Source organism: Cnephaeus nilssonii, assembly GCF_951640355.1.
Source record: "Cnephaeus nilssonii genome assembly, chromosome: 21".
Taxonomy (NCBI): domain Eukaryota; kingdom Metazoa; phylum Chordata; class Mammalia; order Chiroptera; family Vespertilionidae; genus Cnephaeus; species Cnephaeus nilssonii.
This window is the reverse complement of record NC_137092.1, coordinates 17,858,928-18,338,126: the sequence shown is the minus strand read 5'-3', so window position 1 is coordinate 18,338,126 and position 479,199 is coordinate 17,858,928. Positions and strand designations below refer to the sequence as shown.

General features: G+C 41.9%; 5 protein-coding genes across 24 annotated transcripts in view; 2 read left to right on the top strand and 3 right to left on the bottom strand.

The window, feature by feature from the left end:
* The window catches only part of LOC307093459 (uncharacterized protein C1orf105), a 47,654-nt gene extending 22,025 nt beyond the window's left edge, over window positions 1-25,629 (bottom strand). Inside the window, exons 1-6 of one of the 3 annotated variants that reach the window (XM_079761604.1) lie at window positions 24,739-25,629; window positions 23,763-23,853; window positions 16,394-16,468; window positions 14,528-14,595; window positions 12,733-12,800; window positions 2,968-5,081 (exon numbers count right to left, since the gene is read on the bottom strand). In XM_079761604.1, the coding sequence (XP_079617730.1) occupies window positions 5,017-5,081; window positions 12,733-12,800; window positions 14,528-14,595; window positions 16,394-16,468; window positions 23,763-23,853; window positions 24,739-25,148 (777 nt within the window). In that variant the 5' untranslated portion in view covers window positions 25,149-25,629 and the 3' untranslated portion in view covers window positions 2,968-5,016. Of the gene's footprint in view, window positions 1-2,967; window positions 5,082-5,961; window positions 8,224-12,732; window positions 12,801-14,527; window positions 14,596-16,393; window positions 16,469-23,762; window positions 23,854-24,738 lie in introns of those variants that run through there. The other 2 variants (XM_079761602.1, XM_079761603.1) reach the window with 2 other exon arrangements.
* A 113-nt stretch (window positions 25,630-25,742) lies between these two features.
* On the top strand, window positions 25,743-28,224 carry PIGC (phosphatidylinositol glycan anchor biosynthesis class C). Its single transcript, XM_079761710.1, has 2 exons — window positions 25,743-25,860; window positions 26,806-28,224. The coding sequence occupies exon 2, from the start codon at window positions 27,022-27,024 to the stop codon at window positions 27,913-27,915; it is 894 nt and encodes a 297-aa protein (XP_079617836.1). The 5' UTR covers window positions 25,743-25,860; window positions 26,806-27,021; the 3' UTR covers window positions 27,916-28,224.
* Window positions 28,225-35,270: 7,046 nt separating this feature from the next.
* DNM3 (dynamin 3) lies at window positions 35,271-409,019 on the bottom strand. Of its 10 annotated transcripts, none has more exons than XM_079761529.1 (21): window positions 408,709-409,019; window positions 355,931-356,004; window positions 328,767-328,916; window positions 327,381-327,584; window positions 302,767-302,865; window positions 301,819-301,979; window positions 299,423-299,565; window positions 296,212-296,347; window positions 294,297-294,364; window positions 290,850-290,988; window positions 277,706-277,792; window positions 272,852-272,922; window positions 261,090-261,141; window positions 260,236-260,265; window positions 239,189-239,302; window positions 148,040-148,149; window positions 119,549-119,660; window positions 73,749-73,913; window positions 64,895-65,121; window positions 64,127-64,363; window positions 35,271-36,344 (listed from the first exon to the last, which is right to left on the bottom strand). In XM_079761529.1, exons 1-21 carry the CDS (start codon window positions 408,867-408,869, stop codon window positions 36,323-36,325), a joined length of 2,562 nt encoding a protein of 853 aa, XP_079617655.1. In that variant the 5' UTR covers window positions 408,870-409,019; the 3' UTR covers window positions 35,271-36,322. The 10 variants fall into 10 exon arrangements, with proteins under 10 accessions (XP_079617655.1, XP_079617653.1, XP_079617651.1 ...); XM_079761527.1 differs by having other exon boundaries at window positions 35,284-35,414; XM_079761532.1 differs by lacking the exon at window positions 35,271-36,344 and adding an exon at window positions 36,370-44,453.
* A 19,625-nt stretch (window positions 409,020-428,644) lies between these two features.
* METTL13 (methyltransferase 13, eEF1A N-terminus and K55) lies at window positions 428,645-441,398 on the bottom strand. Of its 2 annotated transcripts, XM_079760744.1 has the most exons (8): window positions 440,974-441,398; window positions 438,835-439,594; window positions 437,353-437,552; window positions 434,934-435,129; window positions 433,854-434,021; window positions 432,408-432,623; window positions 430,615-430,746; window positions 428,645-429,354 (listed from the first exon to the last, which is right to left on the bottom strand). In XM_079760744.1, exons 1-8 carry the CDS (start codon window positions 441,124-441,126, stop codon window positions 429,080-429,082), a joined length of 2,100 nt encoding a protein of 699 aa, XP_079616870.1. In that variant the 5' UTR covers window positions 441,127-441,398; the 3' UTR covers window positions 428,645-429,079. The 2 variants fall into 2 exon arrangements, with proteins under 2 accessions (XP_079616870.1, XP_079616871.1); XM_079760745.1 differs by lacking the exon at window positions 440,974-441,398 and having other exon boundaries at window positions 428,646-429,354; window positions 439,295-439,395.
* Window positions 441,399-441,610: 212 nt separating this feature from the next.
* VAMP4 (vesicle associated membrane protein 4) lies at window positions 441,611-458,166 on the top strand. 8 transcript variants are annotated; one of them, XM_079761517.1, is made up of 9 exons: window positions 441,611-441,710; window positions 442,084-442,479; window positions 445,252-445,373; window positions 446,302-446,348; window positions 449,512-449,562; window positions 451,346-451,446; window positions 452,455-452,534; window positions 454,362-454,413; window positions 457,596-458,166. In XM_079761517.1, the coding sequence occupies exons 3-9, from the start codon at window positions 445,308-445,310 to the stop codon at window positions 457,622-457,624; spliced, it is 426 nt and encodes a 141-aa protein (XP_079617643.1). In that variant the 5' UTR covers window positions 441,611-441,710; window positions 442,084-442,479; window positions 445,252-445,307; the 3' UTR covers window positions 457,625-458,166. The 8 variants fall into 8 exon arrangements, with proteins under 8 accessions (XP_079617643.1, XP_079617646.1, XP_079617649.1 ...); XM_079761520.1 differs by having other exon boundaries at window positions 441,616-441,710; window positions 442,207-442,479; XM_079761523.1 differs by having other exon boundaries at window positions 441,644-441,872; window positions 449,515-449,562.
* The last annotated feature ends 21,033 nt before the right edge of the window (window positions 458,167-479,199 follow it).

The following is a 479,199-nucleotide window of genomic DNA, read 5'->3' as shown; positions in this document are numbered from 1 at the left end:
CCAAGTTGCCTCCCTGGAAGGCAGAGTGCCTGGGGCCCTTGCCCACCACTTGCTTATCCTTTATCCCCCCTACTAGATGCAGGTTCCATGAAGGGCAGGAGCCTTGGCTTTCTTCTTTACCAGCGTCTTCCCAGTGCCTCCCACAGTACCTGACTCCTACGAGGGCTTAACAAATATACGTGCAGAGAATGAGTAGGAGATGGGCCACTGTCGGCATTGTCTCTGGTGTTCTAGGGACTCAGGCCTGAGTTTGCAGCACGGAAGAGGTTCAGTGACCAGGCCCAAAGCAAAGAGTCGAAGGTTCAGAGATTGTGGATGTGGGAGGCAAGCTGTAAAGCCAAGTGGGTCAGGAAGGGGGGCAGCTGGTATTTGGGAAGGGCTGGGCTTTCACCACAGACACCAGGCTTCCAAGATGATGAACTCCTGCCCTTGACATTACCAAGGACCTCCTTCCCCCTCCACAAATACCTCCACATCCCTTCTCACTGCTGCACTTCCCCCATTGTTAGGACTGTGGTTGCCAATCAAAACACCAGGGCCGCCCTAGCCAGTGTGGCTCATTGGATAGATCATCAGCCTGCGGACTGAAGGGTCCCAGGATCAATTCCAGTTAAGGACACATGCCCTGGTTTTTGGCTCTATCCCCAGTGGGGATGTGCAGGAGGCAGCCAATCAATGATTCTCTCTCTTCATTGATGTTTCTATCTTCTCTCCCTCTCTTTTCCTTTCTGAAATCAATAAAAAAAAAAAATTAAAAAACAAATAAACAAAAAAACCCACCAGGGCTGATGGGTATACAGCTTGTTCACTGTCTTTGCCATGCTCTTGGGTGTACTCTGCCTTCCTCCCCTCTACCACCCACCTCCCAAACCTTGTCTATCTCGGTGGGCAGGTTTCATGCCAGGACCTGGCTCCCACTGGTCCCTCCCTACCTCTCCATTCCACACCTGCCAATCACGCTGAACATCTGACAGGCTGAGAACAGAGGCCTCTGTCTGGAGTAAGCAAATGGCACTTCCCTCCCTGGGAAAACCCAACAAGAAGAGGGTTTTTTTTTTTTGTGTGTGTGTTTTTTGTAGCCAGTTTTATCTCTCAGAGGGTAGGGGATTCCACAGAGGTAATTGCTGTTTTGAACTTGACTCTAACAAGGTTCATGTTCACAGAGAGTCAGAGTAAGGTAGTGGGAGGAGCTTCAGCTACCTGCTCAGGAAGACCTGAGTTCAATTCCCACCTTGGTGTGAGTCTGGGCACAGGTCTTTGTGAGACCCAATTTCCTCATCCATATTATGACGATAATAACCCTACCCACCGTGTATGGTTATGGTAAAGATGGAATATGAACTCACTGACAGTGTTGAGCATGTTACCACATACTAAATGCTCACTTGACCACCCTCTGTACCGGCAGACTGTATGGGTTTGACTCTTGTTAGTGTAAAGCAAGCATGTCAAACTCACAGCCCACAGGCCGCATGTGGCCCACAATGAATATTTTTGCGGCCCAGCCAATATAACGGTATGTAAGAAACGTTTTAATAAAAATTTCGTAATTTAATTAAATATCCTGTTATACATAATTATTAATAATGAACTACAATGTTCGCCAATGACTGATTACTATAATCTTATTGCATTCATTTCCCTTACGCGACTTACACGCAGGCGCACCATTTTTCTCCACTAATACCAGCAGCGAATATTTTAGCAGCCGATTGCCACGTCATTAGTCTTGTACTGACTTGTTTGGTGTGCACAACAGGAAATATTTCACTTTCGGAGAATAAGAAAAATCGGTTTATTTGCGTTTTGCTTATTAATTTGTGCAGTTATTCAGTGTCTGGTAAGTTAATGTTCAAGAAAAATATATTAATTTTTATTAAAATGTTCTATTATTTTATGTTAAGGATTACTCATTTATTTCAGCCCTTTGTATTCAGCATGTCTCTATCGAAATAAACCTACGTTTCTATGAAAATTGAAGCTTTTGTTTTTTTGCGGCCCACGTAAACTTAACAAACGACAAGTGTTGGCGAGGATGCGGAGAAAAAGGAACCCTCGTGCACTGCTGGTGGGAATGCAGACTGGTGCAGCCACTGTGGAGAACAGTATGGAGTTTCCTCAAAAAACTGAAAATGGAACTCCCATTTGACCCAGTAATCCCACTCCTGGGAATATATCCGAAGAAACTAGAAACACCAATCAGAAAGGATATATGCACCCATATGTTCATAGCAGCACAATTTACAATAGCCAAGATTTGGAAACAGCCTAGGTGCCCGTCAGCAGATGACTGGATCAGAAAACTGTGGTACATCTACACAATGGAATACTATGCTGCCATAAAAAAGAAGGAATTCTCATCATTTGCAGCAACCTGGATGGAATTGGAGAATATTATACTAAGTGAAATAAGCCAGTCAAAAAGAAAAATACCACATGATCTCACTCATTTATGGATAATAAAGAACATTATAAACTGATGAACAAAAAGATAGATACAGAGACAGTAAAGCAACAAACAGACTTTCAAATTACAGGGGGAAAGTTAGGGAGGGGGGGAGATAAGAAATCAAACGAAGGACTTGTATGCATGCATATAAGCATAAACAATGGACGCAAAACTCTGGGGGGTGAGGGCAAGTGTGGGTGTGGGGTGGGGGGGGTAATGGTAAGATATGTACACATATAATACCTCAATAAAAAAAAATAAAATAAAATAAAATAAAACACAAAAACTTAAACCTTGTTTATTTGTCCCGTGTTAGCCTTCGAGTTTGACATGCTTGGTGTAAAAAGTCAGATTTCCAAATGTTAAATGAAAACAAGGGATTGCTCCTGTGGTCAGAGATGCTACTGTATTAACCCTCGTACGTTTTAATGGGGAACACCATTCCAGCTTAGATCCGACTCATGGGGTTTTATTGCCTTTGCTATTTTATAATTCTACTTGTTACACGGAGGTTCCAGTGTGGTGAGTGGGGGCTCATAAGCTGATAATGCAGCCACTGAGGTTCTGTGTATTTGTGGGAGAATCTTCCCTGTGTTGAGATTTCACAGACATTAAGAGTTGTCAAATACCAGCTATATGAAAAGCTAGAGTATGTGATGGCGTAGGGGGTTCATTAGCTTTATCACAATACTCACAATGCAGAACTCTATTACATGGTAGCAGAAATGGGCATTTTTATCTGTTGCTTATATTTTACTTCAAATTAAAATGCAGATGTAGGGTAAATAATGCAATCCACCCATGTTTTTCACACATTAAATTAATAAAGAAAGAAAATAAAAACGAACGGGTCATGACAGTAAAGTAGGTGTCAAAGCTGAACAAGACAACGCACACTAAAAGGACAAGCAGGCTGTAGTTGGTGTCGAGTCCCTGGGAAAGCATGACGTGGCATATTGTGCTAGGAAAGCTAACGCTGTTTCGATCTGCATTTCTGGAAGCAGGAGGTCGGGAATGAAGGAAGAATTTTCATCGAGGTGCCGGGAAGGGACTGCATTTGTTCAATGGGAAGCATTGTGTGCAACAGTATGGCTGCTGTTGAATGGGAGGAGAACAATGGCAACTTTGAGGCAAAGGCAGAATAGAGGAGAATGCTTTTGTGAAGGGTCTCAAATGCTCATAAGCACCACGTCTGTGTTGCTACTTGCCAGTGCTAGCATTTTAGTAGCGAAACTTCCAAGGGCCAGAGATAGATTTTATCTTCCAACGGGATGCTGCCTGGACTTTGTAGTGTCCGAGGACTGTAGTGTCTGTGAGTTAGGAAGAAAATAATTATGTTATCAGGTGTCCCATTCCAAAACTAGACAGGCCCTGACTACTTTGAAAGCGTTTTTGTTTGTTTGTTTGTTTGCTTCCTCTTGTTTTGTTTCTGGGTCCGTGAAATATTCATGTGGCTTCAAATTCAAAGAGTAAATCAAGTTGTCCTGTAAAAAAATGTTCTCCCTCTGCCAATTTCTGTCCTCCAGCCACTCCTCAGGGCCAACTAACGTCAGTCACTGTCTTTCTTATTGTTTCGTGTACGTCTTATTATGAAATTTTCTCCATGGGACAGCCTAGGGTGCCAGGGTGTCCTGCCTCTCTGGCTGTGTGACTGACATCCCTCAGGATGACCTCTGCTCCACCGGTCCGAGTGGAGGCCATCCCAAGAGGTTTAGGAACACGTTTTCCTTGAAGCAGCAGGCACCGGCCAGCGCCTGGCTTTACTGCTCTGCACCCTGCTGGTTCGGCAGTTAAACATCCGCAAAGAACAAGAGGTAACATCCTGTGTGGGCGAATGTGGCTCTATCTCCTCTAACCAACTTTTCTGACAAGGTCACACAATTGCATCTTTGTTCCTGTCCAGGGAGCTGAACGGTTGATGCCATGGGCGGCATTATTGCTGTAGTCACTGGGGCTTTCGTTTATAGTGGGGAGTAACTCATGCTCATTCACATGCAGGCCTGTCCATGTGCTCTTTGTATGTGTGTTCTTTCTCCAGTGGCAACAATAAGTGCTTCAAAGGCAGGCTCCTAACACCTAACATCACTTTCTTCCATCTAAGCACACCTTTGTATATGTCTGAGTAGCTCCGTGGGGACACACTGTCTTCATTAAGTTATACATTGTTCTAGGGAGACAAGAATTCCATGTACGAAACAGGGACAGAACTTACTAAAGTGCTAAATTAAGATGAGTTTGAGGGGACATGGTTGCAACAGGACTGATCATCCCTGTTCTCTCTAGAGATGACATTTTACCCATTTCTAAATTTCCTAATTTAACCTCGATGCTTAAGACTTTAGTGTACAGCTGTATTAATAGAAACAAGTTCTGTGCTTCCTCCTCTTCTCAGAAATCTTCTAGATTCCGCTGGGTAATGCCTTCCCCACTCCTTAGATCTCCCCCAACCTGAGTAACTACACCCAACCAGGGCTTCCCTAGGAGGAGACAAGGCAGTTCTGCCTAATTTATTACACTTCTGCTACTTGGAATTGTATGGTTCTTACATATCCAGGAAGACGGGCAGCTCAATTGTGTGCCAGGAGCCAGTAAGTCCCTCGAAGGCCTCCCATGAGCTGTGGCAGTCGGGGACCTGGCGAAAGATGGGTGACCCTGAGCAGAGCACCTGGCAGTAAAAGCCTGCAGGATGTCCCAGCTTAAACTGGGGACTGGAGGTGACAATGATTTTTTTTTAAAGCCACAACATGGATTTTCCTAAATACAGCATTTCTCTTCCTTCCTGGCAATGAAGGAGTTGTGCTGATTGATTGGTTTTCAAGTTCCCTGTTGGGGTGAAGGAAAATGAAAGTGTAGGAAGGAGTAAGTCTGACTCATATCTGTGGATTTTTATTATAATGAGAATCATATCTTTTTAAAATAGCAAAATTAGGCTTCAGCCTGGAAACAAACAAAGAGACAAACACTACCCAAGATGATCTATGTTAAAAAATTAATCTGAACTGTGCATGGCTTTGAAAAAGGAATAACACTACAAGTAGATGCTTAGAGTGAAGAAACTGTCCTGGCCCATTTATGAGAGGTTTTTGAATGCTCAGGAGCATACAGTAGGTAAAACAATAATGGACAAGTCCAAATTATTACCTCCACGGATCCAGCTCAGTACAGAAAAGACTGCTCCAAGGGGTGGCAGAGTCACTCACTTGTCCCCACAGCACAGAGAGAAGCCAAGTGTGGGACGCGTAGGATGACTTCATAGAAACACTATTATTGGTAGAAAAAAGTCTGGCAGCACCCATGTGGCTCTATTTGCAAGTTGAAATGGAAATGGTGAGATTGGGTTGGTCATGTGGAGAAGTTTGTCAAGAGCTGGGCTTCCTAATTTAGGACCTTTGTCTTTAGTGTCATCACTTTCCAGAAAATGGTTGCAGGATTAGAGAGAAAAGGAAATTCGCCATCTGGCTGGCTGTCCAGCAAAGCTGCTGACGAGACAGCACTGGTGTGCTAAGGCCGCACTGGGTCCAGGTTTGGACCTCAGATTCTGGGAAATGAGTTCATACGCAACCAAAAGCAAACAGACTAACAAGCATTTGTATAGAGAAACGAAAGTTCAAAGGGAACTAGCTTTTGTGCCAACTGGACAACCCACTCTATTATTTAACCAGAATAAGGTTGTTAAGTAGACCATGTGAGCAAAGGGAGGTAAATGATGCTAAAGGTCAATATCATTGAACTTTGAAAACCTGCTGCTGCCTTCTTTCTAATACCTCTGCCAAGGGACCAGCTTACTCACTCGAGTGGTTGAGTTACAGCATCCTGGCAACCCTTCCCTGGAAGGCTGGAGACGCGAGGGTATATTCTCTACACCAGAAATTCCCAAAGGGTGGTCCGAGGACCCCCAGGAGTCTCTGAAATCCTTTCTGAGGTGTCTGTGAGGTCAAAATTATTTTCATAATAATACTAATATGTTACCTGCCTTTCTTACTTTTCTTGTCCCCTAAGGGCCCAGTGGAGTTTTCCAGAGGCTACATGACATAGGATAATATCACCATTCTCACAACTAATGAAAGGTGTGTTTGTATATTGTTGTGTTTTTTAAATTTCTTCATTTAAATTTATAATATGATAAATATAAGTAGATATGATCCACATTAAAAAAAAAAAAAAAAGCCCTTTAAGGCTTTTAATATTGAAGAGTGAAAAGGTTCCTAAGACCAAAAACCACTGTACTAGAACAGGAGCAAACACCAGAATGTTATTCTTTTTTATGAGATTTTCAAAACACACTAGAACTCTAGATGAAGATTTCTTAATGTGGTTTAGAGAGCATTTTATCTCACTAGGCACATAATATTCAGATTACCTCAAAAGGTCCAAATTATTGCATGGGTATATATTCTCCAAATCCTCTTGTTGGATATATCAAGTTGAAGGAGGAGGACAAGAAGGAGGTGGAGGCAGATGAGTAAACATTTTTATCTGTGATTTGTTTGTCCTTTGACAATTATCTTATCTAAAATGGATCATAATTCATGCATACCCTGAGAGGAAGTGTGTACTATTTTTGGAGTTCTTGAACTGTAACTGAACTGAAACCAAGAATCATAACCTCCCAGGAATATAGGGCAATCAAGCTAGTTTTTCTGGTTTTATGGTGTCTGTGTATGTGTAGAGCGAGATAGAGAAAGAGAAAAGGAGAGAGAGAAAGGAGGTCATTTTAAGCATCAGGCCATTTGTTAGAGATTTCTGGAGCCCATTCTTCAAACAGAGTCAGCACAGAGGTTGTTTCTCACATGTTGGTCCAAGGCCCACTTAGCCTGGGCATTTCACAAGGCCATTGCCGCCTACGGAGTGAGTGTAAGGGGCCTTTTCTCTATGAGCCCTCCTGAAGCTGGGCATGGAATTTGGGGTCGTAAATATAATACTTGGAAGCCTAGAGTTTTCTTTGGTCTCTCTGACACTACTGATACATGGGCCAGGACACACCTGGTGAGACAGGTCCTCAAACCAAAGTAAGCAACTACAAAACACAGCGTTGGGTTTGAACTGGATTGAACAAAGATTAGATGAACATCTGATATACGCAAGGTGTCACGAGGAGAGAGCAAGACAAGTCACAGTTCCTGTCCTCAAGGATTACAACTGACCCTGTACCTTTTTCCAGTTATGGAATCACAGTAACCTCTGTCATCTAACGGAGTTAACCGACAGAGATAAGGACAGAAGGGCGACCTCCATTTATCTCCTTTTTTCTTCATGGGCTGAATCCTGAGGGACCTCCAGGAGCCATCTCCAGCCCCCTGGCCTAAAGGAAGAGCTGAAATAATTTCCACAGAAAACTCATGTCTTAGAAACAAGGAAATGATGCCTATTATAACACAATTAAGAATCTTTACCAAAATAAAATTAATGACACTCAAAATGTTCCATTTTAATCACTAAATCTTTATAATTGTGTAAATAAAGCCATCGTCTTTAGAAGTGTGTGAGACGGTGGCAAGAGAGGATTCCAGCCACTTTTAGGGAGGCAAACTTGACGCATTGTTTTGGTGACAGGAGGAGATGAGGAGAGACGGGCTTGGTGAGGTTGTTTTCTCTCCAGAGTGGAAAGTGTTGAGCACCGATCACTCACTGCCTCATTGTCTTGCCCATGGGCTCCTTTCTGGGCGAGGAAGAGAGCTGCATCCCCCGCAGAGCCTTGTAGGAGTCTGACAACAACAGTTCGTGGAAGGCCCCTGTCCGGGGGCCCAGAAGGGGCAGTCTGTAGTGAATGCTCTCTGGAGGGCAGTGCAAGAAGGAAGGACAAGTGCTGCTTAGATTCTATTTTTAAAGAAACTCAAAATAACCAAAGGCCACCAAAGACTTCTTCGACCCTCTGGAACAGATTCAAAATTCGCAGAAGGATTCCATAGAACCATCTTCCCCTCCTCCCCTCCCACACAAACTTTAAGCTTTTGCAGATCTTGTCAAAGAGGCCAAAAAGGAGTGCCTAGAAACCAAACTCAAGTATGAGCAGTCACAGCTGATTAAATAAAATGAAGATAAAATGTGTCCAGATTTGTAATGTGAGTCAGAGGGAAAGAGGAATCAATTCTCAGAAGACTTTTCAGGGACCCATATGTGGTTCTGCTCACCAAACAAACATGGTCTGACAAAAGGGCCACAGTAGGGAAAAGTGCTGGCATTTTCAAAGGAACCTTCATTTTAGAAGATAACTAGAGGCCCAGTGCATGATTGAATCATGCACGTGTAGGGTCCCCTACACGCTTTCGATTGCGGGGGAGCTGGGTGCCTGTCTGCTGGTGCACCTGGCCTTTCAGAAGCCTCCGCCGCGCTGGAGGCTTCCGAAAGGCCTGGTGCCTGAGCGGACAGGCACCCAGCTGCCCCGCTTTTGATGGTCCGTGGCGGGATGTGAGCTCGCTGCCCCAGAGGCCCCTTCTGTTCCGCAGCACAGCCATGGCGCAGATGCTGAGCTTGCGCTGCCGCTGGCGACACGAGCTCAGCGTCCCACTGGCCCAATCGGCTACCCCAGCCACCCCGAGTTCCGCCCCCTGCGCCTCCCGCTGGCCCAATCGTGGGCGTAGCGGAGTGACAGTAATTTACATATTACCATTTTATTAGGTAGGATTTGTTTTGGGATTCTTTAGAATCCTTACCATCCTGACCTCTCTGTCGAATATTATTTTATTTACAAAAAGTTGTTAATATTCAACTTTTCCAAAAGACATGTGGCTTAAAGGAGAAAAACCAGTACATGAAATAACTCCTTCCCATTGGAAGTCACTGAGTGATGGAGGGAACTGGAGACCTGAATTCTCTGGAACGTGCTTCTCATTGTAGCTGAATGAGAGCCAAGAGAGTCACAAAATAACGAGTCTAGGTTCGTCACTGTGATGAAGAGGAGACAGAGGTCCAGGGTCACGGGCACTGATGGACCAAGGACAAAAACCTAGAGTTCCTTGTATCATATCACACGCCGTGCCAGGCTGTAGGCATCTATCTCTACCCATGTTTACTGACAAGAGCCTGTGGGTGTCATGGGACTCGGGACTCTAGGTCATAGTCAAGGTAAATGGATTCAGAACAAATCCCTCCCCATCACTTACAAAGATAGGCTCTTCCCATTTACTTAGTTATCACCAATAATTATCAATAATATGTAAAGTTTAGCTGAATCCACTAGAAATCATTGTTGCAATCAACAAAATTGGCAGTAATGTTTGTGGGATGAGTCAGCTACTTGGTCTTTGTAGCATGTCCACGGCAATGCAGCACAGGTGGGTGGCCCCTGCAGCAATGAGCAGCACACGCTGTGGCAGGAACATGTCTAAGCCCCATAAAGCAGCAGGGCTGGGGAAGTGTCAGCAGTTTTTCTGGGCAGATCAAAGGTGAAGGCTGCTTGTACTGAGGTTCTGGCTCTCTCGGGAGTGGGGGTGGCCAGGCAGGGTGGGAGGCACAACACTTCTCTAGTTTTACAGGTGGGAACACGGAGGCCCAAACAGTTTAAATAAATGGGCAAAGCTTGTATGGGCAGACTAGGATCCGAAGCCAGGTCTCTGCTCCCAGGCTAGTGCTTTGCCATAACCTCAGAGAGCACACACAATAGCACAGCTCAGCTCACAAACATCATGACCAGAATCAACTGTAGATCTACCCAGCTTCAGCTCCTAGCCAACTCCATAGGCTCTGTCTGTTCTGTCCTTGGATGGACTATATGGGTAAGAACCAGGTCTGTCCAAGAAAGAACATAATGTGCTGATCATAATCGCGTACACCAAGTCTAGCTCTCGTGTTGGCCATTGGAATACACTCCTAGGGCTATTAACTTAATAAAAGGCATCTTATCACACTGTCCTATAGAATCAGAAGATAAACATTCTTGATGAGGGAAGGGTGTGTGTGTGTGTGTGTGTGTGTGTGTGTGTGTGTGTGTGTCCTTCCTTTGTGAGGCAGACCTGAAAAAAAAAATCCAGGTTCAAAGGAAACTCAGGACTGGGTGGCTGCTACAGAGACCCTGAAACCAGCTGCACCTGTCTGTCACCCAGTGTTGTCTTGGCTTCAACAGAATGAGGTGGTTGCAGACCCGAGGACAGCGGGGCTTTCATTGAGAGGAGGCTCTTAGCTCCTGGCTCTTTGTCCACTTTGTCCATGGGCTAGGCCAGACTTTTGGATTCATAAAAAAGGAGTCACTGGGACTAGCAGTCTTTCACCCCACTAGAGTGGACATCTCCAAACCTCAGCTGTTACCAGAGTCTCTGGTCCTCCTTTTTGGGACCTTTTAAGATGCCCCTTCTATGCTCAGATTTCCTTCTTGGTGCCTGCTCAGTTCAGTTCTGCTCTAGCTCCTCTGCAACGGCCAGAATAGAGCTCGCACTTCCCCATCTGTATGAGGTGAATAAAGTGACCTTGATTTTCCTTACTGTGTGTTTCAAATGGAAGAAAGACTGGAGGCGGCTGCAGTCAATATGAAAGCAAATGAGAAGATGAACAAAGTCTCTAAAATGACAGCCTGCATGGCACTGAACCCTTGGATTCTATCACCCAGAAGAATGACCCACTCCCACCTTCCCCGCCCAGTGTGGCTTCTCTAAAAAATGAGACTTAGGTCAATGCTGAAGCTGGAGACAGAGCCACTACCCCATTTCCATCAACAGCAAGTGAACAGAAGAACAGCACTGGGCAGCTTCTGGGAGAAGGCAGGTGTGCTAGGAAACCGGTGGGGTGGAAGGTTCAAGGCCTTGGTAAAGCCATTCCAGGTGGGAATGCAGTCCCCTTCCCACCTTAACTGGTATTACCAGGACTGCCTTCCTAGCACACAGTTAGTGTGTAGGCAACTACTTTTCAACAAAGGAGCCAAAAACATACAATGGAGAATGAAACACCTCTTTAGTAAATGGTGCTGGGGAAATTTGAATGTCATATGCAAAAGAATGAAATTAGACCACTATCAGATACTATACACAAAAATTAACTCAAAATGAATTAAAGACTTACATGTACGACCTGAAACAATAAAATACATAGAAAAAAACATAGGTACTAAACTTGGTCTCAGAAAGGTTATTGTGAACTTAACACAAAGGCAAGGAGAATAAAAACAAGAAATAGAATAAAAATAAAAGCAAAAATAAACTAACAAGTTTCTGCACAGCAAAAGAAACCATCAACAAAACATAAAGGCAACCAACCAAATGGGAGAAGATATTTGCAAATGATACCTCTGATAAAGGGTTAATATTCAAAATATATAAAGAACTCATACAACTCAGCAACAAAAGAATAAGCAATCTAATTTTAAAAATGGGCAGATAACCTGACCACTTTTCCCAAGAAAACATACAAATGGCCAACAAATATATGAAGAGATGCTCAACTTCACTAGCTATTAGGGAAATGCAAATCAATACCACAATGAGATACCACACCACGTCTGTTAAAATGACTGTTATCAATAGGACAAGAAATAACAAGTGTTGGAGAGGATGTAGAGAAAGGGGAACCCTCATACACTGCTGGTGGGAATGTAAATTGATGCCGCCACTATGGAAAACATTTTGGAGGTTCCTCCAAAATTAATAATGGAGCTACCATATGACCCAGCAATCCCTCTTCTGGTATCTACCTGGGAAATTTAGAAATGTTATTTGTAAAGATATATGTATGTTCACTGCAGCGTTATTCACAATAATAGCCAACACATGGAAACAACTGAAGGGTCCTCTGATCAATAATTGGATAAAGATGATGTGGTACATACACACAATGGAGAACTACTCAGTCACAAAAAACGATGAAAATATATAAAGAATATATTGCCAATTGTGACAAATGGGTAGATCTTGAGAGTATCATGTGAAGTGAAATAGGTCAGACGGAAAAGGATAAGAACCATATAATTTCACTCATTTGTGGAGCTTAAAACACAAAGCAATACATGAGCAGACAAACTCATAGACATAGACAATAGTATGGTGGTTACCAGAAGGGAGGAAGGGGAGGGGAGGATGAAGAGAATAAAGGGGGTCAAATATATAGCGATGGAAGGAGACTAGACTTTGGGTAGAGAGCACACAGTGCAATATACAGATGATGCATTATAGAATTGTATACCTGAAACTTGCATATTGCTAGTAACCAATGTTACCCCAATCAACTTAATTTTTTTAAAAAAGAGAATGGGAATTTGTTCAGAAAATTTAGAAATTATCTTAGGGGATTAAACTTTTCATTCTACTACTCCGGGGGTAGTGTGCCTCGTACCACCCATACTTCCAAAGAAAGCAAACCTGTTGAGATGTCATCAGGGGAACACCTGGGTTCAGTCTGGGCTTTTGGTGGCTGAAGAGTCTTCATTCTGATTGGGGAAAGCAAGAAACCACGTTAGTTATTTGACTAGGGCTTGCTTGAAAGGAATGTGTCCTTACATGTTTTAAAACAGCGATGGCCTCTTGAATCCAGCACTTGTTAGCCTGGTACTGAGACCGCCTCGCAGCAGAGACGACTGAGCCAAACTTGCAAAAATGAAGTACTTTTGAATAAAGTACCAAACTTGCAAGATAAATAATTTGGGGCAACACATTGCAAAAGTCTCCTTCATAGAAGAGTGAACTTTTGCTCAGAAATCCCTGACTTTCGATAGCTGAGTTTTCCATTTGCAGTCCGTAAAGACTATTAGAATAACTTTAATTGTGCTTTGACATAAGAACTATTTAAAAGTATGAAATCAGTGTAGGTGAATGTTATGGGTGCTGGAGCCTTAATGCTCAAATACCCAGGTCCTCCATGATCCTGTCTACCTGGGGGCACTGTGGTTTTTAATGCACCGGAGTCTATATCCCAGTGTGGACCTAATGACCCTGAGGTCACCTACTGCTGTCCAATGTAATAAAGACCTATTATCCTCCCACATTATTGCTCTCTGTGTGAGGAAAAAAAGTAAAGACTGACATTAGATCACATATAACCTTTTTGATTGGTGATATATAAGGGTAACCGTATGTCCAACCATCTACTGCCTACTTTGGTGCCTGATGCAGGGTGAGTCCATGTTTTGAGGTGTGTTTTTTGTTGTTGTTGTTGTTGTTTTTAAAATTTATTCTCTTCTTTTAAAATTATATTTTTAGTGATTTCAGAAGTGAAGGGAGAGAGAGAGAGAGAGAGAGAGAGAGAGAGAGAGAGAGAGAGAGAGAAAGAAACATCAATAATAAGAGAGAATCACTGGTTGGCTGCCTTCTGCATGCCACCACTGGGGATCGAGCCTGCAACCCAGTCATATGGCCTGACTGGGAAATGAACTGGGACGTCCTGGTTCATAGGTCAATGCTCAACCACTGAGCCACACCGGCCGGGCTTGAGTTTTTTAATAAAGTAAAAACTGAGTATTTCTTCCCTGTCTGATAGTTAAATATAGGGGAAAAAAAAACCCTGAAATACAACTAATCAAAATTCTGACTGGATTTTATTTCTGATATACTTGCTTTTGATAAGAAAGCAGCAAATGACAACCAACCAAATTGATAAAGAAAAGGAATATTAGTTATTAAAGAGTGCAGCGGATGTCCCAGAGTCACGAGATTCTGTGACCTGAATTAGATATGCCATCTACATAAAGAATTTGTATTTACTTCTGCCTAAGATATCAAAGAAATTTCCTACCTTATTCCTTGTACTGTTCTTGCAAAGATGGAAAGGATAATGAAACCTTCTACAGTAGTTTCAGGGTGAAAAAAATTTTGGGGGGTCTATCTGATTTAACCAAAAAACTAAACCAATCAAGAAGCCCATTCCCTGGCCCTGGCCGGGTAGCTCAGTTAGTTAGAGAGCATCGTCCCAAATGCCAAGGTTCTGGGTTTGATCCCCATTCAGGGCATATAAATAAAGGATCAGCGAATGAATGCATAAATAAGTGGAACAAATCTCTTTCTTTCTCTCTTCAAAATCAATAAAAAATAAAAAATAAAAGAAGCCCAATCCCTTAGCATCCCCTAAACATTCTACTTAATGTTTCTCAATTCATTATCTTTGTGCCCCCAAACCAATATAATCAGAATGAGCCATGTCCCGATTTAAACCTTGACTTACCTATGACTCAGACAATTCTCAAAGGAATGTTTCAGATCATCTGGGATCATCATAGTTCTTGGTTGTACCTGAGGAAGACAGTCTCATTTAGAACATTGTCCAAAACTGCATTCCAATTTTCATAAACGTATGTGCCACCTTAGCAAACTGAAGTTGTTTAATGAGTCAGAACTGCATCCTTTTGTGATATGAATGAACCAGAAGGAATTACCCTGCTCACATGTCATAGGGTCATTGTTCTTCCCTGGTTATCAGATTTTGAAGTTAGATATCTCAAGATTAGTAAATCTTCCAATTTTCTTTGGTGAGCTCACCACACCATTCTTCAGGTTTCAGGTTAACTTTCACTTTTTCACAGGCACCACTGAGTCCTGGATGGCTGCCCAATGATCTCATTGCTCCTAGGCTGCCTCGACTACAATACTCATAACCTTGTCATTGTCCTAGTAGTTATTTGCTTAATGTCTGGCTTCCCTTAGACTTTCAGCTTCCTGAGGCCATAGACCAGTGGTCGGCAAACTGAGGCTCGCGAGCCACATGCGGCTCTTTGGCCCCTTGAGTGTGGCTCTTCCACAAAATACCACGTGCGGGCGCGCATGTACAGTGCGATTGAAACTTCATGGCCCATGCGCAAAAGTCGGTTTTCGGCTCTCAAAAGGAATTTCAATCTTTGTACTGTTGATATTTGGCTCTGTTGACTAATGAGTTTGCCGACCACTGCCATAGACCACATCTCTATTTTAGTATTTCCAGGTCCTTAAGAAATATTTGTTGACCAAATTAGTGGATGAATGAACTCACTTTGAAGCATACATGAAGGTGTGAAGTGTGCCCTTCACACAGCTATCCCTGGTGACCCCACACTAAATAATGGAGCACCAGTAATCATTATCCAAAACACATCCTACTTAGGGTTTTTATTTTATTGATGTTCATCCATTTTATGCTTTTACTTTTAAAAAATAATTTTCTGTTGCTAATCATTTTCTTAAAATGAGACATAATCCACATACTATAGAATCTATCACGTTGGTGTCCAATTCAGTGGTTTTTGGTATATTAATAAAGGTCTACAGCAATCACCACTATCGACTTCCAGAACATTTTCATGACTCCTTTATTCAGGAGTCATTCCTCCTCCCCCAAGTCCTCAGCAACCACTATTTTCTTTCTCTATAGATTCACCTACTCTGGACATTTCATATATATGGAATCGTACAATATGTGGTCTTTGCTGTCTATTTTCTTTAAAAGTCCTGTAGCTCTGTAGTGAGTTTTGAAATAAAAAATGTGTGATTCTTCCAACTTTGTTCTTCTTTTTCTAGATTTCTTTGGCTATTCTGTAACTCTTGCATATCCATATGAATTTTAAGATCTGCTTGTCAATTTCTGCAAGAAAGGCATCTGGGATTTCAAGGGCGATTGCCTTGAATCTATGGATCAATTTGGGGGACTGTATTGCCACTTAGCAATATTAAGTCTTCTAGTCCATGAAAGTGGGATTACTTCTATTTATTTAAGTCTTCTTTAACTTCTTTCTATAATATTTTATAGTTTTTGTTGTACAAGTCTTACATTTCTTTTGTTAAATTTATTCCCAAGTATTTTAAATTTCCAGGCTATTGCAAATGGAATTGTTTTCTCAATTTTTTGGTAGGGTATAGAAATAAAATTAATTTTGTACATTGATCTCATAGTCTGTAACTCTGCTGTACTCGTTTATCAGCTCTAATAGTTTGTGTGTGTGTGGATCCCTTAGAACTGTCTATATATAAGATCACACCATCTGCAAATACAGTTTCACACCTTCGTTTGTAATCTGGATTCCTTTTATCCCTTGCCCATCTCTGTCATCGCCAGGCTTACCATTTTCACTTCCTGGCATGTGGAGCACAGCTGCCGGCTCCTGCCCAGCACGGGGCCTCTGTGGTTCCTCCTGGCCTGAGGAGAGAGGAGACAGAGAGCAGTGAGGAAATGCTGTGGTATCTGGGGCAGCAAAGAAGTGGGAAGAGGGTGGAGTGGTGAGAGGGGTTAACAGTTATTCCTTCCATAAAACAGAGATGGACACTCTGGTCTCAGCCCCATCCTGGGTGGATGTAGAATTGAGGCTTGACTGCAGCCTCGGAAGGTGCAGAAAGGGTTTAGGCAGGAGGGCTGAGCCAGAGACCCGGTGGTGGCCTCGGGCTCCTGAGACAGCGGTACGGGGTAGGAGGGGCTGGGGACTGAACCAAGGTCTGTCTTTCGACCTGAGCACGTAGTTTGAGGGGCTACACTTGCCCCAGTTTATACAAGGGTCCACCATGGGGACATAAGGGCCTCCAATGGCTTGAGGAAAGTGAATAGAAGACTTCCCTCCGCAAACCTTTCACTGGCCCCTCCAACACATTGCCCTCTTTTCTCACGCCTTCACTCTCCAGCATGCACTGCCCAGCACCAGGTGGCCCTGCTCCACTTCCCGAGAGTCACAATTTAAGCCAAAAGCAGACCTGGAGCTGGTGCGAGGGTCCCGAGTTCCTCCACCTCTGGGAACAGAGGCTGCCCGGCCAAAAGCTCCCCGTCTGCTCAGCGCTGCTTTCTCCCTGACTTCACTCCTGCCCCAGCTGAAGGGAGGCTTGCAGGCATTCCCACTCCGCCCACAGCGCCCACAGTGTGGTGAGGGAGCAGGTGGGAACTTGAGACTCCTGTTGTGCCTGGGGTTCTCTCTCACCTCCCTCATGCCCCCTGACGGCAGCCTCCTGAGACATGCTCGCAGGAAGCGCAGACGACGGGGAGGAGGGTCCTGGGACCCGCAGACATCACTCTGCGCAGAAGCCTTCTCCTGCCACTGGATCGGCTTGTTGTGACACCTGGGCCCTGAGCTGTCCCTGCTGCCCTGGGAGGTGTGCACACAGGAGGAGGGGGGACATGTTTAAGCTAAGTGGGGAGTGCCTGGGGTGCTCCTACCCTGACCTCTGCCGGGTGGGTCCCCATGGAGCTTCACACTGGGGGTGTGAGGACTAAAAACTACGGACAACGTTGGACTCTTCCACCAAGTGTTTAAAATACCCTTCATTTTTACTGGCTACATTAAAAGAATCGACTCAGTCTTATACCGTGGGTCGGTATGTCACAGTATGAGTGGGAATGACTAGATTCATTCACCCCACAACAACACACTTACTGCGAGGCTACCAAGTGGAGGGGGTGGTGACAAAATGCCTGGCCCCAGAGAAGGCCAGGGAAGAATACAAACTCGTTCATTTGCCCATTCATTAGGGACTGGGGACACTGAGATAAATGAGACACAGCCTCTACGCTGTCACCACACAGCAGGCTGTGTACCATCGTGTAGTATACTGAGGCCCCTGGGAGGGGTCTGAGAAGGTTAAAGTGGAGGCAGTGCCTGGGGAGGTGAACAGGAGGGGGCAGGAGGAGGGCATTCCAGCCCGGAAAACACAGAGGAACGACCAGCCGGCACCCGGGAGCGTGGGGTGTCTGGATTGTCCCGTGGGGGGAGGGATGCAGTGAGAAGAGACACTGGAGAGGAAGACTCCTCTGCTTCTGGGCCAATTCAACCTTCTCCCATATCTTCCCTGAGGTTCTAGGGGTGGAATCTCTCGGGGCTGAGCCCTTCCATCCACCCCTCACATCTCTGAGACTGAGATACCCCCCAGAATCTGCGATTCAAGGTTGGGGGCACCAGGTGTCATAGAAGAGGCAACGAAACTCTGAGCCTCCAGAAAGGAGAGAGGCAACGTCCGAACGGAGGGATCAGGAAGAGCCTGGACGCAAAGAAGTTGATGCAAACAGCCTGGGACCCCACGTTCTGTCGGCTGCAGCTTCCTCCCTGCCGCCAGGCTCTGCCGCCGAGTCCCCTTCACTCTCGGTTTCCTCAGGGCCAGCCCAGCAGTGGCAGGAATGGAAGGTTCGGAGCCCGGGCCCTGGGTTGTATTATAGAGTCGCAGCCACTGAGGAAAGAGGCTCTGAAACGTTAGAGGGTTCTCCTTTCCCAAGCAGCTGTCCCCAGGAGAGCAGATGGCAGCTGCGACTGGAGAGTGACAGTAGCCTCTGTCCCCTGGCCAAGGTCTGATGCAGGTTTCAGCTGGGCCAGGAAGCCAAAGCCTGCTCTTCACATGTCACAGCTGGAAACATCTGGATATCTGAGGTCAACATCGGCCAGGTTCTCAAGATCCAGCTCATGGCCCAAGTCCTTGGCCCCCTTCAATCTTTGGTAAACAAAGAGAGAAATCTCTCTCCCTCTCTCTCTCTTTCTCTCTCTTTCACAAACACACACCTGTCTCACAACAAAAACTGAAAATGTGAGTAGCAGATGGTGACTTTAAAAATAGCACAATTCAAGGAGCACTGACAAATTTGCCTCTGTACTTCCTTCCCTTCAGCATCTCCATTCCTCTTCTCCTTTTCACTCCTGCCTTAGCTGAGAGGTCACCTGGCTCAACTCTTTCAATGAACACCATGAGGAAAATGTGGCCCAGAAAGGTTAGGGTGCCTGTCGAATAGCTCATCTATTTAGTTTGTCCACCAGAACGTTCTCTGGCTGAAGGGTCAAGGGATAGCGGACTCTTAGGATCCATATAAGGGGGTAAAGATGCCTATATCCCTTAGAATACAAAAAGTGGTGCTCAGAGAACTGTTTTCAATATGCCAAAATAACCCTATGATAATTAAACATTGTCCTGATCTCTGAAAATACCAGCCACCTCCGTAGTTTTATGCAGCTGAATGTAGTTTTTAAAATTATATTGTTCACTTGGAAAAACTTCACAAACACACAATAAGCAACAGCCATGTACCTGCCATCCTGACTTATTAAACTTGGTTATTATTACCATTTTATTTCAGGTCACTGGTATTCATGATTACCTTCCTTTAAGATGGTCTTAGTAGTTATATATGTTGGATCTATATCAACAGGAGACAAACTTAGGCCTATACAAGGTAGTTTCTGTGGTGGTCACCAGCTTTCAAAAATTGAGTGTCAGTGAGAGGAATCTTAGAGTTCTCGGGGGTGAGAACGTTGGAAGTCGCCCTTGGTGTGTATTTTCTCAGCTATGTCCCTGCACCATGTCACTAGCCAGGGCTTTTTGTCACAGGGCTGCTAAAAGCAAAGGCAATAATGTTCTCACCTTTATTCTGACTCATTAGACTGGAAAACAACAGATCAGAGAGGAGACAGCGTCCCCGGGGCAGGAATGCAGAAAGTCGGGTGGCTTTCACCCTCCATGAGTGACTGTGGGGCTCTAGTCAGTTACACCCAAGCCTGGCAAGTAGAAAAGGGGTGCAGGGTCTTGGCAGTGGCCCCCACACATCTGCCCTGCCCGCCGTGGAGCTCTGAGTGAGCTTCCTCCTGGCCTCACTCATCCACCTATCCAATTACCCTTTCCCGTCCTGGGCATCATGAGTGGACGCCTGGAGTGGCAGGTGGCAGTCATGACTAACAGAGAAGCCGCTCCACAGTAGAGGTTTGCATGGGGGAGGTTTAGGCTCCGTTTCTTTGTCTTCATTTCCTATCTTTCTTCTTTGTGAGCTTTGCCTCTCCCCTTCCATCTCCTTTCTTGTATTTTTGTCTCCTTATGTCTCCATGTGTCTCTTGGCTCGGCTTCCCATCTTTCTATCTCTGAACCTGTTTCCTCTCTTTCCCTCTCTCATCAGGGAGGACTGCGCTCCAGGCACAGAGACACCTGCGCTGGCCCGGAACAGCTCCCGGGCAGGAAGGAACACCACCTGGCTGTGGATGATCAAAGTCCTGCCCTTTGACCTGTGACAGTGAAGAGGGCCCCAGGGCAGGACCTCTGCACCACACCCAGGGCCAGGAGGGCTGGTTGGCGGCTGGGCTGCCAGCAGCTCTCAGCAGGTCCCCAACTTAGAGGATAAAGGGAGAGATAGCATGTCCACAGGGCATTCCACTCCCATGAGATGCATCATTGCTCATTGCTTTCCAGAAAGGAGCAGCTGCGGCTGTTTACCGCACAGCAGACACGCTCAGGCCTTCACGTCTGCAGCCAACGACTGAGATCTGAGTCTGTGTGACGGGCTGGGAGCTGACCTGAGATACCTGCCAGGTGTCTCAACAGAACAGGGACCCAGTTTTGCTATGAAGGTGGCAGAATATGCCTCTCCCAAACATGCCACTGGGCCATCAGGGTTATTTGGAGCCAAAGGCACTTTATACGACGGCAGGTGCCAGAAGGGTGCGCTGACCCCCCTTTTTCTTCCTAAAAGTAGGAGATAAAACCCCAAAAGGAAGAGGCTCTCCTTACACCAGAAGGAAAGCAACATCCTTATCATAAAGGACCGGAAGATGAAGCTGAGGGAATTCTCTGCAAACAGACCTTGTTTAAATAACTCGTTTCCTTGCCTGTCAGCATAACTATCATTGCTCGTCGCACATTCAGTTCTTATAAGTATATCTCTAGTGACACATGATTTCGCTCATCTAGGGGAAATGATGAACAACATAGACTGATGAACAAGAACAGAACCAGAAACAAGGAGGCATCGATCGGACTATCGGGCCTCAGAGGGAGGATAGGGGAGGGTGGGGGGAGGGGGGAGAGATCAAGCAAAGGTCTTGTGTGCATGCATATGAGCCTAACCAATGCTTAAGTTCAACAGGGGGTTGGGGCATCCATGGGGAGGGGTGTGGGATGGGAATGGGGGGATGAGGACAAATATGTGACACCTTAATCAATAAAGAAATTAAAAAAAAAAAATAACTCGTTTCCTCTTTAGCCTCCCCGTGCAGTTGAGTTACTTTTCTGCAGTTGCCTCTTTCGTATAAAAACGTTTTGGCCTTGCCACTTCTTTGGGTCTTTGTTCCTGTAGGAGGGCACCCGTGTCATGTAAAACATGCTAAATAGATGTGCGTGCTTTTCTCCCCCTAATTTGTCTGCAGTTAATGTAATCCTTAGGCCCAGCTGAAAGCTCTAAGATGGAAAAGGTTGCTGAGAGAGAGAGAGAGAGAGAGAGAGAGAGAGAGAGGGAGGGAGGGAGGGAGAGACCCGTGAGGTACCCAATAGCAGTAATGGACTTGTGACCTGAGTCCCCCAGGGACTGGCTTTTCCGGCTGTGCCCATTGTCCCAGCCCGGGAAGCTGTTGCTCTGGGCTGCCCTCTAGTGGCCACCCATGAGCGCTGCATCCATGAAATTCTGAACCCAGTTGAAGGGGAACCTCTCACTGCCCTGGGCCTTAGCAATGCCTTCCTCCCTGCATCCTGGGTGCCTGGAGTCAGTGCCTCTGCTCGTGTGCTGAGACCCAGAGCAAACCTGGAGGAGGTGGCACTAGGTGGCAGGGGGAGGCTGCCTGCATAATGTGGACGAAAGGGGCCACATGCTGACCTGACAAGCTCAGGGGAGGCCTGCATGGCAGTCTTGCAAACTCAGCGACCTAAAGTAACCACAAAGGATGGTCTGAAATTAAACCTTAACTAAACGCAGTTATGGTGGGCAGTTACGTCCTAGGCCAGTATCTTCACTGACAAGGTCAGCCTTTACCTTAACTGAGCCTGTCTTTTTGCATCTCTGATAACATACCCTTGAAATGTCTGGGTAACTTGTAACTTCCCTTTTTCTGGACCCCCCTGGGGCACAACCAAATGTGGTGGGCACCAGGACAGATACCACAAATTCCTTCATTATCATGTTAATTGTTCCTGCACCCACCTAAGTATGTGTCCATCATTTTACTTTTTATCCAATCCCAGGGGTTTCCCACCGCTTTGCTTTATCCCACCTCCTTAATCCATCACCAGTGAATTTCATGTAACCCACCTATGTCCCTCCTTTGATTGCAATGTATAAATACAAATGTAACCCGCCATTCTCCGGAGCATTATCTCAATTCGTTGAGGTTCTGCTTCCCGGCATATGTCGACAGTTTGGCTCAAATAAACTCACAAACATTCTTTCCAGGTTTCAATGGTTTTTTTACGTTAACATTACGAAGTTCAAGGAGACTAAATGACTAGAAGGCTTCTTGCTGGTTCTGCCTGGACTGCCCAGGCCAGCGTGTCCCTGCTCAGCCCCTCTGTCGTGGCGGCAGGCACTCTCACCTGCTTGCCTGTCCCGGGTGTTAGGGGATTAATGAAGTCACCCTGAAGCACAGCCCTGCCCTTGACCCTCAGGGCTGTGGCCAGGCCCACCCAGCTCCATCGTCCCTTCCATGTAAGCCCGCCCCCTGCGGCCTGAGCCCTCAAAGCTCTGCAGGCAAGTCCTGCGTGCTCAGTCGCAGGTCTTATTTCCCAGGCCCTTCCTCACTCCTGGAAATACTATCTTCCGAGCCTGTGAGATGCCCCTAGCTCTGGATCCCGCCCTCGCTCCGCTCCGTCTCTGTTCGCTCCTCCCCCGCCCGCAGGGGACCCTTCCTCCCACCCCCGCCCTGATATATATTGGGCAGCCCTGTGCCTGTCCCTGAGCCCTGTCATTTGTGTAGGCAGGAACTGACCTGCTCATCCCTGTATCTGTATTAAACCAGGTAAAAAGGGCTCCGGAAGCACTTAGCCCCCGGCGTGAGGGCTGGTCATGACGTGGCCACAGGTACAGAGCTCTGGCCAAATGCCTTAGGGACGCAGCCTCCTGCACTGCCCACAACAGTCCTGTGCTGGGTAATTTTTCAGGTGAAGAAACTGCTCGTGTCCCGAGTTCTCTCTCTTCCTCCACCTCAGGGAGGTGCTGACGTCACAAGCACCATAAATTCTGGAGACCCTCTGTGAGGCTAGGTGTGGTTCAGTCCCTGAAGGTCCCAGGGCAGATGCCTCAACATGAAATTTTTAATTTCCCTTTTTGATGGTTCTCCCCTCAGGCCTTTATTCTTAGCTCTAGTGCAGTGGTCGGCAAACTCATTAGTCAACAGAGCCAAATATCAACAGAACAACGACTGAAATTTCTTTTGAGAGACAAATTTTTTAAACTTAAACTTCTTCTAATGCCACTTCTTCAAAATAGACTCGCCCAGGCCGTGGTATTTTGTGGAAGAGCCACACTCAAGGGGCCAAAGAGCCGCATGTGGCTCGCGAGCCGCAGTTTGCCGACCACGGCCCTAGTGGACCTGGGGGCCCTGAACGAGGTGATTGGCTGGGGCTCGTTCATTTCACTTAGCAAATGTCTACTGAGCACCTACGACGTCCCAGGCTCGGGCTGTGCTCAGGAGACAGGAAGTGTCTTTGGAGTCACATTCATGTCTTCCTAGAACTGCTATTGGTTTCTTCGCAATTAAAGGGGGAAATAAATTGAGTACCTTCGATAAGCCATTTGGAACTTGAAACGTATTTGGCAAATTCACATCCTTCCTCCATGAATTCAGAGAAGTGGCGGAGGCATGAGGGTATCTGAGGGATCAAAACAAAAGCCTGTTAGAACCACAGTCTCTGGGATGAAGGGCCAGGCCCTTGGCTATTCCAGAGAGAAGCCACGGGGCACCCCCGGGCGGGGCAATCCACCACCTCCTCCCGTGGACCATGCCCTCCCTCCAACCACCTTTTCCCGGAATTTTCTTTGTGGTTTGCAAGTGAAGTAGTGATGCTCTTCATAGGGAGACACACCTGCTGGCCGGTGTGGTTCATTTTATGACAGTGTGAGAGTTCTAAATGTGCTGTAAGTATTGGCTCGCCTTGGCAAAGTAGTTGTGACACAGAACAGAAAGGGTTTTGTCAAAAATAAACAGCCTGGAACCCAGAGCGTTGGCCAGGTGAGGATTTTCGAATCCTCGGGAATTGCGGATAGTTACCAGTAAACAAGCCAGCCTTTCAGAAGGCTGTGCATTCCCACCTGTCCTCCCCAAAGCTCAGGGCACCTCACAGGTGTGGTCCATTTTGTCTCAGACTTCCGGTGAGGCCGGTGGGTGTCATTTCTCTCAACCAGGGTCCAGTGCTGCCCAACCCTCCCCGCACAGACACGCGGAGAGCTCCTCTGACCACCGCAGGCCGTTCTCCTTGCGACTAGCTCGAGGTTGGCTGGCTGCAGGAAAAGCCACCCCTTCCCTTCCCCTCTGACACTCCAGGACCTGGCTGTGAAAGCGAGCCGGTTCTGAGGGCACCTAGTTGTGTGCTGGGTGGGCCCGCCTTGTTCAAGCCCCAGGCCTGCACCCACTCCCACTGCTACCCAAGACTACAATCGGGGAACACTTGACGTGGGTTTCTCAACTGACCAGACGTGTGGCCTTTCTCCCGTGTGGCCTTTCTTGCAGCCTTTGCCCCCAGCAGCTGAGGTCTTACCTTCTGGGGAGGCTGAGCACGAGGGGCTTGTTTCTGAGGCTGGCCTCACAAAGCCAGGGGATCTTTTCAAACTTGGGAACCGAAGCCTGGAGAGAAATGGAAAGAAATCTTATTTCAGAATCTGTCGCGCTTGACCAGAGCAAGCGGATGGCAGCTAGACGGCACTCAGTACATTTTTGTGAGCAGTTACATTTAGTTAACTCTTTTTGAGTTTCCCATAAAATGGCCAAGAGCAAACAGTGTCGTCCCCATTTTACTGATGAAGAAATGGAAGCTCGGCCTGTTTGCCGGGTCACGCTGGTGGGGACTGGATTCCGGGTTCCCGACTTTTGTGTCCACTGCGTCGTGTGTTCTCTGTCCCTTTGCTTCTGGGCCATGTCCACCTGTTCTGCACACTCGGATGCTTCCATGCACTCCGCTGAGTATCAGCGACCTGCTGGTCAAAGTCTCCGGCTGGGTCGGCCGCCCTCATCCCTTCTCCAGGCAAAGAGAAGGACATTAACTTCCTTAATCCACCTCCCAGCTGTGCGGCTTCGGACAGCCTCTGAGCCAACCACAACCTCTCTGAGCCTCAGTTCTGTCCCCTCTGAGGGCGGGACGGCCACCACACATCACAGGCCAATGCACGGGACAGAAAGCTCCCGGGCAGCAGGACGTTTGCCTGTTTCACCCACAGCTGGGTCACCAGCACCTAAAACAGCGCTAGATCCTTGCCGGGATTCAGTGACTGTGTCGAAAGAATGCACGGGTCCTGGGAGGTCCCCAGCCGAGGGCCTGACTTCACGCTAGGAACTCCATAAAAGCAGCCGTGCTTAGCTCTCTTCGTCCAGCCCCGCCTCCATCCCAGCCCTTCGGATGCCAGGTCCCCCGTCTTGCGGTTGCGGGGTTGCTTTCCTGGGCTCTGAGCGCGCCCGCCCCCCCCCCCCCCCCCCCCCGAGCGGGAGTCTCGTGAGCGGCCACGAGAGGCAGCAGCGAGCGCGCCGGCGCCGGGAGGGCGCTCTGGCCGCGGAGGTTGAGGCGGCCCCGGAAGTGCTCCGCCGCCGCCGCGACCCCGGCGCCCCGGATGGGGAAGGAGGCGGGCGTCGGTCCCCCGGCCGCGCTTCCCTACGAACTGGCGGGCAGGTGGGTTCCGAGGGAGTCCTGTGTCGGGGCCTCCTTCCTGGCTGGGCGGCGGCAGGCGTGCGGAGCCCGGGCCGGGGTCCCTGCTGCCGTGACGGGCCCCCGGGGTCGGCTCGTGCAGCCAAACCTGCCGTGGTCTCCGCGGGAGAAGGGCGGTCGGGCCATGAGAGCCTTTTCCGAAAGCACATTTGCTGGCATTTCTGACGCCTGGCTTTCCCCATTGTGGCAAACGGGTCACTGTCTCCGATCCCCACAGATGTTTATCTTTCTAAGTTGGATGGTAGCTTTTTAGAGGGTGGTGACCTCAGTTAAAGGATCTTTAGTTTCTTTGAATCATTGGTTTGGGCTAAATGAAACGTGGGGCTCACATTTGTCTGATGCAGTTTACTGTTCAGACCTTTTAAATAACAGATGCCTTTGAGAACCCAAAGCTCTGGGTCCTGTCCCTGTACGTTTGCATAAGTGGCAGCCACAGGCATGCAGTGACAGGGCTTGGGGACGCCCTGAGCCCATCCACAAACCTCAGGGGTGTGAACCCCGAGTTAAGAGCTGGTTTGGAGGGAGACACAGGCTTTGGGGTCAGACTTTGCATAAGGCTCCACCATTTACCATTGTTAACTTGCGTGAGTTACCTGAGCAATTTTACTAAGCTTTTTTACTAGTTAAAGTGGAACTAACCAACCTGCAGGATTGTGGAGATGGAATGAAAGAAGAAGCTACTTAAGGCACTTAGCACATTGTAGGCACTCATTGAGTGACAGCTGACAGATGTCTATTTTTATCCCAGGGAAGGTCATTTAAAACCTGAAAGGAAATTTTAATGTCATTATTATAAGAGGGTCACCACGTATATTTTGCTCAGATTTCTAATAAAGTGAGTTGGTTTGATTTTAACTCAGCCCTGCCCTTAACCTTCAGCAGTTTTATAGGTTCATGGTCTTTTTCTAGGAACTTGGCTGTGTTGTCCTGCCTCAGAGAAGAAACTCCTCTTGCAGGCCTTGCCTGGGTTGCAGCCTTTGAGAACAAGGGAAGGTCGGCACAATATCAACCACAACACAGCATGGGATTTCCGGAGAGGTCTTATTTCAAGACTTCATAAAGAACAAGAACCACATGGACTTCTGCATGGGAAATTGAACTGGCCCGAGTCTGAGGGGAAAGATAATGTGTGCCCAACCTGTAACTAACACCACGGAGATCAGGTGGCAGAAAGTCTTATATGAGCGACAGCCCTTTCCTGACAACTACGTGGACAAGCGGTTCCTGGAAGAGCTCCGGAAGAACATCCATGCCCGGAAATACCAGTATTGGGCTGTGGTATTTGAATCCAGCGTGGTGATTCAGCAGCTGTGCAGTGTCTGCGTTTTTGGGGTCATCTGGTGGTATATGGACGAGGGTCTTCTGGCCCCTCATTGGCTTTTAGGGACTGGCCTGACTTTGTCACTGATTGGCTATGTTTTGTTCGATCTCCTTGATGGAGGTGAGGGACGGAGGAAGAGTGGGCGGACCCGGTGGGCTGACCTCAAGAGCGCCCTGGTCTTCATTACTTTCACGTACGGTTTTTCGCCCGTGCTGAAGACCCTGACAGAGTCTGTGAGCACTGACACCATCTACGCCATGTCAGTCTTTATGCTCTTAGGCCACCTCATCTTCTTCGACTATGGTGCCAATGCTGCCATTGTGTCCAGCACCCTGTCCTTGAACATGGCCATCTTTGCTTCTGTCTGCCTGGCCTCACGCCTGCCCCGGACCCTGCATGCCTTCATTATGGTGACATTCGCCATCCAGATTTTTGCCCTGTGGCCCATGTTACAGAAGAAACTGAAGGCATGTACTCCCCGCAGCTATGTGGGAGTCACACTGCTCTTTGCATTCTCAGCCTTGGGGGGCCTGTTGTCCATTAGTGCGGTGGGAGCCACCCTCTTTGCACTTCTGCTGGTGTCTATCTCCTGCCTCTGCCCTTTTTACCTCATTCGCCTACAGCTTTTTAAAGAAAACATTCATGGGCCTTGGGATGAGGCTGAGATCAAAGAAGACTTGTCCAGGTTCCTCAGCTAAGTGAGGGAACTCCATTCTGTTATTCAGGCAAGCTGACAGACCAGCCTGCCAACTAGGATCCAATCAAAGGCGGAGTTCCATTCTGGAAGCAGCAGGCTGATGTGGTGCGAGAACAGAGATCCAAAGAAGAAGTGAGCCAAAGGCTTTGGTGGTGAAGGTGCTGTCCTTTCTGTCGTTTGGTGGATGAAAAAGCTTTCTGGGGCCCTCAGGCATGGTTACCTCCCATGTCTTACTCACTGTAACAAATGAAGTGATGTGGTTTCTATTTATTAAAAACTAACAACATATCCAGCAAATTGTGTCTTGGTTTTTCTATAAGCAGAAGGCAGCTAGAAGGGGCATGAAAAGTGAAGAGATAATAAAAACACACAAGTGTGTGTTAATAAAGTCACTTCTCTACCCTTTTCTTTTTTTTTTTTTTTAAAATATATTTTATTCATTTTATTACAGAGAGGAAGAGAGAGGGATAGAGAGTTAGAAACATCGATGAGAGAGAAACATCGATCAGCTGCCTCTTGCACACCCCCTACTGGGGATGTGCCCGCAACCAAGGTACATGCCCTTGACCGGAATCGAACCTGGGACCTTTCAGTCCGCAGGCCGACGCTCTATCCACTGAGCCAAACCGGTTTCGGCTCTACCCTTTTCAATGTACTAATTCAGGCTCTGTTATTTACCTAGAGCTCAGATCCTAGAACTCGATGCCATGTCTAGTTTTGTTGCCTAACACTATAGAATTGGTCTCTTAACTCAGAGTTGCTACTTCGTTCTTAGTGAAACATGTATGTGCCATAATATACAGCAAAATGCTGGGGGAATTCAAAGAGGCTGGAAGTCAAATTGAGCGGAGTATTAGGAAATATTTACTAGAGGAGATGGCATTTGAAGTTAGTCTTGGAGGTTAGGTGTGATTGAAGTGGGGGGTGACCCCTCCTCTGCCCCAGCAGACCATCTAGTCAGAATTTGGGCCTGGCTTCAGATCTTTAGAATGCCAAATAAAATTCTAACTGAAATCCTAATAGCTGTCAATCTGATTTTTAATCTGAAATATGACTTGTGGGTTCTGTCAAAAATCAGGCTCCCCAAAACACTGCATGCAAAATGTGCCCACCACTGAAGCACATGTGTTTTTAGCAAGCACAGAGGTGGCAGTGTCAGATGGGAGTTCCACGTTATGGGGAGGAAAAATTGGAATGGGAGGCTTGAGTAACAATTAGGGGCCTGTGAATATTTGTGAGTTTGGGCTTTACCCTGCAGGTAATGAGCAGTCCAGCTGACCTGAGGGGGAGTAAGTGGTCAGATCATAGGCTAGTTACTTCACTTAACTGTGTTTCATTTTTTTTCATCTGGAAAGTGGGAATGAAAGTACCTCTAGAACTGTGATGATTAAATGAGATAGTTGCAAAGTACTTTGAATAATGCTGGACACAGCACTGTATAAGTGTTAGCTTTTATTACTGTTGTTACTAAGGTGACATGTAGGAGACTTGTGGGCAGAGACAAGACACAAAATGCATCAAGTGGCCCCAGAATAGCTGGTCCCTCCCTCATGTAATCATTCTCTTGGGGCAAGTTCCTGAATACTATCCCTTCTCTCTAGAAGTTAATTTCAAATCAAATCTCATCAGGGCACCCGTGTTCCTAAGAAGTAATGTTTTTAACTCTGAACATAGACCTCTCAAAGATGTCTTGAGCATTGATTTTAATTTGGACGAATAACTAGAAAATCAAAATGAGAAGAATCAAAGGGAAAGGAGGCTGGCCTACGAAAACAGTCCAGACTAGCACGCTGGGCCTGAAGGCAGGCTCCAGGGAGAATCAAAGTCACTGCCGAGAACAGTGTTAGCGGTGCAGGTGAATGTGGGTTAGCTTCACAAGTCTTGACATAGAGGAGCAGACCCCCTTTGAAGTTGGAGCAGGGCATGTTTAAGACACGAAAATATAATTCTACACACTCTGCATGTAACACTTAGAAGTTTCACAGGCCAGGAATATAAATGGATTCCAAAAAGGTTTGGGGAAAAACGCAAATAAAAAAGCCCTAAGTTGCCGAAACCGGTTTGGCTCAGTGGATAGAGCGTTGGCCTGCGGACTCAAGGGTCCTAGGTTCGATTCCGGTCAAGGGCATGTACCTTAGTTGCGGGCGCATCCCCAGTCGGGGGTGTGCAAGAGGCAGCTGATCGATGTTTCTCTCTCATCGATGTTTCTAACTCTCTATCCCTCTCTCTTCCTCTCTGTAAAAAATCAATAAAATATATATTTTTTAAAAAGCCCTAAGTGTTCTGTAAGAAAATGTTGAGAAATCCCAAGCCTTTGGGTGCTGCTACATGAAGGATGAAGAGGTTCACTAAGGCGAGCTTCTCTGGGTCACTGCTGGTGCCGGGATGTCGGCCAGGACAACCACGCTCATGCTGTGAACTAATAGGACAGCTTCTGGGTAAGTTTCCCATCACGTTAAGTACAGTGATGCGGGCAGTCTCTTAAATTTAAAGCGGTCTCAGAGAGTGCCAATAGAATACAGGGGCAGGCGAAAGGTTAATAATAACACAATAACAATACAAGAATAAACTCTTTCCTGTACTCACAACTGTAGACATCCTTTTGCCAAGCCCTGTATTGATTTAGATTTCCAGCGAATATTATGGTGTGTGTGTGTGTGTGTGTGTGTTTGGGGGTAGGGGTGGAGTGGGAATGGAAGGGGGAGAGGGTCACAGTAGCATTGACATTAAAACCCCAACGTGTCAAATACTTGTTTGCATAAGAAACTGCCTCCTGCCTCCTGGCTCTGCTTCTGTTCCAGGTTTTAGGTAAAGCTGGAGCTTGGCTGGTGGTGGCAAGTGAGAATCAGGAGGGCAGACTGGGGAGGCTCATCCTTCCAAAACGGTACCAGGGATTGTAGCTGGGATGGAGGGGTCAAGGACAGGCAGGACTACAGGGCGGCAGGTGTGCTGTATGTGGGGGCATGATGGGGCTGACAGGTGATTGCCATGTGCAGGGACCTGCGTGTGGTAACATGCACTGGTTCTGCATGGCGACCAAACTGGTGTCTGTGCTGTGCCTGTATGTCAGTTCTGCAAACTTTTGAGTGAGCCTTTGGGCAGCTGGCTTAAGTTGTGGATTTCAGAATTCATGCTGAGCATATTTGAGAAAGCACATGGAGCCATCATTTGCACCTCCAAAGCCAAAGGCTCAAGGTCAAGAAAAACAAAAACAAGCCAGCAGAGGGCATCAGTCACACAGTTTTACATTTCAAACAGGCTGAATGCAGGAAAATGGGCTGGAACACAGTGCCATCTTGTGGAAGTTATTGATAGTCCCTTTTATAAAGAAATTTAATAGGAGTCTTGGGATTCTTGCTTAATTGTGCTTTGGGAACTAGCTGAGGTCCCCACAAATTCAGGAAATAAACAGCACACTGGTATTTGATAAATTATAATAGCTACATTTTCGAGCACCCAGAGTGTACCAGGCACTGTGTTGGGCATTTTATATAAATTGTCTTACCCATGTCTCTTAATCCTGCCATGCAGATATTATTTTTACTTTAGAGTTGAGTAGACTGAGAATTCCCCCAACATCTAACAAAAATCTTTACTGTCCGCCGAGGCCTATCCCTAATCACTTTTTACCATTCACATTTTATGTTTGGTCTCATATTGAGCACTAAATATATGGCATACTGTTTTATGTGCTTGTGATGTATCTATGACTCAAAGGTCCTTGACCTAATAGAGCTTACATTCTAGCAGGAGAAGACACAGAATAGACATGAGAAGGTAAGAAAAGCCATGGGGAAAAGTAATGACATTAACTAAGGGGGTCAGGGTAGGTCTCATGGAAAAGGTAACATTTCAGCAAAGACTTGAAATGCGTGAGGGAATAATCCAGACTCCCAGGGGAAGAGTGTTCCAGGAAGAGGAAAGCGCTCATACAAAGGCCTGAAAGGTTAGCTTTTCCATCGTGTTACTTGTAGCTTCAAAAAAAAAAAAATACTGTCGTCAGCTGTCACCCACTTGCGTGACTTGTTACTGTCTTGAGGATTCCCGAGTCTCTCTGGCCCCTGGATTTGCTAAGGGTTCTTTACTCTGTGATTGCTCATGGCTCCTGCTCACCAGGGGCTCTGGGTCTGAAACTCAGGACCCAATACAACTTACCTAAAATTTGATTAAAAACACTGGGAGTAGCAGTTTATATGCTTGACTCATTTAATAGCCATCACCTTATCCAATCTTAATATGTTGACAGTATTGCGATTCAACAGTAACTTGTAATATATAACCCCCCCCCCCCCCACACACACACACAAATGGGTGTATATGTGGGTAGTGGAGGTGGCTGGTGTGTCACATAGAGACTGTCATATTCTAAAGGGCTACAGAAGCATTTTTCTTTTTCAGCAACCTTCTCTTCCTGTGGGTGAGGTCCATGTTTTTAAAATGGATTTACAATTGTAAAGATTTACTTCAGAATCATGGAACTACACTGAAGATTCCAGTATCCATTTTCTGAGTGTTTATTTTTAAATAAAAAAACAGTTCTAAAACAGATGTTGGCCAGTACATTTTTTCAAAGTCTAGGATGAAAAGGACACAAGTACATCATACTCCAAAGCCACTGGAAGTGTCCGTATCTGCAAACGAACAGCAGACGTTATTTCCTTATCTCCTTGTGGCGTTCAACTTGTAGGATGTTTGTTGAAACATCCCCGTCAAGTGTAGCTGTGGTGCCCAAAGTTCACAGAAATTTACTTACCAGTGAAACTCTATAAGGAAAGGATTGGGTTTGATTTTTCCTTACCTTTAGTTCTCTTTTCTCCATCTCTTAGATGTCTTGGGTTTTTCTGGCTGAAGACTGGGGAGCTCTAACAACCATCACTGATCCAGTGGAAGACAGCGACAGGTACCTTCTGAACCTAACGCCTTTTTATTAGAAGCCAAAGCAAAATTAACGGACTACTTCAGTTTCAATACCACTGTGTCGTTTTCTCAACCAACACTTATGTGATTTAGAGTCCTGCGTTACACCATTCCATTAGAAATGCAAAGTTTGGTTTCCAATTGGCTGAAATGAGTCCTATTGTTCCTTTCTTTGTCAGAGGTCAAAGCCAGCATGTTCTAGAATGTTAGCTTGCAATGGGTCAAGAGGATAACCTGGTTCTAGAACTCAAATAGCTTATTTTATTTTGTAAGCTACTTTACTCCTCTGGGGCTCCTCGTAACTAGAACATTATGAATTCAAGGCAGGTTTGATGCATACATAAAGGGATGAGGGTATTTAAGAAGTGTTATTTTTATTACAGGCACAGTGGTTTATTCCTTCTGATCATCCAAGTTATGGTCAACACAGAAGAATGCTATATTTTTTAAACTCTCAAATGTTGAGGGAGGAGGTAGGGGCAGGGGACTTGAGCAGAGGCATATGATGAAACTTAGAAACACTACAAACAGCAAATACATGTGAAAAAACCTTCCCACGTTTTCGTTTTATTCTAGGCCGCTCCCTCCCACCTTTTTCCGTGCCTACCTAAGGGGAGGAAGGGACCCCGCTTCTTCGCTGAGATGGGTATGGTTGCCCAGGAATTGGTTCAATTCTGCAACGACTTGAGTTTTCTCTCCTCATTGTTCATCAGGTCAACCAAGTTTTAAAGTCCTCTAAACTGTGTCACGCTGCATATGAAAATAAGTTCATGTTGAAGACAAAGTGGAAATGTATCAAATACCTAAAAAAGGTGAATCGGTGAAAACCCTCCGGTTGAGAACCTCTGGTTCAGTTTGGGGAGGTGGTGTGAAATCATCCTGAAACACTGTCTGTTGTGACAGGAAGGCTCTCAGATGGAAATCCCATCCAATGAGAATGTAAGTTACAGGATCAGCCACCTGGGCTGCAGGTGAAGGGGACGCTCTGCGGGCTGTGTTCTTCTGTGTCAGCTCATCACCTCCACGTGGGCTTGAGCTTCAGGTGATGATCCCCTGCGTTGGTGTCCTTGACTCTTCTTAGTTACCCGTGCTTCTAACTCGTAGTCCCTGAGCCCGGGATATAGGTAAAAACCGATGTGTTGTGTCATATGAAAATTTTAACCTGAGAAATGTTTCTTTTCATTTTGAGTAGAAAGTGAAGTCCTTAGATTTTTATGGTCCAAAGAAAGAACACTGTTAGTGAGGGGTCTTGAATTGGGGGTTCCTCCCCAGGAGTTCCACATGGACTCTTTGCCAGAGCTCGCCTAGGGGTAGACACAAAGGAAATGGAACACCAATTCCTGATGAAAAACACCATTTACTTTCCAGTCCAGTAGGTTCCTGTCTTAATATGCTGAAGTGATCTCATCCAATATGAGAGACTTCTACATTCTGGTTTAGACCTTGTCAATCTTCAAGAAGAAAATTCTGAATTAAACTTCAGGAAGGATTCAGATCACAGGTTTGGTGGGATGTCGTATATTACCTTAATACACATTTTATTTGGATAAATCTTTGGGTGCTTTTTAAAACAATAGCTTAAAATTTTAATGGTGCAATTGCCATTTGAGAACTAAGGTATTAGAAAAAGTTCTTTCCCTCCAAAACTCACATAAATTCCATTATTCCAATACTTGACTGTCATAAAAAGTCTTTATCAAGGTGACATTTCCTTGCCTTGTACTTTTATTCTGAACAGTATTTTCCCTCTAAATTTGCCAAAATAGAGGCTTATGTGTTTAGGACCTACAATTTCTTCCATGATCTTACATATTTTATCTCCTACAAGAATATTTAGAAAAATAACAAAAATAGCAAGCCGTTTTTAAAAAATATATTTTTATTGATTTCAGAGAGGAAGGGAGAGGGAGAGAGAGAAATGTCAATGATGAAAATCACTGATCAGCTGCCTCCTGCACAGCCCACACTGGGAATCGAGCCTGCAACACGGATATATGCCCTGAGAATTGAACTATGACCTCCTGGTTCATAGTTTTGACGCTGAACCACTGAGCCACGCCGGCCGGGCAACAGAAAGCTGTTTTTATGCAATAATTATTAATGGATCCTTGGAGGCAGGTTGAAATGAATCAGCTTTCTCTTCTAGACACCAGAAGGTTTACCGCATCTTTTCATACTTTTATTGAACAGACATTTCAATTGAAGATAGATTATCATTCACACCAATAGCATCTTAAATCGCCATGCTTTAAGAACTTAAAATCAATCGTTTTTCAAGTTAAGCTCCTTAAAAGAGCAAATTATGTATTTTTTACCTTACCTGGTTTTAGTTGAAACAAACTCTTTTTTTCATTTGGGTCTTCTTTAGAAAAAAGAAACAGGACACATTTCATTTTTTTTAAATATATAGAATAAATTTTGTTTTTATTATAGACATGGATCAAAAATAAAAGTTTTTATGTACATATAACATATAGTGCAAACAAAAGGCTTTTAAACACCACGATGGACATGCTGTTGGAAACGAAAGGAGATGGATGATGGGGTTAAGATGGTCGTCCTGGAACGGCAGGAGGGGGTCGCCTAGTGAAAACAAAACAAAACAAATAACAAAAAAACCCCACACACACAGATGCAGAGGAAGCACACTATGTTTGAGTTACAAAACAAATCCAAATAAGAACATGCAAAATTATCCCACAAAAGTCCAATTCAAATTAGACCAAAAAAGCATGCAGACACATGGGGGACACGGGAGAATGCCATGTGGCAGTTAGCTGTTCCCAGGATTTTTTCTGGCGATCAGCAGTGTGGTAGATTTGAGCCCTTTTGAGTCCACTCCAAAATCTTACTTTGTGCCATGTAATGAGGAACCCATGCAATCGCATTCAGGAGAACTGGGCACAGTACCAGAGCCAAATACCTTCATGACTCAAGTATTTCTTTCCCACCCTGACTTTGGGACATCCACTTATTTCCAAAGATTTCCATAAATGCTCTGCAATCTCCATAGGGGGAGAGGGAGTTGATATAGAAATATGACAGGTGACATTTTTTTCAAGATGATGTCAAATGAGAAGGTGTCAAAAGATCAAATGAGCTATGTAATCACAATGCAGAAAATGTCAGGATTGGAGAAAAGGATTTGCAAGTAAGAATTTGCTGCAGGTGAATATCCTGATGTGATAGCCTTTCCGGGCCGAGGGAAACTACAAGGGGAGGCCTGGTCCATGGGGCTTCATTTAGACATCAGCCTCTTTGGGTGTTTCATGGCTGGAGAAGGTCCAGTCAAGTCTCCAGCACCCGGCACAGCTCTGGTTTCCGGCAGTATCTACACTTCAATTTCCTCTTTCTAACCAAATCGGGAACAGACTCAACATTACCGCAAGCCATGAGCCGGGAGGTTAGCTCGGTCAGCGCCCTACCCTCTGCGGGACTTCTCTGGGGCTACATGTTCAACATACTCACTTCCGTCTTACTCTTGTAACACTTCAGTGAGTGGAGCAATGAAGTCTAAAAAACAAACAAACACAAAAACAAACTTCTTTTTCATCTTCTCTAAGATGTTAAGGAGCCAAAATGATGGGGCTATTTCTGAGCAGTAGTCAAAAAAAAAAAAAAAAACCAACATAAAAAAACCTCACCTCCCCCAAGTCCAAGACCATTTTTTCTTTGGTCCAATTTAAGCTGCCTACACTAAAGAGGCCTCCCATCCATATAAACTTGTCATTGGTACCTAACCTTTCAAGTGAGGAGGTGTGTGTGTGTGTGTGTGTGTGTGTGTGGGGGGGGGGGGGCAGGGATCTGCAAGCCTTGAGCTGTGGAAATCTAGGTAATGGGTGTCCCTGGTGTTTTCATGAAGAAAGTGGAATTAAATTCCAGGCAGGCTCAATGAGATTTATTACCTGCCCAGCAAACAAACTATTTTTGTGTCCTGGAGGGCTTTGGGACACTTTAATGACCTCAGCAGGGTGGGAAGGTGAGCTATTAAACCGAGCAGCGAGTCCCCAGTGCTGAAGGGACATTCTGTTTGCATTTGCCACGGCGCTTTTCTGTTGGGTTACTTTGGTGTTCTAACCCAGACACAGGGCCAGAAACTCCATGTCTCAGAATACAGGGTAATCCCCCAAAATATGGGTTAAATCTGAAAAGACAGAAACATCAATTGAGCTATCAGCTGTTAAAGTGTGTATACATTTTTGGGGGACACCCTGTATATTTCACCAACAGGGAGAATATTTGCTTCCAACCTCAGAATGACGTTTATCCCCTCAAACAACTCTGTCTCTTCCTCTTCCCTTATCCTGGGTCTCACTTTCCTCTCGGAGTCTGTTAGGTCACGGATCACAGCAGTCTGGGTTTGGCTATTTCCTTTCCATTATTTTCTATGTATTGCTTGCGCCATGCTGAAGTGCTTTGAAGGCAAGTCCTGAGACTATTTGGACCTTTGATATAAAGAGTTTCAAAGGTACCGGATACTGTTGCCGCCTCTAAAATACAAGTCGGAGGACTATATTTGAACACTGAGTAGCTAACAAATTTCAAAGCCCCTCATGGCAGTATTCAACATTATAACCAAGATTATGATGTCAGGTTCTACCTTCGTAAGCTTTCTGAAAAATAACTTCCCAGAACTGTCCTGCCAAAACAGGAAGGTGAGGAGACAGGAAAAGCTGAGTATGGAACACGGCATAATTCATACAGAAAAGACCCAAGTATCAGTGAGAGTGATGAGTCACCCCAATCCTCTCCGATCTGCCTCAGGGCTGCCATCCGGCCTCACGGTGACACGCCTGTGGCAAGATCCCCGGCAGGGTCTTCCTCAGGACAGTTTCCTTTCCTGTCACAATCTCACAAAACCGTCTCTGCTTGCTTTCTTGGCCCAACATTCAGGGAACTTAACATCCTAGAGCAGCAGGGAGCCTGGAGTCTTGGGCACGTGGGGACAAGAAAGGCCATGCAAATAGGCATCCTTCTCGATTCTTCTCTGATGCTCTTTTATTTGAAATCAGCCTTGATCCTTTCCTTTATGAGAATAAAATGGGGGTGATGGAATTTTTGAAGGAGCTCTTGTTTGGAGAGCGAGAGAGAAAAGGTACTGAAAACTATCTGCATCCTCCACCAGGCTCGCTAAGACTCACTGCGTGCACCTCTCTAAACTGCTTCATGCCGCCTGTTCCCATGGGACCTTCCTGCTCAGGTCCAAACACTCCTATGACAAAGCACCAGAGCGCCAGCAGGACTGTCCTACCGCTGGGAGCGCCGGCCGCTCTCACAGGTGACCACTGTCTCTGCTGGGCTGGTCACACCCAGTGCCTTTTCCCGCCAGCCTGTGAAATGCTCTGTGAACAAAGCATCAACGGCCAAGTGAGTCTGAGAAACATGGAGACACTAACCCTCTCCTGGAGGCTCACGATGCTAACCTGATATTAACACTTCTGTACAGTCCTCCAGGAAAAACAACAACAACACATAATAGAATTTTCATTTAACCAGCTACATTTAACCAAGAAACCCAATGTTTGTGTAAAACATTAAAATCTCATGGAATGCACTCTGGGAAACTTCAGCCAACATCGCTTGCATGTATTCTAGTTATTAGGCATCGCAGTGTGAAAGATCAGTACAAATGGTCTTCAGAGTGACCGTGGTGGGTGTGGGGTGTACCAGGGAGGAGGGCACCACAGCCATCTCACCCAAACACCTGGTGAGTTTCTCAGTATGCAATTCAAAGATTCCTGCAGAAAAACAAGATTCTGGAAAACTGAGAAGATATTTACACGGGTGCCAGTACTATTTTAAAAATAAAAATGGAAATCTGTCACATAGTTACACTAAGGTCCCTTGGTTTTGGTAATTTCTACTAGAAACTATTCTGAATGAAGAATCATGCAGTAAAACACCGCCCCCCTCACCTGCACAGCACCCCACACACATGCACAACAAGGCTCTCATCCTGACTCCCTCTCCAGTAAGCAGCTGCCTTTGAAGGCAGTGACTGATCCACGCGTGGGAGATGTGTGAGACAAATAACCGCAGGACAGCAGGAATTAGCACAACAGTCTTTCCAATTCACCTTTTCACTGTGAGCGGATCCTGAACACAAGGAGAGTAAACTAGCATCTGCCCCCCACCCGTCCCATTCCTTCTTGTCTCTGCTTTTGGACAGCACAATCTGGGAATATGCATGTTGGTAAGGGACCAATTCTCAAAACTCTGAATGATGAGTCTTTTATTCTCTGGAAACACAGGAGGACAAGGATGTGGGTAACTACTGAATACTCTTCCATTCTCTTAACACTGGGGAAATGGAAAGGGGCTAACTAGTCCCCTTAATTCCCAGTGAGTAAACGATGGAGGCCCACTATTGAGTCAGGAACTCAGTATTTTCTGTAAGACATGCCTTCTGTGGATCTAACATATGGGCAAAGTATTCTTCTTCCCTCTGCTTCCCAGGGTTTTTCATGAACACTTCCTTTGCAATAGCAAAATGTCGCAGCGCCTCTTGGCAGGTGTCATGTCACACCTTCCAGCTGTCTAAGGTTTGGGCCCTTCTCGAATCTAGTCCAACAATGACTTCAAATCAGGAATAAATGTCTCCCACTCTCCTGCCTTTGATTTTTCCCATTTGCTGCTCCCTTTAAAAATCTCATTCTTCCCTGAATTAATGACAGTAATGCCAAATGTTATTCTCCACGTTGGTAATTCTGGGCCAATTCGATCAAAAGCGTTAGAAATATTTACAAGTCTCAGATCTTTACTGTTATGCATAGACATGACTCGAATACATACAAAAATGAGGAGGGGGAGTCCTTCAAATGTTATCATTTATTTCAGGTTCAGAAATACAGCTTCACATTTTCACAACAGGTACATGTGACCTTCACAACTGATACAGGCTTTAGGAACTGGCTTCAAAATTTCCATTGCAGAGTCCATCCATATACCAGCATTAAGAAACCCCAAAGTGCCAAGAAGACAGTGGAAAGTATTCTGGCTCAAATTAATCAAAGACAACAGCAGAGACAAGATTTTGCTTCTGTACACTGCTTCTTCATAAAAAGGCAAAAGAGGAATTTAATTTAAAAAGGGGAGTGAAAATAACATAGACAAGCAAGCAAAACACAGGCTGTACACATGAAATCCAACTCCAATGCAGTCATGGTGAAGTTTCTGGTTGGCAGGAATAATTTTTATCACGGCAGCAGACAATGCAAGAGGTTAGACAGAGTAATTTTTATCATAACTTTCAAAACATTACATAATGAGCAAAGTTGGAGGGATTCAAGGATAAAAATTAGAGAAATGGATGCCTTGAGCTGAGCCAGGCGAGAAATCCAGACCAGAGAAGTAAAAGGTCTCACAAACATACCAGAATGAACAGGTCCTTCAGACAAACAAGAGACTGTCCTTGAGCTTCCCCTCTCTCATTCTCACACATTCACACATTCTTACACATATATACCAAGAGCAAAGCTTATACTACATATGCTTTAAAATAGTCTTAAAGCTCAGAATACAGAGCACCACATAATTTTAAACACACCAACTAGACAGGATGACTTAAGATGACCTAGAAGACACATTTGAGCTTTTAAGAAAGGACTGAGTGATTGAGTGAACTCAAAATTGTTTCTCTGAAAATCATCTAGCTTCCTTCACATTTAACTCTCAGTTCAGAGCTAACAGTCCTCTGGGTGAAATGGTACAAATCTCATGCCTTGAGTTTCACATAATATCTCCTTTCATTGAGTTCCATAAATAGAGACCTCTATGTAGGATTTAGTCTCAATGTTAAGGAGATTCCTGTCAATTTCAAATTACATTGTTTTCCAAATACAAAAGTGTTCACCTGAAAAAGGGGATCGATGACCTATCTCCAAAATATTAAGAAACTTCTGCATTTTTAGCCAATTTATTCAGAGAGATCCATTACTTTTATTATATTACTGTATCCCTCTATTTTTTTAACCTTTACTGGAAAGAAAATATGACTATGTAGACCAACTTAGCTGTTTAAGAGTCAGCTCAGCAATCCAAGGATAATTAGAGATCTTGAAGGTAGGTTTCCAGGTCTTACACTTCTGATTGAACTATATCAGCAAAGGTTATTTCTTCTTAGACAGCAATGCTGTGATTTAGATACAAATGCCTGTGGATGTTACTCCACCATATTGTCATGGTAACTCTTAGCTTTGTGCCTCTCAGCATGAATACAATCTGGATAAAATTTTGTATGCCTCACATACTGTCTGAGAAATGGACCACTGTTGTTACATATTATGGCAGACTCTCCAAAGCTACCTCTTGTATTAGCACAGTTTAAAAAATAGATTCAGACCCACACATACAAAGCACATATGTACATACATATTTATACCCATACACATACATACAGTGCACATACAATCACACTCATGCTTGTGGAATTTTAACAAGGGCTTTTAAACCTACTTATCCAAAGGGGCACAAAATACAGGTACTTACAGAAACAAACTGTGTATATACTGTTACACATAAAGACACATGCATAGAAAAGGTGTTTGTACACGGAAAACATCAACATTGATCACATACTGGTATTAGGTCCCATTCATATTTGAGAATTATGACTGATGCTATACTGAAAAGTCATAAAATTAATCTATAGGACTACTTTTTAATCCTAAAATTTTAATCCTAAATCAGAAACTGGTTTCATGATAATGTTTTGGAATAGATGAGTTTGCATCTGAACATGTAGGCAATTTGTTAATAAATAGACCCCACTGCTCTTCTATGTTATAAAACACAGCTAAAAGCAATAATCAGAAGAGTAATTTTGGTAGATGATTTCTGGAAATGCAATATAGCTGTTCTGAATTAATACTATTTCAATAACCTGTCCATAGTTGAGTAAATGTTTATTCCAAATTAGTCAATAAGCATGCAAGATTTAGCATGTGACAATAAAATAGATTGACCTATCAAATAGACAGTTTACTTTTCCAACTCCTAAAAAGCTGTGTATTTTATTTTGTTATGCTAGACATGAAGAAGTTCCATCTATTACATAGACCATATCAGAGTTCAGAGGAAGTTACAATAGACCCGAAGTGGAATGGAAAACACTCAGGAAGCTCATTGAGCTACATTCCCACCTTAAGGCCTGATATGAACACTGTACTTCAAACTATACATACACACCCTAGTGTTCCCCACTTCATTCACATTGACATCTCCCTTTAGCGGGATGCAAAACTCTGGGAAATGGAATTAATGCTAATCATGCAACACTGTAGCAAAATAAAAATATTCTCTAACACAACGACTGAAATTCCAGGGGAGGCTAGGTCTCATCAGAAATAACTCGAACTAGAATAACTAGAAGAAAAATAGACCCACAAAGAGAGACAGTTGGGACAGTGAAACTGTGTGATTATACTGAGAGCAAGGGCCAAAGAGGACAAATGCCATTGTTTATGACTACATAGGATCAGGGGAAAGGAACTTGGAAAAAGAATCTCCAATTTTCTCTGACACGGCTTGTGCTGATCTAAGAACACGCCTGTGGTTATCCACAATATTTTCCTTTAACAGAAGGACATTTTTGAAATACAGCAAAACGCAAAACCACATGTAGCACAAAGCCAAACCCTGGAGTATATGTTCCGGGAGCTGCCTATTTTAGAGAATTCAAAGGAAGAAGCAAAGGGAATCCTTAAAAGAGAGGATTTTATAAAAATATCTCACTGTAGATTATTTTACTATGAATGTTTACTTAACGTATTTCCATTTAGCTATGACACTATTTTAAAAAGAACATGTTTCCTTCACAGAGAGCTAATATTTTTTTCCAATGGAAAAGAAAAGATATAAGAAGATTTAGGGTGGTGATCTTTATACAATCACATAACTTAAGAGATGAAATGCCCTTTTTATGAATCTTGAACTCTCTGAGTTTTGCCTAAGTGGGCTAGCTGTAACCTTTTAGAATAAGTTCAAAACAATGCCATTTAGCTTGGCGAGTTCTCTTTTTAATAATGGTTGAAAGTTTTTACTTCATACTTTATGGGTGCCTGCTTTGGGTATAAACTACACAGGAAATTAAAGTTAAGTTAACATACAAATCATGTTTGCTACTTTCAAAGTGAGACATTTCAGTTGGTGAAAACTGATTTACTTCTGCAGAATATGAAATAGAGTCTCGGGCCGCCGCCGTCCAGTGAATACTTGGTCTGCTGTCTGGGAACAGTTAGCAGACAAAATTCCAGTTGGCTTCTGGCTGTTTCCTATGTGCTAATCATCTGGTCCTAGGTCATCGAAACTCTGCCTCGAGACTGAACTATTAACCCCCAGGTGAAAGGGCTCTTGTAAATTTCAGAAACGTTACAATTTGCCCATTTGCTTTGGATCTCAATGTCTTAATGCCATTTTCTGGAATGACCTGGATAAAGACTCTGAAGTTGTCTAAGTGACTTTTCATTTTATTCCAGGTTCCACTCCTTAAATATGGTTATCCCATAGTGAGGCTCACGATTCGTGAAGAAAGCCTAGAATGGATAGAAAGTTACTTTAAGCTTGTTTTAAAGGTGGGATAAATTTTTACGTAAGAGAATTACATATCAGCAGAGAGAGGAATATTTTTGCTCCAACCAACAAAATTAATAAATCAACTGGAGTTAGTGTCAAAGCATAATCAGCCATGCCTAAAATTAGATGAATCTGAAAAAAAAAGAAAAAGATATTTTCCATGTCAGCCTCACTGTGACCTAGGAGATGGTGATTATATAAATGAATAAAGAAAATACATTTTCCAGATGCTTGTAGAGATGTGATATTTTGCTTCTTCCTGAATTCTAGTCAAATCTATCAACTGCCTAAGAAAAACAAGCTCTGAGTCGCTGGCTGTTGAATGTGCTTCTAGCATGAAACCAAACACACTGGCATGAGGGGAAGCCCTCTGGAGCAACCAAGGCAGTAACTTTTCCTTTGAGAATGACCTCGCGCTTCTGGAAAAGCTTTATTCTTAAGAAATCCCAATTAAAAAGAAAATCACTTCCCAGCAGTCTTATGAAATAAAGAGGAAGGAATGGATCTAAACAGGTAATTACGGAGTAGACAGAAACATTACTAAACAACACCATTTCTGTCAGCCCAAACAGAATGTGGCACAATAAATGTGTATGGCTTAGGTCGAAGCCCACCATCTGATATCTCTTAAGAATTATACTTAATGGGCTATCTGGAAGGTAACCTGGGAAATTTCTTGTTCAAAGAAATTTCAAATATATGCCAGCGTAGGCATATAGTCCCCAAGGTACAGGGCTGCCATACAAACCTACCTTGGTCGATACAAATAGGAAGGCTCGAAGGGTCAGCAGTTTCCAAGAGTCAAACCCCAATGGTTTGACATACCATGAGCAATGCAGATGAGTGACGGATGCATTAGTAAAACTGGTTACTTGTCTACTGATGTCCACACATGCGACTACTCATGATTTACTGCAATGGTTATCAAATATGTTGCTTTCATATAATTCATTAGTAATTAACTGCCATGCCAGACACTCCGTTTAGTCTAATAAGGATTCTAGTGGACGGATTATAGTGGGACGAGTTGGTGATGGGGGTGGTCTCCGGCTAGAAAGAGAGAAAGAGAAAGGTAAAGAAACAGGTAGACTATCTACAGAAGGCTGCCCCAAAGACACTGAAGAAGAGCCAATGCCCACATGCTCATGCAGAGACAGGCCAGCAGGAGTGGTTGCCACCTGTGATAATTTTAATACTGTTAGCTTTCATTCACCCATCATTTTTTAAAACAAAATTGAGGTGTTTTTTCATATGCAAATCTTTCTGAAAACATAAGTCATCCCTCCCAATAGTAGTGCAAATATTAAGTCATTGAAAAACCATTTAAAATATACTGCATATTCTTAGCCAATAGCGTATGATCACAGAGCGTTAACTGTACTGTGTAACCTATAAGGTATAGTCTAGGAACCAATGATAGGCCTTAGAGAACGGAGGGGTTTTGAATTTTTATTTTCCTTTATGTAATATCTTCCTCTTTTTCTCATTGTCAGGATATTAGTGATCATTTCTCATTGACTTCAGCAATTGCTTTCTCCAATTTGTTCTATATGGACATCTAATTGGCAGAAAACCAGAGAATCAAGGTTTCTGGAGTTCTCTACAATAAGTGTAAATAGGCTCAGGATGAGTACCCAAGTATCTGAGCACCAGAGTAAATTGCATGACCTCTTGTTCCCATTTTGGGTCCTAGAAGTTTTATTATTAGTAGTAATTTTGCTCACTTTCTAGTTAGTAATGGTGTTTCTGATAGCTGAGGTTGCTGAATAAACAAACTCACGATAATGTAATATTATTGTACCTGACAATCTCAACTTTACCAAGTAATATTCTTCATTTCCTGATCTCCCACATTTATTTCCTAAGTGTATTAATAAGTCTTTGTGTGTGTACTTGGCTTCGTATGTAGTATCTTGGGGAATGATTTTTATAACCTACCAAATTCAATAAACTCTATAAATTAACACCTTTTTTCTTATTAAAACTCTCCCATTGATCTCATTGGTCCCCCCCTCCCCTGAGAAAGACCTCTTCTTGAACGTCATGGAATTTCCTTCTGTATTGGAAACACTAAATTGATCAAATCAAATATCCTTTCTCAGGTATAAAGAAGGAAAGTTAGAAAAGTTAGAGAAAACAATCATGAAATGTTTTAAAAAAATCACAAAGCTATAAAATAAAATCAGATACTTAAGGAAATAAACAAAGCAAAAGAGATATTGTTGACTAGTGGTAAAAATGTCAACCACTTAGGCACAAACTCATAGGTATCAGTAGAGTTCCTTCACCTAAAAAAGTCTAAGTGGCTTTAGAAGAAAGGTTTCCTTGGGAAAGTGCATTCCAGCTTAACGTCTTATACTAGTCTTCTTATTAAGCAAATACTCAATTTTTGAAAGTATAACTGGAGATACTTTATGGGCACAGTAACAAAACGAAACCAATACTAGCTGTTTAATGGAGTAAACAAGTAAGTCCTCTTCCTGCGGAGAGGCTACTGGCTACCATGACCAACTGAAATGTTTTGGCCATTCCCTGCTGGAAAAAAATCCTCCCATAATCCCTTTTTTACTTATGACGGTGCAAAATGTCTGTTCTTTCACTAGCATAGTGCTCATGTTCATTTTAAATGGCCGTATTTAACTTATGTCCTGAATCTTGAACTTGCATCATTTTCCCCTTCAATGGGAAGGTTCTAGAGGCCAGAGGTCATGTCCACTTAACTTGTTTTATATAGTGTTTAGCTTGTGTTACATCCCAGTATCTTTCTGTTCTTCAACTGGAACTGATATTCATCCTTCAAGACCCACCTGGGTGAAGTCTTCTCTGATCTCCCTTCCCCTATCTTGATACATTGTTTCTATAGCATATCAACATGACTTGGTATCACATGGAATCCTAATTAGGTTTATGCTTCTCTTCCCTCCACCAATAGAAGTGGGCTTACTCATCTTCACATTCTTGCAATGTTTATCTTAGGGCTTGTCATTCAGCCATGGAATGTTGGACAACTGGATAAGTGAAAGTTACTCCTAAGGTAAGAAACAACTTATAAGAACTTGTGTTATCCAATGATTTTCCCATGACACAAAAGGTATTTGTTAGTAAATGAGTGCTATAGCAAAATAAACACACACAAAACTATGGTGACATGTACGATTTAGACCCTTGGAAACTCCACCTATAAAGTATTTGACTGCTCAATTCTTTAGCAGGTGTTTGAAATAAATATTAAATAATAGGCCCCCAGTCCTCATTCAATTTAATAAATAATCACGCTATCTATAGAAAAGTATTCTTACCAATTAAGCAGTTATTGGGGGAAGGGCAAAGGAGTTGGCCAGAATTTGAACTTAAAGAAGGGAAATTCTACTAGAAGATTCAATCATGGGTTAGATTCAGTTAGGGCAGTGGTCGGCAAACTCATTAGTCAACAGAGCCAAATATCAACAGTACAACAATTGAAATTTCTTTTGAGAGCCAAATTTTTTAAACTTAAACTTCTTCTAACGCCACTTCTTCAAAATAGACTCACCCAGGCCGTGATATTTTGTGGAAGAGCCACACTCAAGGGGCCAAAGAGCCGCATGTGGCTCGCGAGCCGCAGTTTGCCGACCATGGAGTTAGGGAATTTCATTTGGAAAAAAGTGCATCTTAAACTATAAATTCAGTGACAAGTAGGATACAGCGTGGCATGGTGGACTGGAAATTGTTTCATGCACACGTGATAGTTTGGACCAAGGACTACAGCCAAACAGGGAAAGGAATGCAAACTGGGTTCTTTTGTGATCCTTTTGTTCTTGGCTCAAATGTCTTTCCTCAGCCCTTTCTGACCACCATCACCCCAATCACTTCATGATGTTTGTGTATTTCATAGTACTTACCCCTGTTTTTAATTATGTATTCATTTTCTAAATTATTGCCTGTGTCCTCCTAGTAGATTCCTTGAGAGCAGAGACCACATAGTCTGTATTTATTATATGTCTTCAGCGTTTAGTATAATGTGATTAGAAGGCAGTGAATAAATGTTTATTAAATAATGAACAAATATACGAAAAGTGCCCAAACACAGATGTCTAACCAGGTTAGAGTATAGGCCAGGTCAATGAGTAGGTTCAATGAGTCTGGAAACGTAACACTTTGAGGCTTATTTGAAGCATCAAGTTTATACAGAAAGAATCCAGAATCAGAAGTCAAAAGATGTAATTCCAGCTCCAATAGCCAATTTGTACAATTATTAACTCACTAACTATATCTAAGCCTCAGTTTTCTCATATATGACATAGGAGACTCACTAGAGGACCTACAACATGCCTTCCAGTTATGCATTGCCTGCATTATTTATTGAGCACCTACTATGTGTACTGCATTATGCTGCATGATTTTTAAGAACTCAGAATCTACTTGTGGTGGAAGACAAGTGGGATAAAACAAATATGCAAGGAGTTCTAGTATAGCACCCCAATTTAAGTAAGAAAAATAGAGCAAATTTTTGTAATTCAGACTCTGAGAATATGTTCTGGGAGGTTGAAAATACAAAAATGTGATCAAAGGAATGGCAAAGAGGATTTTAACTGTGGCATATAAAACCTGAATGTCGTAAGATAATGCAGGTCTGTAATGAGGTAAAAGAAACCAGAAATTAAGTGATGAAGAATGAAGGGAGGAAGTCAACACTGGGGATACAGGATAGAAAGATTTCAAAACTCTGATGGCCCAGTAACTTCTCATTAACCTCCTCCCCAGTCCTTGCACCATGCTGATGGGACCAGAGAAAGACGACAGTCCAGAAGGCTAGACACCAGGAGAATGCAGCTTTCTGCCACGTGCCAGGACTTTTGTCTGTCTTGTTCACCACCATATCCCAGAGCTTAGCATGGTCTTTGGCTCATCCTACCTTTTTTTCAAATAAATCAGAGAATCTATACATTATGAGCTTTTCAAAAGTCCCTAGGACCTTCCATTGAATGGGAACAGCATACCTGAGTGGTGATTTCATGATTGAAAGAATGAGAAAGAAAATTTCCATCATGTCCTCTCAAAATAATTATGACTTCTTTAAAATATGCCCAGCTTCAGCTGAAAGTAACCCATATATGCACTTAGTAGTTAAAAAATCCTACAGAGCCCCTAAATCTTCTGGAAGAAATGAACATCATTTTCTTTCTAAAACAATAATTCCCCCCCCCCAATAATCTATACTAATAAAAGGGTAATATGCTAATTAGACCAGACAGCTTCCGGACAAAGCCAGGGTGGAGGGGGCTGAGGCAGAGGCGGTTAGGGGCAATCAGGCCAGCAGGGGAGAGCAGTTAGGGGTGATCAGACCAGCAGGGGAGAGCAGTTAGGGGTGATCAGACCAGCAGGGGAGAGCAGTTAGGGGTGATCAGGCTGGCAGGCAGAGAGGTTAGGGGTGATCAGACAGGCAGGCAGTTGAGTGGTTAGGAGCCAGTAGTCCCAGATTGCAAGAGGGATGTCTGGCAGTCGAACATCCCCTGAGGGGTCCCGGATTGGAGAGGGTGCAGGCTGATCTGAGGGACCCCCTTCCCCAGTGCACGAATTTCATGCACCGGGCCTCTAGTCTGTATATAGAACTAGAAAGCAATTCAGGAGGAGCGTGAAGTTGTTCAGCATGAATTTTATTAAGTAATGCTAAGATGTCTGCCAACTTCAACACCAGAGAAACGTTCAGGGTTTATTGTTAAGGTTCATTTCATTGGTCTGGTTCCTAACCATTCAAATTTCCAAGGACATTCACCTCATAAGACAGTTTGTTTTGAGCAGAGCGAAGTTATTTGTTTTGTGCCGAGCTTCCCTCAGCTGCTCTTTCAGTGACGGGCTTCATTAAGGAGCCCCTCCTATTGAAATGGAGCAGCTTGACTCACTTAGTGTTTATTGAAACACTGTGTTGTGTGTGGGCGGTTTATGGTTACGATACAAGGGCCATGTTTCTGCTCCCAAACCAAAGGGAAAGATGTAATATGTGAGGTTGCATGTGTAGCTGCAGGGATGGACCGGTCCCAGGATTTGGGACACTGACAAATTTTGTAAGAAAGGCAAACGCTCACACAGGGTGGGTGGCATTGAGGGGGAGAAACTGGCCTCACTGATAAGACAGAAGAATGTGTGATGGGTCTTCCTGTCTCTTTCAATTCTCTCTTAAGAACTGGAAGAACCAACATTTCATGTGCTCTTCACTGGGCTAGCTGGTTCTGACTATCAGGATGCAAGGCCTATCTTGACACTGGTGGGGAGCATTCATAGGGCACACGGCTTTGGTGCATCAGTATGAGGGGTGAGGTGGAAAGGACCTTTACTGAAATGGATGGACATTTCTGCCCCTGCCCTTATTCCTCCTCAGGATGGGACGTGGGAATTACCAGAGTGGGGAATGTGAGAGCCCCTCTGTGTAGCTCAGTGTCCTTCCTTCCCTAGGCTGAAACCAAGATCTACCACCTGCCAGTCAGATTCTTTCTACTGAGCAGTTACACTACGTGTTCCAAGGCAGTGCTTCCCCAACCGGACGGCGCTTCCGAGTTCCCGGGAGGACTTGTTAAAGCACAGGATTCTGGGACCCACGCAGAGTTCTAATGGGGCGAGACCTTTCTAGCATGTTCCCAGATGCTGTTGGTCCTGGGACTAGGCTTTGAAAACCACTATTCTAAGGCATGATAAATAATTCTGACCTTCTTTTACTTTAGCAGTTCAATTCACTTGCCAGATAATGTCCCAGCAATAAGAGAAAGTGCTGGGGGAAAAAATCTCAAGAAGGATGAAAGAAATGTGAAGAGACTTTGATATCTTGGGAATGGGACGTAAGCATGGGTCAAATCGGTTTTAGGTTTATATTATAAGGACCAAGATACTATACTATGGTAGTTTTCTTCATCACCAGAGAAATAACTACTTGCTTAGGGATGCTTGCATAGAAAGCAAACTTCTCTAAACATGCATTCCAAATTCTCATCCTTGGAGAGAGTATGGTAGAAGTCCAACCTAATTAGCTAGGTGGATGAAGATTAAAAAAACAAACACACACCCTAAAAAATGATATACAAAGATTGACATTTCTAGAGGAATGATATCTAAGTGGGTCGTTATTTGCATAAAAAAGAATATGGGATAGGCTTCTTTTATAAGTTCTACTTATTAAGTATAATTAAAGCTTTAAAATACCACGTCTCAAAAATTCAATTTATATATAATTACATTTAGGATCATGGGAGGGTTATGCATCTCAGGTTTCTAGGAGCCACAAGAACTTGACATCAACTTGTCCAACTTATTTTATCTTGTTGATGAAACAGGTCCAAAAAAAAAAGAAAAAAAGGGGAAGGATTTGTCTACTAAACCACAAGAAATAAGATACCTCCTTTCTTTTGGCTACATTTGGCCAATTTCTTAGAAAACAAAAGAGAACAAAAACAGAAACTACTTCTGAGTTTTCTAACATTGTGAAGAGCACCTCTCCTGGGGGTTCTGCTGAACAGACCCCCAGAGCTGCACCAGGCAATATTGATTCTGGTGGCATCAGTGAGCTGGCTTAGGGGTTGCCCACAGCATCTCTTTCCCAGGGACTAAAATCCTTGTTTGTCCACAACCCTCTTGAATGACTTAATCCTTTTTAAAATTTAAGGCATATATGCATAGCTTATCAACTGAATGACATTGTAAAATTCCTATGGACCGAGATTACACCTTGTCCTGCTTACAGCCTTCCACAGCACCTGCAGAGGGCAGCGTCCCAAAGAGCAGTTCAGAGAACATGAATGAGTGAATTTACCCAAGGACAAATGAGACAGGAGTGCACCCCCAGGTGAAGTGGAAAGGCAGCTAGCTATGACCCAGGACCTCCTCTTGCAAATGTCTGCTTTAAGAGGACAGATTATGGGGTGTAGTATTTAAAATTTCAACATTGTGTTTGCACTTTGCTTCTTATTTTGAGCATTTATTCACAAGACAGGTTTTATATAAGTAGAAGGTATAAGGGTAAGTTCAGAAAAATGCTGTAACAGTCATGATTTTGTCCACATGGAAGATTATATTTTGTAACTTATTATGAAAAAATACTATAGAATGCTATCCAGCATATTTTTGGCCTTTTCCATGTCGGCAACAGAGTAAGCCAATACTGTCCATGAATAGTTTACAGTAGAGTTGGAAAGGACATAGTACTTGGAGTCCATTCCGAGGGTCTAAGGAATTCTCTAATGTGATTCTTGCTACATATCAGAGCCAGCATTTCTTTCCCCTGTGAAATCAACCCATGACTTTATAATGTATGTCACTGGGAAAGTATGAATCGATTGATGAAATTTGAAGTAGGAATCCAAGGAGGAAAACAGCCTATAATTTTTATTTGATGATACAAACCTATAATATCCTGTATGAATTAGTCTCTGAGGTAAATGGTAATATAATCTATGTTGGCAGTCTTTCTTTGCATTGTCTTAAATATCTGATTTAGACTTCACCGGTAGGGGTGGTACTGATATACCCACTTCTGTGTGGGCGGCAAAAATGCAGCTGAGAGGACGACTTGCCCACATTAGCTCTGCTCAGTTTATGATTCATAAAAAGAATTTTACAATAACGTTCATCCAGGCAAGGTTGACAACAGAATAGGTGGAGAGAGAAAGTGTTTGTGTTTAAATTATTTCTTACAATACACAAAACACTGGGATAATTCCAAAATAAAATTTGATGAACTATATTGTACATTAACTCACTCTGTAGTTTTGCATTCCCTCAATGAGCCCTGTTTGTGTGAAGATGGAGAGGTACAGAAATAAAGATAGTTACTGCCCAGCTGTTTCTAGTTGAGATAGAAGGAGAGACAAGGAAACAGTGGGACCAGCGCAATGTCAGGACGGCGCCTCGGGAGTTGGAGGGACCCCTGGAGTCTCAGCCTGGAGTTGGAAAGGGGCTGGGGATCGGGAAGGACTTGCAGAGCACAGGGAAGGTGGAGGGCCTGGCATTCCAGAACAGGAAACAGTACATGGGAAGAAGAGAAAACGAGACGTCAGTTTGAGAAAGCAAGTGTGTATATTACTTGTTTTGCTCTAAGTCCTAACGCATAAAGCAGATGACGTAGAGGATTTTTAGTTGTATCAAACTATGATTTCTGAAAAGCATTCTTCTTGAGATTACCTTTTTATATTTTAAACTCTGTACTCTGTCTCACTGACAACAGAGAAGCTGAGTAGAAAAAAGAAGATGGAAAGATTGCAAAAAAAAAAAAAGCAGAAGGCAGGAAGATTGCAATGAGAAAGCTACATTAGAGAGAAAGCATGTGGTTTTTAAAGAGAGTCACATATACAAGGCTATGGAATGCAGTTAGGTAGTGTCCCTAACAATGACTTTTTTCCTTTTTTTTTGGTCTCTCACTCTCCCTCCCTTCCTTCTCCTCCCACCCCTCTTTCTTGAGAAATCCCCAACGAGCTCTCAAGAACTTACATGCTGTAGAAACCTAGTCCCATCGGTGGTAGCTGGGGTAGAACTATCTCTAAGCCTCTCCATCTTCTCTGTCCTGTGCCCCTGCCCTCCCCTCACTCCCACCCAGGCACCAGGGAAGGAAGGGAGCTTCTGGGAGAGGCAAGCTCCCACTGCTGAGACTCACCATCCTTTGTCATCTTAAATCAGGGAGGAAAGAGAGCAGCGAAGGTGCAGACAGACACAGCTTTGAATCTCGGTATCAAAGTGTCACCTTTCTTCCTACCTTGGAGCCTGGGAAGACTCTGGCCCCTTTCCAAGAGGGAGCGAGACCCTTCTGAGCATGAGAATCTGACTTGGGCCTCAGCTCAGAGTGGAAGTATGGAATTAGAGATATGGATGGAAAAGAGAACCCTTCAATTCCCTGTATTTTTTTAAACAAATAAACAAACAAAAAAACCCCAGAGCATGAGGAATTTGAAAATTTATGTTGCACCGACATTTCATTTCTGCCCAACCGCGATACCTAGTGGATTAAAAGGCCAGTTTTAAATGCACAGGGTGATATTTTTCTCGTCGCTTGCATCAGTCCCAGGGGCAGAGATGGAGACAAAGAGCAGCCCTTGACTCATTAAGATCCCAGCGATTCAAAAACATTCCAGCAGGAGGAGCTCTAACATGCCCTAGAGTTCGGATTTTCAAAACCAGAAGGTTAAAAGCAAACAGAAAAACAGACAGTGCGCCCCTCAAGCTGCGGTCTCCGTGAACAAACATGTGACTAAGTCCAATTAAATGCTCAGTGCGAAGCCAAGGATGAGACTGGCGGGGACAGGACGGCCCACATCTGCTCCGTCCACCTCCCGATGCTGCTGGGCTGGGGCTGGAGCGGGTCCCTTCCTTAGCTCTTGCAAAAGAGGGGGCAGAAGGCCGATTTCTGGGCACGTGCAGAAGCCATTCTTGCCCTCTTCACGTGTCCTATTGTTTCTAAAAGTGTTCCGGACTGGCTCAAAACCTACATTTTCTTTGGTGGTTGAAGGCGCTTACAAAAACTCCTAAATGTACTTTACTCAGTGGCTTGTTGGTCGCTTTTTTTTTTTTTTTTTAAATAAGGGAAATGCTGTGTTTGTAAAAATTGGTGCTAAAAGGGCACGGAATCATATGTCTCCTGGGCCATGTGAAGAGTCTGCAGAAAGAATTAGAGCTTTCTAACACACACACACACACACACACACACACACACACACACACACCAACTGGAACACAAAGAATTCACTCAGGAAAACTGAGTATATGCACTTAGTCGTTATCAGATTTTTAGGGTAAGTCTTTCCATTTTGGACAGTGTTGTGGGAGCTGACACACTGGGCTTCCAGAAGGATCAGAATTACTTAACCTGAAGGAAATTCTCAACCGGCCCCTTTTCATCTCTGGCCAAGAAGAAGTCAAACTTTTTGTTTTACACCTTAGTGGTATGCCCACACTTAAAATTTTTATACAGACTCCTACAGAAACTTTAACTAGGCCAATTCAGACCAAAAGTCACTAAATAAAGCTAGTCTAGACGGAAAAATCTATGAAAACCATATGTCTTTGAGGCATCTGTCTTACAAAAACTGCCATCGTCCTGGAGAAACAGTTCGCAAAGTTTGCCTTTAGGAACGCAGGGCTCTAAGGAGCTGGGAGCCGTGCTTAAGACGATGGCGGGCCTTGGACGGAGAGAGGAAAGGCACGGTGTTTGCAAATGAAAGGCTCTCAGCTGTCTGTAAACGTGGCTGAAAGGAAAGGCAAAGGCAGATGGAATTTCTGTCTCCATTCTCCTCCAAGGGATCAACAACGTGGCCAGTGTGGTTCCTCCATCCTCCTACAGAACGTGCCACCAGGGGATCTCAAAGCGACTGCGCCCCCACTCCCAGAAAACGCTTTTGAATAAGGTTGGACGTGGCTGAGGCCAAAGAACCCGAACATTTCCTTCGGACGATGACCTCATCCTGCCGGCCTGCCAAACACAGTGAGCAGGCAGGTGTCCCTCCTAAGTAACCAAAGGCAGACGGTCCTGAATGATGGGGTGTGGGCCTGACTGCGAGTCATGGGAAGTGAGAAGGGCTGGGGTCCTGAGCAGAGAGCACACAGAATGGAGGGGTGGTCTAAAACCTTGCTTTTCCGATTTAACGCGGCTTTCTGAACTGGAGACGATGGTCAGTGCTACCTTCGTTATTCTAGCTACGTATTTTTACATCTCAGAATGCACCGGAACAGGGGTATGAAATCCATAGGGGGGAAAACCCCCAGGAAATCCAACTTTAATGATAAAAATAACATTTTAACTAAAAACTGAACAGTCCGGGGAAGATGTCGGAAGTATTTATAAATTGTAAAGATTCCTTGTGGCCTTTAGGAATATGGTTCTGAGATGTCTTGCTCTACAAGGAAGGGGACTTTGGAACGATAGTAACAATGGTTATTGGCGTGAGTGTCCATTCCTGCTCAGTCACCTGGATGACTCTGAGTGAACAATAGATATCAAATAGCCACATAAGGAGAGAAGGTTCTGAGTGCGAGGAGGCGAGAACATTTAAAAAGAAGGAAACCTGTAAGATGTAATCAATCCCACAACGTTTGAAGCAAAAGTGAGAAACACTATTTCAACCTGTTTATTCAAAGATGCTGGTGCTGTAAAATGAGTTTTCAGTATTTTTATTAGTTTTCAAGTACTAAGAGTTATGATAGTAATGAGGGTATTGAAATATTAAAACAAATCAACATTCCTCATTAGTTTCCTAAACCGTAGGCATTTAAATAATGGAAGGGCACTGATGAGCCACTGGGGTGTTTCTGGCCCATGGATTTATGTCCTGAATGCTCTCATACTACTGTTGTTAGTGCTAAAACTCCACACTTGCTCCCCCGCTTCCCAAATGGTATGTGGCTTTATTTTGACTTTAGACCCAGATATGTGGAGGCAAATTATGGCAGTGGTTTCTCTAGTTAACATATTGACTAATCTTTCCTTAATTTTCCACCCAAGAGGTGATAATTAAGGTAGAATTGGCCTCACATGAAGTTTTATTATTTTAGTTATTAAAGTATTTTCTAACACTACTAAGCAGCAAAATTAAATTCTAGTTGTTTTAGAAATCAGTAGACCTTTCCTTGAGTTTTTATAGCTTCTCATCCATGGTCTGAAGGGAGAGCAAGTGGGCTGACTTCTGGCTAAGGCCCTTGAATGTGACACTAAGTGGAGATTTATTCAAGAGGAAACTTTCACTCACTCTTAAATTGACTTTGAGAATGATCCTGATATAAGCTTTAAAAATACGCATGGTCCAGAATATATCTTACATAAATATCCATTGCCAAGGGGAATAATTTCATTTTAGTCTCTCTGGGTGGCAAAGTACCTGTAAAAGTCTCATCTCCTACTCTCATAAGAGGTCTCATTCTAGAAGAATGCCATATATATGGATCAAAGTACATTTGCACAACGCTGCCTCATGGAAATCTGAAACTAAATGGAGGCAGTCTTCACACGGTGGAGGCAACTGGGGTATTTGATCGTAAAATAAGGTCATTTTCTATGTCGTATTAAAAGCCACCTGATGTCTTCTCACACCATCTCTCTCCTTCTTGGTTTTCAAAACTGCCATAGAAACTTGGGGATTCACTGGTGATGGTTTATCTAGTTGGTAACTATCCACATCTTCACCTCATTCCCCCTCTCAGTTGGTTCATTCACCCTCCCACACACAAAAACAGGGAAGAAATGAAGCTTATTTCTAGATTTTATATTAACTTGCACACTCACTGGGTTCCTAGAAGAGCAGTAAGAAAAGTACTTATACCTTATCCTATTTTTCTGTGTTTAAAGGGAAATGTCGACTTTAGGAAGATTTGGGATTCTGAACATCTCAAGTCAAGAAGGCCTGGCCTTGCCACTGATGATGAGGGACTGAGGGTTCATTCTGCACTTGCCATATGGACTGAGCATGCTCCTTGGACGGGACATGTGTTCTTTGCACCATTCCTGGGAGCTGATAATTCTGACTGGAAAGCAGGGTGGACATTTCCTAGTGTTTATGGGAACAGTTAAAAAGTACTTCCAGAAATTAGAGCACTTGTTATTTGCGGTTGTGTCTATCATGTGGCTCTGATGGCTGAAAAAGCAGCGGAGGGAAAGAAAGTGCCACGCCGCAGGGAGGGCTGCCCAAATACCTTGAGGCTTCAGACTCTGTCCCATGTAGAATTTCTCCCTATTTTTGGTCAGAGTTGCCATATGACCTAAACTTCCTCTAAATACCAGTAATGTGGCATCAAAACACACACAGGCAGATTCTCTCAAACCCGAGGCCCTTCCAACACCATCCCCTTCCCCCGCAGTTAAAAATACTGGCCAGACTCGAAGTGTAATATTTTTTTGGCAACAGTATTTAGTAAGGCAGATGGATTTCATTTGGCAACTAAAGGGTATAAATATGTGTTTAGATTTGGAGGTTCCCTCAGACAACGGCTACAATACTCTGGGGCCTGGGTAAGCTAAAGGATTTCAGTGTCAGGCATTTTAGAATCCTATGTTTAGGCAGCAACAAAGAAATGACAAGCAGACAGAAGCCTTGGAGACCTCAGCTAAATCCTCAGCTCCTTCCTCACAGTGCTGGAGGCAGGCACTCAAAGCATGTTCTGAGTGAAAGAACCAGCACTTCTATTTTCACGTTTATTTTCCTGGCTGTTTATCGGCGAAAGCAACTCCGGGAACCTCAAGTCCACGTCTAAGATAAGTCAGAGGGAAGGAAAAAGGCCCAACAGCTCCTTCTGGTAATTTGCTGCTTGGGTAAAATTTAAAGGTGATAAAAGCCAGGAACTGTGTTGTGCCATGAAACTGGGAAGACATGGAAAAACATGCCGTCTAACCATGACTGCTCAGACGTGAAGGTTTTCCTGTAAAAGCATTGTTTATCTGCAGTGAGAGAGACAAAAAGGGGGCAGCGATAAAGCCAGCTCCAGCTTGTGTGTCTGCTGACATTGGGTAGAGTTTTGTGTTGTTTTTCTTTTCTTTGAGCTGACATCAACTTGTATATAGGAACAGTCGGCAGATGCCGATGGGGGCAGTCTGCTGCTGACTGCCTAGAGGAAGAAGAATCGTTTTGGGCATTTTTCACTGGTCAGTGGCCGACAGCCCAGCTCCTACCCTGGCTGTCTTCCTCTATCAATCTGGTGAAACCTAGGCCAGAGCTGGGTACCCTGAGACTCAGAAAGGCTTTGTCTGCAGTGGTTGAAGCTTAGCAATTTAGGGCCCCAAATGGGACAATGCCAGGGTGATTTGCTGCGATCTGTCCTGGGACAAGGAAGCAGTTGTGTCTGGTTAACTCAATGCCAGCTACCCCTGGGCCACCAGTGGCATACTGTGCGATGTTACTGCTGTCTGCCGGCACTGGTGTTGCTTGTACCTTGCTTCCTGCAGATCCTTTCTTATTTTCCTTCCGTTCTTACTCTCCTGCCACCTTGGGTGTTTGGGAAAGTGAGATAAAGGACACACTGATAACAGAAAGGCCTCATCAGAAGCCTACCTTGACATACATGCAAAGCTCCCAAATTCTGGTCCTCGGAACATTTGCAGTTCTGTTCCTGGGCCTCGTCTACACAGAACCCATCCTTCTTAACTGTGGCAGATTGGAGACATCTGCGTAGATGCAAGTAGCTAGACCCAAGGAGGAGACCACCTACTTCACTGAGACCAGAGAGAAACCAAGACCCGAGAATGAAACACTCTGACATTACCCACTGATCCTCCTCAGTGAACTATCATGTTACAACCACAGTCACTGTGGAACTAGAAGGATTTTGATGGGATAGTTAATTGAGGGGCTGAAACAAAATTGGACATGTTCTTTAGTGAACAGCTTGTGGCCAAATTTCTGTTTTCATCAAAATATATTAAGCACCATGACAACTCATGTTAAACCTGCAATGAGTTATTAATTACATTGGGGATTTCAGTAACAAATTTTGGAACACAGTAGCCTCAGGAGATGCCTGAAATATTAAGAATCAGGAAGAATACCTCAGAGTTGATTCTATTCTGGGCAATCATACCTTTTTAAAAAAAATAAAAAAAATATCTTTGCTTGACTTTTAAAGCCAGTTGCTAAAAATAAAAACTGTTCCCTGAAAAAAAAATCCAAATCCCTAATCATGAATTTATTTGTTTGCTCTGTAAAGGGGAAAGGCGGTGGGGAAAACAGAAAGCTCGTGCGTGGCTGAGCTGGGAAATCACAAGACGAATTCATCATCTGTCCAAATGGCACCCAGCTGCTAAGAGGAGTCACTCTCACAGGGCTGCTGAGGAGAAAGCAAGGCGGGACGCTCCCAGGACATGGTTCGGGGGAGTCAGACACAGGCTAGTCACACGAGTCGCTTAACTGTCCGTGGGCCCTGTGCCCCCGACTTCAAGGTTCAGCTGCTTCATCCTTCATGGCACCAAACCTTGATGTTAAGGATGCAAAGACACTCATAAGAATTGTGGGTTTGTCTTTACTCACACTTTGGGGGGCTGGCTGAAATAACAAAACAAAACAAGGAGACCTTACCCGTAAGTGAAAGGGACTCTGTGTTAACTGTCAATCGAATCAACATGTGAAATCTGTGAAGGGATTATAGCCCATCAGGGCAAGCAGGTCAAACGTTTATGGCAGGATTGAACTAAATGGTAAAGAGAATCAAATGGCTTTGACCTCCGTAAAGAACAGAATGTGAGTGCACAGACTGTCTCTACGTAGAGTGATTTCTGCATTGTTTGCCATGACTGGTTTAGCGGTGAGTTACTGAGAATGGGGACTGTGGTGGGGCTCAATGTGTGCCCTGCAGAGTCAAGGAAACCGCCTAAATGAAAGAACATACGTGGGAAACCCTGGGGTAATCTGGAGGTCACCCCGGGGCCATCACGCAGCACAGGATGCCAGTGTCCTCGTGGGGCCTCCCCACTTTCAGTGGAGCATTTCTTGGTTCCTACGTTTGTTACTGTCATGTGGACGAGCTGGAGGAAAAGCCAGATTCTTGCCTATGATTCAGTTTTGCCATTTTCAGAAGACACCACCAGCCTTGGTGAGGAGGGTGGTTACAAGACAGTACTTCTATTTTTCAACCTTTTTAAAAATAGAAGACTGAGTGGTGAGGTCAATGAAGTCTGCTTTTCCTTGGATAGAGACCCTTCCTCCCACTCTGATCCCCCTCTGACGGTTGCAAAATAGCTCAGCCCAAGGAAAGGGGGGAAGACAAATGCGTGAAGTAATGCCAGAATCGGCTGTTGCCAGGGAAAACACTCCGATTCAGTTCATTTGTTCTGTTCATGGTCAAGGCTGTGATTCTCAATTAACTAATTTTACCAAGTTGTAACCAAAAATAGCTACATCGGCCCTAAAGTTAGTGCATGATGAAGAGTTGGAGCTTCAAGTAAGAGAACAGGCCCCCCTCACCAGGTAGTGTGTATGTTTAAGATCACCTTGCTGAGCAAGGACACGACGGGCTGGGATTGTCAAACAGGGTTCAGCCCCTCCACAGAGGTTGTGTGGGGCGAGAGGGGCGATCCACATACTCTGGCAATAGAAAATGTCCCACACATCGGATTTGTGAAACTCAAGTTACTAATGACAGAAGTATCCGTGCTGGTGAGTCTCTCTGGGACCGAGACACTCCCCAAGTTCAGGTGGAATTAATTAAAACAGGCGTGTAGTTTGCAATATTTCCAGCTCCCTCCCTGAAAGGCTCCACGCACATGAACCAGAACAGCTTGAGCAGCTGAGAAGAGCTGGGCCAAAAGTGACTCCACCAGCCTCTGTCCTCCCTCTGTCTTTATTTACATGGCAATAGAAAGATAGAATAATCATGTTTTTTCTTTCTTTCTTTTCTTTTGTTTTAGAGCAGAAGGTTCCCGGTTTCTGTACAATTCATGTGCTTTCATTACCTTTAAATTGGGTTAAAATGAAAATGTATATAGGCTCTTAAAAGTCAAGATCATAACTTGCTAATGAAGTTGGGAATTATCCAGAAGAAAACTGCACAAGCACATGCCCAAAGGTTCAGGTATGGCCTTTGTGATCTTAAGCCCCGCCTCCCCCCTCTCCCCAGGAGCCATCGGGACACTGCCCATGCTGTCCTGTCACTTTCTGAGTTTCTGGTTTCAGATAAAAGAGGAGAAAGGGTCCTTAAAGAAAGCAAAGAACTGGCGGGGGGGGGGGGGGGGGGGAGAGTAGGGGGGGGAGGCGCGGAGTCAAACTTCCTTCTTATAAAGCTAAGGGTTGTCTTCCTGGAGATGATGGATAATGGCATTTCAGCTTTTTAAAGTTTTTCATAGAAAAAATGTAGGCAAATCAGGGAGGGCAAAGAGGATATAAATAAATAGAACAAGGTGAAAATTCAACAAAAGCTTCCCTCAACGACTTTCTTTCTTTCTTTCTTTCTTTCTTTCTTTCTTTCTTTCTTTCTTTCTTTCTTTCTTTCTTTCTTTCTTTCTTTCTTTCTTTCTTTCTTTCTCTTTCTTTCTTTCTTTCTTTCTTTCTTTCTTTCTTTCTTTCTTTCTTTCTTTCATCTTTGTCTGTCTTTCTTTTCTCTCTTTTTTTGAAGTCTTAAACCCCATTTCTGGCTTGCATTTGGTAGGATTCCTGCTCTGGCTTTTATTAAAAACAGACTTTATGTGGTCAGAATTCTCCATCTTAAGCTAAACTTAAATAGGCATACGGATCCTGACAGAGTAGTTCTTGCTCTCTCTCAGGTACCCCCCGCCCCCCTCCCCCACCTCCACCAGGGATTTCTGTCCCAATGCCCCAAACTGGCCCGAACTTGAGGGCTCAGCACAAAACACCCCACCCCCCTTTCCTCTTAGTACACTGTGAACTCTTTCTCCTCTTTCACATTGGAGATTCTGCAAGGCCAGATCCAGTGAAGTCTGTCTCTAACTTAAGAATACTCTAGAAATTTTGAATAACACAACTGCTGTCCTATAAATTCTCAAATGCAGACGCATGAAACCTGGTGTCCCCTTCCTCCAGCTGGGAGAAAACTGCACAGGCACATGCAGATTCCTGCCGCAGCCTCCTGTGAGCGAGCTCGGAAACACCCAGGGCGACCCCACCCCATCAGACACACCAGTTTACCATGGCACAGTGTGTCTGAAGGGCACTGGCATGCTAGCTTCTCTGCAGCAGGGGCCAAGGCAACCCAACGTGCAGGCAAAGTCATGCATTTCCATTGGGGGACAGGCAGCACCAGGTCGCTCTGGTTCCCTCTTGTAGCTCAACAGGTAAGATGGCCAGCTCCAGGCTCTTGGATGGGGCCCCCCGCCTTCCCACTCCAGCCCTCAGTCCCCAGTGGTCTCCATACCTTCCGGGCACAACGACAGGCACTGTTCCAGTCAACCTGAGGTTCCCTAAAACATTAATTTAATCTGGCCTGTAGGCGGCTCGGTGCTGACGTGGATGTTTTCTTACATGCACGGGACAAGCTAGTGGATCCTGTAGGGCAGAGCTTCTCAGGGGGAGAAGGGGGCTCTCTGCTCCTCACCCCTGGCATTGGGGATGTCCAGAGACATGTTTAGTGGTCACACTGGGGGAGGGCAACTGACATCTCGTGGGAAGAGGCCAGGATGCTGCTAAACATGTCAGCAGAGTCGAGGCTGAGAATCCCTTGGCGCTGCGGTTGGGGGCCGGGGCTCTGCAGGCAGACTGCTGGGGATCAGAGCCCAGCTCCTCCAGGGCCTGGGGGAGCGGTCTGGGGCAAGTTGCTTAACCTCAGTGCCACGTCTGCAAAATGGATAATAATCCATCTCACTGGGTTTGTTGTGTTAAACCCAAATGTAATTGCAAAGCAATGAGGGCAGAGCCTAGATCTATTGAGAACACATTAAACATTAGCTATTGTTATTCATGTGATTACTAGAAATTTAGTTCAGTTCTAAATAAATAATAAGCCAACTCTACTGAGTTTAGAAAAAAAGGTTTGGGAGTGTTATATCCTCTTTGAATGGGATCAGAATGATGATAATGGTAACAACATTACCATAAGAGCAGTTTCTCAGCTCTTTCAAATACCTCATCTCACATGACTTGGGCAACAGCCTGTTGAATGTGTCCCTGTTTCCTGGATGAGGATGTGCTGCTCAGAGTTAAGTGAGTTGCCCATGGTCTGTGGCAGAGCAATGTGACTCCACATCCCTACTATTCCAGCTCCAGCAGCCTTTGTCTTCATTGCACCTGGCACCCTGAAGATCCCAATAAATGTAATCATGGTCATCGGAGCGGGGGGGGGGGGGGGGGACTCAGGCTTCCTGGGTGGGGGGAAGTCACTTCTGTTCAATGTCTAGTCAAGTTTTTCCTTCATGGAACATACAAATATTTTAATCCTCTGAATTTAATTTTTAAAAATGAACTTCCTATATGAGCTAATTTTCTTTCTTTTCAAAATGTGTTATTATTCTTGAAAATCTACTTCCTTCTATTTTATAAATCTCCAATTATACATATCGTACATATATTGATTGTAAATGTAAGAAGGTGAGAAGCTAGCTTTAACTATATACATGTTTCAAGTTCCATTTATTTGCCAGCTATTTTCTTTTACAGTTGAGGCAAAAATCTGCTTTTAAATGCCAAAATGTCTAATTTAAATGTACAGTGTTCTGTCTCTTATATGATGGTGGTGGTGGTGGGGAACGAGTTCACATAGCAAACATCATGCCTATGTAAAATTTCTATGCTAGTTTAAAATAATTACAGACTAATCAGCGGATTTTTATGCTGCCTACATTAATGTTAATAATATTGGGCTTAAGGGTCATAGTTCAGAGGGCAGATGGATAATAATCCTTGAAGTCAGTGGTTTTTGAGAATTCCTTTGGTAACAGAGGTGAGGACTTAGCTTTGGTGATAGGTTCACGACCTTGGAGCACACAGCTTGCTTCAGCCCATGACCTTGGAGCACACAGCTTGCCTCAGCCCAGCCATGGCTCTTTAATTTCAAAGCTTTCCATTACATTCTACAAACAGCTGCCAAAATGTCAATCTTTTGGACCCAGTTTTCTTGGGGCCCCTTCAGTTTGTGCCAGTTGATCAAGGAGAGGCTTAGACCACATTTTGGTTTTTAAATGGTGTAAAAACTCAGCAATTTCCCAGGATTCCCCTCCCAGGTGAAAAATGCAAACGTGTATGATACGGTCTTTGCAATTTTCTTTTTCAAGTAACTTTTGCCTGTTGTGCTACGAAAAGAGAACCAAAGAGCACCCCACACTGTCTTCCGCGCAGTACACTTACCTGGGGACACTGGGAGGGGCCCTAGTGGGCCGAGAGGGGACCTGTGGAGGGGCTCCGTATGTGTCGTTGCTGTTGGGGAAGGGCGGCAATGGGCCCGGCCGGAATGGAACTGGGGGAGCCCCTGAGTGGGGTCCCGGGGATGGGATGGCAGGAGGGGGCCCTCGGCCAGAACCAGGCCGAGCCAGGGGCGTGCTCAGTGTCGGCCTCCTTTGGGTGGTGGGGCTCGGAGGGGGCGACCTGGGAAAGAGACCAACAGTTTACCACTCCTACTTTCTCTCTGAATGCATCTTAAAAACACATTTTATAACTTCCTGATGGCTTTTTAAAAATTATTTTTTGACTGAGAAACTCAGATAAATGTTAGAAATGTTTAAAGGTATAATAAGAAGGTAAAGAGTAGGGGAAGTTTCCCTCCCCCACCCCCTTCACTCCACAGAGCCAGTCAATAGTAGTTTCTTTTTAACTATATTCTACAGTTTCTCTCTCTATATATAAATTACTTTTATTTAAGCTTCACTGGAACTTGACTACCTTTTCATTTCAGTACTTACAGACTGGTCTTATTCTCTTTACTGGCTGTGCAACATTCCACTGTACTGATGCATTGTGCTTGTTTCTGACAGGAGTTGGGATGACCTGACCCTATCTCTCACTGCTGAACTTAAATATTTGTTCCTCTTTTTTTCTAAAGAGTTTCAGGGGAGTACTCCCCGTAAATGGCACTGCCGCAGCCTGGCAGGCCTCAGGGTGCGTGAGCCACCTTCCTACCTGCGAGTGTGCTGTATCCAGGAGTCGTCCACGGGAGGTGGGGCAGGGATGAACGTGGTGGCCGTGTTGATGTCGCCAATGATCATGAGGGCTTCTTTAAGGGCCTGGTACATGTGAAGCATTTCATCCCGGCGTTGGGCCTGCTCCGCTGACTCCTCCATCAGAGTGTTCTGGTCCTCTGAGGAATATAACTGTGCTAGGAGCTCTGAGTTTATAAAATCCTTCACCTGTCGGGTCACCACAAAAAAAGTAAGATGGGAATGAGTGAGTGGTCAGACGGTAGAAACTGGGCCAGAGCCTGTGGACAGAGTCTGCAAAAGTCTACTCTGGGCAAAGGGCTGCAGTGTGCCTCTGTTCATTCCTATTTCCTTCATCCTCCTCCCGATCCTCCACCCAGAGGCTATTGACATGAAAGGAAAACATGACACAGATTCGTTGAAAAGAGGGCCAAATCCTGGCATCAGCAGAGAGGACCTGGTCTCTCAGACTGAGAAGGCCTGCGTCTGAACCAGCTTCCTCACAATGGTCTGAGGCTGCTTTGCTTAGGGACGAGGGGGGTGCCCAAGGTAAGCAGCAGCATCTTCCACAAGAAACAATGATGTAAAGAAACTGATGTCCTAACACAGGTTATCCATTCCTTAACATTCCCAGTCCTTGACCCAGCTTTTACCAAAATCACTGGAATACTCTGAAGACCCTAGGTTTCAATGTGCTCTCCAAAGTGGAATTACCATCAATAAGTCAGTATTTGTTAAATACAGCACCTTATATAATTATGCAAGTTAATGTACAAAAAAAGTGATATACTCTCTGCTTTCTAGAAGTTAATCATAGAAGCTACTTATCAGTGATGGGTTCTGGATACAAGGTTAACAGATAGATGTGAACAGACTAAAGTATGGACACCCCACGTGAGGCACAGCCCTGAGGGAGAGAGAACCAACCACATCTTATCAAATCCAAGATACCATTGTTTTTAAGACACACCACTAATAATGTGTGCCACTAAGAAAGAGAAAATCATCACCATTTAAAACTGTGACAGAATGGCTCTAGCTGGTTTGGTTCCGTGGATAGAGCGTCGGCCTGCGGACTGAATGGTCCCGGGTTCGATTCCGGTCAAGAGCACATGCCTGGGTTGCGGGGTCAGTCCCCAATGTGGGGCATGCAGGAGGCAGCCGATCAATGATTCTCTCTCAATGTTGATGTTTCTATCTTTCTCCTTCTCCTTTCCTCTCTGAAATCAATAAAAATATATGGGGGGGGGAGGGGGGGAAACTATGACAGAATGCCAGATGCCACTGAATGTCACAGGCATCTTCATGTCAGAAATATGAATTGTGGAAAAAGTGAAGGTGAGAATTGATGACATATGGTGTGTCCCAGGTGCCTTTACAAGTTACCTGACTTGGTTCTCACCTCATACTTAGGAAATTTATTATTATCCCAATTTTGGAAATGAAGAAACTGATGTTCGGAAAACTTTAAGTGACTCCCAAAGCCACACATTAAGTCGAACCCCAAATCTGCTGACTTGAAGTCTAGTGCTCTTTCCATGACCCCCTACACTTTGGGTGCTTAGAAAGGACTGTTGATGTGTAAGCATCATTATTTTATAGTGGTGCAGCATTATGCTAATTAACATAAGCCTAGAAAAATAAACCACTTGGATTGTTGGATTTCTCCATAAATGAGAATACTAACACTTATCTGGAGTCACTGAATTTCTCAAGGTAAGGCCAAAGGCCAGTATATTGGACTGTTGTTACAAATCCAGGCAGACATCAGAACACCGGTCAGATGCTCAGAATTCCTGGGTTGTCGTTATAGCATCTAATCACACAATGAATTCAACTAATTGGAAAATTCCATGAAAACACAGCTTCCCTGGGAAGTAAAGAAAGGTCCTCTGTACATGTTTTGTCAACCAAGAGTGGTTCGAATATGGACAAGATGCATTCAGACAAGAGGCTGGGAGAGCAGGTTTATGTGTGATAGCCGGGGAAGGTAAATTTGGCCAGGTAACCTGGGGCCAGATGCGAAAGCCTCTAATGCCAAGGAAAAGTGTTTGAACTTTATCCACTTGGCAATGGGGAGCTGTGGAAGGCTCTTCTCTAAGTCAGTGAAACAATAAAAGAGAGCTTTAGGAAAATTAACCTGGTTGTGATGGGAGAAGAATTTGCAAATGGAGATAAATGTAGATCATTTGTGAGATGACAAGGGTTGAATTTAGCAGGGTTGCAGTGGAATAGAAAAGATAGGCGTGTACAAATGACACTGTAAAGGCAAAACCTGCTGGACTTGTTTGGATGTGAAGGACAAGGAAGAAAGGAACAAAGACAACTCCAGCGTTGAGGTTTGGGTGAGAAGGAGGAGAGAAAAATCAGAAGTCAAGAAGGAAAAGTCAGATTTAGAGGAAAGACGGTCAACTGGGCTGAAAGATTTTTTCACTTGTACCCGAGGAATCAGGACATTTGCACAAATCTTCCACTGTTGGGTGTGTGTGCACTTGAAGGGAGGGTGCAATTCCAAATTCAAAACCAGACGATTTTCCTGGCATTGGCCATCGGTTGGTTAAGCTCTTTGGAAGCTTTACATCTTCCTGGAGTATCACTTAGAATCTATTAAACACAATTTAAAAGACAGTCTTTCCAAGAAGAGATTTAAAGCAGATCTGAATGAAGAAGCAACTGTCAAACAAACCACTAAATAAAATAGTCAGGGCCTGTCTCAGCATTCTGATCAAAGATCTGCCTTGCATCAATTCTTCCACATCAAAATGTTACACATGAAGACTTGCCGACTCCCTGAAAGATTGGGCAATGTCCTGGAATAATTTGAGTATTACGAGCATGAGAGAAAAGGATAACACGCGCAGTGGTTAGAGACCATGTGCTTTGGAGTCAGATGGCTCTGAATTTGAGTTTGAGCTCTAACACTCACTGTTTTGGGGCAAAGAACCTCTTTGAGACTCAGGTTCCCTTCCTGAGGACAATGGTGGTAGCTGCCTCAAGAGCTGTGCAAGGATTCAGGGAAAGCATCAATACCCAATGCCCAGCACGATGTCCAGCATGTAGCCAGTGCTCTGCATACAGAAGCTACTCTTTCTACAGAAGACAGATAAGCTGGCACAGATAAGCTGGCAGACGCAGGAGAACAAGAGTACAGGTTGACATTTTACTTTGTACTTAAGCAAAATTTTAGGAAGACTCTTCTCTTTCTCTCCTGCTAGTTGGCAGGGGCGGGGGCGGGGGAGGGGGGAGTACTTAGGGGAGTTTCCAGACACTTCGGGGACTTTCTGAGCGATCTGAATGTCAACGGGACAAACACTGAAACCAAGGGCTCTGCACGGCAGTTAGAAACCAAGGTCCGTTTCAGAGGAACAGCACGTAGAAAATATCCTCACAGAATGTGACAAACATGAATTCTACTTGGATGTGAGATGCAAAGTAAGATTTATGCTTTTAATTATAACACCTTAGAGCCTATACATCTTTGTATGGCTCACAAAAGAATTCTCTCACACAAAACCTCATTCCAGTTCAAACTCCATGGGCTAGGAAAACAGGCACTACTGCAACACGCCCGCCTCGGTGCAAAGGAATGTAAGGTCATTAGCTGTGTTCCATATGGTTCCTCTCTCTTGCTTTAACCCTTCTCTAGCAACCTGCAATATTTTTGGATCTTAACCCTTCTTTGTCTTTAGCTCTGAGATCGTTTTAAAGCCTCCACAAATAGAAGAGACATTTCTAGAATTTTCATCCAATGTAGTTACTAAGGAGACCATTTCCTTAAAATCTCTTTGTTTCCAGACGGGAGGGCCACAGTGTGGAACACGGTGGGGGCTCTCGTTCACACAAAGACATAGGAAAACGTAACTGACAGTCTGAGGATGCGTAGTCTGCAGAGGAACTTGGTTCACATTTTGTGAATCTTTGAGATCTCACAATTCTCTAATTTCTTCGTCTGCCAGGGATTTAGTTTGGCTAAAGATCAACAATGTTTTCCTTGTTTAAAAAGTCACATCCTTTGACTCACAAACACCATGTTGTGTTAAAAAACTAGACACTAAATGGCTGTGAGGTTCTGTACTATGAGATCCTGAAGTTTGAGAACAGACAGAACTGTAAGAAGCCAAGAGCATACCCCTGGTGAGGAGTGATGGGGTTCAGGGAGCAGGGGGTGGGGGGCCTTCAGGGCCTGGAAGAGATCTCTTTCTGCAGAAGGATGCTGAATTCTTGACCCGTGGAAACAAATCCGTGTTCTGGTATTTAAGATGCACTTTCCTCTCACATAATGAACATTTAAAATAACACTGCTCCATGGGCATTAAAGTGATGGTCAGTTTTGAGACGAGGGCATGTGTTCCTCATTTTCCACCTTAGTGCCAGTGGCCCAGGAGAGGGCCTGTAGTCTTTAGGGTCCAGGAGCACAGGACGCAGTCCAGGGCCTATGGGTGAAAGGCCTCTAGATTCCATATTTGGTTCTTCAAAAGTTTCATAAAACCTTCACCTTCTATTTTGCATTATCTGGTCTGGTTGAAATCTGAGGAACAATGTTTTAAATTATTTAGATTTAAAATATTGTTTCTCATATTTCAACAAACCCTAATTAAATCTTCATGGCATATGGACCTCTGGGAAGAGACCCCAGGCGTAAGCCATGGGGATAGGAGCCCCTTACTTTGAAGAGGCTGACTTACGGTTTTCCTAACCTTGCCATATGCATTTTCTGTTGTTGACCTGGAGAGAAGATCCGACTGAATGAGAAGACCTGGGTTTTCATCTTGATTCGGCCAACTCCAGCTGTGCAATCTGGAATAAGCCAACCTCTCAAAGCCTCCATTTCACCATTTGTTATCCGGGCAAAATGTGAGTACCTAACGTGTGGTTGTTTTGTGGGTTCAGTCCCAGCATCATGTGCCACTTTGCCACACACATTTCTAGAACAAAGCTGGGCCCACGTTCATAGTTCTCTGGTGGAAAACTTCTGGTGGGGGAGCTACAGAGAAAAGGCCGCCCAAATGCGCTAGCCATGGGGTGCCACGTGTACGTTAACTTTCAATTCCTGAACCAAAAACTATGCTTTTGACTGCAGCCCGTCCAGAGCGACCGCCTGTCATAAATGTGCTATTTCTTTGTGTCGCTGTTACCTGGTATGTTTAAGCAATGAAACAGCTGCTACATTTCAATAGACAAAGGCTTACAGTATGTCTGAGGCGAGGCATTTATTGCTGGCTTTAAACTTCTTAAACAATTCCATATGGAGACTTGAGTGGCAGAGCACTTAATGTAAACTTTCAAAGGAAACTGCCCACCAAACTCTGAGCCTTAGGAAATTTGGCTGAAACACGTTCTTTTTCAGGAGGCGGAGGGCCATGCCCATGTCAGAGGTGACGAGCCGCAGCACCACGTTCCACAGGGACAGTCCACAAAGAGAGGACCCGTGGGAGGCCACCATCAGTTTTGCAGGACATTTAGCTTTGCCACCCAAAGCCATTCAGAGAAGCCGCAGGGTTGAGTGGATGGAATTGAGAATGAGGAGTCAACGTGTTCCTTTTCTAGTTGTGATTCTTTGGTTAATTCTCTCACTTGAAGCTCTCTTCACTTCAAATCAAATAAAAAACCAACACATGGGTGGCACGTGCTGGGTACTCACCATGTCCCTGTTCCTTGTACCCAGCAGGGCACTCTGGAATGAACACAAAGGGCTGAGACACTGGCACAATACGATGCCGTGAGGGTCTGAGTCCATGCAGATGAGGGTGTTTACACTTTTTACATATATAAAATTATATGTATAATTTAAAAAAATATATAAAACTATACTTATTTTTACATATGTAGTAAGAAAGTGGGTAAAATGATACTTAAAGAAAAGCAGGTGTCCTCGATATGGAAAACTTTCTTCAGACCGGTATAAAATGTTGAATTTCAAGCAACGAGAACCATAATTCCTTAAGAATCCAGCATTCTGTGATATTTGGACTTTTTCATATTCCTGTGAGCCTCTGCTTCAACATTTGACCTGGTGTCTTGATGGAAGTGGACATCCCCATGACTCTTATGTGAGGTCCCTCTCAGACACCGAGCAGAGCTCTCCCCCCATGGCTACTGCCCGCGAGGTGGGGTGCAGCCATTTCCCTAGGGAAGCCAGTTCGTCAGGGAGGAGCCAGCCAGGGCAATTACCCACATTTCTTTGTGTATGTGCATGTGTGTTTTTCTTGAGAAGGTGAAAGTGGCATACATTTGCAATAGGGTCTTTTTTTTCCTTTTAACTAATTTGTGTCCAGCTACTTCTTGTAGCTCTAGACAGGAAGCGCTATTTCCTGTGCGGATGATTGAATACAGTGCAGAGCAAAGCAGCGTTTGAACCGATGGCAGCCCTAATGACTCTCGGCAAAACAGTGAAAAGATAAATGATACTCAATCAGGGAAATGTTTAAATAAGCAAGGGCCTGGATATACCATGGCAGAACAACCTGAACTTGCTCAAGCAAAGTTAAGAGGGCAATTTTAAAAATACACAGACTATTTGTTTAGTACTTTATATTTTTCAAAATGGCATATGGTCACATTCATTATGTTCTTTGACAATTCCGTGAGGCAGCTTGGTGTTCTTACTGTGGGTTTAGAAGTGACTTCAACTCAGACGGGCCAAACGATTTGCATCCGGTCACACAGCGGGCCGTTGAACAAGCTTAAGAACACAATTCAGAGTTTCCAAGTTTTCCATATACTGCTTACCCACCCCCGATACTTCAAAGCATCCCACTAACCTTGTTTGAACACGAGAAGTATGTGAGAAGATAGAGTTAAAAACAAGAATGTTCACATGAGTGCTTAGGGTTTCTGACAGTCGAGGAATGTATGCATGAACAACAAATGAAGTGTCATATTTAGGAAAATGATTTTGAAAGGAGTCTTGAAATATGGATAAAGGCTATTAAAGTTCTTCAATAGGCACCTATATTAGCTTCTTATAATTAAACTAGAGGCCCAGTGCATGAAAATTCATGCACTGGAGGGGGATCCCTCAGCCTGGCCTGTCCCCTCTCACAGTCCAGGAGCCCTCAGGGGCGGGAGGCGACCCAGTGATCAGGGGAAGGTGAAGCCCCCATCACACCTCTGCTGCCGACAGTGAAAGCCTCGGCTGGCCCTGGTTACCTGAGCCTCAGGCAGCCCTGGGCGGCTAGGCAGCCTCCATCTGAGGCTTGCCTGCGCCTGCCTCAAGCTGGCCCTGGGCGGCTGGGGGGCTGAGGGGACTGGGGGACTCCAGAGGCAGGCACGCGGAGCAGCCAGATGTGCCTGCCACCCTGGCGGGGCTGAGGGGACTAGGCGCCACCATCTTGTGGCTGTGGGTGCTGCCATCTTTGTGAGGGCGTGATGGTCATTAGCATATTCCCTCTTTATTAGATAAGATTTTTAAAAAATTTTTTTCCATTTTTAAATTAAGGTATTACATATGTACATATCTTCCCATTGCCCCCCCCCACTCCCATACATGCCCTCACCCCCCAGTGTCTTGCGTCCATTGGTTATGCTTATATGCATGCATACAAGTCCTTCGGTTGATCTCTTATCTCCCCCACCTCTCCCTAACCTTCCCGCTGTAATTTGACAGTCTGTTTGATGCTTTACTGCCTCTGTATCTTAGATAGGACTTTTTATAGTACTTCCATATATACTATCTAATGGAGTAAGTCCCTAAACCAGGTACATTTTATGAATAGTGTTTTACATATGGAGGAAACACCCAAAGAAGTTCCGTGAGGTGTCTTAGGCCAACAGAGTCTACAGCAGAACCAGGTTTAGGATCCAGGTCTCCCCTGAATTTTAGTGTGGGGCTCTTTTCAGTACTTTGCTATCTAGTTTTTACTTGTTAAAAGCAAATGCTCATAATCGATCATTGGTTTAAATAAAAAGGTGTCCTTAGAGGATAAGTAGGAATAAAATAGTTGGTGTCACACTTTGGAAGAGTCAGGAAATCCTGCTATAAAATACCCCTTATAGCTTATCTTACCTAAAAGATAATTCCTCAAATAACTTGAGATATTATTTGTACTTGAACAAAGCAGCTACCAAAATAAGCAACCTGGACCATGTATTTTAAGTATCATATCATGACCACTGTAAAGACAACCATGAAGAGGGAGAGTCTATACAATATGGGTCACCTGATGGCTGGTGCAGCAGGAAACGTTGGGACCTGTGGCTGTTATCACTCTTACCTTAGACTGACTTTGTATCCAAGGGGATAGGACACAAAACCCTTTCCCAGGTGAAAATAGAATTCCATAGCAGGAGAAATCTGGATCCTAAACCTGCTTCTGCTTTAGGCTCTGTTGGCCTAAGACAAATTATTGAACATCTTTGCATCTGTTTCCTTCATATGTAAAATACTAGTCATAAAAAAGTACCTGGCTTAGGTTCTTTTTAGCAGATGATAATGATCATAGTAACGTATTGTATCTGTACGCGTGTGTCTGAAAAAAAGAATAAATATCTTTTGCCTTTCATCTCAAAGTCAGGGCATCTGGTTTGATTGCTGGCTTTGCCACTAATTTATATTCTAACCATAGCGATGCTCTGCTTTCTTGCAAGCAAATTCACAAGCCTTCTAGAGAAGACAGCCAATAGGGAACACCCCAGCATTGTAGCTAGAAGTTTCACATTTTCTTTCCTCAGTTCTCTTTCACTGGCCGGCCACTTGCAACTTGTCATGGAAAATTATGAACCTGGCAGTAGGTGTTTAAACCATACAGAAAATATCACAAGGAGACTCAAGAGAATGTGAGCCATGTCCACAGTAGGAAGGGTTTGAGGTTAAAGTGAGAGGGTTGATAATCACTTACGTTATTGATCATCAGGTGCATTATTGTCTTTGGAATTAGATCTCGGATACATTTGTTGATGATGGACATGTAGGAGTCCACCAGGTTGCGAATGGTCTCCACCTGCCTCTCCAGTTGGGGGTCCAGGGAAAAGTTTTCTGCTTGGCCATTCTCATCATTTTCAGTCTATCAGAAAGGAAAGGAAACATGGATTATTTCACATTTCGTTCAGAAGAAAGAAAAACACCAGACACAATCAGATGATCAACTCCTGTTTACTGTACGTGTAGTTACATGATGAGCTGGTAACATCTTTATCGCACAACCATTAATTCTAAAAAGAGATCAGAACCGGGCAGTTATTAGTCCTCTTGTAGTCTGTCACAGTCTAGGAGAAGCAAGTATTCTAATTCTGAATGAATGCTGAGATGAATAACCGGATAAACAGCGCACCTAACAACATTCCTCTAGAGAGCAATCTAACCATAAGCCATTTGCAAGCTGGCCCAAGAACGGAAACCAAACATGTGCAGATGTAAACTTCTGGGAGGGGTCCCCAGGGATTCTGTAGATTAGAAATAACCTTGGTGTTTACAGGAACTGACTCCCAGGTCTCTCTGAAATGGATCAACATTTGGATCAGCCCAGATTTAAAACTAAATCTCCTAGGCCTGGCCTGGACCCAAAATAAGAGATATAGAGGATAATTCACTTTTCCATGCACTTGCTGGAATTCGTTATGTAAAGTCATGCTTCTGTCATCACTACCAAAGGCTGGCTCCGCTGTGAAAAACGTACAATGTTAACTTCCAACTTGTTACTCTCTGAGTAAAACAGGACACATCTATACTCAAAGATTTTATTTGTGCAACAGGAGAGAGGCATCTGTTTTCTATACTGTGAGACTTGAGTTAATTAATTTTGGCTTCCCCACCAGAGGCTGGGCTGGAATGGCATCTTCGTCATTAAACGCTGACCTATTGGCTTGGCATTGAAATCATTTTAGAACAAATGGTCTCCATTTCAAGTCAGGTTGAACCAGCTAAGCCCCAGAACATGATACAAATATTGTTAGTGGTCTGGCTGCTTTCTAGCATTTGGAAAGATTTAATTACTAATGCAAAAAAAAGGGGGGGGAGATAATTTATTGCTTCCAATGTGAACATGAAATACTTCTCCTTGGATATGTACATACTTTGATCTGCAGGCTTTCAATCATCCAATCCGTTCTAGGAAAAGAATTGTGCTAAATGGCTTAAATGGATTTATAAATGACAAGCTTTTCCTTTGAATCAATATGCATATGTGAAGGACACAAAATCAACAACAACAAAGATATAAATTTGTTCTAATCATTTACACAGGCTTCCCTTGCTCAGAAATACCCAATATTTTAAAAAAATATTAAAATATTATGTGCTCACTCTAAAACACAAGCTATTCTCCAGTCTTGAGAGTATGACCCCATGCTTCAAGGACACTTCAAGGACATTTCTGAGGCATCTTACAGCTACTACAGCAAGATAGGGGATTGGAAGTTTGACAGTTGTTCCCCAATACTGTTTTTTTAATCGTCTTTGGCTATTGAATTAATTAAATCAAGTATTATGTAGTTTTTCACTTATTAATTTGTGATATAAGCATAATTGAATCTGGGACAAATAGGTGAAAAGGCCATAAAATGGTACAGTGACAAAGGAAAGGTCAGCCATGGCAGTGAGAAAAGCCACTCATGTCCCCAAATTTCTTTCCAGGGCAAAAAACCACAACATATGTGCTCCAGGCTGAGCGTAAATTCTAAGAATCAGTGGCCACTGCAGTGTGGTTCTGAGGGTTCTGCATTTGAAAGTAAAAGCTTGAGGTTCAAATTCAGGCTCTATCACCTCCTGGTTGTGTGGCCACATTTCAGCTACTAGTACTTAATGTCACTGAAACTCAGCTGCCCCGTCTTTAAAATGGGGATATGCTTCCCTGGCAAACTTTCGGAAGCTAAATGAGACAACGAATATGCTATGACCTAGCCAAGGGCATTGTGGGTGCTCAATAAATAAATGTTAGTTTCCTTCTTTCATTTCTGAACATTCATGGGATAAGAGAGAGTTTCTTGACTCTCAGCACACAGTATGAAAATTTAAGGTGAAAATGTGAGCATAAAACATTTTCAATTCAAGCAATATACAGATGGCAAACGGTGTATTTTTTATATAAGTTTTCTGTAAGCTAGGCCCTTGGGATCCCCTCCTCTCACCTGTGAATACTTTTCATCTTTCAAAGCCCTGGTCCACCACCACTCCTTCTAGATAAGCTGCCGATGGCCCTCAGACCCCCCACCACTCCCCACAATATACTTCATCTGTGTCTTGTGCTCACTTTTATTACTTAGTATCCAGCCTAGTTTCATGCTTCCCCCTATTAATCTCTGGGGTCTTTTTTATCTCCCCTTCTCAGCACAGAACCTGATGCATGGGAGAAGGAGAAGCAGGAGTTAAAACCACCAAGGGATTTGCCTAAATGCAGAAAGTTGTCCAGTGCAATTTCAGGGTATCCAAGGGTGACTGCTTGTTAGAGAGACTGGAGACCAGAGAAATTCCAAGTTGATGAGTTTGGATCCCCTACTACTTGATAATAGTAATAATGATAAAATGATTATGAAATTATGAATATAAATGAGAACAAATGACCTGCAGCTTTGTGAGGAAAACACTTATACCATAAAGCAAAGAAATGTTCATAATGGATACAATACCATTCATCTCTCCTCTGAAACATAATGGAATTCTGCTGTTGTATTTAGCAGCAGGGGGTGACAGCATTTCAGTATTAACACACCACACCTCTCAGAAACGTTATTTTGTTCTAAGGACTGTGCTGAACACTTTACATAGAAGATCCACAACCTTAGGAGGAAGCTACTACTTTGTCAACCTATAGAAAGACATATTGAGGCTCTGATTTATTCAATAAAATTAAGATGTTAAACCAAATTCTACTTTTTCTTATGTATAAAAAAATCAAGAAGTATTATGAAACAGTGCAACATCCATAATATAACAAGTTGGTTTCGCAGGTAAGATAATGCAAAATAAGTTTCTAGGAAGAGATGTCACTGAAGTACTGACATTTGTGAAAAATAAATGACTGAATGAAAAGCAGAATAAACAGTATTTATTAAAAGAACCTCTAGGAATATGAACACCAGGAAAATTATATCATCACCACATTTTCATAGTGGTACACTGAATTTCTCCATTTCACACTATTACCATTCAGTCTTGCTTTATTTTTTTGCATACCAAAATATGCAAAAGACCCTCACTTTCACTTTTTAAAACGGGATGCAATTAAGCAAAGTGTCAGAGTGAATGGAGAAAAACTTGAACAGTGTAAGTCTCGACACTTAAAAAAGAAAAAGCATTCCAGAAGAACCAATGAAACCATTTGAAATTCTCTTTAGCTTTTGGAAATACTAGTAGACATGCAGTCACATGCAAACCTTAAGTCTTCTGATAACAGCATGGATATGATGGGATTCACAATTCAAAATGCAAGTTTAATCTCTTTTCTGATTTTTAGAAAGAAAGGAGGAGCAATTGCCCCTTCCAATATGCCTAAGATGAATTCAAAAAATGTACATAGATGCAATTTTTCTTTTAACTGAGTAATTGCAGACAGCAAACGCTTGCTTTTCTCTAACCCCAGTCAGTTCTAACCAAATCCTCTCTCGTGTTCTTTTCTGCATGTACACTGTGTATGACTGTATTTTTTTTCTTTGTTTAAATTACAGGATTGCAATAGGATTCTTTGCAGTCTAAGCACTGAAATAACAGATGTTTAGCATTATCCTCATCAAGGGAATGTAAAATAAAAATAGTAATTTGTCTCTGATCTTTGAGGCAAAAAAGAATGGTCTGCAAACATTTAACCTTTTATGAGCAGGTTCATTGAAGCTGTTTACAAAATGTGAATAATATTGTGAAAACCAGCTTTCTTCTGAAAAATACAATGGGTAGGCCTTCCTATTGCATTTTTTCCCCTAATAGCTTTTGAGAAGCCTAATGCAATTTAAACAATAGGACAATAACAACAGCCCTATAAATGTGAAACTGCTTATAAAAATGGATATCCCAACTTTCCTACAAAACTATTTGCACAGCATTCAAAAGCAAGCTGGTTTACAAAATTTAAATTTATAAGCTTTCTCCTAAAGCCTTAATATGTTAAGAGGTGAGAGAATGAAGTAGTCAAATTAGAAATACTTTCCGGCAAACCTGAAAGCAGCCATCGCAGCAGTTCTAGGCTTGAAGAGGATGTGTATTTTTCATGTGGTTTGCTTTGGTCACCTTCCTTAAATCTCTTATTTCATTATGTCATAGGCATCTCTGAGGATCACTGAAACCATCCAATAAGGCTGATGACTACAACTCTTTAAAAATGGAATGGAAATCTGAAGTACCCTGGCACCAATATGTACATAAACCTCCTACAGAGCCAATGGGGATTTGTGGCGTATCTTCTCACCAGTGGGCAGCATTTGCTGATCATCTACAAATTGATTTTCACAGAGAGCCAACACTTGCCCCCTTTTAAGCATCTCGTTATTGTTATGCCATTTTTCACTACCTTAAACAAAGAGTAAACACATCATTTAATTTTTTTTGTGGTGAATCGGGCCATTGTTATGAAAATACTGTTACCATGGTAAGTGTAAGTCTCAACACTTGAAAAAGATGCAGCATTCCAGAATGACCAATGAAACCATTTGAAATTCTCTTTAGCTTTTGGAAATACTAGTAGATATGCGGTCATATGCAAATCTTAAGTCTTCTGATAACAGCATAGATATATGATGGGGAGTCACAGAATTCATAATGCAAATTTAAACTTTTTTTCTTATTTTTAGAAAGGAGTAATTGCCCCTTCTAATATGCCTAAGATGTATGCGGAAAATGTACATAGATGCAACGCAGCTTTGCATTTCCCAGCCTCACACGACAGACAACATTTTCACTGAAAACCTTTCTCCACTCCCACCCCTGATGTCAGAGGCCAGAAAGGCAGGCGAGCAAACTTGGAAAAGAGCCACAGAAATCACCTAGAAATATTTCCATGGAAGACTGTGACAGGTATTTCATTCAATAAAACAGGCAGTATTTATTCAGAGTCTCAGGGGGCTGGGAGAGATCCAAAGGAAGTCTAAGAAGGCAGGCCTGGCTCAGGAGCCATCCTTGGGCAGGGAGGGCACCGCCATGAGCTCAGGCGGAGCGGGCTTCAGGGAGTCTCTAATGGATGGCAACACTGAAGCTGGATCTTAGGAGTTGGTGAGATTTCAGACTGGGACAAGGGAACATGCTCATTACTGTACCCATAGTGCTTAGCACAGTTTCCTCCATGTAGGGGGAGCTTCATGAATATTGGGAAATAAATGAAGGAAAACCCACATTTCCAGAAGGCTTAGATTTCTGTTTCAGAAGGAACCCAACAGATTGCGCCCCAGACAACTGGGGTGCTGCTATCAGTACAATCTTTTGGATTCCTGAAATTGGGTTCTCCCTGTAGCTGTGAGTTGGCCTGAGCAGGATAAAGAACTATTTGCATCCAGATAGTATTTCAATGGATATAAAGATCTTGCTGACTCCATCTGAGGAGGAGGGCTCAGATTGTAGTCAAGATGCTGGGAAACAAAAGGGGCATCTCCAAATGCAAAAAACATCCATAATATAGGAGAAAACACTGAGTGAATCTGGTCCAGGTCATTCAGTGGATAACTACTAAGATAGCAGGCAGGACCAATGTTGTCTGCTTATGTTATTTTCTTTTTTTTTTTTAATTTCAAAGAGGAATGTTTATTTTGAATTATTTATTATTGTTGTTATTATTATTACGAGAGGCCTGGTGTATGAATTTGTGCATGGGTGGGGTCTGGCCAGCCTGCCCCTAATGGGGCCATGGTTGGCTGGCCGGCCCCACCCCCTGGTCGAACTCCCGGTTGAGGGGACAATTTGCATATTAGCCTTTTATTATATAGGAGGATTATTTTTTAAATCCTCACCCGAGGATATTTTTCCCATTGATTTTTAGAGAGAGTGGAAGAGAAAGGGAAAGACAGAGAAACACTGATGTGAGAGAAACACATTGACTGGGCCCCGGCCAGGGAGGAGCCTGCAACCAAGGTACGTGCCCTTGACTGAAATCGAATCCAGGACGCTTTGGTCCACAGGCTGACGCTCTATCCACTGAGCCAAACTGGCTAGGGCTGCTTATGTTATCTTCATCTTTATTCTTCCTTGATTCTCTTCCTCTACCTGTTATTATCTTTTTACTAGTAGCCCGTTTGCACGAAGAAGATTCGTGCAATAGACCTTCATTCACCTGGCTGCCTGCACCAGTTTTCTGCCGGCACCGGGGACCCAGGCCTTGGCTGTGGCCACCGCCTTCTGCCTTCTTTCAGGGTCGGGGCTTGGCCCCGGGGCGGTGGCCTTGGGCTCGGCCGCACCCAACATCCCTGCTAAGGATGGCAGGAGCAGACCCCCAGTGGTTTCCTGCGATCCGTGCAGGCTCCCTGCTGGTGCCCAAGGCCGGGAAAGCTTTCCTGGCCTTGGGCTCGGCCGCACCTAGCGTCCCTGCTACGGATCGTAGGAGCCGACCCCCGGTCGTTGCCTGCGATCCTGCGATCCGTGCAGGCTCCCCGCTGGTGCCCAAGGCCGGGAAAGCCTCCGCCACACCCCAACGTCCCTGCAACAGTTTCCTGGTGGGCGTGGTTGGTAGGCGTGGCTTGGACATAGCAAAGGTGCGGTCAATTTGCATATTTGTCTATTATAAGGTAAGATTCTTCCGATAGCTTTTAGTCTCTTTTCATATCTCAGTGGCATCATAATAAACATTACAAAACTATTTAAGGTTAATGGGAAATTAGACAGCCATTAAAAAGAAAAAGCCCTCAGGATTTTAAAGATACTAACTTGATTAAAAAGAACAACAAACATATCTTAATTTGATGTAACTCATTTTTTTTAAACTGTCATTCAGCGCAATGGCTGCCTGAGAGAATATATTTCTGGGTGGTGCCAGCGTATGGCTAAGTCTGTAATAAAGAATTGGGCGATGACAGCAAGGAATAAGGAGGATTTGGAGGAATAAGGGGTGGGAGGACTTGCCTCGTATAACTGACAGTCATTATATTTGCATTTAAGCTGCATTGAAACAATTGCTTTTATCTGCAACTGTAAAAAAATAGTAACAATGAGAGCATTAGGATTCTTAGAAAAATCTGAAGACTATGGACAGTGTCCTGAGGACAGTAATTCCAATCTAGCTTTTAATCTGTCAAAAGGCCTGTATTGCTTTATATAACAGATAAGTTCATTAATATAAAAGATTCATATATCAAATATTTTAAACACATTTTTGAATGTTGCTATTTAAGCAATCTTACTGTGAATTTTTCTAAAATGATGAATATTTATTTTTGGAAGGTTTCAATCTTTATATACGGGGTTTGCTTACCATAAAATAATCTTTCATCCAAACAAATAATGGTCTAAACATAATAATTTAAATGGTTTCTTTAAAAATAATCACTCCTCCCACCATCATTTTTGGTCTCAGATATTAGTAATTTTGAAAGGGCCAAGATGATTTTTCAAGTATCAACTATTGGGGAAAATACAGTACCTGTGTTTGTTTAAAACTTAACATTGTTATAAAGAAAACCCTTTCTCTAAAAACAACTGAGATTAGAATCAACTGAAACAAATTTCTTTCTTTAGTGAAAAAAAAATCACAGCATTTCTTTGGAATAGCAAAATAGGAACTGGGATATTTCCAAAGGGAAAAATCTCCAGAAAATGGGAACAGCTAAAATAAGGATAAATATAATAACCTGTGATGGTTGATTTTATGTGTCAACTTGGCAGTACCCAGGTATTTGTTGCAAACATCATTCTGTGTGTTTCTGTGACAATATTTCTGGATGAGATTAACCTTTATATTTGTGGCCATTGAGTAACAGACTGTCCTCCACAATGTGGGTGGGCCGTATCAATCAGTTGAAGGCCCGAACAGAACAAAAACACCGGCTTTCCCGAGCAAGAGAGAATTCTCAAGCAGACAGCCCTCAGACTTCTGAAACATCAGTTCTTCATGATTCTACACAAACTGCCTTTGGACTTGAACCAGATTATCAACTCTCCTCAGTCTCCAGCCTGCCAGCCCATCTATAGATTATAGGAATTCCAGCCTCAATAATGATGTGAGCCAATTCTTTATTAAAAAAATCTCTCTCTCTCTCTCCTCTCTCTCTCTCTCTCTCTCTCTCTCTCTCTCTCTCTCTCTCCCCCCCTCTCTCTCTCTATCTCTCTCTCTCTCCACACACTCACACACACTCATACTCACTCACCCTCACCTTACTGGTTCTTTCCCTGGAGAGCCCCAGTTAATATACAGTCTCCCTACATATTATAAGACAGTAAGTGGGTCATTGTCAAATTGTTCAGTGGAGTTTATAAAGTGCTGTAAGAATTCAGAGAAGCAAAGATCAGGTAGGGTCTGGTGGGTAGTTATGCTGGCCCCAGGCTAGCGAATTACCTTTACTTCACAGCATTCTCTAAGGGAAAGAGAACCCATCTTAGTCGGAAGGAACCCATCTCCATCCTCTCTGTTCTGTCACCAGGTCCGGCCTACCCCTCCGTTGGTAGACATGATATAAACAGCCAAGTTCACCAAGAGTAACCTGTGCTTTAGCAATTCCTACTTTTATTATCAATAAATGTAAAACTGCAGGGGAATTTCAAATTATTAGATCCATCATACTATAAGGAAAACTCCTGGATCAAACACATATTAGCAGCATTCCTCAAATACAAGTTTAAAAAACCCACCTGACTCAGACAGATTACCCCAAATGCCCAACCCACTTCCGTTTGGGGGACCTTTTACAATAGCAAGAGTATGAACTATGGAATCAGATGACCTATATTTATACCTTGGCTCTGTCAACGATGAGTTTAATGACTTTGGGGAAATTAAAGTTAAGGAGTTCCTCAGCATCTCTGGGTCTTAATTTTTGTGCTGTGAGAGGGGGCAATATTAGCACCTTATATATTTTATGGGGTAAACCATAAATGAGATAATCAGAAACGTACTCAGCATCATACCTTTCACAGAGCAAGTGGTCCATCGAGGTGGACCATTTTTACTACCTGACATAAATGACGTAAATGAGTTACTGATAAGTGACATCTGAGTTTACAAAATTGGAGATAAGGGGACTGAGCTGCTTCATTAGCTTGGCCCTAATGTTCTCCCCCCTACCCCCCGCCAAAAAAAAAAAAAAAAAGAGTTGGTATGCTGGCCTGGCAGAAAGTGTGAAGCTGACACGTAGGAAGATGATATTTGGAGGACATGCCAGGAGAGTCAACAAAGAGGTAAGGAAGAGGAGGCAAAGGTCCGTTAAGTGTTGGGTATCATGAATTTGCAAGAGGCCAGATTTTTGCACCAATTTTTGGAAGGACAGAGACAGCAGACAGCACATAGCCCCAGCATTGTTGAGTATTGCTGGGAGGTCCACCATAATCACTAGGAAACATTTAGGTAGGAAGGTGGGGGCCGTGTAGACCAACGCCCCAGAGGACAGAGATGATGAGCGGAGAAGTCAGGCTGAGGACAGCTCCTAACACCACCTGGCAGGCCAGGCTCTCAGCGTGGCTGCTGAGAACAGGCTGCGATGATTGCAAAGAGCATGGACGCCTGGCCCCACCCATGGGTGATTGACTTGGTCTTGGCTGAGGCCCGAGCAGCTGTCTTTTTTAATGTCCTGGGTTGAGACATCTGGGCCTGGGCAGGGGCAGAAGGGGTCAAGGGCCCGAAGGTTCTGCTGAGGCTGGAGTGCAGGGTGGGGTGGAAATGCTATTTAGGGTCTCAGGCCTGCAAATTGCCAGGAGAAAGGAGGGCCTGACTTCACATAAAAGAAAGTATCTACGTTTTAAGATCCAAATGTGATCTCAGCTAGTTTCCACTGGACAGACGTCACCATTCCCTAACTGACAGTCATAATTGGCACTGTGGTAGGCAGATAGTTGAACAGTAAAGCAAAAGTTACCAAGCTTCCCTCTAGTCTTCATTTCAAAACACTGCCTATCCCAGGAGAGGCTTGAGGAGTCTGTCTAGGTCTTAGGGGGACTGATGAAAGGCCATCACCGGGAGGATGCAGGACAGTCAGGAAATCCCGTCGTGGGCAGACCCAAGGTCAGCCCTCTGGACAGATCTCAAGAGATCTCCTGAGGGAGGGTTTGGAGCAACTCTGATTTCGATTGTAAAAATCAGGCACAGCCCTGGCTTTTTTAGTAGCCATTTATGGATCTCATTCATAAATTGGGCTTAAGAGGTTTTTGAATTCATTGCATTTCCTGCAGTACCACCTTTTGGGACTAATGAGTTCCTTAAGTTTATAACCTGCTATGTGAAGTCGATTTCCTTCCATTTGCCCTAAACTCACTTCATTCTGTTTTAAAAAAGTAACCTCCTTGTCCTAAAAAAGAAAAAAAGTAAGATTAAAAAATGAGGACAGATTGGCAGGGCAGAAAAAGGAGCTAGGTGTTACGAGAACCGCAGACTACCTTAAATCCGCAGTGTAGTTTTAAGAGGCAAACATGGCTGGAATGCGTGACCGTGACCGAGGGGGGCAGCGGGGGCTGCTCACAATGGCTCCATTGTTCTGGGTGCTGCCCAGACCCCGCCAGGGGCCCCGCATCCTGTGTGGGGCTCCCTGCTTAAATGAAAGGGAGAACCTGAATGTTGAGCAGATATCAGCAAAACAGATGAAAGCATGGGAAGGGGGTCTGGAAGAAAAAACAAATGTGGATTTTTTTCAGGTTAGAGAAAAATAAGCCATTCCATATAAGAATATCTGGGATACTGTGTACAAGAGGGGAATAGTTGTTCTGCGTTGGGATTGAAACACAAACAGAAGGAGTCAGGGCTGTAAAAAGGAACTGCCTGACCCTGTAATTATATACAAGATTGAGAAACTATGCAGTTTATTATTTTGAAAGTTCATATTCCCCAAATGATCTGCAGTTCATCTTGCTTTGTACCTGCCTTGATGGTACAAAGACAGCTGAATGAGCTATTTACTCAGAGGGATGTGGTAAAGGCATGAAACAGATGAGAATATAAGCATTTTAGAAAAGAAGGGACTCTGAGGTTAAAATATTAATACGTATAATTTTGGAAACTATGAGGAAACAACAAGTATTTCAAAAACATGTTAATCGCAGGGTCTGCATAGCAGACCGAAGTATCGGTTGCATTTTTCCCCCTTTGAGGTCTTAGCACGGAGTCGATTATAGGAAAGTCTTGTGTTTTAATGGAAAATAGGGCAAAGGTTATGTGTAACAGGAATCCAGTCATGTGGAGCTTGCAGAACGCAGGTTAGGCTCATAAAACTGCTCATTAAAACGCTCTGTTCTGAGGCAAAAGCAAATAAATGAGCTCAAGGAAAAGAGCCACAGAAATCGCCTAGAAATATTTCCATGAAAGACTGTGAAAACAGTCCTCCCGAGTCGTAAGAAATGTTCAGTTATTGCTTATACAAATAGCCACACTTAAAAAACTTTTAAATACCTTCCCTGCATTGCTGGTTTTGACCTTCTGCCAAGAGCTACTTAATGTTTTACTTTTTTAAAAAACTTTTCTGAATAGACCATATGGTGAGCGAAAAATAAAAAGGTACCCACACCAGGAGTCTTTAAAACAGCATGAGCAGAAGTTTGTTATGAATCCCCACCCCCAAGTTCTGGTTTAAACTTAGCAACTTTGTAAGTTCCACATTGGTTGAAAATCCTAATCCCAAACTATAGAAATGAAGACTGAACATTCTCCACGATTCACAGAGCCGCTATTTTCCATACCTCCCTATCTCATAGCACAGAACACAGATTGAGGGATTTTAAATATAGTAACATAGGGCTGGCCAAACAATGAAGACCAAGAGGACTTCTAGAAGGCAGCTCGCCCCAAAGCACTTGAGGCAGACAGTGCTTACACAGGGGCTGGCTGGTCTAGATGGCCTACAGCCAAAGTCAACACGGGCAGCCAGCAGGCCCATCACCTACGTAGGAAGCTGAGCAACTTGAGGCTGATTAAGTGTGTATGTTGGGGTGGGGGTGGAGGTGTCCAGACGCCCATCGGATATTTAGTGTAAATTCTGTGATGCCGCAGGCTCTGTCTGAGTTACCAGCGATTGACCCGAGAGAGGACGGCTCACGGAACACAGAATGCTCCAGAAAGAAGCACGCGCACCAGGCATGTGGCCTGGATTCACACCCCGCTACTCTCTCTGTGGTTTTTCCTTACGCCAATTCCATAGCCTGTTGGATCCAGAAGGGAGTCCAGACGAGCTTGGAAATTTTGCCACTTTTTTTTTTTTTTTTTGTAAGTGGAAGGAATTACCAACGGCAATATTTTTTTCTCACTTCAATTTATTTTATCTCACAAATGCAGTCTGGGACTCGCCTGTGAGAAGCAATGCATCAGGCTGAGAGGCTCCTGCTCAGAAGCAAAGCTGGATGGCAACAGGCTTCCTGCCAACACTCACTCTGCTCTGAGTCAGGGAAGGGAGCTGAGTCTTGCAGGGATTCCGCTAAAACAAAAATACAGAGCTCTGGTACACAGCTAAACCAAACCTCACACCCGCGAGATAGCTCAGACATTTGATAAACACATCTTGGCAACGAAGGCTCATCTCTTTAGAGTTAGCTATGAAAAGGGGATTTCCTAATTCACCCAACTCTAGCCAAAATTCTCTGTTGGTCTTTTCCCACTGGCCTCTAACCCACCTTATTCTGGAATAATGCTTTCTTCTGCTTTACGTTTTGAAAATTATCCTTTCCACGGTGGTAGTTTACATTTTTATCTATGCATGCGTCTCAGTATCTCTCTCTCCCCTCCCTCCCTCCTTTCCTCTCTCTTGCTCACACACATACATTCTTGCGCAAGTTAGCAAGATTTAAAGCCTCTCATTTTTTATTCTTGAAGCCCCAAAAGGGAAACTATTATTCGTGTGCCAAGGAATACAGTCATCCATTATTTTTTTCTTTCTCTTTTCCTTGTATATCCTCCCAATAGGGTTAAGGTAGTGTGGGATGTGGAGTGAGGAGGTAGAGGAAGAGAGAGGGGTGGGAGGGAGAACAAGATGGCATTTTAATAGCCTCTACCATGCTGATTTGACACAGTGGGGACCTTGTGCTTCAGACTCAAACATTTCCTTCCTTCTGAGCCTTGCACGTGGCCCCTTCTACTGACACCCGCATCCATGTCTTGGGATAGACGTGGGAGAGGAGGGCACTAATAAATGGTCTTTCTCCAAAGGATGGAAAGGTTGAGGGGAACAATCATAACCCTGTCTTTGTTTTTTGTTTTCTTTTAAAATTTCATCTTGAAATAATTTTAGTCATAGAAAAAGGCCGCAAAATGAATACAAAGAATTTCTGTATACTTTTTGCCCAGATTCTTCAAAATGTTAACATCCTATAAAAACACACAACATGATCGATAGTCAGGAAATTTTGAAGCATACTGACCAGTTATTTTATAGTATTTCTCAATTTGTGTTTAGTATTTCTCAATTAGTATTTCTCAATGTATAGTATTTCTCAATTAGCTGATGTTTCCTCATTATTAAATTCAGATTGTGCATTACTTTGAAATTAATATGCATCTTTGGATGAAACTTAGAGACTATGTAAACATCCGGTTTCTCATCATGCTTTCACCTACCGATTTTTGCATCCATACCTGATTCTTGAGAGAAACCATTATTACTGCAATGTTTGACAAATGGTGATTTTCTACTTCTATCTTCTCTTCTAAATGCATGAATTGGAATTATGCTGTAGAGAAGAGCTTTCCCTTCTTTATTCAATTGTTTGTTTACATAAGTGGTAATATAATAAAATGCATAATAAGCTCTTTAGTATTTGTGGCAAATAAAACTCACTGTTCACATAACTTTTAATTGTTGGACATTATTATTATTATTGTTTTTACTAGCATGTTGGCTTAGATTTAACTACATGTTTGCCTATTTCTTTGTCCATATTCCTTCTGGATGATTTTCCTTTTTCAAAAATTAGCTCTTTAAGAAGTTCCTTTTTCATGCATCAATTTGTGGTAAACTCTATTTTGTTGTTTGAAATGTCTTTATTATGCGCTGACTTTACAATAATACTTTCATTAGGTTTCACAGTTCTAGGTCAACCGTGTTTCTCTTTAGAGTTGGAAGAGTATTCCATTATTTCTGGTTTCCATTGTTGCTCTTAAGTCTTCATTCTTGTTCCTTGGAAGTTGATTTCTACTTTTTCTCTGGATGCTTTTAAGATTGTCTCTTTGTCTCTGGTGTTCTACATTTCCATTACAATGTGAACCTGCATGTGATCTGCGGTGCTGCTAGATCTTAGAATTCATGACCTACATCAATTCTAGGAAAATGTTCATCCTTTCTGGAAGTGATGATTAAACATATGTCAGGCTGTCCTTCATGGCTCATATACATTTCCTGTCTCTCTCTCTGATGCATTCTGGGAATTTATTCAGTTATATATCCAGCCATATGTAGGAACTGGCTTGTACCAGCACGCAAAAAATAGTAGTGCACGTCTCTTTCCAAGTCTGTGTTCACTGTCCTCACACTGGGAGTTTAAAATGGCCATATGACTGCATAAACACCAAGCTCTTGGGTAGTGATGGCCAGTGCCCCAAGGACAGCTGTGGCTTCACCACAGGTTTACCCCTCTACTTTCCAGATCCTTTTTATTTCCACACCACAGGGTTTTCTCATCTTTCTTGAAAGCTCAATCAGGAATTTAAAGTAGCACTTCTCATCTGATAGTTCTGGATGTTATGAAGTCAAGATGGCTAGCCTAAAGAACTGCTGAAAATCAAACTCCACATGTCTATTGTAAAGATTCTTTACTAAGATTAGTACGGTTTAGAATAATAAAGATGGCTAGCTCTGATTGGTGCTAGGTCTCTTTCTTCAGAATAAAATGTTTCATATAACACACGCACATCAACACATTATGTATTAAGCACTACTATGTATTGACACTATTATTAGCTGTTCAGAATAGTTATTGATCTTACAAGACACTTTGTAAACCATGAATAAGTGCAATCAGAGGTTGATACTAAAAACGATTTGCATCTTAACCACCATTTTTTGTGTGTGTGCCAAATTTTACTTGGATTCCATGACATGTAAACTGTTTCCTTGGATGCTAGTAAAGGTACTGTGCACTATTTGTATAAATATGAACATACAGTTTATATACATGTAGAGGTCTACAACTTGAAAAGTGTTCTACTGATATAACTTGTTTTGAGCTTTTGACCAACTTTGTGACATTAGAAATTTCTTTTCCAGAAACTAAGAGTCAAAAAAGATGCTTAATTTTTCCAAGGTCATACAACATTAGTTGAAGGGCTAGAAGTGAAATTCAGCTTTTGAAACTCTAAGTTCAATATGCAGTAAGCATAAATCAACCAGGAAAACGCAGACATTTTCCTCTCTCTATGGGGAAGAAAGTCCTATTAAGTTAAGGAGATATCTATATCTATATCTATATCTATATCTATATCTATATCTATATCTATATCTATATCTATATACCTATATCATCTCTATTTCTATATCTATATACTTGAATTTAGTAGAGTTTTAATTGTTTATATAGTTTGGAAGTTTTTTCCATGAGGGTTATGCTGTAATGATTCAGGATTCCTTAGTTCAGAGAAGTTACAAAATATAGACATCTGGCACAGAAGGCTGGGAGGCTGCAGGGCTGCTCAGACCATGGCTTTCTATTTCCAATTAACATTCACATAAAAAGGGAAAAAAGTTCACATTCCAAATAGTCAACTCAAAAATATCAATACAAAGAGCTCATTCATTGCAATGCTTTTTCCATCTTGAATGCAGTAACAATTTTAAGACTCATTCTCTCTACCTTCATCGGCAAATCCTTGCAAACCAGTAACTGGAACCCTTCACGAATTCCTGCACTCACAGATAGATTTGTGGTGACAGTTTTCGGTTCAAAAGTGCATTCCTGCTGTAAGTGGGCTACAGGGGATCACCCAGTGGAATGAAGTCCAGTATCTCACACACACAGCTGGACTCTAAGAAGTAATTTTAGACGTCAAGGTAATGTATGTCGAAGCCATGCAAAACCACAATCCACCCGTGGATCACGGTGCCTTTGGCAAGCTGCTGGTTATTGTATTAGCCTCTCTGGCTGTACAATGATCTGTGGGGCTGAAGGGTTGGAATTTGTCACTTAGACATTCATCTTCAGCTGCCAAGAGGTAGGCACATTCTGACCTCCGGAATTAAAGCTGGGCAGTGTTCCATATACTGTCCCACCAAGAATGCGGTCACTAGAGTTTCAATAAAGACATGCTGTTTCAGCAATCCGTTGTGAAGAAGACTTCACGACTCTCAGAAGGTGTAGCTGTTTCCCATTCGTGTTAGTTGGGGAGAAGTCTGTTTTCCTTTCACCTCGCTATAAACTGAGTGTGTCTTGAAATGGCGTATGACATTTTTTTCTATCGCTCTAACTCAAAAACAGCTGAAATTATTTTCCTGAACACACATAAAAGGTCCTGAGCTGAGACCTGATGTATCAGGTTTCAGCCTGAAGAATTTTTCTGAGCCGATGGTTTATGCTGAAAATGCTGACAGATGTCGAACAGCCTCGCAAAATAATCTTTAAGGGAGTCCTGGGCAACAGACCATGTGGCTGCTTTGAAAATGCTAAATTCTTGTTGCTGAACAATTTTACTTAAAAAAACAACAATACCTAGCATTTATTACATTACATTTTTAACAGGTATCTGCAGGAAGCCAACAATTACTCTACAGCTGAATTTTGGAAACCTGCTAGTTCCCATTTTACATCTTCTTTGGACACAAGAAATTCTTTTAGACTTATCATTGGAAAGGGTCAGAGAGGAGTCCGAATTTGGGGATTTTGACCATGAAAGCATAAAGTAGGTCCCAACCACTTTAAAACTGCTGCAGGAAGTCCCCGAAATGAAGAGAATGTAGATAGCAAACATTTGCTATATTTTTGGCTGTGATTTCTCCTTGCTAGGATACCACAGGATGGTCTGATCAGAAACAACTAAATGTTTATAAAGTGTTCTCTGGGGGGGGGGGGGGAAGGGGGGGATGGAGGGCGGTTTCAGATTTTCCCAGGAGGGTAATAATTTAAAGGATGTCAGTGGATGCAAATGAATTTCAGGCGTCTGGAGGAAGAAGAGGTGAATAGTACTTTTGTCTCTGGGAGACTTGGAATTTCAGCCGAGGCCATTTTGGGTAATTCTATTCCTCCTGCCTACATTCCCTGGTGTTGTTTCAGTTGGGAGTGATGGGAGGATACTCCTTTTCCTCCCCGCCCGCATCCTGAACTGCTCAGCAGTGTCACGCCATGCTGTTAACAGCCGTCAGGGCCCATGGATGTGCAGATAGATGAGTTCCCTGCTGACATGAAAAGATCTTATGAATTGTGTCTTGTATAAAAGAGAGCAAACACCTTTACACAAAGAAAGCGTAATGTAAGAACCGGAGCTGTTTTCTTCTCTGAACAGTCCTCTAGCATGCCACAGTTCCTGAGATTCTGAAAAGTAATCCACTTTGAGGCAATGCTGTGCTCCTTGGAGAACTGTTTTTACGTTTATTTTCCCCAAAGCTAAGTACTCCCGTTATTCCTCTCTAGTTATACAGTGATAGTTAAGCAATCTTCTAAAAGTCTGAATACGATATAAATTACCAAGTGGTTTGCAAAGAAAAGAAATCCAACTCCCTGGAATCATCAGCATATTATATCACTAGCAGGAAGAAGAGTCTACCTACACGAAATACACTCACTAATGAGATAAAATGGAAGGGTATGAAAAATTCGAGCAACTTCACAATATTACTACCATACCAAAAAGTCCTAAAGAAGAGTGGAAACACCAAGTCAACTGCCACCAACCAATCAGAAGGAGGAAGACACTCTGTAATAGCTTTTATTTTTATCTTCTCTATTTAAAAGAAAGCAGAGTGATTAGTTGAAAGGTAAAAATATACAAATTTCTGCCTACTATGTTTATCATGTTTGCACAGTTTGGAAAAGCAATGCAAAAGTCCTCCATCGTCTGCAAGCTTCACTTTCCTTGGTTTCCCTTCAGTTAACCAGGGCCAACCTCTTATAGTCTGAAAACATAAATAAATAATTCCAGACATAAACAATTCATAAGTTTTAAATTGTGCATCGTTCTGAGTAGCGTGATGCAATCTCACACTGTCCTCTGTCCCACCAAGGATGTGAATCATCCCTTTGTCCAGCATGACCACATTATACAGGTTACCTGTCCATTAGTCCCTGGCTCATGGCACACTCTTATCATTGGTCAATGCATGGATCAATTTTGTTTAGATTTTTAGTTAGTTATTTTTATAATGCAATAAGTACCCGTGTATTCATTACCAAAAAGAATTAGCTACATCTTTTAAAATAACTTGCATATGGTGCCTTTTACCAACCAATTCACCTGCCTTTGCCACTCAATTAACCATCAGTGAGGACAATCATCATTCTCTTACTTTCCTGTTATTACTGTTTTATTGCATCTATATGTAGTTTAAAGAGTTATTTTTTTCAGTTGTGTTTAATTTCAAAAAGGAAATATTCTCTATAAAATCTTGTTTCACTTATATTGCTAATCCAGGCATTTGCTTGGATGTACTGTAGCTCACTTGTTTGGAATGCTAATATTCCCATATGAAAATATTCTACAATTTATTCATTTGCCTTCCTAGTGATGGCCATCTAGGTTGTTTCCAGATTTTCACTATTATGAACAGTGCAGCTATGAACATCCTATTTCTTCCTTGACTAATGCCTTTTTACCCATGCTCTGTCTCCTTCTAGAACTTTGATTCGATAGATGTTAGACCTACTCTAAATATGATATAAATTTTTTTCTTTGTGGGTTTTATTCTTGTCTGAGCTTTATTTTGGTCAGTGTATTCATATTACCACATATTGTCCAGTTTACTAATTCTCTACTGGCTTATGTCTAATCTGCTTCACGGAAATTTTTTATTGATTTTTTTTTCATTTCAATGCTTATATTTCATTTCTAGAAGTTTCTCCCTGCCAGTCTGCTTGATCTTTTTTTGCTCATGCTTACAAGTTTCTCTTTTGTTTATTAAACATTGAAATTTTATTTCTGTGCTTAATAATGCCAGTATCTTTTCTTGAGTGGTCTGGTTTCACTGTGTGTTGTTTTTCTTGGTTCTCAGCAGCGGCTGTTTCCGTCTGTCCCCCCTTCCTTTCTTCCTGTGAGCTCTTCATTTTTGGAACTCTATTAGAGGGAGTTCTTTAAGACCTGGGTTAAACTTGCATCATTTTCCCATAGCGAATTTATGTTTGCTTCTGCTAGTTTCTCTGGGGTATTACTAACCCAGGAAAATGAAATTTTGTACTTGAGGTTTCTCATAACACACACGGAGCATGAATTCAGACGTTATACTCAAATAAGGGCAGATTTGTGGTTATATTGTCTGAAGGCAGGTCTCCGCCACTGCCCTCCTCCCATTTAGTGCCAAGGTCAATAAAGGATCATTTCCTTGTGCCATCCTCTGGACACTGGGTTTATTTCTAGTATTCCCTTATGCTAAGGTTGCAGTTTTTATAGTGCCAGGCTGTGTGACAGTCTAGTAGACTCCTTAGAACTGGAACTGTCCAGAGTTATCCACCTGCTCCCAGACCTTCTTTGGCCACCATGACGAAGGCTCACCATCCCGAGTTTGGGGGAAAATCTTTGGGATGAAACCAGCTTTAGCACTTGCTCACCTCTCAGGTTTCTTACTTTCACATCATTTCCTGATTTCTGGGGATCCTTTCCTTTCAATCCATTTTGGCAAGGCATTTGAAAACAAATTTTACATTCACAATTTTAACTATAATGGTGTGGGCGTGTCCACCAGGTTATCTGGTCTGTCATTTTATTGAAAGTAGAAGTCTATCTGTCCCCATTTCAACATTTATTTTCTACTGCAAAGTTTCTTAATCTTCAGTCCTAGGTCATAATCGATTTGCTCACTCCTAGTATAACACTCTTACTAAAATATAAAAATGATCCCAGGTTTAAATTTCTTCAATGACCCCATAGTACTCTTATGAGAAAGTCTATGCTCCTGTCCATGGCATACAAAGCTCAGCAAGATTGGTCCTCTGTCTCCGTCCCCACCCCTCAGCCTCCTTTGTATACCTTCACACAGACTTCATGCAGTCATAGCCATCTATCTTCAGTTCCCCCAGCACACTCTAATTTCTCTGAATTTTCATGTACACTATTCCTCTGCCTGGATCCACTCCCCTCACCTCAGCCTGCTCCCAGATTCTTTTTTTGTACCCTTAAAACTCATATCAAACATCACTTCCTTTTCAAAGCATTTTCTGACCCACATATTTGCTTGTCAGAAAACGTAATTAGGTACCTCTTATCTCTGTTTCCTAATGTAACAATTACAGCATTACCAGGTAATGATAAATGATTTTCTTATCAGTCTCTTCTGGTGGGTTGGGATCTCTTTGAGAACAGGGATTGTTTCACACTATGCACCTAGCTCTAAACACAGTGCCAGAACACAGAAGGCGCTAACTAAATGGCTGTGGAATGAATGAGTGAATCGAGTGGGCACAACTACAATTAAAAGTTGGGTAAATTTGATGAGGGGCACTTGTTCTAATGGTTAACAGTGTGTGTGTGTGTGTGTGTGTGTGTGTGTGATGTATGGTTTAGATTCTCTGCTCTTTAAAATTATGCATAATTTTCTGACTTCCTATCAATATAGAAACTGAGAGCTAAATTTCAGTTCACTCTGCCTTGGAGATTTTTGAAATGCTTGATTTATGACCATTCCACCCTAAATGCCTGTGGAGCCAAATTGATAGGGGGCAAAATGTTTAGTTCTCTTATGTAGTCTTTAAGTCACAGCTGTCTGAGAAGTGTTTTGTCTCCTAACATTTTTCTCTAGCATAATCGATATCCCTTTCAGAAGGAACCTCAAATAAGAAAGCAAGATACATCTAAGAAAATAGTTTTTAAGAAATAAACATTTTAAAATGTGATGAAACTAAAGCTTTGTGTTTGATTATTTTCTATGAAACAGAGAGATAACTAACTGTGGGAGTCCCAGGCTAACTCCTCTGAATCTTCTGGAAGGAGAATTCTTATCCCCTCTATGAGCACAATTCTCTTTTCTTTTCCAAGATATATTTTTAAAGGATGACAGTTTAGCTAAAATTCTAGGCACATCTGATTTGGACAGGAGACCCTACACATTAGTCATCAACAGACAACGGAATAAAATCTTTATGAGGCTATAAAATGGGACATATTCTGAAAGCTTTCAGTATTAGTGTCGTGAGCAAAATATAACTTTAAAAATGCCAAGATCTATAGAAAAACAAATGTTGTGATATGTCTGTACGCATCCCCGCCCCGCTCATTCTCTTATACACCCCCCGCATACCCCAATTCCCTTCCACACACTTGGCTATTTTTCTCAAAACTTAAGCCATCAGCCATTAATATTTTGAACTAATTCCTAGTCTATTTCCAGTTTGAGCCGAGTCCATCATGAAAACACTGTGAGAAAGGAAACAAACTGCATAGACTCCACTTGGCAAATCCGGGGCCTGTAGATCTGACTGTGGTTCAGCCCCTGGCGCCATCAGTTGGGCTCAAAATCAAAAGCTGTGGAAGGAGGTAATTAGCAGGGACTCTAGACCACTCTGCTGGCAACAGCCGGGCTGCTTGTAGCCACCGGGAGAGTGGGTGGGAAGGGGTTCGGAAATGCTCTCTAAAACAACATTGCTTCTGTAGAATGGAAGACTGCAGTTACAGGGCTGTTTCCATGGGCAACAAGTTAACTTTGATTAACAAGCATATTGACACCTTTGCTAAGGTGTCAATAGTTGATTAGAAAGCTCAGCTACTAGCAAGGGTTGTCATTCTAGCTTCTTATTCAATAAGAAGACAAGAGCAGAGACAACTATCTTCTAACCCACTCACAAAGGTAGAGGGTAATGTGACCTGGGCATGGAGGCCACCAACAATTTTGGGTGAAAAAAAAAAAGAGCGCAATTTCCCATCTCACTCATTCCAGCCGAAATTAAACCGAGCAGGGGCGCGGTGCCAAAGCAATGAAAATATAATTGATGTAGGTCACATTCGGAGTCCTCTGACGCTTGCCTGACTGGGCTGTTGATTACTTAAACTTGAGAGTTAAATGGAAAGAAATTGGCCCAGTGGAAGCCACTCGAGTTGGCTACAGACGTGATCATTTACAGATGAAGGCGAGCAGCCCGAAGTGAACAGAAGATGAGAAGACTGTTCCAAACTGACCAGCTGAGGGAAAGTTTATATTTAAAAAAAACAATCACTTGGTCAGTGACTCATGGGGAAAGAATTCTTAAGCTTTCTTCAGGGAAACCCCAGTAAATAACACGTATAATAAAATGGAGGTGGTGTTGTCTGTTTTGTTGAGCCATTCAGTCCACATAAACCTTTTGGAAAAAAAAAAAAAAGGGCACATGCTGAACACGATTCTCTCTGGGAAACCCCCAAACAGCAAGAATGATTACGCTTCCTTACAGTTTTACAGAATCGTCTGTATCTCAGACTTCCATGTGAAATAAAACTTGGAAGAAACGTGGAAAAAAATCTGCTTTTTGTTAGAGGGTTGAGGCTTTTTTAGTCAGTTACTTCCATGATTCACAGGGCACTCCACTCCTCTGAAACTCAAAACCACGTAACATAAAAAGCAAGGCTGGCTGGAGTTAATCCTTTCTGCTTTGTCCCTAGGAGAATCAGCCGCCCTGTGTCCCACTCGGCAAATGGGAGAAATGAATGAAACCTCTCGGCCTACGTCAATTTACTAGAGTTTGGTGTAAATCAGATGCTTTAAAAGAGATTTAGAGTTCTACTTTTTTTCCTCTCCTAATGTGGGGTTTCACTGACATAATCTATAACAGTTTCAGTTCCTCTCTTTCTAATTAACAAAAGCTTTTGGAAGTTTGTTGTTTTGGGTCTCTAAGAACATCGTGAAAAAAAAAAAGTTTGAGCTTACGCAAAACACAGAGAGAGAGAGAGAGAGAGAGAGAGAGAGAGGGAGGGGGGGGAGGGGGAGAGAGAGAGAGAAAAGTGCTTCTAAATGATTAAAGAAAGTCCTGTTTCTTGGGGGACAGGAGTGGTCAGAATTCTGTTCCCTGTTCCCCACCCCCTGCCCAGAATACTTCGTCAAAGCCACCCGGTGTCTAATCAGCAGGCCTTTAGATTATTTTATGTTAATTAAAATCATGGTTGGTTTGGGAGGTTAATGTATACATGTGCATGTGGCTTCAAAGGCTTCCCAAATTACTGGCTGAGCTTGCTCGCCTTGGGCAGCCTGATCTGTGATAAAAATGACCACATTAAACCAAGTTTATTGCTGTAGAAGGTTTTGATTTTTTTGCAGGTTTCTTAAAGAATTTACCATTTTAAAACACTCTTAGGATCCCCAAAAAGGTAAAAAAAAAAAAAAAAAAAAAAAAGAGAGAGAGAGAAATGTAAAAGGAAAAGAACAAAGGAACTGGCTCATATCAGGAAAAAACAACAAGAAACAGCTTTAGAGATTTCTGCGGGGAAATGAACAAGGCCCAGGACAAGGCTGTGATAGATTCTAACTTTTACAATATGCTTGCCACTGATGCTGCTTTTTTTTTTTTTTAATACTGACATGTTTCAATTGATTTAGTAAAAACAAACCCTACCAAAAATCAATGAAAAGTGGCTCATACTATTTATTCTTACTTATTCTTCACTCTGGGTCATGCCATTGGGAAAGCTCACTGTGATACCCAATGTTTGTCAGCGACTGTAATTAGGAAGAGCTCACGAGAGTGGCCAGAATTAACTTTGATGGTCACAGCAGCATAGCAGTCGCGTGGAGCCGGGCAGGGGAAAAGTCTGGGAGACGGAAACAAAAATAAGTTGGGACTGGACATGGGGAGAGATTGAGGCTTGCCCTGGGTAGGAGAAGCAGGCGACCCTCAACATATAATACAAGAAAATGTGTCAACCTACATCTGCTTCTGATGGCCTACTAAGTTCCCAGAATGAATCTAACCCAAAAGACTGGAAAGGGGCACAGTTTTCACTTAACACCATCATCTATCCTTAAACTCGCCTGGTTCAGGCGCTCACCTCCTTGACTACTATGAGGATCTCCTGCCGGTCTCCTGGCTCTCATGGCATTTATCCCTCACACAGCCACTAGACTAAACAGTCTGAATCACCACTCTGAGCTCTCATGGCATCTCGATGGCACGGGATGAAGTACCCTGTCCTCGGCGACCTGATCCCCGCCTGCCGCTTGGGCATAGGTCCCACCATGGCAGAGCTCAGCAGTCAGGTATTCTTCATTAGGATGCTATTCTCCTGCCTGTCCCACAGACCACCAGGTGCTCCTTATCAGCCATTGAACACTTACCACACCTTTTATCACCCTCTACTATTAAGTTTCTGTAACACAGGGAGCTCCTTACAGACAGAAATGGATGACTTAGTGATTTCGGTATTCTTGGCACCTAGCAAGTGCTCAATAAAGGCTTGTTGAACTGAACTAAAGTGAAATGACAGAAGCAATAAATGACATCAAACTTCGACAGACAGGACAAGGAGGAATGATTTATGAAAGAAGGCTAGTTCTCAGGTTATCTTTACCTATCCAGAGACTGGGAGGTTACCTAGGAAACTCTAGGCAAGTACATTGACCTAGAGTTTCAGGAAGCTGTTGCCCTAAAATATGGCTGGACATCAAGTGTTTGTTGTACCTCTGGGTGCTCTGACCTCCAAGCATAGCATGAAAAACTGTATCAACTGCAGTATTTTGATGGAGCATCACTGATTTCTTAGCAGATGACTGTCTCATGCTGATAACAGGGTAAGGGCAAGAGTGATGAACAGAGATAAGGTTTCCAAGGCAATATAAGCCAATGCAAATGTTCTAGAAACAGACCAGTGGAAAGTAGATGGAAATGGACAATAAAGTTTGGGTAGAAATTTTCAAGAACAGCATTACCCTGTCCCCCAAGGAAAGCAAATGCAAAATTTAAAAACCATTAAAAGTCAAGAAGGAATTGTAATTAAAAGGTAGATTCTAAGTAATCCCAAGACTGAAACTCTTTTATACACTGAAAAGGAACAACTTAACATCCAAAATACATCCCAAACAGAGGTTATCCTCAACTCTCCTTTAAAAGCAATCAAACTATATTTTCTATGAAAAAAAAAGAAGTGTCAATGAACAGTGTGGTCAAACTTGGCAGGGTACGAAGTATGGAACTAAATCACTGAAGGGAAAGAATGTGAACATGCCTTTCACAAGTTAATATATTCAGCAGAATAGTTCAAAAAAGCTAAAAGGTAAAACGAAAGAAAGGAAGAGAAAGAAAGAACATTGAAACTGTAAACCTACACAAATAAACTTTCTACTATTTATATGTGTCAGGTTCAGACCCACTTTCCCTCTGGAGTTATAACCAAAGTGAAGTACTGGTTACACACTTAGGCTCATGTGGAAAAGTCCCTGGAAGTTCTCAGAGCCCCTTCGCACAAAAGTACAAAGAGATATGATAATGACTTCCCTGAACAAACAAATGTACACAGAAGAGTGAGCTGGTTTGAGCTCTGGGGACACCCCTGGTGGCCTTGGCTGCTCTGATCCTGTGCCATGAAGACATGTATGTATTAGGCCTCTCCCGATCTTCCTTCCAGCCTGAGGGCTGCCAAAAGTCGTTTTCAATGCGAACACAGAATGAGTCCCCACCATCCGTGTCAGAGTTGTGAACAGAATCCATTCACAGGCTCCCCAGCTACTGGCGAAATGATTGCGGTTGCTCACAGCCAGCAGGGACTTGGGAAGGGCTTGATGAGACAGCCAGCTTTCTGATACACCCTGATCTCAGGCATGGTTCTTAACATGACATCAATCTACCTCACAGTAAAACCAACGGTGGTGGGTGTGAAATCTTCTTTGAGGGCCACATAAGGGAAATATTCATCATATTCATCGGTTTTGTACCTTATACTAATGACTACTGTTAACATATAGAGTGGTAACTGCAAAATTTAGACATTGTCAAAATTACTGTGACAGCATATTTAAAGTGCATATTCCCAGGAGCCATCCTCAGAAATTCAAATTCATAAGACTTGGGGGAGGTCCAGGTGCTCCTATTTTTAAGGAGTAACCTGGGTGTGGCTAATGCAGGTCACATGGGCCAAGTGGGGAAACCTTGAGCTAGAGGCTGCTCCTAGTCCTCTACCTCTACCTCTACCTCTACCTGCTCTGCAAGCATAAGCCCCGCCTCCCAACACTGATACTATAAGATGGTGATAGGTACTGTCTGAAAACATGGCAGGGGGGGGGTGGTGATTTGATAAAGTAAGTTCAAGAATTGTGGAGTCAAACACATTTACATGTTTGTTTATTCCAGTACTCAAGAATTTAAAAAAAATGCTTTTATTGATTTCAGAGAGAGGAAGGGAGAGGGAGAGATAGAAACATCAATGATGAGAGAGAATCATCAATCACTGCCTCCTCCTACTGGGGATCGAGCCTGCCACCCAGGCATGTGCTCTAACTAGAATTGAGCCATGAGTTCCTGGTTCATGGGTCGACACACTCAACCACTGAGCCACGCCAGCCAGGAAAGTACTCTCGATTTTTAAAATGTGCTAGTATACTCTGTGTCTTACCAGAAGGGAGATGAAGAATACAGTGTAACCCAAACAAATCAAATCTCTTTTAGAAAAAAAAAATAGGCTGAGCATACTTTGGGAAATGCTGCCATATAAAACTTTGATGTAAGAAAATGTAAGAGCTGAGAACGACAAGGAGGAGGATCGGGGATGCCTAGGTGGGAACGGTTGAGTGGTAGGGTATAGGAGAACACTGCTGGGAACAAATTCTGGATGTAAAAGTCAAGAGTCGCTCAGCAATAGACTGATGCCTTTAAGGAAAGAGAAAGACCTTAGAACACAGCACTCTTGGAAAAGAGTGCTACTTGCAGAATAAAGACAATACTGGGAGTCAGAGCAACCACTGGGACCAGAACATGGCACTTTACCAAAGCTTAAAAAACCATGCAAGTACTGAAAGTAATGACACTGAAGATGGCCAACACCTTCACTGTTCTGCATACATCACAAGTCTTAGCTCATTTAGTTTTTGTGAGGTGGAAGTTCACACCAAGCTCCACTGAAGGAATTAAGAGAGAGGCTCAGAGTCAAGTGCAGTCCCCCAGCGGCTATGTGACAGGGCTGGGAGCTGAGCTCAGACCTGAGCTTTAAAACTGCACTCTTCTGTCCCTCTCATCAAAAGGATCAGTAGGTTTGCAGGTAAAGGAGATTATCTGAGCAAAAGGTTTTTTTTTTGTTGTTGTTTTTTGTTTTGGTTTTAAATTTTATTTTATTGTTTTAAGTATTACACATAGTAGTACATATATCTCCTTTTTTTCCCCATTGACCTTCCCCAGCCTCCCCTACTGTTGTTATTTTGTTGTTGTTGTTGTTGTTGTTAAGGGAAAGGCATTGATTAACCCTTGCCACGAGGATTAAATAAAAAGGTAAAAGCAAACTGTAATACTCATTGTAGGTTATGGTTAGGTGAGATGCTAGCAATGTGAATTGCTTTGAGGAAAGTAATTAGGTGGCCTGAATAAAAAAACTCTGTAATTATTCATCACTTTGATACTAATTCCACTTCTATAAATCTACCTTGAAGAAATAATCAGAAATATACATGAGGAATTACACACAAAGACATTTATTCTAAAACTGCATGTAACAATAAAAATTAGACTGAAATTGAATACACATATTAAAAAGCACATTAACTTTAGATTAAAAGCCGGGTTTGCATCAAATATTGACATGCCCATGTGTCTGATACATGGTCTTTGGGGAGTTTGTTAACTAAGCCTCACCTTCTTCATCTCTAGAATGGAGAAAATAATGTTTACTGAAGGGATACTCAAGAGCAGTACCACCGACATTTTAGGCAGGATAATTCTTGTGGGGGCTGTCCTGTGCCTTATGGGATGTTTGGGGGTATCCTTGGCCTCTACCCATTAGATGCCAGTAGTACCCCTCAACCCAGTTGTGACAATCTGAAATAAATCAGTTTTCAATGGAAAAGGCAGGTAGAGAAAAGGAAAAAGTGAAGTACACATATGTAAGTATACAAATCATGTATGTATACATGTATATTCATATATCATATAAGTATATAAATATATGCAGAGGAGAAAAAGCCAGTAGAAGAGTGAAAATTCAAGAGCATAGAAATGACTGATAAAGCAAAGTCCTAACTCTATGCTGAAGGGAAGGAGAGCCATCCCTGACCTGGGAGTGCAGAGAGAGTAAAGAAACAAAACAATCCTGAGGGATTTCCTGTTCCTAGTAATGTTACCATCCCTATTTATAAAAGCATCTTACCTAATAATAGTCAAACATGTAAATTGACCGTACCTCCGCTATGCCCACAGCCAATCAGAGTGAGTATGCAAATTAGAAGGCCAAAGATGGCGGCCACCCAGCTGCTCCAGGAGTGCAGTGGCCAGGCGGGGCAGGACGCCTGCTATGAGAGGGAGGACGGGCGGGGGGGGAGGGGGCGCGAAGGGATCTATAGGAGTGGAGTGCCACAGCGAAGACAAGATTGCAGACTCCAGGAGTCTGCAGCGAAGACGAAGATGGCAGACTTCCGGCCAGCGAAGGCCTGGGTCCCCGGTGCTGGAGGAAAACCGGTACTGGAAGCCAAGGGAAGGAAGGCCTATTGCACGAATTTCTTCGTGCAACGGGCCTCTAGTTAAGATATAAAGAGCTCTTTTTCCCATGGTACAATATATGCAAAACAAGCTGGAAGTAAATGAAGCTTAATCAGATTTAAGTTACACATACTGGAAAAAACCCTAACAATTTATTCCATTAGCACATCATTCTGCCTAGCCCTAAAGAATGAGGTGTGTGAATAGTCTGGCAATGTAAACATTTAAGTATATGTTAGAGAACTGGTTACAGTAACTTCAGGTGAATCCATCAAGCTGACCAGGTTAACGGCTTGGAAATTACTTTCTGTCTCAATGTCACAACCTTTCCCTTTGGTATTCCTACTTTCCCTGATTTCCCTCCTTCGCACTGACACCTACTCCTGCCCTTGAAACTCGATGCCTGAGTTCACAGTTTGACTTATTTCTTCCATCATTTATATTCATTCATTGAATCATTCCACAAATATTTACACACTACCTATTACGTCCCAAGTATAATAAGCTAACAAAACCATAGGAGGAATTGATCTTCATGGAGTTGGAAGTTCAGCTAAGAAAACAGACAATAAACATTAAGTAATGACTCAATCAATGCAACTGAGTGCAGAAAATCACACAAAATGCTGTCGTGCCAGCTCTGTGCCTAATGTTCCCTGCCTGGTACGAAACTGCTTTTTCCAGAATGGGAGGCCCTCCTATTTGGGAAGCAGCTGTAATACACCATCTTTGTTAAAACCCTATTCCTGGACCACAACCATCACACTATTTTATAGAATCCAAGATGAAACTTAGATGCCCACCCCTGTCTGATGTGACATTTGTACCCTGAAAATCTACAATAGTATACATCTTATATTTTTATGCTTCTGTAACTCATTATCATTATCACCCTCTCATCATTTCGCGTGAACTAGAAATGTAAAATTGTTAATAGCCTTCATAAGACGTGGCTACTACACTGACTTCAGCAATTTTTTCACATTTGAGAAAAAGCAGAGTATCAAAGTTGATGCCTCCATGCTTGAAAAAACCTAGCTCTGAGTGGGCGGAGCAAATTGATGTGGGTGGCTTTATCTTGGGGTCTGAATGTCTTGGCCATCTTACAGTGACTTTAAAAAAAAATGTGATTGGAAGACAACACATTCCATACCTCAGTCAAAAATGTTTTCTGGTTGACAATCCACGAATTGAACTGTCAGGCCACGTGGAAAGAGAAGAATGATACTTAGTTTGGAACATTGGAACAGTTTTTCTTGATAAAGACTCAGATTTTAACCGCACCTTACTAAGTCTATTTTTATGTCTTGTTCTAATGCTTAAATACAGAAACATATTAACTTTTTAATTTTCATAGCATTCCAATTTTGAAATTGGATTGTAGTGGAAGCTCTAAAATTGCACACATTTTTAAAAAATGGGTTTTTCTTATTTAATGAAAGACATATGGTCATTAAAAAAAAGTGTTTGTAAAGGCAGTTCTTTGTATAACACTCACAGTACTTGACCCTGTACCCCTAATCCAGGTATGCAAGCCCAAGTTTTAAAATTTTTTCAGTTACTGTCATACTTTCAAAGGCAAACAAATCTAAGGGCAGGGAATACCTGTCATGTGGAGCAGGTACTGCGAAGCATCGTGGAAAGTGGGGACTGTGTATAGCCAGAGCCTGCAGTCTGAGCGGATTCCAGCTCTTCAGCCTACATGAATGGGGTTCAGGTAATGAAGGTCACAGGTTCAAACTTTATATGCTTACATACTTACTTCAAGCTAGGTCAGAGTTTATCGACCTGGACACATGGACACATATAACTGGATAATTATTGTGGAGACTAAATGAAAGGATCCTGGCTTCTACCCACTAGATTCCAATAGTACCACTGACAATCAGAAATATCTCCAGATACTACCAAATGTCCGCCTGGAGCAAAATCAACCCTACTTGAGAACGATTGTTCTAAGTAGAAACAATAATTTTCTTTTTTTCAGTCTCTTTCTAGAGGGAATAATTGCAGTGATAAAAGAATTTTGACAAGCTCCTCCTTTTATTAAAGCTCTGTTTTGCTCTGCATCAAACTGCTCGGGTTTTTTTTTTTTTTTTTTTTTGCCTATTTCTTGAAGCGTTACCAATTATTCTCTTTGAAGCCATGTGACATAAAATGAGAAAATGTATGAGGAAAATAAAAATGTCCCAATCAGAACTTTTCTTCTATTAAAACTTGGTCAACATTAATAATTTATGTGCAAGGATGTGTGTTGTCATTATGTAATGGGTCTTAACATCTCATTTGTCATACTGTTAGCTACCCCAAAATAATGTTAGCCTTTTCTATTTTAGGGCTGATTTAATAGGTTGACATGCAACTAAATATGTTTTCTAAAACCTTATCTAAGTGTTATTATTTTGTTTTATTTTTAGAACTTGGTTTACTAGATACTACTTATCCCAATAATTAAAAGAAATGCACCCCTAACTCTGGACCAAAATATAATGAATCAAGTTGAGGCAAACAAAATGAAACTGGTCTAGAAAAAGAACACAGTTTTAAGTTAAAATATGCTAGTCCTCCTTGTAGTTCCTTAAAAACGTAAGAGTCCTAAGTAAGTGACGTGTTTTAGGTTCTGCTCTGGGATACTTGTCTACCCACTCCAGCCATTCAGACTGCTTAACATTTAATAGACAAGTATATGGCTTCTATGCCGTAATTTACCATGACAGGTGGGTCTGGGTACCAGTATATGCTCTAGCTTCCTACAAGGTGGCTCCTACTCACTTGTTCAGCTTACCTTAAAGTTGTTGCTCCCTCCCCTACCGCTTCATACACACTTTTCATATACAAATTTCCTTACCTTATTGGATATCTAAATTTACAACAATAATGCATGAATACAGAAACATATATCAGTGCCTAGGGAAATTAAAAATAACCCCTAAGTTTTCTTTCAACCCATTTCCTACACCTTTCTTTGTGCTCAAACACATACAGAAACAAGTATATGTGCATGCACATGGGAGACACACACACACACACACTTTCCATCTTTCATGTGGAGCAGGTACTGCTCTTTCTCAGACTCCTTTGTGTTCAAAAAGGTATCTAAATTACTGTCAGAGAAAACATGTCCAAAAAAGCTATGGTAGAAGCTATAATTACTCTCATTATTTCTCACTAACTAGAGTGAAGTCACTTTTTGGGGGGCACAATAGAGGAAATAAAACATAAATAAGGCCCAAGCACCTTTCAGAGGCCCCTGTTCTACCACCCAAAAGAAAAGCTTTTCCTGTGAGCTTTCTGAGCAACAGGTCTTTTCTTGCTTTCTGATAGAGTCTATTTGCCAAGATTAACGAATTTGGGAACATAATAGAGATTCCAACTTACTTCTCAACCTTTTCTGCCTCCAAATGGACTGTACTTTCCTCCTTGGGTTAAAATTAATGACAGGGGGTTAAAAAACTAGGCAACAGCAATGCTCTTTTAAGACTGAATTGCCAAAAAAGAACCAAAGGCTTCCTGGTGTTGTGATGATTGAATCAGACAGTTCATTTCCATATGCACATGGGACTAAAACAACACATTGAGGCCAGTGAGTTTTCGTCCTTTCTTCTTAACTTTAATGATATTCTTATTGGGTTATGTATAAATTAAGTGAACCAGATGGGCTCTCCTGAAATCCCAGGGAAATACATTTGCTAAGCTTCTCTAAGAAAATCAGGGAAAGCATATAAATTATTCAAAGAAAATAAATAACCCTAATTGAGCTGACTACTTACACTGCTTAGAATGCTCTTTCTCATATACATTCAACATATTAGGAAATGTACATTATGATACTGTACTGTCTGCCCCTTACACCTACCAAGACTATAACATCATCAAGACATTTCCAGATTTGACGATGGGTTTCCAGTGTCTGTCTATACTCTCTCACATATGACCAAGGACAGGAATTTAGGAGTTGAGGGTCTGGCATAAGAAGCAAGACAAATTAACATAGATTTAACATCTGTGCTCTGCAGTGTAATATATTTTGGTGACTTTTGATTTGGCATCCTCTATCTTTGCAAATGACTGCTGGAATCCAAGGGATCACCAAAATACGTACTCTAGGTAATAACTACTTTTCCCACTAATGGACGCTGGCATGGCCATGAGTCTTGCCGAATGTACCAGGTATTGGGGAATCACTAGACAAAAAGCACTTTTAAGTGTTGTAAAAACAAGTGTTTACATCTGATTTTCCTCCTTTCTTCTTTTCTTAAATATCAAAGCCCTCCAGTAAGTATACATTTCTTGCATTTGCCCTAACTATGAAGGCTGTTATTTTTAAATTCTGTTTTAGCCTTAGTTTGGGCTCTGTTTCTTCTTTTCAAATGTGCCTTCTCTCCAATCAAGGCCGTCAACTTCATACTTTTCTTGGGGGAAATTTAAGTTTGAAAAGACCAAAGTTAAGTAAAGTAACAGTAAATTTCTCTTCCAAAGGTAATAAAAAAAATCGTAAGAGATTAAATGTAGTTTTCCCCCAAATGTCAAAAATTCTGAAGCAGTCATTCCTGTACCTGGGATTCTTTTTAGCTTTCTGCACCAACATCGTTGAGAAATTTGAGAGCTTTTGATAGAATTTTATTCCTTGTATTTTAAGTTTTCTACCTTTAATTTGCCTAATCTAATATCAAGACATTTAACCAAAAACTCAAAGTCTTTAGTAAAGGATAAAAATTAGAAGTCTACTGAATTTTTTAAAATGCCTACCAAGAGAGGACATCAAATAAAGAGGGAAATTAAATATCTTCTCTCTAGAACAAAACATAGAAATGACGTTTTACCTGAAGGTCTCAGTTTTAAAAATGACATTCTCATTTACATTTGTGCTAAAAAAACACACAACACCCATAAAAACAGAAAATAAAAAAAGTCCCTGTTACTGTATATACTTGTTCACATTCCCAAAACTGGCTTGGGAAGTCCTGGATTCTAGTCTTGCTCATGAAGACACCGATTTGGAATCCAGGGTCCAGGGAAACCCCTCTAAGGAGAAGACAGATTCCACCATCAGCAACTTAGGTATCATTATGCCAACAGAAAAACATTTTCAACGGGAAATAACTAATGGGCCTGGGAGGAAATGTTTTCCCAAGCAACTGTGTTCTCCTCACAAAAGGAAAATGTGCTTTTTAAGAAGAAATAACAAAATCCACATAACTGTTCAAAGAGGAATGTGAACCTTGGTGTTCTGTTCCAGCATGCATTCATAATGTAAATCTAAATGCATTTATTGTGCAAGTTTGTTTCATGGACTTTAGAGGATTAGCTCCCAAACTTTAAGTGTAATTTAAAGATGGATGAAACATTAATTTTGCTGTCACTGAGAAAATGAATATTAGGCTCATTCCGTGCATGTGTGCGCACATGTACAGTACACTTAATGAATGTGTGAAGATGAACCCATTCATGCTGCTCAGCTAAAGCAACGCTAATTGAGTAGGCTTCTTTCTCTTTAGTGTCTGGTTAGTATCATAACTAATAAAATGCCATTCACTAAATAAACAGCCACTGTGAGTCTAAAATGAGTCACCGATTACATTTGGCTCACGGAAATGGCAAGGAAGGAGTCAGGTATGTTGCCTTCGGGACAACTCAGAAGCATTCCGGCATGAGAGGGGGAAAAAGGATCTCATTTTCTCCTTTTGAAGACTCCAGATCGGATCTATAACTATGGAGACAGCACAGCTTGCATTTCAGTGTTTTCCATGATACTGAAATTCTAAGCTAAGGGAAAATAGCACACGGATGTGCTGCTGGGAATTTGAGGAGGCTCTTTCATGCCAAAGTCCATGGTGGGTATAATGATCAAATTTTAAAAGTATTAGCATTGTATTTTTTTCGTAAACAATTACTTATACATCACACAAGCAGCTAAAAATTAACGGCAATAAGTGCAAGCACCTCCAAAGTATCCGCTCTACAATTACAAATCAAATCAGTAAGCACTCCTGTCTTTGACAATCCAACCAACACCCTCGCCAGCCCCTGAAGCTCCCCGCACAGCACTGCCCCAAATGTTTGCGACGCAGAGGGCAGCTCCGGGGGGACAGGAGACCCAGGAGAACCTTATGCTTCATCCTAGTTGTGCCCACAATGAGCAACAGTTTAGAAATTTTGGGTTTTATTGCTCATTGTATTATAATTAATTGAAAATCAGTCAACTCTATTAAAGTGAACATTTTATTACCCAGAAGAACTTGACCAAGCAAGACACAACAAATGGATGACTCCTGCTATGGAGGAGTGTTTTCTCCTGGGAATATTACAAATGCCTTCAAGTGGTCAGTGAAATCACTAGTGAATGAGGCAAATCATAAATGCTCCTTGAGTGGCTTGTGGGTTAGCACCTCCTCAAAATGTCAGCAGCTGGTCCCCTGGCCTGCACCAGACACGCACAGTCTTGCTGTAGGTTCACTCAAATGAGCTCAGGTACTTAACAAACAAACAAGGGATGTAGCACATGACAGTGTAGACACAGCACATGGCAGTGTAGACCCAACACATGGCAGTGTGGGTGCAGACTCAGTGCAGTGTGGACACAGACTCAACACAGTGTAGACACAGCACATGGCAGAGTAGACCCAACACATGGCAGTGTGGATGCAGACTCAGTGCAGTATGGACACAGACTCAACACAGTGTAGACACAGCACATGGCAGTGTAGTGCAGTGTAAGTGACCAGGATCAGACATCCTTACTATTCAAACACTGAAGTACGTTATCTGCATTACAAGGTATAAGAACTGAAATATCGGCTTTTACATTTTATCCAACTGGTTTTTTTCTAATAGTCATAATATGAGAAATAGTATCCCTTACTTTGTGTAATAAATCTTTCATCAATTTCATAACTTACCTGCTGTTTTAAAGGAGTGAACTCTCAGTGGGTTGAGTTTACCCCTTTGCTCCTTCACAAATGCCGGTCTTGTACATTTCTTGTATTATTTTTAACTTCATTAAATATTATTGCTTGGTATAAATTTATAAAGTGACACATTTTTCAATACCATCTACGTCAACTTATTCCATAATAGCACATTCCATCCAATTAAACTGCAAGGTTTCCCACATTTGTTTTACATTCTATATGTATGGCTTATGAATAGCAATTTTGATGAATTCCAGCTGGTTTAAATATGCGGGCAGACCCTTCTAGAGCAGATTCTTTTCAATTCTTATTGTATTCAATGAGGCCCTTTTTAAGTGGGCCACCTGGTGGGAGGAAGCACTAAGAAGTCTCATTAGAACAAAATAAAAAACAATCACCCCGCTAAAGTTAAGACCATCTTCCCAACTACATGACTATTATATAATTAATATCGGTGCAAAGTAGTTCTTACCTTTTGGAAAACCTGAATTAAAGTTTAAACAAGCTAGCAACCCTACGAACGACTAAATGGCTCCTTTATTTATTATAACAATATTATGAGAATGTCCACCATTTGTGCATGTTGCCGGTTTCACAAATCTATCATGCACATTTCAGTCCCCCTCCATTCCCCACACCCTCCCACCTCCCTCCAGCTGGAACACATCAAGGGCGCAGAAGCCAAGTCAAATGTTGACCCCACCCTCCTCCATCCATTTTAAGGCACCTTCAAAGGCAGAGGGCTGATCTAACTCAGTTGCACCAGCTAAGCCAGCCATCCTGCTATTGACGATTCCAGTTTGGGGTTTTTATAACTGCACAGGAACAGGAGAGCTTTGATTTGGGGTCCAAAACTTCAGCTGCACTGAGTTGCAGCAGATTGTTGTACCCTTCCTGCCAAAGGGTCCTCATTATTAAATCTTCATAACCTTTCCTCTCAGTGTCCGTCTCTTTCCTTATGATATCAATGCCCAATAACCAGCTCTGAAGGACCAATTTCCCTTCCAAAAGGTCAAAACAGCACAGCCACCCTGGGAGTCCAAATGCATGCTGCCCCCAGCATTTTCACAAACGACAGTCATTTTAACGTGCATAGAAATGCACTTGCCAAGATGCATGCAGAAGGGGAGCAGAGAAAGAGGAGCTGCCGCAGGACAAAGAACTTACTTTGTTGTTCCCCTGTACGTGCAGCAGCAAGGAAAAAAAACAAAAACGAAAAAGAAATAGGTTAATCATGAATTTATGTTAAAACTATGAGGTAATTTCTGAGCTAGAGCAAAATCAAAATAAGTCATTGAACTGGTCACTCACATCCAATACGTACGTACACAGCACCCAGAGCTCAAGGACAAGTCAAAGGATCTACTTAGATGAAATAAAATCACACATTTATAACAGCAGAAAGTTAAGACAGAGATTTTCCCCTTTCTTCCTACTCGAGATACTTGGAGTGTGGGAACCTGGCCAAAAAGCATGGGTTTCCATTGGTAAGGAGTGAACTGTTAGCATGAAAGGCAAAGTATTTAGTATGTCGAATTGCCCTTTCCTGACGGCCCCTCCTCCAACATGCCAAGCAGTGGAAAATTTCAGCAGTCAATGCGTTTTTAAACAAACACTGCATCCTTGGTTTCAGAGAAGGTGGAAAAAAAAAAAAAAGGCAAAGAAAGCAGAAGGAATGAGTGGGTGGTTCTGGGGAAACAGGGTAAGCAGGCCACGTCTGACCTCCTTCTGTACCATTCTTTTATTTTGTAAATTACGAGCTTTGTCTTGGGTCGGCCCAGGAAGCGCTCACTGTAGAGTGGGGATGTGGCCAAGATAAACACTGGTCCACATTCAAGAGTTTGTCCCCAAAATGCAGTTATTTCTATAGGGGACACTGGATAGAGACACAGAGCAGCAGCCAGGGACAGGCAATAGGAAAATGGGTCTCTTGTTTCAACTAGAGCTGCAAGAGTATGATTTATACCAAACAATTTAACTCACATATGGCTTAAAAAAATAGAGCGGTGATTCATTAGTCCCAGGGCAGCTTGAGTCCTCACAAGGTCAGATCCCGTGAGAGAGACGTGATGGGAAGGGCAGGGAACAGATCTGAGCTCTTCTCACAAAGGGCCCACGAGGAATTTTGAGCTGAAAGGCTGAGACCAAGACAGCGGTTGGGAAAAGTCATGATTCTGTGCAGGGGACAAAGCATGGGGTGGAGTTACAGGTTGGGCTGGAGATCTGGCTTTTTGTTCTAAGAGAGGATGTGGAGGGGAAATCACACCTTCAGAAGTTTTCTGGAGAGAGGGTTAGGCAAGGATTGCAGGAGAGCATATTTTCTGGAAAACAATGCCAACTGGTAACTTGGAGGAAATATCTAATTCAAGGACTTTCACAACCATCATCTTTAATAAAAACAGAAATGTAAAGACACTGATAAAACTGTAAAGGAGCTTCTTGGCATTATGCATTGCCGTGATAGAACCATTCACAGCACTGGCTTACGTGAGACATAAATAAGGACACAATAATGAATGGAGGGGGGGAAAGGAGTCTTTAGTAAAAAATATGCCAACTGTTCAAGAAGGCAGTAAAGCTCCCCACAGGGAATTTTAACAGGAGAAAATTTCTATTTTAGAGAATAATGGGACTCCGGTTCTCCAAAGCAGTGCAATATTGCTGCAAATTCCTCAAGCAGATGGAATTTATTGCATTCCACAGCCGTGCAGCTTTGATCTAGCAAATCAGTTTCAGGAGTCCCACCAAGTATTTCTGCACGTTAGGGAATGACTGGCTTCCTTGCTCCATGCAGATGGTTCTGTTTGTAGTGGCAACAGTGATGTCACAGAGTAGGGGCCTTAATCCCTAAAGGGAAGAAACGTACAAGTGGAGGACGTGGAAAAGGGAAGAAACGTACAAGTGGAGGACGTGGAGGGGCTCTGTCTTTTCTTGTTTCCTCAATCATTTCCCTACTATCTATGCTGGGAGAGGTGAAACAGGACTGGAGTGGGAAACTGTAAATGCTCTGTGTTTGGATCCCTGAAGGTGCCTCTATTAAGGAATAACTAAGACTCTTACTAAGACTCTTCGGAACTGGTCAGGTAGCCGCTCCAAGCACTGAGCCAGCTAAGGATAAAGGGAGGTGTGGCAGCGCTATGGTGGGCATTGTTAGTCTTGTGTCATTAGTCAGCTGAATAAACTCATGTGAGTGGTCCTCACCACATTAATAAATATTTACGGAGGTCTGTGGCCATTCTTCTTTCCCTAGAAAGATACAGAGACCTCTCCCCTAATTGTCACTTGTCACAAAGGATGGTTCAGTTTTGGAGGTTATCCAAAAGGAATTTCTGAAGTCCCAAGAAGACTTCATTATAGTATGATTTCAACCTCCAAAGCAGTCCCCAAAGCATTATGACTTGGAGAGTTTTGAATACAGAGGTATAATGAAATTCCAGGGCATTCCACTTCCTACTGCCAATTTTCATCTTTTAAGAAAAATCATACACTATATGAGAGAACCACCTATCCATATAGCTAATAGAAACCTCATAAAAAGTCCTGGGGTATATGACCTAACATGCGGAAATGAATTTGCACCAAATTTCTTTCCAAGGCCTGCATGTATATGGGGTTGGCTTCCTCCAGAGAACCAGCAGGTCAGCTTCTGAGGGCAGGCTTATTAATCCTCGCTTCCCAACAGCCTCTCTGGCTCAATTCTGACTGGTAGAGCTTTGAGCTGGGCTGTCCACAGGGCAGCAAAACCCCAAGACCCACCTAAGCAAGTCGACTTCCTCAGCCAACAGTTGGGGAAATTCTCCCTTCAATGCCCAATCCCAATGATAGTTTCCAATAAAAGGGAACTACTAAACAGGAAGATACAGCTTCATGAGCACATTAATGATTTTCAACAATAATGTACATGGCAATGAACACATCCACCCAGTTCCAGGCACTGAGCTCAATGTGATCCGTAACTGCCTTAACTTAATCTGATCAAATCACTTGAGGAACTTATTATTACTTTGAGTTTTAAAAAGAATAAACAATTGGATAGTTAAGTAAGTTGCCTAAGCCACACAGCTAATAATTGGAAGGGTCAGGATTAAAAAATGTGAGTGGATTTGATTTAACGTCTACCTCCCTTCACTCACACAAAATGCACAGAAGAATTCGGAATTCCTACTGTTCATGTATAATTTAAGTCATGCTCTGGGCCGACAAAACTGTGCCAGAAACATCAGGCATTTGCTATATCATGTTCTTTAGATATTTAATCAAATTCACATTTGTTTGTATTCAAACTTATAGGAAAAGTTTATGTACATGGGTCTGTAAATAGTCTTGTAAAAGTGCTTTAATTGTAGCCTGTAACTACTGATACACACACATACATGTTATCTCAGTCTAATTATTTTTTAAAAAGTTAATTTGAAAATGTATACAATCCTACACATTTCTTTGATATAAAATTTTATAGTGGTCTTAATTTCAGTGTAATGGCCAAAGAAAATAGAAATAAAATAAATTTCTGCTAAATCCAAATTCAGCTTTAAACACACACACACACACACACACACACACACACACACACACACATTAGAGGCCCAGTGCACAAATTCGTGCACAGGTGGGGTCCAGACGGCCTGGCCCCAATCTGGGTGAATTGGGGCTGGGCCTATTGGGAGGAGGAGATGGTGTGAGGTTGGCCGGAGGGCCCCGTCCCCCAATGGGGTGGAGGGTGGGAGATCGGGGGCCAGTGGCCTGGGAGAGGGGCCGCAGGCATTTGGCTGGCCGGCCCTGCCCCTGATTGGGGTGGAGGGGTGATCAGGGGTGGGGCTGGCCAGGGGGAGGGGCCACGGGGGGGTTGGCCGGCAGGCCCGACCCCCAGATCCAGCTTCCTGCACACCCCCTACTAGGAATTGAGCCCAAAAAGTGGGCATGTGCCTTTGACTGGAATCAAACCAGGGACCCTTCAGTCTGCAGGTCGTTCTGGTCATTACAGCATTCTGGTCGCTGGCTTTTTAAATATATACTAGAGGCCCAGTGCACGAAAATTTGTGCACTAGAGGAAGTCCCTCAGCCTGGTCTGCTCCCTCTCATAGTCTGGGAGCCCTCAGGGGATGTCCTACTGATGGCTTAGGCCCGCTCCCCACGGGGCAGCACCGCCTCATCTCCTGCGGTGGCGGCGGCAGTGCCTCTCCCGTGGCCTCTGCAAAAGGGGCCGCGCCGCCCTGCCTCTCCTGCACCCCTCAACCCTCGCAGCCGCCTGTGGCTTTCTATGGATGGACATTCGGTCTAATTAGCATATTATCCTTTTATTAGTACACACACACACACACACACACACACACACTGAGTGGCCAGATTATTATGATCTCTGAACGCATAATAATCTGGCCACTCAGTGTGTGTGTGTGTGTGTGTGTGTGTGTGTGTGTGTGTGTATACATATACGTATATACATATATACATACACACACACACACACACACACACACACATATATATATATTAGAGGCCCGGTGCATGAATTCGTGCATGGGTGGGGTCCAGCCAGCCTGGCCAGGGGGACGGGACATGGGTGGTTGGCCGGCCTGCCTGCTGGTCAAACTCCTGGTTGAGAGGACAATTTGCATATTAGCCTTCTATTATATAGGATATACACTGAGTGGCCAGATTATTATGCGTTCAGAGATCATAATAATTTGGCCACTCATTGTATATTTTATTGATTTCAGAGAGGAAGGAAGGCGAGAGATAGAAACATCAATGATGAGAGAGAATTATTGATTGGCTACCTCCTGCACACCCCCTACTGGGAATCGAGCCCAAAAAGTGGGCATGTGCCCTTGACCAGAATCGAACCAGGGACCCTTCAGCCTGCAGGCTGACGCTCTATCCACTAAGCCAGACCAGCTAAGGCCAGGTTTAAATATATTTTTAAAATATTGCGGCTGCTCAGAAAGAATGCTACATTGTGGCTCAGAGAGGTTGTGTGTGGGTTTTAGGGGTAGATCAGTGGCACCGTGGGAAACTGAAGCCAGGACTCCTCATTTCCACCTTAGGGTCACAATGACACTGCTCACACAAGAAGCCTACGTTTTGCTTTGGATCCAGAGAGGTCAAGGGACTGAAGCTAATTAAAAAATGCACATGGGGGAGATACAGTTGGGCTGTGGCAGTATATACAGATATACACTGTAGTTCATCACATTGTAGAGTAATTATTTATTTGCCTCTATCTCTTCCACTAGACTTGGAACTCCCATAGAGTAAGAATGACAACTTTTTAAAAATCTGTGAATCTCTAGAGTCCAACACAACAGTGATGGATGAAGGGGAGGAAGGAAGGGGAGTAGGAAGTGGGGGAAGAGGGTGGAAGGGCAGGAAACAAAGAAAAAAAATTAGTAGAAAACTCCAAGAGAAATGACCTAAGAGACAGAAGAAACAGAGTAGCAGAATATTATAATATTAATGACATAAAAACATTCCATCATGTGAATGTGATAGAAAAATATGATGGGGAAAAGCATGTTGTAATAAAGTGTGCAACCTTAGTTGAAAATCAAACTGGTCTGAAACATCATTTTATTCTAATTTGGGTGATAGCTATTTATCTAAACGAAGCCAAACCTTATACAAATAAAAAAATAATCAATGTAGAATTTTTTTCAGTTAAAATAGAATTGTAGAAAGCAGAGCTTTTTGAGTCTAGACTCATGTCCATATATGACACATAAAAGTTTTATTATTAGGGTAGCAACTGACTGATTGGCTGTTGACTTGATGGGTTAATGATACAAAAACAAAATGACCCACTTAGACAGAGGCATCTTATTAGCTTAATCTGATGTCTTCATCAAAACTTTCTAAATTAGAAATAACTGCATCTGAAAGTATCGCTTCCCCCATGTCTATCTGTCAAAAAATGGGATGTTTAGACAAGGGTTCTACTCAGATTGTTCTCAGTAGTAAGCATTCATTTAACCAGCTGAAAGTCAAGCAATCATGTAATGTAACCTGGTGCATAAAAAATGCAAATAGTGTTTATGATGAAAACTGAGAAAAGCAACGTCCATGGCAAGCTGCCAAGTTTAATTTCCTGCCCTGTCTTTGGCTTGTAGTAAAAACCCGCTTTGTCCTGATCTCCCAAACCACTATGCAGAATGTGTGCTTCTAAACAAATAAAAATCATGTGAAAAGAACCAAAACAGATTGTGTAGGATTGGCTCAATCTCTACATTTACTTAAAATTGAGCATTCTGTGAAAAAAGAAAGCTAATATTTCATTGAGCTGCTTCTTTGTGTAGAGCTATGGATACGTGAAAATTCAGATTTATAAAAACAGTTCACTGAAGGGAAGGTAACTGTGCTTTTCCAAGACAGTGTATTCCTCACAAGAGATGCATTACGTGATTTATTTAAATAGCAAACATGCATAGTGCATTTAAAATAAGCTTAAAAAATACAATAAGCTGAATTCACAAAATTATGACTTAAGAAAACATTTTCACAAACATTACAGTTACATGAAAGGAAGAAACACATACACACATAGATTTTTATATAACCAAGCATATTTGGGAGACAGAAATTTAAGTCTCACTGGGCTATATTATAACATCCACAGTGTTTTAGCTCTTTCATCTACTAGTTAAAGAAAGTAATATGTGATAAAATGATCATCATCATTATAAATAAAAATAGAGTGCTTATTTGTGACCATTCTATTCAGTGCTTTTCCTGTATTATCTCATTCAATCCTGTCAACCAAGCCACGGGGACTTGCATTATCTACACTTTAGGAATGGGAGTCTTGAAACATAAAAAGGTAACCTGCCCAGCATCTCACAGCTTGTACGAGAGCGTCTGGAATGTCAATAGGTAGCCAGACACTAAAGCCTGTGCTCGAACCCACCACTGCTTCTCCTCATACCCAGCCATAATGATCTTGGAAAATGCAAATCTTATCACGTCACTAAACTGGCTCGGAACCCTCTACTGATGTCCCATCTCACTCAGAATAAGCCTCAAAGGCTCACCACTCCTCCGAGGCCTACACAACCTGCCCCTGACCACCCTCCTCTTGGAAACTCAACCACTCCTGGCCTTCCTCTGTGTGTTCCAGACACACGGACATTTTTGTTGCTCTTCTAAGACACTGCACTGGCTTTGCCCATGCCAGTCCTCTGCACAATTACAGTACTCTTCTAGACTTCCTCATCGTTTACTCCCTTCCTTCCTCCATGAGCCTACTCAAATGTCCACTCTTCCAAGACGCTCCCCTGATCATCTTTCCTAAAATAAAGCTCACCTGCCCTCATAGCACTGGCTATCCCTTTAATCTACTGTATTTTTATAGAGCTTATCACTCTCTTACATCACACTACAGTTATATGGTTATTCACTGCCTTGATTACTGTCTGTTCCTTGGGGTGGGACCTCTGTGTCCCACTGCTCACCTCTGTGTCCTGGTGCCTAGACTGGGTGCCTGGAAAAGTACATGGGCTCAATAGGCTTTTATGAAATGAATGATTACAAAATTAATATAGAATGTTTATAAATGTTTAATATAGAATGCTTGTGCAATTAAACACATTACCATCAATAGGTAGGGAAGAGTAATAAATAATGATTAGAATTAATAATAATTTTTTTTCAATGCTTTCTCACATGTGGTCTTTAGAGTGGCAGTTATCTAGGCAAGTATGTGTGTACACAACTGGTAAAAGCTGGATGACTATGAAAATCATGTATATCTCTCTGCCTGGCATCATCAGGAAAGGGTCTGGTGTCACCCCATTTGGAGCGCACAGGAGATATTGTGTGGATTCATCATTTTAGGTGCTAACCAGAGAAAGGAAGTTGGAATGGGGTTCAGAGGTGTATGTGTGAGCTAAGGTAACAGCAATGAGGAGAACATTTTGGCACAAATCCTCGATCCTTGATCCCAGAACTTCATTACATTCCAACGTAACTTCAGGGACATGGTCAGGTCTGAATGTCCCCAGAGTGCCTTCAGTGGTCTCACACTGCGTCCATATCTCAAACTCACTCTGTCCTATTCGGGGCCTGGAAATAACCCAACCTGTGACCAGTCCTACAAACTGATACAGAGCCCAGGAAGCACCACAGTGGTCAAGCTGGACTCAGTCCCCAAGGCTAAGCCTCAGCACTTCAGTTTCTGGGGGGGCACTGGATAGTACAATGCCGTGTGGGGAATAGCGAGGAAACCGTGAGGGCCGCTCATGTGCAGAGTCTGTTTAACAGTGTGTGGACGTGTGTTGGGTTGGACTTCTGCAAAGCTGAAATCCAGACCTGTCTGTATAATATTACATTTTCCAAAGAACACAAATAGAAGGTCTGTTTATTAACTTGAATGAGAAAAGTGTCTTCGAGACACTTGAAGTATATTAATAAAGATAAGTGGGAATAGCTATATATTTTTTGTTCCTTCACACTCACAGTGACATTAACCAGAGTTTGAACAGATATAATTTTGGAACAGGTACTACAGACATAATAAAAGAAAGTAGCTTTTTATAAAAATAAGTACATTTTTAAGAATATGAAAGAGTGTCATGATTAATGATATATATGTGCTATGATTATATGAAGAATGCTATAAACTGCTGGTATTAATACCGTAACAACTGTGGAGTATCATATAAAGGAAAATAAAATTTTAAGTTACAACAAAGAAACTATCTCCTGGTTTGAGGTTTTATATATATATATATATATATATATATATATATATATATATATATACACACACACATACATATTATATTTTATGGTAGAGTGGGGCATTTTCTTTCAGTCTAAATATACTGATAAACTTCTTAAAATAGAAATCTAGTGGAGAAAAATATAAGCAAAGTATTGCTTAAAACTGTGCCAAATTAGGTCAAAGGAGAAGTAGTTTCTCTAAAATATAGCATGTAGAATTCTGTTTTCTTAAAAATGGTTAATAAGTTAAAAATAAGAGACTTCTCCCACTTACTAAAGATTTGTCGGGATAGACGCCAGCCCTTAGCAGAGAGGCCTTCCAGCTGTCCACGTCCTCCTGCGAATCACAGGCCAGCTCAAGGAAGCGATAGTCTTTGTATACATTCCTGGAGTTAAAAAAAGACCATGCTTTTAGTTCTGAACCAAATTCAGAATGATTTTTTTTTCTATTTACTGCAGACAGTGATACAAATGGCAGACCAAGTGGTTGACTCTCTCAGTCCCTGGAAGGAAAAAACACACATCAATTTGTTTTATTTAAAATAATTAGCAAATTCCTATATGTATGTATTCTATAATTTTTTAAAAAGCTTGCCATTAAAGGATTCAGTCATCTGTACTGCTGAGCAAGAAGTTAAGAAAATCCGAACGCTTCCAATGGGATGAAGTGGGTTCCCACGGAGGAGAGGTGCTCTGAGGGGGAAGCATTTGCTGTTGCCTGGTAATCAGATCAATTTTCTGAAACTATTTTACAAGTCTAAGTGACTCACAGAACTTCACAATGCACAGCAGTAATCTAACATACCAAAAATACTATGCTAGATTTAACAACACAGAAATGATCACTATTGTGAAAAGGAGAGAATGTTAACCAGTGCCTAATAAAAGTGCATATTTGTAACTGGGGCAATACTATAATTTTACATTTATTTTCCTAATAATAAAATAATACAAAAGATATAATACATGCCCATTAAAAAATCTGGAAACTAGATGAAAGTAGAAATTGGGACAATCATCCTGTTTTCACTGTTTACAGATAAACTTATTTCTTATACTCTTATTCTCTGCATTTTTCACACAGTTGAGTTTTTTATCTCCATTTCTATCAACTTGGTGTTCTTTATCACTTACTATTATATCACAGTCATCTACTTATGCCATTACATCTTTATAAACATCCAATTATAATGACAATATTAATTATTATAAATGTACTAGAAGCCCGATGCATGAAATTCGTGCACGGGGTGGGGCTGGGGGGCTGGGAGGGTGGAGTGGGTGGTGTGTTTCTCAGCCCAGCCTGCACCCTCTCCGATCTGGGACCTGTTGGGGGATGTCCTACTGCTGGTTTAGGCCCGATCCCAGTCGGACATCCCTCTCACAATCCAGGCCTGCTGGCTCCCAACCACTCCCCTACCAGCCTGATCAACGCCTAACTGCTCCCCTGCTCACCAGATTGCCCCCAACTGCCCTCCCCTGCTGGCATGGTCACCCCTAATTGCCCTCCCCTGCAGGCCTGGTCCCCCCCAACTGTCCTCCCCTGCTGGCCCAATCACCCCTAACTGCCCTCCCCTGCTGACCTGGTTGCCCCTAACTGCCCTCCCCTGCAGGCCTGGTCCCCCCACAACTGCCATCCCCTGCAGGCCTGGTCGCCCCTAACTGCCCTCCCCTGCTGGCCTGTTTGCCCACAACTGCCCTCCCCTGCAGGCCTGGTCCCCCCAACTGCCCTCCCTTGCTGGCCTGATGGCCCACAACTGCCCTCCTCTGCAGGCCATCTTGTGGTGGCCATCTTTGACCACATGGGGTGGCCATCTTGTGTGTTGGAGTAATGGTCAATTTGCATATTACCTCTTATTAGATAGGATGGTAATTTACTTAATCTCCTCCTAATATTAGACAAGTAATTTTCTCTTTTTTTGCAATAAAAAATAATGCTTAAATGAGTCTTTTTATCCATAAGCTTTTGTCACATTTATTATTATTTTCTGAGAATAGATCCCTAGAAATAGAGTTACAGGATCGAAGTTATGACCATTTTTTAAGATACTGATACGCATTCCAATCACCTTTCCAGAAAAAAATAACCCAATTTAGACAGACACTAGCAGTGTACAAGATTAACAATCTTTTTCTCTTCTTCCTTTTCATTCATGCCTGTGAGTCTCAATTTACATCTGAACCCAGAATGGTTCATACACTTGTATCTCCTGTGCAGACCTGCACGAGAGTCATGCTGCCTATAGACTTCTCTGAGTATCTCAAAGGCCCGTTGACATGTATGATTGAATTGCCCATTGGTGTTCCCATTTCACACAGCAGCAATGTAATCAGAGATTTTGGGGAGTATCTCAGCCACCTTCCACTCTTTCATACTCCTCTTCTATTTTACCACCTACATTTTTATTGCCGTTATATTGACAAACATCTTATTATCACCTCCTCAGTGGTCTCCAAGCATGAAATCTGTTCTCACTGAATCCTCATCATGTCCTAAATATGTGAGTAGATATTTTTATCCCTCTGTAAAACATTCTAATAGCAACCTGGGTTTGGGAAAAGGCCACACTCCCTATGCTGCCTACAGAGCCCTGTGTGGTCTGGCCCACCACCTCCTTCCTCTCCAGCTTCTTCTCACACTCTGCTCTCCTCCTCTCTGCTGCAGCCACACTGGCCTACTTCTACCTTCTCCAATGGGCCATGCTTGCTCCCAAGGTCTCTGAACATACTGCTCCCTCTGCCCGCAGCTCTCTTGCCTCCCCTCGTTGCACAGTTAACTCCTCCTCTTTCCTGGGAATCTCGGCTCCGTCATCACATCCTCAGACACTACTTCCCTGACACCTCTGCAGGTCAGCTCCTCTTTCATAAATGTTTCTATTTCATATTTTCCTTTCCTTTGTAGCACTGATCACAGCTGGTGATTTCAATATTATGTGAGTTTCTTTTTCTTTCTCATTTACTTACTAATTTTGATAATGTCTGTCTTCCCAATTAGCCCATAAAAAACATGAAGGCAAAGACTATATTTTTATGCCCATCATTCTATCCCTCAGAAGATTCTGGGATGTTTTAAATCATGTTTATTTTTTGCCATAGCCATATACTTGGATTTAGTTTTGTCATTTTGAAAACTTTACTGTTTCCTTTGTGTAGGGTGAGAAGTAAATTGCCTTTTTGGCTTCTGTATTTTTTTAGCAGTTTCAGTTCTACAGTAAATGATTATTTTTAAGTTTTCTAAATCATCCTTCATTTTTGTATATATGAAATTCAGAAACAAAACAGTAACTCTTGACTTATTGAAGAATTGAGAAGCTTTTATTTTCCTGTACTTTATCTCATGATAATGGCTAAACTATCTAGAAATTCTGACCTAGAAGATTATTTCTGAATTCTTGTTTTCACATCTCTTTAAGAGTCTCTTTTTATCTTTTTCTTTTAATACTTTTGCACTCACTGTTGTTCCACTTAAGCAATTACTTAGCTGGAACTCTATGTTTAACTTGAATAAATATTTATTATCAGACATTTTCCACCTGGACTTTCCCATTTGTAAATTTCTTACTTGGGTTTATGCTTTGAATTGGTCCCAAATAAGGTTGGCTATCTGGGTTTCTGGTGGGCGCCATATCCACATTTCTCACGCTGATTCAGTGAGGAACTATAGAAGTTTCTTTTTGTTGTCTTCCTGTTTAGTCCATTTTCCTTAATCAAGGTAAAGTATGCACTAGTCACTTACAGAATTTCAACTTAATTCACTCCACAAGTCTTGTAAAAAGCTGACTGACATTTCTAGGGCTTTTGAGACTCTCCCTCTCTGTTGTGTATGATTTCTTGGATACGACAATGGAGGGAGAGGAGTGAAAGAAGACCTTCTAATTTTTCACCATCTTAAAAAAAAATCATCTCATTTAATCTTCATAGCAGTCCTGCAAAGTTGGTAAGAGAGCTGTTTGACAGTTGAAGAAACTGAGATTTAGGGGGATTAGGTGACTTTCCCAGGACCACATAGTTAACAAATGGTACAACCTGGGCCTACCACACACAGGCTGTGGCTTTCTTAAAACAAACATTTGTTGAATGAATGAATGAATGAATGAATGAACAAAAGAACTATGGAATTAACTTGGACTATGTTTATTTTTAAAACCTTTTTTTCATTTATGATTGAATCCTTAACTTTCTACAGAAAACGTAAGATAAAAAAAGTTTAAGGAGATGAACCACAACAAACAGAATGTGTCATTTTAATGAAAAGTGGGTCATATTTAATGAAAGTGTACTTTCCAAGTATGAAAGTTTTATTTTTGGAAAGTCTGAAAGATCCTATCTCTGCTACAGAGCAGAAAGGGTAATGGATTATCTTACAATATATTATCTTGACAAAATCAAAATCCATCAGTTTTTAACTATCTAATTACCTCTGTACCAGAGCTTTTAGCTACCATTTAGGTTTCCATTCAAGGCATTTCCACTGCACAGCACAAGTTCCTTTAAGATGTAAAGGTACAGGGAGGGCAAAGCTGGCCAATGGCCACAGAGCCCTTGGCCAGCTGGACAGCACGCATAGCAAAAAGGGTACAGACTTTCCACATTCTCTAAGCAGATCTGAAGAATCCAGCTTTGGCCCATTCTCACTGACCTTTCTCCAGAGTATTTTCTTTCAGGGGCTCTTCACATGGAAAATCTTGATTTTTTTTTCCCCCTCAAAGGATAGCCAAATTCTTGAGAGGGAAAATAATTATCTGGTTGAAACATTAGAAGAAGGTCAAAGACTTCTGGTGGCTTTGGCTGCTTCATTTATACCCATTTTTTGAAGCTTCATCTCAGGCCGTGTCTAGACAGCCAAACAGAGCTGGATACAGGTCTGAAACACTGAACCGAGCTGATTTACTGGAAGCCTCATAAATTCTGTGGATGCAGCTTCCAGGTTCTCACCACATGCTGTAGCTGTATAGATAACCCACAGCAATTTGTACTGACTGCATTTTTTTTTTGTTTAGTCTATTTCAGCTGCAATCATGCAGATAGGAGCTTCTGAATGATTTCACTATGAAATCAAGTTGAACTATGTGTTTTACAGTTTGAAAAAATAAAAGTCACCTCAACATTAAAAAGGAGCAGGAGAAATTTTATCCCATGCATAAAGGGCTTCTAAGTGCTCCCTGGAAGAGAATATGACCACACGACGAGCCCTTGTTTTGATTATACGTATAACTTTCAGTCACGTGTCGTAAGAATGTCTTTGGATGTTAAAAATGTGAAGTTTAATTTCCTTACCTATGGGAGACCAGATACTATGTGCTCCCCAAGTCCTCAAGTCCCTAAGCCAACCCTTCTGCCAATTTTTTTCAGATGTTTCTAATATGAAGAGGTATCTAGATAACACAGCATTCTTCTTGCCATCCCAGGAATTTGTTCTATTTTAAGAGGATTTTCTAAAAATGAGATGCCAGAAACTGATCACAAACCTCTAGCTACAATATTATCCAAATGCGAGACAGAAGTTTGGTGGAATTCTTACCTGTGTTCTAGTCAACTTTTACTAATGTAAGTAAAATGTAGTAGACTACGGTAAAGACCATGAACACCTGTTGAAATCCAGGTTGTGCCATTTATTATCTTAGATGACACTGGGTAAGGCAACCTCTCTGAATTTGTTTCCTCATCTATAAAATGGGGAGAGTAACAGTATCCACCTCAGGCTTACTGTGATAATAAATAAAGTTAGCCCTACTGGTTTGGCTCAGTGGATAGAGCATCAGCCTATGGACTGAAGGGTCCCAGGTTCAATTCCAGTCAAGGGCACATGCCTGGGTTGTGGGCTCGATCCCCAGTATGGGGTGTGTAGGAGGCAGCCGATAAAAAAAAATAAAGTTAGATGTGTGAAGAGCATTGCTTAATACCACGCCCAGCCTCAGGTAAATATACAAGTAAAATGTACAAATGATAACAATTATTATTATGCATTATTCTCACTGCCTTTAGGTCCTTTGCACTTCATCTCCTGTAAAACCAGACCTCTCCTGTACTGATAATTCATTGCCAAAGGGATGAGATTCTTTTACCTGGCTTGATTTGATATTTCCTTTTCTTGACATAGTGAAGAGCCCACCCAAAGAGAGTAACAATTTTAAGTAAAACATTTTAATTTTTAGAAAAAACTATTTTAAAATACAAGAGTATTGCAAAACACATTTACTGTAAGTGCAGCTGCAGCGTCAGCTGAGTCACCAGCAGGCCTGACTTTCTCTGGCTGCCAGTGGCCACCGAGCCAGGCACAGGTCAGCATTCATCCCAGTCACCGTGGAAGAGCTGAAAACATGAATTTGGTTATAACTGTGGGGTCTTATTTATGATGAAAAAGATCCTTAAGAAGGCAGGTTACAACGGAAGTAGTGGAGATTCTTTCAATATAGAATATTTCATGTAGAAATATTCTTGCTCACACCCAGATGCTCAATCTGATCAGTCACATAAATTAAGAAGGCAATCTCAATAAAAACAGGCAAGTCTGGAGTGAATCGCTAGTGGGAACTTGATTTCCTGGCTTCCTGAAGGGTCTAGGGCTCCTAGCCCCTTTCCCCTAGACTTCACTGTTTCCTCCCCAAAAGACAAGGAGATTCCACAAATAAGTGAGATCATATGATATTTGTCTTCCTCAGATTGGCTCATTTCACTTAGCATAATATTCTCATGCTGTCCCAACCTGAGGTATGGAACAAACTGACATACCTCCATGTGGGGATGGGGGTATGAGAAGAGATAAACCAAAGAACTTATATATTTACTAGAGGCCTGGTGCACGGAATTCATGCACGGGGGTCGGAGGGAGTTCCTCAGCCCAGCCTGCACCCTCTTGCAATCTGGGACCCCTCGGGGGATGTCTGACTGCCGGCAGTTGGATATCCCTCTTGCAATCCGGGACCACTGGCTCCTAACCGCTCACCTGCCTGCCTGCCCATCACCCTTAACCCCTCTGCCTGCCTGATCGCCCCTAACCACTCGCCTGCCTGCCTGATCACCCCTAACTATTCACCTGCCTGCCTCGGCCCCCACTGTGGAGGCTTCGTCTGGAATGACGTCCAGAAGGTCATTCAGCTGTCCAGTCTAATAAGCATATTACACTTTTATTATTATAGATATGCATAGTCCATGGACACAGGCAATAGGGTGGTGAAGCCTGGGGGGTGGGGGGTAGGATCTGAAAGGAAGAGGGTAAGGGGGGAATGGGAGAGATCTGTAACACTATCAACAATAAAAAATATATATTAAGAAATAGTAAAGTAATAAGTTAAATGTTAAAGTACAAAGACTAGTGATTAAATGGTGGAATGTGCATGCTCATTGCCCTCATTTGCCGGAAAAAAAAAAAAAGACAAGGAGAACTGACTGATTCGATTGGTGTGCTATAAAGGAGAAATTGAGCAAGCTCGTGCCTGGAGGACACATATGTTTCTCTTCCATTCCAAGATGCCCTGGTGAGCTCCCCTGTGGTGGAGGCCTGTGGATGCTCGGCTGTGGCTGTGACTGCAGGGGGCTGAAGTATTAGGGAGATATTTGGCTGCAGATCTAAGTCCATTTGTTTTACACTTTATCTGTTTGTCTCCTGTGTTTCTAAAAACAGCAACAACAAATTTTAACTGGAGGGGGGAAGGAAAGGGTGTGATTTATTGACCCCCTAAAACTCCAACAGTGAGGGCTGGCTTTGAAGAGAGGTTAATGGTTTGGGCTGCAGATGGGTTAGACAGGAAGTGTCCGAGGCCTTCTGAGGGGAAATGCCCAGTGGGCAGCTGGAGCTGTGGGACTGGTGTCTCAGCATCATAAATAATAACCACAATATATGCGGCTGTGAGGCTGGGGGCCATGGAAACTTGTTTATTTTCTTTTAATACAGCTTATTAGCTTCATTAAGTGTTCTCCCATAGGAGAACAAACCAAACAGCCACAGGTCATGTGTCTACTTGGGCATAACCAATAGCAGGCAAATTAGTCACTATTACAATATCACTTGAAAAAGCTGTTGTTGCAATCTGAGCTTCATTTAGCCCAAAGCAATGAAAGCCTTTAGACAGGAATAAAAAACAAAAAAAAAGGCAACTGGGGAGGAAAGCAGGGAGAGAACCACAGCTATTCTCAGTCTGTCTCCTTTATTAGGTCAGAAGAGGTTGTGGTAAAGATCTGCTTCAGCTCAGCATTTCTGAAATCCAGGGAGTAGACTCAGGGTGGCAGGGCCTCCACGCCAGCCCTATTGTGTGCTAGGGAAGGTGCTGGCTATCTGTACCAGCCCAGCCTCTTTCCCTTCAGCAGTCAGTTCTCAAGAATCACCTCAGATGGGATCTTTCTTTTGTGTTAATGACTAATAATAATCTCTCTATATAAAAGGATAATATGTAAAGTGTCCTCTCAGGAGTTCAATCGCTTGCTGTGATGTGTGCTGACCACCAGGGGGTGGCGTGGAATGAAGGAAGGCCCTGGGCGATCAGCCCTGATTGCCGGCTAGGCCTAGGGACCCTACCTGTGCGTGAATTTCATTCACCAGGCCTCTAGTTATTATATAAATTCTTTAAACATTCATTTTATTAAAGTTCTAAAGAACTAGATTTATGAGGCACTATCAACACAGGAGAAGTAATACCTAATCCCAGAAGGCACAGTAGGGATCAAGCCAAAAAAAAAAGTTTGTGACAAAATATGGAGAAATTAAGGTTTCTTCTGGCCCCCAAATACCTGGAGAGAGGTTGATGGGAATTCTTAGAGCCTGGGTGATGGTGAAGGTATCTGTATAAGTTTATCAGTATTGAGGAGAACAGGGCAGAGGAAAATTCTAGAAGGATAAGAGGGACTGGCATGTCATGATAGCAATGGTTTTCCATAATGGCTCCCCACAAAACGAGCCTATCAAATTATTTTAAATCATTACCTGTCACCATTATTATCATTCTTTTAACCCTGTCAAGTTATATCAAAGTCAGTTCCTAGAACTCAGTTTGGAAGGTTCTGTATGAGTTGTGATCACATGGAGAAATAGCCTTCATGCCACTGCTCCGTCTGAGACTACATCAAGGTGTCCTGAATGCATCGAGACATTTGGACTGCTCTGTGAAAAGGGCTGCATATGACGGGCACTGACCCCTGCCCCTCCAGGTCACCAGCACCACCTCCATTTAGGCTCTGCTCAGTGAGACCAGGATTGGGGAGGGCAGCATATAACCAGAAGCATAAAACTGTTTAAGGCCCCAGATCTGTTCACACACATCAGTCTCTGCGTCAAAAACAAAAAATATGGTATGCAGGAATCTTGGCTATTCAGTGACTTGTCTGAGGGGGCCATTCTAAGTATACCCACAGTTTTTAGCATAAATGGATATAATTAAATTGTCAAAGAAAATAAACCATATTTTAAAAAATCAAAACACTTCAATGACAACCTGTGTCTTGTGTGAAAGAGTGGTATTTATGCAGAAGATGGTGATGATGACACTGATAATGGTGATGGTGGTAGTGGCAACAGTGCTTTGGCCAGGGGTCCCATGGCACACCCTCTCATCCTTCAGACCTTGCCTGGCACTATTGCCTTTGTCCACCACCTTCTTTACCACCTGGTACATGTCTACTCATTCTTACAGCCTTGATTCAGACATTCCTCAGGCAGCATTAATTGCACAAGTTTTTCTCTCCTCTGTGCTCCCTTATCTAGCCTGTGAGTTGAACTACAACTACCTTTTACTTATGGAATTTATAACTCCAAGAGGTAGTAAAAGTATATACACAATGCCAGAGCTGATTTACATAAAATCATGGGCAAGAGACCCATAATGGACTAATGAAAATAGAAGAGACTTTGATACACATCTTCAAACTCAGAGTTTCTATCAAGGAAAACTTCCATGCCAGGTGTCTTTATAGAAGAAAACAGAAGGATGGATGAATTATGTGTGTCTGGTTACATGACACGTCATTCCGTATAATGGTTATCATGACATTGACTTAGTTGCTTAATAAATATTTGTTGAGGAACTGTGTGACAGGTATGGTGCTAAGCCCTGAGAGACACATGATATTCTGGCCCAATGCACAAAAATCGATGATAAACAGAATGCTAAGATACCAACAATCATTTATTTAGATTTTACTGTTCAGATACCAAGTAAATCCCAATACCCCAATGACATTTCCCTCTTCCCCCTTAACAACAAAACAAAAAACAGACATCTGTTTTATTCCAGTCAGTTTTGTCATTTTAACAATTACTCAAAGACTGAAAATAATGCATAACCCAGATAAAGGAAATCTTTACAAAGCTCCTAGCGGTTTTTAAAATTTGCCGTTTAAAATGGATACTACAAAGGCGTTTTGGACCAGACAGCTGTTTCAAAGAACAACGATTTCATGTCCTAAGACTAACTTTAAAATTGAGATGTCTTTGCCTTCCAGGAAAACTCAGCAGCTGTGGAGATTATTTCACTTCTCTTTCTTTCACATTCTACTGGATTTAATTTTAAGGGGAAAAAAAGATATAAAGGAGAAAATTGCATGCAACACAGAACAAAACCTATTGCAAAACAAGCAATTCCACATTTTTAACCACAAGGAAAACACAAAGCCGACCCCAAATCTTTTTTTAAACTGAGGAAGGAGACAACGTTGCCCTTTCCTGGGGAAATTTACCTCTTTCCTTGGGAAACTTAGAAATGATCCCTAAATCTCAATACTATCAAGGTAAACTTGGTTTTCTATAGGACTAGAAAGAAATAACAAGACTGCTTCAGAAAGTGATGATGGAGAATCAGTCACAAAGAATATGAGTCATTGTTGCCTGTACTCTTCATTGGTCAAGTCCTGACAATCAATGTGCCCAGTTCTGGGATCCAACTAAAGCGATGGGTCATCCTTGGGGAGTGGAGAGAGCCTTCAAGGTGATTGAGGAGGAGACGGATAGGGTTAAAGGCCAGGGGACAATGTTCTCAAGATGAAACTAGCAGGCAAAGCACTGCTAGCAGCAATCTGAAACTTCCTGAGTTTTAGGCCATTGCCACAAAGGAAAACACTGAGATGAAACTGTCAGTGTGGTACAGAGATATCAGAAAGAATTGTTGGTAATGCAAATGAGTCTCTGAGAATCAGGCCTCCCTCAGTGACTGCAAGGATCTAAGGTGGATGGTACCTAGGGAGGAAGAAGCTCAGAGTGAACAGGTGTGTGTTGATGCCATGCTGCTGGAATTGTGTGGGCATAACAGGTCTGACCCAAAGGTAAAGCCTGGAGCCTGAGAAGCTGTCTGGGTGCCTGAGCTGGAGGACTGGTTGTCCTTTTCTTCTCCCTCCATATGAGGGACATGTGTTGGCTTCTACTGGGGATACAGGGACCAAAGAAGAATAATGAACTTATCTGCAATAAAGCATCTGAGACTACCTCCAAGGAGAGTGAAGCCTAGCATCCCAGGGGTCTAACAATGGATGTTTCCTGATAAAGCCAGAGTGACTTTTAACTATGTGTTGTAGGTGAACAGCTATATCCATCCCAGATGTCCTTATCCTTATCCTTATCCTTATCCTTATCCTTATCCTTATCCTTATCCTTATCCTTATCCTTATCCTTATCCTTATTCCGTAGCAAAACTTTCACCAACCAGTCAGGCTTCTGGCAGTTTCATTCTTGAGAATCTCGAGAGGTGTATGTTTCTACAGGAGTCAGCGAGATGTGACAAGAAGAGCAGAGACACTGGAATTAGATACAGAAATTCAAACTCTGGAACTTGTTAATGACATGTTAGTTTTGTGACATTGGGCTAAATTATTCAAGTTTTCGTAGTCTCCATTTCCTGTTGATAACTAAGGATAGTACCTTCTAAGAGGGGTTTTAAGGGTTTGAACTAATGTATGCAAAGCATTTAGCATGGTGCTTGGTAGTAGTTATTATTAAAGTTCAAATGTTACTGGAAAAATTATTAGCTCACAAAGCAACTTCCAAATGATGTAAACAACCGAGAAAAGAAGACTAAAGAAGGAGGACGACAGAAGGAGGTAAGGGTGAGCAATGGACAAGATCAATGGCAAACTGCATAGCCCTGCCCTGAGCTTGGTAAAAACTCTGGGATCAACCATCATGGAGGCAACTATAACAGACTTCCATCTTGCTCATATATTTGAGATGTGGTCTTACCTAGAGGTAAAACATGTTTTGGTCCCTTTTAATTCCAACGTTTCATCATCCCAGTATTTCAGAGCAAATACATGGGATGATCAAGAAATAAGATTTTTCAAAGTGTCACGGAGAAAGAAGCAAGTGCCATACCTTCACAGGAAGAAATGCTTGAGAATATAACTATAAGTTATGGAGTTGGGTCTACAAAGCAGCTTGACTCATTTATAAGAGAATATTAAGGTCAAGCTTGTTAATATATTAAGTATAATAGCTTTTTACAATGTACTGTACCTCGACACTTTGGACTCTAAGCCACTTTGTAGGGGCCAAGAGCTGACCCAGGTGATGTCACCTTAGCTCAGCTATAACTGTGTGGGGCATGCTTGCATTGAGGAAAGCAGGGATGCTGGCTCACAGGTTACCTAACCTCTGTTACGGGTACCATTTTCCTGGCAACTCTCCTCTTGAGATTTTCATTTTGATGATTAATTTGTGGACCACGGAGAAAAGAAACCAATTTCAAGTGGATGGCTCATCTGAAACTCTGTCACTTTATCATATTGGAACATTCCAGGCTTCTCTCCTTGATCTCACCCTACCCCCTTTCAGTTTCCAGGTGGTTCATCAGAAATATATTCCTCTCCACACCACTGTCACTTCCTTCTAACAATCTGAAGAAGTTCCTTGTCCTCTAGTTCCCAACCATGTTCAGACAAGCTTCAAAATTTCCCATAATTCAATTCTGCTAATGCCTCTTTCCCCATCGACACACACGTAGAATATTTTATCATATTCAGTTTTCATAACTTCCAGTTATACATAGTCTCTTTCCAGCAAAGCAAAACGCTGTTCCCTGGACACAATTTCCTGTCTTTGGCCACAACTTCCTGTACTCCAGTCTTCATATGTGGAACTCCAGTTCATTCACAACAACGTTTCTGGATAAGTTCATGATGCTTGGCTTGAGTTACTCTTCTCATCTCTCATTCTCTGTGTGTCCAACTTGGACACTACCAATTTTTATAATTTTGAGTTTAGTCCCCTCCTTATAAGCTTGTCCTTAACATTTTTCTTGTTCCCTCCTGGCATCTCTTTTGGATGGCTTCCTAAATGTCTAACACACTAAATTAATATACGTAACAATGAATTGTAAAGTAGAAAGTTCTATATAATTATTCCAGACCTTGTTTTATATCTTCACAGAACATACAGTTGCCATTAAGTAAATGATGACTGAAGTGTAAGACTGAGGAAGAATATTCACTGAGCAGCAAGCTCAAGGATATTAATAAGTAACAGCAAAACTCATTCACTCACGCACCCATTCCTGAACAACTGCTACCTGCCAGGCTCTATACTGGGCACTAAGGACGGAGCGGTGAACAGACGAGATCAAATTCTTATCTTCCCAGAACTTAGACTCAAATGAGGAAGACAGAAGACAAAGAAAACATTAATAAACATATAAAAAAGCAGTAAGTTTTGTGGACAAAACAGAGCAAGAGAAGGAAATAGAATGATGGAAGTGCCTTTAGAGAAGATAGTCAGAAAATGCAGTGGTGACATTTGAAAAGAGACGAACCAAAGAGGGGGCATGACTTGTGAGAATCTCCAGGGAAAGGACATTCCTGGACGATGCCAAGGCCCTCCCTCAGACAGGAACCAGCTCAACAGCGTCCAGAAACAGTAAGGAGGCCAGTATGACTACAGCCCGATGAGTAAGGGGGGTGGGGGGGAGGAGACAGCGGCCGGAAGTGAGTTCAGAGCACCAGCCAGAAGCCAATCAGGTAGGGCCTCCGAGGCCATAAGAAGCTTGGATTTCCCCAAGTATGATGAAATAACCCTGCAGGAATTTAAGTAAAGGTATGTGATAGGATCTGATTTACTGCTCCTGAAATCTCTCTCTTGTGTGAGAACACGCTGACTAGAATGTGTTAGGAGCAGAAAAAGACCCACCAAGGAGGAGGCTGCTGCAGAACCCAGGCCTGAGGGGACTGGACTTGGGAGGCAGACGCAATAAGAAGTTGAACTTTAACTAGGAAGGGAATCCTGTTTTCCTGAAGAAATGGCTGTAGAAAGGGTATGAGAGGGATCAAGGTGACGCCGAAATTTCTGGCATAAGCAAGCAGCCGGGAGGTTGAAGGTAGTCAATTCTAAACTGGGCTTGGCAGGTAGAAGACTTGAGAAGTTTGAATGTAATGTTCTAGGTTATAAATGTCATCATTTTGTATAAAGGCAAGACACTTTCTATTATTGATGGTGTCTGCTTGAGGACACCAACACACTGCCTGAGTACTCTGAAGGAGGAGTCTGCACAGACTCCTAAGTCCGTTTTCACTTGCTAAACTTAAGCAGATACCGAGTCTTAGATAGAGTTTGGACCATTTTCCTCCAAAGACATGACACCTCATGTTTTCCCATATGGCAATTAGTCTGCCATTTCCTGCTGGCTACAAAAGCCCTGTGAAAGCTGAAGATTGTGAAACCTTCTAGAGATCTTTTGATGGCCCAGGGGAGACGGATCTGCAAGATCTTAGTTTATGCAATGCATTTCTGACTATTTATACAGATGTCTTGACTGATTTGCAAATTGGGAATCGAGGAAATTAGGATCCTGGAAATCTCAATTACTTTACTATACCACTGACAGAAATATCCATTTCTTCTCAATACACTCTGAGAGTCATAACTGCAAAGAACAAGAACCACTTTTGTTTCCATAGCCCCCACCAAAGAGCCTAGCACCTAATAGGTGCTCGATAAAGTACTTATATGTTAGATAACTTCTACCCTCAATTTACTTTCGTGAAGAAAGTTTCCTAGCCATATTAAAAAACAAACTCAGTTCCACAATCATTCAGGTTTGCTAACAAAATTTACAGTAAAACTTGCTAATATTTGGAAACTTAAATATGTAGTTATCCCTTGATTATTCTACTTAACCACCCAAAGAACTCAGAGAATATAAAGGCATGCTTCCCTCTTAAAGAAACTACCTTAACTCTTGTTGTCTAACTTTTAGTTCTCACACCCTTCATTATAATTCACATCAGTTTACCTAAAATGAAAGTGAGAATTTGCATTTCTGATTCTGGAAATACTGATTCTCCAATTTATAAAAAGAATCCCAAAGGCAAGTTGACAATATCAATAATAAACAGTGGTATCACATTTGAGACTGAAAAGTTGTAATTAACATGAACTCTCATTCATCAAAGATAGTTGAGGAATGGGCCATTACACTAAACATTTTGATTAAGTTAGAATATATAATTTATAATGTGCATGTAATTTCTGTATTACAAGATATAAAACAGGTTTTATATAGTTAACTTGGGAGGTACCATAGAGGTCACCTGAGCCAAATTCTTCCACGAGGCAGGCCTCTCCTCTATGACATCATCACAGGTAGGATGGCCCATTTATTCCTTTGAGCCTGGACCATCCCAATTTATTGCTGGGTATTGTTTCTGCATAATTATTAATAGTCATTATATTCCTTGTTGATACCAACTCACAGTTAAAAACAAAGCCATTTTCACATGTAAGTCTATCCTTGATGAAGCAGTAAAAATATTAACATCATTACATCTAGACCCTGAGTACACGTCTTTCTACTATTCTGTGTCACAGAACGGGAGCTCTTTTGCTGCACACCAAGGTCCCCTCCTTGAGCAAAGGCACCGGTGCCACGGAACAGCAAGCTGCTGTTCCTGGGATGTCCTTTTACTGGAAAGCCTGACTTACAGTCAATCCATGGTGATGAAAACCTGAGTTTAAGGCAGAAATGTTCTCAAAAATAAAACGAGCCTGTCACTTAGAGGAAGACCGCTGATGGTATTTGTGACCAGCGATGAAATTCGACCTTAGAATTTTGGAAACCTTGAACCTCCCTCCATGGGCTTGGCAGCTTCCCCTTTCTGAGGAGACTGGTGGTGCTATCAATGAATGTGATTTTTAAATGCTGTGGAGTGAAATCTGTAAACATTGAGAAGATCTGTATAAATCAGTGAATCGTATTTTCCAAATGACAAATGTGTGATGTTACCAAATCACTCATAAGAAAAGATCCACTTAAGGGATATGACAGACCAGTGGATTAGGGGGCAGAATATGCAAAGTTCATTGTTATGATTTCAGATTCCACACTGCAACCAACTTTTTGGAAACTAGCTCTTGTCGAGTTTTGGTAAGATGTCAAAGGAGAAAATCCACAATTATCTGAAAAGGCTATTAAAACACTCTTCCCTTCCTAACTACATATTTCAGTGAGGCCAGATTTTCTTCATTCACTTCAACCAAAACAACATATTGCAACAGACTGAAAGCAGGAGCAGATATGAGAATCCAGCTGTCTTCCATTATGCTGCACATTAAAGAGATTTGCTCAAATGTAAAAAAATAATGCCACTCTTCTCTCTGATATTTTAAAAATATGTTTTTCCAAAGCATGCATTTACGCGAATACAAAATAGATTTATTAACTATCATTTTAAAATGATTTAACAACTAAAATTTTTTTTAAATCTTTGTTTTTTAATTTCTAACAATGGATATAATTGGTGGTATGCTAATAACTATTGAACGACTAGCTTTCCAGAAAAGAAAAAAAAGAAAAAAAAGCTGTGGTTTGTAGCATTTGCCAATTTCCATGGTATAAATACTCTCATTGTAGCCAATTTTAAGCAACAACATGAAGTCAACTGGCTCACAGAATTCCCAGTATAATCCACACACTCCATATAAACAAAAGCCCTTTGAAATCGTCAATAATTTTTAAGAGTGGAAAGGGGTCTCAGACCAAAGACTTTGAGAGCCATTAGTACAGATCTCAGATGGCCCATTTATTTTAAAATTCACAATGTAGTCATCAAAACAAATATGTTAACTACCTTAGTGCACTGACAGAGTAACCAAGTGGCAAGCATTGATCGGTTTTCTAAAGCGAACTCATCATAGAGCGTTGAAACACGTTCGGGCCGGTATCTAGAAGCATGGCATGGCCCAGCAGGTGTGCTCTGGCCTAGAAGAGTATGGAGGGAGGTGAGGCTAAGGCACACCCTGAGCTGGGGACAGTCCAAACTATTCTCTGCAATTGCATTTATTGAAACTATCCCTTTATCAAACAGTATTTCCCTCAGAAATGTAAGAAATAAACATAGGCAGGCCCAACATTAGAAAAACGAAAAGGAAAGGAGAAAAGGTCGCTTAGTCAGGCTCTGCAAATGTTTTCTTTAGGAAAGCATGGATCTGCTCAGAGTTCAAGGCAGCGTGACTTAACCGTTTCTACTAAGGCTTATGCCATGTTGTTCCCTCTACCAAGGCTGTATGTGTCCACTACAATTAATGAAACTTGCCTGTAAATAGATTTAATTTTAGTGTTCCTCTCAGTGAGTCAGATTGAAGTAGAATCATATAATTTATATTCAAGATGTATAATTAATTCCTTCACAATACATTCTTGCAGTAGATAGTCACTATGGACATTCTTTACAGGTAAGTTGGCTTCACAGTAATTCAAGTGAGGGAAAATAAAAATACATTGTACATGCAACAGTAGGTCACAAAAACTCCTGAACTATAAGATGATATTACAAAAAGGTAGGCTTGCATGCTGGAGGGCACTATTCAGGGGAGCTCAGTGACCTTTGTGGAGCTTTGCATAGCCACATGTTACTTTGATTCAAAGCGTTCTTTTTCTAACTCAAGAACTTTAGGCAAGGTGTCTGATAAATCAGAACAGGATACAGTGGCGCTGGTAACAATGGGACCATTGTGTCTGCAGAGGCAGCCACGGATCCATTGCTCACTATAACTGCATTGAAACAGCAACAGATTTGAATAATAACCCTCTTTGGACTTTTTCTATTTATTTTCCTATTTGAATCAAATTTTTTTCTTCAACTTGTAGATTGTTTTACAATACTGAATAGGTCTCTACAAACCTAATGATTCCAATCGTCAGTAAAACATGCCCTTCCTTTTCTTTAGTTTTGTTGTTGGGAGGCTTCTAAGATTGTCAGAGAAATGTAAGGAGTTTCAAAATTTCCTTCAGGCTAGACCCAGCTAGGGAAACGTTCACATCACTGCTTGTTCATTTCTTAAGAGCTCTCCCCACAGGTGGCCTACTGGCCTGCTGGCTTCGGCTTAGGTGTGCCGTGACATCCCCAAACCCCCAGCACGCTGTCTGAAGCATGGCACACAGCTCCCTTTAATTCTAGCCTTGCCATAAACAAACAGAATGCAAACTCAGTATTTTTAATAAAAGCCTGAATCTCATTCTTCATTCATTTTCAAAAATAAAAGTTAATTTTTTAAACAAAAACTAGCTACAGAGTCTTATTTACAATTACAAGCTCAAAGATGTTGGCCCAGTTGGACCAGTCTCTTTCCATGATCTGTCAGACCTTCTCCTGCAACTTAACTTCTGAAACATCTCTTTTAAAAACTGCATCTTAAAACTGAGCATCTATTTTTCCGGAATATGTCTGCAACTAGAGATTGCTCTCCAATTGTCACTGAACACAGTTGGGGCCATTTTGTGGTCCCCAAATGGAGGCACACTTCCGTCCCAAGCCACAGTGTTTGTCTGAAGGAGGCCTTGGGGGAAGGGAGTACCCATCAGCAAATAGTTGTTCTGGGAAGTAGGTGGGGGGCGGGCAATGTGTTTGTTCTGAAATCCTAGAAGAAAAGTAAACTTGCTGTGAAGGACATAGTTTCATTTTGTCCCTGAACTTCACACAAGTTGTGTCGGGCTCATTCATCAAGACAGCCCTTGGACAGGAACCTCCTGAACACGGGTGGTGCCTCAGATCCCTGCTGGCACTACTCATGGCTTAAGATATGAGTCTAGTTTAAGTCCTTGGGAAGAGAGGAACAGATCTAAGCTGCTGAGTCTATTCTATCAAACCGCTTGAAATGCGCAAGGGGGCACAATGCCTAATTCCCCCAGAAAATGCATACGGATTTTACACAGGTGTTTCAAGCATGGTGAATTTCTCCAAAGCCTCTTAATGACCTTTGAAAAAGCTGAAAAGCACCAACTTGCTATTTTATTACCTCAGAAAAGGCAGAAAGTGTCATCCAAGTAGGGATCATATGCCTATTTCATTTCAGAGTTTAATATGAAAACCAGTAAGAGAAGAATTTAAATTGATTGCTTCAAGCCACAGACATTTCATACCCCAGCAAATTGCGCTGGCTTCCATGAGAATTTATCTTAGCTGTGAAATCAATTGTCACAGACTTAGTTCATAAAAATATTACCAAATCATATTTAATTCCTGTCTTGGTGAGGTTGGTGAGTCAAAAAAATCAACTGGGTAGACGATTTTGGTCCTCCAATCCACCTCTCTCCAGGTCCCTCCTCTCTGATGTACCTAGGATTTCCTAAGGATGCTATTTCACAACCAGACAGACACTCATAAAGGGAAGGTATGCAGCAGGGAGAATTAGTAAACTACTGTAAGACACAGGATGGGGTCCATATGATGACAAATGTCTTTGCAGTGAGAGACCACAACAAAGGAAGAGAGTGGACACAAAAGACAGAGTTCTCTAATTCGAAGATTGGGATTTAACATCTTTCAAAATATAAGGTTCCCTTTTATTGACTTGATAAGCATGTATTCCGATCCAACTCCTGGACAGGGAAAGCACAGGATATACCCCTTTAGGTTTATAGAGGGAAATCATCACTGTCCTATTCGGAGCTCATCACCAATAACTATGCAAGTCCTCAAATCTCTGACCCACGTGAACTTAAGAGTTCCAGCAGAGCCTGGACAGTTAGGGCTCAGTGGTTGAGTGTCGACCTATGAACCAGGAGGTCACAGTTCAATTTCCAAGCAGGGCACATGCCCAGCTTGCGGGCTCAATTCCCAGTAGGGGGCGTGCAGGAGGCAGCTGATCAATGATTCTTTCTCATCACTGATGTTTCAATCTCTCTCTCCCTTCCTCTCTGAAATCAATAAAAAGATATAAAAAAAAATTATAAAGAAGACAGACATAACCTCCTCCTCAAGGAAAGCAGTTTAGCAGTAGAGACAAGTATTGATGACATGGTTACATTTTAAATTAATTTATTTATCATTGTGTTAAAACTAGAAAGAAGTCAGGTGTTGTTGCTTAGATGCATTGTGTGTTTCTCAGAGCAATACAGCTGACACCTGACTAATACCAGTTGACTTATGGACTCCTCAGGACAATGCATCAGACTGCAGTTGGTCTCCAGCTAGAAAAATTTATATACCGGTATACATACTGAGAATAAAGAATGGGGAAACCAAACCCTTATATCATCCCTGAAGTTACAGAAAGAGTACAATGAACTAGATAAGTCCATTGAGAGAAATAGAGTTTTTACTCTCAAACCGACTTTTTCCCCCTCCACGGGTATTCTGAGTTAGAGGGCACTGTAAACACTGCTCATGGAAAGATGGCCCATGAGAGGACATAGGATGACACACATTTCATTACTCAGCTTGGCATGGAAGACTGGTTACTAACTTAATCTTCATCTGACCAAGAAAATTCTTACTGAGTCAGAGTACTCCAAAGAGAAACAGTTCTCACGCAGTAATCTATGAGGCAAGAAGACATGTCTTAAAGATACTTTTGACAACAGCGGGATAAAATGAAATACAATAACTATTCCAGGTGTCTTGCTTCTGTTCTAAACACGAGATTAATTGCATTGTATTTCCTACAGAAAACTCCATTTCCTAGTACAAAACTCTACATGTTTTTACTCTACTGAATTTCCCATCAAGGTGAGCCTCTGCCATCCCTACTCACGGAAGAGAAATTGCTTCCCTTTTAATATCGATTTGACAACCCTGCACATCCTAGTGACATGTGACCTTTCAGGCAGGTCTCTGCACGGCACCTATTGCCCAGCATACTTGTTTAATTAAGCACTTTCCCAAACAACTTCAACTCCAAGCATGTCTTAATACAGAAACAGAGCCATAAAGGTATATAAATGGAAAACCTGACTCCAATTCCTTTCCAGCTAACAAGTGGAAAAATATGCCACACAACAATGAGCATAAAGAGCCATTCTTTTCAGAATGTCAATGAATGCACACTAGCTAGAGTGCGGCATTATTTGACATTTATTGAGTGTCGGCAATGTGCTGGGGACAAGTGGAGTAGTGAGACATCCTAAAACCCCTCTCTGTAAAAAAAAAAAAGGGGGGGGGAGGTAAATTGAAACATTTGGTAATGTTGATAAACCATATCCTGAATTGAAGCTACAGAGCAGCATCAAAGAAAGAATGCCTTATTTTAAAAGAAAACAGAGCTAGACAACCCCAAGGGGTGCTCAGAAAATACCACGTGGCGGCCCTACAACATCCCTAGGCAGACTCGGATCTCTGCTGGCTACCAGAGCTGACATACCTTGGACCAAATGGGCCTTAGCATGACCTTAAAAGCGGAGGCCTGCCTGGGGAGAGCAAAGACCAGCACAGTGGAGCTATTATCCAGACATGCTTTTACCAGAGAAAACGTGGAGTTTCCAACAAAATCAAATGGAACAAAAACCTGGGGGAACATTTCAATCTTCGGTTTAAAGCCTTCCACGAAGGAGTTTAGGAACTTTTAACTTAGATTTTTCAAAATGATTTGGCGATGCAATGAATGAGAGAACAAGGTATTGTAATTTCTCAGCCTCCCCAGGTATCTACTCTTACCTGGAGCTTTGTGGGCTAAATCACACCGGGTGTGAACTCACTTCCCTCAAGCACTGGAGTCACTGCAACTAGTAACAATTCCTTCCATTTATAAAAATCTCAGTGCTCAAACACTGTTTAGAATGGCTCAAAAATCTGGTCACCAGACACATAAAGATTGTATTAATTCACCAGGTCACCGAAGGCTTTTTAAAGAGGGATATTAAAAGTATCAATTCCCACACACCTGATGATTGGGGACCACAGAGTACTGTTTCAAACTTTATAGTGGAAAGTTGAAATAGCAACTGAACAAGCGCTTGGGAATAATGCTGTGACACGGTAGCAAATGGCAATATGGTTTTTCAGGAACTGTAGCAGGGTTATTGGTCAGTTCCATTTCCACATCAGGCTTTGCAAATGAGACCAAAATCTTTCCAAAGAAAATTGTAAGACCTAACAGCAAACTGAAATACTACATAAGAGGTTTTTAAAAATCTCTTCAATGCTGCTCTTTTAGGAATAATTCCAAGTAAAATATTAGGTGGGGTTCCTGCTCCATAGTTAACATCAATGGTTAGAGCTCTGGCTCAGGAGACACCAGCCCTGGGTTCCAGTTCTGGCTCTGTCACTAACTTCTTTTGTGACACGGGGAAGGCATTTAACTGGTATAGGTGCCAACTCCTTAACCTGTGAGGTGAGGAGGACAGATGACATGATCGCTAAGGTCCCAGAGAACCCTAAAAAGCCATGACACTTTATAGTTGCATTGGTGCCAAGCCTGATATTCATACAGGCAATCTTAGCCCCAAGCCATGCATCTCACATTGGTCTGCTAAATAACTATAAATAAGTTGTTCTAAAACACCACAATAGAAGACAGGGATGGAGAATACAAAGAGAAACATTTACAAAAACTCTTCTAAATTAACCAAGGGTAAATTCATCTAAAGCAGTGGTTCCCAAAGTGGGACATATGCCCCACAGGGGGGCAATTTGATTTTTAAAGGGGGCAATTCGAGAATGAGTTATTAATAGTGATTTTTTTGCATTTCTTATGGTTCTAGGGGCCTCATATACAGTATATAAATATAAATTGACATGTTTATGCATTTCAGTTCTCTATTATATGTTTTGAAACTTTATTTGCTATTTTTTCATATCACTTCATATTATTATTTTTTAACAATTTCTTAGTTATTTCTTGAACTGTCCTTTTGTTCTTTTATTTTTCTTTTTCATGGATGCCATGTTCTTTGGGAGCTTGTTTAGACCAAGTTAATGGCCTTTTAGGCTTCTTCCACGTGAATAAATAATAAGAATTATATGTAGCGGGGGTGGGGGGGCCATCAGGATTTTCAAGATGCTTAGGTGGGGCCTGGCCAAAAAAAGGTTGGGAACCACTGATCTAAAGGCAAGGGAAGGGAACACATCTTTTCTTGTAAGATCTTGTCTCAGCAGAAAGAAAAAAATTGGAAAATAACCTCAGAATCAATGTAAATGGTGAAAAGGGTATCATTAAGTATAGATGATAGAATTATGCTAAGTATACAGGCCTTTGATAGATGCATGGTTTTCCCTTTATAGAGAGTATTAAACTTGCAGAGGTAAGTCCAGTTTCAACCTCATGTAAAAAAAGGAATGCTCATCTTGCTTTTAAAATTAGCTTCTTCTTATCTAAAATTAGATCAGACAGATTAAGCAACATTTCCCACCTTCTTGCTTTGACTAACACTATTCTCTCCTTGGGGTATTTCTATTTCCTCTCCATCAATGCACGTGGAGGCCTAATGAGAGTCACCTTCTATAACGCTAACTATTGCTTGTGGCTAAACCCTATGCTGTCGGTTACTACAGCATAAAAATACTGGAGTGGAATACACTATCATATAATCTGGCTAAATGTTACCTCAGATTCTATTTCCCACTTGTTTCAGGTATAAGATTCTCTCAACTAGACTATTTTGTCTACATTTTTTATCTTTTCATTGGTTTCCTACATTTTCTGTCTTAAGATCAGTAAAAAAAAAAAATGAATGAGTAAGACTCATTAGAGATTACAAATGTTATGCAAAGCAAGATCACATCTTGTATTTCATTTAGAGCACTAACACTGACATGCATGGCTGCTAATGCAGAAATATCTAATAAATACATTGGAATTATTAACAGAATAAAAAGTTGTGAATTGAAGAATTAGAGAACAGGATAATGATAGCTATTTTTCTCTAAATGCTTTATAAAATGCTTATGTTTGTAAACACAAACCAGGCTGACATTCAGGTTCACTCTGATCGTAAGCCTTATTTCTAAGGGGAAGTCAGGAACATTGTCTTGTTTCAACAACCTAATCATAATGAGAGGCTATTTCATTTCAACCAAAATGGCAGAATGGAAAATTTAGAAACTCTTTCCTACAGGACATCTAAAATGCTGAAAAACATTATTTTAATAGGTTCTCTCTGAAATGGAAAAAAAAAAAATCCTTAAGAGAAAGAGAGCGAGAGATAAAGATAAGAAATACATCTTTTGCCAATTTGCAACTGTATGGTGTCAGTTTTAGTAACTAAAAGGCTTGGATCTTAGTGGCTACAAAAGAATAGAAAACAAGATCTTAGGGGTTATGTGAGAGTCAGGACTCTCCAAAAGCCATATCCTCAGAAAAATAATATTGAAATAAAAAAATAATTTGTCCACTGGCAAAGAAAGATGACAGACAAATTTGTTTTGGCCTAGTCAAAGGTGAAAAGAGTACTAGTATTAGTGAATGGGAAGATAGAGCTAAAAATGTGACCCAAAATGAGGCACAAGGAGATATGTACAAAATAGAGTCAAACATATGAAGAACAGGATAAAATGGATGAGTACATGTCTAACAGGAATTCTAGATAGAGAAACAAGAAAGAACAGAGATGAGATAAAAGTTAAAGAGATAATGGTATAGATTTTTTTCAGACTCAATTAAAATCATGAATCCTCAGATTTAGGAAACACAATGAATCCCAAGCAGGAAATATAAAGCAAAACACACACTGTATTGAAACTTCAGTATACTAAAGACAAAAAAGCTCTTAAATTCAACCAGTGAGAAAAAACAGATGATCTATTAAAATAAGTAATAATTAAACTGTCAGCTAACTTCTCAAAAACAGAACAGAAGCCAGAATGTTGGGAAATAATGACTTCAAAGTATTAGATAAAAGAACCATCGTCCTATAATTTAATATCCAACTGAAGTATTATTCAATAATGAGGACAAAATAAAACATTTTTAGGAAAACAAACACCAAATAATTAAATATGCCACTGAAGGGATTCCTAAAGAATGTACTTTAGTGTGAAGGGGAATGCACCAAAATTAAACACTGGGATGCAGAAGAAATGTGAGCAAAGAAACTGAAAAACAAGTTGATAAATCAAAACTATCACTATCCATGTAAACCATTATAATATGGAATAAAGTAGTAAAAAAGTGAGGTGCAACTCAAATATTGGGTAATAGTAATATGGAAATCAGGAGAGATTAGTAGAGCTAAAGTGTTTTAAGGTCATTAAAAAAAGACTAGAATGACTAACTTCAAACTTCAAGTAAAAAATAATAAAGGAATACTAAAAGATTAAAAATAAAGTATATAATTTCTAAGCCAAGGGAAAAAATTAATTAACCTAAGTAAAAGGAAAAGAAGTCAGGAAAGATGGGGGAAAAAAAAGTATAGAAAAGGCAGGTTAATGAAAAAGACTAAAATAAGATGTTCAAATAAATTCAAATACTCAGTAATGATAATAATAAATATAAATGGGCTAAACTCACCAGTTAAAAGAAAAAGCTCTCACATTAAATAAAAGAAACAAACAAATCCAGCTATGTGCTATAGGGAAAACATGATAAAAACACAGAAAGACTGATGACCAAAGAAAGTAAAAATAATAAACCAAGCAAATATTAACCAAAAGAAAGGTAGTGTAACTATATTATGATCAGACAAAGTTAATTTTAAGGTAAAGATCATTGTTAGAAATAAAAGCAGTTGCCACAAAATTATTAAAAGAAAGTCACCAGGAAGAAACAACAATTCTATAAACTTGTAAGAATCTAGTAACAGATTGACCTCAAAATAAATATAGAAAAAATTGACAGACTTATTAGAATAAAGCTCACAATCATAAAGTGAGATTTTTCACACCCCTCCGATAAAGTGAGATTTTAAATATATATATACTAGAGACCCGATGCAGGAAATTCATGCATGAGTAGGCCTTCTTTCCCCCAGCTGCTGGCACCGGCTTCCCTCTGGCACCCAGGACCCGGGCTTCCCTCGCAGCCCCGGCTTCATCCAGAAGGTTGTCTGGAAGGTCATCTGGTCTAATTAGCATATTACGCTTTTATTATTATAGATTTTTTATCGATTTCAGTGAGGAAGAAAGTGGGACAGAAACATCAATGATGAGAGAGAATCATTGACTGGCTGCCTCCTGCACGTCCCCTACTGGGGATGGAGCCTGCAACCAGGGCACATGCCTTGACCAGGAATCAAACTGTGACCTCTTGGTTCATAGGTTGACAATCAACCACTAAGCCACACTGGCCAGGCAAGTGAGATTCTCTATGGTGTTGGTCTGTCTCCCTGTCAACTTCCCTGTCTAGAATGTAATCTAAAATGTATCATCTTTTTTGTCCCTTTTATTCACAGATGTATTTTAAGAACACAGAGCAGTACCTAGCACCTAACAGCTGCCTAATATACAGTAGTTATAAAATAATTCTCCTTAAAATATAAATAAGACAAGGATCCCCCATTATATTTGACATTGTACTTACTAGAGGTCCTCATCAGTACAAAATTAATTGAAAACTAATCACAATTTCAGAGAAAGAGACATTGGTAAAAGTGCTGTAGATGGGACATCCTTGCACTCTGAGGTTTCTGAGAAGTAGCTGAAGAGTTCAATGCCTGCTGAGAACTAGTATTCTAGAATACCTGTATTTTTAGAAGTTTATAGAGTTTCCTTATTTTGGTGTCTTTTGTTCTCTTTAAAATCCACAGTTGTATTTCATCTAAAAAGATGCTGATTTTTTTTTTTTTTTTACTTTGTATCAAGCCCTTTTATTTTGAGACAGCTATATTATCAGTATTTGTTGTTGTTAATCCTCACCTGAGGATATTTTTTCCATTGATTTTTAGAGAGAATAGATGGGGAGAAAGGGAGGGATGGAAAGAGGAGGGGGGGGGGGGACATCGACGTGAGAGAGACACACCAATTGGTCGCTTCCGCAATTGCCCTGACGGGCTGAGGATCAAACCTGCAATCCAGGTACATGCCCTTGACTCAAACCTGTGACCCCACTGAGCATTGGAAAGCTTAAACCTGAATCAAACCTGTGACCCCACTGAGCAACACCGGCCAAGGACCAAGCCCTTTTAGAACCTAAACTTTCCAGGCTGACCAAGGACCCGATTGTAGTTTACTCCTGTGTGGTAGTCACACTTCCCATTCTGCATCCAGGCCAGAAGGCTGAGCACCCCCTGATGATTCTTTTAGGACCACCCACTTCCCCACTGCTCCGAGGAAGGTGTTCAACTCACTGAGTGTGGTCCCAGTACGAAGACATGCTACTGCTCTCTCCAGGAAACCTTTTTATTCTTTCTATTTCTAATGTGTGTTTTTTTCTCTTTTTATTCTTTCTTTTACTAATGTTTTGTGTTGTTTTTTTTTCCTAAGTCTTTTTAAAAAACAATTCCATCTCAGTATTTGATAGGGGAGTTATATCTAATTTGCTGTCCCCTTGATTCTTGAAATGCCTTGCTCTTGTGGTTTTTATAAGTATTTTTGTATGAGTCACTCTGAGCAACTGACTGGGAATGTAGGAAAAAGGCTCATTTTGCTATTTTGATTCACTGTGTGATTGACCCTGGGCCAGTCACTGAACCTAATCAAGGAACTTCATTCATTGCTAAGTAAAGATAAAAGGCCTGGAAAGATGAGTTAAAATTAGACCCCACAGCTGATGATTCCGTCTCTTAATAACTGAGTCATAGAAATTAATTAGCTTTTTCCTATAGCATTTCCATTTGGAAAAGATCTCCCATGTTCTCCTTGCCTAGTTGTAACCGCCCTTTTACACCTTTCTGTCCTTGTCCTCTGTTACCTCTCCATTTGTTTATTTAACTTTGCCGCTTAATTTCTTTCAGTGAACAACCATGGCACTCTGGGATAATCAGCTCCAAATTAAGTTTTGCTATTGTAGGTGAGTGGCAGTTTAAAAAAAAGAAATAAAGAAAGAAAGAAATAGACTTAGACAAGAAAGATTCAGGTTTAAGCTTTCCAATGCTCTAATTTTGTGACCTTAAGAAAGTCAGTTACCCTCTCTGAGCTACATTTTCTAATTTATAAAATGGTAACCATACTACTCTATCTTTTAACCTCATGGGCAATTGTCACCAAAAAAACAACAACAGACAATGAGATGTGTTTGGAAAAACTGTAAAGTACGATATATTTGTCTTCATGTTAACTGGATAATTCTATTCACCAATGCAAGAATCTAGTCATAATATATAGGAAAAGGTCTTAAGTGATATCCAATTATGCCAGACAAATATCATTAAATTATGGCTGAGTAATCTGTAAGTAAACAATAAATTCAGGGCAAGGAAGACTTTAAAGTAATAAAATGTAGTTTAAGAATGGAAGCAGCGTGATGGGGGTGGCTCCTGGCAAAGCAGGGAATAAACTAATTAATATCTGAAGATCCTTCTTACTCTAATTTTTCATCTTTAGAAACCATAACCTATGGCGGAAGCTGAAAACTACAAAATAAATGAAGGCAAAATGGATGAGTTAACAAATTTCAAGGTGGGGCCAAAGGAACTATTGCAAATGTGATCTCTGGGTCATGTAGAAATTCAAGGGGGGGGAATCTGAAGACAGAGCTGCTCCATTTTCTTACCTTTGTTCTGTGTTAAAGATTGCAAAGATGTGCTTGCTGGACATAAAGCTTTTTTCCACATCTCTAACTTTCAGGTTGTCCAAGGGAAGCATATACTTCTTTTCTTTTTCCTATTAAGAGAGAGAGAGAGAAAAGGGGGGCGGGGGGAGAGAGCACTTTAATAAAAGATCTTGAAGCATGTCAGTGGTGACATTTCACCTGAGCTGGCCAACATTTGATTACAATATTTTGATACCATCACACACTATTTTGATACCAGGTACCAAAGAAGAGGAGTTATCTGAGATAGGCGTCTCCAATGATTCTCAACACATGGTCGGAGGAAAGAGGGGAGGAAAGGCTAGAGGAAGGAAGGGCTCAGCGATGGAGAAAACACATGGGCCTCTATCCTTTCTTCCTCATGTGGGTCCCCTTAGATGTTTTCAAATGTTAGCTTGATATTAAGAATTTAGCCATCTGTTAATATTTAACAAAAATGTTCTGGTCCTAATTCAATGAGAAATGCCAGATGGATTTCATTTCATATTTTATTTGCAGTCTAAGCAGTTTTGATAGCCAGTGCTGGCAGGGGCTTGGAAGCACAAGGACCCCAGAATGAAATGCCCCCATAAACTATGCTGAAGCACAGCCATACTTCCTTCATGTACGTCTAGAACAAATGGGGGTCCAGAAAAAGAAAATGATGCCTTTCCATTGTTGAGCTCTTTGAGAGAGAGAGAGAAAAACACAGCAAAACATCAGAAGTGGGCTGATATTAACTAGAACAGATTCTTTTTCAAAATTAACAATTCTTTAGGAAGAAAATGGACATTGGAGAGAGGAGGTCTGCAAATGGCACCAAATGGATCTTAGTAAAACATACTGGGTGGCAAGGACTTATTAGAAACAATTACTTTCAGGGACAGGCCCAGGGGCAATGTTATCGTATGCACACATGCTTAACAGCCAAGGATAATAGGAGAGCCAAACACTCAATCTAGGAAACCTAGTCAGGATGGATGTATTCCTGGGGCATTTGAGCCCTGACCTAGCTCTGGTGCTGGTCCTGAGAAAAAGCAGGACTAGCCTCTGGAAGAGGGGAGCATGGAGACTTAGCCATGACTTTTAATAAACAACTATTAATGTATTTCCTGTGGAGAATACATACACTGTAGAGACATGTCTGACATAAGCCTTTTTTTTTTTTTTCCTGTTCCTTCGGCCCCTACAGCACGTCCTTGAGGATTTGTGGCTGGCTCAGCAGTGGAGAGCAGAACTCATCTGTGCTCCCAGGCCAGCGGGAGGGGATCATGTCTGCACACCCACGGAGAGTCATCGGGAGTAACACTCTCTCTGCCACTTCTTACTCCTAAATTGCTCAGAAAACAGTTGGCAGAGCACATTCAAGTGGTGTGGCAGAGAGAACTAGGTGACTGAAGAAGCTGAAGGCAGTTGGTTGGAGAACACAATGGCTGTCCTGGCAGACAACGTCCGCAAAGAAGATTTAAAAAACCCACAAAAATAACAAATAAACTAAATGGGAGTGAAGGAAGCCTAGGAACAAGCATGAAAAAGCAAAGCACTCTGAGAAGATTCCAGTATTTCTTGTGCAAAAATTAATACTACATTAACGAATTCAAGGATATTCTTAACAGCAACATACATCATTTAAGTAAGTGAAATACCATAGTCGAGTGATGTGTTTGAAACACAAGATCGAGGCAAGATTACAGACTAAATGAAAATCTATTAAATCCATAATTAAATGAAAATGCTTGAGACCCGAGGAAAAATTTTTTAGCCATTTTTCAATGCCCTAAATTTAAGCAGCTGGATTTTTTTAATGCACCATCCTAGTCAACCTTTTGAAATGATGGATTTGCCTTTTAATGGAAATCTGCATTTCATTGTGAAGATGGAACACAATGTCCTTGGCGTGTTTTCTATAGAAGGAAGCTCCCTTTGAACTTCATTCTTTAGCATATAGCAACAACCAAAAATCCAGCAAGTTGATGTCAATATTCAACCCTGGAGAAATACACAGACAGACAGGGGAACATGAAAAATGTACTGTAGTTTCATTTCCAAGTGAAATGTCATTTATCCAAGGGTTTTGAAGATGTATTGTCCAATTCTTTCATAATCAAGAGTTTTAAGATTGACAAAAGAAGAACAAAGAGACTCAGACTGATTTGTTTTATTAAAGTTGTTAGTCAAAGGGAGAATTAAATGAGAAATGAAATGGTATGTCATGAATATGTCTAAAATTCTTGGTGCTTTGGGGAAAAAATGATATTTGGCTAAAAGAGCATTTTAAATAGGAAAAAGCTAAAATAAACAAAAGGAATAGAAGTGATAAAGGATAAGCAGAAATTATAATTTCCAATACAGTGAGTCTTAGCACCAGCTCATTTGAGACATCTGCTACATAAATTAGTTTGTTTTATTAAACTGTCTAATAGCACACTGTCCAATGTGGTAGCCTCCAGCCACAGGTGACTACCGAACACTTGAACTGTAGCTACACTGGAATATGCTCTCGATGTTAAATACACACCAGGCTTCAAAGACTCAGTATGAGAAAAACAATGTCAACCATCTCATTAATACTTTTATATTGATTACTAGAGGCCCAATGCACAAAATTCATGCAAGGGGCTCGGCCCTCACAGCCCCAGCTTCGTCCAGAAGGTCGTCCTTTACCTCTTTGACCGCATCAAGACTACAGCACTGCATTTGAAGCCTTTGTTTCAGCTCCCTTGTTTGACATTCCCACGACATTAACTGAGGTCCCCGGCATCTCATACACATATGATTATAAATGGTCTACTTGCCTTCAAATTCCTCTCATGTCATCACAGAGGGCAATATCTAGAACTACTCTATCAAATTCATTATAGTCTTTCAAAACTTTCATACCTCTCCACTATTTATGAAAGAAAATCCACAAAACTCCTTAATATGACATTGGAAAACACCTATAATTTGGTCCCACCCTGATTTGTCAGTATTTCCTTTAGTCTTCCATTAGAAGCCTCCATTTCAGCCAAATGCACCTTTGCCAAGAGTCTATTCCCAACTTGAAATACCCTTTTAACTTCTACCACATCCATCTATTATTTAACATCTACCTCAAGTTCTACCTTCAGTGCAAAAGTTTTCCCAAGTTTGTCACTCCTCCATCTCTCACCTTTCAATTCATACAACAGGTATTATTTATTCTATTTATTTTGAATTACACTTTACGAGACATCTTCATCTTATAAATGTACCACATTAAACACTTTGTATAAAGGTTGTTCATTTCGTGCTCAGAATGTTCAGTCAATTCTATTGTTCAAGTAGGATGCATTAGCAAAGAAATAATTTAAAAGTAGAGTTTTCACAATCTTTGCAAATAAATCCTATATAATAAAAAGGTAATATGCAAATTGTCCCCTTGACCAGGAGTTTGACCAGGGGGCAGGGCTGTCCCGACAACGACCCAGGGCCCCTCTCCCTGGCCGGTCCTGCCCCCAAATTCGTGCACTAGGCCTCTAATAAGAAAATATTTTAAACATTTTATGTTGAACACACCTTTTGGAGGAAGCTCTTGTAAAATTCCAGAGAAAGATCTTTTAAAATTATTTTTTTTTGTTTTATTAAGAAATAATTGCTATACATCCATGTACAAGTTCAAGGCATATAGCATAATGGTTTGATTTACAAATATTGTGAAATGGTTACCACAATAGGTTCAGCTAATATTCATCTTCTCATATAGATACAATAAAAAGAAAAGAAAGAAGAAAAAATCATCACCTTGTGATGATAATTCAGGAGTTACTCTCTTAACAACTTTACCATATGTCATACAGCAGGTAACTATAGTCACCATGCTGTACATAACATCACCAGGACTTATTTATCTTATAACTGGAAGTGTGTACATTTTGACCAGCTTCCCCAATTTCCCCTCCTCCTATGTCCTGCCTCTGGTAACCACAAGTCTGATCTCTTTCTCTATTGAGCTTAGTTTTGTTTTGGTTTAAAGATTCCACATGTAGTGAGCTCACACAGTGTTTATCTTTCTCTGTCTGACTTGTTTCACTTAACATAATACACTCAAGGTCCATCCATGTTATCGCAAATAGTTTTTATGGCTGAATAATAATAGCCCAATTGCATATATATCAATATCACAACTTCTTTAACTATTCACCCATCAGTGAATACTTAGGTTGCTTCCATGTGTTGGCTACTGTAAATAATACTGCTGTACACATGGGGATGCAGGTATCTTTTCAAGGTAGTGTTTTCGCCACTTTTGGATATATAGTAGCTCCCCCTTATCTATGGGGCATAAGACCTCCAGTGGACGCCTAAAACCATGGATGACGCCGAACCCGATACATACTATGTTTTTTTCTATAACACAGCTATGATAAAGTTTAGTTTATAAATTTCAGCACAGAAAAAGATTAAAAACAAAATAAAACAATTTTAACAATACACTGTAATAGAAGTATGTGAATGCAGTCTCTCTCTCTCGTTCTCAAAATACCTTGTTGTACTGTACTCATCCTTCTTCTTGTGATGATGCAAGATAATAAAAATGCTAACATGACAATGATGTGGGCCTGGTGACACCACATCAGGCATTACCATAAGCATGACTTGAACACAAGCACAGGATAACTGCGACAGTCAATCTCATCGCTTAAGGTGGCTACTTGGGACTAAAGGGCAGGAGCATGCACAGCGTGGAGACGCTAGACAAGGGATGATTCACGTCCAGGAGGGATGGAGGTAGATGGCGCGAGATTACATCACACTGCTCAGAACAGCATGCAATTTAAAACCTAGGAATTGGTTATTTCTGTAATTTTTCCTTTAATATTTTTGGATCACAGCTGACCTCAAGGTAACTGAAACTGCAAAAAGTAAAGCCACATATAAGGGGGGGTAGGACTGTACCCCCAGAAGTGGAATCGCTGGATCCTATGGTAGTTCTATTTCTACATTTTTGAGGGTCCTCCATATTGTGAGAAATTATTTCTTAATGAAGATTCAGATATGAAATTCTGCATATTTTCAAAAGCTTCAGAAGCTGATGTCACTGAGTCTACATTCTTCTTCTCTTCACTTTTAAACATAGTACTTCTCCTTTCCTCGAAGGAAGACGGTTATCAGCAGTACTTTTATAGGAAGCATCCAGAAAGATGGGGGTTCTTTGTCCCATGAGAGAGGATTCCTTCCTTGCAGTAACTTGGCAGAAGTTAGAAGAAAGAGAAGATATAGGAGAGGCCACAATAGGATGCATCCAATGTGTGAGAATGTGGTCTGAGGTGGAAGTGAGTGAACTGAGTGATAAAAGGCAGAGGAATCAAGGTGAAGGGAGACAGGAATTATAGACTGGCCATAGAATCAAATAAAAATTCTATGCCAAAACACACACACACACACACACACACACACAACAAAACAAACAAAAAACCAACCACTACCCTGTATGACATGCTTACTAGTATATACCATCTGGCTCCTTGTGATGTCTGAGCAAACAGGTCTCTTAGAACCGTGGATGCGATTTAGAAAATCCTTCCAATTCAAAGCACTCCTGCCATGCCCTGCCTACCTGATTGGGCACTTTGATGAGTCCACCAAAAACTTGCCCCAGTATGCAGTCCTTTGGCGCCATCAAGGCCCTGCCGTGGCCAGGCACCCGCTCAGGCCTCTGCTACTATATCTATGATGCCATCCGTCTGATCCCAACAGCACTGTATACTTGGTTTGCTATTTTGTACTTGCCTTTTATTTTCTAAGTGTGCATATGATTCCCCTAAGTGTGTGGATGCTCTGCCTTTCCAACTGCAAGGTAAACTCCCAACGGAGAGAGAAATTATTACATTATTACCTTTGTTGTTGTTCATCATTTATGAATCTTGCTCCCCTGCTTCTCTCTAGGTCCTGACTTCCATCAAATCACCAACTCTTGGAGGAAAGCAACTGTTTCCTTCCTAGTGTTGGTGGCACAGTTGACATTCAACAAACACATGTGGAATGAACATAAGACTGAGTCCCCTCATGGGCTGACATTCTGCTTTGCCTGGTTTAAGAACTTAAAGATGATGATTGACTTAAAAAATAAGCAAAATATCAAAGTAAAAAGAGAAGCTACAAAAATATTGAGAATACCAGAATACTAGCTCCACATGCTGTTGAAAACTAAAATCTGGTGTTTATTGCTATTAAGAAGTTATAACTATAGAGATGTTCAAGTATGAAACTCATAATATAAACTACCCATCTTATTTGGGCTCTAATTCCCTGCTTCAATCAGAATTACACTTTGAGTAGTGAGCAGCATCTGGGAGCCAGCAGGCTGCTAGTGAATGACACTTCTTTAGATTTCTCTGTTGGGCACTGAAGAAACTTTGATGGGCTGCCCTAGTAGGTCCAAGAAAATGCCATGGTCTACACGCCAGTGGCTTCAGGGCTGCCCCCTCTGCACTCACACTGATCCTTCAACGGAGAACACACTGCCATATCTCCATGAGGTAAGAGAAAGATAGTCACACTTGCCAATACCCAACTAGAAACCCGATCTTTTCCTGATTCCCTCTCTCTCTTCAGAGTTTAGTTCAATTCCCACCTCCTCCAGGAAGCCTTCTTGGCCATGAGAACCCACTGGAGGGCTCCCTTCTCCATTCTGATGGCATTCTTGGGCAGCACTACTTTTTGTTTTTGTATTTAGTATCCTAGAAATGTGGACTCTTCCTCTCCTCAGACTAAAAACAAACAAATAAAAAAGTACTTTCATAATTTAAAAGTGAGAGCATTAGGATTGTATTCTCAAGTTTTTATTTATAATCTCTATATTAATTCTTATATTTAAAGACATATTCATGAGTATTTGTATACATAAGACTGAAAATGATATATGTAATAAATAATCAATTTAAAGGATTATGGCTAAGCTTGGCAGGTCAATCACATGCACATCTCTCTTTCCCTTCCCCAAACCCACTCTGATAACAGTAGGAAACAAAGAAAAGAGGAGGGGAGAAAACAGTGGACAAGAGATCTCCCAAAAGCTTTGAAAGAGAGAAAGCAGACAGAGGACCATCCATTGACTTAGCATACAGAGAGGGGCTACTCCCCCAGATGTCTATAGGGGGAGAAGATGGAGGAGAAGCCACCCCAGCTGGGTCCTGTCCTGTCCTGTCCTGTCCTTGGAGGCACCTGGTGTACCCCACAAGAGGGGATATAGCTGTGGGGCTGAGACAGCAGGATCAGGCAGGGTCTGTATAGAGAAGTACACAGAACAATGGATGACCCAGGGTCACCACCTCTAAACATGGCAGCCCATTCCTACCCCAGTAGGAGATCGCAGATTATTTCCCTAGAGAAAAAATAGGCAAAAGAAGTTTTGGACCCAGAGATACCAGGCAGGGTGGGCAGTAAAAGTGGGATTAAGAACAAGAGAACTCAGTGAAAGTCTTCATACTAAAATGTCCTTCAAGCTCCTTTCCTACCCTGTCCCAAAATGCCAGCAGCCAGATGGCTTTCTCTGCCCACACCAGGCAGGATATTGAACTGTTCTTCTCTGGAGAGGAGACGCCACGTATTCTAACATTTCAACTGATCCCCTTGCAGGGAGGTCCTATATCCTGGAAGCCTCACCCGTCACACTGAGCTTCCAAGTAGTGAATGGCACAGGCTGTTATCACAGCTACTAACTGAAGTGGATTCTGAGGCTGGGCTATCTCAGCACCCACTGCAATCTCCTTGTAATGTTCTGTTTCCATTCAAAGTCCTCTTTCCCTTCCCTATCTTGCTAGCGGAGTTAGGGCTCTAGATGAACCATGGCTTTAGCCAATCTGATGTATTCAGCCAGACTCTGATCAAGAAGTGGGTCACATTCAAGGTATGTGGCACCTGTTTGGTTGGCCTGGATCAAGGCATAGAAGGTGTGGATCTGGACCCAGAAGCTACACTATGGGGCAACTTCCTCACTGCGCAGCCTCTGGGCCTGAAATTAAATCTGGAGCCCATTTCTGGAAACTCAGCTAGTTCTGTGCTGTGCCCTCCAATGGTTCTTTAAGCAATTTACCGCCCCCCCCTTTAATTTCTGAGCAACACTTCATTTTAAAATACTTAAAAATATTTTAATTAAAAAATTTTAAATTAAAAATTTTACGTCCTGCCTGTGTAGCTCAGTTGGTTGAGCGTTGTCCCATGAACCAAAAGGCTGCCAGTTCAATTCCTGGTCAGGGTACATGCCCATGTTTTGGGCTCCATCCCCAGTAGGGGGCGTGTAGGAGGCAGCCAATCCATGTTTCTCTCTCACATTGATGTTTCTGTCTCTCTCTCCCTCACTCTTCCTCTTTTTCTAAAAGTCAATTAAAAAAAAAAATCTTTACATTTTAAAAAATATTTAAATTAAAATTTAAAAAAATTTTTTAAATCCTCCATGAACTGATTATGGGTAAGTGTGAGATATGGTTATGCAGTTATGAATTTTGAGAACTTTTCACTCAAGGAAAGAGTCTTTAACCAGAAAAAAAATTATGTACATGAGAAATTACATCCAAAGGATAGGTGAGGATGGCCTTCGAGCAGCATTGAAAGAAAGAACATAAGACAAGCTCAGATGTGAATAAAGCAGAAAGAAGAATTCCCTGTGCCACATCTGTTCATGAACTATCACTAACCACCTTTCTGACAGCAGTGTGCTTTGTGGGTTAAGTTTTCTCTGCTAATAAGCTAAGTATGGGGACTTAGTTTGTGTTTCATACTTTTTCATTTACTAGAAAGGAAAAAATGTACTCAGTGTGGCAAAACATACTGCAAGCACTTTAAAATTTGCATCTTTCAAGTGCTCGAGAGTCTCATTTTCTCATTTCTTTCTGTGTGCTCAGGCAACACAACTTGCATTTTTAAAAGTGAGAAACTTTCAAGTTTGGAGCAGTGACAACTGTCCTTGAGAAGTGTGTGACAGGACATGGATTCCTGGTAGCAACATCTCTCCACTCTGACTTCCGTGGCTGCACATGAAATTACAAAGGGCCTCTGAATTTATGCCTACTTTGCAAGGGCTTTAAAGTGCATATTCATCATACAAAAATCTGTATGCATAGCCCTTTGAGTATACTTATCCTATATAATAAAAGCCTAGGTAGTGTCACACCCTCGTGTAACGTCGCCACAAGATGGCCGCACTCATGTCATCACAAGATGGCCACCACAAGATGGCCGCCACAAGATGGCCGGCAGGGGAGGGCAGGTGGGGGGGACCAGATGGGCAGGGGAGGGCAGTTGGGGGCCATCAGGTCAGCAGGGGAGGGCAGTTCGGGGTGATCGGGCCAGCAGGGGAGGGCAGTTGGGGGCAATCAGGCCAGCAGGGGAGTGGTTAGGGGGCGATCAGGCTGGCAGGCAAAAGTGGTTAGGGGCAATCAGGCAGGCAGGCAGGTGAGCAGTTAAGAGCCAGCGGTCTCGGATTGTGAGAGGGATGTCCAACTGCTGGTTTAGGCCCGATCCCACAGGGACATCTCCCAAGGGGTCCCAGATCGGAGAGGATGCAGGCTGGGCTGAGGGACACAACCCCCTCTCTCCCCCTGCCCCCATGCATGAATTTCATGCACTGAGCCTCTAGTATTAAATAAAAGTGTTATTTTGGCTAAACATACCATTCATTTGTTAAAAAAATCAACACTAAAAAGTACTTTGTTTACAAATGCAGCTTAATTTTTACTTATCTGAGAAAATGAGGGTCAGGGAGGCATGTACAAATAGAACCCTCTGACAATTCCCAGAACTCAGTAGATGGATGGTTTGAGTTTTACCCCCATCATCTGTCACCAAGCTACGAACAGAAATCAAAGCTGGAAATTTCTCCTCTCACTCTATCATGTTAGCAAAGCAACACTCAAAAAGAGGCAGCATTGGGGAGAAAAGCAACAGGGATAAGCATTTAACCAAATGAGTTTTCCGAAGTCCTCTGCATTGAAGGTTAAGCTAATTCTCTCCCCCACCCCCCATTCCCTCCCTCTGCTGATATTCCCATAATTCAATGTGTTCCTCCTGGGAGGGAAATGGTCTGTGAGCTGAGGCAGTGCCCTTTGTGCTCCTGGGAGAGCCCTCCTCCCTGTGATCTTAGGGAGTGTAGCCCGGAGATGGAACAGGGAAAAGGGGCCCCTTCCATGTGCCTCCGGGGAAGCAGCCCTGCACTTCAGATGACACTGAGCTGGACTGCTCCAAGCACAGCCGGTGGTGTGAGCACCACCATGGGCTCAAACACACATGTCCACACAGACAGGGCTGTGGACAAGGGTGAAAGACCCTCCATCGATCCTAATCATGGCGCCTTGGCCTAGGCTGCCCAGTGCTTTCTGGGGAAAGGGTGAGGAAGAAGAATACAGCACAGGGCAGGAGAGCAGAGAGGGTGGAGGGAAGACAGGGAAAGGGAGTGTGAAGTGGCCTATTTATTCGTAACTGGGAAGGACTAGAGCTCCCCAAGCCGGAAGTGCTCTCTGCTTAAGGGCCTGCTCAAGTTGCCCTGTCCCCAGTCTCTGAGAGACGAAGACCACTGGGAGGGGAAAGTCACGTGACTGAGACTGAAAACACAGGGTGAGCTCTGACACCAGCTATGTGAACCCAGGAAAGGCACTTGATTTCTCTAAGCCTTAGCTTCTCTCTGTAAGGAGGAGATAATTCATGCCTCTTAAGAGGTGTGAGGCTTATTCCATTGTGTAGATGTACCATAGTTTTCTAATCCACTCATTTGCTGATGGGCATCGCACAACCAATGGACACAAGACACTGGGGGTGGGGGTGGGATGAGGGCATGTGACAGGGGGTAGGGGAAGCTGGGGGAAGTTCTATGGGGGAAAAAAAGGGAGATATATGTACTACTATATGTAATACTTCAAACAATAAAATAAAATCTTTTAAAAAAAAGAGGTGTGAGGCTTAAATGAGATCTTGCAGAGGACTGTGCATTCATGGACTCCTGATAAATGTTTGTTTACTTTTCCTTGGGGGAAACCTTTTTACCCATCCCCTTCCCACCTATATACACAGTAAGGATTCTCTCTTCAACGTATTTTCAACAGTAAGCTTTACACGGTGAGCTATAGAACTATGAGGGGGAAACAGGAAGTTCATTACATGCCCAGCAGATAAACACAAACATGAACACTATCAAGCCAGGAGGGCTTCAAGCAGTGAAACAATCTCGGCAACTTTCAACTCTGTGTTCTTATTCAAGGCAGATATGTAAGAAGTCCAGATCCGTGGGGAAGATATGTGGTCAAGAGGGACCTGAATCCCTTCCCTCTCCCTGTATCCCACAATGAATTGTTCAGAACAGATCAAGAAAAGTACTTGGGGGAGATGCAAGTTCTAAAATGAATAAAATAATTTTTTTTAAATTTCCGAATTAAAGAATCATCTACAATAATTACAGATACGTTCTTACACTAAAAAAGAAAAGAAAAAAAAAAGTAAGAGTCGCAACACTGGCTGGGAAACTAAAAAGGAGGGAAGATTTGTTTTCTTTCTCCAAACCTCTGCCATTCAGGCAGCTTTGCGTCTTGCTGGCTCCAAACCAGATGGCCTGGGTGGCCTGCTTTTGCTGTTGCCTAGAGCTTCTTCCCTGCACATCCCAAGAAAGCGCCTCCTCCTCCCCACTCCACTTGCCCTGTAGTACCCACCGGGTTTTATATATCAAGAATAGGGACTCTGTTTAACCCTGTAGATCCCTGAGATTAGCAGACACATAATATATGCTGATTTATGATGCAATCAAACTCACCTATGCTATGTCTCATTATGCTGGGCTTTGTTTCATGCATAACTGCATTTATAACAAGTTAATGTCAACCAGAGAATAGACTTCATTAATTATTCTTCCCAGGCAATATATTTACATTTAAAGTGAGCTTTCAATCTTCTACTTGAAAAGACTGGGTCATCCGGGTCTTTTAGCAGTCTGGTAGGGATGACACCCTTGGGTTGTCCTTAAATCATCCCAATGGGTAGCCGCCTACTCCAAGCCTAGGCTGGAAAACTCTGGCTGCTTCCCTGAGTCATTAAGTAGTATGTTTAGGGTTGTGTTTCTCTGACTAGAGTCCCCTGACCCCCTAGAGTCTGCAAGGTCTTGTGAGAATGAAAAAGAAAATCTGTGTTGGTATTTAATGAAATTAGTGTATGGGATGTTCTGAATAGTCACCGTTTTATAAGGGAACACCCATTCAGCTTCAATGCATTTTTGCATTTCCAAAATGTTTGCATTTCCAGGTTTGTAGTACTTGGCTTGTAGCTCACTGATGAGAAAAAGCAGAGACAGACATCAACATGTCTGTAATGTACTCTCCTCCAATGACATAACAGTGCCTGGTGGATGGGATAACAGTGGCAGGAGGGAGGTGGGTCACAGCACAGGGTAACCGAGGCATGCCAATCACAAAAGAACCCATGCCTTGAGGCCAGACACATTCCTGTTGACTAGCTAATTATGTCTTCTAAACATAATTAATATGTTGATCAGTTGAAATTTCTTGATAAAATACTTTTGTTTGAATCTGACTTGCTTTGCTATTTTTAAAATACAGATTGACAAGCATAAGGTGTTTACTTACAGATATTTAAAATAAAATACTAACTGCTTGTACATATTTATGTAATGTGATGAATAAAAGTAGTTTGCCTATGCTCATAAATGATGAGGATTCTTTTCTTTTAAAGGGTTTCTGCATATACCCAAGTTTGAGAAACACTAGTTTAGGGAAAGTATATTTGGAATTCTCTTAAAAGGGTTGATGTAGTCAAAATAGGTACAAATGACCTTGACTTATAATTAGGAGCAGAGCTTAGAAATTGCTTCAATTTCTGACTGCCCTCAGCAACACCAGGGGAAAAACAGGATCAGGCCCCTCAGAACCTGGGAGGCCCAGCCATGGCTGTAGCATACACCAGGGCCCTTCGGGGGACTGTTTTCCTGCCTTGTGCTGTAGTTCACCATATGGAAAGAAGGGATAATAATACCCAAACCGACTCCTTAAACCAAAAATGAAAACAAACTTAACTGTATGGGAACAAAGAGGCAATAGATGCAAAAGCATTTTCATCTTTTGAAAAACAAGAAGGTACTATTTAAAAGAGGAACTCTTGAAAATATCTCAACAACATGTGTCTAATTCATACTGACATGTGTACCAGTAATTGAACCTATGTTTAATTTTTGCTGCAAATTATCTGCTTCCTTTAAGAAGCTGGGCTGGTAAAATGCTGGCTTGTGTGGTTCAAAAATAGAGCTGTGGGAGGATTAGGGGTACCTTGGGAAAGACACAATGAGGCTGGGCCCTTAGCAAAAGAAGAATGAGTGGAACAAAGGAAGAGGAAGGGAGAACTCGGTGCCAAGTCTAATAAAAGACAAGGAACTAGTAGAAAGTAATTGCAAGGAAATGGGGGTAATGGAGATTTTTTACTCCTAGACCTCACTAATAACACAGAACAAGTTTAACACAAACAGGACCAGACCAATGAAGACCCAGAGCAACCCAAAGACAGGTAAATAGCATACATATAAATACTCAATTTTATCCCACTTTAGGTACAGTGTGTATGCGACTCCCCTCTTCCCTGCCCCCTTCCCCTATCCCCTTCTTTCCTTAGCTGTGCTAAATTTAAATATTGGGTTAATTACAATTAAACTTAATCAATCCCTGTTTCATTATACAGAATAATTATATTTCAATTTTAAAAAAAATCTGATGATGATATGACATGACAAATCTCAGATCCCTTATTTTAACTGCCCGTGTTAACAAGTAACCACACGTGTCTTCAAATTTCATCCAGGTGTTTGCATACTTTAGGATTTCCTTCTTTTTTAAGGCTGACTAATATTCCTTTGTATGTATACCTAGTATACCATGTTTTCTTTATCCGTTCATCAAATGATGGACATTTAGGTTGTCTCCATGTCTTGACTATTTAGTGAAAGTGCTTTTATGAACATTGAGGTGCTAATACCTCCTTGAGTTCCTGACTTCGATTCTTTTGGATAAATAACCAGAAGTGGGATTGTTGGCTCCACTTATATGACATAACAGTACCAGTCTATAAGATAGTCAAACTCATAGAATCAAAGAGTAGAATGGTGGTTTCCAGGAACTAGGGGGTGGGGGAAATGGGAAACTCTCAATAATGAGCAGAAAGTTTCAATTATGCAAGATGAGGCAGTTCTAGGGCTCTGCTGTACAACATGGTGAATATATATAACAACACTATACTATGCACTTAAAATTTTGTTAAGAGGGTAGATTTCATGTTGTGTTTTTACCACAGTAAAGCAACACATTTTTTTTTAATGAAGCATTTTTCATTTGTGGGGGGGGATGTGGAATCAATACAGCTTTTTCTAGGTGCCCTCTGGTTCTATTTAAAAAGTCCTATATATCTCCCTTCTTTTTAATCCGGTATTTCTATTCTGGCCTCAAAATAGAATTCTTAGCCCTTTCCCCTTATCTACCTTTATTATCCCCAGTCCCCTGAATGCGGACATGAGACAGAGTTCCTTCAATTGCCTGTGAACATGCTACCAACTTGTGAATGCATTTTTATATGGAAATATGGTAATAAGGTCATTTCATAATAGTGCTCATTAAAGAGTTTAGAATAGAAGCTATCAAAACACTCCAAGAAGTTCACAAGTCCTTTTTGCTCATATATGCTGCCACAGGAAAAAATAAAGACTACAATGAGGTGACCAGAAAGAGGGATGTGCCACCAAAGAAAGTGTCATGGAATAATGGAAGAACCATGTTGAATTGGATGGTAAGAAACCTGAGTCCCCGTCCTGGCTCTCCCACAGGTTGATACGGCAACTCTGGGCTTATCATGTAACCTCTCTGAACTGGTTTCCTCATGTAAGAAACGAGAAGTGGGACCAGATGCTTGGTTTTCCAGATTAGCTGACCAGCATTCTGGGGTTTCTCCGTATGTTCTTCAGGAGCCACCAGGGACGCTGGAGAGCCCCGAGGCCAGAGGGCTGGATCCTGGGCTCCCACCTGACATAACCAAAACAATGCCATCTTTATTTCATATAATGGGATTTCATGTGAGATTTTGATTGAATAAAGGGTCCTAGTGCTTAAAAACAAAAAAGGAGAGAGAGAAAAGTTTGAAAACCACAAACAAAGCTGATGTCTGCGGTTCCTTGTAGCTTTAAGTTCTGGTTTTGAAATTAATCTATGTCTCAAATGTATGTGAGTAAGCAGTGAAAATGGAGTTTGCCCTGGAGAGAGTTTCCAAGGCACTGAACATCAATCATGAAGATTCTCTGTTGCTCACATGTGGCAAGTTGATTTTTCTTTCTCTTTCTCTCTCTCTCTTTTTTTTTCTTCCCTCAGGTCAATTTACCATCTGCCTCATCTTCATCAAAACATTAATTTCAGCTTAATCCCCTTTCTTCCTCTCTGGTGGTAAAAGGACCTGCCTTACTTTGAAATAAAACAAATAGAGTGCAGCTCCACTTCCATGTGCAGGGTGGTTTCCATCTGATTACTATGGAGTTCCAGGATACTAAAACGAATATAGTAATTTAGCTCTTCTCTAAGCCTCCGAGTCTAACAAACTATTCAAATAAAATGTACTGAAATTCATTAAATGTACTGAGTGGTTACCATATGCAAGGGACAGGGCACGGTGTGTCTGGTGAGAGAAATGCGGTAAGACTTGGCCTTCAATGAGGTCTATTCTCTCTGGTAAGAGGAAAAGTCAAGTATGTGTGAGTTCACAGGACCGAGAGGCCTCATCAGGCTGAAGGGAGGTCAGAAAGAGCTTCAAGAGTCTTGAAGGGTGGGCAGGATTTTGGTCAGCTTTAGTATGCTACACTAAGAATGCTAAACTAAGAAGTCTGGATTTAATTCATCAAGCAACAGGGCAGTTGGGGAACATGTTCGCTTTACAACGATTAAGCTTGTTTTAGAATACTGAGTCAATAGAAGGTAGAAACTAAAAATTTGGATGGCAAGTGCTGGCTACTTAGATGGCCCAGAAGAGAAAGGCAATGAAATGGGATGATATCAGAGGAAACATCAAAACGTGACTGATGGAGCAGTACCTACAGCAGATTTCCAAGAACTGAGAGCATGGCCACAAGAACAGCAGAGCAGGTACGAAGCTTGACTTGACACAAGTCAAGGAAGAAGACAATGGTAGCTTGGGCTAAGGTGGCTGGAGAGAAGAAAAAGAGCAGATATATTTGAAAACTATTCAGGAGTAAAACCAACAGGGATTTGGGGGAGTGGATATGGAGGTGATGTTGACTGAGATCCGGAAAATCAATGGAGATGGGTCACGGGTTCATTGAGACCGTGAGTTGCATTTTAGATATTTTTATACTGAGAGGCGTCCAGAGCAGCCAGGGTGATGATAATAAGAGCACCCTCTATTTGAGATAGTTTTGAGGATGTGAGGTTCTTAGAAGAAAGTTAGATTGCAATGAATACAAAGAAATATAAGGATAAATGGGTGAAAAGTTATAGGACATATGGGAATTTTTCACAAAAGAATGGGACCTGCAAATGTGTCTTGAGAGGTTGCACAATTTAAATTAGTTTTATCATGTTGTACTGACAGAAAAAGAAATGAGTATTTAATATAAGGAAATAAGAACTATGAAGACATCTTTTTTCTAGATTTTGTTTCTAGATTTTGTCAGTGTTTAATGAATGACTGAGTTATCTATCTTCTAAGATTGTTGACCAGTGGAATGTTCTCTCCATCATATGTTTGAATGTTTAGAGCTCTGTTAATGTTCTATTTAGTTCAAGTGGTTATATGTTGGCTCCTTGGCGCCATTGTCAATAATAAAATTCAACAACACAAACCCCTAAATATGGCTTTGTTTTTCTCTTTTTAAACATATCTGTTTCGAAGCCCAAACCAAGATCCAAGTTTTTTCTTCTCATGTGGGAGACAAGTGTAAATGACTGACCACCATTAAAGTTACTTTACCCACTAGGCACGCTGCCCTTTTGCTAACCTATGTCTACTCAGCCTCCCAAATCCTTGCTCTTCACAGTTAACTTCTGTTTCCTTCCTTGATGCAAATCTCTGCTCTTTCACCAATGTCCTGCTATTCTTTCTCACTCCTTCCACGGGAGGAGCCCGGGAATCTGTATTTCTAATAAGTGTCCTGAGTGATTTTTGAGATTAGGTCCATTTGAGAACATCTGTGGAGAGCCTGGAGGCAGGAGGAAAACAGGCTGGGCCATGTGCCTACCTTCCACCTGCTTCGGCCAGACGAGGTCTGTGCTTTATTCTTTTCTATGAGGCCTCTACAGAAGCTTTCATCTGAAGCAAAGGCCCTCTATAACTTGAAAAACACGGTCATGGACTTCTGACTTTCCTAATTCCCACTTCAACAAGGTATTCACAACTAGTCTAGAATCCCTCGGCTACTTGATGATCCAGAATTGAACATTACTGAGGGCTGCATGTGTGTGACCAGCTCTATTTTGTGTGTTACATATACAGCATTGAAGAAAAACAAAATCCTTGCCTTTGTTCTACCTTCTAGTGGCGGATATAAATAATAAATAGATAAGTGAAATTTTTAGAAATTAGAAAATGATGAGTGTCATGGAGAAAAACCAAACATGGAATGGAGAATGGGACAGTGTGTGTGTGTGTGTGAGAGAGTGAATGGGACAGGGTGTGTGTGTGTGTGTGTGTGTGTGTGTGTGCGTGTGAGAGAGAGTGAATGGGACAGGGTGTGTGTGTGTGTGTGTGTGTGTGTGTGTGCGCGTGTGTGTGTGAGAGAGAGTGAATGGGACAGGGTGTGTGTGTGAGAGAGAGTGAATGGGACAGGGTGTGTGTGTGAGAGAGAGTGAATGGGACAGGGTGTGTGTGTGTGTGTGTGTGTGTGTGTGTGTGAGAGAGAGAGTGAATGGGACAGTGTGTGTGTGTGTGTGTGTGTGTGTGTGTGCGCGTGTGTGTGCGTGAGAGAGAGTGAATGGGACAGGGTGTGTGTGTGAGAGAGAGTGAATGGGACAGGGTGTGTGTGTGAGAGAGAGTGAATGGGACAGGGTGTGTGTGTGTGTGTGTGTGTGTGTGCACAATTTTCAACAGGGAAAAAGGAAAGCCTTGTGAGATGACTAGTGCGTGAAGACCTAAAGAAGACGGAATGACTAATGTACGTATCTGGAAGAAAAGTATTCCCAGACAGAGGAAATCACCGTCACATTTAATTAGCATGAGTAGAATGAATGGGTAAAACTGCAGAAACTCCTTTATCAGGAAACTGTGGGCTCTTGGAGCATCCCTCCCCGCCCTGTGGTTGTAGTGAATGCCCTTCTCTTTAACTGGAATCCCCCCATAGCCGGTGGCATTCACACCCTCAGGAACACCCATTATCCTCCCTACAGCTGGATAAACAGTCACAGCAGGCATGTGACTTGCCTGAAGTCACAAGGCTAACTAGGGGTGGGCTAGAAATAGGGTTTGGGGCTTCTAAAGTCCAACCTCAAGTTCCTTCAATTGAAAAGATTTGTAATATATAAACCAGAAATGGAATTGTTTACAAATCTTTATTTAAAATTACATTTCTAATAAAAATGTTTTCTGAGTGACTACATACTCACATAATATTAACGCGGGCAATGTCCTTAATAATAAACTATCATTCTTTGAGAACTGCTTTTGAGTTCCCACACCGCCACACGACCCAATAAGGGGGAAAGATGAAGAAATGAAGGGAGAGAAATAATGAATAAAACGTAACATGATGGGATCCAATCAACACACATGACCCCTAATCTTCTGACACCCTAGTTCTTTCTGATACATTGTAATACTTTCAATTTCCCACAATTCTGAAATGGAGCAACATACATACCTAAAAATTAAATTTTACTTTTCTTTTTTTAAAATGTTTTTATTGATTTGAGAAAGAGAGAGAGAGAAAGGGAGAAGGAGAGAAACATCAATATGAGAGAGAAACATTGATCGGCTGCTGTCTCCTGCATGTCCCCTACAGGGAATCAAGCCCCCAACCTGGGCATGTGCCCTTACCAGGAATCGACCCGGTGACCTTTTGGTTCATGGGACAACATTCAACTAACTGAGCCATTCTGGCTGGGCAAATTTTACTTTTCATGTCCACTATGGCGTTCTTTTAATAATAAATAAAGGAAGCACCTATCATTGTCATTAATAAATGGAATCCCAACCAGCCACACTGATAGCCTGATGTTTACTGCTTTAATATGATAGCCCCTCAAACTTCAGACCCAAATTCCACCTAGTCATTCCATCCAGTCTCCACTCAGACACACTGCTTTCCCTTCTCCTCTTATTTGGTAATGTGATCTCCATTTCCTCTATCACTTAATCTTCCCTGAGAAGCACTGCTGTTTCTGACATCTGTTCCCTTCCCGTCTGCCTGTGCGAACTCTGAGATAAAGACAAAGTTTGCAAGAAATACAAAACTCATCTGTCAACTTACTTTCCTGCCACCTGTCAGAGACCTCACTGCCACTCCCAGGAGCACTCTTAACTCTACATGGAGTTCAAACATTTTTCGTTGAGCTCTGCAGAGTTCTCCTCATCCTCCCCCTTTTAAGTCTTTGCATATTGTATTTATTCACAATGCATCTGATCACTCCCCATGGTACACATTGTGCATACAGCTCCCATGCCATCATTTCTGTTGTATCAAAAGCCTGGTATTTTAAGAAACTTCTATTTTGTCCTAAAACTGAAAGGCTCAACTTTAGGGTTTAACCTATAATCTGGGTGTTCGAAAAAAATACCACAGCTGCTACAGCTGCCAAGATGGGTATGGAAGAAACAACCCTTTCTCACCAATGACCTCATCATATTTGTTCACACCCTTAAAATACTTAGGCTGGATTAGTGCAATGAATTCTGGGTTGAGTGTTAGCCTTAAAGACCACCTGTGAGATTCAGTTAGCTCGCCTACTTTAGGATCCTGGTCAGATGAGCCATGTTTCACTTACTGCATGCATTTAGTTTGCAATCTAGAAAAAGTTAACTAAATACTGAATTTCTTAAAAAATTGTCCTGCTCAAATATATTTTCTCAGGGTCTTCTATTTTGAGAGTAAAATTAAGACACAGTTTCCCTATATAAAATTCACCTTCCTCTCCTCCACTCTCACCCCCGCCAAAAAACAACCAACCAATCTGAGCAGCTTCCTTTTTGGCAGGGAAGACAGGTTCAAGTTAAGGGGCTGCAGAGGTTGGCTCTCCCTGACTTTAGGGAGAGCATGAAAAAGTGCTCTCCATTATCAGCTTTTCTGAGTCTTCGCCCTCCCATTTCCATCCTCCTCTTATCTCTCTTGGATTGAGGTCTTTGGGTTCCAACAAGGGCCAGCAGTACTGGGCAGACTTCCCTGGCTGACCTCCCTCATCTTCCCCCACAGGTCACCAGGCCCATCACCCCCCCCCACACACAGATGCACCGTCACTTACATCTATTTCACTCTCTCTTCCTTCTAGAATACAGTAGTCAACTCTCTCCCCTATTTGTATAGCTATATTATCATTTATGCTTTGCTGTTTGTAGTCAATTTTCCATATTAGAATTCGTGAAGGTTTTAATTTTTGCTTCCAGAAATAATGCCTTAGCACACTGTATAAGCTCAAGGCAAGTATGTTGAAATAGACAATTTAATTTTTTAAACCCAAAGTATGTTGAAATAGACAATTTAATTTTTTAAACCCAAAGTAATATATGCATGTAATAACAATTCAAAGAATGTTTAAGAGACGTGATAAGAAGCAAACCTCCCATCCCATCCCTCTCCACCCCAAGAGGAAATTTCTTCGAATTTCTACCTAGATCTTCTGGTCCATGACTAACCTATCTAATAAAGGAGTAATATGAAAATTGACTATACCTCCGCTACACCCACAAGCCACGCCCACCAGCCAATCAGGAGCAAGTATGCAAATTAACCCAACCAAGATGGCTGCGGCCACGGAGAGAGCAGGAGGCTTGGGTTTCCCCGGCAATGGGGAAGCCAAGCTTCCTGCACACCCTGGCCGGCCCAGGCCTCTGCTCAAGGAGGCAAAGTTTCAATTATAGAAGATAAATAAATCCCAACAAAAATGGCTGCGGCCACAGAGCGAACAGGAGGATTGGGTTTCCCCGGCAATCGAGGAAGCCAAGTTTCCTGCACACTCTGGCCAGCCCAGGCCTCTGCTCAAGGCTACAAAGTTTCAATTATAGAAGATAAATAAATCCCAGATACCAGCAGCTTGGGTTGCCAGGGGGCGTGGCCAGCCTGCAAACCACCACAGGCCCCTCGCTCAGGCTGCCCCACACCCCAAGGGAACCCCCACCCTGATCCAGGACACCCTTCAGGGCAAATCAGCTGGCCCCCACCCGTGCACCAGGCCTCTATTCTATCTAATAAAAGAGTAATATGCAAATTGACGATCACTCCAACACACAAGATGGCTGCCCCCATGTGGACACAAGATGGCCACCACAAGATGGCCAGCAGGGGAGGGCAGTTGGGAGGGATCAGGCCTGCAGGGGAGGGCAGTTGGGGGTGATCAGGCCAGCAGGGGAGGGCAGTTAGGGGTGACCAGGCCGGCAGAGGAGGGAAGTTGGGGGCGACCGGGCCTGCAAGGGAGAGCAGTTGCGGGGGACCAGGCCTGCAGGGAAGGGCAGTTAGGGTGACCAGGCCTGCAGGGGAGGGCAGTTAGGGGTGACCAGGCCTGCAGGGGAGGGCAGTTAGGGGTGACCAGGCCTGCAGGGGAGGGCAGTTAGGGGCAATCAGGCTGGCAGGGGAGTGGTTATGGGGTGATCAGGCTGGCAGGCAGAAGCGGTTAGGGGCAATCAGGCAGGCAGGCAGGCGAGCAGTTGGGAGCCAGCAGTCCTGGATTGTGAGAGGAATGTCCGACTGCCCGTTTAGGCCCGATGGATCGGGCCTAAACGGGCAATCGGACATCCCTCGAGGGGTCCCAGATTGGAGAGGGTACAGGCTGGGCTGAGGGACACCTCCCCACCCCCGTGCATGAATTTCGTGCACTGGGCCTCTAGTATACAATATGCATGCATTTAGCTTCTTGATTTAACCACTTCCGACAATAACTACTTACTCCCAAGTTAAAGAGGAGTTTTTAACTCAATCACCATTCCCTTAAAATTCTCCTCCCAATGGTTAAGAGTTATGGCAAGTCCACAATTCCGTATCTGAACTGCTTGGAACCACATATGTGTCAGAATTCAGATTTTTTCAAGGATTTTTAAAGGTAATATTGCATATATATCATATGTTGTAAACCTCACACATAAGTGTTTCCATTCATATGAAGTGGGATTATAAATAGAAGGATTATAAATAACTCATTAGTGCAAAGAGAGAATTTTTCAGGAATAGATGATCAATGCCCCCTGGTTAATATGCCATGTAAACACTGCTGTGGTAGAACATGTCTGAGAGAAAGCCACTGATAAAGGCATCAAAATACTTCAAATTTTATTACAGTTGTCTCTGAACATTTTTAGGAAGAAACTGTATAAGATATACATGGATCTTCCAAGGGAAGTATGCCTCTGAATGGAGAAGGCATTCTGAAATATGATTTCACGATACACTAAGAGACTACATTTGGAAGGGTCTAGAATTCTGTATCTTATTTTATCACTAAGTGGCTATATTTCTGATTTTATTAAAGTTTTCCTATGACTCACTGATTTCCTTGTCACAGCATTTGAAAAGTGCATTTACATCTGCAGTTCTGTACAGTTGCTGACCAGTCCCTTCCTTTTTCCTACAGTATTGTGTAAATTAGCCATTGAATTTATTAGGTATTTCAGAGCAAATGGCTCAGGATTTGTAATAGCCAACACTGCTCAGAATTAGAATCAAGTCACAGGCACCACAAGTCCCATAGTTCTCCTAAGGCTACATTTCTGATGGAGCCATCACCCTGGCTCTATGTCACAGAGGTCATGGGGACTGACACTAAGGGAACACGACCAAATCCTCAGCTCAACTGGTGGATAACAAACTACTTGAATGGGGAAATTTACCATTTTACCCTCCTTAAAATGCTGTATTACTTTAGCTATTATTCTATCCCATTTCCTTTTATTCAATTCATTCTTTAATCTTCCAAATGCTCTGGTAAACTTCAGCGTCCCTGATTTTCAAATTCTGGGTTGCTTGTTAATCTAAAACACACACACTTCATAAAGACTGGAGCTTGAAAACCTCCTGAGTCTTTGTGGTCCCCTTTGGTTCATGTACATTCAGAAATCATTATGTTGCCCAGTGAGTGTGCTTTATTTTCTGCACAGAGCGATGTGTGTATATGGACACAGGGCCATATGTACTGGTATACACTATTTACAACCAAGAATTTAAAGTTTGCTCCTCAAAGAGTAGTTACCAATGCCAACATTCCCAGAGAACAATGCTAATTCACATGTTCTAAAAGCCAAGAGGATTCAAGTTGCTATTCCACACTGCCCAGTCAGCTTGAAAATAATTATTACTACAATAGTCTCCCCAGGTTAGCCCGTTAGCTGGCACAGAGGATCAGTTTTCAATGTGTTCACGAGATGCTTGTTGAGTAGCTATATTGGAAATTTAAAAATATTTGCATACTGCTTATGAAATTGCTATCGATTTCTCAACAGTATTTAATTCCTCTCAACATAGGTGAATCTTTATTAACTAGGGATCAATTACTCAGGCACCTTATCTAGGCCACAGAACTCCTTTTTTGCCTATTTGTGTATTTGGTCCTTTGTCTGATCAATATGCCCTCCACTGGAAGCTGGAAACAAAAAAGAAGAAAAGACTAACTTCAAATGTACTGGTTTCGGGAATTCTCTCATTCTCTCTTTCTTAGTACTGAAAAGAAGGGCTGATTTTTAGTAATTGCTAGATACTGACTTACTCAGCGACCTCTATAACTACACTGTTATGCATTTACTTTTCAATGTATATCCCAGCTTGTTTCTGGCCATTTTTCATACCTGCAGGTTATTAACCAATAGCACATAATAATCAAGGTATTCTAAGATCCTGAAATGCTTCTGACTCATCACATATTTTTGTCCAGAATAGCTTTAGTAATAAAGTACATTTACCATATTGCATATTGTGTATATGCATATATATGTATAGAAACATTTTTTTGTTAATGACAATAGTTAAATAACTACAACAAAATTTTACCCAGCCAAACCAACTTCTAACTTTTCTTTTTCTCCACAGGAATTATAATGGGCCATGACAAATTAGCTATAAATTAGAGTAATTCCAATAGTGAGAAGATACAGTAAGATTTAATAGATTTTGTTTTAAATTATTCTTTTAGAAGTTACACAGTAAAGAAAAAACCCAGCATCAGAAAACTTTCTACCTCAAGGAGTATATTAAATTTGCTTTGTTAAATCTTAAAAATATGCTTGTAATATAATTTCTAGAAGTATTTAATTTCTTTGATGACAACATCCTTTCCTTACCAATGAACTTTCAACTGTTCTGTAAAATTATTTTTAACTGTTAATTGTCTAAAATGCACAGCTCACAGAATTTTCACAAACTGACTGTTCCCACATAACCAGCACCAGATCAAAAAACATTATCAGCACCCCAAATGCCACCTTCCTTGGATCCCCTTGTAACAATGCTTTTTAATTCACCCTGTCGAAGCGTTCTCTACAAAAGATAATTTCTGAAGCAGGTTTAGAGTGAAGTAAGATTGGCCCATCATTTCTAGCTCCGTTGTCCTGAAGCACAGCTGTTTTGAGTGCAGGTGGCTCCCTGGAAAAGTGGATATGGCCCTGGCTGGATTCTGGTGGAGCTACTGCTGCTGTCCTGTCACTTGCGGGAGGAAGTGGGGTAAAGGGGACGTGTGAAGAAAGAAGAAAGAACACCGACCCGCATGGGCGCAAACCCACTTCTTGAGATACCCAGGCCTTCTTCCTCCACGTAGTCAGTCACCTGGGACAACTTAATTAACTTCTCTAGGCCTTAGTTTCCTTTACCTATGAAAAAGGATGTTTGACGTGATGACCTCCAAGGCTTGTTCCAAAGCTAAAAGGCGATGATTTCACAGGGAAGGATGAAGCTTAGGGACACAGGAGGGGGGAGAAACATCAGAGGGAGCGAAGACAGCACCCTCGCATCCTTCTGATCTGAGTAGGGTGCCTCCCGCCTTTTCTCTTCCCTGCTCTGGAATCTTGTGTTCAGCCTGGAATATAATTATTTGACCATCCTTTCTTATGTATGAAAATGCATTTGTGATGTTCATAATCTTTAAGACCTTCTGTTAAATGGATATTTTTTGCTTCCTTTTGGTTTCTCCTGACAACATAATGTAAAAGGTCTGGGCTTCTTAAATGGCACCACACACCCCCTCCTGTGGTAACGAGTGTCCATAAGAGCCAGAATTTCACCACAAACATACATGAAATGTGAAATACTCAGATCAGGTGATGCCTGTCAATTAGTAGATGATTTTTGAGGTAGACCTTGTTCAGAGATAAGGAGTAGGTTCATTTTTCTGCCGAGCTATTTTAGATCACATGATACATCTTCAGGGACTGCACAACAGTAATAGACATGCATCTATGTAAGCACATCCAAACTCAAGACAATTGGCTCATGTGAAGCACAGTCGGGAAGAAATCTCCCAACAGTAGGAACTAACCTCAGTTTGCTGTCAGAGCAACCTTCTCCCTTCTAGCAAGAATATGGAAACTGCCACGGGAACAAGCCTTAGAAATCTCATCACTGACATCCTTCTGTTCTTTCTTTACTGTGATCCCAGACTTTTTGTTTTTTGTTTTTCTGATTAAACACTTTTTCTGTGTGACATCAGAATGAATGGAGCAACAGCTCTGTTGCAATTATTTGCACTAGGTGAATAAAAAAACAAATGATTGCCCATTAGCTACAAGTTCACTCCTCTGCTGTATTGCAGCGAACAGAAAGCATTAAAGAACTTGAACCATTTGATCTCAGTTATGTAAAAACACCGCAACCAGCCCCCCACTCCTTCTCCAGCCTCAGAAATACCATCTTCACAAGGTGGACAGACTCCCACTCTCAAACTCCAGGTTGTTTTCTTTTCAATTCCCACCTGTTTCTAGAAAAGCCGCTGCTCCACACTTATGCTCTGACTTTATTTCAATATCTGCAGCAGGAGAACTGGACAGAAACTCACATGTTAGCAACCAACATACCATTTTCTACCTGCAGTCTTCAAAGGCCCAGTTTTTTCTTTTCCCATTCACCTAACCCCGTGGTTGAAAAACTGCGGCTCGCGAGCCACATGCGGCTCTTTGGCCCCTTGACTGTGGCTCTTCCACAAAATACCACGGCCTGGGCTAGTCTATTTTGAAGAAGTGGCGTTAGAAGAAGTTTAAGTTTAAAAAATTTGGCTCTCAAAAGAAATTTCAATCGTTGTACTATTTATTGATATTTGGCTCTGTTGACTAATGAGTTTGCCGACCACTGACCTAACCCATTAATTAAAAAATCAAAAAACCTGTTTAAACTAGACATCATATATCAAATTCAGAGCGGCAACTTTCTCTGGTCATATTCAGTCCACATGAGATGCTTAAGGATGTCATAAAATGTAAAAAAGCATATTCTAGCTGCTTGCTATTTTGAATAGGGGTGGGGGGGGGGAATCCTTTCAGACAGTAATCAATTTCATTGTGGTGGAGAATTCTGCAAAATGCATTAAGGAGTTCACGCCTGTGGCCCTGGTCACTGCGCAGATTTCGGAATGTCTCCCAGACTCTTAAGACTTTTTCCAGACGTCCGGGGGGGGGGGGGCGGGGGCGGGGGGCGGGTGACTTAAGTACGACAGAGATTCTGCTCTGGGCCTTAAAAAAAATTGTAGAAGGAAAACTTATGAAGGTTCGGTTTCAGCTGGATTTTGTTTCTTAGACAGCCGAGTTGCCTAGGTTATGGAAAATACTGGTAATCATGGAGTGACAATTATCAGAAAAGTTTTCCCCCATCATTTTTTGTCTGAGGCTTTAATTCGTTAATTGTATTGGTTAAGCAATTACGCTACTTTGCCCCATAAGTGTCTTCATAAGCAGAGACGAGTCTATCTAGCCCACATACTGAAATCAGCCAAAGGTATCATGATATTTTTTAATTTTTGGAAACAGACAATAAGATGCATCTCTGTTTATTCAACTGCCCCTTCCCTGAAATAGCGATTTCAAATTTGCTCAGGAGTTATGACTTAAGGGAGGGTGGGTAAAACCACTGGGTTTTATAAGTGCTTTTCTTAAACCATGTTTTCTCTATCATGTTTAGCTTTAAACTCTTCCCTATGTGGGGCTTTTGCTGTGGCTAGAAATGAAATCCGAGGATAGAAACTGACAGGGTTTACATCTTAAAGGACATACGGATGTCTGGAAAAGCCTTGGATTTTCCAGACATATGTTCCCCCCTTTCTTCTCTCTCTCTCTCTCTCAAAGGCATAACTTTTCCTTTGGAAATAATTTTTGCCTCCTGCAAATCTAATCCATTTTCCCAATGAAATAAATAAATGAAAGAAGAAAAAGTTATCCTGGTCTTTTTGTTCCATGTTGTATCTTGGGTCCCTTTCGAGTTGTTCTGACTTGTTCAAACATAGCTCTGTAATTTCTTTTTTTTTTTTAAATATATTTTATTGATTGTTTTACAGAGAGGGAGAGAGAGAGTTAGAAACATTGATGAGAGAGAAACATCAATCAGCTGCCTCCTGCACACCCCCCACTGGGGATGTGCCTGCAACCAAGGCACATGCCCTTGACCGGAATCAAACCTAGGACCCTTGAGTCCGCAGGCCAATGCTCTATCCACTGAGCCAGACCAGTCAGGGCTGTAATTTCTTTATTATTCTTGTATCGGCTTAATATTCCCTTTTGCTTAAGTTCCAGCTCAGTTTCATTCCGTTCCCCAATCCACCCAGCTCCTGGTGTGAGAAACTGCGTACTTCCCGGACCCTACTCCTCATTCCCAGGCCTTCCTGTGGAGCTAAGAGCTAATGGTCCTTTAAGGGAGGCACATGGCGTCTCTTATCTTACTCATTCTCAGACTTCTTTTCTAGGCCTAAAGAGGCGAGGAAAGGCGTGCTTGCTCTCTCTGGGTTTCACTGGATGCTGTTTCCAAGAGAAGTGGTTTAGAAAAGCACTTATTTAGGAATCTGAAGAACTGTATTATGCTTTCAGTTTTGCCATTTACCAAGCAGGGTGACCTAGAGGAAATCTTTGAACGTTTCTGAGTCTCAACTTTCTGGTCAGCAACATGGAAATCGTACCTAACTTATCTACCTCACAGCTTCATTACAAGGGTCAAATGAGATAGTCTAGGTCAAAATACTTCTAAGTTAACATATCTAAAGAGATCAGCATGCTGTTTGATTTAAGGTAAACACTATGTTAGCTATAATAATAACAACAACAACAATAATAATACAATTGCAAAGCACCAAACAAATAAGTAATCATTAACTTGTGCATTTTTGGTGGTTGTATGTATTTTATACTACCTCATAAATAGTAACATTTAAAACAAATAATTTTTATTTTATAAATCTATTTAGCTATTTAAACCCAGACTTCAGTAAATGCGTTATCTAGGTGAAAGGAAAAATAGCCTCAGATATATGAGGCTGAAAAGTCGCTGGGCTGTTTGAGATGCCCGTTGTCTGAGCTAGCAAGACTTCCTTAGAGTAGCAGCTGGGGATGGGTACAGACCCAGGCAGGAGCACTGCGGACATGGGAGTGGGCTGCTATCTGGCTTTTGGGGGACGTATCGGAGTCCCCTCCTGCTTCAGAGTAAATAGCAACAATCAGCCTGGTGTCTCGTATGCCAATCAGAGACCGAGTCCAGCCCTTCCAAGGCAGTTCTTGAGATCCACTGAACAGAAAGGTCCAACCCACCAGAATCATTGCCAGCCCCATGCAAAGTTGAAAGGTCATCAATGTTCACACTTGGCTGCAGTAACAAAATACCACAGACTGGGTAGCTTAAACAATAGAAATGTATTTTCTCAGTTTTGGAGGCTAGACATCCAAGATCAAAGTGTCAGCAGGTTTAATTTCTCCTGAGGCTCTCTCCTTGACTTGCAGCCGACGGTCCTCCCACTGATCTTTCCTCTGTGCCCACCTGGTGTATCCTTGTGTGTCCAAACTTCCTCTTCTTAGATCAACAACGTTCATACTGGTTTAGGGTCCACCCTAATGGCCTCATTTTAATTTAGTCACTTCTGTAAAGGCCTTATCTCCAAATCACATTCTGAGGTGCTGAGGATTAGGGTTTCAATATATGAGTTTGGGGAGAGACACAATTTATCTCATAACAGGGTCTTTTCTCCTGTTATTCATCCCACCAGTTTCTTCCTTTCTACCAGGGTCCAAGTAGTTCCATGTATTTTCTTTCCCTGTTGGACTGCTGGTGCTCATTGCTTCTGAAGACTTCCTCAGAAATAGTTGTTTATGTACAAGTGTGCAAGTGCTTTGAAATCTAGATAGTGATCTGAAAATGCTACGCTATTATGACTTCTCTGAGCCTAAGCCTGGCAGTATCAAGGACTAGACTGTTCCTTGAACTAAATAAGACCATAAATTTAGACCCCATGAATATTTGGAAAATCTACATATTCAGAGAACCGGTATTTCCCAAATGGCCAGTGAGTGATTTTGCAATGGGTAACAGATCCATTCAAAATGCAAGAGAGACAGAGCAATGGCTTTCTATGTCACAGGCTATGAAAGTCAACTGATAATGATTTCAGATCCACATTGTGAAGGACCTTTAAGAAATGACCACTTATTGAGTTTTGGTGTAGTATTAAGGAAGACTATCCCCACAATGATCTGAAAAGGTTATTAAAATACTCAGTCCTTTTCCAACTACATATCTTACAGAACCTGAATATTCTTCACATCCTTCAACTGAACAACATATTGCAATAGGCTGAATGCAGAAGCAGATATGAGAATCCATCTGTTTTCTAGTAGGCCAACCATGAAAGAGATTTACAAAATTGCAAAACAACATCATTCTTCCAATTTTATTTGTTTCGGGAAAAAGAGTTATTTTTCACACGGAAATATATTACTTAGAACAATATAGAGTGGGCTTATTATTATTTTAAATAAATCCATACTTATTTTTAATTCTCCATTTTAATTCTGAGTATGTTACTCGTCAGTAGATAAAAATCTACAGACCACATCAACTAAGGCTCTTTGGAAGTATTCAATACCACTTTAGAGTTTAAAGGGACACAGACCAAAAAGTTTGAGAGCTGCTACTTCATTTAAAGGAACTAGTTAGTATAAAGGCCAGGTTCATGCAAGGGAAATGCAGTGAGTTCCTGAGTTTGGAAATAGGCTGATGTTCCTCTGAAGAGGTGGCTGGAGAGGATGGCGGGAAGGCAAACTGGGCAGATTATAAAAAAGAAACTATATATCCTAATCAAAAGTTTGAATTTCATTATCTCTAGTGATGGCTTTCAAACTTTTGTGACTATAACCCATGATCAGACATACATTTTACATTATAAGACAGTACCCAAACACATGCATGTTCATACAGGTAAATGCAGCGAGAAGAGGCTCACAGAACTAGACCTTTACCAAATGTGGTGTACGCTGCTATTTTCTGTTATATTCTTAAAAGTTCAATTCAAGTCACAAATTGGAAGTCACTACTCATTAATATCTTGTAACCTGTAATTTGTAAAACACTGCTCTGTGCAATGGAGAATCAAGGGGCAATAGATGTTTTCCCCAGAGAAATGGCATGATCACACTTGTGTTTCAAGAGTCATATTGTGGCGTGGAAGGTGGAACATTCAGGAGACTGCAGTAATTATCCAGAGCAGTTATGGTAAGAATCTAGCCTAGCCAGAGCACTGACGGGGGTGGGGGGGGGGGCTGTTGGGATCTGAAGATAAACTGATGTAGGGCTTGTGGAAGAAGATACATCCATGATGACTCGGAGGAAGCTTGTGATTTGGGAAAACTATGCAGCTGCTGAGGCTATTAACTAAAACAGAACATGCAGGAGAGTGATAGGCTGGCTGGGTATGGAGGTGAAGGCAGAAATAAACAAATTGGGTTTTGAGTGGGCTGGATTTCAGATGGCTACAAGTCACTCAAGTAGCAATGCCCAAGAAGGGAACAGAAATTTGACTCTGTTTAAGTGGAAAGAAGTCAAGTCTAGAAATACAGAAATAAGTGACCCTAGGACTGCATGCTGAAGAGCTCTGTGTTAGTCTTCAGTCTTGTATCAACACTATAACCTGTGCTCTTTTGAACACAAATAATATACTTTTTTGTACCAGTTTATACAAAATAGCTATGATCCTAGGAGACACAGTATCACTAAAAGCAATAAACAAAAAGCATATACTAGTCTTAAGTTTCAAAATAAATTCACAAAGGCCAGTATATTGTGACGTTTCCTCAATGTGGCTCAATTATACCAGAGAGGCAGCACATTTGGTCCTTGTCAAACGTGCTGCACACTGGGACATGTTACCTATTGTTAAGAAAACCTTTTCATGACAATAAAACCTCAGCATGCATAAGGCTATAAATACTTTATGAGCCACTGTAAGAGAGTGCTACACTCATTTTTTGGTAGAGATCTAAGGAAGAAAGACACAAATACCCAAATTGTATGAATGGATAAATGTTAAATTCATAAGCATTCAAAATTTAGGGCACAAACCCCAATTCAATGTGTTTCCTTTTAAGTGCCTCCTGAAAAACTTACTCATTTTTTACTAAATATGTATTTATTTAATTTAAAAAATCTTTGGTACAAGCACTTAACTTAAAAAATACCAAAAGTCTTTATGATCGTTAAAAATGTGGCACTCGTTTCTACGCATCCAGCCTATAGTGATGGAACTCAAGAATCAAACTGGAGAAGCATCCTTGCAAATACCATATACCACCTAAGTGACCAATTTAGCAATCAAACTTCCATCAGAATGTATCCATTACACTGCATAGCTTTAGATCTGAACAGAATTACATACATTTTATTCTATTATTTCATTAAATACTGGGACTAAACTTTTTTTAACCCACATAAATTTAAACACACACACACAACACACCGTGTTTCAGAAGCAAACTTCATAGACTATAGAGAAGAAAAACAGATAAATAATGTGATAAGTTCTATGAGAAATAACGCAAGAGTCAACTCCACCAGGAAATCTGGTTGTTCACCATAATCATCACACGTCTCAAAAACAGATTCATATGGTGTTAAACACATGCAAAATGTCTTGGATCACATATTGTATAAACAACATGCTGCTGCTGGTAAAATGTTGTTCCTTAATAACCTGCCTGAGCTGTTCAACAACCAAAAATTGTTCCACAACCCAGACCTGTCAACACAGTGTTTATGCTTCAGTTTCTCTGACCAAAAGAGCCTGGATACATCAATGAAATGCAAGGCGGAGTCTGGGCGGATGTAGCACTTGAGGGATTGCAAGTCATCCAAACATGGGGTCTGGAGGAAGCCGCCTATGGCTCACCCTTCAGGGAACACAGGGTACCTCGGTTACACAACAGCAGTTAGCAGATCAGAGAAGAGATTCAAGACACCCTCCAGCTCATTCCTTACCCCAACACAACATTTAACCCAGCCCCAAACTAAGCAGCATTTTAAATTACAAGTCTGACTTCCTGTTTTGCGATTTTTAATGACCAGTTCTCCCCAGTGGGGTTCAGGTTATATGGTTGGTATGTCTACTTAGGTATTCTGTTTTATGCAACAGATAATTTCTAAAACTAGAGAAAAGGGTGAATTGCATTCTTAATTCGATTAATACATCCTCCAATGACAAATGTCATCATGCTGGATTAAATTCATCTAACTTTAGATTTCTCTAACACTAGAGAAGGTCACCCTTCCATCACAGAGTAAATTGGCTGTCTTTCAACTTGAAATTCACCACAGAACCAAACTAGGTAAAAGAACTTGGTAGATGAGTCCTTTATAAAGTGAAAAGTTTATCCTATCTAATAAAAGAGTAATATGCAAATTGACCATCACTCCAACACACAAGATGGCCGCCCCCATGTGGTCAAAGATGGCTGCCCCCATGTGGATACAATATGGCCGCCACAAGATGGCCTGCAGGGGAGGGCAGTTGTGGGTGATCAGGCCAGCAGGGGAAGGCAGTTGGGAGGGACCAGGCTTGCAAGGGAGGGCAGTTGGGGCAACCAAGCCAGCAGGGGAGGGCAGTTAGGGGTGACCGGGCCGGCAGATGAGGGAAGTTGGGGGGGGACCCAGGCCTGGAGGGGAGGGCAGTTGGGGGGAACCAGGCCTGTAAGGAAGGGCAGTTGGGGGGGACCCAGGCCTGCAGGGGAGGGCAGTTAGGGGTGACCAGGCCTGCAGGGGAGGGCAATTGTGGGGGACCAGGCCTGCAGGGGAGGGCAGTTGGAGGGGACCAGGCCTGCAGGGGAGGGTAGTTGGGGGGAAGAAGGCCTGGAGGGGAGGGCAGTTGGGGGGGACCAGGCCTGCAGGGGAGGGCAGTTGGGGGGGACCAGACCTGCAGGGGAGGATAGTTAGGAGCGACCAGGCTGGCAGGGGAGGGCAGTTAGGGGGGACCAGGCCGGCAGGGGAGGGCAGTTAGGGGCAATTGGGCTGGCAGGGGAGCAGTTAGGCGTCCATCAGGCTAGCACGGGAATGGTTAGGGGGTGATCAGGCTGGCAGGCAGAAGCGGTTAGGGGCAATCAGGCAGGCAGGCAGGTGAACGGTTGGGAGCCAGCAATTCTGGATTGTGAGAGGGATGTCCGACTGCCAGTTTAGGCCTAATCCCCGGGATCGGGCCTAAACCGGCAGTCGAACATCCCCCGAGGGGTCCCAGATTGGAGAGGGTGCAGGCTGGGCTGAGTGGACCCCCCCCCACTTGCACAAATTTCATGCACCGGGGCTCTAGTTATTTATAAAGATCTGATGCAAATATGTCATCAAGCTAAGGTTTTATTCAAACAGATAGTATTTCTAATCTCCATTCCTGTGTATACAGTTAAAATATTGAATAGTATAAAATAATTTAAAAATAAGAACCAGGAGAGAATAATGAACATACTATGGCTGGTCCCAAGTGTAAGTGGGATGAGAAATCTCTGGGAGAGGGGTCACTCTGGGCTGCTGCTGGGCAGATGGGTGAGGAGAAGACAGCAGGTCAGGAAGATGGGGAGGATTCTGATGTAAACAAAGGAGGAAGTGGAGACCTGGTCAAACCCATGACTGGCCTTAGAAACCATAGTGACAGAAAACTGTTAGGTCCCTCTGGGGAGGACATCTGACACCTCAGAGTAGAGGCAGAGATGGGCAGGATATGAAAAGAACAGATCCCATTGCAAAGATGTTTGCTCTCTCCATGAAGGTGACCTAATGGCCAGGAGGAGTAGCTCCTTGTTTAGAGAAGACAACCTAGATGATAATTATTTCAGCGCTTAGGGAAATGACCCCTGTGGAGCTAGGGCTTACGACACATAGCCCACGAAGGGGCCTCCAGGCTGGAGAACTTTGGAAAACCATTTTGTGAACATGTGCAGCAGTTCAAAAAAACAAAGGTCCATAATGTTTACAATGTTCTTGAAGAAGTGTGGGAGCCCAACGTTTAAGAACCATTGAGAATAGAAAGAGTACAAGAGTACACTCGAGGTTGGCAAAGGCTGCCCTCAAAACCTTTTAGCAACCACTGATCATGATTCTGGGTTGACCTTCACTAAAGGGCAGGAAGTCCCTGGGATAGGCAGGTGGTAGCGATATTTGTATCCAAACAAGCAGATGCCTGGGTTCTGGACCCCTCAGATGGCTGGAACTTGGCTCTAACCCTATATCATCTTCAAAGGGGGGCGGGGGGAGGCACAGTCCTTCCATATTATTCCCCAGGAAAACAGAAGCATGCTCCATTTTATCTGCAGTTGGTACTACTTTAAGGGGTCAACAGAGGAGAAACTGTATTTGATCACTACAGAGTTTTTTTAAAAAACCAAACCGACACAAGGTCAACATCAGAGTCCACATTCCCGAACCCCCGTTCAGCTCTCTCAGTCGTGTGGTCTCTGGTTTCTATCTCCATGTTTCTTGGAATCTATAACCGACATTTCAATTAACTCCCGCACTCTGCACTTTGAGGTAAATCTGGTCGTAAGCACAAACAACTTAAAAAGACTGAAGTCCGTACTCCCTTTTGGACCCTAAGCACCCAAAAGATGTTCTGTCATCCCCCCAAGCCTGGAATGTCTTCCCAGAAAGTGAGTTAAAATGGCACTTCTGCTTATTCCAAGTTTTTATTGTGATTACAGATTAACGACTTCTGGTTTCCTTGCTTCTCACATTTTTTGCTCGTTTAGTTCCCAAATGAGTTTTATTAAGCAGAACCTATTATAAAACAATATAAAATTCAAGAACTTGGGATTAAGACAATTTTAATTGAGGATGGGCCAAATTCCTCAGACCAAAGGAAAAATCAAAGTGTGGCTTCTTAAACATTTCTACAAGTTTTTTGTGACAGCACAACTAATCGATACATCTTTCCACATTATTTTTAAAAACCAGCTATAAGAATCAACTGAGTTAACATGATTAAATTATTTAGTAGTCCTTTTTTATCTATGAAGCAGTGTTTGCAATACATTTATAACAGAACCTCACAAAAGGGTTAAAGAATTACAATATTCTCAAAGTATGACTCCTGAATGCACAAGCACATTACAAATCCTCTGTTGGGGCCAGGCTGCCCTATGATTCTGAGTCCAGTGTGACCCTGCTTCCCGGAGAGACGCTATGGAATTTGGCTCTGACTTCAGCCTTCCCTCTGCCAAGCATATAGAATGAATTAGGTGCAGCTCTGTTATAAATGCACTCCACCCATGATGGTCTCCATAGAGTACCCACAGTGTAACTGCAACATAAAAATGATTCCGCTTTCCAATGTGTTTCACTTCCCTTGAGCCTCTGCTCGCCTTTTCTCTCTCTCTCATTCAAATCCTACTTTCCAGTGAGAGAACAAATGTAAACAGGAAACCTAAAGTCAACAGTCTAAATGCATCTTGCTCCTCTTTTAACTGCAGGTATTCACCCGAGCTTCCTTCAATATCATTTTAGCTTTGGTGCCGAGTCCATCTGAGCCTCCAGGCAGATAGCAAAGCCTGGGGAGCTGCGGCTTTGGCATTGAGTGACAAGGCTGTCCAGCCTCCTTTTTGTGCTCTCTTGTCCCCTCTCACCACCACTACTGCTATCTCAGATGCTCAGCAGGCTCTTGCTGTTCTGATGCTCAGCTGTTAGGAGGAAAGTATCTCATAAAATGAATTTACTACGAGGTGTAGAGCGTGTGAAGGAACATGGGTGGGTAAGCAGACAAACTGGAGGAGTCAGATCTCAGGTTGCAATTCATTCACGGAGAACAGTGACTGGGGAAGGTTACTAAACCTCTCTGAGAACTGGATTCTGCATCTGTATGAAGGGGAAACACGGGGCCGCCAGGAGAATGCACTGGATTTTAGCATCTTTCCCCTCCTTTCTACGTCCAGGGTTACCTCCCACAAGGGCTTGTCTTTTAAAGCAGACCATATGAAGAGAGCAAGGTCTAAGTGGAAACAATGAATGTCTAAAAAGAGGGATTTATGTCCTTAGCACCCAGCCTGGGAGATGTTTTGGGTATGGCCATTGCTCTCCTGATCGATCGTGCTGCTTAGCACTGTGCTGAGGGCGATGGTTAGAAGACAGAATGATCATTTCCAAATTTCTCGACGTCTAAACAAAATTAATTCTAAATTCCTATTTTACAACAGCCAGCTTCCCAATTGTGGGGGTAAAAAACCGCTGTTCCTCCACAGATGGGTTGTATGGTATGTGGTGAGCATGTTTTAGAAGGAAGTGCTGTGTGCAATGCAAACCATTACAAATGAAAGCCTTTTTGCAGCATTTGTTGGGTGACTGTTCTCTTTACTTGTCTAATAATTTAGGTTGCATGATGCTACATTTGCATCTAAATTCCACATCAGTGTGTTTGGCACCATTGTGGTTCTTAGACATTTTTAACATCCGTTAATGGGAGGAATTTAAAAGATTTCATAGAGCGGTGTGTCTGCCCAGCTCACTCTCTACATACTTTATATCGAGAGACTCTTTCAGTCTATTGTTTCTGTCTATTTCCATATCCATATTAGATTGCGCCCTATAGCCCCCATTCTCCCTTTGTCCTCTGCAGGGATTCTGGAAGCCAGAACGACATTCGCCAAAAAGGTTTTTTCTTTCTCATAAGACAGAACCTTTCAGAAACATATAAATGCATGCAAAAAAAATGAATATATCATAAAAATTCCTTAATACAAACTAGCAAATTTTTGTTTTAATGATGGGTTCCACCCTAAAATATACAACAAAACTCCGTTCTATAGCAGTAGTAACCAATTAATGGCTTGAAGTATTAACGCCCCTCCCAACAGAGAGATTATTTAGTCATGAGAATACTTGTGTATTACTGCTTGAAATATAAATTCTTTTCACTGACCTTAAACATCATTTTTAAAAACCTCTCTGAGCTGCAGGACGGTTCCTTTCTTTTGTTAATTTCTCTTTCTCATTAAGTGACTGTGAATTCCCCGAGGTCAGGGACTGTGGCAAAATTGACTTCGCATTCCCAGCACGTGGCACAGTGCCATCCGAGAGCGTTCTGCGTGCAGGCAATATGTGTGTCTTCCGGACTCAACAGTGAACCACAGAGATAAGGCTCCTGGCCTCCTGGGTTTTACACCAGGGAATAAATAAATCAATATGCAATTATATATTTAAATAAGTGTCCCCCCCATAAGGAAGGAGGTGCCATGAGAGAGTATGACAACAGAAGTCTAATGCAGGCTAGAAGGGGAAGTCAGAGAAAGCCTCTCTGAGAAAGGTCACATTTCTGTTGAATCTCAAGGCTGAAAGGACACAGGTCCTAAAGTGGGAAGGAGCTTTTCTCAAAGGAACAATGGGAAGGGGACTGGGCGCAAGAATGGAGCCCCTTAATGTGGGGAGAGGGTGGGCAAGGAAGTGCTGATGAAGGCAAAGAGGGAGGAAGGGAACAGGAAGTGGACTGTATCCTAAGTGCATCTGTGGCCACTGGGACATTTTAAGCAAGAAAGTGAAAATATCTGATTTATGCTTTTAAAAGATTGCCCTAGAAGCTGCATATGAAAAGGTGCAGAGGGACGGAGTGGAGGGAGACAGGGCATGCGGCCATCTAGATAGCCATGCCCATGGCCTGGACCAGGCTAGTGGCAGTGGGACCACAGAGAAGGAAGTGGACTTGAGATGTATTTTGAGATAGAATCAGCAGGAATTGGTGATAGATAGGAAAAGGGTGGAATGGGGGAGGACTGAAGATGATTCCCAGCTTTTTGGCTTGGATAACAATACAGATAACGGTGGTGGTTTCCAGATGGAGAAGACAGGGCTGAGCTGATCTGGGAGAGAGTGGGAGGGAGGAGTAGCGAATTTTGCAGGGATGCAACAGTAAACATGACGACCTTCACAACATGCAAAGTGAGCAGGATAGAGATCCTAATTCTATTATATAGAGTGAAAGTAGGCTCTTAGAAGTAAAGCAACTAAACCAAAGTCAAACTACTTTCCAAGTGGTACAACTGAGTCAAGAATCCAGATTTTGCCATTATTGTTGTGGTGGTTGTTGGTTTAAGTACTAGTCTAGTGACTTCTACTACTTTGTTCTCATTCTCTAGCAAGAAAATATTTGATGCATTACCAAATAGTTGGCAATGATTTTAAGCAACTAATGTGTTTTGCCATTCTATTAACTGAAGATTTTATCATCTGCCAGACCAAGCACATTCCCAACTAAAATTGTCCATAATGTTTGCTGTGTTTGGGGTTTGAAAACCAAAATCATTTCATTTTTCTTAAACTGCCATACAAATAATTCTGGAGTAATTACTTACCAACTTTTTACTTAGGACATCAAAATTTATGTTGACTGTTTCTAAAAAGACTTTTGGATAATATCAGGTATTTTCAGTATCATGAACTATATATTCACAAAGTGTGTAAAATCAATACATGTAAGTTACCCAGGAATTAGTTGCTTTTGGAACCAAAACTGGCTAAGTGCACTCAATCTTTATTGGGTAGTACATGGAGACGATATGGAGGGGAGTAACATGCATGGTACAGAGGTAGTGCTGTATATGTACATACAGTTATTAAACAAGTGATTGATCTTCTCATCCACTCTCCCTCTCTGTGCCCATCACTTCGCACTAACACCTGGCATGTGGCACAGGACAATGCCTTTCTCCACCCAGGTTCCTTTGATAAAGAAAATGAGAAAGTTGACTAATTCCTTTTTAATGAAAATTATTTCCAGTAATTATACTACTAAAATTAGGCTTTAAGTTGAATAATTACCCTTACAATTGAATGATACTAGATAATTGATGCTTATCCTCAAAACGAAGAGTAAGAACACTGAGAACTGGGGTCCTTAATCACTCCTAAAATGGGATAAAAGGTTGGCTATTTACATTTTCTCTACTTTTGTTTTCTCTCTCTGAAAAAAATCAAATCTCGAGATTGCCCGGTGTAGCTCGGAATTCTGGAACTCTGAGGCAGAGGAAAGGACAGGAGGTCTTGAGTCGCTCTACCTTAACGAGTACTTCTAAGCAGGTTCACTACAATTTAACTTCCCCTTTATTTTTTATTTTTTTTCTTATACAGAGCAAGAGAAAAGCAAGGCTATGGAAAAAAGCTCCTTTATTGAAATTAGTTGGACTTATAGTTGGATTTGTTTTCTAGGAAATGTTCTTGACATGTAAGTGAAAAGAGTGTCTGATTGCTTCACCTCTGGTCCATTTAAGATATGTAAGAGGAGGTAGGGGGGAGACAGCTGTAATACTATCAACAATCTATACTAATAAAAGGGTAATATGCTAATTAGACTGGACTTCTCCTGGGTGTCCTTCCTGACAAAGCCTGGGGTGTGACCAGCCTGCAAACCCCTGGTGGCCCCTCACTCAGCTGGCCCCACCCCGATTGGGGGCATGGCCGGCCTGCAAACCACCCCTCGCCCCTCGCCCAGGCTGCCAATCTCCCAGCAGGGACCCCCACCCTGATCAGGGGTGTGACCAGCCTGAAAACCACCCCAGGCCCCTCGCCCAGGCCAGCCCCACCCCCCAGCAGGGACCTCTACCCTGATCGGGGGCAGAGCCAACCTGTAAATCCCGTGGTCCCTGCCCCAGCAGTCCTGCCCCCTCAGCGGTGACCCCCACTCCGATCTGGGGCCCCCTTCAGGGCAGGCCAGGCGGCCCCCACCCATGCACCAAGCCTCTAACCTATATAATAAAAAAGTAATATGCAATTTGACCCTAACGGCATAATGACCAAAATGACCACTGGACCAGTCACTATAAGGCACACTGACCCACTCTTGGTCCCTTTCCCCAGCCAGCAGGCTCCAATCACCTGATGGCCACCCACTGAGGGGGCGGGACCGGCGAGCGGACGGGAACAGCCGACCTCTCGGTCCCTTCCCCTGGCTGTCAGGCACTGATCACCCGATGGCAAACGGGGAACTGGGGGTGGGTGGCGGAGGGGGGCGGGGCCAGCTATGGGCAGCTGAGGAAGATGGCCCTGATCGCAGGCCAGGCCTAGGGACCGTACCCGCACACGAATTTTGTGCGCCAAGCCTCTTGTCTATATATATAAAAACCTAAGCGACTGAACGAACGAACGACTGGTCAACTGGTCACTATGATGTGCACTGACCACCAGGGGCAGACACTCAACACAGGAGCTTCCCCCTGGTGGTCAGTGCACTCCCACATCCAACCTCCTATGGTCGTCCAACCTCCCACGGCCCCCTCTCCCCAGCTGGCCTCCTGCGGCCCCGATCGGCCCTATCACCGGCCAGGCTGAGGGACCTCATCCGTGCACAAATTTGTGCACTGGGCCTCTAGTAAAAAATATATTTAAAAATAAAATAAAAAATATATATGGTAGTTGGACACCAACATGTTCAGGTTCTTATTCAGAGCAACCCTATCCCTAGTTTCTCTCATTCCAATACTGCCAGGTCCTAAATTAATTTCATGCACACAATGTCCCTATCGCCTTTATTTTTATGCTCTGGTGAGATAAACACCTTAGAGAAAATTCTTTTTTTTTTCTCTTTGGCTCCTCTGGCTGATCTTGGACTAATTACAAAATGCATAAATGCTCACGTACTTCTCTCCCCTCTTAACCAGACTTTACCTCCCATCTTAAAGACCTCTTCGACACTAGGCAATTTAATGTTGCCCATTTCTAGTGGGAAAAAGTTACAGTCCACACCAACTCAAGATTCAAGAAAATCCACACTCTTAAACCCCCTCATGGATTATCTTCAAATACACTGGGTAAAGTAGTGGCAACAGCCACCAAGAACAGCCATAGGCAGACTAGACTATCAGCAGCCAATGAGTTAATTACAAAACAAAGACATCAGGGATATACATGATTCTGTTCAGCCTGGCTCTGCCTATTCAGTTTCAGTCAGAGACCACAATTTCTTTCAAATAACTTCAGTTTATTTTTGTGAAAAAAAGAAGAAAAAAAAGTCCTGTGTTCAGACAGGATATGGGGGAGGAGTTAAGGGCTGATGTTTTACACATGCACATCTGGATGTGGTCCAATTATTCCTCTTAAACATTCCCCCGGTTGTTTTCATTTTGCTGCATGCCTTGGCATTCATAAATTTGGGAGATTAATTATGTCAGCAGTCTGCAGGCCTGGAACTGGGCACTACTTTAATAGCAATACGTCTACAAAACAACTCTATGGAGAAATGCATTCACATTTTTTAAAAGGAAGCATAGCCACGTATTTCATTTCTGTTTAATTTTGTGGCACTGACACTGTACATAAAGAGAGCAGTGTAACCTTTCAGAGAACTGCCTTGCTAGCAAGATATATATATATATAAACTCCACTGTTGTAAAGCATAAGAAAGAATTTGTCACGAGTACAATGGCAAGTTAGCGACTGGGCATTTGTGTTCCTTGTTTTCATTCCTGGTGGCCCCTCTTAAAGGCCATTTGTAGAGGAATGTCAACAAATTGTATCCTTGCCCTGGAAATGTCCAACAATTATGATCACCTTTGCCCAACGAACAAGTTTATCTTAGAGATGGTGAAAAAGCATCCTTTTAAATTATACTTTGAGAAGTCTCAAATACTTTCTAAAACTACTCTTATAGAATAAATGTTGTGTCTCCCCAGTCCCAAATTCATATATTGACACCTAATCGCTAATATGATGGTTATCAGCAGGAGTGGACTTTTGGAAGGTGATTATGTCGTCGTGAGGGTGGAGCCCTCCTGAATGGGATTAGTGCCCTGTGAGGACACAGAGAGAAAACGCCATCTGTGAACCGGGAAACAGACCTCCCCAGACACTGAATAAGCTATGCCTTGATCTTGGACTTCTGGCCTTCAGAACTGTGATAAATGAATTTCTGTTGGTTATAGCTAGCCAGCCTATATTTTTTGTTGTATGTATAGCAGCCCAAACACACTGAGACCAGTACTATATGAAAAGTAAAACTTGACACTCCTTGATTAAGAGTCAGATGAAGGAAGAGCCCCGCGTGCCGGAGCCTGGCATTGCAGCTGCACCAGGTAGGTGCTCAGTAAACGCTGGCCGACAAGGAAAGAACTATTTTTAAATGTTGGTAGACAGCTTATTCTTGTTTGATGTAATCTTGGGTTACACACATGACTAGGAAACAAACACACGGGCATTAGAGAAATATGAAGCATTCCTCGGGTAATAATTAGGACCCAAATAACTGGTGTAACAGCTCTGCAGAAAAAAGGCAGAAGGAAACTTTTCATTTCCTTTCCTGTGTTTCTTTAGGTATGCTGTGCAACAGGAGGTTTCCCTAAATCAAACTATAATGTAGCAATAAATTGGTAGTCAAATAAGCAATGGATATATTATATTTAATGCATGTCCCTAGACTGTATCTATCACAATTTTTTATGTAGATATATTTGAAATTTTCTGAGAAAATGCACATTCTCCTTTAGCCTCAATTTCCTCCCCTGTAAAATGGGGTGAATAACATCAGCCCTACCTACTTCGCAGGGTGGTGGTAAGAACTGAATGAATGAGCAATCAGAAAGCCACGAAGCACAAACCATTATTAGATTCCAGGAAACATTGCTAACCATCGTATACTGGAATTAGCTCACCTACACTAACTGGTAACAAGCTCATAAACTGCTCACCACAGTAAGGTGACAGAGGCCTGGTCACAGAAGCAATGCTGCTTTGAAAACAAGGCAGATGGAACTCAGTGATATGACATGATTTGGTACAGTATTTACAGGTACAATTACGTTTATTTAGCAAATTGATTTTCATGTCCTGGACTTATATCTAACTAATTGTATGCTCCAGTTTTGGGTCAAATTCCCTGCTACATACACCACAGGCAAATAGCTAATTCATCTCTCAGAACCTTCGTTTCCTAGCATATTTGAAAGGTAGTAACACCTCCTTACAGGTTATTATGAAGATTAAGAGAAGAGATATGAATTAGTATTTCTCTGTAGTAGCCACCTACTACTTATTGGTTATCAATATATATAAAACCCTAACATGCAAATAGACCAAAAGGCGGAACAACCGAACAACCGGTCGCTATGACGTGCACTGACCACCAGAGGGTGCGCACAGAACATGGCAGGCGTTAGCAGCAGGCGGCAGAGCGCGTAACATGGCAGGCATCAGCTGCAGCGGGATGGTGGAGCAGGTGAGCGGGGGCGCCAGACCAAGGCGGGGTGCTGGTCGCTGTCATTGGGGCGAGCCTTTGGTGGTTACTGAAAATTCTTTGCTCCCACGTGCCGCAGTCCCGCCTGGTGCTCACACCCACTGCTGGCGCCTGGAGCTGGCCCTGATCGCTTGGCGCCTTCAGCGGGTATGAGGCTGCCGGCAGACAGGGGACCAGGGGCTGCAGCAGGAGTGTCCGGGCGGGGGCGCAGAGGATGGGCCGAGACCCGCCCCTGTGCCCACAGCAGCCTCGTGGCCCAAAGTTCCTTTCAAGGTGCACGAATTCATGCACTGGGCCCATAGTATCTAAAATATTATTAAATCCAATTTCCAAAATTTTTCTGGGAAAATAAGTCCACAATTAAATAAGGCCACAAAGAATATAAATATAAATGCAAATTATTAAGTATTAGCATCATTAAAACACATGTATATTTGTAAATATTGCCCATACATATATTTTTCTTAGAAAATCAGTTATACAGAAGCTGAAATAAACCATAGCAAACAACTTCTCCTTTCTTTTTGTAATCTTTATTGATTGATTGATTTTGAGAGAGAGAGAGAGAAACATCAATTTGTTGTTCTACTTATTTATGCATTCACTGGGTGATTCCTGTATGTGCCCTGACTGGGAATCAAACCTGCAACCCTGGCATATCTGGACAATGCTCTAACCAACTAAATTACCCAGTTTCATCCTCGGCTTTGTCCTCTTTTCAATGACATCTTGAATGCAGCAGTTGTAATATTAATTTAATAGAATGTTTTCAATCATTTGAATAATAATGGCAAATATACATGACCCATTAACTTTCAAAGCATGTTCATCACAGCTATTATTTTATTTTGGTTTTCCCGAATGACACTGTGAGAGTATTAAAATAATCTTGCATTCTACATCTGATTAAACCTAGTGGGAGTAACAACTTGTCAAAATTGAAACCCAGCAGGACTAGTCAGAAAGCTGTGCAAGACCACCAGTTCCAAATTTCAACTCATCACACATAAACCAAAGGTCGCAAATGAGAATCAGGCACCACTGGTAATAAACAAAAATTCTGAATTCCGGTCCAGACAGGGGGTGCTTTATAATAATTCAAAATTAGACGTGACAATCTGAAAGTGGGCTCTACAAACCCCCAAGTCTAGCTTCGTCCAAAGCACACACTGATAACTACTCTTAATGTCCTGATATACAATACATTCTCACCCAGCAGCTCAAAACACTCCTTATATTTTAGGAAGAAGTTCGCTATTTTTGCTCTGTTCTATGGACTGAGACATAAAGTGATATAGCCAGGCCCAGGGAGTTAGAAGAATGACTTAGATTTAGATTCTGCTAGTTCCATTTCATCTCCAGAAGGTCACCTCTTAACCCCCTATAATCTGGCTTCTATCCTCACTGTCATTTTTGACAATGAAATCCTAACCTTTTGCACTCGGATGTCCAGTGTGACTCGACACGGTTAGCATTAGAATAAAGGAATCAAGAAAAAAGCAAGCGAGTGCAAAGGGCTAAATATCACCAATGACCAACTAATGATCATTCCCAGTGACCTATCCTTCCTTTTTCTCACTGGTATCCCCTTAACATCAATTTGATGCTGTAGTAAACCAGGGTGTTCTCTGTTCTCTCCCTTGCCCTCCCCTCCCCATCTCTCCCTTCCCTCCCATCCCCTCTCCTCCCTTCCTTTCTCCCTCCCTCCCTCCCCCAATCATGGTTTACACTATTTACAATCCTTTTTATCCATCTGCTTTATCTCTGTTCATTCCCAACCCCTTGTGAATTCTCGATGACTACCTGCAATGTGGGAGGGGGTTGTGCAAGAGTGTGTAGGGAGATTGTTGGGGACTGGATACCACAAAACCTGTCTTCCACCTTTTCCCGACCTTGAGCACACTTTGATGTTTTCAGCTGGACCTGTGCAAGTTTCACTTATCATTAAAATACACCTTATATGCGATTAAGCAAGTATAGGAAAATCTCAATGGTAGTGGTCAAGGGTATACTGGTCCTCACTGCAAAATCCGTTTACCTCTTGAATGTTGGAAAATTTTCATCACAAAATGGGAGAAAGGTCCACCTCAGCTCCCAGGTCATTTATGACCTTCTTTCTCACTATCAGTTCTCGGAGGATTCTCGTTCCGCCAATCTGTTTTATGTACTTATTATGTATTTGACTCACTTGCTTTCAAATGCGTTTTCTAATGTCATGGACATTAAATACATGAACAGATACTTCCATATGATACTGTCAGCTGTTCAGGAAATAAGAACTACACCTTACGTCTTTACTCAATTTCCCCATGGCACAACTGGCAACTGCAGTAAGTACTTACCAATAGAGTTCGTGTCTAAAGGGTATGATTTCCCTGCTATACCAGTTTACCTGTAACAACTTTTAAAAATTAAAGAGGAAAATAAAAGTGTACAAGCAATGGATAAGAGGACTGGTGTTTGGAAATAAAGATAGTATTGATTCATAGTCAGTATATTGTTATTTTTCCAAAAGTGGGAATACATCTGTACTGATCCAGCCATACTCTTCACTTTGTCTCCTGTGTGACCGATGACAGTAATTTGGAGGATGCCTGAGCAGTCAGGAGAGAAAGTGTGTGTGGCAATGAAGCCATAGATTATTACTATGAATGTAATTCCCTTATATGGCGATTGTCTTATTAGAATGCAGCATGCTTTAATGAACTGAATTTACTCCACATGGAATATAGTAATAATTTTTAAAAATCAGTACTTCCACGGCTTATTGATGATCTCACTATTTAAGTGTCTCTTCTGGGAAGATATAAAGCACCTTCGATAAATGGCACCTTTCTGATCTGTGTATGATTTCTCATTCAGAAAATGTGCCTTACCATCCATAATAAATGCTTATTGGAAGCACCTTTAATACTGCAGAATAAACCTGAAACAGCACTATCCTTCAACTACTTAATGAAAACACAAAACAAAATAAATTATCTATTTGCAGCCTCTGTACCACTCACAGGACCGTCTACTGCCCCTTCACTAGACACTGCACTTGACACTCACGTACTTCTTTTCTAATATAAGGTAAATGGACAAGTAATAGTAAACAGTAAGAAAGGATAGCATTAAACACTAAGGCATTTGTTCAAACATGTCAGCCAAGGAAGATAAATCACCAAGGTGTACTTGTCAGTCCCTTCTAAACCAAACAGTAAAAATCAAGTTGGTGTCCAAGTCCCAGATGCTGCCAAGAGAAAAGTCTTTTTGCTCTCAAATATTCTCTATTCACTTATGGATGTGTTTATTTCAAAACAGAGCATATTCACTTGACGATGGACCCACAGTAGGGTAGGAAAGGTCCCAAAGCCTTGTATTTCAGATTTAAACTTAAGCTCCATTATTTTATATTTCCTTCCTGAGTTGATGGGCTCGAGCCCAGGGGAAAAAAGGAAAAAAAAAACCCACACAAAACCTCATTCTAGAGTCAATCATCAAATTTGTTTAAGGTTCAACTACAATACTTATAGGAAATAGTCTTTAATATTTGAAAGCAAAATAGTCTCCCTTCATTTTCCATAGAATGTATGCTATGAAGAATTGTATCATTTTAAATACTTCTAGTTGGTCAAATCAACAAAACTAATTTTCCTTAGAATGTAAGGTTGTGGCACCATTATGGCCTCATCATGATGTCAAGGTTGACGTTTAAGACACGAATTTCCTCTTAGGTATATGGATTCTAAATACTGTGGTGCTAGCTTGGTCCTGAACATATGACCCAGAAAACTTAATCTGTAGATATCCTCATTTCAGGATGAAAAAGCTTTTATATTCATCTTTTAGATATAAACTGTAGGCCTAGCAAAGTTAGTGAATATCCCACCTTTGAAAGGCAAACATAAAGGCTACAGATTACCTTAACTGTTAACTCTAAACTTTAATACAACAGCACCCCCCTTATCCTCAGTTTCACTTTCTGCAGTTTCAGTTACCCAGTCTGAATATATTAAGTGGAAAATTCCAAAAAAAAACCATTTATGAGTTTTCAATTGTGCACCATTCTGAGCAGCATGATAAAATCTTACACTGTCCTGCTCCATCCCACCCAGGATGTGAATCCTCTGTTTGTCCAGTGTGTCCACACTGTAGACACTCCCCACCCATTAGTCACTTAGTAGCCACTTTGATTATCAGATCTACTGTCACAGTCTTACAGAAACCCTTATTTTACTTAGTTATGGCCCTAAAGATCAGAATTAGTGATCCTGCCAATTCATACATGCCAAAGAGAAGTCAGAAAGTATATGCATGTGTAAGGGGAAAGATATGGTATATAGGGTTTGGTACTATCCATGGTTTCCGGCATCCTCTGGGGATCTTGGAACGTATCATCAGCTGGTAAGGGGGGACTGCTGCTCATTTAATCACAAGTAAATCTAACCATAGTTTCATTCCCTTTAATTTACCCTAAAATCATTCCTTGGACTAAGACTTTTCCCTGGTTAGCTTCAGGATTCAAAGCTCTCTTTTGAGACCAAGTACTTTATTTTCAATTGTACATCTCCTCCTGGATGGCTCATGTATTTGTGAATCTTGATGTATCCCAAACTGAAAAAATAACTGTTCCTAACATTCTTCCATGACCTTCTGGATTCCTTGTTGGTCATCAATACTGCCCCTCTGCCCACTTGCTCAAACAAAAACCTTACAATCATCCCTGACTCTTCTGTCTCTCAACTCCCTCATCTGACCGCTCATAAAATGTCAATTCTTCCCCTGGAACATTGCTCTTCCTTCATCTTCACTGTCAGTGCCTTAATTCTGGCATACATCTCCCTTACCACAAATAACATTCACTTCTTAAAGGTTTTCCCTGTCTCCAGCATTTTTGTAATTTTAATCCATCCTCCACTCCTCTACTAGAACAATGTCTCTAACACACAAGCCTAATTACATTGTTTTCTGGCTCAAGCCACTTCAAGAGCTCTCACCACCTCTAACCAGGGCTCACCCTCTTTTATGGGCATAGCTGTACCTTGAAATATATGTTATATATCACATATAATGAGCAGAAGGCTGGCAGACATCAGAACAGCATGTATTCACAGATGTAGCAAAAATTAAAAAGTGAATTCTTGGAAGCCACCTTTGAAGGGCGTGGTCCTTCCCATTGGGCAGCAGCAGCACCCCAATTATGAACCACTTACCAGAAAGATCAAGTTTCAACAGGCTCCCTACCTGGTTCCTCTTTATATTCCACATACGTTTCCCATCACTCTTCTCAAGGCACTCTGTTTGTTCATTCAACAAATATTTACTCATTCATAAACAGCAAGCACCTGTGATTTGCCATGCACCAAGTGCTGTCCTCCAATGACATGTAGAGTTCCCTGAACACACTCTTTCCTGCTCCTAAGCCTCTAGACTTGAGATTTCTTGTGTCTGGAAAACAATTCCACATCCTCTCTTCTCAGCCTCCCTCTACAACGGACAGAACAAAGACTCAAGAAATGTTAAATTTAAAGGGTTTTTTGGCACCGCCCTACTTATTTACATCTATCATCTGGATGGACACAGAAATCAAGATAACTCAAGATGACTACACAATAAATATTGGTCAAGTCAATTTGACAAACACTGTTCAATATTGTCATCGGCAACTCTTCTATCCAGGGTTGAAATTGGTACATTTTTCCAAAGCATGCTTTCGTCTTCTCACTCACCACCAAGAAAAAACTGGTAACGGGCCTGTGTTGATTGAGGTGGACAGTACACAGTTCCACTTTAAATGGAGAATGACAAGTAATTAAGAATTTCAGACAAAATACACAGGCCATTTATTTCTCTTCCTTCTATAGACTTATACCTCCCCCAAAGATCATTTTTGACTTGGGTAACCTCATTCTTATATTCTACTCATATATTTTTATATATGACATTAAATTCTTTTTTTAATCCTCACCTGAGGATATGTTTGTTGATTTTTAGAGAGAGAGGAAGGGAAAGAGAGAGAAAAATATCAATGCGAGAGAGAAACATAGATCGACTGCCTCCCATATGCGCCCTGACCTATAATCGAAACTGCAACCTTTTGGTGTATGGGACGATGCTCCAAACAACTGAGCCTCCCAGCTAGGGCAACATTAAATTCTTTTGTTTAAATAATATGTAAGTAATTATTTGCTAGTATGATCATAATGAAAAAGAAATCATTTTGTTATTTATATACTCCGAAAAAGTCAAAAGAGCTGAACTTGAATAAAGACGATAATACAAAATAAGTACGAGGGGGAAGAATCATTATCACAAGTTAATTTATACCAGTTATAAACTCTCCTCTATTTGAAATTATGGACTATTCCTCACAGCTTCCTCTGGACTCATTAGAGCAATTAGAGGTATGTCCTTTGAGGCACAAAACTTAATCCATCTCTACTTCTCAGACGTTATGTTGAAAAGAAACAGAAATACCAGACCAGGATATACAGATTGTGAATTCAACAATAAGCAGAAGACAGAACACCAGGATGATGAAAAATAACATTACTAATCTGAACAGTGTAGAAACACCACCTCCCTTAGCCTTTTTTGGGCTAATTTTAGATTAGCATAAAATGAAGACTGAGCGCTGACCTGACTCCTAGTAACTCAGAAATTCAATTTTCCTTCTTTGTGATTTGGTTACAAAAAGGTACAAATGCACCAGCCTTCCTCAAATGTAGACTCTCCAGGAATTCATGTCAGGCTAGATGGCCAGGCTGAGGAGGTTGGACATAAAGAAGCTGGCTCAGCCCTAGCTGGTTTGGCTTGGTGGATAGAGAGTTGGCCTGTGGACTGAGGGGTCCCAGCTTCGATTTCAGTCAAGAGCACATGCCCAGGTTGTGGGCTTGATCCCCAGTAAGGAGTGTGCAACCGATCCATGATTCTCTCTCATCATTGATGTTTCTATTTCTCCCTCTCCCTTCCTCTCTGAAATCAATAAAAATATATTTTTTAAAAAGAAAAGAATGCTGGCTCAAATGTTCCCTGGCTCTTTCATCCAGAAAAACAAAACAAACAACACTGTGGTATGCCGTTAATGAATTCTAAAGAAATCACACCAAGGTGACTGTCTTTAGAATCCTATATAATAAAAGCCCAGCGATCGAAACGGTAGAATGACCAGAGACCACAATGACTGTGGTCCCTCACCCCAGCCGGCCCTGCCCCACAGCAGGGACCCCTACCCCGATTGGGGGCATGGCTCGCCTGCAAACCACCCGCAGCCCCTTGCCCTGGCAGCCCTGCCCTCCAGCGGGGACCCCCACCCCAATCCGGGGCCCCCATGAGGGCAGGCTGGCTGGCCCACACCCATGCACAGGGCCTCTATCCTATATAATAAAAGGGTAATATGCAAACTGACCCTAAAGGCGGAACAACCAGAATGACCACTCAACCAGGCACTGTGAGGAGCACTGACCATCTCTCGATCCCTTTCCCGGCCAGCAGGCTCCGATCGCCTGATGGTGAGTGGGGAACCAGGGCTGGGTGGCGGGGGAGGCCAGCTGCGGGCAGCTGGGGAAGATGGCCCTGACTGCAGGCCAGGCCTAGGGACCATACCCGCGCACAAATTTCATGCACCGGGCCTCTAGTATAATTATAATAGTGACAATGACCACAGCAACACTGAAACCCTTACTATATTCCTTATGCTATGTTATGAGCTTTACATATATTGTCTCATTTAATCCCATTTTCATTCACATGTTAAATATATGAAATAGGATCGAGGCCCCAGGTCTCACAGCTAGTAAGTGGCAGCCTCGCTCTAAAGTTGGCCCCACTCACCTCTACCCTGCCCGTTAGCTGCTAAAAGTCTGAGCCCAGCACTCCTGTATTCAAATAGAAGTTTTGCCATTTATTAGCTGTGAGACATGAAGCAAGGTACCTAACCTCCCAAGCCTATTTCCTCATCAATCAAAGGAGAATGTTAATGGTACCTCCATTTGAAATAGTTATTGTGAAAACACAAAAATAATGCATTTAACATATGATAAATGTGTCAAGTGTATGTACATGAAACACAAACAGAACAAAACCAAAGACTCGTTTTTCTTGGTGTGATATTCGTCTGTCTAATCCTTCCCTTCTGCAAACATTTATGTAGAAGCTGATGTGCTTTGCAGTCAGTGCGTAGATTTCTAGCTGCTTCCAAATCTGCCTCCTAAACATACTTAGAAAAAAATGCCACTGGCTTTATAAACAGAGCTGCAGAGGGATTTTCCTCACATACTGCAAAACCGACATTTTACCGTTAAGTTTTGCTGGTAGTTATTTGATGCTATTAAAATCAAAAGTAAAATTTCTTCAGAAGTAAAAGAAACAAAATGATGGGCATTTTATTTAAATATCACAATAAACCATTTCACAGTTGTAGTTCACATCAAATAGCAACCAGTCACTGTTGTTACTGGCTGGCCAATGTCACTCATCTGCAAATGATACAGACAGGTCTGTGTCTATAGCTACAAGCACACTTTCTAGTAGAGTCAGACTTATTTATGACATTTTCTTTTAAGTCCCATTAGATATTTATAAGGTTTCTTCTTCTCCCAATTCAAGTTAACTTAGCTCCAAGTTTCCAAATTATCTTCCTATCCTCAAGTTAGCTACAACAGTTTAAAGGGCAACCTGGCTGAGGCTCTGTGGTATTAGTCATCACATTTAGAGACCTTACAAGGCAACAAAACACACAAACAAAAAACAGTGAATAGCTCAACCATTTGAAAATTAAATTCCTTTTAGGCAACAAGTTGCTTTTCTTGAGACTTAAAGCCCAAATGAGAGCAGGAATAAATTATATGATTCTTCATGATTTCATGAAAAGAACAATGAAAATTTTTCTTCTGAGAAGTAGCAGTCACAGAAATGTAGCCAGAAGGATAGGACTTTGGGCAACCAGGAGCCCAAGGGACAAATGAAGGAATGTTTGACCCATTCGAGTCCTGGAAATGCCCTCACTTTGGCCCACGCAGGTTGCTTGAGAATTGGAAGAGACTCTTTTTCTTAAAGGGGGGGGGGGGGTTTAACACTGCCTGATAGGGAATTCGCCCAAATTGCAGAAATTGTCTTCTAATGGTAGTTGCATGATGATGGTAACTGAGCAAGATACACAATAGTGAGACCTTGTCAGTTAGCTGAAACCTGAACTATGTGAACAATTGTGATGTCGAGTGTGACTCACACAGTTAGCATCGGTAGCAGCTTGAGAAAAAAGCAAGCGAGTGCAAAGGGTTAAAAGGAAAAGCTAATGCATATATCCAAAGACCAATACTATTCTCACCACCTCAACACTTTATCAGTCACTTATAAACGGTTTCACCACCAGACCTTTGAAAATGCAAACGCAAAAGAACTGTGTACACCCCAAATTTTCATCTCTTGGAGCAACAGTGTAAACACCTTAATTGGTAGATTCATCCATCTAAGATTACTACAATTTGGCTGTGGAATTTCATAACCAGTAACTGATTTTAAACTGTCCATCAAAACAGGCTTCTACTAGTGATAAGACCATAGGAGGGACCTGTCTCACATGGAGTTGGCCAGGGACACCTTGCAAAGCTAATGTCTGCACTGGGGCCTCCCATGCAGAGACCTGGCTTGCACTTCATGCTTCCAACGAAGCAGAGACGGCCAGAACAGGAAGGGAATACTTTCTACTAAGTCATGGCTCTCAGGTATCCTGTAGATTTCAATTACTTTATGGAGACAAGCCAGGGCATTTGGTTACTCCTGAGCAATTCTCCTCGCTCCAGCACCCTGTAGTAATCCAGACACATACTTGGGAGTTTTTCCAGAGCGCTGTTCTCAATCACACAATTGTCTTGATAACAGAGTAACTGTATACTCAGCCCTGCTTAAAGTCCTGACCTCTGAGCCTGTTGTTAAAAAAGAAAGGTTCCTTCTATAGTCTGTGTTAACATACTAGGTGTACCAGTTAATAATGCGGATTTTTTTAATAGATGGAGTTACACATATGTTGATATATATATGCAATTTCATATGTATGCTATTTTGTTATATTGACAGCAAGCTTCAAAACTTCATATGTCAAATTTGCTGAAGGTGTTAACATCATAGATATTTTTATGCTTAAAAATGTCAAATTTCATGCCAAAAAAAGAGCATTTGAGGGAAGTTTTAATTCATTACTTTATTTTGAAGAAAAAGTTATTGTATACTTTGGGAAGCTTATGGTGAACACACTCCTTCTCAAGATACTTGTGAACGCTGGTTTAAACGCTTTAAAAGTGATAATTTCAATGTTAAAGACAAAGAACATCCAGGTCAACCGAAAAAGTTTGAAGACCAACCATTACAAGCATTATTGGATGAAGATGCATGTCAAACTCAAAAACAACTTGCAGAAAGATTAAACGTTGCTCAGCAAACAATTTCCGATGGTTTATAAGCAATGGGAAAGATTTTAAAGGAAGGAAAATGGGTGCCACATCAACTGAACGAAAGACAAATGGAAAACCGAAAAGTCATCAGTAAAATGTTGCTTCAACAGCACGAAAGAAAGTCTTTTTTTGCATCCAATTGTGACTGGCGATGAAAAGTGGATTTATTTTGAGAATTCCAAATGCACAAAATCATGGGTTGATCCAGCAACATTGACTGCAAGGCCAAATCGCTTCAGAAAGAAGACAATGCTCTACGTTTGGTGAGATCAGGAAGGTGTGGTCTATTATGAGCTTCTAAAACCAGGTGAAACCATTAATACTAATCACTACCGACAACAAATAATCAATTTGAACCACACTTTGATCGTGAAACGACCAGAATGGGCCAGAAGACACGGCAAAGTTAATTTTGCTTCATGATAATGCACCATCACACACTTCAAAACCAGTTAAAGACACGTTAAAAGATCTTGCCTGGGAAGTATTAACCCACCCGCTGTATTCACCAGACCTTGCTCCTTCAGATTACCACTTGTTCTGATCGATGGCACACGCACTTTCTGAGCAGCACTTCAAAACGTACGAAGAAGTGGAAAATTGGGTCTCTGAATGGTTTGCCTCAAAACAAGAAAAGTTCTATTGGGATGGTATCCACAAATTATCTGAAAGATGGGGGAAATGTGTAGCTAGCAATGGACATAACTTTGAATAAAGCACTTTTGATGTTTCTCTTGAAATTATCGTGTTTTCTTTGATTACAAAATCCGCCATTATTAACCGGGACACCTAATATACAGGAAGAAGGGACGGACCATAATAGGTGTGCTTTCTTATTTTTCCTTTGCAGTGTCCTTGACCTTCCAAAAAAAGACCAAACCACAACAAAAAACCAACAAGCAAAAATGGAAGGAAGACCATACTGAACAACTAACAATCAGAAGAGACGTTCATTGCGTCAGGGAGTATTCACTGAGCACTCACTGCAAGCTACTGCAGAGTGAATGATAGTACAGGTGGTGAAAATGGTAAGGAAATGTTTATCTTATTCTGCAACAGAGCAAAGCTGCGCTAATGTTCAGGAAAATAACATAACACCCGTGAAATCTAAAAAGTATCATTATTCCTGGAAATGGAATGTATGCTCATGGTTTCCCTTTGTAGTCTTTTATCTGGAGAAGCCAAATCCTCAAAGCATCGGGAATTAATCTTCTCTTTTGAAGGAAACTGCACTTACAAGTATCTTACTGTTTAAAAACTGAGTCTCCCTACTTCAACTTCTTGTGAGATAGTTTGAAGTGATCTACATAACTGCAGCAGCATTAAATTTTCAGGACACCGATTCTGATAAATTCTTAGATGGCAAACTATGTGTCTGTATGTTCATAGGAATAAGTGAGGACAGCTACTCTGTGAAATAATTACGATGTTTTCTCTTTGTTAGTAAGTAATGAGCAATTTTCAGTTTAAAACTCAGGAAGAGCTCAATCCTTTGACATTTACGTAGACCTGAAAACCAATTTTGGATAAGTCTTTTCAGTATCTAAGTTCCTACTTTCAGCCCTTTCAGGATCTTAGAGCAGAAGGTAGGGAGACTGGAAGGAAATTCATTATCAATAAGTCTTTTTTCTTTGTTTTTTAACCAAGTTTGATAAAACCATATGAGATTTAAAATGAATGTTGTTTGGGGAGAGAAACTGTGTTCATATTATTAATCCCACAATTAGACTCTGCTATCCACCCCTTGTTTGTGCTAGATGTCTGGGATACATAGATCAAAACCCATATTGGGCCCCAGCAAGGTGGCTAAGATGGTTGGAGCGTCTTTCTGTACACCAAAGGGTGGCAGGTTAGCTTCAATTCCCAATCAGGCACAAACCTAGTAGGTTGCAGGTTGGATCCCTGGTCAGGGTGGGTACGGGAAGCCACAAATCGAAGTCAGTCTCTCTCTCTCTCTCTCTCTCTCTCTCTCTCTCTCTCTCTCTCTCTCCCTCCCTCCCTCCCCTCCCCCCTCCTAAAATCAATAAACATATCCTTGGGTGAGGATTAAGAGGAAAAACCAAAATCATATTGGGTTCCTTGCCTTTAAGGGACTCAGGTCTGGCGCTGACTTGATACGTGTAATGGAGATTACAGAGTTGGCAGCACCTATTCCTGAAATTCAAAAAGCTTGTTTATGGGTCTGTCTGTAGATTCTCTATGTAAAATGATGACTACGATGGCTGATGTGTCCATATTACTGAATATATATAATGCAATGTCATGAGACATGTTAGTGAGGATGTCTACATGATTGAAAGTATACACTGATTGGAAGAGAAAGAAAGGACCAAAAAAATCATAAGAGTATGATTCTCAGTTTGCTAAAAAGCTAATGACCTATTTAAGAGAGAGCCTTAGACATTATGATCCTACTAATGAACGACCTTCAGCTGCCATTTCTTAGCACTTAAACATTTAGTGAATATACACTGAGCACTACACATGCGCTGCTTTGAGTATGGGGGATACAATGAAAAAGGACTGAGGGCCTATCCTAAGGAGCCTGTGGTCTAGAGCAGTGGTCGGCAAACTGTGGCTCGCGAGCCGCGGTTTGCCGCTCTGCTGACTAATGAGTTTGCCGACCACTGGTCTAGAGGAAGATACAGACACATAATCCAACAAATGATACCATTTACACTGTTAACTAAGTTAGTAGTAAGGACAGGATACAGTGGGAGCCCAGCAAGACCCTCACGTTGGCCAGGGAAACAAGAAAGACTTCCTGAAGAAATCTTTTTATTTGCTTCGTATTCCAACCACACAGCACAGTGCCTGGCACATAAGAAGATAATTCTAAGAGTTTATGGAATGAGTACTCGAAGCAATATGGAGAATTCCAAAAATATATAGAGTCCTGACTTTGAGCAGCTTAAATAGTCTAGTATACACAACTAATATTAAAAATAAGAGGTTTCAATAAATAGAAACACTGAAGTTTTATATGCAATATTTACTTTAAGAGAACACAAATGCAAGATATTACATTGGGCTGGGAATGGTTAAGGAAGGCTTCTTAGAAGAAGTGAGATTTCAGCCCTGGCCAGTGTGGCTCAGTTGGATGATCACTGTCCCTTGCACTGAAGGTTGACGGTCCCATTCCCAGTCAGTGCACATGCTGGGGTTGTGGGCTCGACCAGGGGCGTGTGGGAGGCAGTGATCAGTGTTTTGATTTCACATTGATGTTTCTCTCTCACACCCTCTCCTTTCTTCTCTGTCTAAAAAAATCAATTAAAAAAATCTGAAAGAAAAAAAACGTGAGATGGTAGGTAGCTTGTGAGGTTGCTGTAAATTTCATGAGTTACAAGGATGAAGGGTGCCCTATTGGAAAATTCCTGTTGCAGGTCAATGAAGAGACCAGTTTGGCTAGAGATCTGGAGCAGGGTGGGTAATAAGTTATAACATGGGGAAGGAAGACTGGGGCTTGAGTTAAGATGTTTCAAATTCCAAGACTGAAGAATTTGAACTGTATCCTATAAATTATAGGAAGTCAAGGAAAGTTTTTGAGCAGTGTGGTAACATAAAAGCTATATATTTTTTTTGCATGTTAAACATGTAGGAATATCTTTATTCCCTTAAAGACAAACACTTTGACCTGTGTTTTTCTGAAATACATTATGATCTCGGTCTTCGTTTTCTACTTTTTAAGAAGCTTTTCCTTTGGAGATCATTTTAGACTTCCCGAAGAGCTGGAAAAACAGTACAGAGAGTTCCCTTCCAGTCTTCACCCAATAAAGCTGAGTTTGGAAAGATGAATATGGTTCAAGACCCAGTAGATCTTTAACACATACAGATGTCTAACCAGATCTACTAAGATTGCTCAGTAAACAAGCCCATTGCTGAAACTGAATCGTGAGCCTATATTGTAAACTGGGTTGAGATGATAAGGCTGCACATCTGCCAAATCTTTAGACCCAGGACAAAGAGATGCATGTGCTGTCGGCATCAACACGAGGGAGGGATGCATGCCCTGGACTTGGAAACAAAGGCCCAGTAGGACAGCAGTGTGGCTCCTTGCTTTTCATCACCGTGAGGACAAGGAGCCCTTTAGACCGCCTTCTATCCACCTGCACCTCCACGCCCCACTTACCCCCTCCTCCAGGAGGACCGGTGGCTGTGGTTTGGTACATCGGGCCACCCTGGCTGAAAGGTGAACAGGAAGCCAGCTGCAGGCATGGCCTGGCTCTCCCTTTGGTTTTTCTCCTCCTCTGTCCCCTGTCCTGGGCACCTTTATGACCAAGGCTCCATGCCCCAGGCACAAGCACTTCACCTCACTTGCTTTTTTCTTCTGCCTGACTGGAGTGTGATAAGATGCAAAAATGCAGATATAGCCCTTAGGAGGGCAGAGGCCACCTTCGATTGGCAGCTACGAAGGCCTCCCCACCTCAGGGGAAGTGGCTGTTCCAGATAGGTGGTCTGGCTAGCTGGCCAGAGTTCTTTGCTTTGGGGTTTGGGACCAAATCCCCAGCAAATAATGAGGTGTTACTTTGCTTTTCTTTGCCATTATTCCTTCTTCAGAAACCACGAGGAGCAGTTGCTATGGTCTCTGGAGGATTTGGGTATTTCGGCTCCTCTGGCCCTAATACCAGGTAAGAGCACCCAAGCTGAGCACAATTCTTATAACACGGCCCAGCACCTGAACTTGCATTTTATTATCTCAGCACATAGTAAGTTCTCACAAAAAAAATAGTAATAATTCTACTTCTCTCCCCTGTCCCTTTAGCACAATAAGAGTAGGGAGAGAGCTACTGTGAAGTTGTTTCTAACTGTATTTTCTTGACTTATTTGAAAAAGTGGTTAATTCAATATATTCTCAAGGACACCTGTTGGCATAGAGGCAGAATCCTACCAAGTACTTGCTTATGTCAGTGCCTTGAAAAGGATAAATGTTCCCTATCAAAAGAATGCTTAAAAGACGTCACAGGTATTCGTTTTACAGAACATCCTCTACACCTATTACTCAGATCACCGTATTTGAAGTCCTGAAAATAATTAAAAGAGTAACTCTCTGGTAAAGACCTAAGTCTAGATTAAACCAGATCGAAGTAAATGACCCTGACAAACTTTATTTTTCAGTTCTAAAGAAGAATTTGTGAGAAATGTTAATTACAGGAAAAAACTGAAATATTCTTTCAAACTGCTTAACACTATAACATTTTCAAAATTTAAAAAGAAAAATAGAAAAAGATATTTAAGGGGAAAGTGTTTTTCTCACTCCTGATTGTAGTATTTTTAAAGCAGGAAAAAATACATTAGAAAGCCACTTTTTTGGTCTGCTTCACATGGCTATTTGTGTTTCTGAGTAATTGTCCCTATGACAACATCTTGCATTAAGCTACCTAACGTTGATCAGGAGGTCAGAATTTATTGCCAAATGTTTGGAAAGCAGCCCCTATGTATAGTGTTTGACTCAAAATTATTTTTTTTAACTTACAAATCACAAATTCTCTAAGGGAAATCTCAAAAGCTGATAAGCAACAACAGATATGCCATTTGATTATACTAGGTTTGAAGTATCTTCTTTATATGCAATTCCATATAAATAATCAAAAGCAGAGTTTAGGCAAGAAATTAAGCATTTTTCAATGACAATAATAGCATGTATTGCTATTTCCTACCAGTATAAAAACGTTTACTAGCATAAGTCCATGCCCGGTATATATTTGTCGATTGCTTTGAAGCACATGAATAGCACAAGGAATTTAACAAAATGATGGAGACAGACAGAACTAATTTTTCAATTCCTTTGCTAAAAAATATGCTTTAGCCAAAACACTGCCTCAGAGAATCATGCTTTTAGGAAATAAGGTAAGCAATCATTCAAGCAAAATGGATGAACCTCAATTAAAAAAAGATGACCACAGAGAGGTACTGCCTACATCAGTACTACCTCCCGGAGTTCAACAGCAATCAATTCCACAAAGTTCTTTCTTTTGCTCAATCTGAGTCTGGGAGCAATTTGAACTAATTTATTTTGTTTACTTTCCTTTGGAAGATGAAGTGTGGCTGAACATCCTTCTACTAAAATCTAATTTACTTAAAGGCAGTTGAGTCACATTTAAGCTTTTTCCCCAGTCAAAACAACACAGCTTCTTTCTTAAATTTATCTCCTCCACTCTCCCCATACTGCCAGATTCTGAACTCAAATCATTTTAGTTGCTCTTCTACTGTCCCCTCCCAAAGTTTTCCAAATCTCCCTTAAAAATATGGACAATAAAGTGGGATCATATCTCGTTAAATATATATGACCGATGCCAAGCTGAGGTAAAGCATTAGTCTTGATTTCTATACCTCCTATCTTCCTTTCTTCACCCCATTCCATCAATATTCTTGATTTAGTTCACTTTTTTAAAATGTTCTTAATTATACTGAAGTTAAGCTAAAAAATGGTCTGTGATAACACTCAGCTTTTGGCTTGCTTTCTTCGGCCCTGTACCATTCATTTGCTCCTCCTGACCTGCATTTCATGTTTTATTCATTATTTGACTTAACAGCAAATGCCACGCTGTGTTTGGATCAGAAAGAAGGTAAACTCCAAAACATTTAGTGTCATCTAAAGACTAACGAACTTATTCTGAAGTCTGTCATCAAGATCACCAATGAAAAAAGTAAAATAACATTTGCCAATGTTACATCTGATAAGGGGTTAATATCTAAAATGTATAAAGAATTTATACAACTCAATGCCAAAAACAAACAACTCAATTTAAAAATGGACAAAGGATCTGAATAGACAAATCTCCAAGGAGGACATGCAGATGGCCTACAGAGATATGAAATGATGTTTAACATCACGAATCATCAGAGAAACGCAAATTATAACCACAAAGAGATATCAGGTCACACCTCTCAGAATGACTACCACCAATAAATCCACAAACAAGTATTGAAGAGAATGTGGAGAAAAGGGAATCCTTGTGCATGTTGGTCAGAATGCAGACTGGTGTAGTCACTGTGGAAAGTAGTCAGTATGGAGTTACCACAAAAAATTAAAAATGGAACTGCCTTATGACCCAACAATTCCACTTCTGGGAATTTATCTGAAGAAACCCAAAACACTGATTCAACAGAATACATACACCCCTATATTTATAACAGCATTGTTTACAATAGCCAAGATTTGGAAGCAGCCCAAGTGTCCATCAGTAGATGAGCAGATAAAACAGCTGTGGTACATTTACATAATGGAATTCTACTCAGCTGTAAAAAGGAAGAAAATTTTACCTTTTGTGACAGTATAGATGACCTGGAGAGCATTAGGCTAAGTGATATAAGCCAGTAAGAGAAAGAGAAGTAGTATATGATTTCACTCATACATGGAATCTAATGAACACAATAAACTAACAAACAAATTAGAAACAGACTCAGAGATAGAGAACAGACTTGAAGATATCAGAGGGGAGGGGAGTTGTGGTGCTGGAGGAAAAAGATAAAGGGATTAAGCAAAGACAATAACAACAAAAAAAACAAACCCTCATAGACACAGACAACGTCAGAGGGAAAGGGAAGTGGGGAAAGGTAGAAGAGGGTATAGGAGGTATAAATGGTGACGGAAGGAGACTTGACCATTGGTGGTGAACATACAATACAATATACAGGTGATGTAAAATATAATTGCACACCCCAATAAATTCAAGAAAAAAGTAAAAAACAAATTACTCAAAAAAAAGTAAAATAATCCAGTCCCCAAACCAAAGTTAATAAATTCATAGTGTTTTAAACAGTGTGTTTCAACCTATTAATAGAAGAATTGCTATGATTTTTAAATAATTCACATTGAACAGTATATCCCAGACTAATAACTTTGCATTGTCCCGTAGTGAAAATCTATCACGGGCTCTAGCTGATACTGTGCATGGACTTCACAGAGATGCTCAGAAAACTCATCAACGAAGCACACGGGTCACTAAATTCTTGCTGCAGGATAGTAGTGAATCAGGAAGAGAGACTCAAGCTTCTTATGCTGCATCATTCAACTGATGAGTATATTGTCTTATTTCTAAAATAGGGTTCATGAAAATCAACTTTGAGCTGGATCTTGTTCACTTTGGAAGGTAGAAGAACCATGTTCATACATATTGCTAAATTTCAAAGGAGGACCAATTCACTCGAAAAATGAAGTTCTGTGTGAGGCATGCTGTATGGGCTAAAACTCAGTGAGAGATGAACACACAGCACAGAAGTCATTTAATGATGGAAACTTACTTTCAAGGAAAAGCCCTTCTTCTGAAGAGATTACGGTGAAAAAAGTTTGAGCCAATGAGGATATGTGGAGGTCTGAGGGATGTAATGGGGGGCTTGTTCTTTCCCATTGATGCCCCTCTTCCCCAGCCTATCAACTTTTTGCATAGCTTGGCAGTGACTAGATAGCCGAAAGAGACAGAATTTAATAAACAATGCCAATGGGTCTCAAATTGCAAAATACTTTTCCTATGGAAGTATGTGGCCATTTAAATGACTCGATTCATTTGCCTCTCATTTTGTACCATTTTTGTATGTAATCATGTATACATACCAGTCAGCAAAACAAACCTTATGTGTAAAGCCTGACCATGGCATAAAGAAGAGAACCATTAGAACACCACCAAGATTATTCACACTAAGGATTATGATGTTAATATTTAAAGCAACATCTAGAGCAGTGGTTTTCTCAACCTTTCTAATGCCGTGACCGTTTACTACAGTTCCTCATGTTGTGGTGACCCCCAACCATAAAATTATTTTCGTTGCTACTTCATAACTGTAATTTTGCTTCTGTTATGAATCGTAATGTAAATACCTGTTTTCCAATAGTCTTAGGCGACCCTGTTAGCGGTTCTCAACCTCTGAGTCACAACCCACAGGTTGAGAACCGCTGCTGTAGAGCCTAAGACCATCGGAAAACAGAGATATTTACATTACGATTCATTAACAGTAGCAAAATTACAGTTATGAAGTAGCAACAAAAATAATTTTATGGTTGGGGGTCACCACAACATGAGGAACTGTATTAAAGGGTCGCGGCATTAGAAAGGTTGAGAACCACTGATCTAGAGTATCAAAAGCCATGATGCTTAAAACTAATTCACATAGTACAGTGTTAAGAAATATTTTATTTAATAGTAAGTACTTTTTCTAAAGTATCAATATTTTTCTTTATGACACATTAAAACTATCATTGAAGTTATTATTCTTATTCTTTTTCTTTTTTTTTTATCTTTAGGTAGGCACCAGAGTAGTGGTTGAGTGTACAAACTGAAGCTAGGTGGTCTGAGTATATATCCAATCCTACCACCTACTTTGCTTATGTGACCTTGGGAACATTATTTGTCATCCTTATGATTTTGGGGTGGTTTTGAGGACTGTATGAATTAATCTATGATAGCATTATTTAAACAAATAATAGAATATTGTTAAATAAACCTGAGCATTTGTGTAAATACAATTGATTTGAAAGACTTAAATCATTCTTTCTTCTTAACAATTGTTATTACCCTTTAAATTCATCCCAAACAAAACTCCCTAAAGGCACAGATTTTATGTTATTTATCTTTCTAGCTCAGCACGGTGTCTACAACATGGTAGGAGTCTGAAAAATGTTTATGGAGTAAATGAGTGAATGAGAGAACAAATGAATGGAGAGACTGGATGTTTATTTTTACATCTTGTCTGAAAAATGGCACTTTTCAAGGACACAAGATCCCTTGGCAATGAATGCAGGCTGAGACAATTATGTATTAGTTATTAAGTGTAGTCAGCTAAAAGTTTTCAGATTGGAAGCTAAAGAAAAGATTTTCTTTAAGTTAAATAAAAGTCTATTAAATAAACCTTAAATAATTCAGCCTCCCTTTTCCACCATGAAGTGGGAAATTAAGCTGTGAAAAGTTTTAATCTAGTTAAGTATAGGATGGATTTAACTTTATAATCTTGATCTCACAGATTTTTTCAAAGCCCAAGGCCTACTGAATTCAGACATGAGTGTCCGTTCCTCCAAAATGTGGGTCTGCACGGCTGGTCTTTGTGTTTTAAATGTTAACATTTTCACTATTCACAATCCATTTTATCTTATTCAGGTGTATTCGTCTTTAAATGCTTACTTCATAACATATTTAAATTGCATAAGAACTAGTACACAGAAAACTAAAATAGAATCTCCAGAATACTTTTTTTTTTTTTTTTGCAAATAAGAGAAGTTCAACAACACTTCTCCAATTTATTCCACCCATACACCTCTTTTATGTAGAGTTTTAAATAGCTAAATTAAAACACTAGAGTAAAATTCTCCTGCCCCCTGGGACAATCTAAAACTAAAAAAAAAAAAGAGAGGTTCCCTGCTCATCTCACTCTCAAAGTTATTTCTGCCTCCCAAAGACCAGAATGAGACTTTCGTTTTAATCTTAACTGAAGCGAATGTTATAGTCGTATTACTACTCATCAACAGGAAGCACAATTACTCATCCATTCCACTGAGACATCTACGATCATGAGGATGCTACACATTTTCTCCCTTCTTAAAGGATCCTATGTGATGGGATTAAATTTCACAAATTCCAAAATACGTGAATGCTATGTGATTTTAAAATTTAATCCCTTTGCCATTCCCTCTAGTTTTGCACAGCTTGTTTATCTTCTTCCTGCTAGCACAAAATGCAGTGCAGAAATGGAAACCAGATTGCTGTGTACAGTGAATTTCATGTGGTTTCCACATTTCTCCTGGCAGCCGTTTCCCAGCAGACGCTCATCTAACAAATTCCTCCTTGAGTGATTGTTAAGTAAGACGGCATCTGCAGTCTTGTGGCACATTCTAAGCACACTCTTGCATGCCCTGCAAAAGGTGGGCAGTGCATTACGGCAACCTGTAGGGCAATTTGCATTGAGAGCCTTTGTCAAAGCAAATCAAGATGATAAAATGTAATTGAGGAAGGTGCTATGGTGACCTTGCTTAAGAAGGAATTCCCCTTTCTTTGCCTTTTCACATTCAGGAAAATCTCACAATAATCAATATGCATTTATTGACCTGATTCCTTGAGGGAAGCCATTGGGCAGTGTGCATGGAAACTACAGGAAGGGTTCCTGCCCTCAAGGAGCTTGCAATCAAGTGAAAAAGAGGAGACATAAATACCAGATCGAGTCAGGCAACAGTTTGGGAAGAATCAGCAGAGCATAAGCAAAGATGAATGAATGACTGGGATGGACGATGAGGTCTACATGGTTATGGGGAAATATTTAGTACAAGGTATCTCTGGAGACATGAAAAAGCTGATTTAAAGTAAAACAGAGCAATCAACCTAAAACTCTACCATTCTCTCTCCTCCCTTCTGAAGATATTTAATTTTTTTAAGTCAAAAGTCACTGCTTCATAAGAGAATTATTTCAAAGCCACAAGGAAGTATCAAAGTAATTTAATTTAATTTGAGATCTATTTGTTCTTAAGCAATGAATACGTGGGGTTAAGTGAATCTGACTGAAATGTTAAGAAGAAAAAATAGCCTGGCCAGCATGGCTCAGTGGTTGAGTGTCAACCTATGATCCAGGTAGGTCACAATTTGATTCCTGGTCAGAGGCAGCCGATCAATGATTCTCTCTCATCATTGATGTTTCTCTCTGTCTCTTTCTCTCCCTTCCTCTCTGAAATCAATAAACATATATTTTAAAAAATCTCATTAAACAGTGTAACACCTATCTTCACTGGTAGCTCAATTCCAACCCCTGTTCTGAAGAAGACTCAGGAAGAAGTGGGGCTGGAGACAAAAAGGCGAGAGCTACAGAAAGTGTCACACTGAGCACAGCGGGGAGAAAGGTGCAAAAAGAAGCAATAAGCCTATTGTGCTGAATGCCCTTGGATTACTTGGTGGAGATACAGTATAGGACATTAACACATATCTCTACCTCCGGCCACAATAATTAGTTTAATTAATATTCTCTGCTCCTCTTCTCTTTCATCATCCAGGGCCATACAAAACTCACCAAAGGGGAAAAGGGTATCTGCTACAGCACCACAGTCATCTGCCCCCAGGCAGCACCATGACAATTCTCCAAATTGTTGTCCTATGAATTGTGGTAGAATGTTGTCAGAAACAGCCCAATCCATTTTGCCCATACCCTCTACTTCAGGCCTTCTCCCAGCCACCTCTCATTATTTGATAAACAAGAACACGAAAAACAGAACTAGCAGCAATCTATTCTGGTGTTCCTTCTCTTATACCTCAGTTGTACCCAAGAAAGCAAAGGTTTGATTTAACCTCAAAGAAGTGCAATTTGTTTAAGAAAGATGAAATTTTGAAATCATATACAATTACTTAAATCTGTATAAGTACTAAATTACCAAATATATTCTGCCTGGGGCACTGAGCGACTTGGCCTTAGTGTTTTTACTAAGAATGTTAATTCAAAACTTCTGTGTCACAGTTGTACTATACACTGGTAAGCGATGGGAACTGTATTATGAAAATGACCTTACAAAGAAGTTTTCAACATGGCCTTTCTAAACAGTCTCTATCAGCACACATACATTGAAAATTCACGGCAACTCTCCTACATTGAATGTGAAGGAGATGTGTACTGTGTGCTGTGGGAATGGTAGCGTGAAAGGAGGAATTTTATATATTGGAAAAATCCTGAATATCGACCTCATAAAAGAGTAACATGCTAATTGACCGTACCTTCACGACGCCCACCAGCCAATCAGGAGTATGCAAATTAACCCAACAAAGATGGCAGGTTAATTTGCATACACAGGTGCAGAGCGGCCGGGGCGGGGCAGGACGCAGGCACTCCGCACCACCCCAGCTGCTCCAGGCCTCTGGGCAAGAGTGGGAAGGTGGAAAGGCGGCTCCGGCCAGAGCGAAGGCGGTGCCGGCAGCCAGGGGGAGGACAGCCCATTCTTGCACGAATCTTTGTGCATCAGGGCTCTAGTATACATATAATGCACTGAAGAAGCTGCAGTGTAAGAATGCAACAGAAATGGCATTCATCTATATGAAGCTGAATATACAACATATAATCTGAACAAAATCAAATTAAACAATAATAAAGTTAGAGTTCACATTAACAAATTGAATCCAACCTAACCAGTATTAACAATGCTGGGTGACCAACACCAATTATTTTATGATCTAAAGACAAAGATGGAATTAAAGTTGACCTTGATTTAGAAAGCACAGATAGGGCAAATTTTACTGGAAAATCAACTCCCACTAGCTCTCTTGTATGTTGTTAAAGGTTAAAAAAAAATGAGGGACTCAACTTTCCAAAAATTAACCAGTTGAAATTATAGGACTGAAAATTTCATGGTCTGGAATCATAAAAAAGGGAGGGAAGTCCAATATCCTCAAAACTGGCTTCTCTGCTGGCAAAGGCAATTACTTCTAGAAAAGTCAAAAGATTCCTTTTATGCCACTCATTCCAGCTCTCATTTTCTCTTGTTTAGAGAACTTGAACGAAAAACAAAACAAAACTAAGTTCTTTTGTGAGCTTCTCTTTAGTAATAATGTCATAAGGCCCTAAAAATGCAAGTTGAACTCTAAACATTGGCTCCAATATACATGTGTACTGGACCAGGCCCAAACATTTTTGTTTTATGTTCTTTTTTAATTGATTTTTACAGAGAGAGGAAGGGAGAGGGAAAGAGAGATAGGAACATCGATCGGCTGCCTCCTGCATGACTCCTTCTGGGGATTGAGCCTGCAACTAGATCATGTGCCCTGACCAGAATTTGAACTGCAATCTCTTGGTTCTCGGGTTGACACTCAACCAACTGAGCCACACCAGCCAGGCCAGGCCCAAACATTTTCAATGGGGTCTAAACCCCTTATAGAAAAAAAAACACACCAAAAAACAACTATCTAAAAATCTACTAGTTCTCCAGCAAAACGAACTAGTAGTATTTCAAAAGCAATCCTAATCAATTCTGGCCAATGAAACCCAGTAGTTCTTTATTAAAAAAAAAAAAAAAGATGAAATAAAAAGCAAGTAAATTGTACCAGAGAAAGATGTTTCATTACAAGGCAGGTTGGGAGGAAAATGATTTTCCCCAACCCAAACGGAACTAGTTCACAAAGTGTGTGTGCAGGTTTTACTAGTAAATGCAGTCAGTGGTGGCTCCACCAGCGCAGAAATCAATGCTGAGATAATGCATTTTCAAAATTACAAAGGCATTTCCTATCTAATTTACACTTGTTAGCCTTCAACTGTTGCTATAAAGCTGTGACAGGCACAATCTTTTAAAGAATATGACTAAAATGTGCACACACCAAAACTAACGTCTAAGGTTACAAAGAAAGTATTGCACATGCTCTAGTCTTGAAGAGCGTTACTTTAAAGAAGGAATTGATTTTGATGTTGGTAACTGTCATATAGTGGTCTGGTTTAGTTTAAAAATATACATACATACACATATATGTACTCACACACATTTATACACACACAGATTTTTATATGTATAGGGTGTCCCCACAAAATGTATACACATTATAAAGGCAATGTTTATTAAAATACATTTCATTTTCAAAGTGTAGTGGAATATTGAGCTATATGCTGTTAAAGTGTGTATACATTTTGAGGGATACCCTGTACAGACAAATTACAATAAAAGTGGGTAAACTCAAAGTCATTCTGGGCTTTTCAAAAAGATTTTCCAAAAAGTAATCTTCAGGAGCCACCTCCCACTACAGTGTTTTAAAAACAATCTGTTGTCCTTCTTCCAGAATCAAGTGTTTTCTATTTTTACTTGTTTTATGTACACATCATTTATTTATCCAATGAGATTACCAGCACCTTAAGGAAAATAACACGCTTTCTTCCTGAATACTTTCTGTGGCCTGGGCTCTAGAGTCACGGGACCTGGTTTGGAATTGTGGTCAGTAACTGAACCAAGGTGGGAGCCTGGCTGGGCCTCACAGCAGCACCTAAACCCGCTTGAGATCCCCCTCTGGCCAGGCCTCCTCCAAGCTTCTCTCACACATTAGCCCATCTAATCCTCAGAGGAACCTATTTTACAGATGAGGAAACAGGAGCTCAGAATTGTCACATAATTGCCAATGTCAATCCTAAAGCCAGGATTCAAACCCAGGAGCCCTCCCACCGCACTGCCTCCTGCAGCTCCCACTTCACCTATAGCCCTGAAGAAACCCTACCTTTCAGGGTTACTGGATTAGATTAGATTAAAGTGAAAACCACTAGCATGGGGGTTGGTATCAAATGAGTGCTCAAAAAGAGAAGTATTAAACAAAACAGACTGTTAGACATGGAACACAGAACACTTTCCTTTCTTTACAGCTTCTACCCTGCGGTCGGGAGTATCAATGAAGTTACAATTGGATTCCATATGGCAAATTGAAGCCATTGTTGATGGATTAATACACGAATCATATAAGTGCTTATAAAAATATGTGATTCACACTCATTTGCAATATGTAAATAAACTTTGCATGAACTAATGTATACACCAAGTGCTTTTTGTTATCTGTAAGAGAAAAGCAAATTCCCACTATGGCAATTTGGAGTATTCTAATGTGGTCTCATATATACCTTGAGTAAATTCTCTGGAGACTGAACAGAATTGAGAAGCCAGTTGTAGTATCTACATACAACATACTCAACTAAGCAGATTTATGTTGGATCAAACCCTTTAAAAAAATTTTTATTGATTGATTTTTAGAGGGGGGGGGAGGGAAAGAGAGTGTGCACATGTGAGAGACAGAGAGAGATAGAGTGAGAAACATTGATTTGTTGTTCCACCTATCCATGTATTCACTGGTTGATTTTTACATGTGCCCTGACTGGGATCGAACCCACAACCTTGGCATATCGGGACAACATTCTAACCAACTGAGCTTCCCGGCCAAGGCTGGATCAAACCCTTTTAACAATTCATATAATTTGTGTTTCCCCTTCTGCATATACCAGAGAATTATAAATCCTCGAATAAAGATCCTGTGCCATGGATTATGCAAGCATGCCTAGCATCACTGGAAGACTTGGAGCTTCTAAACTGACCTACTGCATAATGGCCGGTATTCTGGGCGAAGCAGAAAGCTTCCCTTCCCACACACATTTCCTTGTAGTCACTGTGCTTCACTTGCACCCGCAGCCAGCCACAGAGAGGATACTTTCTCCACCCCTGAGGAAAGTGGTTTGAGTCTACATGAGGCACGGACTGGTTTTTTCTTTCTTTTGGATATCATGCGTGCTCATTTCTGAGGTGCATTCAGGAAATAAAGTACTAGTGATGCCAAAAGACATCAGGAGTCAATACTGTAAACTGGTCAGTGACCTGAGGACACCGTAGTCCTCCTGTCCCAGTGAGCCAGTGCTCATTGGACAGTCTGATTGTACGTGGAATACGACGGGAGGTCAGGGCACATAGCATTCAGATGATGCTCGCTAGCCTTTGGGGGTTGTTGCATCAGGCGGCAGGCAGCATTCCTGGTGTGCTCTCACTCGCAATCTGCTTGAGGGGGCCAGCACCAATTTTCCAATCCCTTTATCTTGCATTCCCCGAAAGATCTCAAGAAAGTGCCTCAGATTTTCCTGGAGTCATAAATCATATATTTACCTTCACGTGACTGGTTTTCCATGGACCCAGAGTTTTCGGGTCTGCCTGCCGGATGTATTATGTTACTGAAATTCAGAAATGGCTGTTGTGCACGCCAGTGGTTAGGAAAACTCGAAGATGTAACATTATCTTTCTCAACTGATTTGAGGAAAGAATGTTCATAAAATATATACTGCTTTTGGTTAGGGGCTGATTTCTAAATAAACAGACTCCGCAATGGAAATTCTAGAGACAGGCAAAACAAAACTTGCATTTGTAAATGTACGTTTTTTAAAATCAGCTCTCTCACAATCTCTGCAAACTTTTGCAAGCATTCTGAAGACTGTCAAGTCATCTGCGTTAGGTTGACTTGGGGCTGTTTTAGGGCTGTTTCGATTTAGGGCTGTTTCCGTGTAACTTGGTTTTCAGTTGGGAAAGGGAAATCTGTCAAGTCTTCCCTATTTCACAGCCTTTGGTCTGGCATCTCAGGCTAAGAGGGCCCTTCCCTGTGGGGAGCTGGAGGCAGCCATTTGTTGAGAGTCAGGAGGGAGGGAAAGGGGGAAAGAAAGCTCTGCTATGACAAATCTGCCAGTCCTCACGGGCCCCAACAAAATAGGAAACACTGGTGATTAAGGGACTGGATGCCTCCAATAAAAATTTAAAAAAAGTGCTAATCCACACCACACTAAGTGGGGCTATCTTCCCTAATTTGCAATGAACTGGGGTCAACTAGATTTTTATCTCACACACAAACTGGGAAGGAGAAAACAACAAGAAAGGAAATGGCACAGCTTAGTTAGATCCTGCTTTTCACACAAGATTGTATGACCGATAGCTACACAGGATGCTTCCAGAAGATTAGAAAGGCCAAAAATAAGCAAGGAAATATGGCTGGCCCGATGTTCACATTTATTTCTAAAAGAATGATGAATCAGAGACATAACAGCAATACACATATACTGTGTAAATGTTAAAATTGCACCAAGGCTTTCGTTTAAGATAAAAATAAGATAGCTTTAACTCTTGAGTTGTCATGATAAAGGTTAGGTCAGAAACCAAATGCATACTACGCATAGCTTTTACTCAATCTTCCCACAGTTGAATGCAGAATATTTTCAAACTTTTTCAACTCGTGGCACAAATAGATGTGGCATGCCAAAACGATGTGTTTTTTTTTTGCCAATCTTATAAAAATATATAGATATAATTTTGACTCATTCACACTAGATGACTGTTGTTGCGTGTGGGCTGTTGTCATTTTTTTATTTGACAATCTAAGGGAAAAAAGGTCAGTACAACTTGACTAAACAGTCAGGTATTCATGTTTTTAAAATTCTTGCAGTGCACTGGTTGAAATCGCTGGTTTAATGGATGGCCTACTATAGGCTAGTTTAAAAAATGTATAAAGATACTATCCCTGTCTTCAATTAGCTTATATTTTACTAGAGGCCTGGTGCACGGATTCGTGCATGGGTTGGGTCCCTTGGGGTGGCCTGTGGGGATCGGGTGGAAACCCACAGTCCAACGCTGCCTGCCGCTCCTGCCTGCTGCTCCCACTCATTCCGGTCCCTCTGTGCCTGCTGCGGGATCCCTCCCAGTCAGTCTCGATCGAGACGTTGGGAGGATCTGGACCCATTAGGCCTGCATCTGACGCCTGTCCCGAGGGAGGTTGGGAGGGCCGGGACCTATTAGGCCCTCCAGGCAGGTGGTAGGACACCCTTGCCGGCCCGGGATCCAGATTTGTCCTGCTGACGTTTGCACCAGTTGTCAGGAGCCACCTGGCGGCTGCTTTTATATCGTTTCTTCCTTGCAGAGTGTCTATGGAGGGGAAGCTGCCGCAGTGCCCAAGGCCGACTTCCAGGAGGCTGGCAGTGCTGTCGGGATCATGCCGGCCGTGCAGGTCCATCAGTACCTGTCTTGTTTTCCAAAGACTGGACCTGTAGGACTACTGAGGGAGGGAGTGGCTGCCGCCAGACTGGTGGGCCACCAGGACGGGTCAGTCAGCTGAGCGGGCGCTCCCACTGTGGGAGCACAGTGACCACCAGGGGGCAGCTCCTGTGTTGAGCGTCTGCCCCTTGGTGGTCAGTGCGCATCACAGCAACCGGCTGTTTGGTTGCTTAGGCTTTTATATATATAGATTTGGGGGGAAAGCATCCAAATATGTAAAATAATAAATAGTACACATAACATTTCAGTCCAAAACTAAGATAAGGCTACAAATTAGTAACAGGAATTCTAAGTGCCATAAAAATTCAGTAGGGAGAAAAATCATCTCTGTGGGTTAACAATATGCTTCTGATCACAGGCATCTGAGTTAAAAATAAAAAGCTGAGTTCTGTTATTTACTGTAATTCCACCAAGTTATTACTTAACCTCTCTAAACCTCGATTTTCATCATCAATAAAATGGGAATGATAATGGTATCTAGCCCATAAAATGATTATAAGAAACGGATACATTTTATATGAAAGGATTTTGTAATCTGTAGAGAAGCTATAAAATGACCCTTGCAAAGATAGTAAACAGAATCACACCAAATTACAATTAATTTGGGAGAACAGAAGGTGGAGGGGGAAATGATGAACTTTTTCTTAACCTACTTTCTATTGTTTGAAAATTTAAGGCCCAGGCACTAATCTTATAGCAAAACATTTAAAGCAATATAAATACTATCTGAAGTGTGCATATATGGATGTCACAGAACACCCTAATTGTAAACACTAATAACCCTGTTTCTTTATAAGTACATAGAAACAAGTCTCCACCTGGTTTCAATTTGAGAATTTCTAAAGTCACAAAATTTTGCCAAGCTTGGGAATAATAACCAACTGAAGCCGTTTATTTTCCAAGACATTTTAAAACAGAGCAAGTTTTGTAGTCAACCAAAACCATCCATTGATGCAAACAATCAGTTTGGTCAATACCTTTTAAAATAAGTTAAACAACATCAGTTTTCAAAGGCAAGTCTTTGTCATCACTAACTTTGCTTTCTAGAGCCCATCACATTTAACTGATAACTTTACAGACCTGGAAAAGTCCTCAGGCCATTTCCAAAGGAATGCCAAGAACTTTCCATAGAGGCAAGGCAACGTTTTAGATTAAACTTGGTCACAGATTAGCATTCCTAACACTACAAGTAAGTGTGAGCTCTTTGAGGGCAGGAATCATACCTCCCTAAACTTTATTTATTTATTTTTTTGAATCCTCACCCGAGGATACTCTTTTCACTGATTTTCCAGACAGAGTGGAATGAGGGAGGAGGAGGGGGGAGAAATATCAATGTGAGAGAGACATGACCGGCTGTCCTGTATGCACCCTGACCAGGGGTGGGTGGGCAGTGAACCCACAACCGAGGTACATGCCCTTGACTGAGAATCAAACCTAAGACCCATCCGTCCGTGGGCCGATGCTCTAACCACTGAGTAAAACCAGCAGGCCAGGGCATATCTTCTTAAATGTTATATGCCCGGTTCCTGGCACTGTGACTAGCATATGAGTTAGGCAGCAGGAATCCATACTAGTTGAACTATTTGGAGGAAAGACAAATCTAAAACACTCTGAACAATTGCATGCCCAGTGAGGCAGGCTCATATGCGAAGGGGACAAAATCTTTATACTTGTTTCTGTAGAAAAAATCTCTTACAATGCTTCAAAAGGAGGAAGGATTAAGTTTGAGTTCCTTGAATAAAACATTATAAAAACCCCTATTTGAGAAAGGGATCTCTCCCCTATTGGAGAAAATACAGATGTGTGAACCAAGATGAAATCATGGAGCAGTCTGATCAGAACCACCTTTCATCTGCCTTGCCCGAAATTTCCAAGGCGTGTTTCATCGATATAAATAGCAGAGGGCAGAGGAAGGGCTTCCGTTACGGTGGCAGAACCGAGCCCACACCTGGAAGCCGGGGCTCCTGGCTGACTCCTGTCCCTCTGGCTCATGGCTCCTCTAGGATGACTTGTGAAGAAACAGACAGACACTCAAAAAGGATGGAATTGGCATCCACATGTAATAGGACTCCTCTGTTGTCTGTATGTACTCACATTTGCCTTTTTCCAGTATTCTACAAGGAGTTGAGGCATACTGGGCTTGCTCAAGCACTAGGCCCTGAAGACACAAGTATGGAAGCTGAGGAACAGGGACACGAGGTAATCCTTCTGATTTCCATGGATGATTTCAATCTCTCTGTGAATGATGTACCTGAGGCTAATCTCTCCATTCCGTCTTAAACTGCTGGATAATTCATTTGTATCTTATTTCATCTTCCTCCCGAGGTAAACGGGGCTCATAATAACTTTTGAAGTCTTTCATGTTATGTTCATCCAAGAGAAGACATTTCGGGAAAAGCAAGTGCTTTAAGACAGTTCTCCCTTGAAGCTTTTTTGAAATATTCAGCCCAGAGTACTTAAAGAGAGCTATATTCTTCTGCTTCTAAAAAGTATTGCAGAAGGCCAGTAGACATGAATTGCTTTGGCTGTAATTGTTTAGAGAACGCTAAGTCTCTTAGTTGGGCTACTCAAATTAAATGTGTAAGCTACCTAAGAATTTTCTCACATTTTGATCTTGGGAAGGGCAATTAATCAAGGTCACATTTGAGGACCTCTAACTTGAATCAGAATTCTATGATGGGAGAGTCAGATCTGCACACTTGGAATAGTCACCAGTATATATAATTGAAAACAGAAAGGACAGGAGAAGAAAAGGAGATGCCTGTGGGCTGATATGTTATAACCTTTGGTCAAGCGGTACTTGGCAAATTTCAACAGATTTAGTCAAGCAGAGATAAAACTAGCAGCAGAACACCATGAGAACAAAACAAAAAGTGATCACACAGAATTGGGGATGACCAGTGGAAAACCAACGCTGGACCTAATAGCATGGATCTACCAGAGGCAGTTTGGTGGGATCCTGGAGTCATTATTTCATGGTGGAGGCTGGCAATCCTAACTTTCCAGTTTCTTTAGGTCAAGCTATAGCACAGCGTTCAGAGCAGCAGCCAATGTCACTGAGGGAAAGGAGGAAGGCCACATGTGGAACTAATTACTCATGGAGAGGCCATGACAAAGAACATTTCTCCAGACTTTTCATGGGGGCTTCACTTTCAGGAAGTTGCTATAATTACTGTTCAAGTCTAGAGCAGCCTGCAAGCCGCTGACAGATCCAGCAGAGGAGGAGGAGGAGGAGGAGTAGGAGGAGGGAGAGGAGGAGGAGGAAGAGGAGGAGGAGGAGGAGGAGGAGGAGGAGGAGGAGGAAGAGGAGGAGGAGGAGGGACAAAGAGAGAGGGGAAAATGAACTTATCTGCCCTTTTTGACGAGTGAAATACCAGAAAATAAAGTACCACAGGAAAGCACGCGCGCGCACACACACACACACACACCAAAAAAAAAAAAAAAAAAAAAGATTTCCTAAGGAGCCCTGGCTTCCAGCGCTCTGCTTTCTGTTTACTTTCTTATCTACCCTGTGTCTTCAAGTGACTTTCTAGCCCAGATCAGACAGCAAATTTGTCCTCCTCCGCTGACTCCCTTTCAGTTGGCCACAGCAGAACTGTACATCTCAACTCTTTTTTTACAGCTTTTCCATACTGGGGCCCACTTCCTGCCCAGTTGAGGGAAAAAATCTGGCCTGAAGATGAAATGACTGTTTAACATTACACCAGAACATCTGGTACCATTTTACGCACAGACCCATGTCTGAGAGCAGGCGATTCTAGCGGTCTCTCCAGCGGCACAGCGCATACCCAAACCTCCCCAGGGTGACATCATCCCATATATGGACTCTCCAGCCCAGCCCTCCCCCTTTTCCTGGTCCTAAATTCATTGCCAGTTCCCCAGTCTGCAGCAAATGTGCCACGTCAAGACTGAAAATCACAGCACTGGAGTGGGGCTCAGTCAGTGCAGCAGGCTCCAGGGGGGAGAGCCGAATGCAACTGTTCCCAGGGACTGAGAGAGGATTTTAAGGGCCCAGATGGAAGCTTCTGGAGCTCCTGCCCCGTCGGCCCAGTGTTCAGACTACCTGTTCAGGACAATGCCGTTGTACAGTAGTCTGCACATTGGTTAGACTGGGCAAGGCACAGCAACGCCTTGGACGGCTGGGACAAGAGTGGCTGTTTCCGAGGAGAGGACGTTTGTTGGCTCCTCTTTTGTATCTCATATCCAGTGTTTTTCTTCACAGGTTTTACACAGTAGGGACCAAGAAGCCCTCAGGGACACCGCTGGGAAAAGACTGCTCCAGGGAAGACCTGCGGGTAAGGCCCTCTTGCCGCTCACCTGGGCTGTGACCGGGAGAGCTGAGGTGGGAACCAATGATTTGTATCACATGCGAAACAGGCATTTGTGTGGCCAAGAGCTATACATTTATTGTAAAAGGGCAACGGGGTGCGGTACATAGTGATTTACTATAAGTTACTCGCTTTCTGAAGATTTATAAGTATTTTCTTAAGCTTAAAGATTTTTCCACTTCAATATGAAATACAAAGACTCCAAATACTAAAAATAATTGAATGAGGCTAGTTTTCAATGGGTAAAAGGAATAATTCAGAGACCTAAAAACCTGTTGAATGAGGGCTGTGCTATCACTTGAATATCCCAGAATTGGTCCCATTTTGCCCCAAAGTAAAGAATACTTGCAATGTTTAAAATGCTGTATGGATAGTGCTTTTCTGAAATTTTACTTATATAAGATAAATACCAAAAATAACAGGATCTAACAATAAGAGAGTAGGCTGCCAAGTTTTTTTGCCCACCAGACCACGCAGATGGGACTTGCCCAGAAAAGAGCGCCAACCCAGAACTATTGAGTCAGCAACTGAATAAGCCGGGAAATAAAAACCTCTGTCTTCAGCTATCCCAATATATAGCCCTGAGGTTTTTTTTTTGTTGTTGTTTTTTTAAAATCCAAGAATGGTTGATAATTGCTGGTCAGCTGAGCCCTCATGCCTAGGTTTTACAATGTGTCTATGTCTCCGAGCATTTAAAATGATAAGGTACTTTGTCTAGAAAGCCACTGATAAAAAAGGAATTTGTAAACGAAGGCAAAAGTTTTTCTTGGTCAGTTTCCAGCTGTCCTGGAGGTGAAGGAGGGAGGGAGGGGGAGGAAGGTGGGAGGAAGGAAAACTGAATGAAATCCCAACAGAGAGAATAATATAGAAAGTCTGGGCTGCAATATGATCCACACTGAATTTCAGAGGTGGGTCCCTTAAGGAAAGTTCTGGAAAAATGGCACTGCCTCACCCCTAATTCCCTCAACCCCCTATTTATAGCAACCCCCAAAGAATTCTATATAATGAAAAATCTGTTCTATAGACTTAATCTGAAACATTAATATAATCTCTTTTGTCCTCCCTTAAATTCTTTAAAGTTATAGTGGTTCCTGAACAAATCCTTTTCTAAGTTATATTTTGCAACAATTCAAAAATTGTCACACATTCTCCTTTGCATAACAGTTTATTATAAAAGGTTCCCCACGTTATCTTTTGTCAAAATGATTTATTTTAAAATTTACCCTTTTGATCATCCTAAAACTGGTATTAAAAAAAAACACACGTTTTCTCTTCTATTCATGATTTTTAGTTAAAATATTATAAAAAGGGAGAAATTTAGCTATCTTCTCCACTTAGAGGATATGATTTGTTTTCTATTGTGACTTAGAGGTTTCCATATTATTTTTCATTGAACAAATGAGATTTTTTAAATCTATATAGTTTCTTTTACATAGGAAAACTGAAAAGAGAAACTATGAGATAACTTACCAGAGCTTATTTTTTCAAGAAATGTATTCTACTAATTTATACAGTTAGCAAAGAAGATAGTTATAGGGTACCGTAGTAATGTTTAAGATGTCTCAAATTTTGAGGGTTTTTTTGTGGGTTTTTTTTACTCTGTAAAAATGATTAAATTTTATAACTTACTTTCATTTCATGTATATTTAAGTGTCTTTTTTTATTATTATGAAATGGCTTTTTTATTTCAAAGAAACTAACCATCATCAGTCCCTCACCTATTTCCTCTCTCAGGATGACTTTTAGTTTGCAGACGGAGGGGACCCGAGGGTGTCCTTGGCGTAAGTACAGGAGTAGAAACCGAAGAATAAATTTGTATGGGGGGAGCCGAGGAGCCCCTACATGTGCTTGGAGTCCTGATTACCCATTTTTGATGCCAAGTTTTAACAAATGAAAAGGAATAATACTTATTTTTTTAACTGGCATGAGCTCAATGCAAGATCAAAAGCAAAAGCTCACTCTGTAAACCTCTGCTCACTGAAGGCAGGATGGTAGATTGTGCGCTGGGACATACACCGGCATGTATGCAAACTTAGTGTAAACTAAATTTATTTCCAGGGTAGAATAATGCTTAATTTTATTTTGATATTATACTTTGTAAGGAGACATACAAATATTTTAGGGATCATGGGATCTATTCCAGAGAAAACTAACCAACAGTGATCATCTTCGACTAAAACTGCTCGTGGATATAATGGGAAGTGTAAGTATCAAAATTAAACGCTGTATATCATCAGAAAGAGAAAATTGTTTGCAGAGCCTATCCAAAGGGCACTTCACAGAAACTCAGTAGTTATTTTTCATTTCAGTGTGTGGATGACTGATAAGTTAGACTAGATTTGGGGTTAGACTTTTCTGCCATCTAAGAGAAAGGAAATTCAGAGCTTTAGCTTTCAACACATTTTCTTAATTGGAAGAGGATCAATAGAAAACAGTTTATTTACATTTTCAAGGCCCCCCCCCCTTTTTTTTTAAACCATAGATCTCCAAATCCAAGAAGGTTTGTTTACAGTGGGACAAAATTTCACACCGATCACTTTCGTGTAATTAGTGAATAGATTTAATGCCCTTCCTGCTTGGCTTTCAGGCCTTCCACCCAGATAATGTGTTTATGTTTTTGAAAGACCAAAATATACTATCTCCCCCCACCTCTCGCCTACAGACCACCCAAGTTTTTCGCTCTGTGGGAAAGAGTGCAGGCATAAAATTCCTACTGATAGAATTTTTTCCTTTTTCTCATTGAAGTCGTAAAGCTGTTATTGTAAGGAAATAAAGTAAAGTACAACTTGGTAATGTAAAAAGTCCACTGATCCACCAGCGTCATCCTTAGTAAAGAGAGAGAAGCCAAAGCTTTCAGCTCGACAAGAGATCTGCTGTTTAAAAACAACCCACTTTCCTCTTCTCTAAAGAGAATATCCCACCCATGACAATAAAGTCCAAATACATAAAAGACCATCACTCAGAAATCCCAGCTTAAAATAACTGAAGGTCAGGTTTACCCTGAGGGGAAACAGAAATTTCTGAGCAAAGATGAAAACTTTACTTGCTTTCTTCTACCTTTTTACCTGGGTTTGCTGCTACTTGTGTAGACAGAAATAATTACCCATTTTTTGAAGAATTTTAATGTTTTAATTAATATAAATAATGAAGTCAATTAAGGAAAATAAGAACTAAAGGGTAGTGACCTTATTAAAAATTACACTGTGTGATAATAATGTACATATAGTTTTTTTCATATTTTAGCTATTATTTTAACTGATAACAAATTTTAATGTTTACTCTATAGTTTGGAAGACAGAAAAACACTCTTAACTGTTTTTTCAACCTTTCATCTTTTTAACATGGCTATGAGGTACGCAGATGCCACATACTTACTATAAGTGTGTTTTAAACATCTATTAGAAAAATAAATTATCCCAACGTCTTAAGAGCAATCATTTTTCAGCAAGATTTCCCCACCCTGAAAACAGTTATGGATTTCAGGGTCTGATATTTTGGGGTATCTTGGTTTACTAGAATTGTTTCACATTAAAAGAGAACATATGAACTCACAAATTTTTCTTTCTGTTTTTCCAGGTTACATCATTCCTTAATTGAGCAAAGTTAACTGGATCAAAGTATTTATGGGAGAGAGAGGGAAAGCTATACCGAATTACAGTAATTTTTAATTTCTACAAATATGCTCTTTGTAAGTGAATCACTCTATAAATATTTTCTGTTGCCCTGAATGCAGCAACGATAGCAAAATAGTTGCTTGAGGTATTTGTTTTCCCATACTCTGACCTTGTAATTATTTAATGGCAGCCAAGTTCACTGATGTTTTTGATTTTGTCAAGAAAAAACAGACAAGTCTTCTACTCAGAAGTGATGACCAGAAACAGAATCAGACATTTATTTTCTTGAAATTAAATAAATGGAAACTTGCACTTCTCAACTCTTTGTTAAAGCTGTAGCACATCTAGTCACTGCATAAAGGTTGAGCTGTGTACAAAACTCATTTTTCATAGCCTCTAAAAATTCTTTTGTTCTCCATAAAGTTTCTATCTGCTATTTTTCTCAGAATTTTACAGTGAACAGGAAATATACTATTTATTTTCTTTAAAATTCTTTGAAAAAAATCCTAATTACACACTCCTTGGACAATAATGTTTTTGTTGTTGTTGTTTTAAGAAATACCACTTATTGTCATTTTGACTATCTGGTGATTTTGTTGTTTAAAGGGAAGGGTATGAATTGATCATTTATTTTAAAAGAGCCAGTAGAGTTATTTTTGACTCACCAGAATTAAATTTTCTATCTGTATATTTAACATCATCACTCTTTCTCTCATATGAGTTATAAGGAAATCTTCCAAAGGGCCTGGTTTTACTTTTTGGATATGAAATGAAGTTTCATTTTCTGTGTTTAAGGGACTATTTTGTAACTGTAGTGCACTAACAAGATCCAAAACACAATCTGAGTGAGCATCTCTGTGACCAACAGCTGTATAGTTTATACCCTTTTGATTCATGGCAGGGCACTATCGTTAGTTAAGCGGAGGACTTAAGCTCACAACTGCTTTTGATTTGGTTTTCACATCCATACTTAAAAACTGCATTAAAAAGGATATGAGAAATTTAAATAAGTTCCTGTTGCTTAATAAAGTATTTGTAAAAACACAACCCGTGTAAAATCCCAAAGGTCGGCTGGTTGAACTGCCAAATACATTAGGCTCATTAATTATTTTTAAAATGGCTGCCATTTCCATGTAAATGATAAGTTTCTTTTTCATGGAGAAGGTTATGGTACTTATCTACTACAAGAAACATGTATAAACATGTCTTTATCTTTAACTTCAGTATTAAAATATGCAGAGTTTGGGGAAGAGGAAAAACATCTGGTTCAATTACTCTGAACTCTGACTGCATTATGGGCCAGTAATAACATGAACTGGAGTTAAGAATAAACCTGGTGTTTAATCTTTTTTGTTTGTTTGGTTTTGCCTTAAAATTTCAATATGAGTTTTCTGTCAAGTCAATGATTCATGTTAGCACATTGGGAACAAATGTATAAGTGTACTTTCTGAATAAAGTCGAAAGTCTAACTTGTTTTTAGTTCCATAATGTTTTAATGTTTAATTCTATTGTGTGTTTTTCTCCCTTTCCCCCTGACCCTCCAAATTCACCAAATCTGGAAAACAGACTGACCGTATCTGCCCATGAGCAAAGGAAACCTGAAGGAACCAAGGGCCTGGCTGGACGGAGTTGTCATGTGTCTGCCTGTCTACACTTGCTGTGCAGAACATCCGCTCACCTGTACAGCAGGCACAGACAGGCAGTCACATGACAACCCAGCCTGAATGACAACCAGCCATTGAAAGAAAGCAGCCCTCACACCATAGCATCTACACCAAGAGCTACAACCAAAATGAGGGGTTCGGGGGGAAGGCCTGGGTTTTTCATCTGTTGGTTTAATACTTAACTCGTATGTATTATTATTATTATTATTATTATTATTCTCTTTTGATTCAAATATTGAAACCCACCATAAGTAAAGTGAGTAGTGCCTATGAAATATAATAAAACCCATTTCTGAAAATGCTCCTGTGCTCTCTATAGTTCTCTTTTCCTAACTGTTGTCAGTAAATTACTGCCCTTGACATTAATTACACACAGCTTTGCAGCACCCTGTGATCAATATAACAAAACACAGAACTGCAAGTCTGATGCTTGACAAAGAATAAATGATCCTAATAATTCTACTTCAAAAACAAAGTTTTGTTTTCTATATCATGACTGTTTAAGAGGGACAAAAGAAAAAGAGGGAAGAAAAAATAACCCAGGGGATCATGTATCTTGAGTTAAACTCAACCCAGTTTGCACCTGGGTGGAACATAATGAAAAGAGTATTTGTTTCCAATGTAATTTTCAAATGTATTAAAATAGTTGCTTCTCCTTTTGGAAAGTATATAAAGTTAACATTGAATCTCTGCTATGCCTAAGTGTCATGACAGATATGCACAGATTACTGTGACATTGTTTAATTAAGAAGGAGCTTACACTATAGTTCCAAGGGTGGAGTGCATGAGGCTAGTGCACCCCCTTGGAATACACACTCCCATTCACTGTACACTTCCAAACTCTCAAGATATTCAGGCAATTCCATTATTGTAAAAATAAAAAAAAAAGGCAAGGACACGGATTAATGGATATACAATGTATATTTTGCCACATCTTTTGAGGAAATGTCAAAACATCAGTTTACACCCTGTGAACTGGAGTCAAATGATCAGATTAAAAAGTGGGGAGATGGGTAAAATTAGAAATTTGTCTGTTTTGATTTGCTTCACTCAAATGCTTTAACTTCAGTATTTAAAGTTAATTTTCATTTTTCTTAGAAAGGTTCTAGTCAAGCTCTAAAAAAAGTGTAACGCAAGGCTACCCCTAATTTTTTTGGTTTTAATCTAATTAAACATTTTAAGCATATACTTTGGATGAAAGCAAACTTTTTATTCAGTATTTCATTTTTAAAATGAAACACTTAGTCTTAAGACTAAAAACCCCATGAGGTTCAAAATTTCTACAATTTCATATTTTACCAAATCTGACACTATCGCTTCTTTTTTTAAAAAAAAATTTGATTAGGTAAAATTATGAAGTAAATATACGATTAAGGCTAAATTCTTTCATTTAACAATCTGGCCTAAGCAAAGATGTCATCTGCAAAATACATTGTGCAAAGAAAGTTTTTACCTTACAGAAAAATCTCAGGACCACAATATAGAGTATTAAATAACAGTTCACAAAATGTAAAAAATAAACAGGAAGGCAATATCAAAATGTCTCAGAGAATATTTACATAGTACCACCCAATTTGAAATTCCTTCTATAACCTGCAGCAAAATGCTGACAGGAGTCCACCCATGAATCATTCTCTGGGACCCCGCACGGCAGCACCCGGGCATGCATGAGGCTCTCCAAATGACACATAGCTGGGTCAGAACATAAAGGAGACTGTTCCATTCCACCCGACTCCAAAGGGAGAGCTAGGAGGCCAGCAGAGTCATCCTTATGTGAGCCACTAAGGATAACATTTAAAATAACCTCATGCCTAACACCTTGGTTTTACAGTTTTTATATGGCTCTCAAAAAAATATGCTTGAAAGAATGCTATTTATATTTAAGTTCACTATATGATGCACATTTGAAAACGTAACTTTTCTAGAAAAGGATCATATGAAGGTTAATATTGTTCTTCCAGTATACACTTTCAAGTTAGGACAAATAACACATTTAGGGGAGTGGTGTGAGTCTATACATATTTTATTAAATTTGAAATAGCATCTGCCATTATGCTTTGTTGAATACTACTATATATTTTTTTAAATTATAAATCTTTAGATAATGCTAAATATTTGGAAATGTTTATATGAAATAATCCTACATTTAAAACCTAACATGATATAGCTTATGTATGTGAAAAAACACACATAACTATGATCATGAAGAATTTCAAATAATGTAAATGTTTTAAAGTTCAATATTTGTTGGGACTGTTTTTTTGGTAAAAAGATATCTAAGTTTTGGCTAACTCAAACAACTCAGCGAGGATTGTGAATAGTGTTCACAGGGTTATTCCTGACCTCCTCATCACAGGCAGCATGCAGACCTGGCAGGAAAGGCAGGATCTTGATCATATAAGTGAAAATGGAAAGACATGAAAATTTCTATAACTTCTTGGCCTCACAGCTTTGGCCATCCAGGGATATAGCTGTCATTTTATTTCCTATTACCGAACTTACATTTGTCATCTGTTACAGCTACATAATAAAAACAATACTAAGTAAATATCCCTATAAGGGAATTATATAATCTCCTTATCAAGCTATCCAAACACTTCAACCCACAAAAATGAGGCCTGTAATTTTTTGAGTCTGAAGAATGTTCTTATTTTAATGCAGATTTTGGCCTTTATTCAACAGTGTATGGTTAGTACATTTCCACTGGAAACGCTTCTGTTGATCTACCCTACTTCCCTATGAGTATTCCATTATGATTTTAATCTTCATGTTGGACTATAGAAATTGAATAAATATTGGCTATGTGCTATTATTCATAAAGTAGTCCCCTTCAGAGATTTTTAACTATCATTTACACATTTCTCATTGATATTTAAAAATAAGGTTCTTTTCTTCTTCATTCAGAATTTCTTATTCTCCCAAAATTCATATTTTAGATGCATTTTTAAAAATTCATAGCTTTTTTCCCAAATATAATTTTAAAGTATTCATGTAAATATCATAACCCAAAATCCTTTTGATGTGAGTTTGTATTTTATTCCCATAACTTTCCCTTTTCTAAATTCCTCCCTAGAATTGTGCAGAGATACCGATATTTATGATGTATAAAAGCAACATTGTCAAATTTGTTTTCTGCTTAAATGGTCTATCCAGGAAGCCATACAGTCAGAGGAAGAAAAAAAAATTCATTAACCTTCAATGATGAAAATTAAGAAAATTACCTCTCATGGTAATTTTACCCTGTATTTCAATAATTTAGTTAAGGCACTTGAGACAGCAGAACATGGTGAATTATCGTGCTGCACTTCTTTATTCATTTGCTCAATCACATATTCACAATTGGTATTTACTTAGTGCTACCTATCAGTGTCATACCCCCTGGTGGTAGAACAGTGAACAAGACAATGGCTCCTGGTCTTAGGAGGCTTACAGGTTAGCAGGAACTTAAAACACTTATCCAATACTTAGCACATGTGATGAGTTGTCACATCAATGCCACCTTCTGAAAAAAAATCTCTGAAATCCATCATTTCTATCAATTTCCATCAACCTACCCTAGTCCAAGCCACCATGATCTTTTATGGAAACCAGAGCAACAGCTTTCTAATAATTCCCCAATCCAGTTTTGTCCTCCTCCAACATATTCTTTACAAGGCAACCAAAAGGATCTATAAAAAATTCAAATAATGCTATGAGACTCTCCAGCTTTCAAACTTCAAAGGCTTCTCATCATTTTCAGGATCAAAATCCTTAATCTTTAAAGGACTCTTTATAGAGTCCTTTTCTCTCTTTGTTCCAGTCACTCTGGACTTCAGTTTCTTAAATTCATCAAGCTCAATCTTGCCTCAAAGTATCAACACAAACCTTCTCTGACCACACAATTGAATGTCCCCCACACTGGGACCCCCATCACTGGATTTATTTTCTTCACAGGCTGTCATCTGCATCTCTTTTCCTGTTTATGTGTTTTCTTTATTGGGAAAAAACCTTCATGAGGGCAGGTACCATGAATTCCTTGCTAACCATCTGTACATTGTGATTAGGAGAGTGTCTGGTACATAACAGCTGTTCAGATAATATTTGTTGGGAAGTGTTCGGGTAACTAAGAGCACACACTGACTTTTAGCTGTGGGCTAAGCTCTTCATTGCTAATATGGAGAATGTAAATAAAGTACTAACTTAGCTCAATGCCTGGTAAACTATGAATACTCAATAAATGTTCGTCATTTTGAAGATGGTGATCATCATCGATTATCACTCAGATTGAGAGCTGACCTGCAAGAGTTTAAGCAGGTAGAATGAATAGCAGAGATACTATTGACAACCACAATTACTGTTCAATTAGGGAGCATCTTGTTAACTGGAAGTCCATTAGATTTGTTTGAACATTTGATTAGTTTGGATCTGCAAAGGTGAGCATGTAGGAAGAGTGAATGTACAATAGAGTGAGACACACCTTGAGTTTGGGGCATTTCCAGATTGGTGGCCATTGAGGGGTGATATGGGAAGGGGAAGAGAAAGAGATAAACCAAAGCACTGTCCTTGGGCTGGGCCAGTACAAGGTTAGAGCTGTCAGTGACACCCCCAAGTGAAGGGTCCATTCCTCAAAAACTATTGTGGCCCGGCCAGTGTGGCTCAGGGGTTGAGTGTCAACCTATGAACTGGGAGGTCACAGTCCAATTCCCGCTCAGGACTCATGCTAGATCCCCAGTAGGGGGCGTGCAGAAGGCAGCGGATCAATGACTCTCTCTCTCTCTCTCTCTCTCTCTCTCTCTCTCTCTCTCTCTGATGTTTCTATCTCTCTTCCCTTCCTCACTGAAATCAATAAAGAAATATATGTATTTTTTTAAAAAACTCTTGCACAGAGGGCTATCTAACATTCTATTCGAGGTTGTTTGAACTGCTGTACTGCTTCCCAAAACCCTTAGTAAATATAAGTACTACAAATATCCTTATGTTATTTTGTTAGAAATCAAAGGAGCTAACTATCATCCACTCCAGGCCCAAGAGGATATATGTGGATACACAACCTGCATATCCATGCTCTGTCCTCACTCCCTTGGACAATTCCTCTTTGACTTAGGATACACACTAGCAAAATACCCTGGGGAGGATGAACCTAGCAAGAAGTCTATGCAATCCCTAGAAATGCACTCAGGGCCACATGTACTAGTATAGGATATTTCAGAGTCTGGGGTACTAGAGCATGACTGAAACGGACATCTAAGTTTTGGCAAATCCCCTTGGTAATTAGTTATAAACTGTCTAATCCTGTAAAAGATGTTCTATTTCTTTTTGTGTCACAGAAAACCCCAATCTCAGGGTAAAGTTAGAGGATAGTATAAAGTCAAGCAGATAGATCAATTATGTCTACCACAACGTCATTGTATTATAAAGACTCTGAAGATAACAGTAGAAATAACATTGCCTCAGACACTGGTGGAAACCTTCCTGTTAAGCTCATCTATCAATAACATTATAAATAATATTATTTTAATGTAGAATAATGGTTCAAAAAGTAGAGTCCACAGAGGTTGGAGGGTGTTCATAAACTCATCTAAAATTCAAGGGTAGGGTGGATGGATTTGTTCAGAACAAGAAGGAAAAATGCTGGGACTTACTATTACAGTCATGCCAACTGTAGCTTAAAATTATTATACAGGGTTATTATGCTCTTGCCTCTGCCAACTTGGCTAGAAAATAGCATAGTTTGATATCATCATCTCCACTTCTTGGCTAAAGTATAGGAGAACCCATAGGCTGAAGGGGAGGCAGAATGGAAAGTCTCACTAAAGGAATGGGATCTGAGTTTCCTCTTATTATTTGAACCTTAACATTCTCTGCTAAAAAAAACCACAACAATAACAGCAAAGAAAAATGAGATCCTATGTCACAATATGAGATATGAGATGACAAAAGATTAAAAATCAGAAAACATGAGTCAAAAAAACAGCATCATGGAAGGAAGGAATACTACTACTTGCAATGACAAAAATAAAAAACATAAACATGATTCCTAAAAGTTTATTTAAGCACTTAGACTTAGTAATATATGATTTCTTAGAGTCCTATAAAATCCCTTTGGGGTGACTTGGTTGCTAATGGTTCCCATTTGGTAAGTGAAAAGACTGAGGCGCAGAGAAGAGTGACTTGTTCCAACCCTGGCAGTTAGTCCTGGCAAGCCCACATCCTCCAGCTCCTCCCCCTTTTGAGTGTACGGAGTATGTGGTCTATAAGGTCTTTTGTTCAATTAATGTCAGCCTGAAGAACAGTTTGAGCCATTGTTCTTTCATCACAGATATATTTCACAAGTCGTTTGTATTTATTACAAATCTGTCATAAGTTAAATAAAACCATATCTAGTCATATGACGCAATATGCTATTTATTCAACAGCCACTTAGATTATAATGAAAACATACCAGTCTAATTACACGAGAAAGCAGGAGGATGGCAGAACACAGGGAAAAAATGTCACAATCCCCTATGAAAATGTGAATATAGTTATCATTGAATAAATGAGCAAATCTATAAATAACTTATTTTTACTGTGTCGCATTTGCTTGACTAAGAGAAATGGTCAAGTAACAGGATTTCCAAAGCATGAAAGTGCTGATGTGGGTAGAGACAGATACCATGGGAACAAAGGACAAGCACTCAACTTACAACAAATTGACCCCAGAAGTTGAGTTTGAACTGAGGCTTATTTTCACAAAGAAATAGTCTAAACTTGGGTTTTCTGAGGTTTCCCACAGAAGCATGCTCAATTCATATGTAGTTGAACTCTGGCAATTAGACATTTATGGAACCTATGCATTATTTAAAACATGGCTGTTGAAGGATGGTGTTCGGGGTATAAACTCAAGAAGCCAGAGATGAATCAGTGTCTCTGAGCCGCATCCTCCTGACGCTTTTCCTTGACCTTTTTCCCCCTTACCCTCCTTCCAACACCGGTTCCCACTAACACACACGAACGACTATTTGTTGAACACCAGCAGTGAGTAAGGGACAGTGCTGTCCCCTCTCTTTTGCCCTGAGAGCAGGCTCAGAGGTGGTCTGCAGTGATAGGAAGCTCTGGGGGGGGGGGGGGAGGGCAGAAATAGCAGAAGAGGACACACCCAGGGTGGGGTGGTGGTCAGGAAGGTGGGAATGACTGATGATGGCCCCCGTGGGAAAGGCTTGGTCCCACTGTCTGAATTTGAGTGTTCCTTTCAGGCCACCCAGGACAGGACACCATCTTCTAGCCTGGACCACTGCCACGGTCTCCTAGCTGGTCTTCCTTCTTCTCTTCTTGCCATCCCCCTCTTCCCACATGAGTATTGCACCCCACACATCATGCCAAACTCAGCAGCCTCTTCCGTCTGCACCCCCCACTCCCATTTCCCTCTGGTAATCACCATACTGTTGTCTGTGTCTCTGAGTTAGTTGTTGTTGTTGTTGGATTAATCCCTTCACCTTTTTCACCCAGCCCCCCAACCCACCTCCCCTCTGACAGCTGTCAGTCTGTTCTCTGTGCTCTTTGAACACTGCGGACTCCCACCGAATGATAGGGACAGCAGCCAGCACAGAAAAGTGACCATTACTAGTCCTCAGACTCTCCCAAAAACCAATTCCACACTTGACTGAAGTCAGTAAAATATATGACATAAAAACTGAAAATAAGGCTTTTGAGTAGGAATTTTCTTTGGACCTTTCTATAGGATTTACTTTCCTTTACTGCAGAAAACTCAGTGGAAATCACCTGACCATCTGATATTCATTCAACACCCTATTGTCCACAAAGCACTTAGGGAACAGAAAAACTATACAAGACATAAAAATGTTCCTTCAGCAACTGATAAGGGTGTCTTGTAGTGTTTTTAAAAGATGTGAAACCAAGATTGGAAGGACTATTACGTCTGAAATGCATGCTCAAATATATTTGAGACAGTCTCACCTGCAAATAGTTTTGCTATCATGGACTAGTTTTCTTATTGAATGTTTGCATGCTGCATTTTAAGCATCAAAAACTTCTCGGGTAAAACCAGAGCTATTAAAATTTCCAAGACATAGTTCAATTTCCATCCATGCCCTCCCAAATTGAGCAGTAACACTGTATCACTCTACAGCTCTTTAATGGCTCTGCAAGAACGACATAGTATATTTTTGTGTGATTTCATAGCTATCAGATTTAAATGAGTAGTAAGTCGCAGGACCAAAATTATTAACATCTAACATGAACCAGAACACCGCCATTATCATAATTCATGCTTTTACATAGATATCAAATTCTCAAAGAACAAAATTCACATAAACAGTTTTCAGGGACTTGAAGACGAATGATTTGGACATTTTCAAAACCCTGTCATTTGAGACCGATGTCACAGCAACAATTCCAAAACACTTTATTAACTCGGCATCAGTGCTATTAATTTCGCTGTTATAATGCTCTATTACCTTGAGTCTTTTCAACATGTTATTTAATGAAAATTGCTTTCACAATTGTTTTAGTCCCCTGTCATTATTACAAAGAAATAGTTTGCAACTATTGACTCCTAACTCCGTTTCTTCAGGTAAACAAACATGTGACTATATCAATGAAGTAAAAGAAATTTAAGGGGAATATTATAAAATTAAAAATGTATGAGAAAAAAAAAAAAGCACAGTGCTTATTCAAACACACATCCCACAAGCTAGGTCTTACTGAAAGAGAACCACTGGTGTCTCAAAATTAAATATCACAATAATCTCACTTAACTTGAAATGAGAAAACTCTGTCACCCTCTGCGGCTTACCTCATCATCTTTATACCAGGATAGGCTTTCAGCAGTCAGGACAAACCAGTATCCCTTGGAGCCTCCTTTCATGATGCCGATGTTGCTGATGGTGAGCCACCCCTTGCGAATCACCTGCAAGAGAGCACAGGTCAGAGGAGAAGCTTAGTCCAACATGAGCCAATGGAGACCAGGTCTTGCACTAAGTGAAGTTCAAAACAAGATACAAATCACAATAAGAACAGCATTGCTCCCCCAAAGTTCAACTTCCATTACTCTATTTATCTCCCAAAAGCACCGATAACCAGAGGGAAGTCTCTCCCATCAAATGAACAAAATCAAAATGGCAGACTTATATAAATGGTGGAAGCAGAACAGCTGAGAGAGAGGAGTGAAATTCTTGTGCCAGGCCCATTTATGGCACGGCTGCTAAAATGAAAGCATTCTGGTTGATTGGATGGACAGCAACAGACTCTCCGTGCCCACCGCCTCTGCTCCCATTGTGGCTCACTTGTTTGCCTGGTTTTGTCTCATCAGGATTTCCACTAGAGGCTGGCCACCAAATGGTCTAAATTTATCCATCTACCTCTGGTTGTTATTTGACACACTAAAGAAAAAAATGCAAGCTAGCCAAGTAGTTCCTTGTTAACAGCTCTGAATAAGGCTGAATGAGGAAAAGAGCTGAAATAATAAGCTAAAATTAAAAATTTGGCCCTGACTGGTGTGGCTCAGTTGGTTGGGCATCATCCCAGGAAACGAAGGGTTGCCAAGTTCAGTTCCTGGTCAGGGCACATGCCCGGACTGTAGTCTAGATCCCCAGTGGGGGGCGTGCAGGAGGCAGCTGATCAATGATTATCTCTCATCATTGATATTTCTATCCTTCTGAAATCAATAAAAATATATTTTTTTAAATTTTGGAGCTTTTAAATGGTCTAGATTTATCCATCTATCTCTGGTTGTTATTTGACATACTAAAGGATATGTAGCATCTTCATAAAAATCTTCAAACAGCTTCTAAATTTTAAAATATTAACAACGTGGCTTACTGATTTATGATGTATAAATGTCCTTTAAGTGAAAATCTATTTTTTTCTCAGTTGTGAAGTTAAATTCTGTTTTTTCATAAGGCATAGTTTATCGTCTTCTCTATGATACATAATTTGTTATCACAGGACCAGAAATGAAATACTATATGGAAATGTATGATATCGCTTCAGATGTCAAAAATCATCCTATACCTAAATTGTTCAATACCTTAAGAGAGCCTGAAATATTTTAAAAATTACTGAATTATTGAATGACTCTGTCAGTTCCTAAAGATTAAAATACCTTTATAATCAGAATTTATATTTATATTGCTATTAACTTTTCTAATTGAAGAAGAAAAGTCAATCCTAAGGAAAATTATAAAATGAATCAAGGTTATCATTACTGATCCTTTAAGCCTTTGTCCATACACTAGTCCTTGCCACCCTTGATTCCCTGTTTCTGCATCTCCCAGAAGCCCACTGTCCTTTTTAATGCTCTATTTAAGTTTTCCAGACCCCCATACAGAACCCCATTGAGGCCCAGACTATGACAGTTCTCTCCACTGTTCAAAATTACTCCTTCTTCTTACCCTCTACTTGGGAAAGAAGAAACCAATACTTCTCCAAGTATGGTTTCTACCAGTTATATTATAACCATTGGGATGCTTTCTAGAAATACAGATTCTTGGGTCACCTACAAATCCAAATGAACCAGAATATGCACACTGAAGCCCAGGAATCTACATTTTCACATGTTCCCAAGTTAATTCTGATTCATACTGAAGTTTGAAAAACACTGCCTGCATATATACAATCAAAACTTCACTGTCCTTAGAGCAAATGATCTCATCTAATTTTTAATGATTATTCATTCAATCTAGGCAGGAGGGAGTTGATAGCGAGGCAGAATATAAAAAGACAAAAGGACACAGAGAAACCAATCAGGTGAAAAAGACAGATACTATGTAAGTAAGAATGGGGTTCGGAGAACTTAAAATGACCTGGTTTTACTGGTACCACTGAATTCATCTCTCAAAGATGCACCTCTAGAAAAATGGAATGTTATAATCAAAACATGATATTTATTAAACATAATTTCGCCCAGTGGATATATTCAGTTGAGCTATATGGAAATTATAAGTTACAAATAACAGTTAAAAGTAAAATTTGTAAAGAATCTACATTAAAATTAATTAGAATATTCTGATTAGTACATTCTATGATGTTACCCTCATTTGCATTGCAACAGGCTTTCTCACATGGAGAGAAAATAAATAAAAGAGGATTACAGCTATGCGCATTGTGAGTGCATGTGGCCAGCATCCTTCAGCGACACCCATGGAAGAGTGTTCAGTATTGAACACTGTCAGCAAGTAAGCTGCTGTCATAGAAAGTTTAAGATATTTTGGTCCAATCAGAGAAGCATATTTGCCACAAATGAACTTGCTTTTTCTCCGATGATGGTCAGCTCAACATAAGAATTAAGAAAAAACAATTCCTAATGTACCTTGTCAGATAAAAATTGAAGGAGAGAGAAATCAAGTTAAACAGTGGGACGAGCCAGGAGAAGGCAAGCATTCAGGAAAAAATGATCAGGACACAAGAGGTAAGAATGTGAAGGGGAAATTAATACAATAAAACAAAGGAAAAGTTAAGTGAGAAAAGAAGACAAAGATGAATAAAATTTCCAAAGAATGTCAAAGACAAATGGGATGGATTGTAGAATCTCTTCACAGAGAAAGATCTGAAATGCTGATTTCACCTTCAAATGTAAAATCACCACAATAAATCCATCACCATTCAGTACAATAACCACTTACAGCCTCTTAGTATTTGAATATCAAATTCTGTTTTGAATGCCCAAGTCAACAAGAGCAAGCAATCCCATAATGACATGACTAGAGGGGACCTTGAGAGCTGAAAGGGCATGTTCTTTTGTAAGCCTTGAAACAAACCAATTTTTAAAATTTACTGCCATGAATAACATCCAAGTTTCTATGCCAAATACAGAAATGTTGAAAGTGAGACCAGCAAGTGGAATAGCCCAGCCCCTCCCTTTAGTGACGAGCCTACTCCAGAGAGCGTGTCCTTGGTAGTTCCCTAAGAGGCCAGGCCTTCCACGGTTGGCAATATCTGTATGTTAGGGGTTAAGTATGGACCTCAACATCTGGCCAGCACACTGGGTCATAAAATTAATACACAGACAAGAAATAACATTATGAGGAGGGGAAAAAGGGCATGTGGAAAAATTCTAGTTTAGCAAAGGCTTTGGGTCTTGAACTTTATCTCTTGAGCAGGGCGTTTTGACCTTGGCCTTGCTTACGGGAGACCAGGCAAGTTTTTCTCAGCTCTGCAGCCAGATTTTAACTGTTGCCGCCTGGGGGAAGTTCGTCAACCACAGACCATTGGATATTTTTATCTTGGTAGATGACAAACGCTTATAGAAAGGCTGTGTCCATGGATGAGTAGCTGCTTCTAGGAAGGTAGTTCACATGCCACAGGGCTACGTGGGAAAATGCTCAGAGCTGCGTGGGCCCAGCTGGTCACCACCTTTGTGAGCACAGGCATCCTCAGGATAGAGGCTTGTCCTTGAACTGGCTGGCAGAGTTCTTTCTAAGCAAGAGTTCAACTGTAGGGGAGACCTCAGGAGGGGGAACTAAATTTACTACTTTTTTTAAAAAAAATAATAGTTTTAATTTATTGCATACACTGTGCCAGGAACTTTACAGAAGTCAAAGTAAGGCAGCTAAGGTCTGTATCACAGAGCACTCTTGAGGGTCCAGCTGTAATTTATTAGGTCCAGGCCTGGACCCAGGCCCAGGTAGGCGATAGCAGGGTTGGATTAGGGGCACTCAGTGCCATCCTGCACCCGGGCCTAGGGCAAGAAGGGAACTGCGCAGACCTAACCTTATGACTTAAGGGTCACCATCCGCTCCGGCTCACGTTTTCAAACTGGCTCTGGATTATATAGGAGGGAAAAAGCTTCCTTAGGAGGCCTAGGCTTCTAAGATCAAGAAGTTATATAACAAGGGGCAGGAAGGGAACACACAGAGGCAAAGGAAAATAAAATGAGGGTTTGGATATGCTACATAGGAGAGAAAGGTAACATAAATAAGACCTGTTGACGGGAGCTGCCCAGTGCAACTTCCTGAACTTGGAAACAGACGGTGGTGTTTCAAGCATTCTCTTAAGATTATCTAGATGGATTCCCCCATAATGTTAAGTGCATAGTGGCAAAATTCTCCTCTTAAGAAGATATTTCCCCCAAAAAATGTAGACATTCACAGAACTAAAAAAAACTGACGGCCTGGGAGGGCTAAACCCAGGATGGTTTTCTTTATCTACACCCTCTCATTCAGATCCCCTGAGTGTTGGCAACTATCAGTGATGGCAGCAGGGAAAGGGGTCCAGGAACATAAATGTTGCCTGGGATAATTGCTGTAAAGACTAGAATGTCTATTTGTCTTATTAAATTCATTGGTATGGCTAGTTCTGGAATTACCTTTTGTGCCCCCCCTCTTTGCTTTATTTATAAATTAAAGGAAGGGAAACAAGAGAGTATTCGACTCCAGAAGCCCAGAAGAAACAACCCATTCTATGAGGGTACGGCTGCTGAAGGAACCCCAAGTCCACCTGGGCCACAGACTCTCTTTGATGTTCCATAAGTATCTTAGACTTTGCAAACTCCTTTGGGAATGTCATCTTTGGACTTTAATTTATGAGAAATTCATAGTAGGAGGGGGTCATATTCATATTGAGGACAGCCTATTTCATTGACATTTTATTACTGAGTGCAAATTAGAATGGATTAATGATATCCTCTGATAGCTGCAGAATCTCTGATAGGCTATGGGAACAATATGACTGGACATTATTTGAAACAAGAAATAAAATAAGGAGCCAACAATTAACCTTGGGTATAAACTGGCCTTACTGGTAAAGTGAATTTTACTGGTGTGCTGTTTTGACCCATTTCAGAGTCTTCTCTCCACTGGTGGTTCTAGGAGGATGCTCAAAGGAGCCACGATTAGCTTTGGAGGAGTGGCTTCGAGAAGGAAGTACCAGGACCCAGAGACTACTGATCTCTTCCTCCACAGGGGGCTGGCCACACCCCTGGTGAACCACTGGCTTAACCATTAAACCCAATGGAATAAAAGATGGAGGAAAAGTAAGGAATATTGCCAAGGGGTGGGGGACAGAGGGGCACTCCTATTGTTTCCTCATTCATTCCACCGGGAGGAGTAAAGTAACTTCTCAGATTGGTAAATCTCTCCCCCATTCTCTCCCCTCTTCATCTTGGGAGCCAGCCTGCCTACGAGCACGTGCTTAACACAGGAAGGAAGGGCTTCATACCTGCAGTTTTGAGGGATACATTTAATTCAGGAAAGTGTTCAAAGGTGTTTATCACCTAAAACACTTGATAAGTCAGTCAACCAGTATCTACCAATGTCTGTGGGGGACCAGGAAATGTGCCAGGTACCCTATCCCTATGGTAACAATGAGGGCCGCAATAAGTATGCCCTGTTGTGTCCCATCAGTGGGCTGACATGCATAAAAAATGGATATTCGATCTGATGAACTGACTTTCTGACTGGGGTAAAGAAGCTGTGAAAACAAACAAGTAAGATGAAGCTTAGCTAACTGGATTTAAATGATAATCAAATTAAGACATAAAATAATCAAGTATTTGGTGAAATAGTCTTTGTTTGGTTTTTAAGACTCTTCAAAATACTACTGTGAATGAGTTGGCTACGTGACATTTGTATGTTTGGATATTCTTTTCATGGTTTTAACTTTCTAGGAAGTCAGAGTAGTTTATAAGTAAAATAGGCAAAGTTAACGACACAATTTGATTCCATTTCTAGGAATTCAAGGATGAAAACAATAGCTCACATTTACTCAACACTACTCTGAGCCAGGCATTGTGCTAAGAGCTCTGTGTGTGTTATTTATTTGAATCCACAAAATAATCCTTTGAGAAAGACAGCATTTTCCTTATGTGACAGATGAGGAAACTGCCATCGGGCTCCTGTTTCACGGCCAAGTCCACCCGTGTAACCCACAGGCTTCCCTCATAAGAGCTGACACATGTCTGCCATTTTGCTCCACTTTGCAGAGGATTCAGCCTCTCACACCTGAATGAAATAAAATCTCTCTGGTGGTCTGACATCCTTAATCCACAATGCACACAAGGATGTTGGTGATAGTATTGTTCCTAGTAGCTATAGGAAACAACCTAGTTGCCTAACTGGAAAATGGTTAACATGTTATGATAGAATCCTCTCACCTGTTCAATTAAGCTGAGCAACAGCACCCAACACATGACATGGGAGCACTAACACTGGGCAGAGAGCTGACTTCCGGGATTGCCTCCTAGTTGGGTTGCTAGCTGGGTGACACTGGGCAAGTCTCTTGGCCTCAATTTCTTCATATGTCACATGGAATAGTAACACAGAACTGCTGTGTGGATCGTGAGTGGACTTAGATCAGTACCCATTAGTACACAGGGTATTATTTCAGTTATATTTGTTAATGTAAGGATAGAAAAAGACTGTCATATACACCAAAATGTTAACTATGATAGAAAATTAGTGACAAGATATGAAGTTATATTTATTTCCTCCTTCAATTTTCCTGCATTTCCCTTATTTTCCAATAGTATTCATGCTATTAAAATTACAGGTTGCCATCACATTATTGGCTGCTTAAAACAGGCAATTTCTTTCTTTTTTCCTCCCTCCCTCCCTTCCTTGGCAATTTCTTGAGATTCTCTTTAATGTGTAATGAACACAGCATGTCAGAAGACTGAGAAGGATTACAAATAACCCAATAGTGAAATAAATCTATAGTGCAACATAAAGAGAAATAATTCTGGATTATTACATAAGAAATCGCCATGATGAAAGAGGACTACTTTAAATAAGGAACTGCTTTGATTGACTGAAAACATATTAACAGTGTGCAAGAAAAGCGGATTGAAAATAAGGAACCTACATTTACTATTCATATCAAATCCCCTTTTTACTTGAAGATATGGCTGCCAAAAAGATAACTTCCTGTTTTCTCTGTAAAATCCAGCCTTTACCTTAAAACAACAGCATAAGTTTAAATCCTAACCACGTGAATAAAATGTAAGTTAAGCAGAACTCCAAGTTATTATTTCACAAGATAGCCTCACTTAGGGATAGCCCCCTGCTCACTTTTCTGGGGACTGCTCCAATCTGCAAAAACTACATGTATGGTGTCTCCATCGTCTTCCATTCATTCTGCCCTATCAAAGCGGCTTCCTAAAACATCAGCCCGTGCTCACACAATGAGTGTGTCTGCCTGGCCTCTGTGGTGCACTAGGCTATTATATTATCTTGATTCTCAAAACGACTCTTAAGGAATTCCTTCCCTTTTCATTGTTCCCCAGGATTTTCCTGACTGCCTGTTTACACATTACTTCTTTCACATGCTCAGCTATTTCTGAAGAGCTCACTAAGAGTGGGCTGTTTATTCTCAGCGTTTACTCACCTAACCCTCTCCAGGGCCCAGGCCATTAACCATGATGAAAATCAGGACTCTACTTTTTCCACTTTTTTCCTGTGTATCTTTCCCATGTGCAGAGCTCCCTTTGAAGTTCATGGGAGCCCTCCATGTGGAAGAGATTCCCAATGATACAAAACAGAGTGAGAGCTAAGCCCATCATCCATTTTTCACGTCCAAGGGCAAAAATACACGCACACAAGGGAAGAGATAATGATCAAGGCCTGAGTAGAATTTGTCTATTGTTCTAAAAATAATTCAGAGGGCTTTCTTTGAGAGAGAAAACAAGCACCTTCGTAAATATTTCTTAGTTCATTTAATAGAAAACTAGAGGCCTGGTACACGACATACGTGCACTTGGTGGGGGGGGAATTGGAGGTGGGGGTCCCTCAGCCAGTCCTGCACCCTCTCACAGCCTGGGAGCCCTCGGGGGATGTCCGACTGCCACGAGGTGGGAGAGGCTCCCACCACTGCCACTGAGCTTGCCAGCCATGAGCCCGGCTTCTGGCTGAGCGGTGCTCCCCCTGTAGAAGCGCACTGACCACCAGGGGGCAGCTCCTGCATTGAGTGTCTGCCCCCTGGTGATCAGTGTGTGTCATAGTGACCAGTCGTTCGGTCAATTTGCATATTAGCCTTTTATTATATAGGATGGGTGAGTCCTTTATCGGGGTCAGGCAGCACATTGAAACTACAAGGATAAGTATAAATAAATAAATAAATAAATAAATAAATAAATAAATAAATAAATAAATAAAACAAAAAACCAGGCACAGTTCCTGAACTTCATGGAGCTTATAGACAAATGGGGATGAGACACTAAACAGAGACTCACACAGACCAATGTAAAGTGACAGCTGGATTGCTGCCACCCCGGAGCAGTTCAGTACATTGAGACCTGCCCGGGTGGGAGAAGAGGTGCCGGCAGACTCTAGCACTGGCACTGAAATCGGAAGGGTGTGCAATGGGAGATGGAATGCACAGCACAGAAAGCAAGAGTGAGCCTCATGCAAGACAACCTGGGAGAGGACGACAACCACGCTTGGCCGTGTAATTTATGTGGAGAAACTGGGTCTTTATCCTGAGAGGATGGAAAGCCTTTGAAGTGCTTAAAGTAGGGCAGTGACCTAAGATTGGCATCAGGACAAGTTCCTTCTTGCTCTGGTCTGGGGAAGAGATTACAGAGAAGGGAAAGGAGGCAGGAGAATAGACAGAATCCCCAAGACATTATCCTAAGTCACAGACAATGATAACTTTGACAAGAGTGGTGGAAACGGACATTTGGAGGAGTGGACATATTTGAGGAATATTTAGGAAGGAAACTATTATGACAATGATAAATTGTAAGATGGAAGATGAAGGGGGATGAGGTGTCCAGGATGACGCCCAAGGATTAATTTCTGAAGCTGGACAGACTGTGGAGGCAAATTTTCTGAGGGAGAGTAGGAGGATGAAGGTGAGGGAGGGGATAAGTAATGAGTTCTGTCTGGACATGAAAAGAGGTGAACATGTAAAATAAACCACCGTCTACAGAGAAGTCTCAATCATACACAGATTTTTGAATTGCTGACTACAGGAGTAACTGAAGCCCTAGCTATGAAAAAATAACATGAAGTGAGAGTTTGAGTGGGAAGAGAGGAGGACCTAGGACTGCGCCTTCAGGCAAACCAGCAGGTAATGGCTGGGTGAAGAGGATGAACCTGCAAAGGAGAGAGAGAGGTAGCTAGGAGGGTGGGACAAAAATAGAATACAGCGTCCACAGAAGTCAAGAGAAGAGACTTTTCATGGGATGGCTGAAAATGTCTAATGCCACTGTGAGGGAAAGCAGGACTCAAAGTACAAAATTATTCCCTGGTTTGGGCAACATGGAGGTTGTGTGGGACTCAGTGCTAGAGCAGGAGGATACAGGAGGCCCCCTTCTGGACCAAACCTTGCCTTTAATTTCTGGATAAAGGGGAGGTTTTTTGGGGGGGAGAGAGTTGTGAGAGAGAAACTCCAGCAACTGGGGGAGCAGCCAGTTGTAACTGGCATGAGAACATTCAATGTCTGAATGACCACTGTCGCTCTGCTAATATGTGCTGGCTGCACAACCTTGCCAGGCATCGTTTCTGTGGCTCAATGGAGAGGGGAAGCAGCCAGACTGGAATGGGTGGGTGACGGACTTGAAGGTCTCCCATGCAATTCTGATTTCAAATGATGACTCAATACCTTCACAGCATCATCTTGATGCAAATACAAAAAACTAAAACTTGGCCAATGAATTCTTTAAAATGGGTTCTCAGACAGAGAACCCATTTTAAAGAAGTTCCTAGAGCCCGGCCAGTGTGGCTCAGTGGTTGAGTGTTAACCTATGAACCAGGAGGTCACAGTTCGATTCCCGGTTGAGGCACATGCCCCAGTTGTGGGCTCGATCCCTGGTGTGGGGTGTGCAGGAGGCAGCCGATTAATGATTCTCTCTCATCATTGAGATATATATTTATTTATTTATTTATTTAAGATGTTTCAGGCACAGGAAGAAGCACATTAAAAGTCCCAACAGGGAAAGACCACGGAGGCACTGCCTGAAGGTCACCGTGGCTAGCCCACAGAATTCAGGAGTGTTAGCAACAAGGAGCGGGAGACAGGCAGGGAATGGATAATAGGTGGCAACATTTGGACTTTGTTCTAAAGGGAAAGAAGTACTTTTGAGGGTTGTCAGTAAGCAAGGGAGTGATGTGTCCAGGTTTCTATTTTGTCTGCACCAAAACAAAAGAAAATCCTATGAGATTTTACTGGTTTGGAATTTCAGTATAAGGTTTTAGGAGAGAGTGTTGGGCTCTGGTTAAGGTAAGTATTTTAATTATTGGTGGACATTAATTACCCATGTTCTCGCTGGCCTCCTTAATCATGGCTAATCGTAACTCAGGATGCTCTGTGAGGTAACTTAATAAAGTGAGGTATGTAATGGATGAAACACCGATTCCCACTGAAAACTGAAGAATGTAGAAGTCACAGGCATTCCTATTTCTGATGGGAAATGGAGAGGCCCTGGTAAATATCAGTCATCCAGAGCAGCTATTTTGCTTAACCTCGTAAACTAGTTGCAGATGTTGGCTCAAGCAGCGAGACCTTGCATCTGTAATTTTAAAATTGTCTCATATTTCTAAAACCTGACTCCGTATGCACCGGAAAACAGTGACATGAATTATGAAGCTCGGGAAGAGAAGCACGAGAAATGTCAGGAGTGATAGGAGATAATATTCGCAGCCGTGGTCAAGCTCTGAGCACAGGATGAGTGAAGGATGACATGGTTCCTTCCTCCAGGACATGGGTCCTGCCACCAGGCATCAGAAAATGAAACCCGGCCACGGGATGTACCAAACGAGAGGAAGTCATTTATAGATAGTTGAGTTCTCAAAAACAAGTCCCACTTGTCCTTTCCCCCTCCTCCACTTCGCAGCAGGTCAACAGGAAGACCAGAGTTGCTGGGGAAGGAAAAGATTTTTGAAGAGACAAAAAAACACTGAAAACACAAACAGACGCTAAAAATGTCTTACCTTAATTAAGAAGATCATGTTTAGTGGACTGGGGCAGAAAACAATAAAATGACTTGCTTTTCAACTAATGCTTTAGTTATGATAGTGCTTTCTCATTAAAAAAAAACACTTATAAACAGTCAATAGAAACTCAACTTGAAACTTAGAAAAGGGGCGGAGGTCATAGGACCCCATAGATAAAGAATTCATAGGATACTGCAAACAAAGAATAAATCAAAGGTACTGGAAATGAAATGATGATGATGACTGAGTTTCATGCTCATATTTGTCAGGCTCATTTGTATTTATGTGCACCGTTTCCAAGTAATGCTCCATCCAGACGATATAAATGGCAGCACATAGAATAATCTACCCAAGGGGGCCATCTGTCACAGGCTCAGAGTGTAAATAACCTCACCAGGAGTCAGGACAAACACTCCAGCCAACTGTTTGGTGAGGCAAGAGCACAGTGCAAAGCTTCAAGGAACGCAGGCTCAATTAGGAAACCAGGACACTCATTTCCTGGAGAGGGAACATTCATCGTGGAGAATTCAGCCCAAGAGAATTCCCTGAGGTGGGGAATGGATTCGTTGCTGAGTCAAAGAGATTTCATAGTCACTTTGGGGGTAAGACATTTTAGTCCTTCATTTACCTAAAGCTCTACATATTTACACTTTGTTCAAGAGATCACCTCTGATAAATTTTATTTATTTTCTGCACCAAGATAATTAGGAAATATATACTGCTAAGCAAATAAACCATACTGGTCTTTCCAGGGCTTTCCACATTGATCTTTCTAAATAAACCACACTGGTCTTTTCATATAAATCTGAGACCAGCATTAACTCTTCAAGCTTACTAGAACTGCTGCAATTGAATCACAAGAACAATAGATAGTATTAAAAATCATTGTTAATCTTCTTAGGTGAGAAAACAGTGGTGTGGACATACATAGGAAATGCAACTGAAGTATTTAGAGATGAATGGTCATGATGCCTGCAACTTACTTTCAAATAGTATATGTACACACAAACAAACTAGGGGGTACGTAGATGGCCTTTCACAGAACTATGCTTCCTTCCAGCTCTTTGCTATATTTGACAATTCTATATAATAAAAGGCTAATATGCAAATTGTCCCCATGGGCAGGAGTTCTACCGACCGGGAGTTAGACATGCGCTGACCACCAGAGGGCAGCACAGAACATGGCAGTGGCAGGCAGTGGGGGGGGGGGGGGGGTGCGGAGAGAGGAGGAGGGAGGCCCTGGCCAGCAGCCGGCAGCCACTAGGGACCCTACCTGTGCATTAATTTCAAGCACTGGGCCTCTAGTTTTTATAATAAAAAATTGAAGTAAAACCCCAACCCCATCACTTACTATGGAACAACTTTGAGAAAGTCACGTTAAGGCTGTGACTCTCCATTCCTCATCCATCAAATGGGGAATAACTTCATAAAGCTCTTGGAAATATTCAATGAGACAATCCATGTACAAATCTTGGTTTTAATATGAGCCACGCCATTCCCCCCCCGCCCCCCCACACACACATACAAAGCACTTAATAAATGCTAACTATTAGCATCGTTAGAAGACAGGAAACTGGACTACCCCTTGCTCTAAAAAATAAAGAGAAAAAAAGACTTATGCCATGTTGGTGCTCAAAATTGGTCTGGCCTTTGTAGAATAATATAAGCTACACACAAGAAACCAACAAGCCTACATTTGCTGACTTCATGTAAAGGTGAAATTTCAATATTTAAAAAAATCACAATCTTCTTGTACCATACAAACCACAGAAGGTATGAGAGATCTGCTCATATTGAAGTGTCTGGAATGAGAAGAAAAGGGGTGGCTACATGAAAGAGTGACAGACTTACAACAAATAAAATTTTGCACTGACATGTAAGGCTCCTATCTGGAAAATCTGTGGCCTATGATGAGAAGATAAATACATTTTTCAGGGGGGGGGGGGGAAAGATTGTTCTCAAATGGGAGTATCTCATTACAAAACATAATTTTTAAAAATTATGATAAAATGGCCCAGCAATTTACACTAATGCCAGGATTAATGTTCTGACATTTAGGTCCCCGACAATGAGACTCAAGATAAACCAGAGTCTGGCGTAATGTCGAGAATGGAGCTCACAAGGCTGACCATCAGATTCCCGTCTCTCCCCCCTCCCCCCCGCCCCCCCGGTTTCTCCCCTAACTGACACGATCAACACGAGCTTTTTTTTCTATAAATATATATCTCACGACACTTTCGATGAAATGGCTTAAGAATGTCAAGATGTCTCTAAGGATCGTGGGCTAAACATTCAGTCAGGAAAAGTTCTGTAATATTATTGCACTGAATGTGAAGAGATTCATGCTTTAAGGACAGAAACTATAATTTGCCTTGATCATGGTGAATTGGGGACATACTTATATGTTGGGTGGATTTGGTTTCAATATGGAAAGCAATGGGCAAAAATAACAAAAGAGCTCTATTGGAAATATCTACAAGAATTTATTGGCTTCTGTTTACTTTTGTTTTCACTGTGATAGCGAACCAGGGACATTCTTTCAAAAGGACCTTCTGGTATAGGACAGGGACTGCATCACTAACAAGAGATTCTAGGGCACCTTTGTAGGCAATGAGGTTTTACTATTTGTCCTTTACTAAACCCTTAATTTGATGAATTGAAAGGACTGGAGTCTCTGAGTATTAACAAACTAGAGGCCCGATGCATGAAGATTCATGCAAGAATGGGCATTCCTTCCCCTGGCTGCGGCACCGCCTTTGCTCCGGCCAGAGCCGCCTTTCCACCTTCCCTTGCTACCCAGAGGCCCAGAGTGGCTGGGAGTGGGGCCTGCATATGCAAATTAACCTGTCATCTTTTTTGGGTTAACTTGCATACTCACTCCTGATTGGCTGGTGGGCGTCGCGAAGGTATGGTCAATTTGCATCTTACTCTTTTATCAGTGTAGGTAAATTAACTTCTCTACACTGGAGTCTCAGCATATGAACTGGTGGGGAGACCTAGGCCAGTGGTCGGCAAACCACGGCTCACGAGCCACATGTGGCTCTTTGGCCCCTTGTGTGTGGCTCGGCGTTAGAACCACTTCTTCAAAATAGACTCGCCCAGGCCAAACACCGACTTCTGTGCATGGGCCACGAAGTTTCAATCGCACTGTACGTGTGCGCCCGCACGTGGTATTTTGTGGAAGAGCCACACTCAGGGGGCCAAAGAGCCGCATGTGGCTCGCGAGCCGCGGTTTGCCGACCACTGACCTAGGCCAACAGCTGAAAGCCATTTGGTTCGTCTTTACATTCCACATGGTAACTACACTGAATTCCACCATCTTCTTAAGGCTTCCTTGTAACTCCCACTCCCCTGGCTCTCAACAAACAGCCCAGCCTCCTGTTTTATCAAGCAAATTGAGATCATCAGGAATGAGGCATACAATAGTCTTTTTTCCTCGCTGTCTGTGACATTTCTCTGTCAGTAGAAATTTTAATAATATGGCATAGTCAGTCATTTTATTTTTCATTTATAAATATATTTAAATATTTTTATGAAGAATGACTTTACTTCATAAGCAAAATATACTAATATACTAATAAGAGGAAAACTTACTCAATGGCAAAAGAATCAACCCCCTAATGGCCAAATATGGCTTATACTAGAGAACCAAGGATGGTTAGTACATCTATCAATATATATAATACATTACATAATTTGTTCATAATGTAAGAATGACCATCTCAATGAAATTCACTACTGTGGATTCATATACTTGCATATATCATTGGGTCTATAACTGGTTCAGCTGTTTTGGAAAAACTAGAGCACAAATTCCTTAGGGAGATTGTTAAATAACTATGGAACACTTATGCTGTGGAATGTACAATACCATGCACCAGTAAAGAAGTTTTGTCATCTTTGGTCTGTGTACTTAAATGGAATGATCTCCAAGACATCATTAAATGGATTAAATAAGTTCAACTTTCAAGATATTTACTGAGCATCTACTATTCACCAGGTTCTAGATGTTACAGATACATCAATGAATAAGAGAGACAAAATTCTTTGCCTTTGTAGAGCTTATAACGATTGTGTAAAATGTGTACAATATATGACCACTTATATTTTTTAAAATCTCAAACCATGTGCCTAAACCATCTGTCTGTCTGTGTACATGTGTGTACCTATGTTTGGGTGTGCATGTATACATATTCTGAAATGCTAACAGCATTACACTTACAGAGTTGAGTGGAATTTGGTAGGAAAATTTTAGGATGTTGGGGTATGTTGATGATTTCTGAAACTTGTAAGTAGTCCTAAAAAAAAAAAAGAGACTAGTGTCTACCAACACTAGCTTGCAGAAAGTAGAAAGGAAAGAAACGCTGTTTTGAAATTTTTTTTTAATAAAGACCTTTTCTGCTTGCACACTACAATTCAAGAAGGTTGTCTGGAGATTATAGGTTTTGGAAATCTCACACTCCAATCTACAGTAAAAGCAATAGAAGACACATTGTTGGGAAACAAAACAGACAATAGGCTGGGCCAAGGAATAAGTCAGCTGTGCCTCCCTCCCTTGATTCTTATAGCTAAAGAAGTAAATTATCAGTCAATATATCCTGGCCCTAAACATAGTCACATCAAGAAAATTTTATCCCCACTTATCTTCAGCTGCCCACACCTTCTAAAGACTGACAATGTTCCACAAAAGTCTATAGCTCTCACTTGTTTGCCCTCCTCCAGCATCTGTTTCTGCTTGTTCCAATAACATCTCTGATGCTTGGGTGTCACCCCCTGGCCTCTTGAACCTTGGGATACAACATCCCACTCACTGACTTCAACCTCCAACCCTACCACCTCTTTTGCCTTAATCCTGGTACATATTTCTCTAATTCCAGTAAAACCCCCAGCACCCTGACTTGCCCACTTCCTTCCCATTTGCAATCAACATTATCTTTTGTATTTCCTTGTCCCTGGGCATAAACTCAGATTATAGTCCTGTATCTCTTCAGTTAGGTGGGGCCAAATGACTTAAGTGAAGATCAATGGAATGGAAATGAAAATGTCATTGCTGGGCTTGTTCTTGAAAATCTCCCTCACTCACGCTTCTTTCTCTTTCCTATCTGCTAGAAAAATGAAGAGAATTCCAAAGACCATGCATGGCTGACCATGTGAAGCAGGGCTGTTCCCATTTCAATGACCTTCACAGGATTGTTACTGCAGGATGAATTAAACTGATGTTATAGTAAGCTACTGAAATTCTGGGGTTGTTTGTTACTTGCTTGGCCTGTCCTGACTAATACACCTATCAAAACCATTCTTATTAGATGACATAATCTTTTATTTCTATCTCTCTTTAACTCATCTGCTCTCCTGACCGTACATGTGCCTCCCTAAAGAGACCCCAGCTCAGGATATCAATTTCTTGGTGTGCTTTCTCATAATCTTTTATTTCTATCTCTCTTTAACTCATCTGCTCTCCTGACCGTACATGTGCCTCCCTAAAGAGACCCCAGCTCAGGATATCAATTTCTTGGTGTGCTTTCTCTGCTTCATGCTACCTTTTAGCTGAAGAGTAGAAGAGCAATTCACAAGACCAAGAGGACTGATACTACTTTAGTCCCCAATACCGCACAGAACCTTCTACCAGCCCAACGACTGAACAACTTCCCCAAAGTTTCTGGGCTCTCTGAAAACATTTAGTTCTATTGTACCTTTCCCTTGAACTAACCTTCAAGACCTTGAAATGTTCTCTTCCCTTGGCTTTCATTCTACTATTCTCCAAGTTTTTCTACTTATCTCATCAGTTCCTAGACTAATTTTAAGTTCCTCATTCTTCTGGACTCTCCTTTCTCCATCATCCTTTAAATCCCATATTTCCTTCTATATGCTCATCCTCTGTAGGTAATTTCACAGCTTCAGCTACCAAGTATACATTGAAAACTGTAAAACTTCTATCTCCAGTGTAGACAAGTCTTGAACCTCAAACTCTACTGATGTCACCAACAGGCACAAAAAATACATCCCAGACTGAAATCACCACCTTCTTCTCCCATTGCCCCTGAAATCTGCTCCTCCTTCTTCTGCAATCCCAACAGTGGATCCCTTAGCCATAGCCTGGAAGGATGATTTAACATCCCCAAAACAATTTCTAACTCTTTCTACCTGCTAAATGTTCCTTCTCCTACATACCTCCCACTATTGACATTTGTATTTTCTTAATGATATTACCTCAAAAACCTCTTCAAAAATTTCCATCTCTCTAGTTTTATTTCTCCAAACCATTCCTTATGGCTGACACACAGACCTTTCTAACATAAATATCAGATGGCAACCCTTCTTTATTGGAAATCCTTCAATGGCTTCCTACTACCTTTGGAATAGGTTCTGTCTCTTCTAAACTCTATACACTTTTATACAACTTCCCAGTGGACTTATATTCCAATCCCCCCCCCCCCCCAGTGATTCATACTCAACAAACACCCTTCTGATTCCAAATTTGGATTTTTCACTATGTTCCTTTCTCCATTAAGAGCACCACCATCTTACTTGTGCGTAAGTCATATATCTGAACAGCATTGCTAATGATCCCCAGATGTCTCCCCAACACTCATCTCATCACACCTCCTTTGGACTCCCCCAAACTCATGAGCTTGTCCTTGAATCCAGTATAGATAGCCTGGCCCAGATCATCATCATCTCTTGTCAGCAACAGCCTCCTGACTAGTCTCTTTTTCTAACCTTGTTCTGCCTTCAGAACTTTCTCCACACTATAAGCAGGAGTTTTCTAAAAAGTTAATATGATCATGCCTAAAACCTTATAATGATATTCCACTGCTTTGAGCATCATAAAAAAATGTCATTAATGGAGCTTAGGTCCTAGGGAAGATGAAAAATCCTATATAATAAAAGCCTAATAGGTTAAGTGTCCTGTCATCTGTTCAACCAATCAAAGTATAATATGCTAATGATATGTTAAGGCCACTCAACCACTTGCTATGACGTGCACTCACCACCAGGGGGCAGACACTCCGACTGGTAAGTTAGTTTGCTGCTGGGGTCCAGCCGATCAGGACTGAGCAAGACAGGCCGGACACGCCCTGGAGCCCTCCTGCAGTCCCTCCCCAGCTGGCCAACCTCCCGTGTCCCTCCCCAGCCCCAATCATGCACCAGTGGGGTCCCTTGGCCTGGCCTGCGCCCTCTCACAATCTGGGACCCCTCGGGGGATGTTAGAGAGCCCATTTTGGCCCAACAGTGGAATGACCGGTCACTATGACGTGCACTGAACACCAGGGGGCAGACACTCAACACAGGAGCTGCCCCCTGGTGGTTAGTACACTCCCACAGGGGGAGCGTCACTCAGCCAGAAGCTGGGCTCACAGCTGGTGGGTGCAGTGGCGGTGGCAGCAGCCCCTCCTGCCTCCACAGCAGCACTAAGGATGTCCAACTGATAGCTCCCCAACTGTGAGAGGGTGCAGGCCAAGCTGAGGGACACCCCCCACCCCTGAGTGCACGAATTTTGTGCACTGGGCCTCTAGTAATAAATAGGATAATAGCAAGACACTGGGGAGGGGTGTGTGATTTTAGATCCAATGGTCAGGGCCAACTTCTCGCAGAAATGATGTTCCAGTGAGACCTGGAGGATCAGAAAGAACTAGCCTTGAAGAAGGAAGCAGTCTTCAGTTTTCTTACTTACCATCATCCTCACTGGGCTGTGAGCTCTCTGAGGACAGGGCTGTGATTTAGTCATCACTAGCTTAAACACCTACCACAGTTTTTGTCACTCAGAGAGTTTCAAATACATGTTTGATGAGTGAAGGGATGAATGAAATTAAGTTTAAATTTACATTTTTGATCGGTCCAACCTGAAGCTAATTGTGTACTCATAAATTTCTATACATTTGCCGACATCAACTTGTAAAAGTTCTAAGCAAATTCCTAGGCAGAGAAAAGCAATTGTAATTTAGACTTTAAAAAGGAGTTTTGCTTTCCTTAAATCCCTCTAACATATTTCAGTATAGATCCTGCACAGCAATTCTTCCAACCCAGAGCCTTAAATGCATATTGGAATGGATGAACCACTTGCTAGGATCCTGCAGAATTTTCAGCCCACCAACCACAAAAGTCGGCATCAGTCAGCAGGCGGGGCTCCATGGCTCCCTGGCTTTGAGCCTCTTGACTGATAAATTGTATTAATACAAACCCAAATCAACAAAAGATATTCAGATTCATAAGGAAAATGTTTTCAAGTCATTATGATTCATTTCTGCTAAGAAGGAAAAAAATAAAGGATTCCTAAACTATATTGTATTGCTTTTAATTATTGGATTTTACTCTGAAAAGTAAGACATTCAGGTTCATAATCCTTACTTGCAAAATAAAAAGGTTTTTTAAACCAATTTAACAGCAAAACCTGACAACATGAAAGTATTTATATCTCTCATTTAATATATCTGGTGTGACTATTCATTTGTCTAACTACAGAAAAATAATGTGTTTAATTACAGGGTGCTAACTCTGACCCCACAGAAATATGTATTGTTTTTCTAAAATAAAATAAAAAATCTGACTTTCAAGGTACAACTAGACCCAAGAGGTTGGGATAAAGTACCTGTATCCTATGATAACATTCCCCCCAATTCTATTATCTTCAGATTTATAAAACTTTAAAAATGTGTGGGCTTTGAAGTACTCAGCAAAAGTAAAGTCACAAAAACACATTAGCATGATTTGAGCATTTGGAAGTAATATAACTGGTAACTGGTTTAGAGTTTCCTTTCAGATCTGATTTAGAGTATGCATTTATGCCCCTGTATCATTGCTTTTCTAATAAGTATGTACTTCCATGAGGAAAGTTTTATAGGCAAATCCTTTTTCTGCACATTGCAATCTTTGGAATAATGTCATGGCTTCTAATTTTCCAGTGTTTCATTGTTCTCATCTTATAACTTTTATTGTTTTCTTATACTTTATGTGTTTTCTCCCAAAGGTTTGAAGAAGTAGCACCTACCTGCTGGGAGCAAGGTATCTGCTCTTTACAGGTCACAAGCCCAGGACCCAGCTGCAAACCTCATTGTGTATCTTACATCAGATCCTCCCATTCACCCTGCAGAAATCTTTTCTATCCTTCCCATCACGTAACTGAGCAAACTCAGGCTCACTTTGTCCAAGGCCATCTGGCTACTAAGTGACGGGTCATAATATGAAGCAAGGGATGTCTAGCTCCAAAGTCCGTTTCTTCCAAAGTAACATGGAGCAAATAACTGGCCCGTGCTCCTATCTCATCCTCCATCAGTGCGTAGTTGGAAGGAAGGAAGACTTTAAGGCTGCTTCATCCATGTAGAAATGAGAGTAGAATCATTCCCCAAAACATGATTGTTAGAATTTGACAGAATCTTTACACTTTCATAAAATGAAGATATAGAGTATCTAGTTTTAAAAGATTCAATTGTAAAGCAATATAAAATTGCAATCAATGTAAATTTGGTTTTGTTTTATTATTTTAAAAAAATAACTACAAATAATTGGAATTTGGGGAGGTTTGTCAGCAAATATAACAAATCAGATGTTCAATATTCACCCACCTTGTAGGAGCATCATCAACATTTATTGGAAATAGTATTACACAAAGGCTTACACCATATAACAACATAGCATAAAAGGACAGAGATGGAGATCATTAATGATTTTAATTATTTTAAGGCCCATTAAAATTAGAGAAATACCAAAGCACCCACAATGTTAAGGGTTTATTATTACAGCATTTTAGAGTTTACTAGTTCATACCTTTCAATCACAGCAAGTTATTAGCAGTGAAGGGATGAACCCTCTTAAGAGGATTTTTATTTCAATGATAGGGTGTTATGGACAAGACAACCTAAGTTTAAAAAAAAATTAGTAGCAAGCGCTAGTTGAGTTAATCAGTTAAAGACAAAACTGTGCCCATGGGAAGCTAAATGAAAAAGCAACAGTAAAGCTTACAGAACTTAGCTCGTACAATTTGCCTTGAAGGCGGAAGATTGGTTCCCTGAAATAGCAAAGAATTATATGCTTTAGTTCAGAAAAAAAAAGTTTTTAAAATAAAGTCTGTTATTACCTCTTCTCCTTTCAAAACAATGGAAAAAATCTAGAGCAAAGGTTTCAATTTGTTCAACAATTGTACCTCTGCATTAAAAAACAACAACTATAAAGTCATCATTGTTTTGACTTGAAAAGAAATAACAATGCAAATATTCATTATCACATAAAACATAAAAGAAGCAGCAAACTATCGGAGTTAATGCAATCTCTGTAGAGCGCTATTAGTCAGAGACAGTGGGTCAGCCCAAAACGCAAAAACTCAAAAGATCAGATCTTTTGAGGAATTAACATTTTTATTAACCAACAGGAATTGGGTGTGGCAGCAGTGAAATGCAACAACTGCCTTCTCTATGAGCTGTCCCTTCACTGTTATCAAGCTGTGCAAAGTGTGAACTAGTCAGCAGCATCAGAAAGCTCATGCAACTATTCACCATATTTTAACCTTAAACTGACTCACAGATTTGATGTTAAATCAAACTTACTGGTAATATAAGCAAGCAAAGTAGCATACAAGGAGTCAAATTTGAAAAACAGAGCAAACAGCAGAGAAGTTATTTAAAATAAATCAATAGGGTTAACTGCATAATATAGCAAAATAATGAGAAGGGGGGGGGGGAATTCGCTCTAAAAACTTTAAAAGCCAAAACAAAACTGAAAGCTGCATTTCCAACAAAATTGCGCAGGATTAATTTGCATTTTAATCGTCAATCAAGCAATTTAGTTCAAACTCATTGGGGCATGCATGCACTAATGCTTTTAAGCAATTCCTACCTGATTTCCAATTGTGTTTTTCTTGTGAACCTGACTGCTCCTCTGCTGAGCACTGAGAAAAGCAAAGGAGAGCAGCACTGAAGAAACGTGTAAGATATTTTTTTCTGAACAATTAACAGATACTAAAATATATACAGGCTTTAAAAAAATGTATCAACAACTGAGGCAGAGCTATATCAAAAATTCACGACAGAATTCTGAAGCAAAACCAACTCAGTGGAACTCCTCGTCCCAATTAATAGTCACAAACCAAAAACACAGTAACACCACAGGAAGCATAGCTGCATTGCTGCATCAATAACAATAGGAGTCAAGGCAAGTATTCGGGACGTCCCGCAGGTGTGCAGAGTAGATGTACTGAAAACGAACAGTTAATAGTTATTAAGTATATGCCATGTTCCAAGTGCTTTACAGATATTAGTGATTTTAATTAATTTTACCCTGTGAAGTAGTTACTACTATTCTTTTCATTTTACAGATGGAGAGACCGAGGCACAGAGTAGCTAAATGGATTTCCCAAAGTTACTCAGCTAATAAGTGGTGGACCAAGTAGTCAGCCTCCAGATCCCAAACTCTGTGACATTTTACAATCTCTTTGCTTTGAATTCCACTATATTCTCACAACTCCCATAGAACAAAGCCAGCTTGGACCTATCTCCCCAAATCTAGACTCATATACGTTTTTGATAACGCAACATCTCCACTTGGATGTCTAATGGGCACCTCAAACTTAATATGCTACAACCGAACGCCACCCACTGCCTTCCACTTCTTAATTCCGTTATTTCCAAGTGCTTAAGCCCAAATCCTCAATTCCTCTTTCTTGCACACTCCACATCTGATTACCTGCAAATTCTATTGTTACTCCTTAAAAGGTATTTAAAACTCAACATCTTTTCACCACTTCCATTGCCACCACCTTGATCCACGCCACCATGATCTCTCACTTCACTGTTGCAATCACTTTCTCTCTAGTCTCTGTTCCCTCACCAGTCCCCCTAACATCTGGTCTCAACACAGAAACCAGGGTGATACTTTTTAAAAGGAGTTCCTGTTACTCTCCTGCTCAGAACTCTCTACTGCCATGGGACACCATTCCCCGGGTAAAAGTCAAAGTCCTTCAATGGTCCACAAGGCCCTACTCAACTACCCCCACCCTCCACTCTTTGAGTCATGTCCTCCTACCCTCCACCTCACTCACTGGAGAGGTTTAGCCACAGTGATCACTTTTTTTTTTTAACCCACCCAGCATACTCCCACCTCAAAGCCTTTATGCTAGTTGCTCCTTCTGCCTAGAATAAGCTCCACCAGATATGAGCATAGTTCCTGACATCACCTCCTTCAAGTCTTTGTTCAAGTTTATCTTTTCAGTGAGGCATACCATGACCACTCTGTTCAAAATAGCATCCTTCCCTTCTTCTAGGACTCTCATCCTCTTTACACTATTCTATTTTTCTCTATGGCATTTTTCGCCTTCAAGGGTACTATATAATTTACTAAACTTTTGTGTTTATTATCTGTCTTCCTCCATTAAAATGTGAGCTCCTTGTGAGCAGGGGTTTTTGTCTGTTTCATTCGTTGCTATATTCCCAGTGCCTAGAAACCACCTGGCACACATTGTAGTTGGCTCTAACAAATATCTGTTGAAGAAGAAGCCCAGTGAGGTCAACACCATTACAACACAACTCCAAGGGTTAAGAGCCAGAGATGACCCCAACAATTTAACCCCAGAGCCCACATGTTCAGGCACTGTGTTCCTCTATCAGTCAAAAGAATGAAGGCTTTCTGCCTGGCCCGTGTAGTTCAGTGGTTGAGCGTCGATCTGTGAACCAAGAGATCACTGATTCAATTCCCAGTTAGGGTGCTCAGGTTGTGGGTTCTATCCCCAGTAGGGTGCAGGAGGGCAGCCAATCGATGTTTCTCTCTCATCAATATTTCTATCTCCCTCTCCCTTCCTCTTTCTCTAAAATCAATTAAAAAAATTTTTAAAGGCATGAAGGCTTTCTTTTGGTAAATCAATGAGTAAACATCGAAACCCTCTAACTGGCAGTTTCATAGTTTTTAAAGGCTGTTTTGAAGATCAATGAAATAGTCCAAAATAGAGAAAAAGCTCAAGTCATTAAACAACTGTTTAAAGTAATGGGATATTATGGTTCAGGGCCACATCAGAAATCAACATCACACTTTTGAACCTCTGTTCAAAACAGCAATCCTATATAATAAAAGTCTAATATGGGAGTTCGACCAGGGGGCGAGGCCAGCCAGCCAACATCCTGCATACCCTCCCTCCGCCCTGCCCCACTGGCCCAATTGGGGCTGGTCAGCCAGAACCCACCCGTGCATGAATTTGTGCACTGGGCCTCTAGTCTTTCATAATCTCCCTCAAACTCCTGAAAACCAGTATTCAACATTCAAGTGAAGCTGGGGAAAGGGTGGGTGGTAAAAGGCCATACTGTATTTGATTACTAAAGATATTTTGTGCATATTTTTGCTTTTCAATGTCCTCACATTAGACTTTTAGCTTATTTCTCCTTTCCTCATTTTTTGTTATTTTTTGAGTTTTTAGCTAAATGCTTAAGTCCCTTAATCACTATGAACATCATCTCTCTCCAACCATTTCCCCACATAATCCAAATCTACATTATTCTGAGTTTTGTGGTAAGGCTGTGAATGAGGTTGAGTTTGTGTCTGGCTGTGACCAGGGGTCTGATGTACCCACACTGCCTTCTGGCTGCCTGCCAGGCCCTGAACATGGAGTGTGCCTACAGCAAGCATGTCAAACTCATGGCCCACAGGCCACATGCAGCCCACAATGAATATTTTTGTGGCCCAGCCAATATAACGGTATGTAAGAAACGTTTTAATAAAAATTTCATAACTTAATTTTTACAGTATCCTGTTATATATAATTATTATTAACAAACATTTGCTAATGACTGATTACTATAATCGTGTTGCATTCGTTTCCCTTATGCACAGGCGCACCACTTTTCTCCACTAACGCTAGTAGCGAATATTTTAGCAGCCAATTGCCACATCATTAGTCTTGTACTGACTTGTTTGGTGTGCACAACAGGAAATATTTCGCTTTCAGAGAACAAGAAAAACAGGTTTATTTGCATTATGCTTATTAATTTGTGCAGTTATTCAGTGTCTGGTAAGTTAATATTCAAGAAAAGATATTAATTTTTATTAAAAAGTTCTATTATTTTATGTTAATTATTACTCATTTATTTCAGCCCTTTGTATTCAGCATGTCTCTATTGAAATACTAGTGAACCTACGTTTCTATGAAAATTTAAGCTTTTGTTTTTTTTGCGGCCCACATAAACTTAAACCTTGTTTATTTGGCCCATGTTAGCCTTTGAGTTTGACATGCTTGACCTACAGCACCAGTCCACGTGGAGCCTCGGATCTTTACCCTGCAAGCTTTCCTCTCTTCCAGGAAGAAATGAAAAAACTACTCATATAATGTGATTATGTCTTCTTCGCAGGAATGGCCACCTCTTCCAAGTACCATAATTGTGGTTAGCGTGTGCATGTTTTTTTAAGAGAAAATGTTTTAAAATAAATCACTGACTTGTGGTGAAAACTCCAAACTATAACAGACCCAAACTATTGGGGACCTTGAATTCTGTGTAGGGTCCCGTTAAAATCACATAAGAGAAAAAGGACTGGATATAAAGTAAAAGGCGCAGAGATTCTCAATGACTCCTCGTGCAACCTAAGCAGAGTCTGCCCTAAATGCACCTGTTTCTCAGCTGTAAAATGAGTGTGAGTGTGTGTGTGTGTGTGTGTGTGTGTGTGTGTGTGTGTAAAAGACAGAGAGACAGAGTTAAGTCAGGGACCAGACAGGCTGTTTCTTAGGTTCCTTTTAGATCCAAGATGCCTCTCAGAAGCTTATGAGCTACACTAGGTGAAGGTACTTCCTCTGATGGAGTCTTCATCTACTAAACAATGCACTTGTAAGAACATGCAGAAAGAAATAGATTTATTTTATAACCAACCTCAAATATTAGTTAAGAACAAATACTAATCATCTTTACTTTCCATCTAAAGAATACTCTTTTTGTAGCAACTGGCCCCATCCCATAAACCCAAAGATGTTGTTAATGACATATTTAGGTACTTCATAAGTAACATCATAAAAAATAAGTGCCTCATTAGAAAGTACCCTTTATCATAATCTTTATGCATGCAATGATAATTGAACTGAAATCATTTCAAAATACTTATTTAAAAATGTGTTCATGGGAAATCATGTAAAGACTTGCAAGTGAACTTGAGCCTTTGGACATAATCTTGTTCATAGGTCCTTAACTGGTTATCTATGCAATACTGGAAAACAGACCTAGGAATAATGTTTTCACTTGACAAAAATTTGAGAGCATCAGCTATCTGCAAGGTGCTATGTGGAAGATATGAACATGAATAAGGTATGGTTCCTGTAATCAGAAGCCTACAATTTCTCTAGTGTGCGTGGTGAGATACACACACAAAATACAAAGAACAAAGGAAGAATAAGCTCTACAAAAGTAAACATGTGAGAATGTAATACAAAGCCCTCCCCCTACCAAGTGCTTCTGTTTCACATGTGAGCTATATAATTACCCCATAGCTTCTTATTGTGTGTTTGTTGTTAAGCGTATAAATTCCTACTACAACCAAGTCACCGTGGAAGGCTTTCTAGAACCCTAAAATACATGAAGCCAAACTAGGGTTAATCTCTGAGACATAATGATTTTAAAAGTATATAACAAGAGGTTTAAATTTTTGTAAAAATAAGAACACATTGAAAGACATTCAAAGAAAAAGAAACTCATGTTATGTAGCTCAATGTTTTTTGCGCGTTCATTTCTAGTTTCTGTCCTTGTCCATGTGCATACACAATAAAAGATTCAAATCACAGGAGAGTATGCCAAGGGGTTTATAACCATTTACCAAACAAATCCTATGCATGGTAATTGCTCTGCATCAGAGACAAACAAAAGGGATTATTCTGGTCTGATGTGATCTGAGACTTTCACAGAAAACTTGAAGAAAGGTAAAATTTTAATAGAGGAAGACAGCCAAGTGCATTCCAGGAGAATGGTGTAGTATCAGCAAAGCCAGGAGGTCGAAAAATGAGGCACGTAGAAAAGTTGTGGAATGTAAAACTATTACAGTAAAATTATATAATCATAAACTCAGCGTTGTAAATGACCTTAAAAGCCATCTAGTATAGTAACTGAATGTGAGGGCCAATTAGGGAGAACTTGGCTGTTGTGGTAGAGGCAGACAAAGTATTCAAAGTTTCTGAGCCAGCAAATGGCATGATCAAAGCAGTGTTTTGTAAAAATTCTCTGAGTCTGAAGCAGAGAAGATAGGAAGCAGGCAGCCTAGACCCCTTCCTTCTGACTGCGAGTCCTGCCCAGCCTTCAAAGTCCAATCAAGTACCATTTTTGCGTTATGCCTTCTTAGAAACCTCCAGTTCTCTCTCCTTCCCATGAATTCCCAAAGATCTTGGTCTGCACCTGTATCATATAAACAGGATTGTGTCGAGCAGGTCTCTAATTCCTATCTGACAATGTCTGTTCCTCGATGACCGATGGTATGATGCATGAATCTTGGTATCTCTACCTCTCTCACCACTGACATCACCTAGCACAGTGTTGGAAGAAGAGGAAAGAATTTCTACAGAGCCTTGGAAACCATACTGATGAGTTTAAACTTTATTCTAAAAGTAATAGGGAATCCAGAAGCAATGATAAAGGACATAACAAGAGGCAGGAAGACCTGTAGTAACCCAAGCAAGAGAAGAAGAATTTTAGGGCACCAACGATCTGCAGGGCACTCTGAAAAATATAAATGATGATAGGATTAGACAAATTCAGAAACTAGAATAGAGGTAGAGTCAAGTGAACTTGGTAAAGATGGAAGGAAGGAAACAAAGATGGGAACAAGGAGTAATGAATGACACTCAGGTTTCTGATTTGAGCAACTGGAAGTTACCACCCACAGAGAGTGGGAACAAGGGAGGAGGTGTAGATTTAAGATTAGACGATGAGTTTACGGAAAATCAAGTTGAGGCTTCCCTAGGATGGATAAGTAGAAATGCCCAGTATGTAGCTGACTATGGCACCCAGTCTAGGAAGAAGTTCTGGAATGGAGATCTAGGTTTATAGTCAACAGATAAAGTTAGTAACTGAAACCACTGGTGAATGGTGTCATATGAAGAACTCACAATTGTCCATTGGATTAACTATTTTGTCCTGGCCAAAAGCAGTCTCAACAGAGCGGTGTGGTCGAAACAAGACTGCAGGGGCTGAAAAATGAGGTAGAAGTGACAAAAGAGGAGAAGGAATGTGGACTCTACATGAACCTAAAGAGAGCTCAAATGAACCAAGGAAATGGAGTTGCTCGGAAATGCAGATTCCATGGAAAGTGTCAGCTGTGCCTCTCCCTCCACCATCATGCTTAGTTTATAGAGGAGACACTTCAGCTGTAATCATGATGGAGAAAATACTAGCAAACTGGCAACATACAAACCAAGGCAGTGGGAGGGAAAAGCCCATCCTTTATACGTTACAGAGGATTAAAGAGTTGGCTGTTTTTTCCTGAGCCAAGGGGTTTGCTTAGCAACAGCGAACAAAGTTACCCCCTTTTTCTCTTCTAGAAGCCACCACAGTAGATCACCACCAAGCCATCACTTAAGTAGGGTCCACAGATGGAAGGACCCTGAGCAATGGGCTGGATTCTCCATACTCTGCAAGTGTGCCGTCCAATGCAGTAGCTAATAGCCATATATTGAAATTAAAACTTTAATTACTATTTAATTTCATTTTTATTTCATTTGTATCTCACTTCCTCTGTTTTATTAGTCACAGTTCGACCACTCAATAGTCACATGCAGCTAGTGGCTACTGTACTGAACAGCCCAGAATAGAAAATATTTCCATCATCTCAGAAAGCTCATTGGACAGTACTGCTCTGAAATAAAGAAGTTCTTTTAGAATGTTCTTTTATTACCCCAAGGATATTATAAAAACATGCTGAGTGTCCCCAGAGTGTGATGTATCACGTGCAGGCCTGCCTCCTCCAATCAGATGGAAGCCAAAGGGAGAAGGAAGTTGCATTCCCCCTTGCAGGATCCTCAGTGCAGTCTCAGGCTAAATATTATGTAAGAAAACCCTCCAGGACGTGGGGCCCTATGAAAGAAGGGTGACTCATCTACTAAGATCCATTTTAAGGATGAAGATAGAATTGAAAATAACAGCTCTGAGAACGAAAGAGAATAGTAAAAGTCCACTGATTTTTAAAACATTGCTTGGAACACTAGAACATAAAATTTACTAGAGGATGTGGCACTCTGGAGTGTCCTTGGGAAGTTGTTTAGGTCGGTATTTCTACCTGCATTTAATCCCTAAATTTGCATATGAGTCAAAAGAAGGATCTTGTTCTAACCTAAGGCCTAGGATTTGATTCCACAAGAGAATGTTCTCATGTAAGAACATAAACTAGAAACACTGTTATAATAAAATGTGATTACACATGATGGAAAAATCATACGAAGACTGTGAAGGATTGCTCCGGAATTTGGGGCCAAGGTTCACATATACTGCCTTTAGGCAAATGGCAACTGGCATTCCAGAGGATGAGGAAAGAGATATCATGAATGTCACAACCCGCAAGATTTTCATGGTACTCATATAACCAGCACTGAAATCTGTCCACTGTGTCATTTCAACTGTGAGAAAACAGGTGCTGGGACCTACTCCGCAGATGGAAAAACAGACCTTAGTCTGACGCTGGTGTCATCAAAACATTAGTCTACTGGTTCCTATCTGGAGCCCAAATGCTTGTAAGCTATTGAACTGCTGACATCTCAGTAAGTCAGAAGTTAAAACTCCTGCCCAGGGAACAAATGCAGAAGAGCATGAGAATTTGAAAATTTACCTCCCCAGGCATTCAGCTAACAAAAGCTTGTTGGCCTTCCTATTCAAAGAGCAGGATTCTTGAGAGAGGGGAAGTAAATGAAGGAACAAATGGAGTAGCTATGTTTTCTTAAATAATAAAAACTAGCTGAAACCGGTTTGGCTCAGTGGATAGAGCGTCAGCCTGCAGACTGAAGGGTCCCGGGTTCGATTCTGGTCAAGGGCATGTTCCTTGGTTGCAGGCACATCCCCAGTAGGGGGTGTGCAGGAGGCAGCTGATCGATGTTTCTAACTCTCTATCCCTCTCCCTTCTTCTCTGTAAAAAAGTCAATAAAATATATTTTTTTTAAATAAATAAAAACTAGTGACATTGTGTAAAAAATAAAAAAGACCGTGGGGCTGTTTGTTTTCTAACAAGAAACAATGACAAATTAAAATCCTTAAATCATGAGGAAAGTTGACATTTTCTTCTGGAAGACCGGACGTTTAGGTTCAGAAACTATAATATAGTTAAAAGATCAAGCTTTCAGAAATCAGGAAATTCCAAAGCAAGCCCACAGCAGCGCTAACTTGGACCCATGACACATGGTACATATTTTACGGTCCGTGTTTAACAAATAGCTGGGGAATGGGGGAAAAAAATGTTCCACGTATTCAACATGGCAGAGTAAATGCTGTAGCAGGCAGAAGAATTTCAAGATGTCTGAACACTACTCTGAGAATTCCTACTCCATTACTCTACCTTTAGCACTTTGTTTTTAAAATTTTTAGAAAAAAATACATGTGTAAAATACTATGCACATCACCATTCTATAAACTTGAGAGGTGGTTCCCCCTCTTTTGACAATTCTCTAAAAATCTCATGAAACAAATTCTTCTTTTCCTCAACTTGAGACCTTAATTTTCTATCTCTGGAACTTAAAAATACTTACATAATTGTCTTCAAGTATGGCTTGACTTTCCTTCCTTGATGGAAACAGCAATCCTGCCAACTTTAAAATTTATAGCTACAACCGTATTTTTAAAAACACAAAACTCCCACAACCCCTCAAAGTAATTATGAAATGAACATTTCTTCATCTTAATCCCACTGAAATGTACTCCAACTCAGCGTACAATGGAAAGAACATCTACCTCTGAGTCTCAGTGCAGAATATCACATTTGGAGATAATATTGGTGTCTAAAAATATTCTAGTGGCAATCATACTCCAATCATCAATTTCATAACAAAGTAAAATTGGTACATTACAAATTCCTCTGTGTTTAACAAATAGGTGGAAAATGTGTGTGTGTGTGTGTGTGTGTGAATGTGTCTGTGAGTGTGTGTCTGTATCTGTGTGTGTGTGTGTGTGTGTGTGTACCACTTTCTCATTTTTACAGACTACACCCCAGTTCTCAAAAGCAGTTTCCCAACACCTCATTAATTTGATCTCCTGACAATCCTAAAAGGTATACGATGGGGGATTATTTATTATTCCACTTGATAGAGCAGTAAACTGAGCTACAGAAAGGCTAAGCGACTTGGCAAAGCCCAAAGCTCATCAGCGGCAAATCCTGGAAAACTGATCCGACTGCTGACTCCCAGACCTGGCCTTCAAAAGGAACTTCAGGTGCGAGTTTCAACTGGATGCAAAATGTACAAAGCTGCCCCCACTTCTAACATGGTCTGAACAAGGCTTCTTTTTTCTCCCCCAACATCGTAACGGCTTATAGTCTATCTCTGGGCTGGAAAAACGGGGGCAGTCGCCTGGATTACAGAGACTGCACGGAAAGGCTGCATTTGAACGTGTTTACATTTGCAACACTATATGCTTTTGAAAGCCTAGTCAATATAATGCTATAATCTAACAGCTTCTGAGGTGAAGTAAACTCCGGATCATTTATCTTTGAAAAGAAGTTAAAAAAGTAATCAAGCAAGTGTTTCAAGAAGAGTCTAGGCTGGAATTTAAATTGTAGCACTGGTTACAAAACTTGTTCAAAATTTGAATTTTTCCCAAATGGATTATGACTTTTTCTACATTTTCTCCTTGGCTCAGGAGACCACAATGAGGTGGCGTGGCAATGTCCCTTTCACTGTTAAGTTATGGGCTCGAGTTTACGTCTAACTAGCATTTGTCATCAATAAAAATCACTTTTAAAGGCAGCATTCCTGTTCTTTGAAATTACTCAAGGATTTGTTTTTCTTTTCAATTCCTCAAGGAAGCAAGAGAAGGGAATGGAGAATGTGCCAACTTAAAATGTTACATGTGTTTCTCTATATTTTTCAATTATTAGGCAAACACCCAACAGACAAAAATGATTTTTTTCTTTCCTTTTCTTGTATTTTCCCCCCAAGAGTAGAGCTTGGCACAGGCCACATGGCGGTCACAGACTGTGCGCAAACCAGGCAGAATTTCTCAGGTCCCCTCTTCCAGGATGATGGACAAGGAGGCATCTCAGAGTCCAGGCTTCCTCCCACAGGGGACCTACAGGAGGAAGTGAGCAGTGCAGATGGGGGAGCCATCGGGGTTAAAGGGAGGGGTGGATCTGTGTGGACAGTGTCGCTACCAAGACAACTGACCATATGAACAAATTCAACACTATGTTCTAACACCTTCACACACAGGTCACAGACAAAACAGTGGAGGAAAACATCTACCACACAACAGTAGCAGCCACTGGATTCCAAATATATGTACACCATTGGTTCGGCATCACAACCACAGCCAACTTTACAAGGAGACAATCTGCTGTTGGATAATTGAGCCTTTCCTCCCTAAAACATGTCTGTCAGTTCCTCAGCCAGGGTTTAGTCTAAATCACATGGTTTTACATTCTGTTTCTTTTCAATCAGATCGTAATTGGCTTTACATTTTGTTGTATTTTATTTCCCATTTGTCCCTGTTCTTGAAGACATGGTTCAAATACATAGTCCCCCTTTATTTTTTATATAAAAGAGACTATTTTATATATTTGTAGTTTGAACCATTTACATGCCACAACTACATTTTAGAGTTAGAATCAAACAAAAACTAGTTCCACTGTAGGGCAGGAAAAAATGATGAGTGCCACACTAATAACCAGCCCTGAATAACTAAGCATAATGTCTACATAGTGATATCTGTGAATGTAGAGATAGAATATTAGAATATAACAAGCCCTGGCTGGTAACTAAGTTGGTTATTGTCCTAATAAGTCAAGGTTCTGGGTTCAATTCCAGGTCAGGGCACATACAAGAATAAACCAATGAATTCATAAATGAGTGGAACAACAAATCAATGTTGTTTTTTTTCCTCTCTCTCTCTCAAAATCAATAAAGAAAAAAAAATTTTAAGAATAAAATACATGTATGATAAAATAGCAACATAGAAACAAGCTTATATAAGATATATGTTATAGAAAAGAGAATGTTCATCCCCTATAATCACATCTAAGTTCACAAAAGACCATTTTTTTTAAAAAATAGGCTCTATATTCTAACTTAGGAATATTGAAATAGCTGTATCTTGTGAACCACACTTGCTATTTCAAATTAATGTGAGAAATTGTTCCCAAACATATTTTAAATGTGCATTTGTTACTGCTTATCTATGGGAGTTCAAGTACAAACTGCGGATGGTCATCCAAAAGCAATGAGTATCTAAGACACATGTGACCCACATGCTGTGCAACCAAGGAGCCAACTACTTTATGGAGAGAGCATGGCCCCATGGCCATAAGGCTCACACCTCTCTAACAGGATGGCTCAGATTTAACCTTGACCCAGAATGCACTCTCAAGGGGTGGTGGGGTTGTTGGAGAAATTCCTAGTGTGTATTCTAGACAGACCAGCAGGAGGAACGCACGCAGCAATCGAGTCTTCCACCTACTTTGCGAAGCCAATGAAATCCTCGTGGTTGGTGTTGATGTAGGAGACTTGGATGTCAATCAACAGTAGTACCTGTAAGTCGAAGAGAAATACTTCAGTGAAATCCATCTTAAATATTCTCAAACACTAAAGTCAGCAATTGCCTGCAAATTATCTGCATAGAATTTTTAAAGGATGCTTCAGTGAAAATGAAAAGGTGCATTAATTTTTGGTTCATTAAACTCGTAATTTTTACTCTAAATTTAGAAACTGAAAATCTCCATAAAAAGTCTGATTCCCACAAGAAGACAATAGCATTATAATTGCTAGGCATGCACTCTTGGCCAACTTAACACAGAACCTAGAATTATTCTCTTCCTCTAAAATGTAGGCATGATGTTCAAAAGAAGGGCACGCATGTTAAACAGGACACACATGTATAAAAGGACACATGGCAAGAAGGCCAGTGAGGAGCTGTTCAGAGCTTACTGCTCCCATAGACACCATATGTTAGCCCCAAATAGCAATATCCTCTCCTGTTTTTCCTCTCCTCTTCTATCTCGTTAAGCTCCCTATAAGCAAGCAGAAGCATCTCATTGACCCACTCAAAAATGCAATATACAAATAAATAGAAAGCCTTCTTGAAATCAATAAACTTCATCATCACAGCAAAACTTCAGTCAGTTGTCTGCTAAAAGATCACCTCATCGAGGGATCCTCTCGGCCCGTTCTGTCTAAATTAGCACTCTTCTTACTCTCTGTCCTATGACTCGAGCTCCTTTTCCTTTTGTAGCACTACCACTAGCTGACATAGGAAGTTTTTACAAATCAACTTTATGGACCCCATCTGCTGTAGCCACTACTATATCCCAGGGACTAGAACAGAGCCTGAAATACCATGTGAATCCAACCAAGATTTGTCAAGGAATGAACTGGATATATGTTCCAGTAAACATGAAAATGTACTGACCACAAGATACTTATATAAACTCTAAGTCTGAGACTTGGAAGGTCCCTCTGTAGAAAATATTCTTCAGTGGGAGACAAGGAGACTTAGAGAACAAGAAGAGAGTGGGACAAGTAGAAACTGTAAGAGCGCTTTATTCCAGAGTTATTCAAAACTGGGCTCCCCTTCCTAAGTTTCCTTTTTGTTCTCCCAACAGTCCCCATGTCTTCCTAGAATGCTGAGTTTTGTTGGTAGGGAACAATGCTTAAGAATTCTTGCCTATGTACCTCCAGAGCTCTGCTCTTAGACTTTGTTGAATGAACTTTTAATGACCTCAATGACCCCACGCTGCCTCCCTACACTGAAGGTGACACTGGAGCGCAGCAGAGCACTCATGGTAAAGCTCACTGACATAGTCTACATATTGCTCCCCCATGGGAACTTTCTTAGAGAAGACTTCTTCCATGATCCTCACCCCACTCCAGGATGAATGATGATGTTACTCTCATGTAGTCTATATGTCATATTTTACGTATACTGCAGCCTACACTTTGTATTTGTGGTGTTTAGCACCAATTAATCACTTGTCTGTTTGCATCCCTTGTCAGCTTCAGAGGAACAGGGATTACATTTGTCTTGTTCACCACTTGATCCCCAGAACCTAGCACAATACACACAGCAAGTGTCCAATAAATCCCTGTGGCTGTAAATTTTAGAACTATCTCCCAGCTCGGAACAACAGCTTGTTTTCAAGTGCTCAACTTATTCCCATATAATTAGTATGTGGTCATGGTTTCTCATGCACTACCCAATGCTGTGGGCTCTGAGGCTCTGCTTTTGTGGGGAATCTCAACTGGTCCCCTCACCAAATCTTGCTGTGAGTCCCAAAAGGACCTTCCAAAGTGAGTAAATGGATCACCCAAACCCACCCTCACTTCCAAACATAAAGTTAAGGCTACTGGGTCAGAAACATCATACTTGTATCAAAAATTTCCTACCATCAGATAGTTTGGTTTCTCCTGTAAATGAAGACAACTGAAGAGTTAGGAAGAGTGATCTTTATTAGATTATCTGTGGTAGTGCCTCTATTCTTCCTATACTGAAGCCAGGTTCTGTTATACTCTCAAATCCACTTGGCCAGGAGTTTGTATGAAAAAAACATCAAATTGAAGCACAAGTCAATTGTTACCAACATAAAGAGCAAAATATCTACATAATTCTCAACATTGCCAAGGGTTGTCATGAATGTCTTGGACGTTCTTACACATTAACTTGGACTGCAGTGTAGGAAAAAAAAAAGTGGAAAAAATAAAAACTACGGCTGTTCTCATTCATATTCCTGGAAACTAGGAGTCTGTGTTCATCCTAGGAAAAGAGCCAGGTCACATATGGGGGATAAAAAGAGTACATTTTTTTCTCACTTTTTTCACTTTCTCAGAGTTTCTCAGTGCCTTTCTCACCCACAGTTATTGAATATGGAGTTGAAGAAAAGTAAAGCTATCCTTGGGGGCAGTCATCGCCCACAAAGCCGACCACTTCAACATACACGCTCATGTTTGGGAGCACCTGGAATAATCGCAGGCACATACAGGTACTCAAAAGCCCTTTGTTTTAGAAAAAAATCACAGACTGATTTATGGGTTTCCATATTTTTAATTTTGAAGAATTTTCCTCCCACAAAGGTGCCAGAGCAGAAGTTTGTAATAGTTCCATTTAAAAAAAAAAAAAAAAAATATATATATATATATATATATACATATATATATATATATATATATATATATATATATATATATATAAGAACACCTCTAAACAGTTCTAGTGCAGAGGCCTGAGGACACTGGCCACTCGACCACCACGGGGGCAGGGGTGGGGGGCACCAAGGCAGTATGGAGTACAGGACACAAATGTGAGAGCTGTGCAAATGGACATGCTCACACGGCCGAACCAGGCGTGCTTCCACATAGGTCCCTGTCAGAGGTGGCAAGTGTTAGCTTCCTCGGGCCACCTGAGGTGGTCACTTGGGAGGAGACACCCACCCATCTCATCTCCCCCTTGGAGAGTTGATTAATCAGCACTAAGAGTTACAGAGGAAAGTCAAGGTCCCTTGCAAGGAGAAAAGGTCATTCTTCCTCATACCCACTGTATCATGGCTCTTTGGGAAAAACAACTAAAATGACTGATGAGCTGCAGCCATATTTGGGTTATTGCGTCTCATCCTCACAAAATGCCTGCGAGTTAACTACCATCATGATCCCACTTGAAGGTGAAGAAACCGAAGTGGGAAGATGCCCACATAACGTATTTTTTTACACAGAAAATAAATGGAAGATCTGGGTTCGAACTTGGGCCAGGGGAACCCGGTCCTAACAACGCTAAGAAACAAGAAGGCATTAAACAACTCAGTTAGATATGAACATAAAGATAATAATGATACTACTTTGCCCTCAATATTATTATCTCAGGGAAGAGCTAAGTAGGATATAGTCATTTAAATTTTCTAGAATAAAGCCACTAAATTAAAATGGTTATCTATTTACTCAAAGTCAGTTCTAGCACAGTTGACACCAGAACCTAAGTGTTCTTGGTCGGGCAGCAGCCATGACATTAGGTGTGGGGAAACTTCAGGCCTAGCATGACATCTGTGGGCTTGATTTCACTGGCTCCTGAGTTAACATTGATTTTATTTATCCCTGCTAAGTCACAAAGCCTATTTGCTCCACTTTTGGCTCTCCACAGGTGTGAATGTTGGAAAACAAGTGAAAACTATGACTAACGGTTAATGAACTTTCAAAGCACTAAGATAAAAAGTAGTGATAATGAATCCGCAGCTCATCGTGAGAACAGTATTGCTGGGCCTCCAGCTGCGCTCTCCACTTTGTCCCTCCACTCCACCCCACCCTCTCTCCTCAGCCTCCACTGCACGTGTTCCCTGTGCTCTGTCTCTCTCTCTTCTATTCTGCCTTCCTCCTCTTCCCACTCACCTGAGAACCACAAAATCTTGCAATTATAGCTTCTAGAGGACTTCCGAGAGCACACAGTCATACATGAGAAAACAGGTCCTAGAGTGATTTGACAAGGACAAGCTGTGACTTTGTGAGAACAGGGTACTAGCCCTGCTGTCACACCTGCAGCTGTGTCCTGGCTTCTACCAGCATCTGAAAACTGTCGTGTTCCCCATAATAATGTCTTATAAATAACAGAAAAAAAAATCCATCTCTAAGTTTAAGAAGCTTTTATCTTCCTGGAGTCCTTCCCTTTTTTTAATGCGTTATCTTCACTTGGAAAGAATCTTTTGGATTCACAGAGCCAGGCTGGAATTGGAAGACAATTTCAAGGTCAATCCTTACAAACCATATTCTTCTACAAAATAGTTAAGAAATGTTTAAAGGAGCTGTTCTGAAAAGTTTTTGTTTTTCAATGAAAGGTTCCCTGGGTATGCTAACGAATAGCTTTGTCCATTATTCTCAAAGAAAATCAGAACACTGAACGTTTTGCATAGCATTTTAGGAATTTAAGACTATCTTGGCTCCCATCTCTGGGCCCATTAAAAATTTAAAAACCCCGTCTTAAATAAGGAAAAGTGCTCTGTTTCTGGATTAGTGGTTTTCAAAGTGGGCTGTGTACATGCTTGGGGTACACATTATGATCTATGGGGTGCTGAGAAAAAACAATGGAACTCCTATTACTGTGTTTTCAATTGTATCCTTCTAAAGTCTTTATATTTGTTTATATCCTTAACATACACAAGATGTTAGTATAGCAACACATGTATAAAATTTATAAATAAATAAAAATAAACAGATGTGGTTGTGTTCTAACTATTCTTTTTCCCATTATAATGCTGACTGGTGGAGACCAGCAGACCTCCTTGGGGAGACCTTACACTCCCCACGAGGCCCCTGGCCACCAGGGAAGGCCTCTCCTCACCTGGTCCTTGGTCTTCCCTTCCCGCTCCCGAATGTGGTTAGCCACAATCCGCTCCGTTTCCTCGCACAGCCTGGGGAAGTTTGCCAGCTGTCAGGAAAAACAGATCTGAGTGTTATTACTCCAAAAGTTAGACCACAAAAAAAAAGAAGACGAGGTAAGTTATTTATTTTATAAAAGATATGCATCACAATTCTGGAAGCAGGAGTGGAATACTCTAGAGAATGGTGGAGTGAGAGAAGGGGCTCCTCGAGCTATAACCAGAGGTAACTATAGTACCCAGAGGAAACTTCCCTACAAAGAAACAGAAGCCCAGACACCATGTAGCACTATGCTCTACAGAGTTAGCACCTGAGAAAGGACAAAGATGAAGGGGGCTGGAATGCGCATGAAAAGATGACAATGACTGGCAGTGCTTACCATGTCTCAGGCTGTGTGCTAAACGCCTCATGAACTAACTCATTAAAAAATCACGACAATCAAAACAATAGATCCTACTAAGCCCATTTTGTAGAGGAGGAAAGCAAAGCACAGAGAGGTTAAGTAACTTGCCCAAGACTAAACAGCTTAAAATTGGTGGGTCCAAGATTCCAACCCAAGTCTCAGACTCTGGAGCGCAGGATCTCATCTGTCACCCTTTTGATGATGATCCATTCCAGAAACCACAAAGATCATTTCATTTATTTTTAATGCTTCCCCAACAGATATATTTGCATATACATATTTTTGGCAAAACTGTAGAAATAATGCATTTCAATCACTTATACCATCTAAATTATGCAAATAATTGTTCGAAATCTAGTTTGCAAAAGTGAATGAATGAATTACAGTTGTTTTCAACATGCGGAAGAAAAAGAATGGGATGAATGAGGATGTTTAAAGAACCCTAATCTAGAAGAGGACTTAGTCAGGGAAAGCTGTGTGAAAACAGTTGTGGGACAATGGAGCTTGCCAGGCACAGGAACATGTATGTGTGGGGGACAGTGGCAATGAATGGTGAAAGAAGTAAAAGGTCAGGTTCTTGCTATTCATCACTTTGAATATGTCTTGCCACTCCCTTCTGGCCTGAATAGTTTTTGTTGAGAAATCAGCTGACACTCCCTTGTAGGTAACTAACTGTTTTTCTCTTGCTGCTTTTAAGATTCTTTGTCTTTTGCCCTTGGCATTTTAATAATGTGTCTTGGTGTAGTCCTCTTTAGACTCCTCTTGTTTGGGGTTCTCTGTGCTTCCTGGACTTGTAAGTCTATTTCTTTCACCAGGTAGGGGAAGTTTTCTGTCATTATTTCTTCAAATAGGTTTTCAGTATCTTGCTCTCTCTCTTCTTCTGGCACCCTCATAATTCGGATGTTGACACACTTGAAGTTGTCCCAGAGGCTCCTTACACTATCTTCAGTAAGAAATATTTAAAGTGATGAATAGCAAGAACCTACAACCAAGATTACTCTACCCAGCAAAGCTATCATTTAGAACTGAAGGTCAGATAAAGAGCTTCACAGACAAGAAAAAGCTAAAGGAGTTCATCACCACCAAACCAGTATTATATGAAATGGTGAAGAGTATTCTTTAAGAAGAGGAAGAAGAAGAAAAAGGTAAAGATAAAAAATATGAACAATAAAGTGACAACAAATACATATCTATCAACAATTGAATCTAAAAATCAAATGAATAAGAAATTTGAGACCTTAGAGGATTTCATGCCTAAATTATGACAGTGAGGCTTCCAATAAAATGGTGAATGGAATAGAATCAGGGGCATGGAAATGTAACTGACTGATGATTCTCAGAGGGAAGGGGGTGTGGGGAGGGGTGCAGGAAGAAATTAGACAAAGATCTTATATGCATGTATGCATTACCTATGGACACAGACAATAGGATGATGAAGGCCTGGGGTGGGGTGGGGTGGGAACTGGGTGGAGAGAAGCTATGGGGGAAAAAAGATAGACATCTGTAATAATCTCAACAATAAAGATTAATTAAAAATAAGAAGTAAAAAGTCAGCACAGACAGGGATGAGGATGGTTTCAGGCAAAGCTAGAATGGTAAGCAGGGGCAGATCAGGCAGAATGTAAAATCAAAATGTTTTTGCTGGCTCTCTAATGCAATGCTCCTGTCCCAATTCTTTGTAATACACAATGGAACATCCTACTGATATTCAAACAAACGACTTCAGATTAGACTTTCTGTCACTTGTTTCATTAGCTCAGGGTGCACAGCCCTTTACTTAGTTTTAAAAGATACTAGTTTGCCTGGCTAGGTGGCTCATTTGGTTGGGTGTCATCCCGTGCACCCAAAGGTCGCCTGTTCAATTCCTGGTCAGGGCACATGACCAGGTTGTGAGTTCGATCCCTCAATTGATGTTATGCTCTCACATACATGTTTCTCCCTCTCTCTCCAAAATTAAAAATAAATAAATAAATAAAAATGCCCTAGCCGGTTTGGCTCAGTGGATAGAGCATCAGCCTGCAAATTCAAGGGTCCTGGGTTCAATTCCGGTCAAGGGCACATGCCCAGGTTGTGGGCTCGATCCTCAGTAGGGGGCATGCAGGGGGCAGCAGATCAATTATTGTCTCTCATCATTGATGTTTCTATCTTTTCCTCTCTCCCTTTCTCTCTGAAATCAATAAAAATATATTAATAAATAAATAAATAAAAGATACTAGAGTTTGACTATTCATTCATTTCCTCTGGTTGCTCATTCATTCCCTCATCTCTTCTATGTCTCTTACTTAAGGTGCAATACATCTTCTCAATTTAAATCATTCAAATTTTTAACCTCTTTCACTATGGATGCTGAATCAAAAACCTACAGTTGTATGAAGGAGTTTACAAAGTCATCAAAATTCTAATCACATAGGCCAAAATATTGATCTAGAAGACACCATCTTCAGAACTTTAGTCTCATATTCATTATTTAAATATTCTGGTAAATTGATTTATATAGGATCAAGGAATTAAGGCTTTACTATTGGCTATAAACATTTTATATTTCTAAATTTATTTTATATCAGTCCTTCATTGAACAAACTTTCACTGGGCCCGTGCTAGAGGCCAACTGTAGGCTCAGTTGATGTCAAAGAACCAATTGCACCTGATCTTAAAAACCTTACAGTCCCATGTGGCAGGTTGACTGTATAGATCAAGTCTAATGCAAAAAAATAAAGTTTATAAAAAGCAAGAAAAAGAGAAAGAAATAAATGACCAAACCTTCTCTGAAGAGACCTTAGAGGATTTCATGCCTAAATTATGATAGTGAGGCTTCCAAACAAAGCCGGCCATCTATCAAATGATAAATTACTTCTATATAGTTTATTATTCAAATTACATTGAATATTCTTAAAAAGGAAGAGATTAAAAAACAATATATATGATTTTAGTGATCAAAACTTTAAATATAGAATTCTAAGAAAAAAAGTTTAATTGTACATATTCTGAGAGAAAGCAGTGCCATAATTTTTAAAAATACACATAAAAATATGTTTTAATAAAATCTAGTGTTTTGAGTTATTTAGGGTACTGTTTAATTATTTTGGTGAGACCTCAATATAAAATTTTAATTTTAAGCATGAACCACTTTTACCCTAGAGGGGGGAAAAAATCACTTGAAAGACATTTCTATCCAATAAAACAAAAATTACACACTTATTAAATTTATTAACCATTGATTAATCAAATCATGAGAGCCATGCTATCAGATTTCCCTTGGAACAGGCATGAGACTAGGCAAAATTTCCATACCTTCAAGAGTAACTAGTTCGATGCCTTAAGCAAAGACTCAGGTCATTAGGTAGCCATCTGTTCATAGTTCCATAGCACACATCACTGAGAAAATAAACTAAAACCAGAACAAAATGTTTTTTATGCACATGACTTGAGAGTTGATTGGCTTGGCTGAACTACAGATATGGGCTCTGTTTTGATCAAAAAGCTATAAACTTTCCAGTGTTAGCCACTCACTACAAACAGAGCAGCAATAATGATTTTACTGCTCCTAAAAGTACACAATAATTTTATTCCATTTCTGTCTATTAAAACCTGCCCCAAATCCCTAGTAATCCTTTAGCTATATATAACATAATGTATTTATTCAGGAGATGAAAAAAGTTTTTACCTGGGCACAACAAATTTGTTATTTTAAAAAAAGAAAAACAGAAGCATTTACAAAGGTGATCAAAGATGAGAAACAATTCTATTATAAAGAGGTCGAGAAATTGCACAGGGGTAAATAGGAAAATATGTTATCAAGTGTTCTATATTTCAGGAGTGGCATACGGGAAGTCTCAGAAGACCTAAGTGAAGCTGATAGAATGGAGAAGCCAGGTGGCCTTGGGGAAAGCAATCGAAGAGGAAACAATACTGTTAGCCCTCCTGTTCCATGTAGACAAATCCTAGATCTCTAAAGGTCAAATATTTTCGACAATTGGTGGGAGAAATGATGTGATATATATCACATGTGGTATGTTGGTATGTGCATCCATCACATACGTCACATACCATTTCTTTAAGCAGAGACATGAAAACTCATGTTATTAAGCAAATGCTAAGGAATAAAACCAACAGGTCAAGCTGGGGCTAAGTAAAACTAAAAGGTATTCAGAAGAGACATAACCTTGCTAAGTAATTCAGAAAGTACCCAAACAAGAGGTCAGAGTGGGGGTGACACTATATCAAAATAATACCCAAAAATAATAAACAGGTTTTCATCTATTTCCAAGTTTATCTCTGGATAAACGTATTAATGAGTGGTTAAAAAGAAAAATCAAAACAGAAAGAGGAAAAGTAGGGGTAACAGTAAATTATAAATTAAGAATTAATTACAAAGATCATAAATCCTTTAATGATTTGTTGGATTAAAAGATGAGATTACTGGAATATGAGCCATAAAAAGAAGAAAATCTTGCCATTTCCCACAATATGGATGGGCCTTGAGGACAATATGTTAAGTGAAATAAGTCAGACAGAGAAAAGACAAATACTGTATGATCTTACTTATAAATCAGAAACAGACAGAAAGACCAAGCTCACAGATACAGAGAACAGTTTATTGGTGGTTACCAGAGTCCAGGAAGGGTTGGGGTGGGCAAATGGGTAAAGGGAGTCAAAGATACAAGCTTCCAGTTACAAAATAAATAAATCCTAGGGATGTAATATACACTATGACGACTATATATATAAAAGACTAACATGCTAAGTATCTGACCATCCGACCAGTCGCTATGACATGCACTGACCACCAGGGGGCAGACGCTCAACACAGGAGCTGCTGTGACGCACACTGGCCATTTGCAGAGAAACGGCACTGGGACCTGGCGCCCACAAAGCAACACTCGGCTTCCCCCAAGTGGAATACAGGCCCCACCTCCACCCCAGAGTGACACCCTACTAAATTGCAGCCGATGCTGCCGAGACCCATGGCACAATATGCAGCCCACAACCCAGCCCAGCCCAGAAACGATGGCTGTGGGTGCCGGGTAATGATGTCACATAGCAATGCCCAGCTTCTGCCCCCAGCGACTAGCCTCCTTGGAGTTTCTTCAGGCCAGTAACACGACTTGTTTTATAGCCAGATGGAAACATTTTACACTTTAACCAAATGTCTATGAAGCGTTTTCCCCTGCCTCATCTCTGATCCTCACAGAAGTCATGGAGTAGGTAGATAGAAGACTCAATGGAATCCTATTTTCTTTTCATTAGCCAGAAAATGGAGATTTAGAAAGCTTAGAAACTTGACCCGACTGAAAAGAAGTAAGAAATGGTGGACCTTGAAAATGACTTCAGGTTTTCTCAGTGCACAGAATATAGTCAAACACTGCTGCAGTTAAATATTTTACCCTTTGTTTTCCCTGCGTGATCTACAATAATAATCTGCTTCGTGTTGATATTTACTGCTGTGTTGCTGACAATAACCTGAAAGAGAAGTTGGGGTGCTTCACTGAGCTGGAAAAAGTTTAGCTAAATTAGAAAGCAGGTCTAATTAAGCAAGTTTATTCTATATATATAAAAGGCTAAGTTGATTCATGCATGCACAATACATAAAAAGCTCTCACTGGCACCAATCACACAAGTGTGTTTCAATCTGTCATTGTCAATCGTGAATTTGGTTGACACTTCTATTATAGAGAAAGGGCAAATAACAATATTAAAATACTAGAGGCCCAGTGCACGAAATTCGTGCACGGGTGTGTGTGTCCCTCAGCCCAGCCTGCACCCTCTCCAATCTGGGATCCCTCGAGGGATGTCCGACTGCCCGTTTAGGCCCGATCCAGTCGGACATCCCTCTTACAATCCAGGACTGCTGGCTCCCAACTGCTCACCTGCCTGTCTTCCTGATTGCCCCTAACTTCTTCTGCCTGCCAGCCTGATCACCCCCTAACCACAACCCTGCACACCAGCCTGATTGATGCCTAACTGCTCCCCTGCCAGCCTGATTGCCCCTAACTGCCCTCCCCTGCAGGCCTGGGTGCCCCCAACTGCCCTTTCCTGCAGGCCCGGTCGCCCCCAACTTCCCTTCTCTGCTGGCCTGGTCACTCCTAACTGCCCTCCCCTGCAGGCTTGATTTCCCCCAACTGCCCTCCCTTGCAGGCCTGGTCCCTCCCAACTGCCCTCCCCTGCTGGCCATCTTGTGGCAGCCATCTTGTGTCCACATGGGGGCAGCCATCTTGTGTGTTGGAGTGAGGGTCAATTTGCATATTACTCTTTTATTAGATAGGATTTCTTCTAATTAATTTCCTTTCAATGTGCACGAATTCGTGCACTGGGCCTCTAGTAGTTAATAATACTGTATGGTACATATAAAAGTTGCTAAGAGAAAAGGTCCTAAAATTTCTCATCTCAAGAATAAAAATGTTTTGTAACTATGTGTGGTGATGAATCTTAACTAGACCTATTGTGAGGATCATTTTATGATGTATTTAAATATCAAATTATTATTGTTATACATCTAAAACTAATATAGTGCTACATGCCAATTACATCTCAATTTTTTTAAAGGGTTTAAAAAACAGGCAACACCAACATCAAAAAGGTGCTGTTCCCACCCCTTAAAAGCCAAATCCCAGGCTTGAATTCCCTATAATACCCAATAAAAGGTTTTTACTTTAATAATCAGCCTGATTTGAAACCTGAGTACCATGACCTATTATTCGAAGCATCTACTATACACAGAGTACAACCCCATCTGTGTGACTGGGCAGCTGTTAGAGGAGGTGAAATGCCAGTCTTTGTTACACAGAGTCAAAACCACAGTAGATCTATCCGGACCTAAGAGAAAACCCTATCTGAACAGGGTGCTGTGTCACTCTTCTCTTTCATCCTACAACCTTTCATGGGAAGTTAACCAAGTGGCGGCTTCAGACAATCATCACCTGCCAAGTCAATGAGATGTGATTCGCTTATTCTTTGGATTATTCATTCAATGGTTATTGTTGAAAACCTGGCTGTTTAAGGGGCTGGAAATAGAGTGATTAGCTTAGCAACCCAAGTTGCTAAGTTATGGAGCTTACACTCTCAAGTCTCTGAATTGTCCTCCTCCACCATCACCAAAACAACAATAGGCATATATTGTATAACTCATGTGGTCATGTGTGCCACAAAGGAAAACAAAGTTTGGTAAGTAAATGTGTCTTGAAGAGTAAATAGAAGAGTCAGAGAAATACTTTGATTGGGTGGCATTTGAGCAGAAACTGGAAGGAAGCAGGGGTGTGAGCTGTGCAGGTATCTTGAGGCAGAGGATTTCCCATCCTGGGAATGAGAAGTGCAAAGACCTGTTATCATGTCCCCTTGACCTGTTGAAGAAACAAGGAACCCAGCGTAGCTGGAGTGGACGGAAGGGAGGGGAGGGGAGAGTGGGAGGAGTTCAGAGATGGAAAGGGACAAGTCATTGGAGGCCTTCGAAAGCCACGGCCAAGACTTCGGAGTCAACGTTTAGTGGTGGATATTCAGGCCAGATATTTACTCACCTAACATGCCACAAAACCCAGCATCTCTTCTCACAGACCTTTTTAATGAAAACTTTCTCTGTATTTCTAACAAACAACTAAGGTATCTTTCTTATTTCCTTGCAAAGCTTTTTTTCTTTTTTCTCAGCAGTGAAAAAAAAAATCAATTAATTGGTCTGATGGAGATCCAAGAATGTGGTTTCCCAAGAGGCCAATAAATGGCACAGTTGCTAAAGTGTGGTTGAAAAAACAAGATGTTCCTCTCTATATTTCCTGAAAAGAACCTTAGCACCCTGTGATGATGCTCTAGAGGAGAGGAGGTAAGAAAAGCAGCTGGAAGCAGATGCCCAGCAAAGCCCAAAGTGGAGATGTTCCTGGAGGGAAGCCAGACAGCTCATAAAGCTCGAATGTGCCTGCCCTATCCTCCCAGAGACAACAGTGAGGAACAGCGCAGAGGAAGTGCAGGTTAGAATCTAGCTCTGTGCTTTGTTATTTGAACACATAATTCCCATGTTTTCCACTGATGTTTGCTTACGTGGCTTAAGAAAGAGAAATTAAATATTTTACACATAAGTCATGCACCATGAGGACCTGAAAATGAAAATACTGTTGTTTTACATATAAAGTCACAATACAGCTAGAGCAACTATACGTTAGACTGACCAGGTGAGTCTTAGTTCACTCCTATTATTCCAGGGAAAGTGTTAATAGCTCCCCTTTCAATTTCAGAACTGAACTGTGTTAGATGATAAATTGTATGGTCACCTTTCTGTGGCTCATGTGCAAAGGAGTCAAGTAATAAAAGTCCTGGCATATTCAACTTTAATTGGAATTATTTTGCTTTGCAAAAGATTTTGGTAAGACCAGTTCCGAAGTAAAAGAACTTGAAGATAGATATAATAAGGCCAAACAACAAGAACATCAAAATGAGGAACATGGCAAAGAATAGGTATTTGAAAGAAAACCTGTCCAAATTTTAATTTTAAAAAGAATGATAAAAAATATTCTTTAAAAACAAAGCACAGGTTTCTTTAAGCAGCAGGTTCTCCTTTGAACATCTAAATTGTTAGTATTTGTAGAAGGCCTCTTATGTACAGTTAGTCATTAGGATAGGTGCCAGGGATAAGAAGATAAAAGATACAGCTCTTTTAAAAAGGTACTTATAAAAGAAAAACTCATACACACAAACTCATAGTATGGCGATTACCAGAGGGAGAGCGGGGTGGGAGAGGTGGGAGAGGTGGGAGAGGATAAGGGGGGGAAAATGGTGATGGAAGGAGACTTGACTTGGGGTGGTAAATACACAATACAATATACAGATAATGTTTTATAGAATTGCACACCTAAAACATATAATTTCATTAACCAATGTCACCCCAATAAACTCAATGAAAAATTTAAAAATTAAAATAAATAAAAGGCACTTATAATCAGCAAGAAAAGGCATTCACCCAAGCAAAGAAATGACACACAAGTGACAACGCAGTGTCATTATTGCTGTGATGACGTGAACACCGGGCACCATTGGAGGCCCTGAAATGCGAGTAAGGATGGGGACCAGGAGAGGGCTCACAGATGACCCACAGGAAGATTTTGGGGGGAAAGACAATGATTGAACTGGATCTTAAAAAATGAGAGGAGAGGGCAGGTGAAGACAGGCAGGGAAAAGAGACATTCTAAACAAAGAGAACCACGTGTGCAAATGCTAAGGGCATAAAAACATTTCCGGAGCATGCAAACCCCTCAGAATGACTGGAGCTAGCAGACAGCGACAACACGTGTGGCTGGAGAAGTATTTAGAGACCAGAGGGCAAAACTACGCACAACCGTGAATGAATGGAACTCTCTCAAGGTATGAGGAGCCAATGAGTAAATACTGAGACAACGGGGAGAATAGATGTCCGTGTCGTAGAGGGCTACTTTGACGGCTATGGGAGGATGAGTTTGAGGATGGCCAGACGGGTAGAAAGATCAGGTAGGTGGCCAGTGGGCTAATTTAGTTTTTTAAGAAAAACTGCTCGGCGTCTTAAGAAAAGAGAGCAGTTGCAGTAGTCTGTAGAGTAGACAGCCTCAGGAAAGAGGCTCAAGCTGAAGTACAGATTTGGGAATCGAGACTATTTTATGTGACAGCTGGGCTGTGGGAGACGTGCTCTGTCAGGAGGAAGGACGGTGACAGAAGGAAACCAGGAGTCAGTTCCACAGGACGTCAGTGTGCAGAGGCAGGCCACAGTGGATGAGCTCTTAAAGGAGATGGAAGAGAACCCATGGAAGAAAGAGGGGTCAGCTTCAAAAAGAGAGTGGCCCACAGAGTCAGGGATAAGGATATCATTAGATCTGACAATCAGTCTCTGGATGCCCGTGCCATAATTATTTCAGCAGAGTGGTAGGAGGGTGGAAGTCAAATTTCAGAAGGTTAAGGAACTAACTGGAGATGAGGGAGTAAAGAGAGTAAGCATAAACTACTTTTTTTCCAAAGAAGGTTGGCCATGAAGAAAAGGAGAGGAATAGGGCAGTAGATAGGTTTTGGTTTTCGTTATCAAATCACGGTGTGGTCGCCCTAGCTGATTTTGCTCAGTGGATAGCGCATCGGACTGCCGACTGAAGGGTCCCGAGTTCGATTCCAGCCCGGGGTTGTGGGCTCTATCCCCAGGAGGGAGCATGCAGGAGGCAGCCGATCAACGCTTCTCTCTCATCATTAATGCTTCTATCTCTCCCTCTCCCTTCCTCTCTGAAATCAATAAAAATATGTATTTTTTAAAAATCATGCTCTGGTTTCAACTCTCTTCTGAATGGACACAGACTGATAACAATGGTCAGGAAAGAAAATAAAACCAGGAGGAGACGGATAGGTTGGAAGAAAACAGTGGCCAAAGGACGTTATGGGAGACTTTACAGGAAAGTTAATGCACAATCTTTGGAAGCCACACAAGAAGTAGGCAAATGACAAATGATCTGGGCCCTAGATCCTTTGAGTTTAGGCCAATAAATGCTCTTCAGTGAAGAGAGCTGTAGGGTAAACAGTAATCGCGGGGAAAAAGTGAGGTTTCATTTAAGGCAAACTGTAAAATATTTTGAGAAGACAGTACAAATACACAATCACCACCGATCCAGAGAGCATAATGGAAAGAGCGGTTCAAAGGGTGGACAGCGAAGGACAGAAACCAAGTGTCCAGAACAAGCTGTCTCATCCCATGCCATCAGGACTGACTGCTGCTTTTCCAGTAAATTGGATGCAATGGGAAATGATAAAAAAAAATGATTCATACATACCATAAACACTTTCTATAACTCAAAACATAAATGTGCACACATGTGCCAACCTTCTGATGTAAGGCCAAGGCCCGTTCCCAGCATATGGATCTGCTGAGAGGAGCTATGCGTCTTCTGTCTCCCAAAACCACATCCGTTATCTACAAGTTTGCTTTCTTCAAAGCGGAGGGAGAAGCCGAAGGCAGAGCCCATCTAGGTCTGTATGACTCCCCCATGTCTTTTAACCATGTCCCACCTACACCCAGGCGATGGCAAAGCTTACGTAGCTAATCGTTTATCACGTTTCTCCAAAGCTGAGTTTTCAGAGAAACAAAACTCGTTTTTTTCCCCGCATCTGATCACTTTACTTACTCTTCATTTAAACTATAGTTTATAGAAGAACTACAACTAGCTAAACAGGTTTGAGGATGGATGCAACACCAGGGGCCCTCAGAAAGAGGCCAGCTTAGCTGGTGGGGCAGCATTGCCTGGGCACCCGGAAGAGCCTTTGGCTGAAGACCTCTGTGCTGAGGGAGACAGGCTGGGTGGCTGATGGAGAACACAGCCTTGGTTAACTCCCTAAGTCCGTGAAGAGGAGGCCAATGAAGAGAGCTTTAACTGCTCAGGAGACAAGACTACGTGCATTTTGAGGGGTAGGCAAGGACAGGGGACGGGGAGTATTATTTATTAACTGGCTTCAGGTTCCCAAATGGAGAGCTGGTGTAGACTGTTTTTTCTCCCCCAGGTGCATGTTTTCCCTTTCCTCAATCCCTTTGCTTCTATGGCTTATTTTGGAGAACAGAGACTAGGCTGGAAGGAGCCTGGTGGAAGAACTGGAGAGGCCCAGAGCCGCTCTGCAGCTCCGGAGCCTCTTCTGGACCCCACACTGGCCACGGAACGCCTTTGCTTTTTTTGCCCTGATGTCTAAGACTTCAGCCTGCTTTCCTCTTTCACCGCTTACGTCTCTTCTTCTTCTGAGTTGTTCTGCCAGTCACTGGGGACCAAAATTCATCTTCATTCACATTATCTGCCTCTCTCATTCTTTCTCCTGCTCCCCACTGGATTTCCAGAGAGGTTACTCATAGTACCATATGGAAAGGGGAAAGCAACGAAACTGACAAACTAGAAGTATCTGTTCTTTCAAGAAATGATCGAATACCAGTGCTAATGGTAATGGGGTCGGGTCTACCTGCCCCAAACATCATCACTAACCCCCTTCCTGCATTTCCCAGTACAGGGCCCTCCTTTCCTGTCCCCATAGAACGGGTGGAATCCAGCACACGTCTGCCAAGTTCCTCAGTGAGGAGTCCCCCGGTTCAATAGGTGTTACAGGTAGTAATGGCCATTGACAGATTAGCCACCATTGACTGAGCAGTTACTGTAGTTAATGCATTAAGGGCCCTGTGGTTCTCAGGCATCATCTTGTTTAATCTGCACTGAGGATGTATTATATTTACTATCATCATCCCCATTTCAGAGAAATTATAAACCTCTAGGGATTCAAGGTCACACAGAGGTGAAGCCAGGATTTGAATCGAGGTTCCCAAGGCTAAGCTCTTAGACCACCCTGCCCCTTCCCAGAATGTCCAGGTTCAAGTGGAATTCATGTAAATTCAGGAAACTTTCCTTGCCGATATACACAATATCAATGATTCCCTTCCCCTAACAATTACCCTCATCTATAGACCAAAGGAAAATTAGTTTTGGGCATTCACCTTGTTCTTCCAACGTGATGTTGACCTGCTTAAGCAACCTATGTGGAATGGATGATAGAAGGCAATATGCCGTCTATCAGGAGATCGAGTCCCCACTCAGTACTTTTCACAACCTTCCCCTTGAGCAAACACACCACCTTCTCTAACAAAGGAGGGGAGGGAGTCAGGCAAAGGGAGGCATGCGGCAGGGTGGGAAAGAGGGGTAAACCAAGCAGGAACTCGTTGGAAAGGTCAGTAATTCAAGCTTACTTTTTTGGTACACTTCTTGACGGTGTTGATTAATTCTTGCATTACCAGATCTACACTCTTCAAGGAAGGCCCTTTCAGCTTCACAATTTGTTTTTTGACTATTGCTTCAAACGCCATGTCTGGAGTAAACAGCCCTGTCCTGAGTGTGAGAAAGAGAGCCGCATGTTAGATTTTTTAAAAAAAATGAGTAGTAATATCCAGTACTCGTTTTGATTGACAGGCCACTTAAAGAAAGCGTGAATACCTAGTTTAAAAGTTACCGAGTGATTTATTCTAGCCACAGTATCATTTGTAATAACTTTAATACTAATATTTCATAATACATTCTGCTCTATAGATGATTAATATTACCTAAAAATAGATCCCAAAGTGTTTATATGGCATATCATCTGGCCTTCTCATTAATTTGTCTCATTTCACAGTCTCACAGCAATAGAAAGGAATGCTACAATGGAAATGGTGCTCTCAATGGACATTTCTCTCTCTAAAGTATTCCAAAAGCAACCCTCTCTTGCCCTCCATGAAGCAGGAAAAGGCCCTCACTTTTGAGCCCTGAAACAGTTGACACCACTGAGAAATTTCGCTCTAGCAAGTGCAGTGGGTCCCCGTCTGAGGTCGGGGGGAAGGGGAGGGAAAAGAAAGCAGTGAAGTAGAACTCGCCTGGGCCCCAGGATGTTGAAATGGTGAGTTTACACACAATAAAAAACAAACAATAACGAAATAGCAAGTGCCTTTTTCATTTGGCTAGAATCCATTCAAATTGGAATCGGAACAATGCTCTTCCTGTGCTGCGCAGGAGCCCGGGAAAGCCGCCGTGTGTGCGCTTCATGGAAAGCGATTCTTCATATTTAAACAGAGTCCGTGAGGGACCTGGACCCTGGGCGCCCGCCCTCCCCAAAGACCGGCAGCTCCTGACTCCCTGGATTCCTAAACCCGCTTCCCTTCCTCTTCTCACCTCTCCCTGCAACACTCAACTCGACCAGTCTCCTTCGGGAAACTGCTTTAACACTCCCTTAACCAGCTGTACGCTACATCCCTCCTCACCATCGACCCTCTGTTCACCTCTGTGGCTAGCTGCGGCGATCACACCAGGTTGGAAGTGTAATTCTCCACCTCGGATACCGAGTAAAATCCACACTGTCCAGCCTAACATAACGAATGTCCCCCTCTGACCCTACCCTTCCTTTTATTTCCTCCTTCCTCCCGTGCGCCCTGTGTCCCCACCACACCGGGCCACCTGCCTGTCCACAAACACACACTCTTCGTTTATGTTTATGTTTATGTTTATGTTTATGTTTATGTTTATGTCTCTGCCTTCGTCTGTGACGTTCACTCCGGAATCCCCGCCCTGTCAGCCGTCCACACCCGCCCGCACTGCACAGCCCGGATCGAAAGTCCACGTCCCGCAGCGCCTGCCCAGTCCTCCTGCCCCCCAGGCCTCCCTCCTCGAACCCCCACATCCGACTCGCGGCAGTGATCGGAGCACGTGCTTAGTCCCCCGGCTACACGGGCAGCAAGTGTCACGATCGCGCTGCGTGTGTTTGTCCACAAGGACCGGCTCCCTCGCCTGCTCAGCACCGGTTCTCAGCACTTGCAGACGGAGAAGGAGCCATCCGGTCCTCCGGGGCAAGGGAGTTTCTGTTACTTGAGGATCTAACAGAATCAACTGGGAGCACCACTTCCCATGCGTGTACTTCAGGGCCTAGAGAGGCATGCCGTTAGGATGTCTTACACACAGGGCTGCACCATCTTCTAGCAAATTAACTCCAGAATCATCGCAACCACCCATCTCTTCTGTTGCTAAGCACCGACATCAGAAACCTACAACACTGAATCGCTGAGCTTTGGCAGTTACAGTCCACAAAAATGTTACTCGTAAGGAGTTTTAAAAGCCAAGTGAAGTACGAAGTAAAAATATTTTGTGACCCAAAATCTGTGACCTGACAGGCACGTTGAAACACGAGCTGCGCCCGCTAAGGAGCACGGCCCCGCTCCACAGCAGAGGCACTCAGGCCGGCAGGGAGAGGGCCGGCCCGCACCGGGACCGCGCGGGCAGCCTGCGGCGGCGAGAGGCTGGGTTTGGTTATAGACGTTCCCCCTTTTTCACTTGGTGAACGCTATGGACTCGCACTAGTTGAGACTTGCAGAGACTTGTCTCCATTTTAAAGCAACAGCTAATTCAAATGTCACAACTCCTTTGGAAAATCACTCAGCACATTCACACTCACGGTCAGGCTTTGCCCGCTCAGGTTCCGTTCCCCAAGTAGTCTCCACTGGGCCGTGTGTGTGGGCACGGCACGTGGGCGCACGGCACGTGGGCGCACGGCACGTGGGCGCACGGCACGTGGGCGCACGGCACGTGGGCGCACGGCACGTGGGCGCACGGCACGTGGGCGCACGGCACGTGGGCGCACGGCACGTGGGCGCACGGCACGTGGGCGCACGCAGCACGCTCTGTTAAGGCTGAGATACCACTGCCTATAGACAGGGGGCGCTTCCCGCCTATGGGAGAATCCAGGAAGTGGGCGGCCTAAGTTTTATCAGCCAGCCTGACTTCAGGACATCTCAATTTAACATATGATCCATTACATTTTGTTAGCCTCCTGGACATGAACTCCAGAAATGTGTGTGTTAAAGTCTTTTTTTCCTCTATCTTAGCTCTTTAAAGAAAGTAAATGCACATAATCCCACGTTACACAAGTTTAAGTTCAGGCACCAAGGCCACTCCCAGCCTCGCGTCCTCTGCTCTCCGGTCTACGTTCCTAACTGCTGTGGACGTGTGCGACCCCGGCTCCATGGACACAGGCTGCACGTCACCCCCTCCGCCCAGCACTGGTCCCTGCACTTGAAGCCCTTTCATCCTCCAGCCCCAACACGCTCCATCCTCTCATGTCTCACTGCATTGCTCCCTATCCCATACACACACACACACACACACACACACACACACACACACACAGAGAGAGAGAGGGAGACATCACACAGACAGATGCAGACACACACAGCACTCCTTTGCCAGCTGAAATCATTCTTGTCCTCTAAACAGACAAGGTTCGACTCGAAAGTTACCACCTTCATTAATCTTTCCCAATCTGGCTCCACAACTCCAGCCAAAAGCAATCTGCCCTGTCTCCGGGTAAGCAACGATGACTTATGAGCACGCCAGGCCTCCCTCCCTGCGAGGCAGGCTCTGGAGAACAAGGGTCCCGGGTCGCGCTCGCAGGGCTGCGAGTGCAGACGTGTTTCTGTTTTTCTAATTGAAAAAGACCGAGAAGGACGATCCCGGGAATTAACCATTGAACCCAAACCAGGATTTCCTACTTCTTCCTCCCACCTCCGTGTTCTGCTCGGCTCAGATGGTGAAAAGGCTACTTCGCTAGCCGTTTATAGACCTCCTCCTTCTTCTCGCAGCCGGGGCGGAAGGCAGGGGAAATGGGGGTCACTTGCCTGATGCCATGTATGTTTTTGATGGCGTAGCTTATTTCTCTTCGCAATTCCTTCTCGTTGAACTCCATCTGCAGATGCAAGATGAGCCACAGTTAGGACACTTAATTCCGTTGACTAATAATACTATTGAATATTAAAGAAGGAGAATAGCTTGGCTTCATTGTTAATAAGTGGATGCTCATGTCTTCCCTAACTTAAACCCAGATGGCCAAAACATGTTTATATGAAGTTCAAGGCAACAGAGCACATGAGGGGCTTCTGGGGGTCTGATTTCTAGTGCAGCAGATTCCAACTCCGTTTTACATAGGAGTGCCGTGTATCAAGGGTGCCTTCTGGGCATAAATCTGGCCACTCGTTTGAAATCTGTAATTTTTCATTCTCTTGCTAAATGTAGGAAATGTCCTCACAGATGAATGCAGGAATAAGGGTGTCTGTCACCGGACCTGTGATCGCGGTCGGGCTGTGCTGAGATGGACAATGGCTGTCTTTCCTCCCTGGCCATTTTAACCACCTGAGCTCAAGGCCTCTTCATAAGAGGAAATACATCATATTTTGCCAATCCAACACAGGGCAGATTGCTGTACGGAGATTTCCCGGAAGGTCTAGGGACCTGGAATTGATGGGGGAGTACGACCAGAGCAGCATGGAGCTTAGACCGGGAAGGGCATCCAGAGAGCATGTGGTTCGGCCTCCCTCCTGACATCTGGCCTCTCCATTTCCCCGCGCACTTGGTGCCACACAACAGTGAATTGCTTTGTTCCCTCCCCTCACCCTGTGGCTGCGCAGCTCAGCCTTCACCAGGCCTCCCTTTCTGTCTGGAAAACTCTTCCCCTCCCTCACCTCCTCCCGCTTGACTAGCTGCTCATCCTTCCAAACTCGGGCGAAGGCCGGGCTCCCTGAGCTCTGGGCAGGGGTTCCTGTCTGTGGGCTGTTTCCATAGCACCCTGTGCTGAAGGTCACCACTGTCCTTAGCACGTTTTAATGAAACGCTCTGTTTACCCATCTGCCTCCCACACCGGGACATAAGCACCCGCCTCTGTAGTGCGGCAAGCCACCCAGTCCCTGAACCACTTAGCTGCCTCCTGAGCGCCTTGCCCGGAACAGGATTCACGCTTACACACAAGCTCGGCTCTGCCCGTTTTCCTCATCTCATGGGCACCAACATGCGCAGCTGTGCGAGCCGAAACCTCGGGAGTCATCTTGAATGTTCTCTTTCTTGCATCCCCCAGATTCAGTCCGAGCCCTGTGGACCCTACTTCCCAAGTCACCAATCCATCCATCCTAACTGGGCACTTTCTTCCTCGGAATTCATTTCCTACGCCCTTCCCTTGGTCAGCCCCATCTGCTCTTTACCTGCCACAGGTGCTCCCTTTAGGGCCCTGTCCTGGGCTGCTTATCTTGAATGACCCTCTTCCTCCCCCACCTTCCATCTTCACAGCTGGCCTCTTCACACCATTGTGCTCATGTTTTCAATGTCCCCTACTCAGAGACACCTTGCCTGAATGTGCCATCAAAAGTGGCTCCCCCCTCCTCTCTCTCTCTCTCTCTCTCTTACATGATCATACTTGAGATCTCTTTAACTTTGTCTATTTCCCCCACCAGACAGTGTTTCTGTCCCAATCACTGGCACCTAGAATAGGTGCTCAAGAAATACGTTTAAATTAATTAGACAATAAATCAATGTCATAGGCACTCAATTAGTATTTGTTGAAATAATTTGAAATCTCATTGAATAAAATTGGAACCATCAGTAAGAAACTATTTCTCTCCTAAATTTCATTACCTGATTATGAAGGCTTTCGTTCCAAGAACTACCTTAGTCCCATACCACCCCCGTAACATTTTATGAAGTTATGTAGAACAGACTATGGAAATGAAGTGAAACCAACAGGGGAAAGCAACGTTTGGTACAAACCTTTACTATCTCAAAAGGAAAGCGTTCATGGAAAATGCGATTGATTTTCGCACCCCCTGAGAGCTCCAGGGTATCTACTTGATCCCCTGAGCCTTCAATTCTCTTCTCAAAGTCCACGGCAAATTGCTGAACCATCCTGCAATTGTGAGAGAGAAATTAATTCCAGTTGAAGTAACCAGACTCTGCATTTCTCATTTCAATTTACTGTGGTTATCGCCTAGAAACCTTTTCCTGGTGTTCTTAGTGGCACCTACTGGCAGAATTAGCATTGCACTTTGCTCCGCACTCAAAATGTAATGATCTGAAATACACATTTTTTCCATTTATTTTAGACATTTAATTAAAATGTATTCTAAATATCTGTGCCATTCAATGCATTCTGTCCATTTCATTGCAGTCATAGAATGCCATTTTAAAATACTTGAGTTCAAGTTAAGCGATAAATCTTTACAGAGAACACACAAGCCACAGCTCCTACGACATCACACCAGGTGTTCCAGTGGCTCTAGCTGACTCCCCTTCCCAAGCAGCTCTCTTCCCCACCCCCAGCATCAGAGAAAATGATCATGTGCATTGGTGACGACTGGATTTAGAAACTCTAATTTTATCATGCTGGAATTACTTTCAAATTCAAAATCTAATAGGAAAAAAAAATACAAACCATCTAATACTTGCAGCATCTTTTATCAAAATCATGGATAAATGAAAAGTAACTGCAAATTATTAAGCCAGGAACATCTAGAATATAATTAGATGTAGCTATAGCTATATCCACACGTATGCTAATGCTAATCTAATTCTTTAAACACCTAGAAGGGTATAATAAATGTATGACACATGCTGAAACAGTGGGAAATTTTAGAAAATGTATGTCCTGCCATTCTTTCCCTGTCCTGCCACTGCAGCCAGCATACGGAACACCCAAGTCCACACTATCCTCGACCTCCTTCTCCCACCTGACAGACTCCTCCCTTCTTCAGGGTCTCATTCACCTTCGCTTTCTCTGGGAACTCACACCTTTGCTCCATGTAACTACTTCTGCTTCCTCGTCTAGGCTCCATTAATATTTTATACTTACCAGAGATATCACATTTATCAGATTAGTTTCCTATATGTTTGTTTCATCTGCTCTACTGTGGCCTCTTCTTGAGGCCAAAAATCTTATCCACTGTTAAATCCCCAGATCCAGATGCCAAGCAGAATATACAGAGATGAGAGGAAGGAAGACGGGCAGAAAGGGAGGAACGAAAGAAAGAAGGAAGAGTGGGTGGGGCAACAAAGGAAGGAACTGAATCACTCATCTACCAGGGAAAGATCTAACTGTGGAAAAGTCTGTAATCTGAATCCAATGGAGTCACAGAGGCAAGACCCAGTCTTCACAAGGACAATAGTTTTGGTTGGATATTAAGATGATGACCTAGCCCGGCCAGCGTGGCTCAGTGGTTGAGCTTCAACCTATGAACCAGGAGGTCACGGTTCGATTCCCAGAAAGGGCACATGCTTGGATTGCACGCTCGACCCCTAATAGGGGGCGTATAGGAAGACAGCCAATCAATGATTCTCTCTCATAATTGATGTTTCTCTCTCTCCCTCTCCTTTCCTCTCTGAAATTAATAAAAACATCTATATATGTAAAAGCCTAATATGCTAAATGTCTGACCACTCAACCAGTTGCGCACTGACCACCAGGGGGCAGACGCTCCAACTGGTAGGTTAGCTTGCTGCTGGGGTCTGGCCAATGGAGACTAGGCAAAGTAGGTTGGACACACCCTGGAGCCCTCCATGATCCCTCCCCAAACCGGCCAACCTCTCTGGCCTCTAAAATACTTCTTTTAATTAATTTCCTTTCAATGTGCACAAATTCATGCACCAGGCCTCTAGTTTTTAAATAAAAGATGAAGACCTAGGACCAACACAGAAATAGCTTTCATTTCTCTGTAACTTGAAGAGTTTTTATAGGTGCTTAACCAAAGCCAAGAATAAAAAGAAAAAAAAATGAACTAGGAAAGAGGTGAATCCAAGAAAAATTTATTTCCTCTTTAAATGGATAAGATGAGCATATAAAATGCTACCTAAATAACTTGAGCACTTAGAAATCCCCCCACAAAGTAAGGAATTATATTATGCATTTTAAACCAAATTAAGGATATTTTGATTGCAAGACTGCAGAGGGAAAAGGGGGCCAATAAGAGGTGGCGAGCATCACCCTGGCCAATATGGCTCAGTTGGTTGGGCATCCTCTCGTGCACCAAAAAGTTGGTAGTTTGATTCCTGGTCAGGGCACATGCCCAAGTTGGAGGCAGCCAATCAATGTTTCACTCTCACATCAATGTTTCTCTTTCCCTTTCCCTTCCCTCTTCCTTCTTCTCTCTAAAAATCTTTAAAAGAAAAAAAAAAAAAGAGATGGCAAGCATTATCTTTGGAGATGGACTTCATATGTCCTGGAATACAGGTGGATGGGGTGGGGGTGGGGGTGGGGGTGGGAGGGTGTCTTCTAGTTGAGAGGACCCTGAGGCAAGTTACAGAACAGGGATAAAAGGACAGATGAGGCTGGAAGGGACCAGGAGAGGGAGTCGGGGTAACAGACACAAGGAGCTGGTCATTCGCTAACAACGCCACAATCCTATCCCAAGGCCCCACAGGGATAAACCTAGTAACCAGAGATAAGATGGGAAGATCGTGAAGGAATAAAAAGATACTTGGCAGTTTTCATGTTTGCATGTTCAGAGGGTTAATTAAAATCATTAAGGACAAGGATAAAGAAATTTCAATGTGCAGTACTTTTCTACTGAATCCTTGGTTCTCATTCCGCTGAAAAAACACATACACACATCATATGAAAATGATTGGGGAACAAAAGGTAAGTACAAGTGACACTGAGGGAAGGTGGACAATCCAGGTGACACTTCCAACAGAAGCTCTGCCCACTTCTCATTCTAAGGGCAAAAACACCCCTGCTGAGTTACCATATTGGTATTACCCATTTACTGAATGCAGTGATAAAAACACAATAAAATTGTGCATGGGGATGAGCAACTGGTTAAATTTATGACAACAATTATTCTTCAAGAAAATGTAAAGATTCAAGGCTCACTGTATAATCTATACAAAGCCTCATGTACTTAACCGCTACTTCTTGACGGATAATAGACTGAGGCAAAAGCAAAAGGGAGAAACTGCAGGGCGGAGCAGGGGAGGGAGAGGGGCTCACTGCAGCAGGGCTTTGGTCTTCCTGGTGGGGTCCTCGGGCTTGAAGTTCTTGTAGGCGTCGACTTCGTGTTCTATGGAGAGCATCTGGGCCTGCAGTTTGTTCCTGAAGTTTGGCAGGGTGTCTCGAATGTGGTTGGTGAGTTGCTAAATAAAACAAAACAAAATATCACACACACATACGACAGGTTGAAGATTAGCTCGTAAAGTTGAAGATTAGCTCGAGAGACAAAAACTTGGCCTTCGCTGTTTTTCTTTTTTATATATATACTAGAGGCCCGGTGCACGAAATTCGTGCACGGAAGGGGATTGTCCCTCAGCCCGGCCTGTACCCTCTCCAATCTGGGACCCCTCGAGGGATGTCCGACTGCCCGTTTAGGCCCGATCCCACTGGGATCGGGCCTAAACGGGCAGTCGGACATCCCTCTCACAATCCAGGACTGCTGGCTCCCAACTGCTTGCCTGCCTGCCTTCCTGATTGCCCCTAACCGCTTCTGCCTGCCAGCCTGATCACCCCCTAACCACTCTGCTGCCAGCCTGTTTGCCCCCAACTTCCCTCCTCTGCCGACCTGGTCACCCCTAACTGCCCTCTCCTGCAGGGTTGATCACCTTCAACTTCCCTCCCTTGCAGGCCTGGTCCTTCTCAACTGCCCTCCCTTGCAGGCTAGGTGCCTCCCAACTGCCCTCTCCTGCTGGCCATCTTGTGGTGGCCATCTTGTGTCCACATGGGGGCAGGATCTTTGACCCCATGGGGGCAGCTATACTGTGTGTTGCAGTGATGATCAATCTGCACATTACTCTTTTATTAGATAGGATAGAGGCCTGGTGCAGGGGTGGGGGCCAGCTGGTTTGCCCTGAAGGGTGTCCTGGATCAGGTGGGGGTTCCCTTGGGGTGTGGGGCGGCCTGAGTGAGGGGCCTGTGGTGGTTTGCAGGCCGGCCACGCCCCCTGGCAACCCAAGCGAGGCCCTGGTATCTGGGATTTATTTTCCTTCTACAATTGAAACTTTGTAGCCTGGAGCGGAGCCAAGCCTGGGGCTCCCTCCGAGGCAGGCAGCCATTTGTGTTGGGGTTATAATTGAAACTTTGTTGCCTTAAGCGGGTGGGCCTGGCCAGGGTGTGAGGAAAGCTTTGCTTCCCCTGTTGCCGGCGGCAACCCTGGCCTGCTCTCTCAAGCTCCATTCTGCCGCCATTTGTTTGAATTTGTTTACCTTCTATAATTGAAACTTTGTAGCTTGAGTGGAGGCTTAGGCCTTGCTAGGGCAGGCGGAAAGCTTGGCTTCCTCTGTTACCTAGGAAACCTTGCTCTTGTGGCTGTAGCCATCTTGGTTTGGGTTAATTTGCATACTCGCTCTGATTGGATGGTGGGCGTGGCTTGTGGGTGTGTCGGAGGTATGGTCAATTTGCATATTTGTCTATTATTAGATAGGATATATTTTTTAATTGTTGATAGTATTACAGATATCTCTCATTTCTCCCCCTCTCTTTATTCCCCCTCCTCCCAGCCCCTACCCAGCCCCCCAGGTCTTTACTACCCTATTGCCCGTGTCTATGGGCTATGCATATAAGTATATAAGTTTTTTGGTTTATCTCTTCTCGTTCCCCCAACCCCACATTGAGGCATGTCAGTCTGTTCCATGCCTCCATGCTTTGCTTCACTGTTTTTCTAATTGCTCAACACTGGAGAAATAATACACACAGTTGAGACTGAATGTAGAGACAGGTAGTCAGAAGCAGCTCAGACCCTCTCCTCCACTGCTGGAGGCGATGCTCGAAATGGCTCAGAGTTACTCGCAGGGGCCATCTGGGGTAGCCTGTTCAAATGCAGCTGATGTTACCAGTGAGGATGCCTAGCAACACCCGGCAGGGATGGATGATCAGATCACTTACCTTGTCCAAAGAAACCTTAAGTTATAATGTGGTGGAAATGAAGGAGTAGAGAGCTATGCGGGTGCCTGATGTTCTCAGGAGACATGGCTCCCCACCCTGGTGGAGCTCGGAGGTACTGTCAGCTGCGAATCTCCTCTCCGTTCTACAGCCCAGACAGGTGCTTCCTCTTGCCTCTACCTATAGCCCCAGCCTAACCGTGCTGGGTCACTGGCTTATGCCTTCAACAGGTTACATATAAAAATGTGTACCCCTGGTTCTCTGTTCCTCAATAAGTATGTCTTTCTGCTTTGAGCACTGTTCTTTCAATAATATTACGGTGGATTATTCTATTCAAGATAACCGTAACAATGTGGCTCTAAATATTTATATTCGTTTTTTTAAATTCCTATCATTTAAGCTGCATATCTTATGTTAAGAAAAAAATGAATATAAAAATAAGAGAAATGAATTCCAATAGTCACTTACATATTTCCTTAATTGTTCCTGTTGCTTGAAAGCACATTTATTTTTACCTGATTAAGGACCTTCTGTAGGTGCGGGGTTCCCATCCGATCGGCAATATGTCTGTAAGCCGGGTGTGAGAGAAAAAATTTCCTCTCCGCCAGCATGGCGGCCTTGATGTCCTTCTTCCCATCAATGTCCTTTTGGCTTCTGTTCACCACCCCCACGTAACCTGAAACAGAACACACACCTATGGTGTTTGGGGCACTCTTTGTTGTTTATTTTGGGGAGATTGCAAGGCTCTCAAAGAGGCTGAATAAAAAAGGCAAAATTATTAAGGCCTGAGGAATGGGTCCCTTTACAAAACTCAACTTGAGACATCAGTATTTAACAAAGGCTGGTTGATTTGGCTAATGGCAATATTTTAGCATTAACACAATAATGTCCTTTGCCCTTAAAAGCTCTGTGCATTTTAATAAAGTATGTTTCTGCTCGGCCGGTGTGTCTCAGTGGTTGAGCATTCCATGAACCAAGAGGTCCCAGGTTCGATTCCTGGTCAGGGCACATGCCTGGGTTGTGGTCTCAATCCCCATTAGGAGGTGTGCAGGAGGCAGCCAATCAATGATCCTCTCTTATCAATGTTTCTGTCTCTCTCTCTCTCCCTTCCTCTCTCTCTCAAATCAATTTTTTAAACCTTTTTTTAATAGAGTATGTTTCTTAGCATTTTTGTCATATAGCAGGTAAATCAGATTTAGAAGAGGACAGTATATATTTACGCTGTCTTTGAATATTTATACGCTTCCTTCCAACCCCTCCCTTTTTCTGTTTTCTTGTTCCTGTTAAGGAATAGTTTTCCCCTTGGATCATTTTTCATATGTCTATTTCATAAAAAGTATAGCTAAATCATAAGCCCATTCCTCACACCTGAGGCAGCATGAAAACCAAGCCTCCCACTGGTCTGCCCATTATTTCTCTGCCACGTCATCAAAGGAATCCCTGTGGGGCACACGGTACGTTACCCCTGCGAAGAGGCAGCAGCTTATTCTCTAGAATGTCCCTGGCATCCGTTCCCTCATCCATAAGGTCCAGTTTGGTGATGACGCCAATGGTTCTCAGACCTGCAGTACAAACAAACCCGACATTGCACAGTCTGCAGGAAACGAGCAAATTGTAGAGACATAGTTCTCCCCATGCGAAGCATAAAGCACTCATATGCCTGGTCCCTTTCCTGCTCCTCTCTCTAATCTGCTACCCCAGGCCGGTCTGGGGGACTCCGATGGGATGAGGAGGAGAGTTTTGAAACCACCCATCCATGAGCTAACTTCCTATTTAACAGGGAAAAAATAAAGTTGTATCACCAAATACTTTTAAATCATGAGTTTATTTTTGTATCTTGCATACATGGCAATTATACATTTACATTTTCCTCCCAGGTACTGCACATAACATGCATGCTTACATTTTTTTATGTATGACATTATTTAAAAACATAAACACGGGCCAATGATGAGAGTGCATTAAAAATCAAGGCTTATTATTGATCCAGTTCTGGAGCTGGGTCCAGTACAGCATTAACCTTTTGCACTCGGATGTCGAGATTAAAATTACTCTTTGAATGTATCAATAATTTGAAATATAAAAAAATCCAAATAAATAAGTTTGTATGAAAAGAAACTCCAGTTTTTTATTCTACTGCGCGCTTTGTAAAATCTGGGGTATTTAAAAAATTAAATCCCGAGTAGAATAAAGGAATCGAGAAAAAAGCGAGCGAGTGCAAAGGGTTAAGCTAGTGACAGCCCATCAGTCCATTGTGTGTGGGGCCCACATCGCTCTGGGCCATGTGGGCAAATGCAGAGTGTGAGAGCCCCACAAGCCAGGAGCACGAACCAAGAGCAAGAGAGAGAGAGAGCTCCTTTGTTTAGGAGATTATATATCTCAAATTTTCCCATGCTTGCAGTGGCCACCCCTACTCTGGCCAATGACCTGTTCCCAGGTGTGACTGACAGACAAGTACCTTCCCTATGTCACTCGGACTTTCCTGGGCTTGTGTCCATTTGGCCTTCCCTTTGCTCCATTCCAGTTATTCATAACTGGGTTCATGACAACAGGATCCATAAAATATACTGAATCACTTTGAAGGTATTAAGAGATTTCAAACTTCCGAAGGTGAGGTTGGGGGAGCATTAGTGATAGACATATAGAAGATTATGCAAACAGAGAGTCAACTATCAATCTCAAAGGCAGCATCATGGAAATGTAATCATAATTTACCACATGGCTTAGCTGTGAATAACATTTCAGAATCATACATATTCATTAGTGAAATGTGAAGGGTAAGTGTATGCATGTGTGTGTAAGTATATGTGGGTATGGGAGAGGGATACAGAACAGCTGAATCTTCTCTGCAGCAGAAAGTCAAAAAAGAATATCTAAAATTTTTTAAAAATCAAGAAATATTAGTATAAGAAGATCACATAAAAGTATGGAGGGGAATACAAAAAGAAAAAGCTAAAATGGTTGAAAGTGGAAGCCTCTGGAAATAAGTAATCAAGAGTTGGGAGGAATGGGGAAGGGACTGATACTTTGATTCAAAGCCTTTGGGACTGTTTTTTTTTTTTTTTTTTTTTAGCTACATACATTTAGAACATTAATAAAAATAAAAGTTGAATTTTAAAAGCATTTTCTTTACTGCTCCCTTATTTATAAGAAGGCTAAGGAGTCTGTGCTTGGCAGTGTGCCCAAGGAGATCCCTGGCCTTTTCATGTTTAGATGTACAAATAGGCAGCTTAAAATCACCAATGAAGTCCTGCTACCAGACTGCAGACCCACACTGACAGACCTCAAAGCCTTGGCCAGAGGGTTTCCAAGGCAGCATGTTTTGCAAACACTTCACTGGAAATCTGAAGACTTAGATAAAAACAGTAATAGAGACCAATTATTGAGCCCTGATTATTAGCCCGCCTCATCTAGGGCTTGAAATGACTCTATGCAGTAGGTACTACTATTATTTCCTCAATTACACAGATGAGGAAAGGGAGACTTGGAGAGGACGAGTTCGCTGTGTAAAAGCTCACAGCCTGTAGGGTGTGAAACCCAGGCAGCCTACTTCCATTTTTAATCACTATATTTTTCTGCCTTCCAATTTTTCGCTAGATTCTACAAGTGATTATCTGTGTTCTTTGGCAAGTTCATTAGATGTCTCTTTTGAGCCCAGAATTCTGGGGTGGAGAACAACTCCCAGATTTAGAAGAGATTAGATAAAGTAATAAGTAAACTGAAGAGTAATTTAATAAAATTCTTGCCCTCCAACTAAAAGGAAAATATAAATAAGTTAAGAGCTAATAAGTAATGTGTGATATTGTTTCAATTATGTTTCTCTTCAGGAAAGAATAGCCACAATGATGAGCTCTGATGAGTTCTAATGAAGACCTTGAAAAGACCCAATGCACATCAAAGGTCTGATTCTTATATGGCCTAGAGGCCAAGAGCACTGGCCCAAGCATTGCCTCTTATTAGCTCCAAGACATTAGTTTCCTCATCAGGTGTAACCACATCAATAGCAGAACCATTCGTCACAGCTTACATTTGATGCCGGAATAATTATTCTTTTTAAAAATTAACTTTTAGAGAGAAAGGAAGGGAGAGAGAAATGCTGATGTGAGAGCCATCCACTACTGGTAATCGAGCCCACAACCTGGGCACATGCCTAGACCAGGAATTAAACTGGCAACCTTTCAGTGCACCGGACAATGCCCAACCAACTGAGCCACACCAGCCAGGGCTGGAATAACTTTTAACAGCATCCCCTTTAACGCTTAAAGGGCTTCCTGTTTGAAGAGTAAGTTATAGCTCAGCCAGCGTGGCTCAGTGGTTGAGCATCAACCTATGAACCAAGAGGTCATGGTTCAATTCCCAGTCAGGGCTTGATCCCCAGTAGGAGTCGTGCAGGAGGCAGCTAATGAATGATTCTCTCTCATCATTGATGTTTCTATCTCTCTCTCCCTCTCCCTTCCTCTCTAAAATAAATAAAAAATATATATTTTTAAATAAGAATAAGTCATATGTTCACTGTGACTCATCCATAAAATGAGAAACCAGTAAGTGAGGAACTTGGAAGTTGCCACTGTGTCCAAAGAATAAGTCAAAAGCAGAACAGACTGAAAAATCAACAAATCCTTCTTAGATTCATCAGACAAGTGGAGTCATAAAGCATTGCCCCCCAAATTTGGAGCGACAGACAGATGTATACAGACATTTCACAACCCAGAAGCAGAAAACCCCGAGGGAACCGGGGCCCAGGAAGGAACACCTGTAATGGATGAACTGCTGAATGTTCAGTGAGGAGAATCTCAGAGTAGAAAACTGCCCGGGGACCCAGTCATAATAGGAACCCATACTTTTGTTAGTTTTGCCTCCAGGAGCTCAACCAAATCCTCACAGTGATTGTCTGAGAAAAATCCCCTCGTGCCTCCAGTGGGAGAAAACAACCTGCTTTTGAAAGTGGGTGAAAGTCTGGAAAGACACCTATCCAAAGAAGATACACAGACGGCAGGTATGTATCTGAAAAGGTGCTCTAGACCACATGTCATCAGGGAAATGCAAACTACAGCCACAGTGAAATAGTACTACGCACCCACTAGAGTGGCCAAAATCCAGAACACTGACAACACCAAATGCTGGTGAGGAAGTGGGACAACAGGAACTCTCCTTCGTTGCTGATGGGAATGCAAAATGGAGCAGCCACTGTGGAATATAGTTTGGCAGTTTCTTACAAAACTGAACATACTCTTACCATGGGGCCCAGTAATGGCACTCTTTAGCATTTACCTGAGGGACGTGAAAGCATGCCCACACAAACACTTGTATGCAGATGTTTACAGCAGCTTTACTTATAACTTCCAAAACTTGGAAGTAAACCAAGACGTTCTCCAGTGGGTGAATGGATACATTAACTGTGGCACATCCAAACAATGGAATAGTAGTCAATGCTAAAAAGAAATGAGCTATCAAGCCATGAAAAGACATGGAGGAGCCTTAAATGCCTGTTATTACTAAGTGAAAGAAGCCATCTGAAAAGACTATATAGTATAGGAGTCCAACCACATGACATTCTGAGGAAGGCAAAACTATGGAGGCAATAAAAAGATTTGTGGTTGCCAGGGGAAGGGGAGGCAGGAGTGGAAAGCAGAGCACAGAGGGTTTTTAGGGCATCGAAACTATTCCGTACGAGATTACAATGGATAGATGTCACTATACATCTGTTCAAACCCATCGAACGTACAACACCAAAAGTGACCCCTAATGGAAACTATGGACTCTGAGTGATAACGATGTGTCAGTGTAGGTCCATTTGCACCCCTCCAGTGGGGGATGTTAATAGTGAGGGAGGCTGTGCATGTGTGGGGACAGGGTGTGTATATAGGAACTCCCTGTACCTCCCATTGGGTTACTCTGTGAACCTAAAATGGCTCTAAAAAATAAAGTCTATTCATTAAAGACAATTAAATACCAACACATGTAAAGTACTTGGTACATAAAAACCACCCAATACATGAAAGTGGTGATCTCACCAACTTTGTTTCCCATCACTGCTCTCACTCTGCTCCAGTCCTGAGCTCTCAATATCACACAACCAGATGCAGTTCTCCATGGGACCATGCATTTTCGCCTCCTCACTTCCTATCACCATCCCCCTCACCTCCACATAGCCTTCCCTTCTCTTCTTTTCTCGGTCAACGCCTACCATCTTCAAAATCCTTTCCAGGCCTGTCCTGCAGGTCCGTAATCAGACTCCCACAAGCGTACGTTGGGAGTCCTTCCTCCGCGCCCTCAGAGCTCTCTGTGTCACAAACATCAGCGTTCTGACATGACACTAGGAATCTGCTTATTTGTCTATCTCACTCAATAAGCATGTCAGGATCTCTTCAAGAATAAAATAACATCGAATCTGCATATTCTAAGCAATTCATATAGATGCCAAACAGAGTGGGAACTCAATGCATGTTTATTTAGTAAATAAATAAATGAACGAGCCTGACTGGTTTGGCTCAGTGGATAGAGCGTCAGCCTGCGGACTGGGGGGTCCCGGGTTCGATTCCGGTCAAGGGCATGTACTTTGATTGCGGGCACAACCCCAGCGGGGGTTGTGTAGGAGGCAGCTAATCGATGTTTCTCTCTCATCGATGTTTCTAACTCTCTATCCCTCTCCCTTCCTCTCTGTAAAAAATCAATAAAATATATTTTTAAAAATAAATAAATAAATAAATGAACGAAAAAACAAGCCTATTTATTTTTCTTAGATCCAGATAAGAGTTGAAATACAAATTCCAGAAAGGAAAGATACCATTCTACCATGTTACCTGTGTTTGTTGTCAGCACAGTGGTTTTCCTATAAGAACACTGCCATTTCTTCATTGATGAATGCAACTAAATTACAAGTAGTGTGTTGTTTCACCTAATTAAGAAATGGGACAAAACCAAGCCAGGAACCACATTAGCAGTTTCCAGAAAAGTAATCTGGAACACTGTACACTAACACAACAGCAAAGAAAAAAAATCAATGAAGAGTTAGTGTAAACATGTATATAGCAAAATTAAAAACAGACTTAGGGAATTAGATGTCCTTCAGTTAATGCATTTTTTTTGTTTTGGGTTTTGGTGAGGTTTGGGGGGGGGGGTGGTGAAGTAAATGTTGTTGTTTTTTTTCTGCTTGGCAAAGACTATGGAATATTTTATTTCTGCAAGCAATCAGCGATGAATGGAAATAGTTTCATGGTGTGTTTTTTCCTATAAGTTTTCCATGAACATTATTTCCTTGTTACTTCCAGAAATTCTGAATAGCACAGTTTTTATTTTCAAAGTCAGGTAATATTATTCCATGTGATACTTGGTAAAATATTAAGTGATAGAAAACATAAAAATTACAGTTGCTATGGTAACAGTCTCTATCTTGCTCACCAATATATGCCCAGAGTCTAGCAAAATGCTTGAAAGATGTTTTTAAAACGTATTTTTATTGACTTCAGAGAAGAAGGTAGAGGGAGAGAGATAGAAACATTAATAATGAGAGAGAATCATTGATCGGCTGCCTCCTGCACGCCCACACTGGGGATGGAGTCCCCAACCCAGGCATGTGCCCTGACAGGGAATCAAACCATGACCTCCTGGTTCATAGGTTGACGCTCAACCACTGAGCCACGCGGGCCAGGCAAACGATTTAATATTTGTGGAAGGAAGAGAAGAGAGGAGAAGAAAGACAAAGGAGAGAAAGGAGGAGTCCCTGGCTGTGGGCCTGGACCTGTTACGGCCTTCCCACTCTTACCTTCTCATGCAGGAGTTTTTACTGCAGACAATAACACAGCCCTCAGCAATCTATTTGGAATCCTGAACAGATACTGCAGACAGCTGACTGCTGACCACAAAATGTTCTGGCCCAGAACGCCATCCAGGCCTCTGCCAGCAACAGCAAGGAAACTGTCCGGAATTCCAGCTGGTGAACGTGGTACTAGATAACACCAACTATCTATCTCTCTCTCTCTCTCTCTCTCTCTCTCTCTCTCTCTCTCTCTCTCTCTCTCTTAAAGTCCCCCTTCACTCCCAAGCCACATCCAAGATCCGCTGGTCATCTCTCCTCTTCTGAACAGGAGAAACTGAAAAGCTCCTCCTACAGCAAGAGTTTCTCATTCAATCTATTGGCTCTGCTGGCACCTACTATATAGGGAACCTGATTTGCATTATATGTGCCACTATGAGCACCATTACAAGAAACTATGGTTTACACACACACACACACACACACACACACACACACACACACACGCACACGCACACACGCGCACACACACACACACACACACGCACGCACACACACGCACGCACATGCATAGGAACTAAAACTGCTTTCTGAAAGGGTTGGCTCCAGCTCTGTGCGTCATCATGGCTTATAAAGATGACAACACAAATGTGGACGGAGCCTTGGCAAATGATAATGTTGGCAATCCTGAGCAAAGCCAGGCAGAATCAGGAAGTGGAAAGCAAGGGTTAACTTTACAGGGAGATATTTAAGTTTAATAGCTCTATGCTTCCTGAAACTGCTAAAACTATTGGTTTTTTTAAAAGTCTTCTTTAACAGGAATTTCTGCAGGAAAAATAACTGCATATCTGAAACTTGACAGCCACAAACACACTTTTTAAGCAATGAAACAAATTAATTTTATGTCATACTCTTAAACTGCCAGACACTTTCTAAGTACTTTGCAGACATTAACTCATTTCATAACAACCCTGTAAGGAAGGAATTACAATTACCCCCATTTTACAGATGAGGAAACTGAGGCACAGAAAAGTTAAATCAGTTGCCCAAGATCAGAAGCTGGTAAGGAGTGGAGCCAGGATTCAAACCCAGGAAGTTTGGCTCCAGTTTATGCTATTAAACACTAGGCTTCCCTGTTTTACAATACAATTTTATGTTGTATGCTTTTATTTATGTAACTTCTTATTAAGGCAAAGTTTCTGTAAAATTTTCTCTTGGTTATTTTAGCATAACAGCTTGTCCTTCATTCCAGCAAACTGCCCACTTCCTCCCTTTGTGGCCATTCTGCCAGTCCTCTCACTGTGCCATCTGGAACCATCTCTGTTGTCACCAAATTGCTCCAACACACTCCTGCTCTGGTCTAAACAATGCTTTTCACTTCCTTGCTGTCACTAACACCCAGTTCTCTCCCCCATGCCTTTTGGGTGGGGACTGCATGTTTTCCTGAGCTCCCTGGAGCTCAGGGTTGGAGGAAAAGAGAGTAGACATTAATGAAGTTTTCTCACTCCCCGGAGCTGCTCCAAACCTAGTTCCTCCTAGTTGCTGCCATCTAGGAAATGCCCAGACACCACCATATTCAGCGCGCGTGTGCGCGCGCGCGCGCGCGCGCGCACACACACACACACACACACACTCTTAATTGAAGGTTTTAGTATCATGCTATTCCTTACTATCCTTACTTCCACCATTATCCGAGCAGCTTTGTTGTTTGTGGAGATGACGTATCCAGTTCTCTTGTGTATTTAGTTTCTTGATCTCTCCTACTCAGTGATTGTTGCCTGCATATGCCATTGTAGCAGTTTCCTCCCATGATCACATCCTGGACATTTGTAATGTGGACTTGTTCCATCTGTACATCATAAACTCTTACAGTCCACTCTCTAACCACAGACTCCTGTTCTTCCCATGCCTTTGCTCTCCGACCTCATCCAGAACCCCATCCCTGAACCATCCCATTTCCCCAAAAACTTACAGGTCCTGTCTGGCTTCACTTTCTTCCCTTCTTCCAAGGATTTCACAGTCCACCTTTCCAATGAGTATTTTTCCAATATCCTCAACTCTTTTGCCCACTTTGTCTTCCATCCAACAGATCCTGCAAAATTCTGACTCAAAAGCAATCCAAATATTTGCCTGTCCAGCCCCCTGGCTGCTTGATGCACATGCGCTCTGCCTCAATGGAGTCCTTCAGTGTTGCCCACTTGCTCCTTCTTCCTTTCCCCACAGCGATTGTTCAAAATACCTTGCTCCTCAAACATCTTACACAACCCCCTGCTCTCCCATCCTCCTTTCCACCCTCCACTCCCAGTTTTTTTCTCAGCCCATAGCCTTGCTTCCAACTTAGAAAAATCTACGTCAACAGGCAATAAATTCTTCAAATGCCTCTCCAGATACCTCCAAATTAACCACTATCTGCATGTACTTTCTTACTTCATTCCTGTGTCAGTCGAAGAAATGGTTCTCCTTCTATTCAAGAAACATTGCAGAGAAAGAATAGAGGGAGGAAAAGGGAAAGAAGGGAAAGGGGAGGGAGGATGGAGGATGGATAGGGGGAAAGGGAGAGAAGGAGGAAGTATGGAAGGAGGGAGGGAGGGAGGGAGGGAAGATGAAAGGAGGGAAGGAGAGGAAGGAAGAGAGGAAGAAAGAAGAAAGGAAGGGAGTTGGAGGGAGGGACCCTGAAATCAGCTAGGGAAAATGAAAGTCTTAGAGAAATTTAGAAGTTTTGATTCTGTTTTTTTAATGGTCATATTTTATATAAATAAACTGCCACAAAATAACTCTATGGATCTGGTTTGAGCAGATATTCTGGGGATGGCTTGTAGAATATGTTTTTATAGCAACTTTTAAAAGAACTACTACTATGCCAATGGTAATGTCAGAAGTTTGTGGTCGCATCAGAATTCAGGAGTAAGATTTAAATGTATAAGTGACTATTAATTGTATTTAAATGTCTTTGAATTTTTTTAATCCTCACCTGAGAATATTGACTTTATTTAGACAAAGAAAGGGACAGGGAAGGAGAGAGAGAAACATCAACATGAGAGAGAAACATTAATTAGTTGCCTCCCACACACACCCAGAGAGTGGATAGAAATGGTGACCTATTTGGTGTACGAGAGGGGACCACACTCCAACCAACTGAACCACATTGCCAGAGCTAAAGGTCTTTGAATTTTGAAACAAAAAGACATGAGAACACAATTGTTCTTTAATACTAAAGTCATTTTAATTAAACTTTGAATAGCAATGCAACACATTCATATCCTATATAATAAAGGGTAATATGCAAATTGACCATCACGCCCTCACAAGATGGCTGCCTATGACCAGGATGGCAGGGGGATTAGTGAGGGACGACCAAAGGACTGAACAGCAGGCTGCGTGGGGCGACCAGGCCAGCAGGGGGGCCATGAGGGGCGACCAGGATGGCAGGGGGGACAGTTGGGGGCAACCAGGCCAGAAGGAGGGCAGTTGGTGGTGGCCAGGCCAGCAGTGGGGGGAAGTTAGGGGCAACCAGGCAGGCAGACAGGTAAAGCAATTAGGAGCCAGCAGTCTAGGATTATGAGAGGGATGTCCGACTGCTGGTTTAGGCCCGATCCCCGGGATGGGGTCTAAACTGGCAGTCAGACATCCCCCGAGGGGTCCTGGATTGGAGAGGGTGCAGGCCGGGCTGAGGGGACCCCCGCCATGCATGAATTTCATGCACCAGGCCTCTAGTATTAATATAATGAGAATTCCGGAGAAAAGATTCATATCTCTAATTTGCAATTAAGGGAGAGATTATGTTTTATTGCTTTCTTACATATTTTTTAGACTTTCTCATAAACTGTATTCCTTTTTCACATACAAATTTCAACATTCAACCTCCACAAAGAGCAACTGAGGGAAAATTCGAACATGTTCATGCCACATCTCTACAGTGACCCCCAGTGGCTGAAGGAAGGAACATGTCAGTGTTAGCAATCCACATCTCACATTTCCTTTCACACTGATAAAATCTTGATGACAATAACACGTTCCACTTTCATAGCACATTCACTTCTGGCAATGTGCCTTCACACTTCTCTCTTTCATTCCTATTTTTATAAAAGAATTCAAATACATATCTATTCATATTCCTGATCTAAATCTATTCTCTTTCTTCTCTTTTACAGTACATTTCACAATCAAGTTCATTTTATCTTTCCCAATGAAAACAGCATGTCTAAAGAGCATATACTTTTAAGATCTACTCTCTTAGCAACTAAAAAAGCCTTTTTAAAAACCTATAAGATAAATATTCTTTGTTGTCAAGTTTCCAAGTCTATGGTTCAACATATTTTTTATGGTATATATAAATCTTGATATAATTTTAGACATAATTCTATGATTCAACATACACTGAGTGGCCAGATTATTATGATCACTGAATGCATAATAATCTGGCCACTCAGTGTGTGTGTGTGTGTGTGTGTGTGTGTGTGTGTGTGTGTGTGTGTGTTGGAGGCCCGGTGCATGAATTCATGCATGGGTGGGGTCCGGCCAGCCTGGCCAGGGGGAGGGGACATGGGTGGTTGGCCAGGCCTGGCCGGACCCCACACCTGCTGGTCGAACTCCTGCTCAAGGGGACAATTTGCATATTAGCCTTTTATTATATAGGATATACACTGAGTGGCCAGATTATTATGCATTCAGAGATTATAATAATCTGGCCTCTCAGTGTACATTTTAAAAGCTCGAATGGAAGCTTTCTACACTAGGGCCAGCCTATTCATCAACCTACGGATGAACTAATTACTCTCTTTTGCAAATGGGCTAATTTCTAACAAAAGCTTGAACAAACCTACTTGAATTGTACATGCATGGAACTTTAACATTCAAGTACATACAATGCAAAATAGCAGCATAATTTGAAATGTGCATCTGTAATTCCCAGACTTCAGAGTATTATGGTATGATGATATATTGCACACACTTCCTATCAAAGTTCTGATCATACAGGAGTGTAGAGTCATGTGTTTCTGTGCTCCCTGCTTTCTTCAGAGCAGACGTTTAAGTTATTCCCTGGTCAAGCCTAATACACAGTAGATGCTCATTTAAAAGGATGATTGATTGAACAGAACTGATATAAAAATGATTTTTTTCAAAGACCAGGAGCCTTTTTTGTTTTAGCCTCTGTTCTTAGCACTTTCTACATTAAAGAAGAAATCTAATTGATTCTATGAGTCTCTTCATGTTAGAAATACTAAGATAAAAATATATCCCTTAAGAAGTCAAAACACGGCATCTATGAACAATTAAGTAATTTCTTCTTAAAGTATAAAATATGTTCACACATACAAATTGATTCAATTAATAGCAGGGAGGATTTGGGCTCATGTGCAATTATTTAACATTTATTGACTTCTTTAATTTGGTCAAATATTTAAGTCTCAGAATTTCAAGGTAAGCTGGGAATCCAACTGAACGGAAAAATCGCTGCAGGCAGGCTACATGGAAACAGCTTTTCTCCATGGACTGCTCTTGTATTTGCATTTGATAAATACACTCATCAGATTCTGAGTGCGACTTAATGCCTGATGCTTGAAGCTTCTGTTCAACTTAACAGCACCTCCAGGACCAGACAGTAAAGTAGACGTCTGCTAAATGTTGCCAAAGGTCAGTGACTATCAGTTTACATCACCCGTGGACTTTAACTTTTTCCAGATTGAAGAGGGAGACTTGTTGAAAGCGAAAAGCTTGAGGAGGTGGGTTGGACACACCTCCACAAAACAAATAAAGAAGTCTGCCTCCAGCTTCTGATAAATTCACAAATTTCATCTCAAGAGAGGATGGTGCCCTCTTCCCAACCAGAGGAATCAATCCTCATGGAGAGGTGGGTTTTTTAATATATATACATACATATATATATATATATATATATATATATATATATATATAATATGCAAATTGTCCAGGACGCCATAACGTCATGACTGCTCAGGAGGAGGCTGCACACGCAGGTGGGCGGTACGGGACTGCGTGCGAGGTGAGGCAAGCCACGATGGCGCAGGCCTGGAGACAGGGGGCCTGCCCAAGCCATGGTGGCAGCTTGAGCAGGCCCAGAGCAGAGACAGGGGAGCCTGCCAGCCACGGCGCTCCAGCAGTCCTGCCTCTGTGCGTGAGCTGCAGAGGAAACACCTTTTCCGACCGCTCATTGGCTAAGCTCCTGGTATGCCACTCGCAGCGTTCTTGGTAACTTGGGTAATAAGAATACAAGATGGTGATCTAGGGTTTTTCCACCTCACTCCTGGAGGAAAAAACGAAGGTCCGCTGCTAGAGGGGCTAACAAATGTCATATCCTGCCCTAGCCGGTTTGGCTCAGTGGATAAAGCCTCGGCCTGCGGACCGCAGGGTCCGGGTTTGATTCTGATCAAGGGCATTTACCTAGGTTGCAGGCCCCGCCCTGGCCAGGGCCCATGTCAGGGCTAATGCAGGAGGCAACCAATCGAAGTGTCCCTCTCACATTGATGTTTCTCTCTGTCTTTCCCTCTCTCTTTCACGCTTTCTAAAAATCAATGGAAAAATATCCTCAGGTGAGGATAAAAAAAATAAAAAAAGAAAGAAATGTCATATCCTATGAAAGAGACATCTTGAAAATGCCTAAAGAAAATTGTCATTTTTTCGTGGTGAAAAGACTGGAGTCTATGTTGATGAAAACACCTTGGCGGCTGCGGCGGCTGGCAATGGCAGCAGCAGCGGGGTGATGGGGTTGGCACCTTCCCCTGATCAGCCTGGTTGCCTCCCACAGAGGGAGGCCAGACTGCGGGGAGTGAGCCTAAGCTGTCAGTAGGACATCCCCTGAGGGCTCCCGAACTGTGAGAGGGGGCAGGCTGGGCTTTGGGACCGCCCCCCAAGTGCACGAATTTCATGCACCAGGCCTCTAGTGTATGTGTGTGTGTGTGTGTATATATATATATATATATATATATATATATATATATATACACACACTGAGTGGCCAGATTATTATGATCTCTGAATGCATAATAATCTGGCCACTCAGTATATATCCTATATAATAAAAGGCTAATATGCAAATTGTCCCCTTGAGCAGGAGTTCAACCATCAGGCAGGCCGGCCAACCACCCATGTCCCCTCCCCCTGGCCAGGCTGGCCGGACACCACCCATGTACGAATTCATGCACCGGGCCTCTAATATAAATACACACACACACACACACACACACACACACACACACACTGAGTGGCCAGATTATTATGCGTTCAGAGATCATAATAATCTGGCCACTCAGTGTATATACTCCAGGATGAACTCTGGTCATGCTAGCTTTAGAAATAAAATTCATTTTCTGTGAAATAAATCACCATGAAAGGAATTTCCAGACACATTTGCCTCCCTGGTGAGGCCTTTGAACAGCCCTGTATTGTAGACGACAAGCTTGATGGGTGATGCTGACATATGGCTGCGCCCAGAAGATAAAAGGCACAGTCAGAGTCTTCATGGGTAATGAACTTGTGCTCAGGTAATAAATCAACACCCCTGTTGGGATGGACTCCTCGGCTTTCTATACAGATAATGTGAGTGTCACATTATGATGAACTGCTCAGCTAAGGTGTAGCGGTATCTATAAAACACATGGCTGTTTGTGTCATTTCTCCATTAATGTGGAGTCTTCATTATATGACCATTACAACCTACCAGGAAAAGTGAACATTACACCATCATAAATAAACTCAGTATGATAAAAACTATCTCCCCACCAATCAATCTAACCAACTAACCTCATCTGTACCCATATCCTCTGCTTTTCCTACCGTTAAAATGAGAAACAATATTCAATCCTCTCCTGTGTAGGGCAAGGACTCCCACAGGTGCTCTACATTATATCTCCCTCCCCTAATTAAGGATTTTTCTTCTATTTATCCATTCTTTATCCTTCGTCGCCTACTCTTACCCCATCTCTGTCCTTCATCACAAATTTTCTCTCTCCTGGGTCATTCTTACCAACACACAAACATGCTATAATGTCCCCCACCTTTCAAAAACATTCTCTTGACCTTGTACTACTGTGTCCCATTTTTCTGTTTATCTCAACGGTGAAACTTGAAAGAGTTTCGGTCTATCTTCTGTTTCCACTTCCTCACATGCACGTGTCTTTTGAACCTCCTCTAAAACAGGATTTCCTACCAACCCCTTCCTATTAAGGTCACCAATGAATTTCATGTGCCAAATTCAAGGGTCAATTCTCTACCCTCATCTCCATTGGATGAGCACATAATAGTCTGGTTTAGACACAAAGACTGGAGATAGCGAGGACTTAACCAGGTTCAAGGCTGCTTTGCTTCCGTTTACTACTGAACATTTCAGCAAGCAGTGGAAAGGATTTGTGGGCTAAGAATACAAGTGGCTCAATGGGGGCTGCTTCCCAGCACCTCCCTGGCTCCTTGCAGAGGAGCACTTTAAGCTTGAAGATGAATACAGCCTGTGAGGACTGGGGAGACTGCCTGGCCAGAAAGGCAAAAAACGCAGTTACACTGCCTTTTAAGACACTAGGTTGGTTGTACCGCTTCATGACAATGGAAGGGAAATCTCACTATCCCATAGCTAGCAACTCCTGGGCTCCAGTTCTTACTGTGTCCTCCACCTTCCTCAAGGCTAAGCGGTAGACTTAGCCTTGACCTTGATCTCTCTGTAGCATTGGACACAGCTAATCACAAGGTCCTTCCTAAAACCCTCTTTCCTGTGGCTTCTGGAATGCCACTTGGTTCTCGGCCTCTTCTCAGTCGCCTCCGCTTTTTCTCCTCCTCTTCATCGGGGTTATTTCCTTGGTCCTCCTTCTCTTCTGTCTTCATCTTCTACGTGGTTTCAGCTCAACTGGTCTCACGAAATTAGACACTATCTGAATGAGTTCCCTAGAGCTGTCCCAATGAATTACCACACACTGGAGGCTCAAAACGATAGGAACTTATTGTCTCATGGTTCTGGCCTCCAGAACTCTGAAATGAAGGTGTCAGCAGGGCCAAGATCACCCCCTTTAGTGGCTCCTGGAGTCCTTGGCTGTGGCAGCATAACTTCAATTCCTGCCAACATTCCACCAGGCCTTCCCTATGTCTCTCTCTCAAATCTCCCTCTTTTCTCTAACAAAGACTGGCCATTGGATTTAGAGTCCACCCTGAATCCAGGATGATCTCATTTCAAGATTCTGCAAAGAGAATCAATTTCTTTTCGAGGTAAAACAAAAGATGCCAAGAGAGGCAGGCGGCGGAAGCCAAAGGAAAAATATCGGTACTTTGTAATCTAAGCCACAGGCAGCGAGGGGAGGCAGGGCGTTCTCCACGCAAGGCCCTCGCCCCAGGGCAGTGGGACTCCGCCAAGGTTACCTGCTGGGAGGGACCCAGGGACAAAGAGAGCAGCCGCCCGGAGGCACTGGTGCCATGACAGGACCCCGCCTGCTGGGGGTGGAGGAGGGGGTGAGGGGAAGGGTGAAGCCCATCAGAGCAAATGGCCACAGGGTGAGGGGCCGCCTACCCAGAGGTCACAGGTCAAGGAGACAGAGGCCCTGGGCGGCCAAGGGTTCCATTTTTAGCTCTGCCCTTTAACTGCTGTGTGCCCTGGAGGAAGTCCCTCACCCTCTCGGTGCTGCAGTAGCCTCACCTGTACAATGGGCACGTGAACAAGGGGGCGGAGCCACATGAACAGCCAGAAGTGGGCATGTGGACAGGGGGCGGGGCCATGTGAACAACCGGAAGTGGGCACATGAAGGGGGGGCGGGGCCACGTGATGAAAGGAATTTTAGGGGGATATAGGCAGGTTTAGGGAATTTTTAGAGTTGGGGTCCATGGAAAAAAACATAGGGCTACCGATTGGGAGAAGGTACATCTCCATAACACAAGGAAGCCAGGTGCACGGAGCAGCAACAGTTGTATTTACATAAGAGAAGAAAGCTGGAAGCAGCCAACATATATATTTTATATTTACAAAATAAAGAAGAAGGAAAAAAGCCCAGAAAGAAAAGAACAATAAGTCGTATTTGACCTTTGAGTTCAGGAGTTGCTATAGTGACAAAATCAAAAAGGGGAATAGTGGCCAATCAGAGGGGATATCCAGACATAGGGACCTGCAGCCTTTATAAACTGTGGAAGAAGGGACAGGGTGGGACCCTTTCCCCCTCCCCACGTGGGAGTCTATTCTATGGGACTCTCTCCCGCTCCCCACGTGGGAGTCTGTACTTGTTCTTCAATAAATCTCCACCTTTGCTATACTACCCTCTGTCCATGGATTCATTCTTCGACTCTGGCGGACCAAGAATCCAGGTTCCAGTCCAAAAATTCCATATCAGTGATCAGCCGGAAGTGGGCACGTGAACACAGTGTGGGGTTAAGTTAGGACGGAGGAGGGGGTACCTGAAGATGGAGGAGGAGGATGGAGGATGGAGGAGAGGCCACGTGAGGATGGAGGAGAGGTCATGTGAAGACGAGGGGGGAGTGAAGGGATGGGGCCAGGAGCAAAGGAGCCCCAGGAGCCCCCAGAAGCTGAGGAGGCAGGAAGGACCCTTCCCTGGAGTCCTTCCAGGGAGCACAGCCCTAGACACCCTGATTTTAGATTCTGGCACCCAGATGGGGAGAGCACTTGTTCCTGTTGGTTTAGGCCAGTGGTCGGCAAACTCATTAGTCAACAGAGCCAAATATCAACAGTACAATGATTGAAATTTCTTTTGAGAGCCGAAAACCAACTTCTGTGCACGGGCCACGAAGTTTCAATCGCACTATACGTGCGCGCCCGCATGTGGTATTTTGTGGAAGAGCCACACTCAAGGGGCCAAAGAGCCGCATGTGGCTCGCGAGCCGCAGTTTGCCAACCACTGGTTTAGGCTAGTCTGTAGTCATCCGAGCAGCAGCCTCTGGAAATAGACCCCTCCTTGCCCCTCCTTTTGGGGCTTTGACCAGGTTCTGGGAACAGCTGGGCCCTGTGCCCTGGCAGGGGAGACCCCCTAGACCTCTCACTGCAGGGCTCACAGGGAGATCCATCCCTGTGTCTGTGTCTCCTCTCCCTGGGGCTCCTTGGCAGTGACAGTGCAGTGGGCACACCAGGCAGGCTGCTTGGTGGGACGCTGCTTGGTGGGAAGCACAGGCCACATGGCTCAGGGACTCCCCATCACCTTGCCCAGCCCCCAGCTGCAGGATGAGGCAGGGCACTCCCCAGCCCTGCCCTTACCTCCCAGGCCTTCCCCTTCTGCCTGGGCCTGGGCCTGGGCTTCCTGGAGCACCTGGGTTGACAGGAGCCCACAACTGGGTTGCTGTGCCCATATTCTAGATGCCAAGACTGAGGCTCAGAGGGGGAGCAGAGGTCCCTACCCCCATCCCACCTCCCCCTCAACTCAGCCCAGCTCACAGGTGGCTTCCCCAGCTGCCTCCTGGTTGCCATGGTGTCAGAGGAGGAGGAGGGGGAGCAGCAGATTTCTGAGAAGCAATCCCAAAACACACACCAGCTGGCCCCTCCTTCCTCACTCCCTCTCTCCAATGTCACAGCATCCATTTGTGCAGCTGGGCCGGGGCCTCTTCCTAGCCGGAGCAAAGGAGGTCAAGAAGGCAGAGAGGGGGCGGGTGGAAAGGCAGAGGGTCCAGGGAGTGGGTTCTGGGACCCCAACCTCACCCAGCAGATTCCCTGGACCCGGGCTCCATCGCCCTCCCACAGTTCCCAGGCCAGGCGGGCTCTCTCTGCCTCCCTGCCTTCGTGCATGCAGTTCCCTCCACCTGGAATGCCCTTCCTCAGCCTTCAGGTCCCAGCCGGCTCTAACTCCCCTGGAGAATCTTCCCCGAGTCCCTTGGGGCTGCCCCTGCATCCTGCACCCACCGCGGTCACAGCCATTTTCTTGATGATGCTCTCACGGGGCGGTGAGGTCTTGGGGATGCTGGCTTTGTCTTGTACCCCAGCGCCTGGCACAGACAGGTGCTCAGTAAAGCCGGAAGAAAGGGAAGGAGGGAGGGAGGGAGGGAGGGAGGGAAGGAGAGAGGGAGGGAAGGGAGCAAAGAAACACCTCTCATGGGATTGGAGAGGTTCTGGGCCGTGAGCACCTGGCACAGGGCTTGGCACGGAGCAAAGCCCACTCCCTTCCTGCCGCCTCCACTTGAGCCTGGGATCCAGCACCTTCTGCCTCATCCCATTTGGAGCCGGCTCAGGGTTCCTCTCTACACGCACAGGCCTGTGTCTGTTGCCCATTTGGATGCAAGGTAATCACACCAGGAGGCAGACGTGCACTTGACTTCATAAGGAGCTGGTGTTTTGGGGGAGAAAGGCCTTAATTCTCAGAAATCCCTGGACTGTGCAAACTTGCAAGGGCTTGAGGGTTGACTTTGAGCAGAGGTTTTCAAACGTTTTTTACACTGAATACTTTCTGCAAACAAAGCCATTATATAAAACAGAAGGAAACTAAGCTGCTTGGGGCGAAGTTGTGGTGTTGAAGGCACTGGGAGATGGGACCAGAGTCCCCTTTCCCCTGTAGCTCTGGGTCCCGGGGAGATGGGGGTTGGGGTTGGTCCTGGCGGTGGGATGGGGCGGCCAGGGGAGAGGGGGAGCCTGGGGAGAGTCCAGTGGCTGACATTTTCTAACGGGTACAGAAGGGCCTCAGTATCTTCAGAACTGCGTGTCCATGCCAGTGTGGCTGGGCCAACGCACTCATCCTTCACAGCGAGAAGTCAGTCTATACAAACAAAAATGAAAATATGTCCTTGGAACAAATCATAATGACTTCAATCTTTAATGTTCTCGCTGTTTCTTTTTTTTTTTAATCTTGAAGTGATATTTTAGGGGAAGTATCTCTTGTCTAGAGGAAATATTTATATGAATTCAGCAATTCCATCAACTCTTTTTCTTTTGTGAAATTCAAGTAAATTTAAAATTGCATCTGAAATATGATTGTTATGGTTTTATAAAAGTATCTCTACCCCCAAAAAAAGATTCTGCAAAGAACCTAGTTCCAAATAAGAACACATTTGCTGGCATGGGGGAGTTTGGCCTTAGACACATCTTTTTAGGGGTTACCATTCAACTCACTACCCGCCTCCAGGCTGATATCTCCCAGGTTCACAACTCCAACTTGAACTCTCCCTCACATTCCAGTCTCTAATATCACTAGTAATGAACATCTCAGATTTACATTTCCAGAGTAAAACTCTTCAGCCTCTCCAAACATTTTCCTCTCCTAGTATTCCTAATCGCAGTAAATGACATTACCATTTAAGCGATTTCTTCGATTAAAACTCTCGGAGTCCTCCTTGCCTGCTTGCTTTTACTCGCAGCAAACCCGTGATACTGTCAGCTCTACTTTCCAAGTGGACCTTGAATCTGATGGTGTCTTCTCTCTGGTCCATTTCTCTCTGATTCCAAGCCACATCAACTCTCCCCCTGCGGGACCTCTTTGAAGGAATGATCTAACTGCTCTCCCCATTTCTATTCAGACCCTTCTTACAGTCATTTCGTCTCACAGCAGGCAGACTCGCCCATGAACACATAAGTCGGATCGTCTCTCTCTACCCTCAAAACCCTCCAGTGGTTGCTCATCACACTTTGAATGAAATACAGTGTCTGTTATGATGGCCTAGAAGGCACCACAGGCTCTGGCCTGCCTACCTCTCTGATGGCGGAACCTACACCTCCCTCCCTCCCACCAAGCTCCATCCTCAGTGGCCCCCTTGCTGTCCCTTAACATGTCAAGCCAGCTCCACTCCTGGTCCTTTTGTGCTTGCTGACCCCTCAGCCTGGAAGGCTCCACCTCCAGAAACTGACAGGCCCTGTCCCCCCAGTTTTCGGCTCAAATGCTGCTTCCACAGCCCTTCTGTCTGGAATAGCATTCCCAGGCACTCTCTCTTCCTGTCTCCCGTTTTAATTTTCTGTCACGACCTGACATTACGCCAGCCTGGCATCACAATAATCGGTTATCTGTCATCTGTCTGTTTCCCTCATTAGACTATGTGCTCCATGAGGCCAAGCATTTTGTTTTGTTCACCAATGCCTTCGTGACGCTCAGAATGGCTCCTGCCATATGGTCCTTGCTCATTAACTATTTGCTGGGTAAATGCACAAGCAGCTAAAATGATCTTCTAAAATTAGTTAAAGCAATGTAGCCATGTTAAAAAGTGACAAATAAAAGTGAAATCACATTAAATCAGTTGAAGATAATTTTCACTGAGTGCTTTGCTTTTAGGAAATAATGAGGAAGTATTCACATGAGAATAGAACCATGAACTCTTCCAAATCGATTCTTTTTTCCAGCATTTATAATATTTGCTCTAGAAATTCCGTCTTTACATTTGTCAAGGGAGTCTGTTTCTTATACAGAGAAAAGATGCAGAGATATTCTAATAAATCTCTACCTCACAAAAAAATTTATAAGGCAAAACCTAATTGGATGTGTTTTGCCATGTTTCGTATCACAAAACTTCATCACGCATCTTTCACTCCAATTTTATAAAATTCTAACATGTGTTCATGATTATTCCTGAATAAAGTGTTTGAAAAACAACTGGGATGAGAAAGCTGAATGGTAAAATAGCAAACTAGACCTACTGGGAGCAAGGTATGTGGGCTCCTATCACGCTCCCGCTACTTACCATCCTTTAGACTGAACGCAAGTTCCAGAACCTCTCTCAGTTCCTCTTACATAAAACTGGGCAATGCCACCTACCTAACAGAATACTTGTGGTTATAACATCTGACACAGAGTGTTATTACACAACTCATTTCACTGGAATTAATACCTGCTGTGAGCCAAATTACACCCCCTAAAATATTAAAATGTTCATCTCATCAAGCAGATCCTCTGTCATATTTCGCTGGGGACTTGCATGACCTCACATGCATGTGAGAAGATGCGATACAAACAAAGAACTTATTTGTAACGGTGGAGAGTCACGAAAATAATCAGAAATGTGTACTGAGCATCTACCTCGTCTAGTGTCCTTCTGAGTGGTCCAGCATACAGAATTTACACTCCTGACCACAAACACTTTGCCTGGCTCAAGAGATGCCTCCTAAATATTTGTTGAACAGCAAATTAATGAACTAGCTAACAAAGGCAGTGATTGAATTGTTGATGTATCTGAGCAGACATTCTAACTAGCAGAGAAAGTGTATCTGAGAGGAATCAATGCAGTCTCCATGGTGAGACTGTGCTAAGAACCCTAGTCTGGCCCTTTTACCCTAAATCCATGAACAGCAGCTGGCATAATGCCTTAAACACATCAAGCCAAGCTAAGGACAACCCTCCTTCCATCCAACCCCACCCCCGGCCCCGGCCCCGATAAGGTCTTCTTTCACCCACAGTTAATCAAGCAACTCTCAGGTGAATCTGGAATCATTTTTATTTTTATGATACAGTATTAAAATATTCAAAATAATTCTATTATAATTCTAAGTGTTATCAAGCCTCATTAATTCACACTAGTGTAAGCAGCAGTTTGGATTACAGAAAGCTACTGATTGTTTTTACGGGTTTATTATCACTCTAAACTATGGACAACAAATAAAATAACAAAATAGTGTCCTTTGAATCTTTCCAAGAGTGAAATAACTGCTAGCATTTGGAGTTAAAATTATCTTTATAGATACATTAATCTTATTTAATTGCCATAGCAACCTTTTGAGATAAGGTTTATTAACAATTTCATTTCATTTTAGAAATGAGGTAATAAGGTTCAAAGAAGTTAAATAATTTGTCCAAGGATATGCTATCAGGATGTGAAAGATCTGCTTCCAAACCCTGTGGTCTCCCATCTACACCATTTAATACAGCAATTAATTGAGGAGTGATCTGATGCAGTGAGGAGAGCACGAGGTGAGGAGGGAGGGGCAACCACAAGGCATTGTGTGGTCAGAGGCATGTTATTCAACACAGTGTGTCACCCCCCAATCAATTCCCTCTCCCCAAAATAGGATCTCACTCCCACCGAACTCACATTATTCTGCCGGAACTAAAACCAAAGTGTGTAAGAGTACTTTGAAAAGTCAAGACCTCTCTGCAGGGAAAAATACACGTAAAACTTTACATACTTCTGATGACTAGGAGTTTGACCTTTTAAACTGGATAGCCATTCCCCTTGAAGTTGTGCTAAAAATTCTCGTTTAGTCAGTAAAAACATTTTTCACAAGTGATGCAACAGATAAGGTTGAACTTTGTCTAGCTACAAATCTGTGACATTCAACATACACTGAGTAATTCATCATGAAACTCATTTTTATATATAGCACAGATACATGTTTTCCAGCATGACAAGTACTATTTATTTTGTAAAAGCTTTCATTTTGAATATCATTATGCAAATAATTGAATACTAATTTATCAACAGAAACTTCCTTCCCAAGTATATAGATGGTGGGGCAAAAGTAGGTTTACAGTTGTTCATCTGAAAATTAACACAATAATTAATAAATAATAATACAAGAATAAACTCTGTTTCATGTACTCACAACCGTAAGCCTATATTTGCTCACACCGCCCCCCCCCCGCCATATTTAAATACTAGTATATGCAAGTCCTACATAGGTGAAAATGGCCTTAATTTAGCACAAAGTAGCTACTGCCCAAAACAGACCACCTCTCGGAAAATTATATAATTATGTACCTTGGTGAATCAGATTATAAGTCAGGCACCTGGAATAAATAATGGTTCTCTGTTATCCAAATAGTTCATCCTCCTCAGGCAGGGGCAAAACTTCAGGAAAGACGGACATAAAGTGCTGAGGACAGGCCCCTTGCATAGCCACCAAGTTAATCATGAAGACCAACAGTGTCACAGATGTCATGACCAGATTTCCCTCATTATCCCAATTCAAATGTCTTTTATATAACAATTTCCAGATTATTAAAGTTACTTAAGATCAGAATGGGGAATAATGCAATGGAACAACAAATGGTGGAATAAGAACCTCTAAGAAAGCCATTCCTCCATAAAAGCAATAAGAACATTGGCAAAAATTGGCAAAATTAACTTTTTCAGAACTCTGGAAATTAATCAAAGGCTTACAACAAACTGAAAGGTATTTATCCAACAAAAATGATGGAATCTCAGTGAGAACAGTGAGATTTGTGGTGTTTGACCTTTCCCTTTTCCCATTCCTGTCTCCTGAGCTCTGCAGTAGCCTTGAAAACTTCACCATCACAGTGAAATCTAGCGGCTGGCCACTCACCCTCTTGTAAAGTCAATGACTCCCATTCATGCCCACACAGAGCTTCCCTCAGCGTTTAGTGCTCTGCTCTTATATCTGAATGAGCAGCAAAAGATCACCAGATCACTTGAGAGAGGTCTCTGAGATCGAAGACAACGACCAAAACAACCAACAGGAGAAAATGGACTCAGAAACGTTGTAGATTATAAAAGGAAATCTCAAAATGTTCTCATTAAAACCTTTAGAGAGGACACTGCACGAGAAACCAAGAGCTGAATGGATAGAAAACAATAAAAATAACATTTACACAATAGGAAAATGCTGTTGCAACTTATTAAGTGAAATCAGAAATGAAAAATTAGACAAGCTGAAGATAAAGTTGTCTGAATCCTGCAAAATGCAGAACAAAAGGATGAGGAAGCAGATGATTAAAAAAATTGGGGGTGGGGTGGGGAAGGGAGGGATTGATCCAGGAGTTCTAACATGCTAATGATAAGGAGAAGAGAGAAAATGGGGGTGATTAATGATCAGAGAAGAAATCCTAGAATCGCAGACCATGCATCTCCGTATTAAACAGACACATCACTGATGCACTTCCATAGCTACTTTAAACAGACACACAGGAAGACCCATCACTAGGGTCTCTGCAGATAAACTGTTATTACTCAGCTCAGAGGAAGAAAAGAAATCAGATCATCAGCATAAATAAGGTACTTGTCTGGATTCTGAAATGCCAATAACAGATAAACCCCTGCTTTTATAATATATATTTATGTCAGGTAATTGTAAGTTAAACATCTTCCATGCATTAAAAGAGCTTCCTGTTTTAAAGAAATAAAAAAACGATTTTTTTATTGGGAGTAATTATTCAGGTAATGCTTATAATAACCAAGGGGACTGTCTAAATTCTGTCCCAGAAGTTTATTTTATTGACTTTTAAAATAAGTAATGCACGAAGATTAGAAATATCTATTTTCTTAGATCTCAGTTAATATTACATTTATTTGCATAGGTTTAGACTTTATTCCCCAGTTATTTTTCTTTCAACATCCTAAATACAAAAGCTCTAACAATATTAATAATGGCAAATTTAGTGAATAATGAATTCAAGTTTTGAGAATTGGTATTAACTTACATTTTCAATGAATTTCCTTTCATCCTAAGGGCCACACACTCACCTTGAGGGTCGACATCTTTAGCCAGTTTCAGTGCATCTGAGTTTGCAAGGTCGGTGTTGGCCGGGGTGACAGCCAGAATCAGACAGTTTTCCCGCGTGATGAACTGCATGATCATTTCCCTGATCTGATGCTCAATATCCACTGGCTGGTCTCCCACGGGCACCTTAGTAATCCCAGGTAGGTCGATCAAGGTGAGATTTAACACTGTGCAGACAGGAAAGAGAGTCTTACGTGTACCCTCCGTGCTAAAAGACATCAACTATGCAGAATCACCTGTCATTTTCGTGGAAATGAAAAAGCTCAGCTTTGTAGATGGTGCATCCAAATAACCCCAACTCAGGTGTGTGGAATAAAAAGCAAATAATAGGAAATGGCTTTGCAAGTTTTCACTGTTTTTATGATATGATTGTGCTGTTCCAAATGGTCATTTTCACATAATTTGAATGGCCCTGATTTGCTTGTCTGTTTTCTTGGAGAGCTGTCATATCCACAACTAAAGGGTTATAAGTAAAAACTGGCAATACGTTCAGACACTGTCTGCCAGTCTCATGCAGTACACTGCCTTCAAATGGTGTCAAGTTCTCAGGGTAAGATTTGTCCTTCCCTTCAAAAGCATCGGATGTTATTCACAGAAGGTTAGCCACTTAGCCTATGAGAAAGCTGTTCGCCATTCATGGTCCCTTGGGGGCTACCCAGCCAGTCTCATGGAGCAGCATTCCAGAGAGCAGGCAACGACCCCTGACTCAGTGACTGCAGCCCCAACCTGGCTCTTGTTCTCTGCACAGAAGAGTGTTGACACCAAGTCTTCTTGGGACATTGCAATTGAGCTTACTTCATTCAGGCAACAGAGCTGGATAGAAAATTAGAGATTAAAACCTCCCCACTAAAAATTTAGTCTAAATAGAGGCTATTTCACATCCCACACCATGAATTTGGTTGTCTAAGTTGTAAGTTACTGCTGATAGTCTGGAAAGCAAATTGCAGTTGATTGCTAAAGAAGAGGATAAAGAGAATACACAGGGCTGCAAGAAAATCTAATAGGGAAGACTCAACCATAGTACCAAGCACAGCTAAGATATTTGCAAAGACTGAGGGTATTGAAAAATTGAAGCTTTCAAGCATACCTCTTTGGAATTCTAAAAGTTTAAAATAAACATAAAGAAATTACTCAATTCTGATCATTTTAAAAGTCACCTCCTCCTGCCTCCCCATAAATAAATCTATGAACTCTTTAGACCACAGCATTTATGGCAATATCCAAACACTATCCTAGAAAGCCGGTATTTTTCGAGAGAACAAACCATCTTCTATACAAATAATGCATGTAAATTGATGTCATGAATTTTTTTTGAGGACAAGAAGTTGGAATTGTGTTACTTTACTTACCGTGCGGGGAATAGACTCGTAAGTTAATGGGTATGGAGGAAATGCCCTTATTCATGCCCGTCACTCGGTCTGTCTCTGCTTCAATCTCATGGCGAACTTCATCAAAATCTGTAAATTTTTTTCCTTTGCAATGTAGAAATTCAGCATATTCTACAAAAAGACAAATTAACAAAACCTAAAATCATCTACTCTTGCAATAATTGTAAGGAAACTATGTTTTTTAATTATAAGTCACAGTATTCAATATTGTCTCTTCAACTATCAAAATGAGAGAACACAGGGTTAAAAACAAGCACAGTTAATACTGTAGAAATATTAAACACAGCACAAATGCCAAGCATGCTAAACTTGCTAATGTTCACACAAGCAATTAAATACCATAAGCAGGCTTTAAACCTTCTAGCTTATTAAATAATTTAAAGAGAATTTGGGTCCCTGAAATGACAAAACCAACAGCAGCATCTGATTGTCGAAGAAATTAGATAGAGGGCACGCACAAAGCCTATCTTCTAATCCTATTAGCACATCCTTTTCCAATATCACCACTTTATTATGATGGAATGCCAGGTTCTATAAATACAGCTTCAGAAGGCAAAAAGATTTAAAAACAAAATGTGCTTAATTCTTTAAAAAGAAAAATATGTGGAATAATTTAGCTTTACAACATACTATTCAAAATACCACAGCAACTTCTGTAAATTTTTTTTTTAATCCTCACCTGAGGATATTTCTTCCCTTGCTTTTCAGAGAGAGTGGAAAGGAGGGAAGGAAGAGGAGAGAGAGAGAAACATCAATGTGAGAGCGACACATCCATTGGTTGCCTCCACATGTGCCCCAACTGGGGCTAGGGATTGAATCTGCAACCCAGGCACATGCCATTGACCAGAAATCAAATCCATGACCATTCAGTGTACAGGCTGACACTCCAACCACTGAGTAACATCAGCCAGGGCCCAACTTCTGTAATTTAAAAGATATTTTATCGAGAAAAACAAAAAAAGAGTATTACATCAAAAAAATATTTACCTATAATCTAAAAGAAATATCTTATTTGTAGACTGGAGGAAAAACTCTAAAATAACTATCCAATAAGCAGAAAATTTGTTTTCTTAAATTTCAGTAGCATTCTACCAACTGCTATACTATCAATTTCTATACCTGCTTTCCTGGATAATAGGTACGTGATAAACAACACGGCTGAAAAAAGAAGCTGATACTAGTGCCCCTAAAAATTATTATAATTTTTTGCAAGGGAACAAGTCTTAACAAATATGTTCATTTCTCTAATACTTGGCTAAAGAATTGCTCCACTAAGGCTGCTGTGGGTCCGGAGGCCAGCTGAGCGGAGCATTCGTAGTCTTTCTCCCCCTGAGTATGTAACCTGCAGCTGCTCTGGCAAGGCCAACGGGCAAGCAACTATGAGATGTGGTCCCCTGTCTTCAAGTAGCAGAGCATCAGCTTAGGAGCTAAAGATCATTGCAGTGCTCAAAACAACAACAACAAAAAACAAACAAGCGGGGTATGAACTGAGCGTTGAAGAGTAGGGAGGGTTTCCGTGTGTGCAGACAGAAAGCCAGGAATCAGAGCATCTTAATAACTTCTGCAAATCCCTGGTCGGTATCATGCAGCCTCTGCTTGAACCCACACTGATGAAGACCTGAGCCTAGGATCTCTTTGGAAAACACCCTCATTGGAAAATGCTTTTAACGTTGGCATGAAATCTGCTTTCGTATCATATTCCATTGGTCCAACTTTTGCCCCCTGAAGCTACTCAAAGTCTTCCTCCAGACTGATTAACCTGAGCATGGGCACACAGGACCCATCTTCCCCGGCCTCTCTTGTCGTGACCTTCACCTGCTGGGCTGATCAGTGCTGCTCTGGCCTCCTGGTGGCAACACGCATTGCCCAGCCCCACCCCAGCTGCTCCAGGCCGGAAAGGTCACAGGCTCCAGAAGTGGACTGACGAGTTTCCGCTTTAACTAACCAAGCACTGTAATGGCCCAACTGTTCCAAAGTTTGACTGTCAGCCTGAGACTGGAATTAATTTCTGTCTCTCCTGTCAGTGGGCATGGGCACGAACGTTTCTACCTTCGTTTCTCTGAATCATTATATGTGCATTTTCTGGAAAATGGCACACTGAGACTCCGAAAGCTCACTGCCCAATGGTGGGGACATAGTACTCAACACCAAAGCCTTCAATGGGCTTCGGAAGGCTGGTCTTAAGAAGTTACTGCGTCACTTGGCAAGCTCTTTCACACATCTACCCTCATGGATGCTGTTTTTATTAGAATATAAATTCTCAGAGAGGGCCTGTATTTACCCACTCAATGACTAGGCCAGTACCATGTGAACATAAGTGGTTAAGATAAGCAGAGGATAACATAATAGGAAAAGTAAAGAGGAACAAAAGATGCCAAGTCCCTGAAAACAAAAATTAGTAAGTAAAAATAAGTCATAAATAATTTAGAATAAATGGAAATGTACTTTCTAGGTTAATATATTATGTGGGAAATGCACACTTGAGGATTTAGGACGATCATAAGTACCACTTTCACAGGATTAATAAGCTTCTGAATCATAAAGGAACACAAATGCGGTCTTCTCTTGGTGCCACTAGATGGCGCCTACTTGCTTTCTCTGTAGGAAACGCATGCCCTTCTAGAAGGTTGTAAAATCAATGCAATTATCAGGTGAGATTTAAATTCATTCCTGGACTCCTGAAAATGTTTTTATTTTGGGATTGAGAGATTACAATTGTGCAGGACTATCTCAAACCTTTGAGTCTTTTTAAGGATAGGATCCCACAGCTAGATATAGGGATGCTTGTATGTTTCAACTAATATTTATTGAGTTCCTACTTGCCAGTCAGGCACTGTTTTAGAAACTGGGCATGTAGCCTCATGAAGTTTAAATCCCAATGATGAGAAACAATAAACAATGTGTGTGCACGCCAGGCAATCAGTGCAATGGAGAAGACTGAACAGTAAGGGGGTATTAAATGCTCGGGGAAAGGGTTACTTTGTTATATGCTTTGGTTGAGGAAGGCTTCTCTGATATGAGAACATTCAAGCCAACACTCATGAAAGGAGGGAATAAGCCATGCTTTACATAAGAGCATCCCGGAAATGCCTGAAGCAGATGTGCACTTGGCTTGTTGCAGGAACAACAAGGAGGCCCCGTGCCCAAAGCACAGAGCACACGGAGGAGGAGGTATGAGATGAGATCCAATCAGACCAATTGACGGGTTTGGGGTAGAGAGAAAAGAAGAGGTGGCCCAGGTTTAAAATGGGTAGCTGTGGCTAATGCGTTGAGAACAGACGATGTGGAGCAAAAGAGGAAGCTGGCTTTTGGAATAATGGAGGTGAGAGAGATGATGGGGCTCAGATCAGTGTAGCAGCAGTGAGAGTGGTGAGTCGTGGTTAAATTCTAATGTATTTGGAAGGAAAATCCCACAGGATTCACTGACGGATTAAAGGTGTAGTGTGGGAGAAAGAGAAGAGCGGAGGACACCTTCAAGAAGTGTGACCTCAGCAAGGGGAAGAACTTTTGAAACAGAAATGACTAAAAAGAAGAGGTTGGAGGGATGGGGGCTGGGGATCAAGAGTCCAGTTGGGGGCCTGTGATGCCCTTACACACCCACCCAGTGGAAAAACGGGCTGCTGTTAATGGCTAGGATTACACAGCTGTGCGAGACACCATGCTCATTCACAGCCATCTGCTAGGTGTGTTTATTCTGAAAATTTCCCAGAAGATGGCAGTCGAGTGCTTGAGGAAAGGGGCAGCTTTTTCTAATTAGCACCCAAAAAATGCCTTCAGCGCTGGATATGTGAGAGTCTTTCATCTAGAGAGAAGTCTAAGCTAGAGACGTATATTTGGAATTCATTAAAGTCCGGCGAAAGGATGAGATCACTGAGAGAGTGAGACGGGGAAGAGGTCAGAGTGCTGGGCCCTGGGCTTCCTAATGTTCAGAGGTGAGGAGCTGAAGAGTGAGCAGAAGTCGTCAACCAGACAGAAGGAAACCAAAAGAGAGAGGTGGCCCAAAGCCAAGAGGGCGTTTCATGAAGGAAGACCTTCCGCTCCATCAAATGCAGCCAACATGTCAGGTCAGAGGAGAACAAAGACTGGACGCTGGAACTGGGCGACCTGGGGGTCCTTCAGGAGGCTGACAAGAGCTGTTACAGTGGAGTGGGGTGGATGACAGCCTGTTAAGAGAGAATGGGAGGAGAGGGAGTGGAGACTGATTATAGACAATTCTTGAAATTCTTTCAAGGAGTTTTGTTGTAAAGAAGAGCACAACAGTGGGAGGGCAGCTGTGCCCTTTCCCAAAGATCCTGCCATGGGCATCTCTTCCATCTGGCTATTCCCAAGTTCGAGTATCCTTTTCGAGTAAACCAATAACCTGGTAAGCAACATGTTTCTCTGAGTTCTGTGAGACACTCTCGCAAATTAATTGAACCCAAGAAGAAGGTCATGGGAACCTCTGATTGAGAGCCATTTGGTCAGAAGTACAGATGACCAACTGGACTGGCACTGGGCACCCTGAATGGGAAAGGGGTCAACTGGAACCTCCAATTTGTAGCCAGTCTGTCAGAAGACTGGCCTTGGGACTGGTGGCTGAAATCAGAGTGGCGGGGGACAGGGTAGTCTTGTAGGACTGAGCCCTCAACCTCTGGGTAGACAGTGTCAGAATTGAATTGCAGGATGCCCAGCTGGTGGGAGAATGGCTTATTGTGAGGACCCCAGCCCCTACCACAGTGAAATTGGGCCCCACAACTAAAGAGGCTGGATCTACAAAATCCTTTTTCAATGGATCCCAAAGAGCCTGCTGGGAAGTGATTTATCCTTCAGAACAGGCTGAACAAGCTGATCAACAGCTAGCCTTTTCAAGAGGTGATAAATGTGTGTCTCCTGAGACTTTTATGCTATGGTAAAGTGATATGTCTGAAAGTCTAACAAACCTCACCTGTGGTTCTGAGATACGCTCTTCCTCATAGGAAGGTACAATTTCTGGTGGCACAGCTCTCTTGGTGTGTCCTCCATGTTCCATTCACCCTGAATGTTCAGTTACTGGGCACATGAAATTATCTCTTTCTAAAACAATGCCAGGCTTCGCCTAGGATCAATTAAATCTCTTAGGCACAAGTTCATGTAAAGGATGAAGGCTATGTGTGCATAAGCACTGAAAGCCTGATACAGCATCCATGAAGTTATAGTGTGAGTCACCATAACCTGTCTTGCTGAAATTCCTGTATGTATTCACAAAATGAGACTCCTGCTTTTAAAAATCTTTCCTGGGTCCCCCTGTTAAAAATAACCTATCTTTGAAATACATTTTTATATCAAAGAATGATTTTTTGGGGGGAGAGGTATTAGAAATTCATAGCTATCGCTCTATTTTATTTTTATTTCCCCGTAAAACACTGTCATTTCCATGGGTCAGGAAAAACAAATTATACTGGGTTAAACAACTGACAAATTGTTTGGGGGAAGGATGATACAGTTAGTTTATGCCTGGGCAGCGTTCCAATCATCTGTGAAAAGCACAGCATGACCATTTAGATATTTAAGAATTTAAATATTTCCAATATGCCTCTTCCATGGGGGAAAAAATATGCATATGTTTCGATTAATCAAGGTTAAGCAGAAGGGAATTAATATGGAGCACATGCATGAACTCTTGTCAATTTTTATTCTAAAAACTGGGATCCCCGATACATTAGCTGGAGTCTTATTTCTGAATTGTTTTAATAGCAGAGTTCTGTGAGCACAGGGCTCCAATGAAAACGGAGGACAGGGCCACACAAACAGGGAGCAGTTTCCATGCAGCGAACTGACTGGCTGTAAAGAGCATCTAGATATGACTACACTGAAAACGGACTTCCTCATAGGCAGAGCCTACCTTTAACCCAACTGGGTTTCCCTGGTGCCTATCCTATTGAGAGTAAAGAACATCTAATGGATTTCTCCGTTCTTTAAAGCAGTCCACGTTAACGTCATTGAGCAATGCCAGTTTGAAGGGAAAAAATACTTCCAGAGAGCCTTCGAGTCATTCCAAACTGAAGGCAAGGTCCTAGAACTGAGGTTGAGTAGACCCAGATATGGAGCAGAAGTCAACTGTGCCACTCAGGGAAACAGAAAAGGCGAGGACATCTAAAGAAGCACTGAGTTAACCTGAGGGAGGAAGTCCAGCAGTGGGCAAAAGGGAGAGGTCTCAGTGGGAAGGTGAAGAACAATGGGGTGAGTGGGCGGAAAGAAAGCCAGGATCTCATAGCAGACAAAAGGCAAGTGCCAGGAAGACATTGGAGACCAGGTTTCAGGATCAGGCCTCTGGGACTTCCCAGGCACAGTAGGAGATCAAAACAGAACTCCAGACCCAAGAGAGCCAGTTGGTATCAGGCAGAAAACCAAGATGCGAACTCAGTCATGGAATGGAAGGAAGGCAGAGCCCTTTTCACAGCATGCCAAGCCAAAGCCACTCAGAGGGGCCTCGGGGTGAAGAGAGATTAGATCAGTGCTGCCCGGATGGTCACTGCTCAGCCATGGCCTTCACCGTTTTCTTGCTTAAGATCTGGGCTGGTTCTAAAGGCTGGGTGAGGCTGAGCCCACATGTGACTGGGTGGTGCTGGCCCATGAGACCAAGGCCAGCATTCGACAGAATGTGAGTCTGAGGTTAGCCCAGCAGCTATCACTGCGAGAGTCGTGGGTGCCTATGTTGTAACTGAAGCCACAGTGCAGAAGAAAATATCTAAGGGGGAATATGAAATGGTCCAGAAAAGAGCCTTGGGTCAATGCAAATATTAAAGGCCAGGTAAAAGATAATGCACCAGCAAAAGTGACAGAGAAGCCAAGGAGAGGGAAAACCAGGCGTGTTTGGCATCATGGAAGCTAAAAGAATAGAGCAGTGGTTCTCAACCTTTCTAATGCCGCGACCCTTTAGTACAGTTCCTCATGTTGTGGTGACCCCAACCATAAAATTATTTTCGTTGCTACTTCATAACTGTAATTTTGCTACTGTTATGAATCGTAATGTAAATATGTGTTTTCTGATGGTCTTAGGCGACCCTGCTAGCGGTTCTCAACCACGACCCACAGGTTGAGAACCACTGCTGTAGAGCCTAAGACCATCGGAAAACACAGATATTTACATTACGATTCATTAACAGTAGCAAAATTACAGTTATGAAGTAGCAACGAAAATAGTTTTATGGTTGGGGGTCACCACAACATGAGGAACTGTACTAAAGGATCGTGGCATTAGAAAGGTTGAGAACCACTGGAATAGAGGGAGACAGTAATCAATAGTGTTAAAAAGCTACAGAAAGGGCGAGTTAAGTACTGACAAATAGCTGTTGGAATTTATAGAAACTGAGCATTCATTTCCTGTATTCTTAATGTTCTGTACATAATGTCAATATTTCTTGTGGTTGCAATAACTTTTGCTATAGATTACTTGGTTCTCTTGAAAATTGTTTTATCTTTTTTATGCTTTTTTCCTTGTCTCTTCCCTTGCTATCAGGGTGACACAGTCACTTCTTGCCGTTGGCAGTGCATTTGTTTGTAAGCCGTATCCCCATTCTAACTTGTAGCTTTACATTTTACTCTAGACTGAAAAGTCCAGTCACCCAAGGTGTATGTCTGAGTCTAAAACAGAATTGGAAAGGCCCAGAGGAAGGCCACGACCCTGCAATGCATGAGCTTTAGATCACAGACTTGGAAATATTAATGTTGGCTACCCACGCCTCCTTGTGCTTCCTCCTGATAATCAGCTAAGTTTAGAAACTGAAAGTAAAAAGGAGGATTTTGAAAAACTGAGTTATTACACTATTATTTAAGAGTAACTAAACATACAAATTCAGAAACAGCCGAAATTCAATGTCACATCTTGTGTTAATAAGACAAAACATAAGATGATTTGCCAAGTAAAAATCCCGAGTCAATGAAAGTGAAATGACTAGACTTTGTCATGAGAATTCAAGTAGTCAAATTTCAATCCAAAAAAAATACGATAGAAAGTCTAAGATTTGCAAAATGTAAATACTATATCCCCATAGAATCTTATACACAAGGAATGAAGCTTATAAATGAGATTTAAATAGTAATCATATTAGAACTACAAGTATATAAATATGTAAACAAAAACAGTCTCAAAGAAAGCATCAGAGCTACAGTATGCATGGCTGGATACATTATAATATCCTACCTGCTTGACCAAAGAGAATTTTTCTATCAGTATGCACTTTATGTACAAGTTGTCAGAAGAAAACATTTTAACAAGGAGTATTTGGTAAACTCCTCACATGTCTTCATGACAGCATGCTGAAGGTCACTATCAAATGGAAACAGAGCCAATCATAACATTTGTAAGTGATAAAAGATATGAATAGTTCCTTTTTTGATATACATACTCAATTTTTCCAATAACATTTGTTGAAAATACTACCCTTTCTCCACTAAACTGCCTTTTCTCCACTGAAAATCAGCTGTCTGTATCTGTGGTCCATTTTTTAACTTTATTTTGTCCCATTGTTCTATTGGTCTAATTTTGTGCCAATGCCCCACTATCTTATTTTAACTTTATAATAAGGGTTAAAATCAGGTAGTATTCATTCACCAACTTTGGTGTTATTTCTTTTAAGTTGTTTTGGCTACTCTGGGTCCTCTGTGCTTCCTGCAAATGTTAGAATCAGCTTGTCAATCTCTACAAAATAATTCCATGTTTGAATCTTTATCTACAGCACTCTGCAATGTTACTTGGAAAAGGTGTTCTCCCCTGGCCCAACTTTGCACATATACACATATGCATGTGTGTATGGCACATTTCACTAAAAGCATAGGCATTTTCCCATGAATGCCTACTCTGATGAATGCATTAAACTTTAATGAAATACAGATTTTTATAACTGGAGGTACATCTCCTCTAAACTCTGTTTCATTAGAGCAATCACATCAGTGTTGTTGGTAGCATACAAAAATGTTTATCTATGGCCCAAGCATCGTCTTACTAGTCGGTATGGTATAGCTTTGTAATGAGGACACAAATGTTTGCAACAGAAGTCTGAACAAGTAAAAATAAAGATTTTTATCTTGACTATGTGAAAATTCTTGAGCATGATATTCACACTTGGTTGAAGAAAATTAAAATGCAAAGTAACTCCCTCTGATAAGATGCCTTTGCTTCATAAATTGCAAAAATTACCCTATGACTCAGACAACAGTCAATTCAACCAATTCTTTAAAACTTTTTTTTAAAAAGGAGGGGGAATGAAAGAAAAAGAAAAACTAAAAAATTGTTCCTAATGAAACTCAAATAATAGAGCAGGTCAATTAGTATAAACTTACAATATTTTAAGGTCTTCCGTGAGTGATTGTGTTTAACCCTAAGGGATTCTTATAAGAACATTGAGCAAAACCCACTGTACTATGTGGTGTGTTTAAATGATACTAACAGATATGCACCTATAAAAAAAAAATACTAAAGTTCTGATCTGAAACTCAGTACTGTGGTTTTTCAACTCAATTTATATGTAAATTAATGCTTAGCTACAATAGTCACAAATTATCTCAATAGAAACCTAATTAGTAGAAAACTCTCAAAGAGACTTCCTTTAAAAGGGGCTCAAACATGGAGGTAATCAATTATTTTTGCAAAATAGATAAAATTACAGTAGTTGGAAAAAGGGCAATCAGTGAAAAATACACAAGATATAAATAAACTGTCTTGCGTGAAAAACAAGTATACTCATTTTAGAGCGTCCTTGAACATGAATCTACAACATGGACCACAATGAAAACTGCAATCTTCTTAACAATGGATTAACTACTTGATCCTCCAAATGTCATTTTACTACAAGATGATTTGAAAAGATGCTCTATCATTTGATAACCCCTTTTGGTATCATAACGTTAGAACAGCTCATCGGAAATACCTGCATCCTTCCTCTTTCAACCAGGAAGTCTCTGTAATCACCCCTAAAAGTAAATGCTGTCTCTTCCATAGGTTGCTGTGAGCATGGCTGTCTGCTTCTTTCACCAAAGTTCTCCCAATGACTAGTTATACAGGCTCAGAAAATTTGTATTATATCAAAGAGTAAATGAATGAACGCATTTAACGCATAGTAAGCCCTTAATTTTAAAAATAGTCCACAGAAAATGTAACTAAATATGGAACAGCTGATTCAGATAGCAGAGGTCTTCATTTCAGAGAGGTTAAGTAAGCTGCCTGCGGTCACACAGCTAGAAGGTGGCAGTCCAGGATTTATTAAATCCAGACATTCTGGCTCCGGAGGATAATCTGTGGACCATCCCACACGGACTGCTTCTCACAATCTCTCCCCTCCTCGGAGATTCCAACTCTCAGCTTTTCACAACTTCTTTGTTGTCCACAGCTCCTGCTTTCCACCTGCCACCCCTCTATCTGGGCATCTCTCCAAGTCCAGGAACCACATGTGCTACTCTCTCTGCCATGGTCCGTAGTCTATGGGGCTCTGGAACCTTTCCCCATAAAAATGCACAAATTTACATATATACAGAATTTTCAGTAGAATTTCAGGATATCCATAGATAACTCTGCTCTACCCTCCTCCTGACCGGAATATGTGCTTAAAGCACCTAGCATACTGCCTCCTGCAAACACTCAATAAATGGTCTGTATCATCATCATGATTATAATCAGTGCCTATCAAAATATTACCTAACAAGGCCCTACTCCAGTACCATTTCCACTAAACACTTTCTTTGATCGCCCCCACTGTAAGGAATGCTTTTTTCCTCTGGATTTCTTAGGGCCCTGTGAATATATTATTCATGTGATTTTACAGGTAGAAAGAACCTTAAAGACTCTATCCAAAATGACATGTTTAAGACTATTCATATAACATGTATTACACTTCCACAGCATAGTAACTATTTGTTTATACATCTTTTCTCCAATGCTTAGATGCAGGAACTGTCTCTTCTACATCTTCGATTTAACATCCCATAAGGATTCAGGAATCATTAAAAGAATAAATAGGTGAATGAATGAATAATTCCAAATGAAAGCTGAACCACTATTCACTATTTTTCAAGGACTCATGAGGCTTTAAATGTGTCTTTCAGTATTTTAGAATATCCAGTATTTTTTTCCTCATTCGGTATGAATCAACACTTCGGAACAAAATCTTTCTCTGCACAGACAAAAGATCAGGGTCTTACCATGAGCCTTCTCCTCTCCTGGTCTAACCTGCTATAGATACTAGCTATAAGATGCTCGAGAGTGTCTTATTGCTCTCTGGGTTTCATTTTAGTAAGATATTTAATACCACAAAAATATTATATTTTCAGTCTCCCAAAAGCTGTTCTGACTTCTGTGCTAAGGTTTTCAATTTCCTTGGTGAGCCAGCCTTCAATTGCACATTGTGCTTCTTAGGTTACAGAACTGAGACTGTTTTCCATCCTGCAATATGATATATCCTTTCAACTGGGGGTTGAGTTTTCTGGCAATAAAAAAATCTACTACTTATTAAGGAACTACTTACTCTAGGGGACACAAATTGTTAACTGTGATTCACAATCTTATCCAAGTTGGAAAGTTCATATAACATGTATTACACTTCCACATGTATTACACTTATCAGAACTTATCCAAGTTGGAAAGAGAAGACAAACTTGTGAAAATGAAGCAAAAGATTTCAATAAGATGCCGTGATAGAAATCAGCATCATGAACAACTGGCCAATGAAAGGTGTGCTTCGGTCCTTTTGGACTTAGTGAAGAGAGGGGTATTTAGACTGGGGTAGTCTATAAGGATTTATGGAAGGAGTTGAGTCTGAGCTAGGCATAGGAGGGTAAGTGGAATTGGGGAAAAGCCAAGAAGAGAAAAGAGACTATTTAAAACTACAAACAAATGGTAATAAAACCACCCAAGTGGAAAAGCAAAAGGGAACTGGGGATAAACCAGCTGGGCAAAAAAGCAAACATCCAATTAAAAAATATATTTGTAGAGTGAGTGAATGAAAGAATGAAGCATTTACGGAAGATTGTCAGAGACTAAATGTGCCCTCTTTGTGGGTAAAAGCTAAAGAAGATGTTGCACATACAGCATTTGGCACTGGTCCTTCCATGCTCAGAATATAAAAAGTGTAGGCTTGCCCTAGCCAGTTTGGCTCAGTGGATAGAGCATCGGCCTGGGGACTGAAGGGTCCCTGGTTCGATTCCCGTCAAGGGCACATGCCCGGGTTACAGTCACCCCCAAAATAAACTGGAAGTAATTATACATCTTCCCCAAAATGTTTTCATTTATCACATTTAAAATAGAGTTTGAATCGAAAATTTTATTTTCTACACATATTCTTAGAACATATCAGTTGTATAAGGCAGGATATAAATTAACACACATTAACTCCTGTTAATACCCACAATATCCTGGAAAGCAGGTGTTATTATCCCAGCTAAACTGTAACTTCTCTGTGCCTCAGTTTCCTCCTAAATAAAATTACAATAATAATAATAATAATATCCCACAGAGCTAACAAAATCAAGATTTGCCAAAAATGTTAACCTTAAATTTTTTACTGTATATGAGTTCACCTTTATTACTCTTTAGTAATTCCAAGTATATTACTAGATCCCTTTTTAAAAATATTTCAAGACATAGTGGATATCTTGTATTTCAGAGTAGTCCATCTATACTGTGAACATAGAAGTAGGCTGCAAATGAAAGAACTATATAAACTAAATGAGAAAAAGTACTCATTTTTATCTGTTTCAGCATAAATCTCTAGTTTTGCCCAGTTGCAAGCCCTAAAGCCATATGGACTTGTATAGCTAGTCATTTTTGATACTTCCTTTCTGAAAATGTCTTAACTTCATCCTGAATCCTTCCCATCAATGCCAGGTGGGGGTGGCTCTTGTCACCTCTCACCTGGACACCTCATGCCCTGGCCTCTCCCTGTTTGATCTACCCTCCCCTTGTCTCCACAGCAATCCACTCAACATGTATATATGGTTGTGGTTATTATTGTGGTTGTGATCTCAGCTTTATCATTTCATTGGCCACATTGTGCTTTTTAAGTATCTGCCTCCCCTTCAGGTATGTGGGTTCCTACAGGTCTAAGACTATCTCATATTCATCTCTGGTTCCTCTATATCTGCCCCAGAACCTGAAACATATGATGCATTCAGCATATATTGGGGGAGAGGGAATGAGTTCTTTTATAATTGTTTTTGTGTAGCTAGGAAAGTTAGCAGCTTTATTTATTTGTTTGTTTGTTTGTTTGTGTGGGTACTTGTGCATTTTTTAATTGATTTCAGAGAAAGGAAGGGAGAGGGAGAGAGGGATAGAAACATCAATTATGAGAGAGAATCATTGATTGGCTGCCTCCTGCATACCCCCTATTGGGGATCAAGCCCATAACCTGGGCATGTGCCCTGACCAGGAATCGAACTGCAACCTCCTGTTTCATAGGTTGACACTCAACCACTGAGCCACACCGGCCGGGCTAGCATCTTACTTTAGAAAATTATATTATTTGTGAAATGATCAGACTTATTGTGTCTTATAAATGGAAATTTGTCAAATTTTCTAAAGTACAGCTGTGCATAGCTTCCATGCCATTAAGTAGTTCATTAACCAACGCATTCATGCAGACAGTATTTTTATGGTAACTGCTCCCCTGGCTAAGAGATAACACTTACCCAGCAACTCCCTGATTCATAAGAGAGTAAGAGCTAAGAGCCCACCCATCTGGAATTAAAGGATGAAAGTTGCCATTACATGGTAATGCTACCCTATAAGGACTTCAAAAATTTTTTTAACATGCTGAGCCAGGTGTTTTAAAAAGAGATTATCAGTTTAAGCTGTTTTAACAGAAATTCTCTACCTTCAAATTGTGGTGACATTGTATTAGTGAGCTAGATGTCTCTAATTAAAACAGAACTGCTCAGCATCGGATCACTATAATTCACTAATTCTCTGCTGAGAACATATTTTTAGCTATCTCAGGAAAAATTGCATAACAAAGTGTTGCCCCAGTTCCCTCAATTCTACTTATCCTACTTGAAATAACACAATAGGAAAATGTTTTCATTAAAAATCATCCATTTTCACTGGCTGGTGTGGTTCAGTGGTTGAGCATTGACCTATGAATCAGGAGGTCACGGTTACATTCCTGGTCAGGGCACATGCCCAGGTTATGGGCTCGATGCCCCAATAGGGGGTGTGCAGGAGGCAGCTGATCAATGATTCTCTTTCATCATTGATATTTCTATCTCTCTCTCCCTTTCCCTTCCTCTTCTGAAATCAATAAAAATATATATTTTGAAAAATCATACATTTTCCAGTGATGTTTTCAAATGGTGTGATTTAGAATTTTCTGGATTCGTCCCCGAGAGCTAAACCTCCCCTTGTAGGAATGAGTAAGCATGCTAGCTGAAATGGAAGGTGATCACATATAAAATTCCACTGCCCCCAAAGGGAATTGCATTTCAATTACAAGAATACTAAGCAGCCAAATGATTTAAGAACATCAGGGCTGACATTCACTTTGCTATCTTAAGACACTTTCATTTTCCACTTTTGTCACCAAGGGATAACACTAGGCACCCAGAGATCAAAGAAGGTTAAGAAATGTGTGAGGGGGGAAAGAGGTCCTTTTGCTACTTCAGAAGGTCCCAGACCCTGTTCTGACAGGCCCTGTCCCAACCCCCTCACTGGGACATAAGAAGGTAAGTTCATGGCAACCACAGAGGAGAAACAGTAAACAAGTCAGAAAAGAGAATCAGGACCCCAAATTATCTCAACAGGCTGGAATCATCAGTGGAATTTCACAAAAGAAATTTACTATTGTAATAAATGTCAAGTCCTGCTCTTACATCAATAAGTAGAAGATCCTGGTGAAGTACAGAAAAATAAGAAAAAAGAGTTGGCAAGTATAGTGGACTTCAAGTTCAATATCAACCAATCATAAAATGCCCCTACCCCCAAAGTAATGTGACCTAAGACTGCATTCATTGCAAGCCCATGTCTAAAACATGAGAGGCAGCCGTCCCTCTGAGCTACTGCCGGTAGAGCCCACAGGTTCTGGGAACAGCTTTCCTGACAAACTGAAGCATATGGAAAAGGATAATGTCCACAGCAGTGAGGAAACTCAACCCACACCCCCACTTTCCTAAAGAAAATTAAAACAGAGGCTTAACAGAGATTCGGTGCTTTTTATTCTGGAGTAATTTAATTCAAAGCCAGAAAGCATCATTCTGGCTATTAGCATTCCTCTAGTTAAATTTAAGGAAAAGGGGGAAGCAGAAAGGTACTGTGAATAAAAATAAAGAATTGAGAATTGGGTATACTGAGTGCTTCCCTAAGTTCATATCTTTTTAAAGCTCAGGTAACTGGTATCATTGAAAGCTCAAGATAAATTGCTTAAACTTCCAAAACCAGAAATAATTATCATGATCAAAAGTATAAATATGGCATTTAATTACCAAGGGGAAAATAACAGCCAAGTTTGTGATCTGTAGATAATTGCAAATATCGCATTCAGCTAGCATATGATGTTTGAAAGAACTACATCTTCCAGAACTATGAAGCCATAATTTTGGATATCTGCATCTAATACAAACTAGAGACTGAGACCATCTCTTAGATGGCAATTTTTATTTGGTGGGGATTTGAATGTTTTAAAGCTCTGAATTCCTTCTCTCTAAAAAAGAACTATTATATAAATCTATAGTAACCAGCCATTTCTTACCAAAAGCCATAATAACTACCTCTCTGAGTGAGAGAATAAAACAAAGTAAAAAGGAAAGTGCTTTATTCATATGCTGGCAGTAAAATCAGTGCTATTAATGATAACAAATGGAAATTATAGCCCCTTAAAAGAAAAGAATCATAATTTGGAATGGTAGAGATGTGTCCCTCCTCCAGGTGTAGAAACTCTTTTGCGTTCTAAGGCAGCAAAGAAGCAACTGAGTAAGTTACTTGATGATTCACATTACAACTCTCTTCAAAATAGCCAGTGAATTTTCTGGCCTATCCATTTAAGCTCAAGCACAAAATTTCATATCGTTAGTTTTTATGGGATACAAACTACCACTGTATTTTCACCCACGGAAGTTTATACTGGATAGGATCTCACACGTCCTCAACGTCAGCATTTGGTGGGGATGGAGAGCGACCCACTCATTCATTCAAACAAGTGGTTACCATTTTACAGGAGCTACATGGAGCTGCTGGGCATCAATTATAGCGGCCTCTGCCCTCAAGAAGCTCACTGATTACTAGATGAGACAGTCAGCTAAACACCAGGTCATGGAACAATGTGATGGGGGTTATTAGAGAAGTCTGTGCCAGGTGCCATGGGACAGAAGGAAAGGCACAAGTAATTAAGGGAAGGTGGATGTTGGAGAAGGCTTGCAGAAGGGGTGGCCTCTGAGCTTAAGCTCTTTTCACAGGAGAACTCAAGTGTGTCAGGAAGAGTGGATGACAGAATGAATTCCAGAGAGGAACACGGCCTGAGGCAGGCAGGCTCACTGTTGACTGATTAACACAACAGGGAATCAGACTGGGAAGACTGGACCACACTCTGAAGGCTCTGGGGATAAACATGAATACCTCAGCAATCCTAAATGATTGATTTATGCCTTAGGTTAAACAATTGCCCACTGGCCTTGAGCTTGCATTGCCGTAAGCCTTCTAGACAGGATTCTTAAAGTGTTTTCTTAGCATATGGTATCACCCTGCTCAGAAATCTACAATGGCTTTCTGTCTTCAACCACAACATTCCAAACTCCCTACTAAGTTGCCAATGTTCTCGCTAAGATTGCAACCTCAAGTCTTCGTCACCTTGAACCAAGTCCGCCTCATCATCAATATATATCCCACCCTCAAGACCTAACTTTAACTCTGTCTCTCCACCTACAAATCACCCAGCCTGCCTTCTGTTCATCCGAAGTACATCAGCTCAGGGCCTCCACTGTACTTCGTCTAACTACTCAAACCCACTCAGATCTCTCCTTCCCCTGAACTCCTTCTCGACCACCCCGCTTATCACTGAATGGTCAGTTCTGCTGTGTCTCCCCAGTACAGAAGCCACGGCTCTTATTTCAACCATATGACCCCCCAGGCCTTGCAAATACTGGGCCCAACGTACAAGAACTATGTAGTGATGCATCAGATAAACAAATGGTTCCAGTTGACACTGGGAGCAGAGAACACATTTTTAATCTCTTTTTAAAATATGATAATATTTTTAATAACAATAGATAGTGTCAGATGGGGACTAGATTTATCAGGGTGATCACTTTGTAAGTTATATATATGTCGAATCCCAGAGTTATACACCTAAAGCTAATATAATACTGTATGTCAAGGGTATTTTAAAAATAAAAATAAAAATTTTTAACATATGAACACCTTGATTCTTGTATACTAACTTTAGAGGATGTCCAGTTTTTACTTATTTGAATGTCACCTGTCGAGTTGGGCATCGCTGTATGGTAGAGCGTGACATACAGGGAAGAAGAGTTCTTTCTGAGGGAAGAACACACAATCTGGCGATGAAACGCAGAGGCTTTGGGAAGCCACTGTCTAGGGCAGTGATGGCGAACCTATGACACGCGTGTCAGCATGACATGCATAGCCATTTCTGATGACACGCGGCCGCTGAGGCGGCCGCATGCCGAGGATGAAACATTTACTGCTCCTGAGGATGAAACATTTGCAAAATAATGTTTTTTCTTCAAAGTGACACACTACCCGAGTTGTGCTCAGTTTTTTGGCGAAGTTTGACACACCAAGCTCAAAAGGTTGCCCATCACTGGTCTAGGGATTCCATGCCAGCCTGTAGTACTATGCTTAGGACATCATATTTCAAAGAAGAGAACTCAAGGCCAAGTATGCTCTGTACTGGCCAAGGTCACACGATAAATCAGCAATACCATTCAGTTACACCGAGTTTTGCTACCTAAGCAGAAAATCTGCCTCTTGAGAAATCTGAGTATTCAGAAACAAAGTCAAACTCGGGCACACATTAGCACATTGCAGGAAAAGAAAGGCAAGCAGATGACAAAGGAGGCTTTTAGAATGCAAAGCACCGCACGTAAAATAGTTCAAGGTTTGGTTGCTATTATACTGGACCAGTTGATAACCAAGTAGGCACCACGTCCTACATTCATCAAAAGAGGCAGAGATAAGAGATTTGCAATACTTTCCTGCCTTGAGATCAAATGGGAGGTTTTTCAGAGTGGCCATCATGTTTTAAGTAAAAGAACAGGATAGAACAGCAATCACCAGGATCATCACAACCAATAAAGGACCACCAAGTCTTCTTCTTATTTGAACTAAAGACTCAGCAAATAGGAGTCTAGTCCAGTATCTTAAAGAGGATTTAACCTTGGGACAGTGTGTATGTGATTAGTCACATCATGTTTATTACGGAACAGCTTTGGGAAATAGAAGGCACGGAAACCAGAGTGTGAGCAGGGTGCGAAGGCACACCCTCCTGCCCCCCCCCCCCCCCCGAACCCCCAAGTAAGCAATAGTCTCTGTATATGACTAGGCCACAACTGCAGAGCCACTGGGTAGATGGATACAATTTTCTGTTAGAAATATTATGTGTCCATCTACCCAATGTCTGTGCTGTTGTAGCCTAGTCACATACAGATAGATTTATAGAAAGAGATATATTAGGAGGGATAGGCTCACAGGATTAGGGAGGCTCAGAAGTCCCATCTGCAAGCAGTTCTAAGTGGTTGTACCATTTTACACCAGACACCACCGGTGGGTGAGAGCCCAGTTCCTTCGTGTCCCCATCAGCACTCTGCAGGGCCAGTCTTCCTCCTTTCAGACATTCTCGGGGCTGCATGTCGCTATCTTCTTCTGGTGTTAACTGGCTTTTCCCTATTGACTCAGGATGTTGAGCAGGTTTCCAGGTGCTTATTCGCCACCCCTCTTTCTGCCTATACTGGCAGCTCCACTCTGCACCCCGCCCTCGGTAAACTACGGATCCTCGCCCCTGGATGGAGAACCCATGCCTAACATTTCGACTCCCACATTCAGGTAAAACTAGACTAAGTATTGGTAGGACAATGTGCTCCTATCACTGGTACAATTAGCAATATCTTACAATACTTAAAATATAGTCTGCAATTTTCCATATGAATATTTTACAAATGGGCCTGCTATTTATTTCATGATATCAGTAAATTCTTGAGGTTTCCCTATAATTAAAAATAATAATAATAGTAATTTGGGTTGGTTAAGGTATTGTTTTGTGTTGTTTTGTGTGTTTTTTTTGTAACTTTAATGTTTTCCTCTTAAAAAAATAATAATAGATAGGAATACTCTCTTTAATATAAAAATCAGATAAAATCTAAGTGAGGTACTATAGTTTTACTTCCTAACCAATATACCTAAACAAATTATATAATTGAGGAAGTCACATAATACTGCATTTTTTCCCCAGACCTCTTGAATGCCTGAATACTAGGAAATAGAATAGTTTTCATAATTGAGTTGTAGTCGACAAATCTTGACCTTAGTACTTCCTCTATCCGGATTCTGCTTTAACCAGAAGAATCGCTTCGTGCTTTGGTCAGATTACCGTTTAGGAATCCAGCTCCCTCAGGAAGCTGGTCAGTTTGAGGAAGTCTGTGGACAGGGCTCCCTGCAGAACCAGGCACATGTAGGGCTGTTTCCCTTGGCACCACTTCTTTCAATTACCTGTGTTATCAGGGAAGCGCTGCCTTCCTTTTTCTCTCCAGAAGTGATCACATCCGTGAGAAGCCCATTCAGATGTGAGCTTACATACATGACATGGACATTTTCACTTCGGCGCTGGGCACCTGAAAGTCTATCATAGAGATTTTCAACCCTTTTCATCTCATGGCACACATAAACCAATTACTAAAATTCTGCCACACACCCAAAAATATATTATACTTTTTGTTGATCTGACCAAAAAAAAAAAAAAGGTATAATTTTGATTCATTCATACCAGACAGCTATTGTTGTGTTAGCTGTTGTCATTTTTTTTGAATTTGACAATCTAAGGGAAAAGACTAAATAGTCAGATATTGCATGTTTTAAATATTCTTGCGGCACACCGGTTGAAAATCGCTGGTCTATCCTATCACCCTTCCATACCCAAACACCCAAAACTCTAAAAAATCAAAATCACAGGTTAACTTGGGCACTCAAATAAAGAAATATCAGAATTCTTAACCCAGCTCATTCTGAAGACATCTCAGTATTAACATCTCCTACTTTCCTTATGCATTATAAATTAGCACCTTGATTAAAAATTTAGTGACACTGCTTAAATTGTCAGGTCTGCAGCAATTTATCAATAAAACGTTGCTTGTATAATACATTAACACTTTTCCAAGTGTTTTTAAATATGTTATTTTATTTCTCTAAAATGCTGTCTTTGTTTCATCAGCTGTCAAACAGATTGAAATGTTGAAATGCTGTCTGTTCGCTACAAGTAGGGTATTTTAAAGATTAGAAATAATTTATAAATCACTCTGAACTTACTGAAGATGGAATTACCTTAAGTTGCTAACCTTGGGTAGAGTGCTAGTAGCTGTTGCCACTTAGGTGATGTGGTTTTAAGAGCTTGAAAAAGCTCCAACGGATTAAAAATAAACGAACAAATAAACAAAAACCTCCCCTTATCACAAGAAAACTCCGCTAGTACAGACTAACTATAAGGTAAGGCTTCTCATTTTTTTGCTGCTAAAATGCAAAGACCTTTGGGATATTAACACTTTAATGCTCATCCAATATTTTTAAAATTGATTTTTTAAAAATCTTTATTGCTGAAAGTATTACATATGTCCCATTTTTCCCCCATTGACCTCTTCTAGAACCTCCCCTCCCCCCACCCTCCACCCCATTGATTTTTAAAGAGAGTGGAAGGCAGGGAGGAGGCGCAGGGAGGGAGGGAGAGAGAGAGACACACACAAGATTGGTTGCCTCCTGAATGTGCCTTTACTGGGGCTGGGGATCAAACCTGCAACCCAGGTATGTGCCCTTGACCGGGAATCAAACCCTCAACCCTTTGGTGCATGAGCCAATGTTCTAAGCACTGAGATGCGCCAGCCAGGGTGGGATATTAACACTTTAAACTATATCAATTACTTGTATCTTGGTGTAAATGAACTTATCAGATGCTCCTAAAAAGACTTTCAAGGTGATAAGAGGATGCAAAATTCAGGCACCTGGGAGAAATGCAATAACATAAGGAGGAAAAATAAACATAGATATAGCATGTTGAGACCAAAAAACCAACTACTTCCCTTAACTACTTTACCATTTTATCTTCGATAAATCTTGAGATTCTACACAAACACTAAGGAGCTATTGTTATTAGTATACCTACAATCATTACTGGCCAACTTTTGAAAGTAAAGTCAAATGAAAGACCTCCAGTGTCTGTTGTGAAATACTGAATTTTCTCAGCCTGGAATCATGAAATTTAAAACTTTTAAACTATAAGTATCACTTTTTAAAATAGCTAAGCCCAGTCCAATGAGAAGTCTTGATGGATAGATAATGCACATCCCTTTCCCCAAAATACATACATACAAAACCCGCTCTAATAAATTAATCAGAAAAACAGTATAGTGTGTATGTGGGGACACACACACACACACACACACACACACACAAGTACCATAGATTGCAATTCTTTTGAAGCTGAAGAGAACAAATGAAGCCGAAGTCCAAATGCAGCCCCTTGATCCACAGGAACCACAAACCCCACCTGCCGGCCACCATGCTGCCATCACAGTGACAAGTTCTGCTCCCAGCACCTCGTATCTCATTTCTGATAGCTGCCATTCCTGGTAATAAATCACCCCTCACTAACCAAAAGAAACAGCTTTACCATGAGAAGAGAGAAGGTGCTCAGTAAACTATGGAATACGTATTCATTATGCATTTACTTTTATGAATACCCCAATTTAATGATCTCAATAGCATAGATACAAAATAATTTTAAATTTTATTTAAAAGGCTAGCAACAACTTAGACAACAATAAACAATTTAGACAACATCCCAAATTATACCTATCAAAATAGACCTGCATTATAATTAAGTATGTTGATGTTTATTCTGAATCCTGCACCTATACTTGGTCAACAAAAAGCCTACACAGAGTCTAACATGGACATTGGTAGGCCTGGACACAGCAAAATGAAACATTAAAATAATACAGTGATGAAGCATTAGATATGTCATGTACATGTCAAGAAAAAAGGGGGTTTTGATGAGTAATGAGAGAAACAAGGGCACATGGATATTCAAAATGAAAATCATAATTGACATGCCTTAGATTTGAGACCCTCCAAGGACAGAGACTCTCAAAGTGCTTTTGACTTGTGGCTTGTAAGTCACATTACTTGAGAAGTATTGCATGACCCCAAATTCCTATCTAATTAAGCAATAAAATTACCTGGTAGGTGAGCCAGATAATTCCATCCAGGCCTGCTACTCATGCAGAGGTTTAAAAAATTAGGTCTCTTTAAATATTAGACAAAATGAGAGTAACAGGAAGACAACTGAAGAAACATCGTATGCAGGACACAAGCTGGCAACTTCTCTGCTGTGTGGCACACAGTGGGCATTCAAAATCTGCTGAATGAATGCATGCATGCAAAAGTATGAGGATAAAAATGTACCCAACAAATACACTTTGGGAAAACAATGAGAAGAAATTCCAACAGGCGTGCAGGAGATTTGTTATTAAACTACACAATCACTTGAAAAGTACTTAATGAGAATTTAGTTTCCTTTGTAAAATAAACACCTCTGGTTAATATAAAACCATCTTTTAAGCCAGCAGAGTAGCTAGACTATGGTCTGTTGGTATGCTGTTTGGACAACAGAAAAAAACAGTTTCTAAAAGGTGTAGGCGATAGCAGTCAACAGATGAGATAACCCATCCTGCCCTGATGGTCAAGCAAATACTGACGTCAATGTTTTGTGGAGAATGAAGATGCAGGCTGTGGCTGTGGCAAAGATAACGCATGTCCCGCAGAGGAGGGGAAGGCAGAGAAAATACATTCCAGACTATTCCGACTCATCCAACACCTGTGATCTGGAAGTCTAAGGGGAAAGGATGAGAGTGGAAGGGGTAGGTAAGCAGTGACTGTTAGTTGACCTCAGCCATGGGCATGATGTGAAACAAGTCTATTCATCTTCCTTCAATAAAAAAACACATCTTCTCCGCTCAGGTCTAAATAGATATTAACAAATCTACAGTTTATCTTTTAATCCTCTTCACCATCAATTATTTCAAGACAACACTTTTTTTTTTTTTTAAATAGGAGCGCGGAGGGGGACAGAAAGAAAGAGAAGTCCCCAAATCAAGGAACGTGACATCTCCCTTCCATCCAGCCTCTTTCAGGAGACATAGTTCTAGAGCAGACATTATATGGCCAAAAGGGTCTCAGGTAAGAGAACTATAATTTTTGGATTGTAAACTCAAGGCAATTACAATTCCTTCTCCCACCCCACCCCCCAGAATGGAATAGAGACAAACAAATTATTGCCAACCCAAGTCATCCAAACCTCACAATCAGGAATGGTAATTCTATTGAAAATATTGTATTTTTCATTTTCTTTAAGGAAGAAATATATCTTTAATTCAGTAATTTCCTTCCTCAGTGGAAAATGTATATGGTGTTAAAGGGCAGTCATCTAACTGGGAAGAAATAAAATTGGGCTCAGGTTTGCTTAGAATAGCTCTGTGACTTTTCTCAAAATTTTGAGAGTTGAGTGAAAATTGTTGTGGCCTTTGTATTGGAAATTACATAACTGAGCAACTGGAAATTGTAAGTCTATTCATAAATGTGTACTCAATCTTTAAGGTAAGAAAAAATTACCAACAAAAGAAAAGCAGTACAAAATAACAGGTTCCGAATGTTGTGAAAAGGAAGGAAGGAGGAGGACCCCCAGCTCAGAGAGATGAGCGGATATGTGGTTACTGTTGCAAAGATTTCACCTGGATGTTTGTACTCTGCCGAGGAGGTTAAGTCGATTATGTAACAACAACCTAACTAGGTGTTATTAGAACCTCAGCCTCTGAGAGTCTAAGAAGATCCTCAGACATACATAGATCCAATCATTACATTGCACACCTTAAATTTACACAACGTCATATGTTAATTATATCTAAATAAAGCTGGGCTGCGGGTCCTCAGGCTCTGAAATGCCAGGGCCAGATGTGCTGGTGTTGGAGCTGGGGGCGCCGGGCAGCAGCAGGACAACACACTTCGGCCACGAACACACTTGGGCCTGCTTTGGTCCAAGCACAGTGTGCAGACCCGGATGAAGGCTTCATGAGCAAACATATGGACAGTTTTTTTAAATGATGGGTAATTTCTCAATAAAAGGAGCCTATTAAAAGGAAGAAGGAAAGGAACCTAGAAAAAGAAAACAACAGGAAAGAATTAGATGAACCGGTTATGAGTGCTTCTCCCAGTGTGACTCAGGGAGCAAGGGCTCTAAAGAACTTCCTCCTTGGCCGTAGTTCTTCACAATGCAGCAACCTGGGCCCTACCCCAGACCTGCTGAATCACAACTTCTGCGGGGGATGCCCAGCAACCCCCAGGAATCTTATGCACATGGAAATGTCAAAATAACTCTACTCAAGGGACATTAAACCAGGAATCTGCGCTTGGTATGCTAACCTCCCCGTCGGTGGAAAGCAAACGGGAGCCAGCACTGGACCAGAACGAGGTCAAAGCTGTAGTTAAGAAAGAATGTCTTCAGAATCACATTTGTTTTCACCATGAGGTTAACTTGTAACAGTGAAAAGAAAAGAAAGATTTAGTCCTCTGCAAAAACAGACTACCATACTAAAATATCTATTTTAATCATATTTGGATATTTAAATGTAAAACAAAATGAGATCCGTAGTTTTAAAATATTTCTAATGTTGTTATTCAAAATAAGACTTGTGTGTTTTCACTAATATGTCTCAGTCTAAGTTATGATCGTAGAAAACAAGTCCTGGCCATTGTACATAAATGAGGGTTTAAAGTCTCTAAATCTACAAACTTCTTTAAAATATCTCACCTGTGAAAAGGTGACGTTTTTCTCTGGACACTGCCTGTTACAGGAGGAAGCAATCTCCTCAAAGACCCTCTGCCCAGTTGCACCTGGACTCACAAAGCCCTTCATGCAGACCTGAGGATGGAGCTGGTGGGCAGCCCCTCGCTCCGACCCTGGTGATTCACCAGCTTTACAAGCCTCGCTCCTCAGACCTGAGCTCTGTGTCTCCATCTTTGTCAAAATGGTCATTTACAGCAACCCCAAACAAGGACCCAAAATACTGAATAGTAACAGTTCTCTAATAAATTACAAGCCCTATGTAATTTTTAAAACATGGACATGTTACATGGTGCAGTCAATGCAATTCAAATGTGGGAAATCAAATGTTGATGAATTAATAATATATTTGATGTGCGTGAAAGGAGGAAGCAGCAAGGAAATCTTTTACAAAAGATCACTTCTATAATTTGAACAATTATCTTCAATTTACCCATTTTGTAATTTCTGATTTTTAACATCTTCATTTCTTATACTAATGTCACTGAAATAAAGGAGAGGGAGGTGATACAATAGCATTTAGAGGAATATTTTAACATAATAAAGTACTCCAGGAGACAAAACCACTTGTCCTTAGCCATGCTCTACAGGTTTTACTTTTGTAAGTCCTTAACAGTCAGTAACTTTTAAACCAAAGACTTGGATTCTGATGTTTTAAAAAACCACCTTTCCTTCGGGGGGAAGGGCACATCAAATTCCCAATAGATCACTTCTTTTTTAAAAATACATTTTATTGATTTTTTATAGTGAGAGGGATAGTTAGAAACATCGACGAGAGAGAAACATCGATCAGCTGCCTCCTGCACACCTCCCACTGGGGATGTGCCCGAAACCAAGGTACATGCCCTTGACCGGAATCGAACCCGGGACCCCCCAGTCCATAGGCCAACACTCTATCCACCAAGCAAAACAGCGCTAGATCACTTCTTAAAGCAGTGACACTTTCAACATACTCAGTAGTTCACAGCCTGACCAGCATGGCTCAGTGGTTGAATGCTGACCTATGAACCAGAAGGTCACGGTTAGATTCCCGGTCAGAGCACATGCCCAGGTTATGGCCTCTATCCCCAATGTGGGGCATGCAGGAGGCAGCCAACCAATGATTCTCTCTCATCATTAAATGTTTCTATCTCTCTCTCCCTCTCCCTTCCTCTCTGAAGTCAATAAAAACATATTTTTAAAAAACAGAACACTCAGACATATTAGCTTTCTCAGTCTGACATGTCATTTAACCCGTAAACAATAAGATCAGGTGCTGAGCAGAAGGCCCAGTGGGTTGCTGGCAAATGTTTAACAGCTGGTACCCGAAGGGGCAAAGAGGCCTGACCTGTAGCATTTGCCAATTTCCATCCTGTAAATACTCCCACCATGACCATCTTCAAGCTACCTCCGTGAAGTCACTGAATACGGAGATGGAACAGGAGGTACACCATTGGATCTCGGAAGCTGGCCTAAGCCAGTTTCAACATGGCACCAGGGGAAGCCAACGGGCACTGAAAACTGTCCCCTTGTCTTATGAAGACCCTCTACCTACTCCCTTGCTCTTGATACTGCAGTCCTTACCCATCACCTCAGCAACGCCTTGTCCAGCTCTTGTCCCCCAAGCCACACCTTTGGAATCCCCTCAGGGGCATGAAAGGACACGTCTTGTACTACAACCACACGAAAGAGCAAAATGTGGGAGGAACTGCACCTAAGTCTGCACTTAGTGGTGGAGTGGAGGGATTCCTCACTTGATGGCTTTATTTCTCTGGAAAGTAGGAGTATTCGTGGTTATGCTGTACCGTACAGATGAATTAATTACAAAGATAAAACGTTATTTTCTAGACATAATTACCATGATAAAATATTATTTCCTGGGTGTTTAAAAATCTACAATCAAATGAAGCTTTCCCATTAATGTAATCAAAGGAATTAAAAGAACAATGAAGGAGGGAGTATTTGGAGAGAAGTGCAGGCAACTCCCCACAGCAAGGTGATCACAGAAACGTTTCTGTGGCTATAACCCAACACCCAGGAACGGAGGCACCAGGTACACGAGATGTCCGAGTGGCAAACATCCTCTTTCCTTACCTGCTTTGGAAGTAACAAGCTGTAGTACAAGAGGCCGTCTTGTTACGATGCCTGACCCTCGAGGGAGAAAGTCTCTGAAAAAAGGAAGAAATAATAGATTGAGGCATTAAGGAATTCTGATGACTTGTAAATTTATGTCACTTTCCAGAATAATTCTCCTAATTCCAAGCTTTTCAATGTATCACATGTCTAAAGAAGGCCAGACCCATCTTATAAAAGAAGCATTTGCCAGAAGTAAAAATAAATAAAAGTATTTTTTAAGTATTTTATTGATTTTTTTATAGAGAGGAAGGGAGAGGGATAGAGAGTTAGAAACATCGATGAGAGAGAAACATCGATCAGTTGCCTCCTGCACACCTCCTACTGGGGATGTGCCCGCAACCAAGGTACATGCCCTTAACTGGAATCAAACTTGGGAACTTTCAGTCCGCAGGCTGACGCTCTATCCACTGAATCAAACTGGTTAGGGCAGGGTGGGCCTCTTATATTGCATACGGAGCCATGTGCTTTATCCTGATGGCTGGAATTAATGACAGTTTGCCTTAATTTACTGTGTACTGTCAATTAACTTGTATGGTCAGAGAATTAGCATTAACAGAAACATCTGATGCAGAAATTAATTCTTAAACTTTTTTATAATTAAAAAATTCAGTACTCCATCTGACTTCAAGATCAATATTAGTACCATCAAATACTGACCATTATTAAAGGTATGTTAGATTATATCTTGTAAATATCCTGAAATTTTTCTCCATATAAAACGTGGGATCAAGTGCAGATAAATATTGTGTATGTAGAATTAACAGCAATATATATTGCAATGTGAGTTTGATTTATTTCACTCCTGATAAATGGAAGTTTTTAATAAATAAGGATGCGTTTGAATGGCATGTTAATATAACTAGATCAATAAAACTGCAGCAAAGAAAGTATTATATAATCACATGTGCAGTGCCACATAAATCATGCCGATTCTGTGGTGTCAAAGAAGAATTCATGCACGTGCCTAAAACACAATTTTTAAACACATTTAGAATGCCTCACAACTTTGAGAAAAACCATCATTTAAAAAAATCACAGAGTTCTATTCTATTCTATTCAAAGTACGTCTCTGACTGAATGCCAATGTTTCTCAAAAACTGGTTCCAAGACCACCAGAAAGTGTTATAACCACTGATGCCCACCACCCACCTGAACCTACAACTTCAAGAATATTCAGGGGTGTGCAGCCTCTGTGCCCTTTAACAGGCTCGGGGGTTGGGAGGAGGGGGTTCGGATGCTCACCTTGGGTTGAGCATTGGCCTCCACTTAGTGGGTGAAAATGGCAGGGGGTGTACTGAGAGTTGTGTAGGAAACTGGCAGACCAGAACTTCAACACAGATGGGGTTTCAATGAAACAGGTAAAGGCCAGCAAGAAAGCTGCAAAAGCCCTCTAGCTGCCCTTTAGAATGAAGAGTCACAGGCATAAACTTAAGCACAATTTCCCCTACTACCATTCATTTTGCTGACAGGGGAAATAACACAGAACAGCCTTTTTACTAAGTTAGTGACTTTACTCCTTAACTCCAAGGCCAAGTTCATTTAGAATGTCACTATACTAGTATGTGACTAAAATAAAGAGTGGTGAAGCTACCAACTTGTCTTTGCTCTAAAAAATGCCACCTGAAATAAAGATTATTTATTCATTAAAAAAAAATATCACTGAGGAAGAAGTGCAAGAGAGAGACTGTGGGCCCTGCACCAGGTGGGCACCGAGTCTGAAATCCAATGGGAAGATACAGGCCTGCACACAGAAAAGCATTAAATAAGAGAACAGATAAACTACACCGCAGTTCAGGAAAGGGAGACTGAGACTCTCCTTTTGAAAATGTCTGCATACATATAATTTAATGTTCTTTTAATGTTCTCCAAGGACCATATTAGAATATCTGCCAGTTTGGATGGTTGCAATAACCATTTTAAATTTAATCAAAATGTACAGAGCATCTACTCTGTTCCTAGAGCCAAAAAAGGAAGAAGTTAATTTGATAATCAAATATATAAAGAAAAGAAAATTTCAGAACAGAGAGCTGGGGACATCTGTTTGAGCTATTGGACCATGGATGAGGTTTCAGAATGTATAGATGCCAACGAGAAATATATAGGTCTTAATGCAATTTAATGAATCAATAAAATATTTTCTTTTTTTTAAAAAATAGGCAAGGTAGAGAAGAAGAAAGGAGGGAGGGAGGAAGAGGGGGAAAAGGAGGTCTCATTACTTAATTCCTTTGTGCTAGGTTCTGTTTCAGCTCATGCTTATGGCCATATATTCATAATCCTTTTGAATATCATTAAAGCAAAACAGAATGTACCAAGCATTTTAAATAGCAAATAACTACCATGTGTTTGTCTGAAAAGAAAGCCCACAGATACCTCTTACTTTTTTATTCAGCAAACAGAATTTTGCAGTAAGAGGAATAAACAGACTCAGGTATATCCAGGTCCCTACTTACTAACTCACACTGCCTGGCCCCCTGCATGGCTCCATTAGTCCTCCCAAAGTCCAAAGATTTGGTAATCAAATCTTGCTGTTTGGAGATCTCCCCCGACTTCACAGGATGATCGGAAGTGCAATGAAACCCTAGAGAGGATTTCTGTCTGCTGGAGAGTGAGAGGCTAGCCTGGCATCTGGGAGACGCTCGGTATGCTGATCAGCAGCATGGAAACCACATGCCCAGCAGGCTCCTGAGGAGAGAGCTAAGGGGTGAGCCCTCCAGTGACACACTGAGAACCTGGCTTTGAGTCCAGCCCTTGCACTGAATGGGCAAAATTCCCTCTAAACTCAGTTTCTTTTGCTACTAAACTGAGATAATCCTATGGATCAAAGGAAATACAACATATGACAACTTTTTAAAAACACGCGTACCATGGGAGAAAATAGTACTGTTACTATTATTATAGCTATGATATAGCCATAGTACATTTTCCTTTATAGTGTAGCAGTCTCTTATCTAAAAAAAAACTAAGTCTCTACATACAATATTTTAACATTTCATGAATGGCGTTTGGAGGTGAGGGGCTTCAAACCCCACCGGAACTGTTCCCTTGGTGTTGGCCAGCTACATTGATTTGGAAAGCTCAGCCCTGATCCCTAGTCCCATTGACAGGGACTCAAGGCACTGACACAAACAACCATGAATCATTCAGTCGCCACTGAGTGCCATCATCCACTTGAATTTTATTATGTTCTGTGCAAAGGTGGTTGGTTTTCTCCCATATGTCTCTCTTGTGGAAAAATTACTTTGCTAAATTATTGTGAAAAAAATCATGACTGTGTCTTTGGATTACTTTGGTTTTAAACTACATATTTTTTGTTTGTTTATGGTCTAATACATATATACAAAAAGAACATTTGCATGCCATTTTCCTCCAACAAAGACCTTAAGGAAAAGAGTGAGGAAAGCAGTATGCAGACTGACCATGATCAAACTGACTCCATTCTACTGCCTGAATGCCTTATTTATGTGTAGACCACAGATTTTTAAGGCAGGACGAGTGCTTTTCTCTCTCACCACAGAGCAGCTACAATGCAAATGCTTTTCTTCTCTCTCAGTCTATCTCAAAAATAGCATTATTCGGCACAGTCTTAACAGCTGGTCTTCAGGCAAGAAGTCAATGTTCCTTGACTCCTGCAGGAAAAGTAGAGAATGATTCTGATGCTTTGGTCTAAGAACCATCTTGGTGACATTTCTTATTGGCTCTTCCAGAAACTTAGTTACCAGGAAGTATTATTATTGCTCCCTCAAGAAATGAGTGACGTTTGGAAGCCTAAAATAAGAGAGCACACTCACTCTATCAACATAACTAGAGAGGAATTTCCCCCAATAGTACAAATAAAGTAACTACAGAGGTGTTTTTCTTCAATATAGATATAAATGATCATTAACCAGATGATCTGTTCAATAAATAAATGTTTAACATCGGCCCTTGACTACACATGGGAGACATAAATCTCTCCAAGAAGTTAATTCGTGTAGCTGACTCATTCAAAGATAAATAAGCTTTGCCTAAAAGAATGCCATGCAAATGATTACAATAAGCATGACAGGTACGAGGGGTACGTTCCTGAAGTAATAGACAATAATCTATTCTGCTTGGGAGACTAGCCAGGAACTGTTTCAGAGAGACACAGCTGGAGGCATTCCACAGGGGATCAGGATGCACAAAGACATGGAAGGCCAAGGTAACACAGAACGTTAAGGAACTACCCACTAAAGGAAGGTCAGAATGAGGTGCAGAAGAGTCTGGAGAAGGAGGTGGGAGCAAAGTGTAGAGATCTTCGCTTGTGGGTTGTTGTTGTGTGTTTTTTTCCCTTCTGTGAGAACAAGAAGGCACTAAAGGGTTTTTAAGTAATCACATTTATATTTCTGAAAAATCACTGGGGTCTACATAGAGAATGTTGGAAAAGGGAAAGACAAAAGACAGACTAGTCACTAACCAGTTTAGTCATTGAGGGAGGAGATGATAAAGGTTCAATAGAAGGCAATAATGGTGGAGATGGGGAGAAGACAGAGCGAATGGCCAATTGATGGTCACTTGATGTGGAATGAAGAGGCGATCTCACATTTCTGGTTTGAGTAGCTGGTTAAATAGAGGTGCCATTAACCAGAATAGGAAATCCAGGAAGATCTCATTATAGCTGATATGTATGCAGTGCTTACCACGTGTCAGGTGCATTCTAATTTGATCCTCATAACAACACTATGAGGTAGGTACTATTGTTATTCTGACTTCACAGATGAGGAAACAGAGGTACAAAAAGGTCACATAAGTTTCTCAAGGTCACCAAGCTAGTAAGTGACAGATCTAGGGCTCAATCCTAGAGAGGTAACTCTAGTATCTGTACTCTTGACCAGTAGATTATACTACATAGTAAAAGAATTGGGGGAGGAGATGAGGGAACATATTAGGACAGCGGTCACCAACCAGTGATCCGTGAGGTCCAAAAGGTTGGTGACCGCTGGTTTAAGGAAACCTTTGGAGCAGCAGTCGCCAACCGGTGGTCCGCAGACCACTGGTGGTCTGTGAGGTCCGAAAGGTTGGCGACCACTGTACTAGAATATGTTGATGTTAGCTGCCTGGAGAATAGTCAGCTGAAGACAAGTACACAGTTAGACTGAGCAAGGAAAACTCAGGATAGTAATCCTGGCCAGAGATAATTTGACGGTCATCAATGGAGGTAGTTGAGGCCAGGAGAATAGATGAGTAGGCATAAAGAGGAGAGGGGTGATGGATATGACTCTGAAAGATACCACTTAATGGGCACCTGTAATAAGTAGAACTAACTGAGAGATTGAGAAGGGACTCCTGGATACCAGAAGTCAGAAGTACCCCCAAAGTCACGCTAGTCTCTTAGATATCTCCACTTAGATGTCCCAAGCCCAATCTCTACATTCAACTCATTATCATCTATCCAACATGCTTCCCTCCATTCTCAATCATAATCCACATTATCAGCATCCAGGCCAAGTGCTTGGGACTCATCCATCCACCCTCTTCCTCTGTCTTCAGGCTCCAAATCAGTCACCTGGTCCTGTTGATTCTACCTTCTTCACATCCCTTAAATGCATCCTCTCTTTACCTCAGTCACCACTTCAGGTGCCACCAACTCTCATCTAGATTAATAACAATCTCCCAATTCATTTCCCTGCATCCCATTTGAACAGCCTCCAATCCAACTGCAACAGTAACAAAAGTCCCATCACATCATTTCCAGACTCTGAATCACTAAGTGACTCCTCATTATCTTTAGCATGAAATCCAAACTGAAAACAAAGGAGAAAAGAAGCCCTACTCTCTGGTGGCAGTCTCTGCACTCTCAAACTCGGTGCTTTGGCACACTCCAAGCTTCCCTCCTGGGAGGCCCTCCCCGACTTCTCCCTCTAGCCAACTCCTACTTAGCACTCATGAGAAGCCATCTTTGAAATCCCACTATAACATACATGCCTCTGTCTGAGCTCTCCACACACAATGTCACACTGGTCTGTTTCCCTGTCAGCTCCCTCAACCTGTGTTCCCCCCCAGTGCCGCCCTCAGTGCCCAAGTATTGAATATTTTTAACACTTCCTACCTACCCTTTAAGGAAGATTTCTCACTCTCCCATATATTCATAACATGGGAGGACATCATTCCCATGTCTGATTCCCCAACAGGCAGACAGCTAAATGGCATTGTATATCAACTGAAAGAACAGGCAAGATAACTTTCAATTTACCAATCATGTGCTGAGGTCATTTCAATTAATATGTTTATTATGAATTAAGATCCAGCAGTATCCATCAAAGTGCAAAACACAGGACACTGGGTGAGACAATATTACTGAGTGTCTAAAGACGTGGAATAAAATTTGAAACGATTCTTTTAAAATCCTAGAGCCATGATACTTTCAAAAATCATTCCTTAAAAACAGAGAAGTCTCTTCTAAAATATTATCTACAAAATATAATTTGATGAGCTCCAAAGTAATCCCTATACAATTACTATCTCCGAGCCCTTCAAAATGATAACCCATTTGAGAGAGAGAGAGAGAGAGAGAGAGAGAGAGAGAGAGAGAGAGAGAGAGAGATGGAGAGAGAGAGAAACAGAGACAATCACTGCCAATTACTGCCCACGCCCTGCCCCAGGAAGCACTGAGGTCACGTATTCCACACACGGAACACAATGGCACTGTTAAATGGCCTTGTGCTTGCGTGCCCCAATCCCAGAGCTTTGCCAACCACTGCCATGCCACTTTAATTGCTGAAGGAAGTAATTACGCAAAAATCCACAGATTTCATTGGAAATTTTCCACTGCAGTTTACTTCTTTCCCCTAAACTCGTGGCCCAGTGTAAAAATGTTAGCTCTTATAGATTTGTAAAATAATGCATTTACTCTATCAGTTACTCTATAATTTGAAATATTCCATGAACACTGCTAGTATTTCATTTGAAAAACATACAGATACAAATCCGATTGCAGGAAATAACGGTGCTTTTATTTATTTTTCACTTATACCTAAGAAATTTCAATGTTTGACTTTTAGTCACAAAACGTAACATTTCTAAGCAATATGGTTTCATTGAATTTAATTAATCAATAATTCATGTTCCCACTGCCACATTCAAAATGCAAAAGTTTCAGAGTCGGAGATCTATTAACTGGCTGAAGAAGTTTACAAACACCAAGTGTCCGACCCTCCAGGAGACTCTCTCAGGAACCTAACGCCTGCATCCTTAATCCACTTTATTTGCTGGTTCACAGAGTCAGTTTGTCAAGAATTAGAACACCAGATTAATGAGCTACACTACAAAGCAGAAGCACTTAGCTGTTGCTCTATTCCAAATCACAGACTATGCTTTACACTGGGTAGCTGGCATGCAAATTAATGGCAAGAGACCACTAAAGGGACTGCTAGTTGCCTGCCCCATATCCATTTCCCCCTTATTTCTTAGTAACAGAACCCCAATTTTGTTGGGCATAGGAATGTGCCCAACTTTGAGTAACAAATGGACAAGTAAACTTACATTTCCCGGCCACCCTTGCAAACAGGGTGCCCACATGACTAAGTTTTAGTCAGTAAGATGTCACTAGAGCTTGTTGAGTGATGTCAAGGATATTTCCCTTCAAAAGGTCTGATTTAGCTGATGTGCACCTTTTGCCTTTCCCTCTTCTCCCCGTCACTGATACATGACAGCAGAGCTGCAGCAACCAACCGCCTTAAACCACAGGCAATTTGGACGGTGGGCTAAGGGCCACAGAACAAAGAAAAACAAGGTGTCTGGGACAGTGGTGGCACGGAGTCACTGCCTAAGGAAGAGAATGAGAAAGAAAGAGAGGCACATGTGCTTTAGAATAGTGTTTCCCAGCCGTCTTTTTATTAGGGATCATCTTTTTATTAAACATTTTCCCCATTCGATTTCTCCCTATTAAATTTATATACACAGATATACTGTATCTATGTATATCTGTGCTTTTTACATAAAAATAATGAAGTTTTTGTGCCCCTTGGAGGCAATATTGTCCCCCTTGAGAAGATGTACTATAGATCAAAGAAGAATAAGAGAACCTGGGATGCTAAATATTTGAACCTATATGTTATCTCTTCCTGTAGGGTTTCTAAAAGAGATGTATGTAGGAAGAACAAGGCCAAATGGCTTTTGCCTCAAACCCCAATACATTCCCTTCCCAGCCCTGGAAACATGGGCTGGATCATAGGGCACCCTTTGGCTTAGTTAAGAGGCAGGCTTAAGGCTAGTACCAGAGAGGCTGAAAGGCCTCCCTTGCCCCTTTTCATGAAGCCCATACATGAATCTCAGAATGTTCTCTGGCACCACCCAGTGAGAAGAAGGGCAAGAGAACACGTATCCAATGACGAGGGCATGGCCAACCCTTCCCTACTAAGGCCTGACTTGGAGAATGGCCCAATTACTGTCCTTGGTCCTGAATGTCTATTATTGTTCCTTGTTGGGGGGGCGGAGCGGGGGGGGGGGGGGGGGGGGCTGGAAGGGAAGAACATATGTAAAAGTAGAAGAAAGCTACCCTAGTCAATACTGTGTGTGCTCTTCTGTTTTCACTTTTTCTAAGAGATTGGAAGAAAAATTGGGTATTTAATTGAAAGTCAAAAAAGAATAGGTTAGTTTATCCACTAAAACAGAACGGAGAGCCACAGTCACACTATATATTTAATAGAACAAGAGTCTGATTAAGTATTGAGGAGGGCCCGAATGGTGTGGCTCAGTGATTTGAGAATCAACCTATGAACCAGTAGGTCATGGTTCGATTCCCAGTCTAGATTGCGGGCTTGATCCCCAGTAGGGGGCGTGCAGGAGGCAGCCAATCAATGATTCTCTCTCATCACTGATGTTTCTATCTCTCTCTCCCTCTCCCTTCTTCTCTGAAATCAACAAAAATACATGTTTGTTTGTTTTTTAAAAAAGTATTGAGGAGGGATTTAAGTGGACCCTTGGATCCCACTCCTTCTTAACATTCTAGAAGCCTCACCCATTATCCCTCTACGCAAGGCTTTTATTCCCAAGTGTCTTCACACTAATCTCAGACCTCTATATTGACCCCTCTACCACAGAAGCCCTTCCCCAATGCTCCTTTCTTTACCCACCTTGCCCTGAAACACAGAATGCTGGCAGCTCCTGTGGGAAGCATTTCCTCATATGCCAGCATAGTTAGGTGTTCCTCCTCTTTATTCCAAAGTACCATGAACCCAGTCATATCCCCTCCCCTAGACAAGTTCCCTTAGGACAGGGACCTATTTCTGTAAGACCAATGTTCAGCACAGCACAAGGAAGAAGATGCTCAATGGTGACCTGATGTACAAATATAGCCAACATTCTATGAATTAAAACCACATCTATTGGAAAAAATACATTTTAAGGGATGATTACTTATAATAATGGCTAGCATGCAGTAAGTGTTACTGCCGTCATCATTATCATTATTTTTAGAAGAAATAGTAGTAAGTTACCCTAAAACATGGGATTATTACACAAATTTGTTTCAGAAGCTGCTATATCCCCATAGCAACAAGTAGTGATTACTTTTTGCTAGCCATAGGCATGTGGCTCTATTGTCACACTGTATATCTAGAGTTTTGGGTGGTGTGCAAAAGAAAGTATGTCCAACTAAACACCTATAATGTTGACCTTTTAATCTCTCCCTCATAAGTCATCAGCTACCTAAAGGCTTCATTCTCTAAGAGCTCTCATTACTGTTCTACTGCAGCCCATGGAAAAGGTTAATGAAAACCATGGAATGAGAGCTTTCAGCCAACAAAAGAGTCAACATGCATTTCAGCCACAGTGCGCTCAATTCAAACAGGGAGTGAAATGAACCCCCTGGCATCTAGAGTATTCTACGAGCGTGTGACAAGTGTTATTTCTAGCCACTTGAAAGCACCAGTGAAAAGAGCTCAAATATTCAAAAAAGAAAAGCTCTCCCTCCCCATGAAGAGAAGCATTTATCAGCACTTAATGGCTCTTTTTCACTGCCTTTCCACTGACGCATCTCTAATTGTTCCAATTCTAATTGCAAGTAGCAAAACCGATAATGATAAAAGTCTACAGCTCAGTGCATGGGTGGCAAAAAGAGGTATTTAACAGCACAAACCAGATATAAAAAATATATGACAGCATGGGATCTGGGCAGGTGACATCACAATGAAGAGAGAGAAGGTTTAGAGAGCTGGTTACCAAACCAGCTTAGGTTCCAATGATTTATCATCTACACTAATAAAAGAGAAACATGCAAATTGACCGTACCTCCACAAGCCACGCCCACCATCCAATCAGGAGCGAGTATGCAAATTAACCCAACCAAGATGGCTGCGGCCAAGGAAGAGAGCAGGAGGCTTGGGTTGCCCCCGGTGATGGAGGAAGCCAAGCTTCCTGCCCTGCCCTGGCTGGCCCTGGCCTCTGCTCAAGGCTACAAAGTTTTAATTATAGAAGAAAAATAAATCCCAGATACCAGGGCCTCCGCTTGGATCGCTGGGGGCCGTGGCTGGCCTGCAAACCACCACAGGCCCCTTGCCCAGGCCGCCCCACGCCCCAAGGGAACCCCCACCCTGATCCGGGACACCCTTCAGGGCAAACCAGCTGGCCCCCACCCATGCACCAGGCCTCTATCCTATCTAATAAAAGAATAATATGCAAATTGACCATCACGCCAATATACAAGATGGCTGCCCCCAGGTGGTCAAATATGGCTGCCCCCATGTGGACACAAGATGGCCACCACAATATGGTCAGCAGGGGAGGGCAGTTGGGAGGGACCAGGCCTGCAAGGGAGGGCAGTTGGGGATGATCAAGCCTGCAGGGGAGGGCAGTTACGGGCAATCAGGTTGGCAGGGGAGCAGTTAGGCATCAATCAGGCTGGCAGGGGAGTGGTTAGGAGGTGATCAGGCTGGCAGGCAGAAATGGTTAGGGACAATCAGGAAGGTAGGCAGGCGAGCAGTTGGGAGCCAGCAGTCCTGGATTGTGAGAGGGATGTCCGACTGCCCGTTTAAGTTCTGGCCTAAACTGGCAGTCGGACATCCCTCGAGGGGTCCCAGATTGGAGAGGATGCAGGCTGGGCTGAGGGACACACACCCCTGCCCCGTGCATGAATTTCGTGCACCGGGCCTCTAGTCTAATCTATAAGAGACTCAGTTTCTACAGCTTTAAAATATGAGGACTGAACCAATGTCTTCCAATGCCTCTACCATTTTCAATATCCTATCAGTCTCTGATGCTGGAAGGTAAGCAAAATGCGCAGAAGCTAATCCCATGCCTGGATTCTAAGCAATCTTAAGGCTTCCTGTTTTCACTTCCATAACTGGGGATATTAGTATCCAGTTTAAGTCCTATGTCTTTTATTTTCTCCCCACTACCATACATGGCAGGTAGCAGGTGCTCAAAAATACTAGAGAGAAGGAAAAAGTGGAATGGAAGGAAGGGAAGATAAGGAGAGGGGAGGGGAGTGAAGGGGAGGGGAGAAGGGGAGAGAGGATGGGAGGAGGGGAAAAAGGGCTGAATAATTTAATATGGCTAAAGCATTGCATATAAAAGAACAGTGATGAATGACAGCTTGAACTATGGGTTTCTTGCTGTTAAGAAAGATCATATTAGGAAATTTCAAATTTCAAATTCAAATAAATATATACTATATTAGAGAATATTGCAGAGATAATATCTATTGGATGTCTTCTGGCCTCAGAAATTAAGGTGCTAATATATGTAAATATGTGATAGGCTATGCAGGGTTATATATTAATTATTATTGTGATACTTTAAAATAACTGAACACAAATTACTTTTCATCATTGAATAGTTTTCTGCATTGTTTGTAGTTAATATCAATATGGGTAAAATAAATAAACACCAGTCGATTGAATATGAAAATGAGATTTGGAAGTGACAGAAGATAGAAAGAAATCTCTCGATTCACTAGATGAAAAGCAGCATTTCTAACACAAGAATTCTAACATTAGCAGAAAATATTAACAAAATTGAAGTACTTTAAATTCTTTAATTACATATTATGCAACTAAATCTATATTACTTTTGTTAATCGAACACGAATATTTGCTACTCTAAAGCTGATCAAGTTAATGTCTTCTCCAGGGTCAGACAGTTTTCCTGCTGACCCTGGAGATATAAAAAGTATATGGCAACATGGGATCTGGGCAGGCGACATCACAATGAAGAGAGAGAAGGAGGTTTAGAGAGCTGGTTACCAAACCAGCTTAGGTTCCAGCGGCGACCTGGACACATCATCAGTTTTCCTGCTTTCCTCCTACAGTCCAGTCTACGGCGCCCACTGGGTACCAGGCATAGATGAAGGTAATCTGGCCCATGAGAGTCCCCTCCACACCAAGTTTCTTAAAAGAGGATTCTAATATTCTGTCTCCTTGACTTCTAACACACCTTGACCACGCACATTCAGGTCAATCTTCCACTTCACCCTTAAATCTGCATTCACCGAGATCACCAATGACCGTCTTATTTCTAAAAATAATGGGACTCCCAGAACTTGTCTTACTTCTCTCAGCAACACCTGATATTTAGGCACAGCTCTCTTCTGCTCTCTCTCAGCTAACCTCTCTCTCTGCACTCCCTCCCGCTTTTCCTCCTTCTACATGCTCTCCCACAGTGATTTCATCCACTCCCTGCTAATGGTTCCCCTTCACGAATCTGAGCTCCAGGCTTCTACATGTTATATCAACATATCATAAGCACCCAAACTCATCATGTCCCAAAGTGAACACACCCATGTCCCAATCTGCTCCTCTTCGTTTACCTCCTATCATCATGAATGGCACCACCAGCCAATCGACCGAGTACAAATCTGAAAGGCATCCTGATTCTCTACCCATCCTTTATTGTCTTAACACAAGCCCTCATAAATTATTTATCGCCAGTCCTTCTCCACTTCCCAGTCTCTTCCTTTGCTGCACCCGGAACTCTGAATAGTGCCCCACAGATTCCATCTTCCTCCTTACATCCTTGACTTTGCACACGCAGTTCCCTCTATCTGGAGTACCCCGCCCCACCTTGTCCACATGAGCTTCAAGACTCAGCTCAGCTATCAGCACCTACAAGATTTTGTTACCCACCTAGGCTGGGCCCTGATATCTCTATGCTGAACTCATTCTTTGTAGAAACCTATATTATAGAGCCAACTACACATGTTTGTCCATTTTCCATCTCTCCAACCATCCTATCAATTGCTAGAAAGCAGGAACCATGTCTAATGCATCTTTGTATATCCAGAGTTTAGTATAATTCCTGGGAAACCATAGACCCTCAATTAATGCTTTATGAATAAACAAACAAACAAACCCTGAGTAATTTCCAATGTCCACATTTCTGTGCATCCTGCCTCTGTTACTACTCTCAAAACCTTATCCATTCTTTATCAACCCATTCAAGTATCATTTCACTTCTGAAACTTTCCCGGACTCCACTCCCACTCATTTCTCACCTTTCATGGTGACTAACTGCAGTGCAATGCAGACAACTTTTCTATTAGACTGCAGTTCTATTGCAGGAGGCTTGAGAGGAAGGACAATCCAATTCGTCTTTTAGTTCTTTCAAAACTAGTGCTCTCCTTACTTGGGATTCTTTAGATGAAGGCACGTTCACATTTGAAAGAAACCAAAAGCAACACACTAGCAAAAAACCTCCTCTGTGCTAAAACTCAGCAGCATCTCACAATAGAGCTTTCAAAGGCAGTTACAGATCCTGTGTGCAAGGCTGCTCATGAGCCATCACATGGCAGCAGCGGGGACAGCACACCAGCACCAAATCCGACACAAAGAGCAGACATGAAACCCGCTCTGTTCCTGCTGATACCACTGAGGTCACTGCTCCCTCAGCTGGGCTCAGAGCAAACAGGGCCGAGGGCAGCCCGCAGACCAGCGAGGCAAGTAAGCGACAGGTGCCCAAGGCACTGGCTCCCAGCATACTAGCTCCCAGAGTCCCACCTGCCCTCCTACGTCACATTGGTTTCAAATAAATCCCATCATCCCTGTCTCCTCAAAAGTCAATAGCATAACCCCCTGTTGAATTAACATGACTTAAATGAAATTGTGATTGGAAAAAATATAAACATCCAAAAGAGGGGTCAACCTATCACACAATGGAATACTAGTCATCGTTAAGAACAGAAGAGTTAGTAACATGAAAAAACTTTCACTCTCTACTATTTAAGTGAAAAAGTTAACAAACCTAAATATTTATTATGATCTGTGTGTGTGTGTGTGTGTGTGTGTGTGTGTGTGTGTGTGTGTGTAATTATATTTTTAAGTCATAAAGCATGCCAGTATAACATAATGGAACATAAGCCCTAGCCAGTTTGGCTCAGTGGATAGAATGTCAGCCTGTGGACTGAAGGGTCCCGGTTTCAATTCCAGTCTAGGGCACATACCTCGACTGCAGGCTTCTTCCTGTCCTGGACCCTGGTCGGGGTGCATGCAGGAGGCAACCAATCGATGTCTGTCTCTCACATCAATATTTCTCTGTCTTTCCCTCTCTCTTCCACTCTCTCTAAAAATCAATGGAAAAATATCCTCGGGTGAGGATTTAAAAAATAAATAACATAATGGAACATAAGATAAATCTATGCCAAATTGTGTAAAGTGTTTAACTTCTAAGTGACTAGATTATAGGTGATTTTCATTTTCTTATCATTTTATCAGTATTTTCTAAATATTCCTCAATGAACATGTATTTCTTTAATAAGGGGGGAAAACAAGTTTCAGAAAATGAAATGGCCATCTCCTGATCAAATTCTATAAATCTCTCAATCTTCATAAATATATTCAATCTTTTATTTATATCTTAAACACTTAAAATAATTGTTTTTTTTTCCCTCTCAGTCTTATTTGGAGTCACAGGGGATGGGGCAAGACATGTAGGATCACAAAATGCCATCTAGGTGTGCTTGATAAAATGCTTACTTATGAAGCTCAGTCCAAAATAAATTATAAAAAGAGATATGTACTAATTTAAAAATAAGTTTTTATTTTTAAAAGGTTAGGACAAAGTCATAAAACCAAGGTTAAATTCTACTATCACTGGCCAATTAAGGAACGGATCACATTTCCTTATGTTCATACAGAAAATGCCAGGTTGTTAACAGTAAAGGGAGTACTTGTCAGATGGTAGACTCGATATCTTCACATGAATGAATGAGATGATTTGGGCAGATGCATATTTTTGCTCATTCTGCAGGTATTGAAGCATTCACTATGGAACAGCATGTGCTAACCTAGGTTGTCAGTCAAAGAGAAAGGCATGGGTACTCACTACGGTCAAGTCTCTGACACTCCTGCTACTCCATGAAAGGTCTGTTGGTGGCATCTGTGGAGCAGGGTAACAGCTAATGTCGTTTAAGGGGGGAAAAAAGCCTTCAAATACTAGGTGTACCAGTTAATATTGAGGATATTTTTCAATAGATGGAATTACACATATATTGATATATATACGATTTGATATGTATGCTATTTTGTTGTATTGACAGCAAGCTTCAAAACTTCATATGTCAAATTTTCTGAGGGTGTTAACATCATAGATATTTTTACGTTTAAAAATGTCGAATTTCGTGCCAAAAAAAAAGAGCATTTGTGGGAAGTTTTAATTCATTACTTTACTTTGAAGAAAAGTGCTGCTGAAAGTTATCGTATACTTCGGGAAGCTTATGGTGAACATACTCCACCTCAAGATACCTGCAAACACTGGTTTAAACGCTTTAAAAGTGATGATTTCTATGTGAAAGACAAAGAACTCCCAGGTCAACTGAAAAAGTTTGAAGACTAACTATTACAAGCATTATTGGATGAAGATGCGTGTCAAACTCAAAAACAACTTGCAAAAAGATTAAACGTTGCTCAGCAAACAATTTCCGATGGTTTACAAGCTATGGGAAAGATTTTAAAGGAAGGAAAATGGGTGCCACATCAACTGAACGAAAGACAAATGGAAAACCGAAAAGTCATCAGTAAAATGTTGCTTCAACAGTACGAAAGAAAGTCTTTTTTTTTTTTTTTTTTTGCATCCAATTGTGACTGGTGATGAAAAGTGGATTTATTTTGAGAATCCCAAATGCACAAAATCATGGGTTGATCCAGGTCAACCATCAACATTGACTGCAAGGCCAAATTTCTTTAGGAAGAAGACAATGCTCTGCATTTGGTGGGATCAGAAAGGCGTGGTGTCTTATGAGCTTCTAAAACCAGGTGAATACTAATACTGATCTCTACTGACAACAAATAATCCATTTGAACCACGCTTTGATCGTGAAACGACCAGAATGGGCCAGAAGACACGGCAAAGTAATTTTGCTTCATGATGACACACCATCACACACTTCAAAACCAGTTAAAGACACGTTAAAAGATCTTGCCTGGGGGAAAAAAAAAAGATCTTGCCTGGGAAGTATTAACCCGCCCGCCGTATTCACCAGACCTTGCTCCTTCAGATTATCACTTGTTCCGATTGATGGCATGTGCACTTTCTGAGCAGCACTTCAAAACATATGAAGAAGTGGAAAATTGGGTCTCTGAATGGTTTGCCTCAAAACAAGAAAAGTTCTATTGGGACGGTATCCACAAATTACCTGAAAGATGGGGGAAATGTGTAGCTAGCGATGGACATTACTTTGAATAAAGCACTTTTGATGTTTCTCTTGAAATGATCGTGTTTTCTTTGGATTATAAAATCCGCATTATTAACCGGTTAATAATTAATCCACATTACTAACCAGTTAATAGTTAATTAATATTATTAACTGGTTAATAGTTAATCTGCATCTTTAACTGGTTAATAGTTAATCCACACCATTAACTGGTTAATAATTAATCCACATTATTAACCGGTTAATAGTTAATCCACATCATTAACCAATTAATAATTAATCTGCATCATTAAACAGTTAATAGTTAATCTGTATTGTTAACCAGTTAATAGTTAATCTGTATTATTAACCGGTTAATAGTTAATCCACATTTTAACTGGTTAATAATTAATCTGCATCATTAAACAGTTAATAGTTAATCTGTATTGTTAACCAGTTAATAGTTAATCTGTATTATTAACTGGTTAATAGTTAATCCACATTTTAACCGGTTAATAGTTAATCTACATCGTTAACTGGTTAATAATTAATCTGCATTATTAACCAGTTAATAGTGAAGCACTGTTCTAAAATAAAAATGTTATTTTAAAATAATTTGGGAAGAGCTTACATATGTACTCTATATGATGATTACCAAATTTATACCTCCAGCCTCAGCTCTAAATCTATATTATAGGCATCAACCACCTCCAATTTCCCGAATGGGAAACTCTTATATCTGATGTTTTGGTCATTGTGTCCTTTTCACTTTGATGCTCTTCCTCTCTTGGGTGAGCTATTGGCTATCCCAGAACAATTTGGTTACAAAGCCATATAAACCCACTTATACGGGAAGGTTTTCAGAAACCAATGTATTTTTAAGACCAGATTTTTCAATAACCACGTCCATTGTTATTTTGCCTTCAATTCAGGATGCTTGACTACTTTTGCTGCTGTGATTGGTGTCTAATTATCAAGACCAAAATAATATCATCTTAGATAGATTTATACACACCTTGACCCTCCACACATACACACACACACACACACACACACACACACACACATGCAGGCTATGTCACTTATGTAATTATCTGATTTTGCAGAAGTGTCAAAATTTTAAAAAGACCAACATAACTGATTTTCTTCCCCATTGGAAGTTGTTTATAAGTTAAGTCAAATGACATTTAAAATTTCATATGAATTCTTTTTAGTCCAGGAGACCAGGCAGTAGCTGGAAACAGTTGTTCTAACGTTTCTTTATTTTATTAAGTATGGTTTTATTGATTTTAGAGAGAGAGGGAGAGAGAGAAACATCTATGAGAAAGAAACATCAATCAGCTGCCTCCTGCACACCCCCCACTGGGGATCAAGTCCACAACCCAGGCATGTGCCCTGACTGGGAATCGAACCAGAGACCTCTTGGTGCATGGGATGACTCCCAACCAACTGAGCCAAGGCCAAACTTTTAAATATGTTCTGTTCAATGCCTATTTTAAAGCCAATTTTACTTCAGGAAAGTCACCGTCTCAATTTTAAATAAACTGGATTAGGTTTTATCTCTAGGAAAGCATCTGTTAGTTTTCTAGGAAAATGAAGCAACTAGTCATTTTTTTTTTCTACTTGGCCAGAAATACAACTTCTATATAAATTCACCGAATGAGTACTTCCAATACAAGGCTGAACTTAGCAAAATCTTACAATGAAACTGGAAAGCAGATCCACTATGCACATTATTTTTAGCGTCCTTCTTACAGTACAATATCCGACTAAGCTTTAAATATGTCCTCACACAAGGGGTTTCTGCCAGGCTCCACTCTTCTCTTTTGATGTGAGCTATAATGAACTTGCACATGGCATGTAAATGAGAATGCGGCCCAATAATAAACAGCTCATTTTAAGGCACTCCGTGACAGCTTTGCAGGAGAGGTTTGATAAGGAGTCCCCAGGCAAGCTGTAAGGGACCCTTAATGTTCAACCACCTCTCTCTTCCTCTGGCCCTCTTATTGGTAGACCCCACACTGTTTGAGAATATATATCTGAAGAACTGTATCCAAAATCATCGTTTGATTCATTGATCTTATTACAAATTACTAGGGATGGTTTGGAAGCAGAGACTGGTACTCGTACTTTTATTCATCGATTTTTTTTTCCCTTACCCTATTTTTTAGCACTCAGTATCATGACAAACATGCAAACTATGGCAGGTAAGTCCTAATTCAGAGGGATACAAAACGAGGCTTAAACTCGGATCGGGATGGCTACCGCACATCTAGACATGCATGCAGACAATGAGGGTACTACATTGAGTATACTACGTAGTCATGCTAGAAATAGACACCTAAACCCAAATCTGTCACCTTTTACCACTATCCTTGGCAACTGTTCAGTTGGTCTCTGTTAACCTATTTTCTGTAAAGCATAGCCTTAAGGAGGCTCTCTAGCATCCTAAACAGTGGCCTTATCCCCATCTATCTTCTAGAAGCTTTAATGAAAACAAACAAAAAGCCCTTTAACCTGTTTTTGTTTGTTTGTCCTCACCTTTTCAAAAACTTCAGCTATTTCTCAGCTTAGCCTCCCTGACACTATCCTGCCTAAACCTCCCAATCAGAGAGTCAGAGTAGCCAGGAGCCATTGTTCAATGTGTATTTTAAAGTCAGTTGTACTGCCCGAAAGTTACCAACTCCATTCTAAATACTACTCTTGTGTCCTCCTTGGTTGCATGCCCACCCCTTGATATTTTGTCCGTTGTCTGTATGCTTCCTGTTCGGCGTTGTCTCTATCACTGTCCGTTAGATAAACCACCTTGCCCATAAAACTTTCACTCCCGTTTAGATCATTCACAAGTAAATCATCAGCATTTCTTGTTTGTTTGTTTATTATCAACCATCTTCATGAGTCATAGTTCTTTTTAAAATATCTTTTTTCTCTAAACTTATTAAAATCTACTTTTAAAAAAATGATACCCAAGACTGCCTTGCCTTGACATTATAACTCTAATGAGGCCATCTTTGCCCAGAATTCTTTTGAAGTTCATATCATCAATACATTCTTCGTCATTAAAAGAAATAGCTTTGCAATTCTTTCCACTGCTTCTTCCACCTTCAAAGAGATGACAAGATAAAAGAAGAATGTATCAGATGCTCTGGCCAAATGCTAACTTACATCTGTACAGCGCTGTTTTCACAATACTTCCGCATGCGTTATTACACTGGATCCTCACAAGAGCCTCAGAGGTTTGGAAAGACAGGTGCTATAATCCCAAGGTTGCAATAATTTAAATAATTAAGTTAAATAATTTACTCAAGGTCCTGTGGCCAACCAAATGGAAACTGGAACCTATTTCAGGGTCTTTTCCATTATACTGTTTTCCTTCTTCTTTTAGCAGAATTAGATTTTCAGCCAACACAATGGGAAAAAAAAAAAAAAAAAAAAACACCTACATATCAGGTGATGCTTTAAAATAACAATTTGGCTATAATAAATTAACAGTGAATGAAATAAAATCCCAAATCACTCCTAATAATGACAGGTGGCATCCACATTGACACATATGTAGATTGCATAAATGTGTTTACAAATTATCAAATAAATGTTAAAACATAGCAGAGATTTTTGTGAAAGAAGTGCCTATTTAACAAAGTAAATAAAACACAACAAAAATAAATATAGGATTTACCATTTTTTTCAATGGGCCCCACAAATCATTGAGAAAAGATCCATTTAAAAAAAATGATTTAATGATTTTTCCTACTTTTGTTAACAGTGAATGGCACCAGATTTTATGTTAGACCTTTGTCCTTCAGTTCTGGCTAAGAAGAATTCACAGCCAGGACTCAAATACAAGCAACATTTTATTTAGAAAGTCACAGAGGTAGAAGTGAGCCATAGAAGAAGGGAGCCAGCCAGGCTGTGTGGACTCAACACAAGTTACGGAGGCAAAAGAAAGGCCTTTGGAACTCAGGAGAAAGAAAGGCAAAGAAAACGCGCCTGGAGAAGGGAGAAGGGGAAGAGTTCCCGTGTGCTCCAGAGAGAGACAGAGGCAGAGGACACATCGGGCTCTTCATCTTAAGGGGCTTTATCTGTTCTCTAAAAATGGGGATTCCAAGGGAGGGCTCGGGAGAAGATCCCAACAGAATATTCATCAGCTTTCTCGGTGTGTCCTTTTCAGGGTTGTGGCAGGGGATCATCAGTCATTGCAGCTGGTCCTGATGTCGGCCATGGCGTCACCCAGCCTGGCCTTGCTGGTATTCAGGGCCTGGAGCTGAAACATAACTGAAGCCTAGATGTTATCGCTGGTTTGACCAAAACTCTGTCTCTGTGGTCAACAGACCTGAGGCTTTGTTTCTAAGATTATTTGATGCGGATCAGAACCTCATTGTCTTGAGGGCTTCATGCTTAGGTCATCCACAGGAGTCCTATGAGGCTTTCCTCCAGCCCCTTGTTGCTCCTCTGTGGGAGTCTACGACATGACTAGCAACACGCCAGGGGAGGAAAGGTAAGCTTGAGGCCAGGTCCCACCCCAGTTTCGCATATTGTGAGGGCTTTCTTCCCTGGTGACCTTCAGTACCTGGTCTCTTGTTCCTACTCTGTTCATTCCTGTTTAACTACCTACTATATCACTCTGATACCCTGACAATAATAAAGACAAAACAAAGAGTGTAAACACAGACTTGCACATCCATGAAAACTGTGGAAAACCCTTTAAATATTACATATAAACACCTTTTTAAAAAGACTACCTCCAAAACATATACCTAATTATTAACAAAAAAACAGACACCATCTGGATTTAGAAGTTCAGGGCTATCTATGATGCTTAGGTTCTAACGACAGAGTGACCTTAGACCTTAATATCCTTCTTTTTTAAATGAGGGTGTTAGATTAGACAATTTCTAAAATCCGTCTATCTCTATAATGATTCTATGAATAATAGCAGAAGTCTACTGGCCTGAGTCTAATCAATTGTAGATCTCCAGCAGGAACTGGAAGCTCCTTGTCCACAACCCCCACCGTTAATTGGGTTTTTCCTCACAGCAATAACATCTCCAGTAACTCCATTCCTGGTAAACCTACCTTCTCCTGCCCTTGTATTCGATGAGAATATGTTATTATCCAATCACATCACAGTAAAATAGAATTCTACTACAAGTAATGGGAAATAACTTTTTGTAAGAAGCCGTGTAGTGACTCTTTTAAACATTAAACCAGAGAAGATGATGACAGCTCTGTGTGCCGACTTGCAAAAACAATGTGCCTTTAAGTGAGCTAGGTGGATCTGAAGAAATGGTTGTAGTGTACTCATTAACCAAGTGCCTTGCAAATGAAATTACTGGACATACCTTCCCTGCTAATGACTTCTTAACCTAATTCTCAGATTACAAATAGGAAAAATTTTAAGTTTGCCCTTTCTTATTTTATAGTCATGCCACAGCCAGAAAACAGTAAGCTTTGATTCTAACTCTTCTCCTAAGGAGTCCCACATCATTCAAATTCCTATAAGTATAATGTAAATAACAAAGACAAAGATAATTTTGAAGGCAGAAAGTGAATGACCATAGGGAGTCTTTAAAAAAAAAAAAAAGTGGGCGGGGGGGGGGGGGCAGTAAATGCAAAGGAGAGGGTTAGAGGAAAAAAAAGGCAGCATTACAAATTGTTTAGGCTCAGAACACCAGTCCCCCCAATTGTTCCTTTTTTTATTGATTTTTTAAAGAGAAAGATAAATATCAATTTGTTGTTTGTTGTTCCACTTATTTATGCATTCATTGGTTGCTTCTTGTATGTGCCCTCACTGAGAATCGAACCTGCAATCTTGGCGTATTGGGACGACACTCTAATCAAGTGAGCTACCGGGCAGGGCCCCCCAATTATTTCTTACATCTGCTTTGCCCTCAAGCTTTCCATTTCTTAAAACTATTTTAAATTCCTAATAAAATGAACCTCTATTATCATCCTCTCTATTATATACCCATTAAATTGCCATCTGATTTGTATACCAACATTGAAGTCCCATTGGCACTTGATGTATTTACTATCTGTGTAGCTCTACAGACCAATCACTTCTACCACAAATAAAAGATTTTACCATTTATCGAAGAAAGCCAGCTTAACGACTAGACAGGTTTCCTGGAAGAGAGATTACAATCTCACAATTTCGCCATATATTAACAGTAACCAATGTTTCTGTTCAGATTTTCACCAAAAAAAAAGAACCAAATTCATTTACTGCTCTCAAATGTAGTTAAGTTAAATAGCTTTTTAACAGTTGGAAGCTCATTATGTCCCAGAAGTCAGTTGATTTTAGCAAAACTCCCAGAATTCAAGTTGAGACCAGTCTAGCTCTTGCTCGGGAGATTCCACCACTGTCAACAGCCTTTCGCTATCCCTGAATGGGCCACCCACTACCTCTGCAGTCTAGTCTAAGGCCTGTTGACGCCTCAGGGGCCTCCAAAGCAAGGTTATAGGCAACCCAACCAAGATCCACCCACTCCCTAACCCCCACTGTGCAAACAGTACTCCTTGGCCATCTCTTGGGCTTTGAGGTACACATTGCTGCTACCTGCCTGTAGGAGAAAAAACAAAGAGGCCCACACAGGTCCTAAAAGCAACTTAAGGCCATTTAGGCACATGATTTAGAAGGAGAGATGTTGTGACCTCTAAATGGGCATATCTCTGGCCCCCCTGGCACATCCTTGTCCCTTCCAATGACTCGCCCCATGAAGCCGTATGAAAGACAGAGTAAGGCCCTCTAAAATTGGAGGCCTAGGACAGAGGTCCCCAGTCCACACATCTAAGGCTGGTACTGCTCCTGGTTATTTTAACTGCAAGACTTCTTCAGAGGCCTTGACTGTAGAGGATATGGGGGTCTAGGCCAAACACGGTTGTGTGCTCTTTCTCTAATAGTTTTACATAATAAAACCAGATTAAAATGATATAAAGCACGTGCAATCCAGATGATTCATTTTATCCTAGTTTACTCTGACTTTCTGACCTCGGGTTAGGCCAGTTGTCCTAATAGTATGCACCGTGAAAAGGAAACTTCACTACATAGAACACTCCAGAGTACGCTGTTGAACGTTTACAGGCTCCTCGATTCAATATTCACTCAACTAACTGCTTATGCTCTATTTGCTCTACTTAATGCTCTCTATGCCCAAAAAATAATCTCAATTAAATGCACTAGCTTAATCACCAGTGGGAAAAGGTTAATTTCAATAGATAGCCGAGTTCTAAAGAGAAGACATATGGGATTCAAAGTATAAAAAAAAATCGACATCTGAACTATTCCGCCTGGCACACCTGACTGTGCAGTTACTGATTATTAAACGCTCTTCTGGAGACTTAGATAATAAAAACAAAAAGTCTACTTTAAAAATCTCCATGGAGACCTAAGTGCAACATGCAAGGTTTGTATCTGAACATCGTTTCCTTCATTTAATCAGTCAAATTCTAAGTTTAAAATTAATTTCTAGCAATTACAGGGGATAACAACACAAGAGTATTTGTGATGGATACAGCAAATACTGGCTTAACTTCTGTTCCAATCTCTTAGCTGCCTACCTATACTGCTGAGGCTAGAATGCTAAGGATTTTGTTTACCAGACTCTTGTAACTAGCAATCAGGTTTCACCATTATGTTTCCAAGATGGTTGAATCCAGAGACAAAGCACAAAAGATGTTGCTTTTGCTGGTGCCAACCTAGCAGGCCGCAGATAGCTTTGAAGCTATCAGTGCTAGCGCAGTCGGATCATGAATCACAGCTAAGGTCCTTAAAAGAATGTTCCAGAAGACAATTGCTTCCTGACTCCTGGTAGTGGCTGAAGTGGTGGCATACGTATTTCCTGAGACCCCAGCTTCCTAAATGTAACAGAGGTCGGAGTTCCCCTGGCAGCCAGTCCTGTGTGTCATTCCGGAAGCCATTCCTTGAGGTCCAGCCTACAAGCTAATCCTTCAGCCCTTCCAATGACTGGTAAGCATCTAATGCCTTAGTAAGTCCTATATTTTTCTTTCCTGCTTAAATAGCTACAGTGGATTCTATTATCTGCAACTGACCCCTGAGTGATACAGTATTAAGACAACTACATGGAAACATTCAACTATCTGAACACTCTCACGCTTTCAAATGCTCAAAGTAATCTAACGTGGTCTAGACTCTCAGAAAACAGCACTGATTGAAGTACATCATTTAATCCTTCATTCTTTTCTCTGAGCAGTAGCAAAAAGAACCCTAGATCTTAAAAACAGAGTTCCTCACACATTAAGTCATTTTTTCATTCAAACTCATCCTATATAATAAAAAGCTAATATGCAAATTGTCCCCTCGACCAGGAATTCGATCTGGAGTTCAACCAGGGGCAGGGCCTGCCAACCGCCTGCGGCCCCCCCACCCCCCAGCCTGTCCTGCCCCCGATTGCCTCCCCAACCCTGATCAGGGGCGGGGCCAGCCGACCAACCTCCCGCATCACCTCCTCCTGGCCAGCCCGATTGGCCCAGATCGGCGGGCCAGCCGGACCCCACCTGTGCATGAATTTGTGCACCAGGCCTCTAGTTATTTGATGTTTAAAAACTGTAACAAAGAAAAGGCATTCTAACTCCTTCCAATTCCTGCTTCTTTGAACAACTAAAGCAGCACCTTTCATATGGAAGACCTATTAGCAACGGAGTATAGGCAGAATGATGCAGGTGATTCAAACTAGTAGGTAAGCCAAAGTACATCAGTTTTTGATTTGGGGATAGCAGATTAAATTATGAGAATGTTACAGGTAAAATTAAATGCAATCGCATAAGATACATTTACTTTATTGTACAACTATACACACTCTGACATAAAATATAAGCTCCACGTTAACATTTTAGGAAATTTCTATAAAGGCTGGAATAGCATAATAATTTCTCAAGATGACAAAGGATCTAATCAGAAAGATAATTTCCTCAGCATACTTCTGGGGTTTTTTCATACGTTTATGTTTGGGTTTTTCTGTTTGTTTGTTTTTCCTAAAAATAAAGAAAGAAAACTTGACCTTCCAACATACTCAATGGGGTAGATAAAATCTGCTTGATGCCTGGTCCCAACAGTATCTCAGTGCCTCTAGGGATCACCACAATGATCTCATTTCCTAGGGATAATAATGACATGCCTTTTCACGTAAAAATATGAGATAAAAGCAATATAGTTGTGGCCACCTGGCTCTTCCCTAGAAGAGAATGGTATAGTCTGGGTTCACATGTATGCAGAGAATCAGTGGAATGAATTAGGGCTTGGTTTTTTCTCTGTCACTTAAGACTGTTCTCCAATTCATGGAGGAAAGAGGTCTTTCTACCAGAAGCATGTTCAATAGGAGAGAAGACAGCTCCAGGTGAGAGCATCTTTCATAAATGAATTCTCACAGTCTTATCAATTTGACAGCAGATTCCAGTTTTTCCCAACCTCCAAAAAAAAAAATAGTAAAGGAAAATTTTTAATTTTTAATTTCCCGATCATTCATTTTGTGCAAAGCGATTTCCTAATTGCCAAGGAAAGCTGTAATGGAAACGGAAACAAGGTCCCTGCCCCCAAGGAAGAGGAAGAAAAGTTCTCACGCCATTTTTTTTTTCAATTGGGGTTAAAAATAAACAAAACACAAAAATATTCATTAGAGCTTCCACCAACTGTCAGTAATCCTTATTGGGGGAGTTGTAGGAACCATAAGAACCTTAGTACCCCCTTATTCCTTCATTCTTCTTAATAATTCCATGTGGCATATTTTTAAATGAAAATTTTATTTTGTATTTTAAAATTCTCTCTGAGCCCCATTAGTCAGCCAAAGATATCAGGACGTGCCGCAATGATGACTCGGAGAATCACTGTCCTAAGTGTGAGGGCAAAGCCAAATGAGGGAAAGAGTACAGCTTAGCAAGCGCAGGGCCGCACTACAACCCCACTCTCCCTCGACGCCCTTTCAGCATCAGACGCCCCGCCTAAAACTGAACCGTGTTCGAACCTTGCAGACATGAATGAGGCAATTCATTTCCAGTGAATTTGAATTCTTCAGTGCAGTAGCTAAAGGTCAAGGAATTGGGTTAATGAGAACCTGCCCCTGGGCTGGGGATGGAGACAACCAAGGGCAGAGACTCCTCTCCACCCAAGGCGACGATGCCTTTGGCCAAAATAGCCCCATTCATGTGTGTTTTTTTAGGAACTGGATTATTTAGTTTACAGATTATCTATGTCCTTTAGGGCTTTTAGCATCACCTTTTAACTATTTCACTGTTGATCAGCACCTCGACAGAGGATGGAACTGAATTCCCTTACAGATTGAAGGGAAATTCAGGGCAGCCCAATTTCACTACGTGGCAATACGTTCTGCAAAAAAAGTATTGTAGAAAAGAGACTTAGATGAGTGAAGTCTTCACCTTTTATAAACTCAACTTACAAACAAACAGATTTACAAAACACTTAAATGAAAGGTTAATTGTAATTTTTTGCTTTAAAATAATCTCTGCTTTATAAAAAACATTCTGCTTAAAACTATGTTTAATAAACATAAAATTATTGGGTTTAAAATATGCTTTTACTTATCAAAAGTGTGTTTTACATATGATGTTTCAAGAACACACCTAAAGAAAAGCTTACCTATGCTATGAGGAGGTTTAGATGGCTAAATTATAGTTATTTTCCTTTATTTCTATGGCTTCAAGATCTATCCAGAAGCAAAGCAAATTTCTATGATTTGGGTTTCAATATTTAATTTTTTCAATTTCATACCAGACTCTTTTTTGCATCATTAAAGTCATTAAATGGGAAAAATAATGTGCATTCACAGATAAAAAAACACTTACTTTCCTTAACCATACAGTAAAAAACAAGTATTATACATGTTCTGATTTCCAATATACCATAATTAGATGGATATTACTCTAACTTAGCCAATAACCTGGAACGACATTAACCTTCTAAATAAAGTTTTTGAAAAGATCAAAGATAATACCTCCAACAGCAAAAATACTCCAATAAAAAGCCCTAGTGTTCTTATTTGGGACTACCATTAAAATAATATTTAATGCAGAACATGGTACTTTAGCAACACTGTGACACAAAGAAAGTTTTTTGGTCTTTCTGGATTACAGTCAACAAATGCCAACAAGGTTTGATGTGCAGAAAAAGACCCTCATGGAAATTTGTGGGAATAACAACAAAGCCACACAGGGTGCAGCCAGGCCCCAGAATGGTCTACAGGCCACATAAATTAGAAGACAGGAAATGGAAGGTGGCTGGGGTTATCACGGAAGGCTTCCTTCACACAAGGTGGCATTCCAACTACCAAAAGAGATAGAAATGATATGCCTGATTTACATAAGAAGTAAAAAGGTGTGGGGGGGAAAGAAAATAAGAAGGGACAAACTGCCCAGCTGATGTAGCTCAGTGGTTGAGTGTTGACCCAGGATTCCTGGTCAGGGCACATGCCCGGTTGCAGGCTCCATCCCCCGCAACGGGGGAAAGGGGGGTGGACACAGGAGGCAACTGATCAATTGTGTTCCTCTCTCAGCGATGTTTCTATTTCTCTATTCCTCTCCCTTGCCCTCTCTCTAAAAAAAATCAATAAAAACATTTTTTTAAAAGAAGGAACAAACTGTCCTTTTGTTTTTTACTTTTTTATAAGTTTCGGTACACAAAATTCAGACAGCAATCAGGAACTGAATAAGGGCAAATGTAGCAAGTCATCCTGGTGTGCTAATCACACGTGTGTGTTTGATAAGTGATGAACTATTCGAATATCATATTTTGATGATAAAGGCACTGTGTTTCCAAATTACTTTTGAAAATCCAATTCCATCAACTGTACACTGTGTACCTTCTGGCAACATCTCAGCTTAGCACAGACACCACTAAAACACGGAATTACTTTGACTCACACAAATGCCACAACTAATTTAATCTTAAGAACTCATTACCTAGAAAAACTGCTGGTTTCCCCAACCATTTCAAATAATAAAAAGTTTAATCAAATTAACTTAATCACTAATACATACTTATGTGTGTATATACATACTTATACACAATGTGTGTACATATATTAATATCAACCAATTTGATACCTGAAAACCTAGATATATGAAAAAATACATATGTTTCTATATTGGGGTATGGATATGACACCCAATTTTAAAATATAGAAAAACTACCATTTCTGGTTAGAAAATGGAAAAAAAACCACCACAGTAAGTTTTCAAATGAGTTCCAGAAAAAGAACTGTCTACCATTGACCGAATAATGTACTTTAATACTTGAGCTCTGGCAAGAGGCCTCCTCACATTTCTTTCCTGCAGTCGAGTGACACTCAGAAGAAAATAAAAACATTCTTTTGAAAACACTCACAATAATAATGCCACATAATGAGAGACTCCACGTAGGTGTGTCTCTGGTTTGGATTAGAGCTCAGTGCGTTAGCAAGTAAAGGAAATGGCTCCTGACATAGATTTGACAATGCAGTACCATTAGGAATGCTTCTTGAACTGTCATTGGAGAGGAAAATAGAAGAACATTATTTTCCTACACTGGAGAAAGTGGGGGTGCACAGAATTCACATTTTAAGTCTCACAGTTAAGAACATCAGGCATCATCACAGCTTCTGGAGCTTAAAAGCTGAATACTTCTTTATAGATGTTGCTTCTCACCTTCCGAAAGCTACCTGTCCTTCGTTTGAAACCGATTTCTCCCAACTTAATTTATTTTGCCACTTGAAATGCCAGCTAAGGAGGAGAGACATAATCAATGCTGTCACCTCCAGGCCTTAGTCTCTCCCCCTGAAAGTCCTAATGTCCCCAGCCCTGCTTTACCTTACCTGGGTCCACAGTCCTAACCATCCTGTAACCTACCATAAAATTTACTGACTTACTATGCTCATTGTTTGCCCATCTCCCAGTTAGAATGTGAGTTCCCAGAGGACAGCCATCTTTAACTGCTATATGGGCTTTATTCTCTAGCTCTTAAAATAGTTCTTGACACATAGTAGGTGTCAATAAATATCTGCTGAATTTGGGGCTTTTAATCACCTTTTAAATAATAGTAATACTTTATAGCAAACATTGATGGAGATGGAGCACCTACCACAGGCAAGGACCATGCTGTGCCTTCAACCCCATCAAAGAAACTCACAACAGCCTGTGAAATAAATATTATTTTACTGAAGAGAAATGTGTCACGTACAGAGATTAATTAACTTCACAGCAAGTGAAGCACATTCAAGACCTCTTCATCTTGATTCAACTTGACTTAAAGAACTAACAATGTTATATCTCCAAATAGTCAAACCCACCCAATGACTGCAACTGTGCACTGTGAGTTAATGCAGCCGATCAAGTGTCTCCACAAATTATGTCAAATACAAGACTCAGACCCTAGGAGTAGTTATGGAACAATTTTGCTCCTTTTTGCTATGTTTATACTCCTCCTTCGAGCTTTAAAGAATGATAACTTCTGTAATACTTTACAATTCTTGCTTTTACAAATATTACCAAATTTTACCTAAGCCAGTGGTCGGCAAACTCATTAGTCAACAGAGCCAAATATCAACGGTACAACGATTGAAATGTCTTTTGAGAGCCGAAAACCGACTTCTGCACATGGGCCACGAAGTTTCAATCGCACTGTACGTGCACGCCCGCATGTGGTATTTTGTGGAAGAACCACACTCAAGGGGCCAAAGAGCCGCATGTGGCTCGCAAGCCACAGTTTGCCGACCACTGACCTAAGCCATTAAAAAATACATCCATAACTGTGCTCTTCAACAGACTCCAAACAGAGAAATACCATTTTGTCCAAATTGGATATGAATGAGAAACAAATATTCAGAAAAAGACCTTCTGAGTGGTGATTTCTGTAAATCCCAGAGCAAATGTTAGCTTCCCAGATTTTCTCTTACCTAAATAAAGGGACTAGGAGAAAAGCAACACAGTTCTATGAACTTAGGGCATAACTGGGCCAACATACTGAGACTGGAAGAAACTCCTCTTAGTTTCCCAGTAACTAATATCTTGACTTCACATTTCCTAGGAAATGCTAATAGGAAAATAAATAGGAACAATTCCCATTCATTGCTGCATGACCTATTTTGACAATACCTAAGGTTCAGTATTCACTGTGTGGCTACTCTGTGCTCGGCACTATGGGAGATGCAGTGAAATACAAAGGCACAGTCCTTTCCTCATGGACTACTGAGAAGACCAGATACAAGGATGTAAAGACAAATAAAAGAAAAATTAACTGCACAAAGAAAAACTAGAAATGGGAGGAAAGCAAAGAACCTTCATCATCTCAAGAAATCCTAGGCATTTGGTAATCCATTGCAAAGTCTGTATAATTCATATGACATGAATCATGATTTCAAATTCAATTGTCTATTACAAAGTAATACACTCTTCAAACCCTATTACAATTATACTCGTTCTTTAAGACCTAACTCAAATGTGACCATCTCTGTCATTTTCCCTGACCTTTCCTCAACCTTCTACAAGGCTTTGTCATATCTCAAATGCTCTACATACCCGTATCACGTCCCTGACTTTCCTGATGGGCTAGTAGCCAGCTACATGAGAGCAGAGGCCATAGCTTGTAAGTGCATGGTACCTGGCAAGCAGTAGGGATTTAGCAGTTGCTGTCTAAATTGACTAGAATAAAGAATTTACTGCCTGTAAACCCACAGAATCTATCTTCCCGGAGAAGACGCTTAATATCTGACCTCTGAGTTATGCGGGGATTACATTTTAAATGTTCTCTTTGGCAGATAAAAACAGCAGAACAATAACAATCAGACATTTAAACAAAAATGGGAAATTAGTGTATGTAAGTGACATACACTAATACAGCCATAGGGCAGTGGGCTCAAGAGAGTGCAATTTCGGAATTCGTGGGGGGTTCACAGTGATTGTAGGACCAGGAATGTTAAACACCCTGAATTCATGGGCAAGTCCTATACTTTGAACAACTTTCCTGCATCCTGCGTGATTTTCTAATCTTTTGCTGCACACTCATGTAGGTGGAACTATCTGAGTGGGAGCCTATTTCTGATTTATACAGTATAAGCAAGGATTTGGGCGGTCTATTGCATTTTCTGGGAATGAAGTTACCATATAAACTGGGAGGAGATGGTACTTTATTTAGTTTGGAAGTTTAGGAAGAGTTGTTCAGCATTTGGGAAAATCATGTCTCGGACAGAAAATGTGTCCACCTGTTCTTGTGGGTCCAGGCATTGAGCATAGAGTGGTGAGGACATGTATGACTATGTGTCACTCTCAACAAGGTACACGGAGTCCTCCTTGGTCTCCCTTCACCCCAAGCGGTCCTCTCTCCTCTCTGCCCCATTGCTTCAGACAATGTCCACTGCAAACTCATGACTTTCAGCATTTGAGCTCATTTTGTATCTTTCCTCCTTTAGCATAAACTCAACCCTGTGACCACGCTGTTCCCAATATTCCCCAGACTTCTCCATGCCTTCAAGGTTCATCCATGCCATTCCTTCTCCAGATACACCTGTCACCTTTCTCTGTCTCCCCAAACTCCATCATCCTTCAGGGCCCACCTAAGTGATACTTCTTCATAAATTCTTCCTAGATACTATCTTTTAATGAGGACCATTTCCCTGTGGACTGCCCATCACAAGACCAGGCTGCTCTGGTACCAGACTGTGTTCTGTTTAGCATTTCATAGTCTTATGCTGTCTTCCATTGTTTCATGTTTTCTCTCTCCCCAAGAGAATATCATTTTGAGTGCAGGGGCCAGAATATGTCCTTTTTGATACATAATCTATGTTGCAAAGTGATGGGCATATAGTTAAGTGTTCAAGAGAAACCTATTTAACTGACAATCAACACTTTTTATTTGCAGAACACTGAACAATGCATGAGAGACTTCAAAGGTTTACAAGTCCCAAATAAGTCAAAGACTCCCTGATAATAGGCCAGCTCACAATGAAAATATAAACACTTCAGCTTTCAAATGATCCCACCTAAAATTTATCTTCAGTGATGTCTTCCTAATGAGGATAGAGTGAGAATCTATAAAAATTATATATTTTACCCACTTTACTTTAAATCAGTAAGGACTATAAGAGCCAATTCATATCACACGGGTATTATCAAATATTTTCATAGTAACGGAAAACATCATAGCAGATGTACTCGTACTTAACAGGTCCTGAAGCGAGTCATCAAAACCGTGATGGCAAGGTTAGCTCTTCCATGCACATTTCTGTCTTTGTAGGTACTACACCTGCATGTCCTCCATCTCCCATCAATGGTGCCTAATTATGGCTCTGCAATCCGAATGACTAGTGAAAAAAGTTGAATGTCAGATATAAGCTACTGTAATTAAAATTACAGGAAATGTCAGAACTTCCCATATTTAAAAATTAACTTGAGTCCATTTATGTTATCAGTCCCCACTTTGAACTAGTTGAAACTTAAATTAAATGAAAGTAATTGGTAATAAGCTGATTTCTGTCTGGAGGTATCATGAAACATTTATTGCCTATAAGCTTTAGTTTTAATTTCTCAAACAATAAAAGTAAGGCACAGTAGTAAAATACTTTAGTAATAATAACCCAGCGTCACATCTCTCTGTCAACAAATGGTTATCAGTCATGTCATGAATCCATTTGTAATTAAGTAAATGGAAAAAGAGAAAATAAACAGCCAGAAAATTTGAGGTCAAGAGTTTCAGTTCCTATATGGATAGGAGTGCAGGAAAAACATGATTATAAACTAGAGAAGAGAAATTCTACAGTAACCCAGCACAGTTCAACAGTTAACTAGAAATGACAGCTATAACTACCCACTTCCCTTGTGAGGAAATGCCTCTGAAGAGACAAACTCAACAAGAGTGGAAATCACACACTAGAGACTTTGGGAACCTGGAACTCTACTGAGACCCTGTGTGGCCAAAGCTGTGATGGACAGATGACAGTTCTTCAGGCATGTGGAGGGCAGCACCAGATGGGAGGGCAGAGGAATAGCACCTGGCTACAAACCAGGTGTTTTCACATACCTTAATTCAGAGGGCAAAACAACCGTTCATGCCCCAAAGCATTCACAGAATGGTTGTCTCCAAAAGTCCACATAGTTGGTGATCAGATTAGACTTATAACAAGCACATGCAGGAGCAAGTGGCCATGCAACTGTAGTTTAAGAAACTCTGTAAAGGACACCTAGGAGCTTCTTTTGTTCCTTCTCATACTGCGATGCTCTATCAGTGAAAGAGAGCAAATAAAACCTTAGGTTGTTCAATAGGTAAGGCCGCTCCCTGCCCAATAAAGCCCGGGCTGCCAAGAAGCATCACCATAGGAGAGAGCAGCTGATTCTTTCTTTCTGTCTGAGGCCTTGTCTAGGTTGTGACGTCTCTAACTCAATTATGCATCTGTGAAGATGCCATTAAATAGGTGGGTCTGACATTTCAAATAGATCTGGCACGAAGCTACTTCTTGCTCAAAATTTTCCGCTCATTCACACAATGCACAAATTTCAGTGCTGAGGTTGAAAACAGGAAAAATCACTTGGCTTGGCACCAAGTGCTTCAGGGCGTGTCAGTTTCTGCCCCTTGGCCTGGGCAGACCACGGAGAAGACGGATGCCTGGCATGCCACGAGCTATCCTCAGGATACCACCTGACAACCTCTCCAGGGAGGGCGGGTCTCAGGGCAGGAGCCAAAGAATTCCAAACCTGGTCGACTCTCGATCTTGTCTATAAGGAGAGAACACTACCCTCACTCTAGCAAGATGCCCCGTTTAAAGAAATGCTTCACCACTGACACTCTGAGTAACACGAGGGATGATACTGGGTGGAAAAACACACACGTAACAGGAATTCATGAGCTGGACCCAAGATGAAGAAGTTTGGGGAATAATTGACCAATTTACTTCATTTACATCTTCTAACTAACATATACATAACAGTGGCAGATGAGAAAAATCTATTCCTGAAGTCTGAGAGCTGTTCCAATAAGTATAAAACAAAAACTCTAAGGAATAGGAAAGGAGTGTGTAATTGACTGCGGCTTTCTTACTTCTTTGTTAACTATACATACAATAATGGTGCACTTTAAATTGTAGCATCTTTGACAGATAGAATATGGTAGGTTATGGTAAATACAGAAATAGAAACACATATTTGTGATATATGACCAAAGCTACCACACTGAAGTAAACCCCACAAACACTAGATAACAGGGATTCCCTTCCACACCCGAGCATGTAAACTCAGGACCTGTTAATAATTTCCAAAGTGGATCATAAATATGACATATGCATCATTCCAAGAAAGATTAGGTCTAAATAAAAGGGGATTCAAAGGAAATGCAGATAAACTGTTGAGTGGCAATACCATAAATATATGAAAAATACTTCAGGTGTATCTAACCTGAGTTTAGGGCTAACCACAAAAAGAAGAATCATATGTGCATAACATGTTACTTAGGTATCTAGTAGCAGAATAATTATGGACAGGATGAACCACAAATGTGATGCTATTATAGCCTAGTACAGATGTGACTTTTATTTTTAATCTTTATTGTTGAAAGTATTACATACGTCCCCTTTTTCCCCCTATTGACTCCTTCTTGCCCACCTCCGCCCCTGCCCACCCTATTGTCTGTGTCCATGGGTTATGCATATCCTATATAACAAAAGCCTAATATGCTAAGTGTCCGGTTGTCCAGTCAGCCGTTCAACCAATCAAAGCGTAATATGCTAATGATATGCTACAGCTGCTCAACCGCTCGCTATGATGTGCACTAACCACCAGGGTGCAGGCAGTCAACCGGTCGACCGGTCAACCAGTCGCTATGACATGCACTGACCACCAGGGGGAAGATACTCTGACCAGTAGGTGAGTTTGCTGCTGGGGTCCAGCCAATCAGGATTGAGCGAGATGGGCCGGACATGCCCTGGAGCCCTTCCGCGGTCCCTCCCCAGCTGGTCAACTGCCTGTATCCCTCCCCAGCCCTGACTGTGCACCAGTGGGGTCCCTCGGCCTGGCCTGAGCCCTCTCCCAATCCGGGACCCTTCGGGGAGTGTCAGAGAGCCACTCTCGGCCTGATCCCACAGGCCAGGCCGAGGGACCCCACTGGTACATGAATTCATGCACTGGGCCTCTAGCATGCATTTAAATTCTTTGGTTGATCTCTTCCCACCCACTCACCCACCCCCAGATGTGACTTCTATATTGCAAGTATTTGAGGCTAAAAGCATGAATAGCCATATTAAAATACAGGGTGTTTAGTGAAATAAAGTAACCATGGTAGGGGCAAAGAGAGGAGGAGTGTTCAAGTACTTAACCAGTAACCATTTCCACAGGCCAGAATTGTATCAAATTTCAAAAGCCCTCGCTTTTGCTGCAAGTCTGTTCCAAGCCTGACCTCCGGCTTGCTTTTCCTCTAGGGAGGCCTCCCCTGCAGTTCTGACTCCTACCCCTGCTCAGACCACTCCCAGCTCCTCCACACACTGTGTGGAGTTCCTGCTGACTTCAAAGGCTGCACTCCATGTGCATTTACACCCATTCAAAACGTTTTAAAATCTTGGCCTTTATTAGAATCTTATATGCACCTAAGCTCTTAAAATAAGGCCTAAAAGCAGCTTTTAAAATAAGACCCTAAAAATACGACTGTGAATGTTTTGATGGTGATATCTACTCCTTCATTATCTACGTGTCCTCTCAGCCAAATGACCATGTAGGCAACCCTGAAGATATTTGCCAAACACCTACTATGTGACACTTACAATGTGCTGTGCATTCGGACCTTGGGATGCAGGTGATGTGACGCATAGAAGCTTATAAAATAACTAGAGGCCCGGTGCACAAAATTCATGCACAGGTAGAGTCCCTAGGCCTGCCGGCAATCAGGGCCGATCGGGGCCTTCCGGCTGCCAGCCAGGGCCTTCCTTCCCTGGCTGCCAGTTGCTGGCTGGGGCCTTCCTTCATTCCACGTCACTCCCTGGTGGTCAGCACATATCATAGCAAGCTATTGAACTCCCGGTCTCCAGGTCGAACTCCCGAGGGGACACTTTGCATATTAGCATTTTATATATACAGATAGTTGGAGCATATAAAATAAGTCATATTTAGGAGGTCAATAAGACCTTTTTAAAAAATACAAGTGAAGGATTTAAAAAAAAAAAAACATAAACGAAAGTAAAATCCATTTAAGCTGAGCAATTAGAAAGGCTTCGTAGGAGCCCAACTGCTGTGGCTCATCAGTTGAGCATCAACCTATGAACCTTGAGGTTACAGTTCAATTACCGGTCAGGGCACATGCCAGGATTGCAGGCTTGATGATTCTCTCTCATCACTGATGTTTCTATTTCCCTCTCCATTCTTCTCTGAAATCAATAAAATATATTTTAAAAAAAAAAAAGAAAAAGAAAGGCTTAGTAGGAGAAGTAATATGTGAATATCAGCTTACCAGTTCTTCTGACTACTCTGTGAGATCTTTGGGAGAGAGGGTAATTGTTCTCATCTTTGAATCCGCAATAGCTAGCTTGCAAAGTTTTAACAAATTGAAATATAACGAGATGGAGGAAGCAGTATGGGCAATGACACAAGGGATAGAAAGCACAAGGGCCTATGTACCAAGAGGTCCCCAGTTCAATTCCCAGTCAGGGCACATGCCCAGGTTGTGGGCTTGATCCCTAGCAGGGGGCATGCAGGCAGCAGCCAATCAATGTTGATGCATCAATGTTTCTACATCTCGCACCCCCCTCTCTAAAATAAATAAAAACTCTTTTTTTAAGTATAAGGAATGTTCCAGAAAATGGTACCTCTGGTGGGTGAGAGAGGGGGATGGAAGACATGCAGAAAGTAACTGGTGGCCAGATGGTGGAAAACTTTAATGTGATGCCAAGAAGTTAGGATTATATCATGTAAGAAAAGGGAGTGACGATGAAGTTGTGCCTTAATCGAACTCTTGCAAAAGTATTTAAGATGGTTTAGACAGCGGTTGACACTGGAGAAGAGAGGCTCTTAGAGAAGCAATTTCTATAGACAGAAAAGAGGGAAGTGAGTTCTGAACTGGGCAATAGCTACAGACATGGAAAAGCACCTCAGAGAGAAAAGGAATCACTGACGTGGAACTCACAAAACTTGGCAGGTGTGGGAAGAAGAGAGTTGAGGAAAATACAAAAGTTTCCAGGTTTGTTGATTATGAGAACACAGGAAATGAGCCTCCTGATGAATCTATTAATAAAAGTCTGAGCACTTAAGCTGAAATCTCAGCATGCATCAGAAAATGTGGGAATGGGATCCAGGCTCCAGATCCCAGAGTCACCTGCCCAGCTGAACCCTGATGCTGGGTGAGATCACAGAGGAAGGAAGCGATTATTGGTTGTTATCAAACATGAGGAATTGTTTTTGACACAGCTCTAGAGGAAATGGTATAAGTATGAATGTTTCTTCTTTCTGATAACAAATATTTCACTTCCCCCCTGACTACCACGGAGCTCACATGTGTTCAGCTTCACACATGATAATCTTCATGTGTGAAATTTTTTATTCCCCATTTCTTGGTCTTATCTTAGTTACTTCTTTTTCTTGGCCCTGCCTCTGCACTTCTCTTTTACTTCATTGTTTCATGTTACGTGTCCGACTCCTCCAAAGTCATTTGTAAAAAAATAAATGAATAAATAAATATGGTTTGTAGAAAATCACCTCAAATCCTTTGTGGGAAAGCAGGTTGTAAATAAATTTAAACTTTAAAAAATGGCTTCATTTGCAGGGACAATAGCTAACTTCTTATGAATTACAGGAATGTTTCTCTCCAACTAACAAAACCTCCTAGATTTTAAATGTCTGTGTTTTAAAAGGCAAATTAAAGAATGTTTAATTTAATTATAAAACAACTTACCCTCACAAAAAGATTCTCTCTAAATTAGAACCTTAAACTACATGATAAGAAAAAAATTTTTCAAGCAAGAATTATAAACTTTTGGCAAGCAAAATCTGAAAATTAAAGCATCTCTAAGATAATATAATAATACAAAGCCTTAAGAAAACATGATTTATAAATATACCATTTATATTCCATTTTTTAGAGAAGCTACTGAATAAAACAGGCCATGCAATGACAATTCAACAATAAATGCTATATCCCAGTCCAAAGAGAGGTGCCTGCTGTATATATATATTATGTATACAAACTATGATTTCTTTGTGCTTTTTTCGGTTCCAGTCTAATAGGAAAGCCCCTTTTCCAAGCTCAGGGCCTCCACTCAACACTATGTTTCCACAAATCCCGTCTGTTCTATAGACAACTGGGAGTCTGTCCTCTACCCTGGCAAGCCTTATCATGAGCTGTTTGCTCCTTTTAACCAGTTACCAGGTCTTGTCCTCACTGCCACAGCCCCTTCATGCTGGGACATCAGGAGGCCTTAATGAAAAATAGGCAGGGTAGAAACGAACAGACATACTTTCCTTCTACATCTAATGTTTTCTTCTATTCACCCACCCACGGGTCCCAACCAGGAAACCTACAAGTTGTTGTGAAGAAATACTACCTTTTAGAAAAACAGTATTCCGTTACAGGTCTTCATAATTTGTCTTTAATAGTATGCCAAGGAAATGTAGTCTTTTAAATCAAGCAGGTGTCCTGGTGACCCGTGCAACGGAGATGATCTCTTAGGCATGTTTTGCTACATATAAATCTTGGCTTAAGCACTATTTAGCAAACTATCACTTATTGAGGAGTCAATGTACTAGACATTTAAAAGCCACTTTTAAGGCTTTGTAAAAGGAATTGTATATTATCTCCATTCTGCAAATGACGAAACAAACTCAGAAAGCCACATACGTTCAAAAGCTTTTGGCTTTTTGTGCACACACTACCTCTGGGTAATTCTGTGTTCAAAGAGCTAAGAGTGCAACGCAGCTCTGAGCACCTCCCATCTTTCAACATACATCAGTGAATCGCTTCTACCTGTGGGCTCAGCTTCCAAGAAGAGATGATAGCTGTGTCTTGAAATGTAAGTACAGTTAGGCAGACAAAGGAGAACCGAAGAGCCTTCCAGGTAGAGGAGAACACGTGTTAAGTCCTGGGGACATGAAAGGGCTTAATACATGCTAGGAACTGAGTAGTTCAGCAGGACTAAACGCCACGGTGCACGGTGAGGGTGGGGGAGAAGGGAGGCAGATGGCGGATGTGAAGAAAACAGCACGTCATGCGAAGAAGCTGGCTAACAGGGACGTTAGCAGCAGAGTGGCTTTATTTTACAAAGTGCACATAACTGTTTTTGACTCACCAAAAGGGCAATTTCATATCCATTTGGAATATATTTCTCTACTGAGCTCACGCTCCCATTTCCTCAGATATTCTCCACTCACCTTTTCCTCTTTCTTTCTGTTCCTCCCTCTGCATCACCTCATCAGATTGGAGCTCCCCTATTATCTCCGCCCCACCACCACCACTACCCCCCAGCAACTCTCTGTGCCTCTCATGTCTGTCAGCTGCTTGGCGCTTCTGTGACAATGAAGGAGGTGTTCATCTCCTCCTGTAAGAGGTCCTCCACCCACTGACCTCTGGATCTCATCCCACTGCATGTTTTCGCGTCTATCCTGCCTCTCTCCTGTATCATCTCCCGGATCATTCCCACTAGCAAACAAAAGTGCTCTGATATCTCCCATGAAAAAAGAACCCGCCTTTGGCCCTAGATCCTCTTCCAACTTCTCAGAAGAGCTGTCTGCACACTGTCCCCACTTACTTCTCATTCCTTCTCGACTCCCGCCAGGTGGGCTTCAAGTTGAAGCTCCTACCACTCCAATAAACCTGCTCTTTTCTCTCAGTTTTAAACAGCCTCTTAAAAGCTTCAAATCACTAAATCAATTATGTTTTTAAATTTAAGTTTAAAGTAATTAAGCCCTGGCCGGTGTGGCTCAGTTGGTTGAAGTGTCATCCTGTGTGCCAAAGGGTGGTGGGTTCAGGTCCTGGTTGTGGCATTAAAGGAAGCAACCAATCCATGTTTCTCTCTCTCTCTCTCTCTCTCTCTCTCTCTCTCTCTCTCTCTCTCCACACCTCTCTTTGAAACTAAGTAAAAATATTTTAATCAATTAATTGATTACTAAAACTTTGTGTTTTAGATAAAATAAATAAAGTAATTAAAATGACATAAAATTGAAAATTCCATTTCCAGGATCATTAACCACAGTAGCCACATGGGGTTGGGACCAGTGTCTTAAACATCACTGACTTACAATGAGATTTTTATATATAAATCACATTATGCCACTCCCCTGATTAAAATCCTTCCCTCAGTTCCTTACTGTTGTGCTCTGGACAAAATTTAAACTATTTTTTAATAGTCACCCAAATATATGTTTAGAGAGAGAAAAGGAGAGGGAGAGAGAGAGAAATATCAATTGGTTGCCTCTCATACACACCCAATCTTTTGGTATTCGGGGACACTCCAACCACTGGCCAGGGCTAAACTGTTTTTGACAAAACCTACCTAAACTACCGTTGGCTAACCTTCTTTGTCATACTTTTTCCTTCTCCCCATGGGCTCCAGGGACACAGACGTACCTTAAGTTCCTCCAATACCCAGCTGTTTGACACCCCAGAGCCTCAGTGTCTACTGTTCCTGGAATGCTTTACCCTAGCTCTCCCTGTGGCTCATCCCTTGTCCTTTGGCTGATCAAAGATGGGCTTCCCTGACCAACCTATAAATACATCCCCTCTATCATGCTCCATCACCATGTCCTGACCATTTCTGTAACAGCATCCATACTGACTTACACATTTATTATTTATTATTGGTCTTTTCACTGGACTGCAAGCTCCACACTGACAGGGAGTGTGCCTGCTCACGTATTAATGTCTGTTTGCTGCTCAAGGCAGTGTCTGGCACACATGAGTGTCCAATAAACAGCATCATATGCTGCAGATAAATCAGGTATGACAAATGCTGAAACCTCTCCATTATATTTGTTGAGTCATTCATTCGAGATTTATTCAGGGGGTACTAGGGTCTACGAGTGAAAATAAACAAACAGAATCTGCCCTCAAGAAGCTCACAATTCAATGGTAGAAGTTGATAATTTCATACACTGCAATAAGTATACTATTAAAGAACTGCTCAGAGTTATGAGTGCCCAGAAGAGGAATAGGAACCTAGGAAAGATGAGAGAGTGGAAGGTAACTGAGGCTTCCAGGAGGCGAAGAGACCTGACTTAAAGATAATAGGAGTTAACCTGGTGAAGGATCATAATATTTATTATTCCTATAAAGGGATCTACGTGAAAAGGCAAAGAGACATAAAAGAGCGTGGTGAATGTGTGCAGGGTATAAAATACAGTTGAATAAGAGAATAACAGATAGCCCTACCAATGGTCGGCAAACTCATTAGTCAACAGAGCCAAATATCAACAGTACAATGATTGAAATTTCTTTTGAGAGCCAAATTTTTTTAACTTAAACTTCTTCTAACGCCACTTCTTCAAAATAGACTCGCCCAGGCCATGGTATTTTGTGGAAGAACCACACTCAAGGGGCCAAAGAGCCGCATGTGGCTCGCGAGCCGCAGTTTGCCGACCACGGCCCTAACCGGTTTGGCTCAGTGGATAGAGCGTCGGCCTGCGGACTCAAGGGTCCCAGTACCGGTCAAGGGCATGTACCTTAGTTGTGGGCACATACCCAGTAGGGAGTGTGCAGGAGGCAGCTGATAGATGTTTCTCTCTCATCGATGTTTCTAACTCTCTATCCCTCTCCCTTCCTCTCTGTAAAAAATCAATAAAAAATATATATTTTTTTTTAAAAAAGAGTAAAGTTTAAAAAAAAAAAAGAGAGAGAGAATAACAGATAAGCTAGAAGGCTAGGCCACACAGGACCTTTCTGCCACGTCAAGAAGGTTAGATTCTATGCTGTTGGCATCAGGAAAAGTTTTCACCAAGAGAGTGACATCATTTTCATTCCCTATCAATCATACTGTGGCTGTGTGGAAGGTAGACTGGAGGGTTACAGATGGGGAAAACATTAAGCCTATAGCTATAGTCCAGAAGATGAATGATGACAACTTGAACTCACTCGGTGGTTGCAGGAATTCAGCACGAATGATCAATTTCAGAAATACTTAGGAAGTAAATTAAGCTGTTCCAAGATCATCGGTGACCTTGGCGAGGGTAGCTTCAGTGTGTTGGTGGGGAAGGAAAACATTTCACAGCTGCAGAAATAACAGGAATTGTGGAAGTGGCGATTGGCAATTCCCAAATCTGGCTACTTATCAGAAGCACCAGGGGAGCTTTTGAAAAACTATGGCTAAACTCCAGAGCCACTGAGTCGGTCTCCAGAAGCAGAGCCCAGGAACCCTTATTTTGACCAAGTTCCTCAGGTAGATCTTACAGAAATATCCACATGTTTGCTTTAGAGGAATAAAAAAATGAAGGCACATGGGCTAAGAGCATTAGTTTATCAAGCACAGATAAATTTTATCTCAGAAGTTTGAAAAATCTCTCACTAAAAGCCAGGATCTTCACTTCCAGTACAAACCCATCTTAAGTCAAGTCACCAATTTAATTAGTAAAAACTCAATAACAATTAAATACCCAAAACAGAATTGTGCAAGAGACTGTGGGGAATACCAACAAAGAATCTGCAGTCTGCCTCAGGGGCCCAAAACGAATTTAAATCAATCAGAAATTCTGCAGTGCCAAACTGTGTGGAATCAACCCTAAGCCATCAGGGGTCACAGAAGGCTTCCATCTGTGACCACTGTGCCTCTGGCCCTGTCTCAAAGTATCGAATTCTTCTTCTTGAAAGTTCATTTCAAATCCTACCTCCTTCGGGAAATCTTCCCTCTCTATAGAGGGATGTGCTCTTTTCTCTTGATTGTCCAAAACTCTCTGTATTCCTAAAGGCACCTGTAAGGTTCTAGACACAATCTCCAACTTGTGTGTTGGAAGGGATTCCTCACACATCCAAGCAATTCTCAGATACCCACTGGGTGTCCTACAATCCAACTCAGTTCTGATGCTACCTGGGGTTAGTATCAGATTCCACAGGTTAAGGGCTCAGTCCCACAAGACTGCCCCCCAGACACACACACATTTCAGATTCCATTCCCAAGTGCAGGTTGTTACCAGTGTGCCTGACCGACAGGCTACAGATTGAAGGTTCCAATGACCCCCTCCTTGTGTTCCACTAATTTGTTCGTGGTTCACAGAACTCAGAGAAACATTCTACTTACTAGATTTCAGGTTTATCATAAAAGAGATAACTCAGAAACAGCCAGATGGAAGAGATGCACAAGGCCAGGTTTGGGGAAGGGACACAGAGCTTCCATGCCCTCTTCAGGTGCGTCACTGTCCCCATATCTCCAAGTTCACCAGCTCTTGGAGCTCTGTACTTTTGGGCTTTTAAGGAGGCTTCCTTGTGAGGCATTATTGATTAAATCACTGACCTTCGATAATTGGGATCGATCTCAGCCCCTTTCCCCTCCCCCAAGGTGGAGGGGGTGAGGGGAGGGTCCTGAAAGCTGCATCCCTCTAATCACATGGTTAGCTACTCTGGTGATCCAGCCCCATCCTTAGTAGACCCAGGGACACCCAAAACTCACCTCCTTAATATAACAAAAGACACCTTTATGCTATCAACACTAAGGAAAGTCCAAGGGTTTGAGGAGTTGTGAACAGGAACCTGGGATGAAGACCAAATATATGTTTCTTATAAATCACAATATTGCAGCCATCAATTATTGAATGTATATTGTGGGCCATATGCTTTACATCATTTTACTGAGAACTCACACGCACATAAAAAATTAGGTCTGTATTATTATCTCCATACTGCAGATGATAAAATTAAGTCCCAGTGAGAGTCAATGCCTCACCGGGGAGCCTTCCTACCAACAAGAGTCGAGGTGGGCCTGAAACGCTAGTCAGCAAAGCCTGCATTCTCACACCAGGGTACGATGACTCCTTTTCAAATATTGGCCTTTTCAGAATCTAACAAAACAAATATCTTAAGTAAGATTAGTCACCCATCAATTACTTATATAAATGAATTAGTCTTTTCAATTCCAAGCTACTTAAATGATAGACAATGAGGCCCTTCAGAATCCCTACCCACTCCTAAAAAGTATGTATGTGTTATTCACCGTATATCATGACCTTGAAGTAATGGGAAATGAAAATGAGACACCGTCACAAGGGAACACTGAGGCACCCACTGTAAACTAAAAATACAGTACTTTCAGCAGGAATGATAGAGAAAAACAAGACCAAAAGCAATCCTATATCTCCATATAATTCATGAATTAAATATATCATCCTGTACCTCAATAACTAGGCATGCCTTTGTTATCCATTTTTTTACATTAAGTATTGAACACAATATAATGCTTGTTGAAATTAATTGTTTAAAAATATTATTTTTGGTTAACCCTCATCCAAGGATTTTTCCCATTGATTTTTGGAGAGAATGGAAGAGAGGGAGGGAGGGAGGAAGAGACGGAGAGAGAGAGAGAGAGAGAGAGAGAGAGAGAGAGAGAGAGAGAGATATCAATGTGAGAAACTCACAGGTTGGCTGCCTCCCATACACGCCCTGACCAGGGCTGGGGATCGAACTAGTTACCTAGGTACGTGCCCTTGATCAGGAATCGAACAAGAGACCTTTTGGTATGAAGGCTGATGTGCTAACCACTGAGATATACCAGCCAGAGCTTAATTGTTAAAATTTCTACATTGATGGGCCTTACTATACAAGCCCAAAAAAGTAAAAATATGAAACAGGCAAACTGAAGGGTAAGAATTTGCTACCTAAATATATATTTTATTTTACCAAGAGTTCACCCATTTCTTTAAGTAGTAACCTTTCCATTTATATAATTAATTTCTATACAACTTTTCAGAAGCTTTCCTGGGTTTAAGCTAGGCCTATCAATTGCCATCCCATGCACATCTTTCTAGAGATGCCCACATGGTAGGAAAATATTAACATCCACTATTTCATTTAATCTTTTCCTGGGTCCATCTGTTCCCTGAACGTCACAATTTACTCTAGAGTATATTATCTCACCCAAATGAACTGGTCTAAGCCTGAGAAAAACCCTGCTCCCTGTGTCCTTCCACTATGGTACATGGGGAAAAATAAAATGTCACTGCTGGTCTGCTTTCCAGAAAAGTAATAGAGGGGGATTATCAAGGGGAGGAAAGGTTCGTCCCATGGAAGTGAACGGAGGAGGCCAAATTGAGGGTGAGAGGGAGGCACTTTAAAACAATAAGAGGATGAAGAGAAGATGAAGAATTGACCCAGGGCTCCCAGTTCTGAACACCAAGTTCCAAACTCAGCTCCTGATTCTGTTCTTGACCTTGGGCAAATCTCTTGGTTCTCTGTATCCTAATGTAGCTCCAGGAAGTTAGCAAAAATTATGCCAGAAGAAAGCGTCTTACAGAACCTAGTGAAATGCCAGTCCTTACTACTGATAAAAGAAAAGCTAAGCTACCTGTAACAACAATAAAATTAAAAAATCACCAACGTGGTATTAATAAACCCTCTAATTTGTTGGAATCATGATTAACTCAAGAAATGCAAATCATTTAAGGTCAATCCTCTGCCTCTAACATTCCCTCTTTCTAAATAACACATTCCATCTCAAATTTGACTTTTGAACAGTTTCCCTGACATTTTGTCTTCAGTTACTACACTATTTTAAATAAATGCCTTATCCTTTTTCTTTTTTCTTTTTATCCTCTTCCCAGGATATTTTTCCACTGATTTTTAGAAAGAGTGGAAGAGAGAAGAAAAGACAGAGAGAAATATCAATGTGAGAGAAACACATTGATTGGTTGCCTCCTGCAAGCACCTGACCAGGGCCGGGGGAGGAGTCTGCAACCGAGGTACTTGCCCTTGACCAGAATTGAACCCGGGACCATTCAGTCCGAAGGCTTACGCTTTAGCCACTGAGCCAAACTGGCTAGGGCTAAATGCCTTATTCTTTAAAAAAAAAAGTAGAATTTCATTACTCTCACGTATTAATGCCTTGAGGTCCTTTCAGAGCAGTTGATCCGATGTATCTCACTCTCAATTAGCCTCTTCTACACCTAGTTATAGTTTTAATCTCTCCAACCTCTTTTCTTTCCTGCTCTTCTCCTCCTGGGTCCTCTCCAATACACAGTATCTCTTTGTGATAAAGTAACGGTCTAAATTCAATGCCTTGTTGTCAAGTCAGACACAGATCACCACCTCCCTGCTTTGACATTGATACTTCAGTACATGCAGCCTTGAGCTAGAATGATATTGGCTGCCAAATGACATTGGAAACTCATATATTGTCTACTTTCCACCCATATCCCAATTCAGTTTCAGAACTGTAATTTTTCTGGCTTGTTTTCTTTTTTTGTAAAAATAAAATGACAGAGTTTAAATTATTTTGTCCCAACTAGTTTGCATTATACCCAACTGCCTTAATTTTATAAACTCATTTGACAATTGTGGTCTCATACCTTAGGATGTCAGTTTATTAGTTTACTTCCGTGTGTGAGTGTGTGTGTGTGTGTGTGTGTGTGTGTGTGTGTGTGTGTGTGTGTAATCGCATTTGCAATTAGAGAACTCTTATCTCTTGAATTTTTAAATACTCTCATATTGGGAGAGAAAGGGGGAGAGAGAACAACATTAATTTGTTGTTCCACTTATGTATGCATCCATTGTTTGCTTCTTGTATGTGCCCTAACTAGGGATCAAACCCGCAACCTTGGTGTATCAGGACAACACTCTAACCAACTGAGCTACCCGGACAGGGCCTATATTTTTATCCAGTATACTTAGAACTCAATAAATGTACGGCCATTTACTTTCCTTCCCATGTTTCTCAACAGTACCAATAGGAGTCATGTCCAAGGCTAAATCCCAGCTTGTCCATTTACTAGTCACGATCCTTCCCAAATTACTTGTTTCTCTAATCAGAAGTTTCCTGCCCTATTGACAGGTATGTGAAAACAGGTAAGGTAAGGAAGGCATGGAAAGTGTGGAACAGTGTCCATGCCTGCCACCCAGTAAGTGAAGTAAACACATTCACATCTAAATTCATCCAATGGTATCCAAATACTGACCCCCTTCTTCCTTCCACTTTATAGAAATGTGTTTCATATCACTTTATGCATTCGATTTATGTTCAAATTCATGCTGAGAGTATGAGAAATTGCAAAGCAGACTTAGAGGTAGGCATTCTATACAGTACACCAGCTTGGAGCTCTCTTGACTTGGCTCTGGTGGGAGAGGAAAAAAAACATCTATTTCTTTTAGTTGTTTGTAGTCCTCTCTTAAAAATAAATAAAACATAATAATAAGTAAGCCATCATAATTTAACTCCACTTGTTAGCCCTAACAAAAGGTACTACCTACCAAAAAAAAACAAACAAAAAACACTACTATATTAAATGTGTGTTCCATTGGTAGAGAACCCAATAGCCTACCTTCAGCATAGCTAACTATTAGGTTTCCATTCCTCCAGAGTTCTGAATGACTGCCTGCCCAACTTCATTCTTAAAGAAGTTAATCAAGTCCGTTTTTTTTTAACATGTTTATCATAAGTAAATTCTAAAACAAAGATATCCTATCCAAGACAGTTCATTTAATTGTATTGCTTCTTGGATGTTAATTTTAAAAATTAAGTTGATTGTGGTAGTTAAATCCAACTACAAATTTGTGATAGCCTAGAAGTATGTTATGTGATGTTAATTCAACAAAAATATCTTCGTAATTCCAGGTTTTAGCAATTTATTGTTGGATTTTAAAGTTCATGTTTCTGATACTTTATTTAAATAGACTCTTGGGAACCATGAAGTATGATTTTCAACAATTATCACATTTTAATTGACATCACCCATTTATCTAATAACTTTAATACTTGGAAGCCATTTGTTGAGAAATATTCACTGATTCGAATGCTTTGATATTTTTAAAAAATCTTTTCCCTCAATACAAACCTATTTCTGAATTAAGAAGTTTTACTGATATTGATGCTTCGTACCTAATCTCATTTGCAATTAGAGAACTCTCACCTCTTCAATTTTTAAATACTCTCTTGAAATCAAAGGATTTAAGAATAGATTAGTGTCTATATATAAGTTATATAACTGACTTGGATTTTTTTTTAAATTATCTGGTCATGTCCATTCAACAACAACACCAAATGGCTCACTTTTGAAGTTCTCCCACAAAACAACTTAATTTGATAATCAACAAGTCCATCTTTAGAAACCTCACAATTAAATACATATACATTATTTGACATTTCCACATTGAAATGATCTCCCCTCAACATAGTAATTTTAAAAAAATCTTTTATTTGGTCCCCAGAAATCACAAAACCTATTCTTTTTGTGCAAAATTGAAAGTCTATTTACCAGTCAAATAATGTAGACTCAAATAATGTAGAGTCAGGCTAGAGTCAAATAATGTAGACTCCTCTGTCTAGATAATTAGCGTCAAAGAACTAATGTTCTAACAAGCATATCATTAAAAAAACATTTGCACATTAGCAACTAGTACAGTTTTCACTTAACATCTCTATAAACAAGTTATATGTACTCTAAACACACAGTTAAATAAACAACCCAATTACATTCTAGAGCTCCCTTCAAGGATGTCTAATATATTAAAGAAATATATGTTCTAACTAACGTTGTTTTCGCCTAAAATCCTCTGTGAAATGAGTCATGGTAGACATACATAAATAAATGTAAATAAAAGTATCAATGTAGCAGCTTCTTATTTATTTAGGTGGTACTTTTAAGTGTGATCAAAAAATAAGTTAAAAGCATTTATCAGAGACATTGGAGAGTCTCAATATGGAGGGGCAAAGTGGCACTCAGGTTTCAGAAAATATGTACAGAGCCCAGACACCTCAGGTTGAATCCTAGCACTACTATTTTTATGTTAAATTAGCCTTTACCAAGTTACTCAAACTCTCCAAATCCCAATTTCCTCTTCTGTAAAGCAGGACTCATAAGAGTACCTTTCTCTTTGGGGTTTTATGAGGATTAAATAAGATTATCCTTGTAAAAGTACCTAGACTAGCACAAGATGCTTACATAGCAAACAATAAATGTCAAGTATCATCATCATCAACATCTCACTGTGCTGTAAAAAGAAAAAACTGGATGTAAAGATAGTTGAATAAGTTCAATTCTTCTGTACACAAACCAGACCAATGGACAGACCTCAGGCCAGTAAGTGAACCTCCATATTCAGATCGAGTCTCAACTCCTATTCAAAAGCTGCCTCTCACTGCCAGCATATATCTCATCTGAACAACCAGAAGAACAATCTGGTTACTCATACTATATCACATTAATATGTAAATGCATCACTTCAGCAAGAAAAATCACAAACAAGTAGTTCATTCATGCCTCATTTTAGTCATGACAATCTCAAACTTGTCACCCAAAAATTAAATTTTACAGCTACAGTTAAATGAAGTAAACACATTCACATCCAAATTCATTCAATGGTGTCAAAAAGGATCAACATAAAGAAACAATCCGAGAGGAGAAGAAGGATTAGTCCACTAAGCGTGGATTGTCAAATACTGAGGAGAAAATGCATCATTATTTGAAAAGCATAAATGATATACAAACACTATTGATTTACACAAACAATGGCCCCTTGTTTTATTATTACATTCAATAACTGCACATAGTCAGTCTTAAAATGAAAACTGCACAGGGGTCAGTCTTAAAAACATGTGAAAGAGAAAAGTTCCATCCTCAAAGGAAAGGACCTTATCTTTAGTGCATAATTTCTGGATAATAGAAAGATAAAAGGTTATAGTAGAATACGAGTAGTTTTTTCTGCCTATGATGAATTTCTTAAAAGAGAGAACTCATTTTCCCCTAAAGTTGGTTTATAATTAGAAATTAGATTCCTCAATAATTCAATGACTGAAACCTTTCCTAAAACCAAATGACCTTTTTAATTAAATGTTCTCCTATTATATAGGCTCTGCTAGGCAGGTATCATCTCTACAGATAATAAACCCTTTATATATGTATTAAATGAGCTTTTCCCTCTATGTCCATCCTTTTCTTTTATTTGACATTCTAACAGTAATTAATTATTGGTAAAAGTTTAAAAGTATAACAAATTACTAATGTATTCCAGTAAATGCTCTGATTTGCATAATATTTATAATGTCCCCATTTTTCATTCTATCATGAAAATGTTCAAACTAAAGTATTTTACTCTTCCATATCTCTTTTTTAAAATTCTCATTTCAAAAGAATATAGCTAGTGAGGGGAAATCTTAATGCCACAATTTTACTATGGCATTAAGAAGTAGGTTAGGATTTGAAAACCTAAAGAACAGAATGAATATGTACATAAAATTGACATTAGATTTAAAAGCTCTTGCCACAAACACTGTATTTATAATTGTTTAATTATAATTGTGGTTCATCCAAGTAAATGTATGAAAGATGCATAAAAATATGGTGATTGCATTTGAATTACTTACAATTTTAATCTATAAGTATCTGTCTAAAAACCAAAAGTAGTTAAATTACTATTAAGACATTATGTCAAATGCTCTGGAGTATGTAAACCCCAAAATACATTGTCATCAAACCTCACTTTCCCTAAGGATACCACTTTCTATTTAGTGAATTTCATTAGCAATAAATCAAAGAAAGTAAAGACCCTTAAGTATGTGACTGTTTCTTGTGAAATACATATTCCTCCAACACTTCGTCATGACTATGATGACATAGGCAAAATGCTTTACCATCATTCAAAATAAATGATAAAACCAAGGCAAAGTGATTAAGTGACTTATTAAAAAATACCAGCCAATTGTTGGCAATTTTAGTTTTTTATTAGGCTTCTTGGTTTTCTAGTTCGGGGGTGGGGGGGTGCAAAATAGAGAACCATCTGAGAGATAGTGCATCATCTGAGAGAATAAGAAATGCACGTTATGGATACTGATAGTCCCAAAGGAGGTGTGGGAATATCTAAATCTTACACATCACCAAACACTAACAACAACAAAAAGGAACAGGAACAGGAGGACCCTTCTGAATCCCAAATCACTAACCTGACAAATAAAAAGAGTGAAGTACAATTTCTGGAAACTCCCCCCTCCGGCCCACTCTCTCGGCTGTTTCCACCTGGAAACAAATTTCAGCTTTCATAATGCTTTCGAAATGGGCTTTTCTTAGCAAATGTCTGCACTCCGTAGGCAAGGCCCCTTAAAGTAACTTAATCCCGCCTGAATTGCTCGGTGGAAGAAATGCTGATTCCCAATTCAAAATAAATCCCTTAGCTTTTTCTGTATGAAGAGTCGCGAAAAAACTCCTAGCTATAATTTAGATGCAGCCTGTTATCTTGAAGATTCGCAGGCCCAATCTCAGCTTAGGAAAGGGAAGGGAAGGGATGCTGGGGGAGGGGGCGCAGAGAGAGGGCGAGAAAGATGCTGGTCAGTTCCGAAATGATGCAGGAATGACAAGGCACCTGGGCAACCCAGGTCCACGTCCCGCCCCCCCCCCCCCCCCCCCCCGGCTCAGAGTCTGCGCCTCGGTTTCTCTGGCACAGGCCTGGAGCTGTGAATTAGGTGCTCAGGCAAACACACCACCTTTTATTCTGGACTCCCTGGGAGGAGAATGGTGGGGAAGTGTCGCTGGATAAAGCTGCACCACAACAAACGAGGTCTTTCTCCTCGCACCCCGCCTCCCCTCGCCAGGGGCAGGCGACGACTGTCTCGAACAGTAGACACAGCTGAGAGAAGCAGAGAAGCAGGGCGGGTAGCGGGGCATCTCCACGCGGAGGCGGGGAGGGGGGGGGGGATGAACCCCACAGCCCCGCGAGCCCCGCCGGGAGGCTGGTGGGAAAGGAGGAGATGTGGAGCCGGGAACCGGGGGCAGGGCACTGGCTGCCCAGGGCTGGCGTGCGCGCTGCCGGGGGAAGTCCATCCTGGGGCGGACCCCCCCACACACACCCCGGGCGGAGGACGCGGAGGAAATGGCTTTGTATTGCAGGATGAAAGGCAGACAGGAGGGCCACCAGGCGTGGCGGGGCGAGGGAGCGAGGGGTTCCCCCGCAGCCATACGACCCCACCCGTGCCCCGGCACCACTGTCCCCCTCCATTCCACCGCAGCCCCCCACCCCCACCCCAGGCTCCAAGGGCCAGAGCAGGTAGCCACCTCTGCACCCTGCACTCACCTGCCCACGAAGTTCTCCAGCACCGAGCTCTTGCCGGCGCTCTGGCCGCCCACCACGGCAATCTGCGGCAGCTCCAGCAGGCAGCTCTGCCCCAGCGCCGAGAAGGCGTCCTGCAGACGGTTCACCAGCGGGATCAGCTCCTCCATCTCCCGGTTCCCCATCCTGCCTGCACCGCCGCCGGCTGCCCGCGGGTCTCTGCTGGTCTCGGCTTCCTGGCCAGGAGCCGGGCCGCGCGGGGTTCAGTCAATGGGGTTCAGTCAGCCCGGTCCAGCGCCCACGTCGGATCCCGCCGCCCTGCCCGCTGGCCCGCCGCTGGGCTCCTGACAGCTAACAGCCCGCAGCGCGCCTGCGCAGGCAGTGGGGGCGTGGCCGGGTTCCCAGACCGCCCCGCCCGGTGGCAGCCCCGCCCCAGGGTTCCCAGACAGCGCGCACGCACTGCCTCCCAGCTGCGGCCAGATGCCTCCGCCTCCACCTCCGCCTTCCGCGGAGCAGAGTTACAGCCCTGGGTCAGCACCCAATCAGCAGCCGGCGACACTGCTCCCTTTCAGCAACTGCACAGCCAAAGTCCAGGCGAAAGCTCTGCCACCGCTAACGACTCAGTACTGTCACCATCATCACCACCACCACCAGTCATCAGTGCCCCACCTCCAGAGGACAATTCCCCAAAGGATATCTCATGTTCTCACGCTCTGCTCCAGAACCCGAATCTTACCGGGGAGGTGGCCTGTTGGAATCTAAATTCTCCTGACATCCATTTCAGGCCCGGCGTAGTCTGACTCCACCTAATTATTCAACTTTGATGACTCCATCCGCCCCGCCCGCCCAAGCTAAAGTGGAGTCTGTAGTGCTTCCCCCTCACCTCTCTCCCGCTCCAATCTACCAAGCTCATGCTGTCCTTGGCTACTCCTCACACCATTCCTCCTCCCAATCCACCCCCTTCTATAGGGTCCATCAATAACCATTACCATGTACTCTGCACCCATTCAGTTAAATTAAGCAAATCGAGAAGACTTGCCTTTGGGTCCTGTGTCTGATGGTGGGAGACACAAAGATAAATGGACATGTTTTTCTTAGTCTCCTTAGAAAATTCCTCTTTTCAAATACCCATAATTGTCAGGATTTCATTCATGGGCCTTGCCATGTCTCATGCGTTATGCCTTTCCCAGTCATGCCAGAGGGAGATGTGACTAAAGAAGAGTGGTCACATGGTACAACTTGCTGGCTTTGAAGATGGAGAAATGGAGGTCACAAGCCAAGGAATGCAGGCAGCCTCTAGAAATTGGAAAAGGCAAAGCAACAGATTCTCCCCTAGAGCCTCTGAAACTGATAGAACTAAATGACAAGCTCCCTGGAGACAAGATCAATCTTTGTGATTCTCAATGCCCAGCAAGCACAGTGATTAGCACTTAAGAAGACCACAGTCCACTGGAGACAGATATGAGCAAATTATTACAACACAATGTAGTTCCAAGGGCACTATGGACTGAACTGTCTCCTCAAACTTCATATGTTGAAGTCCTAACCCTCAGTGTGGCTATAGTTGGAGTAAAGAAATAATTAAGGTTCAATGGGGTCATAAGGGTGGAGCCCTAATCCAATAGGATTAGTGTCCCTAGAGGAGACACCATAGCACTATCTCTATCTATCTATCTGTCTATCTATCTATCTCTTCTCTTGCTCTCTATCACATTTTTTCCACATCACCTTCCTAGCCAGGAAGAAATATCCTAAAGTTTAACAGCCTTTTTCAGGCATGGCTCTCTATCTAAGAAGTTAGAACTTTTTATAAACATATCAAAGCTCTTATATCTAAATGAGTATTTTCCTTCAGGATCATTTTGAGAAGTGACTGATTTATTGCAATAATACTACATTTCACACAATGTCAGTGGAACTCTTCCACTGAAATCAAAAGTCAGTATTCCACAGTCACACATCATTTTAGATTAACAGAATAGTATTCATGTCGAACCCCTACCTCATTCACAGGACTTAGTCAAATAACTTTTAGCTAATTCTAAAAAGTAGACCTAGCCCTATTTGGTTTGGCTCAGGGGATAGAATGTTGGCCTGCAGACTGAAGGGTCCCAGGTTCCATTCCACTCAAGGGCTCCTACCTGGCCCTAACTGGTTTGGCTCAATGGATAGAGCATCGTCCTGTGGACTGAAAGGTCCCAGATTCGATTCCGGTCAAGGGCATGTACCTTGGTTGCCGGCACATCCCCAGTAGGAGGTGTGCAGGAGGCTGATTGATGTTTTTCTCTCATTGATGTTTCTACCTCTCTATCCCTCTCCCTTCCTCTCTGTAAAAAATCAATAAAATATATTTTAAAAAGGGCTCCTACCTGGGTTGCAGGCTCCTCCCTGGCCCAGGCCATGGTTGGGGCACGTGCAGGGGCGGGTACAGGAGGCAACCAATCGATGTGTTTCTCTCACATCGATATTTCTCTCTTCCACTCTCTCTAAAAATCAATGGAAAAATAACCTCGGGTGAGGGTTAAAAATAAAATTTAAATCTATACTATGTATTATATACACACACATATATATTCATATTATATATATATATTTTTAAAATATGCTACAGGCTGAAGGCAAACTCTAAAGAGAGGAGTTAGAAAGTTTTGGAGAAGTGAAGACATCCCTGGAAAAATATTTAACCTTTCAAAGAAGAGCAGCACATGATTGACTATATGAACTCAGGAATTCATGTTTTTTTTTAAATTAGTCACATTACTGCAGAATCACATTTCATACCCTTCCCACAGAGCCTAGATCAGTGCTCATCAATACTTACGAGGCAGAACTGAACAGAAACATTAAACATTTGTCATGTCCTCCAGGGTCAGAATCACTGGGTAATAATATTTACTACTTTGTGTACAGGTTAGGACCTATTGAAGTCCTTCAGTTGTTTTTCCAGGGGTTTATCTCATGGGTGGGTTTTAGATCTTACTACAAATCAGCTTGTCCTCAGGCATCTTTTGAGTTCTATTAAACCCAGTTGGCATCCATACAGACACACAGACACTCAGCCCTGTAGCCATTGTAGTTGACACATCTCTCTGGGTCCTCTCTCCTTTAGCCTAAAGGGATGATGAGAAAGCAAAGACTCCAAGTTTTATTGCCCATGTTTTTCATCAGCTGTCATCAGGAAGCAAAATAACTCAGGAAGAACACTCCAGTCTCCTACCCCTATCACTTCTGTCAATTTGAGATCCGACAGATGGAAACTCACCAGTAGTCTCATGGAAGCATAGCTAAATCCACACACAGGAAATGCCAATGCCAAGTTTACCTTGTGAATAGAGAAGGGTTAGGAAGAACTCTCTACATCACTTAAGTCTGATGTGGCAGCCAGCTTGTGTTTCCATCTATGGAGTAGGTATAGCTGGGCTCTGCTGTAAGTATAAACTACATATACTAGAATAGAGCAGGATTCCTTTTAAAAGGAAGGTCCCCCAGAGCTTTTTAATTCTCATTTATTGAATTATTAATCTCTCTATATATATATACACATATAATTATAATTAATGATGATATATTAAAGGTAGGCTATAAATTATCATTTAAAATTAAGTTTATGAAGATTTTTCAATTACATAGAGAAATGCTATGAATAAAATATTAAATTTAAAAAGCAGGATACAAAATTTTATATAAAGTATTACCATATCTACATAAAAGACCACAAAAGAAATGTGCCCCAAAATTTAATATTATTCTCTACAAGAAAGTATGGGGGGAAAAATTACTGTCCTTTTCCTTTTGTTTCTCAAACATTCTATGATGAGTATGCATTACTTTTACAGTTTGAACAGTTGAATAAATGCCATCTGATTGAACCATAATCCTATATAATAAAATCGTAATATGCAAATCAACCAAACACCCAAACAGCAGAACGACCAACAGGATGACAATCTGGACAACCAGCCAGGACCATGCTATGACACCCACTGGTGCCAGGCCAGCCAAGGCCGGTGCGATGTGATTGGTTGGGGGCCCAGCCATTGCCCCATGATCACCTGGCAGAGGGAGGCCAAGGCCACCAACCAGCGGGCTGGGGCAGGTGGGCGGGGCCACTCTCTGCGAAAGAAGCCCTGTCCCAGGTGCCAGAGGGAAGCCTGTGCCGGCAGCCGGGGGAAGGAAGGCCTACTCTTGCACAAATTTCATGCATCAGGCCTCTAGACAGTTCACATACACACCAGCTTAGCAACAGCAAAGGTGTGGCATAATGTAAGGTTAAAATAACTTTGTAAATAGAAACAAGAGAGTCCACAATCTCCCCTATCTGCAAGCCTTTGCCACTCACTAGCAGCTGATAACTGGCCAAATATAACTAAGATTTTAAAATGAGAAGCATTTCTTTCTGACTCAAAGAGCAGAAATGTCACAAGCCCTGGCCATGATGGTGACATGAACTATCATTAGCCAAGAGTTCATTTAGTACACCAAACTGTAGATTAGCCACAACTTCAGGAAAGCAGTTAAATGAACTGAATTTTGTTTGCTTCAAGCATACACCATAATCTATGTAATCAATAAGCCAGACATAAAAGGTTACATCTTATATGAATACATTTATATGAAATCCTAGAAAAAGCAGAGCTAGTCTATGACAACAGAAAGCAGTCTGGGGCAGAGGGTTGGGACAGGGGATTGACTGCAAGGGGACATGTGGAAACTATAACTGAACGGTAGTGGTGTTTACATGGTTGTACGTGTGTCAAAACTCATTGAACTATACACTTAAAATGGTGCATTTTGTTTCATGTAAATTATACAGTAATAAAAATAACCTATGGCATTTATGACATACTTTTGTTTTTTAATTGATTTTGAGAGAGAAAGGAAGGGGGAGAGAGAGAAAGAGAGGAAGAGAGGAAGAGAGAGAGAGAGAGAGAGAGAGAGAGAGAGAGAGAGAGAGAGAGAGAACATCAATTTGTTGTTCCACTTATTTATGCATTCATTGGTCGATTCTTGTATGTACCCTGACCCAGGATTGAACCCCACACTATGATATACTTCTTTCTATATGGCGTAATGGTAATACAGAGGTATTATCATAATACAATGGTAATATTATAATAATATGATAGTCTGAGCCTTGGAACAACCTTAGTACCAGGCAGCCATAATCATGCTGTGTTTTGAAAGTCCAAAGTAAAAATACACCTAACCCCCAAGAAATGTGCAATATCTGCAAAATTCTATCACTATAGAGACATTCTTATGGGATTTTTTTCAGTACTATGTTGATGGAAAAATATCACTTGGGAGCAGGGAAAGAAACACCTTAAGCCATTATAAATTATCTCTTAGGAAAGATGACATTTTATCGGTGCCAGCTCAGGGAAGTGGTCTGGGTGTGGGGCAAGGGGACAAGAGTGGAGAGGGTCTCATAAACCCACCAGAATGACTGTCCTAAAACAACCTGACTATTTCACATGGTCTCCTCTTTCACTTAAAGGGAGAAATGTCAAGCTCAGCAAAGCTCACCTCTGAGTAGACATGTGAGGCCCAACTGCCTCCCTCCTGGACCTTTGCCAAGGATGGCGGTGACGAAATACACTGCTTTTGAACACTCTATATCCACAAACCATTCTCTGTCTGTTCTTTCATTAGAGATACACTGCTGCCTTTGAAGCAATAACAAACAGTCAGAGAGCAACAGCAATCCTGTTTCACCATTAAGAAAAAAGAGAGGAAATCAAAGATAAGGCGACTTGGTCAATGGCACACAGCTAAGAACTACAGGAGATGCTCTCTGCTGTGCTTTAGGAGATACTTGGGTCATCCTCAGGTGAAAACCTTGAACCTAGTAATACTATAGTAGTACCTACATTATCAACCTAATACTGAGATTGAAAAATGCATGGTAAGCTGTTGCTTGTGAACAAGAGCAGGTTTTATCTTTACATCAATTGTTTCCATTGCCACGACTTAGAGTTAGCAGATTGGAATTCGTTCCTACTGGCTGAATGACTCACCCTCCTTGCCTGTAATTTCATCTGTAAAAGAGGTATATTAATGTCTGTTCTTCTTAATTTAGAGAGCTACTGTGAAAGCAAATAAATAATGAACACTGAAATAGTCTATAAACTGCACAGTACCAAATAATTATTAGATGTTTTACTTATAATTATCCAAACCTATTCATGAATTGTAAATATATTTTATTAATTAGCAAAAGGTTCTTTTCTTGATTAACTGTAATTTCTAACTGGTTTAGGTGATAGAAATCTATGTGATGAAAATATCTTCAGGTATCTTACCCATTCATGTACCTCATCAGATGTAGGATTCCTTCTGCTAAGGAAGGAATCTGCTAAGTTAGAATTGTGGAAGAGCACTCTTAAGAAGAGCCCACAAATAACTATACAGAGGGCATACCTGAAAGTAACAATTCACACCCTGGTTGGTGTTGCTCGGTTGGGCATCCCATCACCAAAAGGTTAGTTAGATTCCCAGTCAGGGCACACGCCTGGGTTGCGGGCTCAATCCCCAGGAGGGGGCGTGCAGGAGGCAGCCAACTAATGTTTCTCTCTCACACTGATGTCTCTCTCCTTCTCTCTTTCTCTCCCTTCCTCTCTCTAAACTCAATAAAAACAGTTTTTTAAAGTAACAATACTGGGAATCAAGCATGACAGAGTAATGAAAAGCAAGATGAGTTTTCACAAATATGGAAGGAGGTCCAGGAAGCAGAGTTAAGAGGAAGCAAAAAATGGCCTAATACTAACTGTGATGGAGAAATTACATTTAAGCTGAATTCCTTTATAACTTTTGTTGCTCTCCATGTACAGCTGTAAAAGGCTTAAAATTGTCTCAAGGTAGCCAATGACACAAGAAAATTTCCAGATTCTCAAGCAAAACTGTGCAAAGAAACCCAGGGTCCACAGAGCCAAAGTTCTCCAAAAGTGGCCACTCCCTACAGAGGCATCTATAGACCTTCCTTGGTGACTGCCCAAGTAGAAGTCCCACTCAGCCCTGCTCCCCCTAGCCTGTTGACCCTCTTCCTGGCTAGCATTCGAATTTGCCTTAGAAAAACATTTCGAAGATCTAAGAATCAGTCCTTTGACACTTCTACCAAAGTGCAACTCTTTGTGGAAGTCAGTAACGCTGAGGCCTCATTAGCTGAACCTGGAAAAAGGTAAAAAACTGTAGCCCCTTGATTGTGCCAGCACCTCAGTATTCCAATCACCTCTGAAAAACGCTCCCCAGGCTTCCCTCCAAGACCTTCAAAATATGCTCCTTTTAGAGTGGCTTGAAGGAGTTACTTTCTTCTCTGTTTTTCTTCCAACCCCACATAAATAATTTTAGGAATATAAATGTTGGCAGGTAAGTGCTGAGAGAATGGAAAAAGAAAGTTCACGTAAAAGGTAACGGGCAGGTTTGACCCCATCTCCCTCTTAGGCAATTTTTGTTTTCTGAAAAATAAAAATTGAGCTGAGAAGACTGAGCTCCAACTCCAGTGTACAATGTTTGATTCCATGAGGGCATGCTCTACTTATATCCCACTGTAGAATAGGATTTGTCACACACACACACACACACACACACACACACACACACACACACACACTAAGGGAGTTCCCTCAGGCCACTGATATCTGCAAAATGACAGCTCTACCAAGGAGGCCATGACAACAGCAAGGAAACAATTATGTTTTCTGTGAATGAGCGTGCACATGGTTTTGGACGAGTCATTTATCATCTATTCTAATAAAATTCATTTCTTTTTTTTTTTCCTTTTTCTTTTTAAAGCCAATTTTCAGCAGTGGCTGGTTAGACAGGGTTCTGGCTGGAGTGTTGGTATTGACCCTCCATCCACTGACATAATTTTTCTCACAATCCAAAGGGGCTAGGCACAGCCACAGGATAGGAAAGGTTCCCAGTGCAAAGTCTTTCATGAAATTGACATAGGCTCTTCAAAGATTTTTCTCTCCTATCCAGGTGTCTCCATCCAAACAGAATTACTAGCCAAAAAAGAAAACCTAATCAGGGTTTGGTCACAGGCATGGTCCCTTCCACACCTGGGCCAATACCAAGTCAGCTGAAGACCCTGATGTTACGTTATTTAGTTTCTTATCTCTTCTAAACTTGAGAATGCTAGAGAGCTAACCTACTTATCAGAAACAGTAGCACATAATATGGTTTCTATTTTCATACCATTTCCCACATTTCTCTGTTTTAATGTACATCTATTTCTGTAGCTAACAAAGCCAACTGTGATATGAAACTATTCTGGGGATGCTCAACTTTCTCTTTCTCTAATTGATCACACATTACCCTGTCCATTGGTCTCAAGTAGTTGACATAAAAAGAAGTAATGGCACGCCAGGCATATCAAATGGATGGCTTATATCGGAGACCCTCACAACCTCATCATGGGTCCACTTGTGGGTTTCTTCTGGAGTTTCCAAAGGGATCTGACAACACTGGTAGGAGCTCATCATCCTCCCCACCCTAGAGCCAATGGTAATGAAGCACAGAGGGATGTTTTCACATAGAATACTAGTCTGAATCTTGTCCAAGGTTAAACTCACTCAGCAACCAAGGTGAGCTTGAAAGTATGAGTTTTGCTTGGTTGCCCCACTCTAGGAGACACTCAAGCCTATGAAGTGAGGGATTTGCTATTTGTCTTGGTTGTTTTTCTAGGGAAGGCTTTAAAACAAAACTTCAATGCAAAAAAAATAATAATAATGTTCCATCAATAGCATTGTTTTACTAATTATGGCTTCTGAAAAAATTCTTCATCTATTTCCATATCCCTCCATCACCCAGGGGTGTTTATTAGGCTCTATTTGCAAACAGTAGCCTACTCTATGCGATTCAAAGAGAGCTAAGCAAATCTACATGTGAGAATTTACCATCTAAATCATCCATAGATCCCTTCAAGGGTGAAAAGGTGTAGCTTTAGACTGTTTCTGCTGAGTTAAAATGCAACAAAAATTGGGAAGATGCTCAGTATCACCAGGGAAATCCAAGTCAAAACCACAATGAGATACCACAGCACATACAGTAGGCTGGCTAAAATTTTTTAAATGGGAAATAAATGTTGGTGAAGAAGTGTAGAAATTGTGATACTTACACTTTGTTGGTGGAGATATATAATGGTGCTGCTGCCCTGGCCGGTCTGGCTCAGTGGATAGAGCGTCGGCCTGCAGACTGAAGGGTCCCAGGTTTGATTCCGGTCAAGGGTATGTACCTTGGTTGTGGGCACATCCCCGGTAGGGGGTGTGTAGGAGGCAGCTGATCGATGTTTCTTTCTCATCGATGTTTCTAACTCTCTATCCCTCTCCCTTCCTCTCTTTAAAAATCAATAAATATATATTTAAAAAAATAAATAAATAAAATAAAATGGTGCTGCTGTTGTGGAAGACAGTTTGGTGGTTCCTCAATAAGTTAAACATAGAACCAGCAAGCGCTTCCACTCCTATGTGTATAACTTCCAAATTGAAGACAGGCATTCAAATAAAATCTTGTACATGAACTTCATCACAGCATTATTCACAATAGCCAAAAAGGTGGAAACAACCCAAATTTCCATCAACTGATGAATGAAAAATCAAAAGGTAGTATATCCACACAATGGACTATTACTCAGCCATAAAAAGGAATGAAGTATTGATATATGCCACAACATGGATGACCCTTGAAAACAGTGTACTAACTTTAAAAAGCCAGACACAAAAGACCACATATTGTATGGTTTCATTTATATGAAATAACCAGAATACATAAATCCATAGAGACAAAACCCAGATTGGCATTTACCAGGGACTGGGCAGAGGGGTATAAGGGAGTGACTGCTTCATGGGTCTGGGTTTTCCTTTTGAGATGATGAAAATATCTAGGAATTAGATGGTGATGGCTACACACACTGTGAATGAATGTACTAAATGCCAAATGAATTATGACCTTCAAAATGTTTAATTCTATGTTATGTGAATTTTATGTCAATTAAAAATATGAAAAGAGAATTAGACAGGAAGGGCCCATCTGGGCATAGACACTCGATCCTCTGCAGCCCTGGACCAGGGCTTGGCAGTCCAATGTTTGAGGTTGAGGTGTGACATAGTTGTTCTTTGGTCATTGGAAGCCCTGAGCCTGGGGGAGAGCAGGGTTGAAAGACATGTTCTCTGTGGGCCACATGCTTCTGAGTGGGCAATGTTCTCCCTCTTCTGCAGGGAGCTGATAGTAGGTTTAAGCTGTGCTTTTCTTCCACAACCTTCAGTCTGTTTCAAGAGCTCCTACCAGCTACAGACTCATCTCAAAGCCCAAGAAGCCCTGGCATTGCTCCAGGCTCTCCCTCTTGGGCTGTGCCCCCTGGGCTCAGAGCCAGTGATTTCTGCATTCATTGCAGTGTTCCTGAGCAGTCCCACACCAGTATCATTGCCACTGATATAAGCCCAAAGAAGTTTGGACGATGTTACTTTAATGTTTCCTTTCGTGGCCACATCCTGAGTCCCTGACTATTCACATTTACTAGGTGTACCAGTTAATAATGTGGATTTTTTTCAATAGATGGAGTTACACATATGTTGATATCTATGCGATTTGATATGTATGCTATTTTGTTGTATTGACAGCAAGCTTCAAAACTTCATATGGCCGAGACCGGTTTGGCTCAGTGGATAGAGCGTTGACCTTCGGACTGAAAGGTCCCAGGTTCGATTCCGGTCAAGGGCATGTACCTTGGTTGCGGGCACATCCCCAGTGGGGGTTGTGCAGGAGGCAGCTGATCGATGTCTCTCTCTCATCGATGTTTCTAACTCTCTATCCCTCTCTCTTCCTCTCTGTAAAAAAATCAATAAAATATACTTTAAAAAAATAAAAATAAAAAAATAAAACCAGGTGAAACCGTTAATATTGATCATTACCTACCGACAACAAATAATCAATTTGAACCACTCTTTGATTGTGAAACGACCAGAATGGGCCAGAAGACAGGGCAAAGTAATTTTGCTTCATGATGACACACTTCAAAACCAGTTTAAGACCCGTTAAAAGATCCTGCCTGGGAAGTATTAACCCACCTGCTGTATTCACCAGACCTTGCTCCTTCAGATTATCACTTGTTCCGATCGATGGCACACGCACTTTCTGAGCAGCACTTCAAAACATACGAAGAAGTGAAAAATTGGGTCTCTGAATGTTTTGCCTCAAAACAACAAAAGTTCTATTGGGACGGTATCCACAAATTACCTGAAAGATGGGGGAAATGTGTAGCTAGCTATGGACATTACTTTGAATAAAGCACTTTTGATGTTTCTCTTGAATTATCATGTTTTGTTTGATTACAAAATCCGCCATTATTAACCGGTACACCTAGTACGCTACAAGTACTCAAGTGAAAACACACTTTTTAAGCTTTGCAATCAGCTGACAACTATTTGGGGACAACTATCACCATCCTTATTCATCTCTTTCTACTGAGCCCCTGAAGGGAAGGATAGGAGACGCGAATCTGGCATGTCATAGCTCTTAATAAACTAAACATCTTCCAGAGAGCAGTCATTTACTGTCTGGAAATTTCTACAACTGCAGTCTATGCACACCCTAATCTTATGCAAATCACTTATCAAAAGCATATGCTGAGCTCGCTCACTATGGCCCCTCTTTTGCATGCAGTAGTATCTCCAACACCCTTGGAAGAATTCTCATAGAGACCATGAATACCACTGCTTTTTTTTCCCCCTGATTCATTTAACAAACACTTCTTGAGGACCTTCAGAATACCATGCCTGGCATTGGAGATAAGAAGAAGAAACAAAGATATAAGCAGAGAGAACTCAAATATTTCAACCTCTTTTTGAAAAGGTGTATTTCTAAACTTGAAAGAATGGCAAAACCATCTCAATGGGTCAGGAGGCTGGCATCTCTAGACGCAGTTTCCAACTCAAATGCTTTTCTTCTAAACACCTATTTGATCGTCTCTCATTCCAATTCTAATAATTCCCATCTGTATTGCTTCACTTTGCATATGTGACTGCATGATTCTGTGAGTATGTGTGTTCACACAGATATCCTCATATTTTTCTATACACTTTATACATAAATATAGGAACATACACACACTTTCATATCCTTCTAACTATACTACCAGCCTTTGAAGGACTAGTGGCTGCCTTGTGTCTGTCACCACCTTTTTCATAGCCCAGCCATCATTGGTCCCATTGATCCCATGCTCACCCCCAGCATCAGGTATGGACTACATACACAGTAGGGTCTCAAGAAGGGCTGGTGATCCAACCGGGAAGTGAGGGATTTACCTTGGTCACTGTGACATTGTTTCCTCATTCCTGAAAAGTTCAACTTCATACTCAACATTCACAAAGCCCTCCAGAGCTTTTCAAAACCTTTTACCTACATCATCTCATTCCATTCTCACAACAAGGTAGGCAAAGTGATGTTCCCATTTTACTGATGAACAAAACTGAGAACCAGAGAGGAAACTAACTTGTCTAACTAGCAAGTTGTGCTAGATGTTTTCTGTTCATCTCCAGCTCCCTGGGCCTCCTTCTCCAGCCTGCCTTCTTCCCCAGGAGGTGACTCTACCTTTAGTATGGTCGGCTTCAACAGCGCTCTTGCTCTCTGGCCTCCAGTTAGATTTGGCCAATGGAAGTATCTAGGAAGGGAGGGCAGAAGGAGAGGTTGAGTATTTACCCCTCGAGCTCCATTCTTGTTGCTTGACTCTGAGTGGACTGTGACCCTTAAATGATGTCGCAGGTCTTCTCTAGTGACCCTCTCCACCCTCTGTTGTCCCTTTGTTTCTTCAACCTATTAATGGCTCCCCATTCTTGCTTTCCCAAGGGCCCTGAACATCCCTTCTTGTTTCTCTGAACCCCGCTCACATCTCTGTAGTCTTTGTATTAAGCACTCTTCAGTAACCCAGTGTGAACGTACTATGGTACACTGATGAGACCCTAAGTGATATTAGTGACATTAGTCCTATTCACACCTTCTAACTCTTGCTCCATCCTTTGGGCTCCAACTTAAACTTTTTCTCACGGAGTACTAAGTCGGAGGAAAGAGCACCTTCATGTCACACTGGGCAGCCCCTAAAGGCAGCCTCTACCTGCAACCTGGTTACATCAGGACCTTCCTAGTCTGAGCACAGGAGCCCTACCTGCAGACGGCTGTAGCTTGCTCTCAGTAAGCAAATGAGGCAACAGATGCTGGGATGTTACATGGAAGCAAGACAATGACTCATCAGAGGAACTGCAGTCGCTTGACCCCTTGTGACTCAAGCATTTTGCTTTCAACAGGACACCGAGCTGAATAAACCAGTGTTCTGCCTCACCCAGGTTCCTGGCACTCAGTGAGTTAAAAAGCACTGGGAATATGTGTCTCTTTGGTCCTGTCCTCAATTAATCTCTCCTGTCAGCCTCCAATGTCCCTCTGTCATCCCTCCTCTCCCCACCCCACCCACCAAAAAAGTCTCTTGCTGAAAATGAATCAGATAGAGGCGCACAGGGCTACACTCTGAGATAACAAGCAGATGGCCACCAGCCAACACTGCACTTTGCTTTAATCACTTTGTGGTGCACAGTGTCCTCGACTCCAAAACCTCGTTTCTCAGCTTCCAATGTCAGCTTCAGCAAGGAGCTCAATTTGAGAGGCAAGTACCCTCTGCTGGCTGGCTTCTAATCCAGCCCCTCTTCCCAGTTCCTCTCTTGGTTGAAGCTCCTTCAGGTTTGGTAAGTTTAAGACCCGCACCATTGACTGGGCCTGGGAAATATGTTTATATTTAACAGCTAGATAGCATGCTGAGCTATAACATGTTCCATAGATAACACTGAGTAATTACTGGTGTCAGGCATTGTGCTAAGGTCTTTACTTTGGTTAAACCGCTCAACTGTCTACTAACCATCTGAGACTGGGGGATGGGGGGGGGGGTGAGGACCTAATGCTTATGCATGTATTATAAATAAAGACAGGCTCAGATAAGTGATTTAGCCAAGGTCCCACAGTTAGTGGCAAAAAAGGAATTTGAGCCCCATCTACCCATCCTTCAAATCCATATTCTATTTTTTGTTGTTGTTAATCCTCATCCAAGGGTATTTTTTCCATTGATTTTTTTAAAAGAGAGAGTGGAAGGGGTAGATGGAGGGAGGAAGAGAGAGAGGAGAGGTGGGGAGAGAAGGAAAGAAAAAGCAGATGGAAGAGAAGGAAGGAAGGAGGGAGAGAGGGAGAGAGAGTGAACCAGGGGTTTGGGGTGGGGAATGGAGCTGGAGTGGGGATCTGGGAGGGGACAGGTTAAGAGGAAAATTCCAGAAGAGGTGGTTTATGCAAAGACAAGAAGGTAAAAAAACCTCAGGACTTTTGATGGAACCTATTGGGCACGTGTCTGAAATTCATACCATTAAAGTCACCCCAGGACTTTATATTTTTTCATTTAATGTTTTAAAATAGGTAATATAGTCATGGTTCAAAATTAAAAAATAAAAGGGTACCCATTTAAAAATCATGTGCCCACACCTATGTCCCCCTTCCTCATCCTCCCTACCCGCATCTCCATCCCCAAGTAACTGCTTATAACAGGCTGTTGTTCCTCATGCAAGCACAAGCCAACACACTACATACACACAGGATTCCAGACCTTCTGAAGATGCACATAGTTTTACTATGTTAAAACACTGTATTTCTTGGGAGAAGTAAAACATTATACATTTTAACACCCAAAAGAATGATTTTCTTGGATTATTATTAGTTAGCCTTCAAGCATGGAGTGTCTTCGACATACCATTTCCATCTAGCGGTCACAATTTCATTTTATAGATGAAGAGAAGTAACAGGACAAGTAACTTGTCAAGTTCAGACGGCTAGTGAGTGACAGAACCAGGGCACTGCCCCCATCTGCGGCATCCTGTTTTGGAGAAATACCCTGCCATTCACCTAACTACGTGAGCTAGAAATCTGAGTCTCCCTTGCTGCATATATCCAGCACCTGCCTGAAACATCCAGCGACAGGAAAGCCCAGACTTTAATTTGTAATCTAGTCTAATTGAGGAAGGCTTTCATTGTTGGAACTTCCGGTCATAATCACAATGGATCACATGTAGATGTTTATTTTACATCAGCTTCTTAGGATTAGGGGCTGTTTCTTAAATAGCTTCTGTACCTGGTATAGTTGATTGTCATAAAGAAGTGATGTGAGGAATAAATTGAGATGAAGTGATTCTTATAGCCATTAAAGAATATATTTTGTCTCTTCCAGGTCCATACTATTCAACCATGCTGTCATGTCCAGTTAACAATCAGGATGAAGAGTGAAATACTAGGGCCCCCAAACAGAAAGCCAAAGACCACCTCTGAGAACTGGGCCCGGCATATGCTCCATAAACAGCAGCTAAATTTAACTGAATTCCCAAGGGCCCTGAAAGCCCGCTAATATTAGCCATGCTGTGGAATCAGCGATGGATGGGGTGTCACCATGCCTGAAGGACACAGACACATGGGGCGGGGGGTGGGGGGGAGACTCTGTACTCTGGGCCCTCTTTGTTCCACAGCTCACTGGGCAGCAAGAGGACCGTAGGAGGAAAGTGCTCCGTCTCTGGTAATGGCTGAGCATGGTAATGGAAGGGGCCTTGAGGGCGGATCAGCAGGAGCTATTGAAGCCGTAAGTATCTTGGGGAAAGTGTCCTTTTGTGAATGCCAGGGCTTTCTTGCTAACAGGTGACATTTATAGCCCCAAACCAGTACAATCAGAACTTCAGACTTCGGTTTCTGACGTGAGGGAACAAAAATCAGCACCTTCTATTTGTGTAGCCACCGTTAGTGCCTTTTTTCCAGTAGTTCCAAGTATTTGGTAGTTACTGCTTCATGCAATCTTAAAAATTTCAGAAATACTGTTACAGGGAGAGGTAAGGAGTTTCAAGAGATCTAAGGGTTCTAGTGAGCCGGTGGGGCCAGTTACTGGCTGCTGATGTTCATGTGATTTCATGGGTGTCCAGGAACTGTGGAGTCCTGGGAGCCTCCTGCTGTGAGGGTTGAAGACTGTGCCCTTCTCTTCAGGCAACCATGCACGCACTCATTCATTCATTCATTCATTCATTCAATAATCATGTACCAGGGGCCTTTTGAGGGGATAGGGGAAGACGAGGATCCTAATATAAGATGACAGGAGATTTGACTTCGGGTGGTGGGCACACGGTGCAATATACAGATCTTGTAACATAGAAACCCACACATGAAACCTGTATGTTCATGTTGACCAATGTCACCCCAATCAATTTAATAAATTAAATTAAATTTTTAAGAGGCCTTTTGTGTGCCAGATACAATACGAAGCACTTGGGAAAGAAGGAAGTTTTAAAGGAAAATAAGTTAATAGGATAGAGTTATCATTTTAAAGGGGACAGGAAGCCAGGTTGAAGGTATGTGCCCACAGGAAGAGAAGTCAGTCACAGCCTTTACAAAGAGTAGCCCTGGACAGAGCAACGAAAGGTTCTATTGAGTTTCCTGGCAGAGAACAATCGCATGATTTAACTAAGCTCACACGTGTCACTGAAGCTGCCTGTAACCCAGGCCTGAGCGCCTTCCGACACCCTGAGCCTAGCACAGGGAACTCAAGCTTGGGAAGGAAACACACCCGGAATTGGGTTTGTTTACCTTTAATTAGCTTAGAACTAAACCCAAGTTTTCTCATGTGAAAAAAAATTGGACTAAAAAACACTCACGGGAAAATGAAGTTATTAAGATTAAAATATGTGCCCTGGTTTCCATTTCCAACAAAATGGAGCAACAGGGACCAGATTTTCTCTTCTCACTTGGAACAACTGAAATCCAAGACAAAGTAGATGAAACTATGGTTTCCAAGACATTGGACGTCGGGAAATAAAGGACAAAGAGCCCTGAGAGATGAGGCCAATGAGGAGAGCCTGTGACTGACCAGCTCGCTGCCCTAAGGGAGCTTCCTGGTCAACAAGGAGCTGAAGACACACAGGTAGGAGTCCAGAGAAGATCAAGTCACCTGGGTTTGCAGGCCGAGGTCCCCTCACATACTCAGGGGAGGACTGTTAGGATCAAGGGAAGTTATCCTTCCCCTAAGGCCGTGGTTCTCAACCTTTCTAATGCCGCGACCCTTTAATGCAGTTCCTCATGTTGTGGTGACCCCCAACCATAAAATTATTTTCGTTGCTACTTCATAACTGTAATTTTGCGACCCACAGGTTGAGAACCGCTAGCAGGGTCAACTAAGACCATCGGAAAACACAGATATTTACATTACGATTCATTAACAATAGCAAAATTACAGTTATGAAGTAGCAACAAAAATAATTTTATGGTTGGGGGTCACCACAACATGAGGAACTGTATTGAAGGGTCGTGACATTAGGAAGGTTGAGAACCACTGCCCTAAGGGCTCCCAGTCAGGACAGTTCTTTCATCCCCAGAGGACAACCACATGGTTCCTGGGGCACTGGGTGGAGCACTCAGGATTCTTCCGAGGCAGCGGGGCAAAATTAACCTTCCACTGAGCACTGCCCGGTGTTTCTGACTGAACTAAAAGTATCCTGAGGGGGCACGTGGCCCAGAGGCCATCCCATCTCTGGTTCTGTGGACTGAGCAGCACAGACAAAACCCTTTAAGGCCGTGTGTGCCTTTCCTGGGGCTACGGAAACAAATATTACTGTAATGAGGTGGCTTAAAGCAACAGAAGTTGCTTCTCTTACAATGATGGAGGCCAGGAATCCTCAGTCAAGGTCCTGTCTTTGGATTTAGGGCTGCCTTAATCCAGGATGATTTTATCTTGGGCTCCTTAACTTAATTACACCTGCAAAGATCCTTTTTTTCCCCAAGTAAAGTCACATTTACAGATTCCAGGGGTTAAGACGTAGATATTTCTTTGGGGTGGAGGTGCTACTTTTCAACCCAACTACAGGCAGGCTTGCATTATAAATATGTGTTATGTGTATGTGAGTATATCCATTATTTCTATCAAAAATCATTTTTGCCAACCTTTCCTGTGACGACTGTTTACTATGATAGAAATGACTTAGATCTTTACAGAAAGCTGGACCTGCCACAACAGGCCCAGAGGCACATACGTTACATTTTTACTTCTTATATGCTTCCTAGATTTAAGCTCCTTCAAATCCCATGAGCATTAACTCATTGCTTTGTTTCCTGCCATTGTTTCTAAAATGAGGGATGTGGGGCAAAAGGGTCTGTGACTCCACAATGTGCTCCACCATCGGGGACCTCCTTCCCTAGAGAAAATCGTTCTCTCCACACCCATGGGAAGGCCAAATGGTGGTAGGGATTGAGAGGACTGGATAGAGTACTGGGAGAAGAGAGAGAAAAATAGGCAAAGAGAAAAAAAGCAGGAAATACTGTTCAGGTGAAACAGCTTCTTCAAAGAAGTCCCTTTCCCATCAGGAATTTTCCAGATGCCCCAGAACTTAAACGTGGTTTCTAGTGCCACCTCCTGGGAAGCATGGGAACCAGCTCAGAGCTGAGCTAGAAAAACAACCTGCGTCCAGGCCTTCAATCACTGTAAGGGGCAGGTTTTACTGAGACTGTCCACCTTCCTGTCTGTTCTAAGGAGCTGAGATGACTCAGCAAACGCCTGACCCCGGCACGCGTTCCTCACACTCTCAGCACATATGGTTCTGGAACTCATCCATGTGCTGCAATTCGCCTCCCGAGCTCGGCAGCAACATCAGGGGCCCTGGCCCTTTCCTCTTTCTATTCTCAGCATGAGCATGGAATCTGGCACAGAGCAGTCTCTCAAAAAAAAAAAAAAAAAAAAATCCTATTGAATATTTAAAAAAAAAAAATGTAAGAATTCTACTTCTTACCAGCAGTTACCTGTTAGCAAATTTATAGAAACCAAATGGCAAGACAAGGCCCAGGACGGAAACTGGATGACCTAGAGCCGTGGTCGGCAAACTGCGGCTCGCGAGCCACATGCCGCTCTTTGGCCCCTTGAGTGTGGCTCTTCCACAAAATACCATGGCCTGGGTGAGTCTATTTTGAAGAAGTGGCGTTAGAAGAAGTTTAAGTTTAAAAAATTTGGCTCTCAAAAGAAATTTCAATCGTTGTACTGTTGATATTTGGCTCTGTTGACTAATGAGTTTGCCGACCACTGACCTAGGGTTTACTGGGCTACAGTCCTCAGAGGTACACCGAGGCCATTACAGTGGGAGCGGCGCTGCGTGCTCCATAGAGCAAGTCACCAGTGCAGAAAGCTGACCCCTTACCTACCATCCTCTACCCAGAGGGCAAGGAGCTGGGATGCGTGTGAGTGGATAGGTGTGTGAATAAAACGTGCACATTCGTCTCTGACCCCAGTTCCTGACCCAGAGCTCCTAAATTTCTGATTTCTTGCGTGAGAATACCATCCTTTGCTCTAATGAGGTCCTTGGTGGGGTCCTGGATGGGAGCAAGTAACCAGAAAGGCCAAGCCATGGTCACATGCTGGGAGTGTTCAGCCCCACGCCCCACCCTCTGGGAAAGGGAAGGGCTGGAAATTGAGTTATTAATCCATCATGCCTACACTAGGAAGCCTCCATAAGAATTTCAAGAGTACAGGGTTCTGAGAGCTTTCGGGTGGGTGAACACAAGGTGCTGGGAGGGTGGCGTGCGCTCCCCACCCCTTATGCACACCTAGCCCTGAGCATCTCTGTCAGCTGGCTGTTCCTGAGTTGTGTCCTTTTATAATAAACTGGCGATCCTGGTAAACGTTTTTTCCCCCCCGAGTTCTGTGAGCTGCTCTAGCAAATTATCAAACTTGAGAAGGGCGCCTACGGGGAACCCACTCTGTTCACAGTGTGCTGGCACAGAGCTGAGATCATTCCTGCCGAACTGACAGAAGGTCAGAGCAAAGGCAAACCAGCAATCACAGCAGACTGTCCACACTGTGCTCCACCATCGGGGACCTCCTTCCCTAGAGAAAATCGTTCTCTCCACACCCATGGGAAGGACAAAAGGGTGGTAGGGAATGAGAGGACTGGATAGAGTACTGGGTGAAGAGACAGGAAAATAGGCAAAGGGAAAGAAGCAGGAAATACAGTTTAGGACAAAACAGCTTCTTGAAAGAAGACTCTTTCCCTAAGGAGCTTGGTGCTCACTCGTTAAGGCATCAGCAACTGGTGGGGGCTCCAACACGGAATTCTACCCAAGGGCACGGTATAGGAAGCAAAGGCAACCAACCCAGTGGTACTGAAGAGGGCAGCACAGGAAGAACGTTTTATTTTCCCAGCTCTCCAGGCAACTTCACCAGGCTGAAGGTCCCATGCAGCCGAGTATGAAACCAAGAAAAATACGAGGCTTAAAAAGTACTGTGGGTTCTATTTCGTCAATCTCTGGCAGGCCAGGAGTTCAAGGTCAGGCAGGCAGGAGGCTGAGAGGCCAGCGATCACACAATCTTCACAGTCTTGAGCATATCAGACAGGACATAGGTGCTATCCCAACCCCTCCCTGGCTTCCGCAGGGTCTGCTCCAAGGCCTGGGCCATGTCCAAGAGCTCTGGTGTGGCAAGTTTCCGCTCGGGGTGCAGTTGACAGAACAGAATTTCATTCACTTCCCCCTCGATGCGCCGGACATACAGGAGGGGGAACACCGCCTTGAGCCCACCCAGCACTGAGTCCTTTAGCCCCAAGTCTCGGCACACAAGGTTGAGGATAAAGACACCTGTAGGGTGGGAAGGAAAGAGTCAGAATGACCGCACATCTGGTGACACGTGGAGACAAGGTACAGCTCTGAAAATAACCATTTCTGCCCCGGGGAGGCTGGGGGGACTAAGATAGCACCAACGGCGACAGCCAGCTTGCAGAGAACATACACACACAAAAGGCAGAATGAGAAAAGCATGGGAAATATGCAAACCAGAGGAAACATCAGCCCATTTCCTGCTCTCCTATGCTGCTAACCAATGATTTCACCATTCTCCATGTCTCCGTTTCCCAAAGAATTACTTTGAGAAAGAAGTAACTAATACCCCCAAGAAAGAATGTACCAACTCCATAGGGATGTTATGTTCTTGACAAACACCATGCGGTATTAACTAGCCAGGGATGGCCAAGGTCACCTTGCAACAGCTAAGGTTCTAAGTCAACTCTGTTCACCACAGCACCATACACCAAATCAAAACGTGGGGGCCTCAGAGCCCCAGCTTTCGCAAGGACCTGGGCTGGAGTCCCAGCTGTTACCCTGGCCACCTTGGCAGGTCTCTTTACCTCGGTTTCCTCATCTGAAATGGGCGGCTAGGAAGATGAGATAAGATACTGCCTAGTCTGGGGCACGTGGGAGGAATGTGACTGGGAGCTAGCGTTGCCGTGGTGGTGGGAGTGTGAATCACTACAACCACTTTGTAAAACCAGCGGCAGCATCTGCGAAAGCTGAGCATACGCTTCACCTACCATCCAGCGATTACAGCCCTACGTCTATGCCCAACAGACCCGCCAGCGTTTCACCAAAAGGCATCGTTCGAATGCTAATGGCAGCACTACTTATAAAAGCACACAACAGCAAAACAGCCCAACTACCAAGAGCAGAGCGGGAGACTGAGCGCTACAGCCACACGATGACACTACACAGCAATGAAAGGGACAATGGAAACGCAGTATTATGGATGAATCTCACAAGCATCGCGTTGAGTGAAACAGAAACTTAAAGGCTACAATCTGTATGATTATTGCATTTATATAGGACAAAAACGGGGAAGACTAAGACGTGCTGGTAGAAGTTAGGAGAGTGGTTATCCCAAAGAGGAGGTGAGAGGTGGACTTCTGGGGCGCTGGAAATGCTGTGTGTTCAGTGCTGTTAAGGGGGCGTGTTCAAAGGAAGGAAATCAATCAAGTTACACATTTATGATATATGCATTTTTCGTTATAAAAAATTTTTTTTTGAAGGACCCATCCATCCCCGCTTCCCGACCTTTCGTTCTCATACCTTCAGGAGTCAAGATGCTCTTGACCTTCTGCAGGAAGGGCTGGTCCACAAACGCTGGGGGTGGACAACTCATTCCCAGTGTTGGGTCCTTACTGTCCACATCAAACATTATCACGTCGTACTGAGGCCGTGCTGGGAAAGAGAAGCAAATGAGTTTTTGCCTTTGCTGGATAAAATAAGGCCATTGACATTCCTACACTGCATCTCTCCTGTGACCTGTGGTGGGCGCAGGTGGCTGAGCCAGGAGGACGACAGGGAGGATGTGCATGTTAAGGCCACTGACATCACCGTCCAGAGGAATCGTCACCAAGGTTTTGCTGTGAGTGCCCCACCTTAAAGACGGGGCCTGGTCTCATCTTCTGGAGTCCATTCTGCAGGGTACTTACTTGGTTAAGAGTCTGTCTGTCCCAGTGGCTTCAACCCCAACAGAACATTCGAGTCACCGTGGGAAGCTTCTAAATACCTACAGAACCTTGGCTCCTTTCTTGACCAGCTGAGTTCAAAACCTCCCGGAAGGCCTGGCATTTCTCTTCAGCTCCCCAGGTAATTATCAATGCAGTCAGAGCTGAGAATCATTGATCTGGACAAGCAGGTATCTAAGCCTTTAAGGGCTGACCTACCACATGCCTGGTACTGTTTTAAATGCTTCACATGTATTAACTATCTTGGGCCTGAGCCCACAGAATGACTCTAGCCTCAGAGAGGAATCCTGTGAAATTCTTAATGTGGTCAGTTTGCAGTTAAAATAAGGCAGCATCTGTCCATCTCAGCACCAAATATACTCATCCCAGCACCAAATATACTCATCCCAGCACCAATATACTCATCCCAGCACCAAAATGTCATTCTGGTTTGCCACACCCTTACTGGAAAAGAAGCTGGTCCAATGAGAACCAAGCATCAGTTATGGAACGAGCAGACCAGGAAAGGTGGGCCCGAGCCCCCCAGGTTCACTTAGGACTGAACCAACCTGACTTTTCCCCAAGGGACTCAGGCTCCGGAAAGCACAAGTCACCAGGAGCCTATCTATAAACTTGCAGAAGGATCAAGGGACCTCCTGCAGAACATGAATAGGAATTTTGTCCTAAGTCTGGGATATGAAATATTAGAATAAACGCAACCTCAAATCCAGCAGCTGGAGGGCTGTCGGGATTCCCACTGAGCAGCATCTGCCTCAGGGCTTTTCAGCCTCGGCACTAAAGACATTAGGGGTCAGACAATTCACTGTCGTCAGTGGATGTCCTTTGCATCGTAGGAAGTTTAGCAGCATCCTTGGTCTCGCCCACCAGATGCCAGAAGCATCCCTACCCAATGGTTATGACAACCAACAACATGTGCAGACACTGCCAAACGTCCGAGATTTGGAACCAGTGGTTGGCATGAATGCTGTTTTGCTCTATTTCTGGCTTCACTTCCAGCTGATTTTAGAAAAAACACCTCCCAACACACCCCTCAACTTTTCTTCATCTTTCTTCACCCAGCTACATACTGGAGGTTTCTTAAGGTGGTGAGGAGGTGTTAATGTTGCAGGGTCAAAAGACAAGCCCGCTGTCTGTTAGCGCCATCAGGTCAGGAGACAGTCCGTAGTACTTGCTACACCCTAGCCCCCAGCACCGAGCTAAGCATGTCGTTGGCACTCTGTAGTTACTGACAAAATTTCAACAAGTCAACAGGAAAAAGACTAGGATGTTGCTGATGCCACCCTCTCACAGATGGATTCTAGAGGCCCTCACAGGCCTGACAACCTTGGACCAATCTTCCCTTGACACCCCCCAAATCTCCAGTAGCAGTACCTTCTCGTCCCGCTAGGCTGGTAATATAGTCCAGGCCATCTGCAATGTGGACCTTCATCCGGTCGCTCTGGGAGAAGCCAAACCACTGGGTGGCCACTTCCAACATGGACGGGTCGATCTCCACAGCCTCGATACGGGACTTTGGGAAATGATCGTGGACGAAGAGGGGGAGGCTGCCCCCGCCCAGGCCTACCACCAACAATGCCAGCGGGGTCTCTGTAATACAGGAAGAAAGCATCGTTTTACCATCTGCTCACCGGAAAGTTTGGTACCAGCCTCAGGAGGGCAAAAGAGGGAGTCAAATTGTTGGCTCTGCCCAGGGGATACCAGATTTAGGGGCCTGGCCTCCCTGTCTCATCCCAAAATTTAGGAGTTAATTTGACATCTGAAAACTCAACCCTGGCCTCACAATCCTCCCCTTACCAGATCCAGAAGATGACCAGTGTGTTATTGTAGCCCCTTAAAAATCCCAAAGCACTCGTCACTAAGAGTCCCCACCATAAGCCTTTTTTAGACCCCTCTACAAAATGGGGGTCTACAATGGCCAACACCTGGTTCATGATCACAAGGCAGTGGATTCCACATAGATCAACACCACAATGGGCCAAAGGACACACGCAGAGACTGTGGGTGAAGACGGCTCAAACGCAGACGGAAATATGACCGCTTTCACGACTGTGGTCAGATCCAAACCTGTCATTAGTGAGAAGGCTATGACTGCACTGCCTCTGTAATATGGGTTTTTAAGTAGGAATTCAAGCTAGAATCATATAATGCATTACTAAAAAGCCAGAAATTCCCCTTAAGTGCAAAGGCATTTCTCTAGAGACATGGGTTTTATTTTTATTTTTTAAATATGTTTTTATTGAGTTATGGCGAGGGCAAGAGAGAGGGAGAGAGAAACATTGAAGTAAGAGAGAAACGTTGATCAGCTGCCTCCCGGCACACCTCCTACTGGGGATTGAGCCTGCAACCCAGGTATGTGCCCTGACCAACCAGGAATCGAACCAGTGCCCTTTCAGTGCACGGGACAATGCTCAACCAACTGAGCCACACCGGCCAAGGCCTGAAGACATGATTTTTAAAGGCTCAATCTGGTTATGTGGGTATACACATATGTGAGAATTCATCAAGCTGAACAGCTGAAGATCTGTGTACTTTACCTATCTCACTGGATGTACTTCACACCTTAATTTTTTAAATAAATGAGTGGAAGAAAAAACTTCAGACTTAGACATATATGGCCATTTCAACATTACAACTTCAGTTTGAGGAAAAAGTTATTTGGATGTTCATTAACTTAGAAGCAGGTTGGGAATAAGAAAGATACGAATGTTTATGCTTTTGTCAGTCTGTGATCACTGCTCTTATTCACAAGCAGCTCCTCTGATTAGCTCTGTCATCTCCCATGCTCCTCGCTGTGGGGAGCAGTGACAACCCCCTCACCTAGGAGCAGCTCGGGGTTTCTCAGCAAGGCCAGGCCGGCGATCATGGCTTTGTGGTGTTCACAGCACAGGTAGCTCTTATCGATGGACTGCCCCGGGGCCGCAGGGGGCTCCTCTGGAGTACCAGCCGGCCACTGCTTCTTCCTGTCCTTTTTCCGCTTCTTCTGGACTAAATTAAGAGAGACAATGGAGTCCTATGCTTAGTCCACTAGTCCTCAGAGGGCAAAGCACCAGGGGCACTGGGCTGCAGCTGACTTGATCTCACTCACAAACCCAAGCGTTAAATATGCAGGAATTTGAACTGGTTACATGTCAGAGTCTGAAAAGGAAAGTGGTAAAGATATACCCCAAAGCCTGGGAAAACTCAATTTAGGAGTCCTGGTACCACTCCTATGAGAAATATAAGGCCACTAACAGAATCTTCATAAATTCTTGTAGGGGAGGACTTACAATTACCTCCTCTATGCCAATTACTATCCTAGGGTTTTTACTCTTTTAGCTCTTATAACAGCTCTTTAATTCCAATTACTGGCAGATAGAACACGTGAGAATCTGAAGAGTTAATAATTAGGTCCAGAATCAGTAGGTAGTGCAGCCTGGATATGAACCTGGGACTGCCTGTCTCTAATGCCTATCATCTTTCTACTGTACCTGGATTTGAACCTGGGACTGTCTCCAATGCCTATCATCTTTCTACTGTACCACTCAGACAGTAGAAATGGCTCACCTTACAGAGCCCTGTTGAATTAGTACCCAGACGTATGTGGAACTTGTTAAGCAAGTGGCTTTTAAACTGAAGGCATTAAAGTGGTGATCATGTTTACTTGGTAAACCATTAGCCCTGCTCCTTATCATTTCACAGCCAGGCTTGGCTCAAGAACAGAACACAGACTTCTATTCCACTTATGGCCACTCACATCCTAAGAGCCCAGGTGGTATAAGAGGACAACCCACTTGGCCATGTGCCTCTGGTCACAGGTACCCAGGTCTGTCCTACATCTCGGCCACGCTCCCAGGTCCTTCTGACCACCCGAAATCAAGAGTCCATTTGGGTCCCACCAATGTGCCTCTGACGCCTCACCTCTGTGAGACACGCCCTTCAGCAATCTGGCTTCTGACTGCACCACGTTCCTGTTGCTGAGGAAGATGAGCCGCCGGAAGTAGCACTTGTCATCCCCCTGCACGTCCTCGATGACATAGTCGCCACTCAAGGGGCTGCAGTCTTGGTGCTGAATGGTCCGCACCCCGATGTCTCCACCCACAGACAGGAAAGGCACCTGAAGGTACAACAGATATGTGCTCAAACCACCAGCTCAGCTAAGAAACGTGAGAAAGTAGAACCCCTTCCCCTGTGTGTATCTGAGGAATCCATGCCATGGTTCTGGGCAGTAGAACTCCACAGATGTGCCATTCTATTCCAGTTCTTCTCTGGGGCCTTTGACTTGATCTCATAAGGTTTAATTTACCTTTCTGAAAACTAACTCATCCCCCAAAACCATTATAAAATGCAGTTGGTTCTCCCCAAGAAGAATAGGAGTTTCTCAAGAGTAATCCTCAAAAGCACTTTCAACAATCCAGGACAATCAAAGCCAGAGAGAACCCTTGGGAAGAGACTATAATTATGAGAGAAGGCATATGAACGGGGATGAGATAACGAAATCCAGAGAAGATGACAGAGCTAATCCACCCACTCCAAACGTGAAGAGATGTCTCCCTTCCTTAGCCATTCTCATCCTTTTTTCCCATTATTCTAAACAGGAGAAAGAAATTAGGAGAAAAATACTTTTCTCCCCTAAACTTTTCTCTTTCCTTTTCCAGTCTTTACATCTGTTGCTTTTCAAAAACCTACATGAATATTTAATAATCACCAGGGATTCCTGACTTGGCAGAGACATAGGCACTGGTGAGAGAAGGTCACAAATAACGTCCCACAGGAGCTGGGTCTCTCTGATGGGCACCGACCCCAAGTCTACCAGGAAGACTCAAATACATTCCTCCGAAAGCACAAGTCAGCCTCGTGGGCAGAACCCAGGCTGGGAATCGGGAGCCTATTCTTTTTTTCAGATCTGTTACTACAGCACCCAGCCTCCAGGTACCTTGGCTTTCCCCTCTGTCAAGAAGAATAAAGTCACCTGCCCATTACCCTGCCTTGGGACCAGGATGGCATCAGACAGACCATGTCAACTGGTAATTCCATATCACCACTTTGGCAAAAAAACCTCCAGTTTCCTTCCCAGTAAAACATCAGACCGGCAATGCTCAGATCCTGAAAGTATCCATTTACCCTCAGATAATGATGGCTCTAAGAAGCAAAAGGGGCAAGGGTGGGCTAGAAGGAGTCAATGGGGGAATAAAGGGAAGATATTTAATTCTTTCAACAAAAACTTTTGGTCGAGAATATGTTTGTATATTTTCAGAAAACAACTCCGAGACCATGTGGATTCCAGCAACAGAGAGAAATCGACAGGACTACTCCAGCCATGAAGACAGAAGAGAAGCAGTCCAGAGATGGAAGACGCTGACGTCGCCTTGCCATTCTAGCAGTTAGCAGCTGTGTATCACTGCAGGTTGCCCAGGACCAAAACAGAGAGAGTCAGACCTGTATTACCACCATTTGTCCACCATCCAGAACTGAAATGTCATTGCTGACATGTACACATAAGGAACTGTTTGACATTGAAATTGGGTCTCAAAAGAACTGTTGGCCCAGAAAGAAACTCACTACAGATTGATTAATTTGCCTCCCAGCATAACCATTATTGCTTGTCTCATTTTCGGTTCTTATAAGTGTATTTCTTGTATCACATGCTCTCACTAATCTAGGGAAAATAATGAACAACATAGACTGATGAACAAGAACAGACCCAGAAACAAGGAGGCATGGATCAGACTGTCGGGCCTCAGAGGGAGGGGAGGAGAGGGTGGGGGTAAAGGGGAGAGATCAACCAAAGGACTTGTGTGCATACATAAGAGCCTAACCAGTGGTTAAGGACAACAGGGGGGGTGGGGGCATGCGTGGGGAGGGGTGTGGGATAGGAATGGGGGGATGAGGACAAATATGTGATACCTTAATCAATAAAGAAATTAATTTTAAAAAAAGATTTAAAAAAAAAAAAGCAGCAGCAAAGGGTCAAGAGAGTCTTGTGCACAAGTGAGGAAATAGAAATACAGTCCAAGTCATTCACAGAATGAAGAGCCAAAGCCTGCAAGAGCTGGAGCATCTCCTTCGTGCCATCTCTGTGGAGTCTGAGAGGACCCTCAACCCCAGACCCAGATGTCCCTGTGGGTCTCAATAACGGCAACCGCTTGCCTTCCTCACACTGCCTGGGGCAAAGAAATGTGATTGATGCCCACTCAGCTCTTAGCTGCTGACATGCCCTCCAGGAGCCGACTACGGTCACAGACCCTGCCCTAGCTTCTTTCAGGACACCCTCTGCCTTCCCGGCTGCCAGTGTGACTTCTCCAGAGACGGGTGAAAGCTGCTGCCCGGGCTTCCTTACCTGCTGCTGGGCGGGCATCCCGGCCGGGGCCAACTCCATGACTCTGGCCGATAGCTCGGCCTGGATGCTGTCCATGCCTTCGTACTGCTGACCTCGGTGCAGGGCCACTGTGATCAGCCTCCTGAAGCCAGCGCTGGCCGCCAGCTGCTTCCGGCCCTCCTCCATGCCAAAGAGCCACTCAGTCTCCCGACCCTGGGGGACTGGAAACAGGCGCCTGGTGACAGGGAGTCCCGGGAAGAGTGTTCAAGCCCATTACCGATATGACCACATGGCAGAGAGCCAGGCCCTGCCCAGGCCCAGAATCCCTTCCAGCTGTGACCCACTGAGGAGCTACGAGTCCCTGGAGCACAAGGCCCAGAGCAAAGCTGCCATCAGACATGAGACAGGACCGAGGGGGAATAAGAAGTGTGAGCACACGTGCAAGGGAAAAACAGCAATACTACTAACGCTTATTACATACCAGGCATTATTCCAAGCAGTTAACAAACAGAAACACATAGAATCTTCACAATAGCCCGGGATGCAGGTAGTATTATTAGTCCCATTGTATAAATGAGGAAACTGAGACAGAAGTTACATTATTTGCCCAAGGTCTAATAAATGGCAAAGCTGGAACTCAAACCCAGGCAGTCCAGCTGCAGACTCCATGCTCACATCCAGGGCACGTGTTTGTTCCCACCGGTGCAGGTAGGATTATGGAATACTTGGGAAAATGGCTCAGTCATCTGGAAACAAGTGACCAGCGTGACCAATCGACACCTTGCATTTATCTAAAATATTCTATTTTTGAAAGCATTCTCTTATATTCTCTTTTTTGAACATTATTAATGTAAATCTGGTATCATTTATCCCTTTCAATAATAACACTAATGTCCATAAAACAGTTATCATGTGCCAGGCACCTTCCTAAGAGCCTTTACACTTCTCACAACTACACAAGGTAGTTATGATGTCACTTATGGATGAGGAAACTGAGGCACAGAAAACAAATAACATGTCCAATGTCACATCACCAAGATGTGACTGGGACAGAACTGGAACCCGAATAATCTGGTTCCAGAGCTGACCTTTTTTAGCCACTGCTCTGTACTAGCTCTCTAACTCAGCAGAGAAACACGGCAATTTCCCCAGGTCCCACAGCTTAAAGGCGACAGACCTGAGACTGGACAGCTCCCACCACTCGACGTTACAAAGTAACTACCATCTCTACAGTGTGTGACTTGCCTGAATGCATCTGTATGACTTCTCTCCTTCCTATCAATCTCATTCCCCCACTTCGCCAAGGCTTTGCGATGGAAGATGAGAAGAAATAAGCTTCAAATCTAAGGTACCTGGAGAGTTGCTACTGTTTCTTCCTCCTGCCTTGGCTAGTCTAACCTCTGAAGGTACCATCCCTGCAAGATGAAACCAGCCAAGGCATCCCCATCCACCAACGCCCCAGCCCAGCCCTTCCAGGGAAGAGAGGGACCAATCCCAACTCACTGATGAAAATGGCAAAATGATTGTCCCGCGATGGTTTCACGGTGGGGCTGTCCACCACGTGGAGGGTGTAGCGTGGCTCCCCCGTGTCCCCATTGCACAAGTCCAGGGACACACTCCCCAGCCCGGCCTTGCGGTACAGCTGGCTACACAGCCAGGCATACTGCTGACGCTCCCGCACTGCCTCGGCCAGCCGCTCAGCACTCTCCAGCCGCACAGGCTTGCCCTGCTCCTGAGCGCACAGCTCAAGGATCTGAAGGGCAGAGCCAGGGATTGGCCTGAACTTGGTCATGATGAAGGCAAAGACAGGCAGGGGAAACCGAGGCTCTGCTTCCAACACCTGGTCCTGGCTGCTGGCCACCTGATGCACCCTGACCATCCACCCCTTCCTGGAGAAGTGACCCACTGCTTTCTTCAGGACGTGAGCCTGAGCCAGGGAGATGCAGAGGTAGCGACCGCCCACCTGCAGGACACGGCCAACCTCAGCCAGCATCCTGTCCACCTGTTGCAGGGTCTTCTCCTCCTCATCTGTCAGGACAGCATCCAGAGTGCCCTTGTCCAACACCACCTGGAAAGAGGCATCGGGAAACTCCATCTGTGTCATGTCCATCTTCAAGAAGCTCATCTGGGGCCGTCTGTTGGCATTGCGTTCCTTCATTTGCTTGATGACAACTTCACTGATGTCAATGTTCACAATATCCTGATAGCCCACGTCGTACAGCTGCTCGCTGAGCTCTGAGTTACCACACCCAATCACCAGCACCTGAAGGGGGTGGGGGAGGGGAACCGACAGGATGGAGGTGACTAAGGCAAAGGAATGAGCTTCACACGTGTTGAGGAATCAAATCTCACCTTGGCTGTTGCATATTTTCAGAAGGGGAAGATGCTGTTGTCACAGAAGAGAGCACCATTACAGAGCTGATTCTAGGCTCCATCTTAAAACACCTTTGGTTAGAGGACTCACTAGTGAAAATCACATTCAGCAACAGCCATGCAGGTTATGTGAAAATGGGCTTTCCATATTACAGAAACAAGCTAATCATGGTTGTTCTTTTCTCTGAATCAGGCATTTTTACTCAAGAACTGGTAGGAAATCACAGAATCCAAATGCAGTAAGTAGTTACAGTTGAAATCTCCTATCTGTTTTACTGTTGAAAACCTAGTTCTGGCATAATCCTATTCCACTCAGGCCTTTGGCTCCTCCTGATATCCTGGTATTTTCTGAAGCTGAACTTAAATACACAACTTGTTGCCTCCTGCTCTATGTAGCAACCTCCCATTAATCCTTCAAAATTCTACCCTGATGTCACCATCTCTGGAAAAGCATGGTATACACAATGAAAAGTGCCTAAACTTTGGAGCTTGATGGGCCAGAGTTTAAATTTCCATGTGGCCACTTATTACATGTATGATCTTAGTATCTCAGAGCCTCATTTATCCATCTGTATAATGTGTGTACACCACTCACCTCACAGAGTTTATTATGAGAATTCAACTATCAAACACTCAAACACACACACACACACACACACACAGCACAAGGCTTGGTGCTTAAAACTTCCTGAAAACCTTCTACCCTCCTCCCTTCCCTACCTCCGGTACAAGCCCTCCTCGGTCAAAACTCCTATTGCTGTACTTACCACTTTTCTCTTCGGATTGTGCCCAGGGCATTATACCTTAATGCTCTTGTAGCTTAAGGGCTGAGCGCATTGCCTGAAATTCAGTAGGCCCCGCTACAATTATTTGGTAACAGATTTGTGTATCAGTGAAATATAGCTAGTGCCTTCTCCACAAAGATGCGGTGACAGAAACGCACGCTTTATTCTCTAGGAGACCACATCTAGGTTGAGTTACTAAAAGAAGTGAGTCTTCCAGTGGGGTTTTCATTGAAGGATGAGCTGGGGCGGGAAGTCTTTTATCTCAAACCTTTAAAAATATTTTTTAACTGCCTTTCAGCCAGAATGATGCATGAAATCCTTAAATTATGGGCCCAATTAGGGCCCCCACGCCTGTCCCTGTTTACCGTGTGCAGGGTAACCTGGAAGGCAGTTCCCACCTTCCCGAACGAACACACACACACACACACACACACACACACACATTCATTCTCATTCTCTCATCTCGGCTGCCAGGCGCGCTTACCTTTTCCCGGGGCTTCATGTATTTGTGCAGCACCCCGCACAGTTCCAGGTAAGTCCCATACCACTCGAAAGCTTTTTTTCCGCGCTGCTGGAAGAACTTCTCCCAATAGTCAACGGAGCCAAACTCCTTGGAGCTCTTAGGTAAGAGATTCATATTTCCACACCGCAGCTGCCTCTCCAAGACTGTCCCACCCCCTGTAAGGGAGGTACCAACGGAGGGGCTTTCCACCACGCTGGCTCCGGGACACTTCAATGGGCTTTCTTTCCACAGACAAGCAGCCACGTTGATTTTTCCCCCATTTAAAACCCAAAGGAAGGGCCCTCACAGGTGTACCGCACGCGCGAGACACTGAACCTAACACGCTCACCCTCGACTCCGCGCCCACAGCCCCTGCCACATGCGGAGCGCCTCTCCTTCTCAGAGCTCGATTTCAGAACCGGCAAGCATATCCGGGTGCGAGGCTTCGCAATTGGTCGACCGCCCAGACCTCCCAGCATTTCATTGGTCACTGATTTTTGTTCCTGGCGCCCCATTGGCTGCAATGGGCTCGCCTCACGCAGGCGCCGAGCGTTTGTTTATGTGAGGCGGAAGTAGGCGGGCCCGTGGATGGGGGCGGAAGTGGCCAGTTCCCTGGAACCCAGGCTGGGGTCCCAACCCCGGGAGAGGGCAGGCCCTGTGTTCGCTTCGTCACCAGTTCTTATCATGAGCCACATAGGAACTGAGCACTCATAATTGAGGTAAAACAATTCATTAAAAAGAAATAAAGTTATATGACAGTAAATCCAGCCAGACCTCCTCTAAGTATGATATTTGATTCCCAGAATTCTCTGCGTTCAGTAGTTTCCTTCTCTCTCGTGGACATCTGCGGGCACGCCAGTTTCCTGATAACGCATGGACTGGTAGGCAGTTAATTCACTTTTATAGGGAAAACTAAGGGCATAGCATAGATGGTAAGTTGTTTGCCTTTGGGGCCAGTGGGCAATAACAGTTCGAAATTAAAAAGCCAGGAAAGATGAGGGGATAGTGCCTGAGCCTAGTTATTTTAGGTCAGAACTCTAAAGGATGCCGGTGAAGGTCTACCCTCCTTTTCTCCTCGGCTTCCTTCTAAAGGTCTCATCAGCCCCACCCCGAGTGACTGATCACAGTGCCTCCGCCCACTCCCAACACCACGCCGTGTCGGAATGGAACCTCGGGAACCAGCTATTCCTCCCTTAAAGCGCCTTATAACCCTAGGGATCGGATCGGACTCAGCACCTGCCGGATCCTCCCTCTCTGGGTAGAGAGACAAGGGCGGAATCGACTCCTTCGACGATCGCCGGGGCCTGGCCCCGCCCCCTCCCCCCTGCCGGGCGCCAGGCCGTGGAGCGCCAATGAGCTCGATAAGCGGGGGCGCAGCTGCGGCGGAGCGGCGGACGCCGACTGGGCGTCCACTGCCTCCGCTCCCCGCCTTCTTCCTCGGCTCCCCGTTCCTTCCCGCAGCCGCCCGAGACCTCCCGGGAGACTCAGGTACGGGCGCCCGCCTGGTCTCGGAGAGGTGGTGGGAGGAGGTGGGAGGAGGGAGGCGGAAAGAAACCGAGACGACGCCCCAGTCCCGCAACGTCCGCGTCAGGCCTGGGGGCCCGGGAGGGTGACCCGAGCGGGAGCAGGTGCGGGGTGGACCGGGGTGCGGTGAGGAAGGGTGACGGGACGGTGTGCGGGCGGGAGGAGCCGGGAGGGAGTGGGTGTCGCGGGGCCGAAAGGACCGGAGGTTGGAGCAGACCTGGTGCGACAGATGGGGCGGGGGCGGAGCCTCTGGCTGGAGGGCCGGGCTCGGGTCGGGATTTAAAAGGCTCGGGGGGTGAGGACTGGCGAGTGCGGGCGATCCTTGCGCTGACAGGTTTTGTGAATAGCGGCACCTCCAGGCTGCGTGCAATGCCGGGCGCTGGTTTCCCGGAAACTGCCTCTGCGGGGAGAGGAGTCAGACCGGGAGTGGAGGCGGGGACGAGGGAACCCTCGGCCTGCCTGCGAGCCCGGTGCGAGATGAAACACGCAAGGTGGCTTGTTAGTTCTTGCCAGCATTTATTAAACAACAGGTTAGAAGTGTGTTATGCGTCAAGCCCCCGAAAAGAGAACGTACTGCCTCTTCCAAAAACACGTACATTGTAAACGTGGGAGGAGGGCATAGGAAGCAGACGGTGATGGCATTTTTTAGGTGAATTGTGCACGGCTATTCTGCCCTCCATGCTGACTCTTGTTGACATATATATCTAGACACAAACACCTGAATGCATCCGTGAGGTTTTGTTTTGTCTTGTTTTTCAGAAATCATCTTTGTAGAGTATGTATAAGTCTAATTTCTAAGCATGGTTTTTTTTCCTATGAGTGGTTTGGTACAGATACCATCAGTTGCCCTGTGGTTCATGATGCGTAGTTAGTTCATCTGCCTGCTGCTTTGCTGTTGGCTTTTTTGTTGGTCGGACGCTGGTTTCTTGCCTTCCTGAGGCTGATCCTTGGATTATGGGCTCTGAAGATGGGTCTTGCTCATCATTAAGCTTGTAGCTTCACCGTGTGTTTCATAAAGAAGTTATGTAAATCTGCCTGTTATATGCTTTGAGAGGTTGAGGTAGCCTCTATCTGGGGTTTAACATGCAGACAAAATACGGGTGTAATAAAAAGCTCAGTCCTTCAGTTGCTTCCTTTGTCATTTGTGGGTGTGTGTGTGTGTTTTTCTCTAACATTTCTGCATGAATGAATTATTCTGAAATCAAGGCCAGAAATATTGTTGAATGAACTCTAGAGTTGTTTACTCAGGTGGCAAGAATTTTTTTTTTTTTTCTTAACACATGGTTACGTTTCAGGTTCTGGAGCATTTCTTATTAAAGAACAGTTTCTTACCAATTTGTTTTGACAGGAAGCCCGCTTCAAATCTTACTTTTATTTCGTTTTTGAAACTGGACTGTGGGTTTGTTTATTTTTTTACATTATAACATTAACCAACAAACTGATGTCCAGCTATAGTTAATTTGAGGATCTTCAGATTCTTCTTGCGGAAGGGGGAAGAGGGCTGCTGGATTGTTATAGGGAAGTGGTCTTTCTAGGACACAACTGTGTAACCTGCTGGGCCACTAACTGAATAAATATCACAACTGATCATGCACAGCCATGATTAATTGAGGCCTGTGCTTCTGCTATTTCAATGAGCAGAGTGGCTAACACTATTAATTACTTATCTTTACTAAGCCTTAGCTTTCCTGTAGTTTTCTAGTGCCTAAGAGTAACAAGAAATGCACATAAATCCCTGAGCACAGTGCCCAGCTCACAGTAAAACTTTGGGCACTCATCATTCATCCATCTTCTAGTCCAAGAATCTGAAAACTCATACCTGCCTAGGTCAGCTTTTTCTGGAGAAAATTTTGTGTATGTTGCAGACTCAAGCGTGTTCCTGGAAAAGAATGCATATTAGCATATACAAGGAAGTGAGACTTTCTGTAGGGGAAGAAGAATACTGGCTTTGTTGAACAGTTCTTACCAAACATCACTTTTCTTGGAACACCCAGTGCTATGCTTCAGAACAGGATGTTAGAGTTTACAGAATGCTTTTGCATGAGTAGACCTCTCCCAATTCCATGCAGAAGCCTAGAAAATACTGTTTCACACATGAGGGAGCTGAATCATTGTTCAAACAACTAACCTAAAGTGAGCACTGGAAGTGTTCCACTGACTGCTTACTCCAAGTAAAAATCCTAAAGCAGTGGTCGGCAAACCGCGGCTCGCGAGCCACATGCAGCTCTTTGGCCCCTTGAGTGTGGCTCTTCCACAAAATACCACGGCCTGGGCAAGTCTATTTTGAAGAAGTGGCATTAGAAGAAGTTTAAGTTTAAAAAATTTGGCTCTCAAAAGAAATTTCAATCGTTGTACTGTTGATATTTGGCTCTGTTGACTAATGAGTTTGCCAACCACTGTCCTAAAGCATTCAATGTCTCACTTTCAGGGACTCACCTCCTATAGTCATTTCCTTCATGTACAGTCTGCTTTTTCATTTTATAAAAACTTTGTCACTCATTTCCTCCACATGTTCTCCTAAGAAAATTACATCCATTTTTTTATGATTTTTACTATTTCTTATGTGTTGAGGCCCAGCAGGGAGGTCCCTGGAAAGGAGCAAGTGAGGAGGGAGTAATTGAAGTCAGAGAAGTGAAGGAGGCCCCTTCACAGTAAGGCCTTGGCCTCTGTTGTAAGTACTTTCTTTACCTTACACCCAGAAGTCTCAAATCCAATGAAACCTATTTTTTCTTTCAGGTGGTGAGTACTTACTCTGCTGGGAAGTAGAAGAGTACTTCTAGAGAGAAAAAAATATGCCTCCCAAGTTCAAGCGCCACCTAAACGATGATGATGTCACTGGTTCTGTGAAAAGTGAAAGGGTAAGGTCAGAATCTTAAGCTTTTAAAAAAGAAAGACTAAAAACGTTTTTATTCCTTTTATAAGTACTTTGTTTTAGAAATCTTTAAAGTTTATGGCTATATTCTAATCCCTTTGTTCGTCACAGTAAACATTAAAAAGTAGTATACTTAAATTGGTGACTTAATTGAATTCTCCTTCCATTACTGATCTTGCAAACAGATGTTGGCTGGAAAATGTTGAGCTCTAATCATGTATAATTTTTTTTTTTAAAGAAGTCAAACCATTCACATTAATCCATTGGGGCTTTTTCTGCACTTGCCGGTCCCTCTGCTGGCCGTGAATACTCTTCACCCTGATCTTTGGTTGGCTCTTTGTTACCATTTGGATCTCAGCTTAAATTTCACCCCTGGAGAGTGATTTTCCTGAACAGCCTAATCTCATTTAATCCCCCTGTCTCTTTCTATCCCATCACTGTTTTAATTCTCTGCATAGCATTTATCACTATCAGATATTTTTCTATGAGAGCTCAAACCTTGTCTGTGTTATTCAAAGCCGGTGCGTGGTCCTTAGAACAGTGCCCAGCACATAAATGCTTAAACATCTCTGTTGAATGACAGCTGAATAGAGGAAGGCAGAAGGGACTTGCTCCTCCCAACTGCCCTCCGTTCCTTGCTCCACACCGGCTCAGTGACCTTTCTGCCTCGTGGTCAATCATAGGATTCCACTATTGGAAGCATTTTCTTTCAAAAGTCTGCCAGTGTGGTTCTATATCTTTCAGCTTCCATTGAAGCCCATGCAATTACTTTTCCCCCTGGAAGCTTGGAGTTCAGAAATTTCACCAGGACAGAACTTGTTTTATTACTCCTGACAGTGTGTAAGCCCTAAAATCTGAAAACTCAAATCATTTTCTCTCTCTCTCTTTCTCTCTCTCTTTTTTTTTTTTAACAGAGAAATCTTTTGGAAGATGATTCAGATGAAGAAGAGGACTTTTTTCTGTAAGTTTTTTTAACAGCTTTATTGGGCTCTAATTGACATATAATGTATACACTATGAGTTTTGACATATGTACTGTACACTTGTGAAATCATGACCAAAATCAAATAATAGACAGCACCATCATGTTCAAAGTTTCCTTGGATCTCTTGGTAATCTCTCATTCTCCCAATCTCTAGGCAATCACCGATCTGCTTTCTATTTCTATAGTTTGTATTTTTTAGAATTTTTTTATTATAAGTGGAACCATACATTATGCTTCTTTTTTTACTGACTTCATTCATCTGCATAATTATTTTGAGATTCATCCATGCTGTCACATATATCAGGTTTGTTTCTTTTTATTTCTGAGTAGTATTCCATTATATGAATATTCTGCAGTTCGTTCATTCACTTAAGATGGCTATTTGGAGTAGTTGTACTTTTCAGCTGCTATAAATAAGGTTACTATAAACATTTTCATACAGATTGTTTTGTGTGAACATCTGCTTTCATTCTCTTGGGTAAATACTTAGGAGTAGAATGGCTGGTGTATATGTACAGCTATTTTCCAAAGTGGTGTCCCATTTTATATTCCCATCAGCATTGCATGAGAGTTCTAATTGCTCCAAATTCTCATCAGCACTCCATATGGTCAGTCTTTCATTTTAGCCATTCTTGTGGGTGTGTAGTGGTATCTCATTACATTTTAATTTAATTTAATAACAAATTAGGTTGAACGTCTTTTATGTTCATATTTTTCATCCCCATACCTTTATTTTTAAAATGTGTTTTTATTGATTTTTTAGAGAGGGGGAGAGAGAGAGAGAGAAGCATTGATTGGCTGCCTCCTGCATGCCTCCTACTGGGGATCAAGCCCCGAACTGGGGCATGTGTCCAGACTGGGAATTGAACTGGTGACCACTTGGTGCACAGGATGACAATCAGTTGAGCCACACCGGCTGGGCATCCTCACATCTTTTTTTAAAAGTACATGTTAAAATCTTTTGCCCAATTTTAAATTTGTCTTCCTAGTAAGAACTTTTTATACAAGAGCTTTTCAAGAAAAAAAGTTCCTTATCAGATAAATTGTACAAATATTTTCTCCCAATTTGCTACAAAATATTTTCATTTTCACAACAGTATCTTTTTGAAGATCCAGGTTTTGATTTTGATGAAATAAATTTCTTAATTTTTTAAAACTATTTTTGCTTATTTAAGAAATCTTTCCCAATCTCACTAAGATTTTCTTCTATTTTTTTCTTAGGAGTTTTATAGTTTTGCCTTTTACATTTAGGTCTATAATATACTTTAAATTAATTGTTACATATGGTTGAGTTAATTAAGTAAAGGATAATTTTTTTATTCTTTTGGCATATGTCTATCTAATTGTGCCACCACCATTTGATGAAAATGTTATTCTTTCCCCCATTGAATTACCTTAATAATTTGTCAGAATTGACCGGATGGATCCTTTGGAGTTACGTTTAGAAAAGGCTCTCATACAGGCCTGTGTTTGTATTTGCAGAGTCGGGAAGGAGGACATACTGTTGTAGTTTACTCTGGAGATTAATGTAGAGATAATCTTTAGAGGAACCATCTGTCTCCCTCTTTGTTATAATGTTGTGAATTTTTTGTAGAGGTTTTTCCAGCCCCCCAAAATAAAAACATTTTATAAAAAGTGATTGACAACCATGAAGCACTGAACAGAAAGAGCCTACAGGATATAAAACAAATCCAATTACTGGGAATAGTATCATTTTTTTTGCATGAAGGGCAGATGAAGTGGGAAGATAATTTCCTACAGGTGACAAGATTTCCATAGAGTCACAAAGCTAATTGCTGATAGTGCTGATTATGGTAAGGAGCCTTAATCTACCACAGCAATAGCTACCTGTCAAAAAAGAACTCAGTATTGGAAAGAAGGCCAGATGGTTTAGTTAAATAAGTGATTACTGAATGAAGTTTAGACACCCTGTGGGAAACACAAACTCTTCAGGCAACAATTGACCACTGAAGGTCCACTCCCAGGTCATGCTGTGCATCTTCAAAGGGCTGGACAACAAAACTAGCACACGTGTCCCAATACAACTCCCATACCCTGTGGTTTTGTCTGCATTGGAAGGGGGACACACCAAATAAAGTTCTTGAAATAATTTTAAAAATTTAATCAACACCCATGTTTATTGCAGCAATATTCACAATAGCCAAAAGTTGGAAGCAACCAAAGTGTCCATCAGTGGATGGAGAGAAAAAACAAAATGTGATATACATATAGTGGACTTTTAGTCTTAAGAAGGAAGGACATTTTGACACACACTACAATATGGATATGAACCTTGAAGATATTATGCTAAATGAAAGAAGCTGGTCATGAAAGGATAAATTTTACATGATTCCACTTATATTATGTGCCTAGAGTAGTCGAATTTATAGAGCACAAAGTAGAACAGAGGCTGCCAGGGGCTGGGAGGAGTGGGGACTTGGGAATTAGTGTTTAATTAGTACAGAATCTATTTTCTTTCTAGTTTTGTAGTTTATATCTTATTCTCTATCATCAGAAGAAGAACAATTACTTAAAATATCTAAAAGGTTTTTTTATTTCCAGAATTTTAAAAGGGGTTAATTAAAATGATACAGCATTTTACTATTATAGAGAATGATTTGAGAAATGTTGATATTTTCATAGAGTCTTGCAAAATTTCCCTTTAGCTTAAGTTTAAGATGAGGAATCAAAAAACATACTTAAAATTTTTTAGCCTTTTGAATGGATTTTTCTCTGTATCCATCCCTGATAATCAGCATTCCATTATGGCCGAAATTCAAGGTGAATGTACTTTTAGTTTTCTATAATTGATCATAAAGCTATTCATACTCACTGGCATTGTAGTTGTTATGGTATTTCAAAGTTTAATCATAGAGCATCCTGTGTGTAAGGGTTATATAAACCCAAATTTCCCTAAAAGTTACAATATTCAGAAGAATTAGGTTAATTGTGGCCAGCATTAAGTACCAATGAAGGACAGACATGATTACATATCATTCAGTTCCAACAGTACCAATAAACTGTGATTCCTTATGGTGAATGACCATGTTTAGGATTTAGCTTGATTTTGTGTGTTTTCTGTTTTGTCCTTGGTTTTTAATGCTCTCATTATTTATATGCACTTGGTATTTTGTTTTCAGAAGGGGACCATCTGGACCAAGATTTGGACCTAGAAATGATAAAATTAAGCAGTAAGTTTCTGAGATACTCATTTGTTTAAGTGATTATCATTTTTCTGTGTGGACCAGACGGGGGCAAACTATATAACCTGTGAGTCATGTCTGGCTGCCACCTACATTTGTAAATAAAGTTTTATTGGAACACAGCCATGCCTATTTGCTTTCTTATTATCTATGGCTGCTTTCAAACTACAATGGCAGATTTGAGTAGTTGTGACAGAGACCTGATGGCACGCAAAATCTAAAATATCTATTATCTACCCGGCCCTTTATAGAGGAAATTTGCTGAGCCCTGATATAGACAAAATATAACTGCTGGGTTTTAAAAACCCAGTAATTTTTATTTTCATAAAACTACCTCTGGCTTATAGCTAAGGAAATGCAGTTCCTGGTTCTTGGTTTTTCTTAACTTGATTACCTTATGTCAAATCTATTTATTTAGCATAATCTCAAGGTCTATTTTGTTGTTGTTTTTAAATATATTTTTATTGATTGCAGAGAGAGGAAGGAAGAGGGGGAGAGAGATAGAAACATCTATGATGAACGAGAATCATGGATCAGCTGCCTCCTGCACGCCCCAGACTGGGGATCGAGCCCACAACCCGGGACCCTTCAGTCCACAGGCTGACGCTGTATCCACTGAGCCACACCGGCTAGGGTTCCAGTACTAAGGAGGGATAGGCTGCCCTGATTTTGAGTATAGATGGCACATCATGGGAAAAAGATACTGTGATGGGGTATCACATTTTTTATGAGATACTTGGACTAAAATCAGGTAGCTGCTGGTATGGAGAAATATGTCCACACTTATCCTAGCTCACGGATTCTGAAATATAGAACCAAGGTACCAACAAATTGGTTCAAGTACTAAACAGGATGTTTTTATTTTCTGTTGCTGTGTAACAAATTGGCCTGAAATTAGCAACCTAAAACAGGACACAACTGTCATCTCCGGTTTCCCATGGCTCAGGAGCTCAGTCACTGCATAGCTGACCCTCTGCACAGGGTCTCAGAGTCCTGAAATCAAGGTGTCACCATGACTTATTTCATAAATTAATATAAGGTAGTTTTTGCCTAATGATTGGGGCAACAGAGGGAAAGTAGACACTTAAAATAGTGAACTCGTCTGTGTTGATGTACTCCATAGTGAGAGTAGGCAGCTGAAAACCAGTTATTAAATTTTTGAATATATATTAAATCTTCATTAAACAGCCTAAAATTTGGATAGAAAAGGCCCTCATCACCTGATATAAAGGAGGAAATCATATTTTTATGATTTTATAATATTAAGAGAAATATTAATTTCTCTTAGAATTTATTATTCTGAAGAACAACATAAAGGTTTTCCGAGTTGCTCCATTGTGGGTGCTTCAGACCTTCCCGGGTGTTGCCAGTGTCTCAAACACTGTTTAAGTGAAACCGAGGAAGAGTGAGGAAAAGCGTTTTACCCACTGAGTGTCAGTGCCCTGGAGCAGACCTTACATTTCCATTGGGGGAACGGTGTGTTCATGAGCCCCTAACATACTTGGGCAACTCCTTCGTTAGTCCTACTGTGTGAACTGGACAGCACGCTGAGGTTACAGCTGAGTCCGTGTGATGCCTCCGCTCCCCGCTGAAAAGAAAATGAAGCTGATAGGTCAGAGTCAAGCTATTTGACTAAATTCTTCCGTACTTTAACATTTCATAGTTGAATAATTCTGAGAATTTTCTCTTTTCTATCATGTCTAATGAAAGTCAAAAAAATTATAAAATCCTCGAGAAAAATAAATATTGTTAATCTTTTTTTTAAAACTAGTGTTCAGAATCAGGTGGATGAAGTTATTGATGTCATGCAAGAAAATATTACAAAGGTAATTGAAAGAGGGGAGAGACTAGATGAACTACAGGACAAATCAGGTACAGTATTTTATATATTTCTTGATATTATTAACCTATGTTTTAATAGTGTACTTCTCATTTTTCTAGCTGGAGTTTAGGAACATGTGACTTAGTAAAATAGTATTTGGTTCTTAACTGGTGACTGTCATGTTTTCACTTTAGCTTCCTTTACTTTAAATCATCTTGTTGTATTATTTCTGCAAGTGATCAGTTGAGGATGAAAAATTTAAAAATTCATTGTTGAAGAGTTAGAGTGGCCTGTTTTTCTTTTTTCCTGTTACATTGATGTGCTTTGTATTTCTCATCTCCAGGAGAGGTCTAATCATGTCAGCACTTATTTCAAATGTATCTGATAGTTTTATCTTTTCTTCTCTGGTAACATGTTAGTCTCTGTGCCTATAATAGGTGCTCAGATATTGTTTAAATAATGAGTGGCTGAATATATGACTAATCCTTCATAGAGTTGTTTAAAGAAAAAACTTATTTAATCACTTTTAAAATTCATATTTTTTTGCTTCTAAATCAGTCACTTTTGGTGTCTTCTAAGAATGTAACCTTCACATGTCAATTTTTTCTATAGATGTGCCAAGTACTTGAATTTTTAAAATTTACTTTTTAAAATTTATCTTTATTGTTGAATGTAATACAGACGTACCCTTCCCCCACCCATTGACCCTTTCTAGCCCTCCCACCCCCGCACCCCACACCCCAAGTACCTAAAGAGTATTTTCTTACCAGAATTCATAAGTTTGTTTGAAAGGCTTAAGGCCCTGGAAAGACTTTTCTTAATGTTATAAATATGGATTGAACAAACTGACCTGCAGCAGTTTTTTGCTTTTTGATTTTTTTTTTTACAATACAAAATGTCAAAGTTTGTGGGTGGAGGAAAGGGAGGGTGTTGTTTTCATGCTTAAAAGGGAATAAATTTGCAGAAGTAGAAATTAATATTTTCTTGTCTTTGTGTGACTAGATAAAAGAATCCTGTTATGTCGTTTAATCCTTCTCTCCATCCTCTATGTGATATAGAAAGCTTATCGGATAACGCAACTGCTTTTAGCAACAGATCCAAACAACTTCGACGGCAGATGTGGTGGCGTGGATGCAAAGTGAGTAAATCAGAAGCTCATGGAAAGATTGGTCAGCACCTGTGTGCTGTTCAGAGTCAAGAAGGAAAGGGCCCCTGGATTACAAGCTCAGTGAGGACAGATACTATGGCTGCCTCACTTTCCAGTATGTCTTCTGAACCTGGGCCAAACGCAGTTAATACATGCTGAGTGATTAATAGTTTGGGAACAGAAATAACTAAAGGAATCAAACAATGCTTAAAAAGTTGTTTTCATGGATTTCTTCATAGACAGTTACATTTCATTAATAATGTGCTACTTCTAAACATAAATATTAATTTCTCTTAGAATTTATTATTAGTATGTTTTGAGCAGCCAATAGCATTACATACAGATACTAATAAGGTAGAACGAAAGCTAAAGAAAAATGTATTTCTTGAAAAAGGGATAAAAGTTTATATGTCAGAATATGGCAGGTGTGGCTAAGAAAAAAATTCCACTATTACTATTCTAGAGAAATAAGAAATAAAAGAAAAATTAACAAGGAAAAAAGAGAATTGTTATATACTATATTTCTGCAAAACACTTGCTGGAAATGAATTTACTTCTTTTTTTAATATTTATTTATTGATTGATTGATTGATTCCAGAGAGGAAGTAAGAGGGAGAGAGAGAAATATCAATGATGAGCGTGCCGAAACCGGTTTGGCTCAGTGAATAGAGCATCGGTCTGCGGACTGAAAGGTCCCAGGTTCGATTCCGGTCAAGGGCATGTGCGTTGGTTGCGGGCACATCCCCGGTAGGGGGTGTGCAAGAGGCAGCTGGTTGATGTTTCTCTCTCTCATCGATGTTTCTAGCTCTCTGTCCCTCTCCTTTCCTCTCTATAAAAAATCAATAAAATATTTTTTTTTTTAAAAGAAAAGAAATATCAATGATGAGCGAAATTCTCTCATATCATTGATATGTTGCCTCCTGCACACCTGCACACCTTGTACTGGGGATTGAGCCGCAACCTAGCATGTGCCCCAACCAGGAATCAAACTGTGACCTCCTGGTTCATAGGTCAATGCTCAACCACCGAGCCACACCCACCGGGCCTGAACCATTTTTAATCGATCATCTGTGAAAACTTCTAATGAAAGTAAGGCTTTCATTTGAATTCATCAGAAAAATCAAATCATTTTATAATTTATGCATTTTAGGATTAAATGAGGAATATGACAATATTATAGAGAGAAATGATGTGAGCTTAAAATTTTAGTCAGCTCACTAAGGACTAACCTTAAGATTTCTCCACAGCTGTGAAACTGACACAGAGAATGCTCTCAGCCACACTATTTGTCACATAAGGTTATTCATGGAGAATCTAAATTCCCTTCCTCAAACAGAGATAAAAATACCAAGAAGAAAGTAAGGGAAGCCAAAATAGAATTCTCATATCCTTTGAGCAAGGCTACAAACATGCTGCCTTGTCCTGTGTGTATGAAATCACTTGTGTTGGATGCTGGTGCTATTTATCCTATCCTGATTCAGCTTTTTAACAGAGTTGGTAAAATGCCGTGCTTTTCCTGGTCTCAGAAGTGAGAGCAAGAAGTCCAGGTCCAGGAAGACTTTAATTATTGTCCACTGGGCATTGAGTCTTGAACAGAAAATTCTAGGCAAGCAAAACCCTTAAATTGGGGGAACCCTGATTATTAACGAAAAGATGCTAATAGACAGCAAGTTCATATGAAAAATTCTATTTTGAAAGCCTTTTAAGGGATAAGCCTGTTCACTGATGAGTTAGTATAATATGGTAAATAACAGCAGATAGTCGAATAAAGTCAGGATTAATATTAATATCTTTCTTATGCCTTTTTGTGTGTTGTAGATAAAAGCCATCATGGCGTTGGTTGCTATTATCCTTTTGTTGGTGATCATCAGTAAGTATTTCCTGGATTGTTAATTTTGGGGAGTATCATTTGTCCTGGGGTTCATTTTAATTCCCTTTTTAATTTGTTTTCAGTTGATGTGGTCTGACTGTCAGGATTGAGTAATGATTTCTGACCCCAGTCAAGAGCTCTTAGCCTAAACTCTGTGATCTCTGAAAATGCTTCTAAATTGTATGCAAACGCAGGGCTAAGTGCTTTGTTTGAGGCCAAATATGGCTACTGTTACACCTGGGCCACAGCACTCATCTTCTGCTTATATCAACCAGAAGGAATGGCAGCTTGCATCTCTTTGTATTGTTTGAAGGACAAATCTAGATAAGCTCTTCAGATGAATGTGTTTTTGTTTCTGTTTTGGATTTCAGCTTGATTTCAGTCATTAATATCCTTATTATTCTTTTTAAGTAAGATCATTTTTGATATCTCATTTTCTCCAAGGCCTCTTTCCCTGTGTTTACAGGGACTTTATGAAGATTTGGAAAGTGTCTCAAAATAATCATTTGAAAAATTCCATGGTAATATTCTCTTTTTAAAGAGAAAAGAGTTTTGTTGCAAAGAAATTGAGTCGATCCTCACCCATATTGGTGGATTCTGGGTTTGTGAATTCACCTGCTAGCGAACAGTGATTTGTTACCCACCTCAGTACTTGAGCTGCGTTTAGTCATTGTATTCGGAGCAGTGAAAACTTTGAGTCCCTGAGGCGCACATTCCCAGCTGATGTCTGACCAGGCCATGCCCTCCTTCTAGTGTTGCTCTGGCCATGTAAACGAGGTCCTTCCGGTGAGTGCCATGTTTCTCGCAGTTGTGCATTTCGTTGGCGGTGTCACTGTTTAACGTGGCCCCGAGTGCAGTGCTGAAGTGTCCGTATTGCTGAGTGCAGGCAGGCTGGGATGTGCTGGAAGGAGAAAATCGACCGTTTGATAGGCTTCACTTGGGTCTCGGTTACCATGCTATCAGCCATGAATTCAGTAGCATATATTACATGGGGTGTCTTTCAATAAAAAGGCTACGTATTGATCGGTTGACAAAATGTTGTGCCCAGGGGCTTGCAGGAATTTAACCCTGTATTTCCTGTAGGAGCAATGGGTTAGTGTTCACTAACTCAGTGTTTGTGGAGACTTTATAGAACATAACTACTGCAGATACCAAGATGCAACCATACACTGTGGTGGTGATGAACAGGGAACTGCCACGGCCAAACAAAGAAAGGGTTTGTGGAGCCAAGTGCTCGCCAGGAAAGGACTGGGCCCTGGGCGTGAAGTCTGAGCCGGCAGCAGGGCTGGAGCAGAAGACAGGTCCCCTGTCCTGGAGGGACAGGCTGTTGGTTGGGCTTCATGGAGGCAGCAGCATCACTAGCAATGTTACCATTGTAAATGGCGGACTGAAATGACGTGTCAAAGATCTTATTACAGCACAACTGACAAATGTGCTTTTCTCTGCAACTCACATTTAAGATAACTAGAATTGCAAATGATAAATAATATCAGGACATTGTAGATTCCTGGCAATTTTATATATAATTTCAAAAAGAACATTCATTTTAATAATGTATGCATACAAATACCACAGGTATTTTTTTGACAGTACTTTCTGTTTCCCATGTAATTTTAACATAGCAAATAGGCCTGATTAGTGTAATTTCCCGTTTTGTAAAGAGAAATTTCTTTGAAATGTTTCAGAGCCCCTTTTAGATAAAAACATGCATGATTCAGCCCCATATTTCTTATACTTATAGCACTGGTCCAGGTTCCTACAGAGGGTTTGGGGGAGGTTTTGGGGTTTTGACTTCCCATAATTTATAAAGTTTGTTCTTGATCAACCAAGGCCAAGGAATTGCTTTGGGTCTGAAATGTGCTAATTTTGAGTGCCGCTCCTAGGTTGGTGGCTCCTCTCTTATATGACTCAGAGGAGCCTGGGCACCACACAGTATTCAGGGGGGCTGGAGTACGTGGGTGACCAAGCCTTGTGTATACCAGACAAGCCAGAAATGTTCCTTCTAACCCTAAAACTGGGAGTATGTTTTTTTGTTGGGGACCTACATATCTCAGACAATAAGTAGACACTTCTGCAAAGGTTTCTCATCACCTGGAAATACCCCTGAGGGGCCAGAAGTAGCAATGGTCTCTCTTCTTTGGAGTGAAAATCACCATCTTATAATTTCAGAGCTATAATCTAATGGTGTTGGTCCGCCATGAGAACCCAAGCTGTAATTGCATCAAATGGCCACAAGATGTCACTATAAGCTCAGTTAACCACCCTCCCGCCCCCCAAATGAAAGTAAAAAACAAAGACATATTGGTGAATAACATCATCATCATAATAAAACTGACTTGAGGGTGTCCCTCATAACTCACCAGTCAGAGGAGGGAACCCCTTCCACGTGGTACATATATAAGACGGCCTCTTAGGGATTTTTGTTGAGGCCCAGTAAAGCTATGTACATCAGCCTCAAGGTGTGAGCACCACACTCATCTCAGGGGAGTCACATTCTTTTCTGCTCCTTGGAAAGATTGAGTTCCACTCCTGAAAAGATATGTTAAACAAAAAACTTCCGTGGCTGAAGGCTTTGTTAAAGCAAGTGCTAGCCAGGAAAAGACCAGGTCCTGGATATGAAGTCTGAACCGCCCGCAGCTACCCACTGACTAACTATCTCCTCTGTCCCTGCTGTCCTGCTGAGACATACTGTAGGGCGTCTCGGAACTTTCTGCTCGTCCTCGGAAAACTAGAAAATGTGGACTAGCATGAAAAAGAAGATACAGTTCAACTGTGATCTTTCCACACAGTGATAGCTACTATTAACAGAACTATCATATATATTTCAAGCCTTTTCCTACTAACATATAAGCATGTTTTTAGTAAAAAACTAAGATTACACACAGACTTTCTTATTAATATATTAAGTATTTTCTCATGTTACTTATTTTTAAAATATTTTAGCAGCTGTATGCTAAGATTCAGCCATAATCTGTTTAATCAAAATGTCAATGTCAGACATTCAGGTGATTTTGTGATTATTTTAGCTTCTCCGTTCTCATTTGTTATCTGTCCTTTCAGACCAAAATTAGTCCTCATTACCTACTTCCCAAGTGGACACAGCTGCATTTAAGAATATTATTTCTAACATGGCATGTGGATATGATTTTGACGTGTTCCTTTTTCGTGTTTTTCTCTTGCAGTACTTACAGTTGTGAAATACCGCACTTGATTTGATGAGAGAGGTCTTCATTAAACAAAATCTGGGACAATAATAATAATAATAATAGATTGCTGCATAATTTAAATGAAACCCATGTATATAACTTTCAAAACTTCTTTTCCAAGAAACTGAGAGGCAAGTATCACTTCAAACTGGAGCATTGAGAATGTCCATTATCTTTTTCCCCTTCTAGCAAAATGTGCTTTTAATAATTATGTTCAAGGCCAAGGCAGCCAGCCTGTTTTGCCGCATTCCAAGGATCTGATTTGAAACAAGATACTTGCCCGTTCACTATTTGTGTCTGTAGTTCAACACTGATACGAGACTTCCGACTGTTTCTTCAGTGGCTTAAGGACTTGCACTCCTGCATTAAGGTGGGGGGTCAGGAAGCCTATGTAGCCGTTCCATCAATATTCGAAAGATTCTTCTCACGTTACAGTTGCTTTGCAAGCAATTTCCATGTTTATGGGTGTAACAAAAGCTAAGTGTTGTAAATGCTGCTGCCTTCAGCTGTAACTAAAAACATTCCAGTAAATCTATTTTTGACTGTATACGGGAATGTGTAGTAATTTCTTGGTATTTGAATTATGGAAATGGGAATTTTAAACGGTGTGAAAATAATAGTAATATGGTGCCATAAAACTGGAGATAATAAAAGTATTGGAGAACATCACTGTAGTTTTTTAAAGTGTCCACCAGCTACCATAACAAGTCATGGTCTAGTCCCCCTCGTCAGCCTCCAGTAAGGAGGGACCAGTCCTAACAGAGTAGGTGAAATCCACAGGGAACTCACTCCCTGATTTTATTCTCGATACTCTCCTCTTTAAGCCCCTCTAACCCTTGGACCAGAAGTGCTAATGGAAGCAAAGTCATCTGCCTAGAATTTGCTATTTTTGCAGCACCTGATCATCCCCTGGGAGATGCATGTTGAACAGTCAACTATCAAATTAGCCAGCAGTAATGAGCATAAAGTCAGGAGCCTGGGTGATCAAATGCTAGGGTCACCATCACTCTCAGTCTGTTTTCAGAACAATGAAACACGTTACGTTTATTAAAACATGCCAACCTCCTTGTGTTGTTTAAACTGGTCAGAGTAAAAATAAATTCTCTATTGTGTTGAGGAAACTTCATAATGAAGTTGCAGGTTCTACACAAACTTGTGCCCTGCACATCTTGACATATAAATGTCACTCTCAATTTGAAATAGGGTTCATAGAAAAGGCCAGTATTTTTAGGGGAGAGTGATCCTGTATAGGTTTTATTTTGGGGGGCCATTTTAATTGAAAATGTACATGAAAATGAAACATACAACCCTTTAAAAAATTCTATAGGATTAGCACTAAGAAGCAAAAATGTTCTGTTTAAAATGGACAGAATTTTGAAGGGAGGAAGTAGATTAAGAGATACTCAGACACCTGCAAGTTATGAAAACCTAAATGTAATTGCTAAATTTTACAGTTTACTAAGAACATTTAAAAAGAGAGAAAGGTCATACATACTATGGAGTGTTGTCGCTGGTCTCTCCACTCTTTGTAAATGCCAATTAATGTAAATAACGTAATAAATACGAAATCTTTTGACAAAATAGGACACCCAGGAAAATGAACATTCTTACAGTTTCAGTAGCACATACAGTTCAGCAGTGGAAATGTTTTAACTGAATGGACAGAGTCAGTTCTAGCGTGTGTGTATGTCCTTTTTGGGGGGGTTGGAACTAGACTGATCAGTGGTTATTTTTCCATTAATTGGTATGAAACTCTGGTTCCTCCATACCTATTAGTGAAGATGAAGGTTATTTCTCAAAAAAGAATCCATATTTCCAGTGTTTCTTTTAATAAAGTATGCTACTTTTAAGGAAATATAAAAAATAAAGGGACTGTTTATATAGTGATATTGTAGTAGTATATATATGTAGTTCTCTTTGCATTTGAATATATTCCTGCCAGGAACCCTGGTGGCAGATGTGTCCCTGTGAGAGTTTGCACTAGTGCTGGCCTGGCTTAGTTTATCATTTCATCTTCCTGGGTCTTGATTAATCCTCAGGCCCTTAAAATGGCTGGCATTTTAAGACTTGATTGTGGCAACCTTGGAGACATGAACCTCCTTAAATACGTTTTTTATTGATTTTGGAGAGGGAGAGAGAGAGAAAAACATCAGTGATGAGAGAATCATTGATTGGCTGCCTCCTGCATGCCCCCTACTGGGGGTCAAGCCCACAATCAGGGTATGTGCCCTGACCGAGAATTGAACTGTGACCTCCTGGTTCCTTGGTCAAAGCTCAACCATTGAGCCACGCCTTCTCAATGAAATCTCCCCTGAGTACACCATCCAATTACCTTACCACTAGATCTCATCCAAGGATGTCTAAAAAGATGCACATGGGGCCCAATAGCACACTCACAAGGGAAAGAATGTCCTTATGAGCTCTCTGTCCACTCTCCACACACTTCTCTCTTGGTAATCCTCTCTTGGTAATCTGACCTACTCTTCTCATTTGAAATGGCATTTAGGTGCTGACAAATCCCAGGTTTGACTCCCACTTGACTTGTGAACTTGGACTTATATCCAATATTCTCTTAGACATTATTCATTTCAAATCTAGCACGTCCAAAACAAAATTCCAGTCTGCTTCCTTAGAACTAGTCCACAAGCATCCTGTGCCATCTCAGTTGATGGAAACTGAATCCTTCCAATTGCTCAGGCCAGGAACCATGGAGTCACACCGACTCCTTAACTTCTCTCACAACCTACATCTAGTTCATCAGGAAATCCTTCTGGTTCTACCTTCAAAAATCTATCTAGAGTCTCTGACCAGTTCTCATTACCTCCTGGTCTGGGACTACCTGGTCCTTAGCTACCATCATCTCTCACCTGGGATAGTTTCTAACTGGTCTCAGTGCATCTACCATTCATTCCTCCCTCTCCCCATAGCCTCCACGGCAGAATTGTGGAAATGATTCTTTTCATAGTGACCAGATCTTGCTTTTGCTCAAAACTCTCCAGTGACTTACCATCTTTAGAGTAACAAGCAAAACCCTTTTGTTGGCCTGCAAGTTCTCTCATGATGTACCCCCAAGTTACCCTCGTGACCTCTTTGTCTGTGTTCTGTCCCTTATTCACTGTGCTGCCGCCTCCCTAGGCTCCTCAGAGTTCATCAAGGACACCAGGCATGCTCCTGCCTTAAGGGCCTTGCACCTGCTGGGTCCCCATCTGCTAAGCTCTTTCTCATGGTAGCTGCACAATTCCCATGCATTCTTCCGGTCTGATCAAATTCCACCTTCTTAATGAAGTCTCCCCTAAGTACACCATCCAATTACCTTACCACTCTGTTTTTCCAGAACATTTAACACTCCTAACATTCCAAAGTACTTAGCTTTTTTGCTTATTGTCTTTCTCTCATCCAAATGTAAATTTAATGAGAAGATTTTTGTCTCTTTTGTTCTGATACATCCCAAACCAATCACAACTGTGAGTGTCATGTTGAGTGCTCAAGTAATTGTTGAATGAATTAATCAACTATCCTGCAGATGCAAAGAAAGACCATATTTTGAAAATGATGTACTATAAGGATTCAGTGAATTTTTAGAGTACTTCAACATCCCAAATAAGATGCAAGACATGGCCTTATAATTCAGAAAATCATAAAAAGAAAGGTGACATAAAAAAACAATGAAAGGAGATGCAAAGACAATTAGATCAGATACATGCTAAATAGTAAAACTGGATTGCTTTCTTACACCCCATATAAGAATAAACTCAAAATGGATTAAAGACTTAAATGTAAGGCCTGAAATTATGAAAACTCAAAGAAAACATAGGCAGTAAACTCTCCGACATTGCTGTTAGCAATATTTTCTATGTCTCCCCAGGCAAAGGGAACAAAAGGAAAAAATCAGTGAGACTACACTAAGTTTTGCACAGCGAAAGAAACCACCAACAAAAAAAGACAGCCTACTGAATGGGAGAAGATATTTGCCAATGATTTCACATAGTAAGGGGTTAATATCCCAAATATATAAGAACGTCATACAACTTAACATCAAAAACAGTAATCCGATTTAAAAAAAATGGTCACAGGACTCGGACATTTCTCCAAAAAAAGACATACAGATGGCCAGTAGACATGTGAAAAGATGCTCAACATCACTAATCATCAGAGAAATGCAAATTAAAACCACCATGCCATACCCATCAAATGGCTATCATCAATAAATAGCAAACAAGTGTTGGCGAAGATGTGGAGAAAAGGGAACTCGCGTGCACTGTTGGTGGGATTGTAAATTAGTGCAGCCACAATGGAAAACAGTATGAAGGCTCCTCATAAAATTAGAACATACGACCCAGAAAGGCCACTTTTGGGTATTTATCCAAAGAAATCTAAAACATTAATTCAAAAAGATATATACGCCTGTCTGTTCACTGCAATATTATTTACAATAGCCAAGATATAGAAACAACCCAAGTGTGCATTGACAGGTGAATGGATAGAGAAGAAGTGGTAAAAAAAAGAAGAGGTGGTACATATGTAATGGAATTTTACTCAGCCATTAAAAGGAATGAGATCTTGCCATTTGTAACAAGATGGATGGACTCAGAGGGTATCATGCTAAGTAAAATAAGTCCGAGAAAGGCAATACCATATGATTTCGCTTACATGTGGAATCTCAAACAGACAAACCAGAAACACACTCACAGAGAACAAATTGATCGTCACCAGATGGGAGGGGATTGGGAGATGGGTGAAAATGGTGAAGGGATTAAGAAGTACAAATTTCCAGTTACAAAAACAGTCACGAGGATGCAAAGTACAGCAGAGGGAATATAGTGAGTAACATTGCAATAACTTTGTATGGTGTCAGATGGGCACTAGACCTATTGGGGTGATCACTTCATAAGTTCTATAAATGTCTAATCATTATGTTGTATACCTGAAAGCAACATAACATTGTATGTCAACTGTAATTGAAATTTTTTTAAAGAATGTATACAATCAATATTAAAATACAAACAATCCATTTATAAAATAAGCAGAGGACCTGAATAGACATCTTGCCTCAGAAGAAAGAAAGAAAAAACAGTAACTTAACCTCAAAATCAATGTAAATGGTGAAGAGTATTGTTAAGTATAGTTGATAGAATTATGCATGATTTTCCCTTTACATAGATAATTAAATACATGAGTAAGTCCAGTTCAAACCCTATGAAAAAAAGGAATGTTCATCTTCTTTTTAAATTAGCATGCATACATCTTCTCTGCTCCCATGCATGCCCACTGTCCCATTTACCTTACAAAACACAAGCTCAGAGGTAAAATTATTAAGAATTCCCAGACAGCAAGAGCTGGTAACCAGGTGCAGTGTCCTGAGAGCACCGTGTGACTGCGCTTGTCAGATGCCCGTGACACTGACCCTGCCCATTGGCTACTCTCTCTGGAAGAACTCACATGTCCTCGACATCCCTCTTCCAAGGTGGGGCCCATGCTGAGCTCAGTAGCTCAGGTTTAGAAAGGTCGAGTATAGTGGGAGCATTATCTCATAGAGCACGTTGTTCTTCTTCTGCTAACACCAGTGTCATGTTAACTTTTTAACAGTGCCCTGGTGCTGATTTTACACTCTGCTCATTATAGTTCCTATCCTTTTTCAAATACCGGACCTTTCTCGGGCCCAGCAATCCCTGGCTGCATAGTTTCATTTCTCAACCTTACCTTTCCTTCTGAATTGATGAATAGTCTGTGGCTGGATTCAACTTTGTATTTTTAGACCAAACCTGTTATAGAACAAGTGCTTCGTATTTGTTGCACTGATTAATCAATTATCTTATTCCCCATCATAAAAAAAAAAAAAATGTCCCAAGATGGTAGTTTTACTTGTCATTCAGTCATGCATTCAATTATGTGTTCAATCACAAATATTTACTGAGCACCTCCTGCTCTAGGCCAGGCACTGTCCTCTCCTCTCTCTCACTTCTCCACTCAGCTTTCTCTTTGGATCAAGAATGAGGAGTGGTCACGATGATCATAAATGACAAGGTGCAGGAAGTCACTACAATATTTCCACCCCACTCCTTGAAAATCTCTCCCCATTTCTTACTGGCCTTCTGCCCCAAATGAGCGGCAAAATTTGTCCTCTTAATATTCCTTGCAGGTGTGACCTGCAAATTCAATGAAATTATTTTTCTCTAGAACCCAGTCATTAGCTAACCATTCAAAGCACTAGCCTGAGCAAAGTAATATTTGAAATATTTTTAAATATTTGGGAGGATGGGGGCAGGGACCCTCAGAGGCTGAAGGCCACAGCAGTTCTCCAAAGAGAAGGAAGTATGGCAATCATTTCAAAGCAGCACAGTTGTCCTCACATTTACACGCTAATACCCAAGGCCCTGGTGCCACCTCTGAGGGTCCTTGCTCTCTGTGACTAGTGCAAAACCAAAGATAAATTACCTCCATCATGGCTTTGTGGATGGTTGTACCTCAACAAAGAGGCCTGATCCCAGGTGGAGTCCACACCACGCTCTTGAACTCTGACTCGCTTTGGCAGGACAGGTGAGCAGGAGGAGGTCACTGGCAGGTAGAAGGCACCGAAGAGGAAGGACAGGCTTGAGACCCTGCCATCTCTCAGGACTGGCATGCTCTTCTGCGCCTGCGTGGAGGTTTAAGCTCTCAGGTTCGTGCAGAGCAGCTGTGAGGTGGCTGGAGGAGCCCACAGCTCTCAGCAGGAAGATCTGTGCTCACCTAACAGCTTAACTCACTGCACCTGCTTACGTGTTCTGGGTCCCGTATCCTCTCTTGAAACGCAGGGGACATTTGCCTCAGAAAATCTTCGAGTCAAGTTCACCAAAATGCATGCAATTAGCATTCATTGAGTGCCTTACGTCCAACACATGTTTTTTTGAATCTGTATCAAAATGGGCATGGATGTCAAGAAATCTAAATGTAATCTGAGGAAGTTTAGAGCTTTACTCAGGGACTCACAGAACACCTACTTTTTCTAACTCTGTCCTGGGAACAAATCATCCCACTAGTTAGGTGGGTATGTATGTTTCCACACAGCTGGGTCAGGGATCCCTGGGACCAGAAAATGCCCTGGATGTAAATTGAGCCATAGAGGTCATCGCAACAAGGAAAGCCAATCTCTTGACGAAAAACTCATCAAGTTCTCTTACCCCCACCTGACTAATCCATGGTCCACTCGCTCCTGCATGGAGAGAGGAGCACAGGCTCTGTCTTCATCCTCTCCTCACTCTCTCTTTCTTATCTTCATCCCTTCCCTTCCCTTCTATCATCTTCAGAGCCATCATCATCATCACTAATATTTTTAAGCTCTTAAAGTCAGGCAGAGTCTGGATGTTCTATACGCATCCCCTTGACACCAGTCTCTGGGTCACAAACACTCTACCTTCCAGGATATCAATTAAATAAGTAATCGTATCTATTTCTACTGTAATTAGAAGGTGAATCTTAAATGGTTAATCTTAACACCATGAAAAGAAACCAGTGGTTCACAACTGGAGTGATTTTTGCATCCCCCCCAGGACATTTGTCAATATGTGGAGACATTTTTGGTTGCCATAGCTTCAGGAAGTGGGGGTGCGATTGGTATCTAATTGGGGGAGGTCAGGCATGCTGCTACCTGTGCTAGAATACACAAAACAGCCCCCTTCCCCCCCCCCCCCCGCTGACTAATACCCAAGGTACCACCACTGCCACACACACACACCTCAGGGCTCAAAATGTCAAGTGCTGAGGTTGATAAATTCATCTTTTATAGGGTTTGGAAATGATGCACCATTAAGAAGAACTTTTTGACTCTTTTGCATCATATTATACAATTTTTAAAACATTAATTTTTGCACCTTGCTGCCATCATCAGAACTATGCTTGAAAGCATTTAAAACAAGTCTTGAGTACTTTATATCATCATAAAATGAAGAGTGAAGAAGTAGATTTTTTTAGCATTCTAAAAAAGTAGAATTTTCTTAGAAAAAAAAAAAAAGCGTTACCAGGTCAGTGAACAATGGCTTCTTTTATAAGAAAACTGGAAAAATACCATTGTTTTGCAACTTTTTCCTCTCCCCTTCCATATTGCTGTCAAGTACTGAACTGAACCTATTTACTACCCTTTAAGGGGAAACGTATTTCTCATCGTACTTTTCTTGATCCAAGGGGCTTCTTCAGCATTGTGAAGGCAGATTTAAAAGAAACGTCTTGAAACCCTCTATTTCAAACAAATATCAGCCAACCACGAAGCCAAACCTTTTCTTTCATTTCTGGGACTTACCCTCATATTCTCCAAATTTTATCCTATGGAACATTTTTCCCAATCTGCATCTTAAATCGTGGCAATTTTTTCCTGGCTTTTCTATAAAGCTTATGTTTTCCCCAAACATTCATATAATCCTGCTTTCCCAAAAAGTTTATTGCCTTTTAAAACTGGTCTCTATACACACAGCCCAATTCCCGCTTCCTGATGGCTCTCACCCTGGAGTTTCCTCCAGGTCTGCAGCCAGCTCTGGGCTTGGCCAAGCTGGCTTTGCCTTCGTTCTCCGTGCCTAGAGTTGCCAGGAGAAACACAGCGCCAGGAACAAGAGCCAAGCATTTCAAACTCCTTAGCTATTTTCCAAGTCCATATTCCTTTTAGTGAAGAACTCCTCTTCCTCTCCCGTCACCCCTGTTTCCCAACTAAATCAGCTTTCAAGACAAGGCCCACTCTAGAGCCACAAAGTGATGTTTATCTTAGAAACCTGGCCAGCAGTTTTCGAATTCTGAACAGTACGCCCTATATAAGTGGGGCGGGAGAAGGGGTTAGGGGGAGAGAAGAAAATAGCTTTCCCAGAAGCATGCCGCTAAGATTGCTTACCCATCTACTTTTAAAATGTGGAATGGTCTCTTCCTTATTTCATTACAAGAGAGACGAGTTGAAGGTCATTGTTGTCTGAGGACTTCCACAAGCAGCCCCGCCCAGTGTCTGTGCACAGGCTGCCCGAGCCTGCGGCTGGCCCTCTGTCCGCTTGCTAGTCTGTGTGTTGTTTCTGAGAGGCAATTGTAATCAGATGCTTGTTGTACTGTATTAACTGGAAGTACAAGTCAGCTCTAAAGAGACTGATCGTTTCCTCCTTGGCATTCTGCTCGTGACCGTAGTTGCTATTTCCAAGTAAATATTGGATCCTTGGATTTGGCCATGACCCCCCAATTCCCATTCTCCACCCCGGCCAGTTACAAACTTGATCCAGATGTGACTGAGAAAATCAGGACGATTTACCAAGAAGCACTTTAACTGTGAACATAACTTTCCCACTTCGCCCACAACTCTTTGGCTTAAAGAAACATATTCACCAAGGTCAAAGTTGGGCTGTCTTCTCACATTGAACTCAAGCATTAAGCATCAACATTGAACTGTTATGTCTCCCATTTGCCCATGAAGATGTTTTTTAAACTTCTTGCATGTAGAGTTTGGATATCAAATGTCTGAACAGAGTTACTGTCTGTCCTCATCACCTTTACCTTCACAGAAACTATACCCTTTTTGAATCACTTTGTAATTAATTCTACTTCCCTAATAAGAGACCCTTTCATGGGGTGGCATCCTGATATTCCTAAAGACCAGATTCTTTCTTAAAACTTTCCTTTTTTATCATTTTTTTAAGTTCCTAAAATGGAAAAAAAAACAACAACTAAATAACATATTGCCTTGTAACAGTCTCTTTTCTATCAAGAAAAAAAAAAACTGCCAAGGAGCACATCCTAAAGGAACATGGGAAACCTCCCCAGGCTCCTTAATTTCAGTCATATTTTATATCTTTTTATTTCTCTTGGGTGTGATCTTGGACTATCTTTCCATTTCTCCTGCAGCGCTTCGGCTTTATTTTCCCCTCTATCTGATTAACCTATAGATTTGCTCTCCGACCTGTATGTTTGTTACTCTGGGCAGGGCTGCTTTTGGAAGTGCTCAGACAATGACCTTCAAATACTTGGCTGTATTTGTCATTGTTAGAAAGCTACATTTACTTTTCAGATCTGCCTGTTCTGTTTTTAAAGTACCATGTCATTTTTTTTAGGATTTCAAGACTTCAATCATTTCTACAACGACTGTTTTATGTTCTCTTTCATATCATTGCGAAAATAATACAAGGTTCCCGGTTGTCGTGCCCTGGCTGTTGCTGATGGCATATGGCCCCTTTGTTAGGAGGGGGCCTTTCTTCCTGTGGGAACCCCATAGAAGTTGCTTTCCACTTTTACATCACTTCTGCCAAGCGTTGCCAGAGTATTATCAGGGATCCATTTTTCAATTACTTCTCACCTCGGGGGTTTCTGGGCCACTGAGTATCCATTCGACCCGCACATCGGTGCCAAGGGCAAGGCAGTTGCAGTTTCTCAGGAGACACCTCCAAGCTTCCCCTTTATTTCCTCTAGTTGGTGATGTTTTTCCCTCCCCTCACTTTTTCCCTGTTCGACAATGCGTTTCTGTTGTTTAACCCACCCAGTGTGTGGTACTTCGTTATGGCAGCCCCAGAAATAACACATCCGTATTAGTCCGAAATTAAAAGCCACCGGCCTCTGCCAGCTACTAGAAGGTTAAACGTGTGATGGTGCATCCAGCTGTGGAAGGCTGCTCTGCAGTGAGAAGGGATGAATGAACTACTGGTCCAAGCACCAACAGGGACGATCTCAAAAGCATTCATGCTGATTGACAGAAGCCTGCCTAGCACATATCTTCACTTGGAGGACATTCCTGAAAAGGTAGAACTATAGACGGAAATCAGATCAGTGGTTACCCAGGGCCAGTGAGAAGGACAAGAGAAATATTCCGTATTTTGATTGTGACGGTGGTCACATAACTGTACATTTTTGGCAAAACTCACACACAAAAGAAGGGTGAATTTTACTGTATGAAAATTATACTTCAATAAACCTGACTTTTAGGAGGGGGATAAGGGGGAGTGGAAGTGGGAGACATCTGTAATGCTATCAACAATAAAATATACATGTATTTTAAAATTACAAATAAAAAAATCAAATAAACCCGACTTTTAAAAAATTAAATCATATTGCATAACATACAAAGATGAAAACCAAAACATCGTGTATTCTCATCACCTAAATATAACCACCATGAATACTTTGCTATATCTACATTTAGCTTTCATATACAGAACGTATATTTATAAACTTACGGGCCACAATGTACATACAGTTTTATAATTTACATATTCAATTTAATAAAATATTGTAAATATCAATATTCTTCTGAAACGATTTCTGACTAGTACGTTTTGTGGTATAAGCCTTTTCAACCAATCCCCTATTGTGGAAAATTAAGGGTTTCCTGCAGTGTTCTGCCAAACAATGCTCACATCCATGTTTTTAAAGCTTAGGGGTTGTAAACACCCTCATAAAAGTAGAAGAATAATGGTGTTTATTACACAACAATGATAAAAAAAATACCATGTAATATATTGATATAAAACTACTGGTTTAAAAACATGGATCAGAATATAGCCCCATTGCAAACACTTACTGTCACCCTTTTCTGTAGCAGAGTTTAGATAGGTTGAGAACTATAGTGGAAATACCAGGGGTGCTGAATTTAGGGGACCAAAGCTTGTGCCCAGCCCTGCCTCTGCACCTGATGATCACAATACACACTAGCTTCCTCCTCTATAAGCTGAAGATGAAACTAATACGACGTGGTCCGTACGACTGGTTGGTGCACCAGATTTCCACGCCCCAACTCTTCGCTCTTGCTGACCTCCACCACAGACAGGCTGAGAAAGCGACACAACTACGTCCCCACTCTCCCTGGCCAATGAAAGGCCTGTTAGGAAAGTTCTTGCTTTTCTAATAAGAGCAAAGATGTCCCTGATGCTCTCTCTTCCTTCCTCCTCCTTCCCGCCTTCCACCCTGATGTGATGCTGGGTGCAGCTGTCTTTGGTGGCTTTGAGGGTGAGAAGCCAGCATTCTTATCCAAATAGTAGCGTGGAAGGTGGAGGGAGCCTGGGTCCCGATGACACTGTTGGGCCACCACGCCTATTCCCAGACTCTTGTTAAATGAGAAAAACAACCTCCACCTATTTAAGCCAGACTCCCTGTTTCTTGCAGATGAAAGCATCCCTAACTGATATACCAGTTGTTGTGAAGAGCAAATGAGGTGTAAGGGATGGAACTTTGGAAAATGGGAAACCAATGTAAACATTTCGGAGACTTTTTGCTGGTCACTTAAATATAAAAGCCATAACATGCTCACGGTCTTTCTCCTTATAACCCTTTTGTCCCCTCTCCAAGCTTCTCATTCATCATGAATTTATATTACATTTCCTATCCTCTTTTCAACGTTTTTTAAAATATATTTTTATTGATTTCAGAGAAGAAAGGAGAGGGAGAGAGAGAGAGAAATATCAATGATGAGAGAGAATCATTGATCAGCCACCTTCTGCACACCCCCCACTGGGGATTGAGCCCACAACCCAGGTATATGCCCTTGATGGGAATCAAACCCAGGACCCTTCAGTCCGCAGGCTGACGTTCTATCCACTGAGCCAAACTGGCTAGGGCTCAACATTTTTTCAATGATTTACTCCTGATTGTTTTCAGAAAATTTTTATGATTAGCCAAAATATACTGTGCATCACATTTTTTTTTTAAGAAATTCCTTCTTTAGTAAAATGGGTGGTGTAAACAGTGCCATGCCTGTATATCAAAAGTAGGACTAAGAGATTTCCCTGGTCAAAAGCAACGGTAAAAAAGAACACTTTTTCTTTTCACTAAGTTTGTTAATGAAATCTTATTAAATTATTTAATCAGAAAGCAAATACAGGGCATCTCTATATCACAGAGGAAATCGATGAAAACTTAAGAAGATAAACATCTGGCACTTTCTAAAATCCCAAATTCTGTCATTTAGGGCAATACAACTCCCACATGATCTCTTACCAAAATAAAAAAGAGGCCTTTTCCAGCTTGTTTCTAGACTTCTTTTACTCTGTTTAGTGCTTTTTTTCCTCACATTTCCAGTCTTATTGCACACTTAATGAAAGTATTCTTTTACGAAGAGATACTGGATTCTGTCAAAAGGTCTACAATTAAAATAATGCTTTGTACTTTGATAAAATGGAAAACCTAGTTATTCACTGATTTCTTAGACACTATAGGACAATATGCTTTCTGGGAGGGTCAACCAGTACTTACAGGAAACACAAGTAATTGATATACAGGGCCAGTGTGAATTCTACAAGTCCTGATGTTCCTAGGCGGGCAAATTAAGTTAATCCTTCAGGTTTTCTCTTGTGTATCTTCTATCTCATAAACTTCTTGTATATTTTACAACTGTGTCTTAGTTGTGTTTAAAATAACATGTAAATGTCAATAGTCTATCTGGAAACAGAATAAAGTATTTACAAAGATACAAAAAAAAAAAAAAAAAAGCAAGGGCCCGGGCCGATGTGGCTCCTTTGGTTGAGCATTGTTCTGGGCACCAAAAAGTGGCTGGTTCAATTCCAGTCAGGGTACATGCCTGGGTTTGGGGCTTGATCCCCCAGAGGGGGCATGCAGGAGGCACAAAGTTTCTCTCTCTCTCCCTCTCTAAATCAATAAAAAACATTAAAAAAAAAAAACACACGGAGGTATAATTGCCTGTATTGTCTCCATCACAACAATGGAGTTCAGGCTCATTAGAAGGGTGGTACAGCCACCCAATCCTCACTTCCTGCTCTCAAGAGCATCACTTTCCTGAGCTAGGAACTCCCCCTCCAGTTTACTACATAGGAAGTGTTGGAGTCGTGCGGGGAATGGTGCGAGGAGGCAGACCCCACCTCCATCCTCAGGCATGGCAGAGCACTTACGGAGAACAGAGGAAGTCTTGGAGCAAGTCACCAGCCACGCAGGCGCGCTTTTCTGACTGTTAGAAGGGAGACATACACACGCCCACCCTGAGGGAAACCACAGCGTCATCATTAATGTAAACCAAGCACTTGGCATTGACCAGGTGCTCACTAAAGAAGCTGGGCTTCCGTGCCAGGAAAGACAGCCATCTCTGCGTTTCCGAGCACAGCAGTCAGCCCCGAGGCACGAGTCTCTACATCACCCTCTCTGGGTGATCGCGGACAGAACGCCCCCTTTCTCATGTGTAAGTGGTCAGTACCTACTTTATAAGGGTGTTATGGAAGTCTCGGGATGCCATCCTGGTACCAAGCTCAGCACAGCTGCTGGCACATGGCGATACTTAATAGCTGCCAGCTGTTGTTACCATTAAGACGGACACTCTCCCGCCCTGGTGGCTCTTCCCCTTTAGCGTATAAACACAGTCAGTTTTTCCATCTTATAAAACGTAACAGACCACAGCCCAGGGTCAAGTACCAGGGCAGGGCAAGCACCAGGCACAGCAGAAGAGCGTGAGGTTCAGAGCCAGAGAGAGTCATTTACCCAAATCCTGGCTCCACGACTTTCTAGGTGTGTGACCTCCGGCAAGTCTCTGAGCCTCCGTTTCCCCACCAGTAAGTTGGGGGTAAAATCATCTGCCTCGCAGGACTGCAGTGACGCTAAGACAGATAATGCATGGTTGAGTACACAACACAATGTCTGTAACATAAAAGACACTCAATGCATGGTGGCAAACAAATATTACCTAAAACGCAAAGTGCATTTGAACTTGAAATCTAGCTGAATGCCACGAAGCAGGATCTTGGAGGCCATCATGGAGGCCGGCTACCACACACGGGCTCCCCAAGCAACTGTGTCGATTGTGGGAAGGTAGGTCTTTGGATATTCTGAGACCCAATTTCCAATGTTGGGGGAGGAGTTCCCCACACCAACAAACAACTCTCGGCAAGGCATCAGCAAGGGTGTCTACGAATTCAACTCAATCCTGACACTGTCTACCCAGAGACAGCATCATTTTCCACAGGGTAAGGATTCTGTCCTACAAGACACCCCCCACTTCAGATGCCAGGCACAGGCCAGGCTCTCACCTGCCCTACTGTCAGACCAGCTGCAGATTGGACCCCCTCCTCAAGGTTTAATTTGCTAGAGCAGCTCACAAGGCAGAGAGACATTTTACTGACTACATTACCGATTTATTGTCAGAAGATACGACTCAGGAAGGGCCAGGTGGAAGAGACGCACTGGGCAAGCGATGGGGAGGGCTTGCAGGCTTTTGTGCCCTCTCCAGGTGCGTCACTGTCCCCACCTCTCCACGCGTCCACCAGCTCTCTGAACCATACCCTGTTGGGTTTTTATGGAGGCTTCATTGCATAGTTGTGGTTGATTAAATCATTGGCCGTTGGCAATTGATTCAACCTCCAGGTCTTCTCCGCTCCTTGGAGGTGGTGGTGGGGGGGGGCACTGAACTGTCCAACTCTCTAATCATCTGGTTGGCTGCCATGGCAACCAGCCCCCATCCTCAGGTGGGGGTCCAAAAGTCACCTCATTAATATAACAAAAGACACCTTTATGCTCTCATCACTCAGGAAATTCAAGGGTTTAGGGAGTTATGAGTCAGGAACTATGGACCAAGACCAAATGTGTATGAGAAATATATATTTGATCATTTAGCTGATCAAATAGATATTTCTTATCAATCACAATATCACAGTAGCAATTGGTAGAAAGAGCACTGGTCAGAAGAAGAAAAGAACCCAGCTACGATCAGCGGACAAGCAGAGGGGCACAGGAGACCAGGGCGTGGCTGCCACACGAGTGAAGCGAGATCCCAGAAAGAGTGCAGAATCCCTTTAAAGTGCTGCAATGCTAGAAGAGGATGTTCCTGTTAGAATTGTTCAGTTATATTTAACGTGGGCTGCACAATGTTCTTGGATTTTATTTGTCTGTTTTTGTTTTTAGCAGATTTACCTCTTTTATTCAGTCTTGCCGGTGCTAAGTGTAAAATCATTCGGACTTCCCTGACCACAGGCCGGCTAGATTTTGTGGAAAAGTAGCCTGGGATACCCGGGAGCTTGTTAGGAAACTTGCTGGACCAAAAATACAACCACGGGTAATCTGCGATGCGTGTCATTCCCATCAGATGCTCGGGGTCGTTGACATAAGGTCATCTCCTGAGTTTCCACATCCGATGTTTTTCTACTTTGACAATGGGGCAAAGAAAATAGCTCTTTCTTTTGAAATTCCCCAACCTCGAGCATTGGCTGTAACCTGCCATAACTGGGTTTTTAAAGAACAAACTGTTCTCACTTAAAGCCAAATTGCCAATGTGCGTGCCTACCTTCTTGGCATTCTGTCACGACTTAAATTTTGCAGGTGGGAGATCACAGTTCTGTCTTCGAAAATAAAATGCACTGTCACGCAGTGTTCATTTAAAGCCCTCTGAGTGGTGCGTACTGAAATCTGTTGCTTGGATTTAACTGATCAGCAGGGAAGACATTTTCTGTTCTCTTTGGAATAAAAGAATTCAGGAAGGAAATGAATAGATGGAAATGTTCTAGTGATGAATTCCCTCCCTTAATAATACATATCATGCTGAGGTACTATCTACTGGGAAGTTGACTTACCTCCAGTCAAATAAGGAAGAACTGACCTACCACCTAGGGAGCCCAGGGCCAAGGGAGGAAAGAAGCTGGGTTCACATCCCAGCTCCCCAAATTACCCATGTGTCTCTCCTCAAGACTCAGAAACTAGTGACGTGGGAAGAATATTGACCGTCTAGTAGGCTGGTTGAGAGGATGATAGACTCCGATAGACTCCATATGTTAAACTCCTACTGTACACTCTGGGCACAATAAGTGGCGGCTATTTTATAGGGAAATGATTCTTAGCCCTTGTACCATCTAGCAACATCTTGTAAAATAAATTCGGGAGGAACTGTCATCCTTATGGAACCCCACTGCTCCACTAGAGGTAGGATGAGCAGCAATGAGCATTCAAGATACTCTAAGGGTTTTCATTGTGTCATCTGAGCGTCACAAGAACATTTGAGGCATTTAAAATCTGGAGAAAGGAAGCATGGCCAGTTGACCAGTAACCCCCAATGACACAGGAGTGAGGAGACCATGTGGAGATATCTAGATCCCAGCAACTTTCTGCTAGTATATCCTGACTCCTAAGAGAACAGCAATATAAGGAATAAGCAATAAGATGAGAATATTTTAATGATCTTTTATCACTTTCTATGGAAAATATTCTGCCTTTCTGTGAATTCTTTGTGATTGTCATTTGGACAGTAAAGTTTATGCTAATTACATGCCAAGAAAAATCGTGATGAACCCAATATAGATCAGAGCTTAAATTTTTAAATGTTTGCATCATTTTTAAAAAATATATATTCTACTGATTTTTTACAGAGAGGAAGGGAGAGGGAGAGAGAGAGAGAGCTAGAAACATCTATGAGAGAGAAACATCGATCAGCTGTCTCTGCACAACCCCCACTGGGGACGTGCCCGCAACCAAGGCACACGCCCCAGACCAGAACCGAACCCAGGACTCTTGAGTCCACAGGCCGACGCTCTATCCACTGAGCCAAACCAGTCAGGGCTGTTTGCATCATTTTGATAAATGGCACAGGAAGGGGCCGTGGCATGGAAAGGTGTGGGAGATGCCACCAGGAGGCGCTAGACTCTCTTTTAACCACCCATTCAGGAACTGGCAAGTCAAATTTCCAGTTTCCTCTTTTGTACAATGGGGTGAATTGTACTTCTCTCTCAGATGGTTATAAGATTCAAAATGAAAATGAGTTGGTAAATGTAAAATAAAATATGTTTAGGTACAAGGGACTATGGAAAGAGAGAAAGCAACATTTTATCTACTGGTGAACTTTCTCAAAAGCCAAAAGTTGTGGCTGTGTGTCTTTGCAGGCCAAGCTCAGTCCACACTTTGCTGTGGCTGCGGCGTATTTTCCGAAGTGTTGCTCCTGACTCTTACCGCCCTTCTAAGCATTTATTTAATTAGCAGTAAGTCAGGAATAGCCTTGACTCCACATCAAAGACCCCAAGTGGATTGTGCCCCACCAGTAATGCATAAACGTTTAGTGTATGAGAAGCTCTAGTAAACATTCAAACATTTCACAGACCCCCTAGGGAATAGCTGTTGGGCTGGTAATATGTATTGACTGAGAAAATCCACATGGACACATGGATTCCTGGACAACCAAGGCTCCAGGCTCTGATTCCTATCAATCAGATTCCTACTCAAATGTCCATCTTTATTTCTCCTATTGTCACAAATACAGTCTTCTTTAAAAAAAAAAAAAAAAAGTATGTTTTTCTTCTTTAATAAAAGCCATGAGAAAAATTTTCCCATGGAAAAATGTAAACAGAGTTCCAGAAAAACCCCCAAAACGCCCCTTTTGCCTGTGCTGTTGCCCTATGGCCACTGCGTGGGTGACAAGGGAAGCCCGGGTCATGCAGAAAAGTCCTGAGGAGCCTAGACCCGCGGTCGGCAAACTGCGGCTCGCAAGCCACATGCGGCTCTTTGGCCCCTTGAGTGTGGCTCTTCCACAAAATACCACGGCCTGGGAGAGTCTATTTTGAAGAAGCGGCGTTAGAAGAAGTTTAAAAAATTTGGCTCTCAAAAGAAATTTCAGTCGTTGTACTGTTGATACTTGGCTCTGTTGACTAGTGAGTTTGCCGACCGCTGGCCTAGACGATGGTGCCCCGCGAGGCTCTGTTCCAACTCCTTAGGGATTTTCATGTTCTTTTTCTGCTTGAATGGTGTGTCCATCCATGCATCCACTGAAAATTTATTGAGCATTTACATCTGCCAGACAACTGGGGACAAAACGGTGAGCAACGCAGTCACAGCCCTACCTTCTGGGGGTGACAGTTTCTCGCGGAAGAGCTAATGGCGGGAGAAAACAGTAGCCAACCAGCTTAAGCCCAAGGGAAATGAGCGCAGCCTGGAATGGAATGGGCCTTGAGGCTGCTGCCCCCGAGCGCCCCCTGCCGCCTCCATCCTGCACGGCAGCGCCTTCCGCTGCTGCTCCAACAACAAGCCTAACCCTGCAGTTGGCCGGACACATTCCCAAGAGCATCTTCCAGGCTGCTGTGAGCGTCTGAGCGGGAGACTCCCTGGCTCCAGGCGCCAGAAAGGAAATGGAGATGGAACACGGTCAAACGCTGGAGGGGACAGTGTTTCCTCAGCGGGAAAGCGGTCTCCGTGTCCAGGAGAGTTCCAGGAGGTGGGGCAGTGGGGGAGTGCGGGCCTGGCCCCCAGGGGGTGGGGGAGGCAGGAAGGTGAAGAGGGCAGGCTGAACTGACCAGATGTTCATTGCTGCTCAGGGAGCTGGGAGTTTCCTGTGTCTTGCAGCGAACCCTTTTCTCTGCGTTGGGGAGAATATGTCATTCTCGCTCATGAAAGGCTGCAGTTTCACAAAATCCCTGTAAAACTCCAGGGCGTGCACACGTGTTCCTCCAGTGAAGGCCTCCGCTTCAGGGAATAGAGGGAGCTAGCTCATTTCCTAGAGCAGTGGTCGGCAAACTCATTAGCCAACAGAGCCAAGTATCAACAGTACAACGATTGAAGTTTCTTTTGAGAGCCAAGTTTTTTTAAATTTAAACTTCTTCTAATGCCACTTCTTCAAAATAGACTCGCCCAGGCCGTGGTATTTTGTGGAAGAGCCACACTCAAGGGGCCAAAGAGCCGCATGTGGCTCGCGAGCCGCAGTTTGCCGACCGTGATCCTAGAGCATCGGTTCCTGGGGGAAAGCGACGGGAACCTTTTGTCTCTTCTGGGCAACCCCTGGGCATTGTGTGGACTTGGCTTATGCAAGAAGGTGGAAACCCTCAGCATCAGGGGAGCTCAGTTTTCCTCTGGTTCTGCCACTCATGGGCTGTGTGACCCTGGGCAGGTCCCTCTCCTTCTCTGGGCCTCTGTTTTCTCATCGGAAGGGCCCTTGTGGCTCTGGCATTCCATGCAGGCTTTGGGGGGAAGGTGCTGAGAGCCAGCAGAGGGGGGCCAGCACAGGAAGGCAGATGGGGGGCCCTGAGCCGTCCTTATCACGTTGAGCCCCAGGGGAAAAAGGATGGCGAACCACCATGATTGAGGAAAGCTAAATGAAGCCAACGGCCACATATTCTTCTCTTAACCATGTGTAGTGGCTTTTGCCCGGAACCATAAAGAACATGGAGAAAGACTAGTATTCAAAACTGGGTTGGACCCAGTGAAAATGCCAAGGATTGTTCATCTCTACACCCCTGATGAGTACCCACACAGCTCAACTGTGACCGCTCATGCCACGGACTGGTCTGCAGGTTGGGGGAGATAAAGAGAAGGATAGAGTTTGGGAGGGGTTGGGGGGTGGAAATGACAACACAAAGATTCATTGAAGGGCTGAGGGGTGAACTGGAACACCATGGGAACTATAAACTTATGCCCCTGCGTTATACACGTCATGGCTGTACCATCAAAAGGAAATCAACGGCTTCTAGTCCTGTGTTCTTCCTTTACGAGCAATCACCTGAGCAAACAGAAGTAGTAGAACTACTGCTTTATCGGGACCCTTTTCCTCTGTGGAGTTGGCGGTACAGGAGCCATCTTTTACCAGTGAAGCCAAACAGATTCGAGCCAGATCTTGCTGATGATATCTTTAAACACACACACACACACACGCACGCACACACACACACACATATTTTGGTAATTTTTTTTTATCTGATTCAGGAACTAAGAATAGTACCCTTTAGTCAGCAGTAAGCACACACCGATTTGCAAATGTTTCAAGTCTAACTTTAGAACCATTCAAATAAGAATAGAATCTTTTGAGCAAAATGTACTTTCCCCATCTCACGGTGAGTCTGCCCAGGCACATCCGGAACATTTACTTCACCAATATTGAAGATGTTATCAGAAATATTTACTTCACAGGTGTTGAAGATGTTCTTGGTATCACTAAATCGCTCCAAGGCAAACATTATTTAAAAGTTACATGTGAGGCCACATCTCATGGACCTCCTCTTGGCATAACTGGTGAGGTTTTTTCTCGTTTGTTTGTTTTACTTTTTGTTATTTTTTTCCTTTTGGCTTATTCATATAGAACAGGGATTATCAACCTAGGGCTCAGAAAGCCCATAAACTTGGATGGGGAAAAAATACATCTTTATTGTCACCACCCTCTAACTAAAATTTAGGTTTAACATTTCATTGCCTTGTGGATACAGCCATAAATCTAACGTTGCATTAGCAGTGCCTGCGACTCTGTTACCACCAAAGATGGGACAGCATTTACATTCAAAACTACTTTGAAATTAGACACCACCCCACCCCAGGCAGACCTGGATTTTAACAGGCTAATAAAGGATAGGTGTATTCAAATGTTTAAAATACTTTGATTACAGTATTTCAATGTCATGCATTTTCTTTGCAACCCTATGTATTTTAAGACATCTTCCTGAGAAGGATTCCAGAGATTTTATCAGTGAGGTTCATGGGTTCATGGACCTTGCGCATGCATATGCGTGCACACGCGCGCGCGCGCGCACGCGCACACACACACACACACACACACACACACACACACAGTAGAGACTAATATTGACATTGGTCCCTGCAATGCAAGACTGGCATAAGGAAGTTCTTCCAAAGCTCTGGCCGATAGAGTGTTGTCCCGATAGGCCAAGGTTGTGGGCTAGATCCCCAGTCAGGGCACATA

Coding starts and splice junctions, on each gene's coding strand:
- PIGC (XM_079761710.1), top strand. CDS start 27,022: ATGTGTGCCCAACCTGTAACTAACACCACGGAGATCAGGTGGCAGAAA.
- DNM3 (XM_079761524.1), bottom strand. CDS start 408,869: ATGGGGAACCGGGAGATGGAGGAGCTGATCCCGCTGGTGAACCGTCTG. Junction 277,793..290,849: donor TCAAGAAGTGTACCAAAAAA/GTAAGCTTGAAT, acceptor TTTTCCTGACAG/CTGGCAAACTTCCCCAGGCT. Junction 261,142..272,851: donor GATTTCATTGGCTTCGCAAA/GTAGGTGGAAGA, acceptor TGCTTTTCTCAG/TGCTCAGCAGAGGAGCAGTC.
- METTL13 (XM_079760744.1), bottom strand. CDS start 441,126: ATGAATCTCTTACCTAAGAGCTCCAAGGAGTTTGGCTCCGTTGACTAT. Junction 437,553..438,834: donor TCATTTTGCCATTTTCATCA/GTGAGTTGGGAT, acceptor GCCTGTTTCCAG/TCCCCCAGGGTCGGGAGACT. Junction 430,747..432,407: donor CAGCCTAGCGGGACGAGAAG/GTACTGCTACTG, acceptor TCTCTTTCCCAG/CACGGCCTCAGTACGACGTG.
- VAMP4 (XM_079761517.1), top strand. CDS start 445,308: ATGCCTCCCAAGTTCAAGCGCCACCTAAACGATGATGATGTCACTGGT. Junction 451,447..452,454: donor TGAACTACAGGACAAATCAG/GTACAGTATTTT, acceptor TATGTGATATAG/AAAGCTTATCGGATAACGCA. Junction 452,535..454,361: donor TGTGGTGGCGTGGATGCAAA/GTGAGTAAATCA, acceptor TGTGTGTTGTAG/ATAAAAGCCATCATGGCGTT.